The 530910-nt window shown below is 41.6% G+C and overlaps 1 protein-coding gene, 1 long non-coding RNA gene, 1 other non-coding gene and 1 pseudogene across 3 annotated transcripts; 2 read left to right on the forward strand and 2 right to left on the reverse strand.

Annotated features, from left to right (window-relative positions):
* Positions 1–80604: 80604 nt before the first annotated feature.
* Positions 80605–80679, reverse strand: Trnas-cga (transfer RNA serine (anticodon CGA)). The gene has a single exon. It is a non-coding gene; the product is annotated as a tRNA-Ser (tRNA).
* A 41778-nt stretch (positions 80680–122457) lies between these two features.
* On the forward strand, positions 122458–398693 carry LOC126335005 (uncharacterized). The gene is made up of 7 exons (XM_049997834.1): positions 122458–122508; positions 152731–152772; positions 348350–348508; positions 356897–357075; positions 360604–360838; positions 367615–367770; positions 397289–398693. Exons 3-7 carry the CDS (start codon positions 348452–348454, stop codon positions 397649–397651), a joined length of 990 nt encoding a protein of 329 aa, XP_049853791.1. The 5' UTR covers positions 122458–122508; positions 152731–152772; positions 348350–348451; the 3' UTR covers positions 397652–398693.
* A 48502-nt stretch (positions 398694–447195) lies between these two features.
* LOC126336457 (uncharacterized) lies at positions 447196–448277 on the reverse strand. The gene is made up of 3 exons (XR_007564963.1): positions 447851–448277; positions 447582–447692; positions 447196–447403 (listed from the first exon to the last, which is right to left on the reverse strand). It is a non-coding gene; the product is annotated as an uncharacterized LOC126336457 (long non-coding RNA).
* Positions 448278–456749: 8472 nt separating this feature from the next.
* LOC126337285 (5S ribosomal RNA) lies at positions 456750–456867 on the forward strand (annotated as a pseudogene).
* Positions 456868–530910: the final 74043 nt, after the last annotated feature.

Consider the following 530910-nt stretch of genomic DNA (forward strand, 5'->3'; position numbering starts at 1 on the left):
ATGTCTTTTCTGGAGACTAGAAATCTACTCTGTAGGAATCAGCATGGGTTTCGAAAAAGACGATCGTGTGAAACCCAGCTCGCGCTATTCGTCCACGAGACTCAGAGGGCCTTAGACACGGGTTCACAGGTAGATGCCGTGTTTCTTGACTTCCGCAAGGCGTTTGACACAGTTCCCCATAGTCGTTTAATGAACAAAGTAAGAGCATACGGACTATCAGATCAATTGTGTGATTGGATTGAGGAGTTCCTAGATAACAGAACGCAGCACGTCATTCTCAATGGAGAGAAGTCTTCCGAAGTAAGAGTGATTTCAGGTGTGCCGCAGGGGAGTGTCATAGGACCGTTGCTATTCACAATATACATAAATGACCTGGTGGATGACATCGGAAGTTCACTGAGGCTTTTTGCAGATGATGCTGTGGTGTATCGAGAGGTTGCAACAATGGAAAATTGTACTGAAATGCAGGAGGATCTGCAGCGAATTGACGCATGGTGCACGGAATGGCAATTGAATCTCAATGTAGCGAAGTGTAATGTGATGCGAATACATAGAAAGATAGGTCCCTTATCATTTAGCTACAAAATAGCAGGTCAGCAACTGGAAGCAGTTAATTCCATAAATTATCTGGGAGTACGCATTAGGAGTGATTTAAAATGGAATGATCATATAAAGTTGATCATCGGTAAAGCAGATGCCAGACTGAGATTCATTGGAAGAATCCTAAGGAAATGCAATCCGACAACAAAGGAAGTAGGTTACAGTACGCTTGTTCGCCCAATGCTTGAATACTGCTCAGCAGTGTGGGATCCGCACCAGGTAGGGTTGATAGAATAGATAGAGAAGATCCAACGGAGAGCAGCGCGCTTCGTTACAGGATCATTTAGTAATTGCGAAAGCGTTACGGAGATGATAGATAAACTCCAGTGGAAGACTCTGCAGGAGAGACGCTCAGTAGCTCGGTACGGGCTTTTGTTGAAGTTTCGAGAACATACCTTCACCGAAGAGTCAAGCAGTATATTGCTCCCTCCTACGTATATCTCGCGAAGAGACCATGAGGATAAAATCAGAGAGATTAGAGCCCACACAGAAGCATACCGACAATCCTTCTTTCCACGTACAATACGAGACTGGAATAGAAGGGAGAACCGATAGAGGTACTCAGGGTACCCTCCGCCACACACCGTCAGGTGGCTTGCGGAGTACGGATGTAGATAGATGTAGAAGCTTTTTGCTTTTATTTATGAAACATATTCTGTGGTCATTCTGTAAATATGGATATATAATGTCTTCATATTTTCGTTACTACTTAAAATTAGTATTTCTTTATGAAATTGATGTATAATGTAGTCGCGATGTTTTTACCTTATGTTTATATATTCTGCAAACCCCTGTATTTCCTTCCTTGTTAGCGGGGGGAGGTTGAAGTCTAAAGAAAGTTGTCATATTAAATTTTGTCAGCTTGCCGCGCTTTTATCTTGTGAGGTTTACAAAAGTGAGGTGAAGTAGTAAAAAAACCACTGTAGTGAAAGGTGATTTAAAGCAAAACCCCGAAAAACTGACACAATTTAATGTGAAACAAAGTTGCTGTCGACGTTAATCTCCTCTTAACGCGAACGAAAAAGCAGTGATTGGCGGAATATATAAATAAAAACACCGAATAAATTGAATACAAATTTCATACTAAAACACGGTATTAATACGAAAATAAGACATATCATGTACTCGTATTTCCAAAATGACCACAGATGATGCTTTATAAATAAGCGAAACGTGTCTGATATCAAAACACTCTTATTTGTAGGAAGCTTAAGACAGAAACACCAATAACAAATTAATTATAGCAGCTGCTGCAGAAGATGGCCATCCAAACAAACATTATGCTTAGACTTTGTCGACAACCAGTGCTATGAAATGACATGTCATGTTTTTTATTGTTTGTTAATTACTAATGGCATAAGGAAAAACTATACCAATTACTCTCATTTTAATTTGAAGTGTTTGTTTACGGTTATCAAAAAATGTTTTCGCCCTATGTACTGTTGCTGTAGTCAAGAGAATTTTGATATTAATAATATTATTATTGATGATGATAGGTATATAAGTCACTAAAAGGTATTCCATATGCATACAGCTGTCACATGGTTTCAGTCTAAATAAGTGTTTCAATGGTGTGGATTGAACAGGACATCCTTAGGTGACCTGGCAAGTGTGCTTGTGTTCTGTATTATCATAATCCACACTATGGTAAGCCATTTAGGAAGCAGAGGAAGGGACTGTGTTTAGTGTCGAAGCCCACAGTGTTTATAGTGATATAGCTATCAAGTAATTCATATGTGACCCCAACTTCTGATCAAAAAATAAGCCAGATATCTACATCTACATTTATACTCCGCAAGCCACTCAATGGTGTGTGGTGGAGGGCACTTTACGTGCCACTGTCGTTACCTCCTTTTCTGTTCCAGTCACGTATGGTTCGTGGGAAGAACGACTGCCGGAAAGCCTCCGTGCGCACTAGAATCTCTCTAATTTTACAATCGTGATCTCCTTGGGAGGTATAAGTAGGGGGAAGCAATATCTACATCTTCGATACCTCATCCAGAAACGCACCCTCTCGAAACCTGGACAGCAAGCTACACCGCGATGCACAGCGCCTGTCTTGCAGAGTCTGCCACTTGAGTTTGCTAAACATTTCCGTAACGCTATCACGCTTACCAAGTAACCCTGTGACGAAACGCGCAGCTCTTTGGATCTAATCTGTCTGCTCTGTCAACCCAATCTGGTACGGATCCCACACTGATGAGCAATACTCAAGTATAGGTCAAATGAGTGTTTTGTAAGCCACCTCCTTTGTTGCTGGACTACATTTTCTAAGGACTCTCCCAATGAATCTCAACCTGGCACCCACCTTACCAACAATTAATTTTATATGATCATTCCACTTCAAATCGTTCCGCACGCAAACTCCCAGATATTTTACAGAAGTAACTGCTACCAGTGTTTGTTCCGCTATCATATAATCATACAATAAAGAATCCTTCTTTCTATGTATTCACAATACATTTCTCTATGTTAAGGGTCAGTTGCCACTCCTGCACCAAGTGCCTATCCGTTGCAGATCTTCCTGCATTTCGCTACAATTTTCTAATGCTGCAACTTATCTGTATACCACAGCATCATCCGCGAAAAGCCGCATGGAACTTCCGATACTATCTACTAGGTCAATTATATATATCGTGAAAAGCGATGGTCCCATAACACTCCCCTGTGGCATGCCAGAGGTTACTTTGTCTGTAGACGTCTCTCCATTGAGAACAACATGCTGTGTTCTGTTTGCTTAAAACTCTTAAATTCAGCCACACAGCTGGTCTGATATTCCGTAGGCTCTTAATTTGTTTATCAGGCGACAGTGCGGAACTGTATCGAACGCCTTCCAGAAGTCAAGAAAAATAGCATCTATCTGGGAGCCTGTATCTAATATTTTCTGGGTCTCATGAACAAAGAAAGTGAGTTGGGTCTCACACGATCGCTGTTTCCAGAATCCATGTTGATTCCTACAGAGTAGATTCTGGGTTTCCAGAAACGACATGATACGCGAGCCGAAAACATGTTCTAAAATTCTACAACAGATCGACGTCAGAGATATAGGTTTATAGTTTTGCGCATCTGCTCGATAACCCTTCTTGAAGAATGGGACTACCTATGCTCTTTTCCAGTCATTTGGAACCTTCTGTTCCTCTAGAGACTTGCGGTACACGGCTGTTAGAAGGGGGCAAGTTCTTTCGCGTACTCTGTGTAGAATCGAATTGGTATCCTGTCAGGTCCAGTGGACTTTCGTCTGTTGAGTGTTTCCAGTTGCTTTTCTATTCCTTGGACACTTATTTCGATGTCAGGCATTTTTTCGTTTGTGCGAGGATTTAGAGAAGGAACTGCAGTGCAGTCTTCCTCTGTGAAACAGCTTTGGAAAAAGGTGTTTAGTATTTCAGCTTTACGCATGTCATCCTCTGATTCAATGCCATCATCATTCCGGAGTTTCTGGATATGCTGTTTCGAGCCACTTACTGATTTAACGTAAGACCAGAACTTCCTAGGCTTTTCTGTCAAGTCGGTACATAGATTGTACTTTCGAATTCACTGAACGCTTCACGCATAGCCCTCCTTACGCTAACTTTGACATCATTTAGCTTCTGTTTGTCTAAGAGGTTTTGGCTGCGTTTACACGTGCAGTGAAGCTCTCTTTGCTTTCGCAGTAGTTTCCTAACTTTGTTGTTGAACCACAGTGGATTTTTCCTGTCCCTCACAGTTTTACTCGGCACGTACCTGTCTAAAACTCATTTTACAATTGCCTTGAACTTTTTCCATAAACACTCAACATTGTCAGTGTCGGAAGAGAAATTTTCGTTTTGATGTGTTTGGTAGTCTGAATCTGCCTTCTATTACTCTTGCTAAACATATAAACCTTCCTCACTTATTTTATACTCCTATTTACTTCCATATTCAGCGATGCTGCAACAGACTTATGATCACTGATTCTCTGTTCTGCACTTACGGAGTCGAAAAGTTCGGATCTGTTTGTTATCAGTAGGTCCAAGGTGTTATCTCCATGAGTCGGTTCTCTGTTTAATTGCTCGAGGTAATTTTCGGATAGTGCACTCAGTATAATGTCACTCGATGTTCTGTCCCTACCACCCGTCCTAAACATCTGAGTGTCTGTTATCAGTAGGTCCAAGGTGTTATCTCCATGAGTCGGTTCTCTGTTTAATAGCTCGAGGTAATTTTCGGATAGTGCACTCAGTATAATGTCACTCGATGTTCTGTCCCTACCACCCGTCCTAAACATCTGAGTGTCCCAGTGTATACCTGGTAAACTAAAATCTCCACCTAAGACTATAACATACTGAGAAAATTTATGTGAAATGTATTCCAGATTTTCTCTCAGTTGTTCTGCTACTAATGCTGCTGAGTTGGGAGGTCGGTAAAAGGAGCTAATTATTAACCTATCCCAGTTGTTGAGTGTAACCTCCACACACAATAATTCACAGGAACTATCCACTTCTACTTCACTACAGGATAAACTACTACTAACAGCGACAAACACGCCACCACCGGTTGCATGCAATCTATCCTTTCTAAACACCGTCTGTGCCTTTGTAAAAATTTCGGCTGAATTTATCTGTGGCTTCAGCCAGCTTTCTGTACCTATAACGATTTCAGCTTTGGTGCTTTCTGTCAGCGCTTGAAGTTCCGGTACTTTACCATTGCAGCTTCGACAGTTTACAATTACAATACAGATTGCTGCTTGGTCCCCGCATGTCCTGACTTTGCGCCGCACCCTTTAAGGTTGTTGCCCTTTCTGTACTTGCCTGATGCGATCTACAGTAACATGGTATAATACCCATTTCATACACTGGTAGGCTGCATTCTGCGTCTATTGTAGCCTGAGTTTTGCGTGTTCGAAGTAAAGATGGAGTATTGATTGATGAGTCATGAAGTAATATGGGGCATGCAAAAAAATTTCCTCAGGAATGATTAATTATTGTACGGTGCGTTGTCCCGAGTTTGAGGGAATGTTTTATGCCTTCAGTGTATCAAAAACTTTGAAATACTCCATTTTCACCCTTGACTCGACATTTATTGCAATTTCAAACTTTTGGTCACTTTCAGGTGTGTAACAGACGCTGTAAGCACAACAGTAGTTACCTGTAAAATGATTTGAAACCTTAGTGCTCATGTCTACCTGAGTTACACACACCACCATTATGAGACAGTCAGAATATGTGCACATGTAGTAAAATTCTTGCTTACTACACATATCAGTTACTGACTAAATGAGTAGTGTGAATTCTCCCTGTGTTTCCAATTTTTTACTGACACTTTCAGGTCAGCCTACTGTGTATTAGTATACGATAGGCAATTTTATGTTAAGTTAATAATCTCATGTTTAGGTGAACGGTACTCCTGTTTTTGAACAGGTCTTGAGGAGTTGGTTGAATGGTTGGTCATGTGACAGTCCGCCTCCGTAGTTCAATGGTCTGTGTGTTTGGCTGGTAAGCGGCGGCCTGGGCTCGATTCCCGGAACTGCTAGGGTTTCTTCCTTGGTGGGAGGACGGTACGGTGTGCGCTCAGCTTCGTGATGCCAGCTGAGGAGCTACTTTAGTGAGAAGCAGTAGCTCCCATGTAAAGAAAGTCGACAATGGCTGGGAGAGCGGTGTGCTGACCGTACGTCCCTCCTCATTGCAACCAAACGAAACAGTGGGCAGAGGATGACACGGCAGTCAGTCGGTCCCATTTGGCCCATCAGAGCCACAACGCCGAATTTTGCATATACATAATTTGTGTTAGCATTAATGAACGCACATCTCTTTAGTTCTACTCATGTACTCGCGCCACCACTTTTAAAAATGGCTACCAGTTTCTAACTAAAAATTAGTCCTTGGAAACACATTTGTCGAGAAGAAATGATTTTAGATTAGATTTAAAACTTGCTTTGCTATCTTTTGGGCAAATGATCCAAAAATTTTGTTGCTCCTTTCTGAGCCATCGACAGCTTCAATAATAGATAATAATGGTCATTTTTCCCTCTACTGTTGTAGCTGTGGACATCACTATTCATGGCAAATTGTGATGGATTATTTATGGCCAATTACTTTAGTGTATATATGTATTGTGATGGGGCAGTTAAAATGCATAGTGCTTGAAGAGGACGATTGCGGGAGAACACCACATATTATTCTTACTGCTCTCCTGTTTACAATCGGTACTTTCTTTCTAAGTGATGTAACCCAGAAAATTATTGTGTTAGACATTATTGACTGGAAATATAGGTCAAGAGATTTTTCGTTTATTTCGAAGACCAAAAGTAGTTAAACTTCATTGCTTGAAAAAAAAAAAAACTATTTCTTTCAGTCTATAGTCGCAACTTTTTATATTACATATTGGCTGCCGATTTCGGTACATAGTACTGTCCTCAGGCCATCTTCTGATTTAAAAAAATCACTGTACACTGTTAATACAGCAATTTAAGAAACATTAACAAAATATTTCTTATCGATAGTAGTGCAACCTTAAAATATACCACTTGCATCCAGTCATGGTTGCTTCCCAAGAAGATACGAAGAGTAAACATCGGTCCACAAATTTAAAATACACACCAATTACTGCCAGTAGTGATCCAGTGCCACCTAAGCACACAGGTTCTTTGTTTTTCTTTTTAAAGTCATTCTATAAAAATGTTCTAAAGAATAAAAATAGCATTGAATGTTTTAAATGATTGACGTAAAATTGATTTTAAGACGATAGGGGCCATAAGAACTTGATTTAAATTCTGTTGACTTAATGATGTAAATCGCAGATGTGCAAGATATACCGGATGATCAAAAAGTCAGTATAAATTTGAAAACTGAATAAATCACGGAATAATGTAGACAGAGAGGTAAAAATTGAGAGACATGCTAGGAATGGGGTTTTATTAGACCCAAAAAAATACAAAAGTTCAAAAAATGTCAATGTCCGACAGATGGCGCCTTATCTAATCAGAATAGCAATAATTAGCATAACAAAGTAAGAGAATGCAAAGATTACGTTCCTTACAGGAAATTCTCAAAAAGTCCACCATCATTCCTTAACAACAGCTGTAGTCGAGGAACAATGTTGTGAACAGCACTGTAAAGCATGCCTGTAGTTGTGGTGAGGCATCCCTAGAGATGTCGGTCGATCACGATACACTTGCGACTTCAGGTAACCCCAAAGCCAATAACCGCATGGACAGGTTGGGGACCTGGGAGGCCAAGCATGACGAACGTGGCGGCTGAGCATACGATCATCAACAAACCAGGCGCGCAAGAGATCTTTCACGCGTCTAGCAATATGGGGTGGAGCGCCATCCTGCGTTAACAGCGTACGTTCCAGCAGTTGTTTATCAGCCAGGCTGGGGATGATGCGGTTCTGTAATATATCGGCGTACCTAACACCCGTCACAGTAGCAGTTACAAAACCAGAACCACGCATTTCCTCGAAGAAAACAGGCCCGATAACGGTAGATGTGGTAAATCCAACCCATACTGTGACTTTCTCGTGGTGCAATGGAGTTTCCACTACAGTTCTAAGATTTTCGGTTGCCCAAATTGTGCAGTTGTGGGCGTTGACAGACCCTCGGAGCGTGAAATGAGCTTTGTCGGTCCACAACACGTTACTTAACCAATCGTCATCTTCCGCCATCTTTTGAAACGCCCACACAGCAAATGCCCTCCGCTTCAACAAATCGCCACGTAACAGTTCATGATGCTGATGGATTTTGTACGGATAGCATCGGAAGGTACGCCTAAGTGCCACCCAAACAAAAGTGTATGAAATGCCGGTGCGATGTGCGACAGCACGAGTGCTGACCTCCCCATCATAGACGAACCCGGTACAGTCTCCATGTCTTCCTGAGCTGTCCCAGCAGCATTACGCCTTGTGCATGGTCAGCCACTACGGGGTCTATCGACTAAACAACCCTTGGCTTCGAACTTCGAAATCATTCTCGCCACAGCTGCATTTGTCAATGGACCTTTACCCGTTCGAATCCCCTTCGTATGGCGATAGGATCGTAACGCTGAACTAGCACTTTCCCCATTCTGATAATACAGCTTCTGATAATACAGCTACGTCAACGTGCTGCAACTGCTGGCGCTTCTGATTCTCTCTCTCTCTCTCTCTCTCTCTCTCTCTCTCTCTCTCTCTCTCTCTCACACACACACACACACACACACACACACACACACACACACACATTACAGCTCCTTTTGTACATGATTTTCATGTGCAGTCACTGACATTTTGCTGTCCAGCGCCATCTGTCGGACATTTTTTGAACTTTTGTATTTTTTTTGTTCTAATAAAACTCCATGTAATTCCAAACATGTGTGTCACTTTTTACCACTCTATCTACACTATTCCGTGGTTTATTAAGTTTTCAAGTTTATACTGACTTTTTGATCACCAGGTATATTGTCATAAACTGCTGTCATCAGTTAACTGAAGTTAAGCGTTTCCAGGGTTAGAACCCAAGCGCAGAGCTATTCAAAGAGAACGAACAGATTTCAAACACTAATTGCTTCCAAAATACAAAAGATAAACACAATTCCAACGTTCCCAGAAAGGCACAAGTTCAAATTTTTATTCATTCAATATGAGCACCATGTGTTACATGACAATCCTGCCACACACGAAGCAACTAGTCTTTAGTTGTCGAATCCACAGCTTCAACAATGCATAGTGGGGATAAAACGCAGTCTTTTACGTAACCTCACAGATGAAAGTCATAAGGTGTGAGGTCTTGAGACCTGGGAGGCCACCGGCGACGAAGTTTATTTTCTGCTTCTCCTTTTCCAAACTAACGCCCCAGATCTGACATTTTGTGACGATGATCGTGTGATTGCTTTGGGCTATCCGAAACATACAGGAGGCGGCGTGGATTGGCCTCCCTATTCGCCAGACATGAACCCCTGTGACTTCTTTATGTGGGGACTCTTGAAAGACCAGGTGTACCGCCAGAATCCAGAAACAATTGAACAGCTGAAGCAGTACATCTCATCTGCATGTGAAGCCATTCCTCCAGACACGTTGTCAAAGGTTTCGGGTAATTTCATTCAGAGACTACGCCATATTATTGCTACGCATGGTGGATATGTGGAAACATCGTACTATAGAGTTTCCCAGACCGCAGCGCCATCTGTTGTTGACAATTGTAACTACTGTAATTTCGAAAGTTTGTCTGCCTGAAAATGTACTGTTTTCCCAAGCGTATTGCAACAAACGGTGTATTTCTATCGCTGCTCGTTTAGTTTGTATTGCCGTTTCAAATATACCGGTCATTTTTGAAACACCCTGTACATGCGTACCTACTACACTGAACCGCCAAAGAAACTGGTATAGGCATGTGTATTCAAATACAGAGATAAGTAAACAGGCAGAATACGGCGCAGCGGTCGGCAACCACTACATAAGACAATTGTCTGGCGCGGTTGTTAGATCGGTTACTGCAGGTTATCAAGATGTGAGAGTTTGATCGTGGTGTTACAGTCGGCGCACGAGCGTGGGACACAGCAACTCCGAGGTAGCGATTAAGTGGAAATTTTCCCGTACGACCATTTCACAAGTGCACCCTGAATATCAGGAATCCGGTAAAACATGGAGTCTCCGACATCGCTACAGCCGGAAAAAGATCCTGCACGAACGGGACCAACGACGAATGAAGAGAATCGTTCAACGTGACAGAAGTGCAGCCCTTCCGCAAATTGCTGCAGATATCAGTGCTGGGCAATCAACAAGTGTCAGCGTGCGAACCATTCCATGAAACATCATAAGATTCAGTTTATAAGCAGCGCTGTACTTCTTGTCTTCATAACGAACAAAGTTACAAAGAAGGCAGTCATGCTGGTTTATTTTCCGTGTTCGCTAAACAACTTTGCTTGAATACATCTTACTTTGCTTCTGGACAGAAAGTTATTTGTAGTAGTCGAAACAATGGAAAACATTGTATATTTTCATTTAAAAACAACATCCAGTATCTTAATAGGCAGCTAGTTAGTTGGTTAATTATTTAATTTTATCATTGGCATGATAGTTGCGTGGAACGAGTGATTTTATATTCACATGACAAATTATTTTGTCCCTATGGCTACGTGTTGCTCCTATATTTAGTAATACCTACCCACCACCTTTTACACATTGCAAAAGCAGAAATTTTTCTATGGAATAGGAGTTGTTGAGGAGAAACGTTTTCAGTTTTTACTCTGCTCTGCGTCAGACATTTTATATCACTGAATAAGTGTCAAAGTTTTTAGTTACAGCATTGTGCACTGTCTTTTCGTGCTAAACACAACCTTAATGTGGCGTAACGAATGTCTTTTTTATTTCTGTGTTTTAATTATTTACATCATTATTCCTTTTGCACTGCAGTGGATTATATACAAGAAGCTTCATGGGGGAATGGATACACTCTGAAATAGTAGTCAGAATGCCCAACTCTTTAATAAAAATGTCTAAAACTTGATCGTGGGTGAGCACCACATATTATATTATTCTTGCAGCACGTTTTTGAGCGATGAAGACTTACTTTCTTAAAGATGAGCTACCTCAGAACATTATTTCACAAGACATTATTGAATGAAAATATGCAAACTATGTAAACTTATTGATTTATATCTGCCCTAGATTTGAAATGATTGTTAAGTGCAAATGTGGCTGAACTAAGTTGTTTTCGGAGATCTAAAACGTGCCTTTGCAGTTTACATTCTCATCAATATAGATAGCTAAGAATTTTGAAGTATGCACACTATCTTCTATTTCGTCGTCATGTGTTACACCTATCTTTGGTGTAGTACCGCTGGCTGTACAGAGGTAAATATGTTATACTTTGAGAGTGTAACCATTCGCTGGAAACCGATCAGTGAGACTTCTAAGGACATAGTTTACCATTTCTGCTGCTTCTGTATGTATGCTTGGAATGATTGCACTGCGACTGTCATCTGCAAAAGGAGTTAACGCTGCTTGTTGTATATTAAACGGAAGATCGTTTACAATCCAGTGGTCGTCAAATTGCAACACGAAGTAACTATTAGTGCGACCCACAGTTCTCGGCCGTGCTTTATAGTAACATGCATCTACCGATTAACAGCCGAATCGAAAAACGTCAACTAACTTTAAAAGCTTCTTAAGACTATATTCTTAAGTCTATACTCTGCAAACTACTGCCAGCCTGAGTGGCCGAGCGGTTCTAGGCGCTACAGTTCGGAACCGCGCGACCGCTACGGTCCTGCCTCGGGCATGGATGTGTGTGATGTCCTTAGGTTTAAGTAGTTCTAAGTTCTAGGGGACTGATGACCATAGCAGATAAGTCCCACAGTGCTCAGAGCCATTTGAACCATTTGCAAACTACTGTGAGGTGCATGGCAGAGGGTACGTCCCATTGTACCACTCGTTAGGGTTTCTTCGCGTTCCATTCACGTATGGAGCGCGGGAAGAATGATTGATTGAATGCCTCTGTGCGTGCAATAATTATTCTAATTTCATCCTCACGAACCTTAAGTGAGCAATACGTAGGGGGATTATAGTACACACATCGAAAAAAAAAAGTTTTGAATCACCCCAGTTCCCAGAACCCCTGACACAGTCCCTTTGACTCTTCAGATATGTCACCAAACCCGCCCAAAGATGTAAACAATCATGCATGAGCAGCGCCTATTAGACGGAAGGGTCCAACAGCCGATCAGTTCCGGTCATTCCACTGGGAAGTAGGTACACTGCTCGTGTTGTCTGCAGTTCAAGACGGTCAATACCGCGGTTCGATCGCGTCTGAATTGTTACTTTGTGCCAAGAAGTGCTCTCAACAAGGGAAGTGTCCAGGCGTCTCAGAGTGAACCAAAGCGATGTTGTTCGGACATGGAGAAAATACGGAGAGGCAGGAACTGTCGATGACATGCCTCGCTCAGGCCGCCTAACGACTACTACTGCAGTGGACGACCGGTACCTGCGGATTATGGCTCGGAGGAACTGTGACAGCAACGCCACCATGTTGAATAATGCTTTTCGTGCAGCCACAGGACGTCGCGTTACGACCCCAACTGTGCGCAATAGGCTGCATGACGCGCAACTTCACTCCTGACGTTCATGGCGAGTTCCATCTCTGCAACCACGACACCATGCAATGCGGTACAGATGGGGCCCAACAACATGCCGAATGGTCCTCTCAGGATTGGTATCACGTTCTCTTCACCGATGAGTGTCGCGTATGCCTTCATCCAGACAATCGTCGGAACCTTTTTTGGAGGCAACCCGGTCAGGCTGAACCCCTTAGACACACTGTTCAGCGAGTGCAGCAAGCTGGAGGTTCCCTGCTTTTTTGGGATGGCATTATGTTTGTGAGGCCGACGTACGCCGCTGGTGGTCATGGAAGGCGCCGTAATGGCTGTATGATACGTGAATGCTATCCTCCGACCGATAGTGCAACCAAATCGGCAACATATTGGCGAGGTATTCATCTTCATGGACGACAATTAGCACCCCCCATCGTGCACATCTTGTGAATGACTTCCTTTCTTCGCTCAACTAGAGTGGCCAGCATATTCCCTAGGCATGAACCCTATCGAACACGGCTGGTATTGATTGAAAAGGGTAGCCGGCCGTTGTGACCGAGCGGTTCTTGGCGTTTCAGTGCGGAACCGCGCTGCTGCTACGGTCGCAGGTTCGGATCCTGCCTCGGGCATGGATGTGTGTGATTCCCTTATGTTAGTTAGGTTTAAGTAGTTCTAAGTCTAGGGGACTGATGACCTCAGATGTTAAGTCCCATAGTGCTTAGAGCCATTTGGACCCTTGATTGAAAAGGTCTGTTCATGAACGACGTGACCCACCAACCACTCTGAGGGATCTAAGCATAATCGCAGTTGAGGAGTGGCACAATCTGGAAGAACAGTGCCTTTATAAACTTGTGGATGGTATGCCACGACGAATACAGGCATTCATCAGTGCAAGAGGACGTGCTACCGGTGTGTACAGCATTCTGGACCATCACCTTTGAAGGTCTCGCTGTACGGTGGTAAAACGTGCAGGGCGGAAATGATGTTTATGTTGATCACTATTCCAATTTACTGTACCGTTTCCGGAACTCTCGGATACTAAGTGATGCAAAACTTTTTTTGATGTTTGTATATTCCTAGAGTCAACATTTAAAGCCGGTTTTTGAAACTTTGTTAATAGACTTTCTCAGGCTAGTTTAAGTCCCTGTTTCAACGACTGAATTTACCTTTTGATTCCTCTGTATGGCATTGTTTGAGTGCCACTTTTGTATGTTTTAAAATTTCCTTTAGTTACAATTTGTTCAATGTATGCTTATTGGTCATCTCAAAAATGGTTCAAATGGCTCTGAGCACTATGGGACTTAACTGTTGTCATCAGTCCCCTAGAACTTAGAACTACCTAAACCTAACTAACCTAAGGACATCACACACATCCATGCCCGAGGCAGGATACGAACCTGCGACCGTAGAGGTCGCGCGGTTCCAGACTGTAGCACGTAGAACCGCTCGGCCACTCCGGCCGGCTATTGGTCATCTGTGTCTGAAAGTGCCATATGTTTTAGGCCGCCACGTGTGTTAGTGACCACTGAGGTCGAAATGGAGTCCGAATTTGAACGGAAATTGTTGCTTCCCTGACTGATGTAGCGACTACAAAATTTCCTACAGCTGTGGTAAGCAAACGCTAGCCGCCAGTGAATCTAGGTTCGTTGCGTAATTGGTTTCCTTTACTCTGGCGAGATTCAACTTTTCAGGAAAATTAATATTTGTTTCAAATATGATTACGACTGTAGTTGTTTGAGTGTTAGCCCTCAAGATTTGCCTGTTGCCTTCTAAACCAGTTCAGTTAATTTGACTGAGGGTTGTGTGTGATTATTACTTTAAGATGTTATATTTTATTGCGAGATAAAAGGGTAAGTCATTAATAACTCTTTTGCAAAATTCTGGTTGTTACACGTAAGGTTCGTACGGGGCTTGGAGCCACGCTTGCGTTGAGCTTTGATCTTAATCTGTGCATTTTCATATGTTCTTCGATTATTACGTATGATTTACATGTCAGCTTGTTTTTTTCAGCCTCCTGAGCTGTTCGTAGCGTTTGGAGGCGTTCCTCGTTGCTCCGGGGTGTTCGTTACCCGCCGGTCCACCGGGTGTAGCCTGTCCGCGTCGGCTGTGTACAGTAGGTGCGCGCGGGCGGCGCGCCGCTTCACGTCTCGCCGTAGCCTCTGAGACGTTGCGGCCTCCTGGGTTTCCTACGGCAGCCTTTATAAGTTGAGCTTCTGTGTTGTAGCGATCGGGCGTTTATTTGCCAGTTGCGCCCGTTATTTTTTTTATCTCGTTTAGACCTGGCCTGCCGCACCTGCCCCTTCCGTGGTTTCCCTGTCTGAAATTTGTTCTTTTAATGTAATAGTTTTAATATTGATGTTATTCTCAGTTGTTAACTGTTATTTTATTACTATTCCACGCCCAGTACCTTGAATATGCCAAGGAGCCTTCTCTGATTCACTGAATGTTTTCAAATTAAGTGATTCATTTTGGCCAGGGTTGTAAGAAGTTTGTTTTTTATTTATTTATATTGAACACATTGTGTGTTTATCTGTAAATCTGAATTGAGCAGTTTCCATTTTTAATGTAAGTTTCATAAATGTTCTATATTTATGGTGGTAAGATGGAGTAAAAGAATTCAGAAGGAACGTGTTTTGCCAGGCAGCCTTCTCTGATTGATCAAATGTTTTCAGAATTGTGAGTTAGCTTTGGCCAGTGTTACAAATATTTTTTCACTTATTTATATTGAATCTAATCTCCTGTTTATCTGTAGATCTGAACTGAAGAGTTTCCTTTTTAACATGTATTTGAACAATGCTCTATATTTATAGTGGTGAGATTCAGTGGAATGTGTATTGTCAGCCAGTTGAATTATAAGATATGTCTGTGCAATAAAATACTGTTGAACGTTTGTGAAGTAACAAATGACTTGTGATGAATGGCCTGCACCTTCCCAGGCCAGTTTAGTCGCTCCTTTATCCTGAGGCGTCCATTGACATTTCATCAGGTATTTGTATGAGTTGGCTTATTCCAACAGTGACTCGCTGATATTATAGTCTTAGGGTACTATGTTTTTTTCCGTTTTGTGACCTGAGCAAGTTGCCGATCTTGGCAGCACTTTGAATTTGCTCAAGATCTGACTGAATATTTACGCCGCCTCTTTCAGATAGTATTTCATTACAGATAACGGTTTCATCTGCAAAAAGCCTTGTGTTACTATTAATATTGTCAGCGAGATCATTAATATATAACATGAACAGTAAGCGTCCTTGGGGCACTCCTTAAGCTCCTCCTACATCTAATGATGACACACTATCCAAGATAACATGCTGCTCCTGTCCACCGGAAAGTTCTTAATCCAGTCCCAAATTTAGCTTGATCCTACTTTTGACAACAACCTTCTCAGGCATAAAAGAATACAGACATATTAACATTATTTTCACATTAACTTCTGAAGAAGATTTTGGAATCTACACATCACTAAAAATCTAAATTTTGTCAAACCGGCGCACGTCGACACTAGTTTCCTGTGAGTACAGCCCTTGAAATCTAATTGTAGTCAAAATGGCGCATGGCAATTTGAAAGTCCTATCCCCTATAATGGAGGATTTTAATATCATAAACATGGCTAATGCTTGTTAAAAACTACACAGTAACTTTATGCGATGAAGTATTCAGGTACCGCCAACAGTTTCGAATAGTAAGTATTTATTGTTTTACAGTTTCGAATATACATTTCCATTTGAAACAGGTGTTAATGTTTAGTAGAAGCTTATGGATGTCCGATAACCGATAAAGAATAAATGCTTAGCATTAGCAACTGTTGGCTGTACCTGGCTCTTTCGTCGAATCAGAAATATAGTGGAAAAATGTGACAGGGTGCGAATAAAATTGGCTTGTCACCTCCGATGCCATGCTGGGTGCCGGGGAGGAGAGGTTCGTCGTTGTAGGGTGGGGGATGCTTTCTTGTTTGTCTTCCAGTGTTGACAACTCGCGGGCTTGTGCACATAGCACTGATCAACTAATGTGGTATAAATTTAAAGCGGAAGTAACATGTGTTTATGAATGCTTTGTGTTGCTTTTGGTATGTGCGTTGTTGTGTGCAATTCTGTACGTCAAGTGGTGTGTTTTAATTGTGTATTCATGTGCAGTTCATTAAACTGTATGATTTGTAGGCACATATACAGATAGTTATACATCAAATGATGCCACAGGCACTAAAGTGACAACACAACTTATCACGGGCGAATTACACAGTCTCTGTTTTTACCGAAATATTATTCGAAGTATTAATGCCCGAAATGGGAAACACTTAAAAACCAGTGTGAAACAACGTACTAGCTCGTTTGTTAACAAAATATTTCAGGTTCTTTTTGCATTGCAGTTTCATTGAAATTAATACTGCTTTGATGTCACGGGTTCGCATAGAGGAATATTATTGTATGGAATATTTAGCACTGATCATTTTGGAGTAAGTTAATTTCTGTGAATTTACGTAGCTTAGATAAAGGATGTAAAATCGACCACGATAGCGTAATGAAAACTAGTATTAATCTTTCGTAATAAATTAAAATGTCACTAAACTTAAACAATATAATTAAAATGCAAACTTTGTAAGTTATTGCCTCGGCTCTGTGCTGTTTAACATTGGCAGTATTCGAATTATTCATAGGTTCGCGTTGTATTACGTCTTCTGATATTCTGAAAAATAAGTCATTAGTTTCCTAACACGTAGGGCTGCTAAAGATATATAAACAAAGGTTTTAAGACCTTATAAACGCATATATTTAACCAAAATGCAACGTAGGTACACTTATAACGGCTCTCATGTCTGTCCTCATCCAAGATCAAGACCCGAGTAGGTAGTTACATAAAATCAGTCGACTGTTTCATACCTATTAACACTTTTAACATAGAACAAAGAATAATATACATAATAAGTAGATATTGGGTCATATGAATAAGACTGAAGCACAAGCTTGGAGCAAAAGGTAGAAGTAAGAGCATTCATTTGGGAGCAAAAGGTAAAAGCAGAAGCATTAGCTTCTGATTGTAAGAATAACCATTTGCTTTTCCTCTCTACCTTTTACTTCTAACACAGTAGCAAAAGCTCCCAGCTGCCTGCTTGGTACGCATTGTCAGGGAACCATTGTTGAGCAAGAGCAGGCTTCGTCACTGTTTCCTTTGCCATGCGGCTGCGTTTCGCTTCATTTATTTTCAGTGAGTACTGTCACTTATCAACTGATGATGGCCTCGTCCGATTCAGATGAAACCTCGGTATGTGCAGAAAGTACGATGTTCTTTATAGTTACGGCTTTAGAAAATCATCCTCAGTTATTAGAGAAGTCACAACTTCCAGAAGCAAAAAGAAAGAAAGAAGAAGCAATCTTAAATGTTATACATTCATTTGAAACTAATATCGGCAATAAAACTGACAGGAAACAATTTCTAAAGAAAGTTAGTAACATGAAAACGAGACTAAAAAGGAAAACGGATATGAACAGAACGGGAAATAACAGGATTGTTTTAAATGTTTTAGAGAAAATGTTTTACAGCTTGCTACAAGGAGCTGGGAATCCTACAATGAATCAGATACCAGGTAAGATAAATTATAAGCTCGTGTGATGTTAATATTTATTTATTTTCATTCGGTTAAAAAAATTACACACAGTCTGTAAATGTTAAAATGAGTTTTTTTCACATCGTTAACTTTCATTGGCAGTGACACTAGGGGTTTCACCGTCCATATGTACACTATCGCCAGTAGAGCACTCGAAGTCATATGGTGAGATTGAGATCTAGTTTTTGTTAGTCAAACAAAATTAATTACTGCTACTTATAAAGATACTAGCGGAAATTTGTTTTTTGCAAGAGTAGCGAAATGTTCTTATTACTGTATCGTAAGTACTACTGCTACTGTTACAGTTATTAGTGGTACTAGCAGTAATATAATATGTAAGAGCCATGTTTGCTATTTAGTTTCATTAAGTGCCATGACTAGAGTTAACTTGGGCCGCCAACATTTCGTAACCCTTTGCAAAGGAAAGTTTCCGCTGTTATCTTTGTAAAGTAAATCTTCAAAAAAATGCAAATACGCGTTAAGTTCTACCGTTGTATACATCTCTGGCCTACATAGACGAAGATGCTCAGTACCACAGAATTACATACGCTGGTGGTGCTGCTGGAGCAACTGAAGCTCACTCGACTGCAATGGAAAAAGAAGCTATGTTAATGAACTTTCTTCATATAAAGATGAAGTATGTAAACGATTTGCAACAGAAGGAAAATGGAAATAGTTTTAATGCATATACCGTTCTGTAGACTGTGTTATTCCTTTTGTCGTAGACGATCAGTAGTTTTGTATCTTTTCATAAATAAAAAATTCAAAATCCTGCATTTTGTATTAGAGCTACAATTTCTTGTCTTCTTTGACGTCCTCTCTGAGAAGTACCCGCTTCAGTTAAAGGCTCCTCCTCGCCATTATCACATCTTCTTGTATATCCTGTGCTATGTCTTCAAAATCTTCATCTTGTAGATGTTTCGCAACATTGCGCAGTATAAAGCAGCAAGCTATTATTGTTGGAACATTTGGAAGGCAACTCTACACATATACTGCAAAACGGGAAACCGCCTCTTCAGCTGACCTAAGCAACGCTCTATCGCAACTCTTCCTTTTTTTTTAAGGTTATTGAATAACTTGTGACTGTCCTCAGTTGGATTACGACAGGGGGTCATCAGACAGGGCTCTAGGCCATACCCTTCATCACCCAAAAGAACAGTGTTCTTAGATTCACTCAGCACTTTCCAGACTCTTGAATTTCTCCATATTCGATTGTCATGTACTGACCCGGACCAGCTAGTGAACTGTTCCTTCACATTGCATGTAGCTTGCACATGTATACTAGCAAAACCCTTTCTGTTGATATATTCGTCGCCAAATTGCACAGGTTTTGGAATTCGCATATGTGTACAGTCAATTACACCAATAGGACTTTGAAATTTACATTTTTGTAGCCACTCATTTTTAGCCACAGTAATATCATGTGTTGATAACGGAAACGTGATCCACAAATCAGATTTTTCCATTTCTTTTTAGAAACACTACTCACTGTTTTACTCACTGTAGTTTGATGAATTCCCATTTCTTCTGCTATTCCAGACTCGAATCCTGGATCAGCTACATATCGAAGGAAATCTTCTTCTGTTCCGACGATAGTGCTCCACCTCCTCTTTCCCCTGTCTATCAGAAAATGCTTTGCAATCCACTTAACATTTTCTTCGTTGAAACGATGCAGAGTTTTATAATGCTCTCCAGGTGGACATCGGCGTGATCTGTAGGATTTTTCGCGGCGTAAACGTGCTGCTATTTGAGCCATATCTGCATTCTGCAGACGTGAGCCTGCTACTGAGCAGCCTTCAAGTTTTACAAGCAATTGCTTCCAGAATGAAGTCAGAGCTTCTCTTTACTTTTACAGTTCATCTAATACCGAAGCAAGAGCTCAAGGGGAAAGCAAAAGCTTTTAATGTTCTTTTTGGTCCCACAAGAAAAAGCTCTTGCTTCACATTTTATTCATAAATTCCGAATCTTTAGCTTCGAAATTCGCACGTCTTTATTTCTGAAACTAATAAACATGTACAATAAACTTTGTTTTTTGATGAAAGGGAAACTCGAAATTTTTTTATACCGTTTTGTAGGTGTTCAATACCCCCCCCCCCCCCCCCCCCCCCTTGAAATGCATGGCTTATGTCAGTGCGGTGTTCAAATTGTTTCCAAAACTGCAGCTAGCATGTCTCGAATTACAGCTTCCACAGTTGCAGTTATGCGATGTCTCAGTTCATTCATTGTTGTTGGTAACGTAGTCACGTAATCAACGTCTTTTATAAACCTCCAAAAGAAATAGTCACATACAGTCAGGTCCGGTGAACTTGGAGGCCAGTAATGTAAGGCTGAATCATTTGGTCCAGTGCGACCGATCCATCGTTCAGTAATCCTTTGATTTAAACATTCCCGCACTTTCAGATGCCAGTGTGGCTAAATAGCGGGAACCTTGTAAAACTGGAGAGTTTGCTCTTTCCAGCAGTACGTTGTTCACGCACATTTCTCAAATATCATAATAGTTACGATTTTTTAAAATCGGATGAGTGTTTTTGATACACCCTGTATTTAGTATGTAATTATTTTTTACCACGGTCAGACAAAGGGTCCATGAAACTTAAAACTGAAATCAAGTGTAATAAAAAGGGGGCCAAGCCTATGGACTTTAAAAGTTTTTAAACATTCTACCACTTATTGTTATGTTATTTTTGTATATCTCCATCAACAACTGACATTCAGCTTCAAAATGAATCGTAGTTCACTGACATCTGATGTAAGGTTCGTGAGTTATACGGCAGACAAATTGTCGCATTCGGAAAATTAGGCAAACCTTTCCACAGGTAACTCTGTGAAAGCTGTTTTCTTTTACAGAAATTGATATACGTGAAAATGGATTTTTATTAAAAAATACCATGTCAGTTTTCTCATTTTTATGCGATTCGAAATGGAATAGCTTATAGGCGATTTGTAGGTGACGCGCAACGCATAGTAGCTTGATCTTTACAGCCGACAGTTGTACTGTATTTCCATTGACAGAATTTATGAACACACTGAAATTTACCACATTTGCAAGAAGAAGGTTCTCGTTCTCTGGTAACGTCAGGAGCTGATTCCAGAACCGTGCTACACGAAGTCGCTTCCTCTCGCTTATCACTTGTACCCAACTCGCTAAAAATCCTTTTTATTGTTTCATTATGAGAACAGTAGAAAATGCAGCTTCTGAGAAAGAGTAAAACAGAGTACTGGGCTAACGAGAGCAAAGCGTAAATTCAAGTTCTTCAAAAGAAATAACGTGTCTCTTTTGCATCATACTTCTCACTCCAATTATACACTTCACGCGCACTTTCCTCCGATTTAGTTTTCGTGGATACTTTTTCCTCTACACCTTGTGACTCTGCCATGAACAATACAAACCTCTCGCTGTTTCTTCCGCTTGTGAAAGTCCACCATTGTATAATGGTTCAGCTGAATGTCATACACATCTCAGGCCATATTTTACTGACTTCAGTATCTATTTCATTAAAAAACGAAGATGTAACCTCTTAATACAATCTGTTTGGAACTTTTTTTTCTGCTGTCGCAACTTACAAGGACTGACATTAATTCTAAATCATAAGCATTGGTCCCATCTATGAAAGTGCAGACAATGCTACACTTTTTCGGCGTTTCACCATGAGTACTACCCATGGTAATGAAAACGATGTCTTCTTTTCTCCTTAGGCCGCGAAAGAAATATCTGTAATACCTATTATAAGTCATTATGTCGAGTCTGATAATATTTTGTGACAAATATTGTAAATATTTTACATGAATCGCGAAGAATACTATGTTTCAATACGTTCCACAAAAGCATGGAACTTCAAGTGTAATATGAATACACAAGAGCCATGTTGTTCGCTCCTGTTTGTTCTCTGTTTTTTGCCTGTTTGTTCTTTCTAATCTATGGGTACAGGTATGTGTAACACGTTGTTTGTACTATAAGGTTACAATGTACTGTTAACTGAAAGTATCTTATGTTTTCTTTCAAAAATAATTCTCCTTCCACGTGAAGTTCACTTAAGGATAATAATAATATTGCTATCGATTGCCTGTCTGGCTTTGACTGTTTCGGTGGCGCTGAGTCCGTCATTACGTGTACTAAAGAATATTTCAGTATTTGCGATCTTCGCTCGTGAAGGAAAATATTTCTAAGTGCGTTTATGAATTCTTACAGTAATTAATATATTGATTACGAACCTTATGCCCAGATTTAATACCCCAAGGCTTAGGTGAGGCTTCATCTCTGACGTAAAATACTTTTAATTAATTCAAACGATTAAAAGTGAACTCAGTTCTTAAAGAGATGAAGTTAAAGAAATTCTTTGCATTTATTTTAAAATACGCAGGTGTTTGTATCCTTCTGATTTCCAGTGAAACATTAGATTAATTTGCTAGGAAGAGAAATCATTTCATGCTCTATATTATCGCTGTGTTTGTTGGCGGTTACGTTCCGTTGTAATTCGTTGAAATAGAGCGTAACAGTTCCATTAATAATAAATAACTTTTTGCTTCAAAATGCTTCAAATGGCTCTGAGCACTATGGGACTTAACATCTGAGGTCATCAGTCCCCTAGAACTTAGAACTACTTAAACCTAACTAACCTAAGGACATCACACACATCCATGCCCGAGGCAGGATTCGAACCTGCGACCTTAGCGGGTCCAGACTGTAGCGCTTAGAACCGCTCGGCCACCCCGGTCGGCTAACTTTTTGCGTGCTACGCTACGTGTTCAAAATGGTTCAAATGGCTCTGAGCACTATGGGACTCAACTGCTGTGGTCATAAGTCCCCTAGAACTTAGAACTACTTAAACCTAACTAACCTAAGGACATCACACACATCCATGCCCGAGGCTGGATTCGAACCTGCGACCGTAGCAGTCGCACGGTTCCTGACTGCGCGCCTAGAACCGCGAGACCACCGCGGCCGGCACGCTACGTGTATTTAAGACGCATTTACTCGCGGTCAAAATATACGTGGCGTTTCCAAAAACAATACGCAGAATTTGATCTTTTATGTTACATTATCGTCGCGGTAGGTTGCAACTGACGCCTGCGCGCATATTCCAAACCGCACTTAGCAATCTGCACTGACTTATACGGAATAACTAAATTAATTCAACACCACAACAGTTACGCAGAAAGGAGGTAATGGTACAACGGCGAATGCCTCCATGGCAAAATATTTGTGGTTGCCTACGGAACCATGATTGTACCCAGGCATGCACCTCTTCGTCCGAAGGAAGTCGAAACCTCTGCGGCGTACTCGGAAGAACAGCACGCCAGCTCCAGGAAAGCCATGATGACCTTTCTCTTTGAATGCAAAGGCCCGCTGCTCGTTGACTTTCTGGAAATATTGAAGGACGACAGCACTATGTCGCACGATAATGCCCGCCCACAAGTTGTCAATGTTGTTTCAGCTGCGCTGCAAAAGTTTCGATTTGCTTCGGCCGAAGAGGTGCACGCTCGGCTACAATATGGTTTCTTAGTGTAACGAATCTTGCCTACTCGGGCCTTTAGAGCTTCAGTTGAAATGTTCGATTCCGTATAAATTTCGGCATGACCTCATTTAATTTTTATACTCAGATTATGTATTCCACATCTGCATGTAATTTTCTTTATATTTGATCACCAAAACACTATTCTTCTGATAATGTAACGTTATTTTTCATATCGATCCATTTAGCAACATCGATCTTGAACCATGAACATCAGTAATCATAACTGTTAACGGTTAAGTCGCTTCACTATTCCGAGGATATCTACTTATGACTTAATCATGCAGCCAGCTATTCTTGATTCGAGTGCCTGGTACGAGCACTTGTTTAATAGAGCAGATACGTTTCACACTAGCGAAGATGAGCAAATACTCATAGATCCTCAGATATGCATTTTAGAGCCCATGTTTACTGAACATTTTTTCTTGTTCTGGTCCATACCTCCAGCTCTCAAAGTTGCATACCTTACAATCTTAGCAGCAACAGTACCGTTACATGATCCCTCTGCCAGAGGCATCAGAACGGCTTTCGCTTTATGACTTTCGTCCCGTTCGGCACAGGGACCCTTACCTCAGATTGATACATTTAGCCTTCTGCATCATCCTTCAAAGTTGGTAACATCGTCCGGGAATCATCCTTTGTATACATATATTTACAGGCACCGGCGCCTATATCATTGACGCTCTGCAGCGTCGTTGGATGACGTTTCCGGATATGGGTTCCTGTGTAAAACTTGATCTAAATCTCCTCTACTACCTCTGGAAGTGTGTAACATGATTTTCTCCTGCTACATCACTGGACCGATTTCAACGAAACTTTGTGCCTGGAAAATATGACTATGGGAGTAAGAACTGCCTTCCTATCAACGGAAAGGGATGAGGTGGAAAAGAGGGTAGCCCATACTTTAGTCATCCAGTATTTGAGAATAAGAACACTTAGTAACTTACAACGAACTACACATAACTGCAAACTTTTATGAAAGTTGAAAGGAAAAAATTTATCGCTTACTACATTTTCACTGTTCAGGCAGCAAAACTACCACACGAAGCATGACGTTTCAATTTCTTTTTTACCACTAACTGTATTCGCGACACATCTTGCAGAGTACCACTGAATGTACCATAGTTCAGGAAATATGACGTCAAATACTGATATGCGTAAACTGGTGCATAGTATTTGACGTTTTAATTTATTACTTCTTTACTTCTAACTCCATTCGTAACGCATTTCATAGACAGTATCCACTAATGCCGCCGAAGGTACCTGGAAAAATATATGTAAGGTTGGAGCATAAGTTAGTAGCGTTTTCCTGTAAGATCAATAAACACAAGTGATACACGTAACAGAAGAGACTTTAGACATCAACAACATATTCTCCTTCACTATCTGCAATAGGCTGCCAACAACTGGTCGTGATTCGTACTTGGGTAGCTCAGATGGTAGAGCACTTGCCCGCCAAAGGCAAAGGTATTCGAGTCTCGGTCCGGCACACAAGTTCAATCACCAGGAAGTTTCATATCAGCGCACACTCCACTGCAGAGTGAAAACTTCATTCCAGTTTCAGTCTGACAACGCTGGAATAACTTTTCGATTCTGCGACTGTGGAAATCATGTGGTTTTGAGGCGAAAAATTCGTCCGGCCATGCTCGGTGCGCATTTTCATCCAGAAAGGAAGTTCCTTGAAAGTTGTTCGGTAGGAACGGTGAAAATCTGAGGGCGCAAGATCAGGTAAATAAAGTGGGTGCGGAATGCCTTCCCAACCCAACTCCTGTACAGTGTTTATATCAGTCCAGCAGAATGCCGGCGGGCGTTTTCATAGAGTAGCACCACTTGACGCAGTCTTCCTGATCGTTGTTCTCGGATTGCGTCTCCAAGACGTCTCATTTGTTGACAATAAATGCCAGTAGTGATAGTTACAGCTCGGGGAAGCAATTCGTAGTTCATTACACCGTCGCTATTCCAACAGATGCATAACATTGACTTTTGTGGATGCCCGGAGGTCTTTGTACGGGGAGTTGCTGCGTTATTGGGGCTCAACCATTTTTTTTTCCTTATGTTACCATAAAAACACCATTTCTCGCCACCAGTAACAATATTGGATAGGAGTGTTCGGTGTTGTTCACGAGCCAATTGATGACGAATAAACAGAGATGCACATATGGCCATCCGCTGATTATTGTGATTTTGGATTAGAGCATGCGGTACCCACACTCCCGATTTTTGAACCTTTCCCATTGCATGCAGATGTAGCACTATGGCGGAATAATCGCAGTTCATCACATTTGCCAGTTCACTTGTACACTTACGCGGATCATTATGGATTAATGCGTTTATATGATCTTTATCGAACCCCGAAGGCCTTGCTGAACGTGGAAGGACACTACATCTACATCTGCATGGATACTCTGCAAATCACATTCAAGTACCTGGCAAAGGGTTCATCGACCCACCTCCACAATTCTCTATTATTGCGCGCGGAAAGAATGAACACCTATATCTTTCCGTACGATCTCTGATTTCCCTTATTTTGTCATGGTGATAGAGCCTCCCTATGTAGGTCGGCGTCAACAAAATATTTTCGCATTCGGAGGAGAAAGTTGGTGGTTGGAATTTCGTGAGAAGATTCCGTCTCAACGAAAAACACCTTTCTTTTAATGATGTCCAGCCCAAATCCTGTATCGTTTTAGTGACACTCTCTCCCATATTTCGTGATAATAGAAAACGTGTTGCCCTTCTTTGAACTTTTTCGATGTACTTCGTCAGTCCTATCTGGGTCCTACACCGCGCAGCAGTATTCTAAAAGAGGACGGACAAGCGTAGTGTAGGCAGTCTCTTTAGTAGATCTGTTACATTTTCTAAGTGTCCTGCCAATAAAACGCAGTCTTTGGTTAGCCTTCCCCACAACATTTTCTATGTGTTCCTCCCAATTTCAGTTGTTCGGAATTAATGTGAAAACGAACCTGCTCAAAACCATTTTCTTGCCGCCACAAATGTTTGTGGCTCCCTCCGCTGCTCTGACCCCTCTACTGAACTCAGTCAGAAGAACATGTCGGAAATGTTCCAGTTTCTCCACTCTAGCGTCCACAGGTCCACTTACTGTCTCAAAATGTCAATATGTGAATTGAAATAGAAACAATGAACTACTAATAAAAATGATAATCGATAAATAAATCCACAGCAAGCGAAATACCAACATGCATGGAGAAAACCCTACGAACTTATTCACCAACCCAATAATTGTGCGACACAGTTCAGGATGTATGCCGTCACAAACACTGAGATGTGTGAAGAACTGTCGCATCATGAGTGACGTTTTAATTTATCATATCTTTATTACTAACGCTATTCGGGTGGCAGCTGGCTATGCAGGTGGCAGCCACATGTGCCACTGGATATGCTGGCAGCCCCATGTGCCTCTGGATATGCTGGCAAAATTATATCATTGTCCAGCGCATAGTTTAGGAGATACGACGTCATAAACATTCAGTTGCTTGAAATGAAACTTCAGGACAAAGTTCGCTAGAGGTACAAGTGAAATATGTGTGCAAATGCACGTGAAAATTTTAAATATTTGTGGCAAACTAGTATATTTGACATGTGCGTACGTGGGTAAAAGCACAGGCAGAAAAGCTGATTTTCTGTATCTGAATCGCAACCTAAATTGTTGTTTATGTGTGATTTTCACACTGTTGGCAAGGTAATTACCACACTCAATGTTTTCAACGTGTCACCTGATTACATAAATGAGTACAAAGTTTAAGTTGTATAAACTTGCCAGAAAAAGACTTGTTGACTACTTGAAATATTTAATCTAAAGTATCTGTTCATCTATTAAACTAAAGATCTGCAAAATACTTTAAGAGCTACTCTGAAATAATGATTTTGTTTTTGCTGCATACTTTTTGTACTTTGAAATAGTAGTTTTGCTTTTACTATATGTTCTATGCACCTAACAGTTTCTAGACACGATCTTTGTTTACTAAGTGTGACGGTTTACGTGTGATGTATTACGACAGAAAAACGAGCCCGCGACCACTGGAATTATTATATTTTATACCCGTGGTGTCTGTTCTTTTGGACATGTCCGAAAGAACGGACGCCATGTTGATCCTGCAGCCCTCATGAGTCAATACGCAAATGAATTAATGACATTATCTGCCTGTGGGCACTGATTTAAATCAATAGAGAAAGTCGAAAATTTGTGCCAGACCAAGAATCCAACCCGAGCCTCCGCCTTACTAGGCAGATGCACTGACGACTGCGCTGTCCAGATACAGTACTTATCGCAACTACAGGAACTGTCCTAGCATCAGACTCGGATGCTCAACTTATCCATACACTACTAATGTAATGCTCCTTGCCAATTATCTCATTACTCATGGCATTTCGCCGATTCCTGCAAGAGTTCGAGCGTGGTGTACATCCGCACTTAAGTTATCATCTGGTCATCCTCGCATTAATTATGTATGTGGTGTCCCTTCTTTCGAACATGCCCATTGGCGCCCAATGTGATTAATTCGTTTGTGTCTTTGTTCTGTTTTAGTAGTTATATTTGCACATTTATATTTACGTTTGGCTTGTAGTCAAAGACTTCCACAGAGCCATGTTCTGGAACAGTGTTTTGTTTGTCTCCTAGACAGTCGTAACCCAACTCATACATGTCATACTAATACAAACAAATCCACCTGACGACGGAGGTTTAAACCTTTGAATTTCATTGTGGAAATATATTAAACAGTGATTGGTAACAGTAAACGTGTTGTTTCATTCGATAGGTTTATGTATTTTCTTTAAAGTGAACGTGATACTTATCCTGTGTTTTATAATTTGAGAGACTGATTGAAAGTCAGACCGGAAACAAATTCAGAATTCTGAGAAGAGAAATGGAACCGAATACATAAATATGCAATTTGAAGGTTATTTCAAGAAAACTGGAATAATATGTGACAAAAAGTCCCTAGTACACTGCAGCAAAATGAGCGAACTGAGTGAGAAAATAGGTCGAGCGTTGAGTTGGCACGCGCTGTGTTGAGAACAGATTTGTTCACATATTGTGGACGGGGGCAGTAAATTGTCCTGCATATAACTTAAATCGACGACTGTATTAAGCAAATAATAATGTTAGTTCGTATGAAAAATTGTGTAGAAAACCTTCACCTTTAAAACACATGAAGAATTTTGAATTAGGAGCACATGTACAACTTCCCAAACAAATCAGATTAACATAAGATAGTATACTGAAGAAACTAATCATGATTGGCTACTAAGGATATAGTACCAATTATCGCCTCTACAATCCTGAGTCGAAGAAAATTACTATCTCCTGCCAAGTTTTATTCCAGTGCACAAGAAACTTGTGGCTTAAACATGGAACAGACAATTGCTGTTACCTGGAGGTTACCTGGGGGCTATATCCCTCTCCCCTCAATAGCGTATCATATTACACTGGTTAAAATGACTTCAGAAATCAGCGAATATATTACTCCAACAGATTCAATCATATTTTTTTATAGTTATGTAGCAATATAGGATGCAATGTATTTCAAACGCATTTTAGCAAAAGAATAAGAGCGGCAAATAGGTTACTATCGAAACCAATAAATATCATTTAGCTTAAAATGGTCTTATTATTAGTTATTAATACGCATTTTTTTTTACCCTGAACTACAAAACAATTCCCAAGAACTACTTTAAGCAAAACCAAAATTTACCAATTAGTCGGTGGAGGACCCCAACTCTCCTTCATTTAAACGATATTCCATTCCACCCCTCCCCCCCCGGCCCCCATTAGCCCCCCTTTTCTACCGACTTCTAGAATCGCCCCTGTGGAGGTCCAAACCGCAGAATATATTCAAGAGGAATCTGAAGAGGATGTGAATCGTGTACAATTCAAAGGAAATGAAAGGAAGACTCTGAGAGATCGATCTAATGAGAGAACACCTACTTATAACGTGTTCTGACATTATCGTCGAAGCTCAAACTTTTGACGTACCGTAGCAATGGCGTTACAAGAATCACCAGAGTAGAAGCGGGCAGTGGAAGAGAAAATAATATCTTTGAAGAAGGACAAAACTTGGGCTCTGGTAGCATTACCAAGCTGTCGGAAGACAGCTGGATCTGGATGTAAATGGGCCAATCGTGTGGAGCAGAATTCTGAAGAAAAAATGGACCTCTCTAAAGGTAGAGACTTTTCGCAACGAGAAGGTATCGATTACTGCGAGACACTTTCTCCTGCGCTCGATACGACACACTCAGACTTTTATTAGCAATAACAATTTCAGGAGATGTGGAAATTAGAGCAGTTTGATGGTAAAACTGGACAACTTAATGGGCATTTGAAAGAAGATATGTGAACTCAAAACAGTCGCCACATTGTTGGAGTCAAAAATATGTCCACTTTCTGACAATGTTTGGATTTGAGCAACAGCAACTGAATGCAGACAAACGTGTTTTCAGTGCTTTGAGGTATGGCCTGGGCTTTATGTGGGCGACAGATTGCTAATATGCAAATCTCCAAAAATAGTGGAAAACATTTTGGCAACACTAGGGAACTGGGATCAACATATAAAATTACTGTAGACAACGGAAAATACTTCTATGGAGTAAATAAATTGAACCTAGCTATCCTGCCAAAAAATGTCTGCAGAATTACATCTGTTGTCTTCTTCAGAAGTTCAACATGGATGATTCGAAACCGCGTTCTACTCCTCTTGGTCCTGGAGCCATGTTGCTCTGTGGACAGTCTCTTGCAAACCTACATGAGGCACAGGTGATACACAGCAAGCTCTGTCTATAGGGGTTCGGTAGCTTAATGTTTGCAGCACACGTCTCGCAACCAGACGTCATGTTTGTCGTGAGCATAGTGAGTAGATTTGTACATAATCCATGTCAACATTAAATGGGAACGTTTTTTGTTTGGCTGAAGCGTGACTGTTTCTGTTATCGATTGAAACAAGTGTAGTACTACCAGTCACTGTTTGTTTATTTCCACAACACGATTCGAAGGTTTAAGCCTCCATTATCTGGTCAATTTATGTGGATTAATATGATATATATGTATTGTGTTAGGACTTTGCAGCAAGCTGTGACACACTCTCCGGTGGTCATAGGTTCCTCTCCTAGTAGAGTTATGTCACATAGAGAATGACATGTTTTTGGCACTGAGTTTACGGGGTGATATGGTGTGTGTGATGTAATACGACAGGGAAAATAGCCGGAGATATTTTGGAGCTAATTGTTTTACGTTCACATATACACTCCTGGAAATTGAAATAAGAACACCGTGAATTCATTGTCCCAGGAAGGGGAAACTTTATTGACACATTCCTGGGGTCAGATACATCACATGATCACACTGACAGAACCACAGGCACATAGACACAGGCGACAGAGCATGCACAATGTCGACACTAGTACAGTGTATATCCACCTTTCGCAGCAATGCAGGCTGCTATTCTCCCATGGAGACGATCGTAGAGATGCTGGATGTAGTCCTGTGGAACGGCTTGCCATGACATTTCCACCTGGCGCCTCAGTTGGACCAGCGTTCGTGCTGGACGTGCAGACTGCGTGAGACGACGCTTCATCCAGTCCCAAACATGCTCAATGGGGGACAGATCCGGAGATCTTGCTGGCCAGGGTAGTTGACTTACACGTTGAGTGGCACGGGATACATGCGGACGTGCATTGTCCTGTTGGAACAGCAAGTTCCCTTGCCGGTCTAGGAATGGTAGAACGATGGGTTCGATGACGGTTTGGATGTACTGTGCACTATTCAGTGTCCCCTCGACGATCACCAGAGGTGTACGGCCAGTGTAGGAGATCGCTCCCCACACCATGATGCCGGGTGTTGGCCCTGTGTGCCTCGGTCGTATGCAGTCCTGATTGTGGCGCTCACCTGCACGGCGCCAAACACGCATACGACCATCATTGGCACCAAGGCAGAAGCGACTCTTATCGCCGAAGACGACAGGTCTCCATTCGTCCCTCCATTCACGCCTGTCGCGACACCACTGGAGGCGGGCTGCACGATGTTGGGGTGTGAGCGGAAGACGGCCTAACGGTGTGCGGGACCGTAGCCCAGCTTCATGGAGACGGTTGCGAATGGTCCTCGCCGATACCCCAGGAGCAACAGTGTCCCTAATTTGCTGGGAAGTGGCGGTGCGGTCCCCTACGGCACTGCGTAGGATCCTACGGTCTTGGCGTGCATCCGTGCGTCGCTACGGTCCGGTCCCAGGTCGACGGGCACGTGCACCTTCCGCCGACCACTGGCGACAACATCGATGTACTGTGGAGACCTCACGCCCCACGTGTTGAGCAATTCGGCGGTACGTCCACCCGGCCTCCCGCATGCCCACTATACGCCCTCGCTCAACGTCCGTCAACTGCACATACGGTTCACGTCCACTCTGTCGCGGCATGCTACCAGTGTTAAAGACTGCGATGGAGTTCCGTATGCAACGGCAAACTGGCTGACATTGACGGCGGCGGTGCACAAATGCTGCGCAGCTAGCGCCATTCGACGGCCAACACCGCGGTTCCTGGTGTGTCCGCTGTGCCGTGCGTGTGATCATTGCTTGCACAGCCCCCTCGCAGTGTCCGGAGCAAGTATGGTGGGTCTGACACACCGTTGTTAATGTGTTCTTTTTTCCATTTGCAGGAGTGTACATTTTCGTTTATTCTTTCAATCAAAGACCTCCACAAAACTATGAGCTATGTGCTGAAGTAGTGTTTATTTTCCTGTACTAGACAGTGCCACAGATTTCCCCAAAGTCCTAACACAACACATACATGCCATATTAATCCACTTCAGTCCACCTGATCATGGATGTTTTAGTTTCTACACCCATTGTCGAAGTAAATAAACAGTTGCTACTAACAGTAATGTTGTTTAATTCGATAATCCAGGTCTTGAACTTTGGTATGCTACTAAAAGGCTTATGAAGTTATGTGCAGGGGACCAAGGACCCAACTATTAGGTACAAAACTCATCCTATTGGACTGGCGATCTACTCTAACGCCGATTTTGCTGGTGACTGACACTTGTTGGCTAACAACAGGCGTGTGAGCTTGTTAACAGCTCCGCCTGTGTCATAGTGTTAGCGTCGGCAGAAATGGGTAACCAGATCAGCAAACGGATGTAGAGTACATAGCAGCTTCAGATACTGGTACTGAAGTTGTTTGGTTGCGTAGTTCTCTCAGTGGAAAACCAACCACACTCTGAGTCGACAGTCAATGTTCTATTCACCTCATTAAAAATACAGACACATCACAAATGTACGAAACATTTAGACATTAAATGCCATTACATATGCCAGACATTGAGAACAATAACCCTGAAGTTTGTTCTTGACGGAAATGTTTACAAAATCTTTAAAGATCAGTTCATATCAAACAGAAAAACTGTTAATAATTTCAAAAACAAACTCAGTAAAACAGGAGTGGCATATTATCAAAAATGTACTTGTCATATTGAGTATTACTGTTGATAAAATTGTTGTTGGCATCCGTTCGCAATGTGAGCACACCAAAGGGTGCTTAAGAATGTTCATCCCGAGACATTATGGAAAATGTACATTTGGTTTCTTTGTCGACGTTTCTATGTCACATTTGGCTTCTAATAAACAGAAATTGTGTTAGTCAACTGTGAGCTTATTTCACTATGTGATTTTCTGCTTAACAAGATTAGAGGCATTAGACACTATGTGAAGATACTGACAGAGTGCTGAGAAATCTAAGATGAAACGAGGAAACTAGAGTAAATTACATTCCCTTTGAAGCATTAAGATCCTTCTGAGAATCAGTCTTTGACAAAAATGTCCTACCAGGTATGCAAGCCATATGAGACAGGCAAAATGCTGTCAAACTCCATGAAGAATTCAGTAGTAACACCACAGAAGGTGATGCAAACAGTTGTGAGTGTGACCTGCAGAAAGATCAGTTTGGGTTCCACAGAAATGTAGGAATACACCAATAGACACTGACTATGACTTATTTAATAAGAGAAGTCGAAGAGAAATAAATTCACTTTTACAGTAATTTTCACTTAGAAAAAAAATTGACGATATTAATTGCAATTCCTCCTCGGAAAATGTGAAGTTATCAGTGATAAAATACAGGGATCGAAAGGTTACCTCGCAACTCACACACAAACGGGACTGTAGATGTGAAAGCTGAAGAACATCAAAGGGAACTGTTAATTGGGGCAGGAAGTGAGTCAGAATTGTTGCCTAACCTCTATGTCATTCAGTCTGTATCTTGAACAAAAAGAAATCAAAGCGAAATTTAGAGAGGTGCATTAAAATCAAACATGTTGGTGTCATTATGTAGGCCGGTGTGGAGAGTGGAAATTGTAGATGAATTTCTAGTGGAGGTGCAGTTGCTACGCTTAGATGTGCAGCATGGACAGCTGCATCCACCCAGTCTTTAGTCTACATGTTGCAATAACAAAAATAGCTGTGTACGTTATATTTAAATGTTTAAAGTAGCACTGTACAAAGCGCTGTTGACGATATGAGGTGGTTGTTTTGAATTTTGACAAATATGTAAGTACCTTTGCGGCCTGCATATTAATCTCTGTTGACTCTTTCTCTAGTTTTAGGCATGTTTGCTTTTAAAAATAGTTAATAATTAAATATTAGGTAGAAATAAATGTGTTGATTTGTAATTGTGAATGTCTCATAAGCCTCACATTGTGAAAGTTCATTTGCACTTGTAAATGACTGTATTATTTTCAACAAAAACTAATTAAAAATACGAGAACTTGAGTTTCTTTAATTGTAGCATGGCACTGCCTCGACGCACACGGCTTGCCAGAAATCTGTTCGCTAATAGGCCAGTAAAATTAGGTTCGAATAGGGGGCTGCTTTCCAAAAATTAATGAAGGTCTTTGAAATATCTCAGTTTGCCCCGTTCTTTAAGTGCGGCCCCGGCCGTGATGGAAACAAAACAGCCAAAATTTCGAAGTTTTTCTGTTTCTTTTTCGAATTCCTCCAAAACTACATGTTTAATCAAACAAGTCACTGTTACCAGAGAGGTAGAGCATTAAATTCTGCATCTGTTGAGTACGAAAACTTCGTTATTTTCACGAAGAAAGGCTAAGTTAAAAAACGGTACTTTTTAACACTTTTCAAGAAACTTTCGTTTCGTTGCTATAAAACGCGCAGCATCTGAGAATTTGCCCATTTGACGGAAACCTTTGTAGGAGAAAAGTTATAGTTCATCAAACTGTATTTGCAAACAGTCAACTTTTCTCCCACAAAATTTTTTCCGCTCACTTCATTTCATGCAACCAGTCGAAAAAAATGACAAAAAACCAAGCTGGCAAGTACGATGGTAAGTCAATTATTATACGCAATTTAGTTATATTTTTGTTTATTTTGGTAATACTGTCGATTTACGTTGATGACGCACCCTTTCTTTATTTATTTATTGTTATATCTTTGCAATTTTCAAGCTGCTAGGCTAGTTTTGTTATCGCTGCCGTGCTGTTAATCATGGCTGCCCTGCTGTCTGTTTGCACCAAAGAAAAGCAACGTTCAGTGATCCGTTTTTTGTGATCGGATAGCGTATCGGGGGCCGAATTCATCACAGACTTTCGGTACAGTACAGGAACGGTGTTTTGCCACAATGGAGTGTCTACTAAAGGATTGAAAAATTCCGAAATGGTCGCACAAGTGTTTCTCACGATGATTGAGCCGGACGACCGTTTACCGCCACAGCCGATTAACTATTGACGAAGTGGCACATTGTCTGCAAATTAGTCACGGTTCTGCCTACGAAACCATCCGCAACCGACTTGGGTTTCATAAAGTTTGTGCAAGGTGCGTCCCAAAACAACTCAAACAGTTGCATAAACAAACGCGGTTGGACGTGTGCAAAAATCATTTGGATCGCTATGGTAACGAAGGGGACAACTTCTTAGACAGGATCATTACTAATGACGAAACATGGATCCATCATTACGAGCCGGAGAGTAAACTCAGAGTATGGAATGGAAACATCAAAATTCGCCATGCAAGAAAAAGTTCACGATCCAACCGTCCCCAGGAAAACTGATGCTTACAGTTTTTTGGGACGCACAATGTCTAGAACTGAAACAATAAACAGTGTACGTTACAGTGAGATGCTTAGCCTGCAATTCGAAGCAAACGCCGAGGATTGCTGTCGAAAGGTGTTGTGTTGTTGCACGACAATGCCCGTCCGCATACCGCTGAAACGCTCCAGAAATACAAATTTGAAGTACTGGATCATCCTCCATATAGTCCCGATCTTGCCCCTTCTGACTATCACTTGTTTGGTCCACTGAAACAGGCATTAAGGGGCCGTCGATTTGCCTCAGACGAAGCAGTGAAAGAAGCGGTGCATTCCTGGCTCGCAGCTCAACCGAGAACCTTCTTTGATGAGGGCATCAGGAAGCTTGTACAACGATGGACCAAGTGCGTTGAAACGCAAGGAGATTATGTCGAAAAAAGATGTTCTTGTAAGTTTCCTATTCGATTACAATAAAATTTTATAAATACTTTGCGAATAATAATTGACTTACCCTCGGAAATGTCCCATTCTTCAGTTATATGTAAATCACGTGTTTAAGGACCAACATCAGCTTTCTACTTTCCACTCAGTGAATTTTTTCGTTATTTGTTTTGCTATTTTTGTTATTCGTACGTAATTCGTAACCTATAAGTTGTCGAAATAAGTTTTGAAAACTATGAAATTAGCAGAATAATAATATACAAAGGACAAAAAATTTGTTTACGAGGGCAGCAGTGAGAAGAAACGCGTTAGGTTTATTATTGTTTTATTAGGAATAAAGAAACTTAATTCAATTAACAATAAATTTAGTTAAATCCGCTGCTACCGGTCCCTAGACTGGGGCCCCTTATAGCAAGTGGCGGGGAAGGAGGAGGGGGAGGACTAATAACCTCGTTAAGAAACCTAGGTCCATATGCCTCCGGATGGTAATATCCTGTGAGGACCCCTGCCTAGGGTTGCAGGCCAAACCTGGCCAATGGTCTCGAAGGCGGATAAGGAAGTCTGGTTTAATTCCCAACGGTGGAGAGAACGGAAGAGCCTAGTGGAGTGAATCACAAACAAAAACTCAAATTTCGGAGTAACAATCCGATCTTATCTTGCAATTCAATTGCTTACTTTGAATGTAATATCATTTCAATTGCAGTATGGAAAGTCCGCAAAATGAATACACCACACCAGGTGTGATAGATAGAAATCCACCATCGCGTCATGCAGTGCATTGGGACCAAGGGTTCTGGGAAGTCCAAATAACTGCAATCAGAGGGTTGAATCAGAGCAACCTTGGAATCCTCATAAAATAAAATTCAAAAGTAAATTCTTTCTAGGCACTTTAAATGTAAAGTCTCTAATCAAAACTGGTAAACAAAAATAACTAGAAATACGAAAAAGAAGAAATAAAAACACGGGGGCACATTAAAACAAAATTCAGATATTAGCAGTTCGAGAAACGAGGTCCCTAGATGAAAATATGGTAGATACTTGTAACTACAGAATCTTCAAAGGATAAACCAGCAATCAAAATTATGAACTATATACCATAATTGGGTACAGCTTTCTATATTCATACAAGTGTAATAGGAAACGTTGCAGAATTTAAATCCACCTCAGAAAGAGAATCTTTCCTGTCAGTTAAATGCAAAAACAAGATATATACACTTGTTAGTTGCGATGCACCAGTGAATGAAGACAGCAGGAAGAATCCACAAAAACAGAGGATTTCTGGGATCTTTTAGAAACTGAAATATCTAAAATTCCAAATGTGAACACCATATTACTATTAGGCGACTTCAGTGTACAAATAGGCAGAGAAAAGAAATTTGGAAATGTAGTAGGACAATAGCCAGCTCAGAGACTAACCAACGCAAATGATATGAGGCTAATCACTTTGTATGAAAGCTCTCACCAGAAACTTATGTTAACCTTCTTTAGGAAACTCCCAAGGAAAGCTGAAACATGGATATCTCCCCCCACCCACCCCAATGTTAGGAGAATTTCAATTAGCTCATGTGGATATTTCGCAAAAAAGTACAATGGAAATTATGAGTGTGAAAGTAGTAAGAAATGGTGAACTTGATTCTGATCATTGTCTCCCTAAAATTAAAGTCAAAAGCCTACTTAATAAAGCAAATCATAAAAGTTAGTAAAATGTAATACAGAGAGACTTACTATAACAAAAGAATCAGTTAAAAAAGCTGTTAAACATGGCAACTGGGAAGAAATATCCAAAGCAATTAATAATATTGCACAGAAAACATTTAGGTCAATTAAAAAATAAAAGAAATATGTGAAGAAGCCATAACAGAGAGGACTAAAAAAAGTGGGAAAACTGGAAATGCTCAAAGAAAATTTGAAGATTATAATCAGTTTAAACAACAAAGAAAGGAAACAGCCAGATTAATCAGAAATACCAAACGAGCCTCTGAAAAGGAGAAACTTTCGGAAACAGACAAAACAAATTAAAGGGCTACCAAACTCTAAATGTCTGTTCGGCAAAATTGGGCAAGCAGTACTGAAAATTGTGAAATACTAGCAAGATATTTTCATCAGCTTCTGAAGAGACCTGAACAAAGTCTTAAATAGGAATTCTGAGATATTAATGAAAGTTTGGAAGAAGAAATTGAAGAAGTAATTAAGACCCTCAGAAACAACGAAGTTATTGGAGAAGATTGACTTACAGCTTAACTTTTGAAATGTCCACCAGCATAGTTTGCCGGCACGATAGCTCAGCGTGTCCCGTCAGAATGTTAACTACCTTCTGTAATAAAAAAAGTGAATGAACGGATGAACGAAGAACCCGAACGGTTGTCATCGGACTCCGCCCCGAACGAATTCAACGAACAATATAGAACAAAACGAGACAAAAAAAAAGCTGAGTGGTAACGTGCTTGCCTACCAAGCAGCGGGCCTGGGTTCGTTTCCCGGCCGGGTTTGAGATTTTCTCCGCTCGTGGGCTTGGTGTTGTGTTGTCCTCATCAGCATCGCCGACGCGCAAGTCGCGCAATGTGGCGCCACCTGTAATAAGGCTGTCAACTCGGTGACGGAACTTCCCCAGATGGGGCCTCCCGGCTATCAATGCTACACGATCATATCGGTTTATTTTGAAGTGGTCCTTACCAAATAGAACAACGGAGCTAAATTTACTCTTTGAAGAAATCAAGAAAACGGAAAAAATGCCGGATGAATAGTGATGTGGAAATGGATTAATAAATGCTTGAATTGGAATTGGAATCATTAATTGGAAAGAATAGCTGAAAAAGAATTTGAAGGTAATTTATAATTCTCTGCACAATCCTGGGTGAGCTTAAACTGATACCAATATCAACAGACCTTTAATATCATTACATTCAAGGTCAATAAACATAATTTGCTTTACATACTGATGCTTCCAGTAGTGTGCGGAACGAAATAATCACCGCAGTCATTAAAACTGTTCATCTGTCACACGAAGCACAATATTTTTATTATAAGTAAACCAAGTTCCATAGGTGCCTATCAAGTCTGAGCCATTACCTTCACATTAATTCCATTGTGTTTAGTCGTGAGTGTGAAATATCGATGAGGAACGCTCCTCCAGATACAGTTTGAGTCATTATTGTCTGCACCGAAACTCTTGATGCAGTATCTCGGCGGCAAGTGAAATGATGAACAGATAGGATTTGAACTTTTAACGGTGCGAATAAATATTCCGTTCCTAATAACTTTTTATAATACTTTTAATGATCTGGTAAAATACATATTTTTAACAATGCTGGTACGACGGATCCAAGCATACGTCCGTACGCTACCACTTCCCGAAACAAAATAGTGAAGATACATGAATTAATAAACTGAAGAGCGTATTTCGTACTTCATTTCATACAGATATTTACGATGTATCAAAACATTATCCTTGCCACAAAACAACTCGTTAATTTACCTTTGGCGGTACCTTTGGTTTATAGCTCATTCAGTTTACATATAGCTTATATATAAGAAAAGAAAAGAAAAGAAAGAAAGAAAAATAATATGATTCAATACACAGAGGAATGGTAAGTTGTCCTGACACATCCACTCTACAAAAAAGGTAATAAACAGGATGTAAACAGCTGCAAAGGAATCTCTTTACTTTATCACCATATAAAGTATTTTTCAAGATTTCATTAAGCAGAATAGAAACAAGACTTGACAGCCATTTAGGTGAATATTAAGATGGGTTTAGGAATGGAAGGTCATGCTCAGAACAAATATTTAATCTCAAGTCAGTAATTCGCCACAGATTACCTAATTCAAAGGACATTATAGTTACGGTATGTTTGTGGATTTCAAAAAGCTTTTGATTCTGTTGTCAGGGAAACTGGAGATAAAAATAATTCGAGTATTTGGAATAAAGTCTAAACTGGCAAACCTAATCCGTGAAATACTTACAGATACAGTCTGTAAAGTAAAATATATGACAGCAATTTTACAGCCTTTCAGAATAAAAACAGTTGTACGACTAAGCGACGACCTATTCTCATTTCTTTTTAATAGTGTGTTAGAGAAAACAGTGAGAATATGGAATGAAAAACTTATTGAACTCAGCGTCTGGCCTATAAGGTTAGCAAGAGGGAGCAAAAAGATCGAAATCAACTGTCTTGCCTTTGCAGACGATTTTGCTACACTCTCCGAAAATGTGGCATACGCCATAACACAAATAAATCTCCTGGAGGAAATAGTCAGCAGAACTGACTTAAGAATTACTGCAGAAAAAAAACACCATTTTGTATCAAACGTTAAGGATACTCCAAAACTCCTGAAAACAGATATTGGCCAAATTGAGAGTGTAAAAAATTCACGGAAACGTTGTGGAAAAATCTGCAACCGAGGAAAGGTTCCATAAAATAGGGAGAGCATATGACATCACCAAAGACCTCTACAATAAAAGTGCTTATCCAGAAACACAAAAATAAGGCATTATAACACAGCAGTGAAACCAGAATGGCTATATGCAAGAGAATTCGTGAGATTAAACCACAATTTAGATCAATTAGAAGTACCAGAAAGGTGAATTGCAAGGAAATGTTAGGAACACAAAACACAACAGAAGGTTGGAGATTACGAATTAACACTGAAATATGCCAAAATATAGAAAATATTTCAAACGTAATGAGAAAAAGAAGACATGTTTTTTGGACATTTATTTCGAATGCAAGACAGTAGATTTACTAATAAGATTTTCAAATATTTGTGGGCTAAGAAATCCACAGCATGCTGGGCCAATGAAGTAAAAAAAAAGTTTTAGAAAGAAACAATATAAAAACAGAAGATATAAACAGCAGAGAAGCCTTGAAAATGGAAGAATTCCAATGGAGGGTAGCTAAAAAGACTGGTTCAAAATGGTGTGAAGACAGAAAGAAGAAAGGCAGTGAACATATGAAAGTATACTGGAAGAAAAGAAAAGAACGAAGATTATCATTGGAACTTGGTCCTCCGATGGCCTATTCGGAGTAAGATAGAGTATCTTCAGTTAGAGTAAACAATCTGTTTTTTTATTTTTATAGTTACTTTTCTACACAGTTGGATGAATGTATCCAAATAAGATTTACTCTAATTCTTCCATATTTTCTGTATCCATGTCCTCAGTGTGACCTCTTCTTCCTTCTTCCAAAATGTCATTATCTATGTCACAGTCATCACCGTCAATATAGAGGTGTCAGCTGGAACATTGGTATAGGACTGGCCTTTGAATATTTTGCCGTTTTTCCTACAGGAACAACCTCTATGGCACCGTGTCCAACATCTGCAGTAAATGGTTTTCAAGAATTCCGCAGGTGCTGCTTCTTTAGAAGCGAGAAGTGGCAAGAGGCCGAATTTTGAAGCTTTCCAGCCCCAGTGCATTGGATCTAGTGGCTTTTTTTTCTAAACTTGCACTTGCAGATACGTCCTCAGGAAAGATGTCGTGCAGCTGCTTCTGTGTGAGTCAAAGAGGCGAGGTTGAACGATGTTTTTGATAAACATTTTTCATACATTTTGATAGCACATTTAATTTTTTTTTCTTCCTCTTCACAGTACAGAGCTACTATGAACTTCTGTCCAGCCTCGTCAATCTTATCTGCAGCGACACTGGAACCGTTGAATATCTCCGATGTTTTCGGTAGGTTGAATTTCGTCTCCAATGCATTAAGCAGTTTCAGTTTTCCTTTGCCGAAAAATAGCGAAGTCGTATCGCAGCTACTGAGGGCTTGTAGAAATAGAAGGTTATCTTTCGATACTTGAGGCAGTTTGAAATTGACGGGGCTGTAGACTACATCGCTTTGTTTGCTTTTGTCTCGCTTCAGGAGAAAAATGCTGGGAGCAGTGGCGCTGAAGCGGTCAAAATCACAAGAAAGTGAGGAAGTCAGCGTCCTCTCCGACGATCACAACACAGTTAGAAACGTGGACAACGTTAATAGCTGTAGCTATAGTTAAATTATTGGCGTCCTCAGCAGTTGGCTTAGTATTGAAGTGCTCACCCGCGAGTTGTGCACTCAGTAACGAAATGAGACAGTGTTTTTGTGTTCGTCCGACAGAAACAAATGTTTTGCTGTGATTACTCAAGTTTCGTTAACGTGACAATTGGGGCGCATTCCTTTTCGTAGCTCCTCGCAGCCACTCAGTTGATTTCCTGCTCCTGTCACTTCTCATATCCATCAGACACAGTCGTGACCTTTCTGCAATGCCAATGCTCGATGTAACCTACATTCTTTGTAATTATGGAAGAAAATAGTTCTGTTTCCTGTCATAGCACTCTATGCAACAGAAATCTTCCATATAGAATGAACTCTGTCATTTAGAAGTCAGTTGGGAATTTAAAGACATCAAACAACCAGGAAAAACAGCTTTTTGCGTTTTCAGCATATGTATGTCGTCAAACATAGAATATATTGGGACTCGTACTCAAAATATTGCTGTGCCTCGGCGAAAGTATATGTTTCCGACAACGGTGGAGCCACAAAATGCAGAGAATGAGTGTACTGATGTCTGACAAAGTAAATGAACAAGAGTGAACAGTTGAAGAAACCGTTCAGCCGATAGTAAAACGTTGATGTTGGTCGTTAACCATGTGATTATACACAATTGAATAATGGCGGCGCGGGATTAGCCGAGCGGTCAAAGCGCTGCAGTCATGGACTGTGCGGCTGGTCCCGGCGGAGGTTCGAGGATTCCCTCGGGCATGGGTGTGTGTGTTTGTCCTTAAGATAATTTAGGTTAAGTAGTGTCTAAGATTAGGGACTGATGACCTTAGGAGTTAAGTCCCATAAGATTTCACGCACATTTGAACATTTTTGAATAATGGCGACATTTATTTACCACCTAGGTTTTTCGTCATTTTCTTTGAGTTGAAAACACTGTTTGATACTGTGCTACGTTTCTCCTATAAATTAAAACAGTTTCCACAATTCCACTAATCTTTGGAAGGCAGTACTGTAATTTTCTTGACCTGCTATTGGAATTGAGAAATAATTCCGAACTTAGTTGATGAAGACCGCTGCAAATATACTGTAGTTTATTGAATGTAAATAAGACTTTGAAAGGTACATAACATTACGCCCTAGTCTGCGCTAATATGCGTTACTTTGGTTCAGACTTTTAAGAGATTCAGCCGGCGATGGGAATGTTCGCACACGGTGAACAGTCCATCGATTCCATCGGACTAAGTGTTGAACTTTTAAGCAGGGGGAAGTCAACGCTCCTGTAAAATTGAGCGACACCTATTACGGCTCTCAATAATTCCCAGCGTCTCGTTTCAAATAGAAACGCAGATGAACGCCAGAGACTTAAGATCGATCAAAGAAAAATCGAGAATGAGGAAGGCTGTATTGTATCCATAGCCTCAGAGACGCTGATAACTAGCTATGCTGAGAGGAACAGATGCTCTGGCAACTATATCTGATGCTCCTTTATGTATGTTGAGAACATTAGCTGCTCTATCACACTTTCCTGGGGTGACCTTAAGTTTCTATTGAACATACGCTGTCGAGTACAACGTTAATGGTGAAGTATACACGATGTAGATGTGGTAACTGGGACAGCACTGGTAAACCAACAGATAACACATCTATAACCATAATCATACTAGTGACTTAGAATCGAACTAGAATCTTCTCACGATATTATTGCTCTTATAAAAAAGACTGATGGAGCAAAAAACAAGAAAGAGAAAAAGATCCAACTCCTATTAAACAGTAGGTAAGTGGAAAACGTACTCACTAACTGAAGAAGTTCTAGTTTCCTTCTTTAGCCGATTTTTGTCCTACAAGGTCATCTGCAGACTAGTCCGTCATTGTCTGCAGACAGCCTTTTATCCGAATACAGATTGACAGCATTTGTTATTTCATTCTTCAATATCAAATTTTTCTTTGAAGGAGAAACATAACAGTTTTGTGTAAATAATGGCGGTAAACCTTAAGAAATATTTGTGCAAAGCGATTAAAATAATTACAAATAGCACATGAAACATATTAAAAACATGGATAAATAAATGTATGCTCTTTACTGAAGTTTGCCGATGTCAAGTATTGGTTCAAATATCAAATTCCTTTAATAATTTGTCTGTGTTTTCAGAGACGAAACTCAATTCTCGTTTCCCAAAAATTCCAAAGTTTCTAGTTGCTCGAGATGGATTCGTTTCAGAAAAATATCTGAGAGAACCACACCCTAACTGACCGACTAGAAAAGTGCTGAAAAAAACCAAAAGAGAAAATTCTGATAAGAGTGAAATAAAACAAATAAGACAACATTGCAGGAATCTTAAGTGTGGCGAGAATCACGATATTTCGTCACTTCTGTTTGATTATTTCAAAGCAGCAAATGCTACATTTACACTGGCTGACGCCGCAGCTGATGTGAAACAAAACAGTAACAGTGTATAACCAGCTCATCATCGTCATTTTTTTCAACGATTAGACCAAGGAGAGGCAGTAATATGCAAATTCCTCATATTAACTGGTCTTCGTTGATGCAGTTATCTTTTGGTTGATTTAGTTTTCTCTTTTTGGAAGTTGCTCATCGCGCGTTCTGAGATGTGGGATTCACCATTTTTGGTTGTATCCGTAATTCTCTATTTTTATTTATATGTGGGAAGATATTCAATTTCTTCGTTATTGTTTTTGCTTTAATAAGATCTAGATCGTTGCGCCTCACAATTATTATAAAATTTAATTTATCTATCTTGTCATCATGACACCTCACGTTTAAAAGCACGACTTGACCAGTATCCTTGCAAAGGTGATCCAGATGAATAAAACAATAACCATAACATCTACTACCACTACTACTACTACTACTACTACTACTATTTAACACTTAGAAAAAACACTTTCTTGACATTCTCATAGCAGTGCCAGACGTCCAAGAAAAACAATGTAGTTAGTTTTCGTCGTTTTTGTCATTATTTTTTTGTGAAACAACAATCAATATTTTCTTAATATGATGCTTGCCTAAGGCAAATATCATCTATCTCTGTTTAAGAAGGTATCACCATTTATTTTCCTTTGGACCGCAGAAGATTAACCACCCTTGTGAAATTGAAGGTTGTAAGATTTTGCTACGTTAGGCAACTCATAAACACCCTTCCACTAATTATTTTGAGAAAAGGATATCACACATAAAAAGAAACAATAACAAATAAATAAACATGACATATGGTATTAGAGAGTCAAATTATCAGCCGATTAACCTCCAGGGTTTGCCACATTTGGTTCAACTTGTAGATGGACTGTTTGTATTCTATTTTGGTGCATCGCATCTCCGCTCGTAGCTCATAATACTTAAGTGAGGAAACTTAGGACCATAATTTTAGCGTAAGTATAATAACAGTCATGTATGTCATTAAAGATTCTGAAAAAAAAACAACGTAAGGGACACACGTATCTGACTATGCAGCGTTCATATTAGACGCGTGAAACAATTAATATATTCCGAACATATCGAGGGATTGTGTAGTTGTAAAGGTGTCGGTGCAGAGTCGTTTACTGCGTTGACAGCAAAAAATACTTTTATTACGTTTGCTGTGTGTATAAAACATTGAACGTACGTATACCGTTTCAGGAAATACACATGACAAGACGATACAAACTACCAGATACAATTAAATAGTGTTTTCGTTGCAGTAACAGTACATACTTGCCTTGTAACTTCTTTGCTTCATGGTCTTTGAGAAACAAGTAATGGGTTTGTATACCACAGTAATATAGGCCCACTACCTACAGTTAAGTTATATAATAGTGACGATTTTCTTGACGTTATTGTTAATTAATTTTGGTACTGGTATCACGGCTTTCATACATCACAAAATGTAACTGGGCTTTGGATGTAGAGGTTCTACAATTCAAAAGTCTTCCTACGAAATGAATACGGCTATAGACTTTCTTAGCGGAGTACCAAAAGACAGTACTTCCAACTGATCGTGACAGAGATGTTAACACCTGATTAGGAAAGAAAAAAAATACACAGACGTTATGAAACTTCCTTACGCGGAAATATGCACAACTAATGCCCTTGGGCCTAATCGGATACAGTTCTTAGAGTTTGTCTGTAATATGAGGTAGCTGCATTTTTTTGTGTTTAATACAAGATATTTTGGACTGATGGTGAAATAGTGGATTTTGTTCTAAGCAATTATAATTTTCTGTGTTGGCTTGGTTACACGCAGGATAATAAAATAACACTGTATGATCAGAGTGTGATATTCTACACCATAATGTGCTTGAGAATATTAAACGCATTATTGCCAAACTTATTCGTACTCTGTTAGAGAGGAACGACAGACAACTGGTTCTGTGCAATGCACAATGTTAACTGTACATATTCGCCTTATTTCTATTTTCCAAGGAATTCTATACATATTTCCTGTCAAAGAAAAGCTCCGTCAATTCTTTGTAGGTTCATTGTAAGTGCCTAAAACGAAAGTATAATTTCAGTCAGTCGATGAATGCTACTTTAGAAATTACAGGGCGAATAATATTTTGTCAATGGGGATATATTATAATAATCACAAGATGATGAAAACATTCACGACCGTTTCAAAATTGGAGGATAAGTACCATCACTGTTATAATAACCAGAAGGGCAATAGTGATATTAGCTGAATATGAACAAAAAATGAAGTAACATGCAGCACAAACATGTTAACTATTGTTAATGATTCTTTAAATTTTGTTACTGCTTGCAGACGTACCAGTATGTTTTATTTCTTTGCTTTTGCTTTGGAGAATAGTACTCGCTTACTTTTCTCGGAACATCCAAGAGTATGTTTCAACAAAGGTGCCATATATCGGATATCCATAACTTCCTCTCATATGCAATGCCTAATTTTCATTTAAATTTCATTCTGTAAGTGTGAAACTTATTATTTAGGTGTACGCTTTTTTGTTGCTCAGAATTTAAAATTCCATTAGTTACTTAGAATGGACACTGATAATTCTCCTTAAAAAAAACACACCTCTATGAATAACATAAAGAGTTCAGACTCAAGAAGCCCTGGACGTACAATGGTTAGCCTTGGACCGGCGGGAATTTGAACATTATCTCGTAACTCTTCTAGCCTAAACACATGTTCGCAAATAGAAAAGTAATTGCAGAAAATCTTTCGGATTTCTTATACATTTGTGCCCTTTAACGTAAGTTAAGAGTAGAATACACAAAGGAGAGATTCTGCTATAACCTGTGAAGCAAACTTCGTTAGTATTAAGTCTTCATCTTGGTTTATACTGCAAAAATATGATTTAAAAAGAGTAAAAAATACTTGAAATTTATCTATGTTTTTTATATATGCATGTAAAGAACAAGTATATCATTTTCATTGTAGCAATAGCCGTTATACATACTTACTTTCAGAAAAAAGAATAACTGTTAAAACACATTGCTAACAAATATGACTCGGAATAAATAACGAATCACGTGTATTGCTAAAAAAAGCACAAACTTAAATATCCATCCGTTTTCTTTTAAGCCATTCATGTAGTCATCAAATGTATTATCAATTGAATTTTATTCTTATTAAACGCTTTCTAAGGTAAGCTGAAGACGTGGATGTCTGAAGATGAAAAGAATCCCTACCTGTGGGGAAGCTTACGATAAACAGCACTGGAAAACCCGGGAATTTGATGCAAAAACAGTCTGCGAACGTTAACTGTCGAGGGTTTAGAAATATATGTGCGATTGTGGATGTTTACATGTTAAATCCAAAAACAGAAACAGCTAACAGTCACTACTCTTTTTAACAGGTGATGTGTAGCAATAACTAGTTACGTTTGAATGATTGAACTTAAGACTGATTAGAAATAACAGGAGACGAGTTTCGTCCGTTGCGGACTATATTGTGAAAATTGCGACCATTAATTAAAATGAACAAAAAATATAGGCTGCAATTCAGCATCAGTCGCTGAAACACAATTATATGTCTTTGATAATAGTATACGTCTGGTTTCATATGCTTCAGAATTTTCCTAATGTATTATTGAACTTCTACAAATAAGAAATGCAAGCTGTTACATCTGTCTACAGTTATACATGGTGAAATATTACAAATCGTTGACCTTACAGTAGCATTTACTAGTATGGAAACCACAAAATGGCGATCAAAAAAAGTGACCCCATAGGCTTCGTCATTTTTAAACACTGTGTATACTGCTTCCTGTATAACATGCTTAAAACAAAATGGGTTAGTGTTTTTGAAAACTTTTGCCTCATGCTTTGTTTCTGTTATTTCAGCTTGGTAATTTAATTGTTGAAACCCACTTTTGACGTTTTAAATGTTAGATATTCTAATTATATTCTACATCACTGTTGAAATATATTTGCTTTCGGTATAGTCACGTTCGGTTGCATGGGTTCAGATGGATCAATTCTTGACCGCTATATCGGTTAGTACGCAGCGAGCTCTGCGTTACTCGTATATTCGACGTGCATGCTGGATGCTACTAGCATTAAGTCGTTCACGCCTTCTCAGGCGGCTGTCCCAGCAGTCGCGAGGTCTGGACGCACGTTTGCCGGCTTGCGTCACAGCTGTGACCAACATGTGGCAACCCAGCCTCGGTCGGCCTATCTCTCACAAGGCAAAGCGACGCTCTGGCTTACGGCGCAATCGCGCAGTGAAAGAACTTCGTCAATGTCAACACTTTTTCGCGTCAACAGTACCGTACAGTTTTTCTTTGTTACGACACCAGTATAATTCAGTATTGCGACCTGTCATTGGTACTTCCACGTAAATGCAAACCTTCGTTCTTCACGGGCGATTTTAATTAGTTCAAAATACTAGTAATACACTTCACCAATAACTGAAGTTTTATTCACCATTCTATTCACGATTAGTTTCCGTGAATGCCTAGTCACAATTAAGTTATAATTTTTTAGATAACTGAAATTTCTTCGTTTTGTAATTGCAGAAGCTGCAGTGATGAACTTGACTGTTCAGTAAGATGTTTATGAGACAACTTTTCACAGTTTTTTTTTTTACTTTTTATCTCATAGAGACACAAACACATCGCTTAATTGATAGTTACAAAAATATCTGTTCTTTGTGTAGCAGATAGATGAGATTTAAACAGAGAAATTAAGATGCATCATAAAAAACAATAACTTTTTTGGATTTTTGATCCTGAGAGTTCCACATTCTTCTGTTTATGTTACAATAAGTTAATCATGAGCACACATATTTAAAAATTAACAGAACATGGAGCATTTGTAGCAAAATAATTTCCTTGACACTTGTTCCACTAAAAAAATTCTGATTTTGTAGCTGATATTACAGACTTTCAGTTTCAACATATCTTGGCCCACGCCTTTGTTTTACTTTTTTCAGGTTACAGAAATAACATTATGTTAATTTCTTCACAAAGCTGCACAGTATATCATAAATGTTTGTTCCTTTCTAAGTAAACTCAAGGACACATCAGCTCTTGGCGAAACCAATTTCACATTCCATGTAAGAATCAACATTACAAGTTTTTCAGAATCGCAATACAAAAAATTTCATTGTAATATGTATACAAATCAGTTTCTTTGTTTGATAATTCTTTCTGTTTTATTGCCCACTTTCAGACGTAATCTAACATACAAGGAAAATTTTACTTACATCAGTCTTTATTTTAAATAATATTTCCTTCATCTAGCCCAATTGCACTATAGACATAAGTAATAATATGTCATATGACATATTGGGAATTTCTTCTGAAATGATGCTTCTTTGAAAGCCACATATACCATACTTGACTCATTAACGTATCTTTCTGCTCTGCGGAAGGACTATTCAGGCGTGTTTTCACGTTTTCTTTTGATTTCCTAGCCATACGCTTTTTCTCATTTATTATACAGCTGAGTAGTCTTCGAACACATTAATTGTGTCACATTTCACATACATCTTTGTATTACTTATCAAAAATGCTCCACCAAACAGTATTCTTTTTATCTATTTTATCTTGTACAAGATGCTGCCAGTTAGTTTTTTTTCTGTTGCGCAAATGGATCAAAGGAAATAAGACCCCAAAATTGTCTTACACATAACTGTGGAGATTTTTACTATTATTACTTTTCTATTGAGTACTGTCAATATGTTTTATTTCTTGAATTACTAATAACGCCTATTATATATTAGTTAATTGAAAAACAAAACATGTTGACGATACTGCAAGCAGGTGTAAGAACAGTTAAAATTATAATGGTCTTGTTTAAGACTATTTTGGATTCTTGTTTCCTTTGATCCAGTCATGCAACAAAAAACAGCTAACTGTGACATCTGGCATCAGATAAAACAAATAAAAAGACTGCTATTCAGTAGGTAATTCTTATGGGTAATCTAAAGAGATAAATGAGCTATGGAATAATTAATGTGTTTGAAGACTGTTCAGTTGTATAATAAATGACAAAAGAGTCTAAAATAGATACATGAAACCACACAATGAACACCTATTGTGAGGAAATCTAAGAAAACGTAAAAAAAGATCTGATTCTCTTACAGAGCAGAATGAGATCTTATAGAGGCAAGTAAGACGTGTATGTACTTTAAGAAGCACCATTTGAGAAGAAATTCCGAATAGACTTAAAATGCTGTATGAAATAATGTAACTGTGTCTGTGTAACTATGTAATGTCCTCTTCCAGCTCGTCACCAGAAAAATCTTACTGTTCCTGAGAGATCTGAAGAAACAGTAAGCTAAAGACGGTACATTACTTCACATGTAATTGACAGGAAGACTGATCCATATCGGTTAGGTGGCGAGATGGAAGGGTACTCACTTTAGATTCTTTAAGAAAGCAAATGTGGCCAGGAACAGTTTAATTAATATCCATTATCATACACAAATTCTTGGCCGGTTTCTCAGTATACAGCTTGGATACTACCAATGGTTCTACTCTGATATTGTCTCAGATACAAATAGACTATCTGTTACCTTGGGATACTTCTCTCACATTGGCCTTGAAAAAATGTCCTAATAACTTCAACAGACGAATACATTAACTCTATAGTTCTACGTACAGCATGTGCAGATGTTAAGTAATACTGCATCACCTGTCTTGTGCTAGCATACACTACATTTCATTATTTCTCCTCTTCCTAAATGACCAGCAGTCTGTGGCTCGTACTTTTAACAATAGATCAGCGGATAATATGGTACTAGAATGGTGGGAGTAGACTGTTCAACCCCAAATGAGATTTGTATAAAAAATCCATATTGGGGATATTTTTTTTCATTCATTTGTATGTCACAGACACATTTCAAAGCCTTTCCTCGAAATTCTGACACGTATTGATTGCTATTTTGGTTTACCTGTCTACCCAGAAATTCCCAATAGTTCTTCATTTATTGCACTTGTTTGTTTCTAAAAACTGAAATCACGCTTTGAGAAAATTATTGATACTCTTCATAGCGCAGACAGCTTTCTTGCATTTCTCAGATGTTGCTGAGTTTGTATGCTCTGCACATTCCAGTTTAACATTTGTTTTGCTTTCTTTTATTTGTCCTTTACTACGGGTGGGTCTTTGTTCCATTGGTTTTCTTGTTCCCATCCTGCTCTTTATTGCTTTCCACTACTGGGTCCGTTTAACAGCTGTAGAATGAATGACCTCGTCTTCAGGTAATTTTCAATTATTTGTCTGTACGTGGTGTACGAATTTATTGCTGTCACGTCTATGGCATTGTAAAAGACATGCATTGGGGATCTCCTGCAAGCAACCTAAGATGAAATTTACAAATCATTTGATCAACGCTATCCATATCATACTTTGTTGTATTATAGAAGGTAATGGTTTATGGTTTCTTCTTTCCTTCTTCAATCACTGGCACTTGAGATTGTAGTATGCTGAGAATAAAGACATTCTTATTTGCTCTTATGTAGGTTCCGTGTGAGGGTGTACTCTGGCTTGTGAGTCTTTTGGGGTTCCGTTCCTCAGTTTGTAAAAATGGAACCGTTATAGTATCGCTTTGTTGTCCGTCTGTCTGTCTGTCCAGTCCGAACACTTTGTCACAGGAACTAGTTGACGTATCAAGTTCAAGTTTATGCCACATATTAAGGTCTGTAGTCCCTCAGCGGCAAAAAAATTGTAAGCTTCTAAGTCAGTCCAATCCGAAAGATACAGCCAGCTATGTCACATATTTTGATACTCGAAAACTCATTCATCAAATTCTATCGAGTACTTCCCGTTGACCTATAATCATGAAATTCAGCAAGAAACTAGGTTTCACAGTACAAGTAACGTAAAAAATCTGAAACTTGTTGAACTGTGATTGTGTGTGATACATATATACAGGGTGGTCCATTGATTGTGACCGCGCCAAATATCTCACGAAATAAGCGTCAAATAAAAAATCTACAAAGAACGAAACTTGTCTAGCTTGAAGGGAGAAACCAGATAGCGCTGTTGTTGGTCCGCTAGGTGGCACTGCCATAGGTCAAACGGATATCAACTGCGTTTTTAAAAAAAATAGGAACCCCAATTTTTGATTACATAGCCATGTAGTACGTAAAGAAATATGAATAATTTAATTGGACCACTTTTTTCGCTTTGTGATAGATGGCGCTGTAATAGTCACAAACATATGGCTCACAATTTTAGACGAACAGTTGGTAACAGGTAGATTTTTAAATTAAAATACAGAACGTAGGTACGTTTGAACATTTTATTTCGGTTGTTCCAATGTTATACATGTACCTTTGTGAACTTATCATTTCTGAGAACGCATGCTGTTACAGCGTGATTACCTGTAAATACCACATTAATGCAATAAATGCTCAAAATGATGTCCGTCAACCTCAATGCATTTGGCAATACGTGTAACGACATTCCTCTCAAAAGCTAGTAGTTCGCCTTCCGCAATGTTGGCACATGCATTGACAATGCGCTGACGCATGTTGTCAGGCGTTGTCGGTGGATCACGATAGCAAATATCCTTCAACTTTCCCCACAGAAAGAAATCCAGGGACGTCAGATCCGGTGAACGTGCGGGCCATGGTATGGTGCTTCGACGATCAATCCACCTGTCATGAAATATGCTATTCATTACCGCTCCAACCGCACACGACCTATGTGCCGGACGTCAATCATGTTGGAAGTACATCGCCATTCTATCATGTAGGGAAACATCTTGTAGTAACATCGGTAGAACATTACGTAGGAAATCAGCATACATGGCACCATTTAGACTGCCATCGATAAAATGGGGGCCAATTATCTTTCCTCCCATAATGCCGCACCATACATTACGGTCGCTGATGTTCCAGTTGTCGCAGCCATTGTGGATTTTCCGTTGTCCAATAGTGCATATTATGCCGGTTTACGTTACCGCTGTTGGTGAACGACGCTTTGTCGCTAAATAGAACGCGTGCAAAAAATCTGTCATCGTCACGTATTTCTCTTGTGCCCAGCGGCACAGCGGCAGAACTGTACACGACGTTCGAAGTCGCCGCCGTGCAATTCCTGGTGCATAGAAATATGGTACGGGTGCAATCGATGTTGATGTAGCATTCTCAACACGACGTTTTTGAGATTCCCGATTCTCGCGGAAATTGTCTGCTACTGATGTGCGGATTAGCCGCGACAGCAGCTGTAACACCTACTTGGGCATCATTATTTGTTGCAGGTCGTGGATGTCGTTTCACATGTGGCTGAACAAGTCCTGTTTCCTTAAATAACGTAAAAATCGGCGAACGTTCCGGACACTTGGATGATGTCCAGGATACCGAGCAGCTTACCTAGCACACGCCCGTTGGGCATTTTGATCACAATAGCCACACATTAACACCATATTGACCTTTTACGCAATTGGTAAACGGTCCATTTTAACACGGGTAATGTATCACGAAGTAAATACAGTCCGCACTGGCGGAATGTTACGTGATACCACGTACTTACACGTTTCTGGCTATTACAGCGCCATCTATCACAAAGCGAAAAAAGTGGTCCAACTAAAACATTTATATTTCTTTACGTACTACACAAATATGTAATAAAAAATGGGGGATCTTATTTAAAAAACGCAGTTGATATCCTTTTGACCTATGGGAGCGCCATCTAGCGAGCCAACCATAGCGCTATATTTGGCCCAGTCACTATCAATGGACCACCCTGTATATATGCTTATAATAAAGTTTGTATGCAACTCTCAGTGCGTGACTCGTACTCGCCCTCGGACAATTTTTTTCAAGACGTTGATGGAATGTAAGTCAGATGAGTTCTTTATCACACAATTGGCAAATCTCATTCATTGTTCCCACCAACGACATTTTCTTTTGCTGAAGTTTCTTGTCAAGCTGAAGAAATGTGAAGAAATTGTTTCTTGGTTTAGAAATGGTTCCATGAGGCGGAAAGCGGCACACTCCCATAACGGCTGGTTGTGCGGTTGGCCTACAGGAAGGCTTTGCAAATGTACTGGGTGATCAAAAAGTCAGAACAATTTTGAAAACTTAGTAAACCACGGAATAATGTAGATAGAGAGGTAAAAATTGACACACATGCTTAGAATGACATGGGGTTTTATTAGAACTCCCCCCAAAAAACAAAGTATTGCTAGACGCCTGAAAGATCTCTTGCGCGCGTCGTTTGGTGATGATCGTGTACTCAGCCGCCACTTTCGTCATGCTTGGCCTCCCAGGTCCCCAGACCTCAGTCCGTGCGATTATTGGCTTTGGGGTTACCTGAAGTCGCAAATGTATCGTGATCGACCGACATCTCTAGGGATGCTGAAAGACAACATTCGAGAGCAATGCCTCACCATAACTCCGGACATGCTTTACAGTGCTGTTCACAACATTATTCCTCGATTACAGCTATTGTTGAGGAATGATAGCGGACATATTGAACATTTCCTGTAAAGAACGTCATCTTTGCTTTGTTTTCCTTTGTTATGCTAATTATTGCTATTCTGATCAAATGAAGTACCATCTGTCGGACGTTTTTTGAACGTTTGTAATTTTTTTGTTCTAATAAAGCCCCATGTCATTCCAAGCATGTGTGTCAATTTGTAGCTCTCTATCTACATTATTCCGTGATTTATTCAGTTTTCAAATTTATACTGACTTTTCGATCATACTGTACTTGGATGTCATGTTTACAGCTGTGCAACACTGGGGAACGTATTTTTCAGGTTTGTTTGACCTAAACTGGGTAAACCTGCACCTTGCTTTGCTTGGAAGTTAGCGCTGATCAGATGCAATATTTTCATCAGGGCTGTAACAGCGGACGCAACTTTACACAGACATGCTCGATATTCCAGAAATAAGAGCGTCTTGTCAGCAGGGACATGTACAGCTCTGGATGAATTATCATTGAACCGAAGGAATCTGGTAAGTTCGCGGACTCTCTCTCTTGTCCTGTTGTCTCAGATAAAATTAGGTCCCCAAGAACGCTACCAAATGTCATCCAAAGAACCAGCCTAAAAGCTTAGCTTAGCTTACAAGGTAGCTCTGGCGCACTTGGTAGCAATCACTGCCTCCAGTTCCTCCACTAACACGTTCCCTAATGGTGTTCTCTATTTTCACTCCAGGCGTTGGACTCTCCTTATCTTTATTTATGATAAACATTATCGATTCATCAAAAAGAAATCGGAAGGTACAAGGACATTCAAAGCAGCCCCTATACAAAGCGAGGACATTTTACCGACCTTCTGTTCCTTTCCATTACTAGCAGGCATATTCATTGTTGCGCCAGTTTGTTCCAGAAATTGCTTCGGCGAAGTGAGACTGAGAGCATCCACTGACGATAACATCCTCAGTCCATTTACCTTCTTCTGTCAGAAAACTACTATCTCCTCCATGGGTCAACTGACCTGTCCCATGAAATCGTGAAGATTTACCGAATTGCAGTACACTGTTGTCAGACGTGGAAGGTATGAGGAAATGTGACAATGTTTCGTGGAAGGATGTAGCAACGGAATTTGTTATCGTGGAAATAAAAAAATTCGGAGCTGCCTTTTGACCCTATTTTTAGAGTATAGGGCACACACAGGCACGTACTATATCGTAAATTCAGTGTAGGTAGGGTGACCAAATCATTTTAGAAGAAAACCAGCACACAACCAGCCACACCTCAATAGACTCCAACCCCCCTCCCCTCCCATTTGTATCCAGATTTTTATTTTTTGATTTCAAATATTAATGCATTGTTAATAGACTTTGTTACCCCAGTGATAGCCTATTTACTATAAGTAAAAATGACAAAAATAAATTTACTCTGATTTATGTCCACAGTGTCTGTTTAATTAATTATATTTAATATACATAATAAGAGACAAATTTATGGTGATTTTCTAAATAATATAATAATGGAATTTTTAATAAAATAAAACTAACATAAGCTTTAAATATTACCGAGCGATTGTAGATGGGGCTGATTGTCCTTGGAGAAAAGGATATTTTTGATTCCTTCCAATCTTCTTGATCATATCATTGTTCTTTGAGACATAAAGATAAAGTTCTACACAGTCTATTTTGCAGATGTACAGGATCTGTAGGATTGCTTCAAGATAGTCCACTTTCTTTCTATTTTCTTTTATCAGTCACATCATATTCATGAACGAAAATATTCTTTCTGCATTGGCATTACGGGTTGGTATTGCAAACAAATACCTTACAATTTTCACCATGTCAGAGTACTGCTGAAGATGATCGCAGCTTTTAAAAAAACTCACCAATTTCTCATGACACTGCAATGGCGGTCCGTTTTTATCATTCCAGGTGTGAAGATCTTCTCCAACGAAATTTGTTAACATCCTGAACCCATCTAAGATAAATGGTTTATCAATTTCAGTTTTTTCCCTTCAAATAAGAAACTGTCTCTTTCAACACTTCCCCATTATGGCACTCTCTTCAATAAAATCCATTGAAACATCGACAATAACAGTGAATATCAGGAACTCCACTTGCTCAGATATTCTACACAAGTATCATAAAATTTTCCAGCTTCTCCTTTAAAGTCCTTTTCTGCTGATTGTGTTACGTCTGCTATTTTTAAGAATAGATTTAACATTAAAAGAAATGAGAAGCTCCTCTTTCCTCTTAACAAAGTTTCAGGAGTATTTTTCAGGACATACTTAACCCCTACTACATCTTTCGTGCTCCCCTCAATTTCCTTTATTCCATGCTAAATCAAATCGACCTTTCTTGATAAAATCCCACTCCTTCCAATAACTGTCATGAACTTGCAGGCACATTGCAGCGTTGCAGTTTGTAACTCAATTTCAACAATACGAGTAACACGAGAAGCCACCGTTACAGCTGTCTGACATGACATCAACAACTACACTAGTCTTACAGTGACAGTTGTAAGATACGCAACAACTGGACACTTTTAGTAACTCTCCTCACATTGCAACGCCTGAAACTGTTACAACAATAGTACTTTCCAGCTACGGTATCGCTTGAAATAAATTATTGTTTCACTGTATCAATGTTGATTCTGTGATTACTATGGAGGTGAGAGAAATAGCTAAAATTTATTAATTTATCGTGTCGTATTCCATTTAATAGAGCGAAATCCCCAAAAACTTATAGAATTTCATTAAAAACGCTTAAAACCGAAGCCCGGGACTTCTGAGCGTTCCAAAACAATTTTTCAGTACACTCTACATTGTGATGAGAATCCGGGAGAATTCCGATTTTCCGGGACGTTTGGTCACCCTAATAGTAAGGTTTCTTGTATCCAGGAGACTTTCGTAACACTGACAAGATCTTCTAGTTCTTAAGTTGTTGGCGATTTAGTTCACAAGTGATCAAAGTATTTATTTATTTTATTTATCCGGTTTTTCTCCCTTTTAGCCAGTTATATTTACACATTGCACAGAAAAAAAGAAATTTGAAAGAATACAAAATAAAATGACAACAAGTAATGGTGACAGGACATACAAATAAAGAATTCATAACGCATAAACGCCCCAACTACTCATGGGAACTCCTAATAATGAGAGAAATGTACCAAAAGGAAAGCTTTCTGCTTAGATTTGATAATCTAAGACTTACCACTTACATTTTCCCGTTTTGCTGGGCTTTGCAAAAATATGCCTTCCTCCAAGGGCGTGAAGAGATGTGCTGGAAACATTAGCTTCTCGTGTTCGTGTTAAGTCATATGATATTTCTTCTAAAACCATCTCAGTCAACATGCAAATGCATAAATAAATACATGCAAGACATAACGCACTGTCTTTTGCAGACAGTGCAACGACAGACAAAGTAATTTTAAAGTGTGCTGCGAATTTTGAGAGTGAATTAGGGAGGAAAGGAGTCATTATAAAGGCACGAAAAATAAATTATTTATAAGACTATATTAGTGAACTAAAGAGAAACATTAAAGAAACAAAAATTCGAAAATAGGGCATTGTTTACTATCTTGAGTGCAACAGCATCCGACAAACAACACGCAGAAACAAAAAAGTGAAAGTGACATAACGAGGAAAATGAGTGAAGTGACAACGTTCAAAATTTTGTCTATTACAAATGCATTTACCCAGTGAAATTGTCCGAAATGAGAAACGTAACAAAAAAAGCTACTTACTTAACATGAACTTATCAGAAATGTGAAACATACGAGAAAAGGTACTTATTGTAGCGGACAGAAACGGAAGAGTGTATGGATCACATTTTGGGAAGGTGAATTTTTCTAACCAGGTGGAAACGGTCATTAAACCAGGTGCACCTTCATCTACATCTACATGGTTACTCTACAATTCACACTTAAGTGCCTGGCAGAGGGTTCATCGAACCATTTTCATACTACTTCTCTACCATTACATTCTCGAATGGCGCGTGGGAAAAAGAAACACCTAAATCTTTCCGTTCGAGCTCTGATTTCTCTTATTTTATTATGATGATCATTTCTCCCTGCGTAGGTGGGTGTCAACAAAATATTTTCGCATTCGGAAGAGAAAGCTGGCGATTGAAATTTCGTAAACAGATCTCGCCACAAAGAAAACCGCCTTTGTTTCAATGACTCCCACCCCAACTCGCGTATCATATCAGTGACACTCTCACCCCTGTTGCGCGATAACACGAAACGAGCTGCCCTTCTTTGCACTTTTTCGATGTCCTCCGTCAATCCTACCTGGTAAGGATCCCACACCGCACAGCAATATTCCAGCAGAGGACGGACAAGTGTAATGTAGGCTGTCTCTTTGGCGGGTTCGTCGCATCTTCTACGTGATCTGCCAACAAAGCGCAGTCTTTGTTTCGCATTCCCCACAATATTCTCTACGTGGTCTTTCCAATTTAAGTTGCTCTTAATTGTAATTCTAAGGGGGCTGCTCAGATTATCACCTTTATCATTTTTGTAAATCAGGAACAGCAGAGAGCCAATGACACTACCTTGCGGAACGCCAGATATCACTTCTGTTCTACTCGATGATTTACCGTCTATCACTACGAACTGTGACCTCTTTGAGAGGAAATCACAACTCCAATCACACAACTCAGACGATACTCCATATGCACGCAGTTTGATTAATAGTCGCCTGTGAGGAACGGTATCAAAAGCCTTCTGGAGATCCAGGAGTATGTAATCGATCTGAGATCCCTTGTCGAGAGCACTCATTACTACTTCATGGGAATAAAGAGCTAGCTGTGTTGCACAAGAACGATGTTTTCTGTATCCACGTTGGTTATGTATCAACAAGTCATTTTCTTCAAGGTGATTCATAATGTTCGAGTACAGCATATGCTTCAAAATCATACTGCAAATTGAAGTCAGTGATATGGGTCTGTAATTCAGTGGGTTACTCCTATTCCGTTTCTTTAATACTGGTGTGACCTGTGCTACTTTCCAGTCTTTAGAAACAGACCTTTCGTCAAGTGAGCGGTTGTATATGATTGCTAAGAATGGCGCTATTGCGTCTGCATACTCTGAAAGGAACCTGATTGGTATACCATCTGGAACGGAAGATTTGCCTTTCTTAAGTGATTTGAGTTGTTTCGCAACACCTAATATATCTACTTCTATGTCACTCATGCTAACATCTGTTCTGCTTTCAAATTCTGGAATATTTACTTTGTCTTCTTATTATTACAGAAAACTGTATTTAGTAACTCCGCTCCAGTGGCACCATCATCGGTAACATTTCCATCGCTATCGCGCAGTGACGGTATTGACTTTTTTTTGCTACTGGTGTACTTTGCATACGACCAGAATCTCTTTGGGTTTTCTACCATACCTTGAGACAATGTTTCATGGGGAAACTATTAAAAGCATCTCGCATTGACGTCCGCACTAAATTTGGAGTTTCCGTAAAACTTAGCCAGTCTTGGGAATTTTACGTTCTTCTGAATTTGGCATGCTTTTTTCGTTTCAGCTGCAACAGTGTTCTGACGCGTTTTGTGTACCATGATGGATCAGTCCCGTCTCTTATTAACTTATACGGTAACAATCTATCTATTGCCGTCGATATTATATCTTTGAATTTGAGCCATATCTAGTCTACACTTACATAATTAGCTTGGAAGGAATGGAGATTCTCTCTTAGGAAGGCATCAAGGGAATTTTTATCTTCTGTTTTAAATAGTTATTTTTAGTGGTTTTGGTTGACATGGTTTTGAGCCTCGCTACAATGACCTTGTGTTCACTAATCCCTGTATCCGTCATGACGCTTTCTATTAGATCAGAATTATTTGTGGCTAAGAGGTCAAGTGTGTTTTCGCAACCATTTACAGTTCGTGTGGGCTCATGAACTAACCGTTCAAAGTAATTCTCAGAGAAAGCATTTAGTACAATTCCGAAAGATGTTTTCTGTCTACCACCGGATTTGAACATGTATTTTCGCCAACAGATCGAGGGTAGATTGAAGTCTCCACCAATTATAACTCTATGAGTGGGGTACTTATTTGTAATGAGATTCAAGTTTTCTTTGAACCGTTCAGCTATTATATCATATGAGTCGGGGGGTTGGTAGAAGGAGTCAATTATTATTTTGGTACAGCTGTTGAGTATAACTTCTACCCATAGTAATTCGCAGAAACTATCTATTTCAACTTCAATACAAGATAAACTACTACCAACAGACACAAACACACCACCACCTACTTCATTTAATCTATCCTTTCTGAAACGGTTTGCGCCTCTGTAAAAATTTCGGCAGAATTTATCTCCGGCTTTAGCCAGCTTTCTGTTCCTATAACGATTTCAGCTTCAGTGCTTTCTGTCAGCGCTTGAAGCTCTGGTACTTTTCCAACACAGCTACGACAATTTATAACTACAATACCGACTGTTGCTCGGTCGATTCTCGTCGTTTCTTTGCCCTGCACCTTTTGAGACTGGAGCCCTTTTTTATCTTTCCCGAGACTGTCTAACTTAAAAAATCGCCCAGTTCACGCCACACAGCCCCTGCTAACCGTGTAGCCGCCTCCTGTGTGTAGTGGTCACCTGACCTACTGTATTTAGCGGGACCTCAAACCCCACTACCCTATGGCGCAAGTCAAGGAATCTGCAGCCTACACGGTCGCAGAACCGTCGGATCCTCTGATTCAGACCCACCATTGCACTCTGTACCAGAGGTCCGCAATCGGTCTTGACGACGATGCTGCAGATGGTGAGCTCAGCTTTCATCTCGATAGGAAGACTGGCAGTCTTCACCAACTCAGATAGCCGCCGGAAGCCAGAGAGAACCTCTTTTGATCCATAGCGACATACATCATTAGTGCCGACATGAGCCATTACCTGCAGTTGGCTGCACCCTGTATCCTTCATGGCATCCAGGAGGACCCTTTCCACATCAGGAATGACTCCACCCGGTGTGCACACGGAGTGCACATTGGCTTTCTTCCCGTCCTTAGCTGCCTTACCCCTAAGGGGCTCCATCACCCGCCTAACATTGAAGCTCCCAATGACAAGGAATCCCACCCTCTGCGCTTGTCCGGACCTCTCAGGAAGACCGGCCACTGCCGCAACAGGCCAGGCCGCCCTTGCTGGCTCAAAAGTACTCTCAGCAGTGGGCAGTACGTCAAACCTGTTACGGAGGCGTAAGGGTCCAGTCTTGTGGCCAGCACCAACTTTCGCCTTCCGCCCAGGGATTCGCGACCCCGCCACAGTTCGCCAATCACCTTCAGGCAAGTGTCGACCGGCAGGGACGTCCGAATCCGAGGGCGCAGTGGCATCAGAGATCCCAGGCGATGCTGCAGGTTCCAGAGGCGCCAAAGTGCTCGCCTCCGGTGTCCCTATGTCACCGCAACAGCCTGGAGCCTGTCGACCACGGCCAATACAGCTTCCTGCTGTTTACGGACGGTGGCCAATTTCCCCTGAATCCGTACACAACAGGCGTAGTCCCTATCCAACCCCATCATCTTTTTCCCCTCTCTTTTATCTCACAAGCCGTTCAAAACAAACAGATGACTGACGACTACGCGAATTTATACTATACGGCTACTAAAATGCGTTGCTAGAACTCTCAAATACTATAATACGCCTGAAATTTGTGAATTTAACTATGCAAGTACCCAAACACACGCAAAGAAATTAAGAATTAAAGTATAAAACAAACAAGTGAGCCAAGGGTGCGACTTACTACTGGCTGCTGCTTATCCAACGGCGGCAGGAAGCTCACTGGCTGTGACCAACCGACTCTGGCCGTTCGAAATAAAAACAGATGACTGACGACTACGCGAATTTACACTATTCAGGTAATAAAACGCGATGCTACAACTCGCAAATACTATAATACTCCCGAGATTTGAGAATTAAACTATGCAAGTACGCAAACACACGCAGAGAAACTAAGAATTAAACTATAAAACAAATAAGTGAACTAAGAGTGCGACTTGCTACTGGCTGCTGCTTATCCAACGGCGGCAGGGAGCTCACTGGCTGTGACCAACCGACTCTGGCCGTTCAAAATAAAAAATGGCTCTGAGCACTATGCGACTTAACATCTGTGGTCATCAGTCGCCTAGAACTTAGAACTAATTAAACCTAACTAACCTAAGGACGTCCCACACATCCATGCCCGAGGCAGGATTCGAACCTGCGACCGTAGCAGTCGCGCGGTTCCGGACTGAGCGCCTAGAACCGCGAGACCACCGCGGTCGGCTGTTCAAAATAAAAACAGATGACTGACGACTACGCGAATTTACACTGTTCAGGTACTAAAACGCGATGCTACAACTCGCAAATACTATAATACGCCCGAAATTTGTGAAATAAACTATGCAAGTACGCAAACACACGCAGAGAAATTAAGAATTAAACTATAAAACAAATAAGTGTGCTAAGAGTGCGACTTGCTACTGGCTGCTGCTTATCGAACGGCCGCAGGGAGCTCATCTTTAAAGGAAGTAAAAAAAAGAAAAGTGGTAAACCTCACAAAATCGTTCAGAAGAGGTGACTCCTTATTTGTAATAGTAGGTAAAATGAGACTGATAATGCAATTCAAAATGTGAAAAGAAAACATGTGCACAACACATTAGAGACTCTGCTGAAACCTAGACATATAATCCATCCTATCACAAAACGGCATGATGCGCATCTTTATTCAAAAATTCACGCAACAATTCAGTGTATGGTACACAGAATTAGTTAATTAAAAATGGAGACAAAAGAAGAATCGTAGCAAATTTAAAAATGGGGAGATTAAATCGAAACAAATTTACTTCACAAGCGTTCCACTTAAACGGAGAAGGAAAGAAACAGATATGTGTCAGACTGGTTTTTCTCAGTAGAAAGAACAATATAAAAAACCCAGTGTTATTGTTATGTCTCAAAAAATTACTGACAGGGGAATAAGAAAGAAGAAAGCAGAAGACGTAGGAAATTAAAATGACTAAAACAGTACAAACAATAATTGATCCGTTGATTCCAAAGAAAAACGCAGATTACATAGGAAAGAAAATAACGTGAAGAGTACAAATTACAACTGATCACTGGTTCACTGTAAGAAGAAAGAAGATATCACCGAGCGAGGTGGCGCAGTAGTTAGCACACTGTACTCGCATTCGGGACGGCGACGGTTCAAACCTAGGTCCAGCCATCGTGATTTAGATCTTCCGTGATTTCCCTAAATCGCTTCAGGCAAATACTGGGACGGTTCCTTTGAAAGGTCACGGCCGACTTCCTTCCCTAATCCGATGACCTCCTGTTTGGTCCCCTCCCACCAACTAACCATAGAAGATATCCAAGAAATTGACAGTGATCTGAACCACACAAACTACACAGAAGAAAGAAGATATCAAGATGGCAATCATTGCAACCATGAACCTGTTTCATTTGTTAATAATGTTGTCTCAGTGACTGCAGAATCTTATGCTGTTTACAAAATTTGCTACCTCAATGGAAACAACCGCAAAAGCATGTGCACTAATCACTCTGACTGCCTAAGTAATTGCAACTGCAACAGGATTTGCAACGGCCTCAGCATGATCAGCACTACCTTTTCAACAGCAGCTGCGAATAAATTTAGCAACAGCATCAAAAGAAAGTTCGGGATGCTAGTAAATATACTATTTCGCTGCAACTGCCCGCTGTTTTTCTGTCGACTTTTACGGCCCGTGTACCTCGTTGAAACTGCTCACAGCAGCGGCCACGCCACTCAGTGTGTTGCTTCTATGAAAGGAACACGCACGAGAGTTCGCAACATGGATGCTAATACCACTTCAGGTTTTTGGGTAGACGAGGAAAAGATCTTGCCCTCAAATTTTCCAAACACGGAAAAGTAAAGGGATTTGTGCTATCTTAGTAACTGGCCACTTGCGAAACGAAGAAGAGAGGTTCAGAAATTTTTTTAGTATAGCAGGAACAGCTACCGGTGCAGTGCAAACTCCAATAGAAGCTGATGAAAAATATGTGAGTGATTTTACGTTAAGTACATTACTGGCCATTAAAATTGCTACACCACGAAGATGACGTGCTACACACGCGAAATTTAACTGACAGGAAGAGGATGCTGTGACATGCCAATGATTAGCTTTTCAGAGCATTCACACAAGGTTGGCGCCAGTGGCGACACCTACCACGTACTAACATGAGGAAAATTTCCAACCGATTTCTCATACACAAACAGCAGTTGACCTGCGTTGCCTAGTGAAACGTTGTTGTGATGCCTCCTGTAAGGAGGAGAAATGCGTACCATCACGTTTCCGACTTTGATAAAGGTCGGAGTGTAGCCTATCGCGATTGCAGTTTATCGTATCTCGACATTGCTGCTCGCGTTGGTCGAGATCCAATGACTGTTAGCAGAATATGTAATCGGTGGTTACAGGAGGGTAATATGGAACGCCGTGCTGGATCCCAACGGCCTCGTATCACTAGCAGTCGAGATGACAGGCATCTTATCCGCATGGCTGTAACGGATCGTGCAGCCACGTCTCGATCCCTGAGTCAACAGACAACAGTTTGCAAGACAACAACCATCTGCACGAACAGTTCGACGACGTTTGCAGTAGCATGGACTATCAGCTCGGAGACCATGGCTGCGGTTACCCTTGACGCTGCATCACAGACAGGAGCGCCTGCGATGGTGTACTCAACGACGAACCTGGGTACACGAATGGAAAAACGTCATTATTTCGGATGAATCTAGGTTCTGTTTACAGCACCATGATGGTCGCATCCGTGTTTGGCGACATCGCGGTGAAGGCACACTGGAAGCACGTATTCGTCATCGCCATACTGGCGTATCACCCAGCGTGACGGTATGGGGTGCCATTGGTTACACGTCTCGGTCACCTCTTGTTCGCATTGACGGCACTTTGAACAGTGGACGTTACATTTCAGATGTGTTACGATTCGTGACTCTACCCTTCATTCGATCCCGCGAAACCCTACATTTCAACAGGATAATGCACGACTGCATGTTGCAGATCCTGTAAGGGCCTTTCTGGATAAAGAAAATGTTCGACTGCTGCCCTGGCCAGCACATTCTTCAGACCTCTCACCAACTAAAAAAGTCTGGTCAATGGTGCCGAGCAACTGGCTCGTCACAGTACGCCGGTTACTACTTTTGATGAACTGTGGTATCGTGTTGAAGCTGCGTGGGCAGAACCTGTACACGCCATCCAAGATCTGTTTGACTCAATGCCCAGGCGTATCAAGGTCTTTATTAGGGCCAGAGGTGGTTGTTCTGGGTACTGATTTCTCAGGATCTATGCACCCAAATTGTGTGAAAATGTAATCACATGTCAGTTCTAGTATAATACTGTATATTTGTCCAATGAATACCCGTTTGTCATCTGCATTTCTTCTTCGTGTAGCAATTTTAATGGCTAGTAGTGTAGCTGTACAAAAACATGCGTATTCATCAACATCGGTTTAAAATGGGTAATTTTATGTTTCTGTGGAATAAGGTAGGTTCATATCGAAATGACTTGGTGTTTGCACAGTTTCCTGTTTATTTTTGGTTTATCCGTACATTGTGCTTACATTATTATTAGTAGTTATTTTCAAAAGTAGACTGCCTGTGGTCCAACCGAGGAAACAACTAAGGTTGTGAAGTTCATCCGAGCAGAGATGGAAAGGAAGAAGGGCTAGAAGGACTAATGACGGTGGCTGGTGGCACAAGATATGATTCCGCAGAGTATTCAAATCTCGTAACGTAAATTAAAATGTCATTTTTCGCTTTATTAATGAGGTGACGTGGCACTTTCCTAATGTACGCTGCGATGTTTTTCATGAGTAGCCCCACATCATCTTGGTCCTCCTGGTAATCAGCCAAGCACAGCAGCAGTTCCAAAGGTTGTTGACTGAATCCCAGTGTGTTTCTTCTATGTGCGAACGGAGAAGCAGGAGCTGGCAGTGGATGTGTCACTAGAGGACAAGGAAGCAATGGCTTGTGTATTGCCACTCCCTGTTTCATTAGCACTTTTTTCGTCTTCAACATATGTTGGGTCCTGTAGCGGAGCACTAAAAAAGAGGACTGCTTCCTTTCTACTTCTCTCAAAAAACTTGTCTCTTGAACAACGCCTGCTTTTTTGGCCAACTTGATCTTGCAGAACCTGTGTGCAATTTCCTTTTCGAACTGTTTCCCAGTTGTTATTTCTGATGTTTTTCCACCTCTCCTTATACTGTTTACCTAAAACAGAAATTTTTTTAGTGTTGTGTAATTAGTTCAACACACATTACTTTCGTTTCATGTATTAATAATAATTATTGTTCGTGTTACAGGTGTCTAGCTGCAGGGGTGAGTTTCGTGTCCCTTGGGTATGGTTTTTAGATATTATCAAGCTACGTGAGCATCATAGTTCGTGAAACATTGGAAGCTATCTACAAAAACTTCGAACCTATCTTCCTGCCTCCTCCATCACGAGAATGTTCCGGGCAAAGTGCGAAAGAATTCTACACTCTTTGGCGTTTCGCTAACTGTTGTGCTGCTATTGGCCGGAAAAAGTGTTTCTCTTTTGTGGAATTACAAAGGCTACTTCTCCATAGTACTTTTAGCACTGTTTAATGCAAAATGTAAATTATTTGATATAGACTTCATTCATATGAGAAGGAAGGAAACAGTGGCATTTTTAATAAGTCGGCAGTGGGGAAAATGATCATGCATGGAGACGTATTTTCAGCAAATGAAAAGCTTCCACTGACTGAAATCAAGGTGCCATTTGTTAAAGTTGGCTGCGAGGCATTCCGCTTGTGAAAGCAAATTCTCAAGCCTCTAGGTGCTCGGGGTATATTATTCTCTGCTTTATGCTTGTCCTTCACATGTTGCTGAATGCAGGAGCAATTTAATGGAGATTTGTGGCTGGGGGCGGTTGCCTGGACGATAAAGAACACCCAGGGGTCCACCCTTGAAAGTTAAGGAAAGAACTTTCAAAAACTACTGTTTTAAGATGTTTTGGTACTTAAAAATATCATACAGTTGCAAAAATATGTTTTATTTTAGACAAAAAAGTTTTAAATTTCTTGAAATGTGTAGCATTCACAAACTTTTTCTGAGTAACTTCTTTTATATAATTGTTTACACACAGCAAACTGTTTGGATATGCTCCTGAATTCTGGGCAAGCAGTCTATCAGTAGTAACAATGAGGACAAAGCAGATAGCGTCCTTAGGGAAGCGCGAAGCGCGTCCTTTTGTGGCATATCGGGAAGCCCTGCTAATATCTTGCGCCCAGAAATCGAGCAGGAGAGGGAGCACAGGTCACTGGTACAGTTAGTACATTCTCTCGGGCACACAAAGTAAGGTAGCTTGCGGAATACTCATTTAAATGACTAAATCCACTGACCAAGACTCTAAATTCTCGTGTTTAACTTTGGCGCAGATCACAAAAATTACCATTTGATTTTAATTCAGTTTCAACTCTCAGGTGAGGTGGGTTGGGTGGTGGGGGGGGGGGGGGGGAGATCGCCTCTTCCGACCCCCCCCCCCCTCTTTCTGCCCTGACAGTCGCTGAAGGCTAAATGACATATGTCTGCGCAACTTCAAATAAATACAGTAAAAATAGGTGTTTGTAATCTTGCTTTTCAAGGTATCATGAATCATCTAGAACATGCAACAGAACTTTTCTCCTTGAATCTCATATATTCCAAAAACGTGTCTGGTTCCGATAACTGAGGACAGAGAGTACTGTACCTGCCACTTATTTTGGAGAGAAATATAGCTCATACAGACGCAGTCGGCGTTCTTTTAATAGCAAAAGCTGCAATCCTTCACTTGTCTTCTAGCACAGAGGCTCTCGCATTCTAGGTTAAAATGTAACCTAATTCATACACAGGATAGATTCTAACCTAACCTAATCTAAGCTCCTTGATCCCGCCGAAAACTGACAAAGGAGATCGGTCGTATTGTGAGCAAGCCGTCGGCCGACGTTATCGGACGACCTCTGTGGACGGACGGCGTCTGGCAACTGTTTCGGTGCCACAGTGTGCTCAGCCTTAGGGTCCGTTTATACCCGTGCGACTTTCCGTGCGCACTAGGCGCCTGTGACCGTTACACCAAGAGGCAAGGAGGCAAATGCACCAGTGCATGGTCACGCATGCCTCTTGATTGTGCGCACGGCCCACCGTGCGTAGGCGCAGGAGTCTCCCTATAGAAGAAGTGGCTCTACTTGCGTGTGGGCAGGCAAGGCAAGGCGTACAGGTGTAAACGTAGCTTGCGAACGATAGTCAACTGCCAGCAGCGAAGTAGTACCATCACAAGGAACATGAGGCAGTCAAGTCATCTGAAGTTTCTTTAATTGACAAAAAGCAGCAGCTACTACGTCAGAAGGAGAAAGGGCACTAAGGCCGCGTCCTGCGTAAGCGGTCGACAGCGCGCAACAGCTTCAGCATCTCTGCTACAACTATATGGCGACGTTGTAACTCAAACGTGTTTGAATCTCGTCGTTGCAGCACGCGCGACAGCGAAAGGACAGCTACGAGTTTCCTCGGCGAAGCAATGGAGCGGACACACCTGTAGCTACGAAACACTTATCACCCGATTTTAAGAACACTGTGGCTATTACGTGTCGTAGGGCGGTAATAACATACTTTAAATGTGGAATATACATTCATTTAGCACAGACGTAAGCGAATACAACATGGCATCACGAACTCATGCAATACTGCACACTTTTTTTGGCAACCAGACGGAAAGCATAACATGCTCTCTTTCTTAGCTAACATAGTATTGTAATTAAATACAAAAGCGATGAAAATTTTTCTGCCCGAGCTCTGTGTGACGGAAAAGGGTACTGCAGGGATTTCACTTGTTTAATTAAATATTGATGCCACTGAGGTATTACATTGTAACGAAGCGATCGTCAACACAATCCACGCAGCGAACCAAGCGCCGCGTTTCTCCACTTCTCTTATGACGTGTCGTTGTGTGTCCCGCCTGCGTCCGACAGTGACGTGTGGTAAAGCCTTCGTGCGTTAGTTGTAGTACGTCTGGCAGGTTAAATGTCTTTTTATTGCTCTCGACAAATCACTGAACATGGCTCTATATCAGATCTGTTGGGTTCGTATTGCAGCTATGCGGTGTCAACTGTAAAAATGCACAATCTGAATGGTGTGCTTAATACTGTGGAAATTATTGTTGTCCATGTTTCCACGGCGTCTATCAGTGTGGCTCGCCGAGACGACATCTATGGTACAGTCCAAATAAAGAGTATTCGATTTTTCATTTTTGACCTAAAATGTTAATTTGTTATGTTTTATTAATTGAAACAACCTTTATTAACAATCTTTTATAATTAAATATTTATATTTGCAACGAAAACTGGAATTTTGCGTGCAATATATAGCTGATTAGAAACAAGAAGACGTACATTTTGAATTAAAATTATGGTTATATATGTGTTAGTCAGGATTTATTTGGTGAATTTTATATTTAAACACGGTAGGTATTCCAAATTAAAGAAAATTTTGAACACCTAATGCGAGATTTGAACCCTCGAGCTATCATGCAGTAGTACCGTTCAGGGACATTACGAATTAAGCTATGAACCCCATAGCAAATACAGTTGTTCGGAAAAAAGGAAGGGTGATTTTTTTCTATGAACTTGAGAAAAATATCAATAATAACCTGATTCTCGCCCCTTTTTAACCGTATTACACGCACGTGTTTCAGTACACAGGGAGCAGCGTCAGCCTTTTTCACACTACGCTTTAACAGCGCGCCATTCACAGCACAACAGTGCAGACACTGCAACTGCACACGATTTTTTATATAAAAACTACACGTCTTGATCTATACTCCGCAAAGTAACGTGAAATGCTTGGCGGGAAAGTACTTCCCATTGTACCGGTTATTGTGGTTTCTTCCCGTTCCATTCCCGTATGGAACGCGAGAAGAATGATTGATTGAATGCATCTGTGCGTGCTGTAATTATTTTAATCTTATCTTCACCATTCATGTGTGAGCGATACATAGAGGGTTATATTGTATTCCTAGAGACGTCATTTAAAGTCGGTTCTTGCAACTTTGTTTGTACACCTTCTCAGGATAGTTTACGTCTATCTGTAAGAGATTGCCAGTGTAGTTCCTTCAGTGTCTCTGTGACAATCTCCCACGGATCAAACAAACCACTCATGCTGCCCTCCTCCGCATAGGTTCAGTTGTTGTTGTTGTTGTCTTCAGTCCTGAAACTGGTTTGATGCAGCTCTCCATGCTACTCTATCCTGTGCAAGCTTCTTCATCTCCCAGTACCTACTGCAACCTACATCCTTCTGTATCTGCTTAGTGTAGTCATCTCTCGGTCTCCCTCTACGATTTTTACCCTCCACGCTGCCCTCCAATACTAAATTGGTGATCCCTTGATGCCTCAGAACATGTCCTACCAACCGATCCCTTCTTCTGGTCAAGTTGTGCCACAAACTTCTCTTCTCCCCAATCCTATTCCATACTTCCTCATTAGTTATGTGATCTACCCATCTAATCTTCAGCATTCTTCTGTAGCACCACATTTCGAAAGCTTCTATTCTCTTCTTGTCCAAACTATTTATCGTCCATGATTCACTTCCATACATGGCTACACTCCATATAAATACATTCAGAAAAAGACTTCCTGACGCCTAAATCTATACTGGATGTTAACAAATTTCTCTTCTTCAGAAACGCTTTCCTTGCCATTGCCAGTCTACGTTTTATATCCTCTCTACTTCGACCATCATCAGTTATTTTGCTCCCCAAATAGCAAAACTCCATTACTACTTTAATTGTCTCATTTCCTAATATAATTCCCTCAGCATCACCCGACTTAATTCGACTACATTCCATTATCCTCGTTTTGCTTTTGTTGATGGTCATCTTATATCCTCATTTCAAGACACTATCCATTCCGTTCAACTGCTCTTCCAAGTCCTTTGCTGTCTCTGACAGAATTACAATGTCATCTGCGAACATCAAAGTTTTTATTTCTTCTCCATGGACTTTAATACCTACTCCGAAATTTTCTTTTGTTTCCTTCACTGCTTGCTCAATATACAGATTGAATAACATCGGGGATAGACTACAGCCCTGTCTCACTCCTTTCCCAACCACTGCTTCCCTTTCATGTCCCTCGACTCTTATAACTGCCATCTGGTTTCTGTACAAATTGTAAATAGCCTTTCGCTCCCTGTATTTTACCCCTGCCACCTTCAGAATTTGAAAGTGAGTATTCCAGTCAACATTGCAAAAAGCTTTCTCTAAGTCTACAAATGCTAGAAACGTAGGTTTGCCCTTCCTTAATCTAGCTTCTAAGATAAGTCGTAGGGTCAGTATTGCCTCACGTGTTCCAACATTTCTACGGAATCCAAACTGATCTTCCCCGAGGTCGGCTTCTACTAGTTTTTCCATTCGTCTGTAAATAATTCGTGTTAGTATTTTGCAGCTGTGGCTTATTAAACTGATTGTTCGGTAATTTTCACATCTGTCAACACCTGCTTTCTTTGGGATTGGAATTATTATATTCTTCTTGAAGTCTGCGGGTATTTCGCCTGTTTCATACATCTTGTTCACCAAATGGTAGAGTTTTGTCAGGACTGGCTCTCCCAAGGCCGTCAGTAGTTCCAATGGAATGTTGTCTACTCCGGGGGCCTTGTTTCGACTTAGGTCTTTCAGTGCTCTGTCAAACTCTTCACGCAGTATCGTATCTCCCATTTCATCTTCATCCACATCCTCTTCCATTTCCATAATATTGTCCTCAAGTACATCGCCCTTGTATAGACCCTCTATATACTCCTTCCACCTTTCTGCTTTCCCTTCTTTGCTTAGAACTGGTTTTTCCATCTGAGCTCTTGATGGTCATACAAGTGGTTCTCTTTTCTCCAAAGGTCTCTTTAATTTTCCTGTAGGCAGTATCTATCTTACCCCTAGTGAGATAAGCCTCTACATCCTTACATTTGTCCTCTAGCCATCCCTGCTTAGCCATTTTGCACTTCCTGTCGATGTCATTTTTGAGACGTTTGTATTCCTTTTTGCCTGCTTCATTTCCTGCATTTTTATATTTTCTCCTTTCATCAATTAAATTCAATATTTCTTCTGTTACCCAAGGATTTCTACTAGCCCTCGTCTTTTTACCTACTTGATCCTCTGCTGCCTTCACTACTTCATCCCTCAAAGCTACCCATTCTTCTTCTATTGTATTTCTTTCCCCCATTCCTGTCAATTGCTCCCTTATGCTCTCCTTGAAACTCCGTACAACCTCTGGTTCTTTTAGTTTATCCAGGTCCCATCTCCTTAAATTCCCATCTATCCCCTGTTATTCCTATTTGGCACGGGTTGCACACAATTGAGCAATATTCTAGAACCAGTCTCGCGAGTGATTTGTAAGTAATCTCCATTGTAGGCAGATTGCAATTCCCCAGTATTCTACCAATAAACCGAAGTCTATCATCTGATTTACCCACGACTCAGCCTACGCCATCATTTCAATTCCATATCTCTACAAATTGTTACACCCAGGTATTGGTATAACTACATAGCTAAAATACGATTAAGAAAGACGCTGATGGCTGTAAATACATTAGAATAACCTAAAGTTCATTTACCTAACACAGTAATAACACATCTAATATATTAGTTGGACCTACTTTTAATAGTGTAACAATACAAGTGTACGTGTGTTACGGCTACTGACCAATCATCGTGTCTGTGTTTTTTTTATTCTTATGATAAGACGGCAGTAAAAAAAGACTAGGTAAGATAATGGTTGAATCAGTGCATTGCTGTGGATCAGAACTTAAATGTGGATCTCAAAACAAGACTAATAACTGTGGAAATGGATTAGTTGCACAGGAGTGCCAGAATATCAAGAATCAAAAGGAAAACTAATGATGAAGTGAGAGCTAGAATGAAGGCAAATGGTACAGTAATAGATAGAATTGCAAGAAAATCATTAAAATGGTACAGACATATGATAAGAATACCAGATCATCGGTGCCCAAAGAAGGTTTATGAATGGAAACCACCTGGCAGACGTAAGCGCGGAAAACCACGACGTTCTTTGACAGACTACATAAATGAAGTAATGGAACATCGGAGCATCGACAAGGAAGATGCGCTGGATAAAGAGACTTGGCGGAGGATAACAGGAATAGAACAAGATGTTGTTATTAACTAATCTTTCTATTGATTAATCCTGTAATAATAATAATAATAATAATAATAATAATAATAATAATAATAGTATTCTTATGATGAACAAAGTACAGTGTTTGGTATTATGCGGACACGACATCGAGGCAGTTTTAGCAGGGTGCGTTTGGAATTATAGTTGCATAAGGTACTGAGGTCGGCCCTGAACTACCATTGCCAACCACAGCAAATAATTGGACTGCAGCAACTACCAAATGCTTTGTTCTCCAATTTGCCTTTTACATCTACATCTACAGCCATACTTCGCAAGCCACCTGACGGTGTGTGACGGAGAGTGGCTTGAGTACCCCTGTCGGCTCTCCCTTCTATTCCAGTCTCGTATTTTTCGTTGAAAGGAAGATTGTCGGTATGCCTCTGTGTGGACTCTAATCTCTCTGATTTTATCCTCATGGTCTCTTTGCGAGATATACGTAGGAGGGAGCAATATACTGTTTGACTCCTCGGTGAAGGTATGTTCTCGAAACTTCAACGAAAGCCCGTACCGAGCTACTGAGCGTGTCTCTTGCAGAGTCTTCCACTGGAATTTATCTCCGTAACGCTTTCGCGATTATTAAATGATCCTGTAACGAAGCCCGCTGCTCTCCGTTGGATCTTCTCTATCTCTTCTATCAACCCTATCTGGTACAAATCCCACACCTGTGAGCCGTAGTCAAGCAGTGTGCGAACAAGTGTACTGTAACCTACTTCCTTTGTTTTCGGACTACATTTCCTTAAGATTCTTCCAATGAATCTCAGTCTGGCATCTGATTTACCGACGTTTAATTTTATACGGTCATTCCATTTTAGATCACTCCTAATGCCTACTTCCAGATAAGTTATGGAATTAACTGCTTCCAGTTGCTGACCTGCTATATTGTAGCTAAATGATAAAGGATGTTTCTTTCTATGTATTCGCAGCACATTACACTTGTCTACATTGAGATTCAATTGCTATTCCCTGCACTATGCGTCAATTCATTGCAGATCCTCCTGCATTTCAGTACATTTTTCAATTATTACAACCTCTCGATATACTACAGCATCATCCGCAAAAAGCCTCAGTGAACTTCCGATGTTATCCACAAGGTCATTTATATATATTGTGAATAGCAACGGTCCCCTTTATGAAACAGAAAACACAGCCAACTGGTTGACAGAAATTTTCGAAATTGAAACTGTTATTCGTTTCGATCCAATCACATCTAAATTGAAGGCATTGGATGGAAGCGAAGTGAAAGAAAATTTTCATGAGCAAGAGCTGTAGAAGACATAATATTCAGATGTCTATGTTGTTGAGAAACTTTTAATAAGAAAAGGAGATAAGACATATGTTAAATGGTTGGGTTTTGATAATTAACATAAGAACTGGATGGATAAAAATAAAATTATTTCATAAAAATTATTATATAGAAATGGAAGTCGTTATTGATAATTTAAAGACTTTTTGTACTGATTATAGTATTAATTCTGCTAACTCTGTCATTAAAGATGGTAGAGTATATTTTGTTGTTAAAATAAAAATTAAAAAAGTGTTATATAAGGTTATAATTATTTTAGAATTTCAAATTTGAGTTCACTGAATCAAATGGTTTCATACATTTCGTTTATTAGATGTATGCAAAAACTTTTGTGAATGCTATATAAAATTTAATCATGAAAAAAGTTGTTAGGTTTTCACATTTATTGATGAAGACTAATTATATTGTTAATCGGTTCTTGTTTATGGCCATGCTTAAAATTAAAATATTGTGCCAAGAAATAATACTTTGGTACAGTGTGGAAACTACCTTCAGCCCCACCAGGAAGATAAAATAATATTTAAGATCAGTAAAAGATATACAGAATCCTTTGGCTACACTGGGTATATATAAAATTCCTTGTACTTGTGGAGTCGTTGATACTGGTACAACGAAAAGTAGTGTTAACACCTGTCTCATTGAACACAAGAGGAATTGTCAACTAGGACACACAGGTACCAACCATAGTGGAACATCTTCACCGAGATCATAGACATGAAATAAAATTCACCGAGACGAGTGTCATATCGAAAACATCGCATTATCAAGTGCATATGTGTAGAGAGGCTATTGAGTTTTGGAAGCACTATAATAATTTTTACAGAAAATAATAAGGTGTTAAATTACACTAAATTTGGATGTCAATATTGAAACATAATAATAATGATTGATTACTTTCAATCTAGAATGTTGCCAATAGCAGCGGTAATCTTGTAGCCGATGTCATGTGGTAGACTGTATTGTCATCTAAGCTGTCTATAATTGGCGCTTCCTCGAGTTCTGGTTGCAGTTCACAATTTAACCTCTGAAGATGTCTTCCACAGTCGGAGAGGAAACGGTAGAAGAATGTTTTATACATCGACCTAGGTGTAATACCCCAGAAGTTTGAAGTGGTTGCAGTACCAGTCGTGAAAGCTGACAATGTATGTTCAAACTCCTCTGCAGGGAGGATATGTCAACATCAGTCGACGGTTTTAGGGAATGCACAGGAAGAATTCACAACAACTGAGTATGCTCATCTTCTAGATACACTGCAGGGACACTGTAACTGTGCCGAAATTACTGAAGGTAAAGAGAATGTTTCGCTCGGCACAGGCTCACAGTATTTACAACCATATGGAATTAGCAGTACTACGAGAGAGGATTAAACAGACATGGCGAACATTCACAGAAACCACCAGCAAGCTATTACAGTTCCACTTACTTATTAGTAGTACTATGCAGTGTTGTGACTGGAATAAGGTCGATGGTCTAACATTCAGGGCTGTGGAAATGAGAGCAGAGATGTAGGTTAATAGACAGTGTAAGGTGGCTATAATTTCGCACCTTACAAGCACTGACCTACATACTTTGCCATGATATAAACCCGGAATGAGGTATCATTTGATAGGTTGTACATCGAATATATGAATATTTAAAGAGAACTGGCATTGTCATGTTGTTGTTGTTGTTGTTGTTGTCTTCAGTCCTGAGACTGGTTTGATGCAGCTCTCCATGCTACTCTATCCTGTGCAAGCTGCTTCCTCTCCCAGTACCTACTGCAACCTACATCCTTCTGAATCTGCTTAGTGTACTCATCTCTCGGTCTCCCTCTACGATTTTTACCCTCCACGCTGCCCTCCAATGCTAAATTTGTGATCCCTTGATGCCTCAAAACATGTCCTACCAACCGATCCCTTCTTCTAGTCAATTTGTGCCACAAACTTCTCTTCTCCCCAATCCTATTCAATACCTCCTCATTAGTTACATGATCTATCCACCTTATCTTCAGTATTCTTCTGTAGCACCACATTTCGAAAGCTTCTATTCTCTTCTTGTCCAAACTAGTTATCGTCCATGTTTCACTTCCATACATGGCTACACTCCAAACAAATACTTTCAGAAACGACTTCCTGATACATAAATCTATATTCGATGTTAACAAATTTCTCTTCTTCAGAAACGCTTTCCTTGCCATTGCCAGTCTACATTTTATATCCTCTCTACTTCGACCATCATCAGTTATTTTACTTCCTAAATAGCAAAACTCCTTTACTACTTTAAGTGTCTCATTTCCTAATCTAATTCCCTCAGCATCACCCGATTTAATTTGACTACATTCCATTATCCTCGTTTTGCTTTTGTTAATGTTCATCTTATATCCTCCTTTCAAGACACTGTCCATTCCGTTCAACTGCTCTTCCAAGTCCTTTGCCGTCTCTGACAGAATTACAATGTCATCGGCGAACCTCAAAGTTTTTACTTCGTCTCCATGAATTTTAATACCTACTCCAAATTTTTCTTTTGTTTCCTTTACTGCTTGCTCAATATACAGATTGAATAACATCGGGGAGAGGCTACAGCCCTGTCTCACTCCCTTCCCAACCACTGCTTCCCTTTCTTGTCCCTCGACCCTTATAACTGCCATCTGGTTTCTGTACAAATTGTAAATAGCCTTTCGCTCCCTGTATTTTACCCCTGCTACCTTCAGAATTTGAAAGAGAGTATTCCAGTCAACATTGTCAAAAGCTTTCTCTAAGTCTACAAATGCTAGAAACGTAGGTTTGCCCTTTCTCAATCTTTCCTCTAAGATAAGTCGTAAGGTCAGTATTGCCTCACGTGTTCCAACATTTCGACGGAATCCAAACTGATCCTCCCAGAGGTCTGCATCTACCAGTTTTTCCATTCGTCTGTAAAGAATTCGCGTTAGTATTTTGCATCCGTGGCTTATTAAACTGATAGTTCGGTAATTTTCACATCTGTCAACACCTGCTTTCTTTGGGATTGGAATTATTATATTCTTCTTGAAGTCTGAGGGTATTTCGCCTGTCTCATACATCTTGCTCACCAACTGGTAGAGTTTTGTCAGGACTGGTTGTCCCAAGGCCGTCAGTAGTTCTAATGGAATGTTGTCTACTCCGGGGGCCTTGTTTCGACTCAGGTCTTTCAGTGCTCTGTCAAACTCTTCACGCAGTATCGTATCTCCCATTTCGTCTTCATCTACATCCTCTTCCATTTCCATAATATTGTCCTCAAGTACATCGCCCTTGTATAAACCTTCTATATACTCCTTCCACCTTTCTGCCTTCCCTTCTTTGCTTAGAACTGGGTTTCCATCTGAGCTCTTGATATTCATACACGTGGTTCTCTTCTCTCCAAAGGTCTCTTTAATTTTCCTGTAGGCAGTATCTATCTTACCCCTAGTGAGATAAGCTTCTACATCCTTACATTTGTCCTCTAGCCATCCCTGTTTAGCCATTTTGCACTTCCTGTCGATCTCATTTTTGAGACGTTTGTATTCCTTTTTGCCTGCCTCATTTACTGCATTTTTATATTTTCTCCTTTCATCAATTAAATTCAATATTTCTTCAGTTACCCAAGGATTTCTAGCAGCCCTCGTCTTTGTACCTACTTTATCCTCTGCTGCCTTCACTACTACATCCCTCAGAGCTACCCATTCTTCTTCTACTGTATTTCTTTCTTCTATTCCTGTCAATTGTTCCCTTATGCTCTCTCTGAAACTCTGTACAACCTCTGGTTCTTTCAGTTTATCCAGGTCCCATCTCTTTAATTTCCCACATTTTTGCAGTTTCTTCAGTTTTAATCTACAGGTCATAAGCAATAGATTGTGGTCAGAGTCCACATCTGCCCCTGGAAATGTCTTACAACTTAAAACCTGGTTCCTAAATCTCTGTCTTACCATTATATAATCTATCTGATACCTTTTAGTATCTCCAGGGTTCTTCCACGTATACAACCTTCTTTCATGATTCTTAAACCAAGTGTTAGCTATGATTAAGTTGTGCTCTGTGCAAAATTCTACTAGGCGGCTTCCTCTTTCATTTCTTAGCCCCAATCCATATTCACCTACTATGTTTCCTTCTCTCCCTTTTCCTACACTCGAATTCCAGTCACCCATTACTATTAAATTTTCGTCTCCCTTCACTATCTGAATAATTTCTTTTATTTCATCGTACATTTCTTCAATTTCTTCATCATCTGCAGAGCTAGTTGGCATATAAACTTGTACTACTGTAGTAGGTGTGGGCTTCGTATCTATCTTGGCCACAATAATGCGTTCTCTATGCTGTTTGTAGTAGCTTACCCGCATTCCTATTTTCCTGTTCATTATTAAACCTACTCCTGCATTACCCCTATTTGATTTTGTGTTTATAACCCTGTAGTCAGCTGACCAGAAGTCTTGTTCCTCCTGCCACCGAACTTCACTAATTCCCACTATATCTAACTTTAACCTATCCATTTCCCTTTTTAAATTTTCTAACCTACCTGCCCGATTAAGGGATCTGACATTCCACGCTCCGATCCGTAGAACGCCAGTTTTCTTTCTCCTGATAACGACATCCTCCTGAGTATTCCCCGCCCGGACATCCGAATGGGGGACTATTTTACCTCCGGAATATTTTACCCAAGAGGATGCCATCATCATTTAATCATACAGTAAAGCTGCATGTCCTCGGGAAAAATTACGGCTGTAGTTTCCCCTTGCTTTCAGCCGTTCGCAGTACCAGCACAGCAAGGCCGTTTTGGTTAATGTTGCAAGGCCAGATCAGTCAATCATCCAGACTGTTGCCCCTGCAACTACTGAAAAGGCTGCTGCCCCTCTTCAGGAACCACACATTTGTCTGGCCTCTCAACAGATACCCCTCCGTTGTGGTTGCACCTACGGTACGGCCATCTGTATCGCTGAGGCACGCAAGCCTCCCCACCAACGGCAAGGTCCATGGTTCATGGGGGGTGGCATTGTCATGTACACCTTGTAAACAGTTGTTAACATTTACTGCATGAAAGGTGATGTATTGTCTTTATTATCAAACGGCATAATGAATTCCAGAATGAGATTTTCACTGTTCAGCGGAGTGTGCGCTGATATGAAACTTCCTGGCAGATTAAAACTGTGTGCCCGACCGAGACTCGAACTCGGGACCTTTGCCTCTCGGGGGCAAGTGCTCTACCAACTGAGCTACCGAAGCACGACTCACGCCCAGTACTCACAGCTTTACTTCGGCCAGTTTCTCGTCTCCTACCTTCCAAACTTTACAGAAGTTAGGAAATTCATTTGTATCTCTTTATGTCCATTGGACATTGATATATGAAGGTCTTATTTCAATAGTGGTACAAGTCCATTTTTATTCATTTTGAGATACAGAGTCCTAAAGTGAAATGAGCGCTGAAAAATCTGCAGTTGAGATACCAGAAATATTCAAGCATATGGCTTGTTGCTACAGATGAGCCTTTCTTTCTGATTGTTTGGATAATTAATTTCAGAATCATTATAGGCTGAATGGTGTAGGTAATGAACTTGTACCACTATTGAAATAAGCCCGACATATAGACATTTATGTATATACTAGCGGACCCGACAGACGTTGTCCTGCATTTTTGTTTCATATTAGATGATACCCATCTTCTCCTTCTTCCTAAAATATCAATGGATATTACAAAGCGTCGTAAGAACGATGACTGTTTTCAATCGTATGCACTGTGTTATCTCTGCACTGAATTCGTATATCTCGACGTTCAAATGCGTCACCAACCATAGCAACTGCAACTTCAATAATCGTCGGTGCATTATATTGGCCCACGTGCTGCCCAGATGGTACTTTGCAGCAGCAAGTCGTATAACCCAAGCTTACTTCTTTGTTAGATAGTTTAATTAATTTCTTTGCGTGTTTTTGGGTACTTGCATTGTTTAATTCATATATTTCGGGCGTATTATAGTATTTGAGGGTTGTAGCATCGCGCCTTAGTACCTGAATAGTGCAAATTCGCGTAGTCGTCTGTCTTCTGTTTTTGTTTTGAACAGCCAGTGTCGGTTGGTCACAGTCAGTGTGCTCCCTGCCGCCGTTGGATAAGCAGCTGCAGCAGCAAGTCGTATAACCCTAGCTTACTTATTTGTTAGATAGTTTAATTAATTTCTTTGCGTGTTTTTGGGTACTTGCATTGTTTAATTCATATATTTCGGGCGTATTATAGTATTTGACAGTTGTAGCATCGCGCTTTAGTGTTTACTTCGTAGATTCTTATTTAAATTGCGTGTGAGTTTCGTATAGGAGGTGCAATTTCGAGTTTTAGTTACTGTAATCGTAAATTCAGCAGATTGTAGCGCAGTCGTTAGGCATTTGTACAGGTTAGTTGATACATTCTTTGCGTGTTCCGCTTGCGTCATCTAGGCACGGACTCGTGTTTCGGTAACTGTTGTTAAACATCGATTAGAATGGACAGGGACTGCGATTGCTGTGTTCGGATGAGGGCTGACTTGGCATCCCTTCGCTCACAGCTGCAATCGGCGCTGACTTCGGTCGCGCAGCTTGAGGCTGTTGCCAATGGGCACCACTGTGGGGAGCCGGACTCGGGTATCACGGGGATGTCAACCTCGTCCCGTCTGTCCCCAGATCGGTCCGCCGCTGTGGTTGCCCCGGTTGCTGCCCGCAGTGGGGCTGAGCCCTCGCCTGTGGTTGATTGGGAGGTCGTTCCAAGGCGTGGCAGGCAGCGAAAGGCGTCCCCGGAGGCTGATCAGAAAGCCTCCCCGGTGCGTCTGACAAACCGGTTTCAGGCACTGTCTCTGGCTGAGCCAGATGCAGCTGCCTGCCCTGTTTCAGAGGATCATTCTCAGCCTTCAAGGTCCGGGCAATCGCAGAGGGTGGGCTTACTGGTAGTTGGGAGCTCCTATGTTAGGCGCGTAATGGGGCCCCTTAGGGATCCGGCGGCTAAGGAGGGGAAGAAATCCAGTGTGCACTCCGTGTGCATTCCGGGAGGAGTCATTCCTGATGTGGAAAGGGTCCTTCCGGATGCCATGAAGAGCACAGGGTGCAGCCAGCTGCAGGTGGTGGCACATGTCGGCACTAATGACGTGTGTCGCTTTGGATCTGAGGAAATTCTCTCTGGATTCCAGCGGCTATCTGATTTGGTGAAGGCTGCCGGTCTTGCTTACGAGATGAAGGCAGAGCTCACCATCTGCAGCATCGTTGACAGAACCGACTGCGGACCTTTGGTGCAGAGCCGGGTGGAGGGTCTGAATCAGAGGCTCAGACGGTTTTGCGACCGTATTGGCTGCAGATTCCTTGACTTGCGCCATAGGGTGGTGGGGTTTCGGGTTCCGCTGAATAGGTCAGGAGTTCACTACACTCAGCTGGCAGCTACACGGGTAACGGAGGCTGTGTGGCGTGGACTGTGCGGTTTTTTAGGTTAGAAGGCCTCGGGAAAGTGCGGGATGGGCTGCAATGTGAAAGGGTGCTTGGCAATTACAGGACGTGCTTGGATCAAGGAACAGTCGGAATTATAGTTGTAAATTGTTGTAGTTGCGCTGGAAAAGTCCCTGAGCTTCAAGCGCTAATAGAAAGCACAGAAGCTGATATCGTTATAGGTACAGAAAGCTGGCTAAAGCCTGAAATAAGTTCTGCAGAAATTTTTACGAAGTCTCAGACGGTGTTCAGGAAAGATAGATTAGGTAGAATTGGTGGTGGAGCGTTTGTGTCTGTCAGTAGTGGTTTATCTTGTAGTGAAGTCGAAGTAGATACTCCGTGCGAATTGGTGTGGGTGGAGGTTATACTTAACAGCCGAACTAAGTTAATAATTGGCTCCTTCTACCGACCCCCAGACTCCGATGATACAGTTGCGGAACAGTTCAGAGAAAGTTTGAGTCTCGTAACAAATAAATACCCCACTCATACGGTTATAGTTGGTGGGGACTTCAACCTACCCTCGGTATGTTGGCAAAAATACTTGTTGAAAACCGGTGGTAGGCAAAAAACGTCTTCCGAGATTGTCCTAAATGCATTCTCCGAAAATTATTTCGAGCAGTTAGTCCACGAACCCACGCGAATTGTAAATGGTTGCGAAAACACACTTGACACCTTGGCCACAAACAATCCAGAGCTGATAGAGAGCATCATGACTGATACAGGGATTAGTGATCACAAGGTCATTGTAGTTAGGCTCAATACCATTTGTTCCAAATCCATCAGAAACAAACGCAAAATAATTTTATTTAAAAAAGCGGATAAAGTGCCACTAGAGGCCTTCCTAAAAGACAATTTCCATTCCTTCCGAACTGACTATGCGAATGTAGACGAGATGTGGCTCAAATTCAAAGATATAGTAGAAACAGCAATTGAGATATTCATACCTCATAAATTGGTAAGAGATGGAACGGATCCCCCGTGGTACACAAAAAAGGTCAGAAAGCTGTTGCAGAGGCAACGGAAAAAGCATGCGAAGTTCAGAAGAACGCGAAATCCCGAAGATGGGCTAAAATTTACAGACGCGCGAAATTTGGCACGTACTTCGATGCGAGATGCCTTTAATAGGTTCCACAACGAAACATTGTCTCGAAATTTGGTAGAAAATCCGAAGAAATTCTGGTCGTATGTAAAGTACACAAGTGGCAAGACGCAGTCAATACCTTCGCTGCGCAGTGCCGATGGTACTGTTATCGACGACTGTGCCGGTAAAGCAGAGTTATTGAACGCAGTTTTCCGAAATTCCTTCACCAGGGAAGACGAATGGAATGTTCCAGAATTTTAAACACGAACATCTGCTAGCATGAGTTTCTTAGAAGTAGATACCTTAGGGGTTGCGAAGCAACTCAAATCGCTTGATACGGGCAAGTCTTCAGGTCCAGATTGTATACCGATTAGGTTCCTTTCAGATTACGCTGATACTATAGCTCCCTACTTAGCACTCATATACAACCGCTCGCTCACCGATAGATCTGTACCTACAGATTGGAAAATTGCGCAGGTCGCACCAGTGTTCAAGAAGGGTAGTAGGAGTAATCCATTTAACTACAGACCTATATCATTGACGTCGGTTTGCAGTAGGGTTTTGGAGCATATACTGTATTCAAACATTATGAATCACCTCGAAGGGAACGATCTATTGACACATAATCAGCATGGCTTCAGAAAACATCGCTCTTGTGCAACGCAGCTAGCTCTTTATTCGCACGAAGTAATGGCCGCTATCGACAGGGGATCTCAAGTTGATTCCGTATTTCTAGATTTCCGGAAAGCTTTTGACACCGTTCCTCACAAGCGACTTCTAATCAAGCTGCGGAGCTATGGGGTATCGTCTCAGTTGTGCGACTGGATTCGTGATTTCCTGTCAGGAAGGTCGCAGTTCGTAGTAATAGACGGCAAATCATCGAGTAAAACTGAAGTGATATCAGGTGTTTCCCAGGGAAGCGTCCTGGGACCTCTACTGTTCCTGATCTATATAAATGACCTGGGTGACAATCTGAGCAGTTCTCTTAGACTGTTCGCAGATGATGCTGTAATTTACCGTCTAGTAAGGTCATCCGAAGACCAGTATCAGCTTCAAAGCGATTTAGAAAAGATTGCTGTATGGTGTGTCAGGTGGCAGTTGACGCTAAATAACGAAAAGTGTGAGATGATCCACATGAGTTCGAAAAGAAATCCGTTGGAATTCGATTACTCGATAAATAGTACAATTCTCAAGGCTGTCAATTCAACTAAGTACCTGGGTGTTAAAATTACGAACAACTTCAGTTGGAAGTACCACATAGATAATATTGTCGGGAAGGCGAGCCAAAGGTTGCGTTTCATTGGCAGGACACTTAGAAGATGCAACAAGTCCACTAAAGAGACAGCTTACACTACACTCGTTCGTCCTCTGTTAGAATATTGCTGCGCGGTGTGGGATCCTTACCAGGTGGGATTGACGGAGGACATCGAAAGGGTGCAAAAAAGGGCAGCTCGTTTTGTATTATCGCGTTATAGGGGAGAGAGTGAGGCAGATATGATACACGAGTTGGGATGGAAATAATTACAGCATAGACGTTTTTCGTCGCGGCGAGACCTTTTTACGAAATTTCAGTCACCAACTTTCTCTTCCGAATGCGAAAATATTTTGTTGAGCCCAACCTACATAGGTAGGAATGATCATCAAAATAAAATAAGAGAAATCAGAGCTCAAACAGAAAGGTTTAGGTGTTCGTTTTTCCCGCTCGCTGTTCGGGAGTGGAATAGTAGAGAGATAGTATGATTGTGGTTCGATGAACCCTCTGCCAAGCACTTAAATGTGAATTGCAGAGTAGTCATGTAGATGTAGATGTAGATGTCTGCTGTATAGTTCTTGTTTTGCAGTATGTTTGAAACGATATTGAACAACTTGATCAACTGGTTGTGATTCTGTAAAAACGGTTCTAAAATACCCACAATTTCTCGCTCCTCCATCTGCTCGATATGGTTGTACTGGCAGGGTGCTTTTATTTGCTGCTTCTCATCACCCATGAAGTAGATTTGCAGAAATTTTGAATCGTTTTCTGGCATCGGCATTGAAGAACCAATTTGATGATACACGTGGCCCTGAATCTTAAACTTTGAGTGAAAATTGCGACCATCCTCATTCTGAACGATTTTTGTTGCTTCAAATGATGTCACTTGAAAGCATGAATTGAATGGTTCCAGCTGCGAATTCAGTGGTGGAAATACAACTTTTCCAGACGCGCAGCAGAAACCGACCAATTCACCTTTGTATTTGAGTGCATGACAGTGTTGGCATTGTTTGTTCAGAGCACCGATTACAATTTGTGAATGTGACGAATAGTCGATGTCCAACTCATATTCAAAGGCAAGGCATGTGTCAATGCGCGATACACTTGCAAACGCTATTGTTCACGTTTTCTGAATGTGTCGGTGACTCGTTGACGGGCCAGTCTTTGTCTCAATGCATTAGCTCGAAGGCGTTCGTTGCGTTGCTCTTGAGTTTCATCAGCAAGTCTGATTGCAGCCTGGTTTCTTAAATTTTCATTGTATCTCAATTGATCTTCTGCCAATCTATTTAACTGACGACTCTGGACTAATTGTGAATTCCAAGTCCGTTGACCAATATTTCCTTCTCGTCCACGAAGACGGTTCTAGAATACCCACAATTTCTCGCTTCTCCATCTGCTCGATATGGTTGTACTGGCAGCGTGCGTTTATTTGCTGCTCCTCATCACCCATGAAGTAGATTTGCAGAAATTTTGAATCAGTTTCAGGCATCGGCATTAAATTGTTTTATGTACTTAACTTATATGTGGATATAATACACTTAATATTCACTTAAATGCGACACCTGAAATATCAAAAGACACCGCAAAGAAAAATGAAAATGTCAAAATAACGAAACACAGTCGTCGACTCACCTCGGAAGATGTTCTCCGTAGTTGAGAACGAAACGTCAGGGAGAAGAAGTTCTACAGATCGACCACTGCAATTTAGCCCGGAAGTGTTTACTGATGAAGACGCCGGCCGTGAAAGCCTACATGGGATGACACATGATATAATACACTCAAATTAAAATGTCGTAAAATAAACGAAATCCTATGCACGTAACTTATATCTGAATATAATACGCTCAATATTGCACACAAAAATGCAACTCCACCTACCGTGGTGATTTAAGAATGTAAATTTTCCAGGCCCCCACTTGAATGCATACAAAAAAATTCATTCAAGTCGATCCAGTCGTTTAGTTGCAGTATGGATAAATAACCTAGATACCGACTGCAGCGCCATCTGCCTTGCTGATTTGTGAATCTAAATCATCCAGGCCCCCACTTGAATGCAACACAAAAATTCATTCAAATCAATCAAGCCGTTTCGTTGCAGTATAGATAAATAACTTAGATACCGACTGCAGTGCCATCTGGTGCGATCATTTGTGAATCTAAACCATCCAGGGTGCCACCCAAACGCATACAAAAAATTCATTCAAATCGGTCCAGCTGTTTAGGAGGAGTTCAGTGACATACACACATACAGTAGAATTATATATATATATATATATATATATATATATATATATATATATATATATATATATAAAGGGATTTTATTCTACAATAAATGTATAAGCAGAAACTACATTTATCATTTTATAGTTACTAGTTCCATTAACCAATTATTTATCTTAATGTTGTGATTTATATGTTAAAGAGCAAGAAGGAGGAAATAATATCACAATTAAGAGCTCCTAAGATCTGCCTCAGGCAGTACTCAGACAGGCCCAAATCTTGATTTTCACTTTCAGTATTTTCCGTTGTGCACATTCATTTTTACACCTGCATGGTGTAGCATATTGGAACAGAAGAAGAAGTTCACTAGTCTACAGAAGAATAAGTGAGTAGCATTGATTGAGAATCGATCTTGAACTGTTATTAACCCATCTGATAAAGCTTGACTGAAGTTGAAATTTCTGTTCTAGCCAAAAGAGGCCTTTAAAAGTACATATGGAAGATATTACAGCAACTATTGAGGCAGGGATTCGTTAGCTTCCACAGCAGTCGACTGATATAATTAGGATGAAAACAACTAGAATTTTATGTACATGTAAGCCATGTAACAGTAATTATTTAATCAGGCACAAAGGAAGGCAGTGAGGGGAGCAGTGCAGATAAAAACATTATCGTTCTACCACAAATAAGAATGATGCCACAGTCCTGATGAAAAGTGAAAACTATCATGAAAAAATCAATAATATTTTAGATCCCACCAATTATAAAACACTTCAGAAGGATCTGACTACAAAGATTTTAAAAATGACTAATCGGTTGTTGAAAGTCTCTTGACTCCCCTCTGACGATAACAAGCAACTCTGTGGAATGGATATGTACCCACCTAGCCTCTATGGGTTACCCATGGTACACAGATTCCTTTGTGGGCTGTTGTGAGCGCTATAGAGTCTCCCACTCATGCATTAGCTAGACACCTTGCCTCTCTGCTGCAATCTTATTTTGGTGGAGGTGATAGTCATATTAAAAATTCTTATCATTTCATTGACAAATTAAAAGAAATTCACATGGGCCAAGGTGCTATGCTGGTCAGTTTAAATGTTGTGTCGTTATGTACCATGTTTTCAGTGAACGAAGCTGTCTCATGTATAACTGATATTTGTATAGCAGATATTGTGGAGTTATTCAGGCACCGTCTCACCACAATCTATTTTCAATACAATAATGATTTTTATGAACAGAACGAATAGGTGGCTATGGGGAGTACTTATAGTCCAACAGTTGCCAGTTTGTTTATGGAGAACTTCGAAAAAGATATTGCAGGCGTCCAGAAAAAAAAACAACCAGTTGGTACTGCTATGTCGACGATACTTTTATAGTATGGAGACACAGTGCACAGGAGTTGGATGCCTTCCTGATACATCTCAACAGTATCAATCCAAAAATAGAGTTTATCATGGAGACAGAGAATAACGACAGTTAAATTTACTGGGTATGTCTGTTATCAAATGAGGGAACAGAACATTGAGCCACATAGTATACAGAAGAGCCATGCATACTGAACGATTCCTGCATAAAGATTCTAACCACCACCCCAGACAAAAAGAGGGGGGGGGGGATTAAAACCTTGGTAGATAGAATGCATACATTTTGTGAACTAACTTATTTAAAAGATGAGCTTCAACATTAAGAAGAATGGTTATTCTAACAAGGAGATAGATGGAGCACTTCTCCGTAGGGGGAGAAACAGGAGTGATGAAGAATGATGACTGCCCAGAGAGAAACTTCTCCTTTTGTTCATCACTATGCATAAAGATCGCATTGGGAAAGTGTTGAGCAAATACAGAATGGAAACTACCTTCAGACACACCAGAAAGATAAAAGAATATTTAAGATCTGCAAAGACATACAACATCCTTTGGATACACTGATTCTATATAAAACTTCTTGTAGTTGTGGACTGGTTTACAATGGTACTACAAAAAAAAGTGTTAATGCTCATCTCACTGAACAAAAGAGAGAGTCTCACCTAAGACATACAGACAATTCGGCCATAGCAAGAACATCTTTACCAAAAGGGTGATCATGAAATAAAATTCACTGAGATTATTGTAATATCGAAAAACTGCATTATCATGCAGGTACGTAAAATAAAATTCACTGAGATGAGTGTCGTATCGAAAAATTGCATTATCATGCAGGTATGTATAGAGAGGGTATCGAGATTCATAAACACTGTAATAATTCTAACGGAAAAAGTAAGGTGTTAAATCGAGCAGAAACTGGATGCCAACGTTGTATCATAAGAATGACAATCAAATATTTTCAACCGAGAATGTTACGAATACCAGTGATAATCTCATAGCTTTCTGACTGTGGTACCCTCTACAGCGCCCTCCTTCGAGTTCTGGTTGCAATTCGCCATTTTACCTCTGAAGCTGTCTCCCGCAGTAGGAGCGGTATTGCTAGAATAAAGTTTTATACATTGACCACAGCGTAATAGCCCAGAAGTTTTAAATGATGTCAGTACCAACCATGAAAGCTTTCATTGTATGATCAAATAACATTTCTTACATCCTCTGATACAAGTTTATTAAGTTGGAATCATAATTCAGTTGAAAAAGTTCTACAAAACTGGGATAATTACCTATAATATTGCTTTTGCAAATTTTTTCATTGTACTCTAATATTATAATAATTATACTCGCAGTTAGCATCGAAAAATCTGAAAAGAACAAAATCATATCTTAAATTATGAGAGAATGTTTAAGGAACAACATGAGATAATACAGTATCTATTTCTGTGTTTCTTTCTTGTATTATTTCCATATCATTATCAACTATTCTATTTAAGTTGTGAATGTAATCTTCTCGAATTTTATGTAAATTTTCTGAGTGAGTTATTTCCTGTTTGATTTTACATTCAACACGCTCACGAATTGATGGCTAAACTTCTTGTGTGATCCATTTTCTCAATTTTAAGGGCTTGTCCTTTTGTGATTAAAAATTAAAGAAGATAAGTCAGCTCCTTTGATATATACCATTGATATATAGCAATGATTTTTCATTACTTGTTAACCCCAAGGATTCCTTGGGGTTAAAAATCTCCAATATTTTATCATCTTCTACATCAACATGCTTCCTAAATGGATAGACACTATCTTTATATTCTGATACTTCTGCAATATCTTTAGCTTCAAACCATTGATTATTTTTTCATCAATTATCATACATGCATGCTTACCATTGTATGTAAGCTTGTCTTTGACTAGAGCTTTGATTGACTGCATTTATATTGTATAAAAATATGTTAAATAAAATATTTTAGGCAACTTCTAGAACAGGCTCAGTCAAAACTTGATAATACACATCAAAACTTGATAATACAATCGTTGGATTGGTCACATAATTTCTCAACAAAATAAGATAGACTGTTGAAGTGACTATTGTACATTTCTTTACTTGTATCTAATCTGTATATACGAAAATAAATATTATCCATGTATTCTATTAATTTATAATCTGTACATTCATATTTTCTGACATAAAATTTTTATCTTTCATCATTATAACCAAGAAATCTTCCTGAAAGATGATTTGTAGGCAATACAGGAGCTACTTCAAAATAATTTTTCTTAGTGTACCAATAATTTGTGGCAATGAAAAATAATTTTTCTTTCTTCATATCTAATATATCATCTACTATATCTTTTAAATATAAACATTCTTTTTCTTAACTTGCAGTAGCTGCAATAACTGTTGATTTCCTGAAAATTTTAATTTTTTAGCTTGTAGTTTATTTTCACCACATTTTGTGATAGACAGTAAAACCTCTTTTTTACTCATTTTCTAAATTGTCTCGTTTTTTGTTTTTGGTGAAAAATTAAAGAATATAAATCAGATTCATTTATAGAAACAGTAGACACCCATTATATTTTCATGAATAAATTTTTTGTCTTCATCAATATTTTTTCTAATTTCTTGTTTTGTATCTGTATATTCTAATATCTTAGGTATATTTTTCACTTCAAATCATGAAAGCATGTTAGAATTAAATTATATATATATATATATATATATATATATATATATATATATATATATATATATTACCCAAAGCAGCACTGGGTCTAGAAATTTTCTCATAGTTATTTAAAAAACCTTACATTGCAATTTCCTTGAGAATGAGTCTCCAACTGCTTGATTATAGATGTGAATTTCTTTTTGATTAAATGTATGGTACTAAAAACCCTCAAATAACGAAAAACACACCGTAAAAAATAAGTGTAATTATTTTAGCTATGCATGTACCTAGTGCACAGCAACAAGAAAAGGTATTCGTTTACTTATGTAAATTCTTATTTAGAATAGGGAAAAATGAAGTTAGTGTATAATTTATCTTTAATCTGTTGTAGCTGTCAGTCCTATAACTTTAATTAAACTTATGAAAAATTGTCTCAATATATGGAAACAACTAAATACAAATTAAGGGAAAGGTCCCGAGTTCGAGTCCCAGTCGGGCACACAGTTTTAATCTGCCAGGAAGTTTCATATCAGCGCACACTCAGCTGCAGAGTGGAAATCTCATTCTGGATATTAAAAATGTTGAGCAACTATTAGACATCCATATAAGTGTTGTATATGCTGAGTATTTCAATTCAGTTATGTATTATGGTCCTGAGAAAGCAATGAAAATGTATCTGTCTGAAAATCACAACCATTTTGATGTAATTAATAGTATGTAAACTTTCTTAGGATATTCATATTATTGTATTATATATAATAGACCTTATAATAACAAGAACAAGGATTGCATTAAAGTAGAGGAAAAATCTGCATACTATGCAATAATGCACAACTCAGTACTAAAATTAATTAGGTACACTGCCAAAATTGCACTAGATACTGTTATAATGAAGAATGCTGAAGAGATCACCAAGAAATTTGTGATAAAACTTAGAAATGTAGAAACTGTAAGCAAATTTTTCGACATCTAAAGAATATAAATATTATAGAGAGCAGCAATTTTCTACAAGACCCTCGTACTATCTTCCTAAAAACATTTAATTTGAATGAACTGAAGACAGGTTACTTCCCACATTTGTTCAACACACAGAAAAATGAATACATGGAGCCAGTTCCCGATATCGAATATTATTGTGCTGAGATTATGAAACCAAGAGAAACAGACTTATTTCTCATATAGCATAGTAAAAAATTAAATGAAATTGTGTGTTCAGTATAAAGAGAGAAATTAATGAACACTGTAATTCATATGTACACATACTGAGAAGAAGTTTCTTAGAAACAAGAAAACAGTGCCCAGAAATAGTTAATATAGATCAATTCTGTTACTTAAAATTACAAGTTTTTTATGGCTATATACAGATCTAAATATTTGCCTGAAAGAAGAAGCAGATGAAGAACAGAAAGAAAATTATAGTAAAGAATCCATAGTTTGGTTAAACACTGTAAGCAACAATGATATTTAGCAAGCTCTTAATGTGGTGACATTAATATAGCTTGAACTAAAGTAGATGGTTTTGATTAAGAAACCAATATTATTCATCATTATGAGGGTTGTTTTGGGCTTGATTAACAGCATAGATAAAGAAACAATGGATGGCATGTATCAAATGACTTTAAAAGGAAGTACACTAATACAAGATTCAGGGTACATTTTAGTGGAATGTGGGAATATGTTGGGCTTAACTCAGTTGTGTATAAAAACTTTAGACATTAAAATAGTTACCTGAAGTTGTTGAGTATTTGAATTCAAAGAGTTTTTTATGGTGGTCGAACAAAAATGAAAGAATTGAGAACTTAAGCCAAAAATAACATTTGATGATGATTGTAGTATTTATCCAGTTGTACAATATTATGATTATTGTCCTGAGTGACATGAAACAAAAATATGTAGACCAAGATATTATTCTAGAAATCGTGTAGAGTTATAAAATGTAAAGTATTAACACCCAGATGATTGCATCATTCGTTTTCACAAGTATGAATGAAGACTGGTAGACATGAGAAACTGTTGTTTCCTTTGTGTGTTAAATGTGCAGAAAAAGAAATACATGCCATCACAATGGTGAGGAAAGAAATTTATTGGTATTAGGGTAACTGACAGAGTAAAGGAACCTGTGGAAGAAGAATATAAAATTTTAGATTTCTATGAGTTATGCGATTTTAGAAAAAAAGCAACAAATTGTTTAAAAATTATGTAAAATATTTTACGAAAATAAAATTAGAAACCAGCATACACAGTTTTGAAAACAATGAGATGTATATCAAAATACTGATAGAAAAATTGATTCTCAACTTAAATCCTGATACGATAATAGAAAATCCAAAAAAATAAACTTGTTTTCAAATATACCTTAATTCATTAGACGGAAAATTTCGACAACAGCAAAATATAGACCAAACTGAGTATGTGGCAGATTTACAATAACTTTATGAGGTAGTATTGAATGGTCTATTAGATAATATAGATATAAATGAGCATTGGTATAGATGAAGTACAACTTACAGAATTATTATGTAGAAAGTAATACAGCTACAAATGTTTTTATAGCAGTTTTAATCATATCAAATGCAAGGCTTAGGTTTATGATAGGTTACATAAGCTAGGAAAAAATACTGTATATTTTTGTACAGACACTGCAGTATGCACTGATGATAGCGAAGTGAATATAGGAAAAGGTCGTACATTAGGTAAATAGACAGATGAATTAGGAGATAAAAATGATTTATAATTGTGCTTCTACTGGCCCAAAGAATTGGCTTCACTTTAAACTATAAACATATTAAAAAATTGAATGATAAGATTAATTAGAGTGGGGAAAAACACAATTAGAGTACAATCAAATAATCAGAGATTTAGATAATAAAAAGCAAGTTGAGAAATACTTCTCATTTCAGTAAGATGAAACAGTGCTTCCAGAAAATTATGATACAGCACCTTATGGATGTTAAAATTAATTCAATGTATTATTTAATAAATTTAAGAAGTAAAATTAAAACAAGATTTCAATATCTTCTAATGTAAAAAATCTATATTAGGTATTTCATTATAACAGTGGGATCAATTTCTTAGTTGCTACTTATTGTCTTCTTTTTTTCTAAATCTCTAGAATTTTAGGGTTTTTGGTTATTGAGTGAGAAATAATATACAAGCTTTAATATAATTGTTTAATATTTTTGGTAAATTATTTATTTGTAAATTATTTATTCATAAATCATAATCATTAGGTCGATAATTCGCTACTGTTTTAAATTCCAAACATGAGGGAATTTGACTTTTCTATTTCTTCTCACATTTCTATACCAATTTCTTCAACTGTGCTCCTTTCCAAAGTATATGGTACATAATTCTAAAATGTTGTATAGCTGGAGATGATTTAAAATAATATTTGCAAATATTACACTTAAGGTGTTTCTCTTTTGGCTTACTGTTTCTCACAAGAAAAATATTTTGGTCAAGTTTAAATTCGTCCCAAACATTTGTCATATATAGAAGCTTCTTAGGCTTAATAAATCTTTCATCTGTATATATGGAGGCTCTGCACAAAAATCTCAATAATACAAACAGTTCTTATTCGTTCAAAACTTAGTGTGTTAGAATTAAATTAATTACATTGCATTATAGGACAGGTATGGTGAAAAAATCTGTAAGAAGCTTGATACAACATTTAAGATTATTTTGCCAAACAGATATTTGAAATTAATTACTGCTTGAGATTTTAAATTGTTTGAATATGTAAATATTAAACTGAGATATAAAGGAATGAAAAAACTTAAAATAGCGATCTACCATTTCATGATCTAGAATTTTTAGTTTAATTGAAATTGGCCACTGTAACCAAATTCATTATTTTTTCGAGCTTTACACTTTTAATTCTTTGTTCAGTGATCAATCTGTTCATACTATTGCATGCAGTATGTGGGATGCTATTGATTTACATGTGTGACGATATTTTTTGCTAATTAATTTATGTCCGAGTGCATTGACTGTTTAGGTGTGGTTGCAGCGAACTTACACTTTTCCAAAAGATTTCTAAATCATTCTCACAAACACTATTAAAAGCATATGTCCAATAGTAGCCCAGATGTGTTAAAACAAAACGAATTTCACTGCTATATCGATGTGACTTCTGTCGCAAGATCACTATTGATTTATATCCTTGTCAGTGTCAGCTAGCATTTAGTGTCTAGTGGTATCAATGCATTGTTGTTGTTGTGGTCTTCAGTCCAAAGCTAGTTTGATGCAGCTGTCCATGCTACTGTATCCTGTGCAAGCTTATTTATTTCCAAGTAACTATTGCATCCAACATCCTTCTGAATCTGCTTTGTGTATTCATCTCTTGGTCTCCCTCTACGGTGTTTACCCTCCACACAGCCCTCCATTACTAAAGTGATGACCCCTTGATGCCTCAGACCATGTCCTACCGACCGATCCATTCTTCTAGTCAAGTTGTGACAAAAATTTCTCTTCTCCCCAATTCTATTTAGTATCTCCTCATTACTTACAATCTTCAGCATTCTTCTATAGTACCATATTTCGAAAGCTTCTATTCTCTTACTGTCTAAACTATTTATCGTCAATATTTCACATCCATACACTCCGTACAAGTACTTTGAGAAAAGTCTTCCAGTCACTTAAATCTATATTCGATGTTAACAAATTTCTCTTCTTCAAAAACGCTTTCTTGCCGTTGCCAGTCTACATTTTATATTCTCCGTACTTTGACCGTCATCAGTTATTTTGCTCCCAAAATAGTAAAACTCATCTACTACTTTAAGTATCTAATTCCCTCAGCATCACCTGATTTAATTAGACTACATTCCATTATCCTCGTTTTGTTTTTGTTGATATTCGTGTTATAGCCTTCTTTCTTGAGAATGTCCATTCCATTCAAGTGCTCTTCCAGGTCCATAACTGTCTCTGAACGAATTATAATGTCATCAGCAAACCTCAAAGTTTTTATTTATTCTTAATAGATTTTAATTACTAATCTTAATTATTCTTTTGTTTCCTTCACTGCTTGCTAAATGTGTAGATCGAATAACATCAGGGATAAGCTACTACGCTGTCTCACTCCCTTCCCAACCACTGCTTCCCTTTCATGTCCCTCGATTCTTATAACTGCCAACTGGTTTCTGTACAAATTGTAAATAGCCTTTCGATCCCTGTATTATACTAATGCCATGTTCACAGTTTGAAAGAGAGTATTCCAGTCAACATTGTCAAAAGCTTTCTCTAAGTCTACAAATGCTAGAAACGTAGGTGTGCCATTCCTTAATTTATCTTCTAACGTAAGTCATAGGGTCAGTATTGATTCATGTGTTCCTACATTTCTACAGAATCCAAACTGATCTTCCCCTAGGTCGGCTTCTACCAGTTTTTCCATTCGCCTATAAAGAATTCGTGTCAGTATTTTGCAGCCATGACTTATTAAACTGATAGTTTGGTAATTTTCACACCTGTCAAAACCTGCTTACCTTGGGATTATAATTATTATATTCTTCTTGAAGTCTGAGGGTATTTTGTCTGTCTCATACAACTTGCTCACCAGATGGTAGAGTTTTGTCAGGGCTCGCTCTACTGAGGCTATTAGTAGTTCTAATGGAATGTTGTCTACTCCCATGTCCTTGTTTCGACTTAGGTCTTTCAATGCTCTGTCAAATTCTTCATGCAATATCATATCTCCCATTTCATCTTCATCTACGCCCTTTTCCACTTCCAGGATATTGTCCTGAAGTACATCGCCCTTGTATAGACCCTCTATATACTCCTTCCACCTTTCTACTTTCCGTTCTTTGCTTACAACTCGTTTTCCATTTGAACTCTTGATATTCATACAAGTGGTTCTCTTTTCTCCAAAGATCTCTTTCATTTTCCTGTAGGCAGTATCTGTCTTACCCCTAGTGATATATGCCTCTACATCCTTACATTTGTCCTCTAGCTATCCATGCTTAGCCATTTTGCACTTTCTGTCGATCTCATTTTTGAGATATTTGTATTCCTTTTTGCCTGCTTCCTTTACTGCATTTTTATATTTTCTCCTTTCATCAATATTGCTTCTGTTACCCAAGGATTTCTACTAGCCCTCGTATTTTTACCTACTTGATCCATTGCTGCCTTCACTGTTTCATTTCTCAAAACTACCCATTCTTCTAATGTATTTCTTTCCCCTGTTCTTGTCGATCGCTCCCTAATGCTTTTTCTGAAACTCTCTACAACCTCTTGTCCTTTCAGTTTATGCAGGTCCCATCTCCTTCATTCTCACCTTTTTGCAGTTTCTTTAGTTTTAATCTACAGTTCATAACCAATAGATTGTGGTCAGAGTCCACATCTGCCCCTGGAAATGTCTTGCAATTTAAAACCTGGTTCCTAAATCTCTGACTTACCATTATATGGTCTATCTGAAACGTTCCTGTGTCGATAGGTGTCTTCCACATATGCAACCTTCCTTCATGATTCTTAAACCAAGTATTAGCTATGATTAAGTTATGCTCTGTGAAAATTTCTGCCAGGTGGCTTCTTCTTTCATTCCTTACCCGCATTCCAAATTCACCTACGACTTTTCCTTCTCTTCCTTTTCCTACTATCGAATTCCAGTCCCCCATGACTACTAAATTTTCGTCTCCCTTCATTATCTGAATAATTTCTTTTAGCTCATTATACATTTTTCCAATCTCTTCTTCGTTTGCGGAGCTAGTTGGCATATAAACTTGTACTACAGTGGTAGGCATGGGCTTCGTGTCTATCTTTGCTAGAGTAACGCATTCACTATGCTGTTCGTAGTAGCTTACCTGCACTCCTATTTTTTCGTTATTAAACCTACTCCTGCATTACCCCTATTGGATTTTGTATTTATAATCCTGTATTCACCTGACCAGAAGTCTTGTTCCTCCTGCCATCGAACTTCGATATTTCCCAGTATATCTAACTTTAACTTAGCCATGTCCCTTTCTAAAATTTCTAACCTACCTGCCCGATTAGGGACCTGACATTTCATGCACTAATCCGTATAACGCCAGTTTACAATACGTTAAACTTCAGTTATCCCTGCTATAAACAGAAAGTGATGTAGTACCCAGGCTAGCACTGATTCTTAAGGGATTCCTCACATAAATTGTAGATGTTGTTCATCTATAATCTCCAGCAGATTTCTGTTGGTACTGTCTTCTGAGGCTGAACATTAGCTGGACCTTTGAGCCCTGGTGCTAAATCTCATCATAAGGAAGATGTACTTCATAGGTAGATCTCGCTTCTGTATACTTGCCTTGCTTAGGGTAGTTGAAGCACCGAGATGGGGATTGTGATTTCAGTCACTCGATACTTCTAAGATCGCAACTTGTAGCTTTGCTTAAGTAGTGTGTTAGTCTGGTACCCACAAACACTGCAATCAGTTGAACACTTCATAAAGTAACCATTCTAATTGATGAAAGCCTTGTCTTGCTACATACTAGATGAAACATGACAAGTGTCAATTGTTTGCGACTGAAAATATATGGCAATGCGTTACAACCATACGGAAATGTAACACAAGATGCGCAGTTAATTGTCATCGCAGGTCTATGCAGGGATTCTAAACCATTCCTGAGGAATGCAGAAGTGATTCCTTGAACAACACGCTTGAGTTGGAAGTCTTTTGCTGGCGAAGGTGTCGAGTGGTCATGATATTAGGTTATACTGTTGTGTTTTATACAACACTCCATATTACAGCTTAGGATTGCTAGCAGATGAAATGTGCTTTAGGGGATACGTGATTACACACACATTTGTGAGTACCGAGCTGAACTGACATCCAGTAGCCTCCCAGATGCAGTAAGATCAGATGAATGTAGTGGGTTGGGTATCAACATGAGTGCTCCTCAAACCACTGTAGCACGATTAGATTCTTATACCACAGTCAATTATAAGAGATCTTGAGCGGTAAAATGTGCTAAAGTAGTTCATAAAGATGTGTAGTTTGTGTGATGCAATTGGTAGAGTATTAGCAGTTGTTGTAGTAGTACATTCATTCAATGAATTAAAACACTAGATGTCATGGTGAATTCAGTAAATTAGTCGCACTAGACTGATACTGTAGATTCAGGTTGGTTTCCAGCTAGCTGTATTAGCAATAATAGCAGCTGATCCATACAATAGATTTTCAGCTTGTTGTACTGCAGTCACAACAAACTTTTTTTTATAGATAGCACCAATACTAGTCTTCACTGTAGGTATGCCCTGTGGGAAGGAAATTTGATATCGATGTAGATTTAATATTTAACTTCCACCTTCCAATAAACAGAAAGCCATCTAATGTCGAGCCTAGCATTCCATTTTTGAGTGATTTTCAAATGAACCCTCATCTTTAACGTTTTACGTTATATCAGTGGCATATAACATCTCCAACAGTTTTCTAAATTGTGACATTTGGGGAATCTGAAAGACTGAGTGATATGTGAAATGGTATTATGATTGTTATGGGTTTTTGGCATAGTGACATTTATATTTGCGAATTCACATGCATCCATATTTTTATATGAAGGCAAAAACACCGCTCTGGTAGTAAAAAGTTTTTTAAAATCACGATTGGTTTCACACCAGTTTAGGTGCATCGTCAGATGATCTACATGGATTACAAACGAAGTATTTCACAAGGTTTCCTTTTTTACACTGGCTTAATAAATACTGTTATGTGGAGTAGAAAAGTCCCACATATTAGCTACTTACATACATTGAATGTACAACGTCGTTTTAAGTTTTCTTGAAGCCTCTCCCCATCCTTCACGCAACTGATAAATTAAAATCCGTTAGAAGCGTTTGTTAAACAGACAAAAGTGGTTAAAACGAGTATTTGGTGCGGAGAGAATAAAATAAACCCTTCAAAGCGGGCGGCAATGTATATAAGCGCCAATAGAAACCCACCAAATCTGATCTGGAGGCCACTGGGGCAGGTGCATAAGGAACACTCAACTAGCTAAAGTCCTATGTAAACAGCTACGAGGAAAACAACTGACGCTAGAAGAAGTGGGCTAGTGCACCGAAAGGCACCGAAAAAAGGGGAGGTGCTGAACATAAAGTAAATTACAACTAAATCAGCATGATACAAAACATATGCAGTTCGTGGATAGAAAGCGGTTAGGGTAAACCTCGTGCGACGCATGCAGACTATTAATATTTATAATGTACATTATTCCACACAATGTAAGAAGCACTGGAGAATTTATAAGCTGTAAACGTTTTTAAACACAGAAAAATACGTTGTCGAAAAGTAAGAACAATGGGCTATTTGGTTAGACAGCAAACATTTCCTAAAATATTCCTGTGTCTCTGTTTTGTCTGGGTATTTAAGGAGAGCTCAGAAGATTTTGGTAGGGCTCAGAAAACTGCAGTATCTTCTGAAATATTAAGGTTGTTGCCCTTATTCTCCAAATTTGTGATCTGCATACTCTCATCTATGTCTACGGTCTGATGCCTTGTTTCGCTAAATACGCGCTTAGTGCTGATCCTTAGTTGGTATGTGGATCACTTTGTATGCTCCTTATACGAAGTTGAAAACGTCTTGCCGGCCGCGGTGGTCTACCGGTTCTAGGCGCTCAGTCCGGAACCACGGGACTGCTACAGTCGCAGGTTCGAATCCTGCCTCTGGCATGGATGTGTGTGATGTCCTTAGGTTAGTTAGGTTTAACTAGTTCTAAGTTCTAGGGGACTGATGACCACAGATGTTAAGTCCCATAGTGCTCAGAGCCATTTGATTTTTTTTTTTTTTTAAAAACGTCTTGTCGTGTCGGCCTATGTATTTGGCGTCACATTGCTAACAAAATATACTGTAAAAATCGAATAAGTTGAAACTTCCTGGCAGATTAAAACTGTGTGCCAGACCGCGACTCGAACTCGGGACCTTTGCTTTTCACGGGCAAGTGCTTTACCAACTGAACTACCCAAGCACGACTTACGCCCCGTCCTCACAGCTTTACTTCTGTCAATACCTTGTCCGCTACCTTTCAAACTTAACAGAAGCTTGGAAGGTAGGTGATGTACTGGCAGAAGTAAAGCTGTGAGGACGGGGCGTAAGTCGTGCTTGGGTAGCTCAGTTGGTAGACACTTGCCCGTGAAAGGCAAAGGTTCTGATTTCGAGTCTCGGTCCGGCACACAGTTTTCATGTGCCAGGAAATTTCATATCAGCGCACACTCCGCTGTAGAGCGAAAATCTCATTCTTATCCAACAAGTTAAACCTACCAAAAAGCATACTTTATTTGTGTATAAATTTTTGGCTGTTCTTCTTAGGAATATAATAGCCTAGGATTACGTTTTTTTAAACTAGGCATTTAACTATTGTATCAGAAACATCTCCAAAGAAAGGAATCCTATGGTACTTTTTTCTAGTGGAAACTGTATTGTGAGCTGTGATAAGAGAACTAACTGTCTTTTAATGGGATGAAAGCTGTAACATATTACTATTAATATTTAGCCTTTGTACTATACCGCCATTGATGTGAAATACAAAAACAATGCTGCTGTAAACTGTATTGTCTGAAACTCACGTTCCATAGCATTTTTGAATGATTTTCTGACTAATAGCGGTATAATTCCACCAACAAGGGTGCTTGTGCATTAGGTCTTTTGCCGCTTATTATAGCCAGTGACAGGAGATGTGATGAGAAATGACCAACATGTGGACTTAGAAAAATTTTACAAGACCTTTAGGCTGGAGAACGTTGACATATATTTGACTGTAGTAAAATGTTTCTGATAATCATAAAACTTACAGTTATTCAAGGTCATGGCGAATTTTATTTTGTGAAGGCTACTCTAAAATACTACTCTAAAATACTTAGGACGAAATTTGGCTTTCGAATATTTTATATGAAGCAGTAATATGGTGGGAAATTGAACAATTTGTGCATTGATCAGTGCAAGTTACCCAACATTGCACCCTGTATGACCATATGTTACAGTGAACTTTGTAACACTCTTGCTGCAGCAAAAATTATTACTAAATTCCCCATTTACTGCCATTGTAAGAAATGACTCCAAGTTACACCAAAAATTGTAACAAATTATCCAATGTTATAACAAAATTTGTAACAAACTGCCCCATGTTATGGAGAAATTTGTAACAAATTGTCCCATATTACAGGGAAACTGTAACAAAACACCCCATGATACAGTGGAGTTTGTAAGAACTTATCCAATACTCCCATATGTTGCAGTATAATTACAGACCACAGACCCAATACAACACTCAGTAGTTCTTCATTACTCACATACTGATTGTGTTTACATAGAGCCTTTTAACAGATACAGCCAATAGCCTTGGTTCAGAGGTAACACCAGTTCTCGTCAGATCACCTAACCTAAGCACTGTTGGGTCGGGCTAGCACTGGATGGGTGACCATCCGGTCTGTCGAAAGCTGCTTGCAAACAGAGTGCACTCTTGTGGGACAAACTGAGGAGCTACTTGACTGTGGAGCGGCGGCTGCCGTCTCGTAAACTGACATACGGCTGGGAGAGCAGTGTGCCGATCACATGCTCCTCCATATTCACATCCAGTGATCCCTGTGGGCGGAGGATGACACGGAGGCTGGTCAGCACTGTTGGGCCTTAATGACCTGTTTGGGGCGGATTTAGTTTAGTTTGACAATAGATGTAATGTCACAGCTTTCACAACTTTTTGGGTGCTGTTACCAAAGATCTCTTAAATCCAACACAATCCTATCCTACTGAATTCTTCCTTAATGTCATGTTGCATAATGGTTGTCCACGTGATTGTCAGATCTCCCGTATCCTAAAGAGTTTTTCCCTGATGTCACCGTGGGAGTAGGACACTTGTGCTAAGTATAAGATCCATGATGTTCACTAAGTTCAGAAACCAAGATGTCAATCAGATGGAAGACCTATGATGTTGCAGCGCAAGATTGCAATACGAGATGTCATCAATGCAGTCCAAGATGGCGATTCAAGATGGCAGACCTGTGTATATGAGTTTAGACTGCAATGTTACCAGCTCTGAATAGTTGTCCCAATTTTCGTGGAATTGCAGTCACCCACCCCAACCACCCACTCTCAGCATCCAGGCTTACTAACCATCAAGTAGACTCACAATGTGTGCTCAGTATACCATACTGAATGTTAATAATCATGATGAAGCATCATCAAAAACCTAGTTCCTCCCCAAAAAAAATCTTAACTCGCACAGTGGGATGTAGATACTAACTCAGAGTTTATTATTGTTCATTATGTGTCTCTGCTTGTGTGTTTCTTCATGGCATTCTTTTATTTTCCCTTAGCCCAACAGCTCCCTGACATTGACTTTGAAGTGGTGCGTGACACATTTGAGCGGAAGCAGCAGCAGAAATCAAGTCAGCATGCAGACAGACTCCATCACGTAGTTCCTGAGATGTTGAAGTCAGCACACAGAGGCATTTGTAGACTTTGAGTTTCCACTGCATGTGTCACCTACACCACTAATCCAGCATGCAGTCCATGATATATCAGAGCAGGGCACAGAATTGTTTCCAGACTTTGGGTTTCCACTGTACCCAGTTTCTGCACCACATCAATCCTAGCCTAGTTATTTCAGAATGCTACTGTGCAACATTATTTATCAACTGACCAACAAAAAACGAAACGTATTAACGTTGGTTTAGTAACTGACAGAGACTTCGAAATTGTAGTAGAAACAGATAATGTCCAGTGGGGTGCAAAGGTGCAGTTCAGTGGAATGGAATCAATTGGGCTCAAGCACAAATACGTCAAGGACTGCGTAACAACCAACTACAGTCCATTCCTTTGGGCCATATGTATCTTCTTCAGCAGCAGTGCATCCATCATCTACATGTCTGGTGGGTGATACAATGAAGTTAACATCTCAAGACTCAGTACAATGTTTTTATTTATTGTGTTCAAGTGCTATGAACCAACACACCTTGTGCAGTGCAATATGGATTGCTATGGACAGGCTCAATTTATAGTGAATGTGTGTCAAACCACTCTTTTATAATGTTGTCAAGTACTTTTTGGAACGTGACGTTCATGATGAGGAGGATGAGATGTGAATTTAAGGAGGATAAAAAGCAGTTATTTGGAAAATTAGGCAGAGTGAAGAATAGAGTTGACACATAGCTGGTATTAAAATATGTACAGGTGAATTATGCAGATTGCCTGCAGGAGAGAGGAAAACTGCCCTTTGCAAGTAACACCCTTAAATGTGAGATAGTACAGCACATTAGTTGGACGGTATTGTATTGTGCTTCACCTGAATGTGATACCTGAAAGCGATAGTACAACACTTCAGCTGGACAGAATAGCTCAGCGGTGTACCTGAATACAATACCTGTGCAGATACTACAGCATATTAGCTGGTCAGCATGGTATGCCACTCTACTTGAATGTGGTACCTGGACAGGTTAGTAAAATACTTTAGCTGTACAGAATAGTACAGTGCTGTAACCAAACAGGGTAGTGTGATGATGTAGTATATGGTACAGTATGTGGTGACACTGTGGAGGAACCATCTGCTTACCTTCTTCTGACATCTTGTATGGTTCCCCTGTACATACTTCAGTTGCAGTTATTTATGGTTGTGATTTTGTCTTATCACATGATATAGAATCAGCCATCTACCACATGGGGCTTTACTATCTTATTTTGGAATACATATAAGTAACCTTAAGACATGAGTTCACAATTTGCTTCGTCTAATAATAATAAGAAGAAAGTGCAGTTTGCAGAATCAGTTCACAAAATAACTGAATGGGATTTTTCCTATCAGGCGACACTTAAAAAAGCCGGAAATAAGTTCAGCCGAATTTTTTTCAAGCTAACTAACAGTGTTCAGAAAGGATAGAGTAAATGCAGTTGATGGTGGAGTATTTATTGCTGTCAGAAGTAGCGTACCTTGTAGTGACACTAGAGTAGATTGTTCCTGCGAAATAGTATAGGTAGCGGCTATACTTCACAATCGGACTAAACTATTAATTGGATCGTTTTACCGACCCCCGACTCAGAAGATATAATTGCTAAACATTTCAAAGGAAACGTTAATCTCATTTCAAATAGGTACACCACTCATACAATTAAAGTCGGTGGTGACTTCAATCTATACTCGATATGCTGGAAAAATTGTATGTTTAAAGCAAGCGGCAGGCATAAAGCGTCATCTGAAATTGTAGCGAATATTTCCTCAGAAAAATATTTTGAATAATTAGTTCATGAGCCCACTTGAAGCGTAAATGGTTGTGAAAGCTTACTTGACCTCTTAGCAACAAATAATCCTGGACAAATGGTGAGTATCGTGACGAATACAGGGATTAGCGAGCACAAAGCAGTTTCTGTTAGGCTGAATACCGTAACACCTACAACCATCAAAAAGAAACGCAAAGTATACCCGTTTAAAAAAAGCTGATAAAAATGCTCTTAACTCCTTTTTAAGAGACAGTCTTCACTCCTTTCGATCTGATCATGTAAGCGTAGAAAAGATGTAGAATGATTTCAAAGGGGTAGTATCGACGGCAATTGAGTTCGTAATATAGAGCGTACTTCAGTGCGAGATGCTTTTAATAATTTCCACCACGAAATTCTGTCTCGGAATCCGGCAGAAAACCCAAAGAGATTCTGGTCATATATAAAACAAACCAGTGGCAAGGCGCAGTCAGTACCTTTGCTGAGCGATAACAACGGTGAATCACTGATGACAGTACCACTAAAGCAGAGTGATTAAACACGGTTTTCCGAAACTTCTTCACCAAATAAGACGAAGTAAATATTCGTGAATTACAGTCAAGAACAACTACCAAGATGAGAAACATAGAAGTAGATATCCTCGGTGCAGCAACGATGCTTAAATCACTTAATAATGGGAGGCCTCCGGTCCAGATTGTATACTAGTCAGGTTCCTTTTCAGAGTATGCTGATATAATAGCTCCATATTTAGCAATTATGTACAACAGCTCGCTCAAAGAAAGATCCGTACCTAAAGATAGGAAAATTGCTCAAGTCACATCAATATCCAAAAAGGGAAGTAGGTCTACTCTGCTGAATTACAGGCCAATATCACTAACGTCGATTTGCAGTAGGGTTTTGGAACATATACTGTGTTCGAACATTATGAAGTATCTCTAAGAAAACGATATATTGACACGTAGTCAGCACGGATTCAAAAAATATCCTTCTTGTGGAACACAACTAGCTCTTTATACTCATAAAGTAATGAGTGCTATCGACAGGGGATGTCAAATTGATCCATATTTTTAGATTTCCAGAAGGCTTTCGACACCGTTCCTCACAAGCGTCTTCTAACCAAATATCGCCTCAGTTGTGCAAATGGATTCGTGATTTCCTCTTAGAAAAGTCGCAGTTCGTAGTAATAGACGGCAAGTCATCGAGTAAAACAGAAGTAATATCCGGCGTTCCCCGAGGAAGTGTTATAGATCCTCTATTGTTCCTGATATATATTAATGACATAGGAGACAATCTCGGTAACCGTCTTAGATTGTTTGCAGCAGATGCTGTCATTTACCGTCATCAGATGACCAAAATGATTTAGATAAGATATCTGTATGGTGGGAAAAATGGCAATTGACCCTGAATAAAGAAAAGTGTGAAGTTATTCGCATGAATAGTAAACACACAAATCTGAAGATTGTAAGTTCAACTAAACACTTAAGGATTACAATTATAAATAATCTAAATTGGAACGATCACATAGATACTGTAGTGGATAGAGCAAACCAAAGACTACGATTCATTGGCAGAACACTTGGAAGGTGCAACAGGTCTACCAAAGAGACTTGTTCGCGCCACGCTTGTCTACCCTATTCTGAAGTACTGCTGAGCGGTGTGGGATCCGAATCAGTTGGAACTGACGGTGACATCGGAAAAGTTCACGTTTTGTATTATCGCGAAATAGGGGAGATAGTGCCCGCCGTTCGAGAGTTCAGCGGTAGAGAGACAGCTTGAGGGCTGTTCGTTGAACCCTCTGCCAGGCACTTTATAATGAATAGCAGAGTTATCATGTAGATGTAGATCTGTGGGAACAGGCAGCCTGTGAGCATAGTCACATTCCATAGATGTTCTGAGGACCTGTGCAAAATTCAGTTACCTGTAGTGGATGAATGAATGTCATAGAATGTGAAGGAAATCTCATGAAAAAAATGTTTTACAGATATCGCCTGTCAGAACGAAGACATATTAATTCCAGGAAGGTATACAGCTAACTGCAAACATCAGTAAGCTGTAATGGTTGTTAGTCCCAAAGCATGAAGCGCATTCTTATAGGAACAGTATGTGACTGTATTATCGCGAAATAGGGGAGATAGTACCACAGTCATGATACGTGAATTGGAGTGGCAATCATTAAAACAAAGACATTTTTCGTTGCGATGGGATCTTCTCATGAAATTTCAATCAGCAGTTTTCTCCTCCGATTGCGAAAGCATTCTGTTGGCACCCACCTACATAGGGAGAAATTATCATAATGATAAAATGAGAGAAATCAAGGCTGGCTCAGAAAAATTTAAGTGCCCCTTTTTCCCGCCCGCCGTTCGAGAGTTCAGCGGTAGAGAGACAGCTTGAGGGCTGTTCGTTGAACCCTCTGCCAGGCACTTTATAATGAATAGCAGAGTTATCATGTAGATGTAGATCTGTGGGAACAGGCAGCCTGTGGGCATAGTCACTTCCATAGATGTACTGAGGACCTGTGCAAAATTCAGTCACCTGTAGTGGATGAATGAATGTCATAGAATGTGAAGGAAATTTCATGAAAAAAATGTTTTGTAGATATCGCATGTCAGAACGAAGACATATTAATTCCAGGAAGGTATACAGCTAACTGCAAACATCAGGAAGCTGTAATGGTTGTTAGTCCCAAAGCATGAAGGGCATTGTTATATGAACAGTATGTGACTGTGAGGATAACTGAAAATTTTCACGTGAATAAAATCTGTTTATTGTAACAGACGGGAGTGCAACTCTTTCCATGCCGACAAATAGCTGTTTTTATCAAATGTGTACCTTCATTTTCATCATGTGCTGTGTGCCAGAATTCTGTTTTAGCTAGAGTAAGAGAATTATTTCCGCCACAAATTCAGTATCAACGAATAGTTTTCACATATAACATGTTTAGCTTCAGTATTTTCACTCGTCATTTCGCCACTTCTAATAATGAACTTCTAAATCCTACAACAACTGAAAAATGCATGACCTACCGTCTCACTCTCTGACGCTGCAACATTTGAACTGTTAAGTTGCATCTCATGTAAAATTTTCTAGGGTTCTTCAACATTGCAACAACTAGACTGTAAACCCTTTCTGACATTGCAAATTGTAAGGATATTGTCCTATTGGTGACAGTTGCGGAGTATCTTTGCGAGCGGCTGCATTCTAGAGTCGAGCACGGGACACGGAGGTGCTATGTTGTGTTGTGGGTAGCTCTAAATGGTAGAGGCATTATTACGGAAGTTCAAGTGTGGCTGGAAGTGCTATTATTGTGAAATAATGAGATATGGAAGTGGATTCAGTGAATCGTGCGTAAATAAGTAATTAAGTATAAGCAGTGTCACCGATAACGTATTTGAGTATCCTCCCGTTTGCGTGTCGTACCGTATAACGTTAAAAATCCGCGTCGTGTTCGACCCTCCAGAATGAAACTAATCTGAATCAGTAAAATAGTTTACCACAAACGACAGCAATCAAGTGCCCGTGTCTCGTAGCGAGTGTGAGAACATGCGTTCGGTCATCGCGTTTCCGCGTCCTCAACCATCAGCATCAACACTTACGACTTAGTGTATTAACAGTGCAACCAGCGATTTTCTTATCATCTCAGAATATAATTGTTCATACCAGACGTATTACAGTGTTGTGTTTGGTGTTGAGTGACTCCTCTAAATCCGCTTGCATGTTTATATACATAATTTCAGGCAAACCATGAGCAGTGTGGAGCAGAAATAATACGACCGCCGTGGGAGTACCAGGTCTGTGTCACGGACAGGGTGCATGGCGAAAGCGGGAACAGTTTAAGGGTCCCCCCACCAGTGTTATCCCTGGATGTGATATAAAATGTCTGAACTACTAGAACTCTTTTTCTAACAGCTGAGCTGTTAAGTCTCATGGGATGCATATGTGATGGAATAAAATACATTGCAACTTCTAAAATATTATTTATTATACATATACTTTGATTCAACATTTATACATTCTAAATACACTTTTTTGTATCATTAGGTGTGGAAAATAAATGACTATCATTAAAAAATTGTTATTCTTTTTTTATATACATTAGTTCCATTAATCACTCTTCCAAATGTTCCAAATAACTGTTTCACATGATTTAATTTCTGTTTGTATTGCACACAAACCAATGGAGCAGTACTAGACTTAGGTATAACTTTTGTAAACTCAGCTTTTATAGAATTTCCGTTTGTAGAAGTAATATCAGCTGACTGAAGTGCAGCACACATACACACACTTGTACAACTGTCAGACTCCTCCTCCTCATTGTAAACATTATGTTCCAACACATGCTTGACGACATCATCAAAGAGTGGTTTGACATATGTGCACCACAGTTTGTGTCAGTCCATGGTAGTCCATATTGCAACGCACAAGCTCTGCCGGTTCACAAAACTTGCACAAATTAAATAAATGCATTGTGTTGAGTCTTGAAATGTTAACTTCATTGTATCACCTCTAAACACATCGAAAATGGATGCACAGTTGCTGCCAAGGATGTAAATGTCCCGATGGAAGGAGTGTAGTTGACTGTTATGCGATTCTCGATGTACTCGTATTTCAGATTTATTCTGTATCACTGACTGCACCTTTGTACCCCACTGAACATTCTTTGTTTGTAGTATTACTTCAAAAGTGTACGTCGGGTGTTAAACCAACGTTATCGTTGTTTTGATTTGGTTGTGCTTATATGATAAGTAATGTTGAATAGCAGGATTCTGAAATGATTTGGTTAGGCTTGAAGACCTGTAAATATGTATTGGATACAGTAAAAACTCAAAGTCTGGAAACAACTCTGTTTCTTGCTCTAATATATCATATGTTGCACCAGAGCATTGGTGTATGTGCTGTCGTAGTGATGTAGGTGATGGATACATTGGAAACTCCAAATCTGAAAAAGATTCTGCATCCTGACTTGATTTTCACTCCAGCATGTAGGGATCTGAATCATGGTATGTGTGCCTACGTGCTGACTTGATATCTGCTGTTGCTGCTGCTGCTCAGATGTATAAGACATTGCATCGCCTGAATCATGGAGTAGTTGAGTTGAAGGAGAAATAAAAGTAAATTCAGTAAAGCACATACGTACCCATACACTCACATAATAAACATTGAGAGAGAGAAGTGGCTTAATACTGACAATCGAGTGTGCGAGTCAGTTTCTTCTGCCTGGAGGTGGTAGATGTCCAACGATATATCATCTATGAGAGAGCCTCAACATTAGATCATTTTCGGTTTATAGGAAGGATTATTGGAGTAAATAATGTTTTGTCCCCATTGATATCAAATTTACATCCCATCAAAGCATACCTACAACAAAAATCAGCGTAAGTTAAATAATAGTAATTTCATCTATAAAAAAATCTGTGTTATCGTTTTTGCACAGCTAGCTGAAAAACTGTGGTATGAATCAGCTACTACTTCTTCTTCCTCTTCTTTTACTACTACTACTACTACTACTACTACTACTACTACGACTAACTGGGAATCTGCTTCATAGTATCAGTCTACTGGCGCTACCCTAGTGATTTTACCACAGGATCTACTATTTGATTCTGTGGAATGAGTGAACTATTACAGTAACCACTAGTAGTCTACCAACTGCTCCGCATCAACCATATGTCTTGATGAAGTATGTAACCTCCCCACAAAATAATTTAGTGTAACTTCCCAACAAAATAAAATAATATGAATAATATTCTCATTTAGCGTAACTACCCAACAAATATAATACAATGTGACAAACCTATAACCTTTCAATAATTGACAGTCAAGTTAACCTGGTAAATTTTGGACGTCAGCAATGCTGCGTCGTGGCCCTGATACATCATTCTGAATAAACTGAAAAATCTTACCTTAATTACATCGCCGGATAACGCGTATATATCTGCTCCTATAAGAAATTTTTCCTGGGGCAGCTAAGTGCAATGCTGGCCGATAGATTTGTCTTATATAAAAGGGAAGAACTGATTTTTCTTTTCAATAATCGGGATGGCCAAGGATTGGAGAAATTATTGAATTGTTTGAATTGAGATTAATGTCAAAAGTTTCTTTTTATGAGAAAGATTATTATTAACAGATCTTTTTTTTAAACATTTACATGGGACTTGATTAACAATACTACATATGCTCGAGGCTGCTTTTACCTTATCCTATAACGCTCAGGCTCTGCCATCGCTGCACACGACCGGCCCAGCCAACACGATACACCAGACACGACTGCTCGCTACCAACAACTAACTGCAACTGCCACACAGTTCCTACTGCAGTCAATACTGCTCTTTGGTCTCAGATTCTCTTCTAGCTTACATATCGCAGGCAGCGCGTGAGCAATACATCGAAATTACATCAGCTCGAGTGCGCTAGCAACAAACTCTTTAATCATGGACCTCTTACAAGTATTATAGCGCATATTACCGCATCTGGGAGGTTACTGCATGTAAACTCAATACCCACAAGTGTATGTAATCATATCATGTCAGATACCTCTGGAAACCTAGATGTATCCAGTCTAACAAGTTTCATCAGCCAGCAATTCTAAGTGGTGATGTGGAGTGTTGTACAAAACAGAACAGCATAACCTAGCTATCAGGACTATTTACAGTCGTGACCAGCAAATGACTTCCATCTCAAGCGTGTTGTTGAGGGAATCACACCTGCGTTAGTCAGAAACGATGTAGAATCCCTGTATAAACATGTGATATGTACAGGGTGACAATTATTGAACTATATGAAATAAAATCGTCGTAACTTCTGAACAGTTTGTGTCAGGGCTTTGAAACTACACGGTTGGCCATGGGGCATGATGGGAGTTTGTATGGACTTCGTATGATTTGGATGGGTTTGTCAATAAGCAAAATTGGCGCATCTGGAGGACTGAGAATCCCCTTTTTCCAATCGAGAAGTCTCTTCATCCTCAATAGGTGACTGTGCGGTTGCAATGTCCAATCATGGAATAATCGGTGCAATATTCTTTGATGACACAGTGATTACCGAAGGGTATGTGAAGGTTTTGGAAGATAATTTCATCCCCATTATCCAAAGTGACCCTGGTTTGGACAAGGTGTGGTACATATTAGACGGAGCTCGACCCCATCGAAGCAGGAGGGTACTTGATGTCCCGGAGGAGCACTTTGGGGGCCGCATTCTGGCTCTGGGTACCCAGAGGCCTCGATTGGTCGCCATATTCTCCGGATCTGAACATATGCGACTCCTTTTTGTTGGTTTATATTAAAGACAAGGTGTATGAGGAATAACCCCAAAACCAATGCGGAGTTGAAAAAGTCATTCGGGAGGCTATCGATGTCTCGGATGTTCCGACACTTCAGTGGGTCATGCAGAATTTCGCTTTTCGTCTGCGCCACGTCATCACCAATGATGGAAGGCATATCGAACATGTCATAACCTAAATCCTAATATCTGTAGTGATATTTACGTGATGAATAAAGTGAGTGCACGCCGTAGTTTGTAATTAATTTAAGTTTCTTTCATGTAGTTCAATAATTGACACCCTGTATATCAGACAGTTAACTCACTGCGCTTCTTGTGTGACATTTCCGAAAGGGTGTATTGTGTTGGAATTTATTTTCAATAGAAAGCGTGTGACAGTTGTCACTGTCAACCAAAAGTTTTACTCTTCGACGTCTGGAGTTATTTGTAGTGCTTGTAGGTACAAGAATTTCACCCTACTTATGCCAAAATACAAACTAAGATCCACTCACTGCTTCAGTTGCCCTAAGCAATAAAATACTAGAAATATACTGTCACGAGATCTATTCATAAATTGCCTATCTTTATTTTACTTACGATGACAGTGAGCTCCATGGCTCACAGGTCCAGCTGATGTTCAACCTCACAGGACAGTACCATTAGAAATCTGCTGGAGATGATAGATGTCTCACATTCATCACTTACCGTTTATGTGAGGAATTGCTTAAAAAGTACAATGCTAGTCTGAAAACTAGATTGCCTTCTGTTTATAGGATGTATGACTTGAGTATAACGTATATTCTACTTCGATATCATTAGAGACAAAATATTAAAGCACACTAAATGGAGCATAAATCTGTAGTGAGCTTGTTAAAGGAGCCACATTGACACAGCCGTCAAATTCATGTACTCTAAATACATCTGGGACACTATGGGATGTCTGCAATTTACAATATACGTGAGAATGATTCAGAAATCTTGTGGAAACGTGTAAGCTCGCAAAACCCGCACCCTGATGATTTTTATTTGGTATACTTGAGAAGCTAGAATGACAACAGGTGTCTAGGGCCTCCCGTCGGGTAGACCGTTCGCCTGGTGCAAGTCTTTCGATTTGACACCACTTTGGCGACTTGCGCGTCGATGGGGATGAAATGATGATGATTAGGACAGCACAACACCCGTCTCTGAGCGGAGAAAATCTCTGACCCAGCCAGAAAGTGAAACCGGGCCCTAAGGATTGACTTTCTGTCGCGCTGACCACTCAGCTACTGGGGGCGGACACCGAAGTAAGACACAGTTTGTTTGGATCATAACAGGGACGTGTAGACCAGACGAAAGTTTAATGATATGGAGCAGGTTTAACACGAAATTTATCTGTTGAGACACAAAAATCTTAGGTTTTTCGACGTAAATTTAACGATTTGCTGTATGACTACTCTAAACCGTACAAGTGCCACATTTCCAGGAAATATAAGTACCATTCCACGCCAATTACTTACGAGCATGAAAACCTTCCTTAACACAGAAGGGCCACACAGTCAGTTTCAGCATTCCTATACGCTGGCGCACAGTGTCGGCATCGCCGTGCACCTTGCTGGCTCGACCGCGAGACACATATCTCAGGAATCTGTTTATTGTCCGATGCATTGTGAAGGCATGTAGCCGGCGCTGTAGGTTGCGCTCTCTCGTTGATGTTAGAGTTTTTTTTTTACCACTGAATGACGTGCACACGTAGGGTTTTCACCGCTGTTCTCATACAACATCGTTCGTTTCCGTCATCAGTTTGTCACTTCAAGAAAAGGTCTGGTACGTATACCTCGATGTGTGTGTTTGAAATAACTGGAGTTTTGCTATGGACAAGACAGCTTACTGTTTGTTTTAATAGCCACCACTACTAGTATACATGTATTTCTTGTGGTGAACTATACAAGCGTGGAACCGAACATCACACTGCACAAATCATGTTCAGTGGACATGTGTGTATCTCCTAACTTTTTAAATGTATGTACGGGTGGACTGTTGATTACCTTAAATTTGGGACAATTCAGAATTTCCCGACATTTCTCAATGAAGGTTAAAACTAAAGTGTGCTTCTTGCATTTTCAAATGTCCCCGCCATGTCAGGTATGTTATGACTGCAACGCCACCACAAACAACATACTAAGGCTGAAATTTGAACTACTTTCTCAGAAGACAGAATTTCCCCCAATTCTTAACATAGTGCTAGTTGCTCTGTGGCTGTGATGGTGTCTGCACCTCACATTGTGCCGAGCTGTCTGTGCTGGTGGCCGTGCCCTGCCCAGTCAGCCCAGGCGCCGACACACAGTGAGAGCTCTGCTGCGAAACATGCGGTCTCGTAGCTAACTCTACATCTACATCTACATCTACATTTATACTCCGCAAGCCACCCAACGGTGTGTGGCGGAGGGCACTTTACGTGCCACTGTCATTACCTCTCTTTCCTGTTCCAGTCTCGTATGGTTCGCGGGAAGAACGACTGTCTGAAAGCCTCCGTGCGCGCTCTAATCTCTCTAATTTTACATTCGTGATCTCCTCGGGAGGTGTAAGTAGGGGGAAGCAATATATTCGGTACCTCATCCAGAAACGCACCCTCTCGAAACCTGGCGAGCAAGCTACACCGCGATACAGAGCGCCTCTCTTGCAGAGTTTGCCACTTGAGTTTGTTAAACATCTCCGTAACGCATCACGGTTACCAAATAACCCTGTGACGAAACGCGCCGCTCTTCTTTGGATCTTCTCTATCTCTTCCGTCAACCCGATCTGGTACGGATCCTGCACTGATGAGCAATACTCAAATATAGGTCGAACGAGTGTTTTGTAAGCCACCTCTTTTGTTGATGGACTACATTTTCTAAGGACTCTCCCAATTAATCTCAACCTGGTACCCGCCTTACCAACAATTAATTTTATATGATCAGTCCACTTCATATCGTTCCGCACGCATACCCCCAGATATTTTACAGAAGTAACTGCTTCCAGTGTTTGTTCCGCTATCATATAATCATACAATAAAGGATCCTTCTTTCTATGTATTCGCAATACATTACATTTGTCTATGTTAAGGGTCAGTTGCCATTCCCTGCTCCAAGTGCCTATCCGCTGCAGATCTTCCTGCATTTAGCTACAATTTTCTAATGCTGCAACTTCTCTGTATACTACAGCATCATCCGTGAAAAGCCGCATGGAACTTCCGACACTATCTACTAGGTCATTTATATATATTGTGAAAAGTAATGGTCCCATAACACTCCCTTGTGGCACACCAGAGGTTACTTTAACGTCTGTAGAAGTCTCTCCATTGATAACAACATGCTGTGTTCTGTTTGCTAAAAACTCTTCAATCCAGCCACACAGCTGGTCTGATATTCCGTAGGCTCTTACTTTGTTTATCAGGCGACAGTGCGGAACTGTATCGAACGCCTTCCGGAAGTCAAGAAAAATAGCATCTACTTGGGAGCCTGTATCTAATATTTTCTGGGTCTCATGAACAAATAAAGCGAGTTGGGTCTCACACGATCGCTGTTTCCGGAATCCATGTTGATTCCTACAGAGTAGATTCTGGGTTTCCAAAAACGACATTATACTCGAGCAAAAAACATGTTCTAAAATTCCACAACAGATCGACGTCAGAGATATAGGTTTATAGTTTTGCGCATCAGCTCAACGACCTTTCTTGAAGGCGCTGGTGGCGGCGAGTCAGCTGTTCTTGGCGTGATGTGAGATCCAGGGGTGGCCTGGGAGTAGTGAGAGCCCCTCTGCTCTGGTATTTGCGTAAATAAATATACAATGTTCCAATCCTATTCCCACTACATACCACATAGTTTTAAACTTGGGGCAAGTCAGCTCTTGGGTTTCAAACTTAGGGTGGAAACTGTTTAAACTGTGGTGTCAGACAGAAAACTGTTTAATCTTATAACAGGTGGGCTAGCAACACTGTAAACTTAGGGCGAATGAACTGTAACATCAGGAAAATACTTATTTTAAACTTAAGACCAGATTCTATGCTTAGCACAAGTAATCTGGCAACCCTGCAGCTTGTTCTAGCATCCCCAGAACGACCATCTCAGATTTAAGTAACCTAGCGACCATGTAGATTGCCCTAGTTTGCCAAGGTCGCCCTCTTGGATTCTGACGTCACAGAGGCTGTCCTACTATGCCAAGACCAGCATGTTAGATTTTGAATTTCACACCAACAGAACAATGCCCCCTCTTGAATTTTTTGTGTTTTCACCATTTTACACCCAGGACAATTGCCCTCCTTGCACAGTGATGTTATAGGACTGGGAGGAAGCCTGGCTATTTTGAATTTCCTATCACTTTATACATTAGGGAACTGGCTTACGTCAGAGGGGTGATTTATTGGTCTTGTCGGGTGATAGGGACATGTCAGAATCTGTTTCAGATATAGGAGAACAAGGACAAAATTTATAAGGTTCAAAAAAGTTTTAATCAATTCTGAAACTAAATATATACATCAGGTTACCCTCCATTAGGAACGTGGGTGCACTCAGAGACAGCGATACGATTTTCAAATGTTAGAACACAGCGATCAGTCGTCCTTTGTTTGCAGGTTTTATTTGGCAAATATAGAATTCGGCTAGTGCGTAGCCATTATCACCGCACTATTTCGTAGTATGAATCCATGTCAGTGCCCTTTTATTCGGGCGTCTGTCACAGCTCTTTCAGTATTAGTAGGCTTGAAAGAACTGTGACAGACACCCGAACAACAGTGAACTGACGTGCATTGATACTATGAAGTAGTGCATTGACGAAATCTAGATTTTCCAAATCAAATCTGCAAAAAAAAAAAAAAAAAAAAAAAAAGGACGACTGATTGTTGTGCTATATCATTTGTAAAACTAAACATATAGTATGAACTGTGGCATTTTACTCTGCTATCGAAATAAAAATTGTTATATCTTTAATTACATTATTGTACCACTGAACTGATGAACTTGGTTCGTTTCTTAATACATTAAGTCGCTGGCATAATGATTACAAATGATGTCTTTGAATCTATAAGCTATCCACCCAGATGCAACGAAGAACTTTTGAACGACGTCTGCTTGACAAAAAAATGTTTTTTTTCTCTGTTAAACTAGGCATGTTTAATAGATTATGCTTTTTTCAAAAACACATTAACATACCTTTTGCGTTCTAAATAAAACTTTTACATGGACACAAAGTAAATGACTGCTTACATCTGTATATAATTTAATCACAACTCGATTGATGACAGTGCTAATTGGTTCTTCATTTCCGTTTAATACTTGGTCCTCTACTCAAGACAGGCGATTACCATATCTATCCACAATATAAAGTCCCAAACAAAAAGTTTGCATTTTCAATTAGCTGAAACGCAGAGCATATTGAAGTATATTTTAAAACTGAACTTGGGGTTAGTGAAATGAAACTGAAAATTTGCTTATCATGTACTTAAATTGAAACAACGTAATTTAGATTTGTACGTACAACTAAAGTTCGAAGAAAGCAAATTTAGCACCACATTCGATCTTCGTCATGGAGTGAACAAAACATCAACTGATAGTGTGATCAGCTTTGAAATGCATAGTTTTCCTGTTAGATTGGTTCACTACCAACCTATACAAAGAATACTTTGAGTTATATTCCCATTTATTTTCCGACGGGGTAGCATATAACGTTCTTTGCACTTACGTTTCTATTCACTCCATTGTCTCTGTTCACCATATTTATGGTGCCATTGTACTTATATTGTGAAAAATTGTGAAAATATTGTTTTGACAGAATCATTGCAAGTAACGAATTATTTCTTTCTTTCTGGCGATTTACGTGTCTTATGACTTTGTACTGAAACATTTTGGTAATTACTACGTCCTGTACCAATAAGGCCTTTACACCATGTATTAAAACTGGCGCATCAGGCATCACATTTTAGTTTCTGACTTCTTTACTAGTAACTCTGTCAGCAACACATTTAGCAGGCAGTACCCACATGTACCGTCGAATGTACCTACGAAATTATGTCATTGTACAACACGTAGTTCAGGAAATGACGCCGTAAATACTGAGATGCGCGAAAAATACCTTTTGATTGGAACACAGCGCAAATTACACGGCCTGTACTCATTCAGTGTTTGCTAATTAGAGTACTTGGCAATTTCCAACATACCTTAAACATGATATCAAACCTATTCTAAACTTTTTCTCGCTTATATGCTTAATGCCAAATATCTAACACATTAAATCATCTGTAAGGCAACCAGAAGTTTGAAGATCTGTTATATGACTACACGAGAGTTCGATTCTTTACTGAATCTGTTATGCACTGGTTAGAAGATAAGGTAGTAACCGGAAACTGCAGATAGACTCCCTGATAGGGTCTGTTGCAGTAGTAGCAGAAACGTTGTACTTTATTATATTGAGAGGGAGTCAAACACAGTATAACAATGTTATTAAAATGGATTCTGGCTTCAAAAACCTACAGTCAAGTAACTCAAATTCAAACGGATAAATTAGGCGAAAATTATAATTGAAACAGGAGTTAAAGAAGGGGACCCAAGATCACCGAACTTATTTAAACCTACTGTAAAACATGCCTTTAGATGACTAGACTGGGATGAAAGAGAAATGACATTTGTAGAAAACAAATTAAACGAGCTACGATTTTCAGACGAGCTTATACTTTTTGACAGCTAGTCGAGATGAAGTATAGAAGATACTCATGAAAGTGAGCACTGTGAGTAAACAAGCTAGCCTATACGATAATGTACCAAAAACAAAATTCTTGAGTAACGTCCTAGAAGAACCACCGATACAGATGAATAACACCTGACGTCATTACACAGAATGTAAAGAATAAAATAAAATGCAGACTGCGAATAGCGAGAAAATCATTTCTGAAAAACAGAAATTTGTTAACATCAAATATGATTTCAAATGTTAAGAAGTCTTGAGAGGTGGCATGAGCTCCCTCACAAATTTCTATCTTAGTCTGAGTAATCAGATCTTCCTCTCTAATTGCATGCGGTGAAAAGTCGCTATTCCTTAACACGCGGACTTCCACCCAGCATCTCTCGCCACCCGGGTGGTGGGCTCTGCTGATCTTGGAAGGGTTAAGCCGACGGGTGTGAGGGAGTCGAGTGAATGCTTTCCAGACGCCGCTATTGTCAATTGCGGCGGAGGCACGCCGGCAAGGGCCTGAAGGAGCGGCTGGGCTAGAGATTCCGTTACTTCGCAGAAACTTAGCGACAACACTTTCTGGCGGGCTACCAGCGAGGCGTGGGAATGACTTATGTTCCCAAGCAGCCTTGGCGGGCAAATTCCCGCGTTTTCCGCCAAATCGTAACTATGATTGGCTTGCTCAGGGCATAGCTGCGTGTCGTAGCAAAATCAGCGCAGAAATTGGCGCCAAGAATCTCCATTGGTGGAATGGTAGTGCTTCGGCAATAGAGTGGAATTTTCCGCCGGTTTTCGAGTTGCTGATTGGAAGGTTTAACCACGGCCACTGTCGTGGGAGCGGGACTGTTCTGTGTACGGTTTGTAAGGATGCTCTTGTGGTTATCGTCTCTCGCCTTTCGGTCGGAGTAGGTTACAAGACTGAGCTCACGCTGCTCTGGACAGCCTGCCTTTCGTTGGCTGTCTAATATACTTTTATTTGGTTGTAACTGTTTAACGAAGTTGCTGAAGTTTCGACTTCAACGTAACTTTCCGAGTACAGTTGGCAATTGAGCGTTCTGCGTACAAGCAGCCTACGTTGTCTGTCTTGGGCAGTTTTGGCTAAAGTTGACTGTATCGGAGTTACTGTGTGACTTCGCTTGTTAAAATCAATCACTGTACCGTCAGTGATTGTATGGCGAGACTTCTTCGTCTCCCTCAGAGGCGTATTTGTATTGCTAGGAAGTCTTTAGTCTGGAACAACCAGACCAGGATAATTTGTTTCGGACTATACTGCGCCATCATCATCACCACGACGGGACGTCGAAGCAACCAGCCATCGCCTCCAGTACACCAGATCGTGTCCGTGCAGTTAAGAAGTCAGCTTGGTAATGTACGTCCGCAGCACCGGCAAAGCAGGCAATTTTGCTAGGTGATAATCAGAGCTCAGCAGGGCGCGCCTGTTTGTCTTTTCTAACTTTGCTCTGTCTTGGGTGTTCATTGTCTGAGTTCTCACTAATGTAGCAGCAATTAATGTTGGGTTATCTGTGTGTCTCTCTTAAGAATTGAGTTGCAAGGAATTGGCTCCACATATCACTTCGTCATAAACGTCACAATCTAGTTTAGGGACAACTTCACCTTCACAGCATTTATTTGAGTATCCAATTTGAGCCAGTTTCATGTATTTTAAATGTGTCATGCGTTTTTGTTTATTATTTTGTGTTTAGTCTTAATAAATCATATTGTTATTTTGGACAGAACTTTCATTCTGTTAATCGGTAGAGCAACCCTATCATTTCTCACTACGTTAATGAAACCTTGCTTTATTTAACTTATTTATCAAATTAAATTATTGCAGGTGTCAACCTCTTTTCTACTCCACTTGCAGGGTAGATTACAGTCAGTTCGTGTAGTTTTTTTAATCCATGTGCAACAGCAAAAGTCGGAGTTAGAATAGGGGGGGGGGGGGGGGGGCTTAGAGCATCATTTACATATGTAGATTCTAGAAGAATTTAGTGTTAAATACACTGCTAGCCCGGCACCTCGCAGCCTTATCTGAAGGTGTGGAGTGTAGCCTTGTTTGACAGTGAAACGTGGACGTTAAGTACTTCAGACAGGAAGAGAATGGAATAGGGGGGAGGGCTTAGAGCATCATTTACATATGTAGATTCTAGAAGAATTTAGTGTTAAATACACTGCTAGCCCCGGCACCTCGCAGTCTTATCTGAAGGTGTGGAGTGTAGCCTTGTATGACAGTGAAACGTGGACGTTAAGTACTTCAGACAGGAAGAGAATGGAAGCTTTTGAAATGTAATACTACAGAAGAATGCTGAACATGAGATGGACAGATCATGGAACGAATGAAGATGTATGAACAAAATTGTGGAGAAAAGAAATTCATGACACATTCTGAGACATCAAGGAACCATCTGTTCAATATTGGAGGGGAGGGGGAGGGAATTGTAGAGGACGTTCAAGAGATGAATACAGAAAGCAGGTTTAAAAGGATATGAGCTGCAGTAGTTATTCGGAAGTGAAGAGGCTTGCACGGGATAGAGTAACACGGAAAGCTGCGTAGAACCAGCCTTCGTATTGAAGACCACGACATAAATAAGTTAATACAAGTCCTGAACTCACCAACAGTCAGCACTTGGTAACTGATGCCCACACTAAGAATACATGGAAACAGTATCCGCACTTTAGATCTCTTATTAAGGGAGATCTATCGTTAAGTTAAAGAAGTAAGATCATCAATTCGTGTATCAACCGTGTGCTACTAGACGGCTCTCAGACAGACTCTCACGCATAAAGACGAAAACAAAATCAGACACAGAGGCCAGTGGAATGCGTTATCTGACATAAATGCACGGCCATATGACGCCACAAAAGACAGAAAAACAAGAACTGCCGTGTCAGACACTCAGGACCACGCGAAGCCGACTGGCCACTGTGTCATCCTCTGCAATATTGGTGAGTAAAAACAGGTCAAATAGTCAAGATATTTATATTTATCATCCCCAAAAGTGTCCTATTACTGGAAGCATAGGCGTTTACGATCCGTGACATGTCCAAATGTTTCCCTGTACAAGAAAGACCGGACCCTCAAAATTACAGACCAATATTCTTACATCGATTTGCTGCAGAATTCATGAACATATTCTGAATTCGAATTGAATAAATTTTCTTGAGACCGAAAAACTAATGTCCATGAATCAGCACTGTTTAGCAAGCATCGCTCGTGCGAAACTCAGCTTGCCCTTTTGTCTCGTGACATACTGCGAACTACGGATGAAGAGCAACACAAAAATTCCGTATTTCTAGATTTACGAAACGCATTTGACACTGTGCCCAAATGCAGACAGTTAACGAAGTTACGAGCATGTGGAATATGTTCCCAGATATCTGAGCGGCTAGAAGACTTCTTAAGTCATAGAACACAGTATGTTGTTCTCGACGGTGAGCGGGTTTGTCAGAGACAAGGGTATCGTCAGGACTGTCCCAGGATGTTGTGATAGGACCGCTATTTTCTCTACATACGTAAATGATTTGGCAGACAGTGTGGGCAGCAATTTACGGTTGTTCTCTGATGATGGTTTGGTGTATGGGAATGTGTCGAAGATGAGTGACTATAGGAGGAAACGAGATGACTTACACAAAATTTTCTGCTTGGTGTGATGAATGGCAGCTGCCTCTCAATGTAGAAAAATGTAAGTTAATGCGAATGAGTACGGAAAACAAACCCATAATGTTCGGACACAGTATTGGTAGTGTCCCGCTTGACATAGTCACGTCGATTAAATATACGAGCGTACCGGTGCTGAGCGATATGAAATGGGACGGGCATGTGAGAACTGTGGTAGGGAAGGCCAATGCTCGACTTTGGTTTATTGGGAGAATTTTGGGAAAGTGTGGTTCATTTGCAAAGGAGAGCGCATATAGAAAGCTAGTGCGACCTGTTCTTGAGTACTGCTCGAACGTTTGGGATAAGTTCTGGGTCATATTAAAGAAAGACGTCGAAGCAGTTCGGAGACGGGCTGCTAGATTTGTTACCGGTTTCCACGAATAGCACGCAGGTGTTAAGGAGATGCTTTGGGAACAAATGGGAATCCCTGGAGGGAAAGCGACATTCTTTTCGCAGAACACTAATGAGAAAATTTAGAGAAGTAGCACCTGAAACTGATTGCAGAACGATTCCATTGCCTCCAACATGAAAGGTGTACAATTTTCTTCCGGCGTTTTTCCCCCAACATTTGAGACTTTAATGAAACAAATTGGTTACACATGTATCATTCAAAGTATTTTCCACTGTTGGCCACTACTTTATCCCATCTTTCGGGCAGTGTACGAATCCCGCGTCGAAAAAATTGTTCAACTTTTGAAGCGATCCACTAATCGATCCAATTTGTGACTTCTTCATGAGATCGGAAGTGTTGGTCAGCCAGACCATGCGCCATTGATCTAAACAGGTGATAGAGGAAACATGGTCTGGAAAATACGGCGGGTGAGGTAGGACTCCCTATTTTAACGTTTCCAAGTACGTTTTGACCTCTTTTGCAACACGGGATCGAGCGTTGTCGTGCTGCAAAATCACTTTATCATGCCTCTCGCTGTATTGCGGCCGTTTGTCTTTTAATGCTCTGCTCAAACACATTAATTTCGTTCGATAACGAGCACCTGTGATTGTTTCGCTTAGTTTTAACACCTCATAGTTCGCGACGCTGAGCTGGTCCCATCAAATGCAGAGCATGATCTTGGAGCCTTGATTATTTGATTTGGCCGTCGACGTGGAAGCGTGGCCGGGATATCCCCATGATTTTTTGCGTTTAGGGTTATCGTAATGAACCCATTTTTCGTCCCCGATCACAATGCGATGCAGATATCCCTTTCATTTTTGCCTTTGAAGCAACTGCTCACAAACACGCAAACGCCGTTCAACGTCTCTTGGTTTCAGCTCACACGGGACCCAAGTTCCTTCTTTCTGAATCATGCCCGTAGCCTTGAGACATTTTGATATGGTTAGCTGTGTCACTCCCATTAATCGTGCCAATTATTCTTGAGTTCGACCTGAGTCTTCACTCAGCACTGTCTCCAATTCTGCGTCTTCGAAAACATTCTCTCTTCCACCACTATGCCGGTCTACAAAGTTAACCCATTAAGTCCCAAATTAATTTTTTTTTAAACTGAAGTTTTTATTTCTTAATTATAATGTAGATAGTGTATGAACCACAGTAAATACAAAAGTAGCCAAAGAATATTATACATGCTGATATAATGGCCGTCCTCAAAATAGGACACTGGGATCTTCCAGTATCGTATAGCATACTAAACTGTATTCTAGTGTTAACTAGCGTCTTGTGAACTGCTACAGTCCACTTCACACACAGTGTTACACGGCATTTAACACATTTTTTGGTTCCCCGTTGCAATTAGCTCTTACACATCTTCTTTGCGTGCTTCTTTTGTCAATCATATGACCTATTCCATCAAACCTGATGTCTGGCATCACTCTCAACTGACTTGATGGGTATTCCATTGGTCGTCCAATATTCGGTCTTCCAGTGTCAATTTCAGGTATGTAACTAACAGCACGTCTGAAATCCAGTAAATCCTGTGCATTTTTCCCATGTACTAGTCTGCAGAAGAGTCAGGCATTTACGAGGGCCATTTCCAGCAGACGTGTAATAGGACACAGTACCACTTTTTCCCTCTAATAACCGTCGCATATTTTCCAACTAACCAGTCATGGTGGTCAACACCTCCCATGTACGCGTTATACGACTTCAAAACGGCAGGTTGTTGCACTTGTATCTTCTTACTTGCTTGTCTACTGTACACCGTAGCTTCTCCCAAAGGTTCAACTTGGTAAAAATTTGTATCAATTGTAACGCATCTGTTGTCGTGCCATTGAACAAATAAAACTTCACCTTTCCTGTCGAGCTGGTAGTCATAGTTTCCTCGAGCTGTCTTTTTCAGTTCGTTGTTGCTCAGTAAAGGACAGTCACCGACTCGATTGTCTCTGACAGTCCCAGTTGCTCGAAAACCCAAATTTCTCACATGAATCAGAAGGTCTCTACTAGTGAAGAAATTGTCAAAGTACACACAGTGATTCTCGGGTTTTTCAATGTAGTCCAACATGTTTAGGACTACTCTTGTTCCCAATAGTAGGTCATCCCTTGCAGTATCTTCTGGATCCTTTCCACAGTATAAATCAAATTTGCAACAATAGCCACTTGCTCCACAAAGAGACCAGAACTTATAGCCAAATCTAATAGGCTTGCCTCGGATAAACTGTCCATCTGGAACTGTATCATTTACTAATGGGCAAGATATTCATAAATATACTTACATAAAACACTGTAAATTTCAAAGTAACTTCATATCCTGTAATTTATAAAAGAGGAGTCATTACTTACCTCAGCAACAAAGTCTGGTAAAATTACCACGTTCTAAAAAGAAAATACATCAGCAGTAGCAGAGTTTCATATTGGAACGTGCAACAATACAAATAACTTAAATGGTAACACCAAGTCCCAGTGTCCTATTTCGGGTACACCAAATTTTATAACAATGGAAAACAATGAATATAACTCCAATTGTGCTAACAGCGCAAGTAGTTTAAAAGACACAGTGTTGACTATAAATAATCGCAAAAAGATCTTCGCCAAATATTACAAATATTACTAAACTGTCGATAAAGTAAATACCTGTAATAACGAAAAGTGTGCCTTAGTATTCAATAATCGATTAATGGTAGGATTTATTGCTTTTAATTTCCTCTAAGCATACATTTGTTATAAAAAGCATCAACAAATGACGTAGAACAATAACAGATGCAAATTAATAATTTATTGTGTATTTATAAATAAATATGTGCTCTGTCCTCAAAATAGGACACTGGTACTTAATAGGTTAAAATCACCGTTCTTGAAGCGTTGAAACCACTCATGACATGTTCTTTCACTGATAGCGTCCTTACCATAGGTAACTGAAAGCATTCGATGAGACCCAGCCGCTGTTTTCTTCATATTGAAACAAAACAATAACACCTACCGCAAACGACGAGAATTAGGCTCGTAAACTGACATTTTCAGTCAAGAACAACTTTATGATGCAGACATAAATGGACTAATGTTTGAATGAGGTTATGTTGACCGAGGTCCAAGGTAACTGCGTGACGTCTGCGACCTGCTTGTACATCGTGCGTTTGGGTCGCGAGGATAAGGTACGAAAAAGTAGGGCTCATACAGAGGCATACAGGCAGTCGTTCTTGCCTCGCTCTATTTGCGAGTGGTGCAGGAAAAGGAAGCGACTATTAGTGGTACAGGGTACTCTCGCCACGCACCGCACTGCCGCTTGGGCGGTATGTACCGTGGATGAAACGCTGAGTCGGTTCTGTGACGTAGGCGACCGTCGCGGCCCCATCGCGTCCCGGAACTGTCGGCTTATCGCTCTGCTGTTTTGCTTTCTTTGGTGTTTAGCCACCAGAAAACTACAGGCCTCGTCACAAAACGGACACTGTTCAGCCTTTCACACACGCACTTTCTAATCTGTAACCCAACGCTCCACTTTTGAATCGCGAACACAGTTATTACAGAAGGAAATTACGAGTTCGGATTACTACTTTGTCAGGTTTCCACAGTGTCTGACATAACTTTTTCCCTTTAAAAACTGATAGCCTCTAAAAAAAAAGAAAAAAAAAAGAAAACAATCCGTTGTTTTTAGGTATAGTTGCATGAATAGGACTAAAAAATAATGTGTTCATTAACGTTAACACTAAACACACACGCACATTATACACTGTAGACCCACAGAAACTGGTACACCTGCCTAATATCGTGTAGGTCCCCCTCGAGCACGCGGAAGCGCCGCAACACAAGTGGCATGGACTCGACGAATGTCTGAAGTAGTGATGGAGGGAACTGACACAATGAATCCTGCAGGGCAGTCCGTAAATCCGTAAGAGTACGAGGGGTGGAAATTTCCTCTGGACAGCCCGTTGCAAGGCATCCCAGATATGTTGGTGGCAAGCGGAAGTGTTTAAACTCAGAAGAGTGTTCGTGGAGCCATTTTGTAACAATTCTGAACGTGAAACTTCCTGGCAGATTAAAACTGTGTGCCCGACCGAGACACGAACTCGGGACCTTTGCCTTTCGCGGGCAAGTGCTCTACCATCTGAGCTACCGAAGCACGACTCACGCCCGGTACTCACAGCTTTACTTCTGCCAGTATCCGTCTCCTACCTTCCAAACTTTACAGAAGCTCTCCAGCGAACCTTGCAGAACTAGCACTCCTGAAAGAAATGATATTGCGGAGACATGGCTTAGCCACAGCCTGGGGGATGTTTCCAGAATGAGATTTTCACTCTGCAGCGGAGTGTGCGCTGATATGAAACTTCCTGGCACATTAAAACTGTGTGCCCGACCGAGACTCGAACTCGGGACCTTTGCCTTTCGCGGGCAAGTGCTCTACCATCTGAGCTACCGAAGCACGACTCACGCCCGGTACTCACAGCTTTACTTCTGCCAGTATTCGTCTCCTACCATCCAAACTTTCGGTAGCTCAGATGGTAGAGCACTTGCGGGCGAAAGGCAAAGGTCCCGACTTCGAGTCTCGGTCGGGCACACAGTTTTAATCTGCCAGGAAGTTTCATATCAGCGCACACTCCGCTGCAGAGTGAAAATCTCATTCTGAATTCTGAACGTGTAGGGTCGCATTGTCCTGCTGGAATTGTGCAACACCGTCTGAATGCACAGTGGACTCGAATGGATGCAGGTGATCCAACAAGATACTTAACTATGTGTCGTCTGTCAGAGTTGTATCTAGACGTATCAGGGGCCCCATATCACTCTTGTTGCACACGCCCCACACCATTATAATTTCCAATTATCAACAGTAAAATGTCGGTGTTGATGAGCCGAGGCGAGGCGTAAAGCTTTGTGCCATGCATTCATCAAGGGCACACTAGTGGGCCTTCGGCTCTCAAAACCCATATCGATGATGTTTCGTTGAATGGTTCAAACGCTGACACTTGTTGATGGCCCAGCATTGAAATCTGCAGCAATTTGTGAAGGGGTTGCACTTCTGCCACGTTGAACGATTCTCTTCGGTCGTCGCTGGTCCCGTTTCTTGCAGGATCCTTTTCCGGCCTCAGCGATGTCGGATTCCTGATATCCACGGTATACTCGTGAAATGATCCTACGGGAAAATTCCCACTGCATCGCTACCTCGGAGATGCTGTGTCCCATCGCTCGTGCGCCGACTATAACACCACGTCCAAACTCAATTAAATCTTGATAACCTGCCACTGCATCAACAGTAACCGATCTGACAACAGCACCAGACACTTTTTGTCTTACATAGGCGTTGCCGACCGCAGCGCCTGTTGTAACTGCGACCGGAACGTTCGCGGGGTTGAAGTGGCGGAAAGGGAGGCGGGACTAGTGATCTAGGGACTAGTGAAAATGTACCCTACTAGCTAACTTCGTTTCAACAAAATGTGTACTTAGAGCCTTTTAGAAACACGATAGTCACTGAATAATATACACAAACTGATAAAAAAAGTTCAGCACCCGGAAGACAGTCCGGTGTCAATGTAATTTCGTACCCGCACACAACAACAGCGGGTTTTTTTAAGGGTCGATCAAAAAGTTTGCGATCGAAAGCGGTACAGTCCAAACGCGGTGTGCCAATGACGCGAAATCACCATGAGGATTGAGGCAATCATCTCACCGACGCACCACGTTGAATATACCCGTTTCGTAAAACTCCGTGTCCTGTTGCATGAAGAAATCCGTAACTGTCTGATGCATATCCTCGTCCGACAGGAATCGTAGCCTCCTCAGGGTCTGTTTTAAGGGACCGAAGGCATGATAATCGCACGGGGAGGAATCAGGATTATATGGCGGGCCTAAGTATCTCCCAACTGAGTTGGCGTAACTTCTGTGTTACGACATTTTGCAATATGGGGACGTGCGTTATTATGGGGCAGCAGCACCTGTTTACGTCCACCATTCCAGAACGATGGTTTTCGACGGACATACTACACCAAATATATTCTTCATTCTTCCGATAGGTGACTTCAGGTGTTATTCCTTTGACAGTCAAGGAGAGAATAACAGAACATTGGTCCTCTTTGGGCACATTTGGTAATAACGTTGCCATAGTTGACGTTTCCCCATTTACCGCTTGCACTTCGGAAAGAATCGAATGCCACACTAATCCCTTATCTAGATGTCGGTGCTTATACACCCGCATCGTGGTAGTCATACATTGCGTATACGCTGCAGCAACGCCCTCAAACGGAAACTTTTTGACCTCATCTTATAAATGATTAGAACTGCGATTCTCTGTAGCAGGTAGAACAGGGACGAGAGAGCATTCGTGTTTAGTGTCGTTACCAGACCTGGTGCGGTATATTAGGGGCGTGACAGCGTCAAATTTTTCGTGATCACTATAGAGGAGACGGAGATTCCGCGTAGTCGTGTGAGACAACGTTATCAGCACGTGACAGGTCGTGAAAGAAGCCTCATTCTCAATCTCCAATTGGTCGGCTGGCCCAGCCGTTTAATATAAAGCTTTATGGGGCATTCAGATGTGACATTGGCCCGATTCTGGACTCATTGGGGAAGTGTGGGCAAGTATACACACTGCCAAGATTCCTGTCGGTCACGTGTGACCACCAAAAGTAAGTATCGCCGTATGTGCATCAAACGCACCGTAGACCCTTGACATCTGCGCCTGCCGAGTCAGAACAAGTAACGGACTCACTGCAACATTCTGTGTCATCCCACACGATTGGTCTGAAGTTTGCAGCAGCTGAACTACGAAATTAACATCCTCCGCGTAGACTGCTGATAACACAACAACACTAACGGCTGCGTCTGGAGTGGCGCCGTGAGCGTGAAGCATTGTCTGCTGATGAATGTCCTCAGTGCCACACCACGTCGAACGATGATTGTACCCGAGTACGGCGACTGTCTCCGGGGGGAGGGGGGGGGGGGGGGGGGTTCCAATCTTCTAATACAGAGTGTTTCAAAAACAATATACGTACTACAAAGTGTTATTAAGTCCAAACTATCGATCGCTGCGCCTCGGCTCGGTTAATGGAGAAACCAGTACATAGTCTAGTTTATATTAATAGCCGCTAGATGTCAGTTATCTTCTGTTTTGTTTGGTAACCGTCATATGTTTAAAACGGCTACTCCACAGCAGAAATCATTTTGTGTTCTCGAGTTTACGAAGTGCAATTCCGTGATTACAGTGCAAAGAATGACATGCTTGCCCGAGTATGTTCGAATGTTCAAATTTGTGTGAAATCTTATGGAACTTAAATTCTAAGGTCATCAGTCCCTAAGTTTACACACTACTTAACCTAAATTATCCTAAGGACAAACACACACACACCCATGCCCGAGGGAGGACTCGAACCTCCGCCGGGACCAGCCGCACAGTTCATGACTGCAGCGCCTTAGACCGCCCGAGTATGGGAGGAATTTGAATATCGATGTGACATGGTTCGTGCCGCTGGTGGAGGACATATTGAACATCTGAAATTGAGAGGTTCGTAAATATGAGTAAAGTTTCATATTCGTATGTTTTAAAATTTAATGAATGTATGCGTTCGAATGCGTATATTCTTTTTGAAACACCCTGTACTTTGGAGAGTCACATCAGTGTTAGCCCTGGAGTTATGGTGTGGGGAATCAGCGATATAACATCAGGTCACTGCCGGTAGTGATTAGGGTATTCTAGTGGCACAACGGTAAGTCACGGACATTCTGCGATGTAATGTGTTACCTCTCACGCAGCGCTGTCGTCGGGCTATTTTTCAACAGGACAGTGCTCGTTGACATATGGCACGTTAGACTGTCTACCCTGCTTCTGCGACATTACAACAGAGTAAGCCACAATATAGGAAGTCATGCTGCCTTTAACTTGGCTCCCTGTTTACGCTGATACTCAAGTACAACGGCCATCCAATACGTCGCAGGCTCGAATCCTGCATAGGGCATGGATGTTTGTGAGTCCTTAGGTTAGTTAGGTTTAAGTAGTTCTAAGTCTAGGGGACTGATGACCTCAGATGTTAAGTCCCGTAGAGCTCAGAGCCATTTGAACCACTTGTTTATCTTTATCTTAGCAGAAGATTCCATGTTGTGTTCGGGGTTGCAAAAAAGATTCGGGACACAGTTAGTGGAAGAAACACACCTATCATTTACCACATTTACTAGTTTTCTATATTTCACTCGTTTGGGGAATATGAGTACCGTTTCTTAGTTAGGTAAAAATATCCTTTTCTAATCATACAACTACACAGTACTCTGAAAGATGTGTTACAGACTGGAGCGCCTTATACAAGAAAAAATATCTCCACCAGTACAAATCCTACTTGAGAATGACAGGAAAATAGAAGATAAATCATCAAGGATTTTAAGAAAATAAATTAAAAAATTAAAAAGGAACTTTCAGATTTTTCTTGCTGTAACCTAAGAAATTGCTTATTATTTATTACAAGATTTTCAACGACGTCAACCTACGACACATCTCGGCACCAAGTTTGAGATAATCCTCTTAAATACAATAACTACGAGGGCTATCCGTTAAGTAAGGTCCGATAGGTTACGAAATGGAAATGATAATGGAAATCCCGTGAAGCTTTGCGCAGATGTGTTGGGAAATGTCTAAAATAAACCTGTCGCTCTTTTCAGTTCTGAGCACACAGTGAGCATGTTAAGATGCTTAGAACATAGTGTCTCCCGCCATGTATGGGTGCCCACTGAGAGGTTTCGCCTGATTTCATGCCACTTCACGTACCGTAAAGTGCCTGCCATTTATTTCCTTCTTCACGACAATTCTCGGCCACACACTGCATCCACAATGAGGACGCCCCTGCATTGTTTTCGGTGGGGAGTGTTTGATCACCCACCATATAACCCGAACTTGGCTCCCTCTGATGCTCATCTCTGCTCACTTGAGGCGTTGGCTATGAAGGCAATGTTTTGGCTCAGGCAATAAGCTGCAGACCAGTGCAGAGAAATAGCGGAAACCACAGGCGGCTGCTTTCTATGACGAAGGTACTGGAAGGTTGGTACAACGTTGCAACAAAATAAACCGCAGCGGCCACTACTCAGAGAAGTATCTTGAATACGTAGCAAACTGTTGCAAATACAACATTTTTCATTGTCACTGTGGTGTCCATTTTGCGATCGATCGGACCGTCTTTCTGGATAGCCTTATTATTTTTCTTTATCTATTTATGTATTATCGGACTGTTTCATTCTACTAAGGTGCTATTCTTACAGGTTTTACAGGTCTGCTTGAATATATCTTTTTTATTGCTTCCTTTCATTATTTAAAGGCATCTCCGTATTTAATTCGTAAGGGTATCTGCTAGATAGTTGTAATATGAGGCAATAATATTTACTATCTCAGTTTGCCAGATATACCATCCGCTGTTTTTCCTTTAAAAATTGTAATTACATATTGTTTTTATCTCCTTTATTTTAGGTTATTTTTATTGCTGCGTAGCTACCGAACATGAAATTGCACTGCTTTTCTCATCTTTGCAGCAGAAATGGTAAATTTACCACCAGCTAACACTTCACCAACCGAATATCTTAAAACCCTTCTTATTTTCTTTAAGATTTTCTTTTATCCGTAATCCTTGTTCGTTTCCTCATCGTTAAGTGAACTTAATTCGTCAAACTAATATTCCTCTAGTTCTTTTAGCTTTACGGGTAGGCGTAATGTAAACTTTATTCTTTGCTTGGTGATTTTTCCACTGGTAAAAAAAAAGTCTTCCCAGAACATTGTAATCTTTACACTACAGTGTACTCTTAAAGTTTCGTGAAGTTTTGAGTACTTAAAGGAATATACCTACCAAAGAAAAAGTCGAATTGAATTTTCTCTATAATTTTATACTGCACGCAGCATTTGATTTATCGAAAAAGAACTATACTTCAATAGAACAATCAGGGATCTAGTACCGATTGCCAGCAAAGAAACTTAACCCCCACAAACGGTATGGAAGCAGAAAAAAAAAAATCAAAGGCAAGGAAAACAAGAAACCTACGTGCTACCGTCTCTTAGATCCTGAAAGTTAAACAGCCATGAAAAACTGCTTCATCAGGCGTTGGCCTTGCGCGTCGCACTGCAATTTCCTGTTTGAAAAAGGACACATTTCACTATTAATAATTACGTCAATGTTTTGCTACGTGCTGTAAGTTTTAATGATACTCTTTAACTGGGGTTTACTTTATATCGCGACCAAGGGTAAGATCTATGTGAATACTTGCGGGCGAATTCAGATGCAAGGGCCTAAAATCTATACAATACGCACTCGAGTCAATAACTCGCGCAAGACACCATGTTGTTGTTGTGGTCTTCAGTCCTGAGACTGGTTTGATGCAGCTCTCCATGCTACTCTATCCTGTGCAAGCATCCTCATCTCCCAGTACCTACTGCAACCTACATCCTTTTGAATCTGTTTAGTGTATTCATCTCTTGGTCTCCCTCTATGATTTTTACCCTCCACCTTGCCCTCCAATACTAAATTGGTGATCCCTTGATGCCTCAGAACATGTCCTACCAACCGGTCCCTTCTTTTTGTCAAGTTGTGCCACAAACTCCTCTTCTCCCCAATTCTATTCAATACCTCGTCATTAGTTATGTGATCTACCCATCTAATCTTCAGCATTCTTCTACAGCACCACGTTTCGAAAGCTTCTACTCTCTTCTTGTCTAAACTATTTATCGTCCACGTTTCACTTCCATATATTGCTACACTCCACACCAATACTTTCAGAAACGACTTCCTGACGCTTAAATCTATACTCGATGTTAACAAATTTCTCTTCTTTAGAAATGCTTTCCTTGCCATTGCCAGTCTACAGTTTATATCCTCTCTACTTCGACCATCATCAGTTATTTTGCTCCCCAGATAGCAAAACTCCTTTACTACTTTAAGTGTCTCATTTCCTAATCTAATTCCCTCAGCATCACCCGACTTAATTCGACTACATTTCATTATCCTCGTTTTGCTTTTGTTGGTGTTCATCTTGGGCTGCGATGTTTGTTTCTAGTACAGGTATACTTAAACAACGAATGAAGTAACTTGTTAGAGAAAGTTTAAAAGTAGTCTTGAAAATGAATTACGATATGACACAAATAATGTGTAACCAACGAATCGAAAAGAAAACAATGTAAATTGACAATTAAGTTACTGAACCAGTTATTGGCTATTAGTTTTTAGAGCATATCAAGCCAGCTGCTGGATGAACATCAAGTGAAGTTAACAGAAGAGCAAATTAGACATGTAGTGCTTCAGGTAAACTAAACAGGGTATTCAAGATCTCAAAAAGAAAATTTGTAATCAGTGTCTACTATCGGTTTCGACATATGACAAAGAGGCGTGGAGTTTCAATGGGGAAACCATTCAAACCTTGATGGTACCTTTGTGAGAAACTGAGAGATGCATCTCGTCAGATTTTATTTAACGCTGCTTCCAACTCCCAGCTCCACAAATCTGTATTCGGATCTGTGGCCTCTCAGGTTATTCTCTCCACACAAAAAGTAGTAGAATCAGTCATGGTTCTAACGTCAGTGTAGTGTGCTTAGCCGAGCTTAGTACATCGAGATTAGAAAAAGCCGTGGTATACCGATATGGAGATTACAGATCCCGGTAGTATCGCGTACACAAAGTGTAAAAGGTCGGTGCATTGACTGGGCTGTCATTTGTACTAAGGTGATTCACATGAAAAGGTTTCAGACGTGATGGTGTCCGCACTACGGGAATTAATAGACTCTGAACGCGGAATGGTAGTTGGAGCTACACTCATGGGACATTTCATCTCAGAAATCGTTAGGGAATTCAATATGCTGACATTCACAGTGTCAAGAGTGTGCCGAGAATACCAAATTTCAGGTATTAGCTCTCTCCACTTCGGCGTTAATGAGCTGTGGCAATAAGGCGACCGACGCCAGTGCCTTTGCTAACAGCACGACATTGCCTGCAGCGCCTCTCCTGCCGGTCGGACCCTAGACGACTGGAAAACCGTGGCCTGGTCAGATGAGTCCCGATTTCATTTGGTAAGAGTTGATGGTAGAGTTCGAGTGTGGTGCAGACCCCACGAAGCCATGGACCCAAGTTGTCAACAAGGCACTGGCTCCACAGTGGTGTGGGCTGTGTTCACATGGAATGGACAGGTTGCTCAGGTCCAACTGAACCTATCATTGACTGGAAACGGTTATGTTCGGCTAGATGAAAACAATTTAGAGCCATTAACGGATTTCATGTTACAACGACGGAATTGTTAGGATGACAGTGCACCTTGTTGCCGGCCCACTGCTGTTCGCGATTGGTCTACATCTACATCTACATGACTACTCTGCAATTCACATTTAAGTGCTTGGCAGAGGGTTCATCGAACCACAATCATACTATCTCTCTACTATTCCACTCCCGAACAGCGAGCGGGAAAAACGAACACCTAAACCTTTCTGTTCGAGCTCTGATTTCTCTTATTTTATTTTGATGATCATTCCTACCTATGTAGGTTGGGCTCAACAAAATATTTCGCATTCGGAAGAGAAAGTTGGTGACTGAAATTTCGTAAAAAGGTCTCGCCGCGCCGAAAAACGTCTTTGCTGTAATGACTTCCATCCCAACTCGTGTATCATATCTGCCACACTCTCTCCCCTATAACGCGATAATACAAAACGAGCTGCCCTTCTTTGCACCCTCTCGATGTCCTCCGTCAATCCCACCTGGTAAGGATCCCACACCGCGCAGCAATATTCTAACAGAGGACGAACGAGTGTAGTGTAAGCTGTCTCTTTAGTGGACTTGTTGCATCTTCTAAGTGTCCTGCCAATGAAACGCAACCTTTGGCTCGCCTTCCCGACAATATTATCTATGTGGTCCTTCCAACTGAAGTTGTTCGTAATTTTAACACCCAGGTACTTAGTTGAATTGACAGCCTTGAGAATTGTACTATTTATCGAGTAATCGAATTCCAACGGATTTCTTTTGGAACTCATGTGGATCATCTCACACTTTTCGTTATTTAGCGTCAACTGCCACCTGACACACCATACAGCAATCTTTTCTAAATCGCTTTGCAGCTGATACTGGTCTTCGGATGACCTTACTAGACGGTAAATTACAGCATCATCTGCGAACAGTCTAAGAGAACTGCTCAGATTGTCACCCAGGTCATTTATATAGATCAGGAACAGTAGAGGTCCCAGGACGCTTCCCTGGGGAACACCTGATATCACTTCAGTTTTACTCGATGATTTGCCGTCTATTACTACGAACTGCGACCTTCCTGACAGGAAATCACGAATCCAGTCGCACAACTGAGACGATACCCCATAGCTCCGCAGCTTGATTAGAAGTCGCTTGTGAGGAACGGTGTCAAAAGCTTTCCGGAAATCTAGAAATACGGAATCAACTTGAGATCCCCTGTCGATAGCGGCCATTACTTCGTGCGAATATAGAGCTAGCTGCGTTGCACAAGAGCGATGTTTTCTGAAGCCATGCTGATTACGTGTCAATAGATCGTTCCCTTCGAGGTGATTCATAATGTTTGAATACAGTATATGCTCCAAAACCCTACTGCAAACCGACGTCAATGATATAGGTCTGTAGTTAAATGGATTACTCCTACTACCCTTCTTGAACACTGGTGCGACCTGCGCAATTTTCCAATCTGTAGGTACAGATCTATCGGTGAGCGAGCGGTTGTATATGAGTGCTAAGTAGGGAGCTATAGTATCAGCGTAATCTGAAAGGAACCTAATCGGTATACAATCTGGACCTGAAGACTTGCCCGTATCAAGCGATTTGAGTTGCTTCGCAACCCCTAAGGTATCTACTTCTAAGAAACTCATGCTAGCAGATGTTCGTGTTTCAAATTCTGGAATATTCCATTCGTCTTCCCTGATGAAGGAATTTCGGAAAACTGCGTTCAATAACTCTGCTTTACCGGCACAGTCGTCTATAACAGTACCATCGGCACTGCGCAGCGAAGTTATTGACTGCGTCTTGCCGCTTGTGTACTTTACATACGACCAGAATTTCTTCGGATTTTCTACCAAATTTCGAGACAATGTTTCGTTGTGGAACCTATTAAAGGCATCTCGCATCGAAGTACGTGCCAAATTTCGCGCGTCTGTAAATTTTAGCCCATCTTCAGGATTTCGCGTTCTTCTGAACTTCGCATGCTTTTTCCGTTGCCTCTGCAACAGCGTTCGGACCTTTTTTGTGTACCACGGGGAATCCGTTCCATCTCTTACCAATTTATGAGGTATGAATATCTCAATTGCTGTTTCTACTATATCTTTGAATTTGAGCCACATCTCGTCTACATTCGCATAGTCAGTTCGGAAGGAATGGAAATTGTCTTTTAGGAAGGCTTATAGTGGCACTTTATCCGCTTTTTTAAATAAAATTATTTTGCGTTTGTTTCTGATGGATTTGGAAGAAATGGTATTGAGCCTAGCTACAATGACCTTGTGATCACTAATCCCTGTATCAGTCATGATGCTCTCTATCAGCTCTGGATTGTTTGTGGCCAAGAGGTCAAGTGTGTTTCCGCAACCATTTACAATTCGCGTGGGTTCGTGGACTAACTGCTCGAAATAATTTTCGGAGAATGCATTTAGGACAATCTCGGAAGACGTTTTCTGCCTACCACCGGTTTTGAACAAGTATTTTTGCCAACATACCGAGGGTAGGTTGAAGTCCCCACCAACTATAACCGTATGAGTGGGGTATTTATTTGTTACGAGACTCAAACTTTCTCTGAACTGTTCCGCAACTGTATCATCGGAGTCTGGGGGTCGGTAGAAGGAGCCAATTATTAACTTAATTCGGCTGTTAAGTATAACCTCCACCCACACCAATTCGCACGGAGTATCTACTTCGACTTCACTACAAGATAAACCACTACTGACAGACACAAACACTCCACCACCAATTCTGCCTAATCTATCTTTCCTGAACACCGTCTGAGACTTCGTAAAAATTTCTGCAGAACTTATTTCAGGCTTTAGCCAGCTTTCTGTACCTATAACGATATCAGCTTCTGTGGTTTCTATTAGCGCTTGAAGCTCAGGGACTTTTCCAGCACAACTACAACAATTTACAACTAAAATTCCGACTGTTCCTTGATCCAAGCACGTCCTGTAATTGCCAAGCACCCTTTCACATTGCAGCCCATCCCGCATTTTCCCGAGGCCTTCTAACCTAAAAAACCGCCCAGTCCACGCCACACAGCCTCCGCTACCCGTGTAGCCGCCAGCTGAGTGTAGTGAACTCCTGACCTATTCAGCGGAACCCGAAACCCCACCACCCTATGGCGCAAGTCTAGGAATCTGCAGCCAATACGGTCGCAAAACCGTCTGAGCCTCTGATTCAGACCCTCCACCCGGCTCTGCATCAAAGGTCCGCAGTCGGTTCTGTCAACGATGCTGCAGATGGTGAGCTCTGCCTTCATCTCGTAAGCAAGACCGGCAGCCTTCACCAAATCAGATAGCCGCTGGAATCCAGAGAGAATTTCCTCAGATCCAAAGCGACACACGTCATTAGTGCCGACATGTGCCACCACCTGCAGCTGGCTGCACCCTGTGCTCTTCATGGCATCCGGAAGGACCCTTTCCACATCAGGAATGACTCCTCCGGGAATGCACACGGAGTGCACACTGGATTTCTTCCCCTCCTTAGCCGCCGTATCCCTAAGGGGCCCCATTACGCGCCTAACATTGGAGCTCCCAACTACCAGTAAGCCCACCCTCTGCGATTGCCCGGACCTTGAAGGCTGAGAATGATCCTCTGAAACAGGGCAGGCGGCTGCATCTGGCTCAGCCAGAGACAGTGCCTGAAACCGGTTTGTCAGACGCACCGGGGAGGCTTTCTGATCAGCCTCCGGGGACGCCTTTCGCTGCCTGCCACGCCTTGGAACGACCTCCCAATCAACCACAGGCGAGGGCTCAGCCCCACTGCGGGCAGCAACCGGGGCAACCACAGCGGCGGACCGATCTGGGGACAGACGGGACGAGGTTGACATCCCCGTGATACCCGAGTCCGGCTCCCCACAGTGGTGCCCATTGGCAACAGCCTCAAGCTGCGCGACCGAAGTCAGCGCCGATTGCAGCTGTGAGCGAAGGGATGCCAAGTCAGCCCTCATCCGAACACAGCAATCGCAGTCCCTGTCCATTCTAATCGATGTTTAACAACAGTTACCGAAACACGAGTCCGTGCCTAGATGACGCAAGCGGAACACGCAAAGAATGTATCAACTAACCTGTACAAATGCCTAACGACTGCGCTACAATCTGCTGAATTTACGATTACAGTAACTAAAACTCGAAATTGCACCTCCTATACGAAACTCACACGCAATTTAAATAAGAATCTACGAAGTAAACACTAAAGCGCGATGCTACAACTGTCAAATACTATAATACGCCCGAAATATATGAATTAAACAATGCAAGTACCCAAAAACACGCAAAGAAATTAATTAAACTATCTAACAAATAAGTAAGCTAGGGTTATACGACTTGCTGCTGCAGCTGCTTATCCAACGGCGGCAGGGAGCACATTCTGGACAATTCGAGCGAATGGTCACCCAGATCGCCCGACATGAGGCCCATCGAACACTTAAGGTATATAATCGAGAAGCCAGTTCGTGTTCAAAATCCTGTACTAGCAACACTTTCGCAATTATGGACGGGCAGTAGAGACAGCATGGCTCAATATTTCTGCAAGGTCCTTAAACGACTTGTTGAGTCCATGCCATGTCGAGCTGCTGCACTAAATCGGGCAAAAGGAGGTCCGATACGATATCATCAGGTAGTGCATAGCAATGTGAGGACGGAGGAGTAGCTCGGTGTGTCCTATTACCTGCGTTCCCTTGGTACTGTTTCACCCGGGTCGCAACAGGGACGTCACTGGACCTAGCAAGTGTCCGGAGGGTCTCAGACAAGCTTTCAAGCTTTCCCACGGTGCGCTAGGACTCGAAGAAAAACAGTGCCGCATCTCGGGGGAGCTGAGCTCTCAGCAGTCTCAGCCCATCCTGAGTAAGGCTAGGCGCATGAGACGCGTATAGCACGTGTGGCGCGACGCAGCGCAGCGTGCTTTTTTGTAACTTCACAGGTTCAAATGGGACCGCGCATATGGCAACGCGACGAGACTGGGGCGAGACAAGCGCCTGCGCCAGTTCACGCGGCGTTGTGGTTGGGGCTCACTTGTTCGCGCCACGGATCACGCGAGCACTGCTGGAGAAGTGAAGCGGGGAGCGAGAAGGCAGTCCTGCAATATACTCACTTCGGCATTGCGCATGTAGGCACACGAAGTATTGCCCATCCGAAAAATACAGCCTTACGGTATACTGAATTTTATTTTCTCACTCAGTAGTGTTTCGGTTTCCGACGTTTAAGCTCTCCATCTATTTTCGTTAGTACATAATAGTTTTCAGTTTCGTATATCTGTATAATTTCTTGTTTTATTTGTTCTTTCGTCAAGAACAATGCACAGTTAAATATCTGACAAGCCATAAGCCACTGAAATTGTATCTTCCGCCTCCACAATGTTTACAGTTCGTAAGAAGGGACATACGATTCATCTTGGGGGTAGTGAATCATGTGATCTAGAAGCGAGGCAGGAAAGTAAAACAAGGTTATGTACACTACTGGCCATTAAAATTGCTACACCACGAAGATGAAATGTCACAGACGCGAAATTTAACCAACAGGAAGAAGATGCTGTGATATGCAAATGATTAGGTTTTCAGAGCATTCACACTAGGTTGGCGCCGGTGGCGACACCTACAACGTGCTGACATGAGGAACGTTTCCAACCGATTTCTCATACACAAACAGCAGTTCACCGGCGTTGCCTGGTGAAACATTGTTGTGATGCCTCGTGTAAGGAGGAGAAATTCGTACCATCACGTTTCCGACTTTGGTAAAGGTCGGATTGTAGCCTATCGCGATTGCGGTTTATCGTATCGCGGCATCGCGGTGAGCGCACATTGCAAGCCTGTATTCGTCATCGCCATACTGGCGTATCACCCGGCGTGATGGTATGAGGTGCTATTGGTTACACGTCTCGGTCACCTCTTGTTCGCATTGACGGCTCTCGGAACAGTGGACGTTACATTTCAGATGTGTTACGACCAGTGGCTCTACCCTTCATTCGATCCCTGCGAAACCCTACATTTCAGCAGGTCCTGTATGGACCTTTCTGGATACAGAAAATGTTCGACTGCTGCCCTGGCCAGCACATTCTCCAGATCTCTCATCAATTGAAAACGTCTGGTCAATGGTGTCCGAGCAATTGGCTCGTCACAATACGCCAGTCACTACTCTTGATGAACTGTGGTATCGTGTTGAAGTTGCTTGGGCAGCTGTACCTGTACAGGCCATCCAAGCTCTGTTTGAGTCAATGTCCAGGCATATCAAGGCCGTTAATACGGTCAGTGGTGGTTGTTCTGGGTACTGATTTCTCAGGACCTATGCACCCAAATTGCGTGAAAATGTAATCACATGTCGGTTCTAGTATAATATATTTGCCCAATGCATACCCGTTTATCGTCTGCATTTCCTCTTGGTGTAGCCATTTCTAATGGCCAGTAGTGTACTTGCTGCATGTTATGCTGACGTATCTCTACAATCTGTTACAAAAAGTCGAAAAGGTGTAATTTCCCCAGGTATCACCCCTTTGTGCTCCTGGTAGAAGTGTCCGAGATATGAAGTACATAAGTTTCACTATCATTATTTGGATATCGATTTAATGAGAGACATTAATGTACGTACATGGTGACATCACATTTCCACTGCAAGATAGAAACAGTCGAGAAGCCCTCACGAATAGCGATATTTCAATCGTGACGCGAAAAAACCATTTCAGTGGTTGCAAACATACTGTCAGCGTTAATAAAGTAATTATACAAAAGGCTACACAAATGAAGTAGTGGTTGGTATTATTCTGAAAGTATGACCAAGTGTGGTGATTTGATATATTTAATTTGTTGAAATGTATTGCTGACAAAGGGACATTGTTTTCGAACGATGTGAATTCTTCCGGTCACAAGGCACAACTAGCTAGCTTCCGCATTCCTGACGCGCGCATTGTTCACAGCTGCTGACGATATACTGACCATTATGTTGTGCCATGTATCAATTGTTTACTTTTCTCAATAACAGCTATTTTATTCGCGAATCACACATTGTCAGTTTGGCAAGCCGTAGGCGAAAAACCAGCGTCTGGCATGTGCGTGTCATTTCGCCTGACGGATACGCTCGTCATTATTTTAATACTGCTCAGATGAAGAAAAGGAGCTTGCCGGGGTGGCCGAGCGGTTCTAGGCGCTACAGTCTGGAACCGCGCGACCGCTACGGTCGCAGGTTCGAATCCTGCCTGTGGCATGGATGTGTGTGATGTCCTTAGGTTAGTTAGGTTAAAGTAGTTCTACGTTCTATGGGACTGATGACCTCAGATGTTGAGTCCCATAGTGTTCAGAGCCATTTGAACCATTTTGAAGAAAAGGAATAAAATCCTTTGGTAAGGTTACATTCCAGTCGCTCAGTGTTAAAAATACGATGGGTTATGGGATTCAACCAATATTCCAACATAATTGGCGATTTAATTTTGTGTGAATATTAACTTTTTTTCCTTCGAAGAAGCATCGGCATTTCTGTGTAATGGCCACATTTCTCTTGTTGACAGGTTTCCTTGTACTTCTTTTGCCAAAACACAGTATAATTTGCACAAACTCATTTTTGGAGTAGCTATTGTGAGAGAATTCTGAAACAGAGTGTTTCATAAAACAAGTTCAAAAAATGATTCAAATGGCTCTGAGCACTATGGCACTTAACATCTGTGGTCGTCAGTCCCCTAGAACTTAGAACTACTTAAACCTAACTAACCTAAGGACATCACACACATCCATGCCCGAGGCAGGATTCGAACCTGCGACCGTAGCAGTCACGCGGTTCCGGACTGAGCGCCTAGAACCGCACGGCCACCGTGGCCGGCATAAAACAAGGAATTGGCTACCAGAGAGCTCAATAGCTCACGAAACACCTTATTGTTTCGGTTTGGGGTAACATAAGAGAAGAAATTTCATGTTTATTATCACACCGAAAAACGCTTTGTTTCACTAGCTGTCGATAACTCCTTACATAATTACAGTGACTGGATGAAAACATTAAATGAAAAGTGCGACTTCTGTTACATCGATAGATAAGAAAATTCATTGCGTTTACGAACCAGCAAAGGATTCTCCTCCTTGTGTGCCATCATTTGCCAAAATATCGCTTCGATGCCTCGTGAGGGATGTCGTGAATAATTCATTCCCGTGGGCGTGAGATCGGGAGTGAACGCTCTACAGAGCATCCATTTTCTCGAGATCGCAGACAGATAGAGACTTCCTCCCAAGTCTAAACAAAAATTCAATATGTTAGCTAAATTTCTTACGCGCCAAACGCAAAATCATAGCGACCACTATTTTTCATTGCAAACTTTTCGAATTTTGTGTAGTGTCTTACTAAAATGTATATATCACAATAAGTATGACCATTAGGGAGATGACGAGCATTTCGCCACGATGCTGACATACAACGCTACAAGTAAGGCAAAAATCAAATATTTTGAGTGAATAGTTTCTGTAAAATCGTTTGAGAAAGATTTCAGGGTGCAGGCGCTTCGGTTCTGTCAGCGCAGAACGTCGCCAATCGGCGCATGCGAAGTATGTGTGCGCGTCGCAATATGCGCAGATCCAGCGCATGTGCGGAATGCGTGCGTCGCGCTGCACTGTCGTGTCGCGTCACACGTGCTATACACGTCTCAGTTTGCGCTTAGGCTAGGCGCAAATTGAGAAGCGTATAGCACGTGTGACGTGACACTACACTACAGCGCGACACGCACGTGACGCACGGGTCGCGCGGGTGCAGCGCATATTGCGACACTTACACCATACTTCGCACGCGCCGACTGCCGACGCTCTGCGCTGACTCAACCGAAGTGCGCGCAACCTCTTACCTTTCTCAAACGATTTTACAGAAACTATCCACTGAAAATATATGATGTTTGCCTTACTTGTAGCGTTGTATGTCAGCTTCGTGCTCATCACCCCTCTAATGACCATTCTTATTGTGATGTACTCATTTTAGTAAGACACTACGCAAAATTCAAAAAGTTTGCAACGAAAATTAGGGCTCGCTATGATTTTGCGTTTGGTGCGTATTACACCATATGTTGCTGCGTATGAAATTTAGCTAACATGCTGAATTTTTGTTTAGACTTGGGAGGAGATCTATATCTGCCTCCGATCTCGAGAAAATGGATCCCATGTAGCGCGCTCACTTCCGATCTCACGCCCGCGAGAATAAAATACTCGCAACATCTCTCGTATCACCTAAACAGCTCGAGACATCGAAACGAAAGTTTGGCGAATGATAGCACACAAGGGGAAGAGACTTTTGCCAATTATTAAACACATGGAACTTTCTTATCTATGGCGATATATCACTACTTATACTTCTTTTTTTATTTATTTCACTCCAGTGACTGTATTTTTTTAAGAGTTATCGACAGCTAGCGAAACAAGAGCTTCCTAAACATGAAATTTCTTCTTTTATGTTACTGCAAATCGATACTATGAGGTTTTTCGTAAGGTATTGAGCTCTGTGATTGTCAGTTACTTGTTTAATGAGGCCCTACGTTTCCGAATTCTGTCTCAATAGCTGCTGTGAGATGAGTTTGGCAAATTACATTGTGACAAAGAAAGTACAATTAAACCAGTCACCAAGAGAAATGTGGCCTTTACTCATAAATGGTGATGCTTTTTCGAATGAGAAAAGGTTAACAACTCACACGAAAACAGATTGACAACTCTGTTGGAATTTTGGTGGAATCCCCGTAACCCATCGTACTTTTAACACTGAGCGACGGGAATGGAAACTTACCAAAGGATTTTATTCCTTTTCTTGATCTGAGCAGTATTAAAATAATTACGAGCGTTCCTTCAGGCGGAATGATAGGCACATACCAGATACTGTTTACTCACCTAGTACCCTCTGTCCCTTCTTGCGATCTGAAAACATCACGGAGGCTTATGGTGCAAATTCCAGCGGCCAATGGCTCATCAGTTACAGAAGTATACATTTTTCTTGACGGAAGAAAAACAAAACAAAACTATGCGGGTATAAATAACAGAAAATCATAACGTGCTAACGAAGAAATCTGGAGCGTTTAAATGGTGAAAAACGAAACACTACCCAAAGACAATAGAATTCAGTACACAGCAACGCAAAATTTATCGTATTGGCAATACTACCATTGCTGATATGCGCCGTTCCGATAAGAGCATATGGCCGGGCTACTTTTCCGCTCCCCTCCTCAAAGTTCCCACGATGCTAGCGAGGCAAGCGCGACGCGAGAAACTGTGCCTCAACCACAACGCCGCGCGACCTGGCGCAGGCGCGTGTCGCGTTCTAGTCGCGTCGCGTCGCAATTTGCGCGGTCCCATTTGAAGCTGTGATGTTACAAAAACGCGCTGCGCTGCGCTGCGTCGCGCCACACGCGCAATACGCGTCTCAATTTGCGCCTAGTAGGCAAGAGCTTCTGAGCCCGAGAGTCTGGAACCAGCGCGACCACTTCCCACGCAGATTACGTGCCACCAGGGCTCCCACGTCATCAGTCAAGTCTCTGTGCCCGCAGTAGCACACGCAGTGCAGAGGCTAACGGACTTTAACTTTCTGGGCTGTCTGTAGTGCGTTTAGTTCGTTGACCATAAGACGATTTTCTTTATTATCAAATGACATTTGCTGATGCTAGTCATAATTGCTCTTTATTTGTGTCACGCACGACGTGTTTCGGAAATTAATTCCAGTTATCGAGTTCATATTCCGTGTACTGTTGGCGATTTTAGGCGTGATGTTTGTGATCTGGTGTTTTGTCCTGGTGCCTGTACTGAAATGTAGCACTCGTAATTTTGTAATAACTGATGTATCTTTCCGCACAGATAATGCCGAATTTGGAATTAACTTTTACTCACGAATTTATTGTTATAACATCCTAGCAGATAATAATGAAGTTCTGGATCGGAACTCGGAACTGGGACTCTTGTGTCCCGCGGGCAAATTCTCTACGGACTGAGCTGTCTAAGCACAACTCACGACGCATGCTCACAGAAGTTGTCCTGCATCACTTGCGGGGTTAAAGCTCCTGGAAGAAAGGATATCGCGGACAAATATACTGTGCAGCATAGTTAAAGTGTCACCTTTTTTTTTTTTAATCCGGTTGTCTTCTTCCACTGTGACGAAGAAATTAGATACCTGACTCGAAGGCGCCTTTAGCCTTTCTCCGTAATGGTGCAAAAGCATGGCGCCCTGAGACGTCATTAACACTTCATATCTGTTTTCTTCACGTCCATACGACGAACGCATTCCTCCCAACGAGAGACCTGTTTGTTGATACAGCTACTGCAGAATGGCTGACGTTGTTGACAACCTCACCTCTGCTCATACCACTTCATCACTATCAAGTCGTTTCAGGCAAATGCCGAGATGGTTCCTTTGAAAGGGCACGGCCGATTTCCTTCCCAATCCTTCCCTAACCCGAGCTTGCGCTCTGTCTCTAATGACCTCGTTGTCGACGGGACGTTAAACACTAACCACCACCACTATCAAGTCAAGTCCTCGAAGGTTTACGGTCGCAGTTTAGAATCCTGCGTCGGGCATGAATGTGTGTGATGTCCTTAGGTTAGTTAGGTTTGAGTAGTTCTAAGTCTAGGGAACTGATGACCCCAGATGTTAAGTCCCATAGTGCTTAGAGTCATTTGAACCATTTGAACCTCGAAGGTGCTCTCTAAATTTTGGAAACAGATGAAAATCGGTTGGGGCCCTGTCGGGAGCGTAAGGAGGACGATCGATGACAGTGAACCCAAGGCATCGGATTGCTGCAGACGTCGCAGCGCTCATATACACTCTAGCATTGTCATGCTGAAGGAATGGTGGTCCGTATCTTGACGTACTTTTCGAATTCGAAACTCAATTACAGCACGCTCTCATGCACTGACGTAGTTACGTTACACACTTCTATGTTACACGCTACAATTAGGAGCCGCCTAGCGGCAGAGGGCTGCAAATATGTAGACATGGAGAACAAAGAAGTAGAATGTTAATAACGTTTCTTTTATCTAAAAAAAAGCTTCAAGAGTTTTCACATAAAAAAATCGGAGGCAGTATTTTCAGTTTCAACGCTGGGTGTCGCGTTTCTGACCTCGATCGCAGAGGCTCCAAGAGAACGCGCGAGTTGTGGTTATGAGGGTTGCGAGGACCTTCCCATTGTCTTTCAAGTCCACGGTGACGTCGGACTGAATTGCGGTTAATTTTCGTGTCGGTGTGACGTCATTAATCACCTTACATCTAATATCCCCCCATGAACCATGGACCTTGCTGTTGGCGGGGAGGCTTGCGTGCCTCAACGACACAGATAGCCGTACCGTAGGTGCAATCACAGTGGAGGGGTATCTGTGGAGAGGCCAGACAAACGTGTGGTTCCTGAACAGGGGCAGCACCCTTTTCAGTAGTTGCAGGGGCAACAGTCTGGATGATTGACTGATCTGGCATTGTAACACTAACCAAAACGGCCTTGTTGTGCTGGTACTGCGAACGGCTGAAAACAAGAGGAAACTACAGCCTTAATTTTTCCCGAGGGCATGCAGCTTTACTGTATGATCAAATGATGATGGCGGGTAAACTACTACAAACGGCATAGTGAACGTATTATTGTGCTCAAGATAGACACGAAGCCCATGCCTACTACAGTAGTACAAGTTTATATGCCAACTAGCTCTGCAGATGACGAAGAAATTGATAAAATCTATGATGAGATTAAAGAAATTATACAGGTAGTGAAGGGAGACGAAAATTTAATAATCATGAGTGACTGGAATCCAAAAGCAGGAAAAGGGAGAGAAGGAAACATAGTAGGTGAATATGGATTGGGGCTAAGAAATGAAAGAGGACGCCGCCTGGTAGAATTTTGCACAGAGCACAACTTAATCATAGCTAACACTTGGTTCAAGAATCATGAAAGAAGGTTGTATACATGTAAGAACCCAGGAGATACTAGATGCTTTCAGATAGATTATATAATGGTAAGACAGAGATTTAGGAACCAGGTTTTAAATTGTAAGACATTTCCAGGGGTAGATGTGGGCTCTGACCACAATCTATAGGTTATGAACTGCAGATTAAAACTGAAGAAACTGCAAAAAGGTGAGAATTTAAGGAGATGGGACCTGGATAAACTGAAAGAACCAGAGGTTGTACAGAGTTTCAGGGAGAGCATATGGGATCAATTGACAGGAATGGGGGAAAGAAATACAGTAGAAGAAGAATGGGTAGCTTTGAGGAATGAATTAGTGAAGGCAGCAGAGGATCAAGTAGGTAAAAAGACGAGGGCTAGTAGAAATCCTTGGGTAACATAAGAGATACTGAATTTAATTGATGAAAGGAGAAAATATAAAAATGCAGTAAATGAAGCAGACAAAAAGGAATACAAAGGTCTCAAAAATGAGATCGACAGGAAGTGCAAAATGGCTAAGCAGGGATGGCTGGAGGACAAGTGTAAGGATGTAGAGGTTTATCTCATGAGGGGTAAGATAGATACGGCCTACAGGAAAATTAAAGAGCCCTTTGGAGAGAAGAGAACCACTTGTATGAAATCAAGAGCTCAGATGAAACCCAGTTCTAAGCAAAGAAGGGAAAGCAGAAAGGTGGAAGGAGTATAAAGAGGGTCTATACAAGGGCGATGTACTTGAGGACAATATTATGGAATTGGAAGAGGATGTAGATGAAGATGGAATGGGATATACGATACTTCGTGAAGAGTTTGACAGATCACTGAAAGACCTAAGTCGAAACAAGGCCCCGGAGTAGACAACATTCCATTAGAATTACTGACAGCCTTGGGAGAGCAGGTCCTGACGAAACTCTACCATCTGGTGAGCAAGGTGTATGAGACAGGCGAATATAATAATTCCAATCCCAAAGAAAGCAGGTGCTGACAGATGTGAAAATTACCGAACTATCAGTTTAATAAATCACAACTGCAAAATACTAACGCGAATTCTTTACAGACGAATGGAAAAACTGGTAGAAGCCGACCTCGGGGAAGATCAATTTGGATTCCGTCGAAATGTTGGAACACGTGAGGTAATACTGACCCTACGACTTACCTCAGAAGAAAGATTAAGGAAAGGCAAACCTACGTTTCTAACATTTGTAGACTTAGCGAAAGCTTTTGACAATGTTGACTGGAATACTCTCTTTCAAATTGTGAAGGTGGCAGGGGTAAAATACAGGGAGAGAAAGGCTATTTACAATTTGTACAGAAAGCAGGTGGCAGTTATAAGAGTCAAGGGACATGAAAGGGAAGCAATGGTTGGGAAGGGAGTGAGACAGGGTTGTAGCCTCTCCCCGATGCTATTCAATCTGTATATTGAGCAACCAGTAAAGGAAACAAAAGAAAAATTCGGAGTAGGTATTAAAATCCACGGAGAAGTAATAAAAACTTTGAGGTTCGCCTATGAAATTGTAATTCTGTTAGAGATAGCAAAGGACTTGGAAGAGCAGTTCAACAGAATGGACAGTGTCTTGAAAGGAGGGTATAAGATGAACATCAACAAAAGCAAAACTAGGGTAATGAATGTAGTCGAATTAAGTCGGGTGATGCTGAGGGAATTATATTAGGAAATGAGACACTTAAAGCAGTAAAGGAGTTTTGCTATTTGAGGAGCAAAATAACTGATGATGGTCGAAGTAGAGAGGATATAAAATGTAGACTGGCAATGGCAAGAAAAGCGTTTCTGAAGAAGAGAAATTTGTTAATATCGAATATTGATTTAAGTGTCAGGAAGTCGTTTCTGAAAGTATTTGTATGGAGTGTAGCCATGTATGGAAGTGAAACATGGACGATAAATAGTTTGGACAAGAAGAGAATGGAAGCTTTCGAAATGTCGTGCTACAGAAGAATGCTGAAGATTAGATTCGAAGATCACATAACTAATGAGAAGGTATTTAATAGAATTGGGAAGAAAAGAAGTTTGTGGTACAACTTGACTAGAAGAAGGGATCGGTTAGTAGGGCATGTTCTGAGGCATCAAGGGATCACCAATTTAGTACTGGAGGGCAGCGTGGAGGGTAAAAATCGTAGCGGGATACCAAGAGATGGTGGGTGGTGGCTAGTGTTTAACGTCCCGTCGATAACGAGGTCATTAGAGACGGAGCGAAGCTCGTTTTAGGGAAGGATTGGGAGGTAATCGGCCGTGCCCTTTCAGAGGAACCATCCCGGCATTTGACTGAAACGATTTAGGGAAATCACGGTAAACCTAAATCAGGATGACTGGAGACGGGATTGAACCGTCGTCCTCCCGAACGCGAGTCCAGTGTGCTAACCACTGCGCCACCTCGCTCGGTACCAAGAGATGAATTCACTAAGCAGATTCAGAAGGATGTAGGCTGCAGAAGGTACTGGGAGATGAAAAAGCTTGCACAGGATAGAGTAGCATGGGGAGCTGCATGAAACCAGTCTCAGGACTGAAGACCACAACAACAACGACATTAAACATGAACTATGAGCTCTGGCCTTGCTTCTCGCGTGTGTCGACTTCTTATTAGTGCTTCCAGCTTCTCCCAGCCCGAGGTTGCCGTCGCAAGGCTCTGGTGTTTTGCACCACTGAAGAGGAAGGTTACAGGGAGGTTCGAGCTAAATTTCGAACTTCTGCGCCGCAATGTGAGAAAATGACTGGGTTTCAAAATAGTGATCTTGCGATTGTGTTGGGCAGTGTAGATTAGCCTCGGCCTGCGACGTCGAACGTTCACTCTGTAGCGGAGTGTGCCCCAATGTGAAACTTCCTGGCAGATTAAAGATTTGTACCTGCCCAGGAGTCGAACTTAGGACGTTTGCCTTTTGCGGGCAAGTGCTCTACTGATTGACGATGTGCTGTTCAAGAAGAACTCACGACTCATCCTTACAGTTTTGTTTCAGCCATACACAGTTCATGATCCACAGAGAGTCTGTTGATAATGGAATCTGCTCCCACTGAGATGTAATTAGAGGCTCTTCAAAAACCGCATTTCTCAGAAGACATTTGAATAGTAGCATGTCAAACTCTGGATCTCTGTAACCCGCTGTGAAGTGCATGGTAGAAAGTACTCAACACGTTAGGAGCTCATGCAGGATAACTTGGGCCGGAAGCAGAAACGCGTCCTCGGATCCACCCATCTGTTCCGAAGGGACATCTGGCCCAGTTGCCCTCCGCCTGCTGAACTGCGAGCTTCGTCCGTTACGTCGATTCGTTTTGTGCCCCCTTAGGTATACTGCGGGAATGTAGTCATCCACACGTCGGTTGCACTGCAATATTTCTCAAACAATTTAAAGAAGCTATTCGGAAAAAAAAAAATGTTTCTGACGCATCTCATTGCCTCATTCGTCAGCTTCGTAATGAACTGGCTATCATTCCGACAGCAGTCATACTTACTCTATTTCTATGTTAATCAAGGTACTGCGTGAAATTCGAATACTTTGCTGTGAAAAATAGAGGTAAATATAGATTTTCGTTTGTTGCGTGTTAGTACACATAACGTCATGTACGAAACGGAGATAACATATTGCATTTTGCAAATGAGATCTACATCTATTGGCAACCTCGAGAAAATGAATGTAGTGCATTTACTGCCAGTTGTGTGCGCAAATGATAGCATTTAAGATATTCATAACGTGCCTTATACCATTTATGAATGGTTCCAGATAACGAAACGAGTTTTTAGCAAATGATAGGATGTAATGCGGACAGCGCTTTTTTTGTATAATGCAAAACTCTCTTGTAATTGTTTTAAGAGCCATCAGTAGCGGTGAAACGAGATTTGTAGCCACATTTATTTTTATACTGACCATGAGCTATTCATAAAATATAACCTTACCCGTCCTCAGTTATTTGATTAACAGTAGACCGTTTCAGGATTGTGTCGCAATTGCAGCTGCATTAGCATGTTAGTGCGATAAAATTGTGTAAACTTCGTTGTGTTTTGGGGAAAGAACCTAATTTTAACGTGGCAGCAAGAGAAAGAAGAAATCTGTACAAGAAAGGCGGAAAGAAGTCGCTCCCGCTGTTGCAGGTTCAGCGCAACCCTGTGGGTCTCACGGGAGGCGTGCCAGAGGTAAGTCCCTGCAGTCGCACCATCCTCTGTGTCCTCGGTGGCTCAGATGGACTCGATTCCCGGCTGGGTCGGAGATTTTCTCCGCTCAGGGACTGGGTTTTGTGTTGTCTTCCATCATCATTTCATCCCCATCCGGCACGCAGGTCGCCCAATGTGGCGTCGAATGTAATAAACCCTGCACCAAGGCGGCCGGACCTGCCACGCAAGGGGCCTCCCGGCCAATGACGCCAAACGCTCATTTCCGTTTCCAATGTCTCATCTTCGCCGGCCAGGTAGCTCAGCGTGTTCAGTCAGAGGGTTAGCCGCCCTCTGTAATAATTAAAAAACACTGAGTTAATCGTGCAACAACGAACCTAAACGGATGTCTTACGGCGTCCGCCCCTAGCAGACGCAACGAACAAAACCGAACAAAATGAAATTAAAAAAAAAAAAAAGATGGATAGAGCGTCTGCTATCTAAGCAAGCAGGAGATCCCGCGTTCGAGTCCCGGTAGGGGTACACATTTTCAACTGTTCCCGTTGACTTAAATCAACGCCTCTATGCAGCTAAGAGTATTCATTTCATTTAAATAATTTTTGTGTCATGGCTATAATGAGACAGTTATTTTTTGATACGTTACAGTATGGTACTTTCAAGGTCACGGCAACAAACGTAATAACTAATACATCTTTCACGTAGTACTTTACTTTTGTAAATGACAAGATAAGAAGATGGACTTCTGGAGAACTTTGCTTTTGAACGACGATAACCACGACACTTGGAACATTTTTACTATTAGCCAATGACAAAAATTATCTTATAGCAAGAAGCACAGTTTAGCGCTACAGGACACGCATTTGAGTGGTTTGTACTTGGAACATTTTTAGGAATATTTTTTGAACTACTATGATACAGAGAAGGTTTTCTGTGATAAATTGCATTCCGCAGTTCAATCTGTAACATCTGAGGGTATAACTACATTATCCCTCATGGGGATACACTTACTTCGTGTACCATGCGTGTGGCAAACACAAGGAGCCCTAGCTAATGTAGTATTTGCTTATACAATTTTACATGTCGGTACCATATGTCTCTAACAAGGAATTACACAATTATCTGGTCATTTAACAGAGAGGAATGAACATCTTTTTTACTATGTCACTGACGTATGTCTAGGTAATTACTCAGTCAGATTACTTCATACTTATGCAACTGTACTTTATCTGCGTTTTGGGAACTCTTCATATATTTTTGGAACCATTGTGATACTGTGAGAGCTTTGAGAGATGTATTTTGCATGGGATCATGATTTCTGAAGTACATTTGAGGTAGATGACACTATTGAAACGAGCAGAGAATTTTTTCTAGGCTTTGTGGTTATTGAAAAAAACTACGACGATTTTGAGATGTGACTGATGTACTATGATGACATTATTACGACGAAGTCGTGTATTATAATGTTGGTCAATAAGATGATGCTATATGAGGAATATGTTTATGCTACATGTTTATTATGATGAAATATAGAAGAAGTATATGTGTAATGAGGCAATGAATAATGAGTAGGGGCTAGGGACTCTGGTTTGTGAAAAAGAATGTTGGAAATCAAGAATCGTACTTTAAGAGTTATGAGATGGGAGTACATATGTGAATGTGAGTACTACAATGCTGACTGAAATTTTTGGACACTGTTATTCATGAGATTTCGTTTCTAAACACTTCTCCTGTAAATTTTCAATCTGTGAAATTCCTTTATTGGTATCAAACTGTCATTGTAGCTAAAACTGCTATCATAAATATTTTCGTAAAAAAGTGTATGTGACCTTGACGTAATGCTCTGCTGCCCCCAGCTGCGCGCTAGTCGCTTTGAAACATACCTATTGTTGTGTGGACTTTCAACTTTCCTCGTGCCGCTTCAGTAACTTTGAAGCTTGCCGCATTCCAGCAAGCGCTCGCATAGCTGCAGAAAAGGAGGCCGTTGACCTCGCTATTGACATTTCTTTGCAGAACGCACCACAAACCTGACACACTATTACTTGGAAATATATGATTGCACTGTGGAACTCGTACTTCGTGCTATCTACTGAAATGCTTATGAAGTGATGAGAAATATTCTTACGTCTACACATCTGATTATGACAAGTATCTTTCTACGAGAGTTGAAAGAATTTTTACTGACTTATGAAATGTTATATGGCTATTGAATGATGTTTTCATGCGTTGATTGACAATTTTTGCTTATTTTATTTGATATCTGCTTTCTAGCTGCGCTGCAGCGTTGGATTTATAAAATAAAATGTAATACAGATGCTAATGTAAACGCTTTCTGTCTACGGATCCATTAAATAATAATCCTATGATCCCCATTCTTTAAAAAGGAGCACTTGGAAAGGAAAGAAGAATAAGAAGGAGCAGGGACTAGTAACAGGAATTGCATACATAATTTTCTTTTCAAGGACTTGGTAATTTTTTGGTAGAATAAGTTATTACGGTGCACCACTCTCCGTGTTAAGATGTGACTTAAGCATTAAGATGTAAATAGACATTTCCCGTATCTGCTTTGCTGTCTTTCCTGTAATATTTTTTCTGTATGTGCTTTCTCATGTATAGATATAAGTTGCATTTGCAGTTGCTATTTGTCAGGCATTGTCCTACTGAATTTTACTTTGTATTACTCTGATAAACTAGTTTTACCACAGATTTATTATTCTTGTTTGCTGCATATTGCATTATGTTTCGCTAATTTAGATATATTGGTGCTTGCTTTGCCAATTTGCATTTTTTGTCGTTGTTGTTTGTGTTAAATGTTTTGTGCTGGTGCATTGCCTCATTCTCTAGTTTACATATCTGAACTCAGTAAATTTAAGTTAGTTTAAGAGGGGCTATACTATAAAAGAAAATGAGCTATGATGAGTTGGGAAGAAAAGCATTGAGAAGCTATATGAAAAAGGTATGGCCAAAGAGTATTGTACAATGAGGAATAATTATTTTGAAAGAGAAAATGAAAAGAAGTAAGTAGGTTATATTTTTTATTCCAGTCTTTGATCACAATATCAATTCCTTTGATGATGACTGGTTTCAGTCAATAATGACCATCTTCAGATCTGTTATACACCATGTCCTAATGTGATATGGCCGAAATGGCATCATCAAAACCTATAAATGTACTCAGTACAGCATCATCATACAGATCAACAATATTGTGTAAAATAGGCCACATCATCCACACAGTCATTTTGCAACTGGCTCATTATTGACTGAAACCAGTCATCGTCAAAGGAATTGATATTGTGATCAAAGACAGGAATAAAAAACATTTGACAGTAATGGATCGCTGTTCATATTCGCGACTATGTCATAGCTGGTGTAAGTAGGCTATAGTGACAACATGTTTAGGTAGGATTTTCTTGGAAACAAATGATGAGGTAAGAAATATATGAAAGCATGCTTAGATAGGACTTTTTTTGGGAACAAATGTTGAAATACGAAGAAAGTTTTGGTGCTAATGAAATTCCACATGTACTGGAGTACTAAATGTCACACTGAAAACAGAACCTGTCCTTTCCTTTTGTGTTATTCTGCTATGTGTTTGTGTATCCTTGTGTATCTGTGTTCTTCCTGTCTCTGCGTGTTTACTCGATAAGATAAATTTGGTAGAATATTTATTTCGTCTAATACTAAGCTGCATTCACTATGACGAGGAATACTGTTAGCCTCAAATTTAAATTTGTTTTGGAATGTATTCTTTACTTTGGGAAGATATTGGGAAATTATTTATTCTGTTATGTTTTCTTTAATGCTCATATGTCAAGTTAATATTTCAAAAGATATTTTCATTTTTCATTCATTTACTTATGTCACAATTCCTGTATTACTCACGTACAAGCTTATTTTTAATCTTTTTGTAGAGCCTGTATTACTACAAAATTTATTGGTATTATCATGTTGTTGACTGTAATGATGTTTTATGTACCTTTGTAATTGTATTCTTATGCTGTAAAATTGTAATTGTATAGACACCAGTTCGTCAAGTTAAGTAAATGGTAGGGATTCATTTTACTGCACACTTCTGTCGGTCATACAAAATGTATAAAATGTCAGAGGTTATATGACTGTGTTAGTGCTTGCACATGTGTTGATAATTCAGCAAGGGTCTGTTAAGGATATTGGTTCTAAGGATGCTGCAAAAAAATTGTGTGTGGACAAGTGGTGGTTCACGGATTTGCTACATTGTCATCAAGACTCTTCAGTTGTGATTGTGCACCCGCTCTGTGGCAATGGATGGCTGCTGGCCATCTCTACAAGGACTACAATGGGTCTATTCCTTTGGTGGCCCTCTACTACCATAATCTCTACAAGTACTACAGTGGGCTTGCACCTTTGATCGCCCAATACTATCATAATCTCTACAAGACATACTGTGGGTCTGCTCTGTGGTGACCTACCAATTGTACCAATATTCGTCAAGACATCAACTGCCTCTGCTGTGGGTTTGCTCTGTTATGGCCCATACCCATCTGCTTGTCCTCGCGTCAGGAGTCAGTACGATGTTTCTGTTGGGAGGACAACACTACTTCTTCAAGAATGCACGGAGGTCCACTACTTATGCGTGGATTTTCTTTTACTGCTCAGACTTTGTGCATAAAACTGTCATAGACTACTCTTCTGATGAATGACTGGGACTGTCTTTAGGGACTGTGAGGAAAATCTTTGCTTTTGACGAACAGTGTATTACTATTGTGTGCATCTGATCTATCTGATATTGTTAATATGAATTTTTTTAACAAATTAGTCCTGGCGAGTGCAGAAACTATTTTATAGATTTTTTTGTGAGGAGCAGGGGGGCTATGTAAGTAGGCTGTTTATGTGTTTGTACGTTGGCGGCACTATGCAGCACCCTGCATTAATAACTCTGACAGCCCTGCGTGCACTCTGTGAGAGACCCTGTGGCTGGTCGGACTTGCACTTGGAGGTGAACAGCCAGAAGTGATGGAAGTTGGGAGTGAGTCATCAGCAGTGATGGAAGTTAGAGGTTAATAATTAGCAGTGTTGAAGGTTTGCAGAATTAGCGCGAGCGGACGGTCTGAATGTGTATCCGTGATGGAAATTTATTACTGATTATTACATAATTTTTTTAACTGGCTGTCTTTTGATTAAGGTAAAATGTGCTAAATATATTTTTGCTCTGCAACAAAATCTTTCCTTTGCTGACCACATGCCTATTAGTAGTTAGAGCCCTCAGTAGTTAGAATCTCTTATTCAGTATTGGCGCTTGTATCGTTGTAGTTTGTGTCATGAAGATTTACTGTGAGGTAAGTGACTTGTGAAATGTATATGCTATTGTTAGGATTTCTTCTTATTCAGGGCCATTCTTTTCTATTAATTATTTGAAGTCAGGTTATCAATTTTGAGCAGTCATATTGCGTTTGAGTTGTATTTGTCAGGAATAATTCTATAGGTCAGAAATGAAACGATAAAGACAAGCAAAGTGAGATGAGAGTACGTTCAGTTTCACTCAGCAGTTTCAGAATTAAATAGCGTAGAAGTTTCACTTTCTCAGTTAGTGCAGTTTAAGTAAAAAAAATTATTAAGAAGCTTCAACATGCCCTGGGTACTTTAAATTGTGAGTACTTTTAAGGGAGAACTATTATCAGGAATCACTCCACGATAACTAGGGCGAAAGCACGCTTAGTAGCACAACAGATCACTAGTTGTAACAATATAGATACACGGGGCAGCCAAGAAAGCATATGGAGCGAGAAAGAATTAGCTTCGTTAGCAGCACAAGGCACAGGTGAGGAGAATACCGCTCCAAGGGAACTTTTTGAGGATGATAGACACAGTCAAGTCCGTGGTGGGCAATCTGAAAGCGATGATGAAGAACAGAGAGACACTGAGGCAATCGCAAAGATACGGGACCATAATGTAGGAATTCCAAGTGAACGCGGAAAAACTAAGAATCGTCGTAGATCGCCGTCAGTGACATCGTCACGAGGCAGCATAGTAGGGACGTTCGGTGATGACTTTCTCGAACACTAAGAAATGGAACGGGAAAAGGGCAGAAGATCACCTAAGAATAGAGGAAGGGAAAGTCACAACGGGAGAGAAGATCAAGATAACACAGGTGTGTTGGACATCCTTGCACACCTAAAAGCAACGGGAAGTCAAATGGGAAATAAAATTCAAAAGGTCAGCTCTGAATTGGGAGATCAAATAAAAAAGGGGAAGTGTGAAATAAAACTCAAAACGTTAGTGCCGAAATGGAAAGTAAAATTCAAAATGTTAGTGCTGAAAAGGAAAGTCAGATTCAAACTGTTAATGCTGAAATTGGAAGTAAAATTCATAACGTTAGTGTCGAAATTCAGTCAATAAAACATGAAACGAGGGGAAGTGAAACGAACGAGGCGCGATTACTAGCGAGGGGCGCAAAGCAGATTGCTCTTGAAACATTAGAGAAGACAGAAAATACGACAAAGATAGGGAGAGGTGTATTAACGAAGTTGCAGAGGCGCTTAAAACAAGCAGAAACTACGCAGCTGCCAAAGACAGAAATGGCGGAGCTATCAGAATTTAAACAAAACCTAGAAAATGAAATTATGCAAGTGTCTCAGGAAGTCAAGTCGCAACCTAATCAAAAATCACATCTCAGGAAAGAAATAGTAGGCGATTTGGAAATAACAGAAACCGAAAGAGCCACTTCAGACTCAGCACTATCATATCCAAGCCCAGACGGTACTAGAATGTGCTCGAATGTAAGAGATGTTTGTCAACTACAGACTGAAAGCGTATCTGCAGAGTATCGCTAGAGATATGGCCCCCATGTCTACACAGGGCACGACTGGGTCGCAAATTGCCAATACGAAGAACTGCAATGAAATATTTCATATGCATAATTTCATATGCAATGAAAGACCTGAGTCGAAACAAGGCCCCGGGAATAGACAACGTTTCACTAGAACCACTGACGGCCATGGGAGAGCCAGTCCTGACAAAACTCTATCATCTGGTGAGCAAGATGTATGAGACAGGCGAAATACCCTCACACTTCAAGAAGAATATAATAATTCCAATCCCAAAGAAAGAAGATGATGACAGATGTGTAAATTACCGAACAATCAGTTTAATAAGTCACGGATGCAAAATACTAACGCGAATTCTTTACAGACGAATGGAAAAACTGGTAGAAGCCGACCTCGGGGAAGATCAGTTTGGATTCCGTAGAAATATTGGAACACGTGAGGCAATACTGACCCTACGACTTATCTTAGAAGCTAGATTAAGGAAAGAAGAACCTACGTTTCTAGCATTTGTAGACTCGGAGAAAGGTTTTGACAATGTTGACTGGAATACTCTCTTTCAAATTCTGTAGTTGGCAGGGGTAAAATACAGGGAGCGAAAGGCTATTTACAATTTGTACAGAAACCAGATGGCAGTTATGAGTCGCGGGACATGAAAGGGAAGCAGTGCTTGGGAAGGGAGTGAGATAGGGCTGTAGCCTATCCCCGATGTTATTCAATCTGTATGTTGAACAAGCAGTAAAGGAAACAAAAGAAAAATTCGGAGTAGGTATTAAAATCCATGGAGAAGAAATAAAACTTTGAGGTTCGCCGATGACATTGTAATTCTGTCAGAGACAGCAAAGGACTTGGAAGAGCAGTTGAACGGAATGGACAGTGTCATGAAAGGAGAGTATAAGATGAACATCAACAAAAGCTAAACGAGCATAATGGAATGTAGTCGAATTAAATTGGGTGATGCTGAGGAAATTAAATTAGGAGATGAGACACTTAAAGTAGTAAAGGAGTTTTGCTATCTGGGGAGCAAAATAACTGATGATGGTCGAAGTAGACAGGTATAAAATGTAGACTGGCAATGGCAAGGAAAGCGTTTCTGAAGAAGAGAAATTTGTTAACGTCGAGTATAGATTTAAGTGTCAGGAAGTCGTTTCTGAAAGTATTTGTATGGAGTGTAGCCATGTATGGAAGTGAAACATGGACGATAACTAGTTTGGACAAGAAGAGAATAGAAGGATTCGAAATGCGGTGCTACAGAAGAAAGCTGAGGATAAGATGGGTACATCATATAACTAATGGGGAGGTATTGAATAGGATTAGGGAGAAGAGACGTTTGTGGCACAACTTGACTAGAAGAAGGGATCGGTTGGAAGGACGTGTTCTGAGGCATCAAGGGATCACCAATTTAGTATTGGAGGGCAAGGTGGAGGGTAAAAATCGTAGCGGGAGGCCAAGAGATGAATACACCAAGCAGATTCAGAAGGATGTTGGTTGCAGTAGGTACTGCACAGGATAGAGTAGCATGGAGAGCTGCATCAAACCAGTCTCAAAACTGAAGACCACAACAACAACAACTGCTACCCGATAATGAAAACGTAACAGGGAGTAGAAGAGAGGATGCCCAAAGTAACGGTAGACCGGAAACGTTAGCGCCAAGTGAGAATAGGGTAGGCCGAGTAGGAAGAATTTCTAATGAAATGTTCGATTTTAAGCATTTTATCTCTGTACGATAATTCCAGCATTACAAAGATGAGGGTAATGTTTTACACCCAAAAACTTTCATTGGACAATTTGATTTATTATTTCCTCCACACTGGCCTTTGATATACAAACTGGGCTTCGTATGTTCACATATCGAGGGGACATCGGCCGAACACATGCGGAACATTGCAAAAACATTCACGTCATACGAAGAGTTTCGTAGCGCATTTTCATACAAATACTGATCCAAGGAGACACAGGACAGGATCAAACAGGAAATAATGATGAGCAGAGACGTGGAGAGATCAGGGTTCCGTAGTCCGGTGAAGTATTTCGAAAACTTGACCAAGAAAAGTCAGTATTTGGACGACCCATGCACACCGGCTGAGATCATAAGATTGTGTTACATGAAGTTGCCAATTTCCTACCAGCAAACGCTCGTCGGCCGATGTGGAAGTGATGTTAAAGGGTTCAAGGGTATCCTAAGAGAGTTGGAGATCGCTTTCAACGAGCAGCAGGCGCGAGAAAAACGTAGGCAGAGAGACGTGCAAAGTGAAAGAACGGAGAACAACAGAGGGAATAATAGAGGCCATAATTGGCAAAACAATGTAAATCGACCGCCTCACTAATTCATGAACCATAGATATCGTAGTGGGAACAATGTACAGTGGAAGAAATGTGACAGAAAATATACGCAACAACACAGATGGGAGGCACAAAATAATGGCTTATCATGGGACGACAATAGAGAAACTTGTCAGCGGTCTGACCCAGGATGGGGTGGAATGAGTAACAACAGGAATCGTGAACATTCAGTTGAAATTAGACCACCTAAACCTGGGAGAGTACGCCAAAATGACGTAGAAAGTGAACAGTGACTAAGTCAGACGACGGGCATTAGTGAAAATGCGCCCATAAACCTTCTCGGAAGCAATAACATAAATATTACAGATTATGAGGACATGAGGGAGATATTACTTGAAGAAAAGGAAACGTTACCCAAACAGGAAATCTATTCTGTGGTAAAAGTAGAAATTGGAGGAATTATGGGTACTGCTGTAATAAATAGTGGAAGCGAACACTCAGCTATTTCAGATAGGCTGTTCGCTAAATGCAAGGATTCGGTTAAACCACCGATGCTCACAGTACAGAAAACAAAGGTACGCGTTGCGTTAGTTGGGAAGGGTATGGAAATATCGCAACAAACACGGCTAGATTTTGAATGCCAAGGACACCAGATGTCATCTGTTCATAATACCGAAACTAACAGCTGATATAATAATCGGTGTAGATTTTCATTCAGCACAGAAAGCTATCATTAATCTAGGAAGAAGGGCGTTAAAGTTAGGGAAAGAGAATAAAATAAAAATCAGTTTGATGTAAAGGCTATTAAAGCTCATAGCAAAATACCGAGTGAAGAATTAAAAGAGAAGATGATATATTGATAGCAGAAAATACCTGCGAGAGACATAACAAATTCATAGAGGAAGTGTTAAGCAGTTTGAAAAGGTGTGGGGTGACTGCAAATATTGACAAGTCTTGTTTTGGGAGCAGTAGGGTTAGTTTTCTGTGATAGCAGGAGAAGGGATTAGTCCCAACCCAGAGAGGATCGCAGCAATTGCTAAGTTTGCCACTCCTACAACCAGAAAACAACTGAGAGGGTTTCTAGGGATAATAAACTTTTTATAAAAAGTTTACCTTCTTGTACGTGGAAACATTAGCTAGTCCCCGTCTCTGTCAATTGATGGGAAGCGGAACACCCTGTGTGTGGGATGAGTGTGCAGACCGAGAATTCAATAATTTGAAGATGGCACTCGTCAATGTTCCTATTTTATCACATCCTGACCTGTCACAGGATTTTTGTACGACCACTGACAGAGCGAAGACCGGTTTGGGAGTTATGTTGTTTCGGGAGTTTGAACAAGATGGCAAATTAGTACCCAGAACAATCGTCTTTGGTAGCAGGGTACTATCTAAAAGTAAAAGGAATTACTCTGTTACCGAACTTGAAGTCCTTGCAGTAGTATGGGGACTTAAAAAGTTCAGATATTTTCTATTCTGTAGAAAAATAAAAGTCTATTAGAACTACTTAAACCTAACTAACCTAAGGAGAGCACACTTATCCATGCCCGAGGCAGGATTCGAACCTGCGACCGTAGCGGTCACGCGGTTCCAGACTGTAGCGCCTAGAACCGCACAGCCACTACGGCCGGCTGTCCCACTCACCTGTTGGTATAACAGAAGAGACGGCTGAAGCATTAGATCAAGAGCACTTTACGTTGTTCTACCTCAAAAGGGTTGCATTTGAAAACATCGTAACTGTAACGACATGTAGTATCCAGAATGAGCAGTACAAGGACCCAGATCAAGTCAAAATAAAGGAAAAATGGAAAGATCGGACGCAGGCCCGCATAAGACAGCACTACCTCTTGAGAAAAGGGATTCTGTTTTATAGTGCAAACGTTAATGATTCGCTGTGGGTGGTGTGCATACCAATGAGTTAATAAATAAGCTTATATGGTATACACACCTAAGTTACGCACATTTCGGTCCACGAAATTGTTTTATGAAAATGAGGAGTGTCCGCTAATTTAAAAACATGGAGAAATGTATAAGGAAGATACTAGCATCTGTAAAAACTGCCAAAAGGCGAAATACATTACTGTAGGGACCCAGGCTCCTTTATACCCAACTATCCCTGAGAAGCTAAGGCATATGGCAGTGACGGATTTAATGGGACCATTACCCAACACACCAAGGGGCCATCAATATACACTCCTGGAAATTGAAACAAGAACACCGTGAACCGTTTGGATGTACCGTGCACTATTCAGTGTCCCCTCGACGATCACCAGAGGTGTACGGCCAGTGTAGGAGATCGCTCCCCACACCATGATGCCGGGTGTTGGCCCTGTGTGCCTCGGTCGTATGCAGTCCTGATTGTGGCGCTCACCTGCACGGCGCCAAACACGCATACGACCATCATTGGACCAAGGCAGAAGCGACTCTCATCGCTGAAGACGACACGTCTCCATTCGTCCCTCCATTCACGCCTGTCGCGACACCACTGGAGGCGGGCTGCACGATGTTGGGGCGTGAGCGGAAGACGGCCTAACGGTGTGCGGGACCGTAGCCCAGCTTCATGGAGACGGTTGCGAGTGGTCCTCGCCGATACCCCAGGAGCAACAGTGTCCCTAATTTGCTGGGAAGTGGCGGTGCGGTCCCCTACGGCACTGCGTAGGATCCTACGGTCTTGGCGTGCATCTGTGCGTCGCTGCGGTCCGGTCCCAGGTCGACGGGCACTTGACCTTTCGCCGACCAGTGGCGACAACATCGATGTACTGTGGAGACCTCACGCCCCACGTGTTGAGCAATTCGGCGGTACGTCCACCCGGTCTCCCGCATGCCCACTATACGCCCTCGCTCAAAGTCCGTCAACTGCACATACGGTTCACGTCCACGCTGTCGCGGCATGCTACCAGTGTTAAAGACTGCGATGGAGCTCCGTTTGCCACGGCAAACTGGCTGACACTGACGGTGGCGGTGCACAAATGCTGCGCAGCTAGCGCCATTCGACGGCCAACACCGCGGTTCCTGGTGTGTCCGCTGTGCCGTGCGTGTGATCATTGCTTGTACAGCCCTCTCGCAGTGTTCGGAGCAAGTATGGTGGGTCTGACACACCGGTGTCAATGTGTTCCGTTTTTCCATTTCCAGGAGTGTATATTGGTAGTATTGGAGCTGACATCTAAATTTATGACGTTCGTACCACTAAAAGGGCGACTGGTGCAACTATGAGTAGAGTCTTGTGCAGAGACTTAATAAACCAAGTAGGAACTGTAGATTGTATTATCTCAGATAATGACCTCAATATAAATCTGAAGTATGGAAAAGAACACTAAGAAGGTATAAAGTAAAGCCCATATTCATTAGTAGATTTCATTCGAGTTCGAACCCCGCGGAGAGAATAATGAAAGATTTGGGTAATTTATGGAGACTATACTGTGGAAATAATCACGCTACCTGGGATATATTTCTTAAAGATTTTCAGGGTGTGATAAACGAGCTCCCACACAGTGCTACATTGATGCCACCTATGATAGTTCTGAAGAGTAGGAACCCTCCAGATAAAATTCGAGGACTGATCGATTTTCCACAAAGGACGTACCGAAAACACAAAGTCATAGTGAAGGAGGCTCTGCGCAATATTCGGGTCGCTGGAGAGAAGCGCAAGGTGAGCGTGGACCAAAAGGCGCATGCAAGGGAACTTGTAGTTGGACAAAAAGTCTTACTTATGTCTTATAGGTTGTCCACTGAACAAATGAAGCTATGTCGAAAGTTCTTCAAGAGATACAGCGACCCTGTACGTACAAGAAGAGTAGCGCATGCAAATGCGCTTGTAATTGAGGCTGTGTCATCAGGACAATCATTGGGACTCCATCAAGTGAGCCATCTCAAGCCATATATAGAATAAGTATGAAAACTTAAAGTGTGCTTGTATGGCGAAAGTAAAATGTAATGTATATAATTAGCAATTAAGTTAGGTTATTGCTTCCTAAACTTCACAAAAAAACTGTAGCTTCCATCCCCGTACACAAATGAAGATGAAAGTGTGTTGTGAAATCTGAATCAGTGTGTGACTCTTGATAAAAAAAAAAGGTGTTTAATTTGATGAATACTGAATAGTTACACCCACAAACTAACAGTTTCCGTTATATTTATCATTTTGTAAAATCTTCTACTTTTTTTTAGGGTAGTCTTAAAAATATTTGTGTATATATTCATGTAAAATTATTGATTATCATTCTGTTTGATAATGATGCTATGTGCTTCAACTTTTTAAACATGTTTGTATCCATTTATGTAAAATAATTGTTTATCATTTTCTTTGATAATGATGCTATGGGTTATAACATTTTAAAGTATTACATTTTTGTACACTCTGAACAAGAACATTAGTAAAAATTGGTGGTCGATCCGAACTCTTGTTACAAATATTAGTTGACACAGTAAATTTAAATGCAGTTTGTCAAATAACGCTTTAGAACATAAGATTTAAGAAATTTTTAAAGAGTATACACGTTAGGGAAACACTAGACGTGGACAATTAGTTTGTGAAATGATGTTTTTTTCTAAAATGCAAGCCACGGCCATGAATATGACCAAGTAAAATTACACAGGATGTTTCACAGAATTTTAATATAATTGTATAATGACCAACAGATAACCTCTAGAATAATTGACATAACTGCTTGTTTTGAATATTAGTGGCTAATTGAAGCACATGTAATTTATTGGATGATCATTTTGAAAAGATTAGGATACTTTAATATTTCTTGCCTCAACCTAGGTCTTAGGGAAGGATGAAGGACAGATAACATGGGTCTTAAGTCTAAAGAAGGATGGGAACTGCCATTTTTGAAAGAGCATAAAAATTTGTAATGTTAGTTAAATTTCCTTTGATAACATGGGCTATTCTGCATGTTATTGTATATTCCAGTTGTCATATCTAGAAAAAATATTCCAAACATAAGGAGCAGACAGATTAAGTAATAAACATGTAGTAAATAAATTTCTGGCAGTAAGCCCATGAATGAATGCAGAATGACTGTAAGAACATATCATGATTAAATTGTGCCTCTGCCCCTGTTTTCTTATTAGTTAGGTTGTACAGACAATTGATGATTATATTATTTTGTACTGGATGAGATAATACTAGAAGAATTACCCCATCCTCGTACAAAATAGTTCATTAGGTGGGGGTATTGCAAGGTGGAATTTCGAACCTTACAAGCACTCACTTTCCTGTGATTTACAACCAGAATTAGGTATCATTTGATAGGTTGTACATCATATATATGAATATTTAAAAAAAAAAGACTGACATTGTCACGTACACCTTGTAAATAGTTGTTAACACTTATTGCATGAAAGGTGATGGAGTGTCTTTCTTACTAAAACGGTCTAATGAATGACTGCCTATATTAGTAGAGGTTGGAATGCCAGTGGAAATGACATGCCAGGCATAACTCAGGCACTGGGTGGAAAAGCCCGCACAGGTGTGCTGGTCCTAATTAACACAGGAAGTAGCCCTAGATGGTCGGTCGGGAAACCTGAATGCTGAAGCACAATAGAGTGGCGGCTGGCCGGTTGCCATTGTATGAGTATAGGTATTTCCTCGCAAACTTTCCGCGCTGGACGATAAAAGACTAAAAATATGGTTGGTCGGCGTTTAGAAGAATCTGTAGAGAGGGAGAATATTCCATGGTTTCGAGAGTGTGATTCGCCTTCTGTAGTTACGAGAGAGGGGAGCCGAGCTATGCTGGAAAGCCAGAGGTGGAGAGAATGAGGTCTTCCGTTTTGAGTATCAGCTTTGTTGCTACAGACGGACTTGCTGTCTTTGCTCTCAGGAGATTTTATAGTTATGACGGTTGGGCACTGTACTGTTGCGAACTGATACGATTCTAGACTTCGCCTCCGTAGGGAGTCGTCGTTGAGTACGAAGTATTCAGTGATTTCAGCACTTCTTCTCATGTTGAGATGTTATCTGAACTCCAACCTTGTGGCTCGAGTTCGCGTTTCTCGGCTGTAGAACACAGAGAGGGGAAGCCAGTATTAGATTGTACAAGTCAGAGGACCGTCTTCTGCCGTCCTAGTGTTTGAATTACTTTTTTTTTTTAATATTTTGAAGCTGGAGTTCCTCCGTCGTCGCAAACGTGTACAAGAACCATCACTCCGACACACCGGATGCAGTACATATGGTGATATTGAAAATTGCTTCTGCTTATTAGGGCTATAAAGTTAAATGGCTGTGATCACGTAAATGTTATTTCCACTGAGATTGCTCTCCACTGTAGATCATCTTTGAAAGTAGTGTTTCCTAGTGTTTAGTGTTTAGTGCGTTATTTGTATTAGATCATCTAGCCATAAAAAGGGGCAGATTTTGGCAATTGATCAATAATATTAGTTAAGGAATCCATTTGTACCTCTTTACCTCCATTGGACATTGATATATAACTATCTGTATTATATAAAAGGGTTTTAATCTACAATAAATGTTTAAGTAGTAACAAGATTTATCATTTAGTAGTTACTAGTTCCCTTATTCATTCATTAATGTTTATGTTGTAATTTATATGTTAAAGAGCAAGAAGGAAGAAATAATATCACCATTAAGCTGATGATGATGATGATGTTTCATTTGTGAGGCGCTCAACTGCGCGGTTATCAGCGCCGGAGCCGAGCGACCGCTACGGCCGCAGGTTCGAATCCGGCCTCGGGCTTGGGTGTGTGTGATGTCCTTAGGTTAGTTAGGTTTAATTAGTTCTAAGTTCTAGGCGACTGATGACCTTCGAAGTTAAGTCGCATAGTGCTCAGAGCCATTTGAACCACTTATCAGCGCCCTTACAAATTCCCTACCTTTGCTCAGCCCAAACTCGCCACATTCATGAACGATGATGAAATGAGGAGGACAACACAAACACCCAGTCATCTCGAGGCAGGTGAAAATACCTGACCCGCCGGAAATCGAACCCGGGATCCCATGCCCGGGAAGCGAGAACGCGACCGCGAGACCACGACCTGCGGACTCACCATTAAGAGATCCTAATATCTGCTTCAGAGGGCACTCTGACAGGGCAAAGTTTACATTTTCGCGTTCAGTATTTTCCGTTTGTGCACATTCAATTTACACCCGCCTGGAGTAGCATCTTGGAATCTATCAACATCTGCTTTCTGGGGAATTGGAATTATTACATTCTTCTTGAAGTCTGACAGTACTTCGCCTGTCTCGTCGCCTTGCTCACCAGTTGAAATATGGATTGGGGCTAAGAAATGAAAGAGGAAGCCGCCTAGTAGAATTTTGCAAAGAGCACAACTTAATCATAGCTAACACTTGGTTTAAGAATCATGAAAGAAGGTTGTATACGTGGAAGAACCCTGGAGATACTAAAAGGTATCAGATAGATTATATAATGGTAAGACAGAGATTTAGGAACCAGGTTTTAAGTTGTAAGACATTTCCAGGGGCAGATGTGGACTCTGACCACAATCTATTGGTTATGACCTGTAGATTAAAACTGAAGAAATTGCAAAAATGTGGGAAATTAAGGAGATGGGACCTGGATAAACTGAAAGAACCAGAGGTTGTACAGAGTTTCAGGGAGAGCATAAGGGAACAATTGACAGGAATAGGGGAAAGAAATACAGTAGAAGAAGAATGGGTAGCTCTGAGAGATGAAGTAGTGAAGGCAGCAGAGGATCAAGTAGGTACAAAGACGAGGGCTGCTAGAAATCCTTGGGTAACAGAAGAAATATTGAATTTAATTGATGAAAGGAGAAAATATAAAAATGCAGTAAATGAAGCAGGCAAAAAGGAATACAAACGTCTCAAAAATGAGATCGACAGGAAGTGCAAAATGGCTAAACAGGGATGGCTAGAGGACAAATGTAAGGATGTAGAAGCTTATCTCACTAGGGGTAAGATAGATACTGTCTACAGGAAAATTAAAGAGACCTTTGGAGAGAAGAGAACCACGTGTATGAATATCAAGAGCTCAGATGGCAACCCAGTTCTAAGCAAAGAAGGGAAGGCAGAAAGGTGGAAGGAGTATATAGAAGGTTTATACAAGGGCGATGTACTTGAGGACAATATTATGGAAATGGAAGAGGATGTAGATGAAGACGAAATGGGAGATACGATACTGCGTGAAGAGTTTGACAGAGCACTGAAAGACCTGAGTCGAAACAAGGTCCCCGGAGTAGACAACATTCCATTAGAACTACTGACGGCCTTGGGAGAACCAGTCCTGACAAAACTCTACCAGCTGGTGAGCAAGATGTATGAGACAGGCGAAATACCCACAGACTTCAAGAAGAATATAATAATTCCAATCCCAAAGAAAGCAGGTGCTGACAGATGTGAAAATTACCGAACTATCAGTTTAATAAATCACAACTGCAAAATACTAACGCGAATTCTTTATAGACGAATGGAAAAACTGGTAGATGCGGACCTCGGGGAGGATCAGTTTGGATTCCATCGAAATGTTGGAACACGTGAGGCCATACTGACCTTACGACTTATCTTAGAAGAAAGATTAAGAAAAGGCAAACCTACGTTTCTAGCATTTGTAGACTTAGAGAAAGCTTTTGACAATGTTGACTGGAAAACTGTTTTTCAAATTCTAAAGGTGGCAGGGGTAAAATACAGGGAGCAAAACGCTATTTATAATTTGTACAGAAACCAGATGGCAGTCATAAGAGTCGAGGGGCATGAAAGGGAAGCAGTGGTTGGGAAAGGAGTGAGACAGGGTTGTAGCCTCTCCCCGATGTTATTCAATCTGTATATTGAGCAAGCAGTAAAGGAAACAAAAGAAAAATTTGGAGTAGGTATCAAAATTCATGGAGATGAAGTAAAAACTTTGAGGTTCGCCGATGACATTGTAATTCTCTCAGAGACGGCAAAGGACTTGGAAGAGCAGTTGAACGGAATGGACAGTGTCTTGAAAGGAGGATATAAGATGAACGTTAACAAAAGCAAAACGAGGATAATGGAATGTAGTCAAATTAAATCGGGTGATGCTGAGGGAATTAGATTAGGAATTGAGACACTTAAAGTAGTAAAGGAGTTTTGCTATTTAGGAAGTAAAATAACTGATGATGGTCGAAGTAGAGAGGATATAAAATGTAGACTGGCAATGGCAAGGAAAGCGTTTCTGAAGAAGAGAAATTTGTTAACATCGAATATAGATTTATGTATGAGGAAGTCGTTTCTGAAAGTATTTGTTTGGAGTGTAGCCATGTATGGAAGTGAAACATGGACGATAAATAGTTTGGACAAGAAGAGAATAGAAGCTTTCGAAATGTGATGCTACAGAAGAATACTGAAGATAAGGTGGATAGATCACGTAACTAATGAGGAGGTATTGAATAGGATTGGGGAGAAGAGAAGTTTGTGGCACAACTTGACTAGAAGAAGGGATCGGTTGGTAGGACATGTTTTGAGGCATCAAGGGATCACAAATTTAGCATTGGAGGGCAGTGTGGAGGGTAAAAATCGTAGAGGGAGACCGAGAGATGAGTGCACTAAGCAGAATCAGAAGGATGTAGGTTGTAGTAGGTACTGGGAGATGAAGCAGCTTGCTCAGGATAGAGTAGCATGGAGAGCTGCATCAAACCAGTCTCAGGACTGAAGACAACAACAACAACAATATTGCCGTCAAGTACATCGCCCTTGTGCGGACCCTGTGTGTACTCCTTCCACCTTTCTGCTTTTCCTCCTTTTCTTAGGACTGGTTTCTATCGGAACTCTTGATATTCGTATAGGTGGTTCTCTTTTCTCCAAAGATCTCTTTAATTTTCCTGTAGGCGACATCTATCTTACTCCTAGAGATATATGCTTCTACATCCTCACATTTCTTCTCTAGCCATTTCCACTTAGCCATTTTGCACTTCCTATCGATCCCCCCTTTTTTTTTAAAGACATTTTTATTGCCTTTCGTCTGCTCCATTTATTGCACACTTATATTTTCTTCTTTCATCAATTAAATGCAATATCTCTTGTGTTATCCATGGATTTCTTCTAGCACTTGTCTTTTTACGTACTTGATCCGTTGCCGTCTTCACTAGTTCATCTCTCAAAGCTACCCATTCTTTTTCTACTTTATTCCTTTGCTCCATTCCTGTCAATCGTTCCCTTATTCTCTCTCTGAAACTCTCTACAACCTCCGGTTCTTTCAGTTTATCCAGGTTCCATCTTCTGAAATTCCCGCCTTTTTGCAGTTTCTTCAGTTTTAATCTACAGTCCAAAACCAATAAATTGTGTCCAGAGATCACATCTGCCCTTGAAAATGTCTTGCAGTTTAAAACTTGGTTCCTAAATCTCTGTCTTACCATTATATAATCAATCTGAAACCTTCTGGTGTGTCCAGTTCTCTTCCACGTATACAGCCTTCTTTCATGATTCTTAAACCAAGTGTTAGCGATGATTAAGTTATGCTCTGTGCAACATTCTACCAGGCGGCTTCCTCTTTCATTCCTTTGCTCCATACGATATTGACGTACTACTTTTCCTTCTCTTCCTTTTCCTACTATCAAATTCAAGTCCCCTATTACTATTAAATTTTCGGCTCCCTTAACTATCTGAATAATTTCTTTTATTTCATTATACATTTCCTCAATCTCCACCTCATGTGTGGAGCTAGATGGCACATAAACTTGTACTACTGTGGCAGGCGCGGGCTTCGTGTCTATCTTGGCTACAATAATGCGTTCACTATGCTATTCGTTGCAGCTTATCGCGTCCCTGTTCTTTTTATTCATTATTAAAACTACTCCTGCAGTACCCCTATTTGATTTTGTATTTATATTCCTATATTCACCTGACCAAAAGTCCTATTACTCTTGCCACTGAACCTCACTAATTCCTACTATATCTAACTGTAACCTATCCACTTCCCTTTTTAAAATTTCTAACCTACCTGCCCGATTAAGGGATCTGACATTCCACGCTCCGATCCATAGAACACCAGTTTTCTTTCTCCTGATAACAACATCCTCCTGAGTAGTGCCCGTCCGGAGATCCGAATGGGGGACTATTTAGCCTTCAGAGTATTTTACCCAAGAGAACGCCATCATCATTTAACCATACAGTAAAGTTCCATGCCCTCTGGAAAAATTGTGGCTGTAGTTTCTCCCGGCTTTCAGTTGTTCGCAGTACCAGCACAGCAATGTTGTTTTGGTTGATGTTTCAAGGCCAGTTCAATCAATCATCCAGACCGTTGCCCGTGCAACTACTGAAAAGGCAGCTGCGCCTTTGCAGGAACCACACGTTTTTCTGGGCTTTCATGAGATATCCCATCGTTGCGGCTCCACCTATGGTACGGCTTTCGCTGACACACGCAAGCCTCCCCACCAACGGTAAGGTCCATGGTTCATGGGGGCAGGGTCATATCGTTTAGTGAACTGAAAAAATTTAAGTTTATGTACATTTAAAGCAAGTTGCCAACCCACCAGTTTCGACGATACACTTTGCCATCATCATGTCCTGTAAATGGCGGCTGCACTTTCAGGAAACACAACAGTTTACTTTTGTTTGCGGTCTCACCGTGAGTAGTTGCTTACTATAGGAGCTGATGCGTATACCAGTTATTTTCACGTAGGACTTTCTGACTGATACCTTTCCTGAAAATTCAACCACTATGTATTTAGAGGGCCTGGTGATGACGATGTGTGTCTTCGAAATCGGTTGCCACGAAATTGACAATGAAATTACAGCTGATAGTTGTGTTGAAAACTGGAATATTTATATCGTCTGCAGTCCTCTCTTTCTACTTAACAAGGATGGATATGCCGTAATTAGATCAGTAATAGTGCACGGTTTCAATATGTACCAAAACGCCGCGCGCAAAACTGGAATTTTCCAGGGGGCTGCATCTCGGGTTCTACTGACCAAAGAGATAAGGAGTGAAGTGCTTTGGATAACTCTTGGGCTAGTGACCGTTTGTATATCTATTGGAAGAACGGGCATACTGTATCTATGGTACAATACAGAGACAAAACTTAAACACTACACTCTTCCTACACCCCAGACAAATTGATCAAATCGGTTGGTTCTTTTGCAATAGGTGTTGTCTATGGCGGGACTTACAAAAGTTCCATTTGTTCATGGGTGGTTACTGAGAAAATCTCGAAAACCAGATTTTAGACGTGTTCTTTAGACATTTATCTAGAAATGCCATTTTCCCATTTTCGAAAATATTTATCCCTTATCAACACACATCCAAAAACTCACCTTTGGTTACCAAACCTTTCCATTGTTTCTGTTCATCGCACAGCGTCGAAATTTTTACTGTATGTTCTAAAGATCAAGTTCTCAGGAAACCTTGAAACTTTTTTCGATATCATTATCAGTGTGCGAGATCTACAGGTTCCAAATCACCGATATCGGCCCTTCATGAAGTTTTCGCTTGACGTGAAATACTTAGATGTTATTTCCACACGAAAAACTCAAGACCTCGATCTAACTGACGAATATCGTCAGAACGAAGATTTAGGACTTCACATCAGTATGCATACAGCGCTGGCGTTTGTCAAAACGGAGGGCGAAGAGATTCACGTGCAAACTGATACCGAAAGTCTCGCTCAATTTCTGTGTTACTTTGTGGACACCTCGTTACAAATTGACGGTATTCCCATCGCAACGTGGAAATGCTACGCAAAAAGGCACAGAACAACGAATACTGTTGAAGGGTGGCACAAAATAATAACGTTGGTGGAAACCCTCACCCTAGAATCAAGCCGCGCGGGGTAACCGCGCCGTCTCAGACGCCTTGTCACGGTCCGCGCGGCTCCCTCAGTCGGAGGTTCGAATCCTCCCGCGGGCATGGGTGTGTGTGTTGTCCTTAGCGTAAGTTAGTTTAAGTTAGATAAGTAGTGTGTTAGCTTAGGGACTCATGACCTAAGCACTTTGGTTGGTCCCACAAGCTTTTACCACCTAGAATCAATTATTTGCGGAATTCTTGAAGAAGGAGTGCTAGTTCTGCAGGTTTTCCAGGAGAGCGTCTGTAAAGTTTGGAAGGTTGGAGACGAAGTAATGGCAGAAGTAAAGCTGTGAGGACGGGGCGGGAGTTGTGCTTGGGTAGCTCAGATGGTAGAGCACTTGCCCGCGAAAGGCAAAGGTTCCGAGTTCGAGTCTCGGTCCGGCATACAGTTTTAATCTGCCAGGAAGTTTCAAATCAGCGCACACTCAGCTGCAGAGTGAAAATCTCATTCTGGAAACCTCTCTCCAGTATCACCAGCCCTCTCCAGTGCCCCCTCCAGTGGCTCCAAAGCGTCCGCCTATCTCGACGTCCAGATACACCGGACCGATCACCATCAGCAGTATCGCATGCTTCCTCTCCATGAAAAACTGTGGAAATGTTTCGAATTTAATGCAGGACTTTGGTGCAGGAACTATGCGTCGCCGCCTCTCTTTTCCATGTTGGTCAAATCCTCGAGATAAAAATTTGTACCAGCACCAGGGCTAGGACCGAGTTCAATCGAATCGGGCGCCATCTCACAAGCGGGCGTTATCGCCTCGGACGAGTAGCCGATTAACACTCTCAATGAGAGGGCCCATGCTATGGTACATGAAAGCCTCAGGGCATTGAAAGTAATGGAATGGCTTGGCTCTGAGCACTATGGGACTTAACTTCCAAGGTCATCAGTCCCCTAGAACTTAGAACTACTTACACCTACCTAACCTAAGGACATCACACACATCCATGCCCGAGGCAAGATTCGAACCTGCGACCGTAGCTGTCGCGCGGTTCCAGACTGTAGCGCCTAGAACCGCTCGGTCACACCGGCCGGTCGAAAGTAATGGAATGTGTGGCAGGTAATGGAATATGTGGCAGGAGGATTCACTTCATCTCAGATGTCGTTCTTTCAACTGTTGAAATTCTATCACCAGGTGAATTGCCCTTCGTCGATAAAAATAATTAGCGTCCTAAAAGTGAAAAATGTATGTACAATGGTGCAGGAATGATGCACGGAAGTCGATAAGTGAAGAAAAATCTTCTGCTCTCATGTCGTGAACCATCTAGTGGTGATAAAGATGGACTTAATGTTCATGTGGAACTCACATTGCGCTCTCATTTAAGTATATGGCCGAAAGAGTCAGCCTTCAGGAATTGTGAAACGAACCCTGTCGTCCAGGACCGTGTGCCACAAAGAGCGCAGATTCGTCACAAGATGGGGAAATTCATAGGTATCTATTGCCTATTGGGGCCTTAGCGCTGTAGTGTGTGATTGAGACAGAGGAGAACCTACGTCATAGGGAAACTCAGTAGTAGGCTTTTGTGGACAAGGAGACGTAGCAGTGTTAATTAAATATGGTGGACCTAAGATCGGCCATAAAGGGAAACATTTATGAAAACTATTTAATTCTATAGTAGTGCAGGAAATGAAGCCACGTTAATTTTAATCTGCCATCCTCCATAAATTTTCATGGTGATCCCAATAAAACTTGAATACTGATCATATCTATAATAGTTTAGGATTTACTGTTAAAGTGAAATTAATAAGTTTTGTAACAAATACCTCAATGACAAACTGCTTATTTGCTTCTGTCTCGGGTTCTTCGGCCGACGTTCGTGTGAAGATTTTGCTGACGTTTCGCCAGCACGAGTGGCTGGCATTGTCAAAGCTTCACCCTCCATTGCCGGAGGTGAACTGGAGCCGGGCTCGCGGCCGCAGACTATATGTACCTTGCGCGCCAACGTCCGAGGGCTTCTCCGCGGTCATTTCCGCGGTCATTTCCGGTGCGTTTCTCCTCTTGCTACCTGCTACGGTCGTTCTCTGCAGTACGGGAAGCCAGGAGCCGTTTACCTTAAGGCTTTCTTCTTTCTTGTTGAAGCTGTTCCCGTGTTTGTGTATTTCTACAGCTTCTCTGTACAAGCGGGTGTGATAGTGCTTCTCTACAGCCAGAACTTCCGTGTCGGTGAATTTTATTACATGTACCTGGTCGGTCTCACTCAGTGCGTGTTCTGCCACGGCCGATTTTTCCACCTGTCCCAACCTGCAATGTCGCTTATGTTCTTTGATCCTGGTGTTGATTGATCTTCCAGTCATTCCGACATAAACTTTCCCGCATGTGCATGGTAAGCGGTATATTCCTGACATTGCAAGTGGGTCCCTTTTATCCTTTGCCGATCTAAGACATTCTTTGATCTTCCTTGCCGGTTTGAAAATTGTCTTTACGCCGTGCTTGTGTAATATACGGCCGATTCTGTCCGTCACTCTGGGAATGTATGGCAGAAAGGCCGTACCCGACATTTCTTTTTCTGGTTTCTTACTTCGCCGGTGGTTTGGCTCTGTTACACTTCTAATATCATTTGTGGAGTACCCATTGCTCCTCAGAACACTTTCCAGGTGTTGCATTTCGCGTTTAAGGTGCTGCGGCTCACATATTCGTGCTGCTCGCGTTACGAGCGTCTGAATCATGCCTCTTTTCTGGGTCGGGTGGTGGTTTGACAGTTTGTGCAGATATCGGTCCGTGTGCGTCGGTTTTCGGTACACGCTATGTCCCAGGTTTTGGCCATCCCTTGTGACCAGCACATCTAGAAATGGTAGTTTTTTGTCCTTTTCCACTTCCATGGTAAATTTTATGTTGGCGTGGAGGTTGTTCAAGTGTCTTAGGAAGTCACCGAGCTGTTCTTCACCATGGCTCCACACGACGAAAGTATCATCGACGTACCTGTACCACACCTTAGGTTTACAAGTCGCCGAGTCCAGTGCCTGTGCTTCGAAATGTTCCATGAAGAAGTTGGCCACCACTGGACTAAGAGGACTACCCATGGCAACGCCTTCCAGCTGTTCGTAGAAATTGCCATTCCACGTGAAATAGCTCGTGGTGAGACAGGCATGGAAGAGCTTCATGATGTCTTGCGGGAAAATGGAACCGATGTGCTCCAGAGCGTCACTGAGTGGCACTTTCGTAAACAAAGAAACAATATCAAAGCTGACCAGGATGTCGTTTGGTGCAAGTTTTAGTTTTTTCAGCTTCTCGATGAAATGTCCTGAGTCCTTTACGTACGTGTCGGTCTTCCCCACGTGCGGCTGGAGCAGAGAGGCCAAGTGTTTTGCCAGTTTATATGTCGGTGAGCCAGGAGCGCTAACAATCAGTCTTAATGGAACGTTGTTCTTATGGATCTTAGGTAATCCATACAGGCGAGGTGGTAGGGCTTCTGTGTTGCGCAGGTATCTCTGTATGTCCTCCGGAACAGAAGATGCCTTGATTAACCGATTCGTATTCCGTGTGATACGCTGCGTCGGATCTGCGCTTAGTTTTCGGTACGTCGTCGGATCTAATAGGTCTCGGATCTTTTGTTCATAATCTTCGGTCGTCATTACGACGGTCGCATTCCCCTTATCGGCAGGCAGTACCAATATACTCTTGTCAGCGTTAAGATTCTTAATAGCTTGTACTTCTTCTTTCTTCAGATTGCATGCTGGTGGTTTAGCTCGGCGCAGTATCCTGGCTGTTTCAGTGCGTATTTCCTCTGCCCTTTCACAAGGAAGGGTCCGAATGGCCGCTTCGGTGTTAGCAATGATGTCCTCCACAGGTATAGTTCTTGGGATGACAGCGAAATTCCCTCCTTTTTGAAGAACGGATACTTCCTCTTCGGTCAATTGTCGTTCAGTGAGGTTGACCACAGTGCGTGACATGTCGGGAATCGCCTTGTCAGTCTTCTTCCGGAATCCTTCAAACTTTTTCTTCTGTCGCTCTGTGCAGCGCTCGAGTTCATTCTGCATGCTCCTGTAAGTGATGCTGTCGATCTTGTCCCAGTCGTCTCGATGCATTCTGCTACTTAGTTGGTAGAACATGTCCAAAAGTTCCTGATCCGTTTTTGCCAAGTTTCTCCGTATTGTGTGAATTCGCTCACGAAGAAAAGCTCACGAAGAAAAGGCCAAGTGTTTTGCCAGTTTATATGTCGGTGAGCCAGGAGCGCTAACTGCCTCTCTGCTCCAGCCGCACGTGGGGAAGACCGACACGTACGTAAAGGACTCAGGACATTTCATCGAGAAGCTGAAGAAACTAAAACTTGCACCAAACGACATCCTGGTCAGCTTTGATATTGTTTCTTTGTTTACGAAAGTGCCACTCAGTGACGCTCTGGAGCACATCGGTTCCATTTTCCCGCAAGACATCATGAAGCTCTTCCATGCCTGTCTCACCACGAGCTATTTCACGTGGAATGGCAATTTCTACGAACAGCTGGAAGGCGTTGCCATGGGTAGTCCTCTTAGTCCAGTGGTGGCCAACTTCTTCATGGAACATTTCGAAGCACAGGCACTGGACTCGGCGACTTGTAAACCTAAGGTGTGGTACAGGTACGTCGATGATACTTTCGTCGTGTGGAGCCATGGTGAAGAACAGCTCGGTGACTTCCTAAGACACTTGAACAACCTCCACGCCAACATAAAATTTACCATGGAAGTGGAAAAGGACAAAAAACTACCATTTCTAGATGTGCTGGTCACAAGGGATGGCCAAAACCTGGGACATAGCGTGTACCGAAAACCGACGCACACGGACCGATATCTGCACAAACTGTCAAACCACCACCCGACCCAGAAAAGAGGCATGATTCAGACGCTCGTAACGCGAGCAGCACGAATATGTGAGCCGCAGCACCTTAAACGCGAAATGCAACACCTGGAAAGTGTTCTGAGGAGCAATGGGTACTCCACAAATGATATTAGAAGTGTAACAGAGCCAAACCACCGGCGAAGTAAGAAACCAGAAAAAGAAATGTCGGGTACGGCCTTTCTGCCATACATTCCCAGAGTGACGGACAGAATCGGCCGTATATTACACAAGCACGGCGTAAAGACAATTTTCAAACCGACAAGGAAGATCAAAGAATGTCTTAGATCGGCAAAGGATAAAAGGGACCCACTTGCAATGTCAGGAATATACCGCTTACCATGCACATGCGGGAAAGTTTATGTCGGAATGACTGGAAGATCAATCAACACCAGGATCAAAGAACATAAGCGACATTGCAGGTTGGGACAGGTGGAAAAATCGGCCGTGGCAGAACACGCACTGAGTGAGACCGACCAGGTACATGTAATAAAATTCACCGACACGGAAGTTCTGGCTGTAGAGAAGCACTATCACACCCGCTTGTACAGAGAAGCTGTAGAAATACACAAACACGGGAACAGCTTCAACAAGAAAGAAGAAAGCCTTAAGGTAAACGGCTCCTGGCTTCCCGTACTGCAGAGAACGACCGTAGCAGGTAGCAAGAGGAGAAACGCACCGGAAATGACCGCGGAAATGACCGCGGAGAAGCCCTCGGACGTTGGCGCGCAAGGTACATATAGTCTGCGGCCGCGAGCCCGGCTCCAGTTCACCTCCGGCAATGGAGGGTGAAGCTTTGACAATGCCAGCCACTCGTGCTGGCGAAACGTCAGCAAAATCATCACACGAACGTCGGCCGAAGAACCCGAGACAGAAGCAAATAAGCAGTTTGTCAACAAGTGGCCACGAAAGTCTTAACAATTTTGTAAAGACCTCAATGCTAAAATCTGAACGCTTTGGTCGATCTTAACTATCGACATTTCATATAGAAGGGCATCATTAAAATGAAAAATGTTGTAAATATCAACACTATAACTTTAGTTGTTTAAAAGATTTAGTAAATTTAAATTATGAGTATTTTCAGTTAAGCATCAAATCATCATTTCCTCCCGACAAAACACATTGAACGATGACAGCATGGAACCTTATTGAATCATTAGGTAACAGAATATTTATTGTAAACTTTAGTGCATAGTAGTTACTTTTGTTCTGTATTTATTTATCAGAAAGCACATTGATGCAAGGCTACTGTCCGTGACATTCAGAGTTACGAAGGAAGTAGTATTGGTTTTATTTAAAAGAATTTAACGTTTATTATGTAATGGATATTATTGCTACTTTATTTAGATCATGAAAGTGGTCAGGTTTTGATTATTTAAAAAGTGTTAAAATGTAAAATAATGCAGAATAAGCTGTAGCCAATCAGATGGACGGCTTCAGGAAAGGGAACTGCCCTAGTCAGTTGAGCTACGAGATTCGGTGCGCGGGAAAGCGGCCGGAGACGGGCGGAGTGACAGTTCTGGTCTAGACACCAAAGAGGACAGTTCGGTCGGAGACACAAAGTGAAAGTTCGGATTGAGACGCGAAAGCGGACAGTCGGTCTTTAGGCAGCTAGGAAGTGAAACGACTTAGAAAATTTCGCGTTGTTGAGGTATCGCGGGACTTAGACTCTGAGCAGTGAGCAGCCGCGCTTGGTGTGAACTCTTAACTTTTCGTGTAAATATCGAGGTGGAGTATTAGACTTATGTTTCGCGATGAGATTGTGAATGATCGAACTGTGTCAAATGGATATGCTCTCGAGTGTAACAGTAACTCTAAATACGACCACTTTTGCGATTAGTTTGCTTTCGAATAAACATTATTCTAACCAAATCACAACAGTATGGCCTACGTAATTTATGGGTCGTTAATTTAGTTCCCGACATTATTATTACTGTTATTATGTGTTATATTAACTTTGTATTTCTCAAACTTGCCATTAGCCAAACAATGTAACCAAAGGGTCACAAGTGTCTAATTTAGGGCTTGTAATGCGATACGTGCGTTCAACCCATAGACGAGTTTGAGCCAAGACATTTCGACGAAGAGAAACCGCATGTGAGCTCGAACATCTATGGGATGTTAGTTCCCAACCTATAGTGCTATGAAGTACATTCCCGCCATATGCATCGGCTCGAGTAGTAGTAGCTGCGTAGTCTTCATCTTTATGAAGTACGTCCACGTCAGTGTTTTTGGAAGGTCACAGTTTGCTCTGTTGTGTTGACTGCGATGGTCTCTCGTTTCGGCAAGTAAAATTAGATTTTAGGTCCCAAAAAAAGGACGCTGTTGAAAAATTAGTGGAGCTCTGGAAACTGTTTCAGTCACTCAAGCACTCAAGTACAAGTAACCTGAGTTTGCACCGATTTCGGAGTGAAACATCCGTCGCCATCTTGACAAAACCTTGAAATTTCAGCACTTTGTTCAGTTTTCATCCAATTTCTCAAAAACTGGGCTTCCGTTTGAAAGTACAGCCGTACCTCAAACATAAAATGGTGGAAAAAATCGCAACACCAGAAGGACTTCTGTCACATAAACGACAGTTTGTAGGCGTGTTTCTACAGTGGAAAGATAATGTCTATTAAAATTTCGCTCCAGTACTGCCACTATGAGGATGCAAATCGGGTTTGCTTTAAATGCACTCTGTAACGGTTGTGTGCGTTAGTTGCCTTTTATGGTGGACGTGGTGTGAAGGTGTTAGTCAAGAATTCCATTAAGGCGACAAAGACGCCATTATCAACACCTCATTGAGTCTGAACGAGGTCGTGTATTAGGGCTACGAAAGCTGAATGTTCCTTTTGCGATACTGCAGAAACACTTGGCTGGAGTGAAGCCACTATACGAGTACATGATCGCTGGCAGCGGGGGTCACGAAAGTATACGGTCGCTGGGCACCGGACAGCCATTTGGTGCTTCCGAGAAGGAGCCCCATCGTTTTTGGCGTATGGCTCTAGCGCATCATACTGCATATCCAGCTACAATGTGAGCAGTAGTTGGCACCATAGTGACACAAAGAACCGTTACAATCGGTTAGTTGGACAGCTTAGAGCCAGACGGCGCTATACATTACACTGGCCCCAAACCATCGCTATTTTCAACTTCAGCGGTGTCAAGTGACAGGTCATTGGAGGGCAGGGTGGAGTCAGTTGCGTTTCTGATAAAAGCTGGTTCCGCCTTTGTGCCAGTGATGGTCGTGTTTGGTTAGAAGGAGGTCAGTTGACTGCCTACAGCCAATCTCCTAGGTGCTAGGCACACTGGACCCACACCTGGAGTTACGATCTGGGGTGTGATTTCGTATGACACCAGGAGCACTCTCATGGTTTTACCACACACCCTGACTACAAATTTGTACGCTTGTCATTCATTAAAATCTTTCCAGGGGGTGTTTTCTAACAGGATAACGCTCGCCCATGTACCGCTTTTGTAACTCAACAAGCTCTACAACGTGTCGACAAGTTGCCTTGGCCTGTTCGATCACCAGATCTGTCATCAATAGAGTATATATGGGACATCATTAGACGAAAACTCCAGCGCCACCTATAAACAGCTTTAATCGTCCTTGCATTGACTGGCCAAGTGCAACAGGTGTGGAACTCTATCTCACAAACTGACATCCAGCACCTGTTCGGCACAACCCAAGCTCGATTACATGCTTACAGTCAACATTCTGGCGGTTACACCGATTATTAATGTACAAGCACTTCAAACTTGCAATGGCTTATCTCGCGCTTACATTACCCTATGATCTTGCCTTGTTAATTACTTAAATATGTATTCACGAAACTTCATTACTCTGCACTAATTACTTTTTCGTGTTGTGATTTTTTTTCCGTCTGTGTATTTATAAGACTGACGCGGAATTGACGCTCGTTAATGTTCATAAGAGAAAATGCTCGAAACCACGTTTTCGATGCATCAGTCAGCTGCTGTCACACGTGTCTACATCCGCGACTCCCCCTTGCTCTGTTTAGTGACCAGCTGATCGCAATGCTAAATGCTGCTCACGGTGAAACGGCGCGTGTTCGTCGTCGAGCGTATGCAAAATCCTTTGCTCGTGAGTTTAAGAGTGGAAGTGTTTTGGCAAGTCCTCAGTCTAAGTTTCCAACCCACAACTTAGGCTCTTTAGCGGATAAGAAACGTAACTACCCGAAAAGATAAACTAACAGATGGGAGACGACTTCGACAACCGCCGATATTTCGACAGCTGCACACGCTACCATTTTCAAGGCACAAATGCAGCTAGAAATCTCTGTGTAAGAGAATTTCAAACTTTGGTACGCAGAGCATTTCCGGAGAGATAACACATGCACAGACGCGCTGTGAACACTGGCGCTATCGCAGTTGAAGGGTGACGTAGAATTAGCTCTGCCCCTGCTGTTTTTTGGCAAATGTCAGCAGGATCCATGTAGAATTTAAGCGAAAACCTCAATCTCTCTTTATAAGGTTACTTGCTAATTCAATTTCAACAGCTTCCTTAATACACTGTCCCAACAGCTGGAAGTGCTTGCCAGAATGTCCATGTTATTATGTTCCATGGTAGTGTAACACCACAATAGATGTCGTTTCATGACTGAAAATGAGTGCAAAAACAAATCTCCATACTACCTGACACAAAGTATTGTAAAATTAAATCAATCTTTATGCAACTAATTAACCTCTGCTCCGACAACTGCATGCCTGTAAAAACAATAGGGGTCGACACTTTTCTTTTCAGTCTTATGAACGCGTCCTGTGCCTAAATCTCTTCCCAAACTACAGGCAAAATTATTTGGAGAACCTTACGTTGCGTTACAGTATGACCGCTACTCACACAATCCTCTCTGCAATAGCAGATTTGCTAGGCAGTTGTAAGCGTGTGTGACGCTTATGGAAATTTGTGGTAAGGTCTTACGAGACCAAACTGCTGAGGTCATCGGTCCCTAAGCTTACGCACTACTTAATCTAATTTACGCTAAGGACAACACACACAGCCATACTCGAGGGAGGTCTCGAACCTCCGACGGGGGGAGCGGCACGGGCCGTGAGAAGGTGTGTGATGGTTATGCTCAGCACACTGGTCCTCAAGATCTGACAAACATATAACGCGCCACAGCTGCAAGGAATACGATAGGTGCAAAACCAGATACTCCTTAACGGATCCTAGAAGAACACTAATCTTAGATGGTGGTCGAAAACACATTTCACATCATCTTTCCGGAAAGTACGACCAATTCCGTTGGAAATGTTTCCTGCGTAAGGAGTAAAGGCAGTAGACTTTGCTGCCACCCTCCACATTATTATAAGTCACTCTACATCTACATCTACATGGATACGCTGGAAATCACATTTAAATGCGTGGCAGAGGGTTCATCGAACCACCTTCACAATTCTCTATTATCCCAATCTCGTATAGCGCGCGGAAAGAACGAACACCTATGTCTTTCCGTACGAGCTCTGATTTCCCTTATTTTATCGTGGTGATCGTTTCTCCCTATGTAGGTCGGTGCAACCAAATACCTCCACACTTGGAGGAGAAGTAGGTGATTGGAATTTCGTGAGAAGATTCAAAAAATGTTCAAATGTGTGTGAATTCCTAAGGGACCAAACTGCTGAGGTCATGGGTTCCTAGACTTACACACTACTCAGATTAACTCAACGCTAAGGACAACCCTCACACCCGTGCCCGAGGGAGGACTCGAACCTCCGGCGGGAGGGGCCGCACGATTAACCGCGCTGCCACTCCGCGCGGCTGAGAACATTCCGTCGCAACGAGAAACGCCTTTCTTTCAATGATTCCAGCCCAAATCCTGTATCGCTTCAGTGACACTCTCTCCCATATTTCGCGATAATACAGAACGTGCTGCTCTTCTTTGAACTTTGTTGATGTACTCCGCCTGGTAAGGATCCCAGACCGCGCAGCAGTATTCTAAAAGAGGACGGACAAGCGTAGTGTAGGCAGTCTCCTTAGTAGATCTGTTACCTTTTCTAAGTGTCCTGCCAATAAAACTCAGTCTTTGGTTAGCCTTCCCCACAACATTTTCTGTGTTCCTTCCAATTTAAGTTGCTCATAAATGTAATTCCTACGTATTTAACTGAAAGTTGAATTTACGACCTTTAGATTTGATTGATTTATCGTGTAACCGGAGTTTAACGGATTCCTTTTAGCACTCTTGTGGATGACCTCACAGATTTCGTTATTAAGGGCCAACTGCCAATTACTACAACATTCAGATATCTTTTCTAAATCGTTTTGATCTTCTGATGATTATTAGTCGCTCAACGACAGCGTCATCTGCAAACAACCGAAGACGGCTGCTCAGATTGTCTCCTAAATCGTTTATATAGATAAGGAACAGCAAAGGGCCTACAACACTACCTTGGGGAACGCTAGAAATCACTTCTATTTTACTCGATGACTTTCCGTCAGTTACTACGAAGTGTGACCTCTCTGACAGGAAATAATAAATCCAGTCACATAACTGAGACGATATTCCATAAGCACGCAATTTCACTACAGGCCGCTTGTGTGATACAGTGTCAAAAGCCTTCCGGAAATCCAGAAACACTCAATCAATCTGAAATCCCTTGTTAATAGCAGTCAACACTTCATGCGAATAAACAGCTAGTTGTGTTTCACAAGAACGACGTTCTCTAAATCCATGTTGACTGTGTGTCAATAGACCGTTTTCTTCGAGGTAATTCATAATGTTCGAACACAATATATGTTCCAAAATCCTGCTGCATATCGACATTAATAATATGGGCCTGTAATTTAGAGGATTACTCCTACTACCTTTCTTGAATAGTTCTTAGTGTGACTTGTGCAACTTTCGAGTCTTTGGAGGCCGATCTTTCGTCGAACGAACTGTTATATATGATTGTTAAGTAAGGAGCTATTGCATCAGAATACTCCGTCCACTGTGTCGTCTGTCTTTCACAATAACCATTCTTACGAAGGTGACCTCAAGATGGACTAACTCAGCTGACGAACTCTCATGGTTTGAGATGACGTGTGCCCTATGCATCAAGGTACGAGGTACCTGAGCTGGCCGGAGATGACAACTGTCAGCCTGCAGATACAGATGGTTAGGTTGTGAATGAGTTTAATAGCTGCTTATTTTACCCCTTTGTGTGGCAATGTTAGATTCATAACAGGATCATTTTTTGTTCTAGTGTTGTACTTCTGTACGACGGTCGTCCTACTTAGTAAGTTTCGTTTCTATTTCTATCTGCGGCGGCCCTACGATTCGCAGTTCCGAGCATGCGCGGCAGTTACGTTGACTCAAGGAGACATGTACGCCATTTTCAGATCGCTGCTGCCGTCGTGTGCTTTGTAGTTCTTCTTTATAATGTCAGCCGTAATTGAAAATGCCACCGCGTGTGAAATCAGATCTGTGATTCGTTTTCTAAATGCGAAGAAAAGTTAAACCAAAGGAAATTCATCGGCAAATCTGCGAGGCTTACGAACAAAATGCTATGACTGATTCAATGGTTAGAAGATGGGTCTGACTGTTCAATGAAGGACGTGATCAACTGCACTATGAAGAACGAAGTGGACAACTGTCTGTGGTTAGTGATGAACTGGGTCACGCAATTGAATCCTCCGTACAGCCCCGACCTCGCTCCTAGCGACTTTCATCTTTTCTTACACCTAAAATCTGTGCTTGGTGGTCAACACTTCAACGATGATGACGTGCTGAAAGAACATGTTACCACATGGTTGAATACACGGGCGGCAACCTTCTATGAAGAAGGCGTACAAAAACTTGTGCCAAGCTATGACAAGTGCCTACAAAATATCGGAAGCTATGTAGAAAAGTAGTTTAACAATTGTAGATTTTTGCACAATAGACATTTTTTCTGTAGCTTTACACGTTTGTTTTATACAACCAAACGGAACTTACTTTGCCGACGACCCTCGTATATCTCTGTTAGTCTCAGACTTACAAGTGTGGATTCTTGATGACAAGCCCGTAAACGAATGAATCTTCTGCGAGGCTGTGGTTAATATTCCCAGCTGCCCAAAGAAGCGTCTACAAGGGGTATGCATATGAACTCCACACATAATTCTCATTACTTTCTCCTGTGCAATTCATATTTTTTGACTAAGCGAACAGTTGACTCAGAAGACCATTCCATAACCCGAAATGAATTACAGTATGCAAAATATGTTGACTTAGTAACTTTTATATCCTCACAGTTGGCAGTTATTCTTATGGCAAAAGTAGCTGAACCTAAACGTTTTAGCAGGTCTACGATATGTTTTTTTTTTTTTTTTTTTTTTTTTTTTGCAATTTAATTTTCCATTGATATACAAACCAAAGAACTTTACTTTTTCTGCCTCCTTTACTATTTCTTGTTGGTATGGTAAGTTAATAGGAAATGGATTTTTTCTGACAGTACAGAACTGGTTGACTTGCGTTTTTTCGTAGTTTAAAGGTAGCCCATTTGTCCAGAATCCTTCAGTAACTTTCACAAAAACATCATTTACTATTGTCTCTGTTGATGCCTCTTTTCTCGGTTTCACAACTCTGCTTCAGCCGTCTACAAACGAGACCAATTCTGCCTCCTCGTTCAAATAAGATGGCAGACTATTAACATAAGGCAAGGACAGTAGCGGGCCATAGATCGAATCCTTTGGGACTCCCATTGCAGTTTCTCCTAATGCAGATGATGTGGAGTATCTCTATGTATTACTCGAACTGGCTAGGCAAACTTTGCAAAAGCCACAGAAGGTCACAGTTGGTGAAGTTATCATTAAAGGTTTTACTATCTGCTCAGTAATTACATAAACAGCTGACTCAGTAGGATGGCCCTTTCAAAATCCAAATTGTGATTGGCCAAGTATCCTATTACTACACAGGTGGGTTGCAACTCCGGAGTATGAAACTGGCAGATGAAAACTGTGTGCCGAACCGGCACTCAAAAAACCTGGAAGATTTTTCCTTTAGTGCCAAGTGCTCTACGGACTTCTTTTCCCTTCTTTCTTTCTATCTATTCTATTCGCCATTTTCTCGTCAGCAGCTCCGCGAGGATATTGCATGACATCATTCGGGTTCAGTTGTAGAGAATCATCATTCGGTTTCCTTTTTTCATTAGAGAGCATGGCCAGTCTCCTGGCGGAAAACGCTGAGCTGACGTGCCGGCATCGACTGAGCTATCCCGGCACGACTCACGTCCCACCCTCACAGCATTACTTCTCGCAGTACCTCGTCCCTTATGTCCCAAACTTCACAGGAGCTCTCCTGCGAAACTTGCGGGACTAGCACTCATGGAAGAAAGGATATTGCGGAGACATGGCTTTGCCACAGCCTGAGGTATTAGTTCCAGTCGGCAGAGCGCTTGCCGGCGACAGGGAAAGGTTCCAGCTTCGAGTCATGGTCTGGCACACAGTTTAAATCTGCCAGGAAGTTTCAAATAAGTGCACACTCCCCTCCAGAGTGAAAATTTATTCTTCAAACTCTGGAATATATTGATTTATCAAAAGTTGTAGAATATGATTTTGCGAGGTGCCGGGGCTAGCAGCGTATTTAACACCAAATTCGTCTAGAATCTTCATATGGAAATGATGCTCTAAGCTCCCCCCCCCCCTTTTCTAACTGCGACTTTTGCTGTTGCACATTGATTAAGAAGAAACACCAACTGACAGTAATCGACCCTGCAAGTGGAGTAGAATAGAGTTTGGCACCTGCAGTAATTTAATTTGATAGAAATTAATTTGATAAAGGAAAGTTTCATTAACACAGTGAGAATTGAAAGGATTGCTTTACCGATCCACAGAATGAAAGTTCTGTCCAAAATAACAATTTGATTTATTATGACTAAACTCAAAATAATAAACAAAACACATGCAACATTTACAATATGTCAAATTGGATACTCAAATAAATGCTGTGAAGGTGAAGTTGTCCATAAACTAGCTTGTGACGTTTATGACCAAGTGATATGTGGAACCAATTCCTTGCAACTCAAATCTTAAGAGAAACACCCAGCCAACCCAACATTGATTGCTGCTACAGTAGTGAGAACTCAGACAATGAACATCCAAGACAGAACCACGTAAGAAAAGACGGGAACAGGCGCGCTCTGCTGAGCTCTGTTTATCACAGAGCAAGATTCCCTAATCTTCCGGTGCTGCGGACATATATTACCAAGCTGTCTTCTTAACTGCAAGGACACGATCTGGCGTACGAAAGCGATGGCTGGTTGCTTCAACATCCCGTCGTGGTGATGATAATGTCGCGAGTATAGTTCGAAACAATTTATACTGGTCTGTTTGTTCCAGACTAAAGACTTCCTATCAATACAAATGCGCCTCTGAGGGAGATGAAGAAGGCTCGCCACACAATCACTGATGGTACAGTCACACAGTAAATCCGAAACTGCTCAAGACCGACAACACAGGCCACTTGCACGCAGAACGCTCAATTGCCAACTGTACTCGGAAAGTTACGTTGAAGTCGAAACTTCAGCAACTTCGTCAAAAAGTTACAATTAAATGAAAGTATATTAGACAGCCAACGGAAGGCAGCGAGAGCTCAGTCTTGTAACCTACCCCGACTGAAAGGCGAGAGCCAGCTCTCTCAAGAGCACCCACACAAGCCGAACACAGAACATTCCCGCCCCCACGACAGCGGCCGTGGTTTAACGTTCCAATCAGCAACTCGAAAACCGACGGAAAATTCCACTCTATTGCCGACGCACTGCTATTCCACCAATGGAGATACTTGGTGCCAATTTCTGCGCCGATTTTGCTACGTCACGGAGCTATCCCCTGAGCAAGCCAACCACAGTTATGATTTTGCAGAAAACGAAGGAATTTGCCCTCCAAGACTGACTGGGAACGCAAGTCATTCCCTCGCCTCGCTGGTAGCCCGTCAGAAAGTGTTTTCACTAAGTTCCTGCGAAGTAACGGAATCTCTAACCCAGCCACTGCGTCAGGCCCCTGTGGGTGTGACGCCCCCGCTCTTATGGCAATGCCAGTGTCTGGAAAGTATCCACTCGACTCCCTCACACCTGTCGTCTTAACCCTTTCAAGATCAGCACAACCCGCCTGTCACCGGACCACCCGGGTGACCAGAGACGTGGGAAGTCTGCGTGGGAAGGAATAGCAACTTTTCACCGCATGCAATTAGAGAGGAAAATCGAATTACTCAGAGTAAGACAGAAATATGAGAGGGGGCTCATGTCATCTCTCATAGCCCCTACGGCATTTTAGATTGTAATTTATGAGTGGTTGGCTCACTTAGGAGCAATGTAATGATTCAATCGCCCAAGAACAATCCTGCAAACTGACTCGACATGCCGCACTCTATATATATATATATATATAAAAAGTCACTGCAACAAAAGATGCAGCTCATAGAGGGAGGATTATTTATGATGTAGCCAACTTCACCTTCTTAATATGGAAATCTAACACTCACATCACACATCTATACCCAGGGAGCCCCTTCCAAACGCCGATTCACACAAATATTCATTCACAGTCTAAATATGGCCCGGGCATGTGAGCCAAATCTGGAGCAGTTTATTCTTTACAATCAGAGTTGGAGTGCTCCGCAATTAAATGTCCAAGACGTTACAACAATTTCAATCATTAAACTAGCCTGAACTCAATCACACATGATACTATTTAAGTTAACAATCTCATTGTAAGCTTTCAGAATTTAATTACAAACTCCGATTCATTCTATCTCCCTGCAGCAAGAATAACCTTTACAAAATATTCCCTGAACTAATCGTCCACTCACAATGACAGTGGTGGTATCTGCTTCAGTTTATGGGGACTTCAGGCACACTATTTGCATACACACAACAATAAGTACAGAATACAAAAGAAAAAAAAAACATGGTTTAGAGAACAATACAGTAATTTGTGCGCCCTACTCTATTACTTAAATAAGAATTACAATGCAAAACACAAACACATACAAGGTATAACATACATTACAAAAACAACACTAGAGAAAGAAATTTAAAAGAAAACAAAGTTCATGGGATGTCAAGTTGTGCTTGCACATTGCACAATGTTCACGACTGTGCTGAGAATGAGGCACTAAATCACATTGTTAGAAATATTCGAAGGTTTCTCTGAGGGGGTTGGTCCTGTTGAGTCACATGCATTGATGCACGTGGTTCCATGTCTTGAGCATCGGAGGGGGCTTTTGGGATGGGGCCACAGTACTGACATCACATAGTGCTTAATGTCGGGTGTTGTTGCTACGTTATTGCAGCAGCAACAGGGTGTGCTGGAGCATCTGGAGTACGCTGTTGAGATTGCAGCAAGACCCACGCATATGATCACGTCAGTACGGTAGGAAGAGATAGGCTCTCCTCATGTCGATTAAATGTCTCTGAGGTCTACTAGTTGGGATGCATCACTAGTCCAGATCTCTTCTCTCCCTGGACAGTACTTTACGTTTCCCAATATTGCAGTACGACGAGGCACGTGGAGTGACTCCACAAGTGTGTGAGGCCATGAAGACAGGATCGAACTAGGAGCGACGATTGCTACAACTGCTCTCTACGTGAGAGGAGAAGTTGTAAATGAGACAGTTCATTTGTTAGAGTTTGTGGCACGATACTGCTTTGTGTATGCATATCGGCCAATGCTAGTGAGTTGTAAAAACTCAAACAGCTGAGTATATAGCATCCCTTTCTGTCCTGAGGCACATGAGGCGCAGGGTCTTCTTTGTGTACTCACGACAACGTGGTCTGCCACAGGGAATCGCTCCCAACGGCTGCAGCGTCCGGAGAGCTAGCTGGCTGTTGCGTGTTGGTCACGTGTCAGCGTCAACGGCCATCCTCACTTTCGCTTGTGGCCCGGCGAGAGTTGTCCCCCGCTAATCCCTCAGGTATACGGCCCGGACGCTCCCGTGCCCCTCCCGTCAGGTGGCGCGCTGACGCTCCCCTTCTTGCAGGTACCCGATGACCTCTTGTTTTTGTTCCGGCTGGCCTCTGCATTGGCACGATACAGGTCATCTGCGCAATTCTGACAAAAATCTTATGCCTAACTTTTTCCCATGACCTTCTATGTTATAATAAATCTACACAACGATACATTGATGGTCTGTCATTTCAGACACTCTTATTATAATTTTATAGTTATTAATCTATGGCTATCATTATAACAAAATGTTGGTGTATCTAATCTAGACATGGAAATAATTTATCTTGATATTTGTGTAAAGACCGATCTCAGTTCTGTACATGGTGTGCGACAACTGATGCTATGTATTGGATGAACAACTGAATGTGCGGGCCCGCACTAATATTACTGTTATTTATATAGATCGACAGTAGACATGCCCAAGAATTAACTATCATTTGCCAACGATCTACATCCTATGTCTTTTGAATAAATTATGTTATTATGCAGGTTGAAGTTTTACTGAGCTATAAAGAACATGCAACTATTCTACTTTCACTCGCCCGTCGTCTCTCCATCTCGGGTCTGTAGTCTGGTGACCTGAAAAATAGCATCCCAACAGGCGAACACCAAACACTTGTGGTAGAAAACCCCACAATATTAATGATCTAGTTATTGTTAAATCCTAAAGTTTAACTTACCCTAACATATGGCACTCTTTTTTCTACCTTGACGACGACAGTGATGTGCGCGCCGTACGACACGGCCTCCGAGTTCTCATTACGCCTCACTGAGACTCCAGAGACTGCGTTAGCCATGGCTATACAAGACAATAAATTTATAGTTGCAACCTCTTTTTCTATGTGATGCGATTTTCGCGATCAAAGTGCATCTTTCCAGAGGTAATGAAATATGACCAAGCCAGGACTGGTTCCTGTTGAGGATTCCGTCGCCCACCACACGCCAGCTACACAGTATGTTACGAATCTCCAACTATAATTCCTTGGTTATTCATCTGTGACAGTCACGAGCAGCACGCTAAATCCCAAACCAGCGCATTGCCATGGTAGGCTTTATGCCCGCATTTTTACCGTCTGGTGCACCATTGGAGTCAAACGCTCACTGGTTCACCCCGACTTACAAGACAACGATGGTGGCGCACCACTGTAAAAACAATACTGCCCATATTCATCCTCGAAATCACGCAATATACCACAATCTTGCAGTGCACTGATGCGTGCTTGCAAGCATTGTTATGAACGTCTCGCGAACTGGTTGTGGCCGCTATGGAGCGTATCACGACTTCCCAGAACGCTTCTAGGAGCACGTTCTTGTATGCGCCCGTTTATGCAACCTCTCTTCACTCATCATTATCCCTCAACATGGACACTACACAGGAAAGGACAAAAAACATTGCTCGTGGAATGGTGGTGCCTCCTACTCCATCGACATTGTAAGTCGCGAACATAAACCAAAAACGATAGCAGTAGTAAATTCTTATGCGAGACAACGCAGCGTGTTAACACTTTAACAATCTTAATCTATTAATGCAACGATTATTGTCCCCCGAAGAAAGGTTCATATATTTGCCTATTCTACTATGTACACCACTTAAACTACTATTATTCCATGAACTTCTTTGTGTGAGAGATGTGGTGGAGTCCTATGGACTAGCGCCAGTCCCTTGTTAGACTCCCCCTCCTCTGACGTGCATTGGGATTTGCACGTCTAATTTCAATCTCCTGGTTCTCCTGTTGTCCTTGATTTAGCTCTCTCCAATTACGGTCGCTTTGCCGTTCGTTATTCCTCCTGTCCCCGCTTCCATGTCTAGCACGACCCTGTTCCCTGACGTTCTGGTTTCTGTGTCTCTGGTTTCCAAAACCTTGGTTAGCGTAATCTTGATTTCCGTAACCCTGGTTTCCTAAATGACCAGTGCGATTATGCCATCTGTTGTCGTCCTCCCTTGCTGGACGTTGGTTTTTGTTACTCTGCCCCTTCTTCCTGTCCTTTGCGTCTTGTTTGTCAAAGACAACTTCGAGTTCACGCAATAGACTCTTGAGTTCTTCTATGTCAGATCCACACTTCCCGACAAGTGTCTGTTGGTACCTAACTGGCAATTTGGAAAAACATAATTTCATGGTTTCTCCCTTGCTATATGGACTATCTAAAAATTGATACTTCTTGAGTAAATCATCAAAAAATTTGGTTGCGCTCCTTTGCCCGGAAACTTCCACTTCAGGACAAAATATTATTTCCTCTTTAATCCTGTCTTGAGTTTCCTTTGACCAGTAGATCCCCAGGAACGCATCAACAAATTTCTGATAAGTCTGACACGTCGCTGCCCCACCCCGCATCTTTTCCGCGGTTTGGCCTTCGATGTGTCCACACATGAATTCTAATTTTGCCAGGGTTGGCCATGATGAAGGTAATGAATTTGTAAACTGCATCACCCAGCTCTTGGGATGCATCGACCCTCCAATATCTCTGAACTTTTGGAATTTTAGTATCGACAGGAAGTGATTGTGATCAAAATCCTTTCCGATCCTCGCACTGGTGTTCTCACTCGTTTCCGATACTTGCTCGTCAGCTGAGTGTCCTGATCTATCTTGCTGATAACTGTATCACAGTGGAAGTGGCATTCAGCATTCACTCTTCTAAGTGGGCTGCAATTATTTGAGCTATTACTCGCTGTTTCTGCGCATGCAGTGTTAGTTCCGCACACTGTCATTGGGCTAGAGCACGTCGAGCTTTTCCTTGGAGACACAAATCTGTGTACTCTATCATTGGTATCCGAACGCGCAGTGCTCGTGTGCCCGTTTCGCCCTAGTTTTGCCGTCCGACTCTCTACTTCTTTAATTCGTTTCGTGATGTTCGTAACCGCGATATTACCTTGATTTTTTTTAAGAACGCTAGGGATTTTGAGTGGGCTTGTGTCGCACGTCGCAAGCGACCTGCGAGTTGAAAAGTCACTATTGCGATTTTCATTGCCCCTGTTGCTGCCGTTTTGGCCTGGCCTGCTACTTTTTGTGCAGCCATTGACATTTGTTTTACTTCTCCACATTTTTTCTTTATTGTTAGTAATTCCCCACGAATTTCCCCTATATGCGAAATTATTGCCTCAGTGTCCTTCTTACGCTGCTCGTCAGCTTCTTTCATTAATCGTAGGAAGCTTAGTGTTGGGTTAATGTCATCTTTTTGATCCTCGTCACACATGGGCGATGTAACTCTGGACACCTGGGCGCTAGAGCTCTGACGTGACCGAGCTGGCCTCTGTCTGCTCTCGTTCGTTTGACTATAAGGTTCTGCTACCGTCTCGACCTGTGTGCCTGTCTCTGTTTCATCCTCTACCTCACTATCATAATCACGACCGCGACGTTGCTCTAAGATTGTGTCCAAATAACCTTCCTCATCAATGACTCTGTCGTCCTGTCCTGCTAAAAATGTGCCCATCTCATCTCCGAACCTATCCCCGTCAGTAAACTGCCCCTTATCCATTATGCTATCCTCTTTTGTTTTAGTATCGCTCGATAATAGTCGTGCCTTACTTCTCGTGATCATTCATGAAAAACAAATTTATCTAAAATGCACAATAAAAATAATCTACTACCAATATTTTTACACATAAACATAAAATTGGAACAACGTCGTTCCAACGCTGTAATTACATTCACGATTTGTTGTGGTACAGAAACCGCACACAAACCCGACAAAGTGTGATGTGTTACGGACACCACATAAGAGAAACACAAAAAACAATGAACTATATATATATATATATATATATATATATATATATATATATATATATATATATATATACACTTAAAACAAAAACTGTAATCATGAGTCGCTACTTAAAAACTTACCCGGTACTACCAGAAAAAAAGTTTGGGTATTAATCATTAAAAAAAATTTTAATGTTCGTACTGAGAATACTGCTTGCTTATCAGCGATTCACAGGAAAGATCCGAGGCTAAGGGTCGCCATTTTACGCGAGGTGGCGGGGCTACCAGTGTATTTAACACCAAATTCTTCTCTTCATATGGAAATGATGCTGTAAGCCCCCCCCCCCCCCCAGTCCCCTCTTTCTAACTACGACTTTTACTGTTGCACATGGATTAAGAAGAAACGCCAACTGACCGTAATTGACCCTGCAAGTGGAGTAGAAAAGAGTTTGGCACATGCTATGATTTAAATTGATAGAAATTAATTTGATAAAGAAAAGTTTCATTAACGTAGTGAGAAATGAAAGGGTTGCTTTACCGATCCACAGAATGAAAGTTCTGTCCAAAATAACAATTTGATTTATTATGACTAAACTCAAAATAATAAACAAAACACATGCAACATTTACAATACGTCAAATTGGATTATCGAATAAATGCTATGAATGTGAAGTTGTCCATAAACTAGCTTGTGACATTTATGACCAAGTGATATGTGGAGCCAATTCCTTGCAACTCAAATCTTAAGATAAACACCCAGCCAACCCAACATTAATTGCTGCTACAGTAGTGAGAACTCAGACAATGAACATCCAAGACAGAACCACGCAAGAAAAGACGGGAACAGGCACGCTCTGCTGAGCTCTGATTATCACTGAGCAAGATGTCCTAAACTGCCGGTGCTGCGGACATACATTACCAAGCTTTCTTCTTAACTGTGAGGACACGACCTGGCGTACCGGAAGCGATGGCTGGTTGCTTCAACATCCCGTCGTGGTGATGATAATGTCGCGAGTATAGTTCGAAACAATTTATGCTGGTCTGTTTGTTCCAGACTAAAGACTTCCTATCAAAACAAATGCGCCTCTGAGGGAGATGAAGAAGGCTCGCCACACAATCACTGATTGTACAGTCACACAGTATGACAATGTCGGCGTCTGGAAAGCATCTACTCGACTCCCTCACACCTGTCGGCTTAACCCTCTCAAGATCAGCAGAACCCGCCTGTCACCGGACCACCCGGGTGACCAGAGACGCTGCGTGGGAAGTCCGCGTGGGAAGGAATAGCAACTTTTCACTGCATGTAATTAGAGAGGGGCTCATGCCACCTCTCAATTTAAGGAGTGACACTGGGCGACAGTTATTGCCACCTGTTTACTCATACTTAGAGACCTAACAATAGCATATTTCAGTCTTTCTGGAAAAACACTGTAAGTTCATGATGCATTACATAAGTGACTAATAACAGTTCATATTATAAGGTCATACTTTTTGAGTGTGTTGTTGAAGATATAACCACTCTATATGAACTTCTACTTTTTAGAATCATGACAATCTTCCTTATTTCAGATGGGGACGTGAGATTCCTTTTAATTCGCTAAATATCCTCTGTAGTGTTTCTTCAGTGTTCTGTTTTGATTCTCTTGTGGACTCTTTACACCAATTTTCTCACCTATTTTTTAAAAGTGATTATTAAAAATATCTGCTACACATGAACTTTCTTTTGGAATGCTACCATTATCTTCAACAAAAACGCCATCTTCTCTGACTTCCCTCCCAGTCTCTCTTTTAACGATATTACACACTCATTTTATTGTTTGATGTATCAGTCTCTGACAAGATGTCAAAACTCCTGGATTTTACAACAATTTTTCTTAATACACGCATAAAAGAAAGTTTTGCTTCACCTCGATTCCGAGAGCTTCGGAAGTTATACAGAAAATAGGAATAGAGATCTACATAAACATCATTTTCTCCCTTTTTATTGCTCATGAGAACCGCACATTGCTCGTTGTACCAGCATAAGCGAGACCTTCAGAGGTGGTGGTCCTGATTGCTGTACACACCCGGTGCCTCTAATACCCAGTAGCACGTCCTCTTGCATTGATGCATGCCTGTATTCGTCGTGGCATACTACCCACAAGTTCATCAAGATTCTGTTGGTCCAGATTGTCCCACTCCTCAACGGCGATTCGGCGTAGAGCCCTAAGAGTGGTTGGTGGGTCACGTCGTCCATAAAAAGCCGTTTTAAATCTATCCCAGGCATGTTCGATAGGGTTCATGTCTGGGGAACATGCTGGCCACACTAGTCGAGCGATGTCGTTATCCCGAAGGAAGTCATTCACAAGAGGTGCACGATGGGGGCGCGAATTGTCGTCCATGAAGACGAATGCTTCGCCAATATGCTGCCGATATGGTTGCACTATCAATCGGAGGATGGCATTCACGTATCGTACAGCCGTTACTACGCCTTCCATGACCACCAGCGGCGTACGTCGGCCCCACATAATGCTACCCCAAAACATCAGGGAAACTCGACCTCGCTGCACTCGCTGGACAGTGTGCCTAAGGCGTTCAGCCTGACTGGGTTGCCTCCAAATACGTCTCCGGCGATTGTCTAGTTCAAGGCATATGCGACACTCATCAGTGAAGAGACCGTGATGCCAGTCCTGACCAGTCCATTCGGCATGTTGTTGGGCCCATCTGCACTGCGCTGCATAGAGTCGTGGTTGTAGAGATGGACCTCGCCATGGAAGTCGGGAGTGAAGTTGCGCATCATGCAGCTTACTGGGCACAGTTTGAGTCGTAACCATGACGTCCTGTGGCTGCACGAAAAGCATTGTTCAACATGGTGGCGTTGATGTCAGGGTTCCTCCGAGCCATAATCCGTAAGTAGCGGCTATCGACGGCAGTAGATAAATGCCTGAGCAAGGCATGTCATCGACGGTTCCTGTCTCTCTGTATCTCCATCTTGTCCGAACATCGCTTTGGTTCACTCCGAGACGCCTGGGCACTTCCCTTGTTGAGAGCCCTTCCTGACCAAAGTAACACTGCGGACACGATCGAACTGCGGTATTGACAGTCTAAGCATGGTTGAACTACAGACAACACGGGCCGTTTACCTCCTTCCTGGTGAAATGGCTGGACCTGATACGCTGTCTGACCCCCTCCGTCAAACAGGCGCTGCTCATGCATGGTTGCTTACATCTTTCGGCGGGTTTAGAGACATCCCTGAACAGTCAAAGGTATTGTGGCTGTGCTACAATATCGACAGTCTACGTTATCTTCAAAAGTTCTGGGAACCAATGTGATGTCAAACTTTTTTTGATTTTTGAATGTGCAACTAACTTAGAAACAGATAGATTAAGATTTTCTGTCTCTGTGGTACTGACATCAATTTCTTTCCAGCTACTGAGATCTTGCAAATAAATAAAAAAAAGCTCATCTACTTCATACTTTATTCCCCTAGCATTCAAATGAAGCGAGTTGATTTTACTTTTTCTATCATTATTATGAGATGATTTGGGAGTTTCTGTCAGTATAATTTCCTGATTCTGATTTTGACCTAATGTCAGTGTCTCATTTGACCCAATAAACTCAGGGATTATTTGCCTTTGCATGGTAATGGTCCCCTTGTGTTCTGCTAACGGATGTGCTAAATTGTCCGTATCCCTGTGGGGACTTAATCTATCGATAACGAGCACTTTGGCCAGCACTTGAACTCCCACAGGGACATTGTTTTCGGCATTTTCAGTTCGCTCTGAACAATTGTCTAGTGTACACATATTGTATCTCCGTGTTGTAATAAATTGCATTTCAGCAGCCTAAATCGGCATCCTGCGTTTCACAACAAGCCTTTTCTCCAGGAAATTGCATAGTGGTTACCCCGCAACCAACAACAGCACATATTACAACTTGATCAGTGTATATCACCTGATTGTCTTCATATGACAATGGAGTCGTCGCACAATTGCTGCTTGTGCGTTCAGTAGGTATGAGAGAGTGGCTCTCATGAAAGTTCGTATAATGTTTTTCACTATACGGATAAACCATTCAATCCATAGCATGTGTGAAACGCTGCAGTGACGTTTTTTCGTGCCGTGCTGCTGACTTCAACAGTGGTCTACGTGTGCATGAACAACGTGCGGCAACTTTCGATCTTGGTCATTTCGCCGCGCGCGATTAGCCGAGCGGTCTAAGGCGTTGCAGTCATGGACTGTGCGGCTGGTCCCGGCAGAGGTTCGAGTCCTCCCTCGGGCATGGGTGTGTGTGTTTGTCCTTAGGATAATTTAGGTTAAGTAGTGTGTAAGCTTAGGGACTGATGACCTTAGCAGTTAAATCCCATAAGATTTCACACACATTTGAACATTTTTTTGGTAATTTCCTTGACATGTTTACTCTACCTTCGCCCCAACAAGACAATGTTCCACAGACTATTTACGGACTATGTAACTTCGCGTCGTCCGATATTGGTGATCCACTCGCGTCGGACACATTGCAGCCGCAACAGCTCGCAGCCCCACGCGGTGGCCGGCCGGCTGCGCCATGCAAGATTTGTGGTTTCCATTTGCGCCGCGCATTGTCACGGGGTTTCGTGTGCCGCCTCCCTCGGACCACACGACCCAGCACATCAACAACTAAATTTATGTTCCAAGTTCGTCGCCCTGTTGAGCAACACAGGAGCACACGCCCACATTATTAGCGACGTCTTACCAAAACTTCTGGCTAACGAGATTCCGATGCCGGCTAAGAGTCGTTGCCCCACCGCTCGCAAAAACACCAGAGCAACAGCTGCGGCTGTTGATTTACGAGGACACAATGGACAAAGGAGTGTCGTCACAACTTTGGAGACATCTCCATACATCTATCACCTCGTCGCTCTTGCCAGACATTACGCCTTGGACGCTATGGCTCATAACACTACCTCCACAAATCCAGTGATAATGTTCTCGCATGAAAATGAAACGTAGAATAGTGCTAGCTGATATTCTTACTGTTTACTATTCTGCAGCTACAACAGTACTCGAATATATCGGACGACAATGGTCGCAGCCACTTCATCCCTGCAGCACGACGCCGACAGCAGACGTGGGCTGCAGAGAAAACATTCGCTCTTCCGGACTCGCACAACAGTGATGTCTGACATGTTCTACATCCTAGAGGACCTCCTCACTACGGATCAATTGGAATGAAAGTAAATCTAATCTAATCTGTGTGATGTCACTAATGTATTGTTACTGCCGGAGAACGCACACACACCTGAAGCCTGATGCTCTTATTACACTGTAAAAGATCTTTGACAACGATTTCGCCGAACTTCTTTGACGAAGCTACTCCACGATCGTAAAATGCTGTACAACAGCATATGTTGGTGGCGAAAGCATTTGCTTGAAAAGAAAGACAGATGGATACGATGCTGCGTGAAGCCGTGCACGCGAGAACAAAAGTTCCAAGTGTTCACCAGAATTTGCTTCGTGGTCGACAGTGGAAGGACATGAAGAACAACGACAATTATTTGAGAATGAGCAAACAAACATTTCAATTTGCCTTCATGAATGTGGTCCCCCGTATTTGCGTATATGATACTCAATGAAGAAACGACATTTCTTAATTTCAATCATCATGGTCGATGTCTTTGGATTAATAATTAAATAATGAAACATTACACTACTTTCGTATTTTTTCACTCTTAATATGATGCCTTTTGAGAAATTATTCCCATTACCAAGAGAAAATATTTACATAGGTATTTTACGTGGTTGTTATGTACTCTTGACTTGCATGTTTATTTTTATGCTTTACTACAATCGGATAGGCTTCATTTGGCCGAGTTTTCGAAAGATCCCATAACATACCTATGTAAATACAGGCTGGTCGGAAATTCCCGTTACAGACTTCTAGGACTTGTAGAGGGGAGTGAGTACATCGTATTTTGAACAGGAACCCATGTCCGGAAACGTCATCCAACGAGACTTCAGAGCGTCAAAGTTATAGGCGCGGGCGTCTGTAAATGTACTTATACACGGGGTGATTCTGTGATGATGTTACAGACTTTCAGGATGATGGAGAACATTAAATGTATTAATTTGAAGTAAGGATCCCTGTGACGGAAACGAACGAGTCGAAAGTTATAAACGAAAACCGTTCTGGTACCTCTGACAGTTGAATACATGTACTGGTTCTTGTGTTGCGAAGAGTGTAGGGTTGGTAACTTAAAGTGGTGGTAGTGTGGACAAAAGACAGCTGATTGCTGCAGCTGTTTCTTTGTAAGATGCCATCTGCTTATTACGGTTTTTGTAGTCAGTGTGATTTGTGTTATGAAGAATTTCGTATTCTTCATACTTTGCGACGCATCAAATATATCTCGTCATTTTATAGCTTAAACGCACTAAAGCAAGCGAGGCTACATGGAAACAACGGCCCTTGCTCTAACTTTTATTTTCACTGAAAGCTTCCCGACTACACTGTCAAAGATTTGGCCAAGGGGCTGTGATAAGCTGCATTCATGTTGGGTCTCCAGCCGGAGCATATCATCATAACATTTCGGCGGTCCACATGGCTTAAATCTTCAGATGAGTAGGTCGTTGCACTAAATCGCCGTAACTGAAATCAAACACCTCGCAGCGGCTGTTTCATATACAGACTGTGGGTTCACCGCACGTGCACGAACGTAACTGCCCTCTAGCGACAGGCACAACAGTGCACCGATGGTGAAAGCTCGCGTAAACGATAAATGAATATCAAACACTATTGACAGTTTTTGATGACCGAAACAAGGACTGTTGTTTCTTAATGTTATACAAAACAGGGTACCAACTCTCACTTGAAGGCTACCCCATGTCTCTGTTTATAATATTGTCAGATAGCCAGACTTCAATGGCTTCTGTCACTACACAGTCCCAATACCGCAACGCAGGGGCAACCACTTGTCTTATCGTACAACATTTAATCTCCTTCAGTAACACAATGTTCCGCCACTGTCGATTTTTCTGGCTGAAATAAACGCTTGTGACTATGATGCTCCAGGCGACAGTCCTGGACTGTACGAATCGTTGGTCCAGTATAGGCTTTCCCGCAATGGCAGGGAATCTCGTAAAGCCCGGACTTTCTCAGAAGCAAATCATCCTTCACTGAGCCCAGAAGAACTCTGGTCAGCTGGCGTAAGCAATTTTTACCAATGTACATAGGACCCTGTTGCGTTGGTGCGATGGATTAGCCGGCCGCAGTGGCCAAGCGGTTCTAGGCGCTTCAGTCTGAAACCACGCGACTGCTACGACCGCAGGTTCGAATCCTGCCTTGGGTCCTTAGGTTAGTTTAAGTAGTTCTAAGTTCTAGGGGACAGATGACCTGAGATGTTGGGTCCCATAGCGCTCAGAGCCATTTTTGAACGATGGATCACAACTTGCTTGATGCATGAAGATATGAGTCTGTATGCGTGGGCTTGCAATAAACACTATGACCTAATGTCTTATCATCCCTCCTGTGTGACAGCCCACTCACCTGAAGATGGTGGCCAGGACCGCCGAAATATTGTGTCCAGATGACTATATTCCCCCTCCATGAACCATGGACCTTGCCGTTGGTGGGGAGGCTTGTGTGCCTCAGCGATACAGATAGCCGTACCTTAGGTGCAACCACAACGGAGGGGTATCTGTTGAGAGGCCAGACAAACGTGTGGTTCCTGAAGAGGGGCAGCAACCTTTTCAGTAGTTGCAAGGGCAACAATCTGGATGATTGACTGATCTGGCCTTGTAACAATAACCAAAACGGCCTTGCTGTGCTGGTACTGCGAACGGCTGAAAGCAAGGGGAAACTACGGCCGTAATTTTTCCCGAGGGCATGCAGCTTTACTGTATGATTAAATGATGATGGCGTCCTCTTGGGTAAAATATTCCGGAGGTAAAATAGTCCCCCATTCGGATCTCCGGGCGGGGACTACTCAAGAGGATGTCGTTATCATCAGAAAGAAAACTGGTGCTCTACGGATAGGAGCGTGGAATGTCAGATCCCTTAATCGGGCAGGTAGGTTAGAAAATTTAAAAAGGGAAATGGATAGGTTGAAGTTAGATATAGTGGGAATTAGTGAAGTTCGGTGGCAGGAGGATCAAGACTTCTGGTCAGGTGACTACAGGGTTATAAACACAAAATCAAATAGGGGTAATGCAGGAGTAGGTTTAATAATGAATAAAAAAATAGGAGTGCGGGTAAGCTACTACAAACAGCATAGTGAATGCATTATTGTGGTCAAGATAGACACAAAGCCCACACCTACTACAGCAGTACAAGTTTATATGCCAACTAGCTCTGCAGATGACGAAGAAATTGAAGTAATGTATGATGAAATAAAAGAAATTATTCAGATAGTAAAGGGTGATGAAAATTTAATAGTCATGGGTGACTGGAATTCGGCAGTAGGAAAAGGGAGAGAAGGAAACGTAGTAGGTGAATATGGATTGGGGCTAAGAAATGAAAGAGGAACCCGCCTGGTGGAATTTTGCACAGAACATAACTTAATCATAGCTAACACTTGGTTCAAGAATCATAAAAGAAGGTTGTATACATGGAAGAATCCTGGATATACTAAAAGGTATCAGATAGATTATATAATGGTAAGACAGAGATTTAGGAACCAGGTTTTAAATTGTAAGACATTTCCAGGGGCAGATGTGGACTTTGACCACAATCTATTGGTTATGACCTGTAGATTATAACTGAAGAAACTGCAAAAAGGAGGGAAATTAAGGAGATATGACCTGGATAAACTGAAAGAACCAGAGGTTGTACAGAGTTTCAGGGAGGGCGTAAGGGAACAATTGACAGGAATGGGGGAAACAAATACAGTAGAAGAAGAATGGGTAGCTTTGAGGGATGAAGTATTGAAGGAAGCAGAGGATCAAGTAGGAAAAAGACGAGGGCTGCTAGAAATCCTTGGGTAACAGAAGAAATATTGAATTTAATTGATGAAAGGAGAAAATATAAAAATGCAGTAAATGAAGCAGGCAAAAAGGAATACAAACGTCTCAAAAATTACATAGACAGGAAGTGCAAAATGGCTAAGCAGGGATGGCTAGAGGACAAATGTAAGGATGTAGAGGCTTATCTCACTAGGGGTAAGATAGATACTGCCTACAGGAAAATTAAAGAGACCTTTGGAGAAAAGAGAACCACTTGTATGACCATCAAGAGCTCAGATGGAAACCCAGTTCTAAGCAAAGAAGGGAAAGCAGAAAGGTGGAAGGAGCATATAGAGGGTCTATACAAGGGCGATGTACTTGAGGACAATATTATGGAAATGGAAGAGGATGTGGATGAAGATGAAATGGGAGATACGATACTGCGTGAAGAGTTTGACAGAGCACTGAAAGACGTGAGTCGAAACAAGACCCCCGGAGTAGACAACATTCCATTGGAACTACTGACGGCCTTGGGAGAGCCAGTCCTGACAAAACTCTACCATTTGGTGAACAAGATGTATGAAACAGGCGAAATACCCGCAGACTTCAAGAAGAATATAATAATTCCAATCCCAAAGAAAGCAGGTGTTGACAGATGTGAAAATTACCGAACAATCAGTTTAATAAGCCACAGCTGCAAAATACTAACACGAATTATTTACAGACGAATGGAAAAACTAGTAGAAGCCGACCTCGGGGAAGATCAGTTTGGATTCCGTCGAAATGTTGGAACACGTGAGGCAATACTGACTTTACGACTTATTTTAAAAGAAAGATTAAGGAAAGGCAAACCTACGTTTCTAGCATTTGTAGACTTAGAGAAAGCTTTTGACAATGTTGACTGGAATACTCTTTTTCAAATTCTAAAGGTGGCAGGGGTAAAATACAGGGAGCGAAAGGCTATTTATAATTTGTACAGAAACCAGATGGCAATCATAAGAGTCGAGGGGCATGAAAGGGAAGCAGTGGTTGGGAAAGGAGTGAGACAGGGTTGTAGCCTCTCCCCGATGTTATTCAATCTGTATATTGAGCAAGCAGTAAAGGAAACAAAAGAAAAATTCGGGGTATGTATTAAAATCCATGGAGAAGAAGTAAAAACTTTGAGGTTCGCCGATGACATCGTAATTCTGTCAGAGACAGCAAAGGACTTGGAAGAGCAGTTGAATGGAATGGATAGTGTCTTGAAAGGAGGATATAAGATGAACATCAACAAAAGCAAAACGAGGATAATGGAATGTAGTCGAATTAAGTAGGGTGATGCTGAGGAAATTAGATTAGGAAATGAGACACTTAAAGTAGTAAAGGAGTTTTGCTATTTGGGGAGCAAAATAACTGATGATGGTCGAAGTAGAGAGGATATAAAATGTAGACTGGCAATGGCAAGGAAAGCGTTTCTGAAGAACAGAAATTTGTTAACATCGAGTATAGATTTAAGTGTCAGGAAGTCATTTCTGAAAGTATTTGTATGGAGTGTAGCCATGTATGGAAGTGAAACATGGACGATAAATTGTTTGGAGAAGAAGAGAATGGAAGCTTTCGAAATGTGGTGCTACAGAAGAATGCTGAAGATTAGATGGGTAGATCACATAACTAATGAGGAAGTATTGAATAGGATTGGGGAGAAGAGTAGTTTATGGCACAACTTGACCAGAAGAAGGGATCGGTTGGTAGGACATGTTCTGAGGCATCAAGGGATCACCAATTTAGTATTGGAGGGCAGTGTGGAGGGTAAAAATCGTAGAGGGAGACCAAGAGATGAATACACTAAGCAGATTCAGAAGGATGTAGGTTGCAGTAGGTACTGGGAGATGAAGAAGCTTGCACAGGATAGAGTAGCATGGAGAGCTGCATCAAACCAGTCTCAGGACTGAAGGCCACAACAACAACATGGCTATATTTTCCGGTTAGAGATCGGACATGAATACAACCAATGATTACGCCGGGAAAGTTTACAGGGCAGTGATAAGCATTTACCGTTGGCCACAGACGCCACACTGCTGACGTCAAACAGACGTGCACTCAGGGGTGTATTTATCTTCGACCAGATGCGACACGTTGCCTGCGGTCACTAGCAAGCCGACGCGATCCGAATGGTTCCTTACATGCACGAGAGTGACGTCAGCAGCCTCCCCCCCCCCCCCCCCCTCCCAACAGCTCTAGACGCTGACCAGCGAGCAGGCACAACAAATACGTCTCTGTCCAGAGACAACATCCGTCAGCCACAGCAAACATCCGCCGACAGGCTCGCCGGCGCCAGCCCGGCTGTATTGGCTGTGCATTCCCTTTGGTAACTAGGGGCGTAACTGCTCTACAGCGCACAACCATCCGAACACAAGGCGCGATCGGGATCACTGCAACTACTCAAGTACCAGGTTTGCCCAATACAGTTACAGCGGGAGACGCCTTGTACTAGATCTCTTAATTAATCAATACCTTTGGGTCGATACTGGCTGGGAAGGGAACACTATCCCCAGGATCAACGAGCCAATGGTACATGCTGCACCGGCCGTCTGACTACGCGCTGTGAACGACTCTGGAGTGGCTTCACGAAACCGTCACGCGCCGCAGACCTCGGCCTCCGCAAACAGTTGTCATTGCAGTTTTAGCTCGCGGATATTCATGTGTCAATCTAAGGCCCGAATTTCCTCTGCCATTCTCACCTCTCCCCGGATTTGACATGGCAACCCTGGAGCAAACCAACATTGGAGAAACAGTACGCTGCATCTTTGGTAGTTCGCCACCATATGCACAGCCGGCTGTAGAGGACAGCAACCGCAGCTTTCTCCATCGTCCGCTATACACGATCACCACGTACGGTTTCTCAACAACTGTCAAACGTTGGAATCGGAGAAACAGGAGAACAGTCTTCTTTAGGAAGTGAGTTGGGCGCCACATGTTGCTATCCGCCAGCACCTACAACTGGAAGAACTCCACAATACCGGCACAAATAAAAATAACGAGACAGCAACTGTCATGGAGTTGACAATGGACACACATACAGCTGTGACACATTGCAACACACGAGCCATTAGCAAATGAGGTCAGTACAATAAATTTTCTATTAGTCCTTCATGCGCGGTGTTTGTTATTTCACAAGATAGTACAGCACGTACACTAATGTTCTATTTATATCTATAAGAAAAAGTACCGGTGAAACGAATCTTGAAACTTTTATTTAAGTAACTAGCTGGGGTATCCAGCTTCGCTCAGGGAGTTAGTATCGAATTTTTCCATTCGTGCAACAGAATCCTGGTGTTTCTCAACTGAATATTTTCGCGCTGCATAATCCAGTTGCGATGTGTTTGTGTTTGTTACACTCTTTCGTCAGGTCTTAGTGGAATTCTTCATTTGTTGTGCTGTTTACTTGTCCTCGTAAGCGCTTTTCGTAAGGTTATATTTTCATGGCTGGCTTGCGTTCGCAGTCTTTTAATATAAGACTGTATCGCAATTCTTGATTCTTCAGCCCGTTCATTTCGTTGTTCTTCGGTTTCTCAGCTTCTCACGATGCTTATTCCCGTTCGTTGCGAACTTAAACGTGCTTCGCACTCTTCGTCCGTTTCGTTTCTTCGCTGTTCTTTTTGTTTTCAGAGTTTTGCATCAGAACTGGCAAGATCTCCTCCCCTGTTACGTTTGGGCTCTGTCTAAAACATAAATCAAATCAATTTTTTTAACAATTACACCAAGTACACTTTACACACATTTCACACTTTATTTTCGATTTACTCGTGTATTGAGTCACTGTTTCACTCTGACAACTTACACTTCTGTGGTGTCAACCTGGGCACCATTGCCTATGGCGTTCTGGATATCGTGGATGAACAGAGCGAACTGTGTTTTGCAATATCTATGTTGGCAAAATTCATTTTGGTTTTTACAGAGGAAATTTAAGGACGAACCTCTGCAGAGTCTATGAGGCAGATGTTGAAATACCTGACAACCATTACCCTGCATACTGTTAGGTAGAGAACCATAAACATGACATGCTCGAGAGATTTCGTTAATGTGCACGTGCAGACAAATATTTCCGCGCTTCCATTGTCCGTATAATTAAAAAAAAAAATCGTAGAAGGAATTGCGACACATGAGCACTACTGCAGGTCTAACTTACAGCCCATAATGCAGTTGTCAATGAGAATTGGCAAAGTGAACATGACATAACTCCATGCAAGTATATTAACTTACAATTTTGGTGTAACCTGGTTGTATATGGATGGTAATCTGTAATGTAGTCTCCATTGTACAGTACCAGAAGATGATAAACATTCTGTACTACAAGATAAAGTTAATACCCTATCGTGTGGTCACTATAATGTTTGTGTGACTCTGAAATCACAGAAAGCCTCGATTCTTACCTATACGAATACGTCTGTTCATCAAGATAACAACATGCGAAATAACATGACTGTTCTGCCGAAACACCACTTCAATTAAGTAGTTCAACTCCAACATTCAACAGACCGTCACAGCGGACTGTTAATCATCGCATGCACTTCCAAATCATACATGAACGCGCCTAGCAGTAATAATAATTATTGGTTTCCAACTGTTAAATGCTAATTCTTTGTTAGTTAGCTAGATACAGGCTTCAGGATTATTTTGTACGATAAATCGTGAAGGTGTGGAACGAGTCATTTACATTCACATCGCAAAATAATTTGTTTATGTGGCTACATGCTGAACATTTATAAGTTATTTTTTTAAAGAAAAAACATGTACAGATGCGTGTTAGTAGTTCCTGACCACCATCATTTACGCATTACAATAATAGAAATTCTTCTAGTGAATAGAAAGAGTTGTCAAGGAGAAACTTTCTGTTTGTTTTCAAATTTTACTTGTCTGACTGCCAGACATTTTATTTCAGTGGATAACAGAAATTTTTTGCAGCATTGTGCACCCTTTTTTGTGCTGAAGGGAATCTTAATGTGGAACAATGAATGTCATTTTTCCTTGTGGTGTTATAATTATGTACATTACTGTTCCTTATGAACTGCAATGGATTATTTGCAATTGTCTTCATACTGTGAAGCAGTAGTCAGAATGCCCAACTCCTTAAACAGATGTGTAAAAGATGACCATAGATTATTCCTACAGCACGTCTTTGAGCAACAAAGATTTTCTTTCTTAAAGTGATTCACGATTCCCAGAACATTGTTCTAAATGACATTATTGAATGAAAATTTGCAAAATACGCCATCTTACTGACCTATTTTTCTCCAAGATTTGTATTGATTCTAAATGCAAATGTGGCTGAACTAAGTCGTTTCCAAAATGTCCTTATTGCAGTTGAAATTCATATTGATAAGAACACCTATGAATTCTGATGTTTCAACCCTATTTATAATTTCCTCACAATGTGTTACACTTATCACTGTTGTAATATCCCTAGCTGTGCAGAACTGAATATGTTCTGTCTTTTTTAACTGGAGGATATGACAATTCGCACAAAACCAGTCAATGACATTTTTTAAAACTTTGTTTACCATTCCTCCTATTTCTGTATGTACGCTTGGATTGTTTACAATTTGTGTCATCTCAAAAAGAACTGATTCCTCTTGATGTATGCTAGATGGAAGGTCGTTTACACATATGAGAAACAATAGTGGACTTCAGTTGAGCCTTGGGGAACCCTATATGCTATTTCTCTCCAGTGAGAATTATGTCCACAGAATGTATTGGTCGAATTACTTAGTACAACTTACCGCATTCTTTGGTTAGATATGACATTATCTGTTGGTTGCCTATACCATCAATCCCATAAAACTTCAATTTATCTAGGAGAACGCTGTGATTCGCACAAAATACCATCTGGAGCTCTTATCTTTTAACGCTTGTAAAATTTGGTGAGTGTACATGTAAATGGCATGCTCAGTAAATCAAATCTTCTGAAACCCAGACTGTGATTTTCTGAGGATATCATTGTTGTGAAAGTGAGACGTTGTTCTAGAATAGATCACCTTCTCAAAAATTTTGAAAAATGACGTCAGCAGTCAGGCAATTTTATGCAGTTGCAGTTTAGAGTTGTCTGTCGTAAAATGAAGTGATCAGGAACTCGGCATTAAAAATACTGTAATTGCACACTGGTGTGCAAAGCTTAAGGGCAAAGCTAACTTTCGCATGATGTGTCATTGCCAAGTAACTTAGGTAGATGAAACTTGGGCCATACGTGCAAAGAACTGTTACACTACAGTGCAGGAGGAAATGAAAGAAATACGCAATGAGACTGATATAAATTACACTTTTATTAAAAAAAACAATAATTAAGCTGACGTCCCCTGAAAATTGCAAAAGCTGGTATGTGGTTCTTAAAAAGGTGTGTGATCACAGAGACAATACATGCTTTGTAACGAGGTCCCATGCTGACCACTAGGCAAATAAAGAGCACATGTGGCATTGTGATAGAGCGTTCCTTTCCTCCACCAGTTCCGGTGACAGCTGCTGGACGGCCGTTGGTGCACGTTGAAAGGTCTCTCTTAGATTCCTTTCATGCTAGTTTCCTCGACTTATTGTTGTTTACGTCATACATTTGCACCTCTAAATTTACTGTGGTATTTCTAAATTTATCTGGGAGGAGACTGAGCAGTGGAATATATTGTATTGACATATAAACACGAACAACTTGTCATACAACATTTTCAAACACATTTTTATATGTAATTCTGATCATACAGTTTAATATGAAACCTACATCCGTCTCCTAAAAGTGGTGTATATGATGTCTTGAGATATTGTCATCCCCTTCCCTTCTGGTGTGAAAGTATGAATGAGTGGGAGTATTTGTAGTTGCAAGCTCGGTGGTAGTAGAGAAGTTCTGTCTGCTGGAGAAAAGTAGAACCAACGTCTGAGTAGGTAGATACGATTTCTAAGGCAAGGAGGTTTGTCTCCTTGGTGTGGTCCTGTCCGTCCCTTGTCAGGTTGGTAAAGGAAGCTACCTCTCTGGTCACTTCGTACTGTATCTGTGGGACACCCTCGGGCGGGCCCCACGCTAGTGAGTCCGCTTGCAGTTTCTCAAATGGTAACATCTCCCGGTAAGAGCGTGTTTGGTGAGTGCGAAGGACAATGAAATTCTTAAGTTTTCAGCCTAACTGAAATATTAATTACATTTATTACAGATCAACATCGAAATCTGTTTTTTATATTACCTTAAATCGCGATGATATGGGATTTCAGTGTTGGTTTAGGACTGTATTGCGGTAGTTGCTTTGTTTCCACTCCAATAAAGGAAAGTGGAAGCACGTCGTCATGACGCTCTTTAGTGTGACTTTACGTATAAGTGTTTTCTCTCGTTGAAATTCTTGAAATTAATAATTTCTCTTTGCGTTCAACCCACGTGGTGTGTGCTTTGTAGTAGCAGTACCACGTGCTCATAAAATTGTTTGAGCCATCAGGTCAACACTATGCCGTTATTAACGCAGTTCAGAAGTTTCTTTGGTAACTAACATGTTTGGATTTGATTTCCTCATTAAAATTGTAATGGAATTACACATTTTCTGTAAATGTATGTGTGCACATGGAACATGTGCTGCAGTAACAAAACTAGCCCTCAGCTACTATTTTGCATAATCTTTCACGTATTCAAACTTAGTTAATCACTGTCATGAGCAGTTTTCCTATTTCACAATTTCTAGAAAGATTTTTATAGAGCATTTTAGTAACATTGTGGGTATACCGAAACAAGTGATCTTTGTCCAAACTTCCAATACTAATCTGTCGTTACCCGTTGGGAACACGACTACGCTAGGAACGGAATTTCCTTGCCTTAAATACACTCCTGGAAATTGAAATAAGAACACCGTGAATTCATTGTCCCAGGAAGGGGAAACTTTATTGACACATTCCTGGGGTCAGATACATCACATGATCACACTGACAGAACCACAGGCACATAGACACAGGCAACAGAGCATGCGCAATGTCGGCACTAGTACAGTGTATATCCACCTTTCGCAGCAATGCAGGCTGCTATTCTCCCATGGAGACGATCGTAGAGGTGCTGGATGTAGTCCTGTGGAACGGCTTGCCATGCCATTTCCACCTGGCGCCTCAGTTGGACCAGCGTTCGTGCTGGACGTGCAGACCGCGTGAGACGACGCTTCATCCAGTCCCAAACATGCTCAATGGGGGACAGATCCGGAGATCTTGCTGGCCAGGGTAGTTGACTTACACCTTCTAGAGCCCGTTGGGTGGCACGGGATACATGCGGACGTGCATTGTCCTGTTGGAACAGCAAGTTCCCTTGCCGGTCTAGGAATGGTAGAACGATGGGTTCGATGACGGTTTGGATGTACCGTGCACTATTCAGTGTCCCCTCGACGATCACCAGAGGTGTACGGCCAGTGTAGGACATCGCTCCCCACACCATGATGCCGGGTGTTGGCCCTGTGTGCCTCGGTCGTATGCAGTCCTGATTGTGGCGCTCACCTGCACGGCGCCAAACACGCATACGACCATCATTGGCACCAAGGCAGAAGCGACTCTCATTGCTGAAGACGACATGTCTCCATTCGTCCCTCCATTCACGCCTGTCGCGACACCACTGGAGCCGGGCTGCACGATGTTGGGTCGTGAGCGGAAGACGGCCTAACGGTGTGCGGGACCGTAGCCCAGCTTCATGGAGACGGTTGCGAATGGTCCTCGCCGATACCCCAGGAGCAACAGTGTCCCTAATTTGTTGGGAAGTGGCGGTGCGGTCCCCTACGGCACTGCGTAGTATCCTACGGTCTTGGCGTGCATCCGTGCGTCGCTGCGGTCCGGTCCCAGGTCGACGGGCACTTGCACCTTCCGCCGACCACTGGCGACAACATCGATGTACTGTGGAGACCTCACGCCCCACGTGTTGAGCAATTCGGCGGTACGTCCACCCGGCCTCCCGCATGCCCACTATACGCCCTCGCTCAAAGTCCGTCAACTGCACATACGGTTCACGTCCACGCTGTCACGGCATGCTACCAGTGTTAAAGAGTGCGATGGAGCTCCGTATGCCACGGCAAACTGGCTGACACTGACGGCGACGGTGCACAAATGCTGCGCAGCTAGCGCCATTCGACGGCCAACACCGCGGTTCCTGGTGTGTCCGCTGTGCCGTGCGTGTGATCATTGCTTGTACAGCCCTCTCGCAGTGTCCGGAGCAAGTATGGTGGGTCTGCCACACCGGTGTCAATGTGTTCTTTTTTCCATTTCCAGGAGTGTAGAATGGATTGGTGATGGTTCCGTTCCTTTTTTTCTGTACCCTTGAACTATCTTCGTGTGTTTGTTTGAATGCGGTATTCCATCCTGTTTCCTATTCTTTCTGTTTCCTATTCTTTGAAAATCACAGTTTATGCCAATTGAACTCCCGCTGAGTACCACTTTTCTTAATTAATTCACAACAGTAAATAAGGCACCAGCTTGGAGACAGACATAGCGTGAGTTATACGTTTTGTTGAACACTGACGAATTTTAAAATATATGTAAAAGAGTACCCATCATCTGTTTATTTAAAATAATAATAAAATTATAAAAAAATGAGCTGATAGCGTGGGTGACTATTCCATAGATTTAAAAATTTATAACAGTAGTAATGATTTGACAGTCACCCACGCATATTTTCCAGCCTAGGTTCCGACGGTTTTAAAAACACTAGGCTCATTATAAAGTGAAAGCACTGCAGTACGTGCTCGATGGGATCTCAGTCGCGGGAAAGGGCAGGCGAATCCATTCGACGAATTTCTCTCCTTCCAGGAGGTCCTCCACCTCTGGAATTCTATGCCGTCGATCATTGTCATCCACAAAAGTGAAATCATGGCCGAACGCACTCCTGAAAAGACGCACATGGGAAAGGAGTGAAGTGTTACAAGAACTTTGGACGGAGAGTGTACTGTGTTCAAAAATTGGGAAGTCAGTATGCCCTTGCAACACAAGCCTCCCCACACCATAACACCCGGACTACCAAAACGATGGTGTTCGATAACGCTCCTGAACGCATTACGTGTCCCCCTCTCTCGCCATACGAGAGTACGTCCAGCTTTCTTGAACATGGCCATTTTGGTGGTTCAGATGTTATGGCATGTGGAGTCATAATGTTTCATGGGAGTACAGACCTCTAAATCTTTGAACACCTGAACATCTGTCAGACTGTGAGACTGTACTTCTTCAACGTGTGCGCCTTCTTGAGGGTATATTCGGTCCTCACTTCATTTTTATTGATGATAATGTGTGACTGGGGGTGAGGGGGCTCTTGGAACGAAAGGAATGGACTCACTTGCCCATTACACCACCTTAAATCCCTCTGCACATGTGTGGCATGCACTGAGGAAGCGTACTGCAGTACGTCTATGTGCAATGGAACGCCCTACCAGAAGAACTTGTGGGCAGCATGGAGGTACATTTCAGAGCATGCACTGCCATCTGTGATGATTACTCACACTGCTTAGAATCATGTCCTGACTTCTCTAATGTCTAAGGGACCACACAAATCATGGTGACTTCGGTGTGTGAAGTGCTACTGAAAAATTCCCGGAATGTATGTCTAACTTGTGAAGTCTAGCTAGCACGATAAAATATCGCCGAGTGGCACTCACAGGTTGCTTGAGAGTCAGTAGCTCAAGCGGCTTTGTGCTAAGTGGTTGCGTTCTGTTTTTATGCTCACTTCCCCATTCCGTTGTGCTGAATATCGAATCGATTATAACTGGTGTCTGGGAACAAAGTTAGTTAGTTAGTTAGTTACGTGTTCCATTGATCACTCTCACGGTAACTGTTTTAATGTGGAACATGTCAAGTGCTTGCATGAATCAAGGTTTGTTACCTACCCCATTCCCTTAAATGACACGAAATGTATATATTACACCTATAGATTTATTTATTCCTATTTAAGAATTCATCTATCATGTAGAAGGAGTTGGCAAGGAGATATGATTTCAATTTATTATTGAAACTATATTAAACGACAGACTCGGGAAAAGCACTACGTACAAGCATTACATGTTGAAGCAAGCATTTGTTGAAGATGCCTTAAGTCACAGTCAAACATACGACAGTTTTAAACGTTTTCAAGATGGCAGAACATCGTCTAACGATAATCGTAATTCAGGAGGGCCGTCAATCGACATTACTCCTGAAGATATCGCTGCTGTTCGGGATCCGGTGCTGGAAGAACGTAGGCGGACGTCCCGGGACGTATGCAGTGACGTGGGGCTGTCCTATAAGACGTGTAAGAGATGTATGTCCAACGAAAGTGGCGCCTCAGATAATTGTTCCACCTACATGACAATGCAAGGTCACACGCTACGTTGATCACCAAGATGTATTTGGTGAAGAACAAAAGACCGTGGCTCTTCCTGCAAGATATTCACGCAACCTGGCACCCAGTGAAATTTTTATATTCCCCAGAATGAAATTCAAGTTAAAAAGCCGAAGATTTCACACAGTTGAGGAGAGTCAAACAAAAATGCATTTGGTACTTAAGGGGACTATTTTGAAGGTGGTGGTGAAAAGTAAGATCAGTGTAAAATGTAATTGTATTTATTTGTGTATTCTGGGAATTTTTTGGTAGCACCTCGTAATTATTGTATTTCGATAAATGTGTTCTTTTGGTTCATCTCACTACGTATTTCTTTGAGTTACCTTCTGTAGTATACAGTGACAGTTCTTTTTCTATGTACTGTTCGAGATTCATCGAGCTATGTTTCGTGGCAGTGACACATGATACGAAAATTACTTTCGTCCTTATGTTTCGCGCACCAGTGTAATAATTGCTTCCGAACAGAGTCGAACAGCTGCAGTTTCATGTCCCAGCTATGGCAGTATTTGTTGCGGTGGTCCCATAGGCGATGCTCATTTCTTACAACAGCACTCAATTTACGCCTTCACTATGTGCACCTGGGTTAAAATATCAGACTGGAATCAAACATTCGTGATCCGTCAACTCGTCTAATTGACCATCATCGCTTTTAGTGTATCGGGCTTCCTCTTCCATTGCAGGCACTTACACTCTAGTCTTCGTGTTTGTTTTCCGTCTGATGTCGCCCAGTGGGCGACTGGCGTTGGATCATAAGAATTGCGGATCCACTGCAACTGTAGGCCGGCACAGGTAAAGCTCTGTATAGGGAAAGTATGGCCAACTTTCTAGTGGCCGCCAGTTTGGGTCCTCTGCGCTGCTGGTGAAACATTGACTTCTGCAGCATATTTAGCCTTGTATATTAAAGAAGTGCATTAGACCGTCTAATGCACTGCTAAAACTGATCAGTGGCTTGAAACGGAACACGTAGGATATTTAGCAGCAAAAACTCTCAACAAATTTATGCTAAATGAATCAAAACGCATTTGTTGTGGCGATCATGAAACACAGTTTTCCCTACTATCCTTTATTAACAGCGAAAGCAGATTTCGCAGTTCTTGTTGTGTTATCGAGTTTGGCCGGCCAGAGTGACCGATCGGTTCTGGGCGCTACAATCTGGAACTGCGCGACCGCTACGGTCGCAGGTTCGAATCCTGCCTCGGGCATGCATGTGTGTTAGGTTTAAGTAGTTCCTAGTTCTAGGGGACTGATTACCTCATATGTTAAATCCCATAGTGCTCAGAGCCATTTGAACCATTTGTTATCGAGTTTGAAAAAATGTTTTCCTAATTAGCTTTAAATTGGTCCTATCCAATAGTCAGCAGGACAAAACGGAACCAATATTAATTCGCAAGTGCAAGTGCCTATAGCATTACGCATGCTTTATATTTTTGTCAGATCTATCCCATAAAATTTTGTCTGAAAATTGTTCTATGACATTAGGAGAATGATTGCGGAAGTACAAGAGAATACAATACTTTTAAAACGTGTTCGAATAAAACTAGGCCCACGATTAAAAGTAGGCTGTAGGAAACAGCAACAACTGTATTTTTATTAATGCAATGTAGACTAGGGGCCATTGTGGAACGGTAATATTAGTCTCCTGTTAACGTTAATGGTTACTAAATGCAAGGTCGTAGATGCGGACTTGCCTAATGCAATTTTGTTTTGTACATTATATTGTGTGGAATAAGTACAATTTATTGTTGTGAGCGTCGCAAATATAAGTTTAAACCTTACTTCCAGAATGAGATTTCCACTCTGCAGCGGAGTGTGCGCTGATATGAAACTTCCTGGCAGATTAAAACTGTGTGCCCGACCGAGACTCGAACTCGGGACCTTTGCCTTTCGCGGGCAAGTGCTCTACCAACTGAGCTACCGAAGCACGACTCAGGTCCGGTACTCACAGCTTTACTTCTGCCAGTACCTCGTCTCCTACCTTCCAAACTTTACAGAAGCTCTTCTGCGAAACTTGCAGAACTAGCACTCCTGAAAGAAAGGATATTGCGGAGACATGGCTTAGCCACAGCCTGGGGGATGTTTCCAGAATGAGATTTCCCTCTGCAGCGGAGTGTGCGCTGATATGAAACTTACTGGCAGATCATTCTGGAAACATCCCCCAGGCTGTGGCTAAGCCATGTCTCCGCAATATCCTTTCTTTCAGGAGTGCTAGTTCTGCAAGTTTCGCAGAAGAGCTTCTGTAAAGTTTGGAAGGTAGGAGACGAGGTACTGGCAGAAGTAAAGCTGTGAGTACCGGACCTGAGTCGTGCTTCGGTAGCTCAGTTGGTAGAGCACTTGCCCGCGAAAGGCAAAGGTCCCGAATTCGAGTCTCGGTCGGGCACACAGTTTTAATCTGCCAGGAAGTTTTTAAACCTTACTGTTGAGTAAATGATGTCAAATTTTTGACCAGTCATGATAACTTTGTACAGCACCACTCACTATTTTTCGTTTTATGTTCTAACAGTGGCAGTTTTATCTCTAAGATTTCTATTTTCTAATTAAATTACCATTAAATCATCCTATGAGCTCTGCTGACTTTATTTAGCTGTTCGAGTGGATTGGAAACTAAGTAACAGAAATGTAAAAATGTGAAAAGGAGACAGAGACAAAAGGCCAGAAATGAATAAAATTTACTGTTCTATGACATTAGGAGTTCCTGCAACCTTTTCCATTGCGACCAATATTCTCCTTCTTATTGGATTTCTCCCTTCGGAAGGAATTCTGTGCAGTTTTCCTCCCTTTTAGCCTCGAAACGAGCAGCCAAAAGCAAGGACTGAGCCATTGTTCTACTCGAGGATACACAACACTTTTTATGCTTCACAACTAAGCCTTTGGCCCACAATGGCTGCTAATGTCACGTGACGCGGTTTGAGCGAACCGTGAACTGCGGACGGCGTCAAACGCAGGGGAAAAGGATGGCCATACTTTCGTTTACACAGAGCTTTAGGCAGAGGACGTCAACAGCGCGGCACGCGGCAGTAGCGGAAGCGCTGGAACCGCCTTCCGCTTCCGAGCAGTGAGCGCTACGTCAGTCGCCGCCTCCAGTCGTCATTCGCCGCCTCGCTGACTGCTGCACTCGACAGGCCCTCGCCGAGGCACTGCAGGCTGGCGGCCTCCCAGCCAGCCAGCCTCGCCCCCTTACCACGGTCCCGGCTCGTGATGGCAGGCCAGCCAGCGACAGGAGACAAAAGAATGTGGAAACGGATGTGGCGAAGGCAACGAAACCGGAGAAGTGCAATTGTCTTCTACAGTAGCAGCTTTCATGAGGCGTTACACGATGTGCTCGTACCGGCGCACCCCACCTGAACCAGAGAATATGTCATGCCCTGGAGAAGATCCTAGCGCACATGTGGTGAAATTCGTACACAACGCTACAGGGACGCATCACGGCGATCTACCGGGTGATCAAAAAGTCAGTATAAATCTGAAAACTGAATAAATCACGGAATAATGTAGATAGAGAGGTACAAATTGACACAAATGCTTGGAATGACATGGGGTTTTACTAGACCAAAAAAAATACATAAGTTCAAAAAATGTCGCCGGCCGCGGTGGTCTCGCGGTTAAGGCGCTCAGTCCGGAACTGCGCGGCTGCTACGGTCGCAGGTTCGAATCCTGCCTCGGGCATGGATGTGTGTGACGTCCTTAGGTTAGTTAGGTTTAAGTAGTTCTAAGTTCTAGGGCACTGATGACCTTAGATGTTAAGTCCCATAGTACTCAGAGCTATTTGAGCCATTTTTTCAATTAATGTCCGACAGATGGCGCTTCATCTGATCAGAATAGCAATAATTAGCATAACAAAGTAAGACAAAGCAAAGATGAAGTTCTTTACTGGAAATGCTCAATATGTCCACCATCATTCCTCAACAATAGCTGTAGTCGAGGAATAATGTTGTGAATAGCACTGTAAAGCATGCCCGGAGTTATAGTGAGGCATTGGCGTCGGATGTTGTCTTTCAGCATCTCTCTGATGTCGGTCGATCACGATACACTTGCGACTTCAGGTAATCCCGAAGCCAATAATTGCACCGACTGAGGTCTGGGGACCTGGAAGGCCAAGCATGACGAACGTGGCGGCTGAGTACACGGTCATCACCAAACGACGCGCGCAAGAGATCTTTCACGCGTCTAGCAATATGGGGTGGAGCGCCATCCTGCATAAACATCGTACGTTCCAGCAGGTCTTTATCAGCCAGGCTGGGGATGATGCGATTCTCTAATATATCGGCGTACCTCTCACCCGACACAGTAGCAGTTACAAAACCAGAATCACGCATTTCCTCGAAGAAAAAAGGCCCAATAACGGTAGATGTGGTAAATCCAACCCATACCGTGACTTTCTCGTCTTGCAATGGAATTTCCACGACAGTTCTAGGATTTTCCGTAGCCCAAATTCTGCAGTTGTGGGCGTTGACAGACCCTCGGAGCGTGAAATGAGCTTCGCCGGTCCACAACACGTTACTCAACCAATCATCATCTTCCACCATCTTTTGAAACGCCCACACCGCAAATGCCCTCCGCTTCTCTAAATCGCCAGGTAACAGTTCATGATGCCGATGGATTTTGTACGGATAGCATCGGAAGGTACGCCTAAGTGCCACCCAAACAAAAGTGTATGAAATGCCGGTGCGACGTGCGACAGCACGAGCGCTGATCTCCCCGTCATAGACGAACCCGGTACAGTCTCCATGTCTTCCTGAGCTGTCCCAGCAGCATTACGCCTTGTGCATGGTCAGCCACTACGGGGTCTATCGACTAAACAACCCGTGGCTTCGAACTTGGAAATCATTCTCGCCACAGTTGCATTTGTCAACGGACCTTCACCCGTTCGAATCCCCTTCGTATGGCGATAGGATCGTAACGCTGAACTAGCACATTCCCCATTCTGATAATACAGCTTCACGAAAAGCGCCTTTTCGAGTAACGTCAAAATGCTGCGACTGCTGGCGCATCTGATTCTCTCTCTCATTTCAGCTCCTTTTATACACGATTGTCACGCGTAGTCCCTGACGTTTTGCTGTCCAGCGCCATCTGTCGGACATTTTGTGAATTTTTTTTTCTGCTAATAAAACCCCATGTTACTCCAAGCATGTCCGTCAATTTTTACCTCTGTATCTACATTATTCCGTGGTTTATTAAGTTTTCAAATTTATGCTGACTTTTTGATCACCCGGTAGATACAATAAGACAGCAGGTTCATCGCACGTATCAGTGCTGATGACAGAGCCGACTCTGGGGGGCTGGGGTGGGGGTATGGGGGAGAATGGTGCCACCGCCCAGGGCGGCAAGTTTTTGGGGACGGCAAAAAACTTAAATTTTAATATGGTTTCAAACGGAAGAGTTTAACAAGACAGCGAAAATTTTGCGTAAATGGAGAAATGTGAGAATAAATTGGAAATACACTAGCGTCCAAAATTGAAGCAACAAACGAAAATTTTACAAGGCTGCGTTCATTTTGCCACGAAACAGTATAAACAGGTGATAGTACAGTAGAAACAACGCAAAGAATGCAGAACGTAAATAACTGTAACACACATAAAGGTAGACAAATATGTTCTTTGTTTTTTTTTTTTTTTTTTTACAATTTGAGGGATTTGCACACACATTCTTGCAACTGATTAATGTACTCAGAATGGGGAGTGACCACCTCTGGCAGTAATATAGGCTTGAAAACGACAGATCGTGCTGTGAATGATGTCATCAAACTCATGTTGAGGCAATAGCGCCCACTCTTCTTGCACAGCTGCTCGTAGTCTTGGAGAGTGGATGGTGGATACTGATGTGATGCAACCTAGTGCATCCCAGACAATTTCAATGTGATTCAAATCGGGAGAGCAAGCAGGCCACGCCGAGTGCTCAACATTTTCGTTTCCAAGGAAACATCAATCGCCCATTCTCTATGAAGTCGAATATTACCACCCTTCAATACGACGTCTGGGTCCACATCACCTCGCAACAACCACACAAGAGCTCCCAAGATTTCGTCACGATACCTGACAGCAATTGAACCTTGCCAGTTCACCCATACAGTTTCATGAAGAGGTTTTCCAATGGTGAACATACAACCTGCCCACGACATTAGCGATCGTCCATGACATCGGTCTCTTTCCACTATGCTTCATTTCCGAAATCGTGTTTCATGTTCCCTCCACATGCAAATGCTTCGAGAATCACTCTTCAGACCAAACTGGGACTCATCTGTAGAAAGAACATTGGCCCACTGTTCGACCATCCAGTTGACTACTGCATTCTATACATTCCCTTCTGTTAATAAGCATCAGAGGTACATATACAGCAGGTCTCCAACTGTCAAGGCCACTCTGCTGAAGCCTTCTGTACACCGTTCGCCTAGATACAACACGTCCAGTGGATGCTGTGACGTCAGACTCCAGTTGCCGTGCAGTACTATAGCAGTACCGTCCTGCCCTTAGAGACAAATAACAGTCCCCTCTTTCTGATATCGCACATGGTTGGCCCTGCCCTGGTCTTTGAGATACATTTTCGGTCTTCATAAATTGTTGCCACATCCGAGAAACAACAGAACGACTCACATTAAGCCATCGGGCCACATCAGTTTGCAACTGTCCTGCTTCCATTCTTCTTATGGCCCTCCACTGCAGAGAGTCTGTTGGTATCTTCTGCGTGCCAAGCCACCCCGTATGTGACGGTATACGCAACGATTGTTGGTATGGGACTACCCAACACTCACCACCCTGTCTTATAAGTTCCCTGATGTCATAGCTGGAGTGGTTATCCAATGACCAGAATGCCACCTTCCATGCAGAGCATGACTATACGGACATCTGTTGACATTTTGTATGATTATACAGTTAATTAGAGGTAAGACAGAGAAATAGCGGTTTGTTACTTTAATTTTGGACACCAGTGAATGGAACAGGGTCTTACCAGAAATTATCTGCAATATTTTGAAACAGGGGAAAAATCAAGCACTGGAGTTGGTCACCTTGGATTCATCTTTCAAAATACCAGTGCTTCCTAGTAGCAGTGCTGCCACCTCAATTTCTGCCACGCTCCTACACAACACTTGGAATGTACCTATGTCAGCTTCAAAGCTCCTACAGAAGTGGAAAACTTTGAAATAAAAAAAGAAAGACAAATGTCAACGTATGATGGCCCATCAGTTCCTATACAGGATGAATCACCTAAAACTTGCATCACCAAAAAAAAAAAAAAAAAAAATGGAAATTAGCAAATGGCATCGTTGGCCGGGAGGCCCCTATTCGGGGAAGTTCGGCCGCCAAGTGTAAGTCTTATTTCATTCGACGCCACACTGGGTGACTTGTGCGCCGGTGCTGAGGATGAAATGATGATGAGGACAACACAACACCCAGGCCCCGAGCGGAGAAAAACTCCAACCCGGCCAGGAATCGAACCTGGACCCGCTTGCATGGGAGGCGAGCGTTTTACCACCCAGCTAAGCATCTGGACACTTGCATCACAAATGTCGCGGAAATGGAAAGTGCTATTTCATGCACAGAACACTGAACGTGCACAAGTATAAGAGCCTCCTAACAGACCATGTTCCACGGATGCTAGAAGGCGTTCTTCTGCAGAATAGGAGGAAACCGTGGTACTGTGATGACGGCTGTTCAGTCCATAGTGCATGAAGTGCTACAGCATCACCAATTGTTTCCAGATCATTAGTTTGGATTCAAATGTTTTCTGCGTTGTCCATAACTTCTTTTAAGTTTTCCCTCATTCCCTTTTTTATCTCGATATTGAAGCCATAATCGATAAATGATGCCCAAAAGGCATCGGAATACGCAGTTTCATTTTTTTGTATGGTTAGAAAAAATTGTGATTTATTTTATACGTCTATGTGACGCTGGACAGTCTTGAATGGTCGTACGAGTATATCTGCCCTAACATTGACCCCATTGAATACAACATGATATGAAAGTAGGATTGATACAATCGCCTTTCTTATACATAACATAAGAGAAATCTGTGATGCATTGGTTGAAATAGGTGAAGGCGAAAATATGGACAGAATGGTTGCACATGAGGCTGGCAGTTGTGCAAACGTTATCCGTGATTTTCTCTTCCTTTGTTCTGTGGTGATATGGCATTACACATTAATGTTTTCGGCAAAACCACACAAAGTACAATGATTCACTATTACTATGGAATAATTGACACTTGCTTAGAAACAACTGTTAGTTGCTACAGAATAGCTGACAACTGCTATGGAACACCAGACCAATCATACTAAAAGGAAATGTAAAGGGCGGGACGTGTTAACTGTAGCGAAACCTGTGCAGAAACATTCTGTATGCATTCGACAGTTCAGACAACACGGCGTTTGACGAAGACTGTTGTGGAATGCAGTAGTGCGACACTGCGTGCGGTTCGGCACCATATCTGCAAGATATCACTTAAGAATGCTTACGATCGTGGACGAGCGATTGGATGGCTCGAAGCCAGTTAATGTGGCCACAGAAAAGGCTGTGAACAGAAGTGCCATCTCGCGATTAAAAAGGGACGCTGAAGTTGGAACTGCTATTTGAAAGCATGCCAGTGGTCGCAGATGGAGCACCACATGGCAAGCGGATCGGTACATAGCCCTGTTGGCGAAAAGGGACAGACGCCTCAGTGCTAGACAGATTGCTGCAGACCTTGCAACCGCTAACGGCACACATTACTCTACCAGAACCATTTCGCAGCTATTAAATCAGGTTTGTTTGTACATCCAGAATCCAGTTAAGTGCGTCTCCCTTCAACTGCGCCATCGTCTAGAAAGAGATCGTTTGTGTAGGAAGCATGTTGGTTGTGGTCATCAACAGTGGTTCAAAGTAAAGCTCTCCGATGTACCCCACTTCACTGTGGCATGTGATTCTGGCCACCAGTTAGTGTGTAGAGACAGGGGAATACGTTACACACCACAGAATATTCACGAACATCATCGGTGTGGCCTGGATGATACGGCGTGTGCAGGCGTTATGCACAATGGCCAAATACCGCTGCATATCTTTGTGTGAGGTGCCGTTACGGTACAGCGGTACTGCAGCAAAATTATTGTGAATCATGTCCGTCTGTTTAGGGGTGCAATATGTCCCAACGTTCTGCTTGTGGACGACAATGCCCACCCACACAGGATCACTGAGGAGTCGGACACATTCAATAGTGAACATATTGAATGGCCTACGCGCTCCCTGGACCTAATCCCTATAGACATAGAGCATGCCTGTGGTCCTCTTGACTGTTGCTTCATTCAACAAATACTCCCTCTGCGAACTGTGCATTGACTGAAAACCCTTTTGACAGTGGGACAATATCCTTCAAGGACTCCTGAACTGTTTGGTAGACAGTATGAATAACAGGTGCTAAATGTGCATTAGTGCCCGAAGAGGGGCTATTCCTTTCTGAGAATCCAGTATCGACCTTTATGTTGGAAGTGTAACCTTTTCAAACATGAACGTTATTTATGTATGTTATCTTGATACCCTATGTGGTGAAATTTGCATCATTTTTCGTTATAAATATTCCTCTCCGCCTCCATTAAAATTGCTACACCAAGAAGAAATGCAGATGATAAACGCGTATTCATTGGACAACTATATTATACTAGAACTGACATGTGACTACATTTTCACTCAATTTGGGTGCATAGATCCTGAGAAATCAATACCCGGAACAACCACCTCTGGCCGTAATAACGGCCTTGATACGCCTGAACATTGAGTCAAACAGAGCTTTGATTGCGTGTACACGTACAGTTGACCATGCAGCTTCAACACGATACCACAGTTCATCAAGAGTAGTGACTGGCGTATTGTGACAAGCCAGCTGCTCGGCCACTATTGACCAGACGTTTACAATTTGTCAGAGATCTGGAGAATGTGCTGGCCAGGGCAGCAGTCCAATATTTTCTGTATCCAGAAAGGTCTGTACAGGACCTGCAACATGCCGTCGTGCATTATCCTGCTGAAATGCAGGGTTTTCCTGGGATCGTATGAAGGGTAGAGCCATGGGTCGTAACACAACTGAAATGTAACGTCCACTGTTCAAAGTGCCGTCAATGCGAACAAGAGGTGACCGAGACGTGTAACCAATGGCACCCCATACCATCACGAGAGGTCATACGCCGGTATGGCGATGACGAATACACGCTTCCAATGTGCGTTCACTGCGATGTCGCCAAAGACGGATGCGACCATAATGATGCTGTAAACAGAGCCTGGATCCATCCGAAAAAAGACGTTTTGCCATTCGTGCACCCAGGTTCGTCGTTGAGTACACCATCGCAGGCGCTCCTGTCTGTGATGCAGCGTCAAGGGTAACCGCAGCCATTGTCTCCGAGCTGATAGTCCATGGAGCTGCAAACGTCATCGAACAGTTCGTGCAAATGGTTGTTGTCTTGCAAACGTCCCCATCTGTTGACTCAGGGATCGAGACGTGGCTGCACGATCCGTTACAGCCATGCTGATAAAATGCCTGTGATCTCGAGCGCTAGTGATACGAGGCCATTGGGATCCAGCACGGCGTTCCGTATTACCCGATTCCATATTCTGCAAACAGTCATTGGATCTCGACCAACGCGAGCAGCAATGTCGCGATACGATAAACCACAATCGGGATGGGCTACTATCCGACCGTTATCAAAATCGGAAACGTGATGGTACGCATTTCTGCTCCTTACACGAGGCATCACAACAACGTTTCACCAGACAACGCCGGTGAACTGCTGTTAGTGTATGAGAAATCGGTTGGAAACTTTCCTCATGCAAACACGTTGTAGGTGTCGCCACCGACACCAACCATCTGTGAATGCTCTGAAAAGCTAATCATTTGCATATCACATCATCTTATTCCTGTCGGTTACATTTCACGTCTGTAGCACGTCATCTTCGTGGTCTAGCAATTTTAATGGCCAGAAGTGTATATACTGTGTCATTCATCGTTGCCTGTGATTATTCCTGTACAGCTATGTCTCTGTTCCTTAGCAATTATCAAGCTGTCACATATCAAACAGAACTCTTGTGTTAACTGCTGTGAAGCCGTCATACAACAGTTACTCAAGCAATACTGAGAATATTCAGCCCAGTTTCAATCGTATGATTGATTCCACAACCTTTTTTTTGGGACAACATTATCCCATTTTCAAGTGCTTGTTCTTAAGTTGTGACGAGGCCGAATGGCATAAAAAATTTTAAGCACTGGAAAATGGGATAGTGTTGACCCAAAACATGTTTTTCAGTAATAAAATGAATGAAAACTAGGCTGAATATCCTCGACATTGCTATATTGATTAGCTTCTGTCTTATCTCGTCAAAACTTCTTTGCATACTTTTGTCAGTTGCCAAGCGCTTTGTTTATTTAGTAATACACTCCTGGAAATGGAGAAAGAACACATTGACACCGGTGTGTCAGACCCACCATACTTGCTCCGAACACTGCGAGAGGGCTGTACAAGCAATTATCACACGCACGGCACAGCGGACACACCAGGAACCGCGGTGTTGGCCGTCGAATGGCGCTAGCTGCGCAGCGTTTGTGCACCGCCGCCGTCAGTGTCAGCCAGTTTGCCGTGGCATACGGAGCTCCATCGCACTCTTTAACACTGGTAGCATGCCGCGACAGCGTGGACGTGAACCGTATGTGCAGTTGACGGACTTTGAGCGAGGGCGTATAGTGGGCATGCGGGAGGCCGGGTGGACGTACCGCCGAATTGCTCAACACGTGGGGCGTGAGGTCTCCACAGAACATCGATGTTGTCGCCAGTGGTCGGCGGAAGGTGCACGTGCCCGTTGACCTGGGACCGGACCGCAGCGACGCACGGATGGACGCCAAGACCGTAGGATCCTACGCAGTGCCGTAGGGGACCGCACCGCCACTTCCCAGCAAATTAGGGACACTGTTGCTCCTGGGGTATCGGCGAGGACCATTCGCAACCGCACACCGTTAGGCCGTCTTCCGCTCACGCCCCAACATCGTGCAGCCCGCCTCCAGTGGTGTCGCGACAGGCGTGAATGGAGGGACGAATGGAGACGTGTCGTCTTCAGCGATGAGAGTCGCTTCTGCCTTGGTGCCAATGATGGTCGTATGCGTGTTTGGCGCCGTGCAGGTGAGCGCCACAATCAGGACTGCATACGACCGAGGCACACAGGGCCAACACCCGGCATCATGGTGTGGGGAGCGATCTCCTACACTGGCCGTACACCTCTGGTGATCGTCGAGGGGACACTGAATAGTGCATGGTACATCCAAACCGTCATCGAACCCATCGTTCTACCATTCCTAGACCGGCAAGGGAACTTACTGTTCCAACAGGACAATGCACGTCCGCATGTATCCCGTGCCACCCAACGTGCTCTAGAAGGTGTAAGTCAACTACCCTGGCCAGCAAGATCTCCGGATCTGTCCCCCATTGAGCATGTTTGGGAATGTATGAAGCGTCGTCTCACGCAGTCTGCACGTCCAGCACGAACGCTGGTCCAACTGAGGCGCCAGGTGGAAATGGCATGGCAAGCCGTTCCACAGGACTACATCCAGCATCTCTACGATCGTCTCCATGGGAGAATAGCAGCCTGCATTGCTGCGAAAGGTGGATATACACTGTACTAGTGCCGACATTGTGCATGCTCTGTTGCATGTGTCTATGTGCCTGTGGTTCTGTCAGTGTGATCATGTGATGTATCTGACCCCAGGAATGTGTCAATAAAGTTTCCCCTTCCTGGGACAATGAATTCACGGTGTTCTTATTTCAATTTCCAGGAGTGTATTTACAAACTTACGTCATTTAATCCTCAGTCTTCAGCGGAATGTGTATAAAAATTGCCCTGCCTGAAAAACGAGCACAGTTGTCTCTTGCACTTAGATATAGAAAAACGGTGAATCACCTTCAGTTTGTCTGAGTCAGATGCAATATCATCCTGCATTGTCGTGTGGCCAAGAAAGCTGTCGCGCCTTCTACCGAATTCAGATTTCTGTAAAGCAACCATTTCAGCTTTTTGGAAATGATCCAATACTTCAGCAGTTTTTTTCCGGTTGCTCTTCCCGCCTCTTTGAACCCATTAATATGTAGTCGACATATACAGTGATTTTTGTAAGTAGTTGATCCCCTAAGAAGTTATCCAGATACTCGAGGAAAGCAGCCATTGACACATTCAATCTGAATAGTAACATCCTTATTGGTAGCATCTACCAGCATAAAGGAATGCAGTGTGCTGCAGAGATTGTTAATGTAACTGGATTTGATGATAATCACCATGAGGTCGAGGCTGCTGGATATTGTAGTCACACTGAATTTTGCAAGATCCAATTCTGTTTCAAAGATATAATTCGCTTTACTTGTGTCTAACGTGGTTCTTACATTCTCCGTTTCTTTTCTCCGCTATAAACAATGGACTGTTTTATTGGACGGCAGTTTTTTCCTATGACACCCAACCGAAGAACCCTTTGTGTTTCTTACTGCACTGCAGCTTTCCTGGCTGGCAGCATTGGGTATGGTTTTCTACAGCATAACTGATGCAGCTTTATTTCTATTTTATACGACGATGCTTTGATTATGCCCAGCTTCCCAGTAAATATTGTCTTAATCTCCTTTGGCAGGGTGGTTGATTTATTCTTCATTGTGCTATATGTATCTTCTCTCCTCCTAACTTTCTGGGTAATTTCTCTACCTTCAGTTGTGTGTTCTGCTCCTCCTTCAATGTGTTTTTTCAAACTGCAGCATTTTACATAATCCATTTGTATCTGCTTCCCATAGTCTTCTACTATTGTAGTGCAGCATATCCTTTTAAATGCCTCCATATCTTCTGCAGTCCTCTGGTCTTTAAATGTAACCATTTGCTTTGTAGCACCCTCCCAAATTTTGTGGCCGTCTCTTCAGAATTAACCTCTGCTTGATGTTCAGTCATCCAGTATGCTCCTAATATGCAACCCATTCATACGTCTGATACTACTAAAGCGTCCATAGTATAGAGTTCCGTTTCTGTTTTCACATCCAGAACGTTTGCTTCTAGTTCCATTTGTGCCTATAATTCTGTATCCATTTAAAGGAAGCTTACTAACGCGCTTCTACCTCTCAACAACTTTTCTTACAGATTTTTCTAAATAGAAGACACATCACTTCCTGAATGTAAAAGGGCTTGCATTTCCCAATGTCTAGATTTTCATGTTTATTATCAGCAACCTTTGTTCTTTTGTCCTGTAACTCATCCTCTGACATCAATTCCAATTGTTCCGCTTTTAGTTTGTACATATGTGTTACTAATATATACATGCTGATCCTTTTTTTTCAGTTCCAGGGTGTGCAAGTTTTACAGTGCTACCCAGTTTTCCAATTCCTGAATATGGTCTTGTGCTCCTCCTCATTCTTTGCTAGTCCAGTCTGTATCTTGGTCCCACTGCTACAACATCTCCTGTCCTCAACTGCATCCGAAATTTCCTTGTCATGCCTCGCTCCCTCGTTCACAGCAGGTACGTTCAGTCCACTGACCACTCCGATTAATGACGTAACTGCTGCTGATTCTCCATTCCTGCTTTCTGATGACTCCCATACTGAATGTTGTTCACCTGTTGAGCATGCCACTGGATTTGCAGTTCCTGTTTGATTTAATCAATCTGTTTCAACACTCTCTGCTCTGTCTCCATGTGTTGCAAGACTGCCACTGCTAGTTTGGTTTGGACGTCCCATTGTAATCATTTTATTAGAGCCATCACTAAAAATATCTCTTCAGATGGCTGACTCGGATAGATCCTTGGTCCACTCCTCATCAGCGAAAGCCTTTAGCATTCCGTTTTCTCTTCTGTATCTTTGTGCACTCACCAAAATAATTTTTATTAGGATCTGTTTTGCCTCTGACCAGTATTGTTCTACGGATGCCACCTCCAAGTCATCTTAGCTTTTTACTGTTGTTACTATGTGCATGGCCAACCTACTACGTTTCCTTTTACCTTCTTCGACACAAAATTGATTTTCTCCTCTTACAACCAACCTAAAGTCCGACCTCCTTTTAAAAAAATGTTAAAAATGCCATAGGGTAGATCAAGTCTTTGGGATCGAATTTGTCGATTTTGCTTAGCTGCGAGTTATTACACACTACTACGAGAGTTCCATCATGTACTTGATACCACTTTGCCTTTAATTGTACGACTTACTTCCTTGTGTTTTCAACTTGGTCATGCAGTCTGTCAAACTTTTTCCTTGTTTCTGTCACCATTTCTTCGATTCTAGGTACATTACTGTTCAGTGTCTGCATATCGCATTCTATTCTCCCATTATCTTCCTTGAATGATTCCATGTTTGCTCTGACATCTTTCCTAATGGTGGTGATTGTTATGGGTTCCACTCGTAATCCTATTTCCAATTTGGAATTTTATTCTGATCACTTTCCCCTTCTTCCTCGCATTTGCATATGCGGTCTTCGTGCTTGTGTGATATTGTCCAGAGATTTCTTTTACGCTCCTCCATACGTTGTTCTATTTTTCCCCTCATTATTTCTTCTGTTTTCCATAAACACCTCTGTCTTTTCTCCTGATTCTCCATTAATGCCTTAAGACCTTTATTATCCCCAGTTCAGTACCAATCGTTTCCTTCTTTTGTCACCATTCACATGACCCAATACAACGTGTGTTGCTGTTTGTAATACTATCCTCCATTTTAATTCACTACTGTTTAAAACTCCTCAGTTTTTAGATCTGCTCTCTTGTTCCACTTTACTTTCCTCCTGTCCCTTATTTACCTCCTCAAATACCACCCCTGTTTCTACACTATTGTTAGTTTGACATAATACTAGTTGAAGAAGCTGCTCTATAGCTCAAATATAACACAAAATACAGCTCTAACACCGCTCAATCCTGATCGTCAGACGCATTTCCCAGCCCAAGGAATAAAGGAAAGAAATATTTCTGCGCAAATATCCTATAACAGCAATGCCAGGCAAACTGCTGCATCGTTATTTCCATTCCTATTTCCTTGGCTCTGGTTCAGATATCCATTTTGGTGGTTGTTATACTGATTAAAGAGCATGGTACTAAGATCAAGTGACTCACCAAACTCCTGTCCATTGCTTGTATTATGTCCTCTTCCTTGATAAGAGTCTTGCCTGTGTCTTGGTGTCAGATCTTCTTGGATCAGATGAGTACAGTCTAATGCTACTACAAAGTCCTCCAAAGTAGACTCAGATGTATGGATTAGTTTTCCTCTGATGGTGTGTAGCAATTTGGCTTCAGAATTTTAAGTACATCTTTATGAGGCATGAGCACATCCCAATACCTGATTTTATTCATATAATTTTCTAAATGTTTCCGGAAGCTAGAGTTTCAGAAATAGAAGGACTCCAGATTCACTCCTCCTACCAGAGTCTCTCCTGCACTACCTCAGCCCACTATTGGCAGAGGAAAGCTTTTCGAATTCACTGTAGATTAGACATGTTCCGCTAATCTCAGCCGCTCATAGGGCTCCATCTCCATGTATGTCTCCAGTAATACAGCTTATTTTTTGAGTGTCATTCCATGGCTGTGGTATCATTCCTCTAAAACTTCTTATGAACACTGCTGGGCGAATCGTTTTGTTTAGGAGGTGGGGGGGGGGGGAGGGGGGTACGATTGAAACACGATACTTTAAAAGCTTCTCCTTCATAGTCATTATTATGTAGGCAGTTGTTGCTGGTTGTGTAATATGTGGAAACCATTTCAAGATGGGGCTAGACGTAGATGCCTCACAGAACCATGCAATTCTTTTCGAGAATGCCCCCCGTCCCTTCCACACTCACACACACTTCAGTTAACTGTTGGTTAACCAATTCGAACCTTTCCTTCAACTGGAACAGTCCTATTTATGGGTATTCGTATTTGGATCTGGATCTAAATTCAAGTTACCACTTGTTCAGTTACGAATTGTAATATCTCTTCCCCTTTTGTTTTTACCTAGGCACCTAACTCAGCAGAGAACGTCTCTTTCTCTACCGAAACCGGCTCTTGGATCTTTCGATCCTGCTCCAAGAACAAATTTGCCACACGTTCCAACAGTTTTGATATCGCATCGGTTAATGCTTCCTGACTCGCTTTAACAATATTGATTTCATTCGTAAGAGGTTGAATAGCTTCTAGGAGCATCTTATGAGATTTCCCTAGTTCCCTAGTTCAGGAATCTCCTTTGTTAATTCATTACCCATCTTTTCTTTTCGCCTTAGGATCTCAGCAAACGGTTCCTGGCATAGAGGAGATGAAACAACCAATGCCACTATGTCCTCAACTGTCTGAACACTCTCTACTTTTTCCCAGTCAATTTTATGCTGCCATCTAGTCTTTATGACAAGTGGTATTACAGGATAAAAACCCTAATCCCCTTTCCATAGCACTTAAAAACACTTAAAATCGTAACACACATACACAATCATGCAAAGCTTGTAAAGAAACAAATTCCACTCATATGTAAAACATTCTCGAGTTTCTTGCTGCGTCAGTTCTGGATAAAATCTCAAGCTTTCGACGATTACCTCCATCGTCATCGTCGGGAGCAACCACAGAACACCAATATAGAAGTAGTGCAAAGACCACGTTATTATACGGAAACATAGAACGATACCAACGCTACTTGTGGCCTGGCTGTGAACTTCAATACGAAAAAATATGGCGCGAAAATCTCTTATGTTTATTTCTAAATACGCGAATTAGATGACAATATTTTTCATTTAATCTTTGAATGTGGGCTGCATAGTGCAGTAATAAAGGTTTCTGAGATCTTGCAAAGTAATATATAAAAGAAATCTCAATCAAAAACAAACATTAACTACTTGTAGCTGCGGTTTTCATTGTGAAGATTTTCGTAAATTACGTCGTCACCTTTTGAATGTGAATTTTTTTTTGTAAAACTCAATATTGCGATTTTGGCCGTGTGGCCATTATCACGTGGAAATAAACGAGCTTTAGCACACGTCAGACTAAAAAATCGTCTGACATTGCATGCATATATAAATGATTTTTACGTTTCCATATATCCTAAAGCACATTATGTCCACTCGCTTGATCGAAAGTGGAATAGTAGGTTACACAAATAAATAACTACACAGCTAAAGGATAACCAAGAGATCATTTACAAAAAAATCTGTGCTACAAACCAAGGAAGTACTGTAAAGTACTGTGGATATTCAGTCATCTGAAATTGAACTTGTGCACAGTTCAAATAAATTTATGAAACACACAAAATACTACTTTATATCAACTGAAAAACAAATTGGGAGCAGAGCAGGTAGACACTCCATTGAATGTAGCCAAAATGTTTTTGCCAATGAGACATACAAAGAAAATGAACTGCAACACATAACATTTTTTTTCTTTTTTCCTCAACTTGGCTGTTATTTTGGCAACACCAATATATTTAAGTAATGAAAGAAGACACTGGTACAACATTTATTTTTAACATTTTTATTTATTTACTTACTCTTTGAAAACGTTGTTTGGTACACTACTGAAAATTAACACATATTCCCCTTGACAGCACTTTATTCATTATACTTTTAGAATCCAATCATCACATCTAGAAAGTGTTAAGTTATGTTCCTGCTGAATTACCAGATTTTGTCACAACAAATCAAAGGCATGATTTTGATACAAGAACATGTAATTCTCTGCTTTTAACACAACATTTGTATATGTATAGGGAGCTTACTCTCATTTTACACATAAAAAACACTGAAATACAAAGTCTTTTAACATGATTTGAACTTCTTTTGAATTTGTTGCATACACAATTTCCTCTTGTTTGTAAATTTATTTTCTTTCACATATTTGTATATTATAAATGGAATACTTGTCTTCAGAAGTCTCTCTTCAATGTCATGTTTATTACAAATTGTTGTATGAGACATAACAAATCTTTTTTTTTAAACTATCATGTAGTCTTGTTGTGTGACCATGACTATTTAGATATTCATGCAGCTGATTATGGAGTGCCCTTACGAAAAACATGACTCTTTCACTTGCATATTTCAAATGAGAATGCTCCTCACTATTCTCTTTAAATGAGGTAAACAAATGATTTTCAGTCACAACAGAGGAGTAGAGACTCGTATTACATGTTTCACAATCATCTGGTACATCTATGGCTTTTAGTACATAGCCTGCTACATAGGCTAAGGATTGTTGATCTTCTACAGACTCGATGATACCATCTGAGTAAGAATAAATTTGCTGAGGTGTATCAGTGTCATTCATCTCACATTCACTTAAATGTTCACTCCTACCTCTAGCTGCCAAAAAGTGACACAAACTGCTCAAGGGAGTGTAATCATCATTTTCACAGTTACTTACACTCATGGCTTTGACAGGCGAAGTCATATGATTGACAACACAAGTCTTCAGAGCTTGTACAAACTGAAAACAAGTTGGGTTTGTATTAGCAATACCATGTTGTCTTATACAACAAAAGAAATTTTCTAAAGCATCTTGATTGAATGCATTTAAATTTAAGTACTTAAAGCCAACCACTTTCAAGGTCTTCCACAAGAAAATAATAGACTGTAATGTAATCAGCCAACCTTTTATTAAGCTAAACATATTAGTCTTGTTTCTTCCCGTTTTTAAATCTATTATTTGCCAGCTGCCTATTACCCTCAATATGCTATGCCACATTTCTAAATGTGGCGAATTTTCTGATAAAGCACACCTAAATTGCTTTCCATCCCTGGGATATTGTTCATTACTGTTGAGTGAATCAAAGAGATCATCTACCTTTTCCACAAACTCAGCTGTGTGTATAGCTTCAGATGGTAATGTGCGAGTAGAAACATATGTTTCAATTGTAGCTGCAACAGTATGGCTCATTTGTGTAGCACCAACTTTTACCTTCATTTTGACATGGGAATTAGAAAAGTTGAAGTGTTGTGCTTTTAATTTGGGTAGAGTTTTGAACCGTTTTTTTTTAAATCCAAAAACAACACTGTACTTATGTACTCAAATTTTGCTGCATTGTGAGGTCCAAATTGAATTTTATTATCTATCAAAGCATTTCAAATGTTTTTGAGCTGATGTGGTACATCATAAATGGTAACAATTGGTTGATTATTGACGAAAAAATGAAATATACTGAGCTTCAACAAATTTGCTTCACATAGTTGCTTAAGGGCCTTTTGGTTTGTTGCATTGTGGTCACATACAGTACAAACCACTTTGAACCCAATATTCTGTAGTTCATGTATGATGTGAACAATAAGTGATTTCAAATGGGTGTAGTGGAAGGTGGTTGCGGTAAAGTGATATGCTAGAACTTGTTTCCAAGTTCTGTGAATGCCTTTCAGCATAAAAACCAATGCTTGACTGGCAGCTACAGGTCCTAAATGACCCAAGTCCTGATACCCGTAGATTAGCTGTTCGTGTGCATCATAGTACGTACCATCATCCAGAGACATTTCATCACAAAGTAGAGCACAATACTTGTCATTTTCATGCATTTTAATTAATTCCCTTGCTAAAAAGTTTAATAAAGCTGGATTAAGTCCTGTATCAAATGGTATGTGGGAAAGCACTCCCTTGAGCAGCCTGACAGATGGAAGGGAGAATTATGTGGCCAAATATCTGTACAACTGGGGACTACGCTTATAAATAGATAAAGCGAATGCCTTATCTTGTATAGACCACTGTACTGCTGTGGGCTGCATATTGGCATTTCTTAACTGACTATTAATAAAAGTTTTAGTCACATCATTCAACTCTTCTTCAATTAACTGAAATTTCCTGTCATCATACAACTCTTTTAGAATTTTCAATTTATTCCTCTCATTCTGTAGCTGTTTTTTCAATTTACACACTCTGGAAAATGTAATTCTACGCAGTTTATACATTTTGTGTTTTCTTGGAGTTAAATCACGTTTAGAAACGCCAGATCCCATTACACCTGGACTACTTTCAACATCATAAACAGGTGAGGATAAAAAGCTGTACTCACCATCATCTGTGCTCTGTAAAGGGGGACTGCTTCATTGTATTACTGTAGATTTTGCATTGTGACCTGTCTCATGCACACTTATATTTGCACCCGATGTGGTGAAACTGTCACCACCACCACCACCACCACCACCACCAGTGTAACACAGACGGGTGGGGAGAGGGTGATACAACACCAGTTCCATGTTTACAGGCCATTGGGAGCAAAGTAAAGCTAAAGCCGTGTCCTACAAGAGTGACAGAAGCGTGTCCTGCGTGCGAGCGACCAGGTCACGCTACAAGATGGCTGCTTAAAGCCAACCAGCTATTTCTATATAACGGTGTCCCTAAGCTGTAGAATACTGTAGCTGGAGATTAACGCTAGAGAATTAGGTTTACTTAAGAAAATAAAGCGAAAAGGAATGCTGTGCATGGAATTTACAAAGGGAGAATTTCATAAATATCATCAACTATGAAGATCACCAGACACATTCTTCGAATACACGTGAATGAGCAGAGGAGCATTCGACTATCTCATCAATAAATTAAATAAAAATTGGTTTTTTACATGATCAAGAATTTTTAACAGCCAATAAATGCGGAGAACTGACTACTACATGACTCACTATGATAAATACAAACGTAAGTACGCAGATTGATCACAGTGAACAAAAGATAGCTGGGGTGTAGGGGGACTGTATACGGTTCGTAATTTCGCGTAAGGAAAAGGTTGTGGGTGCGATTCTGGGCTGTACTTATATTTTTACTGACTCAGTTACAATTCTGTATACTAAGTTTTATGTATACTCTTTACACTGCATCGCTAAGTATATTTTTAAGGTCTTGCCAAAGAACTTGATCTTCACACCTATCCCAGTATATCACACACATTTAATTCCTAATAAATTACAACGAACCATGAAATTTTACGGATATTTGAAGTTGCGTACGTAATTCATCAGCAATGTTGAGGCCAAGCGTTTGAATTACTCTAAATAGTCTATAAAAGTAAAGCTTACAAATTTTTTGGAAAGAAAGTCCAACGTTTTGTGTAATAATTTGTCTAAAAGTATGAAATAAAAAATATTAGGGAAACGTTTGGTGCACCTCATTTTCTGTTCATGATTTCGAGCATCATTCAAATGCACGTAGAACGTTTTTCTGATCTACTTATTTCTTTTACAAAAAGCATTTCATAAAATATTTGACTGATTTCTTTCATTTTTGTAATTTAAAATTTTAGCCAGAAAGCATGATCTCGCTGACTCCTTGTTTGCCTAGTTGATCGGAAGAAAGCCTTTTTGACATTTAAATGCCACACAAATGTACCTTTTTATGTGCAAAATAGCTAGGTCGTGAACAGATCAAATTTTTGACACTTCATTTACATAGCTTGGCAGCAGCTTTTCGTACAATATTTCAATTTTTCCTCAGTTTAATTAATTAATTAAGTTTTCGTTAATTACCCTGATTACTTTCAAACAGTTAAATAGTTTCATGCCAAACTAGACCTCATGCTGGCCATTTAATACACAGTTTGCCTATTTCTCTCCCTTTATTTGGCTATGAAGATTTGGACAAAACCTCATGGTGTAAGTTATAGGGAGTCTTGTTTTCGATCTGCTCACGCGTTTACAAAAACGTATCGAGTGTTAATAATATGCTAAAATAGTCCTTTTCGCATGCTTTCATTTCCAAAATTCGTCGTTTCGATATCTGGAACCTTTTATGAGATACGATAATTTTTACGACCACTTGATTCCCGAAGCGCAGTAAAGGTTCGGAAGCGCCGCGAGCGACCCGTCCGCAGATATAACAACGAGTATCTCAAGAATGAAAAGAGATATCATTTCTGTCTCAACTTTAAATACGATTTAGATATATTGGTTACGTTTCATACGCAATATTATATGGCCTTAAATGAACTATACGGAAAGTCTACACAATGTGATTTTACCTCTGCAAATTCTTAAAAATTTCGTGCAGCCTTGTACTCAGTTTCGTGCAGCACAGTAACTATGACGAATAACGAAAATAAATTCAGACCATTATCGTTTAAAGATATCAAGCTACAGGTTGCGTAAGAATCAAAATTTTTCTCCGAATAGTTTTTTTTAAAGTCGTGTGTTAAATAATTCATAGCTGCCGTCGCGTCCGCTCCACTTCTTTGCCGAGATGCCACGTGGCTGTCGCTCTCTGTCGTGCGTGCTGCAGCGACAAGATTCAAACACGTTTGAATTCAAACGTCACCCGTTGCAGAGGCAGCGACACAGATGTCGCTCACGTAGGACGCTTCCGTAACTACACTTGCGGTTGTTTTTTGTCGCTTGACGCTGTCACGCGCTTCTGTCGCTCACGTAGGACACGGCCTAAGAAGAACACTTATGTGGGCTTCCAAAAGAACTGTGGTAATAATTGAAGGCATCGTTATAGCTGTGGACTACATAAACATGATCGCATCCGTTAAGAGTGATGTCTTCCACTCTGGCAATGGCATCTTCCAGCAGGGTAACTGTCTGTGTTACAAGGCCTGAATCGTGCTGCAGTGATTTGAGGAGCATGATGGTGAACTCACGCTGGTATCTTTGCATCAAACTCGCCTGATATGAACCCAAAAGAAGAAATCTGGAATACCACAGGGCATCAACTGCGCACTGACAAACCGCCAGCCCATAATTTAGGGGAGGTGCATGGCTCACTCATTGACATATTCTACCATATACCTCAGGAAATATACAAAGGACTTATTGAATCTGTGTCACGCAGAATCGCCGCTGCAGTGTGCTCCAAAGGTGGACCAACACGCTATGAAACAGGTGGTCATAATGTTTTGGCTTTTCAGTGTATACGGCATCTATAACCGTACGATGGTTTATGACTCGGGGTCATCATTTAAAACCCGTTGAACGTGTTGACCCTGTGATTTTCTGACCCTTATTACTGAAGTGGTTCTGTAATTCTGGTAATTGCATTGTAATGGCGTGGATTTAATGAAGTCGGACACTAAGGCCAATATAGTATTGAAGTGCAGGTGTTATTCTGAATTACAATGCAATATTCCTTTGGACATGAATGCATTTGGAATAACACAGGCAATGTAATATAGTATTTATCCACCGACACCAGACAAGCGACTTTCATGTAAAATGTCTCGCCTGTATGGGAGTATACATATGGGTGTACTTGTACAGGTCGTACACAAATGGTTGACGACATATGGAAGTTCGAGGCTGGCTGTGAGCCATGCTCAGAAAGCCTAATGGTAAGGGGACAGCTCGCGGTAAGTGGGAAATGCGCGTTCCAATCCCGGTCCAGTACAAATGTTCATTGACGTCATTCCATTATGCAGGTGATGGTTGTTCATATTCGCAACTGCGAATACATTTCATGTACTATGACAGTCTAAGGCGCTGGTTGCCAGTATAAACCACATTTCATCATTTGAAAAGCCGCATGCGGCAAAAGAATGTTCCAGCACACGAAACCATTATTCTGCTTGCTGTGGTAAATATGGCGGATTTCTGCTTTACTTTACGGCGTGGTTGGGACACTCACTGCAAGCGATGGGCGAAATGTTTTTCACCGATATGGAAAGTCCTGAAGCTAGAGGAAATATTTGTCCTTCGCTAATTGAAGTTGCTTGAAATTTAAAAACACTATTTTCACTGTGTTTGGTCTCATGGTACTGTACCAACTGCTGTTTCGACATAACAATGTCTTCCATTGTACACATTGATTCACTCTGATTTTTAGAGTCCATGTTTCTTCTCAGCGTCACCAATTTTTGGATACGTTAATCATATTGAATGACACGGCACTTTCAATTACTGAGTAATAACAAAATTTATTTTATGGATTGCAAATATTTACACAACATTAATGAGCACACAGAACAAGACTGACCGCCAGAGGTACCAAACACTTAACTGAAACTGAACCACTTGGCTGTAAATAGCAATTAACTATTTAAATTAAATTACGCTCTGAGAGGCGCACAGATTCACTTTGTCGCTTTAGCGAGTTTCTGGCTTACAAGGTAGCACAGCAAAGGTTTCTTCAACAGACGAGATCTAGTTATAAATTCTGAGTCAATGTATTCTTAAAAAAAATTGAACCAACGTTTCACTTTCTTATATATTTTCACCCTGATGCATAGTTCTGCAAAATTTCATTTGCTGTCTGATTATGTAGTTGTTTCTATTTGCCAAAATTATTCTCTGGACAACTCCCTAATGCTACCCAAGATCGCCTGATAATTTAGTATATACTCTCATTAGGCCTGTAGCAACCTTCTATAGATGGAAAGTGAAATGTACAATAACACAATCTGTATCTGAATAAGCGCACACTTTCTTATAAAAAAAGTCAGTAAACAGAGCTACTGTATTAAGGTATATTGATAATTTTTACTTATGGACCGTCTGACAGCTACTGAATGAAACACAATTTTAGCATGGCGCTAAAATTGTGTTTTATTCAGTTGCGGTCAGACGGTCCATAAGTAAAAATTATCAATATACCCGTAATATTACACGTAACTGAGGAAGACAGGACTACAAAAGTTGAAGATGTCAATAGAGCTACTGTGTGTCTGCACTGGTTCTACATCTACAGCTGCATCTATTGATGCTCTGCAAATCACACTTAAGTGCCTGGTAGAGGGTTCATTGAACCACCTTCACAATAATTTCTCTATTATTCCACTATCGAACAACGTGCGGAAAAAGCCTATATCTTTCGTGCGAACTCTAATTTCCCTCCTTCTATTATCATGATCGTTTCTCCCTAAGTAGGTCGGCGTCAACAAAATATTTTCGCCTTCGGAGGAGAAAGTTAGTGATTGAAATTTCGTGAGAAGATTTCCGCCGCTACGAAAAATGCCTTTCTTTTGATGGCGTCCATCCCAATTACTGTATCACGTCCGTAGCATTCCCTCCCCTATTTCGCGATAATACAAAACATGCCGCGTTTCGTTGAAATTTCTCCATGTACTCCATTAATCCTATCTGCTAAGGATCCCAGACTGTGCAGCAATACTCCAAAAGAGGTCGGACTAATGTAGTGTAGGCAGTCCCTTCAGTAGATCTGTTACATTTTCTAAGCATTCTGCCAACCAAACGCAGTCTTTGGTTTGCCTTCCTCACAATATCTTCTACATGTTCTTTTCAGTTTGAATTGTTTGAAATTGTAATTCTTAGGTATTTAGCTGAATTTACGGTCTTCACATTAAATTGATTTACCGTGTACCCGAAGTTTAACGAATTCCTTTTAGCACACATGTGTATGACCTCCCTTTTTTCATTATTCAGGGAATCTATTAGCCACACTCTCTGTTAGAAATCGCTCGTACATGCTCTCAGTTGACTGTAAACAATATTGTTTAGTGACACAAATTCCCACAGCCGTTTTTCAGTGGTCGTATAACATATTTCACATGCTATTCCGAGAATAGAGGTTAACCTACAAGTAACCCCAGTTTGTGCTGTACCTGTAGTATATAACAACAGGTCATGTAGTGTATCTAATTTATTGTCTTTTACTTACTGTCAGTTTCCTAAGTGTTTAATTAATATATTTATTTATTTAAACGTCAAGTTCCTAGGACCAAATTGAGGAGGAAATCTCCAAGGTCATGAAACGTGTCAGTACATGAAATTACAACATAAAAGTAATAACGGTTAAAAATAAATTTTTATGAACCTGAAAAAAGTCAGCCCATAAGTTTAAGTAAACGCAATCAAGAATACAACAATGATCAGCTACATTTTTCAAGCAACCTCTCCACAGAACAGAAGGAGTGATTCATAAGGAACCTCTTCAGTTTCGATTTGAAAGCGCTTGGATTATTGCCAAGATTTTTAAATTCGAGTGGCAGCTTAGTGCAAACGGATGCAGCAGTATACTGCATACCTGTATGCAAAAGAGTTAAGGAAGTCCGACCCAATTTCAGGTGTCGACTGACGGGAACGCGAGACAGCTTTCTAGTGGTTGCCCTAAAGATGTTCAACTCACTGCCTAAAGAAGTGCAATCTCTACTACTTAGGAACATTCAGAAGGAGAGTAGCACAGGACCTGCAAGAACGTCCATTGTACTCCATTGGTGAATTCTTTAATAGTGACCAAAGTGAATGGACAAAAAATATTATTTCTATTAAGTATAAAAGTCTTAATTTTGTGAATGTTTTTGAAAAATGTATATATGTAATTAATCTTGATGCAGTCTGTCCAGTCATGGCTGGTAAGCGACACAGATCTAGGAATAAAGTAATAATAAAGATTTCTGTTGTCAAATATTAACTGTGAGTGAAAGCTGCCTATTCTTGGGAATAAACTAATAATCTTAACAAGAAATGACAGTAAGGAATATACATATCGAGAGGCCAATGTCAAAATACCGAGACTTGTGAACAGGGGTCGATAAGAGGTTCGTGAACTTACATCACTTACTGCCCAAACCGCACATTTCTGAGCCAAAAAATATCCTTTTAGAATGGGAAGATCTATCCCAAAATATAATACCGTATGACATAAGCAAATGAAAATAAGCAAAGTAGACTAATTTTCGTGTCGAGCGATCACTCACTTCAGACTTTATTGTCTTTGTCATTCATCTAAAAATGTATTTCAATTATCTTGTATGTGATCGATTATGTAATTATTTATTGAAACTTCCTGGCAGATTAGAACTGTGTCACCTTGGTGCCTTTTGTTGACGAGTGCTCTACCAACTGGACTGCCCAAGCACGACTCGTGACCCAGTCTCACATCTTGACTCCTGCCAGAATCTAATCTTCTACATTCCAAACTTTACAGAAATTCTCCTGGATACCTTGTGGGACTAGCACTACTGGAAGAAAGCCACACACTTTTAATCAGACTGGACGCTTTGATCTGAAAAATTCAGTCTGCCAATTATTTATTGTCGTTGTAATTTACGTAATTATGCAATTTTATATGCAGTGCTATGTATTTATTTATGTCTGTTTTCCTTGGTGATACCAATTGGTTGAAAAATGCTCAGATGAGAATAAAGCATTTGTGTTTGAGTTTGCATCCCATTTCTCAAGTGACACATTAACAGAGAGTCCATGCACTTCTGTATGTGTGAGTTTCCTCCTTTATATTTTAGGTGATGTAGGTATGTTATCTAGTTGTAAGCTAGTCAGTTATAAATGAAGTTATCTTATTCTCCTCAGAATATTCCCAGAGCTGCAATCATTCTGCATGTGACACAATGCTGTGTAACAAACACAACTTAAAAATTACTACGTTACTCAAGTTCTTTATTGCCCATCTTCAAAATACACAAATAGAAACCACGAATAATTACTGCAACAACCAGGTCACAACGTTTCTGACAAGAACCTTCCCTGACAGATAACGTTTATTTATTTACTATCCAACATTAACTGTTTACAAGAATTTTTTTTTTTGTTTCAATCTTCTGGATAAGTCAGAGCCTTACTTACTAGAGTAACACATTATTGCTTGGTATTATTAGCTGCACAAACGTTTATAAATTTAGTCGAGAGAACAGTGTTACTTATTTGGACTATACACAAACAATTTGTCATTGCACTACATAGATTAAGAACTTTACAATTGGAGACACAGTCTTCAGATCTGAGATTCATATATTTATAGTTTATGACGCAGTCTAGCATCTGGGTTTCATATATTTTTAGAAAAAGGGTCTTCCATCATATGAGTGTACCAAATTTAGAAACTCATATATTTAATACACAGGTTTGTTTAGGAGCTAAACTTTTAATTTCTTTTTTAGTTCTGTAATGGACAATTTGGAGCTATTGGGGCGGAAGCAATTCAGCAATTTTGTGCCTAGATAATGAGAGCTTTTCTCATAAAGTTTGTTTCTATGAGACATATTGTGGGGTCTCCCCCTCTACCTCTACTGTTGTGGTATTGTATTTCTTTATGAAGTGTTTTGCTGCTGTTTACTACCACAATGATTATCTTAAGTACACACAGGTTATGAACAGTTAGTATTTTAAGTTCTTTAAACAAATTTCTGCAGTATTTTCTGGCATATTTCTTTCCCATAATTCTAAATGCCTTCTTCTCTAGAGTATGTACTTTTTCATATTACCTTTACTGCTGGATCCCCATACCACTATCCGTTAGCGTAGATGGGATTCAAATAGTGCAAAATATATTTACCTCAGAGTGCTAATGTTATAAAAAGATTTAAGTTTTCTTACGGTATTTATGGTACTAGATAGCTTTCTGTAAATATCATTTACATGTGCAGACCAATTTAACTCCACACCATGTGTCAGGCCAAGAATATTCGTTTTTAAAGGATTCATCACCCATTAAATTTTGGTTTTCTTGAGTTTTTAGCCTACAAAGATCAAATTCAATACAGACTGATTTATTTGTATATAAATGTACTTTGTGTCTTGAAAGGAGGATATAAGATGAACATCAACAAAAGCAAAACGACGATAATGGAATGTAGTCGAATTAAATCGGGTGATGCTGAGGGAATTAGATTAGGAAATGAGACACTTAAAGTAGTAAAGGAGTTTTGCTATTTGGGGAGCAAAATAACTGATGATGGTCGAAGTAGAGAGGATATAAAATGTAGACTGCCAATGGCAAGGAAAGCGTTTCTGAAGAAGAGATATTTGTTAACATTGAGTATAGATTTAAGTGTCAGGAAGTCTTTTCTGAAAGTATTAGTATGGAGTGTAGCCATGTACGGAAGTGAAACATGGACGATAAATAGTTTGGACAAGAAGAGAATAGAAGCTTTCGAAATGTGGTGCTACAGAAGAATGCTGAAGATTAGATGGTTAGATCACATAACTAATGATGAGGTATTGAATAGGATTGGGGAGAGGAGAAGTTTGTGGCACAACTTGACCAGAAGAAGGGATCGGATGGTAGGACATATTATGAGGCATCAAGGGATCACCAATTTAGTATTGGAGGGCAGCGTTGAGGGTAAAAATCTTAGAGGGAAACCAGGAGATGACTACACTAAGCAGATTCAGAAGGATGTGGATTGCAGTAGTTACTGGGAGATGAAGAAGCTTGCACAGGATAGAGTAGCATGGAGAGCTGCATCAAACTAGTCTCAGGACTGAAGATCGCAACAACAACAACAATTGTACTTTGTTTTCATAAAAAAACTGCAAAATGAAACCTGTTGTAATATTGGATTCCACTTCAATTTGAAAATAGCTAGGATGATGCCACATGAATGTGGTATTATCTGCTTATAAGATAACTGTAGTAGGATTTGTTATAGACTGAATATCACTAACATACATAATAAGAAGAAATGGTCGTAATATTGACCCCTGTGGAATACCAAAATTAATGTCAGTTGTGTTTGATTTGTATGCTCCCTAAGTAGTGCTAATAGACACAAACTGCTTCCTATTTGTCAAATAGGGTCTTGTCAGATTATGGGCTTTTGCCTCAACTGCCATAGTTCCATAGTTTGTCCAGCAATATGGTCATATCAACACAGTCACATGCTTTTTGTAAGTCTAAAAAGGTGCCACATATATGTTTTTATTGTCTTTTTCTTGTTACTTTCATAAATGTCTTTCACTTCTGTAAACTCTGGGCGGGGACTACTCAGGAGGAGAATTGTTTACAGGAGAAAGAAAACGCATTCTACGAATCGGATCATGTAATGTCAGATCCCTTAATTGGGCAGGTAGGTTAGAAAATATAAAAAGGGAAATAGATAGGTTAAAGTTAGATATAGTGGGAATTAGTGAAGTTTGGTGGCAGGAGGAAAAAGACTTCTGGTCAGGTAAGTAGTAGGATATAAATACAAAATCAAATAGGGGCAATGCAAGAGTAGGTTTGATAATAAAAACAAAGGAGCATGGGTTAGCTGCAGTGGATACATTATTGTAGCCAAGACAGACACGAAGCCCACACCTACCATCATAGTACAAGTTTATATACCAACTAATTCTGCCGATGATGAAGAGATTGAAGAAATGTATGATGAGATAAACGGAATTATTCAGATAGTGAAGTGAGACAAAAATTTAATAGCCATGAGTGACTGGAATCCGATAGTAGGAAAATAAAGTGAAGGAAAAGTAGTAGGTGACTATGGATGGGGGCTAAGAAATGCAAGAAAAAGCCGCCTGGTAGTATTTTGCACAGAGCTTAACTTAATCATAGCTAACACTTGGTTTAAGAATCATGAAAGAAGATTGTATATGTGGAAGAGCCCTGGAGACACTGGAAGGTTTCAGATAGATTATATAATGGTAAGACAGAGATTTAAGAATCAGTTTTTAAATTGTAAGACTTTCCACGTCCAGATGTGGACCACAATCTATTAGTTATGAACTGCAGATTAAAACTGAAAAAACTACAAAAAGGTAGCAATTTAAGGAAATGGGGCCTGGCTAAACTGAAAGAACCAGAGGTTGTAGAGAGTTTCAGAGAGAGCATCAAGGAACAGGAACAGGTGAAAGAAATACAGAAGAAGAAGAATGGGTAGCTTTCAGAGATGGAATAGTGAAGGCAGCACATGATGCCTAGTAGACAATACGTGGTAGAAATCCATGGGAAACAGAAGAGATACTGAATTCAATTGATGAAAGGAGAAAATTAAAAAATGCAGTAAATGAAGCAGGCAAAATGGAATACAAATGTCTTAAAAATGAGATCGACAGGAAGTGGAAAATGGCTAAGCAGGCGTGGCTGGACGACAAATGTAAGGATGTAGGGGCATATATCACAAGAGGTAAGATAGATACTGCCTACAGGAATATTAAGGAGATCTTTGGAGAAAAGAGGACCACTAGTATGAATGTGCCAAGCTCAGGTGCAAAGCCAGTTCTAAGCAATGAAGGGAAAGCAGAAAGGTGGAAGGAATATATAGAGGGTCTGTACTTGTGGGCAATATTATGGAACTGGAAGAGGATGTAGGTGAAGATGAAATGGGAGATACAATACTGTGTGAAGAATTTGACAGACCACTGAAAGACCTAAGTTGAAACAAGGTCGTGGGAGTATACAACATTCCATTAGAACTACTGGCAGCCCTGGGAGAGCCAGCCCTGACAAAACTATACCATCTGGTAAGCAAGATGTATGAAACAGGCGATATACCCTTAGACTTCAAGAAAATATAATAATTCCAAACTCAAAGAAATCAGGTGTTGACAGGTGTGTAAATTACCAAACTATCAGCTTAATAAGTTATGGCTGCAAAATACTGACACGAATTCTTTACATACGAATGGAAAAACTGGTAGAAGCTGACCTCGGAGAAGGTCAGTTTGGATTCCATAGAAATGTTGGAACATGTGAGGCAATACTGACCCTACGACTACTTATGTAGCATTTGTAGACTTAGAGAAAGCTTTTGACAATGTTGACTTTAACACTCTCTTTCAAATTCTGAAGGCGGCAGAGGTCATGTACAGGGAGCGAAAGGCTATTTACAATTTGTACAAAAACCAGATGGCAGTTATAAAAGTAGGGGGTCATGAAAGGGAAGCAGTGGTTGGGAAGGGAGTGACACAGCGTTGTAGCTTATCCCCGATGTTATTCAATTTGTATTGCGCAAAAAGTAAAGGAAACAAAAGAAAAATTTGGAGTAGGAATTAAAATCCATGGAGAAGAAATAAAACTTTTGAGGTTTGCTGATGACATTGCAATTCTGTCAGAGACAGCAAAGGACCTGTAAGAGCAGTTGAACAGAATGGACAGTGTCTTGAAAAGAGGATATAAGATGAACATCAAAGCAAGTCTTCCCCCAGTAACTGAGTTGGCAGTGCAGTGTAATGTCAGTCTTAAGGGCCTGGGTTCAGTTCCCAGCTTGGTTGGAGATTTTCTCCTCTCAGGGACTGGGTGTTGTGTTGTTCTAATCATCATCATTTCATGCCCATTGACATGCAAGTCTCCGAAGTGGTGTCAAATTAAAATACTTGCATCTGGTGAATGGTCTACTCGATGGGAGGCCCTAGTCACATGACATTTACATTTTTACCAAATAATAAAATAGTGCTGATTGGTATTTTCTGCAATGTATCAAAGGCATTTGACCATCTGAATCACAGTGTTCTCTTATATAAATGGATGTTTTATAGGCATGATGGTATAGCCAACGAATAGATAATGTCATATCTAACAAAAAGAAAGCATTAAGTTGTGCTTAGTAACTCAACCAATGCAGCCCAGGGACAGCATTCCAACTGGGAGATACCGTGTATGAGATTCCCCAGGGCTCAGTCTTAGTCCACTATTCTTCCTTATATGTGCAAATGATCTTGTGTCTAGCATATAACAATCAAAATTAGTTCTTTTTACAGATGGCACTAGCACTGTAATCGATCCAAGGATACATATGCAAACTGAATAAATGGTAAACAAAGTTCTTCAAGGTATTATTGACTGGTTTTCTGCAAGTAGTCTCATCCTCCATTTCAAAAACCCATAACGTATTCAGATCGGCACATCAAGGAGCACTTTACCAATGATAAGTGTAACATGTCGTGGGGAATTAATAAATATGGTGGAAATCTGAAAACTCTTATCTGTCCATATTAACAAGAATTTAAGCTGGAGAAATCACACTTTAGAACTCCTAAAACAACTTAGTCAGATATTTTTGCACTTAGTGACAAATCAGTAAGTTGACATACTTTGCATCTTTTCATTCAGTAATGTCATATGGAATAATGTTCAGGGGTAACTCTTCTTTAAGAAAGAAAGTATTTATTGCTCAAAAACTTGTCGTAAGAAGAACATCTGGTCCTCACTCATGATCATCTTGTAGACATTTGTTTAAGGAGTTGTGTATTCTGACTACTACTTCACAGTATAATTATTCCCTCATGAAGTTTCTTGTAAATAATTCACTGCAGTTCAAAAGGAACAATGAAGTACATAATTACAGTAAAAGAAGGAAAAATGGCATTCATTACACCACATTAAGATTGTCTTTAACATTAAAAGGGATGCACATTGCTGCAACAAAAATATTTGATAACTTACCCAATGAATGTTACTAAAGTAAAATTTGAAAACAAACTGCATAATTTCCTGCTGGACAACTCCTTCTATTCCACAGAAGAATTTCTATTACTGTACTGTATAAAAGGTGGAAGGTAGGAATTAATAGCTCACATATATATGTTAAAAAAACCTTAGCAGTGTTCAGCATGTAACCATATTTACAAATTAGTTCATGATGTAATGTAAAATGACTCATTCCACATCATTACCATTTATTATACAAAATGAAACTTATCAATTACAAAGGTGCTACAAAACACATGTAATATTTGCTTCAGGCAAAGACTCATGCTGGGGTCATCCTCTTGTCATCTTTCATAGCCAATATGACTAAATCTAATTGAGACACAAATCACCTGAAAAGTGAAGATAGGCATTAACATTTATCCATAGTGTTCCAGGAAATCAATTAAAATTGAAGCTAATGCAAATACTTCTATGAACAGTCCAACTAAAATAGAATAGAATGAACCTATTATTGTCACACTGTGACTGAAGCACTGATGATATCAGGAATAAATGTCATTCCTTACTTCACTATATTAGCTGTCTGCATGTGTGTAGAATGCCTGTCAAATGACAAGCCCATTTATTGACATTTCAGAATGGGGCAATTTATTCTCATATTTAGGAATCCCATAAATAAATACAAATAACTAACTGTCTGCATCTGGATTTGGAAAATGGCTCTGAAACAATTATGTGGAGAATTACTTACATTTGTTATTTACACATAGTCCTCAAAGACTAATGATAATTAAGTTTCCAGGGAAATGAATTCATAATATGTGCTGTTTCCAATTTATGAAGTGCAAAATAAAAGATCACAATAAAATGAAAGACCTGTTGACATAAACTACTGTAAACTGTGTAATTTTTGGTGTTATGGAGTATATTAGAGGTTATAGGAACAGCAATATATTTCTAAATTGTTTCTTTTTGTCAGACTTTAAAGATTGTACTTATAAAATCACTAAAACATGTACTCAACATATCAACTGACTTGTCTCATATAGTAATGTAACTTGTAGAAAGATTGATGAAAGGGAAACATTAAAGTACAGTACATTAATGTTGTTGTCATCAGTCTGCTTCACTATGGTAGTAAAACTATCCAGAAAGTAGAATACATCTGCATTTGGAGGCTGACATGTTCTGATATTTATATGATATATTTTACTAAACAGAAACCCTGTTCTTTCAGCTGAATTGTGTTGCCCCTTATTGCATCTACTTATTTGTTGCTATAATGGTCAGGACTGATATTTCCTTAAGCTTTACATGGTCATTCATATGAACACTCACAGCATCACCCTTATATTTTATCCCACATGACTTATTAACTAAGGCAAATCAGTCATCAATTTGCTTTAAGTAACTAGAATTTTTAATATGTGTACATGAATAGAAATTTAATCCTCTCTGCAGGGAAATATGTCAAATCCATACATGTTAACATCCCATAATCTCATCCATGCCAATTACACTCCTAGAAGGCATCTTCTTCACCTTGGTAATTTCATTACTAGTCTATACAAAAGTGACTTCATACTAAGTCTATTTAATGTTGATTATCTGTTGGATGACAAAACTGTATGGACAAGACTAAAAATTTAAGATCCAGAAGAAGATTATGAATAAATTTTGTATGTTAGGCTACTATATGATAAGACAGTTAACAGCTGTAGGGATAAACTGCTGAATTGTAATAGTATTACACCAGTGGTGAAGTCTTTGGCAAATTTTTCAGCAGCCTCTCTGAAATTTTTAATGCCTCCTGCACAGTGGTTACAAAATGTTATAAATCTAAAGTGAGGGGATGTGGGCACAGAACCATACGTAAGTGGCTTACACCTCACTGGCAGAAACAAAGATTGTTTGTTGTCATCTTTGACCCTTTCATGGGTCATGGAGGATATACGTCCTACTAAATGTATTTCTTTACAGCATGTAACAGAATGTGTGTTACCACTTCTGTATGCTCCTGGCATCTAGTGGCAGTCTGCTGCAGCAGCTGTAGTCTCTGTTTATTGTGAAATGTAGCCTTTAGGACAGTAGGAAGTATATATCCCATCAAACACACTGTTTTAATGGTTATTGTAAAATATGGTTACCACCAAATTAGTTTTTGGAAGAGTCTTGGGAAGTATACTTACCGCAAAATTAATCTGTCATTTGTGGTCCTTGGGAAGCATTCTTACCACTAACTTAAGAGTATCCAAAGCTTTTCAGAATATGTCTTATCGCCACTGTCTGTGCGTGACATCTTGTGGTAGTACACTGCACCAGGTGTATGAAAACTGCTACAACAATTAATTGCTGTTTGTTGTGGGATCACTACTGTTGTCAGAACATATTGCTTTGTTTCTGCAATATAAATTATAGTGTTCTATATCAGCTCACACCTTTATTGCATTATATTGTTTCGAGGATTGTTTTGTCATTCTGGTAAATAAACTTTAATGTTGGTGACAATTATTTTTTAAACAAGGTAAAAGAAAATATAAAATAAAAACAGAATATACGGTTCATTATTTTTTATGTGTAATGGCAACACATAACAGCTCACAAAAGGGAAATGGGAAATCCATTTACCACAACAATTGTAATACCTCACAAACGTGCTATAGTGATATATGTACCACCATAGTTTTTGGTCCTAAGTCACAACAATAAAATTATCATAAAATAAATATAGTCAGTTGATCACAATTCTAGTATGGTATCAAAAAAAAATTATCTTCCTCTTGAGGAAGCTGTCCAGACTGTAGAAGTGGTACATAAGTAATTGTGGCAACTATTGACCACAAAAACAACACATCTGAGTTTTGATTTGTAGACTCTTAACACTACATTCTTTGACAACTTTACATGGGTTTGTCATGTTTGTTCATTGTATGTTCTTGTGCTTGTGAATAAGTTGTTCTACAGCACATCTGGTGCTAGTGATTTCTATTCTTTCATCTTACAACAAAGGGATGGAAATTGAAACACTCACTATTAAACCCACCATTATTGACTAGTGGATTATAGCCTAACAGTCTAAAATAGTTTGACCATGTGCAACTGGTAAAGGCTGATTTGTTAATATTTGCACTGGAGTTGTTTCATATCAAAACCAACATCGCTAATTAGGATGTCTGGTGGCAATAATCAGTGCATAATTTGTTGTTAATGTTCTACATCCTTTGTCTAAATAGCATGGATGAGGCAGTTACTCCCATTGTCTACAAAATAATAACACTTAACTCGTCACAGGTCACCCATTAATGTTGTCACACACCAATATTCTTCAAATGGCACACAATCCTTACTGCAATCCAAATTGTGGGTGTCCAGCCTGATTGTCCCATAATCATGGTACACAAATGAAGACTTAAACACATCAAACAAATCACTCAATTAATGCCATTTACAAATTTAGTGGAGGTCAGGCCCACAGCTTTGAGTGACACACACAGCATTAAACAGTTGTAAATGCGGTTGGCCGTCCTGCTGAAATCTGCCCCGCTTGCTTAGCAGTGAACAAATTACTTGCTCAGAGACTCAACACTGACTACTCTCTGGCATAGTGGGCACTTGACCATCAACAGTACCTACTGTGAATTGCGTAACGCAAAGATATATTGTTATCAATATGTAAGGGGCAGTTGACCCCTTACAAAATTACCACACTAGTGGCTCCAGACTCACTTTCGTATCTTTGCTCATTTTTCTAGTGACTGTTTGCTATGTGGTGTGTGCATATTACAAACTATGAGCCATTCACCATACGATGCAACGAACCCCAAGTTCTCTCCTCATGTTTCAACTTTAGATAGTAAATATTAGGTGTACCACCCATCACATATCATTGTTAAAATGGAACAAGAATGATTCCTTCCTCATGTGACACAAGTGAGCTGTAACTTGTCCAAGTTCACATTGGCACAAACGAAGTGCATTGACTTTGATGGTTGCACAAGGTCACATTAATGTCTGGAATCCACTAGTCACACAGACTGATCAACACATCTGATATAACTGGCCAGTGTGGGGTTGATGTGCTACATACATTGCCATTGACACTCATTGCACCAAAATGTGATCTTCTACATTCAACATGCCCCTTAGGTACTGTATGTTCCCTCAGTCTCTATACTACATATCTTCTGCTATTGCCTTTCACAGCCATGGCTGCGTCATCTGCAGTGGCCAGCTACACATCCGCACCACACCTTCTGCATCATGAAACCTCCCCCCCCCCCCCCTCCCCACAGGAGTCTTGAGCAACCAAACACATCGTGTTCTCTCTCCGCATGAAAGCACACCACTGGTGAATTCAATGACAATGGTCATCCCTGCCGCGTCACTCAACTGCACTGTTGTACCTACTGCATCATCTACTGTATATGGTCACCACCTTGACCCTCCCACGATGACCTCAGGCAACACTGCTCTAGGTCACCATCCATCAATCAATTAAGATTTTGCCGCTCTCACCACCTCATCACTTTAAAACCTCTAGGTCTTTCAACTCAGCTTTCAACTATGCAGCATGTCCTGACTGGCAGGCTCCCTAAAGTGCCCTGCCCCCTTACCAAAGCTGCAATAATCGAGTTGTTTTTGCACACTCTATCCCAAGTTATTTACCATGTTACACACAGTGAAAGCTGACTACATCCAAACTGTCACCGTCTATGGGCATTGGCTGATGTGGAGTTCATGCTTGACAATCCATTTGAACTCTGTGGCTCATTAAGCTTCCACATGAACTGCACTACAACTACTTTCACATGTTTCAGATTCCTTGGAGACTAAGTTCTGGATCTGGCCTACAGCATTCTCTGACACTGAAATAATGTGGAGGACGAAATTGGTACTACTGGCGACCCCCCCCCCCCCCCCCCAGGCCCCCTCCAACTTGCACAGTTGGTAGAGGCCATGTGAGAGCACATGTAGAACTTCAGGAAGATTCACAGCCACCTGGTGGGAACCTCTATGCACTACCTGCACCGAGACCACAACCATGTCCGACCACTGCTGAAGGCTCATCTGAACACACAGCTGACTTCATTCAGAGCCCAATAGAGGATGAACAAGTGACACATAGTATCCCCTACCCTGTGGACCCCTCCCCCTCCCCCCCTCCGATTTTTCCATACTACATTTGGTGATGCAACATGGAGCTACTGACCTCCCTGCTTATTCCCAGATTCTGCTCGTAGACCAGTTTAGGTATCCTGGTCAGTTCCGTACCAACATCAAACCTTACAAAACAACAGTCAGAGAACACCATCTCTATTCCAAGTGGTTGTCTTTATGTGGTGGACCACATAAATTAAAAATTCTGATCAATTTAGGCACAGAGGCTAACATCATATCCAGTGTGTTAACCCTAGTCACACATTTCCAACCAAGCTATTTTTATGTGCTTCTAACAACTCATGTGTCAATTCCCTTGGTGCAGCATATCTTCAGGTGTATCATACTCCTAATCTAAATTTCACCTGGACTTTCCACATCACAGACATTGAAGAAACTGAGTTCGGTATAGACTTTCTTAAACATTTCAAGTTATCACCAAATATCCCATATGCTTCCTCCACCATGCCTCCGGCTCTCTAATCCTGTACTTGTATACTTCTTCTTTTCCAACCACAAATTACTCCTTCCTTAGCACTGTCTCTGAGTGCTCCCCTTTAACAGCTCAACTCAACACATCATCGGTCGAGTTTACACATGAGCATTCCAATTCCAATGCTCTGTGAGCTCATAAAGATATACTTTGCCAACTGATTGATGCAGCACCCACAAAACTGGTGTGAGCTCATCAGATGTTATGGCAGCTCACTGACACTCACTCATTGCTCTCTGATGACACTCCAGCAGCTATACCCACACTCTCCCCAATGCAGCCTCCTCCGTGTAACTCTAAGACACGTTGCGCCTCAGTACTTCCACCCAATGCACCCACCACTCACAAACCAACAGTGAAGCTTCTTTCATGTGACCAAACAATTTGCTCATAGCTGTGACTACTAGCGGTAATTGTCACAAAGTCAATGCTTTGGAGGGAATGCCTGTACAAAACAAGTCTTAACGTCTCAATTCCAGAAAACTGCCATGCTAAAACAGCTCTCAGCAGGCCACTTGATGTAGGCATTATACACCCATAAGGTAGCAGCTGGTCTTCCCCCATGCACCTCATCCAAAAGAAAGACACTTCATTTCATTTGTGCTGGGACTACAGGACCCTGATCTATCACACTAATATAGACAATTATCAGAGCCCACATATTTGCCCAGCTGTTCAATGGTGCATAAGTATTCAGTGTACCTCATTGCTGCAAAGCTTACCACCAAATTCCCATGTTCATGGACGACATCCCAATGACTGATCTGATTACCCCTTTTGGACTTTCTGAGTACTGTTTCATGCCATATGTCCGTAAAAATGCAGCCCAAACTTGACAGCATTTTATTGGTTCTTTATTATTCAACTTCCATTTCATGTATGCTTATCTGGGTGGTATCGTAATCTTTTCTTCTGCTGTTGAGGAACACGAACGGCATCTGGTTCATGTCCAGACCACACTCTATCACAGTGGCATTGAAATCAGCAAGGAGAAGTCACACAACTACCTTGTGACAGTGTAGCTTTCCTAGACTATACTGTGTCAGCTGACATACAGTCAACAATTGGCCACATTGAGTTTATTTATAATCTTCCAATACCCACAAACTACCATGAACTGCGAAGGTTCCTGGACATTATGAACTTCTACCATTGTCACCTCCCTTATGCTGCCTCCATCCAGGCACTGCTTACGACGCTCTGATTGAAAAGAAACACTTCTGGCATGAAAAAAGTTCCATGAACAAATGACATCAACCACATGTTCGAGGCTCTCAAGTTTCCTCTGTCCCATACCTGGTATCTGATGCCAGCATCTCAGACACTACTGAAGCAAGTGATACATCAGTTTTGCAACAGCACATTTGTGATACCACTGAGCCTCTCAGATTTTTCTTCAAAAAACTTTTGCCTACCCTGTGCAAGTGGTCAACATTTGACTGTGAACTCCTCACAGTCTATGGTGTGACCAGAATCATGACTAACCACTGACGGCTTGCAGATGCCATCCACAATCCTGGCAAAGATGTTCCTACCTGGCGCCTGCAGATGGACCTGATCAGTCAGTATTCTACAAACATATTGTTTATATGTGGTTTTGACAATGTCATCATTGACTACCTGCCCTGGGCGAATGTTACCACATCCCTCATTGATGTGGATGAATTGGCTCAACTGCAAACTGGTGACACCAAGCTTGCAGACATGCTAAAGGACACAAAATGTGCCACTGACTCTTGAGCCACACCCACTATTGGACTGTGCCTCTCCCTCTCTGACTAGTGGTGTTCACATCCCTGCATTATCTTGCTCACCAAGACATCAGGTTCACTATGGAACTGGTTACTGAATGATTCATCTGGTTGGGAATTAAGAACAATTGTCACGACTGGGTGCATGCCTGTATCCCTTGCCTTACTTGCCATTGGATGACATATACAGACCCCTCTAGGGCAATGTAGCATCCCCAAAGGATGTCATGTACTCAATGACATCATCAGCCCACTTCCTCCCTGTAAGGGCTTTCGATATATACTCTCAATCACTGACCTAGTTATGAGATGGGTTGAAATCATCACTCTCTCTGATATTATGGCTGATTCAGTCACCAATGCCTTTGTCAGTTCCTGGGTGATTTGTTTTGGTTGCCCCTCATCGATAACCTCTTATCATACACATCAATTCAAATCCTCTCTATGCACCAAACTGTGTGAGCTGTATGCTGTTGACAAGTTCCACACCATTCCCTAACACCTGTAGAGCAATGACCTCATGGAGTGTTGGCACTGTAGCCTTAAAGTGGAGCTCATGTGCCACAGCAGTTCCTGGACAGAAGTGCTACCATGGATCCCGTTGGGAATATGTGCTGCTCATAAACAGGATCTACAAGCACCACTTGCCGACATCCTATATGGCAAAAAGCTCATCCTTCTTGCCGAGTTCATTGAAAACTCCCACCTTTTGAATGATGATGAGCTCCCTGCTCTGGCTGATCAACTTTGCAAACATATCTTGCACATCCATACTCCTCAGGTGTAGCCGCATTCAGTTCCAAGAGTCTGCAATTATGTCATGCTTCATAACAACACGGTCTGTGCATCTCTCCAGCCCTCATACTTGGGCCCTCACAAGGTCCTTGACCATGGAAAAAACACATTAGACATACTACTAAATGGCAGACCCAAAACAATCTAAGCAAATAGGGCAAAGCTAGCAAGTTTCTACAGATTCGCTGACCACAGTCAATGACATCTCTCTCCCTGACAAAGTCAACAATGCCTCTCCATAAGACACTGTGCAAGAAGTATGCTATAATTTTGACCCCTCTACATGACATCCCCTCCCTATTCCTTCACCCTGCCCAATACAGCATTTATCTTGATGACCTCTCCATCGAGAATCGAGATGCCACTGTCTTTGTTTTCGTCATCTCTCTGCCAATGCAACATGAAGCCTCAACAACTCACATACAGTTATTGAACTTCTTCAAGCTCCCTCCAGATGCTAAGCAGGATCATGCAACAGCCAAAGTCTTGGACGATGGCATCTTCTGTGTTGATATCGCACTCTACCTGCAGCTCATGAACCTCACTCCAGTCGGTGAACCTCCCCGCTCCCGTACAGAACGTCACCTTCATCCACCTATGTTTCTTCAAGATATCATCATGGGCAGCATCTCCCATTCAGTTCCTCTGCTGTGCTCCACACTGCCTTGATGGTGGGGGAGGGGGGGGGGGGGGAGGCTCTGTGGCAGCTAACAAAAAAAAAAAAAAAAAAAAAAAATAACAGCATCTCTGAGTTTTGACTTGCAGACTCTTAGTGTTATGTTCTTAGCCCTTCTCATGGTTGTTCAGTGTCTATTCTTGCATCTAACAAATAAACTGTTCTACAGTGCATCTCATGTTGAGGATTTCTATTCCTTCACCATACAACAAAGTGGTGGAAATTGCCACAAGATCATCTATTATCTTTAATTCATGTAGCAGCTTATTGTAGATTGTTTTACATTATGATTATGAATGTTTTCAGTTTAGAGGAAGACACTAGGAGATAGTATTGTGTATTTCTTAATAAACAATACATTTCTAGAAGGTAAATACATGGAAGAGCAAGAATTCCCATTCCTTGAAAGATTAGTGTGCAGAGTTTGATCCTTTTGATTCCTACCATAATTCTCAATGTCCTTTATTGTATCCTTAAGAGTTTTTGAAGGCTGGTGAATTTCCTCAAAAACTGATCCCATTTTTTAGGGCAGAATATACATTATGCAGTCCTCACAGCACAAGTTTTCAAACACATGATCTTAACCAGTTGTTAAACACAGCTTGGATGCCAACACTATCAAGTTTCTGCAGAAGTAGATTAATTATGCTCTATTATGTCAAAGGCCTTGGACAGGTTGCTACTTTCTTGTCACTATCTAACTTTTGGAGCACTTTGCTAAGAAATTCAAATATTGAAGTTTTTGTTGGTCACTGTTTCCTGAAACTACTTTTGGCTGTGAATAAAACATTGCATTTGTGTTGAAAATCTAATCATCATTTTTAAACAGGAAGGAAAGATTTCATTTGTAAATGTACTGCTGAACAAGTGGGCTAATTGTATTGCAAAGAGGTCACCAGAGTTTCTAATGGCATAATCCAGAATTTCATCACTCTCAGTTGCATAATTTGTTTTTAATCTTCTACTTGCCAACAGCGTGACTCAGTGGTAAACTGCCAGACTGCAAATCCAAAGGTCTTGGGTTCGATCCCTGTGGCTTTGATCATGCTGTTTCTCTTATTCACACTATACCCTATTTTCTCCAGCCTTCTTTTGTGGAGTGGATCAACAGAAATTTGTAGCCAGCTTTGATTATTTATCATTCCCACAATCAGTCACAGTGGGATAGTTCCACCAGGTTGGTTGACTTCCATATTTAGCACCACAGTACCTGAAATGCAAAAGACCACTCCAGATAAGCTCATGATAGGCTACTATATAAATTGTCACTTAGTAATCTGTTGATGATTGGTGACCTCTTGACTGAAAAGATAGATTCAGATAGTTTTAAAAGCAAATGGAATGCAGCCTACCACAACATTTCTCTCACACTCTCTCACACACAGGCTATGTGCTACAACCAAAGTCACAGTGAGGTTTCTTTTCACTTTGGGGAGTTGGTTTATGTTAAGAACATTTCAGTACATAGGAAAGGTGCACAGTGAATTATGGAAAACATGTTACCATCTTTTATAGGACCATAGAAGATTCTTTGAAAAATCACACCTGTCAGTTCCTTGGTTTTAGCTGGCTTAAGTCAGACAATAAAGGTCATCAGGTTGGGGAAGCCAACTAGTGATTACGCCTTCAGGGTTTTGTTTAAGTGGGGAAGGATGAGCCAGTCCACTGTCAACACTCAGAGATATTGGGGTCAAATCTCTTGGTAACACCTTCCCCAGCACTCCACTAGGCAGTGAGAGGATCATGTGATGAGGCTTTAAAGCATTGTACATACATTGTAAACTGTCTTGTCAACTTCAGTGAATGCAAGAGTGAGTGAGTCACATGGAACAGTGGAGAGCTGTTTGCATGTGGAATTGATGCCACAAGATTGGCATGGTATTACCTTGGACAGAAGTTGGTCTGCAGTGTTAAATAATAGATGTTCTCAGGATCATATGCATGTGAAGTGGAGCTCAGGCTATAATCGGAGTTTAAGCTGGACACTGATAGAAAGGCGTTATGCTTGCTGCCCCAGCTAATTCACTGTCAAGATTGTATTGGTGGATGCGTTTGAATGGGCAGTGTGTTTTAGTGGAAAGATATCTCCTTTAAATTGTTTTAAAAGTAAAAATATTTTTATAGCTCTGCCCTTATTTAAGATTAATAATCTGTTGTTCTTAAAGAGAGAGATTTTGATTAAACAGTGATTCATGTCAATGGCAAGCAAGGTGCTTTGAAATCATATGGCGGCAAATCTTTTAGTGTTTCATATTCTTCCAAGTATTGGTAACATCTTGTTATTTACGTCATAGTTAAGAGTAGAATTTTATTCAACGGGGCCACTGATTTAAGATTTGTGTTAGTTCTGTAATTTGGTTTTCAAATAAAATATCCTATGATTTTTATCTTTTACTTCCCATTTCTTTCATCTCTGGCAATGTTTCTTGAAGTGAGAGATGGTGAGCTACACCGTGGTCCAGAATTACATTAAACTGTAGGCCCCCTGTAGCTGCCTGTGTGCGACAGTCCAAAAGTCAGAGGAAGGCAATGGCATACCACCTCCAATAATTTATTAAATGTTGGCTGTAAAAAGGAAGATGAGCCAGGGTTTCTGGTCAGTTTTACAAGTTACAATTGTTACTAAAAGATTTAGTGGCACGTCATAAATCATTACTAAGATCTTAAAAAATGTTTAGTTTAGTTTAGTTATTTCTTGACCATAGATTACATTTTACAATGATATTAGACATTTCATGTAGCTGTTTTACACACAATAAAACAAATTTCTTAGAAATTGTTCTGTGACATGTAACAAAAAATTTGTAATACAATCCGCAGAAAAAACAGGAGTCCACTTCCTAAAAACTGAACCTGCCCTTATAATCCTACCTGCTGACAAAGGCTTCACCACTGCAGTTTTGAACCACAGGGATTATCTGGCAGAAGGAATCAGCCAGCTGTCAGATTTGTCCTCCTGTTACGGGTATACAATGACAAAGAAGAAGGAGAAACATAAGCAGATTTTCGAAAATCCTTATTAGCCAATTCAGAAATGTGGTAAGTGCGAAAGGCAATAATGTCTCTGTCAACAAAACTCTCCAGTCCAGCCACACTTGGTACACCTGTACCACCACGAACAATGGCTACGGTAAACCATCCGTTACCATGACCAAAGGTATCGTTTATATCTAAACTAAAATTAAGTCTGCAACTGACGAAAACAGCAGGACCATCGAGCAGAGCTTGTGCAGCGATGGACTTAACTGGAATACGATTCTTCTTGTCTCCAGCTGTTGTAGCAAATTCGATGTTCTCGATGGTCTTGTAGACTGTTTGCTTTGAACGGTGGCGATATCTTCTGTACGGCCGCCGTTCAAAGCAAACAGTCTACAAGACCATCAAGAACATCGAATTTGCTACAACAGTGACCACTTAACAGAAATCCAGTAGGATCTCCAGTATCTCTTCAAACCCTTAGCCCCATCCTGGAACCTCTCCCATGATCTACCTCTCTTCTCACCCCCATCACTCCCTGCGCTCCTACCTTACACATGCTTTCTAAAGTCCATAAACCCAACCAGCTAAGACATCCAACTGTAGCTCATTGCTGTGTTCCACTTGTGACGAAGCAAGCTGGGATAATTTTACTTCCCCTCTTGTTTTGCCATCTGCCTCCTATAAATTCATTTTTTCACTTTTAACTAATTAACATTAACATTTGTGAGTATAATTTGCATTTTCTTAAAAGAGAAAGGTTAGCCCTCAGTTTTAAAGAATATAAAACCAGATCTAATTTTGTGCTTAGTTTTATGTATGTAATTGATTTTCCAATTTATTTGGATTATTCCTAGTTAGTATCTTTCATTACAGTGCGAAATCGTTAATTGTTTCAGAACTTAAATTCTATTGTTGGCTTATGAACAAATATAATTTCTGTACTAAGTATAAACATTTGGAGGAACAACTAACAGTATTCTTAAAGGATTTATTTGGCTCTATTCAAAAACATGTTAGCAAAGCCAGACCTTAATTAACTCAAAGTAATTAATAATTTTGTCAAAAGTATTGTTTGCACAACTATGTTTGTTAATTTCGTGATTTAAACAAATAATTTGGTTTAATCCTTGTAGTGGAAGAAACTGTTAGAAAGAACCAGTTTTTTATGTATTCAGTTAATTTAATGAGTTAAGTTTTAATTGTAATTGCTGTAAATTTAAGTTTGAACAATGTGTGGTTTCAGGACCTGTTATTGTGAGGATATATAAGGGCCCAATTTTTGGTCATGAGACAGTCAGTCCACAGCCAAGTTTCAGACGAGAAACCTGTGTTGGTTAGAACAACAATGCTTTAACTTAACTGTGTAATAAGTGTTAACACAATTAAGCTATGTGTCGAAACAATGACAGTGTCTGTTCCATAAATACCTGATTATTCCAAAAGAACTGTGAATTATGTGGTTATGTTTTTTTACTGCTCATAGATATTCAACAGTAAACTATTGCAGCAGTATGTGGATGTTCACCTGAAAACTATTAATGAGCCTTATCAAAAGTTAAACAATAGTGCACTGGCCTTATTAAATGTGTATATGGGGGGGTTGTGAAAAGTGAAACACAAATGTGCACCTGTCAGCTATATCATTTACAGCAGACAGTACTGCACTGCCAGCCCCTATTTTTTCAGCCAGTACATCAACACTGAGTACAAAAAACAAAGAAACAAAGAAGGTGGACCATCACACACTGAGAGAATCTCTGCTTAATTAGAGCAACACTGTCAGCCTATTACCTGTAACCTACCCTCCTTATAAAATACAGCAACCATTTTCTCCACAGGCTGTGCATTGTTCCTATTCCTTTACCACACAGTTCACTGCTCATCACTATTGATCTGACATCCCTATACATTAACATACCTTATGCCTATGGCCTTGCCACTTTTGAACACTACCTTTCCCAACACCCAACAGATTTCAGACCTACAACCTCCATCCTGGTCACCCACAATTACTTCACCTTTGAAGGCATCACCTCCAAACAAATCAATGGTACAGCAATAGGCACTCACATGGCTTCATCATATGCTAATCTATTCATGGGCCATCTAGAGGAATCCTTCACAACTACCCAGAATTTCAAATCTGGTTCATTGAAGGTATCACAGTGATCTTGAGCAAGGGTGAGGACACCCTATCCACATTCCTCCAGAACCACAATCTCCATTAGCTTCACCTGGTCCTCCTCAACCCAAAAAAACATCTTCCTTCATTTTGATCTCCATCTCAAAGATGGCTATATCAGTACCTCCATGTATATGAAAACTACCAACCACCAGCAATACCTTCACTTCAACAACTGCCACCCATTCCATACCAAGAAGTACCTTCAATACAACCTAGCCATCAAAGGCCATTGCATCTTTAGTGACAGGCAATTACTCTCCAAATATACCAAAGGGCTTGCTGGAGCTTACATAGACTTTACAGAAACAGAACTGCTGTGCCTTATCTTTCCAGTCACCCACCACATCCCAGGGTCCCACTGACTGGCCACAAAGGGACATTCCCCTCGACACTCTGTACCAGTGAGCAATGGAACAGCAGAATCACATTCGCCATCAGGATTTTGGCTACCTCCCTTCATGCCCTGAAATGAAGAATATCCTACCCACTAACCTTCCCACCCCTCTACAGTGGTATTCTGCTGCCCTTTGAACCTACACATCACATCCATCCATAATCCACACCTACTCCTGTAGTAGACCTAGGTACAAGAACTGTCCCACACATCCTCCCACTACCACCTACTCTATACCAGTCATAAGCATCATCCGACCCTTCAAAGGCAGGGCTACCTGTGAAAGCAGTCATATAGACTACAAAGAGCTCCAACCACTGTGCTCCATTTTATGTGCCCATGACAACCAGCAAGCTGTCTGTCTGTGAATGGTCACCAACAAACTGTGGCCAAGAGATAACTGGACCACCCAGCTGCTGAGCATGCTGCCCGACACAACGATCTGCACTTCAGTGACTGCTTCACAACCTGAGCCATCCGATCCTTCCTCCCAACACCAACCTTTCTGAACTGCACTTGTGGGAACACTCCCTGCAATATATCTTATGTTCGCGTAACCCCCCTGGCCTCAACCTTCATTATTCCCTGTTGTTCACCTACCTATCCCCTTCCGTGTGCTCCATCATTACACAGCCTTCTATTCCACCAGCACACTCACAGTCTTCTTACCTTTCCTCAACCTTTTTTGTTTCCCACTCCCCTCCCCCCCCCCCCTCTCCCCTGTCTAACCTCACAACTGTACTTAGCTGTCCTACATTGTCTCCGCCGCATCGCTGCATACTCCCACAAGCATCACTTCACTGTCATTTCTCACCCCTACCGTGCTGTCCCTCCCCCCTTTCCCTGGCTCAGCCTGCTTCTTACACCCAGCATCCAGGCTGCTTCCCCCATCATGTGTAGTTGCTCACAGTGTGGCCTCACTGGCAAGAGACAGTGGTCATGTGTGTGTGAGTTGTGCTTGTGTGTGTGTGTGTGTGTGTGTGTGTGTGTGTTATTTACTTTAGGAGGAAGCCTTTTGGCATAAGCTCACATGTTTAGTAGTCTTTTAGTTATACCTGTCTGTATTCAGCATCGCCACTATATTCTGACTAGCAGTCAATCCTTTTCATAATACTGTCAATCTTTTGCTGTAGATAATGTAATTTTCTCTAGTTCTTGTGTTTTTGTCATGAAAATATCTGTTTAGATGTGCTGTACAATTCACCTTTAAAAGAAGTATTGTCTCATATATGTACAAACTTGGTACCATCAATATTTTAAATTCTTTGAACTTGTTTTTGCAGGATTTCCATACTGTTCGTTTTGCTATGCATCTAATAGCTTTTCTTTATGTTTAAGATTCTCCAGATGTGTACATCTTCCCTCCTCAACATGCTGTTGTAAAATGCAAGATGTGTGAGAAATACAATTTTAGCAAGCTTTCTGTGTCCACTGCACAGTGCATTTTTTAATTAATACTGTATTAAGGATATATTTATACTTATTTTGAGCAGATCTGATTAATGTGATTTTGCCATGTCAGAAATCTGTCCTCCTCCATTCTCAGGAACCTATTACAGTCCGCTCACTCTAAGTTTGCATCGCTGATGCTCAGAATAAAGTCCTCTGAGCTGTTTGTTCTGTTTACTTAAAATTTTGTGCACATAGGTTTCTTCCGGTTGATGGATAAATTATTTCTCTAAAATACTCTTGTGCCATTTGTGTACTAAAGGCATTGGCTACCTCTTGTGGATAAGAAATTTGCTTATAATTTAGGTCTAGCTGCAGGCTTCCATTTAGGGATAGGTAATTTCTTATTTGCTGTTTGACTATTTTGGAAATGACATTTGTTTTAATCTTGGCTCTTTTTAACCTCTTATGTAGAGGGGTGTGTGTTTTGTATGTATCTGTGGCATCATAGCTCCCAAGCTAAAAGTCCAATTTTAATGATATTTGTTTTATTTGAAAGCTAGTTTAATTAGGATGGTTGTTAGCGCTGTTCAGCCACTTAAATTTCATCAGCTAAATTAAGTAAAAACATTTTTTGCCAGTACACTTTCTTGATACATTCTAAATAATATGTAAGAGCCAAGAATGATGATTTTTGTCATTTGAAGTCATGTGTTTCAGCACCTACAACAAAGTAGAAAAGGGAACTGGGGGGGGGGGGGGGGGGAGGAGGAGGATTGTGACTCAACTATAAAAGATTAACATATGCTCTCACAGACTTTTTTGCAGCTCTTTTTGAAGTCTACAATTCAGTTCTGAGTCAAATGATGTTTGCTCTAGTAGTTTAGGCAGCCTACTGCAAGAGGGTGCAATGGCAACCAACGTTCTTCTGACTTTATTTAAAATTATCACCACTGCTTATTGCTTACGTTACATAAATTAGCTTGTGGCGTCGACACACGGATCGATACGCCAAAACATGATACGTGTATAGTATCTTCGATTGATGTTCTTTGTAGGTTGACTTCCGGGAATCAGTTCCCATCTGTACCCCGTGCTGTACAGTTGATTATGAATAAAGTATTGTGATAGGAAGCGAGAGACGTGGTTATTACCTTCCCACCCTTGCACCTTCCTCAGTGGTGACTGAATTTCGACTGCCGCGCCGGCTTCCGTGTTCCGCGTGGACCTCTGTTCATTAGACAATGGCCCTTTACAACACGCCGCCGCCACCCGGTTTTCACCAGCAACAGCAAGTAGGTTCGAGCACGCAAGCTGTGTTCGGTGTCCGACGTGAATATCCACAGTCCTACAGCCTCGAGAACCCAGGGACCTCGTCAGGTGCAGTTGTTTTGAACATGCCACCTGCGGTTTCCGACTCCGGCTTTGTCAGCCCCGAAGTAGTCCAGTTTTCGCCGCATAGCAGTGCTAGAAGCCTTTATACACGGGTGCCGAACGTTAATGCAAGTGCTGTAAATATAGGGGAGCATAGTTTTCATAATGTGCCACAGCAGGACGCCTGTTCGAATGTGCCAGCTCCACGTGTGCATCACTCCGTGCCTGCTGCACGCTACGTGAATGACACTCACCAGTCCGTTACTCCGAGTGTTCATCAGTGCATTAATTTGAGTGCGTCAGGCCCCAGCAACCTCATCAGTGACTCCGTGATGGACAATTTCGCTGCAGACGTTGAAGATCAATGGCATCACAACCTGTCGAACAACTTTGGTCTTCCGCCACAGCAATCAGTCCCGCTTCGCTCCGCGCCGGGGTTCGTGCTAACGGACTTCGCTTCTCCTACAGGAACTGCCAACACAGCCGGCACATCAGCTTCCTCTCTACCACCTCCACGACACCAAGTTAACTTTGACTTGCCTACTCCTGCGTGCGCGAGCGGCCCTCAGCACACTTCAACCTCCGGTTTGTCTAACCTACCGAAACTTCCAGCTTTTAAACCTGCTTACCCGGAGTTCCGGTTCAACCTGGTGGAGCAAACTTTCAGTGTCTGTGCACTCGATGACAACGCTCGTTTCACATGTCTCATCAACCACCTCCACGACAGCGTCGACTTAATTTACGACTTGGTTAAGTCACCTCCTCCGAACGAGAAATACGTTACAGCTAATTAAACAATACTGGAACGTGTCTCCAAGACAAGAAGAGAAAACGTTCGGCAGCTCGTCTATGAAGAACGCCTCGGCGACAGGTCTCCGTCTCAGCTGTGGCGATGTCTTCGACTTCTCGTTGGTGAACGCGACATGCCAGACGACACACTCACCGAGATTTGGACGGAAAAGCTGCCTCTGTCTGTTCAAACCGCTATCTCCGCCTACGAAGATAGACCTAACAGCGAACGCTTGCGCACTGCCGACCGAGCTTACTCCGCTCTACAACGTGAACGCTGTGCCCAACAGTCTGGCAGTTTCCAACCACAGCCCGGATCCCAACGTGGACGCCCTATGAAACCTAAGTCAGTCAAGCTCGCAGCACTACCGGCAACTTCAAGTCCGCGAAACAAAAGTGCATCTGACCCAGCAGAAGATTCTGGGCCGCCGCCGCCTGACCACTAGCAGGAGCACTCATCCCCCCATAAATACTGTTTCTTCCACGCAAGATTCGGGGAACAAGCACGCAATTGTAAACAGCCGTGCTCATACCCAAACTTCAATCGCAGGTAGGCAGCGGCGCCACCTCCTGCGAGGTAAGCAACGGGCGCCGTCCCACGCTCCATTCTGTGTCCAACGCTAATGCTTCGAAAGGGCGCGTCTATGTCCGCGACCGGAACTCGGGCACAAACTTTCTCATCGACACGGGCGCAGATGTTTCCCTATTTCCACCCCGTCTCGCTACTGACAAGATCCGACCACAAAAAACTGTCCTACGTGCGGTGAACTCATCTAATTTGTCGTGCTCGGGTTCTACTTCGTATACAGTGTCCCTCTCGCCTGAGTGCAACCTGCAGTGGTCCTTCCTGGGGGCTGACATCAGCGAGCCCATTGTGGGAATAGACTTCCTACGACACCACAAACTGTGGCCTGACCTCGTCAAAAACACAGTGTTCTACTATCCTAAGCAGAAACACATCCTGTGTGCCTTGCCGTGTGCGAATACTATCACAAAACAGGTCCGCCTGACTAGGAAGTGTAACAACCCCTCCCCCGAGCTCCTGTCATGGACCAATAAGTGGCTCACGGAGCGTGTTGGGTCTACACGCCTGCGTCTGGAACAACTGGAGTTAGGTTTTCGCCTCAACGACTTAAGTAACGAGTTATCTTCAGCACGGCAGCGGCTTGCAGAAGACGACGCATCGGCGGCACACAAGGTTAGTCAGTGCAACTACAGTGTTCTCGCACCCGAGTGCATTTGTGACAGTATACCGCATAAACTGTGCAGTTTCCGCGCTCCCGCCAGCCCGAACCGTGTAAATCCGAGTGCTGATTCATCTCCTTCCTCGTTCAGGCAGCTAACTTCCACGGCGCAGGTTAACGTTTTTGACAGACTGCCACCAGCTGTTCATTCGCGCCCGCTAGCGCCACCAAGCTCGACAGCGGCACCCTCGGTTACTAGTACACAGTGTACCAACCTTGTTTCGCGTAGCTCACTTGTTGGCAACTCCCAGCTAACCAACAGTTGGCACTCATACAAACTTTCGCCGTCCGCGCCACAACCCAGCCTAGCGGCCGCCGCGCGCACTACGCCACAGGCAGACGCCTCTCGCACAGCGTCGTGCGTTGCCGTGGTTACCAACGGAACCGCCCACAAACTTCGCTTGCTAGACGGACCGCCTATCTCTTGCCGCCCACGCCGTATCAAGCCAGAATTAATGAAAGTGGCTCGCGAACAAATAGACGAGCTCTTAACGGCTGGTGTGATTGAACCATCTGCCGGATGCTGGGCGTCGCCTATCCACTTCGTCACAAAAAGCGACGTCACCTGGCGTATGGTCGGCGACTATACTAAGTTGAACTCACGGACTATCATAGACAAGTACCCAGTTCCTAACGTCGCGGATTTTAACCATGCTCTGGCAGGCGCCAAGTATTTCTCAGTAGTGGACTGTAAGAGGGCGTATCACCAAATTCCGATGGCTCCCGAGGATATCGAGAAAACAGCTGTTACAACACCTTTCGGCCTTTTCCAGTACCGATTCATGCCCTTTGGCCTCCGCAACGCCGCACAAACTTGGCAGAGATTCATAAACGAGGTGTTGTTTCATTTGGATTTTTGTTTTGTGTACCTGGACGATATTCTAATCTTCAGTCCCACCTTGCAAAAGAACAAGGAACACTTGCAGATTGTTAAAGACACCCTTACCGCTGCTGGTGTTGAACTAAATAATAAGAAGCTCCAGTTGCACCAGACTTCGGTAAGATTCTTAGGCTACATAGTGTCAGCTAAGGGCCTCACTCCTCCCGAGGATAAAATCAAACCTGTTTTGGACTTGCCACCCCCTCACACATTCAAAGAACTACGCAGGTTCGTTGGAACAGTCAACTATTATAGGAAGCATTTGCCAGCCGCAGCTGAGGTTCAGGCTCCCCTAACAACTGGTATCCGCCCAGTTCCCTGGACCCCCGCCATGGAACAAGCTTTTGACAAGCTGAAGCACCTACTAGCCAATGCAGTGACTGTTGCCCACCCACATCCGGACGCTACATTGTTCATAACTGCAGACGCCAGTGATACCGCAGTTGGCGCAGTCCTCAGCCAAACCGTCGGAGATACTACCTCCCCTTTGCAGTTCTTTTCTAAGAAGCTCAACGGCGCTCAAAAAAAGTACTCAGCCTTTGACAGGGAGCTCTTGGCCGTCTACGAGGCCGTTAAAAAATTTCGCGCCGAGGTCGAGGGCAGGGACTTCTACATATTAACAGACCATAAACCTTTGGTCGCTGCTGTAAAGAACCCTCCGGCCGACCCTCCGCCTAGACGCTTCCGTCATTTAGACTATATATTGCAATTTACCTCCGACATACGATACATCAAGGGTGCGGATGATGTGGTCACAGATTTTTTGTCCCGTGTTGGTGCTGTCACAACCCTGATAGACCTATCTAACTTGCCTCAGCTGCAGACTGCCGATACGGATACCATGGACCTCATTTCTGATAGCATCTCATCACTCAAACTGGTACGGTCCACCTTCCCAGGTGTCATAGGCGAGGTTTGGTGGGACGAGTCAACTGGTATACTGCGCCCCTTCATACCCAAACCTCTGCAGAGGCAAGTGTTCGACAAATTACACAACCTAGCTCACCCGGGAGTGAGGGCCTCTACCAGGCTCGTTGCAGAGCGCTTTGTCTGGCACGACATGCGGCGGGACTGCCAAGCATGGGCCCGTGCCTCCATTCCGTGCCAAAGGAATAAGGTTTCGCGTCACACATCGCCCCCACTAGGGAGCTTCACTGCTCCTCCCAGTCGTTTCCAGCACGTTCACATCGACTTGGTGGGCCCCCTCACCCCCTCTGAGGGTTACAGATACGTGCTATCTGTCATAGACAGAACCACCCGTTGGGTGGAAGCTGCCCCGCTAACTAATATTACATCTGAATCAGTGGCACGAACTTTCATAGACACTTGGCTTTCACGTTTCGGCTGCCCTGTTTACTTGACAACCGACCAAGGCCGTCAGTTTGAGTCGGCCTTGTTTTCAGAACTATGTAGACTGTGCGGCATCAAGAAGATTCATTCCACAGCGTACCACCCTCAAAGCAATGGCCTTGTGGAACGGTGGCATAGGACACTTAAGATGGCCCTACGTTGCCATGGCCCCCTTTGGACGGAAGCCCTGCCATTCGTCTTACTCGGTTTGCGGACCACCTTCAAAGAAGACCTTAAAGGCACAGTCGCGGAGTTTGTCTACGGTCAGTCCCTTACACTGCCAGGCGAACTTGTTGCTCCTACCCCAGTCGCCAAACCCTCTGAACTGCCGCCCCTAGTAGAACGGGTGAGGTTACACTGTAACAAGCTTCAACCCCCATCCCCTTCCAGCCACACTCCTCCGCACGTATATGTCCCCAAGGCGCTCGACGTGTGCGACTTTGTGTTCCTTCGGGACGACACTGTAAGAGCCCCGTTACAGCCCCCTTACACAGGTCCGTTCAGAGTCGTCAAACGAACGAGTAACACGATGGACATTGTAATTAAGGGCACAGTAACTACCGTCTCCCTCAACAGGGTTAAACCGGCTCACGTTGAATTTTCTCCTATCTCGCCTACCGGTGAAGAGACCACACCCTCCGGCCGTCCTCGGCCCTCTTCCTCCGCTCATGATCCAAGTACACTAACGCCTGCACAAGCCCCATCAATGAGCCCACACTCTTTCCGGGGTTTCTCACCCCCCGGCTCCCATAGCCCAGTCCCCGGCTCCCAGGACTCTAATATAACAGTCCCGTCTTCATGCGACAGCACACCGCGCCGCTCTTCTAACCGGTGTAGCACGCAGGCTCCCGCCATGCCCACCAAGACCCTACCATCCCACGCCCACCACACAGACACACCCCTCTCTACTCACAGCAATCCGCCTTCACTGTGCCACGGTTTCCCCACCCCACCGGCTCAGCATACCTCACCATTAGCAGGCGCCACTTACGAGCTCTCTACCCACGTTCATCCTGATGACATTTGTGGATTTCTGTTGTCGTTAGTGGTGATACTGTGTCAGTGCTGCTTGCGTGTGACGATTCGTGTGACCCGTTAGGTGGTGTGTCGCAACGTGTAGTGAAGCGTTTCAAAATCCCTCGAAGTGCTACGTGTGGTAAACTACGTGCTTACGTTAGGCCGAGTGGAAAGGTGATCATCAGGTTCCCCGCCGATGACGCCCTTCCACACCAGCACTCCCGCACCGGCCGACGACTTCGACCGCCGACGTCGCTTCACGACTTCGAAATCAACATCCCAGGATTTGCTCCACGCTCTCCTCCCACACGGCCCGTGCCGTTAGATGCGGAGGAACTCATTGTAACCAACTTAGACTATCAACCCCCCCCCCCCCACCCCCCCACCCTCGGGTATGTACTCCATACTGAAGGAGGGGGGGGGCTATGTGGCGTCGACACACGGATCGATACGCCAAAACATGATACGTGTATAGTATCTTCGATTGATGTTCTTTGTAGGTTGACTTCCGGGAATCAGTTCCCATCTGTACCCCGTGCTGTACAGTTGATTATGAATAAAGTATTGTGATAGGAAGCGAGAGACGTGGTTATTACCTTCCCACCCTTGCCCCTTCCTCAAGCTAAATATATACTAAAACATAGTCAATGAATATATGTGTGAATTAAAAAGAGGAACATGTAAATAGCACAAGTGAAAATGATCTCACATCACAATTTTGTTTTTCATACCGGAAAGTATTTGTGCGTATGTGGGAATTGGGTGTCAATCATACAATGTCCACTAGTAAAATATAAAATTTAGTAAAATATAAAATGTAAAAAGCATGAAATAAAACTTAAATTAAAAATTTAAAAATCCCTAACATGGTAAAACCTCTAAAGAGTAATGTATTGTCACTTCAAGTTTAACATAAGTTTCAAGTTTTGAACCAAGTGTCATCATATTGTTGGAGGATTGCTAAGTAAGTAAAATAAAAACAGAGTACATCTAAAAATGATAAAGTATGAAATTGAAATACAAGTAAGCTGCTCAGGCAATGTAAATAAATAACAAAACAACAATATGAAGTTGTTGAATCTAAGTCTTAATTAATTTACTCTGGAAAATTTGCAATGTAGTCACAACCATCAATGATGCCTGCTCTCACATGACATCCCATTCAGGTTACCACATTTGGTCCTGCCCCATGTGCTGCATACTACGCACAGCATGATTTGTGCTCATGGCTTGATGAAATGTGACTTAGCCCACACTAAAACCACTGCAGGATATAGCCATCTTAAGATAAATTAATGCATGAAACTAAGTTCATACATAAATACACTCCTGGAAATGGAAAAAAGAGCACATTGACACCGGTGTGTCAGACCCACCATACTTGCTCCGGACACTGCGAGAGGGCTGTACAAGCAATGATCACACGCACGGCACAGCGGACACACCAGGAACTGCGGTGTTGGCCGTCGAATGGGGCTAGCTGCGCAGCATTTGTGCACCGCCGCCGTCAGTGTCAGCCATTTGCCATGGCATACAGAGCTCCATCGCAGTCTTTAACACTGGTAGCATGCCGCGACAGCGTGGACGTGAACCGTATGTGCAATTGACGGACTTTGAGCTATGGCGTACAGTGGGCATGCGGGAGGCCGGGTGGACGTACCGCCGAATTGCTCAACACGTGGGGCGTGAGTTCTCCACAGTACATCGATGTTGTCACCAGTGGTCGGCGGAAGGTGCACGTGCCTGTCGACCTGGGACCGGACTGCAGCGACGCACGGATGCACGCCAAGACCATAGGATCCTACGCAGTGCCGTAGGGGACTGCACCGCCACTTCCCAGCAAATTAGGGACACTGTTGCTCCTGGGGTATCAGCGAGGACCATTCGCAACCGTCTCGATGAAGCTGGGCTACGGTCCCGCACACCGTTAGGCCATCTTCCGCTCACGCCCCAACATCGTGCAGCCCGCCTCCAGTGGTGTCACGACAGGCGTGAATGGAGGGACGAATGGAGACGTGTCGTCTTCAGCGATGAGAGTCGCTTCTGCCTTGATGCCAATGATGGTCGTATGCGTATTTGGTGCCGTGCAGGTGAGCGCCACAATCAGGACTGCATATGACCGAGGCACACAGGGCCAACACCCGGCATCATGGTGTGGGGAGCGATCTCCTACACTGACCGTACACCTCTGGTGATCGTCGAGGGTACACTGAATAGTGCACGGTACATCCAAACCGTCATCGAACCCATCGTTCTACCATTCCAAGACCGGCAAGGGAACTTGCTGTTCCAACAGGACAATGCACGTCCGCATGTATCCCGTGTCACCCAACGTGCTCTAGAAGGTGTAAGTCAACTACCCTGGCCAGCAAGATCTCCGGATCTGTCCCCCATTGAGCATGTTTGGGACTGGATGAAGCGTCGTCTCACGCGGTCTGCACGTTCAGCACGAACGCTGGTCCAACTGAGGCGCCAGGTGGAAATGGCATGGCAAGCCGTTCCACAGGACTACATCCAGCATCTCTACGATCGTCTCCATGGGAGAATAGCAGCCTGCATTGCTGCGAAAGGTACTGTACTAGTGCCGACATTGTGCATGCTCTGTTGCCTGTGTCTATGTGCCTGTGGTTCTGTCAGTGTGATCATGTGATGTATCTGACCCCAGGAATGTGTCAATAAAGTTTCCCCTTCCTGTGACAATGAATTCACGGTGTTCTTATTTCAATTTCCAGAAGTGTATATAAAAGTATGATATAAGATAAATAGGTAACTCTATTATTTAACACTGTTAGGCTAACTAAAGACAGACTCAATTCAATTCAATTTATTATCATCCATTTTATCATATACATGATATAGGAACTGCCACATAGAATGAGAAAAAGAGAGTAATTTACATTTCTAACAATTAAAGGAAATAACAGTATTTTTTAAAATTACACTTTACATATTTGCACAAATTTGTTGTCTACCTTAACATGTAGGCTGAAAAAATATTTCATAGGAATAAATCAAATGGTAAGGCCTATTTGTTTTGATGACAAAAAAATTCATCAACATTATAATAACTTTTACTTGATGGTACTTTCCCTAGTTCTTTTTAAATTTATGTAAGTTTTGTAGTTTTTCTGAATTCTTTAGGCAAAGCATTGAACATTATTTTTGGAAGATACATCACACTATTTTGTGATAGGGCTCCTGAAAGAATGTCTCTTTGAAAATTTTGCCTGTTTCTGGTTTCACTGTTATGTACTTCACTGTTTAGAGTAGAGAATTCTTGATGTGACTTAAGAAAACACATAGATTTATAAATGAATAAACAAGGAGGCTCCAAATTTTTAATTCCTTAAATAGATCTTTACATGGCTGTCTGTGTGCAGCACCCTTTAGAATATGAATGGCTTTCTTTTGGAGCTTCAAATAATTTTTTGTGAATGCTATATTCCCCCAGCAAGCAACACCATCCGTTATAAAGCTGTGTATATAAGAGTAGTATGCACATAATATTGTTTCAAAATTGCATTATTCTTCAGGTTTTCTTTAATATATAACAGTATTTACTAAGTTTTTTATTCAGTACTTCAACATGTTTTTCCCATCTTAAATTGTCGTCCAACCACACACCTGAAAATTTTGTGGAAGATGTTCGTTGTATTATACTATACTCTATCCCTACATGTAAGTTATTTTTTACTTGTTCCTTATGTGCCTAAAATTCATCCATGTGGTTTTTGTGTAATTTATAATCAAACAGTTGTCCCTGTACTCTTCTGCTGCCTCATTTGTTGTTGCAGTTATTTTTTCTTATATGTCAGCTTCACTCTGTTCTTTGATAAAGAGGGTAGTATGGTCTACCAAAACTAGTCAGTCAGCTCTTGTTAGATGGTTTGGAAAGCCTTTAATAAAAACCAAGACGAGCAGGGGGCCTAAAACAGAATCTTGGAGTACACCACAGTTAACTTGCTTGTATGTTGAGTAATATTTTCTGTCATTTTGAGTTTTTGCAACACTTTGATAACTGTCACACAAGTATGATTTACATCAGTTGTAAGCTTTTTCACAGACACCATAGCAATACAGATTCTCCAGCAATGTCATGGTTAATGAGATCAAACACCTTGGATACATCTAAAAATATTCCACAGTTTAATTCATCATTATCTACAGCAAATAAAACCTGTCCTAGGATGTGACACACAGCTGCATCAGTAGACCTGTTTTTCCTGAAACCATTTTGAGTGTTGGCAAGAATTTTACATCTGTTCAGAAAACTCGTCTGTCTCTCATACATTATCCTCTCAATAACTTTAGCAAAACCTTATAGTTGTAACAATGATCTATAATTTTGCATATGATATGTTCTTTATAAAATGACTGTATTGTTAATTTTTTAAGTGCAGAAGGGGCTTCACCAATTTTAAAGGATATATTAATAATATCAGTTGCGTCAGTTATTATTTTGTCTGAACTATGTTTTACAGCCCTATCAGGTCCACAAGACATTTTATTTTTCAGCTTATTAATTGCATTTATTACTTCTGAATGTGTAACTGGGTACAAAAAGATTGTTCTTTCATTTATGTGAACTTTTATGTTTCTAACTTTTGCATTTCCTAAGTTCTTGCTAAGATTTTGAGCAGTGTTAATATAGTAATCATTATATATATTATCAGCATTTGGAGGGTCTTTAACAACTCTTCCTTCCTTTTTTATAAATGGATTTTTTGCCACTTTGTATATGCATATGTTGTAGTTTAACAACTTCCAAATGGATTAGGTTTTATTGATGCCTTTTCTGATGATCAAGACATTGTCCAGCTTTTTCCAGCATGTATAACCTTTCTATAGACTTTCCAGTAGCATCTAAGATGTGTCTTTGGTGCTGAATTATGGTTTGTAAGCCTGTTGAGACTTTAAAGAGTGCCTGCAGGTTTTATAGAATAAGTAATTCTTACTTCACTACCAGTAGCTATTTTGAGGTGTGGATGCAGAATATGCAGCACTGGAACAAATGATGCCAAGCAGAAGAGACTTGTAACCATCAATAATGAAAGTTTGCTGTTCTAGAAAGGTTAGCTGCTGCTAACTTTTTTTTATGTACTTAGTGACCCTCCCATGTGAAGAGTCTTGGATCAAAATATTACTACTGTGGGGATGTAGCTCCTTGGGGTCAACTGGAACAATATTGGTGCCTTGAGGTAGCTCAACTAACCTCTCTGGACCTGCAGCTAGGTCGCTCTTATCAACATTTGTGACAACGTGCTTCGTACCTTGCAGGACAATAAAATATACTTGTATGGAATTACAAGATGTACAACTTTGCTTACGCCGTTGGCCAAAGGTGGCGACAACGGTAAGTAACGGTTGAAAGAAATAGATCGCAGAAGTCAGGCAATTAGCTTGGACCACGATCACCATTATCTCATTTAAACATTTGTCAATTGGCGTCTGCATCATAGAGTTGTTCTTGATTAAAAATGTCAGTTTACGAGCTAATTCTCGTCATTTGTGGGAGGTTTTATGGTTCTGTTCCAATATGAAGAAAACAGCAGCTGAGTCTCATCGAATGCTCTCATGTACATTTGGTAAGGACGCTATTAGTGAAAGAATATGCCGTGAGTGGTTTCAATGCCCCAAAGAACGGTGATTTTAACGTCGCAAACCGGCATAGTGGTGGAAGAGAGAATGTTTTCGAAGATGCAGAATTGGAGACATTGCTGAGTGAAGACTCGCGTCAAACTCAAGAAGAATTGGCACAGCTAGTGGGAGTGACACAGCAAGCCATTTAAAAACGTCTCAAGGCTAAGGGCATGATTCAGAAAGAAGGAACTCGGGTCCCGTGTGAGCTGAAACCAAGAGACATTGAACGGCGGTTGTGTGTTTGTGAACAGTTGCTTCAGAGGCAAAAACGGAAGGGATTTCTGGATCGCATTGGAACCAGGGACGAAAAACGGGTTCATCACGATAGCCATGAATGCAAAAAATAATGGGGATATCCCGGTCATGCTTCCACGTCGACGGCCAAAACGAATATTCGTGACTCCACGGTCATGCTCTGCATTTGGTGGGACTAACTCGGTGTCGTGTACTATGAGGTGTTAAAACCAAGTGAAACAATCATAGGTGCTCATTGTCAAACACAATTAATGCGTTTGAGGAGAACATTAAAAGACAAACGACCGAAATACAGCGAGAGGCACGATAAAGTGATTTCGCAGTACTACAACGCTCTATCCCACATTGCAGAAGAGGTCAAAACTTTGAAACGTTAAAACGGGAAGTCCTACCCCACCCGCCGTATTCTCCAGACATTGCTCCCTTTGACTATCACCTGTTTAGATCAATGGCGCATGGCCAGGCTGACCAGTACTTCCGATCTCATAAAGAAGTCACAAATTGGATCGATTCGTGGATCGCGTCAAAAGATGAACAATTTTTTCGACATGGGGTTCGTACACTGCCCGAAAGATGGGAGAAAGTAGTGTCCAGCAATGGAAAATACTTTGAATGATACATATGTAACCAATTTGTTTCATTAAAGCCTCAAATGCTGGCGAAAAAGCGGCGGAAGCAATGTTGTACACCTTGTATATGACCTGTTAGTTGTTATTATACATAACTACTACCCTGGGTACTGTACTTTCTACAGTGGTGACCTCAAAATTGCAACCAAACTGCATTTAAAATGTATCGTCTCCCATACCGGTCCATTGTCCTACAATGCCGCTGTTACCTCCAGCTCAATTCTTTCCTGCTCCAAGGGTCGTCAGTCTCACCTCTCCATCAATGTCCGTGAATCCCACGAACTTTCTGTGCCTCAGTTTGGTATAATTTTGACAAAATCAAGGCAAAGTGTCCGACTCAGTAGTGTTTTGTGAACCAATGGCAATGCTTCCATGCCCGACTCACGCTGCCTCACACCAACAACACGTGTCAAATTCTTAGTATGACCTTATCAGAGACAGCAGTGTAGTGATGCCAGGTGACTACCTTCCTAGCAATTCTATTACTACAACGAATGTGATTCCAGGCAAACAATGGCTTCCTGCTGTGCCATTCATCTCTACACATAGTGCTCCAAGGTTCCATCCAGGAAGTAGCGGCAGTTATTCCTGTGGACACTACTTTAGTGCCAGTGAATCTACGTGCATTAACATTGGCAGGGTTTTGTGATGCTGTATAGCCACCCATCAGAGTGCCATAATAGTTGGACAACAGTGGCCTCCACTAAATGATCCTCAAACCATTTCCAACAATATACTGTCTCCTGGACAAAATAACATGGGTTGGAGTCTTCCTGGACATAAAAGTGAATTATCCAACACGGAAATGGAAGAGGACATAGATGAAGATGAAATGGGAGATACGATACTGCATGAAGAATTTGACAGAGCACTGAAGACCTAAGAAAAAAAAAAGGCCCCAGGAGTAGACATCCATTAGAACTACTGATAGCCTAGGGAGAGCCAGCCACAACAAAACTCTACCGTCTGGTGAACAAGATGAATGAGACAGGTGAAATACCTTCAGATTTCAAGAAGAACGTAATAATTCCAATCCCAAAGAAAGCAGGTGTCGACAGGTATGAAAATTAACGAACTATCAGTTTAATAAGTTATGGCTGCAAAATACTAACACGAATTATTTGCAGAGGAATGGGAAAACTGGTAGAAGCTGAACTTGGGGAAGATCAGTTTGGATTCCGTAGAAATGTTGGAACACGTGAGGCATTCCTGACGCTGCGACTCATCTTAGAAGATAGATTAAGGAAAGACAGACCTACGTTTCTAGCAGCATTTGTAGACATGGAGAAAACTTTTGACAATGTTGACTAGAATATTCTCTTTCAAATTCTGAAGGTGCAGGAGTAAAATACAGGGAGCGAAAGGCTGTTTACAATTTGTACAGAAACCAAGATGGCAGTTATAAGAGTTGAGGGGCACAAAAGAAAAGCAGTGATAGAAAAGGGAGTGAGACAGGGTTGTAGCGTATCCCTGATGTTATTCAATCTGTATATTGAGCAAGCAGTAAAGGAAACAAAAGAAAAATTTGTAGTAGAAATTAAAATCCATGGAGAAGAAATAAAAACTTTGTGGTTTGACGATGACATTGTAATTCTGTCAGAGACAGCAAAGGACCTGGAAGAGCAGTTGAATGGAATGGACGGTGTCTTGAAAGGAGGATATAAGATAAACATCAATAAAAGCAAAACAAGGATAATGGAATGTAGTCTAATTAAATCAGGTGATGCTGAGGGGATTAGATTAGGAAATGAGATACTTAAGGTAGTAGATGAGTTTTGCTATTTAGGGAGCAAAATAACTGATGATGGTTGAAGTAGAGAGGATATAAAATGTAGACTGGCTCTGGCAAGGAAAACATTTCTGGAGAAGAGAAATTTGTTAACATCAAGTATAGATTTAAGTGTCAGGAAGTCTTTTCTGTAAGTATCTGTATGGAGTATAGCCATGTATGGAAGTGAAACATGGACGATAAGCAGTTTAGATAAGAAGAGAATAAAAGCTTTTGAAATGAGTTGCTACAGGAGGATGCTGAAGATTAGATGGGTAGATCATGTAACTAATGAGGAGGTGCTGAACAGAATTGGAGAGAAGAGGAATTTGTGGCACAACCTGAATAAAAGATAGGATCGGTTGGTAGGACACATTCTGAGTCATTAAGGGATAACCAATTTAATATTGGAGGGAAGCATGGAGGGTAAAAATCGTTGAGAGAGACCAAGAGATGAATCCACTAAGCAGGTTCAGAAGGATGTAGTTACTAGGAAATTGAAGAAGCCTGCACAGGATAGAGTAGCATAGGAAGCTGCATCAAACCAGACTCTGGAATGAAGACCACAACAACTACAACCTGACATGGACTATGTCATCATACAGCATTTGCCCACGTCATCTGCATCTCGACCGCTGGCACGTCACCTGAGTGACGTCACATCTCCACCACCCACCCAACATTCGCTTGCAGCCACCACCATAAGGAATGAGATGCACACGTTGCAACACCCTCATGTGTGTCTAACATCCGGATTCAGCACTGCTGCCTTACCAGATTCATTACCTTGTGAACATACCACGTACTCACAGCATCCGGCAGTTCCCCTGGACCAGCACTAGGCACCACATACTGCTGCTCATGCCCATCTTCGTGCTGTATATCTCTTTGCCATTTTACAACACGCCACTCCACGACACCTCCACTCCTGCCACTCTACTGTGCCAGGGAATGCTCTCATCTTGATGGTGCCATCCTCACATGACCATGGCCCTTTCCATTCTACATGTCCTTGGCTGAAACTCCCTCCAATGAACATGGACTCACCTGCATGATGCGGTCCACGGGCATCACTGAGGACAATGACAAATTTGCAGTGCTTCTCTACCACCTTGATAATAACGCTGATCTCATTAGTGACTTTCTGCTTAATGTGCACACACAAACAAGTGTGAGATTGTCAAGGCGCTTCTTTTTCAGCGCCTATCTCGGTCGCCAGAGCAACAGTACACCTAATAAGTGAGACTTTAATGGGTCACAATATACCTTCCGCACTGTGGCTCAAGCTTCGCCTGTAAATTGATGTGAGAATACTCCTGGATCATGCCCTGTGGCCTTTGTGGCTATTAAAACTGCTAGAGAGCATTCAGTCGGCAATGTTTACATGTGAGGATGCTCCGCTAAATTTCAAACTGTGCCTGCCTGAGAGAATGCTAGTGCACTGCACCAGTCGTTGATTAATTCTCATCACGACCGGGCTACAGCTGACAACATCCCCAACTACATTGCCAACAACACGTGACTACAGCCAAGCCTAGCCAGTGTTCCACCTGTGCTCCTGGCCACTACTGCACACCTCCTCTCGCACGGACGCCGGCCATCTGCCAGCTACCGGAACATGTCGAACCTCGCTGAGCCAGCACCTGCTGCTGTCCCCTAGGTGATAAACATAAACAAACAACTACAGTGCAGACTGAAACTAGTGTGCCGCCACCGAGTTGCCGACCCATGGCTTTCAGTCAAAACAATACGTGTGGGCTGGGCACTACACCTGCCTGCGCGCATCACCTCTGCTCATTCCACACTCACTTTGGTTCTGCTGCTCTACTTTGCAGACAGCCTTGCTCATACCCAAACTGATCTCATGGTCTGATATCGGTGCACCACGTTGCTCATCCTCTTCAAGTCGCCACAAATCGCCACTACATAATAGTGTCCGTAGGTTTCGTCTACGACTGGATGGATCTCACCTGTCTTTTTACGAAACATTACTGAGTTGTTACCTCCTAGTCGACACTGGAGTCGATGTCAGCATGATTCCACCATCTCTCGCTCCCACTACATTTCCACCTTCGTCTATGCAATTGCGCGCAGCAAATGACTCCCGTGGTACCAGTGGTTGGCACTGTCTCTATCACTCTCGATCTAGGCAACCACACACATGTTCCATGGACGTGGTGAAACTGTGGAAACCGTCTTTAGTGCCAGACCTGAATTACACAATGCTCCTGCACCACAATGGCCAATGGATGATCAGTGGCAAGATCTGTTACTCCTTCCCTGCTAATGATACACTGCTGTGTGTCATTTATCATTTATTAATGTTCACCAGCACAGTGACAAAACTATTAATTTCATACACTGAAGAGCCCAAGAAACTGGCACACCTGCGTAATATCGTGTAGGGGCCACACGACCACACAGAAGTGCTGCAAAAAGACATGGCATGTACTCGAATACTGTCTGAAATAGTGCTGGAGGGAAATGACACCATGAATCCTGCAGGGCTGTCCATAATTCCGTAAGAGTACGAGGAGGTGGAGATCGCCTGAGCATCATGTTGCAAGCCATCCCAGATATGCGCAATAATGTTCATGTCTGGGGAGTTTGGCGGCCAGCGAAAGTGTTTAAGCTCAGAAGAGTGTTTCTGGAGCCTCTCTGTAGCAATTCTGGAAGTGTGGGGTGTCTCATGGTCTTGCTGGAATAGCCCAAGTCCGTCCGAATGCACAATGGACATGATTGGGTGCAGGAGACCAGACAGGATGCTTACGTACGTGTCACCTATCAGAATCGTATCTAGACGTATCAGGGGGCCCATATCGCTCCAATTGCACACGTCCCACATCATTACAGATCCTCGACCATTTTGAACAATCCTCTGCTGACATGCAGGGTCCATGGATCCATCAGGTTGTCTCCATATCCCTACACGTCCATCCGCGCAATAGAATTTGAAACGAGACTCGTCCGACCAGGCAACATGTTTCCAGTCGTCGACAGTCCAATGTCGGTGATGACGGGCTGGGTCAAGGCGTAATGTTCTGTGTCATGCAGTCATGAAAGGCCTTCGGCTTCGAAAGCCTATATCGAAGATAATACGTTGAATTGTTAGCACGATGACATTTGTTGATGAGGCAGCACTGAAATCTGCAGCAATCTGTCGAAGGGTTGCACTTCTGTCACGTTGACCGATTGTCTTCAATCGTCTTTGGCCCTGTTCTTGCAGGATCTTTTTCTGGCCGCAGCGATGTCGGAGTTTGATGTTTTACCGGATTCCTGATATTCACTGTACAATCGTGAAATGGTCGTACGTGAATATCCCTACTTCATCGCTACCTCGGAGATGCTGTGTCCCATCACTCATGCGCCAACTATAATACTTGGCAGTCGCCTCTCGATCTTATCTTCAAATGTCAGATTCTTCTGTATGAGCTCCGCATGAATCTGCCACTCACTCTGAACTCCGGTGTTCCAACTCAGATATGCGAACAAATGGTTCAAATGGCTCTAAGCACTATGGGACTTAACATCCGAAGTCATCAGTCCCCTAGAATTAGAACTACTTAAACCTAAATAACCGAAGGATATCACACGCATCCGTGCCCAAGGCAGGATTCGAACCTGCGACCGTCCTCCACTCACGCATCGCTGAGACATCCAGCAGCTCCATGTGGTTCAACAGCAACTCACTGTTCTGCAAAATCTACATCCACTGCCCAACAATGAAGACAGTACGGCGGCTTCAAAACAGGTCAGTCAAATGCCGTTACTTAATTGTGCTCGCCTGACACACACCCAGATTTATTGACAGTGCCTTCAGGACTGGCTTTTCTAGTGATAATGGTGTTTCAATAATACCTATCGCTATGCCCTCAGCCGTCACTTCACGCGAGCCCATCCAGCGGCAGACTATTTGTACTGTCCATGAAGGGACATTTCATCGCACGAACATCGCCCCTAACCTGTTTGTCCATCATCGCCTCCGCCGCCTACCTCCCAAAAATTCAAAGCAGCAAAAGCCACCATGGATGCCCTCTTGTGTGCTGGTATCACATGGCCATCCAACTGTGCCTAGGTTTCTCCTGTGGAGCTCGTCATAAAAAAGGCTAATACTTGTTGATTGTGTGGCTATTATCAGTACCTCAACGCCTGGACTGTGATAGACAGTTACCCGGTACCGAAATTACAGTACGTTATGCACAAAGTTGTTGGTGCCAGTATATTCAGTGTTGTTAACTTTAAAAGGGTCTATTTACAGAAATCTATGGCTGACGAGGATATACCAAAAACTGCAATAATCATCACATTCTGTCTGCTGCAGTTTTTATTGATGCTGTATGGGTTAAAAACGCGGCCCAGATCAGGCAGAGACATATTGACGGCTTCATATTCAACATGTCCTTACCTATATGATGTGATAATTTCCTCATTATCTCCTGATGAGCATGAGATTCATTTAAGCACCATATTGGGGGAAGTTAGCGGCTCATGGCGTCGTAATTAAAAACGATAAATGCCAACTACAGCAATCGTGTGTCACTTTCGTTGGAAATTTGGCTGACACAATTTGGGATACGTCCCATGGCAGAGAAAAGGGAACGAACCTGCCTCCCCCCTCCCCCTCAGACTACCAAGAGCTACGACGTTCCTCAGAGTCATCAGTTTTTGCTGGCTTCATCTCCCACAAGCTGCTGAAACACACTTGCCTCTGGCTGAGCCACTGCACGGCAAGAGTACCACCGCCAAACGGCGCCAGATATGGATACCTGAAATACAAACAGAAGATTAAATCCGACCTCGCACAGGCTGCCACCCTCACCCTTCCATCACTAGACGCACACCTCGTGATCGCCGCAGGCGCCGGCGACCATGCAGTTGGCATGGTACTGCAACAAGAGAGCACCAGTGTAACACAGCCGCTGTGTTTCTTCTCTCAGAGATTGGCCGATACTCAGAAGAAGTGGTCGATTTTCGATTGAGAGATCTTGGCCATCTATGAGGCAATCTGCTATTTCCACGATGACATTGAAGGATGTCCTCTAATCTTTAGATCAACCACAAGCCCCTTTCAGACATGATCAAAAATCGTTCTGTTAACACCAAGCCAAGGCGCTTCCTCCAACTCAACTTGGTCCTGCAATATACCACCGATACCAGACACGTTTGATTTGCGGAAAATGTAGTCATGGACTCCCTGTCTCGCTCGGTGGCCACATCTACTCAGCTCGATTTTGATCTACTCGCTGAAGCACAGGCTACAGATCTCGACCTACAGCAACTACTCACTGGATAAGACACTAGGCTACAACTACAACAGTGCACAATGCGAGTAGCCTCAAAACTTGTTTGGTGTGATATGTCACATGCGAGGATAAGACCAGTCATCCCATAATCGTATCGTAAAACTGTCTTCGACTTGCTGCACAATCTTGCACATCCTGGCATACGCCCCACACTGAAATTAGTCAAAGAACACTTCATCTGGCCCAATATTAAGAGTGATTGCACTGCATCGACCATAGCCTACGTCCCTTGTCAACAGGAAAGGTAGGACACCATGCTCAGCCCCCCTATCCCAAAGGTGAAGTTTTCAACAAGTTGATACTGAATTAGTCTGACCAATGCTGGAGTTGTGGAGTTCAAAGTACATCTTATCCATGTTACGTGTTTGGTTAAGGCCACCCAGTTACTGGACATTCCAGCTGACACAGTTACCAAAGCCTTTGCAACTGGGTTGTCTGGTTCGGCTACCGTATGTCACTGACGACAGACCGAGGTTGGCAATTTGAGTCTGCCTTGTTCAATTAACAGTGCCGACTCTGTGGTTACTGTCATTTCCACATGACTGCTTACCACCCCCAGTCAGTGGTCTAGTGGAATGATGTCACCGCATGGGCAAGGCAGCGTTCATCTGCCACACGCAGTCGTGGACTGATGTCCTGTCCTATGTGCTTCTTGGAATTAGGACTACTAATAAAGAAGATGTGAATGCCTCACTTGCTGCGGTCCTATATGGTGATCCGATCTGGCTTCCTGCAGAATTTGCCAGTCAAGGTGCAGCTAAACTGGACCATGACCTGCCGGAATGAGTGCTGTGAATACTTGAGGATACATGCAACATCCACAGGCCACAACTTACAATATTTGTTCACAAGGACTTAAACGCTTGTTCCATATGTTATGCTGTGCACAGATGCCTTCAATTTGGCTTTGCACCCCCCCCCCCCCCCTTACAGTAGACAATACTGCATAGTCAAGTGGGAGGCCCACACGTTTGACATTATCCTCACAAGAAAGACCACTGCTGTCTCATTAAACTAACTGAATTCTGCATGGACTTTAGCCAACTCCCCTGTGGCATGCCCTGCATCAGCGTCACTGCAGCCAACAGACACTCACGTCAAAGTACAACCAAATGTAAGCGTCTTTCTGGCGGAAGATATCAGTATCACCTTATGTGACTCACTATTAGTCATCTCCGACAGTTTTGCAAATAGGCAGTCCCGCGTCTGTCGTAATTTAACTTATTATTTTCTACACAAATTGATTGGTAATGGTGATTGTTGCCGACTTACGTGGTGGGACTTAATCAAAATGATGTTTCATTCAATTTTGATTTACAAGTAAATGATTTTGTGAAGTCGTCTCTTTTTTAACAATATCTTCAGTGGAAATTATTAAACTATTTGTTACGTTAATGACTGTAAGACTCGCCGAATCTTAAAACATGAGCATATAAGTTGAACAATGGAATAAACTTACATATTAATTTCCTCGGCTAGTCAGTTCAATTTAAAGCAAAAAATCTTTAGATATTAATTACAACTGCGGCCCACACACGCGCGAGAGTATTTCTTCTTACCTCCGTTAGCCATTGCATTGTAGTCGGAGTCCTGGCTCTGGCTCTCGGCTGTTGTACTGAAAATAAGAACCTTAAAGCTACGTGTTTTATGCAACGTTGGGCGGCTGTGGAGAAAAATGTATTTATGTTAATAGCGGGCGAATTTTTGGCTTCTGCTAGTTTTTATAAGTTAATATCGCCAGGTAATGGCGTCGTTGGCTGCATCGGCCGCTGCGATTGCTCCACTGTAAATTACTCGAATGCAGGTTAATTCAAGGAAGGCTGACATGAAATCGGATCACCACTTACAAATTAAAAGTGAACAATAATATTGAATGACTATATTATCTGCTTAATTAGTACAAATATGCTTACATTTGCCAGCACTCGCAAGATGTCCGTTTACACGCAACCAAGACAACAGAAGAAATGAAGACGACTAAAAAATTAACAATGGAGCGCATCTTGTCGTCTCTTCAGATCATTTTGTTTCGTTGCATCTTTGTATTTCTTAGCCCTCGAAACTTACACAGAGAAATTATTATAATATGGCTACATTAGAAAAATACATGTTCGCCTGAGGGGCTAGTGTCCACTTATTATTCAATTTTTAAATGTCTCTTCCTTATAAATACTATTTTTAAGTCTTTTCTTAGTATTTCACTGGGGAGTTCGTGTTAATTCCCTTTTTGACTTTAATATTTCCTATTTCATGTCCACAGTGTTCACACACACGCAGTTTTTTCTTTCAGAGCCTACATGTGTCACATCGTATGTTTTAGTCGTACTTAGTGATGTTTGTTGCACACAAAGTAATACAGATGAAGTTATTTACATAATAATATAATATACAATTGGTTACGAATATAGTCAAGTACAAAAGAAAAGGACATAGAATACAATTGGTTTGACCATTAAATTATGACATTTTACATTTGTACAGTCTGGTTCTTTTTGTGGTTGTAGTGTCCGAAGGTATACAACTTCGAGTTAGTCTGTAATTCTTGCAGTCTCAGAGGTATCAAGTGTTCGCTCCCCGTTTGGCGCGGCCGTAGGGAAACCCTCGGGGAAAACCTCGACGGAGCGACAGACTAACCGCTTTGGTTTCTTTCACTTAATTCTTTTTGGGATGTCATTAGAGTACAGGATGTGCATACGTTACGAGCAATTTTGCGTTGCACTACGAAACGAAATGATGTTATTATAACAATTAATATATCCCAGTTATTGATTGCGGTATCGTTGATGCTCTACGCCGCGACGTTTAGCACGCGACGACGCCGTTTGGTGTGTTCGATGCTCGGCGTTCGCGGCGGCTGCGAAGAGGTCAACGCCCGCTCGACGCCAGCGTGTCTCTCTCCGTCGTGGAACGTCAGAATCAGCTGATCGGCTGTACAATTAACGATGCGTGGGAGACCCCCACCCCCTCCCGCGCTTGTTGGCAGGAGTCAGCTCTGCTACGCACCTCCGACGTAGTACATGAAACATACACGCAAACAACGTAATATTTCCCTCCCGCTGCAGATGGTTACGCTAGTGGGTTGGTTCAAATACACTCCTGGAAATTGAAATAAGAACACCGTGAATTCATTGTCCCAGGAAGGGGAAACTTTATTGACACATTCCTGGGGTCAGATACATCACATGATCACACTGACAGAACCACAGGCACATAGACACAGGCAACAGAGCATGCACAATGTCGGCACTAGTACAGTACCTTTCGCAGCAATGCAGGCTGCTATTCTCCCATGGAGACGATCGTAGAGATGCTGGATGTAGTCCTGTGGAACGGCTTGCCATGCCATTTCCACCTGGCGCCTCAGTTGGACCAGCGTTCGTGCTGAACGTGCAGACCGCGTGAGACGACGCTTCATCCAGTCCCAAACATGCTCAATGGGGGACAGATCCGGAGATCTTGCTGGCCAGGGTAGTTGACTTACACCTTCTAGAGCACGTTGGGTGACACGGGATACATGCGGACGTGCATTGTCCTGTTGGAACAGCAAGTTCCCTTGCCGGTCTTGGAATGGTAGAACGATGGGTTCGATGACGGTTTGGATGTACCGTGCACTATTCAGTGTCCCCTCGACGATCACCAGAGGTGTACGGCCAGTGTAGGAGATCGCTCCCCACACCATGATGCCGGGTGTTGGCCCTGTGTGCCTCGGTCGCATGCAGTGCTGATTGTGGCGCTCACCTGCACGGCGCCAAACACGCATACGACCATCATTGGCACCAAGGCAGAAGCGACTCTCATCGCTGAAGACGACATTTCTCCATTCGTCCCTCCATTCACGCCTGTCGCGACACCACTGGAGGCGGGCTGCACGATGTTGGGGCGTGAGCGGAAGACGGCCTAACGGTGTGCGGGACCGTAGCCCAGCTTCATGGAGACGGTTGCGAATGGTCCTCGCCGATACCCCAGGAGCAACAGTGTCCCTAATTTGCTGGGAAGTGGCGGTGCGGTCCCCTACGGCACTGTGTAGGATCCTACGGTCTTGGCGTGCATCCGTGCGTCGCTGCGGTCCGGTCCCAGGTCGACGGGCACGTGCACCTTCCGCCGACCACTGGCGACAACACCGATGTACTGTGGAGACCTCACGCCCCACGTGTTGAGCAATTCGGCGGTACGTCCACCCGGCCTCCCGCATGCCCACTATACGCCCTCGCTAAAAGTCCGTCAACTGCACATACGGTTCACGTCCACGCTGTCGCGGCATGCTACCAGTGTTAAAGACTGCGATGGAGCTCCGTATGCCACGGCAAACTGGCTGACACTGACGGCGGCGGTGGACAAATGCTGCGCAGCTAGCGCCATTCGACGGCCAGCACCGCGGTTCCTGGTGTGTCCGCTGTGCCGTGCGTGTGATCATTGCTTGTACAGCCCTCTCGCAGTGTCCGGAGCAAGTATGGTGGGTCTGACACACCGGTGTCAATGTGTTCTTTTTTCCATTTCCAGGAGTGTAGCTCTGAGCACAACGCGACTTAACTTCTGAGGTCATCAGTCGCCTGGAACATAGAACTTTAAACCTAACTAACCTAAGGACATCACACACATCCTAGCCCGAGGCAGGATTCGAACCTGGGACCGTAGCGGTCGCTCGGCTCCAGACTGTAGCGCCTACGCTAGTGGGAAAGAGACATGTATTAGTGTGGCAGTTGTTAAGTTTTCGCCTGTTTCCGAGTGTCAAGCCAGCATTGTCTTGCAAAATACATGAAATGGATCTTCTCACGTGAATGCAGTTTTGATGCAACACTGTTTTCATTACACGTCAGTTTCTGTTTTGATAAAATTATTTATGTTTTCGCCGCATTCGCAGGCACTGGTGAGTGTCCCAATACGAGCTTAGCACAAACATTCGCCGTTCCTGCGGTCGCTGTTTTGCAACAGTCCACGCATAGCATTCCAATCTCGCTTTATTGTACTCATTGAAATTACAGTCTGTCCCAAAAATATTGACTTTGGGTTCACTTCACGTTAACAGTTTACATTTATAAGAAAATTCACTGTTTTTCGTGCGTAATATTGACGTTTGGCGTCTTCACAGCTGTTGGACGTTCAATACTAACACTTCACTGTCCGTATTCACAGTTTCACTTTCACGGTTTTTGACTCTGCTTAAAGTAACTGTTTCGGTTAGTTCACAAATACTAATGTATTTAGTTCAGCCTGAACTCGCTTTTGGCTCGTGCTGGATTTTACCAGTCTTTCTCACTAAGTTCATCGTTCCATTTTCCACTTACAGAGTCGTACTTGCCTTCAGACTTTTGACTATACAATTGTATTTCCGTCTCATCTGAGGTAGGTCCCCACGTCATGTGTGTCTACTCATGGCGTACTTGCCCTCCAGAGCCAGGCTCGACTTTACGAAACTTTGCCTCTCGCATTATTTTACACATTTTGTAATCTAGGCCTAGTGTGCAAGTTCTTAGATTAGTCTTAGATTTGTGACTTTTGTTTACACGATAAATTCGTACAAATCTCTGCCTTAGCAGATTACATTATATTTTAACAGTGCTTCTCGTTAGTCACGTTTACTGATTTGCTTTGTATCTTGTCCACAACACATGAGGTACCTTGGGTGATGTACACTTTGCACTCATGTTTTATAGTAAATTATGATTGATCATATTTCAGGATCGGTATAGACACAAATACATGGAATAACATACACACTATAGTATTGGCTTTCATAAATTTCATTACTACCACAGTTCAAAAATATTCATGACACACTAATGAAAAATTCTTTCATCATTACATAATGTTGCATGTTTTTTAATAATATTTTAAAGCGTTTTTTAAAAATGAAATCTTTAAAATATTCTTAAACCTACATTAATTTTTCTTTCAAAATGCAATTTGCTTTCAAATTACTGTTATTCCTTAACATCTACAAAATTGAATCGCACTAATCATGTGTGCCTCATTGTCTTTACACGCTACACTAAAATTTGAACATTTACACACAGAAAAAAATACACTATAAACTTAACCTACTACTCACATATGTAAAAGTTGCTCTACTGAGCGAACTTTTTAAGTCTTTGTATGGATAGTGTCTTTTGATCTCTTCAGATTCTACGTCACCCAACAAATAGCTAAATCCGTGTAGTATGTCTACAATTTTGTAGGGCCCGGCATACACCAGTTGCCATTTCTTATTCTTTTTCGCCAATAGAGCTGACTTGGAATGAGTCCTTATTAGCACCAAGTCACCTGGTTGATACAATGTTACCGTCTTTATCTTCTTATCATGCTTCACCTTTCGGCGCTCCGCGCACCTCGTTAAATTATTTAAAGTCTCAGCTATAATTTGTTCGTGAGGTACAATTTGTGGTACAGTCGGTAATGGTGACAGCCAGCCGTCGGTTTCATTCCCTCCAAAAGTGACTTCTAGTGGAGTATAACCCGTGGCTGAATGTGGCAATCTATTGCGGAGTCCCTCAAAAGTGGAAACGTGTTCTGCAAACTTTGTGTGGCGATCCGGAATGTAAGTTCTCATGAACCTGTTCAATTCTTTAAAAGTACGCTCTACAAGACTGCTCTCAGGGCGAAATCGGGCTACAAAAATGTGTTTAATACCTTGCTCTTGTAGAAACGTTTTCCATTAGAGACCAGTAAAATAGGTGGCATTATCGGATACAATGATCTGTGGTTTGCCAACATTAACAACATAATCTGTTCGTAATTTCTGAATGAGGGGTGCGGCCATTGAAGTTTTTACAGGATAGAATTTTAGAAATTTGGAAAAAGCATCATATACAGCAAATATATATTTCACACCACCTCTGCCAGTGGGTAGTGGTCCTATAATGTCAACAGAAACTAGTCGTAATGGTTTGTTAGGAACAACAGGGTGCAGTTTACTTACAGTGCAGTTCTTTCTCAACAAGCTTAACAGTGTATTATCATTTAAAAGCAGGTCAGGTATGAATCGTCTGCAAAATGACACTAGACCTATAAATGCCTTTAACTGTTTCTTGGTTCTAGGAGGAGGGAAGTTCTCAGTTGCTGCCATTGTAGGTTTCGTCCTTTGACGAACTACACATGCCCTTACAACATTCTGAATTATTCTTTTCATATTCATAAAATGACATTGTCTTGTGAGAAGAGATCTACATTTTTCAATGTCCACACATCCACACGAAAGGTGCACGTGTCAGATTAAATCACTGATACATACTTCCGGTACACAAATACACCACAAGACCTTGGTAGCACAGAATAATGGCTACCTATCTGATTTTCACCCGAAGCTAGGAGTTCTTGCTTGACTTTTCCAAAGGCAGCATCTTCGTCCTGCAACCTAGGCAGTTGCTTGCACGCCTGCAGGAACTTTTTGCGACAAGTAGGGTCTTCCATGACTAAAATTTTGTAGTCTGTTACCTGTTCTAGTATTGTTGTTAGCTCAGGTAGACCTTGCGGCAATCGTGACAAAGCATCAGGTACTACGTTGTCATGAACTTTTATATATACTATTTGAAATTGATATTCCTGCAGAGCAAGCATCCACCTAGTCAACCTGTCGTGCATTAAACTGCATGTCAGCAAAAAACTTAGGTCTGATAATCACAGAAAATTTTTAAATTTTTTCCGTACACGTAATATCTTAACTTCTTCATAGCCCATACAACTGCTAGTGTTTCGTGTTCTGTGACTGTATATGATCGTTCACAGTTTGACAACACTCGGCTTGCGAAGTAGATTATTCTTACATTCTTGTTTCCATCTTCCTTATCGATTTGGAATGAACAAGCGCCTAGTCCGACTGTGGAAGCGTCTGCAGCAAGGCAAAATTCCGTTGACATGTCAGAATGTGACAGTAGATTAGCATTTAAAAGGGCTTGTCGTATTTGCTCAAATGACTGCTGGCACAGTTCATTCCATATCCAGGGTGGATTCTTTCTCAACAAGCTTAACAGTGTATTATCATTTAAAAGCAGGTCAGGTATGAATCGTCTGAAAAATGACACTAGACCTATAAATGCCTTTAACTGTTTCTTGGTTCTAGGAGGAGGGAAGTTCTCAATTGCTGCCATTTTCTTCGGATCAGGCACAATACCTGTAGGTAATATCACATGACCAAGAAATTTTATTCTTTCCATTCCAAATTTGGATTTTGCGAGGTTTGCGGTTACGCCCATCTCAGAAAATCTTTTTAGTACGAGTCACAGCGTGTCCATGTGACTTTCTCAATCGGGAGTAGTTATTAGTAAGTCATCGACATACAACGTTACTCTGTCCAACAAATCTGGTCCCAATACTGTATTGGGTACTGCAATGAAGACAACTGCACTAACATTTAATCCAAATGGTAAAACTTTAAATTGGTAACTTCTGCCAACAAACACAAACGCAGTGTACCTTCTCGATGATTCAGTTAGCGGGATTTGCCAATACGACGAACGCATATCGACAGAGGTCAGATATTTAACTCCATAAAACTTCTGTATCTGTTCATCCACGTTTTCTGGTCGCCTTCTGACAGGTACAGTTATTTCGTTAATATCGCGCGCATCAAGCACGAGGCGTATACTGCCGATCGCTTTCGCTACTATCACGAGCGGACTGCTGTACGGAGATAAGACATGGTTCAGTTATCCCCCAATCAAGCATTTTTCTTATTTCCTTCGTAACTGCCTCCTCCTTAGACCACGGGATGGTGTATTTCGCGTGACAGAAAGTATCGTGAGGTATCACTTCGATGTTATAGGTGCAGCCCTCGATAACACCGGGTTGTTCCGAAAACACATTCTCATAATCTGTAAGTAACTGAGACAATTCGTTCTGTTGTGCTTCAGTCAAATATTCTAACTCCATGACTTTCATGGCTGTCGGTTCCTTCCCCTCTGTCTTCAATAAAAAAACTCAGTATAATATGCTTGTCTTGTACCTAAGTCAGAATATAAATTCATTACCTGTACGCCTTCGAATCTAGACTGAAAGCTCCGGCAACATTTACTGTGCACTTCCCGTGTCCTCAACAATGGCAAAATTACACGTCTACCCTCACTCATAAGGCTTACTTCCCCGCACAAGAGGTCGATTTTTGCGGGCCTTTGGCGCAAAAATTCCATCCCCAGGATGCAAGCAACACCTAATCCCTTAACTACTAGGAACGAGCTTTTCATTGCTTAATTTCCTACCGTAAACTCGACTTGCAGCTGGTGCTTTATGATATGAGATTGTACACGTATTGCAGCTGTTACCCGACTGTTCTATTATTTTGACTCAAGTTCTTGTAAAGATTTGCACCCATGACATTGGTTGACGCACTGGTATCAACTATTATCTCATTGATGCTTCGTACATATTTGCTTGCAATATAGCCTGTACAACACTTTTGTCGCTTCGGTTACATGTCTGCGGTATGTCTACAAGTTCCTTTTCTATTTTTATTCCCTCATTGTATCTCAGCATACAAAGTTTACGGCTGTCAATAAATTTGCCCTCACTACACCATCCTGCAGCCAACAACGGAGAGCGTATTGTGGCTGTTTTTAGTTCAACGGATGAGCATTAGTAGGTTGACAGTTCCACTAATCTCACATTGTGGTTCTGGTTGTTGTAGTTGCTACTGTTGGGTTGGCCGCCCTGCCTCCCCGATGGTGTTTATGATACTGTGTATGGCTCTGGTTTTGCGGTGTTCGGTTGTTAACTTCCTGACATGGGTTGGGTTGGGTTGTTTAGGGGGAAGAGACCAAACTGCGAGGTCATCGGTCTCATCGGTTTAGGGAAGGAAGTCGGCCGTGCCCTTTCAAAGGAACCATCCCGGCATTTGCCGGGAGCGATTTAGGGAAATCACGGGAAACCTAAATCAGGATGGCCGGACCCGGAATTGAACCGTCGTCCTCCCGAATGCTTCCTGACATGTTCTGTGATGGACCTGGGTTGGCGTTCCATCGAGACGCTGTGTTTTGTTGCCAAAGTGGTGTCGGTTCATTATAACCACGCCGCTGGCTTTGGTTGTTCCGCCAATGCGGATTGCCGTTACCATTATATCCACTAGTCACGCGTCCATCATGACGCCTCTTCCGATTTTGACGATTATAACCGTTGCCGTTATAACCATTGACATTGTTTGTGCCTCGATTCTGTTGCCGGTGCTCTCGCCTATTCTCGTTACCATTTGATACCGAGTAACTACTGTTATTGTTGCTGCTATTGTAATCGGTGTTTTGTTGATTACAGCCTGCATGGTTCCTCTTGTTTTCGGTTTTCATGACTTCTATCAATAAGTCAACAGAATCCACTATTTCCATAAATTGTTCTATATCATATTCCGGCATGTAGATGAAATATTTTTTTAATTTCATTGGGCAACTTCATTTTTATTAATCAGATTATATCGCGATCGGACGTGGGCCCGTCCCAGTAACTGGTTTTGTTTATATACTTTTCAAAATATTTGCTTAACATTCCCACCTTAGGATTGTATATTTCTGGCCTGTAAAACTCCTTGCTTAGTCTTTGTTGGACGCTATCGGACCAGATCCATAAGGATAATGTGCCCTTAAGCCCCATAGTGAGCAATGTCGGTGCTCCGACATATGATTTATCTAGTCATCAGGCTTCCCTACTGAGACCTTTTGTTGGCAAATGTACGTACCATATTCGCAACTCTGCTGACTTTATCAACAGACTGAGAACACTACAGCTGAAGGATTCGGACTTGTTAGTAAGTTTCGATATCGTTTAACTCTTCGTGAGGGTCCCTCTTTTGGATTCATTGTCACTTATCGCCAATAAGTTTACGGTCTATATAATGGCGCTGTTTCACCATGCCCTTTCCTCTACTTACTTTCTATTTGACGGTGTTGCCACGGGTAGTCCTCTGTCCCCTCTGGTAGCAAAGTTATATATATGGAAGACTTTTAGGGGAGGGCACTCGATTCGCCGATGTTTAAACCAACAGTCTTCTGGCGGTACGTGGACGATACTTTTGTAGTGTGGCCTCACGGTGAAGAAGAGCTGTCACGATTTTTACAACATCTGAATTCCATCCACACAAACATTCAGTTTACGATGGAAGTAGAAAAGGATGGTTGCCTACCATTTCTGGACGTCATGGTTAATCGCAAGGTGGATGGATCATTGGGGCATTCTGTCTATCGAAAACCCACGCATACGGACCTGTAGCTGCAGGCGTCAAGCTGTCGTCACCCGTCACCAACTATGGGCGTCCTTCGAACGTTGGTGCATAGGGCACATGTCGTGTCTGATAATGACAGCCTTGCGGACGAATTAGAGCACTTGAAATCTGTATTTCAACATAACTGCACATCAGGTCAGTACTGCTTTAAGGATGAAAAAACGTGACCACCCACAAGATCAAGAGGATAAGGAGGTGTTTAAGTCCAGAGCATTTCTCCCATATGTCGGTAACATTTCATCGAAGTAGGCTGAATTTTAAAGGAACATCGTGTGAAAGCAATCTTCCGGCCACCTACAAAGACTCGTGCTCTTCTGGGCTCAGCCAAGGATGATCTGGGATTACGAAAGGCTGGAATTTATAAAGTACCTTGAGAGTGTGGGAAAGCCTACATTGGTCAGACCACACGCACAGTACACGACCGCTGCGTTGAACATGAGCGCCACACTCGCCTTTTTCAGCCCAGTTAGTCGGCCATAGCCGAACATTGTATTTCCACTGGACATACTATGGATTATTCTGCCACGAAAATCTTGGCCCCATTGAGACCCTTCTGGTATTCCGTGGTTAAGGAACCCGTGGAAATAAGTTTGGCGAAAAATCTCATTAATCGTGATGGCGGCTTTCAATTGAATAAGGCCTGGGACCCGTTGATTTCTTTAATATCAACCAAAAGAAAACTTTTTATGCCTCCTGACATGTCGAGCGACAAGTAATTTTAATATTGAAATTTTGCATTTTATTGTTTTGGACACGTCTGCCAACAGGGGGTGTGCATGTTTTACTTGTACCACGCATTCGCTTACGCTCCATAGATGCAGTAATATTGTAGAGGGCCTTGGAATCGACAGGTGGCGCGTATGCAACGGTAACTTGCGCATGCGCGTCTTGCGGCACTTTTACGTATAAATAGAGCGACAAGCACTTGCAATCTCTTCCTCCTCCCCCTCCCTTGGCAGGTCCCCGGACTCGCACACGCTCGGTGAACATTCGCGCGCCGGAGATCATCGCCATCAGTGTATCGTGTGTGTGCCTTCGTTTTGTGTTCAGTGTCCTTTCGCCGTCACGCCACCACCGTTCACGTGTGCCGTCGCAGTCATCCGTGTTATGTGCGCTGTGTCACCAAGTGTCAGTGTTTTTCTCATCCAGCGTGAACGGCTTCATGTTTACTGCTTTTTTGTATCTACATTTTTTGCCCGCCGTTTTTATTGTATTGTCTGTGCCACCTATATGTCATGTTATTGTACCACTCAAGGCTGAAGAGCAGGGTAATATGGTGCTGCCAGCCCACCTTGTATTGAGGTGATTAAAATTACAATAAAAAAAACTTGCAATCTCCAGTGTCAAACACTTGCCACAAAGGTTGTCAGCTGAAATATCGTGGAAAGAAGTCGACGAAATCCGGCTGCAATCCCGAAATCTTGTGGAATATTCGATACGCCGGGAAAATCTTCAAGAGTCACACGAACTGTACTCTTTGTCTTTCCGTCCATGTCCTGGTAAACACATTCCTGAAGCTCTTAATGAATACCACAGGGTGGACATTTCGTTTTTCGCTATTGAAGGATTGGAATGTCCTGTGTTTTATCACATTGTCCACCTTTTTGCACATCTGATTGCTACTTTCGGTAGCATTCATTACTTCGTGATGTGCGCTGCACGGTATCGCATATTGTTCGTGCCCGTAATTCACATCAGGTTGCGGTTGCGCACTCGCGCCCTGCATACCGTCTGTGTTATCACAGTAATCAGTACGTGGAGTCGGATTCATTATCTGTCCGCCACTGTTTACATTGCTTTCCATCACAGACGGTCTCCGCGCGACCTTCTGTTGCCAATTCGGCATCTCCACAGTCACACAGGATTTGATCTGTGTTAATTCGGCGTTTAGTGCGTCAGCGCTAACGTCAATATGTACACTCGCGGCCGCAGTCACTTGTTCTACAGCTGTTTTTACATCTCTTTCAATCTTTACAGATATCTCGCGATCCTTTAGTTCTAGCCATTCATTAAATTCTTTTTCGACTTTTTGAGCTTGCACTTCTAAATATGTATCAGTACTTTAGCGCGCATCTATCTCCGCATTATCCACGCTGTTGGTTAAAGTCTGGACATTGTCTTCTATCCTGGGTTGCGACACCTGTAGTTTTTGCATCTCGCCGGCTAGGCTTTGCACAAGATCAGGTATTTCTTTTCAAGCGTTCCACGTCCCGGCAAGTTCGCTTTGGATACTGTTTAGTTTCGTTTCTAGTCTTTGGTCTCTCTCTCTGTCTTTCTGTCACGCCCATGGAGCATTTGAGCAAGCTTCTCGTCTCTCTCCCTATCTCTTTCTTCTAACCTGCGCAGAAATTCTGCAAAAGGGTCTGCAGTCGGTGAGCATACTGGTGCCCCGCTTAATCCAGCACTCGATTGGCCGCCGTGAGTATGAATTAGTGTCGTCGGTAGTACATTCCCATTTTGTTGTGGAGCGTCATTCGCCCTACGCAAATCGTCACCCCCCGCTCCGGAAATTAAGTTACCCGAGGCGGTGGTTTGGGGGTCGCTCACGTTTCGCTCCTGATCCTCACTCTCCATATTAACAAGATTTTGTTTGGCTGGGACAGACCCATTGGGCTGCCCTATTTTTCCCATAGTAAATTCACTTTAAGCCATTGACAAATCCTTAACGCTGACACACACACGAATAATTGTCCCTTTCCAAAAATAAACACATAAATACACAAAAACACACAATTTAATTTGCACTCTACTTACTACTTTTTCACCGAAGGTAACTCATGTGCGTATGGGTTCGATATTCCGCACAGAGCTACACACTATGCTTGCACAATAGGCCTTACCTTTGTTATTTCTCTTTCACGTAATCGTTTTTCTTTTCTACACTTCTTCTTCTCCAGATCTTCTCAGGCTGTGGTTTTGTTGGTGTAAATGTGAAAGAATTCATATAGGCATTAATATTTTACAACAATTAGGGCACATACATAATTACATTCATTACAATAGTATGTATCATATTAATAAATCTCGCATTTTCTTTGATAAGGCCCCAAAGTTGCAGCGCCAGTCTCGCGTCCGTCGGCCATCGTAATTTAATTTATTATTTACTACACAAATTGATTGGTAATGATGATTGTTGCCGAGTTACGTGGTGGGCCTTAATCAAAATGATATTTCATTAAATTTTGATTTACAATTAAATACATTTGTGAAGTTGTCTCTTTTTTAACAATAGCTTCAGTGGAAATTATTAAACTATTTGTTACGTTAATGGCTGTAAGACTCGCCGAATCTTAAAACATGAGCATATAAGTTGATCAATGGAATAAACTTTACATATTAATTTCCTCGGCTAGTCACCTCACTTCAAAGCAAAAAATCTTTAGATATTAATTACAATTGCGGCCCACACACGCGCGAGAGTAGTTTTTCTTCCCTCCGTTAACCATTGTATTATAGTCGGAGTCCTGGCTCTGGCTCTCGGCTGTTGTACTGAAAATAAGAAACTTAAAGCTATGTATTTTATGCAACGTCGGGCGGCTGTGGAGAAAAATGTATTTATGTTAATAGCGGGCGAATTTTTGGCTTTTGCTAGTTTTTATAAGTTAATATCGCCAGCCCCCCCATGAACCATGGACCTTGCCGTTGGTGGGGAGGCTTGCGTGCCTCAGCGACACAGATGGCCGTACCGTAGGTGCAACCACAACGGAGGGGTATCTGTTGAAAGGCCAGACAAACGTGTGGTTCCTGAAGAGGGGCAGCAGCCTTTTCAGTAGTTGCAGGGGCAACAGTCTGGATGATTGACTGATCTGTCCTTGCAACATTAACCAAAACGGCCTTGCTGTGCTGGTACTGCGAACGGCTGAAAGCAAGGGGAAACTACAGCCGTAATTTTTCCCGAGGACATGCAGCTTCACTGTATGATTAAATGATGATGGCATCCTCTTGGGTAAAATATTCCGGAGGTAAAATAGTCCCCCATTCGGATCTCCGGGCGGGGACTACTCAGGAGGATGTCGTTATCAGGAGAAAGAAAACTGGCGTTCTACGGATCGGAGCGTGGAATGTCAGATCCCTTAATCGGGCAGGTAGGTTAGAAAATTTAAAAAGGGAAATGGATAGGTTAAAGTTAGATATAGTGGGAATTAGTGAAGTTCGGTGGCAGGAGGAACAAGACTTCTGGTCAGCTGACTACAGGGTTATAAACACAAAATCAAATAGGGGTAATGCAGGAGTAGGTTTAATAATGAATAGGAAAATAGGAATGCGGGTAAGCTACTACAAACAGCATAGTGAACGCATTATTGTGGCCAAGATAGATACGAAGCCCACACCTACTACAGTAGTACAAGTTTATATGCCAACTAGCTCTGCAGATGATGAAGAAATTGAAGAAATGTACGATGAAATAAAAGAAATTATTCAGATAGTGAAGGGAGACGAAAATTTAATAGTAATGGGTGACTGGAATTCGAGTGTAGGAAAAGGGAGAGAAGGAAACATAGTAGGTGAATATGGATTGGGGCTAAGAAATGAAAGAGGAAGCCGCCTAGTAGAATTTTGCACAGAGCACAACTTAATCATAGCTAACACTTGGTTTAAGAATCATGAAAGAAGGTTGTATACGTCGAAGAACCCTGGAGATACTAAAAGGTATCAGATAGATTATATAATGGTAAGACAGAGATTTAGGAACCAGGTTTTAAGTTGTAAGACATTTCCAGGGGCAGATGTGGACTCTGACCACAATCTATTGGTTATGACCTGTATATTAAAACTGAAGAAACTGCAAAAATGTGGGAAATTAAGGAGATGGGACCTGGATAAACCGAAAAAACCAGAGGTTGTACAGAGTTTCAGGGAGAGCATAAGGGAACAATTGACAGGAATAGGGGAAAGAAATACAGTAGAAGAAGAATGGGTAGCTCTGAGTGATGTAGTAGTGAAGGCAGCAGAGGATAAAGTACGTAAAAAGACGAGGGCTGCTAGAAATCCTTGGGTAACAGAAGAAATATTGAATTTAATTGATGAAAGGAGAAAATATAAAAATGCAGTAAATGAAGCAGGCAAAAAGGAATACAAACGTCTCAAAAATGAGATCGACAGGAAGTGCAAAATGGCCAAACAGGGATGGCTAGAGGACAAATGTAAGGATGTAGAAGCTTATCTCACTAGGGGTAAGATAGATACTGCCTACAGGAAAATTAAAGAGACCTTTGGAGAGAAGAGAACCACGTGTATGAATATCAAGAGCTCAGATGGAACCCCAGTTCTAAGCAAAGAAGGGAAGGCAGAAAGGTGGAAGGAGTATATAGAAGGTTTATACAAGGGCGATGTACTTGAGGACAATATTATGGAAATGGAAGAGGGTGTAGACGAAGACGAAATGGGAGATACGATACTGCGTGAAGAGTTTGACAGAGCACTGAAAGACCTGAGTCGAAACAAGGCCCCCGGAGTAGACAACATTCCATTAGAACTACTGACGGCCTTGGGACAACCAGTTCTGACAAAACTCTACCAGCTGGTGAGCAAGATGTATGAGACAGGCGAAATACCCTCAGACTTCAAGAAGAATATAATAATTCCAATCCCAAAGAAAGCAGGTGCTGACAGATGTGAAAATTACCGAACTATCAGTTTAATAAGCCATGGCTGCAAAATACTAACGCGAATTCTTTACAGACGAATGGAAAAACTGGTAGATGCAGACCTCGGGGAGGATCAGTTTGGATTCCGTCGAAATGTTGGAACACGTGAGGCAATACTGACCTTACGACTTATCTTAGTAGAAAGATTAAGAAAAGGCAAACCTACGTTTCTAGCATTTGTAGACTTAGAGAAAGCTTTTGACAATGTTGACTGGAATACTCTTTTTCAAATTCTAAAGGTGGCAGGGGTAAAATACAGGGAGCGAAAGGCTATTTATAATTTGTACAGAAACCAGATGGCAGTCATAAGAGTCGAGGGGCATGAAAGGGAAGCAGTGGTTGGGAAAGGAGTGAGACAGGGTTGTAGCCTCTCCCCGATATTATTCAATCTGTATATTGAGCAAGCAGTAAAGGAAACAAAAGAAAAATTTGGAGTAGGTATTAAAATTCACGGAGACGAAGTAAAAACTTTGAGGTTCGCCGATGACATTGTAATTCTGTCAGAGACGGCAAAGGACTTGGAAGAGCAGTTGAACGGAATGGACAGTGTCTTGAAAGGAGGATATAAGATGAACAATAACAAAAGCAAAACGAGGATAATGAAATGTAGTCAAATTAAATCGAGTGATGCTGAGGGAATTAGATTAGGAAATGAGACACTTAAAGTAGTAAAGGAGTTTTGTTATTTAGGAAGTAAAATAACTGATGATGGTCGAAGTAGAGAGGATATAAAATGTAGACTGGCAATGGCAAGGAAAGCGTTTCTGAAGAAGAGAAATTTGTTAACATCGAATATAGATTTATGTATCAGGAAGTCGTTTCTGAAAGTATTTGTTTGGAGTGTAGCCATGTATGGAAGTGAAACATGGACGATAACTAGTTTGGACAAGAAGAGAATAGAAGCTTTCGAAATGTGGTGCTACAGAAGAATACTGAAGATAAGGTGGATAGATCACGTAACTAATGAGGAGGTATTGAATAGGATTGGGGAGAAGAGAAGTTTATGGCACAACTTGACTAAAAGAAGGGATCGGTTGGTAGGACATGTTTTGAGGCATCAAGGGATCACAAATTTAGCATTGGAGGGCAGTGTGGAGGGTAAAAATCGTAGAGGGAGACCGAGAGATGAGTACACTAAGCAGATTCAGAAGGATGTAGGTTGCCGTAGGTACTGGGAGATGAAGCAGCTTGCACAGGATAGAGTAGCATGGAGAGCTGCATCAAACCAGTCTCAGGACTGAAGACAACAACAACAACAACAACATCGCCAGGTAATGGCGTCGTTGGCAGCATCGGCCGCTGCGATTGCTCCACTGTAAATTACTCGAACGCAGGTTAATTCAAGGAAGGCGGACATAAAATCGAGATCACCTCTTACAAATTATAAGTGAACAATAATATTAAATCAAAATATTATCTGCTTAATTAGTACAAATATGGCTACATTTGCCAGCACTCGCAAGATGTCCATCTACATGCAACCAAGACAAGAGAAGAAATGTAGACGACTAAAAAATTAACAAAAGAGCGCATCTTGTCGTCTCTTTATATCAATTTGTTTCGATTGCATCTTTATGTTTTATTGACCTCGAAACTTACACAGAGAAATTATTATAATGTGGATGCATGAGAAAAATACATGTTCGCCTGAGCGGCTAGCGTCCACTTATTATTCAATTTTTAAATGCCTCTTGTTTATAAATACTATTTTTAAGTCTTTTCTTAGCACGCAGGCCCCAACGTAGTCTTCAAATCAACTGGACATGCTACGCCCCTGCCCTCCTTCATTGATACAGCAGTTTTAATATCTCGCTTTATGACTGAGGCCTCGAGGCTCACGCCGTCAATGCAGGGGATGATGCTGCCTCTACCGCTGTCTCTAATCATCAGAATGGATACGCTGCCCCCTCCTCCATCGCTTATGATGACATCATCCCTCCCACTGCCTTGCTGGTCACTGACCATCACACCGCCATCTCCCTTTCCTCAGCCTCAGGCGGCTCTTCCCACTTCGCACTTTGGTTGCAAACTGCACCCGCCGGCAGATTATGACATTTCAGCAATTGACACCTCCACCACACTGACATCCTGCTGGTGCACACAGCTGTCCTACACATACTCCGCACTACGAGGGTGGTGTTGGTGGGGAGGTGGGTCTGTCTGTGGCGACATAGCTCTGTGGAGGCACTCAGAACAATATCGCTGCCCAAAGGTAGCTCAACTAACCTCTCTGGTCCTGCAATTAGTTTGATCTGATCGATGTTTGTGACAACGTGGTTTGTAACTTGTACTACTATAAAATGTATTTGTATGGAATCATATGACCTGTTAGCCATTATTTTAAGCAACTACTACCTCAAGTACTACACTTCTTGTACTACTTGTGTTAAAGGGGCAATACATATTTATTTATTTTTTTTATTTTTTGGAGTTTTTTTAAAATTTTCAATATGATTTTTATTATATGAAGGTAATGTAGCCCATTTGCCAAAAAATGAATACCATAAATAAAAATGCTAGCAATCCGGCAGCTGACTGAGATATTGGTTTTTGTGCACTATACCAGGTGTTTCAATAGGAAAGAACGGATTTCAGTTGTTTATCACAGACAAACTATAAAAGATAGAAACACATTATGCATTTCACTGGGTAGAGGAAAGTTCGAAGTTTAGCTGCACTGTTGTTTGGAGCTACATGTGAAGTCAATCCACTGTTCATTTGCTTTTGGCCTCCAACGTCACCAGGTCTCACACCTTGCGATTTTTTTCTTTGTGGATACATGAAAGACAGTCTTCGTCTCAGCCACAGTCTGTGGTCACAGCTCTTCTTCAAGAGCGGAGGAATTAAATTGTTGAAGTTATTGATTCAATAAACAGGGACCTGTTGTTTATTGTGTGGAATGAAATGGACTATCATTTCTCGAGCAGGACATGGTGTTCATGTTGAGTGCATGGTAAAATGTCTGTGCTAACTTGTAATTTTGAACCTTTCTGAATCCTGTGATATGTGCAATGTGTTTGTCTCTTTCAAAATTTGTCTGTAGTTCTTTCTTTTTGAATCACCCTATACATTCTCACTCGGGCAGATACTGATTTGCCAAAAATTTCTTGTTTTACACACTTCGTTTGATGTATAATCCAGTTCAACAGATACGCTGGAAGAACAGACTTTCACTATTAGTTATGTTTTTCAGGGGTTTAATGAAATTCGTCGGGGATATGCTAGTAGAGTAGTAGCATTGTTCATAAAAGAAACTTATAATAGACATTGGTACGCTCTTGAAACTCTCTGACCTTAGTGATAAGAAAGCATCTTAATGATGTTTAAAGGAATATACTTTAATATAATTTTACATTATTTTCCATTTGGTTTGTAGCATACAAACTTTTTAGCCCTCACAAATGAAAAGGATTGGCAAATATTGCAAAGTAACATTAGACCTTCATCATACATACGTTTTAGGACACATCGGTACATTTGTCAACGACACTTTAATGCACTGGTATCATATTTGCTAGTCTTCTAGTAGAAATAGTAAACAGCTACTCAGTTTGAAATTGGAGGGTTTATGAAAACCCCTTTACAATGGTTTCAACAATTATAAAAACGTCTCTTTCAGGACATATGGAAAAAAAGATTACATGCTGTCGCAGGTATGTTAAATGGTTCAAATGGCTCTAAGCACTATGGGACTTAACATCTGAGGTCATCAGTACCCTATACTTCGAACTACTTAAACCTAACCAACCTAAGGAGAGCACACACATCCAAGCCCAAGGCAGGATTCGAACCTGCGACCGTAGCAGCAGCGCCGTTCCGGACTGAGGCCCCTAGAATCGTTCGGCCACAGTGGCTGGCCAGGTACGTTAAAATATAGCCAAAAGGCGTCAGTTAAAAATAAAATTTCATCTCCATATAGCATTGGCTGTACATTGGCAAGGAACTGCCATATACAAGAATCAGGTAGTGTATGTTTTAATTTAATATAGAGATGACATTTTATGTTTGACTGACAACTTTCTGCTACATTTTAACGTGCCTTGGCCACGACATGTAATCCAGTTGTCCACACTTCCTTCTGAAGAAGAAGTTTATATAAACATTGAAAACTTAGTAATCCATCCTATTAGCAAGTGATTGGCTATTTACTATTTCTACAAGAAGCTTTCATTCTATGGTTGCTGCTCCATCCATGTACAAAATTTGAAAATATTTCACAAGAGTAACTGACTGATCAAGGATTAAGTATTAGGCGTAGAACATTATTAAAGAACATGGAACATGTATATAACCACATGCACAACATACAACATCAAAATGTAAAAAATAATTAATCCTCAACACTTCGTAATTATTTTTCTTCTTCATACCTTCAGTGTTATGAGTAAGTGGTTTAGTCAGTAGGCCAATGTCAGCAAGTTGATTTGATCTTTCAGCATGATACACTGCATTAAACGTTAATGAGACACATTGTGTCTGCAGCAGATGGAGCACAAATCTGAAAAAATGTCAAAGAATGATACTTCATTATATATTCTAAATGCATTATGTATCACAATAATGACTAAATAGATAGGAGAGGAGTGACTGTTTGATGTAGTTGTGTTTAGATTAGATTCAGTTCCAGAATGTCCCCAAACTAAGTGTGTGTGCCAGATTAAGTTGTGTTCCGAGTCCTTGGGAATACGTACACACCAATTAGAGCCATCAGGATGATGACGATAGAATAACATGTCATTTTGTATAAGATAACGGCTAGTCAGGTTGATCTATGACTAAAGTTCTTACCTTGTTCCAGTGCGGATCAGATTTTTGTAAAGATGCCATATTTCTGCACCAGTCATTTATTATTGGTAATATTGTTTATCCTGGATTAGCAGTATTCTGCACTAGTTGACATTATCAAGAACAGTTTTACAATCATCTCTACCTTGTGGAAGACGGGACAAAGCATCAGCAATGATGATGTCTTTACCTCTAATGTATACAATCTCAACTGAATAATTCTGCAGAGATAAAGCCCAATGTGAGAGTCTAGGATTAACTAACTTACATGTTAACAAAAATGTCAGAGCTTGGTGATCTGTATCAATTTTCGTGTGTTTACTGTAAAAATAAAAGTTGATCTTTTTGAATGCCCTAACAATAGAAAGAGTTTCAAGTTCAATAGTTGAATAAGTACGTTCACATTCAGTTAAAAGTATGGCTTGCAAATCAGATTATTTTTACCTGTTCCTCTTCTCATTCTTAACTATTTGAAATAGGCACACACCCAGGCCACTGCTTGATGCATCATACGTCATACAAAAATCTAAACTAAAGTCTGGATGGTCTAAAACGTTTGCATTCACCAATGTTTGCTTAGTGTTGTTAAAATCTTTCTAGCACTGCTCAGACCACATCCATACCTAATTCTTGATGATTAAATCTAGGAGATGCTTACTGTTCAATAGTTGTTATGACAGGAAACGTCTAAAGAAAGAAGAGAGTCTCAGAATGCCTTCTGTTGTTTTTTAGTGAGAGGACAATAGCGCCCAACTTACCTGGATCAGGGTGTAGACCTTGTGCATTAATTATGTGTCCAAGATGCCATATCTCACTACAAGCAAATTTTGACTTCTTTAGATTAGCTGTTACACCAGCTCGTGCAAATTTATCCAGAATCTTCTTAAGGATGTGAAGATATGCATTACAAGTATAAGTAGCTATCAAAAGATCATCGACATAATGTTAAACAGTCCAAACTATCTCGTCACCAAGCACAGTATCCAAAGCAGTAATAAATACACCTGAATTGACGCTCAGTCCGAAAGGAAGAACACAGAATTGATATGTTGCCCCCCCCCCCCTCCCCCAGAATATGAAAGCAGTATATTTTCTGGAATAAGGCGTGACTAGGACTTGAGTCGATCATGGAAAAGTACTTACCATCTAAAAATTTTGTAATTGTTCCTCTAAATTTTCTGGTTTAGTGAGTACAGGTAGTACAAATTTATTTATGGCACGTGCGTCCAACACAACTCTAATATTTCAAGTAAGTTTTTTTGACAATAAGTAATGGACTGTAGTAGAGAGATGTGGAAGGTTCAATGATTTTCCACTCTAACATCTGTTTAAGTTCTTGCCACACCGCAGGTCGTCGAGATAGTGGTACATTATAGGTTTTGTCATAGAAAACTTGGCGAGGCTTGACCTTAATTTTATAATCTATGGCTTAATGACACCTGGTAGTTTGGTAAATACCTGTAGGTACTTGGATAGTACTTGAAAAAGCTCATTGCGTTCATCACCAGTAATAGCAGTGGTTTCAGTTAACCTATGGCTAATCAGTGTTTTCAAGCCATCATATTCCTTATCAGGTGTGATTACGTGTGTGTTTGTTTCCTCAATCTCTTGCAAAAATTGAATTTTGTACACTGTACAATACTTGCCATGTTTGATAGTCCTGGTATCCAAGTCAATGGTGATTTCACTGCCCTTTTGTCTAAGGAAACATTTACATTTCGAGAAGTCAATAATATTGTCCTTCTCACATTACATTTCTAAACCTGTAATGCAATTAGTAACTAGATTCTGGAGCATGAGGAATGGCCATTGTACTGTTCTATAACCTATCTTAATGGTCACAAACACCTGTTTCGGAACTCTATTAAACTTATTACCTACAGCAGTTAAAATCTTACACTTTTGAACAGGGAACTCTGGTACAGGTTCAAATTCAATCATTTTCTTATAGAAATTATACGACAAAACACTCAAAGCCGCTCCCACGTCCAAAACAATACTGGTTGGAATTCCTCCTACTATACCATATGGTGTAGCTGAAACTATTTGGTAGCTAGATGAACGACATTGTATATTTTCCTGCAGTATTTCATCATACAAGCTCTCAACATGATTCTAGTGTATAAATGACAGTGGTTGCTGCTTAAAACTATTTGCTACATAATGATTCTGTTGTTCATCAGTGGATGTATCAAACAATGATTTGATATTAAAGTCGCCCCCCAAACCTTCTTCAGCCACGACCTGGGGCACAGCAGGGTAGTTCCATGAGTAATGGAATGACACTCAGTGATTGGTTTTGCACATTAAGGATAGAAAAGACCACGAATCATGATAAAAGACAAAAAAATTAATACTGAATTTTCTACATAAGCAAAGGAACACAAGTTCTGTAATTTAATAGTTGAAGTTTCATTCATATAATGAGACCTACGTTAAAAAAACTTTCTAGTAACGGAATGACACAATTCAGACATGCATATTGTTCTAATTTATAATGCAACAACAATTCAGCTCGTCCATTTCCTATAAAAATTCACAAAAATTATATTGTGAAGGGGATAAATGGGAAACTCAATGGCATAGAACGTAAATGGATGAAACTAATATTTTACTAACAAAATAAAAAATCGCTGGTAACAGAATGACACTTAATAGTAACGGAATGACAGTTTCACTTGAAAATTACCAGTTTTATTCTGCACTGATGATTGGGTAGGGAAAATGGTACTTATTCCTCTGATCTATAGTAGGTACAACTAGTTTCTCTACAGTTTGGTATTTTTCTATCCAACATTTATCTTCTTTTGAGGCAAATATAAATATCGTTCCATTTGCATCATTCTTTGTAAGAAATGAAATTTTGTAACCATCTTCAACATAAATCACCTGCCCCACAAAAAATCTTGATCTGTTTCTTACACCATAGGAAACCACAACAAAATCCCCTTGATGCAAAGCTGTATGATTGATAGTTCTTGTGAATTTTCTTTGGCTGAAGATCGCTTTTTGAAATTGTGCACAAATCTCTGGGGAGATAGCGAGCAACACTGGTACTCAAAAAAATATGGAGTGATAGGTGTAACATCATGGATGGTTTTTCTCTGCCTTATTGGAACTATTCCCATCCACAGTTGATCTAATTCCTCTGTATTCTCTGAAATTTGCAACACAGAGATATAAAAAATGTTTACGCCACTACATCTTCCATGTGCAGCTTTTGCAAAGTCCTCAGCACCAGATAGTATGTGTTTCCCAGCTTTGCGGATGTTCCAGACTGCATGCTTTACAGTTTCACCAATCCCATCCACGACACCATTGCCATGTGATGTGGCAAAGAAGTTCCATGAAATATTTATTCTATAGCGTTCTCTGAAAAATGTCAACTTGGCAAACAGGAAGCGCTGATTAAATTGACTGACTGCACCGTCACGAATGAATGTGACAGATTCTACATCTAGGTTTGTGGATATAATGTGCTCTACAATTTTACTTAGGAAAGCATGCACTGAGTATTTAATATGATCAAGTTCACCACCAACAACAGCACCACTCTATCCATCATTTTGTGGATCCCAAACATATGCTTTAAGCAAAGTAATTTGTGGTTTTGACCGATGGGCGCTCTGGACTTCATTCTGCAGTTGAACAGTGTAATTTTCTGCAAGATCTACTTGCACCAAGATGTTCTTCTTGTTTGCAGATTTTATTTTGTTTTCAAAAAATTTTGATTGTTGTCTTTCAATAAATGTACGTTGTAAGAATTGGCATAGCATGTTTGAAAGAGCATAATGACTCTGACCAATAATAGCATGAATCTCTTTCAGAGTGATTCGCTGGTTCACTATTTGCCATTGGGTCCATTTGATCAGCTTCTTCATTAAGTTCTCATCCAAAGAATACTTATCTTTCAAAGATACATTTGCACAGTTTTCACATTTTGACATCATGCAAACGTCTTTCTCTTGACTGCAGACTACTGTGCTCCTGAAGTCAGAAAATGTGGTCTTCACTTGTGGAACAACCTCACTTATAACTCTCAAAAGTAGCTTTACATTCTTGGGGCAACAGCAGAGACACATGTTGTGCGGTGTATCCTGTAAGGTGCACACAAACTTTGGTCTCAAGGCACAAAACTTGGACAGTTTTATTCACTTATCAGGGAATTCCTATTGATATAAAGCATGGGCTTCTTTCAAGATCATGATCATGTATCTCTTCTGGGCTTTGGTTTTTCCACCTTCCTTATCCTTCATTATCACATAATCTTTCATTCCAGGAGTTTACCATGAAATGTCATCTCAAATATAAAAAGTAGTAACAGCTTCCTCTGTGCCTGGATTTAGGTTTTGAGTCTGATTTTTCACCTGTCGTTCACTTACTAAAACTCCATGAGTAGCAGCTAATTCCTAGACAACTTTCTTGCACTTTCTTGGACTTCTAGGTAAACAAATCTCCACATGTTTAACTGCTTTCCATAATGTAGCAGGAGATTTGTATGGACTATTGGTGTAGATGACGCAAGAATCACCACCATTACCTTCACAGCTGGCTGTAACTTTATTTCTGAATTTTCTTTGATTAAGTTTCTCTTTTTCTCCTTGCTTCTGAAGTTGAGCAGGAGTTAGACTTTGCATTTCGGCCTTTTCCTTTCCCTGTCCTTCTCCTTAATCTCATCACTTAACCCTTTCTCCTTGAGTTGTTTCAGGTGTTCTCTCATTTTCTCAGCTGATGTGAGAGGCATGTTAACAACTGTAAAAATGAAATATCTTGTTTGAGAATTATTGTGGAAATACTGTAATTGTTAGAAATAAGCCAATATCTATTTTAAATAAAAAAATCTATTCAGTATAGTGATCTTCTAACAACACAATACTTAAAATGTCTCTATTATTTCCTCATAATAGACAGTGACCTTCAAAGATAATCAACATTGTGTTGCACTACATAGGAAGCCAGTAACTTGTTTTTCTATAGGCAGTATTGGGGTTTTCTTGTATTTTGGCATTGCTATTGCTTCCCATAGAAAGCGTAGCATATGGAAGAAGAAATACTGTTTATCAAACTAATTAACTCCATTCTACATGTAGTATGCAGCCATTTAGTCATTTAATTGTAATCTTTACTAAAGAAGCTTATTAACTCACCTTTCAGCAGTTACTCTTCAGACTCACTGAATGTAAATTTCTTCTCTCGGGAAAGTACATTCTTGGTTTGTGGGATTTCCTCGTTTTCCCTCCAATTTTTACTAACAGTATAGCCAATGTACAAAATTGCAGTGCATCCAACACGTAAATGTATTAGACCTAAAACATCTTAAAGAATGTCAGTCAAATTCAGTGATAAAATTATTGTCATTCGGTTACTCCATTTATATAATTCCATTACCGCATGCATGTCATTCCATTAGCAGTGCAAAATATTGTTTATAAGGAATATTTTTCTCTCTGCAGTGAGACTTTTATCTACCTCAGAAATCTGTATTTGCATGCCTATTTTCAGGATTCTAGAGAATTGCATTGACCCTGAAAAATAAATGTCACACTTTTTTCGGTAATAGAATGACAGGAGATAGTGACAAAAAATAAATCACCTGCGAGCTTAACTAATTAAACAAAAGCAGTATAAGCTGTCGAAATGGGCTCGACTAAGATACTTGTAAAGTTTTCAGATATTTTCTATTAATAAATTACTTTACAATGTATCATTGCAGTACTTTTGAAAACTAATTTCTTAGAGTGTTTAGAAGCTGAAATTTTAGACAAGCTATAAAGCCATTTGTTCAGTTCCAGCAGTTCTTAATATGAAAATGAAGCTTAAAATTAAAAAAAAAATTGTGTTTCAACTAACAGAAATGATAATCAGATTTGTAATAAGAATATTTTTAATTTTTAAGGTTTGTGTCCATATTCTTATGGAACAGCCCAGCAGTGACTGCCTTTAGTTTGGTGTTGTTGTAATTGGTGCTGGTGATGATACAGGCCAATGTGGAGTTTCACTTGACACTTCTATTATATTTACATTAGGGTATTGTATACTCCACTCTCCAATCTGTAGTGGCTTTTGCGGTTGAGCACCTTGACATACCTGCCGATTGGTGGGAAAACCCAATTTAGATTTTGTTGAGGCTGTGGCGGTATTTGCCATGGACCAGTTTTGATGTTGTACTGAGGTGGTATGCATTACCATAGTTACTATTCCAGTTTTGCTGTTGCTTTGGTACAGGCTGATAATTGTTTTTGTCTTTGTTCCAGTTTTTGTTGTTTCTGCTTCTATTATTTCCATTGCTATTGTTGCGGCGCCTCTTGTGTGCGTTGTCGCTCGTTGTGTATGATACATTATGATTATTGTTCGTAATGAGGTGTGTCTGCTGATGTTGTACTGATATTGGTTTGCAGAAGGAAGGTGTTGATTCTGCTGCACTACGTAACTGACAGCGGCCGACGCGCCAGGATTAAATTGGCTAGCGTGTGCTTTTTGCATGCCACTGACGTACACATTGTGACAGCTGTTTTCCGTGCAGAACATATCAACAGAATCAAGCACAGACAGAAAATATTCTGCATCGTTGTCTGGAATGTGCAGTAACTTCTCGTTAATGTTAAAAGGCAATCTGGCTTCTAGTGGGCGGAATATATCACTCGTAGTTACAAGTTCATCAAGAAAGTGGCCCATATTTAGATATTTCTCAAAATACCGTCGCAAATTGCCATGTTTAGCATTGAAAGGCTCTGGCTCTATAATATGTTTCCTTAGACGTTCTTGTACCGACTGTGACCAAAATTTGGCCAAGAAAGCTCTTTCAAATTGCTCATATGTCATGGATCTGTTGGCTTCATTATATGCCCAGACAGCTGCGTCACCTTGGATGTAAACTACAACGTAAGAAATTCTCTTTTGGTCACTCCATGCTCTTGGGAATGCAATTCTAAATGCTTTCATAAAAAATGCAGGATGTACACTACGTTTTTCTGAGCTGGAAGGTTAAAACTGGCGATGTTTAATCAGACTTTCTTCTTCTTTGACACTGTAATGTCAATTGCTTTCACTGCAACTATTGTATGCTCGATTGGTGAATGGAAAGGAATGTACTGCCCACAAATAACGCCATTGTAATTAGATGTCATGTGTAAGGTGTGTACAGTGGCTGTGAGATGTGTGTTGTGCATGGAGAACACGCGTCATAACTGTATTTGTTTTCATTACCAAAGAAAGCAATTTGATTATTAGTATTACTACACTCTGATCCTATGTCATAGTTTAATTTTTTCCGTCGTGCTGCGCTGGATTGAGCTGCTTCAGCTATGACATGTTTATTATTTTTAACAAATTCGGCTACGCTCTTGTACACAACCATCGGTAATTTTTCCTCTACACATTGGTCGAAATATTTATTTTTCTGGTCAACCCAGTCATGAAATTCTTTATTCATGTTGGTAAAATCGTTGTCAATGTGTGGTTAGAGTTTGACTGTTAGTTTTTTATCCACGGTGTTAACTTTGACTTCAATTACAGTAGTACGTGTTTTTATTGAGTCATGAATTGACGAATAAGATTTCACATGAGTGGCTACAGCTTTGCCTGTAGCGTTTAAATGTTTGACTTCAGTTTGAATATATTTTACATCTTTAGTGGTTTTTTTCCTGTTACAAGTTCAATTCGGAAAATTTTGAGCCAAGTTCAGACACTTGTCCACTTAGTCGCGTGTTAATCTCGTCTACCCTTTCACACAAAGTGTCATTACAAGTTTTTAGTGCTCTTAATTTAGCCTTAATTTCGTCAAGTCGCGTTTTTAAAACTGTCATGTGTTCATCAACGTCTTTTTTTGTTTTCATTTATCTGATTATGTATTGATAACATTTGTGCATCGGTGTCTTCCGTTTTTAGTCATTTGATTATGTATTGATAATATATGTGCATTGGTGTCTTCCTTGTTTTTAGTCATTTGATATTGTATTGACAGCATCAGTGTCTTTCTTGGTTTTATTCATCTGATTATGTATTGATGTCATGTGATTTTTGTTTTCAGTCATTTGCTTGATAATAGTGTCAAACATGCTGGCAATATTTGTCAGCTGAAATTGCTCTGTCCCATCACGTCGTTTGACATGACGTCATGGACAAGAATGGGCTCTGAGCTGGATTTAGCTATTTGACTAGTGGTCGGTCTGTTTACGAGATTTCCGTCACTAGGCATGTAAACTGCTGATTGATCGTTAATATTGAAATCACCTCTGGAGTCATTGTCACTGTTTTGTCCAATGTCCAAGTTGGATTTGGTTTGCGACTGTTGTCTGTCGTGTTGCTACTTGCTTACACGTCACCACCATGCTATGCGTAATGTATACTGCAAGAAAAATCTTTAAACACGTTCGAGAATGAATTCATGAAATTAATTTCGTATAGCAACAATATTGGCTTACCTGAGCAATAATTACAATTAATGGTCAATAAATTAATATTAATGGCTGCTTGCCATTTTGCGTTGCACATGACACAATTCGGCCATTTTGTGGAATGGTATGACTGAATTGTTATAAGAAAGTGTAAGATAAAAATAATTTGAAATACGCGATCTTGCGCGAAAATGACTGCTACGGTTATGGAAAACTTTCACAAAGTTGGAAAGCAAGCTGTGCTTGGACTAGCTTGCTAATGTACAAATGTCATGTCTTACCTTGCATCCAAATATGCAGTGTAGATTCCAGGTTTGATTATCAATTTCAATGGTTCGTTTTTCTGTTTGGTCTTTACAAATATTCAATTGCAATGGCTCATCAGATATGATCCTATTATCCATGCAACAATGAAAAACAATGTAGCAAATACAATAAAAGGACCAGACACGAAGGCGCCAGTTTGATTTTCTTGCCTTGATTTTTCCTGTCTGGATTTTGAATATCAGACAGCAGATAATTAATGATAATTATTAATAATAGTATGTGATCAGTTTATACGTACTTTGCGAGCTTGAGAATAGCTTTTTGCGAAAGGACTGTTCATTGTAAATTGACCGTGATTTTATGGTTAATATCGGACTTCGTAGTTTGAATAATTCCAAAGCTTTTGTTCATACTGGACCTTCATATAATTTATAGCAAGCTTGCAACATCAATGAAACACAAGATTAAATAATATCACTGTATTCACAAAATATTATACTAAATTTAATAACACAGACACATCACTTCATTGATTCTGTTGCTGTGTGCAACTATGAGCATGCCTAGCGAGATTGCGTCTCAGTATATGAAGGGCTTATTTCAATAGTGGTACAAGTCCATTACCTCCGCTTTTCTGTCTATAATGCTTCTGAAATCAATGAGCCAAAAAACAGAAAGAAAGGTTCATCTCTAGCAAGAAGCCACATGCTTGAATATTTCTAGTATCTCAAGTGCAGATTTTTCAGCCCTCATTTAACAATAGGACTCTGTATCTGAATATGAACAAAAATGGCCTTGTACCACTATTGGAATAAGCCCTTCATATGTAATAATGACTGTGTGCCAAAGAATTATTTGCAGCGATGGCAGATATGTGTCCGATCAGGACGGCTTCCAGAACAAAAAAGGTGCCATCTTCTCGGCAAGACAACTGAACTGCGTAATTATTCTAATGTTTCAGCGGTTTCACGCCACAACCGATACAACTGCATATACTAATTAATATCTCATATAATTCTTTATATTCTGAACTTATGTCCACGTTTTTGCTATATTTCCACGCCTATCCTACAAATGTGCCTTTAAACTGTCTTCAGTTCCCGCCATTTTAGCGGCTTTCTGTCTAAGTCGTTTAGGCAGAGAGTGAGTGGCTGCTCTCTTGCTCACTATGGGGTTTACTAATGATCTTCCGACATCGCGTGAAAACATTCTTTGGGAAATCCTCTCATTGTTATCATTTATGTATATGATGAAGGTGTTAATGCAATCAGTATCAACCATTCGTAAAAATAGGGCAAGTGGTCAGTGTCTAGTTTTCCTTGAGGTTAAATAAGTAGCGCATATTCCATCTATTGTGTCCACATCTGTTTTGGTCTTATTATATATCGTGATGGTTTCTGGTTTCTTATCTCCGCGTTATTAGTGTGAATGGCGCCGTCATGATACAAAGATGAAAGGAGAATAACGTTTTTGCCCTCCTTTGGCACTATAGTGATATCGTTTCTGAATCCAAAAAGGCTGCTTCTAAGTTCACGACCTCTCGTGCAAATAAAGTCTGGAGGGGGCTCTCTCTTATTCATTCTAAGAGTTCCTACTACTTAAGTTTCTTTTCCAGGAACTCTTCAGCCAGTGATATGGAACAAAACCAGTTGTCCAGTGTCACATTGCGTCTTGTACCTTCGATAGGCCTTACGAGTCTATTTACTATCTCCTTAGGCGACTTTGACCCTGCAAAGGAACTCTCTGGCTGTTTACCAACGTAGATTTCCATCCCCAAAGTATATCATATTCGTGCGTCACACAAGGTGAAAATTTTCAAACCATATTTCGCAGGCTTGCTTGGTGTACACTGTCGGAAACTGTATTTGCCTCTCAATGCAACCAGCTGCTCATCCACAGTCGTATATTCACACACAGTATAATTGCTGACAAGGTTTGACATGAATAATTCAAACACTTCTCTGAACGCAGCTAGGTGATCAAATTCTCTATGGTGTGGTCTGCCTCGAATATCATCGAATCTTAAACAACGCAACAAGAACCAAAAGCGCTGTAAACTCATTGTTGCATGAAATATTCCAATCCCAAAACCATTTGTGTCCCATAAGTCTTCCAGATTTTGGTGTCCTGCCTGTAATTCTCAGCTAATACCAACAGACCCAGAAGAGATTTGACTTTTTTCCTCATTTGTTGGTTGGCATTATGGTCTCTTGTGAAATTTGATGCAATTTCTTGTATGTAAATATCTGTGCACAATGTAATCGTTCTAATTATTATGTCATTTAGAAATATCAGAAAATGGGCCACAGCAGTTTTCGCAGATTTTCCGATAGCTTTCACGACAGGGAGATGAATAATACTTCTAGTTCTTATTTTGCGGCTACGACAACTTTTCATCCATTTTGTAACATTTTCCTTTCCAATAAAAGAAATCATACTTGCTTTCATTATCTGCTGCAATTACTTGCGGTTCCAGTTCCAGGTTGTCTCCATCCTCCATTTCCGTGTCACTGTGATGAGAGAGAACTTCACAACTGTCTGTTTCCTCCTCTTCCTCTTCTCCTCCTTCAAAATTTTCGTCTAAGGCCTCTCCCAGAAGCTTCTTACTCTTTCTTGTTCTATTTCGTAAAGATCCATAGCTGTTTTAACTGGATAGAGCGACAAAATACAAGCTACTGCAATGGAACAAACAGTGCACTTTCTCACAGCACTGCAACATAAAGAGTCGCACAGGGTGCTGACAACACCCCAAGGCACATTGTTGCGTGTTTTCTTGGAACTTGCTCTTCCATTATAGATTCTATTGTTACTCAAAGCTTTCATATTACGTCCTACCAAGGTACCAGAGAATATGGCGTTATACTCTTATGTATTATGTAATAATCCATTTATAAGGATGACTGGGGTGTTCTGAAAACCCTGTGCGGCCACTTAAGGGTTAAGGAGACACTTGAACACAACCTTTTCTAATATTTCTGAGAATGCCAGCAAAAGTGAAATTGGTCCATAGTTTGATGATATCTCTTTATCCCCATTCTTATAAAGAGGCTTAACTTCAGCATATTTTAGCTAGTCTGGAAATTTTCTGCTGTTAAGAGATCGACTACACAAGTAGCTTAAGATAGTACTCAACTCGCATGAGCACTCTTTGATTAACTTCGTTGACAGGTTATCATACCCCCTGGAATACTTAGATTTTAAAGACTTTATGATGGATGCTACTTGTTTGGGAGATGTGAATGTCATTTCCATTTTATTGAAGTTATTTTTAAAGACTTGTCTCAGATACTCCATTGCACTGTTAACCAAACCCAATAACCCCAAGCTGTCAGTAACAGAAATGAAGCACTTGTTTAAAAGGTTTGTAACATTACATGTACTTGTTACCGAAGTCTCATTTATTTTTAGAGCTATCTGTTCCCCTTCCTTTTTGACCCCATCTGTCTCTGTCTTCACTATACCCCATACAGTCTTTATTTTATTGCCTGATGTAGTTATCTTTTTCTCATAATAAATCTGCTTCAAATTCTGTATTACTTGCTTCTTTGTAATACACTACAATTCTAACATCAGAGCTGTTCCTAGATAGCAGATACATTCTCCTTTTTGTCCCACATGATATCTTTATTCCTTGTGTAATCCAAAGTTTATTTTTTTACTTCTGTGTGATTTGAGTTACCATTAGGGGAAAACAATTTTCAAAAGTGGAGGTACATTTGTTAATGAATGGTTTTTATTTTCCATTTGAGTCAGATGTATTGTAAACATCTATCCAGTTCATGTCTTTGAGCAATTTCCTGAATTTCTCAATTTTTGACTTATTTCTTACCCTCCTGTACTCAGATTTAATAGATTTTCTATCCTGACAAGCTCACATTTAACACAAGATGCTGCATGTCATGATCAGATAGCCCATTTACTATTGGTTTTGTGATATGACTTTTTTCCCTAGATTTGGTTACGAAGATATTACCAATAGCAGTCTCAAGAGTATTTACATATCCTAGTAGCAAAATTCACAGTAGGAACTAAATTAAATGATAGTTTTACTGACTGCAACAATTGTTCACTGACAGAGCTTTTCATTAAATCCACATTAAAATCACCAGCAACTACCTACTTGTGCAGTTCACTGATGACACTGCCTTACTATCCAGCAGCAGAAATCTGAACACAGCAATAGCTCGCCTTCAATATCAACTAGACATCCTGTCAAACCAACATTACAAAACCCCAAAGACCCCAAAACAGATGTCTCAGGACTATTCTACAAGCTTCTAGATGGATAGGACACAAATACTCCATAACGAACTATCCGTAAAACACAACTCATAACTCATAAAAGATAGGACTCAGAGCATTATCGACAAAATAGACGCCCTTAGGCCTACAACATTACAACTAGAGGACGTAGCCACTGTGGGCCCCCAACCTTGGTACAGAGTAAGAGTTACAAGAGCCATCTTAAATAACTAACGAAACCAAAACTCAACGTAAGACCAACGAGCCTCCAAATATTAAATGAAATGTAGGGCAAAAGAACCGTAACGAGTTCACTGTTCCACAAAGGAATAAATAAAACTGATCCTTGATCCTGATAATCACCTCTCACCTTAAGTCCAGCCGCCAAAGGCGGTAGCACCTGACGCCAACACAACGCAAAAAAAAAAAAACAGCAACCACTATTTCTTTGTTGTTTACTGTGAGATGGGACAGCAGAGCCTCCACATTTTTTTCGAAGAGGTTAAAATTTCCTTAAGGTGATCTCTATATACCTACTATTGTAAAGGACTTATTATGAAAAACTACTTCTGTTGTACAAGTTCCTAAGTGTTGCTCTGAGCAAAACTTATTAACAACAATATTCTTTACATCAAAACAGTTTCTGACTACTATGGCAACTCCTCCTTTCTCCATATTTTCTCTACAGAAATAGGAAGCTAACTTGAATCCTGTTACATTTAACATATGGATTGCATTGTTTCTTTTCTGCTGTTGAACAAGCTAAGTTATACGGTGGAAAAACCAAAACTTTCGATTGGAACGGATTTTTTGCTGGAAATTCAAGGGGGGGGGGGTCAGCAATTAGATCCATGGCGGTAGAATTTTTACCTCCATGATTAGATCACGATTGTGTCAAAATCTTTGCTTGTGCCGTCATCCGCAGGCGGCTAGCCGTGGCGTGCTGTGTGTTTGAAAACAAAGCGCCATGGAGGAGATGATTGCGTCAAATGTTTGCCGGTTGTGTTTATGGAAAACTGCACCGCTTATACCGATATTTGGTTCGAACAATCTATATGAGAAGATAACACAACTGGTGCCGATATCTGTAAGTATTAGTTTTTAATTCTTCCTTGTTCACTGTAGAATTTTTCCTTGATCAGCGTAATGAATATATACCATGTCAAGATGTTAAAATGAAATTCGTTATTAGTTTAATGACATGGGAGCGATGGGTAACAATTCTGCACGATTATCTTTTTCTGTTAGATAATGAGACTGAATAATGTGAGCACTGTTTATACATCAGCAAACATTTATGAGAGGGGAAGGGAAGCGGAATAGACCGCAGTTTCGCGATTAGAGTGTATACGTACGGACAAGTTTTACAGAATAATGTAGAATCACCCATGTACATACACTTATTTTACTCTAACACCATTTATTTGTTATCTAATAACCCTCCCTATTATAATTACGGAAATTATCACCCAAGAAAAGATTCCACACAGGATACGGTACAACAAAGTTATTGTTCTGTTGGAGTAACCTTATATTCAGTATAATAATGTAAAATGTAGTGTGATTGCGATAAATAAGATTACGGGATATGTCACTTTAAAGGTTAAGCTGGTATTGCTGCTCTATAGGCCAATACATTTATGAAGTTACACTGATGCTTACAGCATTTTTATATTTTCTCATGTCTGTTGTGTAGGGGTCACCAAAGCTATTACAATCATAAAAAATATAAAATTAAGCAATGGAAACTTTAGTTAGCATTCTGGCCCGAGATGTGGGAGTTTGCGGTTGTGTGCATGAGGTGTGCTTGCTAGTGTATATTAATGGTGTCTGTCTTGTACTGATGAAGGGAAAGCGGCATGTAAGTGTCTTTTAATTGTGTCTGTCTACAATGTGACATCTCTCTTTACGTTTAGTAAAAATATGAAATTAGTTTACATTGATGTTTCTGTGTATCCATATTACATAGCTGTTTTTACTCTCTCACTCTGATCCTTACTTGTATATTGTTTGGTAGAATGATTCACACACGGGGGGGGGGGGGGGGGGGGAGGGAGGGAGAGAGAGAGAGAGAGAGAGAGAGAGAGAGAGAGAGAGAGAGAGAGAGAGAAGGCTAAACTATCGACCTTCCTGCTTTTTATATACATAGCCTAATCATTGCATATTACAAAGTATTATGAGTGTTTTGGATGCATGTTAGTCACTATGTGCAGCATCCACATCGGGGTAGAATATTTATAGACTTACTAGAATAACCTTATTGCATAATAGTGATGAAGTGTTTAGCTAGTGCAGTAGATATTTTCATAATTAAAAATGTAGATTTTTCACTATCTTGCCCATTTGTACAAAAAGGGCTTACTGCTCTGCTTCTGCTGATGATTTTCCAGGTCTATGACATTTATCTTTCACAGTAGCTGTTACTTGACTGTTAACTGCAATGCTGGCTTGTTGTATATGTGAAGAGTACATTATTTTGTAAAGCATAAATCAAACCATGGTTGCAAAATAATTGTTCATTTGAATTTAAAGAGACATTTTCCACATTATGATTTATTCTGCTAATGATCCATGGAATTTGAAACTAACCAACCAACAAGTACCAGTAAAGTAAATTATTGTTTGAGTTTGCTGTAGCTCATGGATATGACTCACGGTAGTCACTGTGCTTTTTTGTATTAATGTACAACTTCTCTCATGTGACATCTCTGAAGGATCTATGTGGCTAAAGATGTGAATTGAAACATCTCAAATGTAACAACAGTCTATTAAAAAATTGAAAATGTTTCTGCTTACCAAAGCACTTCGGAAGCAACAAACAAACAAAATATTGCAGAAGCACTAGCTTTCTGAAACAGCACTTCTTTAATGCAGAGGAAGAGAAAATGAAACTATTGAGTAGGAGCCCTGGGCTAGGAAAGACGTAGTAGGGCAGAGTGAAAATTAGTCAGATCTAGTGTCTAAAACGAGTTAGTGGTTGGCATTTTTTTGAGGTGTGGTGTTGTATGTTTGTGTATGTCATCCTTCATATACTAATGTGTATCTTTCAGTTGTAGATATCATTCTTCTGTTCTGTTTTTAAAAGTACATTTAGTTTTTCTGGGTGGTAGATTTGATTGTATCATTTACGTCGTGTAATGCGAAGTGTAACTTGGGTTGTAAGGTGATAGTTGTGATGAAAACAGACTAGCTTTCCATTGTGGTCTGACATTTTCAAGTTTTAAATGTGTTTAAAGGTGTTAATAACAACGTCACAGACCAACCTCATATTTCCATGAAGGTCCTGTTTGTTTTGCTGATGCCTTTGTTTGTTTGGGCATCTCTTACACTGATCATTTCTTGAAGCTTGAATCCCTGTCATGTTAATGGCATCACTGTTCTGTTGGCACAGTTATAGCATACATGAGACAATATATGCAGTAGACCTAAATGCTGAATCTGTACTGAAGAGGGTAATCAATAAGCCAAAAATTGATTGTTTTAGGACACCTCTCAGAGACATTTCTTTGAGTGATGTTTAGAGTGCTCATGGCATGAGTGAAAGATATAACGCTTTTGCTAATAAAGTGCTTACCTTATTTGGACACTGTTTTCCCCCAAAACTAACCAAGGTTGGAGCAAAGTCTACAAAGAAGCTATGGATTACAGAAGGAATGGAGGTATACTGTAAAACAAAAAGGAAACTGTATCTGTCAATTGGAAACAGTCCTGATGTTGATGCTATAGTACATTACAAGAAATACTGCAAAATATTAAAGGCTGCGGTATGGACATCAAAGCAAATATATTACAAGCAAAAGATAGTCATATCAAATAACAAAATAAAGACAGTATGGGAAATAGTGGAGGAGGAGACAGGTAGAACAAGACATGAAGAGGGGCAAATAGGATTAAGAGTAAATGGAAATACGGAAGCATCCGATCCCTCCCGTCTGCTTTGACCCATGACGTCACAAATATGGCGGAAACGACTATAAACCACGATTCCAATATGGCGCATATAAAGGCATTTTGTACACATTATGAGGACGAAAATACATCGAAAAACAAAAACATACACGTTCCACAAAAAGCCTAATGACACTAACGGGACAAGCAACACTTTCCTTGACCTGTTATCCTTACGACATCTCCACATACAGCTGCTCCTGGTCCGAGACGCCGGAAATTTAAGTAAGCCTCATTTCTTCACAACATACTGAACACTTCACGACTTCATCAAAAAATCCGAATATTTGAAGAAATTTTGTTAGAGACAACGCACTGTCCCCCATCATAGCAGACAACCGAAAACTGTTGACCCTGTCAGTCATATCCATACCTACCAAAGACACAAAAAAAGCAATTTACCAAAATTCACACACAACACCACACTCGCAAACTAAACCAAAAACATCACCTAACACACCACCAGAGAGCACCACCGATCACATCAAAACGACACCTACAAACACGCCACTCTCACAAACTAAATTCTGCGCCGTCGTGACGTTACACACCACAACAACCTTACGTCATGGGTCAAAGCCGACGGGTGGGATCGGATGCTTCAGTCGACCTGAGTAAATGATACATTGGTGTCAGATGTATATAGTGTTGCAGAACTTTTTAACAAACATTTTATAACTGTTACTGAGAAGATGGGGTTGTCAGGCTCTGTAAATGCTGCCATGGGACACCTCATACCAGACATTTCAAGTAACTTCCATAATATGAATTTGACCCTCACTACCCCAGCAGAAGTAATGTCCATCATAAATTCTTTAAAATCAAAAACATCTAGTGAATATGATGAAATATCAACAAAGTTAATTAAAGAATGTCATTCTGAGTTAAGTAACATATTAAGTCAGCTGTGTAACCAGTCGTTTATCAATGGAATATTTCCTGAATTGTTGAAATACGCTGAAGTTAAGCCACTGTTTAAGAAGGAAGATAGAGAAATAGTCAAATTTCTGTCCAGTTTCACTTATGCCAGCATTCTCAATAATTTTAGGAAATGTGATGTACAATTGGCTTTATAACCATCTTATCACAAATAAAATGCTATCAGAGTCACGTTTTGGACTTCTAAAGGGTTCTGATATTGAGAAGGCTACCTATGCTTACAGTGAAAATGTACTTAATTCATTAGACAAAAAATTTCAGGCAACTGGTATATTTTGTGATTTGACTATGTAAATCACAATACACTTTTAAGTAAATTACAATATTATGGTGTAACAGGAAATGCTGCGAAATGGTTCAAACCTTATCTCTCTGGCAAAAAGCAAAGGGTGTTATTAGGAAAGAGACATGCATTAAGCTATCAGGCATCATCCAACTGGGAACCAATTACATGTGGGGTCCTACAAGGTTCCATCTTAGGGCCCTTACCTTTTCTTGTGTATATCAATGACCTTTTGTCAGTAACATTAACATATGCCAAGTTTGTTTTGTTCAATGATGATATGAACATTGCAATAAATAGAAAATCAAATGTAGTCTTAGAAAGATTGGCTAGTAAAATATTTGTGGACATTAATCACTGGTTCCTAGCTAATTCCTTGTCACTAAACTTCGAAAAAACACACTACATGCAGTTCAGAACTTGTAAAGGGTGCCCCACGGGTTTATGCGTAACATATGATGACAAGCAGATAGAAGAAGTGGGTGGTGTCAAACTCTTGTAATTACAGCTTGATAATAAATTCAACTGGGAGAAGAACACCACAGAACTGCTGAAGCACCTAAACAAATCTCTATTTGCAGTGCGAATTCTGTCAAGCATAGGGGATATAAAAATGGAAAGGCTGGCATTCTATGCTTACTTTCACTCTATAATGTCATATGGGGTAATTCATCAAGCCAAGTTTTCCGGGCACAAAAATGTGCAATAAGATTATATATGGTGTAAACTCAAGAACATGCTGCACAGGCCTGTTTATCGAACTAGGTTTACTAACTACTGCTTCCCAATATATTTATTCCTTAATGATATTTGTCATTAAAAATATATCACTTTTTCAAACAAACAACTCAGTTCATGGAATCAATACTAGAAATAGGAATAATCTTCACAAGGCTTTAAAGTCACTTACTCTTGTACAAAAAGGTGTGCATTATTCAGGAGCACACATTTTCAATAACTTGCCAACAGCCATAAAAAGCTTAACAACCAATGAAATTCAGTTTCAGAGAAGCCTAAAGGAATTATTGGTGGCCAACTCTTACTCCATTGATGAATTTCTCAGTAGAACCAACTGATTTGTGTGTGTGTGTGTGTGTGTGTGTGTGTGTGTGTGTGTGTGTGTGTAAAAAGTACAATTGAACTTCTGCACCATTTCAGTGCAGTAATGTGTTCATTGCAAATAAGTATTGTAGTAGTTCTCTTATGTTTATTACCTTATAAATAAATATTATTTTAAATTTAGTGTATTAATGTGATCTTAGTAAATGAGTTTCGTAAAATGATCCTTTCATAGAGTGTTTATCAGAGAAGAAAAAGATAATCATTCTACTTGGGACCTGTAGAAGATACATTAGCTTATTTGTTTTAGTTGTAAATATTTTCATGTGTTATTGTTTTTCTGACATGTCCTACATCCTGCAGGACCACCTCACTACAGATCAATTGGAATGAATCTAATCTGATCTAATAGAAGAGAGACAAGTAAAAGCAAATAGTTAAGGCAGCAGCCAAAGCCGAGTTAAGGAAAAGTGCAAAATATGAGTGACTTCACATGTGAAGTGAAGGTAGTGTTTGACATAAATGGAGTTGGGGGGGGGGGGAGGTCATTGTGGATGTACTGCACACTGTGATGTGATCCAGAGAACTATTTTCTTGCGATTACTGTTTACTCATTTTCACTTAGAGCTAATAATGCCGACACACTTTGGCTACATAGAAAACAGTGCTTTGGAACAACAGGAGCTGACAGTATCTACCTGATAATTATGCTGAACTGAGCTTGTAATTTGTGGTTGTATTTCATCCTTTCATAATTTTGCACGAGTACAATATTAAAAAGGATGTTCTTCAGATACAGGTACTGTACTCAGGCATGTATTCAGTGCATCACTTTCACAAGGTATCTTCCCATGCAGACTATAGTATGCCATTGTTAGATCCTATATTTAAGAAAGGTGCTAGGATAAATATTTATTAACCCATTTAGCATTTGAGCATATGTACAAGTATGATTCTGAGTCAGTCACCATGATCCCAGAACATCCTCTCATCTGTTACCTTATTTCACTGACCCTGTATTAAAATATCTAAATGACAAGGTTTTGCATATTAGGATTTTTTGTGGTCTGTCAAAGACACATGAGGGCACAAATTACAACATTTTTCTGGAGAAGCTTAAAGGTTCTGGCTTTTGAGGTATATTAAGCGTTTCACTTCATATTCAACATTAATGTTTATGTAAAAGAAAATTTAGATTATAAGGGTGTAGCCTCTGTATGCAAATTATGTTATGCTAGAGATTTTGAAGTCACCTGTTGAGTCAGTGACAGGAAAAAAACTACTATTTTATGCATTTGCAGATGTCTTGATAGCAATACAATTGCTATTTCGAAATAGTTGGACCTTGCTACAGGCGAGCTCAAGATTACTGGGTGAAACTTTGGTACTCCAACTAATGACCTCCCTGAGTGTAAATTAACGATTTTATGAAAACTAAATTAAAAGATTTAAATAAGTCCAAGCAAGGCTCTAAATTTTTCAGATTTTATTTTACGTAGAGGCTTTGTCAGAACATCAGCTTGTTGCTCATTTGTGCTAATGTGCTTTAACACTACTTTCAAAACGAATACTTTCTCCCTAGCAAATAACAGTTTGACATCTATATGCTTAAGTTTATGGTGAAACTTTGGGTTCTTCCAAAGGCTTATCACTGGCATGTTATCTTCATAAAGTTCAACAGCTCTTTGAGTTTCAGGAAGACTGTAAAACAAATTACTGAACCAACAGGGTTTGTTAGTTGCCATACTTAAAGCTAAAAATTCTGATTCTGTTGATAGCAGACACACTGTGGGTTGCTTCTTAGATGCCCGTGACACACTAAAATCCAAAACTTCAAAGAGATAACCACCTGTCGACTTTCTATCTACTGTCACCAGCCCAATCAGAGTCAACATAACCAATTATAGTATTGGTGCAGTTTTCCCTAGCATATGACTTGGTTTTAGGGTTCCCTTAATATAACACAGTACACATTTTGAAGCATTCCATAAATCCAGACCTTCACTTGATTGTTACCTGCTTAGAATACTTACTGCTGCACTAATAGCAACCTAACATGGCATACATCAATGGCCCTATTAATTTTCTACATATACTGGATGTTTGCAATAAGATGAATGGTAAAGTTTGTGAACTTAGAAAGGCTCTGCATGGTTCAAAGAACTCACTCAAAAATTGGAATGTTAAATTCCACCCAGTAGTAACTGACTTATTTTGAGTATTGCTTATATATAAAGACAGAAAATAGCTTTGAAGTGGAGCAGTCATGAACCTTTTTCCAAAAACTCCTTAGTCCCTCAGAAGTATCAGTCCTTTCCAAAGGCCTTATCTCTTGCCACATTCCCAAATTCAATCATGCTGGACTTAATTAAAGACCTTCTCTTCTTCTCCATTTCACTATAGTGGAAATACTTTTTCAACACCAACCCTACCAATCACACTCAACCAAAGGCCAATATTGAGCCTGGCTGACTCAGTTCACTCGTCCATCCAACCATGATCCACCCCCACTGCCCCCAAATCACCCCCTGTTGATTTTCCAGTATTTCATAACCTCAAACCTTTCATCATTCCCCAAATCCATCAACATGAAAGCTAACCACACAGCTGCAGAAAGAACTGCAGTCCACCACCAAAAAATGATGCTGTCCTTACAATTTCACTTGCTGACAAAGGCCCCACCACTGTGGTTTTGAACCATAAGGATTACCTGGTGGAAGGACTCCACCAGCTGTCAAATTCATCCATCTACGAACCCTGCCACATTGATCCTATCCCCCCTGTACCCCCATCTCTCCCCTGTACCCCCATCTCTCCCCTGTACCCCCATCTCTCCCCTGTACCCCCATCTCTCCCCTGTACCCCCATCTGTCCACTGTACCCCCTCCCCATCCTCCCCCTCTGCCCCTACCCCCCCCTTGCCCGATCTCTCCCTCTCCCCATCCATCCCTCCCCCCTCCATCCCTCCCCCTCTCTCCCCACCCCTACCATTCCCCGCACTACTGCCTTCTCCATAGAAAATTGCACTACAAACATAATTTGATAGATGGGAAAGTTATTCTCATTACAGAAAAAACAGGAAAAAGACCCTCTGAAATTAATTTTGTTACTGGAATGTATATTTGTGAACAATTCAATCTCTTTTTTTATTTTTATGGATTGACAACCCTGGAGGTAAAGATTGCACATGAAATCTTCTTTATTTGGATGGATTACTAATTTCGGCCAACAATCTACCCATTTTCAAATCTAAGATATAAAGCAGATTCTTTCTTGTGTTAGAAACGTAAAACAGCTTACAGAACTGCACATAATATTGTATCAGGGTTCAAGAGCAAATAAATGAATTAATTACCAGATACGAGCTATAGTGTTGGTACCATTATGGCTTCACACATCATTAAAATCTTTCTTAAAATGACATCATCCATATATCACATAGTTAAAAAAAAGCTTTTCATCATTCATGACTAGTGTAATTGAGTGATGGTAATAAAACTGAAAATATACATTAGAGAAGAGACAGGGAGGAAAAAAACAATGTTTCCATAAGGAACAGCCCACTAAAATGATTGAATGTAAAAAAATATCATCTTGCCAAAGGCCGTATCAGGCAGCCTATGCTGCGGCTGGGTGGTGCCAATGGGAAGAACCCCTGATCGGAGTGGGTGGTATCGGGGCAGATGTTTGTGCTACTGATATGATGTGAAGCCATACGGCCCAGCACCAGTGAGATGTTTTCGGTGCTTGCGTTGTGGGCATAAGTCTTCACACTGTACAGTGGACCATCTGTGTGGTGATTGTGGACACCCACTCCATGAGGGAAGCCCCTGTGTTCCACAACCTGTGCGTGTCAGTTGTCATGTACTCTCCTCACCTGCCAGATTGCCCAGCTTACCAGAAAAGAAGTTCCGAGAGTACAAGTCCCTAGATCGCCTCTCTCATGATGAGGCGTGCCAAAAATATTACAGACACCATCCAGTGTTACTTTCTTCAACTTTTGCCTCTGTTGTGCCCCTTCCCTACGGGAGCTGCTCCTTCTCCCTGGCTGAAGAAGTGCCACCTCCAAAGGAGTCAAGTAACACGACCTCCTGCAGCTTCTTTATGTCTAACCTGGACTTTCGCCACTTGATAATCCATTGGAATTGCAGTGGATATTATGGTCACCAGTCTGAAATACAATACCTTGTTTGCTCTTATTCTGAGTTCTGTCTTGCTCTTCAATAAACACACTTCCGTAATGAGCACTCTGCAATGTTTTGTGGTTATTGGACATTCTGTCAGAACTTTGCCATCCCTGGGATAGCATCTGGAGGGGTCTGCACTTTGATTCACGCTGATGACATTAGTGATAGGATCTCCCTTCATGCCAGCCTGGAAGCAATATTAATCAGGATGCAGATGACTCCAGCAGTCATCGTTTGCAATGTCTACCTCTCTCCAGATGGGCCACTTCCTTATGCTGAACTGTCTACCTTAATACAACAACTCTCTGCCCCCATATTGCCTCTTCAGGGACTTCAGTGGACTTCACCCGCTGTGGGGGAGTGCCGTTTCAATGGCTTGGGGTCTTCTAATTGACCAGCGTATTAAGACTTTGATTTGTCTCTCATCAATGATGGTTCCCCTACCCACTTCTGTGCTGCTCATGCCATCCCTACTGCTATTATCTCACAATCTCCTCCCCTGCCCTCATGGCTTCCCTACGTTGGTCACCCGATGGTGACCTTTGTGACAGTGACCACTTTTGATGATTCTTTTGTTCCCCTGCTACTGTCAGGCAGACCAACCCCCTTGTTGGGCATTCTGCAGAGCCAATCAACCACTCTTTCTCTTGAATTGCATGACGCAGCCATGCAGGGCATCTCTGCAACTATTCTTCATGCAGATGGCACTACTGTCTCCCTCTCCACAGGTCTCTCTTGGCATCAGTCGGTACTGTGGCGCACTAAGGATGTAGCATTGCCACTCAGGACCGCCGATGGGCGCTGCAGCAATTTAATAGACACCCTTTGCAGACCAACCCCCTCACTTTTAAGTGTCTCCGTGCTAAAGCTCACTACCTTATTAAGCAGAGTAAAAAGGAGTGCTGGAAGTGCTATGGTTTCTCCTTGGGGTGCAGGCCTCTTCATCACAGGTTTGGTCCAAGCTCCGGAGTCTTCTGGGCTGCCAGCGCTGGTCAACTGTCTAGGGTCTTATCCTCCAAGGTGCTGTGTGTATGATCTCTTCGTCCTTGCAGAGCACCTCACAACACACTTTGCGACAGCATCATTGTCCTCTTCCTATACTGCTGTCATTCTCTGACAGAAATGCCGAGTTGAACAGACCCTCCTCTGTTGCAACCCCCACCAAGCTGAACCCTAGTATAATGAACCCTTCACTGAATGGGAATTTTTGCAGGCTCTTACCTCTTCACATGACACAGCCCCAGGCTTGGATTCCACTCACAACCAGATGATCCAGTGCTTGGATGTTACCCAGAGGCAGCATCTACTCAGGGTCTTCAATTGCATTTGGCTAATGGTTGCCTTACCTTCAAAATGGCGAGACGTTATAGTTATCCCTTTCCTTAATCCCTGGGAAGCACCCAACGTCCCTAGACAGCTACCACCCGATTAGCCTGACAAACCTTCTTTGTAAACTGCTTGAGAAGATGTTTAGCTTCCGATATGTTGGGTAATTGAATCTTGGTGCCTTTTGTCCTCATATCAGTGTGGCTTCTAGGAAGGATGATCTCCAACTGACCATGTACTCAGATTGGAAACAGCAGTCCAGCAGGCTGTTACTAACAGCTGGCACCTTTTTGCAGTCTTCTTTGACCTTCATAAGGCATGCAACACAGCTTAGTGCCATTATGTTTTAGTTACCCTCCACGACTGAGGCTTTCACAGCTCCCTTCTGATTTTTATCTGCAAGTTTTTATCCCACCGGCTCTTCCAGGTTCGAGTTGGCACTTCACTCAGCACCCTTCGGATGCAGGAGAGTGATATCCCACTGGGTTCTGTGTTAAGTGTCACACTCTTCCTCGTAGCCATCAATGGGCTTGTAAACATTGTTGGGCCCCTGGTTACACTGGCGTTGTGTGTCAATGATTTGTGCATCTGATGCAGTTCTCACTCAGTAGTATCTGCTGAGTGCCGGCTCCAAGGCATCATCCAATGGGCCTCTGCATGGTCGTCTCCCATGGCTTCCAGTTTTCTCCCTCCAAGACATGCCCCCTCAGGGGCTCAGTATTCGTTTGCTGTGTACGGGTGTGGCGACCCCTGGGTTTCTGAGCTGGTGACTGGTAAGCGCCGCCAGTCCTCCGTCACTGTAAGCTCTGGGCATGCTTCAGTGACCACCATGCAATGCGGCGGTGGAATGTTGTGTGTCTTGGGGAATCTTGGCTTGGCTTGGCTTGACCACCCTGATCTCGAGGATGGAATAAACCTGTAGTCTGCTGCACTGATGAGGTGCATGGCTGTTGGGATGGAACAGTTGTTAGTGGGCAGCTTCTTGGGAACCTGCCACATCTCAGTTGTATAAGGCTTACCTAGGCATGCGGGGCTCCGTATAAGTAGACTTCTATTTCTCTAGCTGCTCATGGGACTGAGATGGATCCTTCAGAGTTTCCTCTTCCACTTCTCAGCAGAGTGGGTGGGCCGCTAGTAGGTACTAACACCTAATCAAACAAGAGAGCTCGTGTAGCCAGTCTTCTACCCTCTGGGGTTACACAGAATTTGTCCATACATATGAACAGAATGCATGCTGCCAGTCAGAATTTGTTTTTAATTGTGAAATGGAAAGAGGGCAGTTTTTACAGAGTTTTGCCTTTTTATATTCAAAAAGATTTGGAGGGCATCACAGGTTCACTGAAGTCCGTCAAACGACTGTATGATAGAATGCTGTTGGTTGAAACTGCTAATTCCCAACAAGGAACAAGCCTCTGGGAAGCTAGATTAGATTACATTTAGTTTTCGTTCCACAGACCTAAAAATGAGATTATTCTTGTGGCTGTGGAACATGTCAGAAAGAATATCATAAAAAATGTAAAACATTTGAATACAATGCTTACTACCTTTATTATTTGTCAGGAGATTGTCAAGAAAGGTGAATAAATTACAGTAAACTGGAACTGCTAATATTTACAGAATTAATACTCTTGTCAGAATGAAACATTGTTATTAAATTTTAAAAATTTATCATACGCAAAATACCTAATCTTCACTGTTGTCACCAAGTGCTGTCAGAACTGAATTCTAACGGACATTTTTCCTTAAGCTGTCCAACAATCCCTCGTAAGATATTCACCTATAGGGTAGAAGGAATTGCTTATCAAAAAGTCTTTCAAACGATGTTTAAACCGTGCTTTATCTGAAACCGAGTTTTTAATGGTTGCTGGCAATTTATTGAAAATGTGTGTTCCTGAATATTGGACCCCTTTTTGGACCAAGGTAAGTTATTTTAGGTCTTTATGTAAAGTGTTCTTATTCTTGGAATTGATACTATGTATTGAGCTATTGGTTGGAAGTAGAGATGTATTACTTGCAACAAATTTCAATAAGGAATAAATATACTGAGACTAGAATACAAAGTTACTCGAACAGGTTTCTACATGATGATCTTGAATTTACAGCGTAAGTGATTCTTATTACACGCTTTTGCATGCTAAAAACTTTTGTTGTATGCAAATGCCTTGGAGAATATGCCATAAACACAGAGCTCCATAACACTTTGAACTATAGCAAAGGTGTTGTGATGTGTCGAGATCTTTTTGACATTCCCAAGGAGGAACTGAAGGATCAGTGCACTCAGGAGGGGATCATAGACATGCAGAATATGTTGAAAATGGTGGATGGGGGTCTGGTGAAATCTGTCTCTTTCATCCTTACCTTCAATAGCACGAAACTCCCAGAGCACATCTCAGTGTATGGCCATATGAACCTAACCCAATGCACTGTTTTAAGTACCAGTGCTGTGGGCACACTGCCTTAAGATGTAAGGGTGAAGCCACTTGTGGAAAATGTGGCAAGGCCCCCCATGATGGCATTGGCCGCTCCTCTCCTCCAAAGTGTGTAAATTGCTCTGGGGATCACCCTGTCTGGAGTGGGGCTTGAACTGTCTACCTTGCAGAGTGGTAGATACAGCAGATTAAGACTTCAAAACACATCCCATATGGAGAGGCCACAATTATCTGTAATGCCATGAAGCCTCCCCCATTCTCTACCCCTTTTGTTTCCACCCTTAAAAAGACTATTTCAACAGCCAGCACTTCTACACATATGTAGGTTGCTAGTGTCTGCACTAGTACCTGTGTTTGTTTGTGTACTTGTCAAGCTGCAGTCGTTTTTGAGCCCATAGCCCCTCCAAAATCATCAGAGAAGGCCACAGTTACCACAATTGCGGAATTCAAGGCACCTCCAATGGCAGAGTCTTGTAAAAAATCCAGTGTTGGATTTTTTACAAGTAATCTTGTAAAAAATCTTTAAAAAAAATCAGATCTCAGACAATCTGATATAGACAAAAATTGTGTAAAAAATCCTCTGACACTGTTATGGTAGTTCTCACAAAGCCTTCCCAGGCGAAGAAAGCAAATGGGAAACTTCTGCCACAGGCAAAAACAGGTGGTAGACTGATAGACCATGTCGATGTCATTTGGCTTGATGGCCCTGTTGCTTCTGCATAGAGTCAGTGGACCGCAAAGTCTTCCCGCAGCAACCATCTTGTCCCAAAGCTAAAACTCCAACCATTATGGGTACCCCACCATGGCGGGAAGACAGGGTGCAAGTCCAACCACCATGATATATGGCCCCCATATTAGAGTGGAACATAAATGACTTCAGGACTCGTGTTGCGGAACTGAAACTTCTGGCACAGAGCAAACCCTGTGCTTGTGTTTACAGGAAACACACTTCAAACGAACTTATTCCCCTGTGTTAGAGCTGTACCCTCCACAGGAAGGATGATGTCACTGGGAACGAGCCAAGGGAGGTGTTGCTATGTTTTTATTTTTTTAATAACATACACTACTACTCTGCTCTCCCCTTGTAGTTACTGCTCTACAAGCCAGAGCCGTTGCAGTTCATGTGAGTCCGATGCTCACTATCTGCCCCTGTGCTTACCTCCGCAGGATGCAATGGACTCAGATTCTCTCATAGGCCTTATTGAACAGCTCCCCCACCCGTTTCTCCTGCTGGGTGATTTCAATGCCCATAATGTTTTATGGGGCTCTCACTATACTTGCTCCAGGGATCGAGTGTTGGACAACCCCATGGTGTCTCAGAAGCTTTTCATCCTTAACACAGGCAGTCCCACACGTTTCTCGGCTGTTACTGGGTCATCCTCCACCACCGACCTCTCTTTATTGCAATCCAGCCCTTGCAGACTCAGCACAGTGGGAAGCAACTGGTGACCTTCATTCCAGTGACAATTTCCACCTGCTGGATGGAGGATTGCTGGAACAGACACCACCAAAATGAATTATCAACAGGGCTGACTGGATGCTGTTCAGCCTGTTGGCAATGTTTGAACACCGTGACAGTGTCCAGGAATGGGTGGCCCACATCACGTGTGTGATCCATCATGCCACTGACCTACCCATACCACAGTCTTTCGGTCCTCTTAGGAGGCTACCTGTACCTTGATGGATAGATGAGTCCCATTCAGTCACCTAGGCCATTCGTGCAGCTCTTCAATGGTTTAAATGCCACCCAACAGCAGACAACCACACAGCCTTTTGAATAGTGAGAGCCAAGGCTCAACGCGTCACTATGGAGAGCACAAACCAGTCATGGTAAGCGTTCCTGGACTCCATCAACTGTTCCACCTGTTCTGCATTAGTATGGGAAGCCATTTGGAGCATTTCAGATAAACACAGTCATTTACCGATAGCAGCAGTACTGAAACTGGCATCTCCAAATGATACCCAGAGACATCACTTGGACGCTGGTGGAACATTTTGCAAAAACTACAGCTGATGCAAGGCAGAATCTGGCGTTTCTTTGTTACCATGCAACTTTAGAGAAGGGCAAGTTAGACATCCAATCTGACTATTCTGAGGCCTACAACTCTCGTTTCTCCATGTGGGAGCTCAAATCGGTACTGTCTGAGACAAGTGATACTGCACCTGGTACTGCATGCTTCAGCATTTGCCAGTGACATCAAAGCAAATCCTCTTCCAATGTTTTAATCTTACATGGCAGACAGGCACCTTCCCTAACTCCTGGAGGGAGGCAGTGCTGATCCCTCTCCTGAAAGCGGGAAAGGACCATACGTCTCCCAGTAGTTACAGGAGTATCGCCTTAATGGGCTGCATAGGAAAGACCCTGGAGTGAATGATCATCTTGTCTGGCTGTTACAGACCAGACAACTCCTTAGCCACTCTCAATGTGGATTCTGGAAATTCCGGTCCACTGTTGACAAACTAACCCTGCTAGAGACAGCTATTAAGTGCGCTTTTCTGTATAAGCAGCAGTGTGTTGGTATATTCTTCAATATTGGTAAGGCTTACGATAGTAATTGGAGACACTGTATTTTTGTACAACTGTATTAATAGGGCTTCCATAGCCACCTCTCATCTTCATACAGTCTTTCCTGTCCCAACGATTTTTTTGGACCCGAGTTGGTGCCTTGCTAACAGCTTGTTTTGAGCAGAGTATGGTGTCCCTCAGTGCATTGTGTTGAGTATTACCCTATTTGCCATAGCCATAAACAGTATCTTATCTACGCTAAGGAGTCCTGTACAGTATTCCTTATTTGTGGTCGATTTTGCAGTTTTATGTTCCTCCACCAGTGTTGCAACTGCAAGCCACCAGTTGCAACATACTGTGCGGAAGCTAGAGGAGTGGGCTGCAGAGATGGGCTTTCAGTTTTCTGCGGATAAGTGTGTGTGTGTGTGTGTGTGTGTGTGTGTGTGTGTGTGTGTGTGTGTGTGTGTGTGTGTTCATTTTGATCATTCTTGCAATATTTTTAATTTGCCTGCCTTGCATATGGGGAACACCATTCTACATTTTAGAGAATCAGTGCGGTTTCTGAGCCTAATTTTTTACTCGAAATTGCCATGGTTGCCACACCTGAGAGACATGAAAGCCAGAACCCTGAAGGGGTGCCTTAGCCACTGCTCTTGGGCAGCGGACACGGTACATCTTCTCCAGTTTCATTGCATTTTGCCTTTGTGCTGCAGCTTGGGAACAGCCATTTAGCATCCAGCATCAGCTCCTTGTGGTGTGTCAGATCTTTGCATCTCCAACTTCACCTGCACACCATACTGTTGCTTGTTCGCCTCAGGAATGCCTTTTCTTCAAGCGTCCACGAGCTACAATGCTGTTCGGGATCTGCATGCAGCATGTGCTGGAGTCACTCGGTGTGGAGCTAGTACAACCCCAAATCCACAGTTTTAACTGCCTGTCACCCTGGTTACTGCAGAGGCCCGGTGTCATTTTAGATTTAGTGTAGTACAGTAGAGTTTGCACCCTTGCTTCTGTTTTTAATTTGATATTTACAGAAATGTTATATGAGCATGCAATTATGTAGCTGTCTTTACATGTGGGGTCAAAGCAGGGGAAGGGGGACTGTTGATTGGTCCGTCGTTTTTCCGGATCATGCATTGCAGAATTACTCCGATCTTGCAGGCACTATAGCAGATCAGACATTCATCCAGTGCTAAGTCTCTTGTCTGTTCAGATTCTCTGAGTGCCCTTCACTTTCTCCTATGTTGGTATCCATCAGATAATCATCCAGGATGCCCTTCTCCAACTTCGGTGACTAGGGAGGGAGGGTACCCAGGCACATGTGAATTGTGGGGAGCAAAAGGGCAGACTGAGCAGTCAAGGAAGCATGTTGCAATACTCTGGTATTTTAGTGTGCCATCCCACTGCATGCTTTCACCTGGCTGTTCAGGTACAAAGTCGTGCTTCGATGGGAAGACGAGTGGCTGGAAGTGACCGACAACAAGCTCCGTGATGTAAAGCCCACAACTCGGCCGTGGTGTACTTCCTTCCAGCGACGTCGACAGGATGAGAAACTTCTTACTCGTCTTCGCACAGGCCACACCCCCATGATGCAAGGATTCTTAGTCCAGAAAGAGGACCCACCAATGTGTGGTGCTTGTGGCGTGCAGATTACTGTGCTCCACATTTTACTAGACTGCATTTTATTTGCTGAGAGATTTGCTGTCTATTTTAAGCAATGTTCAAACAAATGCTGTTCTAGTTTTAAAGTTTCGTGATTTATCCAACATTTTTAACAAGATTTTAGGGAGAGGTTTTTAATGTGTCGACAGTATGACTGGCTCACCCAATTTTTTTTCAGCCAGTCACATTTCTGTCCTTTTTCATTGGACTCTCCTGTGTTTTGTTTTCTCTGTGTTTTAATTTAATGGACTTCTACTTTGTCTCCTAATTGGTTTTAGTGCATGTGAGATAGTGTGTGCTCATTTCGAGAGCATGAGTGTTCAACAATTTTAGTTTCTCTCCACATTCCTTTGTTTTGATAAGTGCTATGCGCTGAAGACTTCGCTGTTGGGTGCCCATAAGATCCAAACACACACCTTGACCATCCTGTATACCCTATCCTCTTTGCAAATAAGGGATGTCTCCCTCCTGATAACTGCCCACGGGTGGGATTGCCGGTTGTTGGAATCTGTCCGACTTCCCTCTGTTGGGATCTCCATGTCCAGTTACTGGAATGCACCCTGTGTATTCCTCCCCCCTCTCCCCTTGGATGGTGCCTAGACCATGGATTAGGACTGATTTATTCGAGGGTCCTAAGATCCGTGTCACCACTATGATCTTCCAGCATGTTGTATGTTTAATCCTTGCAGACTTCCAGGGTGCTATCATCTTCTACACGGATGTTTCTAAGATGATAGATAAGGCAGGATATGCTCTCATGTCTCCTACTGGCTAAGAACACCATTTATTGCTTGGATCAGGTAGTGTGTTCACAGTGGAGGTGCTAGGCATTAACACGGCCCTCCATTTTGTTACACAGGCCTCCCTCAACAGTGTTTTAATGTATACCAATTCAATAAGCATCCTGCAAGTTACTGACTGTCTTTCTCTTGATCCCAAGCCATGCGGGCATCCCAGGGAATGAATTGGCTAAACATTTGGCTATAGAAGCAGATACTTAACTTCCATTCCTTTTCGCGATTTCAGCTGCAGATATGCGGATCCACGTCAAATCTGCCTTTGCCCAAAAGTGGAATGACATCTGGTCTGCTACTACACTAAAGCATTATGTACTAGGTGAAGAATTTTCTCAAGACTTTGAGTAAAACCCTTTCATAAATGACTGTATAAATTGTTGAAAAAGTGATCCTTTCGTAACTGATAATATTCAACAAAAATAATACTATTTGTGCATACAAAATGGAATCAGGCCATGGTACTCAACTGAAAAAGCTGCTTCTAGCCTAATAAGCTATGGCTTAAATGGACAATCACACAAAAGTCTTAGTGTTATTCTTAGACCTAACACAAGTGTGATGTAATTTGATCATTCTGTTCTCCTGAGGAAGCGTGAACTATACTGTGTAAGAGGCCTACCAAATGACTGGAGTAAATTGTGTTTGGAATATTGTTCTCAGATAACAGAAATGAAGTAATGGGAGAAAATGAACTCCCAGAAATGAAGTATATGGAAGAAAATGAACTCTAGGTTCATCTTCAAGAACAATGTTCATCTTCCAGAACTAAATCTTTGTGTTCCACAGGGCTCAATTTTAGATCATTTTCTATTTTTGCTATGTGGAAATGACAGCTCATTAAACATGAGGATTCAGAACCGACACTGTTTGTGATTGACACCAGTCTATTGATCGAAGGGAATAACAAGGATCATCTTACTACGTCTGCAAAAGATATCGTGCATGACCTGTCTTGAGTGGTTTACCATGAACAAGTTAATGGTAAATTCCCAGAAAATGGTATCTCTGAATTTCCATACAAAACTAAATAAAAATGCAATACAACCAGTATTATTTATGGCTAACTAAAACATTAGTGTTGCTACTGAAACTAAATTTTTGGGGTCATATTAAAGAAAATCTGGAGTAGTTGCTATATGTAGCATCAGCAGTGCTGAAACAATTTTTTGCTTGTGTACATTCATTAGTGAGAGGTAGAATATTATTTTCTGGGGAAATGAACACCAGACCAAAAGAGTTTTCAGGGAACAAAAGACACAACTTTGACCATGGCTGACGTTTGCAACAACCGTATACACAAATTTGAAGAATATGTAAAAATCTGCCAACTGGTTGCATAGGTTTTCTATATACCTTGACCAGGTTTCGTCACCTCTAAGGGTGACTTCATCAGAAGGTAAGGTAATTACATGAAGAACATACCGTCAAAGATGTACAGTGATTTAAGAGCAGATTTTTCGAACAAAAGACAATTATAAGAATTATGAAACATGCAAGCTGAAGGAAATGATGCAAACCGTTTTAAAGAAATAAAAAATCACACCTTGCCTGCTTTTATATATCGGAACCAGTTATTTTTTTACTTAAAATAAAATTGCTGATTACAGTACCAGATCAAAGAGTGACCATGCATGTTAGTCATTGCAGCACCCATTGTGTTATCTTTATAAAAATCTGCCATTCTATCCAATGCCAGACAGATGCCATTAAATATCTCAATACCTTTCACATGAATATGTTTCACTTAAACTTTTAGTTGTAGAAATGAGTTGTAAGTGCACAGCACATACTCAGATTTGTAACTATTTATAATATTGATCCAATTTATTATACAAGTTTAAATGATGTGCATTTAAAAGCTGTATACCCACAGATAAAGAGATTTCCTGTCACACACTGCCTCCACTGGGGACGTACAACACAATAAATAACCCTGGGTTCGGTGTGGGGCAGTGGTGAGGTGGGTGGACTGCTGTGGTCTGTTGTTGGATTGTGAACCACTGAGGGCTACAGCGGGATGATGAAGCCTCTCTGTCATTTCTAAGTCCCCGGTTTAAATCACAATATACAATACGACACACTGGTAAAGCAGAAGTTGGTGCTCTTTAGCAACGATGCAAGCATTGTAATCAAGCCAACAGATATCTAACAAGAGTAAGAGCAATAAATGAAATATTAAAAGGTTTTAGTGATTGTTCTTAGTAAATTGTCTATTACTTTATTTAAAAACAACACACAGTTGAGTCAGTTCTGTACAAGATAATAAATATGAAGAGCAACATTGTAATACAGGGAAAGGGAAATACATAAAAGTGGTTGTTCAAAATTTGTGGGATCTAATATTGATCGGAACTTGGATTGGAAATCATGTATCTTCTCAAACACTTGAGTTCAGCAACATTGTCCACTGATAATTACTGATTTTTCTGATGAAAGCTGATAAACACGTTGACTGCTGCCGACCACAACAGAGCCTTATAAAATGTCAAATCAAAACAACTTCAGCCATTTAAATACACACATGGCTCTGCCTTTGATCGTGAAAGCACCCACGTGATTTACCAACTGACCTGCCTACACTGTGAAGCTTTCTATGTGGGAATGACCAGCAACAAACTGGCCATTCGCATGAATGGACACAGGCAGACAGTGTTTGTTGGTAATGAGGATCACCCTGTGGCTAAACATGCCTTGGTGCACGGCCAGCACATCTTGGCACAGTGTTACACTGTCAGAGTTATCTGGATACTTCCCACTAACACCAACCTGTCTGAACTCTAGAGATGGGAACTTGCCCTTCAGTATATCCTCTCTTCTCAATATCCGCCAGGCCTCAACCTCCGCTAATTTCAAGTTGCCGCCGCTCATACCTCACCTGTCTTTCAACAACTTCTTTGCCTCTGTACTTCCGCCTCGACTGACATCTCTGCCCAAACTCTTTGCCTTTACAAATGTCTGCTTGTGTCTGTGTATGTGCGGATGGATATGTGTGTGTGTGCGCGCGAGTGTATACCTATCCTTTTTTCCCCCTAAGGTAAGTCTTTCCGCTCCCAGGATTGGAATGACTCCTTACCCTCTCCCTTAAAACCCACATCCTTTCATATTTCCCTCGCCTTCCCTCTTTCCTGACGAAGCAACCGCCGGTTGCGAAAGCTCGAATTTTGTGTGTATGTTTGTGTTTGTTTGTGTGTCTATCGACCTGCCAGCACTTTTGTTTAGTAAGTCACATCATCTTTGTTTTTAGATATAAAAATATACTGACCATGATGTTCTATGGGTAAAGCAACATACAAAGTAAGTTCCAATAGAGGAGACCCATTGTAGTAGAAGAAAGTCTTCTAAAGACTACCTCACATGTGTTGTCAATATTAGTCACTTATACAACGCATTTAAAGTCAAATTACCAGAGATTAAAGTTAATGAAATGGAGTATAGAAGGGTATTTCTTAAATACTTTGCAAATAGACCAAGGTCAGATACTTGTAAGACATTTGACTCGTAGCACCTTGAGGGGAAAGGACACTCACAAGAGAACAGAAAAGCTGAGAAGACACTAGAACTGCACCATGCGATGGCAGAAAGTGCAATGACAAACATGAAAAATGATGTGACATCTTCATATGCCTGGGAGTAACACACATACATTAGCAGTTGATATGCAAAAAGTATTGTTTATTCCAACTTTTAAACACTCAGATATGTTCTACTAATGCCAGCTTTCATATTACAACTTCATTGTTCATGGTCTTGACAACAGTAAGGCAATAATGTGTTCGTGTCATAAGGGTGAAGGCTCTCATAGACCTAAGAACATAACATGATGTCTGTTCCATGTCCTGAATTGCGCTAAAAATATTATCAATGTAACTGGTAACAAAAAGAAACCTGTGAGTTGGAGTGAACTGTTGTGGACAGAGCAAAAACCATGTATATAAATACAGGGTTTTGCTATGTTGTTATCTCCTTGATACTCTTCACCCTCATGCCACAAACACCTTATTGCCTCACTGTTGTCAAGAGCATGAACACAAAAGTTGTAACACGAAAGCTGGCAGCTGTACGCAAAGGACGAACCGGAAGTTGCGGTTAGCGATAACTTGCAGCTGTTTAAGTGATGTTTCTGATAAGATGGCGTCAGTTGTCGAGCAGTCGCAAGTGCAGAAGCATCAACACAGAATAGTTATGCCACATTATTTTAGGAGGAGAAGGCGTTCACGTCTTACAGTGTATAAAGCTATTGATAATATAGCTATTACTATGAAGAGTGGAATAGGTGCGCAAGTTATTCTATGTGGCCCTTCATTGTTTTGTGGAAACGTACTGAATTTTACACTTACTAATGCGATTGCTAGAGCACATAGTAATGGTTGGATTACTGGGGCTCTACTATGTGGTGGTAAAGTGGAGACTATATCAGGGCTGGAGACTTTCAACAGCCAAGAAGTTATTGCTTATCGCACATGTCAGATATGTGAAGTGTATAACAAAGACCGTGGTACATCTTATTATACGTCTACAATGCCGTTGGTTGTTAGGACGAGGAATCGTCATAAAGTAAATGAATCAGAGTCTTTGCCCATATGTGTTAAAGGTGCTCTGAATTGTGCTAAGATTAAAGTTGTTGGTGATGTCATGCATTACTACAGGGACTGAAATAAAGTATTTATCCTTTCCTTATCTTCCATCTGAAAAAAGTTATGTAACTGATGGTGTATAAAAAGTACTTACTTCACCACACTTTTCTTTACCAATTAAGACACTCAAAATGGAAGAAAAGGACTTTGTTAACTTCCTGGCTGCCACTGATAAAGTCATAAACACAAAAGAGGTACAAATCAGTTCAGCTGCATAAATTCAAATCCTTTACCTAGAATAGTGTACGTCAAAAGAACATTCAGTGACATTGAACGATGGGAAAGTGTAAACGTTCTAAGAAAGGAAAAATTGTTGACAATTTCATTCATACACAACTTTCAGTATTCCCACATGTTCGATGATTGTCTGCTGAGAAAAGGATTTGCTTGCTGTGGTACCCTTTGCACCACATCACCATCGGCAGTTTTTTACTGATCTGTGTAATGATCCTGGAAACAGAAGATATTTGTTGCATGTTGTTTAAATCTCTTATATTTAGGTATGTTTTGTCAATAATTGTCTCTGTTCGACTTAGCACATTTAGTCTGAATAAGATCATGTGTTAAGACCTCTTCTGCTCCCAAATTTTTAATTTTCTTTTTCTGGACAATTCAGTGTATTTTTCTCTGGACTTGTGATATAGTTAATATTTCCTGGAGGTTAATAAATGTATCAATACAGTAAAATGTGTGTGCTTATTTTGTATGTTGTACGATAAACATCAGATGAATTCACAGTTGCGAATAATGACTACCATCAGCTGTAGAATGGAATGATAATGGAAATCTGTGCTGGACTGGGACTTGAACCCAGATTTCCCGCTTTTCGCCAGTGGTCACCTTACCATTTGGCTATCCGTGCACAACTCAAGGCCAGACCCAATCTTCCTAATGTCATCAACCAAATGTCTATGATCTGTACTCGCACATCCATTATGTGTATTCCTGTACTGATCAGATATTGTGTTTGAAAGTCGCATGCCCAGAATCGGCAGATAAAATATTGCAGTGGTGGTGGTGGTGGTGGTGGTGGTGGTGGTGGTGGTGTTCTGATGACGATACACTGCGGCGACCACAGCCATTACTAAACACATCAGATGAATTTACAATTATGAATAATGACTAGCACCAGCTGTAGAATGGAATGACAACAGTGAAAATTTGTGCTGGACTGGGACTTGAAGCAGGGGATGCGACTTTTAAACACAACGTTTGATCTGTATGGGAATACACATAATGGATGTACGAGTACAGATCGTTGGCGTATGGTTGACAACACACGGAAGTCTGTGTCTGGCCGTGAGTCGTGCACAGATAGCCAAATGGTAAGGCGACTGCACAATATAAGTGGGAAATTCGGGTTCGAGTCCTGGGCTGGCACAAATTTTCACTGTCGTTATTTCATTCTACTGTGGATGGTAATCATTATTCACAATTATGAATTCATCTGATGTGTTTAGTAATGGCTGTGGTCGCTGCCGTGCATTGTCATCAGAATGACATTGGCACTGCAATAGTGTATTTGTCTGCCAATACTGCGCATGTGACTTTCAAACACAACGTCTGATCTGTACGGGATGAGTCTTGCTTGGATACCCAAATGGTAAGGTGACCGCTCGTGATAAGCGGGAAATCCGGGTTCGAGTCCCGGTCCGGCACATATTTTCATTGTCTCCATTCCATTCTACAGCTGATGGTATTAATTATTTGCAATTGCAAACTCATCTGATGTGTTTAGTAATGGCTGTAGTCTTATCAGTTCAACGTCAATAGAATAACACCGGAACTGCAGTAATGTGTCGTACAATACTGTTTTTGTTGTATCTCAAAACAATGCCTTTGGTCATTACCACATTTAGGATGTTAGGTCTTCAAATGTTTCCCCAACACACAATCTCACATTTCAGCTATGTCCACTGTCCAGCACCCTCGCTAGATCTGTTTGTTTTTGACTTCGTCTTATGGGGTTACCTAAAAAGTGAAGTGTACTGTAACAAACTTCTTACACTCAATGACCTGAAAGTTGCAACAAGTCAGGAAATTGCTGCTGTTTAAACTTTTAATATGTATTCACGAACAAGGCCACTATCTGCCTGGCGTTATTTTGAAAATGTTAAAAAGTAACAGTTAATAAATTGGGTACATTACCAACTGTAGTGATATGAGAACATTTTGTATGTGATCAAAATAGGGCTAATTATACTAGTTTGAAATCCATGCACTATTTTTGCATCACCCTTTTGTTACCAAGCAGTAAGAAAGTCTTCAGTTTCTTAACTCTTCTTTCGATCTGTTGCTGTAATGTCAGATTGCTCCAGAAAATTTGGGGTCTAAATGCTTTTTTCCACTGTGCAAAGTTGGAAGATATTCATACAAAATCTATAATTTGCTGGATTTCCTCACTTCTTCTACTTTCAAGCGCTGTGATATGTCACCTATACTTAACTGTTGCAGCCTGCAACTCACAACTTTGCTAAACTTTGTGTATGTAACTGCCAAGTCACCTCAAAATGTACGATCAGTACATTTTTTCTGGTATATAGTGATAATAACTATATCTTGGCATACTGCAAATTCACCTCCTGAAGGTACGAATTGACCAGCCATTTTATACATATCCTTGTAATTTATTCATTAATTTGTTTAATCTGATCAGACACAAGAGCATCAGCATTGAAGTTGTTTCCATACATTTTGATTTCTGACAAATCTGTAAGAGTTTTGTACTTTGACTTTCTTTGTATGAAATATCTAGTTAAAAATATTGACAATGGCTGATAAGAATTGTAAATTTCTAACTCGCATATCTTGCGAAAATAGTTCCAAAGTAATTGTAATCAGCAGTAATTAGTGGACACATGATTTAAAATGATACTCTTTAAGCCTAAATCATTTCATTGAGGGATATAATTTGTTTTAGTGGTGACATGATTTATATTTGCAGTTTGTTGAGTTAAAATAATATGATCAATGAAGAGTATTCTACAAAATATTAAATTTGCCGGTACATTAGCTAAAGCAGCCCTCACATGCTCAATATTATTGACTCAATAATATTGTGTCACTATATTGCACAAAAGTGCAAGGCGAAGAAATGGCTCAATACTATAATGCAGTATACTTGTACAAGACACATCAGAACTGCACATTCATATCGAACATGGCATTCAACGATATGGTGTGTAGCAGCTCAGTTGCTTACCCTGCAAAATACTAGCTGAAGTTTAGACACAAAATTATCAAAACAAGCCAGAGAAGCTTTCACTAAAATTTTGATGGACAAGAGATTCTTCCATTGCTGCACCAGAACTACTAATTACAAGTTTTACAAGTGAACTGTATAATTAAAAATCCATATGTGGTATTTTCTACGTATTTTGCTACTGTAACAACTGTTGCAAATAAATACTTGTTGCTTGATGTATTTACTGAGGTCAGTGATGTCGTGTGGACATGGAATCGGTGTGTTGTGGGCAATATGAGGATCATGTTTTGTCATCCTTGACAAATTTGTAGGGGAGATGGGTAGCCATTGTTTTCATCTGACCTGTTTTACCTGTTTCTTGATGACTGAGGTGAGCACTTGTTCAGTGCACGGTGGTATTGTGCTATGTTTTGTTTGTATTATATATTAAGGGAAAGGGGAGTGTGAAACGTGGTGTAGGGACATATCCCACATGCATCTATCAAAATGATATATTTACACTGATCTCAACTTTAATAAGTTTTCTTCATGTGTCCTCTAGCTTTTCCTCAGCAGGTAGTTGTTTTAATACACATTGTCCTTGCTGAAAAATAAATTGCTGCAAGCTCCTGTAATACTGTTAGCATTTGTTTCTGTTTTTCAGATCCACCCTGGCAATGGATTGTCACAGCTTATTTGTGGAGAGTGCCTTTACAAAGTGGAACTGTTCAATGAATTCAGATCGTCAGCACTGAAATGTGATAAGATGCAGCAAGATTACAGACAGTTATGGGATACACATCTTTTGTCTGAAATAGATAGAGTAAGATCAAGTTATGTAGTTTGTTGTATAAAGCAATGTGAGGGTAAGGTGAAAAGTTCTCAAAATGGTATAGATGCCTTGTGTTTTGTTACATGGGTATTCTGAAATACTGTGTTGTTATAAAATTTATTGTTTTGGGTACTTGATTGCCGATGGAAATCTGTCTAAAATTGATAAAGGTTAAGAGCGAGTCTACTCCCACCTTCAAACGTTTAAGGAATGTGTGACTGAATAAAAATGTGGCTGTATTTCTCCTGAAGATGATCCACCTAAAGGACATACTAAATTAAAAACCACAAACGAAATTGTTGTGGAGAAAGTGTCAATATGGCGTCAGATTGTCTGTGTTAAAGGTGTATGAAATAGCAGATCTTATAGCCATGTCAGAAAAAAGTGTAAAATATATTTTACATGAAGCATCAACTGTGTAAAAGTTTTTTCAAGATGAGTGCCAGCTTCCAGAATGAGATTTTCACTCTGCAGAGGAGTGTGTGCTGATATGAAACTTCCTGGCAGATTAAAACTGTGTTCTGGACCTAGACTCGAACTCGGGACTTTATAGAAGCTCTCGTGGGAGAGCTTCTGTAAAGACTGGAAGGTAGGAGATGAGGTACCGGCAGAAGTAAAGCTGTGAGGACGAAGCATGAGTCATGCTTGGGTAGCTCAGTTGGTAGAGCACTTGCTCGCGAAAGGCAAAGGTCCCGAGTTCAAGTCTAGGTCCAGCACACAGTTTTAATCTGCCAGGAAGTTTCGAGTGCCAACTTGGTTGAATGGTGACCAAAAGCAAATGCGAAAATGAACTCTCAGCAAAGTTTCAATCGTCAAAGAGAATTAAACTGATTTTGTGCACAGTTTATTGATGTAGGTGCGACGTGTTCATTGTGCCGTGTTCGAAATGAAATAGGAATAAAAACAGTTGTTGGAAACATTGGTCCAGCAACAGAAAACGCGAACTTTATTTCATGTACTGAAAAGGTTATTGCCAGTATTTTCTTGACGGTGGTAGGGATTCGGGTAATTGGTACCATGTGATGACTAAGGCAAAAACTGACAAATGCTGCGCATGTCTTCTGGGCCAACTGAATGGTAAAGTTTTTGAAAAGAGGCCAGGATTGCAAAAGAAGGGTGAAAAGTAATTTTTTATGAGGACAGTGCACATTCCCACAAATGGTCTTTGGCAATGGGAAATAAGGATTTGAAATAAGAATTCTTGTAACAATCAATCTTAGCATATTTGACACTGTCTGGCTGCAATCAGTTTCAAGAGCTGCCGATAAAATTTCTTTGGTAAAGAACCAATTTCATTCCACAGATCATCATCAGATTCATAAAAGCTTTTATATCTTCATACTAGGCAATGAAATCAATGGCACCAGTTAATAAAATTCATGAATTTCTCACTGTTGTCAAATAGTAAAAAAATTATGTCGTCAGTCATAAAAATGTGTGAAACAGTGCACTCATTCATCTTATATTAATAGTCAGCCTTAACATTCCGAATGTTGGCTAGAAACTGAATCCAATGAAGTTCTGCGGGCCAAAGAGGATTGTTCATTACAGAACCTCTGTCAGTAGCTCTTGGCAGTAAATTGTGCCAATCTTCACTTATTGAAGAGCTGTGGAAGACCACCTTCTTAAATCTTTGGAAGTCCTGCTTAAGAGCTGACGATACAAGTTGTCTTTATTTAATGTGCCTGTCTGCCACTCAGTGTCTATCCTATGTTGTGGATAACAATATACCCTTTCCATATTGTTGTATTCCATCCCACATTTTGCATTGTGTGACTAAACTTTTTTAAATCACAGTATTTAATGGACTAAGATGCTCTTTTGTCTTCAAAAAAATCGCCTCCAAAATTCAGATACATCTTATACTTGAAAATAATATAAAAATGTCCAATGTTTGATTTAAAATTCCTGCCAGTCTTAAAAATGGCCATATATTTGATGCCACGGAGAACCTATCTCTACCTGGCAACATTGGATTCAACTGGCAGTAGCAGCATACCAATGTGACGAACAAGAGTTTTGGGAATTCACAAGCTTGCTAACACTGTCTCCCCCCCCCCCCCCCCCTCCCCCCTGCCAACACAAACCCAGAACACTGCCCAGCCTTTGATGCGTCATTGCAGTCTATGGTGCCAGTGAACTTCAGTTGAAAGTGATTTGTGTTAGCGTTAACAGTACCACATCTTTGTAGCAACTAGTTTCATAATGGCATAATGGGAAAAAATAAAAAGGTATTCATATGACGTGGGGTAAAATTTGAAAATAATACCATATGCAGAAGAATGTGGAAACAGAGCAGCTGAGTGGCATTTTGGCCCTCCATCAACAGATAAAAAAACCATATGTGATTTGCAGGATAGTGAAGAACTGAAAAAAATGAAGAAGACTAATTGTGCAAATAGAGGACTGAATGGAAAATGGCCAAAACTGAATACGTTGATTTAAAGGGATTTTAAAGGTCAGTTCGGTTTTATAAACTAAAAACTCTTTTTTAGTCTGGCTTTGCAATCTAATAATAAAAATGATAAAAATGTTATTGTTTAAAAAATTGCTTAAAAATTAAATGCATCATATAGTCCATAAAATACAGTAACATTTTGAGTTCAGTGAGAGAAGTTATGGCAGCCATAGACGGATATTTTACTTATCCTATAGATCTGCACTTCATGTATGGACTTCACTCTCTGCAAAAGGTGTAATAAAGTTGACCTAAAATGAGACTATATTGAAAAAACAAATTGTTTTGTGATGCATACATCTAGTCACTGCTAGTCCATGAACTTTTCGTTTTGCTGTCGGGCAAATTTGAAAATCGCATTGTCTGAAAGGAAATTTCTAATAATATCGAGTCATGCCCTGACTATAACAAAGTAAGTAAATATTGGGTTCAAATTAATGATAATGTAAATAAAATAGAAAGAAACTTCCACATGGGAAAAATATATTAAAAACGAAGATTCCAAGACTTACCAAGCGGGAAAGCGCCGGTAGATAGGCACAATGAATGAAACACACAAACACACACATAGAATTTCAAGCTTTCGCAACCGGCGGCTGCTTCGTCAGGGAAGAGGGAAGGAAAAGGAAAGATGAAAGGATGTGGGTTTTAAGGGAGAGGGTAAGGAGGGTAAGGGTAAGGGATTGGAATGACTCCTTACCCTCTCCCTTAAAACCCACATCTTTTCATCTTTCCTTTTCCTTCCCTCTTTCCTGACGAAGCAGCCGCCGGTTGCGAAAGCTCGAAATTCTGTGTGTGTGTTTGTGTGTTTTATTCATTGTGCCTATCTACCGGCGCTTTCCCGCTTGGTAAGTCTTGGAATCTTTGTTTTTAAAGTAAGTAAATATTTATAAATGATAGTCAGCAGTCAGTCATCCTTTTATTACGCAAATCCAGATTTCAACTAGTGCCTAGCCATTATCAATGCACTGTTTCCTAGTCCCAATGTGTGTTAGTTAGTTCCCTGTTGGGAACAGCGAGCTAACATGCATCGAGATAAAAAAATAGAGCATTGATAATGGCTAGGCTCCAGCCGAAATCCGGATTTGCATAATGAAACCTGCAAACAAAAAGAGGACGATGGATTGCTGCACTCTATCATTTATAAATACATAACAGTCGCTGAGTGCACCCACTTTCCTAATGGAAGGTAACTTGATGAGTAAGCATTGTCACTATGCTTCATTTTTGATGCCTGACACTTCAGTGTACCTCTACTTTGTTTCACTCTTAATAACACTTAAATTTAATTTCCTCATGTTATAGCGAAAACAAACAAAATTTATGAAACATAGTACTTCATAGAACAACACCTAAGATACAGGTTTTGCATAGCACTGAACACATTGACAAGAGCAATATAGCATAAGGAATAGACTGAACACTCATTTGTGAGCTCTTAAATAATGCTGTTTCTTTGGCGACTCACAAGAGCACCTTAGGGGGCTGACTCAGGTGGCCCCTATAAGTGAATCTGTGAACTGTACAGATGTGAGTGAAGATACATCACTACTCCTTTCTTAGGGGGTGTGAAAACTACAAATGTATGTAAAAACACTCTGAAAAAAAAAAAACCACTGATACCATGAAAAAAAAAGAAAACACTGATCTCGCACTGAGATTACGAGTCAGGGAAAACACCAATGATTGTGCTGACATCCATTTCATCACCCGACGACAGCGACTGCTGCATCATGTAGCAGGCACACACTGGCGAGTAGGGGCGGAAGTAATGAGGGGGCGGGTTGGCGTGCTATCCCACCCCCCTCCCCCCCACCCCACCCCTTGTGAGAGGCCTTAGGGTAGGACCAGGTTTGACAACTCCATAGTGACGTCCTTGTTGAGGTCAGCAGTCGGTGCTGGAGGCATCAGTGGAGGTGTCAGACGACGGCTGCACAGGATTCAGCAGTGGAGGTGGCTGTTGTGGCGACAGGTGCAGTAGGGGCTGCAACGATGACAGTAGTCAAGGAGAGGCGGCAGAGGCAGGAGCCCAAGACAACAACCTGCCAGGCAGCAACCCCTTCTGTGGTGTGAGCCAGACCATTTGTGACACAGGAACAGGCATTAGCAGCAGCGGGAGAGGCAATGTATCGTCCAGAACAGGGTCCACCATGCACAGATGCAGCTGGTCAAAGTGACAAGACGTCTGCCCATCAGGAGTGCGGGTGACGGTCGATGATGGCAGGGACCCAGTTTGCTTGACACCCAAAGCCATGAGCCCAGACAGGTGCACAGAGCTGAAACTGTCATGGAGCAGGTGACACTAGCTGACGCAGAGTCAGGTTCAGCTGGTGAAGGAGGGTCCATGGTTAGCATCCATTTAGCATCTCTTCCCCACTGCTCTTGTTTCCCACTGCACTGAAATGGCACAAACTCAAAAAATTGTCCAAAGCAGCTTCAGGGGACCTACCAGATACAAACTTCTGCCTCTGAGTTTTAGACGTCTGAACTGTGCATTTGGTCTTACCATGAGATTGAAGATGAAACGGGGGAGTTGTGAGATGGCAAAAAGCACTAATCTGACAAAAAGATGCAAATTCTTGAGAAACAGACTTGGAAGCCGTTTCAGTAACCATGTATACAGAAGTCCCTCAATTGCAAAAATCTTGGACAGGACCAAAAGTAGTGGCTGCTGCAGAAATGGATGGACAACACGTTATGTAGGGAACTGTGGAATAGGCATCCACTACAATGAGCCAATACTGATTTAGAAAGGGCCCAGCAAAATCAACATGGAGAAGCTCCCATGGTGCTGTGGTCTTGGCCAGGGGTAAAAGTTGCCCACATGGGCTTGTGTTGCTGAAGACAGTTAGTGCAAGTGGCGATAAGCTGCATAATGTCCCCAACTGTGCCCAGCCAACATACATGCTGGCGGGACAAATGTTTAGTGCTAGAGGTCCCCCAATGCCTGACGTGCAGAAGCCGCAGTACATTACGGCATAAGGAAGCAGGAATCGCAACTCGTGGAGCAGTGTCCTCCATAGCTAACAAAAGAACCCCATCAAACACTGAAGGAAGAAGTAATTATGAAAGGATCAGAGACATGGCTGGGGGTTTTCTCTGGCCAACCATGTTGCACAAATTAGAGGACTCAACCAAGTACAAAATCCATGATGATGGCTGACGCTATCATGGTATCAGTGATGGGGAAAACCATTGACCACATTCTGGTTCTCAGTATCTAAATAGAAACAAAGTAACTCATCCTGATTGAACCCCGGGTCCATCCTGATTGGAATGCGAGATAAGATAACAAATGGCTTGTGGTCCATGATTACATGGAACTTAGAATCACTTAAGAAGATGTGAAATTTCTTGAGGGCAAACACAATTGCTGAAGACTCCTTTTCAATCTGAGAATACCAGTGCTGAGTGGGAGTTTGTCTTAGAAGCATAAGTAATGGGTAGTTCAAACCCATACATGTATTTATGCGCCAACACTGTGTGAGAGGTATCTGTAGCCAACTCTAGATGCCAACCTGGCGGAAAAGTGGCCAGACACAATGCAGATTGAAGCTTAGTCTTAAGCAAAGCAAACACTTGGTCACAAGCTGGGGACCAGAAAAAAGGCACAGTTTTACACAAAAGCACGTGCAGAGGCTGAGCAACAGTGGATGCATCTTTACCTAGAAACGCCTACAGTTCCTTAATGGAGGTCAGCTGCGGTTGCATCAGTATGGCCATGAAACGGATTGACCCCTGTGTGAGAAACCTCAAAACGTAGGTACTCAATTGGTGGCTGCAGAAATTGAGATTTGGATAAACTGCACTTTAGACCCACAGACTGCAAAACAGAAAACAACGATCAGAGATTGTTAAGGTGGTCTTTGGTGGATATACCTGAAGTGACTATATCATTGAGGTAATTGATGCAGCTGGGTACGGAGCCTGTAAGCTATTCTAAAAAATGCTGAAAAATTGCTAGCACGTAGCGACGCTAAAAGGCAAGTGTTGATATTGGTACAGGTTGAAAGGTGTATTGACAATGAGAAGATGCTCAGTAGCCTTATCAGGGGGAAGTGCATGCTTCTGAGAAATCGGTCTTGGAAAAGTAGTGGCTGCCTGGCAATTTTGCGGGCAACTCAAAAGGGCAGGTCAAAGGGTATGTATCTGTCACGGACAGTGCATTAATTGTGCCACTGAAGTTGCTACGGAGGCGAAGCTTACCCATTATCTTCTTAACTATGACTAGTTGTGTAGCCCATTACCTGGAAGAAATAGGTTGAGTGACATTGAGTGATGTCCAAACAGTCTAATTTGGCGTTGACAGAGCGACACAACGTGACAGGCACCTGCCACAGCTGAAACAAATGAGGGCAGGAAGACTCTTTCATGGTAACGTGGGCCTGAAAACCAGTACCACAATTGAGCCCAGGGGAAAATGGAGACAAAGCTCAGAGCAGAGGGCCTCCAGCTACTGATATGGAACTTAATGTGACACTAAATTTACCTCATGACTATGGAGAAACTGAAAGGAAATGCTTCTAACCAGAACAGGTCTGCACTATGAGAATGAATCCTCAAGGCAGGTAAGAGAGCGAACAACAAATTTGTAAGAGACAGGAGTGGACAACTGACCTAGGACCAGATTCTGCTGTTAATTGGAGCAAACCGACATCCGTGAAACCTGTATGTTCCTGTATCCACTTGCATTTTTAGCTGTTTATTAAACACATGCAAGTCGATAAACAATGTGTTTAGGGAAACAGTCATTATAGAGATATAGTTTATGCACATCGACAGTGCGCACCACATTTGAAGACAAGTTTGCACACCGATGCAATGTGGCCTTTGTTTCAACATTTCTTGCAAATTACCCAACGCTTAGGGCACCCAGCACACTCATGTCAGACAAAGCAGTATGGGCAAGAGAGAAGGGGAACATGTGGCCGTTGTCGTGACGCGGCCTATTGCTGCTGTGGCCATGACCGACGCTGCTCCATGTAGTGCTGCGGTGAAGGTTGTAAGGTTGTATTGCTGCAGTGGCTTACCCGTCATCCTGAACAGTTGCAGCATGCCCAACATGAGTTGACTGAGCAACACTCCCCTCACACAGCAATCTGATACTTCCCTTCAAGCAATCTGGTCACCAGTGACCTATGGCATTTCAAAGGACTGATGGACTGTTCTTTATAGAGCATGGCTGTAAGCTTCAGATTCTCACTTTGAAGTGCTTTTTTGCCAACTTCCCTATCCGGAGCCAGACACATACTATCACCACACACTATATGGTCAGCATAAGATTTGTGAGTGGTACTTGTGGCAAATTTACAACAGGCTCAATTATGTAATTCTCAGCCCAGGCTTTGTAAGATTGTTTTGGACATTTCTGACGGCGGTAAAATTCAACATGTGTCACAGTGACACGTTTTCTGTCACAGTAATAAGTTGAGAGAAGCTTGCACATTTCGTCAAATAAGTGGTGGTTCTTGCCTGAAGTGCAAGTTGGCGCAACAACTGATACATGCATGGCAAAAGCAAGGAAAGAAAGATTTGCGTCTCCTACTTGGAAAACCTTGAAATGTCGGCATAACCGTGTGCCAGTATAAGCTGGTCTGGGAACTGTATGGACGCGCTCTCTCTGAAATTGCGCATGTCATGAGTGAAGGTACATCAGGTCATTTAGTTCATATTTTGTACAGCTTTGTATTATTTTACAGCAAACATGTATGCAAAATTTCATTCTAGTTTGAGATGGTTAAGTGGGAACATTTGGTCCACTTGGCGTGGGATGACCCCATTATATATTTTGTGGAACTAGGCTCAAATTTTAATGCACAAATATCTTATGATACCAGTATTTAAAGTAAAGCTTCACTTAATTGCTGAATATTGTCTCATCAACACTACTACTATTATTGTTGTTGTTGTTCACCTGCCAGGTGTCTTGGAGTTCATCACCAGATGGCAATGGCAGATTCCGACTACCATCACTGGCACTGGCACGTGTAAAGACAGAACCTGCCAGCTGTGATGCATCATCCCCAGCCACAAGACCATCAGAACAACCCAAGGATGTCGACAAGGAGGCATGCCCAACAGAGATTGACAACGAAGAAGTGTAATAAGTTTTTCCCTTTTTTATTGCAAGTACATTGTAGTGAATACCTTTCATGTAGTTTTCATCTGTACATTTTGTTTTAAAAAAAAGTGTTCAGCATGTAAGTATATTTACAGATAATTTGTGGTGTGAATGTAAAATGACTCCTTCCACATCATTACCATATGTCATGCACAGAGATCCATGGAACATGAAACAAACTACATCTACATCCACATCCACATCCACATCCATACTCCGCAAGCCACCTGACGGTGTATGGCAGAGGGAACCTTGAGTACCTTTATCGGTTCTCCCTTCTATTCCAGTCTCATATTGTTCATGGAAAGAAGGATTGTCAGTTTGCCTCTGTGTGGGCTCTAATCTCTCTGATTTTATCATCATGGTCTCTTCGCTAGATATATGTAGGAGGGAGCAATATACTGCTTGACGCCTCGGTGAAGGTATGTTCTCAGAACTTCAACAAAAGCCTGTACCGAGCTACTGAGTGTCTCTCTTGCAGAGTCTTCCACTGGAGTTTATCTATCATCTCTGTAATGCTTTTGCGATTACTAAATGATCCTGTAATGAAGCGCACTCCATTGGATCTTCTCTCTTCTATCAACTCTATCTGGTATGGGTCCCACACCAGTGAGCAGTATTCAAGGGGTGGGCAAACAAGTGTACTGTACCCTACTTCTGTTGTTTTCGGACTGCATTTCCTTAGGATTATTCTAATAAATCTCTGTCTGGCATCTGCTTTACCGACTATTAATGTTATATGGTCATTCCATTTTAAATCACTCCTAATGCCTACTCCCAAATAATTTATGGAATTAACTGCTTCCTGTTGCTGACCTGCTATATTGTAGCTAAATGATAAAGGATCTTTCTTTTTATGTTTCACAGCACATTACACTTGCCTACATTGAGATTCAATTGCCATTCCCTGCTCATGAGTCAATTCGTTGCAGATCCTCCTGCATTTCAGTACAATTCTCCATTGTTACAACCTTTTGATATACTACAGCATCATCCACAAAAAGCCTCAGTGAACTTCTGATGTTATCCACTAGGTCATTTATGTATATTGTGAAGAGCAACGGTCCTACGACACTCCCCAGCAGCACATCTGAAATCACTCTTACTTCAGAAGACTTCTCTCCATTGAGAGTGACATGCTGCATTTTGTTATCTAGGAACGCTTCAATGGAATCACACAATTGGTCTCGTAGTCCATATGCTCTTATTTTGTTCATTAAACGACTGTGGGGAACTGTATCAAGTGCCTTGCGGAAGTCAAGAAACCCGGCATCTACCTTGGAACCTGTGTCTACTATGGCCCTCTGCGTCTCATGGATGCATAGTGTGCGCTGGGTTTCACACAATTGTCTTTTTCAAAGCCCATGCTGATTCCTACAAAGTAGATTTCTAGTCTCCAGAAAAGACAATATACTAAAACATAATACTTGTTCCAAAATTCTACAACTGATCGACTTTAGAGATATATGTCTATAATTCTGCACATCTGTTTGACGTCCCTTCTTGAAAACGGGGATGACCTGTGCTCTTTTTAAATCTTTTGGAACGCTACGCTCTTCTAGAGACCTACGGTACAGCGCTGCAAGAATGGAGGTAAGTTCCTTCACGTACTCTGTGTAATATCGAACTGGTATCCCATCAGGTCCGGCGGCCTTTCCTCTTTTGAGCGATTTTATTTGTTTTTCTATCCCTCTGCCATCTATTTCGATATCTACCGTTTTGTCACCTGTGCGGCGATCTAGAGAAGGTCCTCCTCTGTGAAACAGCTTTGGAAAAAGACATTTAGTATTTCGGCCTTCAGTCTGTCATCCTCTGTTTCAGTACCAAAAATTTTGGTCACAGAGTGTCTGGACATTTTGTTTTGATCCACCTACCGCTTTGACATAGGACTAAAATTCCTTAGGATTGTCTGCCAAGCCAGTACATAGAACTTTACTTTCGAATTCATTGAACGCCTCTCGCATAGCCCTCCTCACACTACATTTTGCTTCGTGTAATGTTTGTTTGTCTGCAAGGCTTTGACTATGTTTATGTTTGCTGTGAAGTTCCCTTTGCTTCCGTAGCAGTTTTCTGACTTGGTTGTTGTACCGCGGTGGCTCTTCCATCTCTTACGATCTTGCTTGGCACATACTCATCTAATGCATATTGTACGATGGTTTGGAATTTTGTCTACTGATCCTCAACACTACCTGTACTTCAGGCAAAATTTTTGTGTTGAGCTGTCAGGTACCCTCTAATCCGCTTTTTGTCCTTTTTGCTAAACAGAAAAATCTTCCTACCTTTTCTAATATTTTTATTTACGGCTGAAATCGTCAATGCAGTAACTGCTTTATGATCGCTAATTCCCTGTTCTGTGTTAACTGTTTCAAATAGCTCGGGTTTGTTTGTCACCAGAAGGTGTAATATGTTATCACCATGAGTTGGTTCTCTGTTTAACTGCTCAAGGTAGTTTTCAGATAAAGAACTTAAAAAATTTCACTGGATTCTTTGTCCCTGCCACCCGTTATAAATGTTTGAATCTCCCAGTATATATCTGGCAAATTAAAGTCTCCACCCAGAACTATAACATGGTAGGGAAATCTACTAAAAATATTTTCCAAATTTTCCTTTAGGTGCTCTGCCACAACAGCTGCTGAGCCAGGGGGCCTATAGAGACATCCAATTACTATGTTTGAGCCTACTTTAACCGTGACCTTCACCCAAATTATTTCACATTTTGGATCTCCGTCAATTTCCTTAGATACTATTTCACTTTTTATTGCTATAAACACGCTTCCCCCTTCTCTGTCCAGTCTCTGTCTGTGGTATACATTCCGATCTGAGTTTAGAATTTCATTATTGTCTACATCTGGTTTCAGCCAACTTTCCTTCCCTAGTACTATGTGGGCATTGTGGCTGTTTATTAGTGAGAGCTATTTACTATTACCACATTAATATTGTTATTCCCTGTTGCGTTTTGCCTACTGCTACCTTGTCGCCTCTCAGGAGGCATGTTGTCAGGCCTAAGGAGGAAATTCTCTAACCTAAAAAACCACATCTGCACTCCACACGTACTCCGCTACCCTTGTAGCTACTTCCTGCGTGTAGTGCACGCTTGACCTTTTCAGGGGGACCCTACATTTCTTCACCCGATAGCAGAGGTCGAACCAGGAACATGAAACTAAGAAACCAGCCAACCAATATGATGAAATATGATGCACTTCTGCATTCTAGTCAGGACCAACTTGAAATTGTTTCATGACTTTTGACCTCAGTTTTTTTTTCAAAAGCAGTGGCACAGTGAATGCTCATTATGATCAGTTGAGCACAGGGTTTAGCAGTCCTTGTCAGTAACCTGCAATTCAAGTTGTGGTTAGTAAGGTCCTAGTATCAAGATTAAGTTAACATGCAAACTTTCAAAAACATATTATGCAAATCATCTTGAACAATCTTTCAATTACAGTAATTTGTATGACTATTGTTCTATGAATATTAAACTATGTCTTGCATTAAAAATTTTGTTTGCAGGATGTGCTTGACAGAGGAGCGGCGAAAGAGACGTTCTACTTCTCTTTATTCGCGCGCGCCCTGTCCTGAATCTCCGGGATGCCCATACATATGCCGATACTGCAAAAAGGAGCTACCAACGTCAATGTCCTTAGCTAACCATGAGCGTAAACACATTGATAATGTGTGCCTAATTTGTGATGAGAAGCTGCCCAGTGAGAAAGCCTTGCGCTTGCATGTGCGGACTGTCTGTAATGTAGGTAGCTTTACTGTTTATGTAGTTATTTTAATAACATTTATTGATCAGAATATCACTGGGGAATTCACACAGTTAATGGAGAGACAGAGAGAGGAGGTAGACAATGTGTCACTAAGTAACCACAGTATCAGCAAACTAGTTCCTTCCTCAGTAGGTTTGAACAGATACAGATAACTGTATAGAACAGTCTGGAATGAATTAGTGGAAAAATATTGTCTTACCAGAATGATATTTTTCACTCTGCAATGGAGTGTGCACTGATATGAAACTTCCTGGCAGATTAAAACTGTATGCTGGACCGAGACTCGACCTCAGGACCTTTGCCTTTTGAGGGCAAGTGCTCTACCACCTGAGCTACCGAAGCATGACTCACGACCCATCCTCACAGCTTAAATTCTGCCAGTACCTCGTCTCCTACCTTCCAAACTTCACAGAAGCTCTTCTGCGAACCTTGCAGAACTAGCACTCCTGGAAGAAAGGATATTGCGGAGACATGGCTTAGCCACAGCCTGGGCGATGTTTCCAGAATGAGATTTACACTCTGCAGCAGTGTGTGCACTGATATGAAACTTGCTGTGAGGATGGGTCGTAAGTCATGCTTGGGTAGCTCAGGTGGTAGAGCATTTGCCCGCGAAAGGCAAAGGTCTCAAGTTCGAGTCTCAGTCCGGCACACAGTTTTAATCAGCCAGGAAATTTCAACATTGCCTTAGTTACTTGACAGGCATTTAAGTTTTACAAGGAAGCAGAGTGGCTTGTGAGTCTTCACCTTTAGCAGGAAAAATTTTAAAAAAATAATTATGTAGCTTTCAGAACCATTAGTTCTTTTCTCAAGGGGAGGGGGGGCCCACTTCCCACCAGTTCCTCTCAACCTTCAATATGAGTGACCTACTACTCCTTCCTATAAAATTCTGTTTTCATAAGTGAATTCGTTTTTCATACTCATATTTAGTTCTCTTTTTTTTCAGTATTAACATGGAAGGTTCTTTTCCCCATATAGGCTGAGCAAGCATTTGTCCAATAAAACCTTGATATGTCAGTCAGTGTTGCTAGAAAGTGTTTTGGAGGTGATCTGATTCAGAAGGTAAAACTCATGTAGGCAGCAAGTGCTAGATATACAATAACATAAAAAAATTGCAACACTAAAATATAATTAATGTAAAGTAATGAAATTTCTGGAGTAGGTTTGTCTAAGTTAACATATTTGAGTTATTAACATTGCAAGTCACATGTTAATGTGAGTGTGAGGTAAGCCATTGCAATTGTGGAATGCTATCGCATTAATAACAAATGTAACTCCCAGAATGTTGAATGCAAGCGTGGTAACGTCATGCATTGTGTTGTACAGGTGCCAGATGTCAGTGTGAGATTGAGTTACAGGCCTGTTGCACTCGGTTTGCCAATTCGGGGACAGTTAACGCTGGTTGTGGATAATGCTGGAGTTGCTGTTCAATGGTGTCCTGTATGTGCTCGATCAGAGATAAATATGGTGCTCAAGCTGGCCCAGACAACACATTGACACTATGTAGAGCATGTCATGTTATAATAGAGATACGTTGGCGAGCATGAAAAAAATGTTGAAAACTACACCCCTGAAATGCTACTCATGCATGACAGCACAACAGATTAGCTTACATATTTGCAGTCAGAGTGTGTGGAATAACTATGAGTCTGCTCCTGCTGTCATACAAAATCACACCCCAGACCATGATTCCAAGTGTAGGTGTGTGTAGTGTGTATATTGGCTGCAGGCCTTCAATTGGCCTCCTCCTCCTAACCAACACACGGCCACATCTGGCAGATGCAGTAAACGTGCCGGAGCCGTACGCCGAACACCGAGAGCTTCCCTCTCGGTAGTGCCATCTGGCCATCTGGAGCCCAGGCTTCTTGGACTGTACATTCTTGTGACCACTGCTGCCAGCAGCCTCCTGTAGCCCTATTACTCGACCTTGTTCAAACTCAGTGAGGTGTTGATAATGGCGTCTTAGTCTCTTTAAAGGTATTCTTGACTGAACATCAGCTCGCCGTGTTCAGTCCCATAGGTATCAATTATTCACAGCTGTTACAGCACGTATTTAAAGCTATAACATTACCTGTGTCCTTGTGGTGGTGCTACTAGTGCCACTCTTATGCAACTGATGTGCAATTTGAATAGACATCATCTTTCGGATGTAGAAATATGCCTACCGACTTTTGTTTATGTTGCATATCTCCTTCTTGTTGTGAAGAATCTTTTCCCACCAGTGTACGTTTGATTTCTGTGGCCGTGGCAGTGCTTGACAGTTTTACTGATCTGTTTGCTGTCAGTGACAAAATGTGTATGAAAATGCTTTACATTTTAAATATTATGCTTTTATGTTAAACATCTGCTTCTTTCATTGATAAATGGAACATTCTTAGATGTGTAAAAGGTATAAATTATCTTCCAGTGTAATATCCAAGTTTTTGACATCAGGAGCAAAGTTGTGAACTCTAAACACAGAAATATTTTTGTGTTCATCCAAGACCACAGCTATGTTAAGCACTGTGTGTGGTTCAAAATCCCCCAAAATATCAAAAGAATGGATAAGGTACCTAACCTATCTGTTTAGGTTGTCTAATACCATAGTACTGTAGTGGGCAGTTCTTTCAACTTTGGAGCAATGCTGATATTTGTGAAACTGAACTAAGGATGTGTAATTGAACTTCATACATTAAGGAGAAGAATGGTGTTGTAATTCTGACAACCCAGATTTCAAAGTTAGTTAATCTGCTACGAGCTGTGTAATGAATGTGGTTGAGTCTCATCGTCCCCTGCATTGCACTATCCAGATTTGTGCCCCATCTGTAATGACCTTGTTAGAAAGGCACCAACGGCACTTACCACTACACTTACACCACTTACACTTAGCATATAGAACTCATAATAGATGACAATTTTCCGAGGTGTGGAATTACTCAAATGTTTGAACAGTAGTATGAGGTAGCTACTATAATCAGCAAAATTAATTAATTTTACACAGCTCTTTCATTGATAAAGAGCATTGTGACCATGATCTTTTTTTTTAAAAAACAGCTCACACAACACAACAGAAATGTGCACGCACCTGTATGTTTAAACTTCCTGTCTGGTAAAACAACATAGATTTGACAGTCCGTGCAAGCAGTCATATATCCCTTTTTATTTATGTATTTGCTCATTCAAATCTTTACCTTAAAAGTGAATGATGGTTAGTCATCTACCATTCCTTATACTTCATGAATTTTAATAAATATATACATTTATACAAAAACTTCCAACTTGAAAGACTTGTTAAATTTCAATTCTTATCACTAATCAGCTTCTGGAATGAATGTCACTTCACCATAGAGTGCAGGGGATGGACGAAAATACAGAAACACAAAAACACACCTCACTGTGCCTAATATGCTGTAGGATGCCTGATACAGTATAGGAAACATGTTCACATTCAAAACAGCTTCCAGTTGCCGTGGATTGGTTTAAATACAGATTATGTTTGGTTTTCAAGGAATTGTATACCATTCTTCCTGCAAAATAGTGGAAAAGTCAGGTAATGTTGCTGGAGGTGGATAGTGATTATGCATTATCCTTTCCAAAGTAGACCACAAATGTTCAATAATATTGAAATTTGATGACTGTAGTGGTGAGAGGGGAAGTGGTGGCGAGGGGGAGGTGATAATTCAGCTTCACACCAACGAAACCAGTCAAAGACAAAGCGAGCTCTGTGACGGGCCCTGACGTCGTGGATAATGTCTTATCGTGGTATGGACCTGCTCAGCCAAAATGGTTTACATAGTCCATGGTGGTAATGCGATGTTGCAGAGTAACAGCGGGGTTCGTGTTTCACTCGTGGGATATAAATTCAGCCAGAAGTTGGAAACTGTGTAAAACAAGATTCATCTGACCTAATGACTTTTTTCCATTGCACCATAGCCCAGGTGTTATGGCTTTGATGTCACATTTTCCTTTTTATGAGCATTTGCATCTCTGATGAGCAGTTTTGGAATTCCAGTTTGCCCAGCAATTCCTTGCTTATGGAGCTCACTTTGTGATGCTTTTGGTGCTGACAGGGTTCGTAATGACAGTCTGCCACCAAATCTCAATATTATTGAGCATTTGTGGGGTAATTTTGCAAAACTGTCAGGATCACTCTGTACACATTTTCACCTGCATTGTGACTTAGATGGTGACGTTTCCTGCTTGTCATGTATGTGGTATAAATCTTTGATATAGTGCCTCTTGAAACACCAAACACTTGGCTACCTTGGTTATGAAAGCACCCACCATACAAGCACCAACAGTTTGCCCACATTCAGTTCTACTAGTCTCCAACATAATGCACTCAAAATTACATAGAACACTGTTCTGAGCATGACTGACAGTTGCAATTCATTGAGGACATTGCACAGGTGCCATTTGTGGTCGTAAACAACAACACAATTTGTAGGCTTGGATAGCATCTGCATTTATGTGCAGCATGCATTCCTTCTGTGTTTTTCCTTATTTTTGTCCAACCCTTTTATGCACTGTTTTGAACCTTTCCGCTGCTTGTATAACAACATGTAAAACATTTCCTAGTATACTTATCAGTACATCAGATTACAGTGTGGCAAACACTAACAAACATTCCATGGTAAGAATGATATTCCTAAGCAGATATGAGTAACATTCAATGTACTTCTAACAGGCTAGAATTTTTATGTAATTTGTTGTGCTGCACTTGGATGGGGGAAGTAGCATCTAGTCCTTGGTGTCATCAGGTCTGGCACTGTTTGTGTTAAAATCACAATCCCTAGTAAGTAATCACCAGCGAGTTGACTGTGCTTCACTCGTGTGATCACTGAATCTTATTTGCCTCATTATTTCAGTGTTTGTTTATTTAAAGTATTACTCTAGTTCTAAAATGTTAATGTTGCCAACTGTTCTTCACTCAGGTATTCCTTAGAGCAACTGAATATACAGTGCTGTAGTTTCCATGGAATCAGATGTGCATTATTCTCCCTAATTTCTATTAATGTTGTTGTTGTTGTTGTTGTTGTTGTTGTTGTCTTCACTTCAAATACAGCTGTCTATGCTACTCTAGCCTGTGAAGCCTCTTCATATTTGAATAGCTACTATATCATGGATTCATTCGAACCTGATAACTGTACTCATACCTTGGTCTTCCTGTAAAGTTTTTACCTCCCACCCATTTCCTTAACCAAACTGATGACTTCTGGAGGCCTCCGAATATGTCCTGCTATTGCTATATAGTTTATACAGGGTGATTCAAAAAGAATACCACAACTTTAGGAATTTAAAACTCTGCTACGACAAAAGGCAGAGCTAAGCACTGTCTGTCGGCGAATTAAGGGAGCTATAAAGTTTCATTTAGTTGTACATTTGTTCGCTTGAGGCGCTGTTGACTAGGCGTCAGCGTCAGTTGATGCTAAGATGGCGACCGCTCAACAGAAAGCTTTTTGTGTTATTGAGTACGGCAGAAGTGAATCGACAACAGTTGTTCAGCGTGCATTTCGAACGAAGTATGGTGTTAAACCTCCTGATAGGTGGTGTATTAAACGTTGGTATAAACAGTTTACAGAGAATGGGTGTTTGTGCAAAGGGAAAAGTTCTGGACGATCGAGAACGAGTGATGAAAATGTACCACGCATCCAGCAAGCATTTGTATGCAGCCCAGGAAAATTGACTCACAGAGCTAGCAGAGAGCTACAAATTCCACAATCAACTGTATGGAGAGTCCTACGAAAAAGGTTAGTTATGAAACCTTATCATCTGAAATTAGTTCAAGCACTGTCTGCAGCTGATAAGATTAAAAGAATCGATTTCTGTGATTTTATTGTTGCTCAAATGGAAACAGATGAATCTTTCGTTTCAAAGATTGTGTTTAGTGATGAAGCAACTTTCCACACTAACGGGAAAGTCAACCGTCCCAATGTCTGTATATGGGGCACTGAGAATCCGCGGGAAACAACTCAGTATGAACGTGACTCGCCTAAGGTGAACGTTTTCTGTGCCATTTCAGCCAATAAAGTTTTTGGTCCCTTTTTCTTCGAAGGTGCTACTGTAACTGGACTACAGTATCTGGAGATGTTAGAGAATTGGCTGTTCCCTCAGCTCGAACAAGAAGCACAACAATTCATATTTCAGCAGGATGGAGCGCCACCACATTGGCACTTATCTGTCCGTAACTATCTGAACGTCAACTACCCGAGGTGATGGATCGGCCGCCAGGCAGCCCGTGACAGAGCACTTCATCACTGGCCTCCAAGAAGCCGTGATCTTACCCCCTGCGATTTTTTCTTATGGGGGTATGTTAAGGATATGGGGTTTCGGCCACCTCTCCCAGTCACCATTGATGATTTGAAATGAGAAATAACAGCAGCTATCAAAACTGTTACGCCTGATATGCTACAGAGAGTATGGAACGAGTTGGAGTATCGGGTTGATATTGCTCGAGTGTCTGGAGGGGGCCATATTGAACATCTCTGAACTTGTTTTTGAGTGAAAAAAAACCTTTTTAAATACTCTTTGTAATGATGTATAACAGAAGGTGATATTATGTTTCTTTCATTAAATACACATTTTTAAAGTTGTGGTATTCTTTTTGAATCACCCTGTATTATGCATCATAATTCACCTGAGGTAATATATATGAATAAAATATGTTTCAGGGAATAACTTATATTTCCTTTTTCCAATATTTTAGCTCATAATTAGTATTTAGACTAATCATCATTTTGGACACTTGGTAATGACTGTTTATCTGACTTGACAGAAACTGAATGCAGTAAATGATGAGCCAGAAAATGAAGTGCCTGATGAGAATTTCAAGTGTGGCACATGCCTAAGGATCTTCCGCTCATGTATTGCATTGTGGCGGCATTGTGTTTGCCTTTCTCACAATCAGCCACAAAGCGCTGACCAGCTCCAGGTACATTGTTTTCAAACACAGTTTGCTTATTAATGTTTTAGACTTAGCTCTTAAGAGCTTGGGATTTTGAAATAGTACACCCGTGTGTGTGTGTGTGTGTGTGTGTGTGTGTGTGTGTGTGTGTGTGTGAACAACAAGAACTGAAAATTCCACACTTCATGTGATCACTGATGTGGTGTACATGTGTGTTCAGAATAAATGTGTTCTTTGACTGTTTAGTCATGTTGAGGAGCTTTTGTAATGATGGTGCCTTTGATAAACATAAATGGGAACTCTTACCTGGTTGTAAAGAATTCATCATAGAACAGGAAGGGGCAAAAGTCCACTGCAGTGGCAGTTAATATATACCAAAATATTGCAAAGGTCATTGTCAGAAATATCATAATTAGCATTGTTATAGGGAACTCCAAGCTTTCTCAGCAAATTCCTTTGATGAAATCATCTTACGACATCAGGCGAATAGCTTTGTTGTCTGGTAACAATGTTTCAACCAGTTACCTATTTGTTATCTTTCGCTTATATCTTGAAAAGATATCACCAGTTAACATTTTTGAGTACAAGTGGATAATATGAAATTGTACACAGTTGACAGTAAATTGGTTTCAATTTTAAATTAATTCTAGCTTTGTAAGCTGTAATTATTGATACTGATATGTAACTCTGATTGGTTGACTTAAGTATATTGAGTTCCATGGCATTTGGAAATAAAACATGGATATTTCGAACAGTTCATTTGATGAAGCAGTGTCTGTGAAGTTTCTTAGCCATCGTAATATGTTTATATTCTTATCTTATGTATTGAGTAAGAAATTACGATTGGCTGTTAAATTGTAGCTTGTGCTTGGCAAACATTTGACTTTGTTTCACAGTACATAATTTGGCATTTTCTCTGTTTAGTATCAGATATTGATTCACATTCCCCACCCAGTCTGAGTATCCTTATGGAGAACAGCCAGAAATACTCGAACTACTTACAATTAACAGTGGCTGCTTGCTCCTGTAGAAGGCGCATCCACAGCATGTCACGTGGAGCCGTCCACTGACATGACATGAGACTGCCTGCAAATACAGAGACCTGACACACCTGCCATCAGTCCCTTACTTGTCTTTGAAGCCTTTAGTTACAAGCCATTGGGCAGTAGAATTTTTATCTTGCATGTACTACATTTGTGATTGGATTACTCCTTGCAATGTTTTATTTGCAAAGGATGAATTTTCTTTGCTCTGGACTTATTTTTTGGTTAGCCATTCACGTCATGAACTCTGCTGTTATTGACCTGCAGAACTGTCTGTTGTTTCCCCAGTCTCTGGGTTACAGCCAGTGCGAGTGATCATAAACTGTGTTTTATCTGCGCAGAGTAGGATAGAAGACCTTGTTCCTGTATGAAAATGTCATTCACTTTAGGGCAGTGCTTCGCAACATGAGGGTTATTACCTCCTGAGGGGTGAAACGAAATTTTCTGAGGGATAAAAGCAAAATAGTTGGATTCTGATTTGGTCATGAAACTAAATTATTTTTTTATGATGATAGTTATCATCACTTTTTCCCCCTGTGGGCCCTGTGGTTAGAATAGGCTGAGGTATTCCTGCCTGTCGTAAGAGGCAACTAAAAGGAGTCTCACATGTGATGGTCCCCAGTAGGATTTGACCTCTATTTTTCAAGCTTTTCCTGAAGAGCAAGCCAATTGGGGAAGGGTGCCTTACATAGCGCGTCGTGTCCATTGTGCATTAAGATCTTTAGCCCACTTCCTCATCGTGACATTGCAGTCCCGCTCATCCACCATCTCTTGAGTGAGGACACCTTCCTGGGTGTGTTTTCCTCCACCCACTACACAATGTCAAATTCTGCATTGACAATGACCATAGAATTCTTTGCACCTCATATCCAGCATGGTAGCCAGTCTGTTGTGGTGGGGCCGCCATGTACCCTGTTGGTTGTAGCCCCCTGACTACACAGGGATAGCTCTGCTGATGCCTCTGACGTTAACTCCCCATGTATGCCAAGGGTTAGATGCCCATCATCCTGGCACATTGGGACTCACGGCAATGGCCATCCTGTTCCAAGTCTCAGTACAATGCAAGGAAGTATGGTCCTAAATTGTTCCCCTCCCTGGCCACACCATAGGAGGAACGCCAGGCTAAGGATGGCAGCAAACCTTATGTACCCCAGTACCTCGTATGTACAAGAGCTGATGGGGGCTCCTTTGTCTCAATAAAGCCTCAGTTTTTTGTAGAGAATTTAGAGGGCAAGTTTGAGGAGGTGGAGGGCTAGTCCAAAATGCGATCAGGGTCAGTCTTGATTAAAACAGCATCCTCTGCCCAGTCACTGGCATTACTCGTATTTGACAAGTTGGGGGATTTTTCTGTTACCATCACACCTCATAAGAGCTTAAATATGGTCCACGGTATTATATTCCACAGGGACCTTCTTTTGCAGTCTGACGATGAGCTGTGCGCCAACTTAGAGTGGCGAGGAGTTCACTTTGTCCAGTGCGTCCATCGGGGTCCGAGAGATAATCAGTTTGCTACTGGTGCCTTCATCTTGGCCTTCGAGGGAGACACATTACCCGAGCAGGTCAAGGTGATGATCTACTGCTGTGATGTCAAGCCATATGTCCCTCCCCAAAGCACTGCTTCAAGTGCTGGAAGTTCAGCTGTTCTTCCAGCATCACATGTCGAGATTGTGTATGTCCATCCCATCCCAACACTCCATGTACCCTGCCTCCCATCTTTGTCAACTGTGGAGAGCATCATTCCCCTTGCTCACCAGACTGCAGGATTTTACAGTGAAAAAGGAAAACCATGGAATAAAAGACCCTGGACCTAAAGACCTATATTGAGGCCAAGAGGAAATTTGAGTGCCTACATCCTGTGCCTATGACCTTCTCTTATGCCACCGCTACGAGAACAGTTGTAGTCACTTCAGTTCCACGAGTTCCAGTTTACACCTGCCCCCTTGATGGTGGGGGCCACTTCCCTTCCTGTTGCTCCTTCTCCACCTGCCTCGTGAGCACTGTCCCCCCAAGCATCGAGGACACCAGTCCCCACTTCTCAGCCAGAGAAGCGCAAGTCTTCTTCGGCTCCCCTTACTGGGAAAGGGTTCCTTGGGTCACTCCCTTCCCACGTTTCTGATAGTGGGAAAGATAACACCCATCAGTGGCTGAGGTGCCCAGAAGCAACTGGCCGTAGGGCTTCATGATCATCCTCAGTCCCAGTTACTGAATCAGTGAAACCCTCCCAGCCAGAGAAGCCCAAGGATCAGCAAGAGAAGTCCAGAAAGAAGACCCCCAAGACCAAGGGAATTGCGGTGGCACCCACACCACCGCTGCCTACAAGCTCTGCAGGTGAAGGTGCTGGTGTCCAGTGAGGACCTAGATCTCGCCAGACTCTCAGACACAATGGATATAGCCCATTCAGGAAATAAGTTGGTGGTAGCAAGTGACCCTGAGGTGTAGGATGCCTCATTGTGTGTTTCATGCCTTCCCAGTCTCAAGATCATGTCATCCTCCAGTGGAATTGTGGCAGTTTCTTCCACCACCTGGCTGAGCTACGGCAACTGTTGAGCTTTCTGTATTACCCTCCAGGAAACCTGGTTCCCGGCAGTGCAGGCGCCTGCCCTTCTTGGCTACCGGTGATATTACAAGAACCATAGCGAATGTAATAGTGTCAGGTGAAATTTGCATTTATGTTCCAAACTCGGTATGTAGTGAACCTGTGCCCCTTCAAACTCCTCTTGAAGCTGTGGCTATCAGGGTATGGCCCAATGCAGGAAATAACTATCTGCAACTTATATCTCCCTCCAGATGGTGTGGTACCCCTGAACGTATTGGCTGTACTGATTGACCAACCCCTAAACCTTTCCTACTTTTGGGAGTTTTTAATGCCCATAATCCCTTGTGGGGTAGCACCATGCTTACTGGCCGTGGCAGAGATGTCAAAAATTTACTGCCCCAACTCGACCTCCTCCTCTTAAATGCTGGGGCCACCACACATTTCAGTGTGGCTCATGGTAGTTACTCGTCCATTGATTTATGAGTTTGCAGCCCCGGACTTCTCTCATCTATCCGCTGGAGAGCACATGACGACCTGTGTGGTAGTGACCACTTCTTTATCTTCCTGTCACTCTCCCAGTGTCATGCCTGTGGACACCTACCCAGATGGGCTTTAAACAAGGCAGACTGGGTAGCCTTCACCTCTGTTGTTACCATTGAATCTCCCCCATATGGTGCCATTGATGTTGTGATTGAGCAGGTCTCTATAACGATAATTTCTGCGGCGGAAAATGCGATCCCTCATTCTTTGAGGTGCCCCCAGCAAAAGACAATCTCTTGGTAGTTGTTGGAAGTTGCTGAGGCAATTAAAGAGCATTGGCCAGCTAAACAGTGACATACGCAGCACCCTTCCCTAGAGCACTAAAGGCCTTTGAGCGGCTCCATGCCCATATTCGCCTGCTTATATAATGATGGAAATAGGAGTGTTGGGAGAGATACGTGTCAACCATTGGGTGCCATCCGTCACCTTCTCAATTCTGTACAAAGATTAGATGTCTTTTTGGGTACCAGACCCCAACAGGTGTCCCTGGTGTCAACATCAGTGGTGTGCTCTCTACCGATGGAAATTTGATTGCCAAGCACTTTGCTGAGCATTATACTTGAGCCTCTGCTTCAGAGAACTACCCCCCCAGCTTTTCGCACCCTCAAATGGCAGATGGAAAAGAAATTCCTCTCGTCCACTACATGCCACAGTGAACCCCATAATGCCCCATTTACAGAGTGGGAGCTCCTCAGTGCCCTTGCACATTGCCCTGACACAGCTCCTGAGCTGGATCGGATCCACAGTCAGACGATTAAACATCTCTCATCTGACTACAAGCGACATATCCTCATCGTCTTCAACCGGATCTGGTGCGGTGGTGCCTTTCCATCACAATGGCAGGAGAGCACCATCATTCCAGTGCTCAAACCCGGTAAAAACCCACTTGATGTGGAAAGTTATCGGCCCATCAGCTTCACCAACATTCTTTGTAAGCTACTGGGTTGGGTTGAGTCCTGGAGTCATGTGACCTGCTGGCTCCATGTCAGTGCGGCTTCCACCAGGGCTGCTCTACAACTGATAATCTTGTGTCCATTGAGTCTGCCATCCGAACAGCCTTTCCGAGGCGGCAACACTTGGTTACCGTATTTTTTGACTTACGTAAAGAATACAATACGACCTGGCGACATCATAGCCTTGCCACATTGTATGAGTGGGGTCCCGAGGGCCCACTCTCAATTTTTATCCAAAACTTCCTGTCGCTTTGTACTTTCCATGTCCAAGTTGGTGCCTCCCATAGTTGCCCCCGTATTCGGGAGAATGACATTCCACAGGGCTCTGTATTGAGTGTACCTCTATTTTTTGTGGCCATTAAGCAGCAGCTGTAGAGCCATCGGTCTCCCCATCTCTGTATGCGGATGACTTCCGCTTTTCATATTACTCCTCCAGTACTGGTGTGGCTGAGCAGCGCCTACGGGGAGCCTTTGACAAGGCGCCTTCATGTGCTATAGCCCGCAGCTTGCAGTTTTGAGCTGCGAAGTCATGTGACAAGCACTTCTGTTGGTGTTGTACCATTCATCCGGACCCTGAACTTTATCTTAATGATGATCAACTCACTGTCGTGGAGATGTATTGATTCTTAGGGCTGGTTTTCGACACTTCATTGATTTGGCTACCTCACCTTGTCAGCTTAAGTGCAGTACCTCAGTGCTCTCTGCTGCCTGAGCAACACCAACTGGGTTGCAGATAGCACTATGCTGCTGCAGCTCTACAGAGCTCTTGTTAAATCCCACCTTGACTATGGGAGTCTGATTTTCAGTTCAGCGGTGCCCTCAGCACCCTCAGCATTGCATTTACTTGACCCAGTGCACCACTGTGGTGTTCGCCTAGAGACAGGAGATTTTAGAACAAGTCCGGTGACCAGTGTCCTGGTGGAAGCCGGAGTCCCTCCATTGTGGATTCAATGTGCACAACTGCTCGCCAGTTAAGTTGCATACATTCGTAGTTCTAATGAGCGTCCAAATTACCGTCTCTTTTTCCCACCCACAGCAGTTAATCTCTCGCATTGGTGGCCCAGGTCATGGCTCACAATTGCAGTTTGCATGCGATCCCTTCTCTCCGAACTGGAGTCCTTCCCTTTACCACCTCTACTTGAGGTCCATTCATGTACACCTCCATGGTGTACACCTTGGCCGAAGCTTCATCTGGACCTTTTGCATGGCCCTAAAAACTCCGTTAACCCTGCCGCTCTCCGCTGTCACTTCCTCTCGATTCTTGACGCGTTCTGGGGCTCTGAAGTTGTTTACACAGATGACTCGATGGCTGATGGTAATGTTGACTTCGCCCCTGTCCACAGAGGCCATGTTGAACAGCATTCCTTGCCCATTGGCTGCAGTGTATTCACTGCAGAGCTTGTGGCCATATCTCGTGCACATCAGTATATCCGTTCCTGTTATGTTGAGTCGTTTCTTCTCTGTTCTGACTCCCTGACCAGCTTACGAGCTATCGACCAGTCCTACCTTCATCATCCTTTGAGAGCGAACATCCAGGAGTTCATCTCTGCCCTGGAATGGTCCAGTCGTTCAGTGGTGTTTGTGGGGACCCCAGGACATGTTGAAATACCAGGCAATGAACTTGCTGACAGGCTGGCGAAACAAGTTACGTGGAAACTGCTTCTGGAGATATGGGCATCTCTGAAACTGACCCGCATTCTGCCTTACGCCGCTAGGATTTTCGGCTTTGGCAGACGGAGCGGCATAACAGTATGCACGACAAACTGCATGTCTTAAAGGAGACTGTGAATGTGTGGAAGTCTTCCCTGTGGGCTTGTCACAAGGAATCAGTTGTCCTTTGTTGGCTCCACATTGGCTATACGTGGCTCACACATGGTTACCTCCTCTGTTGCGAGGACCCATCTCAGTGTCGCTGTGGCTCCCAAATGACAGTCGTCCACCTCTTGCTGGACTGCCCACTTTTAGCAGCTCTGTGGCGGACTTTTAACCATCCCAGCACACTATCTTCGGTGTTGGGCAACAGTGCATCATCAGCAGCTTTAGTTTTATGTTTTATTTGTGAGGGTGGATTTTGTCATTTGATCTGAGTTTTAGCACATGTCCTTTGTCCCTCTGTGTCCTCCACTGTAGGGCTTTTAGGGTGGAGGTTTTAATGTGTTGCAGAGTGGCTGGCTTCTTCTTTTTATTCTCACAGTCAGCCAGCCATGGTAATCTGATTTCTTGTTTTTAATCTCTCCTCCCAGTTTATTCCACCCCGTTTTTTTTTTTTTTTCTTTTCTTTTTTTTTTTTTTTTAAGTGTGTGTTGTCCTGTCGTTCTTCTGGATCTTCCTTTCTCCTGTTATGTCGTATGTCTTCTTTCCCTTGGGTAATTGTTCTACTGGGAACAACGGACTGATGGCCTCACAGTTTGGTCCCTTTCCTCCCCCTTTTGAACCAGCCAACCAACCATAACTATTTCATAAGACTGTAGTTCTGGTTACAAATGTTAGCAATAATGAAGCTTTTGTCAAATACTAGCATTAATCTGTGACACAATCTGCTAGATGTTGCAGCTTACGTAACGAATGTATGATCATCATCTTCCTCACTTCCTTTGTGCAGTGGATCTATGATAGTAAAATTGAAAAGTATACATTGCACTCGCTTAAATCTCTTTTGCAAATCTCTCCTTCTGCTTGTAGGTAATTTCCACAAACACTTACAGGTAGTTGCCACAAAGGGCCTGCACAACACAACAGAACTATGTAGTGACTGCTACACTGCTGTAGGATGTACTCTATGTTGTTGTTGTTGTCGCCGCTGCTGCTGCTGCTGCTGCTGCTGCTGCTGCTGTTGTTGTTGTTGGTGGTGGTGGTGGTGGTGGTGGTGGTGGTGGTGGTGCTGTTGTCATTATTGCTGCTGTTGTGGTCTTCTGTCCAAAAAATGGTTTGATGCAGCTCTCCATGCTACTCTATCCTTTGCGAGTCTCTTCATCACTGAAGAAGTGCTGCAACCTACATCCGTTTTAACCTGCTTACTGTATTCATCTCTTGGTCTCCCTCTACTATTTTTAACCCCCAGACTTCTCCCCAGTACTAAATTGGTGAGTCCTTGATGTTTTAGAAAGTTTCATCTCAACCAATGCCTTGTTTTTGTCAAGTTATGCCACAAATTTCTTTCCTCCTATTCTGTTCAGTGCCTCCTCATTGTTTACGTAATCTCCCCATCCAGTCTTCAAACAGTGGAACTCCAGGGAGGAATATCAGCAATGTAGAAAAAGATAGATTGCTGCTTACCGAAACGAAGGTGTGTTAAGTTGCAGACAGACAAATTTAAAGACACTTATATAAAAAATAAGCACATCTTATGCATACATGACCGCCACCTCGGGCTGGAATGCCAGGGCCTGAGCTGCCAGAGATGGCAGTCGTGTGCATGACAGTGTTTGCTTGTGAGTATGTATGCTTGTGTTTCTTTTGTGCTAATGAAGGATGTGGCTGAGAGCTTTATGGAAATGTCTTTTAATTGTGCCTGTCAACATTCAGTCTTCGGCATTCTTCAGAAGCACTATATGTCAAAAGCTTCTGTTCTCTTCTGGTCTGAATTGTTTATTGACCATATCTCACTTCCCAACAAAACTGTACTCCGGACAAATAAATTCAGAAAAGACTTCCTTATACAGATGTCTAAATACAGTATTAAAACATTCCTCTTCTTCAGAAATGCTTTTCCTGCCATTGCCAGTCTACATTTTATATCCACTCTGCTTTGGCCAGCATCATTATTTTACTGCCCAAGTAGCAAAACTCATCTATATTATTATTATTCCATCCTGGATTTTCCATTGTTTGTTATTATTATTATTATTACTGTTATTATTATTATTACTGTTATTATTATTATTATTATTATTATTATTATTGACAGAGGTCAGACACAAAGCATTGGCAGTCTGAAGCCTTAATATTTCTGTTAGCTCAGAAGTTACAAGTGATTTACAAACAATAAGTATAGGAAGGAAATGTAGTAGGTGAATATGGGTTGGGGATAAGAAATGAAAGAGTAAGGCGTCTGGTAGAATTTTGAACAGAGCATAACTAAATCATAGCTAACACTTGGTTCAAGAATCATGAAAGAAGGTTGTATACATGGAAGAAGCCTGGAGATGCTAGAAGGGACCAGATTATATAATGGTAAGACAGAGATTTAGGAACCAGGTTTTAAATTGTAAGACATTTCCAGAGGCAGATGTGCACTCTGACCACAATCTATTGGTTATGAGCTGTAGATTAAAACTGAAGAAACTGCAAAAAGGTAGGAATTTAAGGAGATGGGACCTGGATAAACTGAAAGAACCAGAGGTTGTACAGAGTTTCAGGGAGAGCATAAGGGAACAATTGACAGGAATGGGAGAAAGAAATACAGAAGAAGAAGAATGGGTAGCTTTGAGGAATGAAATAGTGAATGCAGCAGAGGATCAAGTAGGTAAAAAGACGAGGGCTAGTAGAAATCCTTGAGTAACAGAAGAGATACTGAATTTAATTGATGAAAGGAGAAAATACAAAAATGCAGTAAGTGAAGCAGGCAAAAAGGAATACAAACATCTCAAAAATGAGATTGACAGGAAGTGCAAAATGGCTAAGCAGGTATGGCTAGAGGACAAATGTAAGGATGTAGAGGCATATATCACTAGGGGGCAAGATAGATACTGCCTACAGGAAAATTTATGAGACTTTTGGAGTAAAGAGAACCACTTGTATGAAAATAAAGAGCTCAGATGGAACCCCAGTTCTAAGCAAAGAAGGGAAGGCAGAAAGGTGCAAGGAGTATATGAGGGTCTATACAAGGGCAATGTACTTAAGGACAATATTATGGAAATGGAAGAGGGCGTAGATGAAGATGAAATGGGAGATACGATACTGCGTGAAGAGTTTGACAGCACTGAAAGACCTGAGTCGAAACAAGGCCCTGGGAGAAGACAACATTCCATTAGTATTACTGACAGCCTTGGGAGAACCAGTCCTGAGAAAACTCTGCCATCTGGTGAGCAAGATGTTTCAGACAGCCGAAATACCCTCAGATTTCAAGAAGAATAAAATAATTCCAATCCCAAAGAAAGCAGGTGTTGACAGGTGTGAAAATTACCAAACTATCAGTTTAACAAGTCACTGCAAAATACTAACACGAATTCTTTACAGACAAATGGAAAAACTGGTAGAAGCCGAACCCAGGGAAGATCAGTTTGGATTCTGTAGAAATGGTGGAACACGTGAGGCAATACTGACCCTACGACTTATCTTAGAAGATAGATTAAGGAAAGGTAAACCTACGATTCTAGCATTTGTGGACTTAGAGAAAGCTTTTGACAATGTTGACTGGAATACTCTCTTTCAAATTCTAAAGGTGGCAGGGGTAAAATACAGGGAGCGAAAGGCTATTTGCAATTTGTACAGAAACCGGATGGCAGTTGTAAGAGTCGAGGGACATGAAAGGGAAGCAGTGGTTGGGAAGTGAGTAAGACAGGGTTGTAGCCTCTCCCCGATGTTATTCAATCTGTATATTGAGCAAGCAGTAAAGGAAACAAAAGGAAAATTCGGAGTAGGAAGTAAAATCCATGGAGAAGAAATAAAAACTTTGAGGTTTGTGGACGACACTGGAATTCTGTTAGAGACAGCAAAGGATCTGGAAGAGCAGTTGAACGGAATGGACAGTGTCTTGAAAGGTGGATATAAGATGAACATCAACAAAAGCGGAACGAGGATAATGGAATGTAGTCAAATTAAATTGGGTGATGCTAAGGGAATTAGATTAGGAAATGAGATGCTTAAAGTAGTAAAAGAGTTTTGCTGTTTGGGGAGCAAAATAACTGATGATGGTCGAAGTAGAGAGGATATAAAATGCAGAGTGCCAATGGCAAGGACAGTGTTTCTGAAGAAGAGAAATTTGTTAACATCAAATATAGATTTAAGTGTCAGTAAGTCGTTTCTGAAAGTATTAGTGTGGAGTGTAGCCATGTATGGAAGTGAAACATGGACGATAAATAGTTTGGACAAGAAGAGAATAGAAGCTTTCGAAATGTGGTGCTACAGAAGAGTACTGAAGATTAGATGGGTAGATCTCATAATTGATGAGGAGGTATTGAATACAATTGGGGAGAAGAGGAGTTTGTGGGACAATTTGACTAGAAGCAGGGATCGGTTGGTAGGACATGTTCTGAGGCATCAAGGGATCACCAATTTAGTATTGGAGGTCAGCGTGGAGGGTAAAAATTGTAGAGGGAGCCCAAGAGATGAATACACTAAGCAGATTCAGAAGGATGTAAGTTGCAGTACGTATTGGGAGATGAAGCAGCTTCCACAGGGTAGAGTAGAATGGAGAGCTGCATCAAACCAGTCTCAGGACTGAAGACAACAACAATAACAACAACAAGTTTAGTGCACACATTTTAACCACTTTTGGGACTGGTGAGATGTGTGCCTCACATACAAATTTATTTCACTGATTCACAGGCTCATTGTTGGGAATCTAAAGTGTGAGATATCACTTAATTGTTTCTGTTGTGCATTTTGTGCATTGTGTTTTGGCAGTGTTATGAAATTCTTTTCCTATCTGCAATAGATAAGTTCAGTAAAGGTATTTATTATCTTTTTTCCACTGTTTTCTAGAAATATACAAATTTGTGCATATAGTTTTAAATTTGTTTAGTTGTTTTTGCTGTGTGGCCAGTGTGTCTAGAGAATTTCTATTTGTGCCTTTTGTTCATATTTGTGTCTAAATGTTTACACATTTTATTTGGTGCTATAATTTTATTTTATATCCCTTATTTTGATATGAAGCAGAAAACTCCACAAACTCGTGGTTTGTTTCTGATGAATGCTTGTCTTTTCCTCCATTATTACAGTTCCACAGGATGAAACAGTTTACCGTTGCAAAATCAAAAAGAAAATGAGAAAGACAATGCCACAATTTGAGTGACCTGCTACCAGTAGTGTATCTTTCTCTCTGGTGGTCAAACCAGTCTACAGCTCCCATTACAACTGTGTACTCTGCTACGTATGCTGAGCAGGATATAGCAGAGGTTGTACCATCTCTATTTTGTCTTGTGGCAAATCTTATCTCTTTCGGATGATGAGCAGTTGACAAAACTGTAACTGGCTTATCGTCTTGAAATTTGTTTGAATTAAGATGCTAATCTCTAGTTAAAAAAAATGTTTTAAATGGGGCATATGTCTCACAGGACTTCATGAGAAATAAATTTGTGGAATCATTTATTCCTTCTTGAGTCCAGGGAGACATGTATGTTCCCCTTAAAATAGTCATAAAACTCTAAACAGCAATATAAATTTAGAAATATGGCCTCACCCAGTAAAATTTCAAAACCAAAAACCAATTTTTACAATAATATGCGAAATTTTATTAATTTGATCATGAAATGGTTAACTCAGTTGATTCTAAATGGGGATGCTGAGCATGAGGGGAATCAGTTGTTGCAGGGGAAAGGAATGATGCAGAAGAAACATGTTTTGTAACAAGTTAGTTAGCTTTCTTTTCTGAAAGGGAGTTGTAAGTTTCACATAGATGCACTGAGAATTGGTTGCTCACTCTAATTTTTTGTTAGAAATTAGCAATCAGAACAGTTGCCTCATTAGTTTGTAGTTTAATCAAATGCTGACAAAACTAAATATCCATTATCCTTCTTCATCCTGGCTCGACAGCCCTTGATGAGCTTTGCCTGCTCTAAGGCATCATTCCATTTGTCCCTGTCTAGCATCTTGTCTCCATCCTCTGACACTAATAATTTTTAAATCACCTTATATGTCATCCAAGTATCGAAGTCTTGGTCTCTCTGTACTTCTTTGCTCCACTGGATTTTGCAGCAGTGCTATTTTTGTTAGGTTCTGATGTTCCACGCAAAAAGCATAGCCGACCCATTTCAAGTGGTGTATTTTAATGAACCTTATGATTTCAAGGTCTTTACAAGTTATACAAAGTTCAAAATTATATTGCCTGAACCACACTCCGTCTTCACTAGTTGTCTGCTTAGTTTTTGCATATCGTCTTTCGTTCAAAACATTGTATTAGCTCTTCATGCTGTTGTGTCAGTGTCCACATATTTGAGCCATTCGTTAATACTGGGCGTATTCAAGTTTTATGCAGTTGACACTTTGTTCTTCTGGATTTAGGTTATGTGACCAGCCCATGATAGCATTTATTAGCTAGGTGGATTTGCTGTTTTATTTCCATACTAATATCAGTCTGTGATGTTACCAGTGATCTCAGACAAATTCACTAACATGTTCTGTTTGCACCTGACAAATTTTAACATTGTATTTAGTTCTGGTCATATTATTCACATGTGGTTGGTTTTCTTCATATTCCGTTCCAGCTCCATTTTATTGCTGCTACAGCCAATGCCCTATATGTTTCTGTAGCAGCTAGTTCCATTCTGGCAGTAATATGTATGCCAGAAGCTGCAGCATTCTATTGTGTATTGTGCCTGTTGTGTTGATTTGAGGGTCCTTATTACCTTCGCTAGTGCTATGTTAAAAAGCATACAAGACAATGGATCCCTTTACCTTAGCCCACAGTTAGTTTCAAAACTTGGTGTCAACTTTTCTTGTATAGTGTGCAAAATGCTGTGGACACTAGATGCACAGTCGGCTGTGAATTGGGAGGGGGGGGGGGGTGACAATGGTGGGGGGGAGGGGGTCCCTCAGAGCACTCTAGAGGAAATGTTGAGTGCTGGAGGGGAAAGTGGCATTCTGAACTGAAGCCTACACTCGTATTTTTTGTAAATATTATATTGCCTCTCAACACCCACACTTTGATGGCGACCATTCAAAAAGATGTACTTTCACCCCTGCTTTCATTAGTATCTGAGAAGAATACTGCTGAAAATGCAGTGATTTATTTTAGTTTGGTTTATTAACCATTTTTAACTTTCAGCGAAGCTTCATGAGCGGTGAATTTTGAGTAAAACCTACACATTTCTCCAGTTGCCATATCAAAATTTGCTTCTTTTGCCAAAACACAGCTGAGTTTACACTGCCTCAAATCACTAACCCATAGAATTTGGCAAATGATAGCACGCAATGAGGAAAATATTTTACCATATCGTTATTATGCAAACCTCATTATCTACCGCATTAATCCAATAACTATAGACATTTTTTGTAAAAGAACATCATTTTTCACAGCCGTCAACAGTTGGCAAAACAATCATCATGCATCTGACGTATAAAGTTGTAAGTAAAGAAAAATGATTCCTCCCCCCCTTGCCCTAATAGTTTTTGTAATATTGTTTGAGACATCTACATCTACATCCATACTCCGCAAGCCACCTGACGGTGTGTGGCGGAGGGTACTTCGAGTACCTCTATCGGTTCTCCCTTCTATTCCAGTCTTGTATTGTTCGTGGAAAGAAGTATTGTCGGTATGCTTCTGTGTGGGCTCCAATCTCTCTGATTTTATCCTCATGGTCTCTTCGCAAGATATACGTAAGAGGGAGCAATATACTGATTGACTACTCGGTGAAGGTATGTTCTCAAAACTCAACAAAAGCCTGTACCGAGCTACTGAGTGTCTCTCCTGCAGAGTCTGCCACTGGAGTTTATATATCATCTCTGTAACGCTTTTGTGATTACTAAATGATCCTGTAACGAAGTGCGCTGCTCTCTGTTGGATCTTCTCTCTCTCTTCTATCAACCCTATCTGGTACGTATCCCACACTGGTGAGCAGTATCCAAGATGTGGGTGAACAAGTGTACTGTAACCTACTTCCTTTGTTTTCGGATTGCATTGTCTTGGGATTCTTTCAATGAATCTCTGTCTGGCATTTGCATTACCGACTATTAATTTTATATGGTCATTCCATTTTAAATCACTCCTAATGCCTACTGCCAGATAATTTATGGAATTAACTGCTTCCAGTTGCTGACCTGCTATATTGTAGCTAAATGATAAAGGATCTTTCTTTTTATGTATTCACAGCACATTATCCCTTGTCTACATTGTGATTCAATTGCCATTCCCTGCAGCATGCGTCAGTTCGCTGTAGATCCTTCTGCATTTCAGTACAATTTTCCATTGTTACAACCTCTCAGTTTACCACAGCATCATCCGCACAAAGCCTCAGTGAACTACCGATGTTATCCACAAGATCATTTATGTATATTGTGAACAGCAACGGTCCTGCGACACTCCCCTGCGGCACACCTGAAATCACTCTTACTTCGGAAGACTTCTCTCCATTGAGAATGACATGCTGCGTTCTGTTATCTAGTAACTCTTCAATCCAATCACACAATTGGTCTGATGGTCCATATGCTCTTACTTTGTTTATTAAACGACTGTGGGGAACTGTATGCAGAAGTCCAGAAACACAGCATCTACCTGGCAACCTGTGTATATGGACCTCTGAGTCTCATGGACGAATAGCGCGAGGTGGGTTTCACATGATCGTCTTTTTCTAAAACTGTGCTGATTCTTACAGAGTAGATTTCTAGCCTCCAGAAAAGTCATTATACTCGAACATAATACGTGTTCCAAACTTCTACAAATGATCAACATTAGAGAAATAGTTCTATAGTTCTGCACATCTGTTCGACGTCCCTTCTTGAAAACGGGGATGACCTGTGCCCTTTTACAATCCTTTGGAACACTACGCTCTTCTAGATTGCTATGGTACACAGCTGCAAGAAGAGGGCCAAGTTCCTTTGCATACTCTGTGTAAAATTGAACTGGTATCACATCAGGTCCAGCAGCCTTACCTCTTTTGAGCGATTTTAATTGTTTCTCTATCGCTCTGTCATCTATTGCGATATCTACTATTTTGTTATCTGAGCGACAATCTAGAGAAGGAACTACAGTGCAGTCTTCCTCTGTGAAACAGCTTTGGAAAAAGACATTTAGTATTTCGGCCTTCAGTCTGTCATCCTCTGTTTCAGTACCATTTTGGTCACAGAGTGTCTGGACATTTTGTTTTGATCCACCTACTGCTTTGACATAAGACCAAAATTTCTTAGGTTTTTCTGCCAAGTCAGTACATAGAACTTTACTTTCGAATTCATTGAACGCCTCTCGCATAGCCCTCCTCACACTACATTTCGCTTCGTGTAATTTTTGTTTATCTGCAAGGATTTGGCTATGTTTGTGTTTGCTGTGAAGTTCCCTTTGCTACTGCAGCAGTTTTCTAACTCGGTTGTTGTACCACGGTGGCTCTTTTCCATCTCTTACGATCTTGCTTGGCACATATTCATCTAATGCATATTGTACGATGGTTTGGAATTTTGTCCACTGATCCTCAACACTACCTGTACTTCAGACAAAATTTTTGTGTTGAGCTGTCAGGTACCCTGTAATCTGCTTTTTGTCCTTTTTGCTAAACAGAAAAATCTTCCTACCTTTTTTAATGTTTCTATTTACGGCTGAAATCATCGATGCTGTAACCGCTTTATGTTCGCTGATTCCCTGTTCTGCGTTAACTGTTTCAAATAGTTCGGGTCTGTTTGTCACCAGTAGGTCTAATATGTTATCGCCACGAGTCGGTTCTCTGTCTAACTGCCCAAGGTAGTTTTCAGATAAAGCACTTTAAAAAATTTCACTGGATTCTTTGTCCCTGCCACCAGTTATAAATGTTTGAATCTCCCAGTCTATATCTGGCAAATTAAAGTCTCCACCCAGAGCTATAACATGGTGGGGAAATCTACTCGAAATATTTTCCAAATTTTCCTTCAGGTGCTCTGCCCCAACAGCTGCTGAGCCAGGGGGCCTATAGAGACATCCAATTGCCATGTTTGAGTCTGCTTTAACCATGACCTTCACCCAAATTATTTCACTTTTCGGATCTCCGTCAATTTCCTTTGATACTATTGCACTTTTTATCATTATAAACTCGCCTCCCCCTTCACTTTCCAGCCTGTCTCTGCGGTATATATTCCAATCTGAGTTTAGAATTTCATTACTGTTTACATCTGGTTTCAGCCGACTTTCTGTCCCTAGTACTATGTGGGCATTGTGACCTTTTATTAATGAGAGCAGTTCTGGGACCTTTCTATAGACGCTCCTGCAGTTTACTATTACCACATTAATATTGTTATTCCCTGTTGCGGTTTCCCTACTACTACCTTGTCGTGTCTCAGGAGGCGTCTTGTCGGGCCTAGGGAGGGAATTCTCTAACCTAAAAAACCCACATGTGCACGCTACACGTACTCTGCTACCCTTGTAGCTGCTTCCTGCGTGTCCTATTCAGGGGGACCCTACATTTTTCCACCCGACAGCGGAGGTCGAGAAAGTTGCACCCCAGATCTGCGCAGAATCGTCTGAGCCTCTGGTTTAAGCCTTCCACTTGGCTCCAAACCAGAGGACCGCGATCGGTTCTGGGAACGATACTACAAATAGTTAGCTCAGGTTCCACCCCGCGAGCGAGGCTTTCTGCCTTCACCAACTCCGCGAACTGCCTGTATGAACTGAGGATGACTTCTGAACCCAGACCGCAGGAGTCATTGGTGCTGACATGAGCAACAATTTGCAGTCAGGTGCATCCAGTGCTCTCTATCGCTGCCAGCAGGGCCTCCTCCGCATCTCAGATGAGACCCCCGGCAAGCAGACAGAGTGAACACTGGCCTTCTTCCCTGACCTTTCCGCTATTTCCCTAAGGGGCTCCATCACCCGCCTATCGTTGGAGCTCCCAATCACCAATCACCAATGTGGCCACTATAGTACATAATATACTGATTCTGGAAGGTGCCCTGTCCAGTCCATCCTATTTCTTTCACGTGCATGATATCACCTTGCATGTTTTCACTATTTCAATCAGGCTTCCCAGGTCTCTAGTTCCATTTCTCGTATTCCTTGCTACTTATCCATGTTTATCCAGCTGTATTTCTTTGAGCTTTCATAGTAAGACTATTTTATTAGCTCATGGCCCAACCTCCTATTCTTTGGAGCACCATTTCTACTGCTGTCGTCTGCCTGTTTCCCATTTAGGTTGGGTACTAAGTCTTTCACTGGGTTGCCCAGAGTCCCAGGGTTCACCAACTAGGAGGCGGGAGACAGAATTGAATTGGAGGAGCTAAGTGACCTTCACTTGTTAAAGTCATATTTTACGTGTCACTACTCCATTTCAAACCCAATATCATTTATCCTTCGTAATTTTGAAAATAAAGTCATTTGAAGAATTGTTTTTCATTCTAAAGTTCATTACCACATTGATGATCCTTTGATGTCTCAGGACGTGTTTCGTCACCCAATTCATTGATTCATTCTTTTACTCAGGTTGTGCTACATTTTTCTTTAATCCGATCAACACCTCTTCATTAGATATCTAGTATACGCATCTACTCTTCAGCATTCTTTTGTTGCATCTTGTGTCAAAAGCTTCTATCCTCATCTTCTCTGTACTGTTTATTTCCCAGTTTCACTTCTGTACAAGGCTACGCTCCAAACAGATAAGTTATGCTGTGTTAACAAATTTCTCTTTTGCAGAAATGCTTTTCTTGCTATAACCCATCTGAATTTTAATAGTCTTTCTACTTCCTCCGTCATTTGATCCTCAAACGGCAAAACTTGTCTTCAACTTTCAGCATCTTAAGTCCTAATCTAATTCTATCAGCAGCATGTGGTTTAATGTGACTAATTTTTTCTTGTAATATCGCTATGTAAAGTTACTAATAAATTGCATGGAAAAATATATTGTCAGTCAGGTCATATTCCAAGACTTACCAAGCGGGAAAGCACCGGTAGATAGGCACAATGAATAAAACAAAAACACACACACAGAATTTGAGCTTTCACAACCGGTGGCTGCTTCGTCAGGAAAGAGGGAAGGAAAAGGAAAGATGAAAGGATGTGGGTTTTAAGGGAGAGGGTAAGGAGTCATTCCAATCCCGGGAGCAGAAAGACTTACCTTAGGGGGGAAAAAGGCGAAAGCTCAAATTCTGTGTGTGTGTTTGTGTTTTATTCATTGTGCCTATCTACCGGCACTTTCCCACTTGGTAAGTCTTGGAATCTTTGTTTTTAATATATAAAGATGATGTGACTTACCAAACAAAAGTGCTGGCAGGTCAGTAGACACACAAACATACACACAAAATTCGAGCTTTCGCAACCGGCGGTTGCTTCGTCAGGAAAGAGGGAAGGAGAGGGAAAGATGAAAGTGTGTGGGTTTTAAGGGAGAGGGTAAGGAGTCATTCCAATCCCGGGAGCAGAAAGACTTACCTTAGGGGGAAAAAAGGATAGGTATACACTCGCGCGCGCGCGCGCGCGCATATCCATCCGCACATACACAGACACAAGCAGACATTTGTAAAGGCAAAGAGTTTGGGCAGAGATGTCAGTCGAGGCGGAAGTACAGAGGCAAAGAAGTTGTTGAAAGACAGGTGTGGTATGAGCGGCGGCAACTTGAAATTAGCGGAGGTTGAGGCCTGGCGGATATCAAGAAGGGAGGATATACTGAAGGGCAAGTTTCAATCTCCGGAGTTCTGACAGTTTGGTGTTAGTGGGAAGTATCCAGATAACTCGGACGGTGTAACACTGTGCCAAGATGTGCTGGCCGTGCATCGAGGTATGTTTAGCCACAGGGTGATACTCATTACCAACAAACACTGTCTGCCTGTGTCCATTCGTGCGAATGGACAGTTTGTTGCTGGTCATTCCCACATAGAAAGCTTCACAGTGTAGGCAGGTCAGTTGGTAAATCACGTGGGTGCTTTCACACGTGGCTCTGCCTTTGATCATGTACACCTTCTGGGTTACAGGACTGGAGTAGGTGGTGGTGGGAGGGTGCATAGGACAGGTTTTACACCGGGGGTGGTTGCAAGGGTAGGAGCCAGAGGGTAGGGAAGATGGTTTGGGGATTTCATAGGGATGAACCAAGAGGTTACGAAGGTTAGGTGGACGGCGGAAAGACACTCTTGGTGGAGTGGGGAGGATTTAATGAAGGATGAATCTCATTTCAGGGCAGGATTTGAGGAAGTCGTATCCCTGCTGGAGAGCCACATTCAGAGTCTGATCCAGTCCTGGAAAGTATCCTGTCACAAGTGGGGCACTTTTGTAGTTCTTCTGTGGGAGGTGCTGGGTTTAAGAGGATGAGGAAGTGGCTCTGGTTATTTGCTTCTGTACCAGGTTGGGAGGGTGGTTGCGGGACGCGAAGGCTGTTTTCAGGTTGTTGGTGTAATGGTTCAAGGATTCCGGAATGGAGCAGATTCGTTTGCCACGAAGACCTAGGCTGTAGGGAAGGGACCGTTTGATGTGGAATGGGTGGCTGCTGTCATAATGGAGGTACAAGGGTAGGAGCCAGAGGGTAGAGAATGTGGTTTGGGAATTTCATAGGGATGAACTAAGAGGTTACGAAGGTTAGGTGGACGGCTTGTTGGTGGGTTTGATGTGGACGGACGTGTGAAGCTGGCCATTGGACAGATGGAGGTCGACGGCAAGGAAAGTGGGATGGGTTTTGGAGTAGGACCAGGTGAATCTGATGGAACCAAAGGAGTTGAGGTTGGAGAGGAAATTCTGGAGTTGTTCTTCACTGTGAGTCCAGATCATGAAGATGTCATCAAAAAATCTGTACCAAACTTTGGGTTGGCAGGCCTGGGTAACCAAGAAGGCTTCCTCTGAGCGACTCATGAATAGGTTGGCATACGAGGGGGCCATCCTGGTACCCATGGCTGTTCCCTTTAATTGTTGGTATGTCTGGCCTTCAAAAGTGAAGAAGTTGTGGGTCAGGATGAAGCTGGCTAAGGTAATGAGGAAAGAGGTTTTAGGTAGGGTGGCAGGTGATTGGCATGAAAGGAAGTGCTCCATCGCAGCGAGGCCCTGGACGTGTGGGATATTTGTGTATAAGGAAGTGGCATCAATGGTAACAAGGATGGTTTCCGGGGGTAACAGATTGGGTAAGGATTCCAGGCGTTTGAGAAAGTGGTTGGTGTCTTTGATGAAGGATGGGAGACCCCATGTAATGGGTTGAAGGTGTTGATCTACGTAGGCAGAGATACGTTCTGTGGGGGCTTGGTAACCAGCTACAAAGGGGCGGCCGGGATAATTGGGTTTGTGAATTTTAGGAAGAAGGTAGAAGTTAGGGGTACAAGGTGTCGGTATGGTCAGGAGGTTGATGGAGTCAGGTGAAAGGTTTTGTAGGGGGCATAAGGTTCTGAGGATTCCTTGAAGCTCTGCCTGGACATCATGAATGGGATTATCTTGGCAAACTTTGTATGTGGTGTTGTCTGAAAGCTGACGCAGTCCCTCAGCCACATAACTCCCGACGATCAAGTACCACGGTCGTGGAACCCTTGTCCGCCGGAAGAATGACGATGGATCAGTCAGCCTTCAGATCACGGATAGCTTGGGCTATATATATATATATATTAAAAACAAAGATTCCAAGACTTACCAAGCGGGAAAGCGCCGGTAGACAGGCACAATAAAATAACATACAAACACACACACACAAAATTTCTAGCTTTCGCAACCAACGGTTGCTTCTTCAGGAAAGAGGGAAGGAGAGGGAAAGACGAAAGGATGTGGGTTTTAAGGGAGAGGGTAAGGAGTCATTCCAATCCCGGGAGCGGAAAGACTTACCTTACTTAGTCTTTCCACTCCCGGGATTGGAATGACTGCTTACCCTCTCCCTTAAAACCCACATCCTTTCGTCTTTCCCTCTTTCCTGAAGAAGCAACCATTGGTTGCGAAAGCTAGAAATTGTGTGTGTGTGTGTGTGTGTGTGTGTGTGTGTGTGTGTGTGTGTTTTTGGGTGTTATTTTATTGTGCCTGTCTACCGGCGCTTTCCCACTTGGTAAGTCTTGGAATCTTTGTTTTTAATATATTTTTCCCATATGGAAGTTTCTTTCTATTATATATAAATGGCAAGGGTCCCCATACATTTCACTGGGGCTTGCATGATGTTGGTTCCACTTCTGTCAGTGACTGTCCATATGAGAAAACCGGTTTCATCATTTCTACCGAGAAATCTACAGTCAAATCAAAATTTTTTGTTGTTGTTCAACCTATATGATTCATGAAGATTGGTTTGGTACATAGTCAGGCACAAAAACAAAAAAAAACTTCAAGTTTCTACAAAGGAACTTGAACTTATTGGCTCAGTGAGACCTTGACAAGTCTGCCTTGTTCATTAAACACCACCTCCTGTTAGCTCTGCATTCTGATATGAGGCATAAACCTACTGAGCATGTACTCACTCACTAATCTACAACTCTTGCCTAGGTAACTGGAAGAATAATTCCATGTCCACTATTGTGAATGCACTTGTGAGTTTGCGTCTGGTTTCCATGCTGAATAGTAACTTATTGGCTTGTGGAGGACAATTCACTTAAAACATCACCACCACTCCACATGGTCCATGATCACTTCCTACACCTATGAGGCCACTGATTCCCGATTTCCTGAGTTGCTCTGCTCTGTGGAACTGCGAACATTTCAGACTCTCGGCCACAGGCTTTGAGCATCTCCATTGTCCACTTCTTGCTCTAGCTGACAGCTCTCTTGTGCAAAGAGCTGCTTGTGCCAGGACTTTGCAAAAGTTGCTTTCTGACTGATGGTGAAAGACACCTGCCATCATGATAGACTAACTTAACCAATATTCGAAAGTTAGGAAAAGGACAAGATGCGTTGGGCAAAAATAAGATGATGTTTACTTGGCATAGTTTGTATATATTTTGTTGCACATGTACGCACTGATGTTTTGAAATGTTTGTCTGATAAATTTCCTGTTCTGTCAGTTTGCAGCACTTTGCCAAATGATTGTCAGGAAAGTCCATGATAAATTTTCTTTCAGCAGCAATAAATCCTACCACCATCGTGAGTTCCTTTGTGCTGATTAGATATTTTGACTTTATTTGTAAGGTAGATGGTGCCTCGTACGGCACTTTCATTATTCAGTACTGGAAAGAGCAAGTGATATGTTGATGTTCAAAACTGGGATCTACTTGCAAATATTTTTTCAGAGAAACTCTCAATAATTATAGAACTCTCAGAAATTTAATTGGAATGCTTTCCTGGCCACAAGAAAGAACAAGCATTTGTATTTACCGTTTTTGAAGGGTAAGAGGGGAGAGATCCAAAGGCTTTCCATCTTTGAATATTAATGCACCAGAACACTTGCCTTTCCAGAATCACTTACATAGTGAAGTACAGGGTGACCCAAAAGTTAATTAACATTTGAAAATTCAGTACTTCTGGCCTCAGCAGCCAGGAACTTTGGTTATGTGTTTGCGTGTTTGTGTGTGTATTGGGGGGGGGGGGGGGGTCTATTTCCGATGAAGGCTTTGTTGGTTGAAAGCTTACTTTCTGACAGTAGTTTTCTTGTGCATGTGGGCGACTCAGCATCTCTGCCATACGGTGAGTTGCAATTACCCTTTTCATAATTTCGACTTCACAGAATAATGTAGGTGGAGAGGCAGAAATTGACATAAGTGCTTGAAATGAAATGGGGTTTTATTGAGCCAGAGAAAAAGTACTATAAATGGCCAACAGATGGCGCATTAAATGATACAAAAGCAATAATTACCATAACAATTGGTTTTTAACAGTGATGATGATCTTTATAACAGATACTCAGCACGTCGGCCATTGTTCATCAACAATACCTGTAGTTGATGGACATTGTTGTGAACAGCACTGTATGGCATATCAGTAGGTATGGTGAGAAACAGCGGTTGGATTTTGTATTTGAGCTTCCATAATGAGGTCGGATGATTGTAGTAGATTTGAAGACTTCAGATTACACCACCAATAATCACTCAGATTGAGGTATGGGGGCCTGGGAGGCCAAGCATTGTAGCTGCACAACACCACAATCCTCACCAAACAATGTGTGCAAGAGATCTTTCACAAGTGTAGCAGTATGGGGTATAGTACCATCCTGCATAAAAGTTGTACCTTCCACTATATGTTTATCAGCCATGCTAAGGTGATGCAGTTCTTTATCACATCAGCATACCTCGCACCTGTCACACTAACAATTCTCATGTGGTATTACTAACACATTGTTGTCCAGCGCCATCTATTTAGCTGCTTTTTGCACTTGTTTTTGGTTTCAGGCACATGTGTCAAGTTTTACCTCTGTTTTTGGGTCACCCTTTATTTTGAAGAAAGAATGGAATTTGCTGTGAGTGGTTACCAAATGCGAGCGTTGAATTTTTTAATTCACTTCCTAATGATGAAAAAAATTCAAACCTTGTATAGGCCATGTTTGTTTAAGAATGTGCCAACAAGTTAATGAATATGACTACTTAGTCTTCAAAATGCCTTTTCCTACAAACATGATTCCCAATTAAAACACTTCAAAATTGGCTTCTGTATTGTTTAACCCTCGCATGGTATCAGCTCTGGAAAATTGTATGTCTGGGGTCTTTTTTGACCCCAAAGTGATTCTTGCAACTTCATGTCAGTAAAATGTAAAATATTTCCACAAAAATAATAATGGTTTTTTGAGAGACCCATGGACAATGTTGAAATTACAGTTCCTTAGTTGCTTCCTATAATTAAGTTTCGTATAAGTTTCAATTGTGTGCTAGCTACGTCTGAAATATATTTTAGTTTGTTTTGTTCCAGAAATTGTTTTAAAACACACTATTTAACAATACTGTAATTAATTAATCTTAAAAAACTCATTGTGGCTCAAAAAACAGGTAAGCCATTTTCCCACATGCCTTGTGTGAGCCGCACATTGTTAGTAGACCAAAGAATGCCTACAGTTTTGTAGAGTCAAGTTCAATCCAGTGTTCAATATATGGGTGTAGAATTTTACTATCATCTGCATGATTTTTGATATGCATTACTATTACACCCTGCATGTGATGGGTAGTAAAAAGTCTGAGACAATCTGTCTGTGTCTGTAAGTTTTGGTCTAAGAAAACATGGAATATGTGCAATTTCATGTGTTACATTCCTTGAAATGTGCTTGTGCACATCAGGACCGTGCGGAGTGGCCACACAGTTTGAGGTGCCATGTCACGGATTGTGCGATCCCTCCTGTCTGAGGTTAGAGTCCTCCCTCGGTCATGGGTGTGTGTGTTGTTCTTAACACAAGTTACTTTAAGTAGTGTGTCCAGGGATCGAAAACCTCGGCAGCTTGGTCCCTTAGGAATTCACACACATTTGACCATTTTTGCACATCAGATGGTACTATGTCCTATGTTATCTTTCCACTTCTAGATACAATAATAGGTACATTAGTTTCCTGACTACCATGATCATCATCTGCACGTTCACTCACATCCACTTTATCTCAGGCCTGTACATCTTCTCTTATCATATCGGAATCAGCGTCACTCTCATCCTAATTTCCGAAAATTGATTCATTATCACTATCACTCTTCAGTAAATCTGCTAGATCCTACTTGAAACTGTAGTCCCTTTCAAATCGCATTTCATCATCCATGACAAATAAAATGTACCTCCACGTCTTACTCCAATTAAGCAGTTCTTAACTGTGAATTTGTCATGACACTGCACATGTGTGTATTTTCTACAAATTATTTACTACAGTAGACATATAAATGTCTGTTTATAGGGATAATTGTTTTTAAGTTTTTATTTTTATAATAAAGTAGAAGCATAACATCGTCCCCACTGCAAAAATTTCAAATTATTATACTATGAACCTTGATATAACCGTGATTGTTTTACCCAATTATTATAAAAAGTCCACAGAGGCGTTTTTGGAGGATGAGAAGTCTACATCCACATTAAAACTGTTTCTTTGTAACTAAACAAGCTGTGAAGTGTAAGAAGACCTCAGAGTGAGAGTTAAAAATTAAAGTTTTTGTAAACCCACATGATGAGCCAGATACAACAGGCATATTGGGTTACACCCTCAAATCAGGCTGACAAGTCTTATGGTCTCCTTTACACTTTCTGCTCTTACTTTTTATGTTATTTATTGATTTTTCTTCCTTTTTGGAATCTTTTTTTACATATGTTTGGAAAATTGGCAATGTTCTCACCTAGAGAGCCCTTTCTTCTCTCATTAATCATTTGAATGGTTTCTTCAGCCAGCTGCTTATTGATATGCCCATTTTCTCTTCATCGATAACTTCAAAGTTAGTTTTGACAAATATCTTTTCAAATTTAGGAATATACTACAGCCTCGGACATATCACTCCCAAAGGGATCATGAAAATGAGATTAGATTTATAACAGCACATGCAGTCCTTCCTGCAATCTCAAAATAAATGGAACAGGAAGAAACCGCAATATATTGGATTATTCTACAGAAGGAAGTACCATGTACCATGCACTTCACAATGGCTTGTGGAGTACGAATGTGGATTAGATATAAACACATCTTGTTTTTCTTTCCCCTGAAATCTTGGAATGTAATCTCATAGTGACATGATCTTTAATCATTTATATAGACATTAGCAGGATGTTGTGCTAAACCTTACTAAAGTATTAAGTCTGTGATTGGTCTTTGTTTCACAACTGCTTCATTACATTTTGTAGTGATCACTACAGCAACCCCATTTTGAGTTGTATAGGTAACACCACAGAAATAAACTATACTGAAAAGTTTATTACATTTACTGCAAATGTCTGTCAATCTCAGTATTGCAGTTCAAGGTCTCAAGTATTCTTTTCTAAAAACTTGTAGTTTTACTTATTGTTTCACTCCTAAATAATTTACTTAAGTTACAGTGAATGAAGGAATAGATTTTGCCTCAGCTGTTAAATTTTATTTTATTTTTCTAAAATTTGCCATTTGTAGTAAAAATACCATTATCAAGTGGCAACTGCAGTCAGATACAAAAATTCAGTCTTGATTTTTCACGATATGTGCCAGTATACTGTACCACTGTACCAGTACCTCGAGAAAAGCAATAATGTTTTAAGACATCTAAATTTCAGAAACCCTCACCACCACCTCCACCTGCAAGGTCACAGTGACAAAACATACATAAACATGGGGAACATAACGGGACAATCACACTCTGGTATCATAGAAAAATTAATCTCACATCTGAGATAATATTTTGTGCATAAGCACATCTACCATACTGGTGCCTATGCATATGTCATAATGCAAAAGAAATGATACACAGTCTACATACATAGCTATTTAAACAGAGAGAATCAAACAGTGGAAACTCCGGCTAGAAATAGCAACAATGTAGGAAAGATAACTGGTATGTACCATAAAGATAACATGCTAAGTTGCAGACAGGTACCATTAAAAGACACTTACACATAAGATTTCGGTCTCAGCATTTGTCGGAAAAAGAGAAGCGCACACCATTCATTCACACGAGCGAACACACTCATGCACACATGACTGCCAACTGCAGCAGCTTGGGCCAGAATGCAACAATCACATGGAATAATAGCAGCAGAGTAGAGGGGACGTGGAAAGGGGAAGGGGGAGGGAGAGAGTGTATGGGTGGGAGGAGAAAAGAGCACTGTCTGATGTAGTGTAAGAGGACTAGAATACCAACAGGCACAGCATCAGGTTGTGGGGCAGGAAGATGGGGAAAAAGTGATTGAAAAAGGAGAGGAGTAGGGAAAGATAGGCGTGTGCATTTGCAGAGCGTGGCAAACAGAATGTTGGAGACAGGAATGGGGAGGAAGTGATAGTGCAGAAAGGGGGGTGGATACTGTTGGGTGTAGGGGCAGTATGTTATCATAGGTCTTGAGGTCAGGATACTTAAGGGAGTAGAGAGTGTGTTGCAAGGATAACACCCGTCTACACAATTTAGAAAAGTTCCAGCCTCGATGGAGTGCCTCCTTCGTCACCCAGTACCACGCTGGAACGGAACAACTGAACCACATCCTTTGCCATGGCTTTCATTACCTATCATCATGCCCTGAAATAAGGGACATCCTATCCAAGACCCTTTCCACTCCTCCTAAAGTGGTGTTCAGTTGTCCACCCAACCTCCTTAACATCCTGGTCCATCCCTATAATATTCCCAACCTCAATCCCAACCCCAACCCCAACCCCTTGCCACAAGGATTGTATCCCTGTGGAAGACCCAGGTACAAGACCTGCCCTGTCCACCCTCCAGTGCTTCCTATTCCAGTCCTGTGGCAGGTAGGTTTGTCCTACCACATTATGAGCTGGGCGAACTGTGAAAGCAGCCGTGTCATTTACCAGCTTTGCTGCAGTCATTGCACAGATTTTTCTATTGGTATGACATTCACCAGCTGTTGATTTCAATAGCTGCTTCACTACCCAAGTCATCTGCATCCTCCATTCCACTACCAGTTTTTGTGAACTGTGCAGATGGGAGTTATCTTTAGAACTCATTCTCTGCTCCTGTGATTATCCTGGTGTCAACCTGCAGTAACACACTGTCTCCACATCCTCCACCCAACAGCTTCCACCCCCACCCCCCCCACCCCTTCATCCTATCATGTGCTCTGCATTCCCATATCCTACAATTTTAGTTTGCCACCCTCTGCGAATGTACTTGCCAATCTCCCTCCCCCCCCCCCCCCTTTTCTTTTTCGCTACATTTTCTCCACCTCCTTTCCCCAAAGCCGCATGGCACTGCACCTGTTGGCATTCTAGTCCCTGCATGCTCTGTCAGACAGCACTCCTATTTGCCATCACCTGTACACTGCTATCCTTTCCCCTTCCCCCTCCCCACCCGCTCTAGATTGCTGCTACCACTCTATTTGATAGCTGCATTCTGGCCCGAGTTTCTGGAATCATCAGTCGTGTGTGTAAAGTAAGCTTGCTTGTATGAATGAATGGTGTATGTTTGTCTTTCTCCAATGAAGGCTGTGGTCGAAGGGTTATAAGTAAATTTCTTTTAATTGTGCCTGTCTGCAACTTAGCATATTATCTTTATGGTAAGTATCTTTCTACATTGTTATTGAGAAGAGAATTTTTAATGTAAGTAAATAAATTACAATTTGCCTACATTATTGGAACAGCTAAAACAGAGAAGTAACATAAGGCAAGTGCCGAAATTGACTAGTTTTGGAAAACAAAAGCCCTGCAAGAGTCATGGTGAAATGTGTTCCTTCATTGTATTTTGACCCTGTTCTATTTTAGGATGCAATTTTGTAGATTTGGTCTTGGTGTGTTGAACTGGCTGGCAGCATGTGTCTCTTAGACTATATTTAAACACTCTCTTCAGTGTCTATGCAGAGTATTCGTGAAATTTGTCTGATTTGGTTTTCATCTCCAAAATTCCCAATTCTTCAACTAAAAAACATTTTTGTTTGCTCGCTTTTCTTAGTTGCATATCAAGTTGATGGTTTCAAGTAGCTGCCAACAGAAAATGTCTGCTTGAAACTTTCAAAAAAAGTATTAGCAAGAGCCATACTCACTGCACTGACAATGTGTAGCAAAACGTACCAATTATTGACTTGTGAAATTGCTTTTATTTATGCACATTCTTATTGTTATATCAGTGGAATGTGTCTTTGTAGCAACGATGATCCCTGGTTTATATTGCTTGCATTAGCTAATGTAACACATACAAATAATGTATCAGTTCTGTAATACTGTTGTCAATTGCTTTCCATTTTACAGGGCACCAGAATTCCCCAAGAGGATAAGAAAGAGTTACCAAAACGACATCCAGCACAAAGTGTCAGCAGAGGTCGAGGTATGAGTGGATATAGCAGAGGTCGAGGTATGAGTGGATATGGCAGAGGTCGGGGTATGAGTGGATATAGCAGAGGTAGGGGTGTAAGTGGATATAGCAGGGGTCGGGGGGTAAATCGATATGGCAGAGGTCGGGGTGTAAGTGGATACAGCAGAGGTCGAGGGAAGAAAATGGTTTTCAACAAGCGGCGCGTATGGGTGTATGATAAGACACCATGTGATGTTTGTGGTAGAATTTTCACATCGAATTGTGGGATGCTCATCCATCGAACACATGCCCACAAATAATAAGTTGTGTGATTGTGTGTAACATTCAAGATTGATGAATTCTTGCTGTCAGAAGTGTAGACAATATTGTAACAGTGGCCGTAACTGTGACGTTCATCCATCCATGCTCCATTTTAAGGTAATGGAAGTTATAAGATGAAATATAATGTTTTGATATTTTTTTCTTAAGTTATTAATTTCTGAGGTAATTTGTTCTGAGAACTGTGTGTAAAGAACAGTTTTTTCTATGAATGTTAATTTAAGGAGCTAAAACATTTATGTATTGTGACATTTGAAGACATGTTTGAGATTTCAATTTATCAGACCAATATTGATATTAAAATCATGTGACTGAATTTCACTGTGGCTATAGGGTGGTACTGGAATTTCAGTGAATCCTTGAGAGACTTCAGATTATTAAAAAGACATCTTCTGTTGTATCTATTTCCATTATGTTCCTATAAAGTTTATGTTATAAATATAATTGTTTGTGGTTGACTTCCGAAAGGCAAATTTGCGTTGATGATAAATGCTACTTTTGCCGTCAGAAAAGGTGTATTGTTTCTGATTGCTTAATAATAGTAAAGAATATGTGTATGTACTACTTTTAATTTTTGATATGAGAAACACAGTGAACTGTTTCTTTTTTCCCCAAATTAGTTCCACAGTTTCCATTTGATAAAGTTCCAGTTTTTTATGTTGAGAGTGTCTGTGAATGTGCATAATTTTTGTTAAATGTAGATGGAATTGCAAGAAAATTTTATGATAATTTAGTTCTAGTATAATATTTTGAGCACTGTGGATAAAATGAAATTGAAAGAATATAGTTTATACTGATTTCTGTTCTTCCACTATAGTGGTTGTAAAATAATGTGATCTATTGAATGGTTAACAAGAGCCTAGTTCATCTTGCACTGTCATGAAGCAATAACAATATATATTTTCAGTACTGCAACAGCATACTTTGACCACTTATTGCATGACTTTGCTGGGAAGAATTACTGAAGACTGAGAGATCACATAAGATGTAGACTGTACAAATAAAATAATTATTGGAACTACATTTATATTTGAGTCTATAAATGATTAACACAGATTTGTAATACTACACTCTACTGTTGAATTCTCCTATTAATTTGCTTAGACTGTAGCTTTCTTACAGTCAGAGTGACCTCGTTTTAATAATCTTTCATCAAGGTTTCATACTGAAGAATCACTGCCACACGCACAGGTAGGAGAAGGTAAGGAGAAGTTCTGATGAAGTGTAATTTAGTTGGTAATTATAATTCCACAAAAATTGTATGTACTGATTGATTTTAACTTTCAATGATCTGAATCAGAGTTGAAAGGAAAAGTGATTGGAAGGGTTGATTGTCGTAGCCATATGGTGATATGCTTAAATATTTAAAAAAGTTATGATTCAGAGGCTGTAAATACGGTTAAGTTGCTGGGTATTGATCTTTCTTGATTTCTGTGACTATATGGAAGTGTCAAGTAACTATATGAGTGTGTCAAATTTGACCTTCAAAAGAGACAAACTCTCCATACTGAATAGAAACAAAAGAAAGTGTGTGCCCAGTTTCCACTTAAAACCAATTTGAAGAAATAATTGGTAATACAGGTTTTTATAATGTGTTTCATTGTCCTTTTGTAGAACACTTAATTGCAACAGAATAAGAAGCGTACACAAGTTGAGAGAATTCTTGATATTCAGTATCAGTGCTTAAGCAAAGGAAGGATGATATGTGGTAGGAATGTATAGAAACGCTGTTTAAAGCAAAGAAGATCTAAAAACAGTGTTCATGTTTGGGTGGTGGTAGCTGGGTGTTGATGGGGAAAGTCTTTCCAGGTGGTGTTGCTGTGCTTGTGAAAGTAATTCACACTCAACAAGGTTGCTTATATAATTTATGTCATGCACAATCAATTTGAACTTCTTTGCCTATTTTCTGGAAAAGTTTGCGTCCTGTCATTTTTGTGATAGAGGATTGACTGTGTTTTGCAAGAGATAAGGTATCTCCTTCCTGCCAGCATTATTCAACTTAATAAAAGTTATGTTTGTCAGAGGAAAAAAGTAAATGGAATAAATTAATGCATATACCAGTGAGAAAATAGTCAAACCGTGTTCAATATGATTAAGTTAGCAACTAGCAATGGCTTCAGGACCTGCACAAGTGTGACAACACCTCTTTGCCACGTAGTCGGCACAGATACATCACAGGCTGCTGGTGGCTCGTTAATAGCGAGGGAGCAGAACACTGTGAGAGGTAAATGAACTCTCCATGTGAGTCGTTCTACAGGAAGCAAAGATGTCTGAACCCACGTGGAGACAAGCATGGGAAGGATTCGGTGTGCGGCTGGTGTGGGCAGCTAAAGGCAATTGGCTAGGCACTCTGCACACCACACGGCATGATATGCTCTGTGAGATCTGTAGTGGATGAACTTCAATTTAGCACTGGCCCACCTGGCCTTCTGCCGACTGCCAATATACATCTCCGCCAGTGTGTCTGCCCACCCTACGTATCATGTGCACCCTTCGTGGCAGGTTTCCACATTATCCTGCTGTGCTACCCACGCCAGCTTGTCTGTCTCCATCGAGATGTCCGCTGGTCTGGAGATAATGGATGCAAATTGAATGGAACAATACAATGGAGTGAGCTCTGGTCCTTCGTATGAATGTCAGTCTGGTATTTGCTTTTCCTAGTATGTAATTCATCTAATCTACATCATACTCTGCAGCCCATCTAAAGGTGTGTGGCAGAGGGTACTTCTTGTACCACTAACTGATCCCCCTACCTGTTCCACTTCTGAATGGTGTGTGGGAAGGATGATTGTCAGTAAACATCTGTGTTAGCTCTAATGCCTCAAATTTTGTCATGGTCATCTTGTGAGATGTATGTGGAAGGAAGTAATAAGTGGCCCAATTTTTCCAGGAAAGTGTTCTTGAAATTTCAGTAGTAAACTTCATGATGCACAATGGCACTCTTGTAGCATCTGGAGTTTGTTGAGCATCCTTGTAATGTGTCTCATGCTGGCTATGATCCTGTAATGAAACGTGCCTCTCTTTGTTGAATTTGCTCTATCCCTTCTGTTAGTCCTACTGGGTAAGGATCACTGATGGATGAACAGTACTCAAGAATCAGTCAACAAGCACCATCAAAGCCATTTCCTTCATGGACGAGTCTCATTTCCTTCAGGTTCTTCCTATGAATCTGTGTCTGGTATCTGCTTTTCCTAGTATTTATTTTATATGGCTGTTCCACTTAAGATCACTCCAGACAGTTACTTCTAGATATTTTATGGTAGATACTGTTTCCAGCAGTTTGTCATCAATAGAGTATTTGTACCATACGGATGTTTTTTCCCATATATGCACAATACGTTACATTTATTTATATTCAGGGTCAACTGCCAGAACCTGAACTATATATCAATCCTCTGCAGGTCATTTTACAAATTGATGTTGTCTTCTGGCATTGCTAATTTCTTATACACAGCTGTATAATCTGCAGACAGTGTGTTGGCGCCATTGTCTACAGCACTGTGGATCTCACAGAGGAACAAAGCAAGCTGAGTTTTATGAGATCTCTATTTGCAGAAGGGTTGTTTATTTTTATAGAGAAGATTTGCGTTCTCCAAAAACATCTGTATTCTTTAACATTAAACATATTCCATAATTCTACAACTGATTGACATCAGTGATACAGGTGTATAATTATGTGCATCTGCACTCTGACCATTCTTGAAGATGGGAATGATCTGCGCTTTTTTACCAATCACTAGGTACCCTTCATTACTCCAGCAACCTATGATAAACTGCTTTTAGAAGGGAAACTAGTTTTTTTTGCATAATCTTTGTAGGATCTTATAAGTATCTTATCTGGTCCTGATGCCTTTCTACTACTAAGCAGTTGTAATTGCTTAACTATTGCCGGCCGCGGTGGTCTCGCAGTTCTAGGCGCGCAGTCCGGAACCGTGCGACTGCTACGGTCGCAGGTTCGAATCCTGCCTCGGGCATGGATGTGTGTGATGTCCTTAGGTTAGTTAGGTTTAAGTAGTTCTAAGTTCTAGGGGGCTAATGACCACAGCAGTTGAGTCCCATAGTGCTCAGAGCCATTTTTGCTTAACTATTCCACAACCAGTTATCTCAATAGCTACAATTTTGGCATTCATACAATGATTGAAAAGGACTGTGCTACGATCTTTCACAGTCAAATAATTTCTCGGAGATCATTGTGGGTGATGTAGCTTCCATTTTGGCAGGCATTTTGTCTTTGATTCCAAGGAGGGGTTTCTTTAACCTAAAAAAAACCCTGTATATGATGTGTATGTCAGTACCTTAGTAGCCACTTCCTGTATGTAGTGCACATCTGAATTATTAATGAATACCTACAACTCTCCACTCAATACCAGAGATCAATAAATTCGCATCTGATACAGTTGCAGTCGTCTGAGCCTCTGGTCCACTCTGCTCCAAACCAGAGGACCACACTTGACCCTTGGCCAATCAAAGACTTATACTCCAGGGACAAGCCACTTTTAATTATTTTTTATGAATAGGTTCTATATTGCACCCATTCATTGCTCCAGTTTATAATTCTCACTTATTTCTGTATTACAGTTTTACACATGGCTGTCTCTCAGCAACCATATATAAGTTTCAGCATATGAATCTCACAGCCAACTGGTTGCAGGGAACTGATTGGTACATTGACCTATGTTTTGACACCTCTAAGGATATCTTCATCAGAATGATATTTTAAGAAAACTTAATATTACATTGTGAGAAAGCAATGGTCAAAGTTTCAAGCAGATATGCTGAAGTTGTACACTGTAGTTAAAAATTAAAATTAAACATGTTGAAGCATTTGGGTCTGATGTTCCTAGCAAGGCGTCTGTGCTAAAGGCTTGAATTTGAGTAATTTTAATTTTTGACTTGAGCATCTCTGCTCAAAACTTTGACCGTTACATTCTCGCATTGTAATTTAATGGTTTCTTAAAATTTCATTTTGAAGAAGACATCTTGGAGATGTCAAAACCTGGTTCAGTGTACCAAACAGTCATATACAACTATTGGCTGTGTGATTCCTATGCTATAATTTCTGTACTGTCACTGTGTATTTTGAAGGAAAGGAAGACAGTTGTAGGTCTGTTAAATCTGTTAAGGAAACAGTGGTATATTTACTTCCTGTAAGACTCTGGTCAAACAGGCTCAGAACCCAACCATGTGAGAGTCTCTCTTACCTACCAATTATCTCTGGAACGCACTACACTCCACATGTATCTCTTACACGTGCCATTACACACAGGAGGCGGAGAGGTTCTGTTTTGGTTTGAGCTTGTGCCAGCTGGTGGTGAATGTAGGTTAGGATCCTGTTGTTGACAGACAGAATGGTGGGGAGCACTGACCTTGACATGTTAAGCACAGGTAGGCACGAGTACAAAGAGAGGCATTAGCAGGGGCCTGGTTTGTATGGAAGGTATGCCACATTCCTGGCCCACATACTTTTGGAGAATTGAGTGGCTCATCTCCACCGTGTATCCATCTTGCACCCCACACATCAGGAACAGCTGCCTCTCTGAACGTGTTCACACCAGCCTGTGCACATTAAATGTGCACTCGAAATATCCACAAAGTATCAAAGGCCCATTTGACCATAGCTACAATGACCACACCAGACATGTCTTACCACTACCTAGGGGAAACTGTCAACTGAGGCATTAGCTTCTGGTAACAATAGTTAAATTACACATTCCTCACATTAATACTTGTAATCACAAACGATGCAACTGTTTTCAAAATGAACCACATCTATCAGTCATTTTAGTCTCTACTGGTACTGCGAACGTGATCAGATTATCAAAGAACATGATACCATCTGTTGTTTAAAATGTAAAGAAAGGCAGAGACTTAAGGTATGTGCCTTAGCTACTTGGTCACCAAAGATAAGATGTTAAACTGTGTTGATAAAAGCTTCACACACAAAAACAAATATTCACAACACTTTCTCCACATACTACATTAACAGGTCAATGGCGCCCTACCTGAATACTACATAAATAAATTCAAATTCTTATTAATTTATGTTAGGGATTGAAAACCCTTGAAGTTGAGATTGCACATGAAATGTTTATTTGGATGGATTACTAGTTTGGGATAACAATCTTGCTATCTTCAGATCATAAAACATTGTTGATTAGTGGTGATGCCATTATGGCTTCACACATTGCTAAAATCTATCTTAAAATGACAACATTCATACATGAAATAGTTATAAACAGCTTTTCGTCATTTGTTGCCAGTGTAATCAAACAATGGTCATAAAACAGGCGATACGCTGTTAAAACTTTGTAAAACCTAATCAGTATAGTAAACCCGTCATGGCGTTTGGTGTGTTTCAATTTCTGATGGAAAAACTATCTGCTGCTGTCAAGGCGGCTGAGGAGTTTTCTGTGAAGTTCCAAGAAACTGTCAGAGAAAATGAACTGTTACTTTGCTAAGTCTATAATGTAGACGAGACAGCCCTAAACTATAAAATGCTGCCAAACAAAATGCTCACTGCATCAAATGAACCGTGGCAGAAATGGAAGAGGTGAATTGTTGCTCCTTGCAGCATCGCTAATGGTACACACAAGCTTCCCCTGTTTGTTATAGGCAAATGTAAGAAGCCTAGGATACTACTAACTAATCGTTCTTGCCAGTTTATTATGGCAACGAAAAATCGGTCTGGATAGACTGCAATTTTGATTTCTTGATGAGTTTGTTCCATCTGTTGGAAAGTAATTGGAACAAAAAGGCTGCCTGTTAGTGCTCTATTGCTGTTGGATAATGCACCATCACATCCAAATGAGGATGATTTAGTAAAAAGGGATATAACAGCAATCTTCCATCCACCAAATGTCACACCACATATCCAATGGGACCGATGACTTTGCTGTTTGATCCCATCCCCTGAATCAACCAACCAACCATGTATCCAACCAATGGATCAGGGAGTGATAGAATGGTTAAGAGGCAGTATCACAGAAAATATATCAGCTCAATTTTAGTGAAGCCTCAAGAAGGTTGTAACGGACTTGAAACTTATGAAATCCCTCAATGTCAAAGATACTATCTATATGATTACTGAGTCAAGGGATGAATTGAAACCTAACATGCAGTGAAGATCTTAGCATAAACTTTGGAAGTTACGACCAAAAGTTATAGATCAAAGACCAGCACAAGAAAGGTGCATAGGAAAAAGTTAAAGATCTAGAAATTGTAAAATCGAATGTCAAATTGAGGCATGGATTAACCAATGTAACAAAGTCAGAGCTCAATGACAACCAGACTATACTGCTTTTTTGGGAGGAAAATGATCAAGAAACTGGGAAGGAGGACTCAGACGGTGGTGATTACTAACCACCTATGTATATTTCACACAACGGAGCCAAAAACGCATTAGATATTGCCCTTTACTACACCGAGCAGAACTCAACTGCAACACCTGCATACATTTTGTGCATCACCAAATGGAGGAATGCTGCAGCTAAGTCTAGAACTTCATCTGCTACACAAAAATAGCTGACTTACTTACTAATTTTTAATAGTGTATTGGCTACCTTCAATTTTTATAGTACTGTACATATGTACTGCATGTACAGTACAGTAAAGTAAATACATACTGTACAGTATTTCTCTTTTTAGTATGTAATAACAGCTGTTGTAGTGTTAATTACAACGATTTTGCTCTAGAGAGCAATATACAGGTGTACAGCAGTAATTTTTGAGTTCAAAGATTTTTTAAAATGTTAATGCGAGATTTACTGTAGTTTCTGATAATATGACCATTTTTGCGTTCCGACCCATACCCTAATCACAAAGGTGGCGGATTACAGGAGCTATACTGCATGTAAGTTTTAATGGCATAATGCCTTTGTTTTATGACCATTGTGCAATTAGACTGGCTCCAAACGATAAAACGCTGTCTTTAACTACACTGATGGAAAAAATCTTAATACAAAGGAGGAGTTGTGTGGCATAAACGAAAGTTGGTAGGCGTGTTTCTATTCAAATTTCGCGTCAGTCACATAAGAGTGGCGCTAGTAACGCCAATGAGAGGATGCAAATCAGGTTTGCTTTATATACACGCTGTAAACAGGCGTGGGCCTTAGTTGCCTTTGAGGTCGGACGTGGTGAATAGATGTAAGCCAAGAACACCTTTAAGGCGACAAAAACGCTATTATCAACACCTCATTGTGTTTGAACGAGGTCGTGTAATAGGACTACGAGAAGGTGACTGTTCCTTCTACAGTACTGCAGGAAGACTTGGCAGGAAAGTAGCCACTGGACATGATTGCTGGGCGGTGGTCATAAGAACGTAAGGTCGCAAGGAGACTGTTCTCTGGACGGCCACGTGGTGCTACCGAGAGGGAAGACCATCTTGTTCAGTGTATGATTCTGGCGCATCGTGTATCTGCAGCAGCAATCTGAGCAGCAGTTGGCACCACAGTGACACAACGAACTGTTACAGATTGATTACTTCAAGGACAGCTGCGAGCCGGATGTCCTGTGGCGGGCATTCCACTGATCCAAAACCATCTCCATTTGCGACTTCAGTTGTGGTAAGCGAGGGCTCATTGGAGGGCAGGATGGAGGCCTGTTGCGTTTCCTGATGAAAGCTGGTTCTGTTTCAGTGCTGGCGATGGCCGTGTGTTGTTCAGGAGAAGACCAGTTGGGGCCTGCAACCAATCTGTATGCGTACTAGACACTCTGGACGTACAGTCGTGCTCAAAAGTATCCAAACGACCTGAATTGCATTTCGCCTGATTCGCATGCAACCCGTATAACGCAGCTGTCTAGCAGGTCCTCTAATCGCTCCTCGCTACAGTCGTTTGAATATTGAAAATGGTTCCAACAAATCACTACTAGAAAACACTGCTCTGTATCGCAATAACTCAAGATGTAAAGTAATACCATAATACTACAAATATCAGGGAACACCTTAGCACAGATAAGACGGTCTTTAAGGCTTGTAAGCTCAAATTTATTACGACACATGACATACCTGAAATGTTACCACTGTCATTATTACATCTTATAGGTCATGCACGTAGTATGTTCGTCATATTCATGATTTCCTCTTCAAAGTAACATACCGTACTTATCATTTAACACAAAACGACATAAAAATTTAAGTTATTCACGAGCAGCTAGTTGAGAATATGTATGAACTTCAAATGACAAGACGAACCGTCTCAGTCTCCTTACGGATTCAAACCCAGGCCATGCAGACTAAGCAATGACTTCGTGACTGACAGAAACTAACAGTCATTTCTGAATAGGCAAACAGAGTGATATACCACGATTTTAAACAGCATCATTTAGCAAATGATGTTGTTGTTGTGGTCTTCAGTCCTGAGACTGGTTTGATGCAGCTCTCCAAGTTACTCTATCCTGTGCAAGCTTCATCATCTCCCAGTACTTACTGCAACCTACATACTTCTGAATCTGTTTAGTGTATTCATCTCGTGGTCTTCCTCTACGATTTTTACCCTCCACGCTGCCTTCCAATGCTAAATTTGTGATCCCTTGATGCCTCAGAACATGTCCTACCAACCAGTCCCTTCTTCTTGTCAAGTTGTGCCATGAACTCCTCTTCTCCCTAATTCTGTTCAATACCTCCTCATTAGTTGTGTGATCTACACATCTAATCCTCAGCATTCTTCTGTAGCACCACATTTCGAAATATTCTCTTCTCTTCTTGTACAAACTATTTATCGTCCATGTTTCACTTCCATACATGGCTACACTCCATACAAATTCTTTCAGAAACGTCTTCCAGACACTTAAATCTATACTCTATGTTAACAAATTTCTCTTCTTTTTGCTTTCCTTGCCATTGCCAGTCTACATTTTATATCCTCTCTACTTCGACCATTGTCAGTTATTTTGCTCCCCAAATAGCAAACCTCCTTTATTACTTTAAACGCCTCATTTCCTAATCTAATTCCCTCAGCATCACCTGACTTAATTCGACTGCATTCCATTATCCTCGTTTTGCTTTTGTTGATGTTCATCTTATATCCTCCTTTCAAGACATTGTCCATTCTGTTCAACTACCCTTCCAAGTCCTTTGCTGTCTCTGACAGAATTACAATATCATCGGCGAACCTCAAAGTTTTTATTTCTTCTCCATGGATTTTAATACCTACTCCAAATTTTTCTTTTGTTTTCTTTATTGCTTGCCCAATATACAGATTGAATAACATTGGGGAGAGGCTACAACCCTGTTTCACTCCCTTCCCAACCACTGATTCCATTTCATGCCCCTCGATTCTTATAACTGCCATCTGGTTTCTGTAAAAATTGCAAATAGCCTTTCGCTCCCTGTATTTGACCCTTGCCACCTTCAAAATTTGAAAGAGAGTATTCCAGTCGACATTGTCAAAAGCTTTCTCTAAGTTACAATTGCTAGAAACGTAAGTTTGCCTTTCCTTAATCTTTCGTCGTAGGGTCAGTATTGTCTCACGTGTTCCAGCATTTCTACAGAATCCAAACTGATCTTCTCCAAGATCGGCTTCCACTAGTTTTTCCATTCGTCTGTAAAGAATTCGCGTTAGTATTTTGCAGCTGTGGCTTATTAAACTGATTGTTTGGTAATTTTCACATCTGTCAACGCCTGCTTTCTTTGGGATTTGAATTTTTATATCCTTATTGAAGTCTGGGGGTATTTCGCCTGTTTCATACATTTTGCTCACCAGATGGTAGAGTTTTGTCAGGGCTGGCTCTCCCAAGGCCTTCAGTAGTTCTATTTCGATTCAGGTCTTTCAGTGCTCTGTCAAACTCTTCACGCAGTATTGTATCTCCCATTTCGTCTTCATCTACATCCTCTTCCATTTCTATAACATTGGCCTCAAGTAAATCGACCTTGTATGGACCCTCTATATACTTCTTCCACCTTTCTGCTTTCCCTTCGTTGCTTAGAACTGGGTTTCCATCTGAACTCTTGACATTTATACAAGTGGTTCTCTTTTCTCCAAATGTCTCTTTAACTTTCCTGTATGCAGTATCTATCTTACCCCTAGTGAGATAAGCCTCTACATCCTCCTCTAGCCATTCCTGCTTAGCCATTTTGCACTTCCTGTCGATCTCATTTTTGAGACGTTTGTATTCCTTTTCGCCTGCTTCATTTACTGCATTTTTGTATTTTCTCCTTTCATCAATTAAATTCAGTATCTCTTCTGTTACTCAAGGATTTCTACTAGCCCTCGTCTTTTTACCTACTTGATCCTCTGCTGCATTCACTATTTCATTCCTCAAAGCTACCCATTCTTCTTCTATTGTATTTCTTTCCCCCATTTGTGACAATTGTTCCCTTATGCTCTCCCTGAAACTCTGTACAACCTCTGACTTAATCAGTTTGTCCAGGTCCCATCTCCTTAAATTCCCACCTTTCTGCAGTTTCTTCAGTTTTAATCTACAGTTCATAACCAATAGATTGTGGTAAGAGTCCACATCTGCCCCTGGAAATGTCTTACAATTTAATACCTGGTTCCTAAATCTCTGTCTTACCATTATAAAATCTATCTGATACCTTCTAGTATTTCCAGGGTTCTTCCATGTATACAACCTTCTTTAATGATTCTTGAACCAAGTGTTAGCTATGATTAAGTTATGCTCTGTGCAAAATTCTACCAGACGGCTTCCTCTTTCATTTCTTTCCCCCAATCCGTATTCACCTACTATGTTTCCTTCTCTAGCTTTTCCTACTCTCGAATTCCAGCCACCCATGACTATTAAATTTTCGTCTCCCTTCACTACCTGTATAATTTCTTTTATTTCATCAATTTCTTCATCATCTGCAGAGCTAGTTGGCATATAAACTTGTACTACTATAGTAGGTGTGGGCTTCGTGTTTATCTTGGCCACAATAATGCGTTCACTATGTTGTTTGTAGTAGTTTACGCGCACTCCTATTTTTTTATTCATTATTACACCTACTCCTGCATTACCCCTATTTGATTTTGTATTTATAACCCTGTATTCACCTGACCAAAATTCTCGTTCCTCCTGCCACCGAACTTCACTAATTCCCACTATATCTAACTTTAACCTATCCATTTCCCGTTTTAAGTTTTCTAACCTACCTGCCCAATTAAGTGATCTGACATTCCAAGCTCCGATCCGCAAACACCAGTTTTCTTTCTCCTGATAACGATGTTCTTCTGAGTAGTCCCCGCCCGGAGATCCGAATGGGGGGACTATTTTACCTCCGGAATAATTTACCCAAGAGGACGCCATCATCAATTTAAGCATACAGTAAAGCTGCATGCCCTCACGAAAAATTATGGCTGTAGTTTCCCCTTGCTTTCAGCCATTCGCAGTACCAGCACAGCAAGGCCGTTTTGGGGGGTAGTAAGCAAATATCAACTTTAAAGTACATAACATAAATATAACATAAACAGCATATGCTGTCCTTGTTAGCAAACTACGAGAGACGTTAAATATTGCTTCTTCACAAGTAACATACTTGAAATGCCTTGAAGTAAAGCTTTGTGTTGGACAGATATTCGAACGCAGAAACTAGTCGGATTGTTATCGAATGACAATCAGCAAGAAGTTTTAACTGAAATGACGAGACGAAACATTAATTTTTTTCCCTCCCAGGACTCCAACCCGGCACCTATTACGGTTATATTCTAGAGAAAACGAACGTTAAATATGGGTTTGTTACACCAGCAGCGACATGTGAGCATGTTTGAACTAGAAATAATATGACGAAGCGTTCCATGCTGACTGGTAATCGAACCCCACATGTATCGGTGTTGACTAAACACAAAGAGACGTCAGCTAACGAATTTTTCTCCACCAGCAGCTCGGAATAGCATCCTTGAACTTACAATGATCTTGCAAACAGTTCTGTGTCTCACTGGGAGTTAAAAACGTCAGATATCGTTAGTGTTGACAACAAATGAAAATTTTGTGGTTGGCAGGAGAGCCAACACCGTGTTACTAGAGAAGGGCGAAAGGCACGCGATTTAGCTCACGCAGGCTGGCGTGAGGTCTGGAACAGGACAAGGAAATTAGAATTTAGAAACAACGGACGTAGCTGGTGGAATACTTAACTTTAATCCATTAATGATGAACGTCGCTCTTGACGGTACATAGTTCACAATATCAATAGTAACTGATAATGGAGTCTTGCTAGGTCGTAGCAAATGACGTAGCTGAAGCCTATGCTAAACTCTCTTCTCGGCAATTGAGAACGTAAGTTGGCTGTGAACCATCGCTAGCAAAGTCGGCTGTACAACTGGGGCGAGTGCTAGGAAGTCTCTCTAGACCTGTCGTGTGGAGGTGCTCGGTCTGCAATCACTGATAGTGGCGACACGCGGGTCCGACGTATACTACCGGACCGCGGCCGATTTAAAGGCTACCACCTAACAAGTGTGGTGTCTGGCGGTGACACAACAGAAAATACATTAAAAATCAAAATTAATATCCACCAGCAGATAGGTGTTGTCATGCTAGGACTTGATAATACATAATGAAAACTTAAGTGTTGGGCCAGGGTTCGAAACCATTCACGCGCAATAGGTGGAAATGTTGAGGAATCTGCAGTTTTGAAGAAACAACAAATCGTAGTCGAGCTGTATTGTCATGAAGGGATCAAATTCCGCGTTAAGGGCGGTCTGAGTTGCATTCCCAGTTCAGAACCAATTTTATCGACAAACAGAAGATCAAATAAAAGATGGAATAAGTGTCATGTGACCCTACACAGCGTTTGTTTCGTCACTAGAAATAAATAATAAGTATAAGAAAGGTTACTAAAGATAGTTTCTACATGTCGCCACTCCTGACTTTATTGTGTTTCAACCTAACGTCTACTTGGTAGAGAAGGTATATCATGTTTAATGTGAATTTCAGACCACAGTGCCATTATACCTTCTTCACTTGGCGCAGCCAGAAGAGAATAAAATCTGTCTCTCCCTATCCAAAGTCATCGGCAGAAATTGGAACTGAACCTAGACTGTAAGTAAATGAACCTATCATCAATCCAACAGACCACCAAATCCTCTTCTCTGTGAATCATTTTTTCATCATAACGCCGTTGCGCCACACTGGATGAGAATTCTGACACACAGGCACCCTGTAGTGCTTTGCAGCATGTTCAGTACATTCATTTACTTGGTCGACTGAGTCACCATGAACTAGCTTCCTCAGCTACCCAGCACATACATTCGACTCTATTTTATAATCACTGAAATAAAATCATGTAAGTGCCACCTGCCAACAATGTAGGATGCAGAAATTTAAATAGGAAGCGTTACTTTCCACTTGAGCTACTCTGTTGCGCTATCTGTTTTGTTGAAACAGTCATGCAGTGCAAAAGAAAAGCTGTAACTGTCTCTCTCTCAGAAGTCTACGTCCGGCCATATGCATTATCTCACAGCACTGTGGAAAGCGGAAGTTCTGCGGGAATTGTTGTTAACTTCTGGAGCTGCTGCAGCTGTGTGTCAGCTAGTAGCATAACGGTAAGCATCGCACAGCGTAGATAAGATGTCGCGAGTTCGAGTACATTCACTGCTACATTTTTTAAAACGCAATTCTGCTGTCTGCTGAAGTTATCAGTCTAATGGAACTTTGAACATGAATCCCTTCACTTCTCAACCCAAAGTAGCCGCATGTGGAAAAAGGGCTAACTTCTGCGACATTTGTTCTTTTCAGGTTTAATAGACGGCTAAGAGCAGATGCATCTCGAAACTCTTTTATTATGTGTGGGAGAGCGGCATCGTGCCAAAATACGTCAGAAAAGTATTTTCTACCTTAGCTGTCGTGTGGTAGTGGCATTTTAGTCTTCTTCAAACCTTGTTTGACAGCGTTAACTCAGAACAAGTTTTCTACATACGTGTAATCAATAAACTGCATGTGCATTGTCAGATTGATACAGATAACATCAGAGAATTCGCATATATCGTTGATGATTAATTTCTCTCTCATGTTTACTATTGTTTTAACAACACTAAAAGAAGCCTTACGAAAATTGTGCACTGTATTATAAGAAATGAAATAAAACTACTGACGATAACCTTACGATGAAAGTCTGTTTTAATAAAACTGAGTATCTGCACAGAAGCCTGCCTCTATTGGCACGAATTAGTAAAATACTACTCACTTAGATTTAGCTTGGGTCTGTGTTTAATTGGTACGCTGTATCATTCTCAAGAGGTGTGCAAACGTGGCATTTCATAAACAAAGTTATGTGTTCCTAGAAACCCAAAATTTACTTGTCAGCAGCTGATAGAGGCGTTACCTGTTGTGCAGCATTGTAAGTTTTTCACCATTGCACTATGAGCCAGAAGTATTTTCTTGCAATTTCCTTATCGATGTTTGGTCTGACTGCTTGTAGCTCTTTCACAGAAGAAATAAAAACTTTGCTGTCAGCGAGACTGGGACTGCAAACCATAACAAACGCTTTTTAACGGGTCAGCACGTTACCACAGAGCTAGTGGAGAGGTATGCGTCTTGACTACTTCTTACAAGGTCAATAGTGGCTAGAACTCGTAAACCACTATTTAAAGGACGAGATTAGTTGCGATTTCCACGTGCAACGACTTTCCTGGGCTGAAAACCATAAATTTACAATCTTTTGTTACACATCAAGCGATAATAACTCATATTGTTCAATGGAAATGACAGGAAAAATCAAGTGAACTTTGAGGCTAAATTCCGTGCATACCAGGAAGTAACTCGTCTATCACAGAGTAGCCAAATATACCTTGCCTTGTTGCCAAATCTCAGTTACAGTACCAGAGGTAAGAAGACGAGCCGATGTGTTCCTACAGCGGGCTGGGAAGTGACCATAGCTGGCGTCTCAAAGACGCGGCTGCCAAGACCTGGAATACGTAATCGTCTGATTACTAAAAATGCTCAGAACTGACTGCAAACTAAGCATCATAAATCAATAACTCTCATAGTTGTATTTACATTTCTTTTGTTCGTGTACTCAAATCTAAGAAACTCATTCACAGGCGTTTTCGTGTCTCGCCAATAGTCGAGCACAACAAATGAATAAAAAAAAGAACGTATGTGTGTGTGTGTGTGTGTGTGTGTGTGTGTGTGTGTGTGTGTGAAGAGAGAGATCAATATAAAAAAGAATGAGAGAGAGAGAAAAAAACTGTTGTAAAGGAATTGAATCAGGGTAGACATGTTCCACATCATCACGAAAATGCCGTATTCATGATATATGGAACAAGTATTAATCTAATCTAATCTAATCATATCATATTGCTGACTAGCCATAAAGAGTCGCGAATTACCGAAATTTTCGCCAATATCAGTGACCAAATTTAACTTGAAAATAGAAGACGACAGTTTTTGTAATAAACTGGGACTCCTATCAAGACCCTTTCGTACCTGTTAACTAACTACGAAAGATGTCGGATATACCTCCACTCAGAAAAAGCAAAGTGTGCATCTATTTACTGATGAAGTTCTGTGGCGGAAATACGAAACCAACACGCAATCGGATTGTTAAGTAAGTAAAATCAAATGTTACGTATCAGTTTTTCTTACCAGCTGGTAGGTGTTTGAATCTAAAATGAGGATACAAATTTTTGTGCCTGAGCGACAATCGAGCCGCACAACTACCATCCTTCTTTATCATTCACGAATAAAGCTTAAGTATCAATTGGAAAGGAACGAAATGATTGACCTATATTGTTCTGCGAGATATGAATTCGAATCACAGTCCAGCACCAAATTTTTCAACGTGTCTAGTTCAATCATGTACAAGTAAAATAAGGGCCCTGTTCCTTTAAATGGCTATCGGTTCATCAAATAAAATAAAATTTTCTAATGTAAGTTTACTGGCGACAGTATTTCTGTTTTCAATGACCCGCCTATGTCATTTCCCAACGTAAACCGGCTCTGCCCAGTTGGTAATGAAGGAACGTGATGTTTAATGCGGGTTCTGTATTATAACGTCTTTCTCTTGAGGTTACCAGAGGTAAAGTAAATCTGTTTGTGCCTCTTAAAAGTAAATGCCTGAACCCACGCATTGCACCTGTAATAGTTCGTTCCACCATACCATTGCGGCTACATTTCCCAGCCGCAGGAGTCTGCTGTAACAGATGATGTGATTAGCTTACAAAATTAGTCACGGTGGAAACAATGCGAGGCTATTAAATGGTTAAGTAGAAGCAAGTTTCTGACGTGGAGATTATACTATTCTCAAGTCAGCAGGATGTAAAGACTCTTCTAGCCATCATACCGTCAATGTGAAGCCATATTGAAATTTTCACTAATTTAACAAATTTCTTAGTTCGAGAAAATCCACTGTGAAGTGTGAAGTTACGGGATAATTCGATTATTACCGTCATTATTACTATCATTTTCTTCATACCGATGCTGGAACACATGTGCTTGAAGCTCATTTAATGCCTTTTGGTCATGATACATGTAGTTGCCCAAGAACAGGTTCTTTCCCTGTCTGTGGAAGCCTTTTCATTTTAATATCAAACATCAGCAATTACACGTAGATTACATTAAAACTAAAGTAATTGATGAAGACGTTACTTGATAACAAAAGCGCGCTGCCTTTCTTCATTTACTTGCGCCTAGAAATGGCTATCGAATACTGACAAACCAAAAGGCAAGAGATCTTACTGCATTCCGATATACGTCACTGTCAGTTCTTCCATATGATTTGATCGACGTGACCTGTTTCAAGTTGTGTATGACAGAAAATATTGTAGAAAATCAACTGTTTTCCTTTGCAATAAACAGAAAGATTTTCATTCTAAGCTATCCAAGCTCAAAATTTTCGCAGTATTAGTTGAAATTTAATATTCGCTCCTATAATGTAGGTAGGTATTTCATAGTTGCAAAACCCGCATCCGACCCATTGATCTTACGCTTAGTCGATGACCATAAATTCTAGCTCAGAGTGACACCAGTTTAAGTAACCTAATGTGTTGAAGACTGTTTGCCAGTGCTCTTTCTCACTGGAAAATACGCAATTCATTCATTGGGCTCCATAAGTACACAGTAACAGTAATTTCTGTGTGTGTGCAATGCATACGGATTGTAGAATTTAGTGGTGCTCTCTCTTCCACTTCTGTATACAATATGCCTGACTTAAACGGGCCCTTTATCATTACAGGCCCTGGGCAGTGCAACATCATACTGACAACAATAATATGCTTTACTGACAACCTCACTGTTCGTTTTACCTGATTTTGTAATCATTTAAATAAAAAAAACACGACCTTCCAGTGGGAGACATTTCGTCCCCCTTTTCCTTCTGTGAAACTTGTCAGTAAGATTTTGCCTTCCAACCAGCGAAATGCGGCAGAGTACGAGCGGTAAACGATTCGCAAACCACGATTTAGTGGCGTTAAGAGGATTTCTTTAAAATTTGTCGTAGCTGAAGGAATTTAGTTTCTTGTTAAATCGTCTTTTGCAGCATCGTTCACAAATATCTCAAATAGGAGAAGCTGTTTATCCAGGTACGTAGGTTGTAAAATAAACTTCACACAGACTGTGTCCTGTTGATCTTTCCATCTAATAGCACTGCGTAAGTATTTAGGCTAGGAGGTATCACAAATAGTGTTCCTGTAGCTGTGAGATCATTGGTTGAAAACGAGTTTGTGTTAGGTTGATCTTTTCGTCTGACAGCACTGCGTAAGTAATTGAGGTATTACAAGTTGTGTTTCTGTAGCTGTGGGAATCATTGGTTGAAAACGAATTTAACTCCAATGGATACAGTACTGCTAAATATTCAAAACGACTGTCAACCTAAGTCTGAGTTCATCCACTAACTGAGGCATAGTGATAATATTGAAGCTAGACTGTGTATCCTTGTCTGGCCCTGAGTGGGCATTGGATGGTGTTTACACACACGTATACAATACTGTGAATACTTCGAACGCTATAGTTAACGTTGCTCTCATAAACTAATTTTGTTTTATTAATTCTTCTGGGTCTTCAGCGTGCAATATATGTTGTATATAGAGTCCGAGACAAAAAAATTGACCGCCGAGTCGTTCACGTAAGGTGGACAATACAGTCGTGCTCCCCTCAGAATTCTACGTCCGGCAATATGCTCGATCTGGCAACATTGTAGACTGCGGCACTTCCAGGTGGAAGTCTTGACTGCAGTCTGAGTACATCACTCTTGGTTACGACCGTAGTCTTGAGGTAAACGCGGGACTAGCTAATACGGTGTCTGGCAACCGAAAGCACACGTCGACAAGACTTTTATCGCCCCTTTCCTCTCAGTGTTGAAGCTATGAGTGTAATTCAAGGGAATCTACAATATATTTCGCTTCCTGTCACATTGGCAATAACAGTTTGGTTCAACAATATTTTAGCGAGAGTTTCCTGGCCGACCAACTGCCTCTGAACACCACATGCCTCTGAGTTCTCTGGGACCCGTTTGCTGCCTACCAGTGGGGGCTGAGGCACTGTACTGCCTCTCCTTCTGCTGACAATGTCTGCTCCACTCCTCGCTCTCGATGGTGTCAAATGTTTTAATGTTGTTGAGTGGTGACTCATAAAAGCAGTCTACAGTTTGTGTTTCATACTCAATAGCAACGGAGGCACAAAACCGTTTTTATTTGATGAGTATTTTATTACACTAGTATGCATTACATCAAAGTAGCACAGAATTAATTTCATTGTTTTTGATCCAGTGCGCTATAATGAAAGCGTCACATCCTGTTCTTTTACCTTTCACAGGAGATTCTTCAACTAATTTAGTTTTGTTATGGATTCGTATGTGTTAGTCAAGGCACAGAGAGTAAATGCAATGTAATGTGTTTGGTTTCTTTCTTTGATTCCATGTGGTAAATGAATGCAAAACATTCTGTCAATACTTTTTAGAACCTGCTCTATAGCTACTCGGGCAAACTGCTTGTTTTGAGGTCCATACATTAATTAATGGAGAAGTGAATGCTGTTCAAATATGATATTTAAAATATTCAATTGGATTTAAGGCGACAAAATTGCCCATATTTGAAGCTACCCAGAGAAAAAGTAAGTTGCTGAAGCTGCTGTTAGCAAATGTCTGCAAAGAGTTCCTAATTGCTATTTGCTACTGTGGAAATTTAGCACAGAGGCCTTATAGCAATCAAGAGATTCGTTTCCTTCATACTTATCACCCTGGCATGTGAGTCTTAAGTGAAGAACAATATTGAAATTCGTATCGTTGATGGTCGATTCGAATTTCCTCAGACACGCTTGTATTGCGAGCAGCTTGGCAGTCAGAAAGCCGAGATCTATGACCATTAACACAACTTACTGATTGGAGTTACCAAGAGGACTTGATGTGTAAAGGTTTTCTTCCGATTTCGTTACAGAATTTTTTCTGTGAATTCACAGCTCCATAAAATAAATCAGAAAAAAATGTTCGCACACGCTGGACCCTGCCACAGTTAGAACTGACGACTCATTGTGCTGTTGTGATACGAGACACAGGTGATACCACGGTGCTATGTACACACTGCTGCCAGCACGCCACTCTCATCATGGTAACGGTCACTCAGCCACATAATGCACCGTGAACGATAATAAAAGTTGTCACTTATGTGAAGAATAGCATTTCTTTGGCCAAAAAATTTAGTTTTCTGTCTCAGTGTCTTAGTTTACATGAGGATTATATAGCACCAGTCATTCAAATGGAAAGGGAATATCAAGGGAATATAATGAGTTAATTCAGTACCATATGAAGAAGTGATTACACTGTCACAGTGTTGCCAAATGTTTGTGACGATACCACCAATTCTCAGCTGTGCTAGGAAAAGCTCTGTAGTGGTAGGTGAGGAGAATCCCGTGCTTGTGTCATAGGAGGATGCGGAGAGGAGGCGCAGGATTTGGTTAAGATGCAGCGTTTTCTTCTACCAGTTGTGTCAAACATTCAGGTGTATAATCTTCCATCACAATTACAGTTTTCCACAAAACATATACGAATAAAACACTTACCTTGTCACTTTGTGACAAAAGATTATTTCAGTACAATAAAAAATCTTTGGAAATCAACTTTGCCCACTTGTCGCAAAAAGTAAGATGACAAACACTTTGCACCTCGAAATCGATTGTATCTATGTGCAATCTTGTGATCATATAAGTAGAATTTCATGAATTGACCGAGAATGTACAAAAATGTTGGTGCGAATGGAAGCTATAAGAAACACAGTTAACAATAGGGGAAACAACCCACAGTGGCGCGATAGTAGACGACAAAATTTTCCGCACCAGAAACGTAGGTGGAACCAGGGTAATAATAACTGGAACACAGCCAATCAAAATGGAAGGGATAAACCAGTGCAGAACAGGAGAGCGAGTGAAGACCGCAATCCACAACCTGCACAAATAATCGAAATACGTCGGCGAACCCTGGCCGTACGCAAACTGCGCAAAACAGACAAGAATGACTAGGGCGGCACACTCGGCAGCAGAAGAACGCGGCCGGGAACAAAGTCGAACCCCAGGAGATACAGATCCTAGCATATGAAGACATACGAGACGCGTTGTTTGAAGAGACAAGCAGTAAGTCCCAGTAGGATATCTACCAGCTGAAAACAGTGAATGTTGGTGGTGTATCGTGTGTTGCTATTGTCGACAGCGGGAGTCAGCTGTCCGCAATATCAGAGGAGGTGTTCGGTAAACCCTCCGACCTTGAAAATCCAGAAAACGAAAGTGCGTGGGGCGCTGTTAGGCAAGTGCAGCGATATTTCGCAACAAACACGGCTAGAATTAGAATGTCAGGGACACCACCTGACTGCCAACTTGTTCATCATACCTAAGTTAAGCGCAGTAATGATTATCGGGATGGATTTCCTTGCAGAGAACAAGGCTATTCTGGATCTGGGACGGGGTGAGATGTTATTAGGGGCTAGAGAAAAGTTGCGCATCAGGTTCAACGGACAGGCGATAAAGGCAGAAGTACGAGCCACCTGTTTACTGATACAGATTGCCGAGGGAACAGAGGAAGTAAAGGGGGAAGAAAGTAAACGGCACGAGGCAAAACTCTCGGATCGTAGGCAAGACGACCCACTCGATGACGTTCAAGATGAGATCGGCGCAAAGTTGGACAGTATCGAAAGGATAGGAGAATCTGAAAAGAGACACCATGAGAGAACACTTAGGGGTAACGTGGCAGTATCAGAGGATATAAGTACAGGTTCAGGGTAAAAAAGCACATCCCTTTCCACGTACGGCAATACGATATCCCTTGGTCGTACCGGGAGAGGGTTGCCCAAGAACTTGAGAAGATGCTGGAGGAGGAAGTAATCGAACCTGCAGCCTCTAGCACCCCGCTCCGGGTCGTGGATAAACGGGACGGCAGTATACGGCTAGTACTCGATTGCAGACAGAACAATACGATAATAGTACAAGAAACAGACCGGTTGGAGAGACTGGATGAACTCCTGCAAAAATTCCACGGGGTTTCAGTCTTATCTGCGCTCTAGCTTTTATCAAATCGAGCTGCACCCTGAATGCAGAAAATATACGGCATTCGTAGCATTGGTAGATGTTACCAATTCTGGAGACTGCCATTCGGACTTAACATCTTCTCTGCCGCCTTCATTCGTGGGTAAGGAACTATTTTCAATGACAAAATCAAGTACAAGATGACGTGCTACGTCGACGATATACTTATAGCAGAACCAAACTGGCAGAAGCACAATGAGGTGCTCGGTGAAGTCTTAAATAGATCAACGGAGTACGGTATTACTGTAAAATCGTGTTTCGGTAACAGTGAGGCCGACTTCCTGGGGCACGTGATCTCTGGGGAGGGTATAGCGCCGAACCCAGAACGATTGGAGGCGATACGTGAATACGCGACGCCAACCGCACGAAAAGAACTAAGAAAGTTTCTAGGGGTTGTAAACTTCTAAGAGAGAGAGAGAGAGAGAGAGAGAGAGGCGCTCGCGACGCCACGACTTTGCGAGTTGACTGGCAAAAAGACACCGTGGATGTAGGACAGCAGGGCTGACAGCGAATTTCATGCACTGAAATCTGCACTAATGAGGGCTCCAATCTTGCCTCACCCAGACCTATCCCAAGATTTCTGCGTGGCAACCGACAGTGCAAGAACTGGGTTGGGAGTAGTGATATATCAGGACTACGAACAGAATGGTGAACGTGTATACAAGACGATTGCCTTCGGGAGTCGGGTCCTGACCAAAACTGAAAGGAATTCTTCGATCACTGAATTAGAGGCCCTAGCAGTAGTTTGGGGATTTAAGAAATACCGGTACTTCCTGTTCGGGCGAAAGACACGGGTCTTCACCGAGCACAAAGCACTGGAGTTCATACTCAGTGCAAAATTGAAGTACGGAAGGCTGGCAAGATGGATGACACTGCTCCAGGAGTATGATTTCACCATAAAGCATGTGCCTGGTCCGAGCAACTTCATTGCAGATGCACTATCCCGGGCGTCGATAGGACTAGAGAGTAATGTGATAACAAATCTCGAGGAAGAGCATTATTCTCTGTTCTATCTGCGCAAAGTAGCGTTTGAAAACTTTATTTTTTAGCTTTTTAGCTTTTGAATAGGAGTTTACGAACAGGAAGCCTGTTGGCGAAAATAAATTCATTTTGTTGCAATTGAGGCTCCTCGACGGCGCAGACGCCATCGCCAGCTTGCTGACCTGCCCGCGATGCTGCATTTGGTAACGTGGTGCTCAGTTTCGGCATTTAATCCGAAACTACCCACACTTGTGATTACCAGAGCTCAGTTTTCCAGCCACGCTCTTATTGAGAATTTGTTAATTGCAGTCGGTTTGTCAGACGTATTTTATGCCGTCTGATGAGGGGAAAGAGTAGAAAATAACAAGTACAGATGCGTTATCCGACCTTAAGAGTTAGTTTAGGAATTTAAGGGTCATTGCCATTACTAGCTTAATTTTATCACTTATAAATGTATGTCATTATTCAGTTTGATGTTAGGAAGATTGTTGTCCAATAAATGTGTTCAATGCTAACCTTGTTTGTTTAGTAGTGATCAGTTCCCTGAACACTATCTAGTTATTAAATATTAATCAAAATTAGTGAAGGGGCAGTTTTAATTAACAGGTTGGGTCTCCGCCTAGGGACCCTAATCATCATTTTATTGAAAGAAACCCCTTCCACCCTCACTGCAAATTTGTACGTCAAGCGTAAGTGGTAAAGGCTGCCAGTCTTGCTTGCGATTTGAAAGCAGGGCTGACCATTTGCTGCATAGTGGACAGGACCGATTGCGGCCCTTTGGTACAGAGCCAGGTGGAGGGTCTGAATCAGAAGCTCAGTCGGTTCTGCGACCGTGTAGGCTGCAGATTCCTTGACTTGCGCCAAAGGGTGGTTGGGATTCGGGTTCCGATGAAGGGATCAGGAGTCCACTGTGCGCAGGAGGTGGCTACACGGGAAGCAGGGGCTGTGTGGCGTCGACTAGACGGTTTTTTAGGTTAGAGGGTCTCGGGAAAACACAAAAAGGGTTGGTTGAAAGGGTGAGGAAGGGACGAAACTGCTAGGTCATCGGTCACCACAAAAAGGGCTTCAGTCACAAAGGGTGCAGATGAACACAGGATGAACGTAGATACAGGGGCCATCGGTGCAACAGCTGTGAATTGTCGTAGCTTTGTTGGAAAAGTACCAGAGCTCCAAGCACTAACAGAAAGCACTGATGCTCAAATAGTTACAGGCACTGAAAGCTGGCTAAAGGTGGAGATAAGCTCAGGCTAAACACGGTTGGCGGTGGCGTGTTTGTTGGTGTTAGAAGTTGTTTATCTTGTCGCGAAATTGAATTAGATAGTTCCTGTGAGTTAGTATGGGCAGAGGTCATTGTTGCCAACGGGAATAAATTAATAATTGGATACTTTTACCGGCCTCCCAATTCAGATGATACAGTTGCTGAAAGGTTCAAAGAAAACTTGAGTATGATTTCAAACATATACCCGACTCATACGATTACATTTGGTGATGACTTTAATCTATCCTCGATATGTTGGCGAAAATAATAATTCCGGAGGTACGCATAAAACATCATCCGAAATTGTGCTGAACGCATTCTCTGAAAATTATTCCGAGCAATTAGTTCATGAGCCCACGCTATTAGTAAACGGTTGTGAAAACACACTTGATCTCTTAGCAACAAATAATCCTGAGTTAGTTACGAGCATCAAAACTGATACAGGTATTAGTGAACACGGAGTTTTCGTAGCGATATTGGATACTGTAATCCCCAAATCCTCCAAAAATAAGCAAAATATATACCTATTCAAAAAAGCAGATAAAAATTCAATTGACGCCTTCCTGAGAGACAATCTCCACTCCTTCCAAATTAATAACGTAGGTGTAGACCAGATATAGCTTGAATTCAGAGAAATAGTATCGGCAGAGATTGAGAGATTTATACCAAATAAATTAACAAACGACGGATCTGAGCCTCCTTTGCACACAAAACGGGTCAGAAACAAAGAAACAAACACGCCAAATTTAAACAGAAGCAAAATCCCCAAGATTGTCGATCTTTTAGAGATGCTCGAAATTTAGAGCGGACTTCAACGCGAGATGCTTATAACAGTTTTCACAACGAAACTTTGACTCAAAGCCTGGCAGAAAATCCAAGGAGAAGCTGGGCGTATGTAAAGTATGCTACAGGCAAGACGCAATGCCTTCTCTGTGTGATAGCAATGGAGATACTATCGAAGACAGTGTTGCCAAAGCAGAGTTACTAAACACAGCCTTTCGAAATGCCTTCACAAAAGAAGACGAAGTAAATATCCCAGAATTCGAATCAAGAACAGTTGCCAACATTAGTAACGTAGAAGTCAGTATCCTCAGAGTAATGAAGCAACTTAAATCACTTAATAAAATCAAGTCTTCTGGTCCAGACTGTTTGCCTATTAGGTTCCTTTCAGAGTATGCTGATGCAATAGCTTCATAATTAACGATTATACAAGCTGTCCGCTCGACGAAAGAACCGTATCCAAACACTGGAAAATTGCACAGGTCACACAAATATTCAAGAACGGTAGTAGGAGTAATCCACTAAATTACTGGCCCATATCATTAACGTCGGTATGCAGTAGGATTTTGGAACATACATTGTGTTCTAACGTCATGATTTACCTCGAAGAAAACGGTCTGTTGACACAAAGTCAACATGGAATTAGGAAATATCGATCTTGTGAAACACAACTGAAGTGTTGAGTGCTATTGTCAAGGGATTTCAGATTGAGTCCGTATTTTTGGATTTCCGGAAGGCTTTTGTCACTGTACCACACAAGCAGCTTGTAGTGAAATTGCGTGCTTATGGAATATCGTCTGTTATGCGACTGGATTCGTGATTTTCTGCCAGAGAGGTGACAGTTCGTAGAAATTGACGGAAAGTCGCCGAGTAAAACAGAAATGATATCTGGCGTTCTCCAAGGTAGTGGGTAGTGTAATATGCCCTTTTCTGTTACGTATCAATATAAACGATTTGGGAGGCAATCTTAGCAGCCCTCTTAGGCTGTTTGCAGGTGACGCTGTCGTTTATCGACTAATAAAGTCGCCAGAAGATCAAAGTAAATTGCAAAACGATTTAGAAAAGATATCTGTATGGTGCGAAAATTGACAATTGACCCTAAATAACGAAAAGTGTGAGGTCATCCACATGAGTGCTAAAAGGAACCGTTAAACTTCGTTTACACGATAAATCAGTCTAATCTAAAGGCCGTAAATTCAACTAAATACCTAAGAATCACAATTACAAACAGTTTAAATTAGAAGGAACACATAGAAAATGTCGTGGGGAAGGCTAACCAAAGACTGCGTTTTACTGGCAGGATCATTAGAAAGTGTAACAGATCTACTAAGGAGACTGCCTACACTATGCTTGTCCGTCCTCTTTTAGAATATTGCTGTGCGGTTTGGGATCCTTAGTAGATACGATTGACGGAGTACATCGAAAAAGTACAAAGAAGGGCAGCACGTTTTGTATTATCGCGAAATGTGGGAGAGAGTGTCATTGAAATGATACTGGATTTGAGATGGACATCATTAAAACAAAGGCGTTTTACGTTGCGGCGAAATCTTCTCCCGGAATTCCAATCATCAACTTTCTCCTCCGAATGCGAAAATACACACATCAAAAAAAGTTTTGCATCACCTCGGTTCCTTGAGTTCCGGAACCTGTACAGAAAATTGGAATAGAGGTCTACATAAACATCATTTCCTCCCTTTTTATTGCTCATGAAAACCACACATTGCATGTTGTACCGCCATACAGCGAGACCTTCAGAGGTGGTGGTCCAGATTGCTGTACACACAGATAAGTCTAATACCCAGCAGCACGTCTTCTTGCATTGATGCGTGCCTACATTTGTCGTGACAAACTATCCACAAATTCATCAAGGCTCTGTTGGTCCCGATTGTTCCACTCCTCAACGGCTATTTGGTGTAGATCCCTCGGACTGGTTGGTGGGTCATGTCGTCCATAAACAGCCCTTTGCAATCTATCCCAGATATGTTCGATAGGATTCATGTCTGGAGAACATGCTGGCCACTCTAGTCGAGCGATGTTGTTATCCTGAAGGAAATAATTCACAAGATGTGCACAATGGAGGCGCGAATTATCGTCCATGAAGACGAATGCCTCGCCAATATGGTGCCGATATGGTTGTATTATCGGTCGGAGGATGGCATTCACGGATCGTACAGCCGTTATGGCGCCTTCCATGACCACCAGCGGCGTACGTCGGCCCTACGTAATGTTACCCCAAAACAGCAGGGGACCTCCACCTTGCTGCACTCGCTGGACAGTGTGTCTAAGGCGTTCAGCCTGATCGGGTTGCTCCAAACATCTCTCCGACGATTGTCTGGTTGAAGACATAGTAGTAGTAGTAGTTTTATTCATCCGTAGATCTCTTTTTACAAGGATATAGGACATGTCAAAGTATTTACAAGCTTAGATCAATTTACAGTAAGCTAATTCGTATACACATATATTTACAGACTTCTAGTTAGAGACAATCATTAGATTTTACTCCTGGTATACAATAATTTATTTACAAATAACTCATTAAATAATGTAATGCCACACTATTCACTCATATTTCACTATCAGTCACTGCACACACTATACACACATTGTTTCATAACACTTCACTCACTACATACACACACACACACACACACACACACACACACACACACACACACACACACAGGTGATCCTTGGGCCATTTTCTGTACTGCAAGTTCCCATTTGCTATCCTGAAAAACTGAGTCAGCATCCCTTCATAACGAGTGAGATGTTGAGCTCAGAAAGAGGAAGAGGTGTTAGTATTGTGCTATGCATAGCTTGAGGGGAGAGTGTCTCTAGAAAGGAAAAAAGAAGAAAAATAATAAAGTGAAGGTGTTATGTGGAATATTGGATGTTTTATAATCATCATTATTATTATTATTTGTTTGTATAACATTTTTTTATCAAACCCCTACTCTGCTTTATCTAAGTAATCCTTCAATGTATAAAATGTATTGCATAACAGGTACTTTTTAGCTGCCTTCTTAAATAAGTGTCTTTTTGAAATTTCTTTAATCTCTTTTGGTAATTTATTGTACAGTTTTATTCCTAGGTAGAAAATGCTGTTTTGAGTTTTATGTTTATTTTTTCTTGGTAAATGTAAGTTGAGTCTATCTCTTGTTGCATGGTCATGGACAGAGCTGTTTGTGCAGTAATTGCCAATGTTACTTTTGATGTGTACAACTGACTGGTAAATGTGTTCACATGGAGCAGTTAAAATTCCCAGTGTTTTGAACAGATCTTTACAATGAGCTCGACTACTATTTCTGGTTATTATTCTTATGGCTCTTTTCTGGAGTTTGAAAATTGTGTTCATATTTTGTGGATTTGTTCCCCAAAAAAGAATGCCATAGGTAAGAATTGAGTGTACATATGAATAATATGTAACTAAAAGACACTGCATGTTACACACAGATGATAGAATTCTAAGGGCATAACATGCTGATGACATTCTGTTTGCAAGTACCTTTGTGTGTTCGCACCACTTCAGCTGAGAGTCATGTGCGACACTCATCGGTGAAGAGAACGTGATGCCAATCCTGAGAGGTCCAGTTAGGCCCATCTGTACCGCGCTGCATGGTGCTGCTGTAGCAAAGACGGACCTCGCCACAGACGTCGGGAATGATGTTTCGCACGGTTTCAGTCGTAACACGACGCCCTGTGACTGCGCGGAAAGCGTTATTCAACATGGTGGCGTTACTGTCAGGGTTCCTCCGAGCCATAGTCCGTAGGTAGCGGTCATCCACTGCCGTTGTAGCCCTTGGGCTGCCTGAGCGAGGCATGTCATCGACAGTTCGTGTCTCTCTGTATCTCCTCCATGTCCGAACAACATCGCTTTGGTTCACTCCAAGACGCCTGGACACTTACCTTGTTGAGAGCCCTTCCTGGCACAAAGTAACAACGCCGACGCGAACGAACCGCGTTATTGACCGTCTAGGCGTGGCTGAACTACAGACAACACGAGCCTATCGACAGGGGATCTCAAGTTGATTCCGTATTTCTAGATTTCCGGAAAGCTTTTGACACCGTTCCTCACAAGCGACTTCTAATCAAGCTGCGGAGCTATGGGGTATCGTCTCAGTTGTGCGACTGGATTCGTGATTTCCTGTCAGGAAGGTCGCAGTTCGTAGTAATAGACGGCAAATCATCGAGTAAAACTGAAGTGATATCAGGTGTTCCCCAGGGAAGCGTCCTGGGACCTCTACTGTTCCTGATCTATATAAATGACCTGGGTGACAATCTGAGCAGTTCTCTTAGGTTGTTCGCAGATGATGCTGTAATTTACCGTCTAGTAAGGTCATCCGAAGACCAGTATCAGCTGCAAAGCGATTTAGAAAAGATTGCTGTATGGTGTGTCAGGTGGCAGTTGACGCTAAATAACGAAAAGTGTGAGATGATCCACATGAGTTCCAAAAGAAATCCGTTGGAATTCGATTACTCGATAAATAGTACAATTCTCAAGGCTGTCAATTCAACTAAGTACCTGGGTGTTAAAATTACAAACAACTTCAGTTGGAAGGACCACATAGATAATATTGTCGGGAAGGCGAGCCAAAGGTTGCGTTTCATTGGCAGGACACTTAGAAGATGCAACAAGTCCACTAAAGAGACAGCTTACACTACACTCGTTCGTCCTCTGTTAGAATATTGCTGCGCGGTGTGGGATCCTTACCAGGTGGGATTGACGGAGGACATCGAGAGGGTGCAAAGAAGGGCAGCTCGTTTTGTATTATCGCGTTATAGGGGAGAGAGTGTGGCAGATATGATACACGAGTTGGGATGGAAGTCATTACAGCATAGACGTTTTTCGTCGCGGCGAGACCTTTTTACGAAATTTCAGTCACGAACTTTCTCTTCCGAATGCGAAAATATTTTGTTGAGCCCAACCTACATAGGTAGGAATGATCATCAAAATAAAATAAGAGAAATCAGAGCTCGAACAGAAAGGTTTAGGTGTTCGTTTTTCCCGCTCGCTGTTCGGGAGTGGAATAGTAGAGAGATAGTATGATTGTGGTTCGATGAACCCTCTGCCAAGCACTTAAATGTGAATTGCAGAGTAGTCATGTAGATGTAGATGTCATGTAGATGTAGCCTTGTACCTCCCATCCTGGTGGAATGACGAACTGATCGGGTGTCGGACTCCCTCCATCTAACAGGCGCTGTGCACGCATGATTATTTACATCTTTGGGCGGGTTTAGTGACATCTCTGAACAGTCAAAGGGACTGTGTCTGTGATACAATATCCACGGTCAACGTCGGTCTTCAGGAGTTCCGGGAACTGGGGTGATGCAAAACGGTTTTTGATGCGTGTATTTTGTTGGCGCCGACTTACATAAAGAGAAATGATCACAATGATAAAATAAGGGAAATCAGAGCTCGCACGGAAAGATATAAGTGTTCTTTCTTTCCCTGCGCTATACGAGATTGGAATAATAGAGAATAGTGAAGGTGGTTCGATGAATCCTCTGCCAAGCACTAAAATGTGATTTGCAGAGTATCCATGTAGACGTAGATGAAGACCTGTGTGCTGCCTTTCATTGACAGCACTCCAAGTGGCGTTTGTCAACGGGATAACATTCTCCCACGCACCTGTTTTGTTACCCAACATCCTCTTCAGCGTGTCGACATGTTGCCTCGACCTGCTCGATCACCAGATCTGTCTTTAATCGGGTACATATGGAACATCATCGGAAGACAACTCCAGCGTCATCCACAAACAGTCCTTTTAATGACCGACCCAGTGCAACAGGCATGGAACTCCATCCCACAAATTGACATACAGAATCTGTATAACACAACACGCATGTTTGCATCCTTGCATTCAATATTCTGACAGTTGCACTGGTTGTTATTGTACCAGCATTTCAAATTTGCTTATTATTAGCTTCTTTAAACGACCAACGGCTTGAAGGTGTGCTTTTGGGGAATCTATAGGCCAGTTGATTAGACAGAGAATCTAGAGAAAGAATCCAGATTGCTACTCTACTAGGAGTTTTTATCGCAGTGCCAAATTTCTCAGCAAGCTCTTTTGCTGCTTTAAAGACAGGAGAAGTGTAAAATACTGTCCTGATGAAGTTCTTTCAAGCTGTTGCACGCTGCTTCCCCGAGTTTCTTTGGTTGGAATAGATCTTCCTTGTCTTGCTATTATCGAGCAAGTGGCGATATTATCCCAGGCACTTTGGCGAGTACACATAAACTTACAAAAAATTCTGATGGCTGTACAGCATCAAGTAAGGAAAATGCAGTCGTTGCAGTACTGATACCACTGCGAATATTACACAGTTTCTGCAGCGCAGTAGTCAGCCTAGAAACGATGTCTTGAAAATGCAGGACAGCATCATGCTTCCCCATCCAACGTGTTTCACACAGTTTCTTAATTGTTTGAATCTTTTCTACTGTATTTCTTCCTCTAGTAACTGTCATTGTTGAACAATGCCCTGATGAAGCTCGCTACGGAACCAATTATACCCATAGCACTTCGCACGCTGTTTAGGGTACAGGCTGTGCTTAGTGCAAGATTGAGCCTGTGACTAGCACAGTGACTGTAAATTGCTAATTGCTGTTCCTGTGATATAACTGCATAAACGTCTTTAAATTTACCACTCATATTCGCTCTTCCGTCGAAGGATTGTTCTCTGCAATATACTACATCAGTGCCATTTGCTTTAATCTCCTGCAGAATGGTGTTTGCTTTCACGCGTCAGGTCAGTGACAGTTATGAATTTTACAAATTCTTCTCTTACAACACTACTCTCAACACCAAAGAAACGTATGCATAGCGATAACTGTTCAGAGATGCTTATATCAGTTGTCTCATCTGCTATTATGGTGAAACATTTGGATTCCTTTCTTTGCGGAATCATCCATTTCTCCAGTAATAACATCAGAATATCATTCTATTACATAATTTTGTGTTGTCTTACTAGTATACCTGGCGTTTCAGAGACAGACTGCATGTGTGTATTAATATTTCATCCCCTGCGTCCATTCGAAATTTCAGCAAAACACGAAAGTTTCCCTCCGAAGTAAATTCCAATGATTCACTGTCCATCTCCGACTACCTTCTCCAAACAATAATCCTTCGTCTCTATGCCCCCGCAAGGGTATATTTTGGGCTCCACATAACATTGTCGTCACTATAATTGGGATTAGTTTTTTTTCTGTTTTCGTCCACTCTTCTCTTTGTAACCTCATTCATTCTTCTTAAAACATCCGTTGACTTCCCTTCAGTCACATGCAGAAAGTTCTTCCAGGTAACCATATTTGTCTTTGATACTCTTGCTCTGGGTGACGGTGTATAATTTTAGTGGCTTTCTTATACATTTTCATTGGTTCATTTACTAGTCTTCCTAATTTTACATCATTATTGCCTCTTCCACCCCCCCCCCTCTCCCCCCAACCGGAAAGAACGCAAACTTTAAAGAATCCGGCACCTTAATTGTTGGTGTAGGCCAGCCAAACATTTTTCTCTGGAACGATCGCATTTTATTGCCTTGTGCAGCTTTCGGAAAGCAAAATTTGGCAGTAGATACCCGAGTGCACTTTAACCATTGGAATATTTCCTCGTCCGCCACATGTTGACTTCTGTTCACCAAATAATCAATATTATGTTCATCCATAATAATCTCGTCATCACATAAACCAGCGGCTTTGCTTAATAGACGAATTACTTGTAGAAGCTGAATTCACAATCGCTGAAAGTGATGCCACTTCTCCAACATTAATTTCACTTTCACCTTTTAAATTTTTACAAAAAGAACCAGTGAAGTGTATTTGTCGTTTAGACCCAATAATAGCCGCGCGGGATTAGCTGAGCGGTCTCAGGCGCTGCAGTCATGGACTGTGCGGCTGGTCCCGGCGGAGGTTCGAGTCCTCCCTCGGGCAAGGGTGTGTGTGTTTGTCCTTAGGATAATTTAGGTCAAGTAGTGTGTAAGCTTAGGGACTGATGACCTTAGCAGTTAAGTCCCATAGGATTTCACACACATTTGAACGTTTGAACACCCTAATATCGTCCGTCACCTGTCTAACGCACTGCGGGAAGCAAACACAATAATGTACGCTTACAAGCGATTACCGTGGTGATCACGTTCGTCACGTTCATTCCACAAGTAACAGATTGCCAACGCTCCTTGTTTAAGTTATACCAAATAGGAATAGCAATGCTTCTACAACGATCATCTGCCGGCCGTAGTTGCAAGTACATACGTGCAAAATGCGTGGGTCATGATTGCAATGTTCTGACAAGCAACCGATGTTTTATGTTTTATACTAACCCCGTCTGAGGCGAGGGGGGGGGGGGGGAGGGCATGTGCCCCTGTGCCCCCCTCTAAATCCGCCACTGGGCCGACCTGTAGTACTGTACAGATTTTGGGGAACTTGTATGTCTGGTTTTATCGCAAAACTGAAGCGTCGAGAACGCATTCAACACAGTCAGTGCTCGAGCAGACCTAAAAAAATAACAGAGGGCAGCTTAAGTATAAAGCATACTATAAGAACAAAGTATATTTGATTGTTGCCAACAGTTTCGGAAGGCTTGTGATATAATTTAGTTGCTTTTCATTGAGATTTTCCTGACGGCAAAGCTCCTTATTCCTGGAAGTCAGCGTTTGTCGGAAGACTATGGACAGCTCGCGTGTCTGACCACTGCCAACTTAATAGATATATCATTAACAATACTGAGTCCTGTTCTGGAGTACCCATTACAATAAGTAGTGAATGTCGAGTTGCGCTGTCAGGTTCATTTGTTTCACAATGGCAGATGCAGCAATCACAAGTCCACCGCACGAGCTACCTATGGAGTGAAGCTAGGAAAGAGTCACCAAATGCTGTTTTTGAGAACTGATACGAAATTTGCAGCAGTAGGTAGCATTATTGAAAAGGGACCATGTAAATAACGCACTTCCATTAAAAATTGAGGAGTGGAAATAGAAAACATTGTAAGGGCCAAATGTGACACTTTTCGGGAGAATCAAAAAACAACGTATATCTGTTTGTACACAACAGATTTTTATCTAATGAGCTGAGAAGGTATTTTCATATCACAGACATGTGCTGCTCACAGCATCCCCGCAAAAAGTGATGAGTCAAATTAGAAAATAAATACTTTATTAAGGATGTTCTAAGTGAAATATAAGAATACTGATTGGTGCCAATACGAAAGTTTTCACATATCGATTCTAGAAAGAAGAAAGCAGCAGCCAGCCAGAGTTAATAATGGTGTTCATTTACACATACAGCGCGATTACGGTTTCGAACCGACGGATTCATCTTCAGAAGGCTGTTCATCTTCATATTACGTTTGTTGTTGTTTACATTAGTTGTTGGCTGTGGTTTTTTCAACAACTAATGTAACAACAACCAATGCAATACAAACGTTTTGAAACTAGTAACGGGGCTGTGTGTGTAAATAAACACCATTATTCTTTGTAGGTATAAACTTGTATTTTATATGCAGCCACGGTCTCAAAAACGCGTTTTCGACGAAATAGCAATAAGGAAGTTTTTGTTCCAAATGGTATCAATATTGAGGCACTACATATCATTTGTGATAATAGAAGTACCGAAATAGAGTATCAGGTTTTTAAATAGTGGGTCAGCAGTCAAAGAAAACCACTCCTCATAGGGTATCTTTTAAATTTTGGACCTCCATAGTGAAACAGGGCTTGGCACAAAGAACGTCTGCCTTGTACTAACGCGTGTTTCAAAGACTTTCTCCATGGTTTGACACCTAAATCACGACTATGAGCATGCAACAGAGTACCGAGAATACACTAGCACTGAAAATGCGTTTTGCGAAGAAAAAGGCACTTAGAACGTTGTGCATTTGCCCTCTGCATTTGAGAATTAGTTACATCCGTGTTTTGCAAAATGGCTCAAATGGCTCTGAGTACTATGGGACTTAACATCTGAGGTCATCAGTCCCCTAGAACTTAGAACTACTTAAACTTAACTAACCTAAGGACATCACACACATCCATGCCTGAGACAGGATTCGAACCTGTGACCGTAGCGGTTCCGCGGCCCGCTGTTAACATCGCAGGCTACCTTCGCGCTCCAAAACACAGCGATTGGTCACCCGGCCACCCATAACACTCAGCGGTTGGCCGCCCAGAGTATACAGCGATGCCAGCCGCCGTCTCCATTAACCGCGGAGCCTTATTCAACGTCGCTACTGACGTCCACAAGCCAGTTCGCATCTTGCTATGTTTCTACTTCACAACTCGGAAGTGCTACGCTGCGGTTGACCTGCTGTTCGATGTTCATTCGGCAGCGCTCTTGACTTAGAACCCGAATGCTATACTGGAACTTGGACTTCGACGTTCGCTAGGTTTAGTATGTCAACGGACTTGTGATTTCCGCCGGAATTCTGCATTTTACTTGCACTTGCTGGACGTTGGTATAACCACCATCAGTTTATACTCTGAAGAGCCAAAAAATTGGTACGCCTGCCTAATATTGTGTAGGGCCCCCACGAGCACGCAGAAGTGCCGCAACATGAATGGCATGGACTCCACTAATGCCTGAAGCAGTGCTGGAGGGAAATGCCACCATGAATCCTGCAGGGCTGTCCGTAAATCCGTAAGATACGAGGTGGTGGAGATCTCTTCTGAACAGTGCGTTGCAAGGCATCCCAGATATGCTCAATAATGTTCATGTCTGGGGAGACTGGTGGCCAGCGGAAGTGGTTAAACTCAGAATAATGTTCCCGGAGCCACTGTGTAGCAATTCTGAACGTGTAGGGTTCGCATTGCTCTGCTAGAAGTGGCCAAGTCCGTCGGAATGCACAATGGACATGAATGGATGCAAGCGATCAGACAGGATGCTTATATACATGTCTCCCATCAGAGTCGTATCTAGACCTATCACGTGTCCCACATCATTCCGGCTGCACACGCCCCTACACCATTACAGAGCCCCCACCAGCTTGAACAGTCCCTTGTTGACATGCATTCATGAGGTTATCATGTATTCATGAGGTTATCTCCATACCTGTACACGTCCATCCGCTTGATACAATTAGAAACGAGACTCGTCTGACCAGACAACACGTTTTCAGTTCAAATGGTTCAAATGGCTCTGAGCACTATGGGACTTAACTTCTGAGGTCATCAGTCCGTTAGAACTTGCTACTACTTAAACCTAGCTAATCTAAGGACATCACACACATCCATGCCCGAGCCAGGATTTGCACCTGCGACCGTAGCGGTCGCGCGGTTCCAGACTGTAGCGTCTAGAACCGCTCGGCCACTCCGGCCGGCCATGTTTCCAGTCATCAGCAATCCACTGTTGGTATTGACGGGCCTAGGCGAGGCGTAAAGCTTTGTGTCGTGCGGTCATCAAGGTCACGCGAGTGGACCTTCGGATCCGAAAGCCCATATCGACGATGTTTCGTTGAATGGTTCGCACGCTGACGATTGTTGACGGCCCAGCACTGAAATCTGCAGCAGTTTGAGGGAGGGTTGCACTTCCGTCTCGTTGAACGATTCTCCTCTTGCAGTAGCTTTTTCCGGCCGTATGTCGAAAATTTATTGTTTTACCAGATTCCTAATATTCACGGTACACTCTTGAAATGTTCATATGGGAAAATCCCCACTTCATCGTTATCCCGGAGATTGTGCCCCATCGCTCGTGAGCCGACTATAACACCACGTTGAAACTCACTTAACTCTTGATAACCTGCCACTGTAGCAGCAGTGACCGATCTAACAACTGTGCCAGACACTTGTTATCTTATATAGGCGTTGCCGACCGAGGTAACAGAATTATTTGTATTGTGTCAATAAACTGTAGAATGATGACATATTTATTGCGTTATTCCTACTTATAACACAATAAAATGGCCAAAAGCCAGCAACCATTTGCATTGCAGACGCAAGCAACAAAGCAAGTGTTAGCTTTTCCTCCCTTTGATGAGGCTTTACAGGACTGGGAAGCCTACGAATCAAGATTACTGAAGCATTTCCACGCATTCAGGGTAATGGACGCCAGCCTCACCAAATCTTTGTTTTTGTCTTGGTCAAAACCTGAGATTTACCGGCTACTGTGGAAATTGACCCTCTTATCAAAGCCTTCAGAGCTCAATTTTTCCAATATTCGTTCGTTGCTGACTAAATATTACCACCGGTATATCCATGTTATTTCCTCCCGAGTAGCATTTTACCAGTGCAAGCAACAGCCAAACAAGACTCATAGAGAATGGACCGTAGTGTTGCAAGTTTTAGGGCGAAAGTGTCATTATGTTACCCCTAAAAGTAAGGAATCAAATGCAGAAGAAATGATCAGGAACATGATCATCCGAGGTATTCCAGACAGGGATTTACAGCCCGACGCGCTTCAACTCAAAAGCCTGTCGTTAGACAAAGTTTTGGACGGTGTAGAAAGCTTCAAAGTGACACGAGCGGCAGGCAAGGAACTGGAATCGTGGTTCGACATAGCAGGCGTTAAAGTAAACACATCCGAGCCAGCAGCCAATGGCCACACTAGTGGCGATTTGGATGTAGCAACTGTACAGACGGGATGCCGTACCATTAACCAATAACATCATGCACCCCATTCGAGATGATCAAACCGGTCATGGGTACCAAAAAGATTGCTGTTATGTCCAGATTGTTTTAAAATACATCAAAATTAAGATGGGCCTTTGACCAAAACTGTTCTGCCAACAGCCATTTAGCTTCTGTACGTCGTAAGTCCCGTCAGGCAAGATAGCCTCCTGCTCAACAGATGGATGTTAATCTGGTAGTTACTAGCCGGAGCATTCTGAATTACGGCACCTATCTGAAACTTGGAGCTCCCCCCTTGCAAGAAACAAAGAGACATCTAATGACGTATAGTAAACATACCATCCCAGCACGTAGTCCAGTCGAACTGCCACATTACCTTCTTAGTTGTTAACAGTGATTACGTTGATAACTTCTTTGGAGCTGACACTCTTCAGAAATTTGGATTTTCACTAGACGATCCTGTGAATTTGGTATCTGAAGATGTTCCGTTCTAGGACCAAGAGACACTTTGCCAGGATTATGAGGTCCCGTTCACCCTGGAACCACAAAGGATTCTGAGGCGCACATTGCACTGAAACGTAATGTACGGCCTCGGTAATTTCAGGCCCGCGCCATTCCATTGGCTCTCAGACACCAAGCAAAGGAAGAATTGGGCCGCCTAACTGCAATTGGAGTTCTACAATCGCGTCCTTCTATTCAATGGGCTATCCCATTAGTCATAGTGCGGGGAAGATACACCTATGCGTCGATTTTAAAGTAACTGTTAATGGCCAATCATAGATAGAGACATATCCTATTCTGAAGCCGGAAGAATTATTCAAAATTAAAAGGTGGAAACTTCTTCTCTAAAATAGACCTAGCGGATGCATACCTCCAACTACCCCTTGATTCAGAATCTTCACAGTTTCTTACATTTAGCACGCTGCACGGATTGTATCGTTTGAAATGCCTAATACTTGGTATAGTAAGTGCCTCCCGCAATTTTTCAGTGGTTTTTGGAATAATTAGTACTCTTCGTGGATGGCTGCATTAACTGTTTAGACGACATCATTGTAACAGGGAGAACCATGGAGGAACATCTTCGTAATCTGAAATCTTTATTCAGTGTCTTAAGGGAGGTTGGCCTAAAATGCAGAAAAGAAAAAGATTGTTTTTTCCAGCCTGAGATTGAGTACCTTGGCCACATTATTTCCAGCTCGGGCATTAGTCCTCTGGATAGACATATCGAAGCCATAATCCAAATTCCCAGATGAACAACGCTTAAGCAGCTTCGTTTCTTTCTGGGGAAGATATCGTATTACTCGAAGTTCTTACCTGCAGCAACAACAGAAACCACCCCCTTATCCTAGTTATGCAAAAAGGGGTGCCTTTCCAGTGGACCCCAGCTTGCGAGCGCACCTTCCATGGGTTGACATCCCAGCTCTTGACGACCCCGTGTCTGGCACGCTTTCAGCCAACAAAGCAGATAGTTCTTGAAAGTCTATCCGGGTTTGTTGCCGGATCCTAGACGGCCGGAGGGTCCGAGCGGTTCTAGGCGCTTCAGTCTGGAACAGCGCGACCGCTACGGTCGCAGGTTCGAATCCTGCCCCGGGCATGGATGTGTGTGATGTCCTTAGGTTAGTTAGGTTTAAGTAGTTCTAAGTTCTATGGGACTGATGACCTCAGAAGTTACGTCCCATAGTGCTCAGAGCTATTTGAACCGGATCCTAAAATCAAAGTGATTCGATGTTTCGGCGATCCAACTGGTCGCTGTCTTCAGGAGAACGCTCCTTCTGCTGATGAGCCCCCCTGAGAACTGACGCCAGGCTGCAAATCGACGTCCTATATAGCCCACCGTACAGTGCACGGCGCATGCGCCGCCCATCACGTTTCCTCTCCCCCCCCCCCCCACCCTCCCCCCCCCCCCCCCAAGATTGGGTAGGTGGCGCCGCCTTTAGTAGAACATGAAATCCATTGTTTCTGTTAATCAAATTATCCTTCAACCTAATTTCAATTGCCTCTTTATGGACACTGTTCCAAAAAGCGGAAGTAGATTAGATTAGATTAGATTAGGTTAGATTAAGTGTTGGCAACTATCACAGTTTCGTCAAATTTCATACCGTGTCCCTCATTTAAGCTGTGTTCTGCCACTGCCGATTTTTTCGGATGTTGTAGCCTCGTATGACGGCGATGTTCCACACACCTCTTATGAACTGTGCGAATCGAACGGCCGATGTAAGCCTTCCCCCATTGACACGGAATTTTGTATACTTCGGGTTTCCTAACCCCAAATCATCTTTCACAGAGCCGAGTAGTGCCCTAATCTTAGAAGGTGGACGGAACACACTCTTAAACTCAAAATGTCTTGAAATTCTCCCTGTCTTAAACAATATGCCTCTAGCATATGGAAGAAAGCCCACCGATCTATGTACCTCTTCATGCACTTCCACTGACAGTCCAAACTTCATAGCCCGACGAATCTTCTTCTCAGAGTATCCATCTTCCTTAAAAGCAGCCATCAAATCAGTTCTTGAGTCAAGCTGTCCGCGTCGGAAATGGCATATGCTCTGCGTACCAAAGTCCTAAGGACGCCATCGCGTTGGTGTGGTGGATGACAACTCTTAGAATGCTGATACCGATCTGTGTGTGTCCACTTTCGGTGAACACTATGTCCCAAATTACCATCTGGTTTTTTATAAACCATGATGTCTAAAAATGGAAGCATCTCATCACTTTCAACCTCCATGGTAAATTTAATGAGGGGATGAAGATAGTTGAAGTGGTCCAAAAATCTATTAAGAGAATCACGTCCATATGGCTAGACGAAAAAGGTATCATCCACATATCTTCAGAAGCACGCTGGTTGCAAAGCCGAAGTTCTCAGTGCCGTATCCTCGAAGTCCTCCAAAAATAAATTGGCGACTATGGGTGATAAAGGACTACCCATAACCACTCCGTCATTCCGTTAAAAATTTTTGCCGTTAAATAAAAAATACGTGGATGTCAGGGCATGACGACAAAGCTTCACCAACTCTTCATCCAGTTTTTCACTAATCAGACTAAGAGACTCTTCCAGAGGGACTCGATATAAACAGAGGTACCACATCAAAACTCACTAATAGATCTGAAGGACTCGGCATCAAAGATTTCAATCGTCGAATAAAATCCACCGAATTGGAGATATGGTGTTCACACTTGCCAACATATGGGCTGAGAACAGATGATAAATACTTCGCCAGATTATAACAATAGGGCGTAGAGGAACCCCTTCCTTATGTAAGTTAGGCAGACCATGCAACCTAGGCGGAACGGCAACTCGGGGTGAAGTTCCGTACGTAAATCTTCGGACAACGAACTCTTTTCCAACAGTGAAAGTGCTTGCGCTTAATCCTTCCTTGGGGACTAGATAGTCTTCTGTACGCTGGGTCGTTGAGTAGTAAATCCATATTTAGGGCGTAATCATCCCGCGTCATTACAACCGTGGCATTTCCCTTGTCAGCTGGTAGAAATACTACTTCATCGTAGAACAAATGGCTGCTCTCTCTGCGGAAGGGATGTTATCCCTCGGTGGCCGAGCCTGACGTAATGTGTGGGACACTTCTTGCCTTATTTTTTCCGCTTGGTCCTCGGGAAAGCTGTGTACTTCTTGTTCTACAGAGCATATATACTCTGTGACAGGAAATCTCTTGAGAGTGGGGGAAAAATTTAAACCTTTCTCCAACACCGCCACTGTGGGCCCATCCAAAGACTTGTTATAGAGATTAACCACAGTGCGTCAATGTTTATCCCATTCTGATGCTGTAGAACGAGAAAGAAGCCATTCAAATTTTGGAGATTGTCTGGTAACGGCACGTCCTGCAGTTATTGAACCAAGGTCACTGAGGGGTATCCCGAACTAACCTCCTGGCTCGCAGGTTCACTTACTGACTGGACATGAATCAGGAGATTGAACGATTCATCCGAACATGCCTGTTCTAGCAAAGCCAGCAGGGAGTCTCACAATATTCATTTGCTTCTTGGCCACCATGTGCTCGTCCTTGGGAGCAGATGAACATTGATTTTGTCAGGTCTGTGTTTAACGCCATGTTCTTGATAGTAGTTGGGGCTTACTCTTCATTTCTGCACACTGCGCGATACCATGTCACATCAACCACCAACACCATCACAGACTTAGAAAAAATGTTTGCAATTGAAGGTCTGCCAGAAGTGCTTGTAACTGAAAACGGTCCTCAATTGTGTAGCAAGGAGTTTCATGGTGTCGAGAGGATGATGGGCACTTTCAAAATTCAGATGAAGAAATACCTCAAGAATCATTCCACTGATGGATCACTAACTTTTTTTTGAACAGTTACAGGTCCACACCCGTCGGAGACAAAAGCCCATCAGAACTTCTCCATGGAAGGCAGAATCGGGCCCTCTTGAGCCTGCTTATGCTGACACCATGGCCAGCAGCATCACTGCCTACTTCCCAGTTCTGCCCTGGGATCTCGGCGTGGGCGAAGTGATTTGACCCCCAACAAGCCTAGACTCTGTGAACAATCATCCAGCACTGGGGCTGGAAGGTCTTTGGGGTGCAGCTTACAGACCGGGAGGTTCTGTAACATGCCAACCAACTTCGTCCCCAACTAGTTTCCCAACAGTTTTTTCCAGCTGACCAACAGCACGCCCCGACTAGAGTGACGTACCCCAGACGTCGCCCAACCGCAGAGGCTGTCCATCCCGGACTATGAGATATCGCCTGGTCACCAACCACGAGTAATTCCGGATGAAGATGAAGGCATGCCGCTGCCTCCTGCTGCTCCACTGGCTTCACTGCCGAGGTCCATACAATCTTAGCACCCCGGCCTGGGCGTTTTCGTCTGTATGCTCCTGTGCCCTTAGTAACCAACACCGCTGAGGTCTCGGAGGAGGACCCTGCAGATGTGGCTTTCGTTCGCTTCAGATCCTTCCCCGCTTCCCCAAGGGGTATCCACCACTATGATATCTCCGCACCGAGCAGCGGCGCGCTCCATTACGAATCGCTGGCCGCACTCGTCCGTGTGCGGCCCGCTGCTAGCACTGCAGGCCGACCTCGCGCGCGCGCGCATCAAAACACAGTGATTAGCCATCCGGAACATTCAGCGGTTGGCCGCCCAGGATATAAAGCGACTCCAGCCGCCAGCTCCATTAACCACGGAGCCTTATTTAACGCCGCTCCAGACTTCTACAAGCCAGTTCTCATCATGCTATGTTTCTACTCCACTGCTCGGAAGTACTACGCTGCGGTGCACCTGCTGTTCGATGTTGATTTGGCTGTGCTCTGGAGTTAAAGAGTCCGAATGCTGTACTGGAAATTGGACTTCAACGTTCACTAGGCTTAGTATGTCAACGGACTTGTGATTTCCGCCGGAATTCTGCATGTCACTTGCACTTCCTGGATGTTGGTATAAGCACCATCAATTTATATAACATTCCATAAAGTGTTCATCTACAACTTGGCGCTTGGTAACACCATTATTTGTATCAGTACCGTGTCAATAAACCGTACAACGGTGATATGTTTATTGTGTTATTCATAGTTATAACAGAGACATTCTGAGCAGCCCTCTTAGATTGTTTCCAGATGATGCAGTCATTTACCGTCCTGTAAAGTAATCAGAAGTTAAAAAACACTTGCGAAATCATTTAGATAACATATCTATATGATGAGAAAAGTGGCAACTAACTCTAAATGATGAAAAGTGTTAAGTGATCCACTTTAGTAATTAAAGAAAAACGCTAAATTTGAGTTCACGATAAATCACACAAACCTAAAGGCTGTAAGTTTAAAGAAATACTTAGGTATTAGAATTACGAATAACTTAAATTGTAACGATCACATATATCATGCGGGGAAAGCAAATCCGAGACTGCAGTTTACTGGTAGAAAACTTCGAAGGTGCAACAGGTCTACGAAAGGGACTGCTTACACCACATTGTCCGCCCTATTCTGGAGTATTGCTGTGTGGTGAGGGATCCGCATCAGAGGGTACTGACAGCGGACACCTAAAAAGTTCAAAGAAGGGCATCTCGTTTTGTTTTACCGCGAAGTAGGGGAGAGAGTGCCAGGAACATGATACGTGAAATGGCGTGACAGACATTAAAACAAAGGCGTTTTTCGTTGCGATAAGATATTCTCGTGGCATTTCAGTTACCAACTTCCTCCTGAGACTGTGAAAATACTTTGTTGGCGCCCACCTACATAGGGAATAATGATTACCGTAATAAAATAAGAGCAATAATGGCTCGTGTGTAAATATTTAAGTGCTCGTTTTTCTCTCACGCAGTTCTGGAGGGGAACGGTAGAGAAATAAGCCCTCCTGGCAGATTAAAGTATTAGCGGACCGAGACTCGAACTTGGGACCTTTGCCTCTCGCGGGCAAGTGCTCTTCCGACTGAGCTGCCCAAACACCAATCAAGACCCGTCCTCACAGCTGTACCTCCGCCAATAATTAATCTCCTGTACTATGTTCATCTTAAGAATAAACCTGATTTTAACGGCACACCATGTACTCTTCCGCGTTTCCTTGAATCTCACTGGAGTTAGTTTCACATGGAGCGGAACCCCAGCTGTGTCCAGTACTGTCAATTACAATCTTACGTTCGTGCTGTTATTACGCACATATACTAAAGGATAATGCGGGACAGCAGTTTTACCGGTGCATTTAACTTGAACATCATTGGCCAGCCAACTGGTTCGGGCGTAAAAAGAGACGAGCACAGAAACAGTATAGCTTCGAATTTCATTTAATTTTTAAAGAGAATGAAATAATATTCGGCAAAACTCGAGCACTACCGCAAGCTTCTTAGGTGACCAGACGGAAAGCATAAAATGCTCTCGTTTTCACCTAACATAGTATTCTAGTTACAAACAAGAGTGATGAAAATTCCTAACTTCAAAACAGGGTAATTTTTCTGAGCGAGCTACGTGTGATTCAAAACCATACTGCAGAGATTTCGCCGTATTGTTGAATTCTGAAGCCCTTGAAGGTATTAATTACAGTCATCTGGTAATCTCTTAGCTCCTTCGTTATCCGAATCCGCAAAATACGTTTCAGTTCTGGAACTGTTATCTGCTACGTTGATAACGAATCACTCAACAGGAGAATCCAAGAAGTCACCCAGGCGTCGCATTTTCTCCTCTTCTTTTATGACGTGCCATTCTACATCCCGCCAGCGTTTGGCAGTGATGTGTGAAAAAGCTGCGTGCGTTAGTTCCAGTACGGGTGGCAGCAGCATATTTATGGTGTGCCCGCTGCTGTGAAAATGATTGTTTTTTTTTCTTGTTTCTACGACACTCATCACCCTGGTTATGTGAGACAACGTCTGTGGTATAAAACAATGGCCACAGTCCAAATAAAGAGTATTTGGTTTTCCATTTTTGTCCTAAAATTACATTGTTACGTTTTCTTAATTTAAGCAACAATTATTAACATTCTTTTGTAAAATATCGATAGTTAATAATTTGTAATTGAAATGAAAACAGGAATTCCACTTGCAGCATGTAATTAGAAACAAGAAGACGTGCATTATCCGTAAAAACGATGATGAATTTTACAATTACGAGATGTAGGTATTTCAAATTGAACGAAATAGAAGGATAACCAAGGTGAGACTTGAACCAGCGACCCATGAACTGCAGAGTATCTACGCTACCGATTCTGCTATACATCTAGTGAATTTTTGTATCTCAAATGTATCAAATACAGTTCGTCGGTAAATTTTCTCTAAATTTATGAAAAACATTAAGAACAACCTATTTCTCGTCATTTATTAATCGTGTGTCATACGCGTGTTTTGCTACGGAGCAAAAAGCAGCCTCAGCCATTTTCATACTGCTTATTAACAGGGCGACAATCGGGGCACAACAGTGCAGAGACTGTGACTGTACATGATATTTTAAATAGAAACTACAAAGCTAAAGCGTAATTAAGAAAAACGTTGATGGGTGTTAACACATCAGAATGTGTCGAAGTTTCATTTAACGTAACTTAGTAATACGATATCTAATACATAAGCAGGACTTACTTCCAAGAGCTTCCATAACAGTGTATGCTATTGTTTCTGACCAATCATCGCGTTTGCGTTTGTTTACGTCGGGTTTATTGTAAATTTGTGGTAAGATCTTATGGGACTAAACTGCTTAGGTCATCGGTCCCTAAGCTTACACACTACTAAATCTAACTTAAACTAACTTACGCTGTGGACTACACACACAACCATGCCCGAGGGTGGACTCGAAACTCCGACGGGAGGAGCATCGCGCGCTGTGACTGGACGCCCTAGATCGTGCGGTGGGATTTATTCTTATTACGAACACAGTGTAGGTCCCGAATTCGAGTCTCGGCCCGGCACACAGTTTTAATCTGGCAAGAAGTTTCATATCTGCGCGCACTCCGCTGCAGATCGGGAATTTCATTCCGGTAGAGAAATACACTATTGGCCAATAAAATTGCTACACCAAGACGAAATGCAGATGATAAACGGGTATTCATTGGACATATATATTATACTAGAACTGACATGTGATTACATTTTCACGCAATTTGGGTGCATAGATCCTGAGAAATCAGTGCCCAGAACAACCACCTCTGGCCGTAGTAACGGCCTTGATACGCCTGGGCATTGAGTCAAACAGAACTTGGATGGCGTGTACAGGTACAGATGCCCATGCAGCTTCAACACGATACCACAGTTCATCAAGAGTAGTGACTGGCATACTGTAACGAGCCAGTTGCTCGACCACCATTGACCAGACGTTTTCAACTGGTGAGCGATTTGGAGAATGTGCTGGCCAGGGCAGCAGCCGAACATTTTCTGTATCCAAAAGGCCCGTACATGACCTGCAACATGCGGTCGTGCATTATCCTGCTGAAAAGCAGGGTTTCACAGGGATCGAATGAAGCGTAGGGGCCACGGGTCGTAACACATCTGAAATGTTCAAAGTGCCGTCAGTGCGAACAAGAGGTAACCGAGACGTGTAACCAATGGCACCCCATATAATCACGCCGGGTGATACGCCAGTATGGCGAAGACGAATACACTCTTCCAATGTGCGTTCACCGCAATGTCACCAAACACGGATGCGACCATCGTGATGCTGTAAACAGAACCTGGATTCATCCGAAAAAATGACGTTTTGCCATTCGTGCACCCAGGTTCGTCGTTGAGTACACCATCGCAGGCGCTCCTGTCTGTGATACAGCGTCAAGGGTAACTGCAGCCACGGTCTCCAAGCTAATAGTCCACGCTGCTGCAAACGTCGTCGAACTGTTCTTGTAGATGGTTGTTGTCTTGCAAACGTCCCCATCTGTTGACTCAGGGATCGAGACGTGGCTGCACGATCCTTTAGAGCCATGCGGATAAGATGCCTGTCGTCTCGACTGCTAGTGATACGAGGCCGTTGGGATGCAGCACGGCGTTCCGTATTACCTTCCTGAACCCACCTATACCATATTCTGCTAACAGTCATTGGAAGCCGCGTGGTATTGGTCATGGACTGTGCGGCTAGTCCTGGCGGAGGTTCGAGTCCTCGCTGGGCATGGGTGTGTGTGTTTGTCCTTAGGCTAATATATGTTAAGTAGTATGTAAGCTTAGGGACTGATGACCTTAGCAGTTAAATCCCATAAGATTAAAAAAAAAAGTCATTGGATCTCGACCAACGCGAGCAGCAATGTCGCGGTACGATAAACCACAATCGCGATAGGCTACAATCCGATCTTTATCAAAGTCGGAAACGTGATGGTACGGATTTCTCCTCCTTACACGAGGCATTCCAACAACGTTTCACCAAGCAATACCGGTCAACTGCGGTTTGAGTATGAGAAATCGGTTGGAAACTTTCCTCATGTCAGCATGTTGTAGGTGTCGCCACCGGCGCCAACCTTATGTGAATGCTCTGAAAAACTAATCATTTGCATATCACAGCATCTTCTTCCTGTCTGTTAAATTTCGCGTCTGTAGCACGTCATCGTCGTGGTGTAGCAATTTTAATCGCCAGTAGTGCAGCTTCAAGGTGGTTCAATGAACCCTCTATCAGGAATGTAAATTTGGATTGCGGAGTAGTCATTTCGATGTAGGTGTAGACGTACACACCATGGCAGTAAGCAGTAGTGGTGTGCAGGAAATCGCGTATCTGTTAGAAATCACAGTGTTTGAGAAGTCACAGATATCACAATAACAAATTTACAAAATCTAACTGCGATTTCAGTCACAGTTAGCAGTCCGAAGTAGCATTTCACATTCAACGCCGTGAGCCATCTGTTGGCTGAATTCCGTGCTGGTTTCTGCGATTTCAGTGACAAGTCGCGGCAAGAAGTCGCAAGTAGCAACTAAAAAGCGCAGTTAACAGTGCTATCTGTGGCCAAAGGTCGTACTACGCTCGTCTCTGCGATAGGCTATGTAGTCTAACTGCGATTTCCATGACAAGTCGCAACTAAGAGTCGCAAGTAGCAACTAAAAACCGCAGTTTTCAGTGCCATCTGTTGAGCAAAGCTCATACTATGCTATTCGCTACCGAGTCAAACTGCGATTTCCGTGACAAATCGCAACTAAGAGTCCCAAGTAGCAACTAAAAAGCGCAGTTAACATTCTTTTCCTAGTGCCATCTGTTGAACGACGTACGTACTTTTGCATCACGAGATCGGTGTGCTGAGTGTGCATATGAATGACTTATTTCATTAGCGGTACAAGTCCATTTTTGTACATTTTGAGATACGGAGTCGTAAAGTTAAATGAGCGCTGAAAAATCTGCAGTTGAGATACCAGAAATATTCAAGCATATGGCTTCCTGCTAGAAATGAACCTTTATTAATGTTTGTTTGGATCATTAATTTCAGAAGCATTATAGACAGAAAAGTGGAGGTAATGGACTTGTGCCACTATTGAAATAAGCCCTTCACATTATATGACGACATGCACATTCAGCATCAGTTATGGTTGGTCAAACTCTGAATGTATTATATTAATAAGAAGCAACATTGCCTTTTTCTCCTGAAAATTGCAAGTAACGTAACAAATGTGATTCTGCTTCCAACATGACAGTTTTGGTTTATACTCCACATGCCTACAGGACTTTGCAATGTTAACACAGCAGAACTCAGACATCTGTATAAGTGCAGTGAAATGAAAACAGCATTATTGAGTCATATGAATGCCTCACTTTTATTCCAACACAGTTCAAGACTCGGGATAAAAGTTTTACACCTGGTGTTCTACATGACAACTTCACACACACGAACTTTTTGCCGACACTACTACCACCTACATAAGTAAGCTTTTCCTGTGTTACTTTCAAGTACTGCACTTAAGATATTACTGATTTAACTGGAAGAACTGTACTTCCCACTTTCATATCAACAGCCTCAAAATGAATGTTACAGGTCAGTGTCACACCAAGATTGTGGAGAAGGGGGGGGGGGGGGGGGGCGGCATGTCACTCTCCAGCTAGTGTTTACCAGTAAATAAGTGGCGGAAAATTACGGGTATAGGACGGCTTAAATATGTGAAAAATGAGATTTTCATTATTCACTCATTGTATTTAACATTTATTATTCCTTTAAAATTGCATAACAACTTCAATAAAACACAGTTTAATCAATCATCTGCACACTTATTTCACAATTATGTCACTTTTAAAATGCAAATCCTCTAAGAGCTGTCTTGAATCTTCATGAGTCTCTCTCAACAGACTTGATGTGGATAAATACGCACAGCAACCAGTAATCAAGAGTCAGAACTGTGTCTGCAAAATCACAAGGATTATTAAACAATTTTTGCTGTCACTAATTACAAGAAATATAATTGACAGAGTAGATTGCTAATATTTGCTGTAGTGAAAGCCACTCAATGGGGTATATTTCATATTTGCAAGAACGATCTCACTGAGGTAATTAAGTCCATCGAAACACTTAGAAACTAACCTCTCGTCTGACGAAAACGGTCTAAAGACGCAGTGGCAATTTCTCCAGATCTGGTGACAATGATATTTTGAGTTATCAATTTACTGAGTGACTGAAATGTAGTTCCGGTACCTGTGAACATAACAATATGTTAGAATTCATTTTCTAAACACGAACTATTACGCTACTGTATGACTACTTACATATTAATTACACTATTAATATTTTCACAGTTGTTTCTTTAATACATAATTAAAGCCAACGGAAGAACAAACGTAAAACTTACTTACCAATGACAGGTTTGTTGAGATGCAATTTTCTGTGTGGGCAGATGTAACTTTTTCATACGGTGGTAAGTCGCAAAAATCGCAGGAGTCACAGAAATCGCAGAAGTAGCAGAAGTCACAGAAATCGCAGAAGTAGCAGAAGTCACAGAAATCGCAGAAGTAGCAGAAATCGCAGAAAAAGCAGTGGCGGAAGGATACACGACCTACGTTCCTTAACTGCGGCTCTTAACTGCGACAAATCACAGTTAAGAATACCAGATACTGAAAAGTAGCATTCACAGAAATCACTGATATCGGAAAATCGCAGTGAAGCCCATCACTAGTAAGCAGTGTATAGGTAACCACCACTGGGCCATGCGGACGCAGGACTTGGCGCATGCGTGAGACCTTGGCGCGGCGCCGGGCGGTGGGCCTGCTCTCGCTTCCTGCTGAGCTTGTTAGCTGGTGCTGCAGCTGTTGCGCAGCTTAGCTGGGCGGTCAAGGCCGGCCTCTCGCGGCAGCCCGCTTAGTCGCCCGCCTTTCAGAGCTGCCAGTCACGCGCAGCTCATCAAGCGCGGCAAGGGCGAACGCGTGGGCCGGCGCGATTGGAAGCGGCCCGTCGGCGCGGGCACGTTGGCAGCCCTGCGCCGCGCTCTCACGGCTGTTGACCCTGGCGCTGCCGCTGCCGCTAACTCGTACGGAGCCGCAGCGCCACCGGCCGTGGGGGGAATGCGGAAATTAGGGGCGGAGCGGTCGCTGCCCGTGGTTATGCAAATGCGTCGCGTCACGCCTTCGGGCTTCTCAGTGGCTCACTAGAAGCTCTTCTGCTTGCTGCACGACGCGAATCGATTACATCTGTGGCATTGTTATACGGTAGTTTCGTACGAATCCTAAAATCTTTCGACCTTTACATGAGCTGCTATACGATAGGCTGTTCGGGCAATTGTGAATCGCTGTTTATTAGCATTATGACGTATGCAATGTAAATAATCCGATTCAGGTGCCATAGGCATATCAAAACTATGGTAAAACTTCACCATAAGGATAGAACAACTGATATTAATAACAGCATCCCAATAATAACACAGTATTATTATATTTTTTCCAGTGGGGACAATAGGACCACGCCAAGTCTTGTTACATTGTGAACGTTGCCTCGTTTGAAGCTCACAGTTCCTTCGTGGGACTGGACTTGTATGTCGTATGTTAACTGGGGACCTAGAAACGACGGAGAGGCTCCGTCCCCGCCGCAGCCGCAGTGGTCCACAACCCCACGACGACTACTGCAGTCCACATCACCCCTCCTCCGCCCCACACCGAACCCAGGGTTACTGTGCGGTTCGGCCCCCGGTGGATCCCCTCCAGAGAACGTCTCACACCAGACTAGTGTAACCCCTATGTTTGCGTCGTAGAGTAATGGTGGTGTACGCGTATGTGGAGAACTTGTTTGCACAGCAATCGCCGACATACTGTAGCTGAGGCGGAATAAGGGGAACCAGCCTGCATTCGCCAAGGCAGATTGAAAACCACCTAAAAACTATCCACCGACTGGCCGGCTCAAAGGACGAACCGGATTCGTGCCGGGGACCAGGCGCTCCTTCACACTCCAGAAAGCCGAGCGTTAAGCCGTCGGCACACGGACCGTGCATCGGAACGTTGAGCGTGCCGAGTTTCTGACGTGATAGCGGGGAATAGCACGTTCGGGAGTCTTCCCGAACGTGCAGTGCAGTATCTAGCATGTCAGATATTCTGAGCGTGCGTCTGAGCGTTGACCAATGAGATGGCACAACGCCACCTACGTCACACGCCCGCCGTCTCCCTTCAGTAGAGAGTTCTGCGGCGCCATATTGGCATTCATTTCAAGCCTATATGTATATATTCCGTTTCAAATCTCCAGCAAATTGAGAATCAGTGGATAACCCCTTGTTAACTGTGTTATTCGTTTCAATAAAATTATGAGAAACATCACATTTGTGGCAAAAGAATTATTGTAACTTGCGTATTATGAGAGTAGGCTATTTGAAGGCAGCGACACACTGAAGATCCACCCAAAACGCATTGCTCTTGGTACAATTTGTTATAGTTAAATTTCAATCAGTAACATAATGATCTATGGGTAATGAATTCAGCAACAGGTAAGACAATATAGCTAAGGACAAGGAGTTTGTTGTTGGTGTAGCATAATCAGTAGTGTCTTTGATCAGTAATGGAGTTTTTGTTGGGGCGTTGGTTCGCGTCGTAACACTTTCAATTCTTTTTCCTACCATCACTTTTATATTAGGTTCTGATACTTTATTATTAGTTTCATATAAGTATGTTGTTGTGGTCTTCAGTCCTGAGACTGGATTGATGCAGCTCTCCATGCTACTCTATCCTGTGCAAGCTTCTTCATATCCCAGTACCTACTGCCACCTACATCCTTCTGAATCTGCTTAGTGTATTCATCTCTTGGTCTCCCTCTACGATTTTTACCCTCCATGCTGCCCTCCAGTACTAAATTGGTGATCCCTTGATTTCTCAGAACAGGTCCTACCAACCAGCCCTTCTACTCAAGTTGTGCCACAAACTTCTCTTCTCCCCAATCCTATTCAATACTTCCTCATTAGTTATGTGATCTACCCATCTAATCTTCAGCATTCTTCTGTAGCACCACATTTCGAAAGCTTCTATTCTCTTAATGTCCAAACTAGTTATCGACCATGTTTCACTTCCATACATGGCTACCATCCATACAAATACTTTCAGAAAACACTTCCTGACACTTAAATCTATACTCGATGTTAACAAATATCTCTTCTTCAGAAACGCTTTCCTTTCCATTGCCAGTCTACATTTTATATCCTTTCTACTTCGATCATCATCAGTTATTTTGCTCCCCAAATAGCAAGACTCTTTTACTACTTTAAAAGTCTCATTTCCTAATCTAATTCCCTGAGCATCAACCAACTTAATTCGACTACATTCCATTATCCTAGTATTGCTTTTGTTGATGTTCATCTTATATCCTCCTTTCAAGACACTGTACATTCCGTTCAGGTGCTCTTCCAAGTCCTTTGCTGTCTCTGACAGAATTACAATGTCATCCATCGGCGAACCTCAAAGTTTTTATTTCTTCTCCATGGATTTTAATACCTACTCCGAATTTTTCTTTTGTTTCCTTTACTGCTTGATCAATATACAGGTTGAATAACATTGGGGAGAGGCTACAACCCTGTCTCACTCCCTTCCCAACCACTGCTTCCCTTTCATGTCCCTCGACTCTTATAACTGCCATCTGATTTCTGTACAAATTGTAAATAGCCTTTCGCTCCCTGTATTTTACTCCTGCCACCTTTAGAATTTGAAAGAGAGTATTCCAGTCAACATTGTCAAAAGCTTTCTTTAAGTCTACAAATGCTAGAAACGTAGGTTTGCCTTTCCTTAATCTTTCTTCTAAGATAAGTAATAAGGTCAGTATTGCCTCACGTGTTCCGATATTTCTACGGAATTCAAACTGATCTTCCCCGAAGTCGGCTTCTACCAGTTTTTCCAGTCGTCTGTAAAGAATTCGTATTAGTATTTTGCAGCTGTGGCTTATTAAACTGATTGTTCGCTAACTTTCACATCTGTCAACACCTGCTTTCTTTGGGATTGGAATTATTATATTCTCCTTGAAGTCTGAAAGTATTTCGCCTGTTTCATACATCTTGCTCACTAGATGGTAGAGTTTTGTGAGGACTGGCTCTCCCAAGGCCGTCAGTAGTTCCAATGGAATGTTGTCTACTACAGGGGTCTTGTTTCGACTCACGTCTTTCAGTGCTCTATATATGTTACAATATTTCATGTTATATAATTATAAGCTCACCTTTTTTTGATTAGTGACTTTGTTCGATTGGCTTAATCTACTGGACAGCTTGCGCTACTTGTATAAAGATATTTTGCTCCTTTTTCTTTTACGGTTCATAATTCACACAATGCAAAGATTCTACGACTGGGTAGGAACAGTGATCAAGTAAGACTGACCTTGGGGTTTCACTAAAATGTGGGAATGATGAAATAATGTTTATCTTATGCGGAGAAGTATTCTAAATTTGTACCGCACTGTTTGTAATGGAACTTTTATAAGCCTGTGTCCTTATTGATTGGACATGGTACTTTCCTTTTCGTGGACGATGAAGGAAACGTACATTTTAATAGAGCTAACGTGGGAATTTTATGCGAGCCTGTTAAATAAACAGTGTGATTTACGAAATAGAAACATCCCTTAAGTGCCGTTGGAGTGGGTTGCGATCGCGTATACCATGTTGTGGCCCGCGTACCGTCTGCAAGAGTCGAATCGTTCCTGAGCGTTCAGCAGCACGTTGAACTTGGCACGCTCAACGTTAACGTTCGACAGCGCGGTCCGCGTGCCGACCGCTTTAGACCGCTCGGCTAACAGGGCGGGCTTGGGTTGGGCTTACTTTCGCTCCTTCGTCTTCGCGGCACCACCTCTTCATTTTGGATGCTCGTCTCGGTGTAGCTCGTTCGTTGCTCTCTTCTTACGGAAGAGATTCCCCTCATTGGCGTCTTCGGGTTTGATTTGTATGGAATTGATGTCTTCTTTGGTATTCCTAAACCAGTGAATTCTGGTTTTGGGGTTTGAATGAAAAAAGTGGAAGATCTTGGTCAACGTGTTCCCGGCCACTCGTCTGAGGTGACCGTAAAATCGCACACGTCTTTTGCGGACTGAATGTATAAATTTTTCTGCTTTGCCGTGGACTTCCTTGCTGGATATTTTTTGGTATATGCCATTCTTGTAATTGCGTCCTGTGATTGCCATAATGATCCCGTGCTCTTTTTCCTCCAGTTCTTCGAGGAACCCTTTATTTGCTTTAAAGGATAGATGGTCGACTGCATACACAACTACTGGCTTCACAGTCTTGTCACAGTTATGTATGTTAGTGCTTTGTGAAAGCTTATTTTGGCTGTAGATCGTGCGTGACATTTGGTAGACTACTTCCAGTTTACGTATTCGTTCCTTAACAGTTTCCTTGTCAATGATCTCGCCCAGGTACCTACATTTTTCTAATCTGTCGACGTCTCCATATTTCATCGGCAGTTTTGAGGCATCTTTAATGCTAGCCTCTACTTTTTTTTCAAATTATATGTGCAGGCTAATTTGTTCGGCAGTTTCGTTTCCAGTTTCCACCAGGCTACAGTCTACTTTTGATTCTGTGCTTAATTTCTAAAATTTTATGTGCCGAAATGCACCTGTTCATCCCCTCTCCCTGCCCCTCCCCTCGCCCCTGCCATAAGAACTCAAGCTTAGAATTTTGAAAGCTTGTGATAAAACTTACGTGAGAAATTTTTTTTTCAAAATACTGTTCTGAAATTCAAGATTTTAAAACACAGTCAAAACAATGAAACCAGAAGATATAAGTGCTTTAAGGCTTTGTAACTGACTATGATTTCATGTTTTCAACTGCTGCCAGTCGTAACGTTTAAACAGTTACATTAGTTAGTTAGTTCGTTGGCTGCGTGTTCCATTGATCAATCGCACGGTACGGTAGCCGTTATGATGTGGAACGTGTCAAGTGCACAAGAAATGCACATATGAAACAAATTTTATATATACATAGGGTGTTACAAAAAGGTACGGCCAAACTTTCAGAAAACATTCCTCACACACAAATAAAGAAAAGTTGTTACGTGGACATGTGTCCGGAAACGCTTCATTTCCATGTTAGAGTTCATTTTAGTTTCGTCAGTATGTACTGCACTTCCTCGATTCACCGCCAGTTGGCCCAATTGAAGGAAGGTAATGGTGACTTCGGTGCTTCTGTTGACATGGGACTCATTGCTCTACAGTACTAGCATCAAGCACATCAGTACGTAGCATCAACAGGTTAGTGTTCATCACCAACGTGGTTTTGCAGTCAGTGCAATGTTTACAAATGTGGAGTTGGCAGTTTGATGTATGGATTAGCATGGGGCAATAGCCGTGGCGCTGTACGTTTGTATCGAGACAGATTTCCATAACGAAGGTGTCCCGACAGGAAGACGTTCGAAGCAATTGATCGGCGTCTTAGGGAGCACGGAACATTGCAGCCAATGACTCGCGACTGGGGAAGACCTAGAACTACGAGGACACCTGCAATGGACGAGGCAATTCTTCGTGCAGTTGACGATAACCCTAATGTCAGCGTCAGAGAAGTTGCTGCTATACAAGGTAACGTTGACCACGTCACTGTACGGAGAGTGCTACGGGAGAACCAGTTGTTTCCGTACCATGTACAGCGTGTGTAGGCACTATCATCAGCTGATTGGCCTCCACGGGTACGCTTCTGCGAATGGTTCATCCAACAATCTGTCAATCCTCATTTCAGTGCAAATGTTCTCTTTATGGATGAGGCTTCATTCCAACGTGATCAAATTGTAAATTTTCACAATCAACATGTGTGGGCTGACGAGAATCCGCACGCAATTGTGCAATCACGTCATCAACACAGATTTTCTGTGAACGTTTGGCAGGCATTGTTGGTGATGTCTTGATTGGGCTCCATGTTCTTCCACCTACGCTCTATGGAGCACGTTATCATCATGATTTCATACGGGATACTCTACCTGTGCTGCTGGAACATGTGCCTTTCCAAGTACGACACAACATGTGGTTCATGCACGATGGAGCTCCTGCATATTTCAGTCGAAGTGTTCGTACGCTTCTGAACAACAGATTCGGTGACCGATGGATTGGTAGAGGTGGACCAATTCCATGGCCTCCACGCTCTCCTGATCTCAACCCTCTTGACTTGCATTTATGAGGGCACTTGAAGACGGCCGCTGTGGTCTCGCGGTTCTAGGCGCTCAGTCCGGAACCGCGCGACTGCTACGGTCACAGGTTCGAATCCTGCCTTGGGCATGGATGTGTGTGATGTCCTTAGGTTAGTTAGGTTTAAGTAGTTCTAACTTCTAGGGGACTTATGACCACAGATGTTAAGTCCCATAGTGCTCAGAGCCATTTGAACCATTTGGCACTTGAAAACTCTTGTCTACGCAACCCCGGTATCAAATGTAGAGACTCTTCGTGCTCGTATTGTGGACGGCTGTGATACAATACGCCATTCTCCAGGGCTGCATCAGCGCCTCACGCATTCCATGCGATGGAGGGTGGATGCATGTATCCTCGCTAACGGACGACATTTTGAACATTTCCTGTAACAAAATGTTTGAAGTCACGCTGGTACGTTCTGTTGCTGTGTGTTTCCATTCGATGATTAATGTGATTTGAACAGAAGTAATAAAATGATCTCTAACATGGAAAGTAAGCGTTTCCGGACACATGTCCACATAACGTATTTTCTTTCTTTGTGTGTGAGGAATGTTTCCTGTAAGTTTGGCCGTACCTATATATATATATATATTACAATACAGAGTTAAAGATTTGTATTTCTATTATTTACCCCATTCCCTTAAATGGCACATAATGCTTGTACCATATTTATAGATTTATTTATTCCTATTCAAGAATTCATCTATGGTATAGAAGGAGTTGTCAAGGAGACATGATTTCAATTTATTTTTGAAGCTATTACTGCTGTCTGTCAGACACCTTATTTCATCTGGTAATTCGTCGAAAATTTTTATAGCAGCGTATTTTACCCCTTTCTGTGCCAAAGATAGGTTGAGCAAAGGATAGTGTAAGTCTTTCTTTTTTCTGGTATTATAATCAGGAACGTCATTGTTGTTTTTAAACTGGTCTATGTTGTTGAGAACAAATTTCATTAGTGAGTAGATGTATTGTGAGGCTGTTGTATGAATTCCCAATCTTTTAAAAAGATGATGTCGGCCGGAGTGGCCGAGCGGTTCTAGGCGCTACAGTCTGGAACCGCGCGACTGCTACGGTCGCAGGTTCGAATCCTGCCTAGGGCATGGATGTGTGTGATGTCATTAGGTTAGTTAGGTTTAAGTAGTTCTAAGTTCTAGGGGACTGATGACATCAGAAGTTAAACCCCATAGTGCTCAGAGCCATTTGAACCACTTTTTTTTTTTTTTTTTTTAAAAAAAAAAGATGCGTACAAGATGTGTGACTATGAACTCCACACATTATTCTAACCACTTTCTTTTGAGCAATGAATACTTTTTGTCTAAATGTCAATTTATCCCAAAATTTTATTCCGTATATTGTAGATACGCGGCTGCTGTGAAGGGAACGCACGTCACGAGTTGACACTGAAGGAACATTATTGTTCGGTGCAAGACGCCCGTGTCATAGCATATCTGAGACTGCGCAAGAGTGGAGCTTTCGAAGTTCACCAATGTCCAGAGTGTATCTTCAGTACCGCGAATACCATGTTTCCACCCGCGTAAACCGCCGCACAGGACGATCACGAGTGTTTGATGAGCGGACGTAACGCCGCCTCCGCCGAGCCATGTTCTGTGTCAGGCTGCCGCACAGCCAAATATAGAAAAATGTGATAGTCACCGAATATGTTGACTACTACAGAGTCTTGTGGAGGAGGCTTTGGTGCATGTTATTCCGAAAGGAAAGTGGGATTTCTTTGATACCTAAGACGCTACGTTAGTTCAAAGTTACTGTGCTCGCCATAGCGTTAATGACTTGTAGCAGCTACGAAATATCACCGTTATTGAAAGTGCTGGTAACTTGTTACTCGCGTGTCCTATTACAGTTCTGTTTGATGGAGGGTGTTAAGGAAGGTATGTAGAATATCAGAGTGTATAATATTTTCATTAATTTATACTTCTGTATGTTATAAATCAATGTCAAATATGCGTCTACATAACGGACTTCTCTGTAAAATTTTTTACCGAAAATTAACAAAGAAGTTATGCATTCAGCATTTTTCAGGAATTTCAGTAATGGGCATGGACTTGGCCAAAGTGAGGTCCAGGGGATCCGGACCCCTGAATTACCTAAGTGCAGTTACTCACGCTCTACTTGCTGCCTGGCAACAGCCTTGCCGTAGTGGCTACACCGGTTCCCATGAGATCACCGAAGTTAAGCGCTGTCGGGCGTGGTTGGCACTTGGATGGGTGACCATTCAGGCCGCCAGGCGCTGTTGCCATTTTTCGGGGTGCACTCAGCCACGTGATGCCAATTGAGGAGCTACTCGACCGAATAGTAGCGGGTTCGGTCAAGAATACCATCATAACGACCGCGAGAGTGGTGTGCTGACCCCATGCCCCGCAACCTCCACTGGGGATGACACGGCGGTCGGATGGTCCCGGTAGGCCACTCGTGACCTGAAAGACGGATTGCTACTTGCTGTCTAGCAGAACTGTAAGATATTTTGATTTTCAATCGTACGAGGAAAAAGGAATACGCACCATCGATAGTCAGCAAGGCCAACGATAGTTTTAAACTATCTATACGTCCATAGTACTATAGACTGTCGCCTAACCCTCTTTTAGCCAAGATCTATTGCTAGGCTTGCTTGAGCTCAGTTGTTGTTTTATTATTCAGTTCAGTTCTTACTTGCAGTTGAATTTAATGTAAGTAGCGGTACTGCCGTTTATTGTTTTTGTGCTGCGTGCTGTTGTGGTAGTTTCTAATTATGGGTAAATTAGTACCTAGAAAGAAGAGAGAAACCGATTTTGATTGTCCGCTAGCATTATGGTAAGTTAAACATATGTGCTCACTACTATAATAGCCTAGTAATCTATCTACAGCAGTTGAATGTTAACTCTGGAGTCGCTATTGGAGACTGGTAGAACTTTGTGGTTGCAATATTTCAGTATTTCACAAGACGGTGGACCGGTAAACATTATTAAAATAACATAAAATTAAAACCAGTGTATAAAAATACACATGGATCTGTCTGTGTCACACAAAAATCGCGCTGATCCACGAAAATATCGCTCAAATGTAGAAGTTTGCATTTTATTAAAAATTTGCCCAAAATCTACCATTAACAACCCAAATGGCAAAATATCGCCCAATCTGATCACCTGGGCGGTACTCAATTATGGAAATCAGTTCCGATACGGAACGATGGGGAGTGGTATGTGGAGAGTGGAAAGGGTATGTGACGACAGGGCATTCATTCTATAATTCGTTCGTTTCTAAAAGATATGTTCAGGAGGCTGCTTGAATTCGTCCAAACCGACTGCAACCTGCAACCTTCCCGCACCCTTTTATCTAAGATCTTGTAATAGTACAATACTGAAGCCAACAATTCAGTGCACAATTAAATCTTAAAATATGCCTACATTCATGCACTATCAAATGACTAAATATCCACAATTTAAGGAAAAACATGCAATGTCAGAATTCAGTTTTTGTTGAGACGCATTATATTTTTTTTTAAAAAACGATGCACAACATCCAGTTTTTCCAAACTCTCCACCGACATGGGGTAGTCACTGAGTTAGCAATCCTTGGATTTCGGAGGCGAGGTGGTTTGAATCTATTTTCCGAAAACCTTGAAAATGGTATTCTGTGCTTTCTCAATTTCAAATGGTTCAAATGGTTCTGAGCACTGTGGGACTTAACATCTGTGGTCATCAGTCGCCTAGAACTTAGAACTACTTAAACCTAACTAACCTAAGGACATCACACACATCCACGCCCGAGGCAGGATTCGAACCTGCGACCGTAGCGGTCACGCGGTTCCAGACTGAAGCGCCTAGAACCGCACGGCCACACATGCCGGCCTCCCAATTTCAATTTAGACAAATACCAGGGATGGCCCCTTAGCATAGGCCGCAGCCAACTACCTCCGCTTACCTTTCTTTCCTGACAGATTCCAGCTAGCTTAAAGATGCAGTCCCTCTGCTTAAAAGAGCTGCATCAAAGATGAACCAAGCATCTCTTCGGTGACTTTCGACAGTCAAATCCATATGATAAATAAATAATAATACAAATTCTCCTCATTTAGGCTCATGCATTTGTCTGCCGGTACATTCTTTAAAGCAGAAAATGGTCTTTCTTGCACTGCAAGAAATGACAGAGACATACTCAAATGAGGAAATTTGCGTTGTTCTCCTAAACAACAGTTTTTACGAACAAACCACTTGCGTCTATAACTGTGGTTACTCGTCCTTTAGGTGCTTGTGCTGTGCACAGCTCTGTCGATGTAGTCATAGGGTCGAGCCACGCACGTCGCTTTCATGCCCAGCAGCTAATTCTCTGTAAATAACAGTCTGTAGGTACGATCCCGTAGTTAAATAGCCTATACACTGGGTAGAATTACGTGTTAGAAAAATATGCAGAAATACGACGTAAAAGTTACATGAATTATTTAATAACAAGGGTTCGTCTGTAATTGATGTAGATGACTGATAATTGTAATGAATAATATTTATTCAAGGATGGACATCTCAGATAAAAGGGGAAGTGCTCTTAAGATATTCAGTTAAAATACCGACAGAAATGCAATAAAGTTACGTTGGGAGAGTTACGAGAATTGTAGCAAAATCCCCAAACTAAACTCATTGAATATACACGAAAACTAAGTCCATTTCATGATCACAATACACGAAATATTCACCAGCACAAAACAGTTCAGAGTACAACATGATGATTTACAGATTATCACACGTGATACAAAGTATAGCAATTCATACTCTGGCTGTTCACAGATCAGCAATACAAGCGAAAAAAATATGGATCCTACTTCCGGGCACGTTCAGAACTCTCGTGAGTTGGAGTCCCTTCGAAGTTAGAGTTTTGTAGCGGCAATCACTGCCAAACATCAATCACCTGTACGACTGAATCAGGCATTTTACAATAGGCAGGTCTGCTTTCTTCCAGCATTTGACACAAAGCTCAGAATGCCTCCCTTGAGCTCTTTACTTGAAAAGTCCCAGTCTCCTGCTGACCCCCATAGAACTCCGCTACTGTCTGTTTTCCACTGGCTGAAGGCCGTCCCCATCAAAAATACATCGTTCTTAGCTCTATAGACGTGAATTGATTGAACTCGACCACTTCCCAGACTAAACTAGTATATTACAAGCATATTTAAATAAAGATTTTTCATAAACATTGCATTACACTCAGGTTATTTATAATAAATAGAACTAATGGTAGGTTCATAAATAAATAAGCCAGCATTCTTGTGCAAGTGTGCTCATTATAAATGACAACAGACTGTCTTTAAATATTTTTTAAACAATTATTTATGCCTTTTTGACAAAAGAGTCTTTTGGTTGTCTTTTCAGTCGAGATGTCTGCTAACACATGTGACCGACCATTTTGAAATTAGTACAGTTTTGTAATAGCGCTTGCAGTCAACATTTAAATAAAATTATTGGCAAAATAGTAAACCGTTTATTGACTAAATACATGTATGACAAAATGTGAGGTATTCAAGCTGCATTCGTTTGCATTGTGTTATTGTGGAGAATAAGATGTACTGGTAACATCATAACAATGAAAAGATATAAAAAACGCAATAAATCGAGAAAAAATAGGTACACATATGTAGCTTTAAGCTATGATAGTTATAGTGCAGTGCTCATCTGAGACATCATATGCTGAAATCGAATGAAACGTTTAAAAGTTGCTAATTGAGAGAGCTATGGGAAGTTATCTTTCAGCTTACATAAAATGGATTTGCAACTGCGAATTGGACAACCATCAGCTGTATGATGGAATTTCGGAAATGAAAATTTGTATTGGACTAGGACTCGAGCCAGGATTTATCGCTCGTCGCGAACGGACGTCTTAACCATTTGGGTATCTGAGCACGACTCTCGGCCACACCCAAACTTCCACATGTCACAACCACGTGTCTGCAACCTGTACTCGTACATCCATTATGTATATTCTCATGCTGGGGAGCCACTTTACTCGAAATCCGCTAGCCCAGTATCGGCGAATAAATACGATACTGTAGTGCGTGTATTATTCTGAATTACGATGCAATGTTCCTTATTGTACTGTATCTTTCAGCTTGTCTGACACTCCTCAATTTTTGGAGCAATGTCCCCTGCAAAAGGGCCATGCGAGCAGCTGCCGTCTAAATTCTCAGCCTTGGGATTCACCCACTGCCAGCGACTCTGCTCGTCTTTGACCGTGGCTGGCCTATACTGATCACTTAGCCCTGATCCCCGGGCCCGCTAACGTGCAGCCATACACCAATTTCATCTCTTCTCTTACTAGTAATGGGAAGCCGATTAGTTCGCCTAAATACGTGTAACACTACAGCCCAAGCAACGTGATTTTATCTCTGCTTCGTGAAAACTCCGAGGTGATTTTCGAATAAAATGGTTTATCGTTCTTTATCGAAATTTTCAGAATAAATCAAAAACGTAAGTCTTTTTAAGGTCCTCTTTAACAAATTGGACACTCACCTTTGACAAATCCTGGCTACGCCCTCGACATGGGACATATAGCTTATGATGTTCTGTAACAGAAGTCGGCCGGAGTGGCCAAGCGGTTCTAGGCGCTCCAGTCTGGAACCGCGCGACCGCTACGGTCACAGGTTCGAATCCTGCATCGGGCATAGATGTGTGTGGCGTCCTTAGGTTAGTTAGGTTTAAGTAGTTCTAAGTTCTAGGGGACTAATGACCACAGCAGTTAAGTCCCATAGTGCTCAAAGCCGTTTGAACCATTTTTTTTTCTGTAATAGAAATTGAAAGACAATTCTGCACGTCTGTGCCCTTGTACTTTTGAGGTTAGAAATAAATAACTTTGAACCATGCTGGGCAGCTGTTTTGACAGACTAGGTTCGACCGCTACGGACACTGTTGTCTTTTAGAATAATTTTAATGTAAATCAAGGGTATCTTCCTTTAATGAAATTTTTATCATTGGTGTAACTAGTAATTCGAATGGATATTATGATGCAATATGGAAGCTAGTTGGTAATGTGGAAACTAAAATTATCTGTTTTCTAGAGTGCTGCACTGCAGCGAAATTTGCGGGAAATTGTTGCAATCGTTCCTATTTTTCACGGTTACTAATGTTAGTTCGCACTGTCTGTAATTTACATTGGCATGTTGATAAAATAATCTATACTCGCCGAGAACTATTCGAGGTTGCACACAAGAATTTCAATTCGGATTGAGATACGCAACCTAAATGTTTAGAGCAACATTTTGCGACAAAGAAGGAAAACTGTTGTCAAATGCTTGACGAAGGTAAAAAGCCTTTGAAGGTTCTGTTGTCCGCACTTAAATGGAGATGGAAACAATCTCAAGGAACAACTGAACTGTTTGTTCAAAACAATAAGGAGTGGTTTTCTTCCTCCACGATTATTAACGTGGGTATTCAAAATGGTTCAAATGGCTCTGAGCACTATTGGACTTAATTTCAAAGGTCATCAGTCCCCTAGAACTTAGAACTACTTAAACCTAACTAACCTAAGGGCATCACACACATCCATGCCCGAGGCATGATTCGTGCCTGCGACCGTAGCGGTCGCGCGGTTCCAGACTGTAGCGCCTAGAACCGCTCGGTCACCCAAGCCCGCAACGTGGGTATTGTAATTTAGTACAGAAACATGGAAATTTAATTCTAATTAGCACAAAAACCTAAAATAAGATCAGTGTCTGTTCAAATCCTGGGTCTGAACGAAGATTACATTCATCGATTTCACGTTTCTTTGCGGGTCATGACAAGTGGAAATAACGTGACCATCCACAAATTTCGAAAATATTGTCATGATACTGCGGAAATGTGCGTAGACGAATTTCCTCCAAGTAACAATCAGTTCATAAAGTGTTAATGCACTTTGCTCAGATAGCAGAACTAGGGGGTGTTACCAGTAGGCCCATTATCTGAAGATACTCAGGAAGCCAGAAATGAAGATATGAAAAATATCGGAACGGCTTTCCAGGAAAAGTTCACACACAAATACAATGGAAGACGTATTTCATTAGTTCCTTGTATCTTCGGATCCTCTTATTTCGAGCCTCATAGTAATGAGACCCAGAAAAAGTAAAAATCTGTCAATGGACTCGCTTTTCGTAATAATGAGTCTGAAAATTTTCTAGAAATTTCTGGTAAGCATGATAGTTTGATTTCAAACATAATAACTATCTCGATAGTGAGATAGTTCGTTTTTACGCTGTCTTTTTGTTTACATATGTTTTAACTGTAGGTATCTGGTTCATAGAAGGTTCCTCAACAAGTTTCAAAATAAAAGCCAAAGGATAAGAAACTGTTTTTCCTTTTGCAATTGTCGTATTACAATCGTTATTTGCGATTTTAATTTTGAAATTCTAATACGGAATTCGTAATCAGCGACCTCAAAAACTATAAAATATTTAAATGAAATTTCAACCATTTTGAGTAATGTGGCCGGCCATATTGGATCCGATGTTTTGAATTTTGGGATTGTAATAACAAATTCGTAATTAACGACCTCTATAACTCCTCTATACCACTTTACGTTTAAATCTAAAGCTTTTTTCTATTTTTGGCCAACTTTTTCGAAATCCAGACCACTCTGCGATTCCGCCTTCACTGTCGGCCGTCAGGAAGTTCTGCAAGAGACTGTGTGGGGAGACAAATGGAGGGCATAGGCTTTACCAGTCCATATCACATCCAATGCCTCCCCTGAGTTTTGTCCACCCAGCGTACGAGGGGGATTCGAATAGTTTCTAGCCTAACAAATAACGAATGACAGAAATTTCATAATACCAATTTATGTCTCAATATAATAAAAATGGCTCTGAGCACTATGGGACTAAACAGCTGTGGTCATCAGTCCCCTAGAACTTACAACTACTTAAACCTAAGTACATCACACACATCCATGTCCGAGGCAGGATTCGAACCTGCGACCGTAGCGGTCGCACGGTTCCGGACTGTGCGCCTAGAACCGCGAGACCACCGCGGCCGGCCTCAATATAATACCCGTGTACACGGATACACTCGCGGGCACGCTCAGACAACTTCTGAAAACCATTCAAATAAAAGGTCTTCGATTTCGAATCCCACCAAGCGTTCACAGCATCGACCACTGCATCATCATTGTCAAATCGTCGTCTTTTATGGCATTTTTTTTTTAGATCTGATGGAGCCAAATCTGGAGAAAACGACGGATGACCTAACAATTCCAACTCACAGTCATGCGAGGACTTTGTGCGCCGGTGCGTTGTTCTGATGCAAAAGAATTTCCCGCGCCTTTTTTTTCTTTATTTCTTCTCTCAAATGGAGCAGAACGGTGCAATAGTACGATGCATTGATAGTTACGCCCTTTCGCAAGTAATCCACCATAATGATCCCTTCTGCATCCCAGAAGACGGATGCCATCCCTTTATCAGCTGATTTTTGCACCCGGAATTGTTTTGGGGTAAGGGATGAAGGATATTTCCAGTGTTGTGACTATTGTTTTGTCTCGAATCAAAGTGGTGAACCAACGTTTCGTCCATTGCAAGAGAGCCGTCTTCATCCGCTTCAAACTGGCGGACGATTTCTTCACAGCACAGCACACGCTCCCGTCTCTGAACTGCATTCAAGTCTTTTGGAGCGCACCGAGATGAAACTTTCCACATTCTCAAAATATCCACAACAATTTCATGAGCACGCGCATGGGAGATTCCAAATGTGGTTCCAATGTGCTGCAACGCTGTTCGACGATCCTGCAAAATCGTATAGTGCATTACTGTCTCTGTTTCATCAGTGGCAACGGTAACAAGCCTTCCGCTGCAGGGCACTACCTTCCACACTCGTTCTTCCACGTTTGAAGTCGACATCCAGTTTTTCACTGTTGCGTAGGATGGAGCACTGTGCTTAAGTGTCTTCAGCATGTCCTCAGCGATTTCGTTGGGCGTCATTCCCTTCAAGTGAGGATATTGAATCATAGCACGGTTCTTGATTCTCTCGATATTCGCCATTTTGCTTACACTACGGTAACAATGCATCCTAGCGGCAAAAGTAACGAAGCTGTATCCGCGAAAATTGACTTGCATAACCACAAAGGGTCACCACAAAAGTAGGTGGTACTGTTCGTGCGAGACATTACGGTAACTATCTCGCTATAAACTTCTCGACCGCCCCTCGTATTTGATGTTAAATCATTTTATACAGCATTACGAGAAGTACCAAATTAAAAAAAAGACTTCACAGTACAGGTGTACACAAAAAAGGTCCTCTGTAGTATCCTGGAGAAACGAAATGTAAAATTCGTAGCTGCTGCAATGGTCGGAGGGATGCAATTGCTGCAGTAACTGCAACTCTAAAGCTTCACCTGTTGGCGTCGCTTCAGAACACGCTACACCGTTGTTTGAGGAAGCTCATGTTCCTGACACGCCCGTCTTATGGACTTCCGACGTTTTTATCAGACGTGGGTGGCCGACAAGTGCAATTCCCTTTGCATACGCAACCGACTTTCTGGAACTCTGTATGCTGTCATAAATATGTTTGTGCAGAGGCTGGAATGCGTGGTGCACCTGAACAATGGGTTGACTTCGAGAAAATTCCAACACACAAATAATTTCTCTTGTGGTGTACCGCCATGTTGCAACAAATAAACAACATTGCAACTGTTTCAAAGCTTTGAACCTTACTCTCTACAGTGATACACGCAATGCGTTTCTGTCTTTTGTTGTTTGTCTGTAGTAAACAATTGGATCTGTTCTTCCTTTTTGAATCATCTGCCTGAGTGACGTCCTCTCCTCCTTTCAAATGAATGAATGATGTGTCATCTGTTTCGTCCTACTGCAAATACCACATGTACGCTGATGACCTCCAGCTACATTTAAGTGTAGAACCAATAAACCCGATAAATGCTCTCTAAAATCTCGATACTGACCCGTGTGCGTTATGAAAAAAGAGTGTCAGATATAAGGTTAAAGCTCAACCTATCCAAAACGAAGAGGTACTCGTTAGTCATTCTAGGCTCATTATCCTGAAATATCGCAAATTTCTGCTATCTTTAATTCTAAATGGAAACAAACATCAACTGTTCTCCTAGGATTCTAAGAATAAAAACAGACGAACATCTAAATTGGACTGAGTACTTAACTGCAGTTTACAAGAAAGCATCAGCATCTCTCTATGTGCTACAATAATATAAAAAGCTATTCCCTCTAGACCTGAGAAAGAAATTCGTAAAAACATTTATAATTCCAGTTATTGGTTACAGCGATGTTATGTTGCAAGGCCTTTCTCAGGAGAGCTTACAGTGCCTGGAACTGATTACGAATGCCTGTGTTCGTCATTCCTGTGATGTTGGACTCTTTGATCACATTTCACCGACATATGCACAACTATCATGGCTGTGTGCAAAGAGGCGCAGAGATTTCCGTACCCTCTGTTATCTCTGCTGTCTTATCATCGTACACTGTCCCTTACATCTCTCCTCGACCTTAACGCTCTTGTCTGAACAACATGACGCAAACAGCCATTCGTGTGAGAGCAAAAGCCCTTGTGTCCCATTCTGTCGTTCAGCTACTTTCTCGAAGTCCTTCTCAGTAGCAGAAACACGCCACTGGAATAATCTCTTGAATTATACTAATAAACTGAATAACATCTTCGTCTTTAGAAGACAGTTATTGACATATCTACTAAAGCAAGAATTACAATTACTATTATCCCTGTATGCACTCATTGTACATCCTTCCTTTCAATCAGATCTTCACCATTTCTCAGCATTCTCAGCTGGTGCAGTCCCCTTAAATTTCTTTCCCTAGAACTCGATTTCAGAAAACATCTACTTTATACATCTATAAATTCTTTTTATATCTCCCAAATCATTACCGCCATAATAATAATAATAATAATAATAATAATAATAATAATAATAATTTAATAATAATAATTGTTATTATAATAATAATAATTATTATAACTATTATCACTATCTACTCCAATTAAAATTACTTGATAGGTTTCCTCCAGTCAGAACGCTCAACATCACGTCCAAATTATTCACTCTTGCCAGACTGCCACAACAATTGGTCAGTTCGCTGCCAGTTTCTTATCCGGCTCTCTTCCTTGATGTGTTTGGGTCTTGAATCCTAGGGCTGGCCCTTTTATTTCGTGTTTCATCACACATGACAACCACACCGAAAACAATTCACGTACAGTGATCCCAGAATGAAATTTTCACTCTGCAAAGGAGCGTGCGCTGATGTGAAACTTCCTGGCAGATCAAAGCTGGGTGCCGGACCTTTGCCTTTCACATGCAAGTCTCTACCGACTGAACTACCCAAGTACGACTCAGGACTCTTCCTCACAGCTTTTCTTCCTCCAGTACCTCGTCTCCTACTTTCCAAACTTCACAAAAGCTCTCCTGCGAACCTAGCAGAAGTAGCACTCCCGGAAGACTATCGAGGAGACATGGCTTAGTCACAGCCAGGGGACGTTTCTAGAATGAAATTTTCACTCTGCAGCGGAATGTGCGCTGACGTGTAGAAGGTCGTACGCTCGAATCTCGTCAAATGAAGCGAAAATTGTTTTATTTCTGCATCTAATCAAAAGGCTTTGATTATTATTTTTATTCAGATAATTTAAATGCATTTTTTATTTCTAGCTCTCTGCCGTGTCCTTTTCAACATTGTATTGACTTTAGTTGCACTTATTTTTCTTCCTATCGTTCTTTTTTCTTGTGGACTGTGCCTTTGTCGTCTATAATCTGCAACCAAGTGCCAACCAGGTCTGCTCATCGATTGGTAACGCGGCAGCTCGTGTAGACAGTGCGAGAATAGCTTCAGGTAACGAATCCTAGCGAGGAACTACAGTTTGCTTTGCTCGCTGGAAATGAAATTTTTCTGTCTTGAGTTTGCTCATATAGGTTAGCGACAATCACCGTGAACAAATCGATCGCGATTTTAGTTCTGTCGCAGATTGTTGACCGCAGTTTTCTCGCATACGTTGTACGTCACGAGTTTGAGGTTAGGTTAAGGCATGAGTTTAAATTCAGGACTGCAGAAAGCGTCGGCTGCCGCAGTTTTGTCATTGGTCGCTTAAAATCATCTGTCGACAGAGCATCTCGCATTCCGGCGTACCTCGCGTCGACCACTTCTCTAACTTGGAGTCACGATTACGCTCGTTCTGCGCGCCTACGTCACGCATTCTTCGACAGCCAATGAGCGTTCAGCTGTGTTCTGAGCGCTCTGCTGTGAATGTCGTAGTCAGCACGAGCGTTAAACATGATCGCAGAGAGTTATTAGTGAATTTTTATTCCATTTATTGCCAGTTGTCTTCGCTGACGGTGGTGGTAAACGACAAATTCTCCATAAGCATGCGAGAGAAACGATTTACAGGGTACACGCTTTCCTCAAGCACAAAGCCGGTGTATGCACTTGCCGCAACTGTAGCTTGCAACCGCCAACAATGCAATCGCCATCCGTGCCTCAACATGCGCGAACCGTCATCGTTCCTCGTTACACGTTAACAGCTTTTGTGAAGTCACCCGCCGAGTTTCTGTGTCGCCTATAACCGAGCGATATACGAGATGCGGCAGTAAAGTAATTAGACTGATTTTCTTTGCAAGATGTGGAAACTCTGCAGGCTTGCGTAGGCACAATATCTTTGACCTTGATCTATAAGCTGCTTCTAGTCCATGCGGCACATTGATGCAACTGCTCAATCGTGAGTTGTGCTCTAATAAGTTAACACGTGTTTGTGTCTCTCCTCACGGAAATGGAACCGCATTATATTGCGCAATGTTATGCCATTTCTTTTTGAGTTAAATTGAGTGGAAACGCAACGACAATTTACAGTAAGCTTCAGAAGGCTTTTGGAGAGGAGGTTATGTCAAGCGCTCAAGTTTTTCATTGGCATAAAATGTTTAGTGAAGGCACAACGAATGTTGAAGATGAAGACCACAGTGGGCGACCATCAACCTCACGAACGGATGCCATCTTGGTCAGGGTGCGCGGACTCGTACGATCTAATCGAAGTTTATCTGTGAAAATTATTGCAGAAGAACTGAACATCAGTCGAGAAACGATTCATCTAATAATAACTGAAGCTCTTGGTATGAGAAAGATATGTGCAAAAATAGTCCCCAAAAGTCTCACACCACAACAGTGAGAAATATGGAAAAATGTGGCAACCACGTTATCACTGGTGATGAAAGTTGGTTTTTTTCAGTACGATCCAGAACCAAAATGCCAAAGTTCACAATGGTGCTCAAAGAGATCAGCCAGACCAAACAAAGCTTGCATGTCAAAGTCAAAAGTGAAATGCATGATTGTGTGCTTCTTAGATTCCAAGGGAGTTGTTCATAAAGGGTGCGTGCCTCCTGGACAAACAGTTAACCAGTATTACTACAAAGAAATTTTAGAAAGACTTCGTAAGAGAGTTCTTCGTGTCCGTGCCAACATTGTTCATAATTGGATTCTGCGCCATCCCATATTGCTCTGTCAGTACAGCAATTTTTAACCTCAAAATAAATTTCAGTTCTGCCACAGCCACCTTATTCACCAGATATCGCTCCGTGCGACTTTTTTCTATTTCCAAGAGTCAAAACGGCGGCCAAGGAACACAATTTTCAAACAACATAAGATGTCCAAAAAGCTGTGACGAGGGTCTTGGACGATATTACAGAAGATGAGTTCCTGAAATGTTTCTATCAATGGCAGAAGCGCTGGAAAAAGTGTGTGCAATCAAAAGGGAACTACTTTGCCCTTGATTAAAACGGTAAGCAACATTTTCTTTTCACATCAGTCTCATTACTTTATTGTCACACCTCGTAGAGAGCCCAAAATGCCGTCTCCGTTAGATGGGCAGTCGGCTGGGGAAGAACGGCAGTGCAGACGCCGGGATGGTTCCTTCGAAAGGGCACGGCCAACTTCCATCCCCATTCTTTCCTAATACGATGGGACCGAAGACCTCGCTCTTTGGTCCCCTGTCCCAAATCAACCAACAAACCAACTAAACAAGAGCGGCAGTGGTGGGACGTAAACCAGAGCTCTGTAGGGGAAATGCCGTTTTAAACTGAAGTCTGTACTCACAATTTTGGTAAATATTAAGCGGGGCGCCTTCACGCCCATACTTGCGCGGTGACCAAAAAGATTTGTGACTTCTTCTTTGGTTACTATCTAAAGAGAATTCCGCCTAAAATTCAGCGATTAATTTTCGCCTGGTGTCATAATCATTTGTAACTTTCAGAGAAGAGTCACGTGTGGGGAATTTTGTGTAAAACCTACACATTTCTCTTGTTGCCATGTTAAAATTTGCTTCTTTTGCCAAAACTCACTGGAGTTTACACAGTCTCACCACGCTTATGTGTTGTGCATACGCAATTACGAAAGAACTCTGAAAGAGTGTTTTTTTTAATGTTTATTAAGTGAGGAACTGATGAAAGGTAACGTCAGAGTCTTATGAATAAGCACATCCTCAGTACAAAATATATGTGCAATGACTTCACTTATGTTGTTCCAAAACACATAGCATTTCTCGTTTCACCAGCTATCGATGGCCCTTAAAAATTACATTCTGTTATAGGAAAGTCTGTAGTTAGTGGAATAACACGGTAGGTAATGAAGTTTTGCATAATAACCACATGGAAAAATACTCTCCTCATTTGCCAAAATGTCATTTCGATACCTCAAACCGTTTATGAAATGTGAGGAATGTTGTGGATGTTTCACTCTGGCTTTATCACTGGCGCATGATGATGTTTGGTTTGTGGGGCGCTCAACTGCGTGATTATCAGGGCCCGTACAATTTCCCAACCTTTGCTCAGTCCAATTTTGCCACTTTCCGGGATTTTGATGAAATGATGAGGACAACACAAACACCCAGTCATCTCGAGGCAAGTGAAAATCTATCACTGGCGCAGTGCGTTCGCAAATGAGTTGGTGACAGGTAGAGACCTCCAACCAAATCTAAAGAAAAATTCAGTATGTTAGCTAAATTTCATATGCAGCACCATGTTATGTAACATGTGCCAAATGCAGTCATAGCGACCCCTATTTTCCATTGGAAACTTTTTCGAATTTTGGTCAGTGTCTTACTTACACGCAAATGTCCCAATAACTATGAGTATTAATGAAATGATGGGCACGTCATAATGAACCTGACATACAAAGCTACAAATAAAGCAAAAATGAATTTTTTTACCCATAGTTTCTGTAAAAAATGGGTTCAAATGTCTCTGAGCACTATGGGACTTTACTTCTGAGGTCATCAGTCCCCTAGAAATTAGAACTACTTAAACATAACTAACCTAAGGACATCACACACATCCATGCCCGAAGCAGGATCCTAAACTGCGACCGAAGCGGTCACGCCGTTCCAGACTGTAGCGCCTAGAACCGCTCGGCCACTACGGCCGGCGTTTCTGTAAAATTGTTTGAGAGAGACTGCAGTGCGTGCGCCTCTATTCTGTCATCGTCGACCGAACGAAAGGTGGCAAACGCATGTCAGCCTCCCCTTCTGAACAAAAGGATGAACTCGCCCAGCTTTTTGGACGAAAACTGTTCACTGCGCATCGGCCACCGTAACCTGCCGACATATAGCCGGCAACGTATGTGGCAATGTTGTAGCAGCAAGTGACAGACTGAACTATCAAGTAATTTTAATTGGACTACAGTGGTAGCGTAGCAGTAGCACAAGTACTGCCAGTATTAACTTCATCATTTCATAGTCAGTGTCATTTACTCACATTGTCTCTATACATACTCATCTCATTTCAGTACTATTTTTCATATTAATATTGTTATTTCTTAGTTAACTATGACATGTGTGTGAAACCTTGGTGCAGTGTAAGAGAGGGCCTGATGGCTCTAATTCAAATCAGGTTAAATAAATAAATAAAATAAACACCTAATTAGGAAACATTGTTTCCAAAAATCACGAATAGTTCTTCACTGATTTACTTCAAATTGTTACACGCTGCTCTAATAAACATTGTTATGAAAAATCTTGAGCATTTCTTGGCCACATTGCTATGAAAAATCTTGAGCATTTCTTGGCCTATTTACTTGACAGTATTACACAATACTCTAACAAATATTTGGACGGATGTCAACTAAAGAGTGTATATTTCGTTAAACGGCAATGTACAGGTTTTCTGTTAAAACCAACTGTGAGAATGGAAATGTTATGCTGCGCTGTGTTGTGAAAATGTGCTGTTTCATTTTCTCCCTCCCCGTCGGTTTTAACTACGGTAGTTGGGTATGTAAACAATTAGACGAATTTTTCGCATGATCAGCTGTATTGTGCCTTTACATGAACAGGTAGTTCAGAAATCAGATCATACTATTATCACACAGTATCCAAAAGAACGAAAGATGCTGTATATTCTGAACTTATGCAATTGTATGGCGTACAAAAAATTTAAAAATAAAACTTTAAAAGCAATAAACCGTAAACCGAAAACAAAGGAGTCTTTTTCACTTATATTACACATGTTTTATTACAAATTTGAGTTCCGTAACTTCAGATTGGGCGAAATCGAACGAGGAGTCCAGGGATACCCCAGATTTGGATGTAAATCCAATTCCAAGACATAGGATGAGGCAGGTAAGACAGGACATCCCAGATATATCCAGAATGAATATATATATTGAGGTGATATCTTCGCCAAGTTATAGCGGACAATATGATGAACTTACTGACGTTTGCAAATAATTTTTATAGCGTATAGTCGCCTAAATACTACACAGACATTCTTTTTTCTAATGGAAGTATATAATTTTTTGTGACATTTGAAAGAGGCTTCTGAAACACCTTCAGCGATATGACATGTATGGGACTTGACAAAATACACTCCTGGAAATTGAAATAAGAACACCGTGAATTCATTGTCCCAGGAAGAGGAAACTTTATTGACACAGTGTGATCACATGATCACACTGACAGAACCACAGGCACATAGACACAGGCAACAGAGCATGCACAATGTCGGCAATAGTACAGTGTATATCCACCTTTCGCAGCAATGCAGGCTGCTGTTCCCTCATGGAGACGATCGTAGAGATGCTGGATGTAGTCCTGTGGAACGGCTTGCCATGCCATTTCCACCTGGCGCCTCAGTTGGACCAGCGTTCGTGCTGGACGTGCAGACCGCGTGAGACGACGCTTCATCCAATCCCAAACATGCTCAATGGGGGACAGATCCGGAGATCTTGCTGGCCAGGGTAGTTGACTTACACCTTCTAGAGCACGTTGGGTGGCACGGGATACATGCGGACGTGCATTGTCCTGTTGGAACAGCAAGTTCCCTTGCCGGTCTAGGAATGGTAGAACGATGGGTTCGATGACGGTTTGGATGTACCGTGCACTATTCAGTGTCCCCTCGACGATCACCAGAGGTGTACGGTCAGTGTAGGAGATCGCTCCCCACACCATGATGCCGGGTGTTGGCCCTGTGTGCCTCGGTCGTATGCAGTCCTGATTGTGGCGCTCACCTGCACGGCGCCAAACACGCATACGACCATCATTGGCACCTAGGCAGAAGCGACTCTCATCGCTGAAGACGACACGTCTCCATTCGTCCCTCCATTCACGCCTGTCGCGACACCACTGGAGGCGGGCTGCACGATGTTGGGGCGTGAGCGGAAGACGGCCTAACGGTGTGCGGGACCGTAGCCCAGCTTCATGGAGACGGTTGCGAATGGTCCTCGCCGATACCCCAGGAGCAACAGTGTCCCTAATTTTCTGGGAAGTGGCGGTGCGGTCCCCTACGGCACTGCGTAGGATCTTACTGTCTTGGCGTGCATCCGTGCGTCGCTGCGGTCCGGTCCCAGGTCGACGGGCACGTGCACCTTCCGCCGACCACTGGCGACAACATCGATGTACTGTGGAGACCTCACGCCTCACGTGTTGAGCAATTCGGCGGTACGTCCACCCGGCCTCCCGCATGCCCACTATACGCCCTCGCTCAAAGTCCATCAACTGCACATACCGTTCACGTCCACGCTGTCGCGGCATGCTACCAGTGTTAAAGACTGCGATGGAGCTCCGTATGCCACGGCAAACTGGCTGACACTGACGGCGGTGGTGCACAAATGCTGCGCAGCTAGCGCCATTCGACGGCCAACACCGCGGTTCCTGGTGTGTCCGCTGTGCCGTGCGTGTGATCATTGCTTGTACAGCCCTCTCGCAGTGTCCGGAGCAAGTATGGTGGGTCTGAGACACCGGTGTCAATGTGTTCTTTTTTCCATTTCCAGGAGTGTAGTATCAAGATAACAGCGCCGCGAACGACTGTTCCACTGTCACGAGAAGAGGTTCTACAACATCTGCCCTATTATACCAAATGTAAGCAAACACGTAACTCAGATATGGTTCTTGTGTTTACCTGTGTGCTTGAAGGCCTTCAGCTGTTGTAGCAATCAGCTAACTTACTCGTAAATCTGTTGAGATTTCGATAATATATACGACAGTCGAAAGATCGAACATCGTTTGTGGCAAATGTCGCCAAACTCTTGCTGAAGAACATTCACATCGTGCCAAGCACTCACGACATTATTTAAAAAAATTCTACAAGCTGTAAGTGTGGAGAGTAAAATACACCAAGGAAAACCGAGAGCAACTGACGTAAGAAGTGAAAGTAACATTTTAGCAGTAGTAACCCATAACGCAGATGTCACTAAGAGGCATCTCGGAAATACGCTTCACATTTCGCTGCATCTACAGCTTCATACCTGTGACTATCAAAACTAGTTACAGTCCTCCGAATGTTATCTACAAAAAGTGCAAAGTGATGCATCATATGTATGCAAAATTTTGTTTAAGGAAGATGCATCGTTTACAAACCATGGGTAAGTCAATCTTCGCAATATGCACTAATCGTCAGTTAAAAATCCACGCTGACTCAATAAAGCGGATAACAAAACGCTGTTTGTCTATCAACATGGTGCGTGTTTTTCAAGACCCGCATCATTGGCCCCTGTTTAACTGATGGAAACCTAGATACACTTAAAGTATCTCGAGTCTCTGTGATATGCTGTTGCCGCAGATATTGGAAGACATCCGACTGGCCTTAAGGCAATCAGTGTAGTATCAACACGACGGATGTCGCTCCCATTCCGCATGTGTAATGACAGAACCTCTGAAAAGATCATTTGAAGAGCACTGAAACGGTCGTTCAGGAAACGCAAAATACTCGTAGTATGCACACTCAACAAACAGAACACTTTAGTTTTATCTATGGCGAAAATCAAAGCAGGAGGTCAGTTAGGAAACTGCGTCGAAAAACGCATTCCGAAGTATATTTATTAATTCAGGATGCATTTGGAGTCCCCTGTCTCAACTGCCTCACACTGTATATCTAAAAACTCCGAAGCATTGCCGAGTCCGTTGGCTTATGTATAAAGACAAACATATGTCATAACTACGTACAAATCGGAATCAGGTTCCATGTCTTACTGTATCTACAATGATGCAGCATTAGGTTTCAAACGGTTTTACAGGCTTTCGAGACAAAGAAGTACACTCACGTGAAGTTTATCTATCACACGGAAACCTTCCGCAAGAACGGCTGTGAAACGTCTACATATGTGGATGCAGGCATTGATTCTAGTCTTTTTTACATTATACTACAGGTGGAAGTGTGCTGTGTCGTCAATATCACTACAAGCAACTATCACACTTCTTGGTGGCATAAACAAGAAGTATGTTTTTTGCAGGTAATTCCCCATAGCTCGTAAATGTTTGAAAGAAAGTCGTATTTCAGAACCACCAAAATCTGTTGCTGAAAGACTTGTTAATTAACTGCCACTATCGATCACAATAAATGAAGCAGGCAAAAAGGAATACAAACGTCTCAAAAATGAGATCGACAGGAAGCGCAAATTGGCTAAGCAGGGATGGCTAGAGTACAAATGTAAGGATGTGGAGGCTTATCTCACTAGGGGTAAGATAAATACTACCTACAGGAAAATTAAAGAGGCCTTTGGAGAAAGGAGAACCACTTGCATGAATATCAAGAGCTCAGTTGGAAACCCTGTTCTAAGCAAAGAACGGAAAACAGAAAGGTGGAAGGAGTACATAGAGGGTCTATGCAAGGGCGATGTACTTGAGAACAATACTATGGAAATGAAAGAGGACATAGATGAAGATGAAATGGGAGATATGATACTGCGTGAAGAGTTTGACAGAGCACTGAAAGACCTAAGTCGAGATAAGGCCCCGGGAGTAGACAACATTCCATTAGAACTACTGACAGCCGTGGGAGAACCAGTCCTGACAAAACTCTTTCATCTGGTGAGCAAGATGTATGAGACAGGCGAATATAATAATTCCAATCCCAAAGAAAGCAGGTGTTGACAGATGTGAAAATTACCGAACTATGATTTAAAAAGTCACAGCTGCAAAATACTAACACGAATTCTTTACAGACGAATGGAAAAACTGGTAGAAGCCGACCTCGGGGAAGATCAGTTTGGGTTCCGTAGAAATATTAGAACACGTGAGACAATAATGACCTTATGACTTATCTTAGAAGAAAGATTAAGGAAAGGCAATCCTACGTTTCTAGCTTTTGTAGACTTAGAGAAAGCTTTTGACAATGTTGATTGGAATACTCTCTTTCAAATTCTGAAGGTGGCAGGGGTAAAATACAGGGAGTGAAAGGCTATTTACAATTTGTACAGGAACCAGATGGTAGTTCTAAGAGTCGAGGGGCATGAAAGGGAAGCAGTGGTTGGGAAGGGAGTGAGACAGGGTTGTAGCCTATCCCCGATGTTATTCAATCTGTAAATTGAGCAAGCAATAAAGGAAACAAAAGATAAGTTCGGAGTAGGTATTAAAATCCATGGAGAAGAAATAAAAACTTTGAGGTTCGCCGATGACATTGTAATTCTGTCGGAGACGGCAAAGGACTTGGAAGAGCAGTTGAACGGAATGGACAGTGTCTTGAAAGGAAGGTATAAGATGAACACTAACAAAAGCAAAACGAGGATAATGGAATGTAGTCGAATTAAGTCGGGTGATGCTGAGGGAATTAGATTAGGAAATGATACACTTAAAGTAGTTAAGGAGTTTTGCTATTTGGGGAGCAAACTATGTGATGATGGTCGAAGTAGAGAGGATATAAAATGTAGACTGGCAATGGCAAGGAAAGCGTTTCTGAAGAAGAGAAATTTGTTAACATCAAGTATAGATTTAAATGTCAGGAAGTCGATTCTGAAAGTATTTGTATGGAGTGTAGCCATGTATGGAAGTGAAACCCGGACGATAAATAGTTTAGACAAAAAGAGAATAGAAACTTTCGAAATGTAGTGCTACAGAAGGATGCTGAAGATAGATGGGTAGATCACAGAACTCATGAGGAGGTATTGAATAGAACTGGGGAGAAGATAAATTTGTGGCACAACTTGACTAGAAGAAGGGATCGGTTGGTAAGACATGTTCTGAGACATCGAGGGATCACCAATTTAGTATTGGAGGGCAGCGTGGAGGGTAAAAATTGTAGAGGGAGACCAAGAGATGAATACACTAAGCAGATTCAGAAGGACGTAGGCTGCAGTAGGTACTGGGAGATGAAGAAGGCTTCACAGGATAGAGTAGCATGAAGAGCTGTCTCAAACCAGTCTCAGGACTGAAGACCACAACAACAACAATCGATCACACAAGGATTACTTTTCCGAAACCCCGTAATTGCCTCCCACTGGTGATGCATAAGTCTGAAATTTGTCTCAAAAGTGTCTACGACTTTCCTCTGTAATGGTGCAAAAGTATGGCGTCATATTCAGGCAGGGCGATGCTTCAAATAGCAAAGTGTCGACACATGCGGAAGAAAGGCCACAGTTCAGCAGTTGTGAGCTGTAATGTGGATGAATGATGTCACATTGGCACCAAACGTCACCACAATTCTGCCTAACGCCACGTGTCACACGAAGGTCGTCACAGCCGCTCTTACCCACATTTCACTCCTTTTGACATCTCTGTGGTGCAGGTCAGAACTGGAAATCACGCGGTTTTCTTATGGGCGGCAGAGGAAAACTTTTCAGACACACCGCCGCTTAGAATCGACACGAAAAGGCCGCGACGGATGGCAATAAGGGCGTCAATAAAACCACCCCTTCCCTTGAGGCGTTGATTCCCACAAATTTCGCGGTCGAAAACGACAGTTCGCTTCGCGACGAGGAACAGAAAGACGTTCTAGACAACCTTTCTCATTGCTGACACCCTTGGACTTGTCTTTCTAAGGACATTGTGGGGCTGCATCCTATTGAAAGCTATCGCACCCATTTGGAGGGGAGCACTACCGCAGTTTTTGACCTCGTGTACAGATTGGAAGTACTAGGGACCGTTCAAATCCATTCGATGAAACCTGAATGTGATCCGTGGCATGAAAGGTTACTTATGCATCTATATCCCTCCTTTCTCACGCCCTCCTATAGCATGATCTCAGAGGGGGGGGGGGGGGTTCAACATAAAGGTGTGCGTGAATAAAACACGGCAAAGGATCCCTACCAGAATCCCCCTGTTCGACAACACTCTGGGTATGAACCACGTATCTTCATTAAGCACGTTGCAAATGTAGCTGCTTGAAACTTCAACACACGCTACGCCTCGTAGCTGCTCTAGCGCCTGAGAGATGGGCAACCCTTTCAACACCAACCAGGCGGGGTTTGCCTGCCAACCGCCACTAGAGCAGACGCAAGGCAGAATGTGTGTCGACGTTTCACGCAGGTACATTTTTAATGTGCTGAATGAAGATGCATGGTTCATACGCAGAGTGTTGTCGAACAGGGAGATTCTGGTAGGGATCCTTTGCCATTTTACTCACACACATCTTAATGTTGCAGCTCCCGCACCCTCTCCCCACCCCCCCCACCCCCTCACCCTAGCGATCACGCGAAAAAGGTAGGACGTAAATGCACAAATACGTTTTCCTGCCACGCATCACGACCACGTTCGACTTCCGTTTAATGGTCTTCACAGAGGCATCAAAGAAACTGGCGAAACGTGGGTAAGAGGAGCTGTGACAACCTTCTCATCGTGTGACACGCCCACGTTAGCTTTAGGCAGAATTGTGGTGAAGTTTGGTACCAATGTAACATTATTAACCCACTGCACACGTCACATGAATTTCTCAGCTCTGGCCCGTTTTTTTTTTTTTTTTTTTTTTTTTTTTTTTTTTTTTTTTTTAAAGAAGATGTTGACACTATTACAGAGGAAGGTTGTAGGGACCCTTGAGCCATATTTCCATATTTCAATATCTGTGTCGAAATGGAAAGGAATTAAAGGGGTTTCGAAAAAGTGATCTTTTAATTCTTTTTCGCTGTGTATTTTCATCTTCAGGTATCATAAAATTTCTTACAATAGCACCGTTCGTACCGTGGAGTCAAATAAAATAGAAACCATCCTGCGTCGCTGGCGCTAATAGTAAAATGCACTGACGCAGTTAATCAATCTTGCGACACTATCATAATAAGGTTCCATCTTACCTCGTGAAATGCTCTCTGCATATTGACAGTTGACACGAAGATAACCAGATGCAGACAAAATATAATCATCGAGCTAAAGTTGTGTTGCTTTTCTCATTTCGTCTTATATCGACCAGCTTCTCGTTTAAAGAAATACAGAATTACTAATTCCGTTCAAACCCTGCGTGTAATATCCACAGAATACTGTCCGATTATAGTGAGCGTCCAGTTAAACACCTTGTACACAGGTCGTAATTCTAATCTAAAGCCGATTTAAAATCGACTATCATCGTAATACTTCTCAGTATGATTTCTGAGGTGTCATAAACTGGATAGCAGTGCTGAAACTGTTAAGTGTCAATAAATCTTCGATTGATGAAGATGCTTGCACCTATACAAATGAATATAAACAGCTCAAAAATGATTTCACTCCTCTCATGACATTTAGAGATTGCGTTTTTTCGATGGAAACATCTTTCTCTGTACTGCTCTAATCACTGGAACTTATTACGTGCAGCGACCTGCGTTTGTTTATAGATTAAGCGTATAGCTAGCGCCACATCACACCTGAAAAAGTTTTTTCTTTAACAAAACATGTACACATATTTAACACACAGAAAAATTCATAATTATAAGTCAGTTAAAGTTACATTATTTAGAAATCACAGAACTTCACAGACATATATCCGGTCGCTGACTATATTCAAACGATGTCTTTATTGCACCAGGAAATCCTCAGAAACTCCAGGAAATGATCGTTTTTGACAACGTTGTTGATCCCAATTTGTATAGTGAATCAGCACCTTCCGCAGTATTCGTCCTTATTTGGTTGAGAGCAGACCATATCTTGCGGTGACCCTCCAAACGTGGCGGTTTGGACGAAATTCAGCGTATCTTAAGCTTTTCTGCGTTGTTCTGCTACCTGTAGAGGTGTATGATGGGAGCTAAATCTCCTTTTATGAGTGCATCAAAGTCCTCAAATACAGGTACATAAGGATTACCAGGTGTTTTGAAAACTCTTGCTTGAGCAGATCCTCATCCCAAAAATGTGAGAGCTTTATTATTGACAATAGGCATTCAAAAAGCTGGTGTGTCACTGATTAGTAGATAGTAAGTGTAGGTTCCAGTTCACTTTTTTCCAAGCTAGCTCCCTTCGTGAGTCTTGTCAAAAAAATTACCTATAACTTACGCTTACTATCTACTACAGTACATTTTTCAGGTCTAATTCATTTATTTTCATTTAAAAAACAATCTACTTTATTATAAATTATTTAGAAAAATTACAATTTTTTCTAATCATTTTCACTTAGTACAAAATTAACTGAATATTTTCTGATAAAAGGTGCACAAAAGAAAATAAATTCAATATTTTCTGAAAAGGTGAACTTATAAGTAATTAAAAACCATTTTTATTTTTTTGTATGTTCTACTCCATACCTAAAATTTCTTACAACTTTACTGGCTCATTAGTTTAGTGTATTTTATTGTAAAAGGTGACCTTAAGAAAATAAATAAATTCATTCTCAGAAACTGCAAAACATCCCCCACATTGTCCTCAACACAACTTGTTTTTTTTCGGTCTTCTCTGAACCGTTATACACAAAGTTCTGAATTAACAGAACTGCTTTATTTATTCGGGCTGTTCTTAAGTACATAGGCAAGTGTGTTGATTGTTGTATCCAAATGGATAGCTCTCTTCGCAAATTTGCGTTTTAATGACCTCCAGTAATGCGCACTCCCTTTCATCAACAATTGTGCGAAGTTTGGCTGATTTAGAAGCTGTTTTTTTTTTTTTTTTTTTTTTTTTTTTTTTTTTTTTTTTTTAAAAAGGAGGTGGAGCCCCTCCATGCCCACACCGGCATGACGGCCAGCTCAAAAGGTCTACTGTCATCTCTGCATAAGGGTTAGTTTTCACTGAAGTGAGGTGTCGTAGGATGTGGGTACTACGATGTTTGTGTACGTCTAGTTAATGTTAACCATTAACACGTTCGCTGCCATCTGTGCACCAGCGCGCCCGGCCTATACTGGTGCACATGCCGCGGACGCGCCTGCGCGGCGATGGTCTCAACTCTTGCGAGGCACAACGGTTTAGGCGGGGTGCGATTCGTGTTTTTCTCTGTTGTGGGGCTGAAACTGGAAAACAATCGATACACGGCGGGCCCTTCAGAACCTAAGAAACGTAAAATACGATACACAATAAACGTAAAAACTAACGGATGTGGAATAAATACGAATATTAAAAGAAAGCAATTCGAAAACGTAATTGGCAAGTGTGGAGGACGGGTGGGAATCCAGTGAAGACTGACGGAGCCGAGTTTGCTTTAGATGATACTGTAGAAACGGCTGCAAATCCAAGTGACAGGGGAAGGGCAGAAGGAGTGGTTACAAGCGGTAACGTAGCTGATACAAGTGTTGCATGGGAAAGCGAGTCAGTTGGAATGGTAGATTGTCCGTTTATAAAAAAATGAGGGACTGCTAATTGAACCAACGGGAAACACTCCCTCAGATTATTTTCGCCGTTTGCTGACGGGCGAATTTCTATTGAAAGTTGTAGAAGGAACAAAGCGAAACGCAATTGAATTATTCCTTTCTGTGGGAACCAAAGAACAATCACGAATAAATTGTTGGAAAGATGTGACGGTTTGTGAACTGTTAGTGTTCTTGGGAGTTTTCCTGCACATGGGAAGCGTAAAGAAGAGGAAGTTGCAGGACTATTGGAAAATGGACCCTTTATTTCACGTGAAAGGAATTGCCTATAGTATTTCACGAAATCGCTTTCTTCTAATACTACGTGCTTTACATTTTTCTGAGAATCCAAAACAGGGCGAACCAAAACCATCCGACAGCTGGTATAAAATACGTCATGTTATCAAGTTTTTCAATGAAAGGATGTGCCATGTGTACTACACTGGACGGGAACTGCCTCTGGACGAATCAATGAACCTTTGGTGTGGAAGATTACTTTTCTGCCAATACATCAAAAGTAAAAAGCACAAATATGACATAAAGCTATGTATTTTGACAACTCCGACTGGAATGGTCCTAAAATTCGCGGTATACGTTGGCATGCTGGACGATTTAGGTGGAAGAGACCATACGCAAAAAAATTGCTCTTCATTTGCTGGATGAAAAGTTGAATGCTGGTTACCACGTGTACATGAGCAATTACTACAATAGTTTCGCATTGGCTAAGTTGCTCCTGGATAAGAAGACTCAGTGCACGGGAACTCTGAGGGCGAATAGGAAGGATACAGACAAGGAAATACACAAGACAAAATTACGAAAAAGTGAAGCCGCTGCCAGATTTATGGAAGGAATTATGATAGGTAAGTGGCGTGATAACAGGGAGGTTTGCTACATTTCTAATGCATTTACAAATGAAATGGTTGAGATTGAAAACAAATGAAAGGAGAAGAAATCTCAGCCCTTGGCCATTATAAACTACAATAAATTTATGTCGGGAGTTGATCGGCACGATCAGATGTTATCATATTACCTCTCGCAACTATACACTGGTACAAGAAACCGTTTATCCTCGTTATGGAAATGACGCTGACAAACGCACATGCCCTACACAATAAATATTCTGGTACAAAAAGGCCCTTTCAAGAATTCAGTCTCAGTATTATAACAGCACTATTGCCACAGAAGCATATAGAACGGCCAGTCAAAAATCCCCAAAATTTTATGGTAAAACGAGAATCAACTGGAAAATCAAAAACACAGAGAAAAAAGTGCAGATCAAGCGCCAGCCGAGGACAACGAACAGCCACGATTTATGAGTGCCCAAATTGCCCAACTAAAGCAGGGTATTGTTTGAATTGTGTTCTTATTCATCAACTCTAAAGGCAGATAGCACTTTCGTTGTTCTTACATTTTTCTACAGTTATGTGTAGGTACTATTGTCGAACGTTGTATTTATTTTATTTGTTTCAGTGTAATCGGTAAAGTTCTTGATTCTATCTTTTCTGAGCTTTGACATACTGTACATTGTATTGCGGAAGTTTTTTCAAGATCTAGTGTTTGTTTTTGAATGCTGTTTATACTATATTTTTTGTTCAATAAGTTTGTCGTTTGTCAGTAGGATGTATCGTTTTATTTTTAATATAAAATAAAAATGTAGTACTCTAAACTGTCACAATTTTCAGGAAAAATAAACGCGACGCACTAGCGCGTCCATGGTCACCCGCTACAGAATGTCGCCTGATATGCCACTGCGCCTAAAAAATATCAAGTGGACAAAAAGTGTCTACAGAATTTGTGAGAGAATTTCAAGGCAAATTAAAGTAGAGTTATGTATAGGTCTTTCAGAACTTATCCAAAGTTTTTATGAGAGAATATCAAGATACATGTGATTGGATGGACCATCAAATAATTAAAAATATCTGAAGATTTTGTAAGAGAAATTGTAGATAAAGTTAATTGGTAATATATTTTAAAATATCAAGAACTGTCAGAATCATTTTTAGAAGAAACATTTCAGCCTTCTGAAATACTGGAACAGCTTAAGTAATGAAAATCAGCAATTTGTGAAAAGAAATTGTAATCATATTTTTTGATAAAGAATGTGTAGATCTATGGTTAAAGAAAAAATGAAATGTCCATTGTGCAGAAAAGTTATTAAAGCAATTAATCTAGAGACAGCCTAAAAGAATTCTTACACAATCATATTATTTTGGTGAATTAATTATGTCATGAATCAATTGTTCTTGTGTAAAGTCACTCAAAATATTAAAATAGTTATGCAAACAAATAATTCTTACAGTTTCTTTCATTCTTTGGTATAAATGTACTGAGTTAGGACTATAATTAACACTTAACATGTGTTCACTGTTAGGATGTTTATGTTAGATACTGTGTAACTGTTTTTGTAAATTTTTTGGTTGTGTTCTAATGACAAAATAATTATATTCACAGCCATCATTGAATAAATTTAAAAGGAAGAATGTAGGTTTAAATTTTCATTAACTTTTCCACATGCAACATCAGGTAATAATGTATTTATGTCTTTATTTCATTCGTTTATTGTTTCTGAAACAACATTCTCTTAGAATTCCTTTTCATTTCTCTTCCAATTTAACGATTTCTTCATTTCTTGTATGTATTTTTCCTAGTTGTTCTATACAATAATCTTTATGATTTATCTGTTCATTATAAAAAATTATGACTTCTTTTCTAATTTTATATTCTCCATGATTTCGAATTGAGGGTAGAAACTCTTCATAAACACAATATCGGAATTCTTCAGCACACTTCAGTTAAGATTTCATAATTAAATTATATAAACCTGATTCATTAATAAATATAGTATCATGACACAGATTTTGAAAGGCCAATATTTCACTACTATATAATTTTTCAAATGATTGTTTATATTTTTCTTTTAAATGATCTTTAATTGCATCTCTAGCTCTTTTATATTTAAGAATATTACAAACGTCTTTAACTTTAAACCATGGGTAATTATTCTAATCGATAATCATAAACACTTGGTTATTATTATGTGTAATCTTGCTGTTGGTTACATCTGCATTCGATTCCATTTAAGAGAAATTATTTTATTAGATTTTTATTTCCGTGCTAGACCTGGTGTTTTGCAAGGTCTCTATAATAGAGCTTTAAAATTTTAAACTATAAATAAATGAAGTAAGTTCGACTATTGTTCTTTTTCACAAACCTAATAAATGTTTTTCTATGTAAATGCAGGTTCTACAACAGCCAGAGCACTTATGTCAAATCAACATTTTGTAAATATTGTAACACTGGAAGTCAATTACTAATTTTACTTCACACAAATACAATACGTAAACTAATAACATGTAAGAAATTACAATAGTAAACGAATTCGTTGCGTATGTGAGAAAATATTTCTAAATATTGTCATAAAAACCATTTACAACAAACTCTGACTGAAGAACGTTCGAAAATATTACTATCGATAAATGATGATAAAAAAGGAAAAGCTACAAAAATACGATTTCTGACAAGAAATTAAAATTTTGGTTGTTTTTATATATATTCTTTGCCTAAAGATAAAAATAATAATAAATGTAGAAATGTTTATCTCTCTCTCTCTCTCTCTCTCTCTCTCTCTCTCTCTCTCTCTCTCTCTCTATATATATATATATATATATATATATATATATATATATATATATATATATATTCTCTCATCAGAAACTGAATTTTTAAATATTAGTCAGATAAGAATTCTTTTGCAGTCGAATTCCGTAATCTTATTTTTTACTTATAAATCTAATAAATCTTATTTTCTATTAATAAAGGCCAAATGGAGAAATAGACAGCTGTTGAACTCTGCAATTATTGCAAAAGAAATACTGTAAGAGAATATAGTAAAGTAAGGATTGCTGTTGTAGTTACATTTATTAATAGAAATCAGGTCATGGAAGGACATTAAGCAGTTAAAAAAAATCTCTATTTTCTTCGAGAAACAAAGAAACTGAAAAGCAGTTTGTGAATATCTAGTTGATAATGCGTTTGGAAACACATTACAAACAATAAATTATGCAAATAATATAGATTCAAGAGAACCTAACAATTACATGATGGCAGTACAACCGAAAATTATGATAATTATAAAAGACAATCAAAAAATTCTTTGTGGATTGAAAGTAATTTTAAATCTTTTTTGTAAGTACCAAATGGAGACAAATAGAATGGACTTTAATTTCCAAACAGAGAAATTAGGTTTTCAGATGAAAGAGAATTAAATAAAAAACTTAAGAATGGTAATCAACATGTTTTATCGATAATCTGTAATTTTCAATCACATGGGTCAGGTTCGACATTAAATAGAATTATTACTTTACAACTAGGAGTTAATATGTTTGTTCCATTGAGAGGATCACCTTACACTGAATTATGAAATAAAATAAAAGTTAAAAATATGTAATAGTGTAAAAAGTAAAGACCGAAAAGGTTTTCTGTGGTCTATAAAATCTGCATAATATCAAGCTGAAAAAAAGAAAGAGTTGTTTGATTAGAAATATCAAGTTAAGTCATTAAAAATTAGGAAATGTAAGATAGAGAAACATGAATGTCTCATTTATTTCAAGAAAGAAAATGTTTCACACTATTACTATATAAAAATTTACCTAGGCTTGTTTCACATCAAATTAATGAACAATGAGTAAAATTTAATTGTGATATGTGTTTGCTCCAATTCAATAGTAATGAAAAATGAGGTAATCACACTGTGAGCTGTTTAGTTTACAAACCATTGAAAGCTGAAACGCCACAGAAAGATTCATATGTATGTTTTAAAAATTATCAAGATACTCAAAAAGTTTCATCTGTTATTTACGCTGATTTTTAAAGTTTTTTTTCGGGATGGACAACAATTAACAAGTTGTGACAATTCATATGCCATGAAATATCAAAAGCATGAATCCAGTGATTTTAGTTGCTTTATCAAGTACATTAATGGACATTGTAAAGTTCAGTTGTTTATAGAAGACTGAATTATCATAAAAAATTATTGAATGTATAAAAAAGGAAGTTGAAGAAATTGGAAAAATTTATTATAAAACTGATGAAATAAGAAGATCAGGACAAAATAAAAGTTCGAAATGATGTGAATGGCATTACTCACAGAAAAATGATTAGGTTCATCATCACAATAATTTAACAGGAAAATAAATAAATCCTTTGTGTGATAATTGTAATTCACAACTGACACATCTACGTTTTGTACCAAAATACACTCATGGAAATTGAAATAAGAACACCGTGAATTCATTGTCCCAGGAAGGGGAAACTTTGTTGACACATTCCTGGGGTCAGATACATCACATGATCACACTGACAGAACCACAGGCACATAGACACAGGACACAGAGCATGCACAATGTCGGCACTAGTACAATGTATATCCACCTTTTGCAGCAATGCAGGCTGCTATGTTCCCATGGAGACGATCGTAGAGATGCTGGATGTAGTCCTGTGGAATGGCTTGCCATGTCATTTCCACCTGGCGCCTCAGTTGGACCAGCGTTCGTGCTGGACGTGCAGACTGCGTGAGACGACGCTTCATCCAGTCCCAAACATGCTTAATGGGGGACAGATCCGGAGATCTTGCTGGCCAGGGTAGTTGACTTACACCTTCTAGAGCACGTTGGGTGGCACGGGATACATGCGGACGTGAATTGACCTGTTGGAACAGCAAGTTCCCTTGCCAGTCTAGGAATGGTAGAACGATGGGTTCGATGATGGTTTGGATGTACCGTGCACTATTCAGTGTCCCCTCGACGATCACCAGAGGTGCGAATGGTCCTCGCCGATACCCCAGGAGCAACAGTGTCCCTAATTTGCTGGGAAGTGGCGGTGCGGTCCCCTACGGCACTGCGTAGGATCCTACGGTCTTGGCGTGCATTCGTGCGTTGCTGCCGTCCGGTCCCAGGTCGACGGGCACGTGCACCTACCGCCGACCACTGGCGACAACATCGATGTACTGTGGAGACCTCAAGCCCCACGTGTTGAGCAATTCGGCGGTACGTCCACCCGGCCTCCCGCATGCCCACTATACGCCCTCGCTCTAAGTCCGTCAACTGCACATACGGTTCACGTCCACGCTGTCGCGGCTTGCTAACAGTGTTAAATACTGCGATGGAGCTCCGTATGCCACGGCAAACTGTCTGACACTGACGGCGGCGGTGCACAAATGCTGCGCAGCTAGCGCCATTCGATGGCGAACACCGCGGTTCCTGGTGTGTCCGCTGTGCCGTGCGTGTGATCATTGCTTGTACAACCCTCTCGCAGTGTCCGGAGCAAGTATGGTGGGTCTGACACACCGGTGTCAATGTGTTCTTTTTTCCATTTCCAGGAGAGTATATAATTTAGCAGGATAAGAGTCATATGTTTGTGAAAGAATTTGGTTATGATAAGAAGTAAATTGATTTAATACCAAACAACAAAGATAGATACACCAGTTGTAGTAAGATTACAGAAAATTTAAAATTTAGAGTAATAGCTTTATCACCTAACAAACTTTCATCAGCTTCGAAAAAGGATCAAATGAGAAAAATTAGAAATTTATTTCCTCAAAATTGACTTAATCTAGCGATCAGAATACATCTCTGTCCTGCTGATTATATGGATTCTTGGAAGAAATTTGAAGAGACACAATTAAGAGCAAAATAAAAATTTTACAGTAAACTGAATTACAGTGAAATAAGTGATGAAGATTAAAACTATATAAAACTAATTTAGGAAAAATGTAATATAAAAAATCTTGGCGAATCTCATGAACTGTATTGTCACTGTCTGATATGTTTGAAAATTATATAAAAACTTGTATTAAAGCATATGATGTGATCCATCATGGTATATTACTGCACCTGGATTATCTTGGGATGCAATGTTGAAAATAATCAAACCACTACTTCATTTTTTACATGGTGCTGATGGGATTATTTTGGTTGACAATGGAATAAGAGGTGGTATATCTCAGTGTTGTGAAAAATACGTCAAAGCAAATATGAAATAAATGACAGATTATGATGCTAAAAAGTATCAAATTTTTTAGCATATTTAATGCAAGAAATTTATACACTTTTGCTGTGAGTCAGTATTTACCATATGATGGATTTGAATAGGATAATTCAGATTATTTTGATTCCACAAAATTAAGCGTAATGTCAGACAATTCTCAAGTTGGTTACATATCTGAAATAGAGCTAGAATATACCAGACAACTGCATGACCTACACAAATATTTGCCATTAGCTTCCAAAAATAAAATTGCGCCTGGAACTAAAGAAAGTAAGTTATTCACTACTCTGAATGACAAAAACAATTATGTAGTTCACTACATAAATCTGAAAGAGTATATGTCTCTAGCAATAAAAATAACTCAAATACACACACACACACACACACATATATATATATATATATATATATATATATATATATATATATATATATACAGAAATGAAAACTAAAGCCAAAATTGACTTTGAAAAAGATTTCTATAAAATGAGGAATAATTCCATCATCGGCAAGACAATGCAAAATATAAGAAATAGAGTTGATATAAAATTAGTGTCAGAGGGAGAAAAATGTTATAAATTAATAACAAAGCCAAACTTTAATGGAAGAATTACAAAAATGGGAATGAAAGCGAAGAGTGATTTGGAAAAATACATCATAAATTGATGAATAATACAGTATTTGGTAAGACAATGGAAATTATAAGAAACAGAGTGGATATAAAATTAGTTTCAGATGGAGAAAAAAGTGATAAACTGATAGCGAAATCAAATTTTAAACAAAGGTCTATATTTAATGAAAGTCTTGTTGTCATTCATATGAAAAAGATAAAAATCACATTTAATAAAACCATCTATGTTACAGTGAGTATACTTAATTTATCTACAGAATAGATGTACGTTTTTCGCCATAGAATAATGAAACCAAAATATGTAGAAAATATCGAGTTGTGTCATCAGGGTACAGACATTTATAATATACAAACTGAAGATTTCTATGAAGACATGAAAATGATGATTGATAAATTTGATGCTAATGATTATCTTGAAAATGATATTGATGGTATTCAAAAAGTAAACAAGAAAGTTTTAGAAAAAATGAAAGATGAATGTAATGGAAAAACAATGAGAGAATTTTGTGCTTTAATAGCAAAAATGTATGCCTATAAAGTTGGTGATTAAATAGAGAACAAATAGAAAGGAGTTAAGAAATGTATTGTTAAATATAGAATTAGCATAGAAGATGATAAAGATAGCTTCTTTAGCTGTAGAGAAGAGTAAAGAAAAATTAATTTGGTTAGGTGTGACAAACACAAAATATACACAGTTGAAATAAACAAGAAAACATTGATTCCACATGGTGTCAAAAGATAAATTTTGGAAAATAAAATAGACTACCATAGGGAGTATTCATTGTAAGAATAAGACTAATAAATTTTTTCTATATAAATGGAATCATTTCTGGAAAAGATACACAATGCTAGCAGTACTAATTTGTTTAAAAAGAATGGCGAGTTAGAGGTAAATGCTTTATATAATATTACATGTTGCAAATATTTACCTACTAGACATAGAGAAAAAATATGTTTTGAACTAAAAAATGAATTTAAAATTATTCTACCTAATAGTTACTTAAAACTGATTAGAAAGTGTTATCTTCAATTCTTTGAAGAAGAGAATATCAAATTGAGATACAACAGAATGATGAAACTTAAAAATAATGATAAAGAATTTCATGATTTGTAATTTACATTGCGAAAATTACTTAATTTTTTATTTTTCCTGTGAAATATTATAATCTTTAAATGGCCAATACCAGACATCTAAAGCAGTATTGTGACTGTCTGAATAAAAATAATATTTAGGAATTTTATAAAGATAAATATCGAAAAGATGGATATTGTTGGGTTTGTAAAGAATGTAAAAATAAGTAAATGAAAATAAGAGTTACATGTGAATGTGGCAGACCTATACTCAAGAAATCATTAAAAACACGAAAAATGAACAGATCATATCAATCTTATTGCTGCCAAAGAAGAAATAATCAGGAAAATTTTGGGCAAGGAATAGAAAATATAAAAACCTTTTTTATTTATTTTCTTGTGTTCAAATTTTATAATATAATACACTAAACTAGTGAGCCACTAAAATTGTACGAAATTTTAGACATGCAGTAGAACATATAAAAATAAAATGGTTTTTATTTACTTCCTTATGAGCACCTTTTATTAGAAAATGTTAAATTTATTTTATTATATGCAGCTTTTGTGGTAAAAAGATAATTTTAAAAAAATAAGTAAACATGATAAGAAAAAATGTTGATTTTTCTTAATTTTTCTATGTTACTTATTTGTAGTAAAATCGGTGTCATAAATGAAAATATATGAGTTAGACGTGAAAATTGGACTGTAGTAGATAGTAAGTGTAGGTTCTAGGCAACTTTTTTAATTGTGGTGTAAGCCAGTTGTGAGCTAGCTTGGAAAAAAAATGGGATAGAACCTACACTTACTATATACTCTGATTGTTCCTGCGATGATGCACATAGTTTGGTTGAGCTGTGTCTGATGTATGGGCTGTTGATCCAGACTGCCACAGGGTATGTAGTCTAAGAGCTGGTAAACCACATGTTGTACCCCAGTTACAAAGTTACTGCAAGATGTTTCTTATATTCATTTTAGCAGCAGTTTTCATCAAGTGCTCTTTAAAGGAGCATGTATCTGTAACCTTCATTTATGCAAGTATTTGCCAACAATTTGTAGGTGTGGTAAACCTTTAGGAGTATAAGGTCATGGCCCACAAAATTCTTTTTTCCCAACGTTTCATCCAGAACTGTGCTGGACATCTTAAGAGGTGTTGCTCCTACATTGAGTCTTGCTGGGTCGGCAAAACTCAGTGGAGGAGCAATGCCTCTGAAGTTGTCCAGCACATTTCTGGATGAAACGTTGGGAAAAGAAGAGTTTCATCGACCACGACCTTATATCCCAAAAGGATTACCAGCAGCAGCGTCATCCAGTGATGAAAGCATTCATTTGCAGGTCTTCTTTCAAGACAGGCTCAGTAACATCCAAGTCTTTGTGGCTCATAGTAAGAGCGTAATAGGCAGTATATTAAAATTTTCTTAGTGCTGTCTTAATAGTGCCTGCTAAAGACGTGGAAACAGAAGAGAGACTAGCATTAATCCTTTTGAATGGCCATTATTAATCTTCATTAGAAGGCTCATATTATTGTCCACTATAACTTGCAAACTGATATAGCTTAACAGAAAACTGATGAGGTTTACAATTGTAAGACATGGTGTGCCTCACCATGGTGTGCTGAATATTGCCCTTTGGCTTCATGCAGTATCATAAGCTGCTGTTAGATGTTTTTTGTTTGTTCTTCATCCTGCTTCAATAAAAAAATTGTAGAATGAGAACCTGTGATTCGATTGCAGTATGCCTTCAATGGACCAAAGTGGGCACAGCTGCACTGATTTACCACCATTACACTTCCTATAACTTCCAGGGTCACCCCCACACCTCCACTCTACCAGTTCTCCATGAACAGGTCTATTCTTCTCCTTATGCGAACAAACCAGCCACTTGGCCTAGCCTATCTTATGTAAACAAACCACTCATTTGTGCTCTTGAGTTACCTTTATATAAGCCTAATTTATGGCCAGATGCTTTTAGCCTTACCTTAATTAGCGTAATTTGTGATCCAAAATGGTCTCCATCACCTCCTCCTGTTTCCCCTTTATCCTCCTCCTTTCCCCTTCCCCCCTCCTGTAGGTCAGTTGCTGACGTATAAGTGTCAGGGAGGGCGTCAGTGTTATTTAAGATATATACTGCAAATTTTTCTTATAAAGCTGTTTTGCATTGCCTTTGCAACAACTAAACCTTCCATTGGTATTTATAGTTTTGAGGAAATTTATTACAGTTTTGCTCGATTTTCTCCAGGTATCCAAATACCACTTTTCAAGATCCTCTATAAAGGTATAGATGGAGTCTGACAAACACGAGACTTTTAATGTTTAACAGTTAACACTGTGCATTATTAAACAATTGTACTGATAGCCCAGTGTTCAGTATTTATAAGTTACCATAACATGTTATTTAAACAAATACACTGGTAGCCTATGATTTAATGTTTAACAGTTTCCACTGTGCACTATTTAAACAAATACATTTTTGCTATGTACCAAGTCTATTTATGTAGAAACGTTTCACTGTAGGAACTTTGCCTTGCATTATTGCAAGGAATAATGATGTAACTATCAAAACTTAGCTGCCTCTATATGTATATGTCACTCTTATGTTAGTTAATATAATTTATGATTCAAAAATGACGGATAAGGCTCTCGTAGACGATACTATATTGCAGTGCCTGTGTTATTCCAAATTACGATGCAATGCAGTGACTACAGCCGTTATGAAATTATATAAAATGTATTCGCAATTGTGCCTTTGGACAACCATCAGCTGTATAATGCAATAACGGAAATGAAAATTCTTTTGCCAGACTGGGACGTGAACCCAGATTTCCCACTTATCGCGAGCGTTCCCCTCACCATTTGGGTATCTGAGCATGACTCGCACCCAGACCGAAACTTGCATACATCGTCAGCCACTTGTCTACACCTACTTGTACCAGTATTATGTATGTTCCCGCACAGGAGAGACGTTATACTTCAAAGTCGCTTGATTGCAGTGCCTGAGATTGCACATTGCACTGTAATTTGGAATGAGATTTTTAACTTCAGTGTAGAAATGTCGACTGCATTTAAAAATGGAAATTGAGACTGTCAAAGCTGGTACATGGGCTCAGGTTTTGCGACCGTTCGCCTGCTACACACGGGTCGACAACCACATATGCAATTCCTGAAGCATGTTTCTTATCATTCCATTATACACTCCTGGAAATGGAAAAAAGAACACATTGACAACGGTGTGTCAGACCCACCATACTTGCTCCGGACACTGCGAGAGGGCTGTACAAGCAATGATCACAAGCACGGCACAGCGGACACACCAGGAACCGCGGTGTTGGCCGTCGAATGGCGCTAGCTGCGCAGCATTTGTGCACCGCCGCCGTCAGTGTCAGCCAGTTTGCCGTGGCATACGGAGCTCCGTCGCAGTCTTTAACACTGGTAGCATGCCGCAACAGCGTGGACATGAACCGCATGTGCAGTTGACGGACTTTGAGCGAGGGCGTATAATGGGCATGCGGGAGGCCGGGAGGACGTACCGCCGAATTGCTCAACACATGGGCGTGAGGTCTCCACAGTACATTGATGTTGTCGCCAGTGGTCGGCGGAAGGTGCACGTGCCCGTCGACCTGGGACCGGACCGCAGCAACGCACGAATGCACGCCAAGACCGTAGGATCCTACGCAGTGCCGTAGGGGACCGCACCGCCACTTCCCAGCAAATTAGGGACACTGTTGCTCCTGGGGTATCGGCGAGGACCATTCGCCACCGTCTCCATGAAGCTGGGCTACGGTCCCGCACACCGTTAGGCCGTCTTCCGCTCACGCCCCAAGATCGTGCAGCCCGCCTCCAGTGGTGTCGCGACAGGCGTGAATGGAGGGACAAATGGAGACGTGTCGTCTTCATCGATGAGAGTCGCTTCTGCCTTGGTGCCAATGATGGTCGTATGCGTGTTTGGCGCCGTGCAGGTGAGCGCCACAATCAGGACTGCATACGACCGAGGCACACAGGGCCAACACCCGGCATCATGGTGTGGGGAGCGATCTCCTACACTGGCCGTACACCTCTGGTGTTCGTCGAGGGGACACTGAATAGTGCACGGTACATCCAAACCGTCATAGAACCCATCATTTTACGATTCCTAGACCGGCAAGGGAACTTGCTGTTCCAACAGGACAATGCACGTCCGCATGTATCCCGTGCCACCCAACGTGCTCTAGAAGGTGTAAGTCAACTACCCTGGCCAGCAAGATCTCCGGATCTGTCCCCCATTGAGCATGTTTGGGACTGGATGAAGCGTCGTCTCACGCGGTCTGCACGTCCAGCACGAACGCTGGTCCAACTGAGGCACCAGGTGGAAATGGCATGGCAAGCCGTTCCACAGGACTACATCCAGCATCTCTACGATCGTCTCCATGGCAGAATAGCAGCCTGCATTGCTGCGAAAGGTGGATATACACTGTACTAGTGCCGACATTGTGCATGCTCTGTTGCCTGTGTCTATGTGGCTGTGGTTCTGTCAGTGTGATCATGTGATGTATCTGACCCCAGGAGAGTATGTCTCCATTCACTTGGAAAGAAGGTTTGCTTGTGAAAGCCCTGTACTAGCTCTAATTCCTTGTTGCAGTGATTTCTCGAGACATGCGATCTGAAGTTTTCCCGGCTTTTTTTCCAATCTGCCGAAATATTGTGGAGAAATTACGATGCTACCCGGTCGGATACCCGAAAACTGTTCAAATTTCTCGAGACATTTGCAGGAGGAGGAAGTAATATGCTGCCCGCAATATACTCCTCCGATTTCGAACGGTAAACCTCTCTGTTATGCAGAATGTCTTTCTTGTCTACTTCGGCCATCAGTAGTTACTTTGCTCCCCAAATAGCAAAACGCATCTACTACCTTTAGTGTCTCGTTTCGTAATCTAATTCCTTCAGCAGCACCTGATTTAATTCTACTACATTTCATTATTCTTGTTTCGATTTTGTTGATTTCGTTTTGTATAGTCCTTCAAGACACTGAACACTCCATTCCGTTGCTCTCCTAAGTCATTTGCTGTCCCTGACAGAATTACAATATCATCGGCGTATCTCAAAGTTTTTATATCTTCTCCCTGAACATTAGCTTCTACTCCAAATTTTTCTCCAGTTTCCTTTATTGCTTCGTCATTGTACATATTGAATAACGTCGGTAATAGTGTACAACCTTGTCTCACTCGCTTCTCATCCACTGCTTCCCTTTCATGCCTCTCGATTCTTATAATTGCCATCTGGTTTCCTTACAAGTTGTAAATAGCTTTCCCCTCCCTGCTACTTTCAGAATTTCGTTGAGAGTATTCCAGCCTACATTATGAAATGTTTTCTCTAAATCTACAAATGCTATAAACAAAGGTTTGCCTTTCCTTAACTCATCTTCTAAGGTAAGTCGTGGGGTCACTGTTGCCTCGCGTATTCCTACATTTCTCCCAGTCCAAACCAACCTTCTCCGAGGTCGACTTATACCAGTTTTTTCATTCTCTGTAAAGAATACGTGTTAGTATTTTGCAACCATGACCTATTTACATGATAGTTCAGTAATATTCACACTGTCAGCATGTGTTTCCCTTGGAATTGTACTTATTATGCCCGGGACTATTTCGTCTGCCCCACACATCTTACACACCAGACATAAGAGTTCTGTCAAGGCTGGCTCTCCCAAGACTATCAGTAGTTTCGGCGAACTGTCGTCAGCTCCCAGAGCCTTGTTTCCACTTAGGACTTTCAGCGCTCTATCAAATTCTTTTCATATTTGCCTGCGTTCTCCTCCGTTTCTATAATATTGCCTTTAAGTTCATATACCTTGTCTTTTTACCAATTTGATCCTCTGTTGCCTTCACTGTTTCATTTGTCTTCTACTGTATTACTTTCCCCTGTTGTAGTCAGCTGCAGCCTAATGCTTCTTCTGAAACTCTCAACTACTTCTTGTTCTTTCAGCTTATCCAGGTTCATCTCTGTTTTAGTCTACAGCTCATAACCAATAAATTGTGGTCAGAGTCCACATCTGCCCCTGGAAATCTCTGACAATTTAAAATATGGTTTCGAAGTCTCTGTCTTTCCATTACAAAATCAATATGAAACTTTCCTGTGTCTCCCGGTCTCTTCCATGTATGCAAGCTTCTTACATTATTTTTGAACCAAGTGAAAGACTTTCGTTTATTTGAGTACATCTGCCATTAGAGTCTTGTCTGTCGACGAGATACGGTATTTTGTTATTTTCATGTGCCATCTTTATCTTTTCTACTCAGGCCCATGTCTGCAGGAAGTGATCTGTGAGGTATATGTTTTATTTAATCCTGATGTTACCTTTATAATCAGCAGCCTGTCTTTCGTGAACACTCCCTGTCTTGCATAAAACCCATTCTCATACTTTGGCTGTGCGCCAAAGTGAATTTCCTACTCTCTCCAAGCTTAGAAAAGGAGGTCTGGACCACTGGAGTGCACGGGACAACAGCATGGGGAGGAATCTAAGAACAAGGAGAGATATGGTGTTAGAGGACATTAGCCCTCTCAGTCTTGGCGTACATGACTTGGGGCACATGGGCACAATGATTTTTCCCTCGAATTCGTGAGCGTGCGTTTCCACTGGTTGTTGGAATTTCATGGTAGACGTTGGGAGATCTGATGAGAGAGTCTGTCTGTTAAAATGGGCTGACAAGGCCGCTGGACCAGCTCTGGACGTGTGTTGTTCTTGGAAGCCTGAGCTGTGACTGGCTGGAAGGTGCGCCAAGAAGTCCAAAAAGAAGTTATCGTTTGACCATACTGGGCTTGTTACTGCTTCAAAAATACGGAATTCGGTTGATTTTGGCCCCGCTGCACAAGACTTCTTTCGTTGCACATGCTGGCGTACATGCTTAATTAATGTTTCCATTTGAAGACTCCGTTGGTCTTAGTAACTGCGACTGTGGGTGGTAGGTTACACTTGGGGCGTGAACATGACGCTTTTCGCCATCGAAATTGTGTTTAATAAACTTCGTTGGATTTCAGTAGCGCTGTTGGTTTTAATTATCATTATTCAACCGCTTTATGTCCGGCTGTTGGTCCAACTTTCCTTGACGGATTACCAGAGAGTTCATTGTATGTCTCGTGAATGAATTTAAAAAAAATGAATGAGACAATTATTTGAAATTATTTTCGGTAAAATTCTTGTAGCGTATCATCAACGGGAATGCATCGGATCTTCCTTAGGAATAAACTTACGAATAAAATATAAGAATTAATATAAGAATTGATGTGAGAGTGAAATATAAGAATATGAAAAATTAAAAACATTCTAGCCCTTGCAAATACTGTACACACATACACTGAAGAGTCAAAGAAACTGGTACGCCTGCTTAACATCGTGTAGGGCCCCCGTGAGGATGCAGAACTGCCACAACACGACATGAAATGGACTCGACTGATGTCTGAAGTGGTGCTGGAGGAAACTGATACCATGAATCCTACAGGAGTGTCCACAAACTCGTAGGAATACGAGCTGTGGAGGTCTCTTCTGAACTGCATGTTGCAAAGCATCAATAATGTTGATGTCTGGAAAGTTTGGTGGCCGGCAGAAGCTTTTAAACTCAGAGGAGTATTCCTGGAGCCACTCTGTAGAAATTCTGGACGTGTAGGGTGTCCCATTGTCCTTCTGGAATTACCCAAGTCCGTTGAAGTTCACAATGGACATGAATGGGTGCTGGTGATCAGACAGGATGCTTACGTATGTGTTACCTGTCAGAGTCGTATCTAGACATATCAGGGGTCCAACATCACTCCAACTTCACACGTCCCACACCATTACAGAGCCTCCACTACGTTGAAGAGTCCCCTGCTGACATGCAGGGTCCATGGATTCATGAGGTTGTCTCCAAACCCGCACACGTCCACCCACTCGATAGAATTTGAAACCAGAGTCGTCCGACCAGGCAATACGTTTCCAATCATCAACAGTCCAATGTTGGTGTTGACGGGCACAGGCGAGGTGTAAAGCTTTGTGTCGTGCAGTCATCAAGGGAACATGACTGAACCTTTAGCTTCGAAAGCCCACATCGATGATCTTTCGTTGAATGGTTCGTACGCTGGCACTAGCTGATGGTCCAGCTTTGAACTCTGTAGACGTTTGCAGAAGGATTACACTTCTGTCACGCTGAAAGATTCTCTTCAGTTGTCGTTGCTCCTGTTCTTGCAGAATCTTTTTCCGGCCACAGTGATGTCGGAGATTTGATGTTTTACTAGATTCCTGATATTCACGATACACCCGTGAAACGTTTGTAAGAGAAAATCCCCATTTCATCGCTACCTCGGATATGCTGTGTCCCATCGCTAGTGTGCCAAATATAACACCGCATTCAATTCACTTAAATCTTGATAACCTGCCATTGTAGCAGCAGCACCCGATCTAACAACTGCGTCAGACACTTGTTGTCTTACATAGGCATTCCCGACCACAGCGCCGTATTCTGCCTGTTTACATTTCTCTGTATTTGAATACGCATGCCTATACCAGTAATATTTGTTTGCCCGCCCGGTTAGCATGCCTAACGCATGGCTCTCCGGAGTGGGAAGGAGCGTCTGGTCCCTGGCATGAATCCGCCTGGCGGACTTGTGTCGAGGTATGGTGAGCTGGCCAGTATTTGGATGGTTTTTAGACGGCTTTCCATTTGCTTCGTCGAATGCAGGCTGGTTCCCCTTATTCAGCCTCAGCTACACTATGTCGGCGATAGCTGTGCAAACAGGTTCTCCACGTACGTTTACACCACCATTACTCTACCATGCAAACATAGGGGTTACACTCGTTTGGTGTGAGCCGTTCCCTGGGAGGATCCACTGGGGGCCGAACCGCTCAATAACTCTGAAAGAGTGGTTCGGTGTGGGGCGGCGGAGGAGTGAAGTGGACTGCGGTAGTCGTCGTGGAGTTGTGGACCACTGCGGCTGCAGCGGGGACGGATCCTCTCCGTCGTTTCTAGGCCCCCGGTTAACATACAATACAATACAATATTTGTTTCCAATGACATTGGCCAAACGGGAAGAAATTTTAAAATCTGCTTTAAAGAACACATTGACTAGGTTCAAATGGCTCTGAGCACTATGGGACTCAATTGCTGTGGTCATCAGTCCCCTAGAACTTAGAACTACTTAAACCTAACTAACCTAAGGACATCACACACATCCATGCCCGTGGCAGGATTCGAACCTGCGACCGTAGCAGTCGCACGGTTCCGGACTTCGCGCCTAGAACTATGAGACCACCGCGGCCGGCACACATTGACTTGGCAAATCGAATAAATCAGCTATTGCTAAACATATAAATGAAACAGGACACAGTGTTACAATAGACTGCGACCTCAAAGTCCTACATAATTTATAAAAGAGCTGTAAAATGGATATATTGAAAGACATGGAAATATTCATTCATGGCCACATGGGGAATAACGAGATCCTGAATGAAATGACAGACTTCAAAAATTCACAGTTCTTTTCCAGTTTCACTACAGTACTCTTAGAATAAAAGATACATAACATGACAGTAGTTTGACTCTGGCCCCCTCAATAGCTTAGAAATATGTAAAATAAATAGTTTATATCATGATTTGTAACAGGTGCTCAATTTGTAACGTATTTCGTCAACCTACAACTGTATCACAATAACAAGACGTGCAGAAGACATGTAAACACCTGACGCCACACAGATTGACGGATCGATAGTCAAATCGAAAACAGCCGCATTTTCACCGCCATCTTGTCCACTGCACTAGAGATTTGTTTTTGTGATCGTGTTTCCAAGTTACTGTTACGTTTGTCAAAATTTGTGAACAGTGATCAAGAAAGCCAAGAGAGCCACAGAAATGGATGCACCTCAACTCATTGCAACGAGACTGCCACACCAGAAGAACAAAGTAAGTGATAGCTACAAAACATTTTCATGCAAACATCAGTCCAGCTTCCAAAGTGACATAGCCTCTCTCTAAATTTTCACTTCTTCCATAGGATAACCATAGCATTTATGAAAAGACTATGTAACTTCAGTATGATCTTGTTCCGAAATTGTTTATGTAATTTCATTTAGCCTGAAGATAAGGTATTCCCTCGAAAAATGTCTCAAAGTAAGTAAATAATATTAAAGTTTGTGATTGGTAGCGGTAATTAAAAAACCTTTATATATAACAATAATTTCCATGATTAGTAGATTTAGATTTATTTTTAAAGGTGTTACGAAGCAAAGGTATTAATGTCTGATGGATGAGGGGGGGAGGGGAGTGGGGGGGCGGGGGTACATATGCTATGTTGCTTATGTGGAAAAATATTTTCGAACCTGCTGTCAGTACAGCGCACGCAAAACAGTGTAGTCAGTTGATGTGCACTAGGCAGGGCGTGTGTGTTGAAGAGTGGTAGTGGGGGTTTGTGGCAGGTGCTGTAGGGGAAAAGCTGAGCGCTGGAGGGGAATTGTCGCTCTCAACTGACGCCAACAGCAATTTTTTTTTTTTTTTTTTGTAAATATTAAGTGGAGCCTCTCCACGCCTACACTTGCATGGTTACCATTCAAAAAGATCTGCTGTCACCTCCCCTTCGGTTAGATGAATTTTATCCATAGTGGATGCTGTTGAACACCGTGACTGTTTCTTTATAGGTTGTAGAAAAATTTTCGCTACCAGTCACAATACAAGGTTATTTATTAGTCACACGACCGGTTTCGCGCTTGCGCCCATCCTCAGGTGTTTGTACATTCATGTACATGTTTGCTGGAGATCACTATACAAAAACTATCTATAAATAATTCCGCTGAAAATGCAGCAAAAGCAGCGGTTTATCTTCGCCTGACTTATAGGTAAGTGTTATGACTGGCGAATTTTGGCTAAAATAAGCATTTTCCTTGTTGCCATGTCAAAATTTGCTTCTTTTGCCAAAACACTGTGGAGTCTACACAACGTCATCTCACTAATGTGGTTTATTAATTTTATTAAGTGAGGAACAGAGGGAAAGTAGGCTCAATAGCTTATGAAACAGCACATCCACACTACATGTCTTCACTTATGTTGTCCCAAACCCACAGCATTTCTCGTTTCACCAGCTCTCGATGGCCCTTAATAATTACATTCTTTCATATGGAAAGTAAATGGTTAGTGGAATAACATGGTAGGAAATAAAGTTTTGCATAATAACCATATGCCAAAACACTCTCCTATTTTGCGTGCTATCATTTTCCAAAATTTCCTTTCGATACCTGAAAATAATTTATGAAATATGAGAAATGTTGTAGATGTTTCACTCTGGCTTTGTCGCTGGCGTGTGTGATCGCAAGTGAGTGTGCTACATCAGATCAATTTTCTCGAGACTGGTCACAGATAGAGACCTCCACCCAAGTCTAAATAAAAGTTCAGCATTTTAGTTAAATTTCATGCGCAGCAACGTATTATGCAATATTCACCAAATTCAAAATCATGGCGACCCATATTTTTCATCTTAAATTTTTCTGAATTTCGCGCAGTCTCGTACTTCAGCGCAAGTATCTAAATAAGTGCGACCACTAACGACATGATGGGCACATCATCATAAAACTGACTTATAAAATTATAAGTAACGAAAAATGATTCTTTTTATCGAATAGTTCCTGTAAAATAGTTTCAGACAGATTACAGGGTGTGTGTTTCTCTCCTGTCATCACAGCGTGTGGCCTTCACCTCCAAACAAACGAATGATATCAAACTGGTCATTGCGCATCGGCCACAGAATCCTGCGCGGACTCTGCTTACTGACGAGGATCCCAAGGCTTCCTCGGGACCAGTTGCCAATTGGAGTGCTTCGTCGCGGGAACCCTCCTCGCACGCTGTATGGCTTGAGGAACCGAAGTCGAAGAGCGGGTTAAGCTTAAGCAGGATCTGTCTACTCGACCACCTTGTGCACAGCACTCCAAGGACGACTAGGGATGGCGGTTATCGCTGAAACGACCGGTTACCGGTTATATAGATTTTTTTTTCCACGCCAGTTTTACCTGACTGTTACAACAGCTCAAAATAACTGGTTTGTGAAATAACCAATTTTCGGATTTTTATTCCTATTATTTTCTACAATAAACGTAGAAATCGAAGAAAGATTGAAAAATTTTGACTCACTCAGTTTCAAGACACAAAGAATCAAGATATTAAATTAAATTCACAAATAAAAGGAAATTTAGTCCACCCAAACTTCAGTTCGTTTCTCGAAAACCGACAAGTGGTTGAATGCTATCAAAGAATGAACAGTGATCTCCTACTGATTCTAATTTCTTAGAACTCTGCTCAAAAATGGTGTCGTAATGGGGGATCATACCACTGTTTGGACATTATGAATAGTCAGTGCTAAATGATGAACCTGAGGTTGAAGAATTCTACTTTTCGTGTTAATCCGTTCGTTTTCAAGGGCTACAAGTAGATAAGGGCGTATTGTGTGAAGAAAGGCAGCAGTTGAGCTACCTTTTTTTTTACTGTGTACTATGAATGATTTGTTGTTAAGATTTTAATATATTACTCTTACCATAATTCCCTTCCTGCTTTACTATTTCATAAAAGTGGCAGACAAATCTTTAATCTCTTAAAGCGAATAAAGCATTGTACTTCATTGCTACGTCACATCGCATAAACATTTCCAGACTAGAGTTGGTGTATTTCTGCAACACAACGGATTCCCCGGCGAACAGCGAGAGACTACCTCACAGATCTGGTGGGGCCACGTCTTGCACACTGCACGAACACGCGTACGTTAAGCCACGACACAGAACAGCGACAAGGACACTATTGTCTCATCAATGCTGTACCAATTCTAATGGCATGTCTTTGTTCATCGTTTCTGTAGGCATTGTTATTATCACTGATCACTTTTCCTGAATTCTATAAAAATGCAATAATTCTAAATCATGCAGATTTTACGAATAGAAATTACTCCTTCTTTAAAAATGGATCATTTAAAAAGGAAGACTTTAGTAATGCTGCTATAACTAACTGATGTTTCGTTTTTTACTCGGTTACTAATAAAAAACACCTATTACAGCCTACACCAAACAAATATCGAAAAATACCGGTTATTCAGAACTAAAATACCGGTATTGGTATGTGTTTCCCGTTCATAAGGGGAGGACGCCAGCGTGTTAAAATGCACGGTACGAAGCAACACGGTATTGAAAGTTAGTTAGCAGCACATTTTCTTTCACAGACGTTCGCTTTCAAACAAACTGCCTTTGCCTTGGCTATTGTTTTATTATTATTTCGCAATAAAGTTGCTTTTTTTAGTGTCATAGGGGTTATTCTTTCATTCCGTGATTCCCTTGAATCTAATTCCATACACATTCACAGATACAAGTGTTGGACAAAGTGATGGAAACACTACATATCATCGTGCCTCATACGGAACAGGAAAATAGTTGGCATTCAAAACAGCTTCCAGTCGTCTTGGAATGGTTTGCAAGGGATTCTTATACCACTGTTTCTGCAAAATAGTGGCAACTTCAGGTAAGGATCATGGACGAGGATAGCGATCTCGCATCCTTCTCTCTAAAGTACACTACAAACGATCAATAATATTGAGATCTGGTGACTGTGGAGGACATGGGAGATGCGACGGTTCATCGTCGTGTTCACCACACCAGTTCTCGATGATACCAGATGTCTGACCAGGGGCCTTGTCGCCTTGTAACACACCATCACCACTGCGGAATAAACTTTCTACCGTGGGATGGACCTGATCACCCAAGGTGGTCACATAACGGTTGGCACTAATGCGACGTTGCAAGGTAGCCATGAGGCCCATGGAATACCACGATATGGCTGTACAAAACATCACCGAACACCCCGTCACATTTCACCCCTGAGATGAAAGTCGGCCAGATGCTCGGAACACTGTTACACAAGACTGATCCGACCAAATGACTTTCTTCCATTGCTTCATAGTCCAGGTTTCATGGCCTCGGCACAACGTTTTTCAGTTACTGGGATTTTCCTCACTGGTGAGTGGTTTTGGATATCCAGCTCGCGCTGCTATTCTCAGCTAATGGAGCTCTCTTCGTGTTGTTTTGGTGCTGACATTCTGTTTTGCAGAGACTTTTGCAGCTGTCGTCCCCTTATTTTTCGTTACAGTTCCCTAGTGACCGTAAGTCACGGTCACTGAAGATACAGTCCTCCCCCGTTAGCTGAGTGGTTGCTGGCACAACAACACAACAACCTGAGCTCTTTATTCGTACGAAGTAATCGCCGCTATCGACAGGGGATCTAAAGTTGATTCCGTATTTCCAGATTTCCGGAAAACTTTTGACACTGTTCCTCACAAGCGACTACTAATCAAGCTGCGGGCCTACGGGGTATCGTCTCAGTTGTGCGACTGGATTCGTGATTTCCTGTCAGGAAGGTCGCAGTTCGTAGTAATAGACGGCAAATCATTGAGTAAAACTCAAGTGATATCAGGTGTTCCCCAGGGAAGTGTCCTGGGACCTATGCTGTTCCTGATCTATATAAATGACTTGGGTGACAATCTGTGCAGTTCTCTTAGGTTGTTCGCAGATGATGCTGTAATCTAGCGTCTAGTGAGGTCATCTGAAGACCAGTATCAGTTGCAAAGCGATTTAGAAAAGATTGCTGTATGGTGTGGCAGGTGGCAGTTGACGCTAAATAGTGAAAAGTGTGAGGTGATTCACATGAGTTCCAAAAGAAATCCGTTGGCATTCGATTACTCGATAAATAGTACAATTCTCAAGGCTGTCAATTCAACTAAGTACCTGGATGTAATAATTAACAACAACTTCAGTTGGAAAGACCACATAGATAATATTGTGGGGAAGGCGAGGCAAAGGTTGCGTTTCATTGGCAGGACACTTGGAAGATGCAACAAGTCCACTAAAGAGACAGCTTACACTACACTCGTTCGTCATCTGTTAGAATATTGCTGCGCGGTGTGGGATCCTTACCAGGTGGTATTGACGGAAGACATCGAAAGAGTGCAAAAAAGGGCAACTCGTTTTGTTCTATCACGTAATAGGGGAGAGAGTGTGGCAGATATGACACGCGAGTTGGGATGGAAGTCATTAAAGCAAAGACGTTTTCCGTCGCGGCGAGATCTATTTACGAAATTTCAGTCACCAACTTTCTCTTCCGAATGCGAAAATATTTTGTTGAGCCCAACCTACATAGGTAGGAATGATCATCAAAATAAAATAAGAGAAATTAGAGCTCGAACAGAAAGGTTTAGGTGTTCGTTTTTCCCTCGCGCTGTTCGGAAGTGGAATGGTAGAGAGAGGGTATGATTGTGGTAAGAGTAATCATGTAGATGTAGATGTAGATGTCATCGGACATCCGCCACGAAAATATTCAACGAACAATATAGAACAAAATGAGATAAAAAAAGTGGCCAGCGCCGCGGAATGCCACACGCAGGGGCCCGGGTTCGATTGTCGGCTGGGGCAGGGGATTTTTTTCCTCTCAGGGACTGGGTGTTGTGTTGTCCTGATTATCATTTCATCCCCATCTCCGACGCGCAAGTCGCCCAATGTGGCGTCGAATGCAATAAGTACTTGCCTTCGGCTGCCGAACTTCCCCGAATGGGGGGCTCCCGACCCAGAATGCCGTACGCTCATTTTCATTTCACTCACCATACATTTTCGTTCGCGTTGTGTCTTAGAGGATCACGTTTTTTCCGTTTTCCGTGTATGCGGTATAGATCTTCGACACGGTGCCTCCAGACACACGGAGCACTTCGGCTACCTTGGTAACAGAAGCACCACTAGAAGAGCGCCAACACTTTGTTCAGGTCTGAATTCACTCAGCTCCCACATAATGGACTCAAAACTACACAGAACGATGTTCTCACCTCATTCGACACTTGCAATATACTGAGAGCATTCCACAGTTTCTCTTCGTGGTCAAATACAACAGCGCAACCTGCAGGTTTGATTAGTATCTTCATTGGATGCTCAAGCATGAATTTCTGGCGGTGTTTGCACATTTTCGTTTATCCCATATGTGGAGATGGCGCGAAACTTTCTTTGACCAGTGTCTAGTAAAACGCATAAATCGAAAGCAATATAGCATCTTGTTAGTTGTTCTGATTTTCTTGTTTGTGTACGATTTTATCTCTGTTCCAAGGAGAAGAGCGGGCTCCTTCACATCTAGACTATTACGGTTAGGGTAGAGTCGCGGTTATTTTCAGGCAGGCGAGATTTGGTGACGCAACGGGATTCCCAATTGGTAGTAAATGGAAGGAGTTCCAGCGTTTGTCTAAAGAAAAGGTATTAGTGTGTGTCCCACTTTAGAGTATGTATTTTCCTTACCTTTAATTTCAGTGCGAGAATTGAAAGAGATTCCTGTAACATAACGTGGGAAACAACTTCGGTTGTAAGACTATTTATATATTTCTTATTCCATTTACGACTCACAATTATTTTTATACATCAGTTTGCTAGTTTCAGTCAACAATAATCATCTTCAGACCTAAAAAGTACAGAGGCCTTGCGTTGTACAAAATTAAGAAAATTAAAAAAACAAGGCATCAGAAATCAGTTTAAACATGAACGAAAAAGTTACACACCTATTATACACAGTTTGGTAACCATACGGAATTGGAATATGTAAAAACCGCACAGCCACAATAATGAGCGCAACAAGTTTCGTCGTATGCTTATAAAATTTAAGCAGCATATCCACAGCTGTAATAGGCTTGCTGACTCTGAAGCTGGTTTGGCTCTTCATTGTTACTGCGACATTTCCACAAATGCTAACCCGATATGGTTTGTAAACAGGGAAGACTCAGGCATGTGACTGTTTCGCTTATCTTTAATCTGATTCCTGATGCCTTGTTTTATGTGTTGTTTGTTGTCTATGCCACTCTATCCTGTGCAAGCTTCTTCAACTTCCAGTACCTACTGCAGCCCACATCCTTCTGAACCTGTTTAGTGTATTCTTCTCTTGGTGTCCCTCTACGATTTTTACCCTCCTTGCTGCCCTCCAATACTAAATTCATGATCCCTTTATGCCTCAGAATATGTCTCACCAACCGATCCCCTCTTCTAGTTAAGTTGTGCCACAAATTTTCCTTCTCCCCAATTCTATTAAATACCTCCTCATTAGTTATGTGATCTACCCATCTAATCTTCAGCATCCTTCTGTAGCACCACATTTCGGAAGCTTCTATCCTCTTTTTGTCTAAACTATTTATTGTCCACGTTACACTTCCATACATTGCTACACTCCATACAAATACTTTCAGAAAAGACTTCCTGACACTTAAATCTATACTCAATGTTAACAAATATCTCTTCTTCAGAAAAGCTTTCCTTGCCATTGACAATATACATTTCATATCCTCTCTACTTCGACCATCATCAGTTATTTTGCTCCCCAAATAGCAAAACTTATTTACTACTTTAAGCGGCTCATTTCCTAATCCAATTCCCTCAACATCACCCGACTTAATTCGACTACATTCCACTAGCCTCGTTTTGCTTTTGTTGATGTTCATCTTATATCCTCTTTTCAAGACACTGTCCATTCCGTTCAGCTGCTCTTCCAGGTCCTTTGCTGTCTCTGACAGAATTACAATGTCATCGGCGAACCTCAAAGTTTTTATTTCTTCTCCATGGATTTTAATTCCTACTCCGAATTTTTCTTTTGTTTTCTTTACTGCTTGTTCAATATAAAGATTGAATAACATCGGGGATAGGCTACAACCCTGTCTCACTCCCTTTCCAACCACTGCTTCCATTTCATGCCCCTCGACTCTTATAACTGCCATCTGGTTTCTGTACAAATTGTAAATAGCCTTTCGCTCCCTGTATTTTACCCCTGCCATCTTCAGAATTTGAAAGAGAGTATTCCATTCAACATTGTCAAAAGCTTTCTCTAAGTCTACAAATGCCAGAAACGTAGGTTTGCCTTTCCTTAATCTGTCTTCTAGGATAAGACGTAGGGTCAGTATTGCCTCGTGTGTTCCAATATTTCTACGTAATCCAAACTGATCTTCCCCGAGGTCGGCTTCTCTCAATTTTTCCATTCGTATGTAAAGAATTCGTGTTAGTATTTTGCAGACGTGACTTATTAAATTGATAGTTCGATAATTTTCACATCTGTCAACACCTGCTTTCCTTGGGATTGGAATTATTATATTCTTCTTGAAGTCTGAGGGTATTTCGCCTATCTCATGCATCTTGCTCACGAGATGATAGAGGTTTGTCAGGGCTGGCTCTCCCAAAGCTATCAGTAGTTCTAAGGGATGTTGTCTACTCTCGGGGCCTTGTTTCGACTTAGGTATTTCAGTGCTCTGTCAAACTCTTCACGCAGTATCATATCTCCCATTTCATCTTCATCTACATCCTCTTCCATTTCCATAATATTGTCCTCAAGTACATCGCCCTTGTATAGACCCTCTATATACTCCTTCCACCTTTCCGCTTTCCCTTCTTAACTTAGAATTGACTTTGCATCTGAGATCTTGATATTCATGTAAGTTGTTCTGTTTTCTCCAAATGTCTCTTTAAGTTTTCTGCAGGCAGTATCTATCTTACCCCTAGTGAGATAAGCCTCTACATCCTTACATTTGTCCTCTAGCCATCCCTGCTTAGCCATTTTGCACTTCCTATCGATCTCATTTTTGAGACGTTTGTATTCCTTTCTGCCTGCTTCATTTGCTGTATTTTTGTATTTTCTCCTTTCATCTATTAAATTCAGTATCTCTTCTGTTACTCAAGGATTTCTATTAGCCCTCATCTTTTTACCTACTTGATCTTCTGGTGCCTTCACTATTTCATCTCTCAAAGCTACCCATTCTTCTTCTACTGTATTTCTTTCCCCCATTCTTGTCGATTGTTCAGTAATACTCTCTTTGAAACTCTGTACAACTTCTGGTTTAGTCAGTTTATTCAGGTCCCATCTCCTTAAATTCGCACCTTTTTGCAGTTTCTTTAGTTTTAATCTACAGTTCATAACCAATAGATTGTGGTCAGAGTCCACATCTGCCCCTGGAAATGTCTTACAATTTGAAACCTGGTTCCTAAATCTGTGTCTTACCGTTATATAATCTATCTGAAACCTGCGAGTATCTTCAGGCTTCTTCCTTGTATACAACCTTCGTTTATGATTCTTGAACCAAGTGTTAGCTATGATTAAGTTGTTTTATAATTTTACTGTATTTTGAATGACAAGATTTTGTACGTCTGCAGAAGGGAATTACTTATTGAAACTAATAAGCTGATCCGTAACTAGAATTATGTCGCAACTCGTAAAGTTCGGTTGTAATTAGCTCACCTTGCTCGGAAGTAAGTCACGAGAAGCGTAACTGAAATACAGTATTTGTTTGTGAAAAACCATCCATTTGATGTACACCTTGCCGTTCTTCATACAGAGTTGGTCATGGTGGGAAAGAAAACAGGCTTAACGCCTGTACTGACGAATTTAAGAGTCGCATAGATAAATAGAGACCTGATTCCGCATTCGATAGACGAATCACCATCAATGGTGTTTAACGCCTTCATTCTGTCTGAAGAATGCAAAGAGAAATGCGCTTTTAACGCAGGTCAGCTTCGTACAACATGGCCATCTCGTACCGACGGGTTTCTTGTAGCCCGAGACGAGTATCCAAGGCGGCTGCTCTGTGGAGGCGTGGCGGCCTGATTGAGTGCGTTCGGGTCGCAGACCGCAGAGAGAGGGGGGACGTGTGTCTGTTGTAAGGGCCCTGACCTCTGATGCAGCAGCATGCCAGTCACGGGCTAGCGGTGTAACTGTCCGCGGCATTGAGTGCGGCCCATGCAGTACGGGCAGTGCGTCATCTAGGAGGGGGCAGGAGGGGAGCAGGAGGGGGGCAGGAGGGGGTCGGTGGCCTGACGTCGCATGCCGCTGCCCAACTCCGGATCGAGACTCGCCCTCTGGAGGCACTTTAATTCTTGTGATGGATTATAGCTGTACGGGACTCGGGAAACATGGTATAGTTGGTTACACTATTACACTGAAGTGCCAAAGAAACTGGTATAAGCATGCGTATTCAAATACAGAGATGTGTAAACAGGCAGAACACGGCGCTGCGGTCGGCAACACGTAAATAAGACAAGTGTCTGGCGCAGTTATTAGATCGCTTACTCCTGCTAAAGTCACAGGTTATTAAGATTTAAGTGACTTTGAACGTGGTGTTATAGTCGGCACACAAGCGATTGGACGCAGCATATCCGAGGTAGCGATGAAGTGGGGATTTTCCCGTACGACCATTTCACGAGTGTACTTGAATACCAGGAATCTGCCAAAACATCAAATCTCCGAGACAGCTGGGGCCGGATCCTGAAAGAACGGGACCAACGACGACTGGAAAGAATCGTCCAACGTGACAGAAGTGTAACCCTTCCGCAAAATTGCCGCGGATTTGAATGCTGTGCCATCAACGAGTGTGAGCGTGCGAACCATTCAACGAAACATCATGAATATGGGCTTTTGGAGCCGTAGGCCCAATCGTGTACTCTTGATGACTGCATGATACAAAGCTATACGCCTCGCCCGGGCCCGTCAACACCGACATTGGGCTGTTGATGACTGGAAACATGTTGTCTGGTCGGACGACTCGGGTTTCAAATTCTATCGAGTGGGTGGACGTCTGCGGGTTTGGAGACAACCTCATGAATCCATGGACCGTGCGTGTCAGCAGGGGACTGTTCAACCTGGGGCAGGCCTTGTAATGGTGTGGGGGCGTGTGTAGTTGGAGTGATATGGGACCCCTGATACCTCTAGAAACGACTGTGACAAGTGACACGTACGTAAGAATCCTGTCTAATGACCTGCATCCGTTCATTCCCATTGTGTATTCCGACGTACTTCGGCAATTCCAGCAGGACAATGAGAGGTCCAGAATTGCTACAGAGTGGCTCCAGGAACACTTCCGCTGTCCACCAAACTCTCCAGACATGAAAATTATTGAGCATATCTGGGACGCCTTGCAACGTGCTGTTCAGAAGAGATCTCGACCCTTTGGTACTCTTAAGAATTTATGGACAGCCCTACAGCATTCATGGTGCCAGTTCCCTCCATCACTACTTCAGACAATAGTCGAGTCCATGCTGTGTCGTGTTGCGGCACTTCTGTGTGCTTATTAGGCGGGTGCAGAGTTTATCTGGCACTTGTGTGTATTTATGTGACAGGGAGCTGCAAGTCAGTTTTCTCTGGCACGTAATAGGCAGTAAAGTAGTATTTTATTGGGGTATTCTAACTCGGCGTGTTTCATTATTTTTTTCGTGACTGACCCATATACTAGACATAATTTGTCCGTGATGAAGCCATTCTAAATGCCTGCCAATTTTTTAAAAATACAAATACACTTTTCTGAATCACGTATTGCCTGCGGTCGTTTTCAAATGCAGCTGTCTCGGTGAAATGTGATTCATACTTCAAACCAACTGTTTCGTGCTACGTTTGAAAATTAACACGGGACGAGTAATAGGCAAAAAATTCATCAATATAAACAAAAATGACAGCCTAAGATGGACATTTAAAATGATTTCAGCATTCACAAATTCTTGTGTTCCGCAACAGTTCCGTCTTTAGAGCATTTCGTTTCGTAATTTACTACGACGACCAGTACAAAAGGACGTTCTTCGCAATACTAATGGTCCACTTGGCGACTCGTAGTGTGGTGTGTGGCCGTTTTTCTGCATCTACATCTGCATATGTACTGATGAGCCAAAACGTTATGACCACTGCCCTGCGGGACGTTGGATGTCGCCTGGTGGCGTTGAGGGAATGTGACGCCTAACAAAAGTATGTAAGCGGAGCAGACAAGGACGTGGGATCACCCTAGCAAAGATATGGGCTGCAAACGGGGAAATCCATAGAGATAAGCGACTTTCACAAAGGGCAGATTATTACTAAGCATAGCCTGCGGACGAGTATCTGGAAAACGGCGAAATTGGTCGAATGTTCATGTGCTACTGTTATGAGTATCTGGAGAAATATGTAGAAGGACAGTGAAACTACCACTAGACGGGAAGCGGTCGGACTTACGCATCTCTTCACAGAACATGGGGCTCGAGGCCTGTCTGCTCTGTAAAGTAGGACAGAAGGTGACCTATTGCGTTTCTGCCGAAAAAGCACAATACTGGTGCACGCACAATTGTTTCGAAGCACACCGTTCATCGTACATCGTTGAATATAAGGCTCCACAGTAGATCTCCCCTACATATTCGCATGTTGACTCAAAGACATCGTCAGTTACGACTGCAGTGGGCTCGGGATAATGGGGATTCGACCATCGATCAATGGACACGTATCGGCTCTTTGGGTTAACCACTGTTTTGCTACACTAGGTCGATGGCCGTCTCCACAAACGCTGTCATAGTGGTGAATAGCGGCTCCAAACGTGCAGCGCGCCACGGACGCAGGCTGGTTGAAGCAATATTGTGCTATAGGAGACTTTCTCCTGTGCTTGCATGACACTTGTGGTCGTAATCGAAGACACGCTGACAGCTGTGAGGCACCTGCATCCCTTCATACTTGATGTCTTCCCTGACGACGATGACATCTTCAAGCAGTATAGCTGTCTGTATTTCGGAGACAGAACCGTGCTACGGAGGTTTTGTAAGTAGGCTGTTTAGGTTTTCTTATTGCTAACGCCACATAGCGCTCGGTATGAAAAATCACTGGCTGTGCTGTGCGCAGTCTGTGCTTAGTTTGCATTGTTGTCTGCCATTGTAGTGTCGGGCAGCGGCAGCTGGATGCTAACAGCGCATAGCATTGCGCAGTTGGAGGTGAGCCGCCAGCAGTGGTGGATGTGGGGAGAGAGATGGAGGAGTTTTGAAATTTGTGAGACTGGATGTCATGAACTGCTATATATATTTTGACTATTAAGGTAAATACATTGTTTGTTCTGTATTAAAATCTTTCATTTGCTAACTATGCCTTTCAGTAGTTAGCGCCTTCAGTAGTTTGAATCTTTTATTTAGCTGGCAGTAGTGGCGCTCGCTGTATTGCAGTAGCTTGAGTAACGAAGATTTTTGTTAGGCAAGTGATTTGTGAAACGTATAGGTTATTGTTAGTCAGGGCCATTCTTTCGTAGGGATTTTTGAAAGTCAGATTCCGTTGCGCTAAAAATATTGTGTGTGAGTTTAAGCACAGTCTTGTATAAATTGTTCTAAGAGGACGTTTCAGTTTGAGGAGCGTTATAGTGAACTCAATGTTTGAGGTCTATGCGAGCTGTTCGTAGACATCTAATGCCACGTACCTCCACAAACCTACCGACAAACTGTCGGATCCCTGGTGCGCAGAACAACTGACGTATGTCGTTGCCGGGCTAGGTGGCCGAGCGGTTCTAGGCGCTTCAGCCCGTAATCGCGCGACTGCTACGGTCGCAGGTTCGAATCCTGTCTCGGGCATGGATGTGTTTGATGTCCTTAGGTTAGTTAGGTTTAAGTAGTTCTAAGTTCTAGTGGACTGATGACCTCAGATGTTAAGTCCCATAGAGCTTAGAGCCATTTGAACGTATGTCGTTCCAAAGACGGACAAACAAGCTATTAAGCGGTTGGTCAAAACGTTTTGGCTCTCCACTACTCCGCATACCATCTTATGAAGTGTGGCGGAGGGTACTCTGTGTACGACTGTCACTCCCATCCCCCCCTCTCCCCCTCTACTTTTCCTGTTCCAGTCGCGAATGGTCCGCGAACAGAACGATTGTTGGTAAGCCACCGTGTGGGCGATCTTTCCGTCATCGTCTTTCCGCGAGATATACGGAGGGGGAGCAAAATATTGGTTCACTCCTCTGCCAAAGTACGCTCTCGGAATTTAAGCAGTAAAGCACACATTGACGCATAACGCTTTTCTTGCTGCATCTGCCACAGGAGTTGGTTGAAAATGCATTAAATGTATTCGCAACTGCGAATAGGGACAACCATTAGCTGTAGAATGGAATGACGACAATGAAAATTTGTGCCTCACAAGGACTCGAACCCCAATTTCCAACTTATCGAGAGTGGTCGCCTTACCACTTTTGTTTTATTATTAATCTCATTATGTTAGTTTTTGTTCGTTGTATCTGCTCGGGGCGGACGTCACAAGACACCGGTTTCAGTTCATCGTTGATCCATTAACTCAGTTTTTTTATTAGTACCACTTGGCTATCCGTGCACGACTTACAAGCAGACCCAAACTTCCATACGTCGTCCACCACAGGTCGACAGCCTGTACCCGGACATCCATTATGTATACTCCCGTACGGGCGAGACATTTTATTTTAAAGCTGCTTGCCCGATGTCGGCGGATAAGTACGATATTCCAGTGCCCTTGTTATTCCAAATTACGATGCAGTATGCAAACACAGGCATTGCAATATTGTATTTATCCGCCGAAACCGGGCAAGCGACTTTCAAATAAAATGTCTCGCCCGTACGGGAATATGCATAATGGATATGCGAGTACATGTAGGGGCGTCCAAAGGAACTTAGCATCGTATTCGGAATAACACAGGCACTGCAATGTCGTATTGGTTGAACATGTCAGTGACGCTTTCGCGCTCGCCAAACGAAACACACTACCCTTCATAGGATCTCCTCAATTTTTGGAGTCAATCCTGTCTGGTATGGGTCCTAGACGGCCTAGCAAAACTCAAGTATCGGTAGAATGATTCTTTCCCAAGCTACAGCCTTCGTGGGCTTGGAACATATATAATGCTCGCGTGTTACGATATTTTATGGATATGGCGCTCGACAGCATGCCATCTTCATATCGTTAAGGCTAACCGGCTGGTGACATTCTTCAGTGCAGATGCACACGATCTGCCTGATCTCTTACGGGACTCGGTGGATTGTATGCCGCGAGTGATGGGTATAATGGCAGGGGCACTACGAGTGTAGTGTGTGGACTATAAGATGAGAACATGGGTCTCACGGGGAGCTTGCCGGCGATAAGTCCCTGCAATCGCACTACCCTCTGTGTCCTCGGTGGCTCAAATGGATAGCCGATACGGTAGCTCAGAGTGTTCGGTTAGAGGGTTAGTTGCCCTCTGTAATAAATAATTTAAAAAAAACTGAGTGAGTGGACCAACAAAGAACTTCAACAGGCGTCACGGGACGTCCGCCACGAACAGATGCAACGAACTATGACGTACAAAATGTGGTAACAAAAAAAATAAAAAAATAAAAAAAAATAAAATAACATAAAAAATTAAAAAAATTGATTGAGTGTCTGCCATGTGAGCAAGAGATCCCGGGTTCGAGTCCCGGTCGGGACACACATTTTCAACTGCCCCCATTCATGTATTTCAAGGGCTCTCAGCAGCTAATGGTATTGATTTAATTGTAATTTCAATTTCTTTTTCCATTTCCGTTTTTCAGTTTCTCTTCTCCTGTGGACGATTCTCATTTTCCGGAAAGTCAAGACATTCGTGCGATCATTCGAAGGTCGTACTGCGTGCTTTGATAACAGGTGACTGCTTTTCACTACCTCAGGGCGCGATCTGAAATGCGAGTCACACGCGTAATTGCGTATTCTAAAGGAAAATATTCGTTGTAATGGTAACAGAAGACTTATGGCTTGGCTTTTTAATTTTTTCAAAACTCTCTTAACTACGCCCGGATAATGAGCAAAACCGCAAATCTTCAACTGGATAGACGGTGCGTGCTGTAACAGATTGCGTGTTATTATCGCCACCCTGTAATCGATCCACCTTGGAATCGATCCACAGTCACAGAATTGCTATTCAACCCTACAGGTAGGATCCAACCGATGGCCTTTCATCCAGAGCAAATTGCCGAAAAGGGTCATAAGAATAATGACAGCAACTAGTAGTCGAGCTCTTAGTAAAGACCTGTTGGTAACACTGGGACTTTCACCTGCACTGTGTGAGCACATTTACCGGTCAGTTTAACACCTCAGAAGTAACTTTGATTACTGCTGCACAAATAGTTCTATCAATGACCATGGAACAAGATCTACGCTGAACTTATATTTACCAAAAAAGAATAAACATAAGACTCAAAACAACATTTTCTATCAAGGAATAAAACTGTACAATAAACTGCCAAGGTAGGTTAAAGAAATTTCTAAGACAAAATTTCTTGAAAATTAAAAATAAAGTATCTCTTCAGCAGCGTATTCTATACACTGGAAGATTGCTTTGAAAATACAGAGTAGTTCTTTGGTAAAAATGTAACACAAATTAAAAATAATAACAACTGTACTAAAACTTCTGTCATTGCACATAATACTTTCACTCTATTTTTTTAATTTTTATCTCTTCTGGAAAAAGTTACTTCCAAATCTGTCATCCTCTTTCTGAGCTCATCGTCGCTCTCTTTACGGAGGGATACTAACTCAATTTTTGAAACTAGCAAATGAGAAGTTGCGGTATATAAAGTAGTCCTGTCGTCAGCTGAATGCGTGTGTAGTGTTATGAAACAGAGTGTGTGGAGGGCGTATAGTGATTGGGAGTAAGAAAATTGTACGCTAGGAGCCGGCCGCTGTGGACGAGCGGTTATAGGCGCTTCAGTCCGGAACTGCGCTGCTACTACGGTCGCAGGTTCGAATTCTGCCTCGGGCATGGATGTGTGTGATGTCCTTAGGTTAGTTAGGTTTAAGTAGTTCTAAGTTCTAGGGGACTGATGACCTCAGAAGTTAAGTCCCATAGTGCTCAGAGCCATTTGAACCATTTTGTACGCTAGGGATAAATTGAGTGAGATGGCACTGAGGTGACAGAGTGACCCTGCATTTGGGAGGGTTGAGGCTCCAGTCTTCATCCGACTACCCAGATTTAGGTTTTCTTGGTTTCCCTAAATTATTTCAGGCAAATGCCGGTACGGTCCCTACTATGAGACCACGACCGACTAGCCGTCTCATCCTTGTCAAATTACACTCGTAAGTCTGTAATTGACCTTATATGTGAATTATTTTGTATCTGTTGTTCTTAGACGGTAATACCAAGACATCTCCAGCATCTTTGTAAAGGAGATCTACGGATGAATAAAACTACTAAGACTGTTACTACTAGAGCACTTTTATGATTTCGATTATCCTGAGCGGTTACTCTTAATGACAAATCTTCCAATAGCACTGATCTGGCGACGTTTTCGTTTATTTCAAGTAGTCATACGGGCACAGTCGGCTGAAGTAATTACTCTCAGATAGAGACCAACGGGTCAGGACATCTAGCACAAGATGGCTATCAATCGGCTAAATGACCCACATCGCATCAACTGTTCACTTCCAGAGTTTTTCGTAATTAGCACCAGTACCATGGAACCTCCTTCATCCAGCCTCATTATATCATAGCTCCAGTTCATAGGGATTTTTTTTTTTAATACCCGTGGTCGAGGAATAGCGTCTTTGACTACTAATCGAAACCTCCGTGGTTCCGTCTTCGCTCCACGCCACTGTTTAAATTTTGAACAAAAATCATCAGCTTTGGCGGCCGAAGACTTCCGGCGTAAGAAGTCAACCTCCTCTCGTTCTGCCAACGGCCTCGTCGAAGAGGGCGGAGGAGCGGGCAGAGGTTCAGGGCACTCTCTTGTCCTTGTGTTGGGAAACTGCCCCTAAAAGGTGGAAGAATCAGCAAAGATCAACGGCATGAGGATGCAGGAGGCAATGGAAACCACTGCATTATAGACACATAATGTTCATCCACAGGACATGTGGCCTGCAGTTGAAAAAGTGTCATCATGATCTCTCCAGTGCCAAAAGATTCCGGACTAGTCCCCCACTCAGATCTACTGGAAGAGACTGCCAAGAAGGAGGTGACCAAGAGAAAAAGATTGAATCATCAAAGAAAGGATAACGTTTTACGAGTCTGCGACGTGGAATGTAAGGAATTGTAACGTTGTAGGGAAGCTAGAAAATCTTAAAAGGGAAACACAAAGCCGCAATTTAGATATTGTGGGGGTCAGGAAAGTGCAACAGAAAGAACTAAAGGATGCCTGGTCAGACGAGTTTAGGGTAATATCAACATCAGCAGAGAATGGTAACGGGAGTATAAATCGTTATGAGTAGGAAGGTAGGGCAGAGAGTATGTTATCGTGAGCAGTTCAGTGACAGGGTTGTTCTCATCAGAATCGACAGCAAACATACACCGAAAACGATAGTTCGGGTATACATGACGACGTCGCAAGCAGAAAGTGCAGAAACAGAGAATATATATGAAAATATTGAACTGTTAATGTAGTACATAATGGGGGATGAAAATCTAATTGTCATGAGGGATTGGAATGCATTTGTAGGGGAGGATTAGAAGAAAGGTTTGTTGGAGAATATGGATTTGGTAGTAGGAATGACCATGAACGAAGTCCTTTGATTGCAAGGGTATAAGACAGGGATGAAGTCTTTTGCTCCTACTGTTCAATCAATACATCGAGGAATCAATGACGCAAATAATAGAAAGGTTCAGGAGCGGAACAGAAATTTAAGGTGAAAGTACATCAATGGAAACGTTGGCTGATGACATTGCTATCCTGGGTGAAAGTGAAGAGGAATTACAGGATGTGTTGAACAGTCTAAAGAGTACAGATTATGGATTGAAGGTAAATCGAGGAAGGACGAAAGTAATGAGAACTAGCGGAAAAGAGAACAGCGAGAAACATAACATCAGAATCAGGGTTCACGAAATAGGTAGGCAATTCTGATACCTAGGCAGCGAAACAACCCATTACAGACGGAGCAAGGATGACAAAAAGCAGACTAACACTGGCAATAATAGCATTCCTGGCCAAGATAAGTCTAATAGTATTAAACATAAGCCTCAATTTGAGGAAGATGTTTCCTAGAATGTACGTACGTTTAGAGCACTGCCGTGTACGGTAGTAAAACATGGACTGTGAGAAAACTGGAACAGAAGAGAACCGAAGTATTTGAGACGTGATGCTACAGACGAATGTTGAAAATTAGATGGACTGATAAGTAAGGAATGAGGAGGTTCTGCGCAGAATCGAGAGGAAAGGAATATGTGGAAAACACTGAAGAGAAGAAGGTACAGAATCATAGGACACCTGTTAAGATATCATGGAATGACTTCCATGGTAGCAGACTGAGGTGTAGAGGGTAAAAACTATAGACTAAGGCAGAGATTCGGTTACATCCAGCAAATAATTGTGGACGTAGGTTGCAAGTGTTACTCTGAGATGGAGAGGTTGGCACAGGAGAGGAATTCTTGGTGGGCCACATTAAAGCAGTCAAAAGACTGATGACTCAAAAGAAAAAAAAGTTAACTTTAAAGTACAGATACCATGGAAGTAATAGCGGCAAGTATCCATGACGACAACCATTAAATTTAAGTTCAGCCAACAGCCGTACACGAATCTAGACGCGGTGTCAGTTATCACTGCCCTCTTCTATTGCTAGCATAAAATGACTTCAGAGAAAACAAATGGGCTAGTGTTGTCCGCCATTGCTGATGATGAAATAATTTATTCGTATGTAGACCATGGTGATATGATGATGGACTAGTTAGCGAAGTTGGCGCTCAATCTGAAGACATTGTGACAGACAATGAGACAACAACACAGTCAAACAAAGTAATGGTTTATTTGGAACGCCAGACCGAGACAACTTCGGCACGACTGATGCCGATGAACGCCTGAGTGATCGTGCTGCACATGAAGGACGAGATAATCTGGCACAAGATAAAATTTACTGTTTATTTTAGTGTATAAAACGGTCTTTTTTTAAACCGTCTGTTCAAAATATAAGTTAAAGTTACGTTAATTTATGTGTTCAGGTGAAAGTAAATATAGTGTTAGTCTTTATAGTATTTAATCCATGTCATTCTGTTAGTACCATTGAATAAATATTGCTACTCTCTTATTAACAGCTGTTGATATACACTGACGTGACAAAAATTCAGAGGCACTGTGAATTTAAGAACTGTTTCCAAGGTGCTCAGCCTGACAAGAATCCAAAATAAATCATGCTCCAACACGACAATAGATGCCCACACACAAGTCTCGTAACTTGAGAACACATTGCCAAATTGGGTCGGACGTCACTGCCGTATCCACCCAGACAGATCTAACGCCTTGTTTGGTTCACTTGCGGTTTCTCCTCGTGGGACACACTCTGAAGATGACGAAAGCGTAATTCATGCAGTGAAAACATGATTACGAGCCCAGGGCAAGTGCTTTCATCAACAGGGAGTACACACTCTTACACAAAGCTGGCGTAAGACCGTAGAACGTGATGCAGACTATGTAGAAAAATAATACACTCCTGGAAATGGAGAAAAGAACACATTGACACCGGTGTGTCAGACCCACCATACTTGCTCCGGACACTGCGAGAGGGCTGTACAGGCAATGATCACACGCACGGCACAGCGGACACACCAGGAACCGCGGTGTTGGCCGTCGAATGGCGCTAGCTGCGCAGCATTTGTGCACCGCCGCCGTCAGTGTCAGCCAGTTTGCCGTGGCATACGGAGCTCCATCGCAGTCTTTAACACTGGTAGCATGCCGCGACAGCGTGGACGTGAACCGTATGTGCAGTTGACGGACTTAGAGCGAGGGCGTATAGTGGGCATGCGGGAGGCCGGGTGGACGTACCGCCGAATTGCTCAACACGTGGGGCGTGAGGTTTCCACAGTACATCGATGTTGTCGCCAGTGGTCGGCGGAAGGTGCACGTGCCACTCGACCTGGGACCGGACCGCAGCGACGCACGGATGCACGCCAAGACCGTAGGATCCTACGCAGTGCCGTAGGGGACCGCACCGCCACTTCCCAGCAAATTAGGGACACTGTTGCTCCTGGGGTATCGGCGAGGACCATTCGCAACCGTCTCCATGAAGCTGGGCTACGGTCCCGCACACCGTTAGGCCGTCTTCCGCTCACGCCCCAACATCGTGCAGCCCGCCTCCAGTGGTGTCGCGACAGGCGTGAATGGCGGGACGAATGGAGACGTGTCGTCTTCAGCGATGAGAGTCGCTTCTGCCTTGGTGCCAATGATGGTCGTATGCGTGTTTGGCGCCGTGCAGGTGAGCGCCACAATCAGGACTGCATACGACCGAGGCACACAGGGCCAACACCTGGCATCATGGTGTGGGGAGCGATCTCCTACACTGGCCGTACACCTCTGGTGATCGTCGAGGGGACACTGAATAGTGCACGGTACATCCAAACCGTCATCGAACCCATCGTTCTACCATTCCTAGACCGGCAAGGGAACTTGCTGTTCCAACAGGACAATGCACGTCCGCATGTATCCCGTGCCACCCAACGTGCTCTAGAAGGTGTAAGTCAACTACCCTGGCCAGCAAGATCTCCGGATCTGTCCCCCATTGAGCATGTTTGGGACTGGATGAAGCGTCGTCTCACGCGATCTGCACGTCCAGCACGAACGCTGGTCCAACTGAGCCGCCAGGTGGAAATGGCATGGCAAGCCGTTCCACAGGACTACATCCAGCATCTCTACGATCGTCTCCATGGGAGAATAGCAGCCTGCATTGCTGCGGAAGGTGGATATACACTGTACTAGTGCCGACATTGTACATGCTCTGTTGCCTGTGTCTATGTGGCTGTGGTTCTGTCAGTGTGATCATGTGATGTATCTGACCCCAGGAATGTGTCAATAAAGTTTCCCCTTCCTGGGACAATGAATTCACGGTGTTCTTATTTCAATTTCCAGGAGTGTACATTTACTGTAAATGTTGCTTTATAATACTATAACACAGAACCTCATAATTATCACCTCATTCATTTCACAGTCTGGATATTATTTTCTGAATTTATATGTAAGTAATTTGTTATTTTATTGGCAGTGATCATTATTTGAAGGACTGTATCGTAATGAGAAACTACACAAAACCAATATTGTAAAATACTGTAGTAGTAACGCTGTCAGTCAGAGATATCGCATTATCTAAAACCTGTAGGTATTGTTAGCAGTGTGGCACTAACGTCGTTGAGATGCAGCGCACGGGAGCAGGCAGAGTTGCAAGCTGACAGTGTTCGACAATGGACGCAAAGTGGCTGTGCTAGCGCGCGTAATTACATGCACTGTTGCTGCGGTGCGCAAAGAGAGGCAAGGCGTTGTAAATGTTCAACTGGCGAGCATACGAGGTGTGGCTAAAAAATAACAGGCCTGTTACTCTACAACATTTTATTTCAAAAACATACAAATTTAGTTATTGTCAACCTCAATATACGCCGTCCTGTATCCCTACAACGCTCCATGAGAATTTTCCATTAATGTAAAAAGCGCTGGAAGTCTCCCTCTGTGAGCTCCTTAAAGACAAATCCCTCTTTTTCTTGCACTGCTTCGTCAGACTGAAATCTTGCTCCTTTTGATGCATATTGGACCTTGGAGAATAGATATATAGTCACTTGATGCTAGGTGAGGCGAATAAGATTGATGATCTAACACTGGGATGCTGTACTTCGCTAGAAATCTCTTAAAAGACAATGCCGTAAGAGCCGGTGTGTTGTGTTGATCCAGAACCCATGACTTGTTCTTCCGCAATTCAGTTCTTTTTTTCTTATTTTCCCACAGTGTTGAGTAAGAAAAAAAAATGGTTCAAATGGCTCTGAGTACTATGGGACTCAACTGCTGTGGTCATCAGTCCCCTAGAACTTAGAACTACTTTAACCTAACTAACTTAAGGACATCACACACATCCATGCCCGAGGCAGGATTCGAACCTGCGACCGTAGCAGTCGCACGGTTCCGGACTGCGCGCCTAGAACCGCGAGACCACCGCGGCCGGCAGTTGAGTAAGAACCTCAAGATAGTAATGTTGATTAAAAGTTTGACCTTCAGAAAATGAATATTGAATAAAATAATGATCATTGCTTTGAATCTTAATTTGTTCATTCGAGGTTGCTTTTTATTCTTTTTTAAAAAAGTTAGGCCCTTGAAATTTATGGGTTGGCACTTACATTCTGGATCATAAGTGCAAAAATAAACATTTGTCACATGTTACGATTCTTTGCAAGAAATTAGGATCATATTCATTGGTATTTAGACTGTCATACGAAAATTTCACGAGCTTCTTGTTGATCGATCGTAAGAATTTTCGGCACCAGTTTCGCACACATCTTTGTCATGTTAAAATGGTTATGTAACATTTGCCTAACGCATTCTTTGTCGATTCCTACAGTTTCGGCAATCGTTCGAATATTCAACTGATGTTCACATCCAATCAGATTAACTACTTTCTCGATCTTTTCATCTGTTTTTGATGTTGAAGGGCGTCCCAGTCGCGAGTGATCTTACATTTTCTGTGTTCTGCATGTAATCTTGGTTCTCGTAAATTCGGCGTTGTCTGTAGTTACTGCTACTACTTGTAAAATCGTATTGAGCGTAACTGCTATAAAAACTGGTATGAAATGTTGATTAATCGTAGGCAGCGCAAACATAAAACGGAACGACAGTCAACGTTATTGTGAGTGACGCTCATTACATATCACGTTATGTTTTGCTCGTGGTTAGATAGTGTAGATTTTCACTGATTCTAAAGTGTTGCAGTAGAGTAACAGTTAACTTCCAGTCACATCATTGTCACAGCACTTTCATTTGAGCTTGCACGTTACTGCCTAAACACAAGTCAGTAATTGTTACTTAACATCATTTTCAACAAAACATATAAAGTTCATAACTTTTGCTGAAGCATCAAGCATGAGCTGGCAACTGTATGTTACCGTTAAGTAATTAGTATTTCAGTCAGTCTCAGTTACACACTTAAATTCAAGCTTGTCTAATTATACTGGAGTAGTTAACTTGATTACAAAATTTGTTTCCGGGCATTGTTGCACAATATATTTATTTGTTTGATGAATATCAATTGTAATTTCGGTGGCATTCTTTCGGTTGAAGTTTATTCTTCGGAATAAATGCCTTTTTTCTGAAGTACATGAGTCACGAAAAGGCACATTATAGCTCATAAGAACAGTTAAGTCCTGAACGATTCTCGTATTTTTTTCTGAATTTCCGGCTAACTGGTAGTTCAGAAGACCTAAGGCATAGCGCAGAGTTCACCAAACTTCTTTCACAGGGGGCTGAATAAGTTACAAAAGGACGAGCGAGACCGCATCATCATTCTGTAACCCAAACGCGGGCGCCCGGGTTCGTTTCCCGGTCGGGTCGGAGATTTTCTCCGATCGGGGACTGGGTGTTGTGTTGTCCTCACGTTCGTAATGTCATAATTCATATTTCACTATTAAGATGGCTGTATGAGCGCGTCGCGAAAGCCAGTAAATTAAAAAAAAATCATTCCCTACAATACTTGCATACCAGAAGAGAATATTTGGGAAAAAAGACGAGAACCTAAGTTCAGCATTCCATATTAATCATAGGTTATCTACGATAACCAACATATGTATTTAACTAAGATGTTTTCAAAGGATGCGGCGTTAGTAAAAAGATAGTTACACCATATCTAGTGTGCCCATATGCGAATCTCTCAAACTAAGCAGCAAAAGACAGTAGTGAGATTTGTGAAAATGGTGTTTGGCCATCATCAATGTTTAATTTGCTGTTGCTGCATCCATTGAAAAGAATTGTTTTCAAATGCTGAAAAGTCAATCTCGTTCGATGTGCTGACTTAATGTGCCTCTTTTTCGAAAACTTTTGTTCACAGACATACGTTGTTGCAAACACTTAAGGCATACTAGCAGAAAATTTCTCAGTTGCACAAACTCATTATCAGGTAAACAGCAGTAAAATTTAACGAATCTTCCATCTCCGTGCTTCTCTTTCGTCAAGTCATTAGCAAACCAGTAACGGTCATGTGCAATTTAACTGGCACCTAATTGACGTTACAATCGAAAGGATTCTGGCACAGAAGAATGTCACTCTCATTTGTGTCAAGATCTGAAAATCTCTCCAAAAATTGCTTTTTATATCACGGTTAAGTTTTTTCGGAAAATCAAGGTTGACATCTTCGATGATTGTAGCATAAAACTCTTTGAAACAATGAAAACGAGAAATGTTTTCTCTCTCCAGTTATGCTTCAAACAATAACAGGTTTCTACGAAATGCGTTGATGATTCTGTAGAGATGACAGACGAGTGGTTCCTTTCGGAGCTTGTAAAAAACAAAAGAGGATTTTACAGCAACTGAGCCACCTCACTGTGGTGTGTGATCAGGAAACCCACAGAATTCAGAATCAGTTTCTCCAAAACAAGCCTGTAACTGAAGGTGACTGAGAGCATGAAGTTCAGTGCAGAAGGGCTGGTATCGGTACGCAAAAAAATATCCAAGTTTTTCTCACAGAATGCTCGCGGACGTGTAAAGCAGTGTATGAATAGAGCGTCCGGAATTTGCAAATCTTCCAACTGAATCCTCATCGGTGAACATAGCAAATTTGAAGCGATAGCAGCCAGGAGGTTTTCGCGAATGAGAAGATATCCTAGTATTGCAAACATGAAATTTAAATTTAAACTATATCGCAACGTCTAGTGTTCCATACATCTACATCTACAGCTACGTCTATACTCCACAAACCACCGCAAAGTTCCTGGCAGCGGGTACAGCCCACTTTACCAGTTATTAGGGTTTCTTCCTGTTCCATTCACGTATTGAGCGCAGGGAGAATGATCGTCTGAATACTTCTGTGCGTGCTGTAATTCTTCTAATCCCTGTGTGAGCGGTACGTGGGGAGTTGTAGTATATTCCTAGAGTCATCACTGAAAGCCAGTTCTTGAAACTTTGTTAGAAGCTTTTACGAGACATGAAGAAAAAAGCTGTCTTGGTTGCGGTGTTAAAATTTTCACCTTTATTTTGCGCATCTTTCAATTGACTGATATTTGGTACATGAGATACCTCGCACAAAATATCCCAGCAGGTTAAAGACCCTTGTCAAAGCTTTAAAAACACTGCGCAATGTCCTTATTACGGAATTCGGCGCAGTACTATGACAGCCAAATCGTATCAGATCTACAGTAAGTCTTCACATCAGTAAAATGCCACAGGTGTAGTCCATATTCTAGCTGCACACGTCACTGAAGCTTTGACAAGGGGCGTTTACCTGCTGGGATATTTTATGCGCGGTATCCCGTGTACCCATCGTTAGTAAACACTAGCCAATCCGAAGATACGTAAAATAAAGCTGCGACACTGAGAAAAAATAAAGAGTTTTTAACATTTCAACAAAGACTGCTTGTTTCTTCATATCACACATACTGTTTGCTGTACCAACCCCGGACTAAAATGGAAAAAGTTTCCCGAGCTACTATACGTGTATCTCCAAGAGTGTGCCAGTTCGGTTTCTTCAGCACCATTGTAGCACTCTCCCAGGAATTAAATAGTCCTGTAGCCGTTCGTACTGACCTTCTCTGTATACATTGAACATCATCTATTAGTCCTATTTGGTACGGGTCCCACACACTTGAGCAATATTTTAGACTGGGTCACACGAGAGAGTTGTAAGCGATCTCCTTAGTGGACTGATTGCATTTTCCCAGTATTCTACCAATAAACCAAAGTCTACCACATGCTTTATGCATGACTAAGCCTGTGCCATCATTCCATTTCATATCTCTGCAAAGTCCTTCAGCCAGGAATTTGTGGGAGTAGGCCGATCACAACTGTGACTCATTGACATTACAGTCATAGGAGACTAAGTTCTATTGTTTTAAAAGTGTACTGTTTTTGAACACTGAAGGCTAGTTGCCGATCTATGCACAACTTCGAAATCTTATCACGATCTGACTGAATGTTTATGCAGCTTCTTTCAGACTGCACTTCATTACAGGTAACTGCGTCATTAATATACAACATAGTCCGAGCGGGATGGCGCAGTGGTTAGCACAATGGACTCGCATTCGGGAAGGCGACGGTTCAAACCAGCGTCCGGCCCTCCTGATTTAGGGTTGCCGTTATCTCTGGTCTAGTGTAATCCGAATAAATGTGGATCCACTTGTGACGGCACATCTTCCTCTAGCATTACTCTTTCTCAAGAGTAGTTGTCGATACCAATATTACTTTTCGAATTTTGGACAGGTTCATATTATCTCAGTTGCTTTTCTGAAAACTGCCTTATAATTTTATACACAGTATGTTATATTTCAAGCTAAAATTTACGAAAAGGAATACTTTACAAAATATTTTAATTTTGATGTTATTATCGATAAGTGCCAACGACCTTGCCGCAGTGGTAATACCGGTTCCCGTCAGACCACCGGAGTTAACCACTGTCGGGCTGGGCTAACACTCGGATGGGTGACCATCCAGTCTGCCGAGCGCTGTTGGCAAGCGGGGTGCACTCAACCTTTGTGAGGCAAACTGAGGAGCTACTTGATTAAGAAGTAGCGACTACGGTCTCAGAAACTAACATACGGCCGGGAGAGCGGTGTGCTGACCACATACCCCTCCATATCTGCTTCCAGTGACGCCTGTAGGCTGAGGATGACACGGCGGCCGGTCGGTACCTTTGGGCCTTCATGGCATGTGCGGGAGGAGAGAGAGAGAGAGAGAGAGAGAGAGAGAGAGAGAGAGAGAGAGAGAGAGGGAGAGGGAGAGACATCGATAAGTAGCAGTTCTGAACGTACAGTTCAAATCATTTTCTTAGAAACATTTGAAATTAAGAATTACTTGCACACTTGACATTTCTATTATTACTTTCTGATTCCTGTACCGTTTACTACGTTTCTTTATGGATTGATGTATGAAATAATAATCGAAACTAATAATGTAACGAAACCGAGAAGGAATTCATTTATTAAGAAAAGCTGTAAACCCTTTGCAATATACACTCCTGGAAATGGAAAAAAGAACACATTGACACCGGTGTGTCAGACCCACCATACTTGCTCCGGACACTGCGAGAGGGCTGTACAAGCAATGATCACACGCACGGCACAGCGGACACACCAGGAACCGTGGTGTTGGCCGTCGAATGGCGCTAGCTGCGCAGCATTTGTGCACCGCCGCCGTCAGTGTCAGCCAGTTTGCCGTGGCATACGGAGCTCCATTGCAGTATTTAATACTGGTAGCATGCCGCGACAGCGTGGACGTGAACCGTTATGTGCAGTTGACGGACTTAGAGCGAGGGCGTATAGTGGGCATGTGGGAGGCCGGGTGGACGTACTGCCGAATTGCTCAACACGTGGGGCGTGAGGTCTCCACAGTACATCGATGTTGTCGCCAGTGGTCGGCGGTAGGTGCACGTGCCCGTCGACCTGGGACCGGACCGCAGTGACGCACGGATGCACGCCAAGACCGTAGGATCCTACGCAGTGCCGTAGGGGACCGCACCGCCACTTCCCAGCAAATTAGGGACACTGTTGCTCCTGGGGTATCGGCGAGGACCATTCGCAACCGTCTCCATGAAGCTGGGCTACGGTCCCGCACACCGTTAGGCCGTCTTCCGCTCACGCCCCAACATCGTGCAGCCCGCCTCCAGTGGTGTCGCGACAGGCGTGAATGGCGGGACGAATGGAGATGTGTCGTCTTCAGCGATGAGAGTCGCTTCTGCCTTGGTGCCAATGATGGTCGTATGCGTGTTTGGCGGCGTGCAGGTGAGCGCCACAATCAGGACTGCATACGACCGAGGCACACAGGGCCAACACCCGGCATCATGGTGTGGGGAGCAATCTCCTACACTGGCCGCACACCTCTTGTGATCGTCGAGGGGACACTGAATAGTGCACGGTACATCCAAACCGTCATCGAACCCATCGTTCTACCATTCCTAGACTGGCAAGGGAACTTGCTGTTCCAACAGGACAATGCACGTCCGCATGTATCCCGTGCCACCCAACGTGCTCTAGAAGGCGTAAGTCAACTACCCTGTCCAGCAAGATCTCCGGATCTGTCCCCCATTGAGCATGTTTGGGACTGGATGAAGCGTCGTCTCACGCGGTCTGCACGTCCAGCACGAACGCTGGTCCAACTGAGGCGCCAGGTGGAAATGGCATGGCAAGCCGTTCCACAGGACTACATCCAGCATCTCTACGATCGTCTCCATGGGAGAATAGCAGCCTGCATTGCTGCGAAAGGTGGATATACACTGTACTAGTGCCGACATTGTGCATGCTCTGTTGCCTGTGTCTATGTGCCTGTGGTTCTGTCAGTGTGATCATGTGATGTATCTGACCCCAGGAATGTGTCAATAAAGTTTCCCCTTCCTGGGACAATGAATTCACGGTGTTCTTATTTCAATTTCCAGGAGTGTAGTTATTTCCTCAGAGTGTGAGAGTCTTGAGCTTGCCTCTGATGTGATCGGACGTATTTTTTTAAATAATAGGTGCTAACAATGTAATTTCGGCTTTATTAATGTGAAAAATCAAAATACTGCGTGATACACTAAAATTTGAGAAAATCAGTGAAAATATGTTTACGTAAGAAATTCGGCAACAACACACGGCAAGAAATGAAGAATGAATTGATTGTTGGTGTTAATAACGATCATCCTCCTTTACCTACTCTGCATTACCGCAGATGACGTGTTACTGAGCACATTTGTTCTGTGCATGCAGTACACGTGAGGCGCCTAGTTGTTTCCACTGCACTGTGTGGAATACGAAGGTTCTGTTATAGTTCACTAACCTTTTGTCTTCAAGTTGATGTCCCCGGCGCAGAAAACAGCACGCAGGTCGTAGGTTCTGTATCTTGAGGCTGAAACAGACTTTTAGCGAGGTTTTGTTCTGGAATAAAGTGTTACTTCTTTGGGATGCCAGTCTCGTATTTTAATATAGCCACACAAGAAGACTACATGATCTTAATACAAGACCTGCTGATACAGCAAAGTACATGATCAAACACAATGTTTACGAAAATGTATCTTTACATTATTTGTGGCACGTGTCTGTGCCTCATGACTACCGGAGTGAATGTTTTAATACTGAATACTGGCAAACGCATCCTGCCACAGACAATATGACTGTACATCTCGACTGCCTAATCCAGAGTGACGAACAGGAACTTACATAAAAATTGGAAACGCATCCTACGACAGACAACATGTTTGTTCCTCTCAACTGCCTAATCCTGAGTGACGAACAGCCCGAAACACTTCGCGCGCCATACCAGAAAAGGCGTTACCCGAACGCTTCCGAAGTGCTTCGTTTCCAATTTAGTCATTCTTTTGTTCTTGTTTAAATTATTTTTAATAATTGTAAAATGACTGATTGATAGTCAGCTGTTGAGAGATATTTATATTAAAAAGTGAAGCCATTCCAATGAGTAGTTTAACTAATAATAATAACTATAAAAATGGTTCAAATGGCTCTGAGCACTATGGGACTTAACTGCTGAGGTCATCAGTCCCCTAGAACTTAGAACTACTTAAACTTAACTAACCTAAGGACATCACACACATCCATGCCCCAGACAGGATTCGAACCTGCGACCTTAGCCGTCGCGCGGTTCCAGACTGTAAAATAATAACTATACTTTAACGTTTTGGCGCCGTTGCTCCGTACACAGCAGCCCATGACAGAGCAGTAGCATTATGCAGGCGGTCTTTCTCACAGGAATGGTACCGAATCTGACATCTGTGACAGGTACCTTACACCACATTTCGTCATTTATATACTTCTTACTTAGATTAGGAAATGAGACACTTAAAGTAGTAAAGGAGTTTTGCTATTTGGGGAGCAAAATAACTGATGATGGTCGAAGTAGAGAGGATATAAAATGTAGACTGGCAATGGCAAGGAAAGAGTTTCTGAAGAAGAGAAATTTGTTAACATCGAATATAGATTAAAGTGTCAGGAAGTCGTTTCTGAAAGTATTTGTATGGAGTGTAGCCATGTATGGAAGTGAAACATGGACGACAAATAGTTTGGACA

Source organism: Schistocerca gregaria, chromosome 2 (genome assembly GCF_023897955.1).
Source record: "Schistocerca gregaria isolate iqSchGreg1 chromosome 2, iqSchGreg1.2, whole genome shotgun sequence".
In the NCBI taxonomy this organism is placed as follows: domain Eukaryota; kingdom Metazoa; phylum Arthropoda; class Insecta; order Orthoptera; family Acrididae; genus Schistocerca; species Schistocerca gregaria.

What these genes read in the sequence shown, in the direction of transcription:
- LOC126335005 (XM_049997834.1), top strand. Translation starts at nt 348,452, where the DNA reads ATGCAGCAAGATTACAGACAGTTATGGGATACACATCTTTTGTCTGAA. An exon ending in TTTTGTCTGAAATAGATAGA is followed by an intron (nt 348,509 to 356,896) that starts GTAAGATCAAGT and finishes TTCACCTGCCAG; the next exon opens with GTGTCTTGGAGTTCATCACC. An exon ending in AAAGCGCTGACCAGCTCCAG is followed by an intron (nt 367,771 to 397,288) that starts GTACATTGTTTT and finishes TCCATTTTACAG; the next exon opens with GGCACCAGAATTCCCCAAGA.